This window comes from Eschrichtius robustus, chromosome 5 (genome assembly GCF_028021215.1).
Source record: "Eschrichtius robustus isolate mEscRob2 chromosome 5, mEscRob2.pri, whole genome shotgun sequence".
Lineage (NCBI taxonomy): Eukaryota > Metazoa > Chordata > Mammalia > Artiodactyla > Eschrichtiidae > Eschrichtius > Eschrichtius robustus.
Genome location: NC_090828.1, coordinates 19,637,798 through 20,211,937, shown reverse-complemented (window position 1 = coordinate 20,211,937; position 574,140 = coordinate 19,637,798). Strand labels below are relative to the sequence as shown.

The 574,140-nt window shown below is 49.4% G+C and overlaps 9 protein-coding genes, 1 long non-coding RNA gene, 1 other non-coding gene and 1 pseudogene across 23 annotated transcripts; 8 read left to right on the top strand and 4 right to left on the bottom strand.

Annotated features, from left to right (window-relative positions):
* Positions 1-90,006: 90,006 nt before the first annotated feature.
* LOC137764599 (potassium-transporting ATPase alpha chain 2 pseudogene) lies at positions 90,007-93,086 on the top strand (annotated as a pseudogene).
* An 80,978-nt stretch (positions 93,087-174,064) lies between these two features.
* TNS1 (tensin 1) lies at positions 174,065-403,776 on the bottom strand. Of its 5 annotated transcripts, none has more exons than XM_068544485.1 (34): positions 403,704-403,775; positions 360,038-360,152; positions 348,150-348,187; positions 289,402-289,443; positions 276,317-276,358; positions 275,483-275,533; positions 269,428-269,477; positions 266,988-267,159; positions 264,741-264,791; positions 263,480-263,602; positions 263,008-263,072; positions 261,317-261,400; positions 258,206-258,318; positions 257,709-257,769; positions 257,385-257,460; positions 256,661-256,790; positions 255,224-255,289; positions 253,951-254,067; positions 221,877-223,430; positions 215,618-215,704; positions 210,370-210,566; positions 209,382-209,457; positions 205,815-205,907; positions 195,957-196,155; positions 191,455-192,521; positions 188,716-188,802; positions 187,849-187,980; positions 187,349-187,441; positions 186,560-186,637; positions 184,664-184,735; positions 184,242-184,410; positions 183,139-183,207; positions 182,636-182,668; positions 174,065-178,973 (listed from the first exon to the last, which is right to left on the bottom strand). In XM_068544485.1, exons 8-34 carry the CDS (start codon positions 267,153-267,155, stop codon positions 178,829-178,831), a joined length of 5,205 nt encoding a protein of 1,734 aa, XP_068400586.1. In that variant the 5' UTR covers positions 267,156-267,159; positions 269,428-269,477; positions 275,483-275,533; positions 276,317-276,358; positions 289,402-289,443; positions 348,150-348,187; positions 360,038-360,152; positions 403,704-403,775; the 3' UTR covers positions 174,065-178,828. The 5 variants fall into 5 exon arrangements, with proteins under 5 accessions (XP_068400586.1, XP_068400587.1, XP_068400591.1 ...); XM_068544486.1 differs by lacking the exon at positions 403,704-403,775 and adding an exon at positions 379,946-380,297; XM_068544490.1 differs by lacking the exon at positions 403,704-403,775 and adding an exon at positions 372,564-372,740.
* Positions 348,126-350,157, top strand: LOC137765141 (uncharacterized). Its single transcript, XR_011074124.1, has 3 exons — positions 348,126-348,228; positions 349,275-349,401; positions 349,889-350,157. It is a non-coding gene; the product is annotated as an uncharacterized lncRNA (long non-coding RNA).
* A 316-nt stretch (positions 403,777-404,092) lies between the features above and the next one.
* RUFY4 (RUN and FYVE domain containing 4) lies at positions 404,093-430,091 on the top strand. 7 transcript variants are annotated; one of them, XM_068544477.1, is made up of 14 exons: positions 404,114-404,830; positions 405,007-405,140; positions 405,255-405,395; positions 406,315-406,439; positions 406,558-406,664; positions 407,891-408,016; positions 408,360-408,466; positions 408,782-408,925; positions 409,399-409,468; positions 410,633-411,280; positions 412,005-412,111; positions 423,062-423,208; positions 428,461-428,571; positions 429,143-430,091. In XM_068544477.1, exons 4-14 carry the CDS (start codon positions 406,394-406,396, stop codon positions 429,243-429,245), a joined length of 1,716 nt encoding a protein of 571 aa, XP_068400578.1. In that variant the 5' UTR covers positions 404,114-404,830; positions 405,007-405,140; positions 405,255-405,395; positions 406,315-406,393; the 3' UTR covers positions 429,246-430,091. The 7 variants fall into 7 exon arrangements, with proteins under 7 accessions (XP_068400580.1, XP_068400578.1, XP_068400582.1 ...); XM_068544479.1 differs by lacking the exons at positions 405,007-405,140; positions 405,255-405,395 and having other exon boundaries at positions 404,093-404,164; positions 404,561-404,830; XM_068544481.1 differs by lacking the exons at positions 405,007-405,140; positions 405,255-405,395 and having other exon boundaries at positions 404,114-404,295; positions 404,561-404,830.
* A 12,439-nt stretch (positions 430,092-442,530) lies between these two features.
* On the top strand, positions 442,531-443,604 carry LOC137764745 (C-X-C chemokine receptor type 2-like). The gene has a single exon (XM_068543782.1). It carries the CDS (start codon positions 442,540-442,542, stop codon positions 443,602-443,604), a length of 1,065 nt encoding a protein of 354 aa, XP_068399883.1. The 5' UTR covers positions 442,531-442,539.
* Positions 443,605-466,596: 22,992 nt separating this feature from the next.
* Positions 466,597-469,655, bottom strand: CXCR1 (C-X-C motif chemokine receptor 1). The gene is made up of 2 exons (XM_068543781.1): positions 469,640-469,655; positions 466,597-467,687 (listed from the first exon to the last, which is right to left on the bottom strand). The coding sequence occupies exons 1-2, from the start codon at positions 469,653-469,655 to the stop codon at positions 466,597-466,599; spliced, it is 1,107 nt and encodes a 368-aa protein (XP_068399882.1).
* A 29,481-nt stretch (positions 469,656-499,136) lies between these two features.
* Positions 499,137-529,112, top strand: ARPC2 (actin related protein 2/3 complex subunit 2). Its single transcript, XM_068544476.1, has 11 exons — positions 499,137-499,245; positions 499,465-499,546; positions 507,747-507,781; positions 509,435-509,547; positions 513,195-513,240; positions 516,497-516,683; positions 517,333-517,426; positions 523,694-523,820; positions 525,364-525,464; positions 525,795-525,895; positions 528,652-529,112. Exons 2-11 carry the CDS (start codon positions 499,473-499,475, stop codon positions 528,674-528,676), a joined length of 903 nt encoding a protein of 300 aa, XP_068400577.1. The 5' UTR covers positions 499,137-499,245; positions 499,465-499,472; the 3' UTR covers positions 528,677-529,112.
* Positions 502,356-502,492, top strand: LOC137765531 (small nucleolar RNA SNORA42/SNORA80 family). The gene has a single exon (XR_011074183.1). It is a non-coding gene; the product is annotated as a small nucleolar RNA SNORA42/SNORA80 family (small nucleolar RNA).
* A 5,163-nt stretch (positions 529,113-534,275) lies between the features above and the next one.
* GPBAR1 (G protein-coupled bile acid receptor 1) lies at positions 534,276-537,282 on the top strand. The gene is made up of 2 exons (XM_068544475.1): positions 534,276-534,449; positions 536,122-537,282. The coding sequence occupies exon 2, from the start codon at positions 536,167-536,169 to the stop codon at positions 537,154-537,156; it is 990 nt and encodes a 329-aa protein (XP_068400576.1). The 5' UTR covers positions 534,276-534,449; positions 536,122-536,166; the 3' UTR covers positions 537,157-537,282.
* A 265-nt stretch (positions 537,283-537,547) lies between these two features.
* AAMP (angio associated migratory cell protein) lies at positions 537,548-542,631 on the bottom strand. 3 transcript variants are annotated; one of them, XM_068544491.1, is made up of 11 exons: positions 542,426-542,631; positions 541,790-541,945; positions 540,950-541,069; positions 540,301-540,440; positions 539,903-540,047; positions 539,539-539,622; positions 539,324-539,439; positions 539,059-539,162; positions 538,829-538,919; positions 538,480-538,704; positions 537,548-538,045 (listed from the first exon to the last, which is right to left on the bottom strand). In XM_068544491.1, the coding sequence occupies exons 1-10, from the start codon at positions 542,544-542,546 to the stop codon at positions 538,525-538,527; spliced, it is 1,257 nt and encodes a 418-aa protein (XP_068400592.1). In that variant the 5' UTR covers positions 542,547-542,631; the 3' UTR covers positions 537,548-538,045; positions 538,480-538,524. The 3 variants fall into 3 exon arrangements, with proteins under 3 accessions (XP_068400592.1, XP_068400593.1, XP_068400594.1); XM_068544492.1 differs by having other exon boundaries at positions 538,480-538,634; XM_068544493.1 differs by having other exon boundaries at positions 538,480-538,634; positions 541,790-541,942.
* Positions 542,632-542,984: 353 nt separating this feature from the next.
* LOC137765140 (probable hydrolase PNKD) lies at positions 542,985-545,454 on the top strand. Its single transcript, XM_068544496.1, has 3 exons — positions 542,985-543,062; positions 543,823-543,991; positions 545,079-545,454. The coding sequence occupies exons 1-3, from the start codon at positions 542,996-542,998 to the stop codon at positions 545,269-545,271; spliced, it is 429 nt and encodes a 142-aa protein (XP_068400597.1). The 5' UTR covers positions 542,985-542,995; the 3' UTR covers positions 545,272-545,454.
* A 719-nt stretch (positions 545,455-546,173) lies between these two features.
* TMBIM1 (transmembrane BAX inhibitor motif containing 1) lies at positions 546,174-562,553 on the bottom strand. Its single transcript, XM_068544495.1, has 12 exons — positions 562,446-562,553; positions 553,561-553,793; positions 552,239-552,339; positions 551,376-551,440; positions 551,128-551,181; positions 550,623-550,673; positions 550,055-550,094; positions 549,769-549,806; positions 549,504-549,591; positions 549,104-549,199; positions 548,014-548,067; positions 546,174-547,621 (listed from the first exon to the last, which is right to left on the bottom strand). The coding sequence occupies exons 2-12, from the start codon at positions 553,751-553,753 to the stop codon at positions 547,475-547,477; spliced, it is 927 nt and encodes a 308-aa protein (XP_068400596.1). The 5' UTR covers positions 553,754-553,793; positions 562,446-562,553; the 3' UTR covers positions 546,174-547,474.
* Positions 562,554-574,140: the final 11,587 nt, after the last annotated feature.

Below are 574,140 nucleotides of genomic sequence, written 5' to 3'. Positions count from 1 at the left end.
TTTGTCTCTGTTTTTTTGTTTTTTCTTTTGCCCTACCCAAGTACGTGGGGAGTTTCTTGCCTTTTGGGAGGTCTGAGGTCTTCTGCCAGCGTTCAGTAGGTGTTCTATAGGAGCAGTTCCACGTGTAGATGTATTTCTGATGTATTTGTGGGGAGGAAGATGATCTCTGCGTCTTACTCTTCCGCCATCTTGAAGCTCCTCCCATATCAGTGTTTTAAAACAAAAGGTAGACAGCATTTCTTCACAAGACCTTTCTTGCTAGCTTCTCTCTGTGACTTGCCTGTCAGGTCCAGGAGGCAGATACCATGTTTATACCCTGTCTATTTCCTCTTTTTTCCCTTCCACTCAGTGGGTTTCCCAGAGCAAGATTTCTCCTTGGACCTAAGAACCTCCTGGGGAACGTGTTAAACGACAGAGCCCCAAGGCACCTCAGATTCTGACTCAGTAGATCTGGAGTAGAGTCCCAACATCTATTTTTACAGCTCCCAAACTGATTGTATTGTAAGTGGCGCAGACTCTTTCCCTTGGGAAATGCTGCCCTGTTAACTCCTATCCAAACCAAACAGTGGAAGGAGAAGTCTTTCAGAATCTTCCAGAACAAAAGGAGGAGGTGGTGACAGTCCCAACAGCTGTAAGACACGTATCGCAGTGTCTCTTTATCTGCCGTGTTCCCAAGCCCTGTCAGCACTCCATAAATAATCATCACCACAATAATAATAACTAGAATAAATGGACTGAAATTAAACACAGGAAGAGTGGAGCCACAGCTGGAATGTGCAGTGGTATAATGACGTGAGCGAGGGAAGTCCTGGGTCTCATTTAGGAGAGCCCCACAGAGGCCCCATCACCCTACTAACCACGGGACCAAGAGCAAACAGTCCTCTTGATGGTGATGCCAATGCAGCAAGTGCCATATAGCACCACCCCTACGTGATATTTGTGACTCCTTGGGTGACCTCACTGGGCACAGACAGGACTGGTTTTCCCAGGACTACTTCAAACCACACTCCCTCATTCAGGCATCGAAGACCACTGCCCACCCAGAAGTCACTCACTTCTCTCCAACAGCCCTCGGCTCCCCTTACTCCCATTCAATCAGGTAATATTTAGTTTTCCAATATGTGCAAGGTACTAGGCTAGAAACAGGAAGATCAAAGAATGAGACAAAGCTGTATCCTCCTCAGACATAACAATCTCTTTGTGGAGGTGAGTGTAAAGACATGATTACTGAAACCAGGCAAGAGAGAAGAGAGGACATCTATACTGGGTCTTTTCTTGCTCCCCCAGACCCAATCTCCACCTGCATCCTGCTCTGTGTCCTAGAGGATGATATCTTGGGATTGCAGGAACCCCACTCCCTCTGGCTTCTTTGAGTTCAATTATTGGGAGTTGGCAGTAGGAGACTGGAGAGCAGGCAGTCCAAATCCAGATATTTGCCCCCCAGTCCTCCCTTCCTGTCCAGGGGGGTTGACCATGGTTGCATTTTGCTACCCGAAAGCAGAGCTACTCTTTGGAGGCCTTCTCCTACAACCAGGTCCCAGCAATTATACTCTCCTCCAGTACAGGCAGACCTCATTGTATTACGCTTTGCTTTCATCCTCTTTGCAGATAATTACAGTTTTTACAAACTGAAGGTTTGTGGCAACCCTGCGTCGAGCAAGCCTAGTAGGGCCATTTTGCCAATGGCATTTTCTCACTTCGTTTGTCACATATTGATAATTCTCTCAATATTTCAAACTTTTTTGTTATTATTATATTTGTTATGTGATTCAGTGATCTTTGATGTAAGTATTGTAATTGTTTTGTAACTGTAATTACATGACTGCACCCATCTAAAACAGCAAACTTAACTGATAAATGCTGTGTCCCAATTGCTCCAGCAACCAGCGTACTCCCTCCCTATTCCTTGAGACCAAACAACATTGAAATGTGGTCAGTTAATAACCCTACCACGGCCTCTAAGTGTTCAAGTGAAAGGAAGAGTCGAACATCTCTCACTTTAAATCAAAAGCTAGAAACGATTAAGCTTAGTGAGGAAGGCATGTCAAAAGCCAAGATAGACCAAAAGCTAGGCCTCTTGCACCAAAGAGTTAGCCAAGCTGTGAATGCAGAGAAAAAGTTCCTGAAAGAAATTAAAAGTGCTACTCCAGTGAACACACGAATAATAAGAAAGTGAAATAACCAGATTGATAATATGGAGAAAATTTTAGTGGTTTGGATAGAAGAGCAAACCAGCCACAACATTCCCTTAAGCCAAAGCCTAATCCAGAGTAAGCTTCTCTCTTCAATTCTATGAAGGCTGAAAGAGGTGAGGAAGATGCAAAAGAAAAGTTTAAGCCAGCAGAGGTTGGTTCATGCGGTTTAAGGAAAGAAGCCGTCTCCATAACATAAAAGTACAAGGTGAAGCAGCAAGTGCTGATGTAGAAGCTGCAGCAAGTTATCCAGAACACCTAGCTAAGATAATTAATGAAAGTGGCTACACTAAACAACAGATTTCAACGTAGACGAAACAGCCTTATATTGCTGGAAGAAGATGCCACCTAGGACTTTCATAGCTAGAGAGGAGAAATCAGTCCCTAGTTTCAAAGCTTCAAAGGATAGACTGACTCTCTTGTTAGGGGTTAATGCAGCTGGTGATTTTAAATCGAATCCAATGCTTATTTACCATTCCCAAAATCCTAGGGCCCTTAAGAATTATGCTAAATCCACTCTATCAGTGGAAAAACAAAGCCTGGATGACAGCACATCTGTTTACAACATGGTTTACTGAATATTTTAAGCCCACTGTTGAGAGCTACTACTCAGAGAAAAAGATTCCTTTCAAAATATTACTGTTCATTGACAATGCACCGGGTCACCCAAGAGCTTTGATGGAGATGTACAATGAGATTAATCTAGTTTTCATTCCTACTAACACAATATACTTATGCAGCCCATGGATCAAGGAATAATATTGACTTTCAAGTCTTATTCTTTAAGATATACATTTCAGGGAATTCCCTAGTGGTCTAGTGGTTAGGACTCAGTGCTTTCACTGCCAGGGCCCAGTTCCTTGACTAGGGCCTTGATCCCTAGTCAGTGAACAAAGATCCTGCAAGCCATGTGGCTCAGTCAAAAAAAAAAAAAAGAAGAAGAATAAATACATAAGGCTATAGCTGCCATAGATATGGATTCCTCTGATGAAGTTGAGCAAAGTAAATTGAAAGGAAAGGATTCACCACTCTAAATGCCATTGAGAACATTCATGATTCATGGGAAGTGGTCAAAATATCAATATTAACAGGAGTTTGGAAGAAGTTGATTTCAATCCTCATTGATGACCTTGAGGGGTTCAAGGCTTCCGTGGAGGAAGTAACTATAGACATGGTGAAAACAGTAAGAAAACTAGAATTAGAAGTAGAGCCTGGATATTTGACGGAATTGCTGCAATCTCATGATAAAACTTTCGCAGATGAGAATTCACTTCTTATGGATGAGTAAAGAAAGTGGTTTCTTGAGATGGAATCTACTCTTGGTGAAGATGCTGTGAAGATTGTTGAAATGACAACAAAGTATTTAGAATATTACATAAACTTAGTTGATAAAGCAGCGGTAGGTTTTTCGAGGATTAACTCCAATTTCGAAAGAAGTTCTGCTGTGGATAAAACGGTATCAAACAGTATTGCATGCTACAGAGAAATTGTTCATAAAAGGAAGAGTCAATAGATGCAGCAAACTTCACTGTCGTCTTATTTTAAGAAATTGCCACAGCCAGCCCAACTTTTATCAACCACCAGTCTGATCAGTCAGCAGCCATCAACCCCAAGGCAAGACCCCACAGACGAGCAAAATGATTACAACTCACTGAAGGCTCAAATAATGGTTAGCATTTTCTAGCAGTAAAGTATTTTTTAATTAAAGTATGTACATTTTTTTTTTACTGCACACTAAATGGACTACCATATAGTGTACACATAACTTTTATATACACTAGGAAGTCAAAAATTCATGTGATTCTCTTTATCGTGATATTTGCTTTATTGTGGTGGTCTGGAAATGAACCCACAATATCTCCAAGGTATGCCTTGCCTTACGGACTAGCCACTTCTTACGCTGTAGCCTCAGCGCCTCAGCATTCCTTACTGGTTTCCCTTAATCTATCCACAGCAATCTAAATTGACTCTTCATGAAACTCACTTGGGCTGTCCTTTTGAATATGTCATCTGTAGCAGATGCTGCTGGTGCCCTGCTCACATACTCTAGGCACACATCATTACCACTGGTGTCTTCTTACAGCAAGCCCTATATGCTCTCTCTGCCATAAGGCTATGCTTGGCCTGCACAACAGTTCACACCCGCAAGAGCAGTCCTCAACAAATGATAAATGGCAGTTGGTTAATAAGTAAATAACCCAGCTTCTTAGGCCTTCAAAACAGCTCTGAAATGTGTTCTACACCATGCCCCAGAGGTCCCCAGTAGGGTTGAGGTCCACTTGCCCATAGTGATAAATTGCTCATCAACACACTCTATATTGGCTTCCTTCCCTTTCCTGTCTCACTTCCCTCACCTCCCCCAACCTGGGATCACCTCCTAAAAAAATTACTTGTACTCAAAACCTGGTCTCTGGGTCAGCCTCTGGAAGGGCCCAACCTAAGACACCATATTTTTCTTTCTGGGTTTGTAACTGATACAAGATTGAAATTTATTAGGTAACTATTACATGATAGAACTCTGCTGGGCACTCTACATATGTTTTCTTACTAATCCTAATGAAAATCATGTTTGAAAGGTACTTTTGGTAACTATATCTTGCAAGTAATAAAACAATCTCCAAGAGGTTAAGTTGCCAGTCACTCAACTAGTAAGTAGGTGGCAGAGGTGGGATAAGAAGCCAACATTAGCATTAAGTGCATTAAAAGATGCCTGACATCCTTGTTGTATCATACTTTAAATGAACAGTCAAAAGAAGGGTTGAATGCAAAGCCAAATAAGCTCTGGGAGCCAGTGTGGCCAGAGACGCTTACAGGAAGGGATGTAAAATCCCAGTAGTCCTCAGCAAACCTTTTGATCCTGACTTACTTCCATCACGCTATCTTGCTCAGACAATGATGGTCTTTCCCACAAAGTCCTTGGCACAATTCTGCACCCAGAGACTCATTTGACTACTATGTACATCACCTTCTTTCTCCACAGGTAGGTGCTAAGCTTCCAGGTCTCTGGAAATATCCTTGTACGGGGTAGAATGAATGTGATGGGGGAAGGGCAGGCAGAAGAATGATGAGAATGTCCCACTTCACTCAGATCCTCTTAACTCCCTCTGTCTCTCTCTTCTTTTGCTGCCATTGCTGCTCTGTCAGCCTTCTGGGACCACAGGCTGGCCTCCCACGTGGAAGCAGCTGGAAATGTTGCTGGGGACAGGGACTCTGGCAGGCTTTGCCCTCCAGTAAGAACAGATGTGTCTCCATGGAGCACAGCTGTGTGAGAACAGGAAGGGAATGGCTCCTCCTTCTCTCCTCCTTTCAGCCATCAAATAAATTAACATGAGAAGCAACAGTCTGGAAACTGACAAGCCAGATCAGGAAAGGAATGGTGAACACATGATCTCAAAGGACCAAAGGTTCTGAAGGCTGAGAGGCTCTGGAGATCATCTTGTGCATCCCCCTGCCTCCATGCTGCATCCATGCTTACTGCTGGTAAGCAGCTTCCCTTTTCATTAAGGAGACATTACTGCCTCAAGCAAATGTTTTTCTGAGTCTCTGATGATGAGTCACTCCATGTATCTAACATAGGTTTTCCCCACAGAACTTAGAAAGATGAAAGCTGAGGGAGTCTGTGAAACTTTGTGGGTGGGGGAGGCATCTCTAAGTCCACTGCAAAGAGGCAATGAAGCAACAACTCTGGGTCCATATAGTGCCTTCAGGAAGATAACGACTCTTTTGCCGAGGAAGAGTTGAACCTTTCCTTAGGGGTCCTCTGATTTCTAATTCCAGTGGTGACCATCCAGTGAACCTACCATTGTTCAGATTGTACCTAGCAAGGAGTCTCCCATGTTACCTGGCACATAATATATATTCAGTAAAATAATGATTTTAATTACATTGAATTTAAATCCTCTGATCGTACGAGTTGTCCATCTCTGTAGGGGGGACAGAAATGAACTTCCAACACAGAGACAAACCCTAAGAACAAACCTCAGGGAAACTGGTTACCAATGCCCCTCATTGTAGGGAGGCAGAAGTGAAGGCCTCCTTGGTCATTGGGATGAAATCTAGAGAAGCTCACTTTTCTTCCCCTATTGTCTTCTTTGCGCTATGTCAAATAGCAGAACAAAATTTATAGACTTCCCAGGTGGAGCAAAATATCTCAAGTCCCCATAATCATCAGTCTTTCGGCTGGAGATCCCTGCCTCCCCCATGGAGAAGCATGGGTTCAATCAGAACAGAAGACTGGGCTGTGAGGACAGGGTGTGGGAAACCCGTGACTCTTGTAGCAGAGATCAATTTTATTCCACAAGCTGAGTGCAAAATATTGCCACATTCCACATGTTATTTAGTCTCCATAATGTTTGGAGGAGCTGCCTAGACGATGCTGAGGAAACAGGCTAAGAAAGCAGTCTCAACTAAGATGCTCACAATCCAAGCCCAGATGCTTCATTCAAAGACAGGAAGCTGCATCCATCTGTGCCTAACAGGGACACATGGGTCTTTCCCTGAGGCTCACAAGGCTCAGCTTCAGTGCTCAGACCCTGGTGTCTCGTGCTGCTCAGCAGAGGACCTCAACTCTTAGTCCTTGCCTTGAAATAGGGCACAGTTCTCCAATCCTGCTGGCAGGCTCACCCCACACATGATCCCTGGGCCAGTCTTGGCCCCACTGGCCCTCAGATCCATTCCCCACAATTCCCTGTTTGAGCGGGTCACACAGGTTGACATTTGAAGACTGTTTCCAGGGTCCTATGTTCACTGGCTTCCATCCAGCTTATCTCAGTATGAAGCACTGCGAGACTAGACAGAAGGTAGAAGGGAGACTCCAGGTCTTGCTCCTTCTCTCTCGTGGGGAAGCATCTCCAGCAGCTGCTGCACCTCCTCCATGACCAGTCTCCCTCATATGGACATATGCTCATAGTCTCTGCCTCACAGAGTAATTGTAAAGACCATGTGAGTTAATGCACATAAAGCACTTTGAACAGTACACGCCACATAGTAAGTGCTCAATAAATATCACTCATGTCACCACTAGAATGAACACTCTAGGAGGACAGGAATCTTTGTTTTGTTTTCGATCAAACCTCCAGTAAATAGAACAGCCCCTGGAACACATTGGGCACCTGATTAATATTTGTTGAATGAATAAATGGAATGTTTATCATGTGGGAGTCACAGTATATCAGTCCAGTTCCCAATGGGAAACAAAAGGCACCATCAAATCTGGATCATTGGAGGTGGGTTTAATAAAAAGACTATTGACGAAGATGTGGGAGGAGCGTAAGAACATAACAAGTAGTGGAACAATACCCCAAGGCTAGTAACAGTGGAGCACCATTATTACCCCCGAACTTGAAGGGTCAAGGCAAGTTAGCAGTTATCAGACCCCACAGAGAATGTGTGGAGAGGACCATCTGACAGGAGTTGTGACCTTCAGTCTAGAGTCAGAGTTAACCACTCGTGGACCCTCAGAGAGAAAGCTGGGGGAATAAATACCCCAGTTCACTTTCCTTCCACTCTCTGATCTTCTGCTGGGACTCCCTGGCCTTCTGCCGGGCCAATGAGAAACCAGAGGAAATAAGAACTCATTGATATGGTCATTAGCCTCCAGGCATAGAGTGGCAAAGGGTAGATCATGAATCTGGAGGGGCAAAGAGATGTTATCCAGCCCAACTTTATATGAATTATCTCATTTAATCTTCACAATAATTTTATGAAGTTGAAACTTTCATTATTCCTATTTTAGATGAAGAAACAAGGGCTCAGAGAAATTAGGTAACTTGCCTAAGAATGCACAGCTACTGCATGAGTGGGGCGGGGTTTGAGCCCAGGAAGTCTTACTCCAAAGCTTATATCTTTAACCACTACCCCATCTCTATTGTCCTTTGCTTAAGAGATCCCAGAAAGTGGCAGTTGACATCTTTGAACCCCCAACAGTGAAACTCTACCCTCATTATCTTATCTGTACCCAAATAACTACTTTTATAAGTCATATGAGTTCATTTCTCATCTACCAAAAACCAGTATTCAATGACCTCTCACCAATATGTTTTCTCTCTTAATCATGCTAAGCTTCTTCATATTTCCTCGACCATCCATGAAGGAGGAAAATAAGTTCCCATAATCAGATTTTCAGTAGGGAAATTTAGAGGCTGAGGTCTTCTGATCCATTCTCCTTTCCAGTGTTTACACACCTGGAGATGGTCTCCCAATCTCTGTTGCTATGCCTGTGGTGAAGAACTCCCCACTCAATCTGGGCAACTCTGACAATGAAAACTCAATCTGGGCAACTCTGACAATGAAAACATTCTCTCTTACAACCTTAATGGCATACATTTTTACTTTCACCTCCTGATTCTCTGTCTGCCCTCTGTAACTATGTAAAGCAAATCCCACCTTCTCTTCAGATGGGTCCTTCAGATGGGTCCCCAGAGAGCATTCACATCTCTGGTCCCCTCTCCAGTTGACTCTGCTATTTGGTTATTATCCCTCTTAAAGTTTATCTCTCAGAACTGAATACACTGCTTCTGGAATCATGTCCCTCCCTTTTTACAGATCTGGAAGGTTAGGTCCGAAGAAGTGAAGCAAGACTTCCTGAAAGTCCCATGTACAGGCATGCAATCCATGTCATCTGCTTAGGCCCAGAGCTTGGGCTGAAGGCAGCCATGGAGTCCCCCAGGGCCCCACCTTCTCTCCTCTACCCCACCTTCTACACCTCATCTGCCTCCTTTTTGCATATGGTATTGGGGGGCAGGCAGGAGAGTTTTGTGGGCTCCCATAAGGGGTGGCCATGGTGGGAGCCAGGAGAATTCTATTTACAGCCATCTCATTTGCACAAGCTGGGTATCTGGACAGCCAGCTGGACTTGTCCAGGATGTGAAGCTCTGGGAGATGCCAGATTGTTATCATTGTCAGATACAATTTCCTCCCATTGCCTCTGCCCCTCCACCAGGCCCGTGGTGTCCATCTGTTTATGGAAACGGTAAGGTCCTGGCCGGGTATTTTTACACAGAGCCTTTGTTGGGCAGGAGTAACTTCCCACCAGAGCCCTGCTTGTCAGCTCCATCCAGCTTCTCTTCTTCATGTTTTTATTGTAAAATCTCTAATAATATATAAAACCATAGAGCAGGAGACTAAAGATTCCTAGGAATGTGGTGGGTGCTGACCTTTTTCCCCACCTCCTCCAGCAAGGGTGGATTTTCCTGTTTTTGATTTGCTTCTGTTTTTGTTTGTTTATGTTTTTGTTTTGAGGGTTCTTTTTCTTCTCCTGTCATTATTTTGAAAAAAAGAATAATGTACAGCTCCTCCCACCCTCATTGAAAAATAAGCTTTATTTGAGGACTTCCTGGGGAATGAGAAATTGCACTGCACACTTGTGACAGCTGAGTTAGGGGAGGAGAGGAAACAAAATGAGGGGCAAGAGGAAAATGATTTTTCAGTGTTAACACTATGGGGTCAATAATAGGCTATTAGTGACCATCAAATACAATCGCCATTTTACAGATGAAGAAACTGAGGCACAACAAAGGGAAGGGAGATCAAGGCTCAGAAAGCAGTCCCAGAGCATAAAGCACCAAAAAAATAAATAAAGTAACTAAGGTATTATTAATCCCAGCTCTGCCATTTAAGGCAGAGGTTGAGGCTGTAAGAATATTGGAGGTCCTGATGTGAATTTGAGATGGAAAGTCTTGAGGAAAAGGAGATGACTTCAGAATAAAATGAGCTGTAAGTGGCAGCCTGGCAGCCTGTGCTTCAGAGTGTGAATGTTGGGCCAGGGAGGGAAGAGAGGACAGGGGCAAATGGGAGCAGCCTCTTTGGGGAGAAGAGCCTTAGGATGGAGATGTGATGGGCGGGAGAAGAAAGGGCTGGTAATACTTAACACAATGCTTTAGAAATCAGCTGTGATGGGACTGAGTCATTTTCATGGTGGTTTAAATGGAATCCCATCAGATGCCTGTGTTATTAGCCAAACAGCTTTGGGAAATTGATTTTAAATTTTCTCATGAAAACAAGCCAGGTGTATGCCTGGCTCCAAACTTAAACTATTTGTGTAAAGTTTAAACGACTTAAATTATGAAAGACTTGACTGCCACCAAATCCACATAAAAAAGCATTCAGAGGAAAAGCAATGGACATGGAACTGGCATCGGGAGAAATGGATCCCAGCTTCAGTTTGGCCACTAACTCACAGCAGCATCACATGGGGCAGTGATTTTGGCTCTTGTGGCCTCAGTTTCCTCATCTGGAAAGTACAGGACCTGCTTTGTAAATTTTTTTCAAGCTCTTCATCTTTTAAAAACTTTCCTTGTCTTATCTAAAATCCAACAGCAAGTTGGGGTTGGAGTCCATATCTCCCAACTAGCATTCAAATTGGATTTATCGTTTTCTAATAGATAATGAAATAAAAATAGTGCTGGAGCATTAGAACCGCAGATAAGTGTGCAGGCTCCGGACTCAGAGAGCCTGGATTGGAAACCTGCCTCCACCACACACCTGCTCCACAGCCTTGGGAAACTTTTAACCTCCCTGGACCTTAGTTTTTATCATTATAAATAAAGACAAGGGGAGTATTTACCTCATGAGGCAGTTGTGAGAATTTAATAAGTTAATGCATCCAGAGTCCTTAGAGCCTGTCATATAGTAAGCAATATACGTTAACGATTAAAATATTTGCTGCCATCTAAAGTCACCTCATACACCACCAAACTTCTGAAAACAATAAACTTGAGGGTGAGTTTGAATCCATTAACAGAAGGAGGGAAGGGAGGAAACAGTAGCAAGTGTGGGGAGAGAGGGGGTGGAACTAGCTTTTTCTTAGGATGTACCAATGGGCATTACCCCAGCTGCACGTTGAGGATTCGGGTACTGGGGGTGTAAACTCACACAGTTCTTCACTACTCAAGCCCACCATGCCCCCCACTGCATGTCTTCAGAGAGACTTGGACTGCTGGACACTGGGTATGAGGGCAACACACATCTATGGGCTTCAGGAGAAGTAAGGAGTGAGGACTGACCTGGGAATCAGGAGACCAGGCTCCACAGCTAACCCTGGAGCTATTAGTCATGTGACCACAAACTATCACTTCCACTCTCAAGCACCAGTTGTCCATATGCCAACAAGGAGAACGGGATGAAAAAGTCTCTGTGGTTTCTACCACCTAACACAGTACATGTCTGGGACAGGGCCAAATTCTCGGTGAGTTCACCTACCTTTCTCTGAGGGAATACAGGGGCATTTCTGAACAGGCAGAAGAAACTTGACCACATAAAGGAAGTGCATGAGCCCCGCCCCCCGCCCCCCCCCCCCCACAGATCTCCAAATTTCCTTCTGATTTGATCCAGGTTCTTGCTCTAAGACTGGAGCTAGGGAGAGGTCACTGGGCATTTTCCAGAAATCAATAGAGCCACCTGCTCCTTGGCCATTTTCCAGAGGACAGACAGTACCCATTTCCCCTAGGAATGCCACCAAATGGACCATTACCCAACCTAATGGTTGCCTACTCTTGCCATATGTTCTTGCAAAGTAATGGTGCTTATTAAAATGCAGATTCTTAGGCCTACTTTGAACTTACCAAATCAGAATTTCCAATGGCAAGACCTGGGGAATCTGTATTTTAACAACTTCCCTTAGATAATTCTGATAAAGACTCCTATTTCAGACCTCTAGCTCCAAAGTATACGAAAGTATATGGTCATCCCTCTCTCAACAGGAAGGTACAGACAGGTGGTTGAGTGGGGCTCAGCCATCCACTATCCAGCTTAAGAGTCTCTTGCAGCAGAGCCCCTTATACATGCTATGGTCCAAGCAGAAACTAATATGGCCCACCTGTCCTCTCAGGGCAGTACACTCTGTGGATAAGAGATGAGGGAGTGGGGGAGACAGGCCCTCAGACAAGTAGATAAAATACAACTAAACATTAGCGATATAAGGAGAAATGGCTAAATATCATGGACCATTAGGGAAAGCAGTGCAGTGAGGAGCAGGGGGAAAGAGCATGGCCTTTGGAAACACACAGACCTAGGTTTTAATCCCCAATCCACCACTTACCAACTGTGGATTCCTGTGAGCCTTAGTTTCCTATTTTTGTAAAGTGGACTGAAAGCTCAAAGACTCATGAAAATCAAATAAATGACGGCACAGAGCCTGGCACAGAATAGATCCTTAGTGACCTCAACCCCTTCCTTCTTGCCCTGGGACTTACTAATGACACTCTGTCTGCCAGGATGCCACAGAGACAAAAATGATATCTTATCAGGAGTTATTGTTAACTGCAGTTGTCAGGGATAATAACATATTCATCTAGTTGTCTGAGAAAAGAGGATTTTGTTTTATTTCCCATTGTTAGGCTGAAAATAAGATTCCATCCTCTGGAGATCTTGTTTTGACCCTTCAGAGAGCTCTGGACTCCTGGGAGTGGCATGTCCTGGAAACAGAATACCCTGCTTTCCCAGTGGGAGTGTGGTCCTCCAGCCTGATCTTCCCCAACAGAGGGACGGTCTGGGACAGAAGCCAGCATCTCCTCTCTAGGGGATGTGTCAATCCAAGATGCCAGGACAAATGGCCTTGTTGTTTGTTTGCTTTCTGTCAGCTGAGTCTATACTGCTTACAAAGTGCTTTCCCATGCCTGACCGGCGGCATGATGATATCAACATGAGGGTGGAGCTGGCATCTGAACGACTCTCCCCCCACCTCCCACAAATGTTTGCTCAGATATCACCTTCTCAGTGAGGCCTGCCCCGACCTCCCTGTGAAAACTGTAATCTGTCCACATCCCAACACTCCTCATCTTCCCTACGCTGTTCCATTTTTCACATGATCATTTCTCCTACGCAGCAGCCATGAGAGCACCCTGCAGACCTCTGATGCCAGGCAGCATAACTGACCAAGGGCCTCGGTTGCTCTGACTTGAAATCCATCACTGCATTAACACTGAGGCCACACCTTTCAAGGGCAGTTCCCAGTCAATGGCCGAGTACGTCAAGAAGACATTGGCTACAATGAGATATCACCTCACAACAGTCAGAATGGCCGTCATTAAAAAGTCTCTGAGAGATTGGGATTGACATATATACACTAATATGTATAAAATAGATAACTAATAAGAACCTGCTGTATAAAAAAATAAATTAAATTAAATTAAAAAAATAAAGTCTACGAACCATAAATGCTGGAGAGGGTGTGGAGAAAAGGGAACCCTCCTGCACTGTTGGTGGGAATGTAAATTGGTGCAGCCACCATGGAAAACAGTATGGAGGTTCCCTAAAAAACTAAAAGTAGAGCTACCATATGATCCAATAATCCCACACCTTGGCATATATCCGGAGAAAACCATAATTTGAAAAGATACATGCACCCCGATGTTCATTGCAGCACTATTTACAATAGCCAAGACATGGAAGCAACCTAAATGCCCATCAACAGATGAATGGATAAAGAATATGTGGTACATACATACAATGGAATGTTACTCATCCATAAAAAAAATGAAATTATGCCATTTACAACAACATGGATGAACCTAGAGATTATCATACTAAGTGAAGTAAGTCAGACAGAGAAAGACAAATATCATATGATATCACTGATATGTGGAATCTCAAATGATACAAATGAACTTATTTACAATACAGAAACAGACTCACAGACTTAAAAACACATTTATGGTTACCAAAGGGGAAAGGTGGGGGGAAGGATAAATTAGGAGTTTGGGATTAACATATACACACTGCTATATTTAAAATATATAACCAACAAGGACCTACTGTATAGCACAGGGAACTCTGCTCAATACTCTGTAATAACCTATATGGGAAAAGAATCTGAAAAAGAATAGATATATGTATATGTATAACTAAATTACCTTGCTGTACACTCGAAACTAACACAACATTGTAAATCAACTACACTTTTATTTGATATTTTATAAAATAAAATTTTTTTTAAAAAAAGAGTTTTCAGTCCTAGAAAAAAAAAGTCATTGGACCTCCTGATGTCCAGCTTTGGCTTGAGAACTCACTGATGACCTTGCCAAACCAGGATGCTTCCACCCAACCTTCTCTCTCTCCTCACTCAGGGTCAGACTGGCAAAGTGCTCCCGTGGCTCTGCCAGGCCTTCTCCAGCAGCCTCCCTACCTTCCCTCACATGGGCACTTCCTCTAAGGAACTCCTCACATGTTCAATCCTGAATTTGGTGTTTGCTTCTGAGAAGACCCAGACTAACACCCTATAAACCTTTATCTACTAATATGCTAAATCCTTTGCTTATTATATTTATTTTATTTTCCACCTCCACCCACAAGAAGGCAGAGTTTTTTTTTAACTGTTCTATTCATTGATATATCTCAGGCACCTAGAAGGTGGCATTTAATGAATATTAAATAAATAAACAATGACCATTTTACAGAAAGGAAAATGAGGCTCAGAGAGGTTAAGTGACTTTCTCAAGTGCCTCAGCCAGGAAGTGGTGAAGCTAGATTTAGAATTCCAGCCTTCTGACTCCAAAGCTCTGAGCTTTCTTTGCTCTTCCATCACTACCTCCCTCTTCTTTTCCTCTTCTCTCACCCACCTCTCCTCTGTTCTCTATTTTTCTTTGTTCCTCTCCTACTAGGTTTTCTCTTTGTCCATCTCTTCCTCATGATGTTGATTAGCTCTCCAGTGCTCAGTCTGTGGTGTGTCTGTGGTGTGTGTGTATGGTGGGTGTATGTGTGGTGTGTGTTTGTGGTGTGTGTGTGCATACGGTGGGTGTATGTGGTGTGGTGTGTGTGTGTGGTGTGGGTGTGTGTGGTGGGTGTATGTGTGTGTGGTGTGTGTGGTGGGTGTATGTGGTGTGGTGTGGGTAGGTGTGTGGTGGGTGTGTATATGTGTGGTGTGTGTTTGTGGTGTGTGTGTGTGCGTGGTGTGTGTGTTTGTATGGGGGGTGTATATGGTGTGGTGTGTGGGGGGGGTGGGTAGGTGTGTGTATGTGTGGGTGTGTGTGTGGTTGGTGTGTGTATGTGTGGTGTGTGTGTGGTGTGTGGTGTGTGTGTGTGTGTGTGTGTGTGGTGGGTATATGTGGTGTGGTGTGGGTGTGTGTGGTGGTGGTGTGTGTGTGTGTGGTGTGTGTGTGTGGTGTGTGTTTTGTGTGTGGTGTGTGTGTGTGTGTGGTGGGTGTGTGTGTGTGGTGGGTGTATGTGGTGTGGTGTGGGTGTGTGTGTGTGTGTTTGGTGGGTGTATGTGGTGTGTTTGTGGTGTGTCTGTGTGGTACGTATGGGGTGTGTGTGTGTGTGGTGTGTGTGTGTGGTGTGTGTGTATGGTGGGTGTATGTGGTGTGGTGTGTGTGTGTGTGTGGTGTGTGGTAGGTGTGTGTGTGCGGTACGTATGGGGGGTGTGTGTGTGTGGTGTGTGTGTGTGTGTGTGTGTATGGTGGGTGTATGTGGGGTGTGTGTGTGTGTGTGTTTGGTGGCTGTATGTGGTGTGTTTGTGGTGTGTGTGTGGTACATATGGGGTGTGTGTGTGTGTGGTGTGTGTGTGTGTGGTGTGTGTGTATGGTGGGTGTATGTGGCGTGGTGTGTGTGTGTGTGGTGTGTGGTAGGTGTGTGTGTGCGATACGTATGGGGTGTGTGTGTGTGGTGTGTGGTAGGTGTGTGTGTGCGGTACGTATGGGGTGTGTGTGTGTGTGGTGTGTGTGTGTGTATATGGTGGGTGTATGTGGTGTGTGTGTGTGTGTGTGTGTGTTTGGTGGCTGTATGTGGTGTGTTTGTGGTGTGTGTGTGGTACATATGGGGTGTGTGTGTGTGTGTGGTGTGTGTGTGTGTGGTGTGTGTATGGTGGGTGTATGTGGCGTGGTGTGTGTGTGTGTGGTGTGTGGTAGGTGTGTGTGTGCGATACGTATGGGGTGTGTGTGTGTATGTGTGTGTGTATGGTGGGTGTATGTGGTGTGTGGGGTGTGTGTGTGTGTGTGTGTTTGGTGGGTGTATGTGGCGTGTTTGTGGTGTGTGTGTGGTACGTATGGGGTGTGTTTGTGTGTGTGTGGTGTGTGTGTGTGTGTGTATGGTGGGTGTATGTGGTGTGTGTGTGTGCGGTACGTATGGGGGGTGCGTGTGTGTGCATGTGTGTCCACACTGTGGCTGAGGTGGACTGGTGTGTTAGTATTACACTGAGCTGTGGATCTCAGGAGAGGGAGGGAGTTGGAACACGGGTGGAAACTAAAGGCAGCGAAGATGGTGCAGGACTGGGAAAGACCTGAGGAAAAGTTGAAAGGCTGCCCAGGGAAGTGAGAAATGAGAGACTCAAGAGCAAGTGTCACCAAAGGGGAGTTAAAGGCCCAGGACCCGACCCTGCTACTCACTGGCTTTGGGACCTTAGCTCTCATCTCAGTCCCTTAACCTCTGTGAGCATCAGTTCCTTCACCGAGTTGTCATCTCCACTTTGGGAATTGCAGCTCAGTGTCAGTGTTCTTCACAGCAATAAAGACCAAATGAAACAGTGGGTGGGGAAGCGCTTTGTTAAGTGGAAACAAATGTGAGCACCCTGCAGGAAGGATGAGAAGACCGGGGTGACATGAGAAGCACCGCCAGGTCTGGGGTCTCTCCCGCTTGCCTTTGCCCCCGGACGCTGCTGCCCATCTGAGTGGTTAGAAAGAGGAAATACCTTCAGCCTGTGGGACTTGGGCAGCAGCGAAGAATTTCCGGACAGTGAGTGTGGGAGAGGTGATGGAACAGGTGTCTGGGGAGAGCCGGGGAATCACCTTCCTGGAGTGTGGGATCCATTTCCATGTGTCCGGGGTGATTTATGCAAGGTCTTGAGTGCACACCTGGGAAGGGGATGCATTAGGCTTTTGCGGAAAGCAGATGATGAATGGTGCTCAGGAGAGAGGGACAACGGCCCTGAGTCACCTGCAGGAGGAGGCCGGGCATCAACACACGGCACTGTGAGAGCCACAACTATGCCAGACACCGTGCCAGGGCCACGGGCAAGAGAAGAGTTGGCACCGCCCCTGCCCAGAACCCTTCCCAGCCCTGAGACTCTAAATCTCCACAGCGGGAGAATGTGGAGATCTGGTGTCCTGGTTGTCCTTTTACAATCACATACGGTGATAAATTGCAAAGTATGGCAACAGTGTCACCTTGTGCACTCCAACCTGCCCGGCCCGACACCTGTCAAAGGTCACAGCACACATTCTAAGTGACCTACAGCCATCTGACAGCAGAAACCTCCTGACTCGGCAGAAAATGTCCATTCTGGGCTTGTCAAGAGCCCCAGGAATTCTCCATTGGTTTATGTCACTTGGGGTCTCCCATCCATTCCAAGGCTGGGAAGCCAGTAGTCAGGGAGAGGGATAGACAACTCTGCCCGTGACTTGCCGAGTGACACAGAGGATGAACAAATGACCACATTCTCTCCAAAAGGATGCAAAAAAGGGGCACCAGGATGGTGTTAACACCTAGGCTACCGTGGAGGTGCTCGTCCTGCTCACCGGGTGTACAAACACACTCAGTGCCTGCCTCCCAGCAGGCCTCACCTGTCCTCCGGGCATGGGGTGGGGAAAGAGGGGTCCTTGAAGAACAGAACCCCATACTGCCTGCTGTGGTGGGCCTTCGCTCACTCAGAGAACTGAGGGGAGGATGGAATGAGATCAAGGTTGTGAAAACTCTGAAAAACGAAAAGGAACCATGCAGGGCTAGTTGTTTTTAACATTATATGAATCTGCTCTTCCCAGCTTGTAGAAGGGAGACAACCCAGGGGTGGGCCAGGTGACCCTAGCCTGCCTTTGACGCTGTACTGTGTGGGGTGAGTCACTTCCTCTTTCTGAGCATCTTATGCGCATTTGATTTCTCCAAGTCTCACTTTCCTTACCTTGACAATATGGGGAGGGACAGATGATTCAGGGTGTCTCTTGCAGCTCAGACATGTTGTATCCTGTTCACACTGCCCAGGTAAGAGCAGGGGCATCTTGCCAGCTTGTCACGGCAGAAGGAGCACAAGATTGCAGGAAACTCGGAGGCCTGCCCAGGCACTACCACCAGCATCTGTGGGTCTCTCCAGGCCTCAGTGCTTTTCTTTAACCAACTAGATCATGAGGCTCATGGCTCTCCAGGTTCACCACTGGCCCCAACAGTCTAGCATCCAATGGCACCAGCCCCTCCTAGAGTGGGGGGCTAGCACAGCCCAGGTATAGCCCTAAGGAGCTCAATTGCACACTATGTCTCTTATCTAGTGGCCTTGTATCTTTGTCCATTCTTGGCTCCACTCTAGATCGGGGATGAGATATCCAGGCACAAGACAAGCCAAGAGTCTGCCTGCCCCCTCCCCACTCACCCTCATGTTCTCCCTGCCAGGGTTTACTCTGATGGACGGAGACAACAGAAAATAGATGAAAAACTCCATTCTCTTTCTCCGGGTTTACCACTCTCAAGCATGTTCCCTTCAGGGCCCCCACAAGAATGTCAAAGCATCCCTCTCCTCATCGATGTCTCCTCTGAAGGTAAAAATAAAATAAATAGCTCTGTGGATTTGGGGAGGTGGGCGGTGGGGAAGTGGCATAGAAGGGCACTGGTGTGCTCATCGCCCTGGAGATTAATCCAGGCAGTTGTCGATGAGCACCCGGGAGGAAGTCCCTGCAGGTTCACGCACTCTGCAAGGCACCGCCTGGCCTGGCCTGGTGCCTGCACTTCCTGGACGTCAGCCCGGGCATCCGAGCCAGGGCAGAACCAGAGAAAGGACAGCAAAGGAGCCCACAATGTGCCTGGGGGAATCTCATTCTGCTGAGTCATAGACGTAGAGAATTCCATAAGTCTTTAAAGCTCCCTCCCGCCCAGGAACGTCCTCCTGCACGATCTCCCTCCCTGCAGGTCTTTTGACTCTGCTTTTCAACCTCCATTGGCAGGGTGCTCATGATCCCACCGGACGGCTCGTTTCATGGTGGGACAGCTCTGGATGATAAACATCCCTCCATGGACTGAACCAAAACTGCCTCTAAGGATCCTGAGAAGTGCCCTCTGGAGTTTTATAGAATAAAATGTCTGCATGACTGTTACCTCCGTCCTCTTTCAGCTCCATGGCTGTGGCACAACTTGTGACCTGGGATACCCCTTCTCAGTGACTCCACTCAGCAACTCTGTGAGAGAAAGTATGAAGAGCAATGACAACCAGGGGAACCCTAAGGTGCCCTGGGGCTCTGGCATTCTAACTCTATGATGATACAGAAGCACCAAGACATAAACGAATTTAGCCTAAAAAATGGGCAGAGCCTCCAGCCCCATGCTCTTCTTGCCCTCTTGTCCTTGTCCGGTTTTTACCCTGTCACTTCACTGAGGGAAAGTCATCAAGGAGGTGGAGTAATAGAGGAAAACAATGACCAAGATAGAATCAAGTTCTGGGTTCTGGTCACCTCATCCTGCCAAATAACAAATGAACTCAATAACCGTGTGATCTTCATAAAGTTAATGTGCCCCTTGGCACTGTGACTCATACTCAGTGACCATCCATGTGTTTTGACTCAGGATCATGATGTCTGATAGATCCTCTTACCTTCTCATTGGGAGGAGGTAAGAGTCACTGAGTTCCTCCCCAGAAATTAAGGGCTGTCCCATCTCTGCCATCCCATCTAGATGAGGTCTGGGGGCAAGGGTGGTCTCAGATCTCTCTGAGAAGATCTCCACATGTCCACAGAGAAAAGCTGGGTCTTGGGTGACATCCCAAGGTCCCCGAACTGTGAAACGAATGCAGGGACAGGCGGCAAGCTACTAGGAGGGCTCGGAAGGAGGACAGACCCTATAGGTATCTTGGAGACCCGCTGAGGCATGTTATCAGCCTGCGTGGGTCAACATATGCTATGGTAAAGCGGACAGCAGGGATTGGCAAATTCAGAGCCCCGTAGTGACCTGAAGGCCAGCATGACCACAGGACCACACTCTCGCATCAAGATGCCACGAAGGCGTGTTTCACCGTATGGCGGCTTTATTTGCAGATCCTGGCTCCTGCTGGGCCCTCCTCCACCTTCCTGAGCTGTAAGTGCAAAAATGACTCAGACCGAGGCAGTGTTTTTGTCTAAGCCGCCTAAACTAAATTCAGCACAGATATCACCATCCCAGCTGAATTCCCCAGGCCTTCCAGCCACTCCTAACCTACCTCACATGTACGCTGAGAGACCTTCACCTTTCCTGGGGTCCCTTCTTAGAAGGGGGAGAAGCAGGCTGGTCTCACATGAGCACATAGCTACCTTTCTGTGATTATATCACAAGTTCTGAAAGACCTTCCTGGTAGGAATTGTCCTCACTGGCTGTCACAGTGGGATGAATTGTCCTCTCTCAATTTGTAAATGCCACCCCTCCCCACACGCTCAGTCCTGTGTTTGGGTCCTATGCCCGACGCCACTGTCTTCCCTACCGCATGACTCTGGCCTAGCCAATCAAAGTCTTGGTGATGGCACATGACCCAAAACACACCAAAGAGACTCAGGATAGGAGCTTCTGGGTGAAACTGTTGCAAAAAGACACTTGCCACTGGGGATACTCAGCTGCCATTACCTAAGCTGAGAACTTCATCCATTCTGTCACCATAAAGAGGAACCTCCCTGAGGATGAAGCCAGTGCAGAACAGAGCAAAGTGATAGAGAGAGACAGATTCACAATGCCATCGTTTGAGTGGCTACATCCAACCAGAACTTAAGTGGTGTTTCCTCTGAGCTTTAGATGTCTGGACTGGAAGGAAAAGGGCTGATACGGTTCCCAACATCCTTCCCAGCTCCTTTGTGTGAGAACAGTGAGCACTCCACTCTTCTTTCCCAACAGGCGAGCACTAAATAAATTGAGTCACCAACACCAGCCCCCAGCAGACTAGAGAAAAATCCTCCTATGAAGCAGAAACTGTGGGAGGACATAATGAATGGATTTAAAGAATAAAGCAGCATAAATTTTAGAGTCTGGCAAATCTCTCTTGCTGTGAAACCATTGACAAGTTATGTGTATGGGGTAGGAGAGTTTTTATTTAATAATACAGGTAATTCATAAATACACCATTGTAAAAATTTTTAACTTAATGCAAAAAAAAAAAAAACCAGAATAAATCCTGAAAAACCCCTTTAGTTATACCTTATCTTACTATCTCAACCCCACTTCCTTCCCTGAAGGTAACTTTAGTGCATATCCTTCCAGACATTTTTCTTTGTATTTATATAAATGCATGTACACGCACATACACAAGTAGTTTTATTTTCATTCTTATATAAATGATGTAGCAGAAATCATATCATACTATGTATTCACCACAGCATTACTTAATCCTGGACATACAGTGAGAAAATAGTTCCCAGCTTCCCTTGCAAATAGGTTGGGAACATGTGACTGAGTTACAGCCAATGGGAGTATGAGCAGAAGTCACGTGTCACTTCTGGTCCAAGGCAGTTATGATTGGGAATGGTTTCTTCACATTGCCTGTTTTTCATCCCCATGGCTAGAAGAAAAGGATTCCAAGATTATGGGATTACAAAATGGAGGCAATTTGGGTGCCAGGTCCCTGCTTGGAAGAAAGCCACACCAGAGAGTCAACTGGCCCACACTGGACTGTGACATGAGCAAGAAATAAACCTTGGTAGTGTTAAGTCTCAGAAATCTGCTACTTCTATGTTACCAAAGAATAGCCTAGACTATCCTAATACAAATAAAATCATACTCTTGCTATTGTTTTGCATTTTTTTCTTCTTAACAGTATGTATATGCAAGTCATTTATCTCCTCTTCATCAGGATAACACAGAGCCATTGTGTGAGGGGGAATTAATAGACAGCACTAAATGTAAATTCTCTGGAACTCAAGTAATCCTTTCCTCTTCCTATCCTGTGTGCCCTTCTTATAGCACCAACTAATATTCTGAAGGAAGCCTGAAACTTTGGGGTTTTGTTATCCCTCTTGGGAAACAAAATAGGTTCAATGCTTGCTTTGAGATGCTCTAAGAAGACTATCTTGTCCTTATAATAGCTCTTATGCTGGACCATCATAGGACGACAAATGCTACAACTAGCTATATATTCCTTTGGGTCTGGAGGCTTTAAGATTTCCTACAAATTCTCCAGGGAATGTAACACTCTAAACCTCATCTAGTTAAGTGGGGATTAGTGGTCCATGCTGAGAATTTGATAATAATAGGGTGTGGGGTGGGTAATAAGAACATCAAGATAAGAAGGGAGTTGAAAGAACACAAAGTTCTTTGATTTTTCACAGTTCTATTTCATCAAAAAAAAAAAAAAAAAAGGACATTTTTTCCAGTAGAGCTCTAGTGTTTGTTACAGTCTGTTGTTTTCTAATTCTTGGAAAAGTGGTCACCCACGTAGGGAATCCCTGACAACACTCCATTAGCCAGAGTGTCCAAGTAAACAGAAGGCCCCAGGGATGTTCAGTAGGGAAGCATAATGATGATGAATCCTGTCCATATTGTTTATGATTTAACAACTGGTTTATTATGTAGGATGTTCTGGGACACTCCTGGGAAACTATTTAAACAAATAATCCGCAGTTAAATGATCTAATAGAACAAGTGTTTTCAGGTTTTTGGAAGAGAATCATGACCTAAAGCTACTCATAGATTCTTAGAATTGGAGGGTACTTTAAATGTCATCTAATAAGATCCCTTTATTATAGTAGTGAATAAACCAAGGCCTAGAGAAGTTAAGGAACTTGCCCAAGCTCAAAATTTGCGTTCTTCACACATACCCTTGCTACCAAAGGGTTGATGCCATTTCTACCACAATGACATCTCCCCGGTATTATGGAAAGAGCACTGGAATATGAGCCACAAGATCTGTTTCTAATGCAGGCTCTGACACTCAGCAATGTATGACCTCAGCCAAGGGACTTTTAACCTTTCTGATCTAGGTCCACCAGTAAGCTTTTAGGAACCTACCAATTATATGGCTCCCTTTGGAGGAAAATGGTTTCATGCAGTCATTTCCTGCAAACATTGCTATAGCTTATGCTTCAAGTGTTGAGCAAAATCAACCCAGCCACATTGTCACAACTTTTCTGGCCAGGGAGAAGAGAGTAGTTAAAGGCAACCACATATCAGCTCAGTGTGGGAAAGACCCATGACCTCAGAGATGGAAGAGTATGAAATCTACCCAGTAAGCACATAGGTATTGGAAGTTCTCTTTGGGATGCTTAAATGGTAGGTATAGTGGACTTGTTTGAGTATCTATCCAGCATCTCTCACTCTTTTCTCGTTCTTAGGAGACTCCAGTTTTGTTCAAGCAACCATCCTCCCTCACTTGTCCTATACGCCTTCAGACGTGGGTTCTGAGTACACGAACCCAATCGTAGCAGTCTCAATGTTTGATTCAAGAACTCAGGTTTAAGCCAGTCAGCACATAACATCCCCCTAACAACTATTATCTGTTCAGAAATGGGCACATGACTTAAGTTGGGCAATCAGGTAGAAGGGAAGAAATTTTATTCCATGCTGGGGTAGAATTTTTGTTCCACACTTTCCCTATCTGCCTGTATGTGAAATAAGAAAACATATCATCCCTGGCAGCCATCTTGAAACTGTGAGGCAAGTTGGTCTGAGCCAAGACCAACTCTTAGAGGGGAAAGGAGCTGAGCAAATCACATAGAAATGGATCCAGATGAGCATATCTTGTCTACAGTCCCTCTTACCTCTAGGCTTTCTTTATGTGAAATTTCACGTCTTTACCTCTTAAACAAGTATGAGACTTTCTGTTTCTTGCAGTTGGAAACATCTTAACCATGGATGTGGCCATTTAAAATGCATATAGAAGATAAGTCCTTGGAAATCATGGTACATCCTAAATGAGGTTGAGAGACTGCTAGAGTGCCATTCCTCATAGTCCTGGAAGCACAGGGTCCCATGCACCATGCTGCTGCAGAGACCACATTCCATGCTACTCCACATTCTTTTATATCTCTGAAACAAACCGCAGGAACTGAAATTTGACCTAATGTATCACTTATTATAACCTTTGGAGAGCTTGGTCAACATAGTCTCTAGCCCTCAGTTTCCATCTATAAAACAAGGTTGAAGATACTCATCCAACTGATAAGTAGTCCACCTGATAAGTCATTGGCCATTTCCAAAACTTCACCCATTTCTCTTCTAATCATCCTCTCTCTGTTCCCCTGACCGTCTCAACCAAGAGCAAGGTCATATGTGGAGGAAAGGGTTGGGGTGAAAAGCTGTGGCGCTAGAGCCACAACCTGAACAGGTAGGGTTTTGCTCTATAGATGGCCAGAGTCTCTGAGACACAAGAAAATGTATTAAGATGGAAGTGCATCACCCTTCTGCCTCATCCCACTGCCTGATGACACCTTGGGGAATGGGGCTAGGGCTCCATTTCTTACTGTGTGTCCTCTGCCAGTCCTTTTGGCCTTTGGAACTCCATGCATTCCATCCCAGGGCCCAAGATGGCACTGGAATGCAACAAGTCACTTCTGCTCCTTCCCTGAGAACTTCTACCAGGTACAGACTAGGCCAGATTCTGAGAATAGGATCCCCCTAAGTGGAAGGGGCACATCAAATTGCACTGTATGCAACTCTCACTTCCATCCCCCAACTCTAAACATCTCAGCCAGGGGCCGCTGGGTAAGAATGAAGACAGAAGGCAACCTTCTATGGAATAAGAGAGCCAACAAAATCGCATGATGGAGACTGAGAGGCTTATATGAGCCTCCTCCTCTTCACCAAGGATGTGTGAGGCAATCGCTTTTCTTCGACCAACCCCCGCCCCAGGCAAGGGCTCCATCCCCAAAATATTCTTCCATTCTCTTCGACAAGATATGACAGCACTGAGATGCTTTATCTGAAAAACAAGGAGGTTGGAATAGAGAATCACCGAAGTCACTTCAGACCACATATTCTTGGTTATAACGTCTCCTAGAAAGGAATTCATGAGACTCCTGGAATTTCAAATGTGAGCCAAATAGCTTCTCTCTGGCCTCAGTGTCCTCTGCTGTTCTGTGGAGCTCTACCTGTCTCCCAGGGTCTACCCAGAATCAGAGGAGATGAGTAAATGTGAGAAATGAAGTATAATCATTTCTGAGTCATCATTTTCATATTTGAATACTATGGAAATACTTCCTGGTGTTCCTCTCTCTCTCTCTCTCTCTCTCTCTCTGCCTCCAAGGTGCATGGAAAGGGGCTGACTTCCCACCCGGCTCTTCCCTCCATGTTTTCTCCCTAATCTCAGCATTCTCAGGGACATTGGGACCCTTTCCACAAGTCTCCCCAGTTGGGCAACACAACCCAGCCCTTCCGAAATTATCCCTCCCACAAAGAACAGCCTCCCCCAGCACTCTGGGGTTGGTCTTTCACAGGGGGCTTGCCTCCCCCAGGTCTCCTGCCCCTGGAGCAGCTGTGCGGGTATTAAGGTGGGACCTTGGCCGTTCAGCTGTGGGTCACAGCAGGCCCTGCACACACCCCATGGGCTGTGTAGGCTCTCGGGCAGGCCTTTCTGCCCCCATCAGGGATCAGGGTGCACGTCAGCCAGCTCCGCCTGGCTCCTGATCTGCCTTGGAATGCGTGGGCCAGAGGGCGGCAAAGGCCCATGGGGCTAAGAAAACATATGCGCCCTTCCCATTCTACACTTTTCTCTCTTTTCAGCAGACTAAAGTTCAAGTCAGGGTCAGGGAAAGGGGGTTGCTAATGGGGCTCAGATTTCAGACACAGAAAGAGTTGGGAGGCTATTTCTGAGCCTCTGTTTAAAGGCATCCTATAGGACATTTTCTCACTTTCCCAGTAATCACGTGCTGAGAACCTGCTACGTGCCAGGCTCTGGGTCAAGGGCCAGGGGATACCAAGGCGGGTCCCACAAACCTCAGAGCGAGGGGACAGACCTATTCATGGTGACAAAACTGCTAACAGTGGTACGTGGTAGGTGCAAAGGGCTGTGAGAGCTCTGAGAGGTGACAGCAGCTACGAAACATCTCAGAGGCTGTGGAGACTTACAGTCAGGCTAGTAAAATTGAGGTAGTAGGCAGGAGTTGTCTCTGATTTTCTTCTAACCATACAATAGTCAAGCAGAAATCCAGACACATGGTGGACATGGATAGGGAGAATGAAAAAGAATACTTTTCATTATAATGTTCCTGAAGAACAAAAATACTAAGATATACAATCATAGTACATACTTAATCCTCCTCTTTCTTCTTTCTTCCTACTCCTACGCCTAGCCTAGCCAAAGACCCGTTTTCACCAGCCCTTGCCAAACTATAAAAAGTTTGCTGATGCATGTACAGGTAAGGACTTAAGGGATAATCTCACTAAAGGGTGTTTGCTAAAGGGTGTTTGCATCTAAGTAGAGGGTCCTGAAATTTAACAATTCAACCAACCTTTAGCGGAGATCCAGGCAATGAAGATACCCTGCCAGGTATCAGGAAATCAAAGGTACAATAGAGAAGACATCTTTCCAAGATTAAAGTAAATTACACAAAAATACAAAGCCAAATGTTATAAGTCTAAGAAACCTACAGAGTAAAATTGGGGATTTAGAGGAGGGAAAGCTGGGAGAATCCAGGAAGTTCTCATGGGACAAGTGGCATTGAGATATATCTTGCTGTTCTTTGCACGGGCAGAGGTGGGCAAGGCATTCTAAGTGGAGGAAAAGACATGAACAAAGATAGAGAAGTGCATGCTGAGGTTTCCCCTTTCTTCTGGAGCTCAGCATAAGCATAAACAACCTAGACAAAATGTCAAAAATAATACCAACAGTAGCTAATATTTATTGAGCTCTGACTCTACAGCAGGTACTCTTGATTTAATCCTCATGGCTGACTAAATAGCTAATGTTACTCCTCCCATTTTACAGACGGAAGAAACTGAGGCATAGGGAAGCTAAGTAACTTGCCTGAGCTTGCATCCCTTTCAAGTGGTGAAGCTAGGATTTAAATTCAGGTCACCTGAACTGCCATATCATATTGCATATTGACTATTGTTTAAGGCTGTGTTTCTCAAACTATGTTCCATGAAATGCTGGTCTTACAAAATGCTAGCCCTCTCACCCACCCAAAAAAATATGTATTGGTCAAATGAGTTTAAGAAACTCTCTATACTGTACTGTACACCCTCTGGGAGAATGCACAATTATATATTAAAAGCTCTGATAACTCCTATCATAAAGAAACATGTTTAACTTTGTCTCACCCAGTGCTTTCCAAATTCATTTAACCAGAAAATTCTGCATTCATGTAGCAGTTATTGACAACATAAGGCATAGTCACCAGCCGAAAATTCTTGGGAAATACTGCCTTGGGACATTATTCCTCTCACTCCTTTGTTGTCGATGTAATTTCTAGGAGGAATAATAATAGCTTCTATTCATTTACCTCTAGGGTTTTTCCAAGTGTTTTAACAAATACATTCTCACCTCATAATATTTGAAGCTTTCAAACTATCTTTCACATTCCTTCTTTTTCCTTCTTTGAAGCAGACTTCCAAGAGACTTCAGTTTTGTAGGTATATCTCAGAAAGTTAATACCCATATCTATCTTTTTTTTCAGATCCGAAGGGTGAAATATTCTACTACTTAAAAAAAGAGCGAGAAATCCTTTTCTCCAGATAGATTTTATCAGTTTCTAGGAATTACTTTAAATGTGCTTATAATAGTAAATGTCAAAGATTAACGCTTTTCAACTCCCTTAAGAAGTCTCCTCCCAGACATTTATTCTGATACAAACTACTTTCTGCTAAGGATTACTTTACAAGGAACACAATTAATTTAAAAGTAAAACATTTTAAAAGAAAATGAGAGTTTTGTTTTTATTAATAGAGCATTTTAATGGCTAAATGACTTCCCCTCCCAGAAATATTTCCATTCAAAAACAGAGTTTTGCTTAGCACAGAGGAACGGCTCTGTAACGTAGGGTTTCAGGCTGTAAGGGGAATATTTGGGGAGGTGAGGGATGTTAATTGTATCCCTCAAATCACCTCACATAGGCAATTGCCATCTCTGTCTCTCAGGTTTGTTCTGATCGTTCCTACCCTATCTATCTCCTTCTGAATTCTTGGAATGCATGGACATTGAAATTTGAGCAGGTGTGAATCCTGGCTCCATCACTAACTATCACTGGATAGTGTTTCTTAAACTACCTTTATCTCAGTTTCTTTATCGCTCATTATAAAATAACACTGTTTAATAACACTGTGGTTTTGCAAGGATAAACTGGAACAGATGCAAAGCATCTAACACCCCGCCTGACACATAGCAGGCACCCAGTAAGGATGTGGATAGACATTTGCCTTGGCAAATTGCAGGCAAGAGAGGCAACCAGGGGCCAAATGTTACTGCAGGGTCTCCAGGAGCGTGACCTCTGAGATTTTTACTTAACATGGAAAAGTAGGTAAAGGCTTGTCTTCTCTCCCCATGGAAATCCAAGAGAGGACTCAATTAAGACCACTGGCTCACCACCCACCCCCATTTCTCTAGCACTGAATCCCATCATTCCACAATGACAGCTGTTCTGGGTCACATTCTAGGGGGCTTGGCCCTTGGAAAGGGAGGTTCAGGGAGTTCTTCGCAGCTGTGGCCACAAAACCACACAGCAGAGTGGGGCACTGAGAGAGTAGACTGGGATGGGGCGGGGGGCCAGGAAGCCAGCGTGTTCTCAGCCAAAATGCCAAGTTCAGTAGCCTGAATAAAAACCATCCTAACCCCAAGGCCCAGAAGTCAACAACCGGAAATGGAAAACCACCACCAATAAGTTGCTGTGGGCCGCAGTACCACTGGATTTCAAAAGAAGCCGGACTGCATGAGTTCAGGCTTGATTTCTCCCTTTAGCTGCCCCCTTCTCTACTCCTTACAAGGATAAAAGGTTTTTGGTCTCAAATCGTGACTGTGAACGCCCTGGAAAGGGGATGGGTTGCTGTCATGAGCATGGAGTTAACCCAACAGCCCTTCCCTCTGCAATAGCCTCGCCCTGCAGCCGGGGTCTGTAACCCACCATAGCTATTTTGTTCCCCTTGGTTCCCCAGAGGCTGGCAGCTCTGGTTCCAGCCAGAGAGCCTGCATCCACTGTGGACTCCTTCCTCCCCGCCAACCTCCACCCTGCATCCCCCAGCCTAAGAAAGCAGCCCTCCTCCTCTCTCCGTGCTCCTCCAGGAATCTTCCACAGGTAGTCTCAGGTGTCACCTGCAACCAGAGCTCCTGTCTGGCCTGCAGGACTTTGCACGGTCCCTGAGCCGGGGCACCCCAGGCCCCAGCCAGAAAGCCGAAAGGCCTAGTGTTGCAGACATGAGGACAGTGGGGCTGCCGGCTGAAAGCATTCCAGTCTTCCACATTCAGTAGGAAGGGGTGTGTGGTGGGGAGGAAAGGTCTTTAATGCCGATGGTTTATGTTTTCCCAACCCAGTATTCCTCACAAACAGCTGTGTTTATACAAAACTAGAGGAGAGGGAGCAAGAGAGAGAAAGGACAGTATCCTAGGGATGACATCATTCTGTCTTGTCTGCTTCAACTCCCACCACTGTCAGCAGGAGAGGGGGGCCAGTGAGAGTTGCAGCCGGTTGGTGGATGTGCTTGGTGTTAGGACGTGCAGAGTGTTTACACGTGCATGTGTTTATTAGAGATCTAATTTTCCTATTCTCCACTCCACTCCCTCCCCACTCCCTCCCAGAGCATCTTAATACATTTTGCAGGATATTGTTTTCCCAAGAACAGCACCTTCTGAGGAAAGCTAGATTTGGGGGCTCCTGTTCACTCCTTCTAATCTCTTTAACAAAACCCCCTCACTAAAGAAAAGCCTGACAGGAGGCAGAGTCATTAAAGTGAATTAAAATGCATCCAAGGAGAGATTAGCACCCAAAGCCATTCCCATATCAGACAAAGACCCCTTTTATGCAGGCTCCAGCCCCTTGGAGTCCTGTAAGCAGAGATTAGGGAAAAATTCTCAGAATCTAGAAGCACTGGCTCTTCAGGAGCCAGGCCAACACAACCTACTCTGGCGAGACCTTAAGAACTCAGCTTCTGCTTAAGCTACATTTGGCTTCTCAGGACTCAGACTGTAAGGGAGGGGGGGCTCCACAGGCACAAATATATTCCCCCACTTCTTTGAGCCAGGTCTGTCCCTAACACAATTCAGTGCACAAGGCCCTCACCTGTTCTTAAACTTTGTCAGGAGACGTAATGTGATCATTCCCCAGCCTCCTGCCTCTGTGCCTCAGGTAAGAAACCCTTCCACCAGCAGTATAAGCATAGTCCCTTCTGAGCTCCATCATCTCATCTGCAGCTATCTAACTGAGCATCTACTTTGTGCCAGGCTGAGCATTACATGGTGTGGATGCAAAGAGATGGCCAGAATAGGATCCCTGCTGTCAAGGCACTTACTGTTTGAGAAAGACAGATATGTTAATTGCAAGTGCAATTAAGTATTATATGGACCTGGTGAAGGATGTCTGTAAAGATGTGGGAAGGGTATCAAAGATGGTCAATTCTATATCTGGAAGGCGCAGGAAAATTTCATAGTAAAGGTGACGCATGAGCCAAGTTTTGAAAGAGGAGAACATGCTCACTAGGTAAACTTGGGCTGGGGATGAAGACCTAAGGAGGAGGGAGAACATTCCAGGCAGAGAGTGCAGCATAACTAAAGCCATCAGAGCATGACAGAGCATGTTGCCCTGAGTGGCCTCCAAGGGTTCTTCCCTAGAGGAGCAGAGCATCCAAGCAGCAATGTTGCAAGAGATGAAATGAGAGGTCGATGGAGTTCGGATTATAAAGGGCTTTGTGTGCCTATCTGAGGAGTTGGAAGAAATGTAGTCTTCAAACCTCAGAGCTGTGGAGGAGTATTAAGCAAGGAACATTCCACAGTCAAGCATGCATTTTAGAGATATCCATTTGGGAGGTATCCAAGGCTGGAGGCAGAGACACCAGCTGGAAAATCATTTCAAAGAACTCAGAGCGGGCTTCCCTGGTGGCACAGTGGTTAAGAATCTGCCTGCCAATGCAGGGGACACAGGTTCCATTCCTGGTCCGGGAGGATCCCACATGCCGCGGAGTAGCTAAGCCCGTGCACCACAACTACTGAGCCTGAGCTCTAGAGCCTGCAAGCCACAACTACTGAGCCCACGTGCCACAACTACTGAAGCCTGCGCGCCTAGAGCCTGTGTTCCGCAACAAGAGACGCCACAACAATGAGAAGCCCGAGCACCGCAACGAGGAGTAGCCCCTGCTCACCGCAACTAGAGAAAGCCCACGCACAGCAACGAAGACCCAACACAGCCAAAAATAAATAAATAAATAAATAAATATATAAAAAAATAAAAGAAACAAATGTTTTTAAAAAAAGAACTCAGAGAAGAGTTGGTGAGGATTTGATGGGTGGTGGTGACAACACAGGGGTTGGAGAGGAGGAATACATATAAGAAGCATATTAAAAAGCGGAAAAAAATGGAAGAACCGTTCTTAATCAGATGACTGGTGAGGGAAATGGAGGAATCTGGACTGACTCAAAGGCTTGGCAGCTGGATGATATAATGTCAGTTCCCAAAACAGGGGCGTCAGGGGAAGAAGGCTATTGGGGAAAAAGCAACTGTCACCTCTTGAGCACCATCTCAGCCTCACCTCTGACGGCAGCCAAGGCTTCAACTGCCAGTTCTGGATAGCTTCCACCAGTTCTGAGTAGATGCAACGTGGAGGCACCCCACCTGCAGCCTGTGTCCCTTCCCTGGGGCTCTTTGCACTGGGCCTCTCTAGCCTGCAGTGGCTTCCATGCCTAAGGCAACCACTGGAGGCTCACGTGAAGTACAGGAGAATTAACACCCAGTGGGCACCCAATAGAGGATGGGAGCTGATGGAAGAATACTTCATCTTGGCAGAAGGTCCCAGAGGCTGGATCACCCAGTGGCCAGATCTTTATATCAGATCTCCCTCCTTCCTGTTTCATTCTCCTTTTCCCTCACTCATCTTTGGGAACATTTTCCCACATAAACTATTCACACATGGGATGGTTAATCTTACATGTCAACTTAGTTGGGCTACAATGCCCAGATATATGGTCAAACATTTTTCTGGATGTTTCTGTAAGGATGCTTTTGGATGAGATTATCATTAAATCAGTTAACTTTGTATAAAGCTTATTACCTCCATAATGTGGGTGGGCCTCATGCAATCAGTTGAAGGGCAAAATAGAATAAAATAACAGACTGCCCTCTCCCAAGCAAGAGGGAATCCTGCCAGGAGATGGTCTTCAGATGTGAACAGCAACATCAGCCCTTCCTGGGTCTCCAGCTTGATGGCCCACCCTGCAGATTTTGGACTTTCCAGTCTCCATAATGGCATGAGCTCATTCCTTAAAATAAACCTCTTTCTAAATATACATCCTACTTGTTCTGTTTCTCTGAAGAACCCTAACACAACACATAAGTCTCTGTTTCAGGCTCTGCCTTCTACAGAGCCCAGCCTAAGATAAGGGAACAATGTTGACCTTGAGATTATTATGGGACAAGGAGATGAAGATGGATACCCAACTGGGGGTACCAACAAGAGGAATGTGGATTTAGGAATCACCCACGTGAAAATGGTACTTGAGGCCAGGAGGATGGATAGAAGGAAAAGAGAGATGACATAGATCCTGCAAAGCCTCTAGATACCATGTTAAATTCCTTGTCTTCACCCAAAATGAATGAACTCAGCTGCTTTGTACAAACTTACTCAAATATTTTGAGAGAAGGAAATATTTTAATGACAAAATATTTTAATGACAAAATATTTTAATGAGGAAATCTCATTAAAATAAATAAAAGTATCATTGTACCCATAAAATATGAACACATATATGATTCTTACAAGGGTCACAATTTCAACTTGAAATGTTTAAAAACAATTGCACTCTTTCACCCAGTCAGTCACTTGCTATCAGTCTATCTGCAGCCACGAGGCTACAGTGGTCACACTGGGCTACATCTTAGTCTCTATCCCTTCTCTGTATTAGCCATATCTTTCTGGCCCCCAAAGCAGTGGAAAGCATGACTTTGTCATTTGGAATAGGATTCTTTTTATCTTAAACTAACCCCTACTCCAAGACTCCTCAATGGCAGTATCCCTCACACTGGTCCAATGACATCCTGACACGGACTGGTGTGGGAATGGCTACACGGACTGGAGTCCTAATCTGGCTCCAATCACTGACTCATCCTGTGACTCTAAGCATGTTGCTGCCCTTCTCTGGCCTCAGTCTTCTCACATAGGAAATGGGAGAGTGAACCAGATGCTCTTTACATCCCTTTTATATATAGAATCCTGGCATTCTAAGATATCACATGTTTACTCCCTGCATATCACTCCCTTCCGGAGAAGCTTGGGGTAACACCCATTATGCTCTCCTCCTCGCCATTGGTGTCAGGTCCGTTGATCAACTGATCACCATGTACTCAACCCAATACACATCCCCTACACACACCTCACACACACACCACTCATACATCTATATTCACTACTCCATGGTCTGTATCCACTTCAGTCCCACCCCTACATGGTCTTGGCTCCTCTGTCTTCATTTTCACCTACATAGGAAGATTCTGGAACAGGTTGCAGATGTGAAAACTCAGAGAGAAGGAAGAGGGAACAAGTATGCCAATGAAGAGTTAATAAAGGTTTCCCCCAACCTGCCCCTTTAAAAAATGGAAAAGCTATTTGTCTTTTATAGTTTACTTAGCTACTTCATCAGCCATCAGAGAAACCCCTTTTCTTATTTAGTTCTTGGAGGAATCTTGACTCACTTTCATCTTTTAATTATTTGTACTTATTTTAACATCTGTGCACATTCAGCAGCCTTTGAACAAGAACCTACATTCCCAGGCCAAGAATCTTACTGGTAATGTTCAGAAAGGAAGGAAACCATTCCTTCCAGGATCCTGGCTCACTGACATGGCCAACCTCCGAATGTTTCCAGGATCAGGCCAAGGAGCCCATTGGTCCCTGATCACCTCATCTGAAAAAGCTCACTGTCCCAGTTTCTATCTCAGTCTGTTGTTTCCCTCCCTCATAGCACCAATTTGGATATATATACATTTACACTTTTGTTCCATTATGTATGCTGCTAGACTGTAAGACTGCTATGGAAAGGTATCTGTTGAACCACTGCATCCTCAGCTCACAGCACAATGTGTGGCATATAATAGATGTTCAATAAATGCTTCTTGAATGTTGATTCATGAAGCAGCTGGACCAAAAATGCAAGACATTAAATCTTAACAACAGAATTAACAGCCCTCAAGTTTCAGCTGCTCTCTCACTTGCAGATGAAGAAAATGAAAATGGACTGAAAAACATTCAAGTTATGAGGGTCTTGAGGCCCTGGAGCAAGTTTAAATAGAAGAAAAGACCCTGGACTAAGAGCCAGGAAGTCTGAGTTCAAATACCAGCTGTTTCTTGATCAATGCATGACCTTGGACAAGTATCCTCTTTTCCCTGGGTCTCTATTTCCTGTAGAACGAGGAAATTGCACCTGATGAGTATTTTTTTCAAGGTTTTTTAACAGTAGAACTTCATATTTTATAGAGCAGATCAAAGTAGCATTTCATTAACATACAATATTTCCTAAATTCAAATGCATAATATTTACTTGTTATTTATACAAACCGTGAACCTGATGAGGCTATTTTGATGAATACAAAAACATCATATCCAGATGTATGAATAAAAACTGACACCTATGTTCAATTTAATTACAGAATCTCCAAATTCAGAGTTACACAGATAGTTTAAAAGTGGTTACTCTTCAGATAAACAGTTCTGATTTCCAGTATGCACCTCAAAGCGTAACCCGGTAAGGCAGAGACTGGTAAACTGATAGATTGCATTTCCCAGAGTCCCTCACAGTTAGAAATGGCCACGTGACAGATTTCTAGCCAATACCATGTGAGTGGAGGGTGCACGCAGACCCCAAAAATCTCTGACACACTACCTTTCAGTTCTTGGCCCCTCTGCTGGCTCAACGCAGAGGAACACAGAAAACTTTGAAGTCCTGGGTGAGAGATGGTAGAACCATGAGATGGAAGGAGCCTGGGCCCTCACAACTCTGCTGGAAGGACAGCTGACCAGCACTCAGAAATACCAATTTTAGGCTTTATTCTTCTAATGTACTTGATCTATTGAATAATTTTTTATAGCAACTAGCATTACTCTAACAACCTGGCAACACAAGTTAGTTTATTTTTGTTCACAAATGCACTAAAATAGGGTGTTTTTATTAGAGCTTTCAAAATAGTTTTTTTTTTTTCCAGAATGAAATGGGAATAAAATAAATGCTTGTGGTATCCCTGAAACTCCCTCATGACGCCCCAGATCTTCATGAAACATAGCTGAAAATCACTGAACTAGATCTCCAGTCCAGAGTCAGTGCTTAGGGAGAGAGTCTAAAATGGCTCATGTCTACCCCCCATCGTATGGATGTGGCCTCTGCCAAAATGCCAGATGTGGGTGGTTGACAGCTTGGCTTTCTGACAGCTAGACTGTCTTGTCTATCCTGTATCATCACGCCTGGGTCCCAAGGTCTGATGCTGGGAAAAAAAGCCAACATTTTATTGTTGAATATTTTTCTAATTTTCCAAAGGGAAAAATTATATTTGTCTTCGTAAAAGAGGAAATAAAGCCCTTCTGCATCTGAAAAAAAAACAGCATCTAAGAAAAGCCAGGGGACACACATGATACTTCTAGCTTAATTGTTGCATATTTAGGGCGGTAAGGGCCTTCTTTAAAGAACTTTGGCTCTAAGATCTTATTTCTTTTAGATGTAGTAACAATCATGCTAAAAACGGCCTGAACTGTCTGTCAAGCAATGATATAAGTTGTTTGGAAGGTCCTTCAAAGCAAAGTCAAAATTAATGCAGTTTTTTTCATGTGTTCTACTTATTTCCAAATACATTAATGAATGGCACTTTGATGAATCTCACAATTACTAACCAGAACAAAAACAAGCAAGACCATTTTCTTCTGCCGTGGTCTTCCTTCAGGAACCATCATGCTCAGAAGCTGGGACATGGCCACCGTGATCTCTGCAGTGCACAGTCACTAGTAAATGGATGCCACACCCATGCACAGATCAGAAGTTCCCAGCCCTAATCTAAAAGCAGAACTACCCCAGGAACTTTTTCTAGGCTCCTAAGAAGGCCAGTCTCTGTGGTGGACAAGGAGAAGATAGCAATAGGGAAAACCTTGACATCTCCCAGATTCTAAATGTATCTTAACTTAATAATGTTCACCTCTAGAAACAGTACATGCTATCAGTCTGCAGGGAATTTAAGACCTCAAAGAGCCCCCTCTCTTTGAGCTTAAGAGCCTTGAAGAGAGGAATTAGCCTATAGGATAAAGAAGAGATTCAAAGAGACTTTGGATTTGGGCAACCCTAAGTTTGAATCCAATGCTTTGCATGTTGCTGTGTGACTTTAGGCCAGTTACATAACCACCCTGAGCCAGCCAGCAGCTTACAATGTGAAAATGACAACTGGAGAGGAGCTCAGGGTCTAATTCGGTGCAACCCTGAGACTTCATGCCCAACCACAGGTCCTCTGATCCCCACTAAGTTTCACTTTCTCCCATGGTTCTAAAGTACTCCACTAAGTACTGAACCTTCTAGAAGGAGAGGATGCTCTGTCCCTGCCAGCCAGAGACTCAGAGCTACTGAGTTCTTGCCCATTTCTGCAGTAGAAGGGGAGGGGTTGTTTTCCTTTCTCTCTTTTTCTCTCCTTTTGTTTTTCTTTTGCAGAACACTTGAGAAGCATGGGAAAAACAATCTTTGTGAACTCCTTTGAAGATGTAACTCTAGATGGCCTCCCAGCTGGTCCAGGCCTGCCGAGTGTCAGGCAGGAGACCACAAAGAAAAGGGGGGATTCCTCACAAAGGAGGCATGGGTCTCTAGGAGTAGACAATCCAAGGCTGAACCAAAATAAACTTGTCATAGTCTGAATGCTGGGACAGGCAAAAATGACTCTTAGTACATAAGACCACACCTCTCCTGGGCCAGACTAGAGATCAGTGCTTGGAGAAAGGTTCTAAAATGGCTCACGTTTTCCCTCCATTGTATGGATGTGGCCTCTACCAAAATGCCGGATGTGGAGGGTTGACATGTTGGCTTTCTGACTGCTAGACAGTCTTGTCCATCCTATATCATCATGCCTGGGTCCCAAGGTCTGACACTGCAGAAAAAAGTAATTTATTGCGTTCATATTTAATTCATTGCATTTAATCCTTCTGGAGGGATTATGTCCATTTCTATTTCTCCAGATAGTCCTCATACCAGACTCAGTTTTCTTTCTCTCCAGATCTGCTTGACCCCACCTGCCGCGGACCTGGGTTGCTTTCTCAGTGGAGAGTCTTGGCTACCATAGCTACATCACCTCATCTTCTAAAGCTGCCAGCTGACTCAGCCTCCCCAAAGGGCAGGAGCTGGGTTTCAGTGAGGCCTCCAGCATGTGTGTTCTGGGGTGAGTGTTCTGGTGGTTATGGAACCTCGGCAACTCCGGCACTCAGGTCTGACCCAGCTGGATTCACAGAGGGGTCAACTCTGAATAATGAGAGGCAAATGATGGAAAGGATCTAGCCAATAAATCTTCTTCTCTACTCTCCAGAGTCTCCAAAGGACTGTTCCAAGGTAGTCCAAGATTATTCCTTACATTCTCTCCAAAGACTTCGCATGTGCCCAGACGCCTCGCTGCTTGTCTTCTTGTAAGGCTGTGGCCAACTCCTTACGCACCACTTTGTATTTTCTTTCCCTCCTTCCCTGCTTCATCTTTATCCCTTACTCTTGCTGGCCTCGGAGTGTACTCTCCAAAAAAATGTTAGCATGCTTGCCTCAGGCTCTGTGTTTAAAGAATGTAGCCTAAAACAGCCCTCATTATAGTTTCCCTCTCCCTAGCTGGAGGAAGTAATTTAGGCAGACTGCCTCCCCCCACTTGGCTGTTCTATTTCCTCCTTCTTCAAATTGTGTGCCTCCCAAATGGAAGTGGTGTAGTATACCTCTCCCGCTGTTACACCAATGAATTATATTACTTTTTTTTTCATTTCATTTATTTTTGGTTTTATACCTTGAACTTGGAGTTTTAGGATGCCTTTGGTGGATTTATCAAAAATAAGACATAAATCCTTGTAGTGGCCTTTCTCAGGATATAGAAAGAAGTAAAATCCCATTCCCATAGACCCTGAACAAGGTCTGCATCTGTGCAGCAAAGAAAACCCAGACCAATAGCTTCCAATGGCAGAGTTCACCCTGAGGTAGCATTTCCCAAAATCTGATCCACAGAACACTAGTTGTGTGGGATATTAAAAATTAAATGGTTCTATTCTCAAATACACTTGGGTGCTTAAAGTTTAAACCAAATTAAGTAGTTCCCCTTACCCTGTAGGATTTTTGAGATTTTACTACAGTGGTGTATAATATTACCCTCTAAGAGAGGAGTTTGAACCTTTTTCAGAATTTACTGGGACACACGTTTTTTTTCCTGAGCATCTCATAAGATTGATGCTAAACAAAATACTCAGTTCCTATGCTTACAGATGTGGTAGAAATTCTAGACATACCAGCTTTGGGGAAGAATTCTCTCTACTCTTCAGACTTTAAATTACAGAATCTTTGGGTCCCTGTTAAAAATACCATGGCTGTATATAATCAATCTTACTCTACTGTCCCTTGGGAAAATATTAGAAGTCTACTATCTAGAGACCTATAGAACTAAGAAAGGCTGAGGTTAACCATCAAGAACTAATCCTAGGCAAAGCCTACTTCCTTCTTCCTATTCTCTCCCATCCACAGAATGATTTTTATTCATGATCTGCCCACTTCCTTTCCACATAATGATACAGCTACTCTCCAACAGCAGCCCCAATAATAACCACTGTCAACCTGACTAGGCAAATCCCAGCAGGAAGAAGAAACTGAAGCACAGCTCACCTTCCCAGCCTGCATATTTCCCACACATGGCCCCACCCTTACCCAACCCAGCTGAGATCAGCAGTCATTAAAGGTTCAAGGCATTCTGTTCTCCTCCCCACCCACCAGCGCTCCCTAAAGTCGCTTTTCAGTTCTAGGATTAGTAAAGTGCAACCAGAACTTTTGCTGCTGTTAGTCCTGGGGGTTAAACATGCCATCCCTACATAAAAATCTTGGGAGTGAAGGCTCAGTAAGCAAAGCAAGGCTAATGACTCCCACCCCTCTGGTAATAAGCAGCGGAAATGAGCGGTTGGGGAAAGCCAGTGCCCCACATAAATCCACATGTTGGCAGGCCTGCGTGCAGGGAGAAGGCTGAAATGCGGGGCCAGGACAGAGCATGAAGCTGGAGATTCACAAGAAGGAGGGTCTACAGAGACCACCGAAACCAGCTCCTACATTTTACACAGAAGAGACAGAGGTGCAAGGAGGAACCCTTGCTCGCCCAAGGCCACAGCATGCACTACCGGCTCAGCTGGGAGAGGAACCCCAGGCTAATCTTCACAGAACAAAATCCAGGGCAGCTCAGCCAAGCTATTTTGAACAAAAGCGTTTCTTTTGCTCCCTTAGTCATTAAAGTGTGCCACCTAAGTTTGGGGAGTCAGTGACATCAGCAATGGAATAAAAATTGCAGTGTGGAGATGTTTTTTAATCTCCCTTTGGGTCCCCCTTCTCTAGAGGCAGGGGAGGCATGCAGTACTAAGATAGAAAAATGATGCTAACGTTCTTAGGAGGAAATCTGAAAGACAATCTGCATTCTAGACTCTCCCATCACAGTCAGATAACTAAGCCTGATTTAACAGTTTAATCACAGGGAATAACTGTTGGAATATAGAACAAAGAGGAGCGGAGGAGAAAGAAGAGGAATTTTGAGCTAAATTCCTCTCTGGTCTAACTAAGCAGAATACCCCTCCTTTCAACACTCGGGGACCTGTAGTTTCCCTTGGAAACTAGGCCAGATCCCACTCCTAGGCACCTCAGAATCTAACCCAAAGAGAGGGAAGGACATCTATTTTGTGGCCTTTATATATATATATATATATATATATTTTTTTTTTGTAAATAGATTTTTTTTTTTAATTTATTTTTAGTTGTGTTGGGTCTTCATTTCTGTGCGAGGGCTTTCTCTAGTTGCGGCGAGCAGGGGCCACTCTATCGCGGCCTCTCTTGTTGCGGAGCACAGGCTCCAGACGCGCAGGCTCAGCAGTTGTGGCTCACGGGCCCAGTTGCTCCGCGGCATGTGGGATCTTCCCAGACCAGGGCTCGAACCCGTGTCCCCTGCATTGGCAGGCAGATTCTCAACCACTGCGCCACCAGGGAAGCCCACCCTTTATGTTTTAATATAAATTCTTGTTTAGTCATGACGGGCATGGGGAAGACAGGCAGCACCGTGAGGATAACCCAAATCCCAGCTAGTGGGAAAGTTGTGCGGGGTCCCAAGCAGTCCCTCCCATTCCAGCCATCTGGACATCCTGCCCTGTCTTCTGACGGCTTCCCAAGCCCTGATACACAGACTCAGCACAGCACTCGTGCTTTGTGTTTGAGCGGAGTGTGGAGGGAGCTCCGGAGCCAGGGTAAGCGACAGCTCGCGCAGCCAAGGAGTGTTCCCAGAGGTCCATTCCTAAAGTCAGTTCTTATTTCCTATCCTCCTGCGGGCCTGGCATTGAGATGATCCCCTCACCTCTGGCTTTTGGAAAAATACAGCCAGGAAAAAAAAAAAAAAAAGTTTCCTGCCAAGGCAGCATGCTGTCAGCACAGTCCCCAACCTAGTGTGGAAACTGAGCCTCACACAATGTTCCCCTGAGGAAGCCCGGGGGCTGGGGACCTCACACACTCCACGTGTTTTACCAAGGGAAGCCAAGGTCATTTCTATCTAATGTGCCTTCTGTTTCTATGACTCAGGGACCCCATGATGTATGGTTTGATGGCAAACAAGACAAGACTGACCAACATCTCCCAGAGTATTTCATCAACCAAAACCTAGATACACTCAAACACATCAAATGGTACCTCTGCATGTATCTTTTTTTTTTTTTTTTAACCTGGCAGATGTGGTTCTGCAAAGCTAATGGACACGTTCCCATGCTGGAGGGCCACCAATCATCACAGGGCACTTTGCACACCCTCCCCACCATGTCCTGGGTCCAGGAAAAGTCCAAAAGAACGTCTCCCCTTCACCATTCCAACCCTCTGGCAAATGCTTGTTTGTCAATATTGTCCAAGAAAGAGGAGGATTAGGCAAGTGGGACAAATTGGGGGGATGCTAGAAGGGGCACAGACTCTGCTGCCTCATCTTTCTCTGGTGAGCAGGAACGGGTGACCCCAACCTTCATCTCTCCTCTCTAATGCCCCCCCAGCTTCTCCTTGGCCCATCTGAGCTCTTTCGGGCTCCAGTCTGCCCCCAAACCAACAGACCATCCTCTCTCAACCAAACCCTGTCCAGCAACACCTGGGCCCTATTTGTGCTGTGGAGAAGGGAAGCTGGCCAGAGCTGGAGGAAGGATGAGGTCCTTTTCTCATCTGTATAACATTGAAGTTCAGGGCCCCAGTCCGCCCCAGGCCAGGACACTAAGAAAAGCAGGCTGTGGATGTGGGGCTATGATCCAAGTTCCCAGGATCAAGATGCCTCTTCTTCAGGGACCACCCCTCTCCACCTGCACCAGGCACACAGTGGTGATCCAGGGAGAGACAATTCAAGACTGTGCAACAGTTTCCCAGCATACTTCCTGGAAGCTTTCTAGAACATATTGTGAATTCCTCCTGGGTAATGTCATAAAGGCACAGAGGTTGCACACCTGAGCCAAGTTGTCATGTACTGCACACACTTCAGGTGCAGTTCATCATTCCTTGCCCCCAAGACTCTGCAGGGGACTGATCATTAATATCCTTGGAAGGCCTGGAGACTTCCGACTGATTCCAAAAGAGACACCCAGCCCCAGAGCCTCTCCCAGGATGGAACAGGCTGACTCCTAAGAGGACAAGTCACAAACCAGAGTTTCCTAGGGCTGGAGACAACTCAGAAATGACATAGATTCTTTCCTAGGACCCCCAACTAGGGCCATGCCTAAAAGATCCCCAGGAAGGTGACATGGTTATTTTGAAATGCCTAAAAGATTGGTAATTCAGGCTCACTAGAGTGTAGGGAAAACACTACATAATGTCTACACTAAATGCCTACAACTTTTACTGCCACCAAAACCCACTTTCTCATATCCTCCAAAGCCTTCCTTGGCTCCCTGTTGCCCAAAGAATTAATTCCAAACCTGGCACTTCATTGAAAGCCCGCCTTGATCAGTACCCAATCTACAAACCTAAGCTGAATTCCCATTAAGCAGCTCCACGCACTCTGTGCCCCAGCCACACCAGTCCGGTCATTCGTCCCCAAGCGCACTCTGAACTTGGGCCCATGCTCTTCTCCTTGCCTGCTGTACAACCACCATGACCACCAGCACCGCTAGCCATCTGCTCTACTCCTTTCTAAGGAACCAGCTTAATTGTCACGTGCTCCATAAAGGATTCCCCTCTAAGTGACTATTAACAACTCCTACCTTTGTATTTCCATGAAAGTAAACACCAACTTAGAGAGCAAGACAGGACAAAGGCTTATTAATTCATTCATTCATAAACATCTACTGAGCTGCTAGAGTATGCCAGGCCCCCAGCACTTTGCTAAGAACGGTCAGCCTACAAAATTGAATAAGACACGGACGTTTGTGCGGCTCACAGTGCAACAGGACAGTCCGATAAAATAACACAAACCACAGTATAACATGACAATTGCTCTCTCGTGGACATGCAAATATTGTGCTGGGGCAGAGGGGGCACTGGGACAGATGATGCACGTGCTCGACAAATAAATTAATTCAAACCAAAAGTGCCACTGAAGAAATATCAGCAGCCACAGAAAGGGTCTTGGGAATTACATGACTGATGTGTGTAGAAGGAACTAGGCTAGTTAGAGATAAACTCAACAGCAATGCTGATTTTGCTCCCCCCAGAGAGGTCTTGGGGTTCTCATGGCATCTTCATGAACAAAGTCTTCCCAGAAGAAATCAGACTGGGGCTTACTCAAAGTGTACGGAAAAATTCTAATGTAAATTAAAAATCTACTTCCCCAAGTTCAATGGAACTCAATTCAACAAATATTCCAGGGCCCTACTGAGTGGCCCTATGAAGTCATTCTTCTGCATGAAACCAAGCTCCGGCCTTAAAGATGGGGCTCCAATTCCAGAAATCCATAGTTATTCCCAGGCAGGCTAGGAATTTTGTTCCTAAAGAACTTCCTCTGTAGCGCACAGCAAGTGCCTTTCTGCATTCTCAGTTTCTCCCATGAGACTCTCAACTCCAAGAAGGCAGGGACTGAATTGGCTTGGTTCATTGGATTTCATATTTTCAGCCCTAGAACTCCTTACTTGGAGTAAGGAGTTTTACAAATGAGTAAAACAGAGCAAACAATGCTTGTTTTCCGAGGCCAGAGACTGTGTTATTGTTCTAAATTGCTGCTGTAACAAATCACCACAAAATTAGTAGCTTAAAACGGCACAAATTTATTATCTTACAGCTCCAGAGGTTAGAAGTCCAACACAGACCTCCTGGGCTGAAATCAAAGTGTCAACAGGACTGCGTTGCTTTCTGGAGGCTCTAGGGGAGAATCCTTTTCCTTGCCTTTTCCAGCTTCTAGAAACTATCCATGTGGCTCCTTTTCTCCACCTTCAAAGCTAACAGCATTGCATCTCTTAAAACTTTTCTTCCATAGGCATATCTTCTTCTCTGACTCTCTTCCACTTTTAAGGACTCATGTGATTACATTGGGCCCACTTGGATAATCAAGATTAATCACCCTATTTCATGGTCATCTGATTAATAACCTCAATTCCATCTGCAGCCTTAATTCCCCTTTGCCATGTTACACAAATCTGGGGGGACATTTTTCTCCCTACCACAGAGCCCAATGCACCAGAGTCCGTGGGAGAAGACACATTCCAGGAGGACCTCTTCACCTCTGAGATTTCCTTACACCAGGCTGTTTGAAGGCAGGGTATGTATTGCATCCATTTCCGGGTTTCTTTCCTTTTCTTCCTCTGGGCATAGGAGCATGCTTGTCTCCGGGCAGGCAGGCCAGAGACATCACAGAATTAACACCTTAGGGAGCAGCCTTCAACCAACAATGGACAGGAGCTGGTGGATAAACATCCCAGCTTCTTTGCCCCTCAGTGGGACAGTTCTAAGGCAAGGTCTACACAGTCACCCAGGTGATCCCTGTGAAATTGATTGAGCCCGGTTGTCCACAGCAGTGACCTACTTACTAATACAACTGGGGTGACCCACTTGTTCCAGTTTCCCTGGGACTTTCCCAGTTTAGCACTGGAAGTTCCACATCCCAGTGGGACTCAGTCCCCAGCAAACCGGATGGCTGGTCATCCTAAACCAACCTACTCACTACCACATGTTTCCTTCCTCCCTTCCCCATCTCATTTCCCCACTCCCAACTGGTACATCCTGGTATCACCTCCCAAATCAACAACTTATCTTGGCATCTGCTTCTAGGCACAGCCAAGCTAAGACAAGCCCATGGTCCAGTTTGTATCTAGCTGGCAGGGCTAGTGCTTTATGGCCACACATGTTGTGCACCTCAAAACTCCAGGGGGCGCCATTTCCATAGACTATGATGTGAACCATCTCCCAAATGGAGTGCGTTAGAGGCCCTTATAACAGCTGGTATCTTTGACCGGGCCATCTGTCAGGTTGTTCTGCAATGAAATTCTCTTTTCCCCACCTCCCACCACATGGGAAAGAAGCAGCACACATTACCAGAGAAAATCTTACCATAAAGAAGGAACAGGTTTAATCCTCCCCCCACACTTCTCCCCATGGCCCCAGCCCTGCCCTGCCCTTTTCCAGATGTTCCCACTTAGTCATGCTGGGAGACTAGCAGACAAACGGCATGACTGTGCCTGGACACCCTTCACAATCGATTGAGCTGTGGCAGCTGGGCCTGCCCCCAGATGGGGAGAGCTCTGTGCAGACAGCAATTATGCATGGGAAACCAGAGAGCCTTGGGGACGGGACAGCCACAGCCTGTGCCTCTGCGATTCCCACTCAACTTCAATTAGCAGCCCTGAAAATGAGGACAGGCTCTCCAAGTTCTGACATGCCTCCCACAAACAGAAGTTTGGTCTCACCTGGGGAGACAGCCCATCCCCAGGGATGGAAGGCAGCTCCAGCAGTGGACATCTGGACACCCCTAATGAGGCCAGCCCAGAATGGGAGCTCAGCTAATTGCTCAAATCGGCCATGATGTCTGGATTCCAGCTGCCATGTCTGGCAGCCTCATTTGGATGTCTTGAGTTTACTGTGAGGTTGGGACTGAGAGACCCTTAGGAATAGGGAATGTCAGCTGGGGTTCACGCTGAAGCAATTAAGGGGACATTTGTTGTAGGTGAAGAATGGCGGGATAGTAAAATAAAAATATCACAGCTTGCTGACATCTTACCAGGAAATCCACAGTCCCCAGCCAAAATGGGCCATTCCAGGAATACGGAGCATGTGGTGTGTGATTGCAGAGGAAGGGCAGGAAGACCAGAAAATGTGCTGGACCCTGAATTAGGAGCCTGGGTTCTCAAGATGCAAATCGGCCAGATCACTGCCCTTCCTCACATTCCTCATCTCACCCACCCTGAGAAACAGAAGGGCCCTACTTATCCACCTTACGGCCAGACCAGATTTACCCTGAAGCTAATGAAGTTTAAGCTTCAGGGCCCCCTACTTGCACATGCCAGTTTCAAGGCCCTGGAAAGAGTCCTAGAGATGTTTCACATGGTGGACTATTTTTGTGCAAAATTTGCAGAGGAAAGATATTTTAACCATAATCAGTTAAGACCACTGTCTCTTTCCATTCTGACTTTCCCTCAGTCACATATCCTCTAATATCTGGTGGTGTTCGTATTTGGAGGATTTAGCTAAAAGAGAATTGAATTTAAGGTCCTTTTAGTCTTGGTTCAGTGGGATAATTTTATGTGGTTCACAGTTCCTCCTGCTTACAATTCCAGCTGCCCCATGGCAGGAATGGCTCCCAGAAATATTCCTACTACCCACTCTACTGGCCCATCCAGTGTCATGGCATAAAGGTGCCAGGCCAGAGGTGCTATTGTGACAAAAGTATCCTATGGCACTAGAATTGGAAGTATCTGTATAATGTAGAAGAATTAAGGTTTGAAATATAAGGAGCCAGAAGCTAGGCCGTGGAAAATTATACGATCATTGGAAGCATAGAATCATACATGGAAGGTTCAGTTCTCATTGGTCCCTAGGCAAAAAGGAAGTATTCTCTTACCAGGAGTGCACTTGACAACTCTATGTATACAGTTACAAACACATTATACATTTAAATTTGTTTTCATAGATTTCTACATGAAATCAGAAGAGATAACTTTGACATCAACACATGATTATAACAAAAAAGTTTTTGATCATTCCAAAAGCAGTAATTCACTAACAGAGATGCATTTTAAATAAGAGAAATGAATAGACTCTTGGATGGTTAGGTAGTTCAATTTTAAAAGGGAAGAAAATTATATAAACACATTGGAAAACAAGTTTAATTTCTTGCTGATTGTGTTGGCACTAAAAAATAACAAAACTCACAATATGCTACTACAACACCATGAAAGGCAAATTGGTTAATGAGTGCAATCAATTCAAGGGGCATATAAAATGAGTCACTGCTCAAGAAAGATTATCAATAACAAACAACAACAACAACAAAATTCGATTGAAAAATGGGAAAAGGACTTGAATAGACATTTCTCCAAAAAAGATAATACAGATGGCCAATAAGCACATGAAAAGATGTTCAGTGTCACTAATCACTAGGGAAATACAGATCAAAATCACAATGAGCTACCACCTCACACACTATAAGATGACTATGATAAAAAAAAAAAAACAGAAAATAACTGTACTTTTGGTAGAAATGCAAAATGGTGTAGCCACTTTGAAAAACAGTATGGTGGTTCCTCAAAAAAATGTAAAATAGAATTAACATATTATGTAGCAATTCCACTTCTGGGTATATACTCAAAAGAATTGAAAGCATGGTCTCAAAGAGATATTTGTACACCTATGTTCATAGCAGCATTATGCACAATAGCCAAAGGGTGGAGGCAACCCAGCTGTCCATCAGTGGATGAACAGGTAAGCAAAACGCGGTTGATACATACAATGGAATATTATTCAGCCTTTGAAAGGAAAGAAATTCTAACACATGCTACAACATAAATGAACCTTAAGGACATTAAGTGAAATAAGCCAGTCACTAAAAGACAAATACTGTGTGATTTCACTTAAATGAGGTACCTAGGGTAGTCAAATTCATAGAAACTGAAAGTAGAATAGTGGCTACCAGGGGATAGGGAGAGGGGTGAAAGGGGAGTTTTAGTTTAATGGATATAGAGTTTAGTGCACTAAACTGTACACTTAAAAAATGGTAAATTTTATGTTATGCATATTTTACCATAATTAAATATTTTTAATTTTAAAAAAGAAAAATTTGAAATGCCTTAAATCTTCCAGCTCATATATGACAGAAAAGTGATTGAGATGTTCCCAAATTTACTATTTAAAACCCAAAAAGTTACATGACATTGTCAATAACAAGTCATAAAACTGACAGAAAAATTTACTAAGTGATCAATAATTTTAAAAGTGCATATAATCATGGTAGAAAAAAACTAAATTATCTTTCTGTAATTATTCTTGCTGTCAAAAATATTACCAAATTGTTGACATATAAAAAAGCAATAAAACGACATGCAGCCACAATATAGAAAAAGCATCATAGAGATGGTCTGTTAATCAATAAAACTATAAGTGTTATTTTTAGATTCTGTTATGTTCATGGTATTTTGTCTGCATTTTTTAATTTGCAATTTGTTGTGATTTCTTTTCTCGTTCTAACTGAATGTTCACCTTTTTATAGAATTTTGTATTCTTTTTCTTAAAGAGGGGCCCCAAATTATACGCACATAAGGCTCCATAGAACCTGCTTATCCCCTTCCTTATGCCCATTGCTCAACACAGCAGTGCTCTGGGGGGAACTTGAATTATGGTCTATAACTCTACCTACTAGAGACGGGGCCAGAGGAACCACATGGCTGTCACTCTGCCTTGAGTTTGTCCAGCCACAATCTGGGTCTCAGTTCTCTATCTTAAAATGAGGGGAAATTCCTTGGAATTTCCTACTTCCCACAGGCAAGGCTGGGGATTCACAGGAAATCAGCATGAAACCAAAAGCACCCTAGAAACAAAGTCATAAGAGGAAAAAAAAGAATAAACCAGTATTTCCTGAAGCCTGTACCTCACTTATTTGAATTTTCCCAAGGTGCCTTGTCCCATTTAACCTCCCATCTATGTTTGGGAGTGGGGGTGGCAGTGGAATGACAAAGGCCATGGAACAATGACTGAGTATAAGGGAAATGGGAAGGGATCCCAGGCTAACTTGGACCCATTGAACAAGGAGAAGCCCATTCAGGATCTGCTGGGCAAGAAGGACACTTTGGAGAACTTGGTGGTCTACTAGTTTGGAGAAGAGTCAAAAGAAAATCTAAGAGTAATTAAGTTGAAATCCCTCTTCTAGATTTTTCTCTTTGGTAAGCCAAAGCAGAAGAATATGGACCCAGCAGACTGTTTCAGAGCTTGAGTGTAATAGAAGATAATAACCCTCAAGATAAAAGGGGGAACTAGAGTAAAATTCGTTCATTCAAGACTGATAGATTGGATATGGAAGATAAGAAAAAAAGTTGAATCAAGAATGATTCCTAGATTTGGGGTTCAGGCAACTAGATCGAAGGAAATCCTATGAGATAAGGGGGGCTGAGGGAGAAACAGGGCAGATGGTACATCAAGTTCCTTTCTGCACAAGTTAAAGTCGGGAAACTTGTAAGACATCCAGATAGAGATACTAAGTCGACTGTTGGTTATAGAAATGTGAGGCTCAGAGAAGAGGTCTGATTTCAAATTATATTTTTGGGAGTCATCAGAATAATGGTGGTATTTAAACCCATGAGAATGGATTTGATCATCTAGGAAGAGGAGAAAGGAGGGGAGGGGAGGAGAAACTAGAGCTAAAGGACCCAAGGATTTAGATCGCAAGCGAAGAAGCCAACACCATGTTCAGTGACTTCATGCTGGCGGCTTGAAATCAGTCATGATGGGAGTATTTACACCATGGAAACCAGCAAACACTACTAATGGGGACTTTTACCTCCTCCTGGAGAGCCAGTTGTTAAATATTTCCAGCACACCACTGAATAGTGTTCTGTAAGATGTGACACATTATGTATGCCAAAGGGGAAAAAAGTTAAGGTCAAATAAACTTTGGGGAAACACAACTTACCTCTCTTGGAAATTCCCAATGCACATTAGCATATTAAAGACTCAGAGAAATCCTTCTATAAAGAAATCTATTTAACTTTTTTTTTAATAAACTAAGAGTTTTCCAAACTTATTTAGCAATAGAATCCTTTTTTGTAGAATCTCTATCACTGTCATATGAAGTTCATGCTGCTTTGGACTTTTCTTTTTACATAAAACTAAGTTGTTAGCATTGACATAGAGATAGAATTGGCCGTAATAGTTCTGCTGTTCATTCCCATGGCTATTTCGAGAGGTGTGTAGATGACGAATGTTTGCAGCCATTCTTGTGACTGCTGAAAGACACTTATTATTTATGGCCAGAGTTCCAGGTGGTGATTGCTGTCATTAATAATGATAGTTTAGCCCCAAGGCTGGGGAGACCGCAGATCTGGAGTCTCTGCTTAGTCTGACATTCCTGTGATACAGGAGTAGGGCCTGTAAAGCTCAAAGCACTTAGTACCAGCATGGGGAGTGCTAGATTTCAAATTCTTTCCTCAGTCAAGAGAAGGCGCTTGGGGGCCCAGGGCAGGGGTCTCATTCTAAATGTGGAAACCACCACTGGCTAACAGATTGAAGCAAGGAGCTCCTGGGGACCCGGTGGGACCGAACAACTATGTTCATTAAGGGATCCAGGAAGTGGCCATGGGGGTCTTGTCCATCGACAACTTGGCAGGACACAAAGTATTTTACCAAAAAGACTCTCACAGCTGGAAGGAGCAGGTGCGGGCAGAGCAGAGCCAGTGCAAACGCTGGAGAGAGATTAAGGCAGGAAGGAAATTGGATTTTCCCAAGTTCCAAAGGGGAGGGGTGCACTAGGAGGAGAAAAGTGGTGAGAGAAAGAGAGAGAGGGACTGAAATTGATTTAGGACTGGAAATAAATATTCTTAACCAGCAAAGGGGGTTGTCATTTTGCATTTTAACAATTTAACAGGCCCCAAGCCCCAGCATTAACTGAATCCATGCCTTCAACAGAGGGGGGAGGTTATCAGTTGCTGAACAGGAACAACTAAAACTAAACAGAACATTTTCACATCCTCATTCCCCCAGGAGAAGGACCTGGTGCCAGGAAAATTGCCTCTCCCAGCTGACCCTCCTCCCACCCAGTGTTCCCTGTCTCTGGACAAAGTGACACGCTCCCAGCCCTGGCCTTGGTGGTGGCCCCATCCTGTAGCTCTGGATGGATGTCAGCAAGTGGCAGGTTCTCCCCAGGGCGGAGAAGAAGAAGGCCAGTACCAGAAACCAACAAGCTGCAAGGCTTTCCTTCTAGACAAGGATAAAGTGGAAGGTGGCCGCGTTTCCAGAAATCTATGGAGTTCTGTCTCTAATCTCCTTAGGTTCAACTTGGGGCCATGTTGCCTCCTCCTCTTCCTCTAACTCCAATCATTTGGAAGTAATGTTTTATTTTCTAGATTTGATTCACAAAACAAAACAAAGCAAAACATACACACACACAAACCAAACAAACAAAAAACACGAGAAGGTCAGCTAGATATAATGGCACAGTAAATCATATTTTAAAAACCAATAGAAGGTCATGAAATGTGAAAAGATTTTGGAAGGGGGTTAATGTGCTTGCATTTTAAGACAACAGCAATTACATTGGAAAACTTCTCATTATTCATATTTAATCTTCAAATTGTGATTGACATTCTAAAAAAGTCATTCTCACATACATTATTGTATTTAGTCCTCAAAAGAATCCCATGAGTCAGATGATATTATGATCCTCATTTTCCAGTTGAAGAAACTGAGGCTCAGAGAGCTTGAGGTAAGCAGGGCCCAGGTCACACAGCTGGTAAGCAGATCTGTGTGACTCTAAATCTCTTGCTCCTTCCCCTTCCCCTTGCCATAATCCTTTGGAAGGCAAGCATCCTGGCAATGTACTCTGCAGGGCCCCCAACACAGAGACTTGTGCAGGCAACTGTTTAGTTAAAGATGGAAGAGGAGGGCCCCTTTTCCCACTGCCCCTAACGTTACCCTTGGTTTTTGTTCACCAACAAACCCCTATTTGCTCTGTCCCCTGTCTCTTCATATACAATATACCCTCCTCAACTCCCAAACCCATTCCATATGCCAGATTGCTGAATTTGCTGGAGTGGCCAGAAATGTGCAAAATATACAGCCCCAAGACCCAGACCCAGTCCTTCCTTCCCTAATAGTCCTGTCAGAAAGCACAGGGCCCTTTGGGCTGGAGGGTGGAAGAAAATGACAGGGAAAATTGAGAGTACCCAGCAAATATTTGTTGAACTGATTATTTTCCAGACAAGTCCACTGAACACATCACATCATATATCTCGTTCTCTCAGGCTTCTAGCCAATTTTTACATCCTTCTCATTTTTGTCTGACCCCTTTTCAGTCAGGACCAGAACCTGGCTCCAGACCCCAACCAGAAAAGAGATGAATTCAAGCTCACCTGTGAGACCTGTGAAAGGACCACATCTAGCCTTTGCCCCTTAGATCTCTCTTTATGCTGCCTCACTCTCCTTGAATCCCTTCCCACATCTAGCCACTCCCTCATCCAGGAATCTTCAGTGGCTCCTCACTGACTCTAGGGTTAACTCCAAATTTCTCAACAAGGCACTTTACAACTCCATACCATTCAAACACTATTCATGCCGTGCATGCATGAATATATTGGATGTATGTATAGATGCATGGATAGATGGACAAATGAATGGATGGATGAAAGGACAAATGGATCTAATACTCAATTTCCTGTTAGAACATTTCCTCTGTGCCCATGAGGGAGCAGCAGTCTTCTGTCTCTGGGAAAAATGAAGAACCTTATCCCCCTTTCCTGCATATCCCCTTCCCACACGCACACACATTTACCACTATTGACATCTTGGTCTCTATAGTTTTTATGGCTTGAAATCTATCCTATCAGCCAGGGGAAGAGCCACCCCCTAAAAGGTGAACTATCCTGGAGCCTTAGGCCCTAAGACTTCCAAGAGTAATAAACAATGTTGACTCAAGTAACTTACTCTCAAGCCTCCACTGCCTGGTTTATAAAATTGAGGTCTTCATATGGAGCAGAGTTGGGATCTCAAAAGCCCCTCTTTGCTTGGAAATAAGCAGTATTCCTCAATTTCTTAGACATTAGCCATCATTAGACATTAGAAAATACAGTTGCTGAAAGATATTTGGAAAATCCCCCAAAGTATCGTATTTGCAAATGCAGTATCCTTGAGTGTAGCTAATGGATCATGACCTCTGCCTATGGCTGGGAGTGTCCAAACTGAGCAGCTCCTGACAGGGGCCCCAGAGTGTACCGGTAGACGAGCAAGATCAAGCTCGCCCCGCTGCTGCTCCTGCAGCTGGAGCCATGTAGGGAGGTGGTCTGAGCACCCTGAGAGAGGCATAGTCTTTCATCACCCCCCTCTGCATTCCCTGAACTTTGCTATCTCTGGACCATCGTACACATTCTCTTCCACGGTCAAATTAACCTAAGGTCTCTCTTTTATCATTCTTAATCTTTTTAGTCATTCTAATGAAGAGTTTTGGGGCCTCTTTACTGCTCCCCACTGAGCAGGAGTTGGATTTTTAGTCTTGTGAATTGTGAGCAAGAGCTCTATTTGCTATTGCTTTTTATGAGTACACACTCCTTCCCTGATGATAGTTGCTTAATAGGCCAAGGTGAAGAAGTAAGTGATTCTACAGATGCTCCCTTGCTTCCTTCTCAAACTTCTCACCCACCCACTACCCTATGATGTTTCCATCTGTGAAACAGGAGAGACCCTTACATGACCCCTCAACTACTCTGAGCTCGAAGAAAGCCTGTTCCCAGGGTGGTCCAGCACTGTTCTAGTGGATGCGTGAGCATTGGCCTAAAACAGAACACTGCATCCTGGATCTAATGGAATCTGGCCTAGAGGCTCTAAGTTGCCAAGGACAGAGCATGCGGGTTAGGAATCAGAAGCCTGTGTTCCACCAGAGCCTGCTCCCAGATAAGTCCTTTCCCTCCCTGGGCCTGTTTTCCTTCTGTAAAAGAGGGAGACTCGACTTACTTCCAATATCAATGACAATTATAAAGCAGCTCTGGAAGACCTACTACCAGGAAATGTGAAAGCACATTATGAAGAAAGGCGTAGAGAAGATCTGGTTAATGGAAAAATACCGTGTTCACGTAAAGATGTCGAGTGTCCCAGATTAATCCGTAAATTTAATGCAATCACAATCTTCAGGAAACTTGATGATTCTAAAATCGATATGGAACAATTGCATAAGAGTAATCAATACAATATTGGGTAAAATGAAGACAAAGAAGAACGCAAAAGGAAATTCACCCCACCAAGTAAAATAATTATAACACCCTAGAAATGTTTAAAATGTGGTATTGGTTCAGGAATAAATGAACAGGTCAATGCAACAGAACAACTACAAATCAACTAATGTGTGCCCTCCCAAAGAAGCCCCTACCCATGTCTTAATCCCTGGAGCCTGTGAATATGTTATATTAGGTAGTATATTAGTTTGCTAGGGCTGCCATAACAAAACACCCTAGACTGGGTGGCTTAAACAACAGAAATTTACCTCTCACAGTTCTGGAGGCTGAAAGATCAAGATCAAGGTGCCAACAGAGTTGGTTTTCTCTGAGGCCTTTCTCCTTGGTTTGCAGGTTACCAACCTATTACTGCCTCTTCACTTTGTCTTTTCCTCTGTACTCATGCAGCCCTGGTGTCTCTTTGTATGTTCAAATTTCCTCTTCTTAAAAAGACACCAGTCAGATTGTATTAGGGTCCACTCATATGACTTTACTTAATCTTAATTACCTCTGTAAAGTCACTTTCTCCAGATACAGTCACATTCTGAGATACTGGGGGTTAGTGCTCCAACATATAAATTATGGGGAGACAGGAATTAGCCCATAACACACGGCAGCGGCAGCAGGGAATTAAAGCTGCAGATGGAATTAATTATCTGACCTTGAATGAGGTGAGGAGATTATCCTGGATTATCTAGTTGGGCCCAGTGTAATCACAAGGGTCCTTCTAAGTGAAAGAGGGGATCATGAGAGTCAACTTCAGAGTGATGCAGCATGAGAAAGACTTTACTGGACATTGCTGACTCTAAAATAGAAGGGGGCCATGAACCAAGGAATGTGGGCAGCTGGAAAGAGCAAGGAAACAGATTCTCCAGTAAAGCCTCCCCAGAAATGCAGCCCTGCCAACACCTTGATTTTAGCCCCATGAAACCACTGCAGACTCTGATCTCTAGAACTGTAAGATAAATTTGTGTTGCTTTAAGCCACTAAATCTGTATAATTTGTTACAACAGCAATAGGAAACTAATACATCATGTATATAAAGGAATTAAGATATGATAAAAGCATCATTTCAAATAACTGGAAAAGGATAGGCAATTAGCTAGTCATCTGGTTAAAAATAAATCAATGGAATCAGATTTCTATGCCATGTCATTCACAAAAATGAGGTCCAGATGGATTTAAAAACCTTAACAATCTGCACATGAAAGTATTGGAAGAAAATATGGGAGAATGTGTTTATGACTTTGGAGTAGGGAAGGGGAAATACATAACAAAAAATTAATAAACTTTACAATATTAAAATATAAAACATTTGTTGCAAAAGACACCATCAACCAAGTCAAAAGACAAGCAAAAATGGGAGAAACACATTTGCAACATACATACCCTTTGAATTTTGTTGTTGTTTTTCCTTCTTGAAAACAAAACCTCCATGGGAACACAAGGCTTTGTTTGACTGAAGTGAAAAACAAAATATGATTTCTTAGGGCGTTTCTTCCCTCTATCTTTCCCACCTTCTCTGGCTCGATTTCCTTGCACACACCTGTGGAGTCAGCTAAGTTCAGCCAGTGTTCACAGGAAGGGACTGCTGAAAGACTAACCTATTTAGGACCTGCTGAACGTGTGGCTGAAATTGGCTCTTTATTTCCTCTTTTTCTCTTCTTCCTGGGCACAGAACTGAACTACGTTCCCCAGGCTTGCTTGCCATTAGATGTGTCCACCTGAGGCCTAGACAATGGAATGTGGGCACATGGTCTTTCTTCTTCTGCTGACTTGATGCAGATGAGGGTGCAAACTTGGAAGCCAGTGCTGAAGTTACAGAACCAGATGGAAGGAACTTGCATCCCTGACTCATTGCCTGGAAGAAAGTCACCCAGTGAACAGAAACACCCATATTGGACTTATGAGAGCTAGAAGGAATTATATTTAAGCGACAAGACATTTTTTAGTTTGTGTTTGTTTCAGTCGTTGAATTACGTTAATTCAGAAGCCAACCTGACTTCATTTGGCAACTTTCTTGGTCTGACATCTCCTCAATAGCCCAACTGAGCCTAACAATTCTTTGGGTTAAATTACCTCTTTGAGAAACCACAGTGGTGCTTTGTCTCATGATTGGTCCCCGGAGATGCCTGCAGTTCCTCAGTCACTTCAATGGTCCCGATAACACAGAATGAGCAAAAGAGATGATCTTCGTTCTCCCTCCACCCAGCAGCCTTGCCCTCCCTACCTCTTGCCTCACCCAGACAAGAAGCAAACCATAAAACATGTCCCTGCCTCCTGCTGGCATTCAGTGCACCTCACCCAGGGCTGCAAAGTGGAGATATGAGGACCCAACAGAGTGTGTTTTGTCCCCTGTGTCCATGATGTCATTGCTTGGACAGCCACATATCAGACATCACCTCCACACCAAGAAAGGACAAGTGAGCTGCAGAAACAAATTCCCTAACACTACCCTCTGACACCTCTTCCAAGTGGCCACCCTATTCACCTACTCCCTCTGATCCAGCTTATACACCAGAACCAGGGACACGCATCCTGGAAAAGGGGGCTGCTGGCAGACTGGAAACTCCTCAAACACCAGGTTTTGTTCATCTGTGTAACCTCCATCCCAAGGCACACAACTCCAAGGGCACAAAGACGAACTTGCACCTGTATAGCTCTTTAGAGAATGCCTCTTTGTGTCCAGTCTCTTTGCCTTACACATGGCAGACATTGAGTAAGTCTACCTGGACTGGATTGGAATGGAACTGGATTGGGACCGAGCTGTCAGCTGAAAAGGTGCCTCTTTCCCTATTCTCCCAGGGAGAGCTGCTTTTTATTCCCTCCTCTGTGCATCCACAGCTCTTTCTTGATGCTTTTGTTTGGCCCTCGCCATGCAAAATTGCAATCAATCTGTTTCCATGTCTGCATTCCCAATATACAATGAACTCCCCAAATACAGAGTCGCCGTGTCTTTTTCATTTTTATATCTCCAGGCCTGGTACCTAGGCATTCCAAGGACAAGTAAATAAATTAATGAACAGACTCTGGCCTGACGGAGCCATCTTTCCACCAAAAAGGAATTATAGCTCTAAGTCCGTTAACTTTTAGAGACAAATAGAAGAATAAGAAACAGAGTATCTGAGCACTTAAGGGAACCTGAAAGGGCATGGATTCCATCCTTCCAATGCAGGAAATCCCTCCAAAGGATTCCAGATTTGAACCTTTGATTTAAATACCCCCCAAAATCAGAAGTTTACTGCCTTAATAAAACAGTCCCTTCCACTGTTAGACAGCTTTGGTTGTTAAAATGTTCTTCCTCCTAGTCGGCAAAAGCCTTCCCCCTGCTAAACTCTCTGTGGGATCAAGTTGTGCCCTCTGGAGAAAACAGCTCTGAAATACTCCTAACTCATCACAGAGATTCTAGAAGCTGCCACGGTCCTGCTCCCTGGGCCATCTCAGATCTGTCACTTCTGGTAAGTATCATGCACAGCCAGGGAGCTCCTTTCCCTGCTTCCAGCTAGGATTCTCAAATATATATCCTATTCTTTTCGGAAGAATATCCAGAGGAAAGAAATCCAGCCCGTTCCTCTTTGTTTGTTCCTGGTGCTGAAACATCCTAGCGCACACTTCTAACTTAAATTCTTTTTATTGCAGTCTCTGTTGCTTCTTTCAGGAAAGAAAGAGAACTTTTGGCCCCTGTCCACTACATAAAGCCTAACCAATCCCTCTCTTTTCTTCCTCCCCCAGCACATGTCCTTGGCAACACAGCCTTCCCTTTTATGAGCTGATTCATAGGTTTTGGGTAAACAAAGCCCTCCCTTAAGCACCCTCCATGACCACGTGTGCCTGAGCCTGTAGCATCTCAGTGACCAATGCAGCCGGAAGGTCGTGGCTCCGTGCACGGTGCCAGCGGGCCCCAGGACACATCCCGAGGCCCCTGTGCCCGCAGCGTCACCACTTGGACAGCCACGTGTGGGAGCGCCACTTCCACTAGGGGATGGAAGGACATGAGAACCAGCAGGTCCCTCTGGGCAGACCTATTGTGGACTCCAAATCTCCCCTGCTGACCAGCCCCGAGGAGCACTGGCCCCCATGCCATGAGCTTAATTACTTTGCAAGAGGACATTTGTAACTGGACTTCCTCTTTGTTCTCAGAGGAAGCTAGGAGTGGGCACCAGAACAAAGGCGGGTCTCTGCAGAACACGGGTGAAGGAATTCACCCATGCTGTGAATCTGGGTCTGGGCCCACGTGTGCAGAGGACCAGGAACATGGGGGCTGCGGGAGCGTGAGGATGGGGCTTGGAGGGGACTAAATCCCCACCTGAGTGGTCCAGCAGCCCTCTCCCTGGGCTCCCACTACACCCAGCCCTGTCGGAACTGATTTGTGGAGCCCTAAAGGAAAAAATGCCTTGAGGGTTTCTTTCCTCCATCCCCCTGATCCTGGTAGGCCATTCTCTTAAAAAGGAGTCTCTTTTCAGTTTTTGGAAAATGCATTGGGTTGGAGGGAGTGTGAGATTGCGTTGCTCACCTGATCTAGGACTTTTACTCTCATTATTAGAATAATCTTCTTGAGGTCTGGCCTCCACCCCTCCAGCTACTTGATGATGTGAGTCTATGGAGACTCATAAAAGGCTATCGGGGCATCCTTCAATGTACAGAATGCGATTGGTGGGCCCCTCACTCCCTTGACTCTCCCTCCTGACCTGTCTGGGAAGAGATTCCTTTGGTATAATAATTCTCTGAGGTAATTCTCTGCAGCAGTATTAGTGAGGGAGAGGTCTGGGTGTGATCAGTGCTCTACTCTGAGAGACCTGAACAAGAAAAGCCCGCTTCTACTGAGGGCTGAAGGGCTCCTCTGGCTCCAAGCGGCCAAGAGGGGTGAGGAAGGAGGCAGAGAGAAGACCTAGATGTGGGGAAGAGGAGCGAGAAAGAGGCAAGTGTGAGAAGGAACGCCCAGATGCCCACCCAGCACTGACAATCTACCAGCTGAAAGACAACACCTTAGAAATGGTCATCTTTGCCACCAGCCTCCCATTCCCTGGGCTCTATGTGTTTGTGGTTACCCAAAATTATTTTCTTTCTGTGATGGACATACCTGCTCTTTTTTCTGAAGGGCACAATCCACATACCTGTGAGTCATCTTCCTGTGTAGGTCACAGCCATTTCCAAATCATGCATTGGCTTGCTTTTCTCCAGAATGGCTCTCTCTCCTCTCACTTCCTTGCCAGAGATTTAAAAGGAAATTTAAAAGGAAAGGAAACTCATGAACTGAATGTTTAACTTAAGCTAGGACATGAGAGAAATGCTTTACATAAATGTTTTCATGTCCACCTGCTAGCTACCCCCAAAGGTGTGTGTAATTTTATTATCTAAGGGGGATACACATTTCTCAGATGAGGAAACTGAGGCTAGGGAAATGAAATGAGTAGCCCTGGGTCACAGAGGTTGGGCCCTGGATCTGTGAGACTCCAAGGACAGGCCTTCATGGTCCCTCTCTCAGCTCTGAGTCTCTGCTACCAACCTTGACCCACCCTCACATCTCCCATATTCTTTTAGCCCCGATACTGATCTGAGCACTTGACCTGGACCTGAGCAGAAGGAAAAACAGCATCCTGTGGCCAACTTGAAAGGCTAGAGCTAGAAACCTTAGCTCTGGGTCAGACCCGTGCCTGAGACTATGGGCGTGGAAGCTGCCAGGAGGAGATGAGGTGTCTGGATAGAAACGTGAGCCACAGCACACAAGGCTTAAGGGCCAGGAAAGGGCCCCAACTCACTAACAGTTGAGCTTCTCTAAAAATCATAGTGTGCAGTGTCCAGGACTCAGCCTCTGTAATAACCAAAGTGATGTCAGGAAGATGTACTTCCCAAATGTGGTGGATTCTCAATTCTCTGTTTTCCTCTTTAAAGCACAACTGTGAATCCTAAAGAGATCTCTGAATACAAGAAACATACAGAGGCTATAGAATCACAGACTACCAAGGCCAGACAGGATCTCCAAGTTCATCTAGCCAGACCCCCCTGGGAACTTAGCAGCTCAGGGAGGGAAAGTCTCCCCCAGGTTAGACTGGCAGAAGGTGGACTGAACCCCAGGTTCCCTGAACTGCCGTCCAGTGGTCCCACCATCAGAAGACACATTTAGGTTCCTTCCAGCTCCGGGATGCCATGGGGGTAGTGGAAGTGGCTGTTACAGGAAACCCCAAGAAAGGCCCAGCACTCACTCCTATCTGGGAGCGAAGTCTGTCCCTGCCTCCCCCTCATGCTGCCCAGCTTCCTCCCAACCCAGCATCTCCTCTTCCACAGGACCCAGCCAAAGAGGACTTCTGTCCCCTTCCACATACACCAGGCTCATAAACACACAGCAGAAGCTTGTCTGCTTCCCAACTCTTTCTGTGTCACCTGAGTCAAAGGAGACAGAACAAAGATTCTGTGTGTTGGGTTCAAAATGGGCAAGGGGTGAACTCAAGGATAGAGTTAGGGTTCATGGAGTATGATGGGGGAGGCCAAGGTCTCTACCCAGAGCAATAAGAAAATGAAGAACCATGGAGGGGAATCCATCATACTGCAGGGAGCCCATTTCTCGGTCTCCAGCCAGAGCTTTCTGTTCCTAATTCATAAGCGGCCCCTTTGTCAAGGCTCGGGAGCCGTTGACAGACTCTGGCTTCAGTTTCTTTTGTTTTGTTTTTATCTCAAGAAGAAAAGGAACTAGAAGCTTAGCTGAGAAGAGACTCTTTTAATCCACCTGGGGAGGGACTAGACCGCTTCGCCAGGCCACTCTTTGCCCAGGAGGCCTTCCTGGAGTCTGACACCCGAGAGTCCCCTCCCTGCCCCCAGAGAAGCCCGGTCCTCCTTTTCCAGAGGGCATGACAGCCTCCAAGCTTGTCTGCCACCTACCAGCTGCCATGTCAGGGTATAAAACCGCCAGCCAGCCCACAGTTTCCCTAAACATGCTCCCAGATTATCTTACCACAGAGGGGTTATCTAACACAGAGACCTTGCTGCGTGGCTCAGGAAAGTATCCTGACAGCCACAGAAAGGTAAATTGAGACACAAACTCAGGCCAGCCAGGGCCAGTAGCAACATGGCCCTTGCCCTGGCAGTTCTCGCCTGTAAACAGCTCTCCTCTTCCTCTTGTTTTCCCCTCTCTCTGTTTTCTTTCCCAAGGATTGAGTTGTCATCTTCATTGTTCCATAGATGGAAAGGGAGGTCTATCTGAGCCGACGCCAAGCACTGTGTGTTCCTTACAGTTTGGTTTGGAAATAACTTGAAACTCTCTGCCCGCGCCCCTCCCCGCCCGCCAAACATCCCCCGCAGTCCCCCCAGCTCCTGTGATCTCTCCTATCAGAGCCCCATGAAGGCTGCTGCAGAAGCAGCGAGGCTTTTTCCAGTCTGCCCTGACCATATGCAAGCCGGAGCAGGCCAGTGGAAATATTGCCATCTTATCCGAGATTGGGGGAGAGAGTTTGTTGGGAGGGTGAGCGCTGGGAGGGAGACACAGCTCTGCTTACAGCCTCTCTGGGAGTCCTGAGGTCCCCGTGCACAGTTGAGGTAGAGTCCAGAGTCCCAATTTACTGAGTGAGGGCTGATAATAACTACGGGCATGATGCCATCCCTCTGCCCTCTTGGGTCAGCTAGCACCTGGTAAGCTCCGGGAAGAACCAAAGGTAGAAGAGATGGCGCGTGATGAGGGAGAGGAGCGGGGTATCACCTGGTGTGTTGGTCATTCTCCATTCGCCCTCCCCCCACCCCAGATCCACTCTCTGCTCTGTTCCGTGCCCTGGGACCCCTGGAAACGACTTCAACCACTGCTTTCTGGCACCCAGCAGGATTCAGCCACTGGGGCACTCCAGGAGGCAGCCGGAGAGAGGAGAAGCAGAGGTCTCTTCTCGTGCTGCATTTCCGGCGTATCCCACCACCCTCACCCCACCCTCCGGCCCCGGCTCCCCCAGACGGTCTTCACCCGGCCCTGGAAACACTGTCCCCTCCCTTGTTTCTGCAGCCCTAAGGTGGTCACCGCTCCTGCTGCTGTGGGTCTCCAGGTGCCTCAACTTCCCCTGCGTACCCCTTTAACATCCTGCCCACACTCCTGTAAGCAGCCCCTCAGCAGAGTCATGTTTGAACCATCCAAGGTGGTTCTTGCCAGGACCCTGACTGAGGCACCTGGTATGTTCAAGGCAAGTGTGGAGGTTAAAAAAAGAGAGAAAGGGGCTGTTCACCCTGAGGAGGTCATGTGTGGTCTCGGAACAAGCAGCACCGCCTGAGGACTTGGTAGAAATGCAAGTGTGTGAGCCCTGCTCGAGGCCTAGTAATTCCTCCTGAGCCCTACTGATTCTGAAACTCCGAGAGCGGGTCCCACAGCCTCAGTTTTAACGAGATTTAATTTTAACAATCTCATTTAATATCTCAGGTTTAGCAGTCACTTCTGGGTGATTCTGACACACAGGAAAGTTAAAGAAATACTGGTCTAGAACCTCAGAAGCTGTGGGTCCCAATGAGAAACACCTCCCTCTCTCTCTCTCTCTCTCTCTCTCTGCTTTCCCTGCCTATTCCTATCCCATCCTGAAGGGAAGAAGATAAGGGAACAGAGCATCCAGATTTTCCAAAATCATGGAAATTGGGTTTCTCTCCCCTAGGTCATCCAAAGATGACCCTGCATTTGGCATTTACCACCTGGATGGTAGCTTAGGCTAAAGAGGTCATTGTGAGTAGACGGTCCCTTGCTGTACTGTACAAAGGGGATAGATGCTTTCTGATGCAGTCAGTAGCTGGTACTTGCGTGCCTGCTACTCTCTCAGATTCTTGGCACATAAATGCTGAAGATCAGCCCAGACTCTTTGTTCTCAAATGCATGAATCAACAGCACATTGGCCACAGAGACTGCCTAAATGCTATCTTCCAGCTGTGCCTGGCTGTGTCACATGGACTGAAATGCTGTGCTTTTTCATGGTGAGGAAAGTTTTCTTAGGCTCTTTCTGCTGGCATGTGGCTCATTCTCACTCTCCTTATACCAGCCGCTTGAGATCTAGTTCACATTTGCAATGGAAACATGTGGATTCTGGGAGAATGACAGACTTCAGTTGAAATCTGACTACCCATTGTACCAGCTGTGTGCCCACAACCAGCTACTTCATGCTGCATCCATCTCTTTCTTTTGTAAAATAGGAGTAATGATCTGTCTTTCAGAGTGGGGTAAGAATCAATTGAGATGACACACATACAGTGCCTTAGCACAAGGAATGGCACATACTAGGTGTCAATAAAAACTCCCTTTCTTTCCATTCCTTCTCCTGGAACACTATAACCCTGTATTTTCTAGAATGAAGAAGGGGTATATGGTAAATAGGGCAGAACCTGGAGTCAGATGGCCTGTGCTTGTCCCAGTGCTGCCACTTACTATCTGTATGTCTTTGGGCAATTTACTTAACCTTTATGCACCTCAATTTTCTCATCTATAAAATGCGGATGATAATAGTACCTACCTTATTGGATGATTGTCATGCTTAGCTCACGGCACATATAAAACCTGGCATATCTATTTCACTCTGGATGTCAGCTGCTATTATTCATTAATAATAATATTATTATTGTGTATTATAAGTGAAAAACTGAGATGCAAATGCTATCAGGGGGAGATCAGCAAATAGGGACAGTGGGGCAGAATATTTGCAATTGGGACAGCATTAACATGCCTCTTTGTATCTTGCTCATCCCCAATGTTTGGGAAAAAATTAATATGTATCTTGAGTAAGAGTTTAGGACATTAGAGGCAAGAAGACCAGCAAAGAAAGGGTGAAGAATCTGGAAATAAGAGGAAGAGAGCCTGGATTGGGCTGGTGGTAAGAGAAATGGCAAAACTGGGCCAGATCCAAGGACGGGGTCTTTGAAAGGTCTTTGTCACAGGACACTTCCCATTGGTGAGTTTTTCCATTGCCTAGGAAAGAACCAGTCTGTTTTCCTTCTCTGGGTCCCTGCAGAGTTGCTGTCACCACCAGCCACTTTGTTCATGCCCTTCCCTACCTTGCAAAGTCGTTCCTTCTTTCTTCCCCTTCCAAACCCTTCTGGACCCAGCTCCAGTCCCACTTCCTCTGGGACACTCGCTAGCGGATTCATTCTCCTCTTACCTCCTCCTTGTCCGTAGACCCCTATGTGGGCTGTGGTCAGCTCCAGGCCACTTAGCACAAATTTGTCTTCATTCCTAGCCAGTTTGCTGTGGTTTCACACATGCAAGTCTTCTTCCCCAAACCATCATATGATTCTTCCTAAGGGCAAGGACCGCATCTTCCATTGCTTCTGGACCAAGGCTCTGAAAGAGGTTAGACTGAGCCCCCAAGGAAACATAAGAGGTCCATGTGAAAGCTTTGAATAAAATAGGATCCTTTGCACAAGACCTTTCCATTCGGATCTCCATCCCTGGAGGCTTCCTTGTTCTCAGATCCCTGGGACAAGTGAAAATGGGAAAGGAAAATGCAGCACAGTGTTCTTTTTCCAGTGTAGGGTCTCCCTGTCAGCATGTTTGCCTGGATCCTAACCCCACTGTGACCCCCACTCTCCAGGAAGCTCCGATGCCGTGAAGTTCTTCCTCCAGCCTCAGAACAGCAGTGGACAGAGGTGCCAACTAAGAGGACTTTCTCTTCAGTGCCCCTCCGTTTTCTCCCCTCGCCACAAATCAGCAGCAAGATGTTAGATGGCAGAATCAGGTTGAAATATGGGTTATATAACAAAGATATACGTTAATAAGAATTAATATAAAATTCTAAATTTCAAATCCAAAAACCAAGTGCAGAAGTATAACATGGTAAGACCTAATGTAAGTTGACTTCAGTCTCAATATAAAATAATAAATGTTATTACGAAAGTTAATGCAACCTAGATACACTGATGCATACCTAATGTCCAAAACAATGGAAGTGATACTTCCACTCTACTAAATGCATTAGTCAGAGCAGAACTAGAACACTTGGGATTTTTTTAAGAAGGGCATCCACCATAGACAGGGGAAGACAAAGCCAAAAAAGGGTCTATAAGCTGAATCACAAAAAGAATGCTAGAAGGAACTGGAAGCATTTAGCCTGGAGAAGAAATGTCTCATGGGGATATTATCCCTGTTTTCAAATATTTGAAAAGTGTTCATGTAAGAAAGAGACTATTCATTCTGTTACTCCAGAATAAGGGAAAGCAGATTTCAATTCAAGCAGAAATTTCCTTTTATGTTCTTAAAAGGATAATGGATTACTTGGTGAGGTGGTGAGTTTCTCACCACTGGAAATATTAAAGAAACACGGTTCCTTTCAGAAACCTGTTACTTTCTCCAGGAGTCCACTGTCTCCTTGCTGCTCTTGGACTGTTCAGGATACCCCCACGGGGACACTCAGGGACAGGAGAGCAAGGTTGCTCCAGCAGAAGTGACTTATCCAGCTCTCCATCCCCTGGCCCATGAGGATGCAGAGTTGCTAGATAAATCAGACAGAATTAGGCTTGCTGATTGACAAGCTGATGGAAGACACACACACTTCTGCCCCCAGGAAACAAAGAAACATAGACAAGGCAAAATGTTTAATGGTGACCTGAAAAAGATTTCACTTTTGGGAAGAACTCCAGGCAATGAGCAAGGTGATGGTAGAGACTTTCAGAGGTCTGAGATGTCCCCTTTGGTCTGATGAATCACACCAGGAGTAGTTGCCTAGTCCCCCTTCCATGAGAGAGATAGTAAGGTCAAAGCTTAAGAAAGTCAAGCAGTGGCTACATAAGCTCAAACTCCAGCTCTGCTACCTACCGCTGTGTGACCTTGTGCACAGACTTTACCCATCCATGCCTCCCTGCCTCCTCTACAAAATAAGGACGCTGATGTTTTTAGTACTTGTGATGGTTAACTCTATGTGTCAGCTTCGCTGGGCTACAGGGTGCCTAGGTATTTGAGCAAACATTATTCTGGGTGTTTGTGTGAGGGCGTTTTTAGAGGAGATTAACATTTAAATCAGTAGACTGAGTAAAGCAGAATGCCCTTCATTATGCAGGTGGGCCTCATCCAATCAGTTGAAGGCCTGAGTAGGACAAAAGCCTGACCCTCCTGCAAGTAAGAGAGAAGTTTCCTGCCTGATGGTCTTTGAACTGGGACTTCAACTCTTTCTCATTCTATAGCAGCCTGCTGGCCTTGGGACTTGAACTGGGGCACCAGCTCTGCAGATTTTAGACTTGCCAGCCTCCATAATTGCATAAGCCAATTCCTTATAATAAATCTTTATTTTTACATGATAGATAGATGATAGATAGATAGATAGATAGATAGATAGATAGATAGATAGATAGACAGATAGACAGATAGATGAGAGAGACCTTACTGGTTCTCTTTCTCTAGAGAACCCTGGCTAATACAGTATCTATCTCAAGAGGTTATATTAAGATTAAATAAGATAATGTTACTGATGCTCTTTTGATATATATCTGGTATATAAATGCTCAATAAATGCAAGCTTTTTTCTATAAGCCCACTTTTAAAGAGCAAACTCATCCAATCTGTTTTTTGTTGGTTTGTTCTTCTTTTGTTTTTTTGTTTGTTTGTTTGTTTTTTTGTTTTTTTTTTTGAGGGGAAGAGAAAGACTTGTAGACAGGGCTGTAAAGACTGTGGACACTTGTGATCACTCCCCTAGGAGAGGAATGGCTGCAGTCTGGACATCAGCAGTGTCCTCCAGAGCTCCTAAACTCTCCTGTCCAAGGACTTTCCTCAATGGCAAATGTACCCACCAGGTCTCTTGGGAGTTGCAGCCACATGCCCTGGTCTAGAGAAGGTCCCTCTTTGAGAAAGATAACAACACAGCCCTGAGACAAGGAGGAGATGAGAGGTTCCCCAGCAATGCCTGGCGTCCGTCTACTACATTTCCCAAAAGACTGCCAGCTGTGTCCATCCTCCCTGACTCCAACACCAAAGCCTTGGTCCAAACTCTGGATACATCACACCTTTACCCCGTAACCTCCTCCTCCTTTGGTTGAGTCCCTCCCCAGTGAAATCATACCCATCATTCCAGAAGGGCTCACATCTGCCTCACCCCTCCCCTGACAGGTTCTGACCATCCCAGCCACTATAATCACTTATTTGCCACTTACAAGACCCTCGTGTATGATTTACACAGTCAATTCTCTTTTAATTTGCACCCACCGCCTCTTCTGAACCCCTTTACAAGCCTCTTAAGGATAGAGACCCCTGTGTCTTACACCTTTCCCAACCCCTAGTGTAGTTCCAAATCTAGTCAGTTTCTTTGACTGAGTGATCAGTATCCTTGCTACTCCACAGCCATCAGCACCTCCTCAGTTTTTTCTAATCTGGGACACTGATGCCTAAACCTGGATGAGTATCAGAATCACTGGGGAACTCTTGTGAACTGAAGATTCCTGGACTTTACCCCAAACCTATAGAATCAGAACCTCCAGGGATGGGGCCTTGGAATCTGAATATTTTTAAGGGGCTCAGATGATTGCAATGGTGGCTAGGTTTGGGAACCTCTGCTCTTAGAGATATAGAAACATTTTCCTATAGCTATGGACCTCCTCTCCAAATGACTCAACTCATCCAAGACTGTGTTTTTAAGCCAGCCTCCTTATGGTACCCACACACCATTCTCCTGTCCCTTGCCTTTTTCAATTCACCAAACAACCTTTTTTTTTTACCCTCCTTCCTTCTACTTCCCTTCCTTGCCATGAACTTGCACATCCTTCCCCTCCCCAGCACCCCAGCTCCAACTTCTCCTGAATGGACCCTCATGTGGGTACTGTCTCTGCTTTAGCCTTCTAACTAGCATGCTTCAGAGGAGCTACAGAAAATTTCTTAGTTTATATGCTGACTATTTAAGGATGGTTCATCCATGTGTTTGTTCCAAGATAAACACTCAAGAATATGGCTGATTAGGTAGAATATGCCTAAAATTCTACTTGTAGTCTGTCTCTTATCTTGCAATAGATCCTCAAATGGGAGTTTAAAAATCCTCATTTAAAGAACTTTAGTGCCTGCATGAGAAGAGTTTCATAAAGATGTAATCTTCCTAAATGAGGTCTCCCATCCAAAGAGCCAGCAGCCTTAATCCTTACCTTTCAAGAAATATTTACTGGGCACTAAGTTCTAGAATACCAGATTTGGAAGGAAACTTCAATGCCATCTTCTCTGAGAGCTGACAGAGTCACAAAAAGTTCTTAGAACACAAACCAAGTGTTTGTAACTTTCTTTAAAATGTCTGTTGTCAAAGGCCACACCCCTTGTCTGTCCACTCAGACATGGAAACATTTAATGCTCTTCCCAGACTGCATTAACCCTTCACACATTTGTGTCAGCTGTTGGAGGAATTTGACCACAGGTTATTGACCCTCTATGGCAGGTCCCTCAACAGTGGTACTATTGATATTTGGGAACCAAAAAGTTTTTATTGTCCTGGGCATTGTAGGATATTTAGCAACATCTCTGAAATCTTCCTACTAGAGGCCACTAGCGCTCCTCCTCTCCCCCTCAGGGGGTAGGGGACAAAATGGTCCCCAGTGAGAGTCACTGCCCTTTAGTGTTCTATACAGTCCCCATCCTCCAGGAGCTCACAGTCTAGCTGGGACATCAATCCCTACACCATTACCCTCCAAAACCCAGGACAATCTCTCTAACAGGCCCAGGAAGAGGAAAGAGGGAGAACCAGCTCTGCCAAGGAGAGTCAGAAAAAGCTTCACAGCGGGGGTGACTTTGGGGGCAAGTCTCAAAAACATAAGGCATTTCCAGAGGAAGGGTATTTCAGGCTAAAGAAACAGCTTGCACCAAAGGCATGGAAGAGCATGGTGTATTCAAAGAACAGAAAACGGTTCGGAGGACTTGGAGTTCAGAGCCCCTGGTGAAAAGTGACAAAGCTTGAAAGGCTTAACCGGATCGCTGCTAAGTCCTCTGACCCTTATGTTATCCTCCCACACCTGATTTTTAAAGTGAATTTGTTTTGGAGCAAATGGACCATGAGTACTAGAGACAGTAAGTGGAGATCAGCAGGGCTGCATCACACGCTATTAAGTCAAGCCTTAAAGTTTCCATTCATCAGGCTGCTCCAAACCAAAGAGGTTGGAGCCACTATACTGGGTGTTAGAATGCTGACCTTAAACAACATCACAGTGAACACCAGCTCCATTCAAATACCTTTCCAGGTATTTCTGTCAATTCTCGGGAGTTGGGAGTGAAGTCTGGGGCAGACAGGCATTGCTGCTGCCTGACATGGATGGGGAGGTTAAGGAGGCAGCAGTGGCACAGCAGGAAAGATGGGCATGAACAAAGGAGGTTGGGCTGAGAGCCAGGCTACCAACTATAAGCCTGGCTCTGCTGCTGGCTGTCTGAGTCACTAGAATTCCCCAGGCCTGTTTCATCGTCCGTAAATGGAAAGAATTACAATAACTCTCTACAAGGCCTTAGTTAAGCCACATCACCTTGCTGGTCCTCAGTTCCTCCAGATGGTCAGTGTGGGGGCTGAACTGGACCAGTGGTTTGAGAACATCTGGATCAGAGTCTCTTTCAGGAGTGATGAAGGCTATACCTTTTCCCCACGCCCCAGAAAAAAATGAACACTGATGTCATTTCTTTCATTTAAGGGCATTCTCAGAACTCTCAGAAACTCCAGCTTAAGGCCCCAGAACTTGATCATCTTTTCTAAGATCCCAGTGAACTCTGGAATTCCAAAGAGCTTGCATCCAGGTGTGCTTGAGTTGGACAGTTACCTGCTGATAAAAGGCTGGAGCTACCCTGACAGAAGGCACTAAAGGTTTTTCCAAAAAAGAGAAGCTCCCTGTGAGTAGCCATTGCCACTGCCCTTCCCAGCATCCCTGTGCTCCTGGCTATCAAACCATCCCTGCCCTCGTCACAGCCCCTTCTACCAGCCTAGCGGGCCAGCCTCTGTGCCCCTTCCTCTCATCACCCACTCACTCTGTGTCCCCCTGCGTGGGACAGATCACAGTGAAATAACTGCATATCTGTATCTGTACGTTTTCTCCATGTGTTTAACTCTCCTTTTCTTTGTATCCTCCCTAACCCCTCACTCAGTCCCTACCCAGCTCGGGCCCATTGGCCATGTGTCCAGGGCAGAGAGAGGTGACCTCTGGAAGACACCTTCCAACTGACACATCTGATTCTATGTCACTGAGGAAACCTAAGACAGGAAAATGTTTATTAAAATCAGTGAAATCTAACAAGGGGGTGGGGACAAGCGAGAAAGCCTAAATTCCAGCACTCTCCCCATGGAGAGAGGGTGGAAAAACCCAGGCCTTCCTGCCTGGACATCTTCAGATCCCAGCCTCCCCAGAGCCAGAAATCAGTGGAAATGTATATATATTTTAATACACCCTCATTACAAATAAAAATAGTGTTACATCAATTCAGGGGTTGGTTGAAATGCATTCCAACTTTGCTAAACAGGGAATGCATCAAAACGCCTATAATAATAACAAGCAAGGCAGTCCCTCTGCCAAACTCGGACGGAGGGGAATTCACACAGCCAGGGAAAATCTGTTCTTCATCAATGTTTCAATATTTGAGGAAGCCGGGGACATTTTTCTGCAATTGAAGCAGATTGCCAGCTGCCAATACTATGATTTAATTCCTTCTTTTCTTCCCTCTCACTTGAAAAAATTGCCGCAAGCATTTGGTGGGCCATCGAGGCCCTTGTGTAGCACAGATCATACCTAGATGGGGGGATGGGATGTGGGGGGAATAAGGAAGAGAAAGAGAGGAGGAACAAGAAAAAGCAATGGGGGGCATTGAGAGAGTGGGGAGAAGAGGGAACGAGGTGAGAGGAGCAAGGGCGAACATGGAGAAAGAATGAGGAGGGGGAGGGGAAAGTACGAGCAAAGTAGAAAAATGAGAGAGGGAAGGACTGAGGGACATGAGAAGGATGTGGGCTGAGGGAAGGCGAGCAGAGGAAAAGGCACATACAGAGAAGGGAGAACAAAGTCTTAAAGATCATAGGAGTCAGCTTCCTCTTAGGTGTCAGGTAGGATGCGCAGGGGTGAAGTTATTTGCCCTGTTGAAGTACCAGGCCCTCCTGACTCCAGCCTGATGCTCTCCACTCTTCGGCAGGTAGCAAGCAGAGTGAAGAGAGGGGAATTGAGAAGACCAAGATGAGAACTTGCATGTATGCACATCTGCATGGGGTGTTTGGCTTCTTCAAACACCCACATTATCTAATATAATCTAATATTCTAAAATCTAACAGCATCTGATATTCATAGAGCCCTGATTCTTAGACCCTGGGAGCTTCTCATGAAATGTACCTCAGACCTAGAGGACACTATTTGCTCCCTCATCAGATCATAAATGGTAGAATCAGAGCGCTGAAGTTTATCAGGTTGTCACCGAGCTAAGGCCTGGCATCTGGGTGAACCTCCAAGCCTCACGTCCAGGCCTCTGGTTTCCCAGGATGGTAAATATGCTGACAAGATGCACCCCTTGGGTGCCTGGAAACCCCAAACTCCAGGGTGCCAGTTCTAGCTTTGGAAGACTCAGTCACCCACTCAGAGATGAGGGACTTTCTAGCTTAGGCATTAATTACCAGTTTTCAGTCTGTCATTTAGTTAATAGTATTGTCCAATGTTGATTTATTTTGATAATAGTATTGCAGTTGTGTAAGACATTAATATTCAGGACAACTGAGCCAAAGATATACAAGATCTCTCTGTACAAGTTTTGTAAGTCTTATAAAATTCTCTCAAAATTAAAAATAAATAAATAAAACCTTCATAATGATCTCAAAAGCCAGGTTTGAATTTAGAAGTGTCTATCAGTATCTGGGCCCCAGCCTCTGGACTCTGGTCAGTGGCTCACCTCTCTCCTCTTCCCTCCCCAGCTCCTTCCCATACAACAAGGAGACCTACACAGACACATGTGGACGCTCAGGGCTTCTCTTTCAAGCTCAGGCCACAGCCCCCTGACCCTACATATAGCCTCTCCTTGGCCACACTGGGGAACAGAAAGGCTCAGGGCCATTTGGGCAGGGAATTTCAGAGCCTTGGGTGCCAGGAACAGAAGCAGGTGTGACTCACAGGCTCCAAGGAGGCACATTTTTAGCATCAGTCCCTGAGAAGGGGCACAGAGAAAGAACCTGGAGGTTAAGGATGACTTATCGGCTTCCTCTGTCTCCATAAAGACAGAGTCTCTGCACGCAGTGTGAGGGGGTAAGTCCTGTACCCTTCAGACCCTGCCCAGACATTCCCCCTCCACCCCATCTGCTTTTAGGAAGCATCGCCGGTTTCACTCCATCCCCAAACACAAAGGTCCATGCCCTTCTCGATTCCACATCAACTCCTTGAACTCCTACTGATGCCCTGATTAGAATTATTTGTGTTCCAGTCTGTGTCTCATCCACTAAACTGAGAACTTCTCAAAGTCAGGGACTCTATCCCATTCATTCCCGTGCTCCCAGCCCCACATTTAGCACATAGGTAACTGATGGTTAAATCGTTATATCCTCAGAGAGTCAGGAGAGCACAGCAAAGAGGTCAAATTACATTGTCTGGAATCAGGCAATCCTGAGTTCAAATTCTGGCTCACGCACTTAATCGCGATGTGACTGTGAAGAGTAATTTAATCTCTCCGAGGCTTATCTTCCTCCTCGGAGTCATCATCAGAATTGAATGAAATACTGCTGTTGAAGCACTTGTCAGAGCATGCAGTAAGCACTCAATAAGTGTGTTGAGACGGCAAGATCAGGCTGCCAGTATCACGGGCCAGTCCACGGATGAGCCGGTCTGCTCACACCTCAGTGCTATCTTTTTTAGGTACAAGGAGAGCCTCAGCAGATAGATGAGGTAACTCCATCCAAGTGACCAGAAAAACTAGAAAATCAGCCCCCTACCCACTCCCAGAAGAAATAACCCAGAGTATGTCCCGGCCCCAGCAGCTGCTCAGCGGCCTCTCTCTGTAAACTCAGGCCAGCACAATGCCGCAGGCCCTCCAAGCCCGCTGCTGACTGATGGGGCCCCAGACACTTTCTAGAGAGCTGACACTCCATAGTCTCTGGCTGAGGCCCCCGTATCTCAGGGTGGCTGGTGACAATGGTGAGATACATCGGGGAGCTGACAAGGAAGAAAAAACTGTTTTCAAGAGATCAACACATCAACACCTGCTAGTCAAAGCTAGCTAACTCTGGCAGCCTGGAATGCCAAACAAGAAAAAGGCATGAAAGATGGATCCCAGGATGGCAATCACAGAGACTGAGGTCTCAGAGCAGATGGCCCTGTGTGGTCACAGAAGGGGAAGGTGTGACAGCTCAAGTCTGGACCAAATCCATCCCAAAGGCGATTAAAATGACAAAAAGCAGAAGGAGTAAGAAAGTAAGGGATGAAAGTCAAATCAAATTCAAACCCTAATGCCAAAAAAAGTTTTTTAAGAGAAAAACATCTAAGCAAATTAAATTTACATGCAAGAATGTAACAGGATAAAGAGCATTTCTGAAATGTAAAGTTTAAAGATTACAGACGTAACTAAGTATAGACAGTCAGGGTCTAGTTCTGGGAGAGTAAAGCGGTGGTGTTCTAAAAAAGTTGTTCTCCCTCCAGGCTTCCTTCTTCTGGGCCCCATTCACACATTTGTAAATGTGCTAGTCTACTGCAACCATATATTTTCTAGAACAAGTTCTGATTTCAAATATTCTATCCTTTTTTGTCCATGGGTACCAAATATTTCATGGGATCCTGATTTGGGAGTTCAGAAAATGTATCCAGTATAATATAATACTGATCACATTATAGATTGACAATTATATACAGATCTGTCTCCTCCTTTAGGTCATGAGCCCCTTGGAGGCAAGGATATATGCTAGTCTCCTTTTTATCCCCAGTTCTTGGCCTGGGACCCAACATACAGTGGGTTCTCAATAGACATTAATTGAAGAATAAATGAATGAATGAATGAACCATTTTGTCCCTGTAACAGGATATTAGTGGAAAGACAAGACACTTTGGGATCAGATAAACTTGGATTTGAACCCTGATTCTGTCTGGCATTGGCCAAGCTACTAAGTAAAATAGTATATCTGTAAAACGAGATAATAATTTTTGACTCATGGGATGTTGTGAAAATAATGAGAGTGTTGTATGTAAAGCACTCTGCAGAGATTTTAAATTGCAGTGTAACTTACATAAAGAGGGCAAATCTTAAGTATATGGCTCAATAATTTCCTACACACTCATAACCGCCATACCACCCAGATCAAAATATAGAATATTTCCATCAGCCCCAGAAAGTTCCTAGGGCAGTTTTAGAACATGGTTGCAAATTCTTTGACACTTCTGCCATTGAGAGGTGGGGTCCATGTTGCTCTCTCTGAATCTGGGCAGGCTTGTGATTGCCTTGATGTGGAATCCAGCAGCAGTGATACTGTGTGACTGCCAAGGCTACACAAGTTAAAGGCCATGTAGCTTCTGCCTTAGTCTCTGAACATTCATTCTCAATGCCCTAAGCCCAAGTAAGAAGTTTGACCACCTGAAGTCACCGTGGTGGAGAGACCACATGCAGGTGCTCCAGTCAAGAGTTCAGCTGAGCCCCGCCTCCTAACCAGCTCTGCAGGTGTCAGATATGCAAGGAATCTGTCTGGGACCCTCAAGGCCAGCCTACACATCAGCGCCACACGGAAAAGAAGAATCTCTCAGTCAAACCCTGCCTGAATTCCTGACCCACAAAATTTTGTGATAGAATGAGCCAGTCGTTGCTTTAAGCCATTAGTTTAAGGGTAGTTTGTTACTTGACAACAGATAACTGGACAGTTTTTACGTGCCCATCCCCAGTCAATAACATCTTCCCTCCCTCTCTGAGATAATCATGTTTCTAAAACTTACCATCATAAATTCATTTTGGCTGCTCTCAAATGTCATGTAAATAGAATCATCCAACATGAAGTCTTTGTGACTGGCTTCTTTCACTCAATATAGTGCTTCTGAGAATCCTCTATGTTGTTGTTTGTATCAGCGACTTTTCATTGCTAAATAGTATTCCATGTTATTAATATACTATAACTTGTTTACCTGATATCCTGTTGAGAGGCATTTGGATTGTTTCCAGTTTAGGGCTTTTACTAATAAAGCTGCTATTGAACATTCCTAGGCAAGTCTTTCTTAAACATATATTTCCATCTCGCTTGGATAAATGCTTAGGAGTGGAATTGTTGTGTCATAGAGTAAGTGTATGTTGATATTTATTAGACAATTCCAGTTTTCCAAATGGATTGCAGCATTCTGTACTACCACCAGCAGCTTATGAGAGTTCCAGATGTTCCACACTCTCACCAGCACTTCATATTGTCAGTCATTTTAATCTTAGCCATTCTAACATGTATACTGTAATACCTCTGCTAATTTATTTTGCACTTCCTGATGTCTAATAATATTGAGCAACTTGTTGGCCACTTGGATATCTTTGTGGAAATCCTGTTCAATCTTGTGCACATTTTTTAAAATTTTTATTGGAGTATAGTTGATTTTTTGTGTGTGTGTACATTTTTTAACTGGGTAATTTGTTTTGTTATAAATGAGTTATAAGAGTTCTTTGTATATTCTGGATGTTAGTCTTTTGGCAACTATTTTCTCCCATACCATAACTTCCCAATTTACTTTCTTAATATTATCTTGTGATGAACAGAAATTCATTTCTGAGTTTTGATGAGATCCAATTTATCAATTTTTTTTGAGGTTTGTAAATTTGTGGCCTAAGAAATCTTTGCTCACCCCACAGTTACAAAGATATTCTTCTATGTTATCTACTGGAAGTTTTAACCTTTTTGCTTCTGCATTTAAGTCTATGACTCATTTCAAATTAACTTGTATGTATGCTATGAGGTAGGGGCTAGAGTTTCTTTTTTTTTATCCTCCATATTAATATCTAGTTGTTCTAGTACCACTCACTGAAAAAAACTTCCTTTCCCCATTGAACAGCATTGGTGCCTTTGTTGAAAAACAAGTGACCATATATATGTGGGTCATATATATATGGTCCCTTGTCCATCATTCGAGATAATTATCTCTGTAATTTGCATGATTTGAGTCTTTAAAATCCCAAATATCTGTCCATGATATAACAAATTGAACTCTGTTCTCAATTTATACCTTGGGGTTCTGGAATTCATTAAGTCTTGATAGCAGAAATGCCATGGGCTAGAAGTCAAAAGACCTGGTTTACAGATAATTCCAGTTCAACAAACATCTGCTAAGGGCCTTCTCTTTGCCAGGCAGGATGTGTGGGTGTGTTAGGGGAGGGGAGAGTGTAGAAAAGAAGACACGTTCCTTGTCCTTAAGGACTTCACAGCAGGACTGCAGATCGAATGACCTGAGACCACTTTTACTGATCCCATGTTGCACAAAGAACCCTGGAACCCAGAGTGGGGAATTTGGAGGATTTTTTACTCCTTAGTAGTTACAGAAATTTTAAGACACTAGTCAGTTCTCTACCAGTTGATGTTGATCAATATGTGCCTTAAATTTCCCTGTTGTTGAAGAGGGATTAAGAATATCCTCACTCCTGTGCTAATTCATATAAATGCCTAGCTCTGAAATTGATATCTAGTAAGTGCTTAATATGTCAGCTGTTATTATCATTATTATTCTTCGCAGGGCTGTGATGAGGATAAAATCATAGCATCACATAATCTCAGGGTTGGAAGAAATCTTCCAACTGGAGATAAGCAGTTAATTATCAGAATTGCCTGGAAATATTGTTTAAAAATACCAGACCCCAAGGATTCCCTTCTTTTGTCCCCTGGTGAGGCCTGTATTTGGAACAAAAATCTCTGGATATTCTGTGACCAACCAAGTTTACAGACCACCAACTGCTGGCACAACTGAAGAGAAGTGGAGATGGGAAGATGCCTAAATTGTCTTAGAAATGTTGTTATTGTACAAGTGTAATTGGTTTAATTGGATAACGTGGTTATATTGGTAAATACTTCCAAGAGAAATAGCTAGCACTGGACAAAGCTAGGGAAGGAAAATGTATGAGATAGGAAGGGGCTGGAAAAGGAGGTGGTTGGGTGCCAGAGACACATTTCAACAATTTCACAATTACGTAAGACCCAAAACCAATTTACATCAAGCTAGTGATGGAGGAAACCAACAGGTCTGTTAGCCAGTTCAAATTTCAATATGAAAAAAAAAAAAAATCAGAGCCAAAAACAAATTGAGTGCAAGATAAGTCAAGCTGATAGGGCAAACCCCTAGAAAAAATGATTTTAAGAAGAGTGGCAAATTTCAAATTCTGACTGAGGCATGGCAACCCAGCAGGACTGCTGGGGGTCAGGGCAATTCTAATGCTGGGAAAATCCTGCCGATGACAAGCCAAAGAAAACGGACTTCGAGTTTGCTAATGGAACAACGCAGGGAGGGGTTAGTGTTGGTTTTGCCTGCAGTGAAATTTTCCATGGGTCACACAGATTTCTCTTTTCTTTTCTGAGTTTCAGGGTGCCTGAGCAGATGGCTGGAGCACTGAAAGAGAGCGAGTAAAGAAGGGTCTGGCTGAGAAAAGCAAAGTGGTGTGAAAGTCTCTAGGTCAAGACTGAGACCAGGAGCCAGAATGACTCCACCCCAAAATCTCCAGAGGACATTCCACAAGCACACAGCCTCGTGGTATAGGAAGAGAAGTCCAGGGCTGGAAGGCGGGAGGCCTTGCTTCAGCCGCTGGCAACCAGAGTGACCTTGGGCAAGCCAGGTCCATTCCCTCCGCCTCCACTTTCACATCATCACTGGCCGCGTGTCATTAGATCCTATAGTCATGACCTAGAAGTTCCCTTGAGTACTAGATGGCATTTGATGGCTCCCCAAGTCTTACTGAGAGATCAGGGGGCCCACTGGGGTCACTAAAAAATGTTTTGTCCACAAAGCTTCACCCACTTTTCCTCATATCCAGCTGTGCCTCTCAGAATGGCTGGCTGAGCCCACAGTGGGAGCTGGGGAGGGACGGTGGGGCCTCCCCAGGTCTCCCCACCAGCAACAAGCCTTCTCTATGTCTGAGTATCAGAGGACCTTGGAAACACTGGTGGAGTCTCTGCTAACATTTCCCCTCCTCCAGCCCCACCCCCAGTTCCCAGCATCACCTCCTCATCTGGGCTGGGGAAATGAAGACTTATCCACCAGGGGCACTTCTGCTCTGGAAAAGTCAAAGAAAGCATTGTCCTGCATGTCCAGAAAGCCAATAACATAAAGTGTATTTCATCTGACAGTCTGAAAATGCTTAGGCAGGTACTAGAATGGCAAATCCACAGTTAAGGGAAACTAGAGTATTTGGGAGATAACTCCCAATCCTATTCTTTTGGGATTCACATTAAGAGCGAGAGTTATCTTTAAGAGACAAAACTTGGCACTGCTGTTCTCTCTCTTTCTCTTACACACACACACACACATTGTTGACACCATGCCTCACCACAGCTACAAAGTCCAACAAGACTCCCCCACCACCCAGTAAAGGCTGAGGAAGAAGTTGATTTTGTTCTTTTGAGCATTTTCTCTGCCTTGATTTAATGGCTTCATGGTGAGGTGACATACATCTTAAAGAGACCAATTACTGACTAGGCTGCCCGGGGGACTTCCTAAACCCTATCAGCTTTATGAAAAGTGGCAAGACCAACTTGCTCAGTCAAAATCTCTGGAAATGGTGATGCCTCTTCATTCTCCCTTCCCATAAAAAGCATGCCACCATTTTGGAGGGCTGGAGTTGAAGATCAAATGAAACATAATAATAGTGACCATGATCGTGATGTTATGGATGAATCATTTCACCCAGCGTTTCAGAAGAAACACTCTCTGGACCCCCTTTCACCCTTGAAAATGTTCCTGTATTTCCCTGGATCGAGCCCACTGTCATATGTTGGGTGGGACACAAGGCAGAGCAGTTCCATACTTTGAGCCTCAGGGCCCTCTATTGGCAGGTCACCAATTTGACTCAACTTAGAGAGACCTGAGGCTGTATCTATCCCTGTTTTCAGCACCTGGCACAATGTAGGCAGGCAATTGTTTGTGGAACCGATTTTCAAGTTCAAGTTGATGGCCAAGTTTTTGGACACATCAGTGCAATATAATCTCAGAAGACATTAAGACATAGACAAATTTAACCTGTATGGAATAGACACAAAGGCAACCAAACCAAGAATAGATTTCTAGCAGAGTCATCTAGTGCTTTTGTCCCTCTCTTAAGAACAAAGTTACAGTATTTTTCCTTGTTTTTAATTTGAATATTCTATCATAAAAGCCCACTTTCTCCTTTTGAGGGAAGGGAGAGGGTTTCCTAGTAAACAGAGAATAACCCACCAAAACCCATAACATGAAATAATTCATAACCTAGAAAGACATACAGAATTCCTCAGACTATATTGCCTATAACTTGCAAAATATCTATAGGTTCAATCTTCTAAAATTACTTCTTTTCCCATGTTTTGAGAGATAAATCCCCCAAATGCCTTTTTATAGTCACAGCCATGTCCAATGTGTTCCTGAGGTCTCAAAACCTCAAATCTAATACTGTTGGTAGTGAACCCAAAGGTTCTTCTTCCTCTACCATGAGAAGGTCTACACAGATCAGTTCCACCAAATAAGCATTCTTATCCAGGAAGGACAGGATTCACTGTACACAAACAGTGAGCATTGAGTATTTTAAACATTTGCCATTTTTTCAGACAAGAATTCAACCAGCTAATTTCATACCACACCCAGTCTTCTTCATGCAATAGCAGCCAAATGGTATATAGGAATCTAAATTGTTGGAGCTTGGTACAAGATGCCCCACCCAATGGAGATCGTGTGTGTGTGTGTGTGTGTGTGTGTGTGTGTGTGTGTGTGTGTGTATGTAATGGTGAAGACAGAGAGGGGAATTTTTGCCATCCTAGACTTGCTGGAAATGCCGTGATTTGTTCTGTCCTCATCTTAAGTAAACTGAATTACAAGCTGGAAATATGTCAGTTCCTTGAAGAAAGAGGTGTACAAGGTACATTCCATCCCCAGATCAAATTAAACAACTTGCTCCAAAGAGATCCACTTTCACACACACTGAAGTTCATCTGAACTTCCCTGCACTAAGCAAGGACTTTGCTGGGCAGAGAAAGCCATATTTTCCAAATACCCAGTCCCTCCTCTGAATCATGTTCATTTTTCCCTGAATATTTTGCCCATTCTTACAATTGAGGGATTATTAAACTAATATTTTCTCCTGCTTCTTTTTTCCCCTCACTCTACTTCTTTTCTAAACCACAAAGGAGAAATTTATTCTCAAAGTTCAGAGAAACTAGGCAATCTGAGGAAAGTTCTTCTGACTTTGAAAAGTATGCCAAGCCCAGGAGAGTTCTAGAGAATTTTCACCACAGTTGGATACACATGTGGCTAGAGCTGAGTGCTCCAGTTGGCTTCACTTGCCTTCACTCTGGGTTTCCCACATTTGAGCTACTATTGGAGTGTAGGAGACCTCTCCCAGCCTTTTTGAAAACCAGTTCTGAGAGCTGGGTGACTTATAGGACTGCTTTAGACAGCTGCACCAGGACATGAAAACTCCCTTGGCCATGTGTGATTGGCTCCACCATTTTAGTCCTTTTGATGGTTTTTAAATCCATGTTCAAACATCTTTCCAACCTACCAGTTTCTAAAGTTGTAAATTTCAGCATTAAAGGTTCAATTATATTCAACAAATCATGTACATGCAATCTGATTCTTTAGCATCAGAGATCTTCTCTGCTGGACTAAGAACAGTCTGAAGATTGAGAGCATGGCTTTCATCTCTGTATCACCAGAGCTTAGCCCAGTGACTGGTACATAGTAGGTGCTTATTAAAGACAGTTTAGCAAAAGAATAAAGCAATGAGTGAAGGCTCAACATAGACCCAGCTCTAGCTAGGCAGACCCTGTAGAAGGAAGTAGAAAGGAAGAGAGAAAGGAAGAAAAAGAGGGAAAAAGGGAAAAAAGGAAAGAAGAGAAGTAGCAGCAAAATATACAACATTGGTTCTCCAGAAAGATAAGATTTTCCTGCATGAAATAATTGGGGAACAATGAAATTCAGCATATATAATTCCCTGAGCTGAAAGATAAATAAATCAAATGAGACAGTAAAATTGAGTTTTTGCAGGCATGTGTGTGTGTGTGTGTGTGTGTGTGTGTGTGTGTGTGTTTTAGGGGAGGGATGTGTTGGGGAAGGAAGGTAAAGACCACATAGGCTACTGACAAAGGGTTGCTGGTCTGATTTTGCCAGGTCAGCTATATCTATTCATCACACTCAGTTAATTGCTATAGTCTGGACTCCTTTTTTGCCTGAGTAAACAAAACCTAAAAGATTTTTAAAGTTTACACCTTTGTTTTCTTAGCTCTTCTGAATGTGCTGTCAGCCAAAGGCATTGGCTGCACCCCTCTCTTTCAACACTCCCCAGGGATTTGCCCTGTTTATCAAGCAAAGAACTGGTGTGCAGCAAAGACTGTCTCCAGCTCTGGGGAAGCTGTTCTGTTGACTTGCTAACCTGTTTGAGGAACTGACAAAATCAATCTTCTCTGTAGGAATCCACAGAGGTGATCGAAGTTCCTCAAGTCTCCCTCACTCTTTGTCTCTGAATGGATTAATCCAGCCCCTCTCCAGGTGAAGGACACAACTGAAGAGTCTCCCTTCCCCATTCCTTTTTTGGCCTCCTCACTGTCATTGCCATGCTGTCAATTCAATTCCATGCCTGGATCCTGAAAATTTTGCTGCGTGCTCATGGCAAACCCATCTATTTGACTTGCATTTCTTACACAAATGTTGGGTGTAAGGGCATTTCACTTAAACATCTAGAAACCCATCAAATGTCACAAGTGCAGGCACACACACACATACAAACAACCTGGAAAATCCCATTCTTAACAAAATTCTGAAGTCCTGCTTCTCCCCAAGAAACCCTTACACACTACACAGGGCTTCTGCCTCTATGCCCTAGAAATCGCTTTGAAAGAAACTGCTTTGAAAATTGAGCAAACCAAGAAGATGCTGGTAAGGAGGAAGGTCCCCTTGTACTACAGACTAAAAGAGAATGTGTGTTCCAAGAAAATGCCAACATAGTTTGTCATTGTCTAGATTGATTATGACATTCCAGTAACACAAATATATTTATCTTTGAGTTCTGCACAATGTATATATAAATCTTACACATTTGTTCAACATTTACTGCCATTATTTATAATGGTCTGAGAGTACTGCAGATGTTAAGACCATGCTATCTGTTTTACATCAGAAACTTCTGGAAGATAAGGACCCAACTCTGAGCGATGTCTTCAGACACAGAGGTTTGTAACGCCAATCACACATCAGAATCATCAGGAAAGCTTTTTTTTTTAATATTGACTGCCAGCCCACCCCCAAATTTCTGAATCTGGAGGTCTGGGATGGGGAGGTCTTAGGATCTTTGCTTTTAACCACATCCCTCAGTAATCTTCTGCACCCAGCTCAGCCTTGGTGCGGGGAGTAGAGTCAGGACTCACAAGCCAACTAACGCAGCTGGGGTTGTTATGAGGGTCTTCTACATGGAAAAACATCTGCCAGCCTCCAGATCTCTCTGAAGGCGGTACTCCCCACAGTATTTATGAGAACTAGGTGAGGGAAACCCCACATTCCCAGGGAGTGGAAAAGATCTCAAAGAAGGCATTTCCTGAGTTAAGAATCCAAAAGATATTCATGGTAGAGATCAGCTCACCTTGCTCCTTCCTGCAATGTCAACCCCTTCTCCCACCCACCCTTCCCCCCACTGTCCTTCCACCTGTGGGCTTCCTGTGGACACTAGGGGGGAAATGAAATCCTGAAAGGTTGTTCAGGATTGCTCCAACGACCCACCCAGTTTCCAAAATTACCCCTGCTGATGTTTGTTCCTATCCAATATCTACTCAAGCTCTAGCTTCTCACCTCTTCTCCATCCCCAAAAGAGACGTTGCCCCAGCTACTGCCATACGCAGTGAGGACAATCTTGAGCTGTACACAAGTCTCTTTCCTTATTTCATTCTATGTTATAAAACCCAGGGGAACCCTGGAGGCTAAAACCACTCGTCCCCCACCCTCTATGTCACCCTCCTCCTGGACATTGAAAGAGAATAGACACGATGGGCTCTGAGAATCCTTCTAATTCTCACTTCTTTATCCTCTACTCTGGCAACATTAGCCTCGCTTTTGCTGCCTTGGTTTTTTTCTGCAGTTTTCCCTTTTTATGCTGTGCAGACCCCCAGCAAATCCTAAAATGCTATCCTTTAGCAAAGCAGAAAGACCTCAGTCATGATGCTAAACTGACCTCATGCTGGGCTTTCAGACCCTTTCCTCTTTGAAACTCTTCCAGAATCTATCACTTCAGGGACATGAACTCTTGTCTCTAAGTTCTTTACAGCTATGGTCTCATTAGCGTCTACAAGAAGATCACTTACTGCCCTTCCCCATGACCTGCAGCTACATTTGTCTGCAGCCCTAAATAGTACTGGCTTCTCCTTTTCCTTCTCCCACCCACCATTCCTCATCCCTCAGCCCTGGGTCAGCCAGTGATAAGTCAAGGGCAAGTACGAAACAAATTTACAGTCCCCCCCTTCCTGCCCCAGGTCTCTCTTAGTGCTAATTTTTTCCAGCTTTCTCCCTACTGTTTGCATATTTGTATTTGGGATTCCTGTCTCACAGATGTATTTGTTTGTCCAGTTCCGGGCTGGACTTTGTTAAGTTCCTGTCTCTTCCCACCAAGGAAGGATCTTTAAATTTGGAAAGTTCTGTCCTGGAATCTTTGCTGCTGTCCACCAACACGTCCTGTTCCGGAATCCATACATGGCTTGGAAAGGAGGTTGGAGAGAGGTGAAGCTCTGCTCTCCAGTGGTTCAGTCTGCAAGTAATCAGCCAGTCCCCTCCACCACACACACCAACATTGGTGACCAACGTTGCAGCTGCTACCATCACTCCTCCTGGCCTCTGGCCATTTCTCCAGCAGGGAACTGGCTGCAGTGCCTCCCAAAATAATCTGTCCACATCTCAAATTGAAATTTACAAGGAGTCCTATCACATTTTTCCTAAAATACCAAATCTATGACATCTACAGAACTCCTTTCATCCTATTATTGAGTAATTCTGCAAATGGAAAAAGAATAATGGAAAAGAAAACCAACCCATCCTCCACCCACCCACTGAGGTTTTGAAGTTTACTCTTTAGTTTGTCTGCAGGACTGGCCTACTGGCCTCTCTCCCTGCAGAGGCCTTTGCACTTTCCCCTTCGTGATCCCAGTTCTGTTTTCCATGGTGCTCTGGTGCATATAGCACAGATCATGTTTGATTAGAGCTCCAAACATTCGCCACGCTCTTGAAAATTTATGACACCTCCAGGTTTCCGTACTCCCCACCAGCTAGGGTCTTGGTGCCTAATGTATTTATCCATTAGGTACTCTCTGAAATGTGGCACTTAAGGCGTGGCCTGAGGGTCTGGTGGGGGGGGGGTGGGGTCTCTGAAGAGGTTGCTGCAAATTGCACTGACTCCTGAGCTCTCCCTTGTGACATCTGTGGGGTTCCAAGTTCTTTTGTACTAAGCTAAATATGAATCCTTTTAGCTAAGAAAATAAAATCCGGCCATACAGCAGTTTTAGAGGAAAGAAAGCACAATGAATCTAGTCTCTACCATTACACAAATTCTGAAATTTGGGGAATTTCTGTTCTCTGGAATGTCAGTGGACCAAGCTGACAAATGGATTGTTCTCTGCCATCTGGGTAGCTGGCATCCTAGGGACATAATTGGTATCTGATTCTACTGTCTTGACAAGTACTGAAACTATGCAGATCAAATCCTATTATAGCATCCTCCAAGGCCTGTCCATATATATCATGTTGAATTTTGCTGCATTAAAGGCTTTATGAAAGAGGCCAAGTGCTTTGAATTCTTGTTGCTGCCCAGAGAGCTTCTAGGAGAGCAGGGAGGGTCCCCTGAGAAGCTAGACTCCTGGTGTTGCTTACCCTCACGTGCAGACTTATGAGGCCTTCAGAGGAGCAGCACATGCCAGCCACATTTTCCCGCCCACGAGAGAGAGAGACAGAGAGATGGAGAAACAGACAGAGGGTTTAAACCCAAGGCATTCAGATCCTGGGCTCAATCGTCACACCCCAGTTACCTGGAGCAGAGTTTAATTGGCTATTCCCTGACCCAGAATGTGTCCCAAGTATTCTGGTCTAAATTCCATGGGCTACCTAATTTTCTTATGCTTAACTAGAAATCCCAAACTCATCCCAAGCTGGAACTCTAGACTCTGGGCCTGTGTGAGGTCTGGTGACTGGTGTGCACCTCTGGCCTGGAGTGACCCCCACCTTTCTAATTTGGGTCCTAAATCTTGCCTGTCTCTTCCAACTTGACAGGTTTCCACCTTGTCCTCAGGACTCAAGGCGCCCGTGCAAATCCAGACTGTCCAGGGCTCCCAGGCCTGAGGCTGCCTCAGTTCAGTGACCTGGAACTGGCTATTTTTGATGAAGGCCCTAAGTTGTGTCATACCTTTCCTGTAGTCCAGCCCTAACTGTTGTTTTTAGAAGCTCAGTGACAAAGAATACACAGCTGGAGAAAAGTATCTCCTTTCTTCATGTTTTATAATCTCCAAATTAAAAATTGCAAGTCACAGTTCCAGTGAGGTATCTTGGCCTCTTGACAGGGACACACACACATACACACACACACACACACACACACACACACACACACACATTGTCCATTATGAGATACAGTAGAAAAAATGCAAACGTTTCTAGATGTCTAGAAACCTGGGTTCCACTACTGGCAGTACCTTGCTGGGTGAACTTGGGAAAATCACTTCACCTCTCTGGGCCCAGGCATTCTCTTTCAACTTTAATATATGAGCCTGTGAAATCCAAGAAGTTATAGCCTTGCCAACCTGACCACTCATTTAGCCTAAAAGCATGATCATGATTTGTATAAAATCACTCTTATAGTCCCTGTAATAGTGAATTTGTGTGTCAACTTGAAGGGCATGCGTTGTTGTTGTTTTTTTTTTTTTTTTTGGACAGTTTTTATTCATTGCATGCAGCTTTACACAGTATTTCTTATGTGCCAGACACCACTCTAAGTACCTTAGAAATATTTGACTCATTAACTCCTTATAACAATTGAAGGGTGCTTTTAGATGAGATTAACATTTAAATCAGACTTTGAGCAAGCAGATTGCCCTCCATAATATAGGTGGGCCACATCCATTCAGTTGAAGGCCTGCATAGAACAAAAAGAGCTGCCTCCCCGAGTAAGAGGGAATTCTTCAGCAGAGTGCCTTCAGAATTCATCTGCACCATCAGTTCTTCCTGGGTCTCCAGCCTGCAAGCCCACACTGCAGATTTTGGACTTGCCAGCCTCCATAATTGCCTGAGCCAATTCCTTACAAAGATCTCTTTCTATATAGACACATCTTATTTGTTCGGTTTCTCTGTAGAAGGCTGACAAACACAGTCCCCAAGGACTGAGCATCTGCCATGTACTTAGCCCCACGGCAGTCACTGAGACAAATGGTTCTGCCACCAATAAGCACAGCACCTAGTTGGAAACACAAGACTAACTTGGATAAAATAATTCATAGCAACATACACAAGTGGCAAAGGGTACAGGCTAGTTCCTGGTGCTATGGTTCAGAGGAGGGCTCAGAGGGAAAGTCAAGAAGGAGATGGCACTTAGTCTCTAGGGCAGCTGGAATTTCCCAAGGGAAAGAGAAAAGGAAGGGTGGCTCAAAGATGATGACATACTTGGTATGTCTCCTCCCCCTGGCTCTCCCATCTCCATGAATGCCATCACCACCCACACAGATGCCCAAGTAAAATGGGCCTCATCCTTATCTCCACCAAAGCCTCACTAAGCACTCTGACACTCCACTTTCCCTCATAGTCAATCATCTATCTTTAGACCCTGCTCCTAAATATTAATGAACCATTCCTATGCTCTCCATACCCAAAGCCACCTTCCTAGCCCAGGCTGCCATCTTTGCTCTCCTGGGCCACCAATATATCCTTATGTGTTTACCCTTTCTTTAGTCTTGCTCCTCCAATCCCTTGCTCCCCACAAAGCAGAGTGATCCTTCAAAAGTGAACATCAACTCATGCTTCTCTCTACTTATAACTCTTCAGTAGCTCTCCATTTCCTACAGAGTAAAATCCAAATCTAGTATGGCTTCACCATGCTGTGCTCTAGGCACTGCTGTGTCTCCATTCTCATCTCTTGCTGCTAGCCCTCTTGTACCTACTAAACTTCCGGGTCCTCAGAAGTGCCATCATGTTTCCCACCTCAAGGCCTTTGCACATGCTATCCCTTCTGCCCAGAACTCTTTCCTTCTTTCTTTGGTTAATTTCTACTTTCTTTGGGTCTCAGTGCTTCTATTTTCCAGGAGGAAGCCTCCTCTAACTTCTGCAGACCTGTTTGGGTGTTTCTCCAGCAGTTCCCTGTCTTCCCTCTCTCAAAGCAAGTGCTACTGACAAATTCTCTGTCTTCCCAACTAGACCTTAAGCTTTAAGAGTCTGTGTCCAGCTCACATCCCCAGAAATTACCAAAGTACTGAAGTGTGCATGATAGACTTAAATATTCTAATTATAATAGGTTGGTCCTGTACCCTGAAAATACAGCAGTGAACAAGACAGGCTTGCCCTCATAGAGCTCACACTCTGAAGACAACAAACAAGTGAATAATGCATAAATGCAATTAGAGTTGTGAAGAGGGTCAGAAAAGAAAGAACTAGAGGGTTGTCCTAGAGCATATTGGGGGAGGTAGAGCTGAACACCTACTTTAGACATTGAGTGGTGAGGGAAGGTTTCTTTGAGAAGCTGACCTTGAGCAGGGACTTGAAGAATTAAAAAGAGCCAGTCATGCAAAGACCAGGGCAGTGGAGTGTGTAGGCAGGAAAAAGCCTGGTATATTCTAGGGATGTCAGAAAGTTAAGATGGCTGAGCAAAGAGGGCAAATAACATATTCTTCATAGTATCAAGCTTTCTGCACCAGAAACTTAGACCACAGCCACTTTGTCACCTGCAGGATGAGTCACTTTAGAGGAGTGGTTTGGTTCCCTCCAGTGAGAATGGCATTTGGTAATAGAGGAGCCCTTACAGCAATGCCTTTTCTACAAAACTTTTCAAAGTCCTAAGGTCCTGCCTTTCAAACCCAAATTCCAATTCAGTGAGGTGAACCTGTTCTTATTAAAAATGTTCCATAAGCTAAAATCAATGAACAATCAGCAAGGGAAAAGGAATGAGATTATTAGTGGTCCTTTTTTGCCTGGATGGGGAAAGGCTGGGATGGGGAGAAGACAGGACTTCTAGTGTCCTTCTAATCATCAAATTAGGATGTGTCTCTTTGCGAAGATAGGCCCCGAAGGTATCCTTGGGATGAACATATCTCTTTCCAAAGATTAAATTTAGGGACCTCCTATAAAGTCATGGCATCCCCAGCCACGCCCACTTTATTCCAAGGTCAAGTTTATACCTATGCACCAGATCTGGAATGTGCCTTGTCATTTGCTCCTGGTTTGGCTCCACTCTTTCCCTGCCCTAGAACAATACCCACGATACATTAACTGTGAGTAACTGTGGATAACAGCAAGGATGCTGGATTCAAGGACTGCTTCCATGTCCTTCTAGACAACCTGTTCTCTTGTTCCACCACTGGAATCAGAACTCCCTCCCTCTATTCCCCTCTTCCTCCAGCCCTCAGAGAGTCCACATTCCTAGCTTAGGCAATGCATTCTTGCTGCCCTGACACATACCACCAGAGTGGGCCAAGCAAGCTACTGAGAGAGCCAAGCTACCCACCCAACACTTGGCTTTGGCTGAGGGCATCAAGCCAGGCCATGGTGTCATAGTAGCTAAGGTCCCTTGATAAGCCACATCAGCTCAACTCTTAAAATTGATCATGGCATTGTTGATGAAGTTGATGGGGGTTACATCAGACTGTATCCCTCCAGAGCCCAGATTGAATGACTTTTAATTAGAACAAATCTGTTGTTTAACTCTCTCTTCCCTGTGGAGGCAGCTGCTAGATCCAAATCTGGAACAGGTTCAGTGGGCACAAGTTTGTTGGTTATGTCATAACGTAATGAGAACTTCACCATATGGAAAGGTCTCTAAGGAAGTTTTGGGGTTCAATTCCATCGCTTCTAAATCACCACTGATTCTGAATTATTTTGAACCAATGTTCAATATCAATGCCTTCCATGAATAGGATTCATTCATTCATTCAAAAGCGTATTTAGCATCTCCTGTGTGTTCTAGATGTGCAGGATAATGAGATAAAGGGAACATGTTCACTTCCTTCAAAGAGCTCCATAAAGGGCGATGCATATATTTATTTCTCTTGAGAAGGTGGCTGAAAGACCACCATATGAACCTTCCAAAGTCAATAACTACCAAAAATGTCATCATGAGCTAGAATGAGCACTCTATCTGCAGGGACAAAGATGATGCTGCTGGTGGCCAACCATCTCTGGATTAGTAAGTTATGGTAAATCAGACAAATGTTTTTCTTCCTCCACAATTTCTCATGTGTCATAGGCAGTTAATAGTTGACCAATAGAATGAAATAGAGCTACAGAATCTACAGCCCCTACAAGACATTACTTTTTTATTATGATTATGTATTGTAATATTAATATTAATAACTAAATTTGAGTGCTTACTAAGTACCAGGAATAGTTCTAAGTGCTCTATATGCATTATCTCATTTAATTCTAACGACCCCAAGAGGTAAATATTGCCTTTCCCCTATTTTCATCCTGACTTTACAGATGCAGAAACTGAGGCTCAGATTGACTTGTGTACCTCATTCCCTGCAAAGATTTCCAGAGGCTTCAGCTGAGAAATGCTGACCTGGTTCAAGCTCCTCTCCTTATGAAGCACATTTGTCCAGGCTTTATCTCTTCTAGACAGAGGCTAGTATTACTTTGTCAAGAGATGGCCAAAACCCACAGGTCCCAAATTATGGGATCATTTAGTCATTCAACAAATATCTATTTTGAATCCCCATGTGTTGAGAATACAATGATAAAACAAACACAGGCTCTGCTCTCGGGAGGACTTCAACCTGGTAGAGTAGATTTTTAAATGAGCAAAAATAAGATAGAAAACTATGAGCAGGCACTGAACCCACTGGGCTTCAGTAGCACAGGGTCCAGTCTGAGACTGGCCCTTCAGGTCTCCTACCTCAAAATACTGCAGCTGGACCCCTGAGTTCCAGGCCCTTAGTATGGCTCACACCCTGAAACTGTGCCCTTCTGTGACCAACTTCATTCCACAAGCGCCCATGTCATCGGCATCATGGGCAAAACAACACCAAAAACTTACTCTGTGAAGCTCAGTGGAACTAAAGACATAGAGAAAACACCCAGTGGGGATGGCCAGGAGAAGTACCAGATCCTGAAGTACAACTGCTAGGAACTCATAAAGAATCACTGGAAAGAGGAACCCAAGAAAGAATTCACCTAGATGATCAGAAATTGAGCAATAAGGAATTGGAAGAGAACTATGATCCAAATGAGATACAATGCTGTCCAGCACGAGAGCTGAAGAGCTCTTGGTTCAGGACAGCCCCAGTACACTCAGGCCTTTCAAAGAAACATGAGGGATTGTCAAATTTCTCAATAGATGGTGTGGGGCTTCTCCGTCCTTCTATGTACAGGAGCTGTCTTATGCTGGCTTGCATTTGGAATTCAGTACTCCAATGAAAAGTGTGCATCCCTAGACAGTGTGTATTTGGGTTCTGTGCTTGCTCTGGTTGGGGTGATATTTGCTTATTTCCAATAAGTGAAAAGCACCAACATCATGTTAAGATTCAGTAAATTATTCCTCTCCAAGTTTTTGTCATCTGGGATGCAAGGGAGAGTACAATCCCTGAAGAGCAGCTGATGGTCCGGAACATGGTGGAGATTAAGGGTGGAGACCAAATTCCTAGGGATATCAGGTGGCTGGCTTCTCAGTGAGCTAAAATAGATAATTTATCTCTCACTAGGAGGTCTGAGCCCCAGTCCTGTTCCCGTGACTTTACTCATGGCAATCCCCTTGAAACAAAGAACACTAGCTTCTCTTCTACAACTTATTTTAAAGGTGTGGCAACTGGCACAATCACCAACACAGGCAATGGCACCATCATTGGACAGATTGCCTCAATGGCTTCAGGAATTGGCAATAAGAAGACAGCCATTGCCACTGAGATTGAGCACTTTGTTTGTATTGTGGCAGAAGTGGCCACTTCACCGGCATCCTTTTCTTTCTTATCACGGTGTCCATGAAGTATGTCCTGGACTCCACCACCTTCCTCATTGGTGTCGCTGTGGCCCATGCACCTGAGGGCCTCCTGGTGATTGTCACTGTCACTCCATTAATGACAGAAAAACAGGTGGCCAAGAACTGCCTGGAGATGAACCTGGAAGCAGTGAAGACCTCAGTCCCGCCTCTATCATTTGCTCTGACAAGATTGACCCTCAGACTCACAACAGAACCCATGTGTGGTGTGACAATCAGATCTATGTGGCTGACACATGACGAACAGAAAAACCAACTGCTTGCCTGAAGCTCTGGAATCTGGGCCTCCTTATTCAAGATAATAACACTGTATAACCAAGTTGAGTTCAAACAAGGACACGAGAAACCATCATGGAGAAAGTTGTCGTTGGAGGTCATTTTCAGAGGTCATTTTGGGGGATGTGATAGGAATTAGGAAATGAGACTGCAAAGTGCCTGGAATCGCTTTTGATTCTACCAACAAATTTCAGCCCCCATACATGAGATGGATGACCCCAGTGACAGATGCTGCCTCACGATGATGAAGGGGCCCCTGAGAAGATCCTGGAGAAGTGCAGCACCATCATTATTGATGTCCTAGCACAGCCTCGGGTCAAGGGCACAGCTAAGGCCTTCCACACCATGTACATGGAGCTAGGGGGTCTGGGGGAGCCACATTCTGGGTTTCTGTCACCTCTTCCTGCCAGCAATCAAGTTCCCAGAAGCCTACTCATTTGACAGATGCCATGACCTTTCCCACCTCCAGTTTCTGATTTGTGGGCTCTTGTCAAGGACTGATCCCCTTCGGTCCACTGTGCCTGAGGTACTTACCAAATGCCAGAGTGCTGGGGTCAAGGTTGTTATGGTCACAAGTGATCATCCCTTCACAGCCAACACTATTGCCAGGTATCATTTCAGCCAACAGTGAGATAGATGGTGGAAGACATTGAAAAAGCCTCAACACTGCTATGGAACAAGTACACAAATAGGGTAAAGCCACTGTGATGTCCAATATGGAGCTGAAGGACATAAATCAAGAGCACCTGGATTGGCTCTTAACCAAGTACTTGGAAACCGCCTTTGCTCAGACATCCCTCCAGCAGAAGCCAATCATTGATGTGGGCTGTCAGAGACAGATGCACTTGTTCCTGTGACAGAGGATGGAGTTAACGCTTCTCCAGTTCTAAAGAATGCAGATGTTGTGATTGCCATGAGGGTAGCAGGTTCTAATGGATCCAAAAATGCAGGCCACACAGTCTTACTGGATGACAGTGATGTCTTTGCATCTCTAACCACAGGGTAGAGGAAGGCTGCCTAATCTTTGACAACCAAAAGAAGATTATTGCTTATACTCTGACCCAGAACATTGCCAAGCTTTGCATTTTTTTGATTTACACTATTGTCAGACTTGCCCTGATCACTGGCATCATTACTATCTTGTTCATCAATTTGGGCACAGACTTAACTCCCTTATTGCTCTATCCTATGGGAAAGCTGAAAGTGACATTTTGAACCAGAAACCCCACTATAAGAAAATGGACAGATTGGTGAACAAGTCACTTGCCATGTAGTCCTGCCAACACACTGGCCTCATGCAAGCCCAGGAGCTTTCCTTGTCTGTGTCACCATGTATGCACAGAGGAGATTTAGGCCCAGCATTCTCATTAACCTGTGGAGCAATGGAGGAATAACAGCATGAATGACGGGGGCGATTGCTATGGACAAGGTATCAGAGGAAATACCTAGAATGTACAGGCTACACAACTGCTCTCACTGGCATCATGAACTACCAAATAGCATGTCTGATCATGAAGAAGACCTGGAGCAATTTCATCTTCCAACAAGGTCTTTCCAGAAATAAAGCCATCTGGGTAGGGATTGCCTCACAGCTTATCATAGCAGTAATTCTCTCCTATGACACTGGAAGTGTCACAGCCCTAGATATCACCAGGCTCCTGGCTCAGGATTGGTTTGTAGATATGCCACATCCATATCTTCTGCTTTGGGTGTATAATGATGTGTGAAAACTTTTCATCAGACTTTACTGTGGAACCTGTTGGGATAATATGTCACTAACACCATCTTTTTGCCCAAGTGTCCCAACTTCACATTGGTGATTATCTTCATTTCTCTTGTGTAATAATGACATCATCCAAATTTATACCAGAGAAAGACAAAAACTATATGAAAGGCACTCAATTGATGTTTTGTACTTTACAGCTGAGATTTGACTATTTATGTATAAATTTTATCTCTATCTCTATCTCCGGTTTTAAAATATGTACATTTCAAGGTGATGTTGTAGCGAAGAAACACTTTTTTGTATATACATAGATTTCCAAGATATTAAATAATCTTGTGTAACCCAGATATCTGCTGGGGTCTCCCTGCTGTTAAGCTCTAGGTAGGATTTCTCATACCTCTATTCTATACCCTGTTGAAGATCAATTCCTTTCTCAAGATGTCTGTGAGTTCCTGGGGAAACTGGCTACTTTGCTCAAAAATCCAACTCAAGGTTTGCAGGAAATGGAGAAGGGGGCAAGGTGACATCATGAGAACATGGACATGCCCCACTTTGACTCTCAGATGCGGCCACAGCATGCTTTCCCTGCCATGTCACCCCTCACCCCCAACTCTCAGCATCTCGCTGGTCCATCCATTTTTGCCTCACCTCTTCTTCTCCCTCCCAGACGGCCCTTCACCTCTACTACTGGAACGCCAGTTGGACTTCTTCCAATTCCTGCTCCAAATCCAAACTCCAAGTCCACTTTGCATATCCTAACTCAAGGGGCTGTACTGAACAAAAGGGTCTTTCATTCACCAGGAAGCCATATTGGTTTGAAATAATAATATCTATTTCTTATAAAACATTTGCAAAGCACTTTCCAGCACAGCATTATGCCAATCATGTTTCATGCTTTCAACTTAGGTTTATTCATGTGCGGAACAGCATCTATGTTGACAGGCCCAGAGAGACCTCATTTTAAAGTAAAAGACATTTTAGAAAACAAACAAACTAAGATAGAATTAAGTGACATAAGAAAGGTCCAGGAATAAGATTATCTGTAAGTGACTTTTTTTTTTTAATATATAGTGAACTTTTTTTTTAATTTATTTATGGCTGCATTGGGTCTTCGTTGCTGTGTGTGGGCTTTCTCTAGTTGCAGCGAGCGGGGGCTACTCTTCGTTACGGTGCGTGGGCTTCTCATTGCAGTGGCTTCTCTTGTTGCAGAGCACGGGCTCTAGGCATGCAGGCTTCAGTAGTTGTGGCACATGGGCTCAGTAGTTGTGGCTCACGGGCTCTAAAACGCAGGTTCAGTAGTTGTGGCACATGGGCTTAGTTGCTCCGCAGCATGTGGAATCTTCCCAGACCAGGGCTCGAACCCGTGTCCCCTGCATTGGCAGGCAGATTCTTAATCACTGCGCCACCAGGGAAGTCCCTGTAAGTGACTTCTAATGTCCCTTCTCAATCTTAATTTTCCGTGATTCTAGGTCATGTACCATGATGTCCAGTTAGGGACATAGAAGAGGCTTCAAGGAGCAGGTGCATCTGGGCTAGACTTAAAGAAGAGACAGTGTCAAGATAAAAGAGACAATGTTTTAAGAAAAGTTTAACAGATCCCGTTTTCCTTTGAATGAATCAGAAGACTTTACAAGAAATCAATATTGGGACTTTGAAGTTTCTGAGACAGTCTCAATTATCTTTTACTCTTTATTACTTGCAAAATTAGAAGATTTTACTTCCTATCTTTCCATCCTTCTTTCTTTTAAACAACATCGATTGAGGGCCTTTTATGTTTCAGGCAGTGTGCTAGGCACTGGAAATGCAAAGGTGGAGCCCCCAGAGGAAGGAGTTCAAGTTCAATGGGTGAAATAAACAAAGAAACAAATATAACTCAGGTTCAGACTGATAGTTCCTGCATCCCTGCCACAGTCTCTGGCCTCTACCCCTCAAGTTTAGGCACAAGATTCAGCTCTTCTCTAGTCTACTCATCCCTAAGTCCATAATGTGAGTTTAATAACTTACTTATACATTAAACCTTCCAGGAGTCAGGATCACCCTCCAGGTCTCTTCCATATCCTGGCTTCTCTCTCACCTCTTTCTACTCTTCTCTCTCCTCTCTTCCCTCCCAGGAACAACACAAATCCCCCTCCTTGTCCTACACGCACGAGTTCCGAAGGCCTCTTTTGTTACTTGAGCATACCCTTGGGTGTGTCACCCTGCACCGGTAGTGACTCAAAATATTTCTTCCAAATAAACACAGGGCCCTCCCCAGCAAAGAATTTTGAAGAGAGAGGAAAGGGGGTCTCCATCTGTGCTCAGACAACATTGCTGTGCTCAGAATGGGGTCGGTCTTGTCCAATAAAGACAGAAGAGGCAGCCTGGGTGGTAAAGACTAAGAGGAATTCTGATCCATAAAATGTATTTCTAATTCTCAGTGAAACCATTCCAGAAATGTAGGGAGTTGGCCCCTGGACTCACCAACGTTTGGGTTATATTTCAACCTTGATTGAGCACCAGAATTGCACACACAGTGCCAACTCCCACGTGCTTTGAGGAGGGCTGGGTACACTACGCCTCTCTGTTTTAGTTTTTGGGTCTTTTCCCCACGTGTCTGGGGTGTTTCTTCCATTAAAACCAGGACTTTTCCTCCTTCTAAGCCTCTACCCCAAATCCAGCCTAAGCTGATACTCCTAGGAGATGCTAAATTCACTTTGGGGCCAAAAAGTAAAAATAATTTATTCAAAAACATGCCAATAACTCCATGGAAAACTTTCAGGGGTAGTATCATTTCACTCCAGATTCTCTGATGGGAAGGAGATTTTTTGCTCAGTAATGACATGGCAAGGACAGGTTGTTCCTGCGTAGGAAGCAAAGGTGGGTCCAGGGCTGTCCCTCTTCCAGGGCTGCTGGTGTGGGTGCCTCTGCTTGTCCTTTGCTGAGCCACCTCTCCCTCTCTTTTTTTCGATTTTCTTCTCTCATCCAGGGTCCACATCTTAGTTCAGGGCTCCAGATGAAGACTCCTCAACAGACATGGCCTTCTTGCTAAGCCAGCCTGGATAGAAGAGTCCAGAAAAACCTGATCATTGTCTTCAAGTAGCTGAAGCCCTGTCACCAGAAGAGGCATTAGATTTGCTCAGCTCAGCAGAAGAGGAGAAGAATGGGGACAATACACAGAAGATGCTAGAGGCAAAAACATCTTCACTATAATAAAAAAAAAAAAAAAAGAAAGGTTTTAGCCAAAATTAGAATTGAACTATCGCAAACATCTGAAGTTAGGTATACTCCTCCAAGCCCAAAATTCATTTACAGCACTAATTTGCATAGAGGGTTAGAATATTCTGGGGAAAGAACTTGAACCATAGAAAAACTTGGTGTTCAGACATAGAAAAGGGCATGCTGAATTTGGGGTGTGCATGAAGCACGTGCCAAGAGAAGGTAAATTTGAAAGGAAGAAGCAAAGGAGAATCTGCAACGAGGGTAGAAAAACCCTGGAGTGCTGGACATCGCCCCAGAGTCTGGGCGTCAAGGGTGAGAGTGGAGGTACTGGGAAGAGCATGGTGGTGGCCTTGCTTTAATCTGCCTCAGTCCCAGGCACCCTGGTGACATGTGTATAGAGAGCAAAGTGTCTTGTGTAAACATTAAAAAAGCCATGATATTTAAGGACACAAGCAGTTCTTCAGAGAGAACCGCAAAGGAGTAGACCACCAAGAAAAAGAAACCATTTCCATCTTGGCAGGAAAAACAAATTACTATCAAGAAGCTTGGCGCACAGGGAGCACATCAGCGGCCTGGGGTGGAAAGGCCTTGACACAGACTTCAGACCAAATGCAGCTTCAGAGATAGAGCCCCGGACAGAGCTGCTGGAACATCAGAATTATTGGCCCATAAGAGAGTAGTGGCCAGGTTTTGGCAGTGGCTGCATGGATTCAGGCCCTCGTGGACGGGAGTCCTTGTAGATCTCCAGAGCAGGGGTCCTCTCATTACCATTCTTACCATGAGGACCAAGCTTCTGCAGCCACATAGATGGAGGCCATCCAGTGATTCAGTTTTGTATCTGTATCTTTTTTTAATATTTTCCTGAAGTCAGACTTAAAATTTAGCTTTTTAAGATGTACAATTTAATAAATTTTCACAAGCGCCTAAAGTTGTAAAATCACCCACACAATCAAGATACAGAGCATTTCCATCACCCCAAAACATCCCCTCATGCCTCTTTGAAGTCAGTACCTCGCTTGCACCCCCAGCCCCTGCCAACCACCAATCTCTTTTGTCCCAATATATGTATATGTTCTGTTTGTTGTCTCTTCCAGGATGTCATATAAATGAAATCATAGCATATGTAGCCTTTGAGTGTGACTTCTTTCCCTTAGATAAGGCTCTTGGGATTTATTCATGACATTGTACATATCAGTCCTATGTTCTTTTTTTCTTGCTATGCTAGTAGTATCCCAGGTATGGGCACACCACAGTTTGTTTATCCATCTGCCAATCGGTGGACTATTGTTGTTGATGTTTGGTTGTTTCCAGTTTTTGATGAGGAGGAATGAAGCATTCACATACAACTTTTAGTGTGGACAAATGTTGTCGTTGGGGAAATACCTAAGAGTGGGATCACTGGGCACTATGGTAAGCATATATTTAACCTTATAAGAAATGGCCAAACTGTATTCCAAAGTGGCTGGACCATTTGGCATTCCCAAAGGGTCCCAAAGTGTCTGACTCTTATGGTGGCCTCATTTGCATCTAAAGGAACTCAGGCTGAGAATACTGAAGTTCTACTTCTATTGACCAGAAGTCAGAATGTCCAGAAGCAGAATTCACAGGCCCTGAAAATATAAATTCCCTTTCACTATGTGTATTGGGCAGGAACTGGGTGATGGCTTGTCAGGGATGCAGTAAGGGCTAGACCCTCTGACTTTCCAGATCTCTCCCTACTCTGGAATCTGTGATACTATGAATATTAGCATCACCCTGGCCAGCATTCGAAGACATCACCCACCCACATTTCTTACACTTGGCTCACTAGACAAACATGTGTCTTGATGTTTGACATCTTTATCAGTTTGACTGACGTGTTTCCCTGAGTTGATATTTTTCATGCAATCAATTGGATCTCTTGGAAGTTTTTGCAAAGAGGGAATAAACTAATGGACCACCCACATCTTGTTTTGTTCTGTTGACCTGTTTGGGACCGTAGACATTTCACTCAAAATCTCTATGCTCTAGCTTCTCCATCTGGGGCTAACAGCACCCATCACACAGAATCCTGCAGATCACACCAAGCACAGGAATAACTGAGCAGTGATGTTGGTATTTATAACTAGAAAGACCACTTCTACTCTGTCCTCTTTGCTGTGGGTTCTGGAGCCCATCAGACCTGAATTTGGATTCTGACTCTGTTCCTAGCTATGTGACCTTGAGTAAATCTCTTAACCTCTCTGAATCTTGGTACTGTAAAATGGACATTCATTCTCTGCAGAGGGTCAGAGTTAATGTACATAAAGCACTTTGCATAGTGCCTGGTATGGAGTCCACCCTCTGGGGGGCATTATTTTTGTTTTGACTGTCCTTGAAACTTCTCTCCCTGTCACCACTGCTTAAGGGGACTGTGGTCATCTCAGGCTAGTACAATGGGAAGACTGGGGCCAGGAATTAGCACTAGACATAAAGCAGAAGGCAGGGGTGGGAGTGGGAAAAGTGGCAGACAGGGCTGGACAGGGGAGGGTCCAATGTGCTGACCCATCAGCAAGCGTTGAAGAGTTTGTCTCCTCGTGGTGAAGCTGGCCCCAGGTTCCAAATCTGCAACCATTTCCTATCACTGTCTCTGAGCTCCTGGCCCAGGACATCTTTCTGGTTAATGGCTTTACATTTCTTCCCAGGGCTCCTTGACTCCTCCCAACCATATGGGGCCTTTGGGAGATTTCCACCAAATTCTCTGGGGACACCAGGACCACTGATGTTGGCTAAAAGGGCAGCTGAGCAGTTCTAAAATGCTCTTACAACCCTGAGATATAAGTGAATCTGACAGGCCTGCTGACCAGTCTTCATCAGAAAAATTAGAAACTTTTTATACCTGTAAATTTTGTTTTTAAACAGAATTCCCTAGACCAGGGCTCCATCATCTCCGAGAACACAGGAAAGACAGAGTACACATGCCCCTCACCTTGAGAAATATCTGTAAACAGTTCTCTAAACCAACACAGCCAATTTCTCACCTCCCATCTCCACCCCTGGTTCCTCCCTTGGCATCCCTCTGCCCAGCCACCTCTACCTTTCCAAGCTTTGGGAGACAAATTAATCCATTTCCTCTCCCAACCAAGCGGTACACCAGGACAATGGATTCCAGCCAAGAGCTGTACAGTGAAGGAGCCAAGAGCTGGGTGAGCAGTGGACATCTCTCTTCCCTGATCCTGACCTGTCCTGGATCTGGGGAAAGATGGAGATCGTGAGTCTGCCCAGAGCACCATGGGAAAAAGCACTCCTGACTTGGAGTGAAAATATGTCCACCTGGATCCCAGTCTCAACATTTCTGAGTCATGTAAATTTGGGCAAGTGACAACTTCTTCTACACTCTTTGTTCAGACCCTTCGTCTCTAAAATGAGGGTAATGACAACTCCCTCGCAAGAGTGTTTGGGGATTAGAGATTATATGTATAAAGCATCTGGTGCATAGTAGGTGTTTAATAAACCATAGATACTCCTGTTGTTGTCTTTCTTCTTGCGGTAAGAATTAAACAAGACAATCCATTTGAAATTCTAGCACCAATTTCACCAGATTCTCAGATGTACACCTGGAAGGAGGGGTAAGGGCTGGGCTCTCTCTCCTGTCTCTATTGACTGAAGAGGGGCAGAAACATTCTTTGCTTCTCATCAACTCTGTCCTTGGAGGGCAGCCTCAAAGTGATGGATGAGTTAGAACTGAAATCATTTGAATGTCACTTTTCAGCTACTTGACTTTAGAAACATCTTATTCAGGGGGAAGTTAAGGCAGGTGGCTGAGTTTTCATAATCATTATTAATTCTGGGTTAGAGACATCATTTTTCTGGGCTCTCCACATGTTCCCTCACCCTCCCACACCCACCCCAAACCGTAGAAAATCAGGAGTTGGCCTTGGACACCGTGTTCTGCCTCTGCTTGCAATCCACAGGCAATACCTGTTTGTGGGACAAACAGAGGAATCCGGTTTCCAAGGCTGTCAATCTGGAAGCCAATTCACTTGCTAAAATGATTGGAAATGGCGTCTCAACAACCTGCAGCTAAGCATGAAGGCCTCGGCCTCCAGAGAAGCTCTCACATTACAAAACTTGACAGAAACCGCTTGCGTGAGGGCTTGGACAGACAAGGACCAGGTCACTTTGTTCCTGCTGCAGAAATCTGGATGGGAGACAGACTTGTGTCCAGATCCCAGCCTCAGATACCACCCCAGGCAGCAGGCTGGCCCAGCAGAACTGGCTGCTTTTCCTGAATCAGCCACCTCCCTCTTCCCCAACTCCCCACTGCATCTCTGTTTCCAATCACCACATTAGCAATCCAGCTCAGCTCCCAGTCGGGTCACCAGGAGTCGGCCCCAGTAGATCAGCATGCTTTGAGTGCAAAATAGGGGGAAAGGGCAAGATGGTAGCAAGAGTTTAGATGGATCTCAGGGAATGCCATCTCCCTCTGCCCCATGTTCTAGAGTCATGATCATAAGGACCCAGGTCCTTGGAGATTCCCTGATGGTCTCAAATGGACGAGGAGGGACAGACCATAGCAGAATGCAGGGGGACACTTGAAAGGAGACTCAAATATGGGAGTCACTGAAGTGGACATGCTTTCAGACCATTGAGGATGCCTTTTGGACCAAACCACCACAAACAAAAAACAAAACTGGAAGGAGCAGGCTAATGAGAGTGTTGACCCTCTCAAATCAGACATGCCTGATGCACGTTCCACCACATCATTCCCAGGAACACGATCCAGTACATCTGGTGATGAAGGCGATTTGAGTTGGGATTCTGTCACTTGCAAACACAAAAGCTCCAGCTATACTCTAAGTCACTTTCCAAAGTCACAGTGTGAGTTAGAAATATCTAGGCTGTTAACTGAGCATCTGTAAGCCTGTCTGATCCAAAGACATGATTTTTTTTCTGTTTTCCATATTGCCTTCCATGTCCGTCTTTCCCAATGCCAAGTTCATCAGCTCCTCCATCAGGGGCAGGGGGAAGAAAAATTAAGTTCAAGTATTTTGTTTAATAACCAACTGCCAAGAATTGCTCTAGTGTTGGGACTATAATGAGAGGACCACATCAAAAGACATAGGTGAATACGGAACAGGTTTGTGAACAGAATGGATGGAAGGAGGAGAGGAAGGAGGAAGAAGAAAGTGGGGGTGGAATCAGTTATGGATGTTCTCTCCTCCCCAGAGCCAGGAGAGTTGAGGGTACTACCTTCCAAAAATTGCATCCATTTAATTTTTTCCAGTGTAATTTTCCTCAGATTTCTAGTTTGGCAGATACTTATGCCCTTGTATTGACCCTGTTCAAGTTCTACAAGATAAAGGATAGAGGGACTTCCCTGGTGGTCCAGTGGTTAAGACTCCATGCTTCCACTCCAGGGGGCCCGGGTTCGACCGCTGGTCGGGGAACTAAGATCCCACAAGCTGCAGGGTGCAGCAAAAAAAAAAGAAAAAAAAAAGATAAAGGACAGAGCATAGGTATAAGTCCTGGCCTCTCACACTTAGACCCACTGTATAGATGAGACAACAGAGGCTCACGGAGATTAAAAGTAACTACTATTCCATGCCTACCGCTCTCCCAGATCTGATGAGAGAGCAGACTGAACAGAGGTCTGAAAAGCTAACAGCCCCACATAAATGCAAGATGGTATTATTCAAGGAGGTGGAGCTGATATATCTCTTTGGTTGAATCATCTTTTTGCTATAGTCTGGGTGGCATCTGGGACTGAATGATACATGGCTGATTTCTATAAATCCTTGTTTGGTTAGTAGCGGTGACAAGTTAAGATTAGCCTATCTCTGTTACATAAACCCTCTCAACCACCAGGAAAACCCAGGGATCCTAAAACTCACAGCTCAAATTACCTAGACTCTCCAAAGCCCACCTTACAATTGGGGCATAGGATAGAATCAGGGCCTCCAGTGACAAGTCGTCCCAGAGGGACACCTGGAAGGAAGGAAGAAAAGGGTTATGATATACTCTCATTTGGGAATGCAAGTTTCTGTTCTTGAAAAGATTAAGATCTTCAAGAATATACCAGTCCAGGTTCTTGGTTACAAATTCTTGAAATGAGCTAAAGGTGATTCTGCTTGTTTCATCCTCAGGAAAGAAGTTAATGGAACAACATTGGGTAACTCAAAGAATCAACAGGAAGGACAGATAATTCCGCTCTTCAGGGAGAATAGCCAAGTTTATGCCCCAGAAACCATGTGCTTAAGGTGGCATTCTTACTGTCACTTGTCCTGGGACACCACCACCATTGCACTGTCACTACCACTAGACCCTGGATTCTGGGAGTCACCACCACCAGAACGAGTTCTACACTGTCCCTGCTTCTTTCTGTCAAGCTTCTTGAGACTTAAAGTCCTCCAGTGGGAGCACTGAACATTGCGTAGCCTCCAGGGTCACAGGGGAATAGGGTTCTTATTCTTTGAGCTTCCTATGGGGGGGACAAGAGCCGCGCTTCATACCTAAGACTCACACAGTGGTAAATTCTCCCAGCAGAGGAGAGGGTTGGGATGAAAAGCAGCCAAGGTGGTAACTAGTGTTCCCTCCCTGTGTGTCTTCTTGTTAATCCCTCTACCTCTCTGCAAAGCTACAACCAAACCAGTCCTGCCAGGATCACCTCTTTCCTTCTGAAAAATAAATTCCCCAGGAGAGAAAATTCCACTGGATACTGATTGCCATGTCTCATGATTTTCTTCCTGGTGTCTTATTCTGTTCTCTTCTGCAGATGGAGACTGCAAGTAAGGAACACACCACCAGCAGCAGTCTTTCACTGGGGTCCATCCAATATTCTTTGGCAATTTAGGGAACCACTGCTCAGTTGGGTCCATGACACCCGACCCCCAGTTGTATCTTATGCTATCCTGTTCACTTGCCCTAATCCTTCAAATTTCTCACCCCGACCTCTCAACTTCCTGTCCCATCCTGCTCTTCTTCTCCTGCACATAGCCAAGCCCTAAATGAAACCCAGAATTTAACAAGTGCTCTGATAATGAATTCACACATTGGTGTGAGGCCAGGATTGCAGGGGAGCAGGGTCCGGTCTCACACCAGCCCAGAAACCCCACATCAGTGTATCTTCTTGTTTTTAACAAAATCACTCTGCCTTCTCTAGAGAACATGCCTACCCAAGCCAGAAACCCAGTGATTAGTCTTATAACTCCATTTTAAATTGATGTGTCCAATTCAAGTGATGTGTATATTCAACCTACAGATAATGGACACTTGAGCAGAGTTGTATTTGCTTGGTCTGCAGAAAAAGGCAACCCAAGAAACATGATGAAGATTCTAAGGGGGTGATGGAACTGGGCTGCATCCTCACCAAATACAGGACGCCAGCCCTTCCATTGATTAGAACTCTCTTAATGACACAACTAGAACTCTCAGCCCCAAAATACTAAAGACTTGTTGGAACCCAGGTGAAAGAAACGATGCCATCTTTGAAGTGCTTCTCCTATGCTTATGATTTCTTTTCTTTTACATTTCACATTCATCATCTCTTTTAATTCTCACAACAAACTTTTGAGGTAGATTTCATTATTTTTCCCATTCACAGGGAAATAAACTGAAGCCCAGAACACTGTGACAAAGCCAGAATTTGAATGCAGGTTCTCTAGCTGCAATCTTAAGCCCTTTATGCTATCAGCACCTGGTAGGGTTTGCAGTAACACTACTTACCTCTAGTACAGTTGGAGTGAAGTCTCAAACAGGAGTCCAAAGATGGCCAAACTTCTTGTTGCGCCAGATAAGAAAGAAAACAGCAGGGATGTGACAATCAATACCCAAAGTCCCTTTCAAGTTCTGGGCACAAGCCAAGGGTATCTTCCTCCACAGGGGAAGAGACTGCAATGTTTACAGGCCTTCTGAAAAGTGTTAAGAAGTTAATCTCTTCAAATAATAAATGCTGGAGAGAATGTGGAGAAAAGGGAATCCTCCTCCACTCTTGGTGGGCATATAAATTGGTGCAACCACTATGGAAAACTGTATGGAAGTTCCTTAAAAAACTATAATAGAGTTACCATATGATCCAGCAATCTCACTCCTGGGCATATATCTGGAGAAAACTCTAATCCAAAAAGATACATGCACCCCAATGTTAATAGCAGCACTATTTAACCTAAATGTCAGATGACATTGACAGATGAATGCATAAAGAAGATGTGGTATATATATATACACACATATACAGTGGAATATTACTCAGCCATAAAAAAGAATGAAATAAGGTCATTTGCAGCAACATGGATGGACCTACAGATTATCAAACTAAATGAAGTAAGTCAGGCAGAAAGACAAATATATATCACTTATATGTGGAATCTAAAAAAAATGATACAAATGAACTTATTTACAAAACAGAAACAGACACAGAAAACAAACTTATGGTTACCAAAGGGGAAAATGGGGTGAGGGATAAATTAGGTGTTAGGGATTAGCAGATACAAACTACTCTATATAAAATAGATAAACAACAAGGTCCTACTATATAATACAGGGAACTATATTCAATACCCAGTAATAAACTATAATGGAAAAGGATCTGAAAAGAATATATATATGTATGTATGTGTGTGTGTATATATATATATATATATATATATATATATAACTGAATCACTGTGCTGTACACCTGAAACTAACACAATGTTGTAAATCAACTATACTTCAGTTCTTTTAAAAAGTCAATCTCTTTTAGACAGTTAAATCTAAATGAATAACACCTAATCTGCTTCTCCCTGGAAAAGCCTATCCCAGGCTCACATGGCTTAGAATGAGTTGTTTAGAAATTGTGAAGATCACTCAGGGACACAGGATGCCAATGCAAGACACCAATCATTTGGTCTCCTCCTTTCCATAGCAGCTTTTCTCCAGGAGACTATGAGAAGGTCATGGCCACCAGATGCTGCTGAGGGCAAGAAGGCTGGGCTTTGCCAGAAGCCTACCCCCGACCCTGCCACTCCCATGGGGCTCTCTGATGATCTCCGTGGTGCTCACATCAAGAGCAGCTTCTCCAGTGCTTCGGATTGCCCATCTGCCTGGGCCGCAGGGCTCAGAGGGGGCGTGACATGGAGACACAGATCATCTGGAGCTAAGTGTTTGCTGAGGCTAAGTTGAGTCTGGTAGGCTGCTTTGAGGGCTGCTGTCTGAAACATCAAAGCAATGAAAAAATTAAACAAATAAGCCATTTTAAGATGTTCTCCGAGGTGGGTGTGCTCTCATAAGCAAAAGCTGGTAGAATTCCATCATCCCATCCACCTCCCCTTTCACTCCACCCTCCCCATATTTTGCTGAATTCTCTACCATTAGCCAAAGCCTCTTTCAGCCTAAATTAAACCTTCTACGTATGGAGCTTCAAAGCGTTCCATCTTCTGGCCTCCCCCACCTTCTTGAATTTCTTTTAAAGGGCCATAAAACACCACCTCTACCCCTACAAAGACAAATGCCACACAACTTCATTCTCCAGCCTTCCAGCACTTTCTCAAACCATCTCACATGGTGAATTAGCCCTCCAGCTTCCCACTTCCTAAGATGCTAGAATCGTATTGAATCGCTGGGAGACCTTCTCAGATACCTCCTTTATCCCACACACCCACCCCAAATGCCATCATCAGCATGCACTCAAGCTCACATTCCAGGACAGGTACTGACTACAAGTGCCCCCAAGCCACATCTGCTAATCTACAGCTTCACATGTCACGTTGGAAGAACTCAATTACTCTGTGACTAAAATCAAGTTCAAAAATCTGGTCTTCTCCACATTCTGTAGATTCTCTCTTCCTCACTCACCAAACTGCCTCATTCCAGCAGATTCTGAGACTCTCTATGTTCTAAGAACTTACAGGTCCTCCTGAGATCTTGATAACAACTAGATGAACTAGATATCATTATCCCCATCTTACAGGAGAATAAATTGAGGTTCAGAAAGATTGGGTGATTTGCCCAGGTTCACGCAGCTGGCTGGAGCCTGCCTGCAGAGATTGGAACTCAGCTCTAGTCATTACAGCCTGAAACACACAAGACATGCCCAAAATCACACGGGTGTTCACAGGGGTTAGGAAATAGAAACAAGAGGAAGATCGAGGCCTGAGAAAGGGAGCAGCAGGGATGAGATAAGAAGGTAGCCTTACTGGCAAGGTAAATAGTTGAAGTTTTACATTATAGACATTTAACCATGGCAGTTTTTAAGCAGAAAAGTAAAACTAGTCAGAAGAAGGAAAAACTTAAGTAGAAAATAATCTCTAAAATCATTCAGTCTAGACCCTTGCCTCCAGAAAAGACTTTCCTTAAGCCACCCAGACTGGGTGGAACCATTTCTCAGAAATCTAAGCTGCACAGTGTATCTGTGGCATGAAACCCCGTGCAAATGCCATTCAGCCCTCACCCAAGTCTCCCTCCTGTGGGCTTGTCTCCATCTCCGGCTGCCCCCGGACAGCCCAGCGGCAGCGCTGGCTTGGTGGGGGCAGCTCTGGTTGGAAGCACAAAGCTCGGCACTCCCACCTGACTCTCAGCCCTGACACAGCTTATAGGAAAGCCCATGCCTCCCCACACCAGAACTTAGGTGCAGGATAAATCCCGCAAAACCTCCCACCCAAACCTGCATTTGGACTGAAATCCTGTGCTGTTACAGGCAGAAGGCAGAGCTGAACTTCTGGGTGCATATTTGCACAGAACTCCCAGGAGCTCAAAGTACCCAGAGGCAGAGACCCTATGGCTGGGAAGCCAGCATCCCCCAGTCTCACTGGCCAAGCCAACACTCTGTCCCCAGGGCAACTGTGGTCAACAGGACACTATGACCGGGAATCAGGAGATCTTGGTTCTTACCCCAGGCCAGTCACCAACCAGCTGTGGGTCCTTGAACAAGTCACTGACCTTCGCCAGGTCTCAGCTCCCTCATCTCAGGGGTACCAACCCTCCCCACACTGCAGAGCTATCCAAAGAACAATGATATAGAAATCACAACAAGCTTCAGGTCTTTTTATACTTCCTGCTTAGAGGGATACTGGGGACGGGGGAGGAGAGGGAAGATAGGTAGACAAGCAGATAGATAGATAGATAGATAATAGAGTGATATACAGACAAATAATAACCCAGATTTCTGGAAACAGTGTGGATAACAGATGTTCTTCCTCAGATGCCTCATTAGCACATTCATCCTTTTAAGATGGCATCTCCTAATTTCTTGTCCAGAGAATAGGGAAGGTAACTCAATCCCAGAGACACAGTCACAGCCCAGAGTGGTGATTAAGGATGTGTGCTTTGCAGTCCTAACTCTACCTCTGGTGAGCTATATGACCTTGGACTAGTTATTCAACCTCTCTGTGCCTCAATTTCTTCATCTGTAAAGTGGAGACGGTAACAGCATCACCTGGTTGACTCAGTCCGCAAGTAATGGTGACTGGTGATGTTATAAAGGAATTCTGACTTGAAGGCTCTGGCCTTCCACTCCTCCTCATACCACACGCCCCAGTTATATCTTGTAGGTCTGACCCTGGGTGTGCCTTGGAGAGTTTGCCTCTTTGTCCAATGTCCACTTCTTGGAAAAGAGCAGACCTCCTGAGGCAGCCTTAGAGGTAGCTTTGTGCTGCCTCCAAACTACTGGGACTGTAAATGGCTGCTGGAGAGACTGCCAGGAAAAAGCAAGACCCCCGGAGGGACATGCTGCTTCCCTAGCATCTCCCAGCGAGCTTCTGAGTGTGCCGCTCCACTGGGCTCGTCACTGACCATCATCTGTGTTCACAGCCACCGTTGTCTGTGTCACTTGTCAGCATGAGAGACTCCCCGTGTGGCTTTGTCTGACTCTCCTAAGCCCTGAGAGGCAAAGGTTGCATCCACTGCGTGGAAACAACCAATTGAAATGCAAGAGTTTGGTCAGACTCATAATTCAAACTCACATAGTGACTCCACCCATCACACCCTTCGAGAGTTTTATTCTTCATTTCGATCAGCTAACATGTAATTGGTCCTACAGCCCAAACATGGAACCACAAACAGTCAAGATTCCAAGCCACCTTAGAGACCATCTGATCCAAAACCCTCATTTTCCTGATGGAGAAAGAAAGTCCCAGAGAGGGGAAGTGACTTGCCCAAGATTATACAGTTGACCAGAGAGTAGCATGAGAATCTAGAAGGGTAGAGATGTCTTCACAACTCTCTTTTGGGAGAAAATACAACCACAAAGAGGGGGAAGGGGTTGGGGGATAAGGATGGTGCTGGTTGAATTTCAGGGGCACCAGGGCAGGGTGGAGTGGGCAGCGGACCAAGGGTAAGAAGACAGCATCCCCACTTGGCTCTGCCTCTTACCAGTTGAGCCCCTCAGTGCTGTCACTGCACCGCTCCCACACCTCTCAGAACTGTTGAGGAGCCCATGAGAAGGTGTCTTGAAAACCATAAAGCTCTACATATGTACAAGCAAGTTCTGCCCATCTACACAGCTGCCTTTAGGATTGGGGGAGAGTTAGGCATCCTCTCTGAACATAGCCAAGGATGGGGGTGCTTCTCTCAGCAAAGGGAGCCCAGAACACCAGGTTAAATCCATGTCATTCAAGCAGGGCTCAGGTTGTGTGTGTCTAAGCAGCTTTGGTTTGAAAAGATTAGGAGGGCAGTGGAGTGGAAAGAAAAGCTGATGAGGCAGCGGAGTCCTGCCCGCGGTACCACACTGCCCTCTGCAGGGCACCAGGGAGAGGTACCCAGGCTGGGCTGGGGCAGGTGAATGTAATTCAGACCGCCCAGGGTCATGGGATCCATTCCCCTGCCTCCACGCAGGGCAAGCCCCCTCCAAGTTGAAGCAGGGACAGGGACTGCCCTCACCCCCAGCAATCTGTTCCGCCTGGCCTGAATCTTCCACCTGCCCTGATGTTCACCATTCTCCCATCGGCTCTCGGAGGAGCCGGAGGGCAGGCCTGGGCGTTTCTCACTTTGTAGCCAGAATCCAGACAGTTCTGGGAAACACAGCAGCCCCCAGCTCCTGCCCGACTCACTGTATCCTCTCTGCTGCAGAATGGGGTGATTTCTCCATCCTCTGGATGTTCTCCAGTCCATGGGGAAAGCCGCCTCAGCGGAAGGAGTCTTGACCTGCCTGGATCAAGGAAGCAGCCAAGATCCTGCAGGCTTCAGGGATGAACCAGACATTCTGTGACTCAAGACCATCAGACACAGTCCCTGCAACTGATCTGGGATTTGGAGGGAGATGTCCAGGGTCCCAGAGCCCACACTGTGGCACCAATGTCCTCAAGGGCCTTGCTGTGCCAGGCTTTCCCCCACCCCCAGCCCATTCTCTGTCCTTTCCCTGGCTGTTTGGTTCAGAGCAGGGCACCCTGCAGCTGGCTCACCAGCCTCCTGGCGTGGGCTCAGGCCATGCTCCCCGAGTGCCCTTGTGTGTCCCCGGGGGAGCCGCTGCAGCAGGCCCAGCCACGTGACATGAGTGATTCACACGCGCAGACGTCCAACCAGCTTCTCCATTCTTCCTCTCCCAGGCCATCACAAAAGGCACAGTCTTGGCTGCTCGGGCTGAAAACCCTTCAGCACAGAGCTGCTTTGTTCCCAGGGTCAGAAGGGGCTGGAGGCTGAAGGGAATTAGGAAGACAGGGAACCTGGGCCCAGGGTGGTTTTCCATGTGGCATATGCCCCTCGTGCAGGCCAAGCCCACTTCCTGTCCTGGCCCCAGTTCCAGAGCTCAAGTTCACATCGCCCTCCTTTAGAAGTGACTTCGGGTTGGGTTATTGGTTTCTTTTATTTTCCACTCCCTGCACGTGTGTTTTTCTTTGAAAAATACGTACATGCTGTTTCCTTTCTCCTCTCCAATACATATCTTTCTCTAGAGACCATAGCGTAAATTTGGAGCCCAGCAGCCTTGGTCTTTGGAAGCATGTTTTATCCTCTCTCTTCTGCTCCCTATCCTCGACCAAACAGAGCCCGGGCAGGTGGATGGGACTAGAGGGTGTAATTATGGGTGACAGGGAAAGAGAGGAATCTGGTCAGCATTTGCAGGGGAAGGCGAAGGAGAGGAGGGATGGGGTCAAGACTGGGGCTATCAGGGATTTGGGAAATTATTCCAGTTCTTCTGGAATAATTCTTAGTTTATGAAAATATTCTACTCCGGGTTGTTGAAAATAAGGTCCTAGTAAAGAAACACTTGGAATTAAAGGGCTTCTAGAAGCTACCTGGTCCCATTCTGATCACCTGAGAGGTAGTCCTTCCTCCAGAGCAAGCCCGTGGTGGGCGGGTCTGTCTGTCCCACCACTGAGCAGCTCTAGATCATTTAGAAAGTGCTTCAGAATGTCAAATCAGAATCTGTACCCTCTGTGGTAAGCCGTAAAAATGGCCATCATTCTCCACTCCTTGTTTCCATGCCCTTCACGTGTGACTTTGCAGGATTGATCTTATGGCTTGCTTTGACCAATAGAATGCAGCAAAAGTGATGTCATGCCATTATGGAGCCTAGGCTTCAAGGGCTCTTGCTTATGTCTACTCTCTCAGAACCCTGTCAACACCGTGAGAACGAGATCAGGGTAGCCTGCTGGAGGATGAACAAACACGTAAAGGAGAACTGAGTCATGCCAGCTTGAACCATCCTAGACTAGTCAGGCCACAGCCAACCTGCTGGCTGACCTTAGATGCACCATTGAGATCAGCCCAGCTGGTCCAGATCAGCAGAACCGCCCTGCTAGGCCCAGCCCTAATTGCACACCCTCAGAATCATGAGCTAAATAAATGGTTGTTTTAAGTCACTAAGTTTTGGGGTGTCTTCCTATGCAGAAAATATAAACTGATGCACTCCATAATAGCTCTCTAGAGCTATACAGAATAATCTTGATTCCTTGGCCAGGGGGAAAGACCTTTAAATATTAAAATAGGTAATTATCATTGCCTCTAAACACCAGAATGGCTCTTGGGGAGGTCACACACACTAGCCCCTGTCTTAGAGGAAAACCACACCCCAGAGCATCCTTTGCCACTTCTTTCTCACCCAGTGCCAGCCCCAGGAGCTGCAGAAGAAGCTCTACTGCAGTTGGAGTCAGCATCCTTCAGTAGCATCATGTCCACTCACCAGGAACCCTGAGCACCCCAGCAGTCAAATATTCTGGTCTTTCTAGCACATTTCATTATCAATTAAGAGAAACTGAAAGATCAAAATGAGGAGGGTGCTCAAAGTACAATGAAAAGACTTAAGTCAATTAGGTTTCTTGAAGCCACTTCTGACCCAAATCTAAACTGCCAAAAAGCCTCCAAAACAAATGTCCTTGGCAGGTTTCCAACAGAGCCTTGGCTCCATGGAGCACGGCAGTAGGAGGGTGGTCAGAGGCTGCTGGCTTCCAGAATATGCCACGTGGAGAAAACAGCAAATGCACTGAACTTTGCCTTGGGGTCTGATGGGGAAGGTCACCATCCCCACCACAGGAGATGGATCAGGCCAATGGCAGGCCCCGTTCTCAACCAGACACGGAGGGAAGTGGTGTTGTGGGCAATGGCTGCCAGCTGTGGATTTTCTGGCTGAAAACTTTGCTGCAAAGTCTGCCAGTTCAAACGAGCCCTTGCAGCTGGGTTTCCTGTTTTCAGTTTGCGCTCCCCTTGTGTCACAGCACAATAATTCTGGGAGATGTTCTCAAAATGGACACGGTCTCCAATTTTCTTTCCCTAATAACAGTGCGGGAGATAGGGGTGAGGGAGGCAGAGAAAGGGAGAAACCCCAAACCTCAGAAAAGGAGGAAAACATTTCTAAACTCTATTTCAAAAATGAGAAAATCAAATTCGCCAAGTCACAGTACACAGCCGTCGACTCATCCAATCTGGTCCCCTACTCTGGGCAGGCTACGGAAGAAGAGACACTTTGGGGAAGTGAGGCGTGTCAGCTCTGCTTTCACAGCATCAAGGATATTTTCCCAGAGAGCCTAAAAATCATCAGCATGGCATCAGTGACAACAGGGTCAAGGGGCTGGTGACGGGTTCCTGGAAAGACACTGTCCACCAACAATTATTTTTCAACTACCTAAATGACACTGGCTGTGGCTCAAAGCAGAGCAAAGAAAGGACAACTCTCTCTTCTAACTCTTTTCTCTCTTCCACCAGACAAATGCATCAGCCCCAGTCCCCAAGTCCTTTCTTTTTCACAGCCATGAAAGAATCCTGGAGTTTAGAGTATGCATATTTTAAAGGTCTTCAGAGCCATCTTGCTTTGGGATTTTGGATGAAAAGATGAGGGTATGTCTGTATGTGTATATGTATGTGAGCCTGAGTGCATCCACGCTTTTATCCATGTGCATAGGTATATATATTTGTGTCCGTGTGAGTGCCTAACAATGTGTGAGTGTGGGTTTATGTCAGTAAATGTACCCAGAAAATGCAAACTTGGTACAAATGCCCGTGTGAGCCCATGAGTGTGTGCAGTTGTTGGTGGCACGCGCATGAAGCTGTCGTGTGTGCATGCAAGTGTGTGCGCGCTCTACGCATATTTCCCCCTGACATGTCTGCAGGACTGTGTTCCAGGTGGGGATGAATGTGTGTACGTGCTAGTGCATGCCGGCCTGTGAGAAAGTGTGTGTGTGTGTGTGTGTGTGTGTGTGTGTGTGCATGTGTCCTTTGCACAATCAGGGTCCCTTGTCCGCCCACCTCCTCCCCCCTTCCTGCGAACCCACAGCAGCCTTTGTCCGCCTCCCTTTGGGATCTGCCAGCTGATGGCAGGGGTCCCTCTCCAGGGAAACAATGCTCCTCCCCCGCTCATTTGTGTCACATCGGAGGGCTCCAGGTTCCAGCCCTTAAATGGCAGCCCAGGATTGCAGCAGACAACTTTCTTAATTGCCCGTGATGCTTGCGAGTGCAGCACAAACTGAATGATAGCTATTAGGCTGCACGCGCTGGAGCGGGGCTGCATTTTGTGCCTGTGTGAATTTAGTGTTCCTGGGAGTTGAGAGGCCAGAGCGGGTTAGAGCCACCGAGAGGCTGTCATTATGGCCTGGCACAGGCCTACCGTTAGCTTCTTGAGACCCTGAGGCGCTTTCACCACATCCCAGAATTGCAGCACCCCTAGAATTTCCAAACCAGGCCACCCCCTCGGCTGCATCCTTCCCACTCCCGAGCATGAGATTTCTCTTTCTCTTTCTTTTTGTGTCTCTTTCTCCCCTTCCACTGCCTTTCTCTCTCTCTTTCCCGCTCTTTTTCTTCTGTTCTCTCTCTTCCCTTCCTCTCCTCTCTCTCTGCCTCTCCTCCAGTTCTCGGCTCACATCAGCAGACTGAAAGCCCGACAAGGACTAGAGCATCAGTACGCCCACCACCAGCTGCATCTTCTCTATCTCCCGCCTGCCCCACCCTACCCCTGCTCTCTCCCTGCGGTCCCCATCCAGCCCATTCCTTCAGAGTTCTGCTTCCCCAAAGCAGATTTGTTATTTACACTTATCTCCAAGGCTGTGCGGAGGTTGAGATGGCCTGACAAAGGGCTTTCTTGTTCCTGTATTTCCTTCTGTTCACCCCATCCTAGGAGCCCGTGACGGCCAGTGCCCGGCCCCTGGTCTCCTGCCTTCATGGTTTTAGCTCACATGGGGGAAAGTGAAGATCTAGAGACAGAGAAGAGATACAGAGAGACCCAGAGGGCAGGCTGCGGGGCCTGAACTTGGGGCTCTTGGGTCTGTCACTTAAGGCACAGAACTTCCTCTCTAGGCATAGATTGGAAGGACATAGGTTGGAATCCTGCAGTTGCAGCATTTGAAGGAATTTGGCGCAACAATAGCAGACTGCCTGATTTCCTCCTGATAACTGGGAGAAGTGAGTCAGGGCAGAGTGATAAGGCACTGTTTTATAAATGGGTCAAACTACACTCCATCAAACTGTTCTTCAGAAATGCTGCTTGATCAGTAAATGTTTATGAGTGAGTGAATGAATGAGTGAGTGAGTGAGTTAATGAATGAATGGAAGGTTACTGGGTTCCCCTTCCTAGAGACTCCTGGCACTATAGTGATACTAAATCTGGAGGATGTCTCCTAAAAGTAAGGAAACGTGTGAGGTGACATCAGCTAGGCTTTCCAACAGGAGAGAGCAGTCCTTGGGTAAATCCCCACCCATCGTTGCACCCAAGTTTTCTCATCTATAAAATGAGCTTCCACTAGTGATCTTAATTCATCTTCCCATCTTGGAGATGAGAAAGCTGTGGCATTGTCAAGGTGAAGGAGTCTCACACTCTTTCCTGGGTTTGATCCCATGAGAACAGCATCCTTTCTGGTCCTTACCCCAGCCAGGACCACTGGAAGCTCCCAAGTGGGCCCGGCACAGCCCCTCTGGCACAGCCGGAAAAGCACGGAACTGGCAATGCAGATGCCCAGCCCTATTGCCCTTCCCTTTTTGCCCACCTTGCCAGGTGAAAGGGGAACTATTTGACTAACTGAGGAGAAAGTATGAAAGTTTGGGTCCCTTACCGCTAGTTGGGACAAACTCTGAGGCATACATCTCACTCCCTCATTTCTCGGAGGGATCAAGGTAAATTCTCCCCCATGCATCTTTGCCTGAAATGTCATGCTTGCTTGACTCCTCCCTCTCCTCTGTCCTGCACGCCCCACTCCCTCTCAAGTTTGTACCAGGAGCCCCTCATTAATAAATCATTCATACACTAATACTCGTCTCAGGAGCTGCTTCTGAAAAACTGAACTGAGACAACAGCTACTCAAACTAAAATGCGCACATTTAGGGGATGTAAATAGAAGGGGCTATCAAAACGTCCCATCCATCTAAATAGGGTGGCCACTCTCTAGTTGTTTGTTCCCAGCAGGAACGGCAGCCATGATGCAAGATATCCTGACTCTTTTTATCTTAAAGGAATCCATGGTTTTGCAGGAGCTCTCTTGGTTTTTAAGTGTAAGAAACACGTGAGATCATTTTTAAAACACCGTGCACAAACAAAACACATCCACAGACTGGATTCAGCATTCTGACTACTAGATTCCAACATCTAATCTATTGGTTCAAAGGCTCCAGTGAAGAAATGACTGAGGTGACTTCTACACTGACACATTCAAAAGAGCAGGAAAATATTACCCATAATGAGATCAATCAACTTACCAAAACCAATCTGGAACTGACACAGATGTTAGAATTCGCAGACAAGGAAATTGAAACAGTTATTATAGCTGTATTATAAATGTTTAAAAAGTCCAGTGGAGACATGCAAGATATTTTAAAAGACTCAAATCAAACTTCTAAAGGTGAAAACTAAAATGTCTGAGATGAAAATTACACTAGTTAGTATGTATGGGAAATCAGGCACTGCCGAAGAGGATTAGTAAACTTGAAGACATAGCAATAAGAACTACCCAAAAGGACACAGAGAGAGAAAAGATAGTTTAAGAAAAATGGGCAGAGCACCAGTGAGCTATGGGACACCTTCAAGCAGCCTAATACATGTACAATTGACGTCATAGAATTGGGCGGGGGGGCAGGGGGGAAGACGACAGAAAAAAATTTGAAAAAATACTGGCTATTTTCCAAATTTAGTGAAAGCTACAAAGCCAGGAAGCCCAATAAATGTGAAGCAAAAGAAATATGAAGAAACACACCCCACAGAATTAATTGTTCAAAACCAGTGATAAAGAGATGATTGTAAAAGCAGTCAGAGAAAACCAGACACATTATAAACAAAGTAACAAAGATCGAAATGTGAGCAGATGTCTCATCCCAAACAGGTCACATGAGAAGGCAGTAGAACAACATCTTCAAAGTACTGAAAGGAAAATTTGGAATTCTATACTTAGTGAAAATCTTTCTTCAAAAAAAAAAAGGATGAAATAAAGATGTTTTCAAGCATAAAAAGCTGGAAGAATCCATTACCAGCAGACTCGTACAAGAAGAAATGTTAAAGAAAGTCCATCAGTCAGAAAGAAAATAAAACCAGATGGAAAATAGGAATGGGGAGCAGCAGGAATAGTACCTCACACCAGATAAAAAAGATTAACTCAAAATGAATTATAGACCTACAGGTAAAATACAAAACTATAAAACCATATATAGAGAAAATACAGAAGGAAATTTTTATGATTTCTTAAAACACAATACCAAAAATACAAGCAATAAAAGAACAAATTGATAAACTGGGCTTCATCAAAATTAAAAATGTTGGTCCTTCAAAATCAGGATAAAAAGATAAGCCACACACTGAGAGAAAATATTTACAAATTACTTATCTGTCAAACAACTTCAATACAGATTTCTATCGAGACCTCTCAAGACTAAATAATAAGAATAAACAACCCAAGTTTTAAAAAATGGGCAGAAGGTTTAAACAGACACTTCTCCCCAAAAAAGATACATGGATGACAAATAAGCACATGAAAGGAAGTTCAGTGTCATAAGTCATTAGGGAAGTGCAAATTAAAACCACAATGACATACCACCTGTTATTACTGTATGGGAGGTATAGTCTGGTATGGAAGGGAAGGAGTCCATTAGACACAGGTGGCTTTAATACCTAGCGGCCTATGAAAGCAAAGGGGTGGGGGGTGGTGGGCAGGGATAGTTAGGGAGTTTGGATTGACATGTACACACTGTTATTTTTAAAATGGGTATCCGGGGCTTCCCTGGTGGCGCAGTGGTTGAGAATCTGCCTGCCAATGCAGGGGACACGGGTTCGAGCCCTGGTCTGGGAAGATCCCACATGCCGCGGAGCAACTGGGCCCGTGAGCCACAACTACTGAGCCTGCGCGTCTGGAGCCTGTGCTCCGCAACAAGAGAGGCCGCGATAGTGAGAGGCCCGCGCACTGCGATGAAGAGTGGCCCCCGCTAGCCGCAACTAGAGAAAGCCCTCGCACAGAAACGAAGACCCAACACAGCCAAAAATAAATTTAAAAAAAAAACAAAAAAAAACTAAAACTGAAAGCTAGACTCCAAAAGGCAATCAATTTGGCTTTAAAAAAAAAAAAAAAAAAATGGGTAACCGACAAGGACCTACTGTATAGCACATGGAACTCTGCTCAGTATTATGTAACAACCTAATTGGGAAAAGAATTTGAAAAAGAATAGATACATGTATATGTATAACTGAATCACTTTGTGGTACAACTGAAACTAACACAACATTGTTAATCAACTATACTCCAATATAAAATAAAAAGTTAAAAAAAAAATATCTAAGCCTGTAAATGCCTCGAGATTACAAAATCCAGACACTAAAGGACAGCCAATCACAAAGAGCCAAATAACCTTTAAACAATAGGCAATCAATAATTTCCTTACTTTGCTTCTGTGAAAGTCTCTCCCAAACTCCTACCGATGGAGCACGCCTAACCACTTCCCGTGTGATGCTGCCCGAATTAATTTTTGCTCAAATAAACTGTTAACATTTTTCATATGTCTCAGTATATATTTTAACACAGTGAACAATTATTAGAATGGCTAACATTAAAAAGATTGACCCTATCAAGTGTTGATGAGGATGTGGAGGAACTGCAACTCTCCTAAACTGCTAGTGGGATTGTAAAATAGGACAAGCACTTTGGAAAGCTGTTTGGCAGTTTCTTGAAAAATTAAATATATATCTACCCAATGATCCAGTCATTTCACTCTTGGGTATTTACCCAAGAGAAATAAAAGCATATGTCCAGGCAAAGACTTGTACGTGGATTTTCATAGCAGCTTTATTTGTAATAGCCAAAAACTTGAAACAACCTTTCAACAGGTGAATGGATAAGCAAACTGTGGTATATCCATACAATGGCATGCTACTAGCAATTACCAGGAATGAACTATCGCTATGCGCTACAGCATGCATGAATCCTAAAATAAGTATGCTGAGTGAAAGAAGTCACACAAGAGTACATATAATGGATTATTCCATTTGTATAAAATTCTAAGAAATTCAAAGTAACCTATAGAGACATAAAGCAGATCATTGATTGCACGGGGGAGAGGAGCAAGAGAGAAGGATTGCAAAGGGCCACAAAGAAACTTTGGGAGATTAGGGACATGTTTATAAGTTGATTATGGTAGTGGTTTCACAGGAATATACATGTGTCAAAATTTGCCAAATCGTACACCTTAAATACATGCAGTTTATTATGTGCAATTATATCTCAATAAAGCTGTTTTTTAAAACAGTGTCTGGCAGGTGATGGGCGCTCAGTAAATGTTTGTTGACTTAAAAACAAAAAGAAAAGCATGGTTGCAAAGAGTGAAGTGTTCCTCACCTGGACATCCTTGGGGGATGCTGGGGGGAGGGGGATACCACCGCCCATAAGCCAGCCCCACGGTGGTCCCAGAGCTCATTCATCCCTCACCACAGGCCTTCACAGGGATCCAGCTGACAGTAATCTACTCCCAGTTTATTTAATTAATATCCATGAAGAAATGAGAATGTGCATGAATTTCCACCCAGGACCAGAGCTGCATCAACTCTTTATTTTGCATAACCCGCATGAAAGTTTGCCTTTTATCAAGTCATAATACCTTACTTAGGCTAAAAGAAAATGTGCTTATCCTTTACAACAGAAGCACACATATACTATAGGCCAAATATGACACACAAGTGCGCTATTAGTTCATAACTGCTCTGCACCATGATCTCGCCAGGGTTTACCAATAACCTAATAGTGAGTGTTCAATATATTTCTGTGAAACTGCCTTTTCCTCTAGGTAGAAACCTTCAAATGATCACTTCAGGGTCTAATTCACAACCCTGTAGCCAATGGCAACTTCATTTATGTTCACTTATATTAAAAGCATTTCCCACTCGGGTTTTTACAGCACCCCTGCAGAATGGACACAGCAACCCCGCCTCACAGATAAGAAAACCCAAGCACAGAGGTGAAGCAATCTGCCCACTAGGACACAGCCAGGCCCCAGACGGAGCTGAAGGCTGGCAGGTCACACAGCTGCCCACGTGGCCTGCCAGAAAAGTGAGGGGAGGAAGCACCGTCTCCAGCCAGTGTCTCACGGAGACCATGACCCTCACCAGCATTCAGGTCCGAAGGGCTGTTCTGTGAGGTCATCCCCAGCGTCCCAAGCCCTAGGAGCCACAGAGACTAACTCCCTGTCTTTGCTCACTCATCAGCTGAGAAAGAATATGAATCTGATTACCGATGGGGCCAGAAGATTCCATGGGTCTGGAAGCCAAAGTGGATGCCTTTTTCCAACTTGGCTCTGTCCCCAGAGCCAACAGGCAGTTAAATAGATCTCAGACAGCAACTGTGCTGGGAGTCCAAGGTCAGGAAAAAACGCAGCCACAAGACCTGCTGCTTGGGGCTGGGGTCTCAGGGACAGGAGGCTTCTCCAAGAAGAAACGAGGCAGGAGGAGGGCTGATCTTACAGCACGAGCCCTGGACACCTCGTCCCCAGCATGGCATTTCAGCATCACAGGCTCTCTCCCTTTCAGTAAGGCCACAAGCCCAAGAGGTCAGTTAAAATGCCAAAGGCCAACACATTAAGTGCCAGACCACTTATCTCCAAACGGCTTTAAAATCAGCCAGCCAGACACCAACAGGGATCTGCAGCTCCAGAATTCGAGAAGTAATTCAGGAAGCTGGTGGAGTGTGGTGACCAAGACCACCAACCGTGATGTCAGACAAACCTGCTTTCAGACCCAACTCCTCAGCTTCCTAGCTGTGCAACCTTGGGCAAGTTACTTTGGCTCTCTGAGTCTCCATTCTTCATTTAGAGAATGGGGAGGATGGAAATGCTTACCTCACTGGGTTACCATGAGGATTCAATTGGTTAGTGCATGAAAGAGCTTAGTAAAATGCAGGGTACACAGTAAGTGTCCACTAAATAGTACTTGTAATTATTGTAGTTCTGACTGGAGATGAGTAAAGGAAGGGGAGAGACTGGCCTCTTCAAGCTTTGCTGGACGGGTCCCCATGGAGGAGGGGGGTTGAATGAGGACCCTGGAGACACGAGGCAAAGGGCGTCAGGAGAGAGCACATGTATGCTAAAAGTGGACGTGGGAGGCCACCAGATCCTCTGCATCCTTCTTCTGTTGTCTAATTATTATTCTCCTTTGACAGGTGATGAAACTGGACTCAGCTGGTTGCATGGCAGGCCCCCCTAGCAGCTCCAAATTCACCATGGACCCTGTTCCTATGGTCTCACCTCCACTCTTTGTCGGGACTGGATCCCCTCCCACCTGGAGAGCCACTGGGGACAGGATGTGCCTTTCAACAAGCCTCTTCCAGCCCAGCTCAGAAAACAGCTGACCTGCTCAGGATCGCTCCTGCCCCCACGCCGCGGCACCTGTGGACGTGCATTGGCGCTGCACCGTGAGACCTGATGAATGACCCCTTTGCCATCGGGAGAGCCTCACAAGCCCAGCAGCCCACTTGCCCTGCACTAGAATCACAGGACACAGACCTTCCAGCCTTTATTCCAGCTCTGGGTGTGTTGCAAGCCAGGCCCAGGCAGCTCGGTGCTAAATAGACACTTGGGGTTAGAGTGTAGAAAGGTGCACAGAGATAAATCACTCCGGTCCTACTCACCAAGAGAACAAATGCCACCCAAGTCACAGGGTTGGCTGCGACAAGTGTCTTAGAGGCAGTGGTACAGATGAAAGGCTCTGGGAGTTCCAAGAAAAGGGAGTGGAGCCTTCCAGCTGGAGGGCAAGGAGCAGGCATTTGACCCAGGTGGCATTTCTGTGCCCCAGACAGCCAAATCCATGGGGATTTAGCTCCTGACTTTCCCGGATGAGACACAGGAACAGGTGAGGGAGGCAGCTAAGAGCATTTCTCTAAAGACCTGGAAGGGGATCCAGAGCCAATCTGTGGGCCCGCCTCCTCAAGCCCTGCTCCTCCTCCGGGCTCTGCGAATCCCCGTGCCACCCTCCTGCAGCCCTGAGAGCTCCCAATAGAGCCTGGCTGGATTTGCACGCAGAAAGGGTCTTGCTCAAGACCCATGGTGACTGTGAAACCAGCGTGACTAGGAGAGAGCTCTGAGATCTTATCCCCCTCTGCCCTCAGCTGACCACGAGTAGCTGGGATCAGGGTTGTGGGAGGCATGGGGTGCCCTCTCGTTCCTCAGTCATTCAACAAGGATGAACGGCACTCCTCCACTCCTCAGCACTGGGATAAGTGCTGGGAATTCATTTATAAGGTGGGAAGAGATGGGGTACATAGGACTGAACGGGAAACTCAGACTTGACCTCTCCCTTAAACCTCTCCCGAATGACTCCAGGCTCCTCAAATCCTCTAATTCATTCACTCATTCATTCATTTAACAAAGATTTCTTGAGCCCTAGCTCTCTGCCAGGCCTATGGTCTCCTCCTTTTTTCCAAAGTTTACTTTCTTTGCAGCAGTGCTTTTCAAATTGAGGTGGATAGACCCTCTGCCGCAGAAACACGAGGTGGCCATAAGATAAGGACTTCCCAGGGTCCCTCTCATCCCACCCCACACTGCATCAGAACCTCACCAGTAAATCTGCGACCACAGACATAAGCAATGGTCCACCCACATCCCGTTCCTAGATGTGTGACCTGTGCAAGCACATGGGGTCTCTGAGCTCAGAAGTGCTCCACGGAGGGTTTGACACTCTGCTGTCACCGTCTTGCAATTCTCTTTTTTTTTTTTTTAAGTATAGTTGCTGTACAATATTATGTAGTTTACAGGTATACAATATAGTGATTCATAATTTTTAAAGGTTATACTCCATTTATAGTTATTATAAAATATTGGCCATAGTCCCCGTGTTGTACAATATATCCTTGTAGCTTATTATTTTTTTCAATTTTTTTTTTTTTGGCTGCCTTGTGTCTTCTCTGCTGCACACGGGCTTTCTCTAGTTGTGGTGAGCGGGGGCTACTCTTCGTTGCAGTGCTCAGGCTTCTCACTGCGGTGGCTTCTCTTGTTACGGAGCATGTCCTCTAGGTGCGTGGGCTTCAGTAGTTGCAGCGCATGGGCTCAGTAGTTGTGGCACACAGGCTTAGTTGCTCCACAGCATGTGAGATCTTCCCAGACCAGGGATCAAACCTGTGTCCCCTGCATTGGCAGGGGGATTCTTAACCACCGTACCACCAGGGAAGTCCCTTGTAGCTTATTTTTATACCTAATAGTTGGTACCTCTTAATCCCCCACCTCATATTGCCCTCCCCCCTTCCCTCGTTCCACTGGTAACCCCTAGTTTGTTCTCTATATCTGTGAGTCTCCTTCTTTTTTGTTATATTCACTAGTTTGTTGTATTTTTAGATTCCACATATAAGTGATATCATACAGTATTTGTCTTTCTCTGCCTGACTTATTTCACTTGGCTTATTCCACTGCCCTCCAAGTCCATCCATGTTGCTGCAAATGGCAAAATTTCATTCTTTTTATGGCTGAGTAGTATTCCATTGTATATATATATATACACCACAGCTTCTTTATCCATTCATCTGCTGATGGACACTTAGGTTGCTTCCATATCTTGGCAACTGTAAATAATGCTGCTATGAACACTGGGGTGCACGTATTTTTTTGAATTAGTGTTTTTGTTTCTTTCAGATATATACCCAGGAGTGGAATTGCTGGGTCATATGGTAGTTCTATTTTTAGTTTTTTGACAAACCTTCATACCGTTTTCCATAGTGGCTGCACCAATTTACATTCCTGCCAACAGTGTACGAGGGTTCCCTTTTCTCCACGTCCTCACCAACATTTGTTATTTGTGTTCTTTTTGATGATGGCCATTCTGACAGGTGTGAGGTGATATCTCATCGTGGTTTTGATTTGCATTTCCCTGATGACTAGCAATGTTGAGCATCCTTTCATGTGCCTGTTGGCCATCTGCATTTCCTCTTTGGAAAAATTCTTAATTTGAAATTCTTAATAATTTTATGTTTGTGTTTTGCAGGTGAAGCCCAGTGGGACACTGGGGTGTGCATGTGAGCAGAGCAGACATGGGCATAATGCTTGGCCACCATTCTTTGCCTCTCTATTTGCATATAGTATTTGCAATTCCTATGAGCACAGAATTCCAGTGGACACACTCTATATGGCAGCTCAGCAAAACTCAGAGTGAGTATGGGCAAGCGCATTATGCCAACAACTAAGTGACATGGGAGCTGACAGCCTCGACAAGCTACGTCTTCCATTCAAACCAGAACTTGCTTTGAACACAGAAAGAAGGAAATGTCTTCTAGGAAACATGAAAAACCAAGGAATGGGGAAGGCAGAACAATTCATAGACCTCTTTCCTTTCCATCTTTCCTTCCTCATCAGTAAGCTGAAGGAACGTAGGGAGAGCTCTTAGAATGTGGGCACATCAAGAGGTACAATAGAAACAGTAGAGTTTGTTTTGTGAGAGTTTCCACTATTCACATGTGAGCTATGAATAAAGACTGTGTAATTGTGGTGGTTCCACTAGTTAAACACTCTTATACTTTCATCCCAAACTGGCATTGTACAATATAACTATAAAATTCATACTAATGATTTAATTTTTAAATTTTCATTTACTTAGAACTACATTAAGTAGAAAATTAAAAACACCTTGAGATGGATGGGACTGTAAATTGGTGCAGCCACTATGGAAAACAGTCTGGAGGTTCCTTAAAAAGTTAAAAATAGAGTTGCCATATGATCCAGCATTCCCCCGCCCCTTGCATATATGCAGAAAACACAAAAACTCTAATTTCAAAAGATATATGCACCCCAATGTTCATAGCAGCACTATTCACAATAGCCAAGACATGGAAACAGCCTAAATGTCCATCGACAGACGAATGGATAAAGAAGATGTGGTACATACATACAATGGAATATTACTCAGCCATAAAACAGAACAAAATAATGCCATTTGCAGCAACATGGATGGACCTAGAGATTTTCATACTAAGTGAAATAAGTCAGGCAGAGAAAGACAAATATTATATGATATCACTTATATGTGGAATATTAAAAAATATTACAAATTACCTTATTTATAAAAGAAAAATAGACTCACAGACATAGAAAACAAACTTATGGTTACCAAAGGGGAAAGGGGAGGGGGAGGGATAAATTAGGAGTATAGGATTAACTGATACACAACACTATATATAAAATAGATAAACAAGGATTTACTGTATAGCACAGGGAACTATATTCAATATCTTATAGTACCTAAAATGCAAAATAATCTGAAGCTGCACACCTGAAACTAACACAATTTTGTAAATCAACTACGGTTAAATTTTTTTTTTAATTAAATGAGACAGAAAACTTTAAAAAAAGAAAAAAGAAAAAAAACCAGAAAACACCTTGAGGACTTCATGTTTTAGTATCTCTCACGGCACTTTTTTTCCTGCTGTTTGAATAAAGGGCCCACATTTTCACTTTGCCCTGGGACCCACAAATTATGTAGGCAGCCCTGGGTATACCTGCACAGGTGCATAGCAGATGAACATTGGGTAACACACAGCTGGATAACAGCGGCAGAGCTTTGCAGGTGCCAGAGTCAGAAGCAGCGATGTGCGGGGCTGGCTCTCAACAGTCGATGTAGCAACTCTTTCCAAGTCTGCGTTCAATGGCTTAACATTGAAATCTGCCAGCGTGGGAGTATTGACACCACAGAGATGAGCAGATGCTACAGATCAAGGCTTTTTTTCCCCCAGAGAGCTAGTGTTAAACTTTCACCAGCACACAACTGGTCAGAGGCCAACTAGCTCAACCTCCTCATGAAATTGAACGGGATATGATTGTCCAAGGTCCCACCATTCCTAATGAGGGAACTGTCATATTCTGTGTCTGAGGTCTTAACATGGAAAAGAGTGATCCAAGAGTCCGTTGGAAACCAGGGGCCAGAATCCTGGCAGATATCCCTGTGCCGGGGATGGTGCAGGCTCTGCTGGGATACTACAGGGGTTAACTGGGACTGATGGTGTCCTCCCTGGGTTGTCCTGTCACTAGGCACTAGGCTGAAAGGGTAACCTTGCTTATAAATGCTGGGTCTCACTCCAGAACATGCCTCCCGGCCCGTAATTACTCTCAGAGCATGCTGTTTCCACTTAGGGAAACCTGAGCTTCCTTCCAAATGGCACCGGGCATGACCTGAAATTACATGTTTGCCTTCTGAAATGGACACACAAGTCAACTGCCCTGTAGTCCCAACAGTCCGGAAGGCAGGAGGCTCTGGAGGGGAGCTGGCGGAGCTCGAGCAGCCACGGCACTGGCTGAAGACAAACTAGAAGCAGGGCCTCCTGTGGGTTCAGCTGCAACGCGGAAGCCTGCGTTTGCTGTCCGCACCCAGGCCCGGACCCGCTTGAAGCACGGCTCTGCAGCCCGCTGGGGACTGATCAGTGGCACACTCCGTCTAAAGTCTTCATTCCTCAATGCAAAACACATTTGCCAATCGCCTGTCCTGTGGCAGGCAGTCTCCATTGTTGGAGATGCAGCCCTGAATGAAACGTTTATCCTGTCCTTCTGGGGCTCACACAGTCTGGTGAGTGAAACAGATGTGAAAGCAATCAATTACACTTTAAAGGAGACTGTGATGTGATCCTTGAAAGAAGGAGGAAACAACACTATTCTTTCTGGCCCCGCAGAGAAAGGTGGGGTGGGGTCCAGAGTGGCGGGACAGAGGAGACGATGTTCGGTCTTGACACTGAAGGATGGATAGGATTGAACCCTTTACAGTTTGAAAGTACTTGCATAAACATCAGTTAATTTGAATCTCATAACCATGCTATCAAACGGAATAAGAAAAATAATATTAGTTCCACTTTGGAGAGGTGGAAATCAGGGTTCAAGGTGACTTGCCCATGATCATATAACTGGGGAAGAAAGAAAAGGGCTGAAAATAGAACAGCTGGGAAAGGAGGTTAGACGTTAGTTCCCATGTAACAGGAAGAGAATCTAGTCTTAGAAATCGATGTGGGAGAGGGCTGACTCATTTCCCCGGATCCTGATACAAGGGTGACCTCCATTCTCTTTCCCCTGGGAGTTACTGCCCCTGACCTCTCTTCCACTCTGGCCTTTCTCTGCCCCACAAATGTCACCCAGCTCATGGCCGCCAGCAGCCTCTGACTTTTGAGCCACCTCAGTCCCAGTTACCCCCCTGGCCCACTTCATCCCCACAGGCTGGCACCAGCATGCAGGTGTGTGGAGCTGGGTCCTGGATGGAGGGTCTGAGGGCTCTCAGATGTAATCCCAGCATTGGCTCCATCTATAGGTGTGCTGTGTCCCTCTGCCTGCACTGAACCACCAGGAGAACTTGTGAAATACAGAGTCCTGAGCCCCACCTCTGGTAATTCTGGTTTAGTAGCCTGAGTTAGGGCTGCGAATCTATGTGACGTTTAAAGTTGCCAGGCTGAAAATGAGAGAAGTACACAGGTGCTTTTAATTCCACCTGTACTGTTTCATCTAAGCTAAACCTGTAGGTGCAAAGATGCTTTCTGTGGTATTTTGCATTTTCACTAACATAAAAGGGGGAGGAAAAATTTTAAAGCTCTCCAAGTAATTTGATGTACCCAGACTTGGGAACTAGTCTTCAAGGCCCCATGGGAGTCATTCCATCCACTCTGTCTTCAGGTAGTACTGCCCTTTAGTCAAGCCTCAGAGATTGTGGCCCACTTCTTAACCAGATTTCTGGGAAAGAAGTGGTGACATCCTCCCTTCCCAACCGTCCCTACTGCCTCACCTCCCCCCACCCGACAGATGGCCCCTCCCAATGGCTCCTCTCCGTCCCATTGACTGCACTTGTATTCCTGTGGTGAATTGACCCTTGACACCAACGAAGAGCCATTTTCCTTTTATACTCAAGGGGGATGGAAGCTTGCAGAGTTGAAGGCATATGAGTGACAATAAATAAAATTATTTTGGCTGCGCTGCGTGGCATGCAGGATCTTAATTCCCCAACCAGGGATCAAACCCGTGCCCCCTGCAGTGGAAGCATGGAGTCTTAACCACTGCACCACCAGGGAAGTCCCGACAATAAATTTTTTAGATAAAAGTAGTATAGAACTTTGAACTGAGCTTGTTATGGTGACATAGGAGTGGGTGTGGGGAAAGAAGATGGGGTAGAAAAAAGGGAGCAGGGATTCCCCTGACACCTTTACGGTGAGAAGGGACAGGAGACAGAGTGTATCACCTTGCTTGAGCTGGAGGCTAGAAGTCTAAAATCAAGGTATTGGCAGGTTCGGTTCCTTCTGAGGGCCTTGAGGGAAAGATCTGTTCCGGGCATCTCCCCTGGGCTTGCGGATGGCCGTCTTCACAGCATCTTCCTTCTACGTGTGTCTCTGTATCCACATTTCCCCCTTTTTATCAGGACCCCAGTCATACTGGATTAGCACCTAATGGCCTCATTTTAACTTCATCACCTCTGTAAAAACCCTACCTCCAAATAAGGCCATACTCTGCGGTACCGGGGGGTTAGGACTTCAACATATGAATTGGGAGGGGGGGACACAACTCAACCCATAATACTGAGCTAAAATTCCATCTGTTCCCACGGCACCCGCTGGCCCCTCTGCCTGTTTCACAGAAGGGCAAAACTGAGGCCCAGGCGCGGCAGGCTGCCCATCCACAGGAGCTACAGTGAATCATCGGCGGGAGCCAGAAGCTGACCCAGCAACCCGGACTCCCAGCCCGAGTGGTCACCACAGGCTCCTGTAAAGCCAGAAGGCAGAGGCTTCTGAACTGGAATCTGAATCCATCCAATACTGTGTGGTTTGCTCAGAGAGCCTTTTATTTACTTTAAAATATAGACGTATAGGGAGCTGCATGTCCTCCAACATATGTGCAACACCCTTGGTTCAGATGATCTGCAAAACCCCAAATTGTCCCCATTAGGTTCCCAGGAACCTCTTTGCTGAGCACAACTGGACCTCAAACCCCACTGCCTGGACAACCTCCAGTTAGTCATTCCGGTCACTCTGGAGTCTGAAAATCCCTCACATGAACCCCCATCCCGGCCCCTCCTTTGCCACATCATCAGAATTCACTAAGTCCATACTCAGTTCAAATTCAAAAATCTTTTTTTTCCCCCCTTTTTTCAATATTCTAAATTATCTTCTAGATCACAGGGGACAGTCTCCTCCCAGGTCTCCCAAGGGTGATCTGACAATACAGGGACTTAGACTGGACACTAGAGAAACTTCCAGATGCACCCAGCACAGCTCAGACAGCTCTGATCAGCCTCTGAGCTGGAATTCAGTAGACTCTAACCATAGCTGTGCTGGAAGGAGATTATTGGCTATAGAAATTCTGAAGGTATACCTGGTTCTCTCTGGGACTCAGCTGAGTTCCTAAATAATGACATCAACTTCCTGTGGATTCCCCACATGGGTGTAAAGGCATTAAAACATGTCCGGGGAGAATCAATGTATTCCTCCAAGGGAGCAGGACTTCTCAGGGACGGCCATGGTAATCGCTACCACCACCAGTACTTTGTGAGGAGCTTTTAGGAAATGGCACAGTGCTCTTCCTGCAGGCAAGGATTCTTGGCTCCCTGAGGTTCACAGTCAGAAGCACACACAGTGGGAAATTCTAATTCGAAAAGATACATGCACCCCAATGTTCATTGCAGCACTATTTACAATAGCCAAGACATGGAATCAATCTAAATGTCCATCGACAGATGAATGGATAAAGAAGATGTGGTGTATATATGGAATATTACTCAGCCATAAAAAGAATGAAATAATGCCATGTGCAGCAACATGGATGGACCTAGAGATTATCATACTAAATGAAGTGAGAAAGACAAATATCATACAATATGATATCATACGTGGAATCTAAAAAAAAAAAAAAAAACGATACAAATGAACTTATTTACAAAACTGAAATAGACATAGAAAACAAACTTATAGTTACCAAAGGGGAAAGGGGGAGAAGGGATGGATAAATTAGGAGTTTGGGATTAACAGATACACACTACTAGATATAAAATAGATAAACAACAAGGACCTACTGTAGAGCACAGGGAACTATAGTCAATATCTTGTAAAAATCTATAATGGGGCTTCCCTGGTGGCGCAGTGGTTGAGAATCTGCCTGCCAATGCAGGGGACACGGGTTCGAGCCCTGGTCTGGGAAGATCCCACATGCCACGGAGCAACTAGGCCCGTGAGCCACAATTACTGAGCCTGCGCGACTGGAGCCTGTGCTCCGCAACAAGAGAGGCCGCGATAGTGAGAGGCCCGCGCACTGCGATGAAGAGTGGCCCCCACTTGCTGCAACTAGAGAAAGCCCCCGCACAGAAACGAAGACCCAACACAGCCATAAATAAACAAATAAATAAACCCAAAGTTAAAAAAAAAAAAGTCAGGGGAAACACTAATTTAAAAAAAAAAATCTATAATGGAAAGGAATCTGAAAAAGAATAGATATATACATATAACAGAGTCACTTTGTTGTACACCTGAAACTAACACAACATTGTAAATCAACTGTGCACCAATAAAAAATAAAAATTAAAAGCACACACAGTAAACCGACTCTTCAAGCACCAGTGTGCCTGTCATTTGCCTGTTGGCTCCCCACCCTCTGTCCCCTCTCTGCTCTGCTCCACGTTGCCGCAAACCATGTTCCGAGGCTCCCTTGTCCTCTGACTTGAGGACAGCTTTGACATGGAAGGCACGACAGAGGCTGAGGGGCAGAAGGAAGGGGGGACCACACTATTTCTACCCCTCCCTCTCTGCTTTGGGTAGATCTCAAGCAGCCTTCACCCTGCGGCCAGCTCCCACCACACGGGCTGCCCACGGTTTCAGCTTCTGCCAGGCGACCCCCATCCTGCTTGCCAGTAATGTCACACCCCGGACCCCTCCAGCCCCAGGGGTGTTAAAAGCTTCCCAGTGCCATTCATCCTTGCTTGGTTTCTCAGCTCTCCCACCTCTGTGTAACCAACTCCCTGTGTTCAACTCTCCCTGTAAAATACTCAGAGTGGTTTCTGTTTTCTCTCTGGCCCCTGACTAGTACAGCAGATGACAGAAATCCAAATTCAAACCAGCCAGGAAAGAGGAGGAATGTACTGCCTCACAGAAGGAAACTGTGGGCAAGCCAGGGATGCAGCTGGATCTCAGGAGCCATGGCTCCCAGAGTCCTCTCATTGCCGGCTTCCTTCCCCCGGACGGTTTTCCTCCACGTTCCCTGGGAATGGTCCCCAGCAGCGCCAGACTCACATCTTCAGGTTCATTGCCAGAACAACTGTTGCTCTTTCAGTCTGAATTGAAAAGACAGCAGATAAGGACTTCTACTGGCCTAGCTGGGGACATGTGCCTTCCTCTGTGGCCAAGGGACCAGGAACTGTTTGACAGAGCCCACTAGAACCACATGACTGGGGGCACCTAAGAAAATAAGGCCTGAGGCACCCCTTACGTGATCAGGTCCATCAGGGGTGAAATCTCAAGGCAGTGAGAGGTCAGGAAAAGGGAAGTAAGGAAGCAGGTACAAGGGATGCATTACCAAGTTGTCCGCAGCGTCACGGAAGGCCACGCCTGCCTCTCGTCACACCAGACGCCTTGACACGTGTGAGGCATCGTCACTGCACCTGAGGACAGCGATCAGACGGCAAGAGGGAGAGAAATGTGTCTGCTGAATCCTTCCCACCTCCTGTCTCTCGTAGGTCAAAGTTGTCCACACAGGGCATTACCTCCCCGACACTACTGGGTTGTCGCATCACTTGGCATCCTGGGGGAGTCGCTGGTGAAGCCAAATGCCACACTCTGCTGTGCGAACTTCATCAGAGACCAGAGTGGGGGAGATGAGACCCTCTTTGGATCAGGTCCACCGCGGCAGGAGTGATGGAGGCCATGCTGGAGCCCAGACTCATCCCAGGGAAGGGGACCACGGGCAATCCTTGCAGCTGTGGCTGCAGCAGGTGAGGATCTCCATGAGCAAGCAAATCTCAGGTGATGCTAAGGTGGTGGGGGTCAGGGACACACATTCTAACAGAAGGAAGCACTGTCCCAAGAAGGAAGGGGTCCTAGACAGACAAAACAATAGGTTTAGGGATCGAAGCTGCCGGGTGGGATCCATGCAGGGTATTTCTATTCCATACTCATCAGGGCAAACAAAAGAGGTGTGGGAGATGCAGACAGAGGCTCAGAGGCCAGCTTTCTGGAGCTGTGAGTGCCCTGCACTGCCCTCCAGGCTCTCAGCCTCCCACAACGGCTCTCCCCTCTCCTTCCTTCCCTGTCTGATCACCTGCTCTGTGCCAGATACTGTTTCAGTGTCTAACGCGCAGTCTGTGCCACACGCAGACATCCTGAGCACAGGCACTTCTCCCTTCCTCCACCCTGACCGAGCCAGCATCATCTCCCCCAGTCTCCCACAGTCACTTCTTCAATGGTCCCCCTGCTTTCCTCTCTTTGCTTCACTTCTGTCTCTTCTATACACAGCAGCCCAATGGTCCTTTTAAAACCCAAATCAGATCATATTTGTTTTGTCCCCTTCTTCAAACCATCCCCCCCCAAAAAAAAGATTTCCCATCCCACTTCAAACAAAAGCCTACTCATTGGGCCTCTACGGGACCTGACTTCTAGGCCTCTGGCCACCTGTCCACTGTCTCCCCTTCATTCACCCCAGTTTCAGTCGCACTGGCCATTTTGCTGTGTCTGGAGCCCAGCCAGCACTCTCTCACCTCAGGGCCTTTGCTCTCGCTGTGCCTCTCCATGAATTATTCTTTCCCACATATCTTGGCCCATGCCTTCACGTCTTCCAGGTCTCTGCTCAAAATCACCTTCCAGAAAGTCCTCCCTGATCACCCAAGCTAAAATGGCACTTCTGCTTCACACTCTGTCCCCTTAATCTGTTTTACTAATTCTCACACACTTATCACTCAGTGACATCACATTGTGTGTGTGGGTGTGTGTGTGTGGGGGTGTGTGTGTGTGTGTGTGTATTTCTCCCCCTTTGCCCTCCCCATTAGAATGTAAGCTCAATGCAGTTAGGGCACTTTTATACCCCTACTGTAGCTAAAACAATGCCTGGCACTACCAGACTCTCAGTAAATATTTGTGCAATGAATGGATCAATCTAGTGGGGGACAGATTGATCACCGCGCCATGACAAGTGCTAAAACAGGTGTAAGAACATCATGAAAGCCTTGGGTTTGGTTCTCCAGTCAGAGGGATTTGGGAAGTCCCAGAGGCCACCGGCAGCTAGGACCCATCCTGCCTGCAGTTTCCAAAGCAGTTCAAGGACGAGAGAAGACGCTGATCAGATTAAGATGGCTGACAGGCAGAGGCCAGATGACCTCTGTTGCAGGACAGTGCAACGTGAGCATCAAGGCGAGCACAGTGAAGTCCCTCAGGGCCTGTGTTTAAAACACTGCTTATTGACTATTTGGAAAATGTTTGTCATAGGATGTCAGGGTGAGGGGAGATTGGGGATCATCTAGGTCAGCTCTCTTGCAGTATAAGTTAGGAAACTGAGTCTCAGAGAAAATAAATGACTTTTTTCCAAGTGACACAGTGAGTTGGTAGCCAAGCCCATTGTGATAGATTTTTAGACACTCTTGGGCTCTCAATTGCTTAAAGGAGTCGGTCCTAGGGTCACACTTCCTCCTGTCAGACAGAAGACTGTGAGAAACTTTCACACCAGTGATTAGGAAGGGAATACTTGGCTACTAAAAGAAGCTTCGTTGGATTTAAATTTAAAGCAATAGAGAGATTTAAGCATTTTCTTACTCTTAAAAAAAAAAAAAAATAGGTTTTGTAAACACGAGGGTCAGGACCACACTTGTGTGAGTCCCCCTGCACTCAAAATGCCAACCAGCTGCCCACACATGGTCAGTACTCAGTAATTATAGTTGACTTAATTGGCTAAGGAGACTGGAAAGTCATCCCTCTGGAGGAAAAGAGCCAGGCATGAAGTTTGGTATTCTCTCCATTTTGCATCCATATGGGGGGAAGATGCAAGAAGGCTGAAATTTCAGACTGGTGATGGGAGGGTTAGAATGACAGACCAAGGGATTTCCCTGATTAGAATAATTCAGTTATGGATTAAAAAGCAACAACTTTTACCACTCAGCACTCACGATGTTTCTCTCGATTTAGAGAGTAAGAAGAGTTGGTGTGAAACTTGGGAGTCATTCATGCCCTTGTAGACTTTGACTGCAGTGGGTATGCCACAAAAATGTCCTACGAGGGACTTCCCTGGCGGTCCAGTGGTTAAGACTCCACGTTCCCCACGCAGGGGGCATGGGTTTGATCCCTGGTCCAGGAAATAAGATTCCGCATGCTTCGGGGTGCGGCCTTAAAAAGACAAAACAAAACAAAATGTCCTACTAAAGCGTTAATTACGAAATTATCAACATTTTCCAACAGCCATCCATATTAGGGAGAAAGCTACTCTATTGTCCTTAGGGGTTTGCCTCTTTTTCAGCTTGCTTTTTGAGACTTCAGTTTGCTCATAAATGGCTTTAATAGAGTTCTGTTCGCTTCCAGCATGTGAGGGTCAAACACGAGGCCACCACGGCCATGTGCCTGAAGAGCAGCTCTCTTCTTTTAAAACAGGAGCTCTTACAAGCTGAGTCAGCGAATCTAAATAGACAATCAGCGAGTACCCCAGGGGCAGCCAAGGATAGCACCACCCTCAGGGCCAGGCAAGCGGGGACCTTATCCTAGACCACTATTTAAAGGCCCTAATCGTGACTCGACACTCCGCACAGGGCAAGGATCTGGGGGCAAAAGGATTATGTTAACCCAATGCTCAGTGCCTCCTTCTGAACCACACTCTGGGTCCCTGCCTGGACCTCTGCCCAGGGCTCCTCCTCCCGAGACGGGACCAAACCACTCCACTAGCACCTACATAACTGGGCTTGAGAGGTGGCCAAACTTGGCTGCCGGAGCTGGTGCCACCCCGCACGTGCACACAGACGCCCCAGGGTCGGGCTGGAGCTGAGGGCAGGAAGGGCAAGAGCTGAGTGGGGTGGGCAGGACCAGTTCTCCCTTCTGCAGAATATTCTGGACAGAACTCTGAAGAGTCTGAAGTTCCAAATTAGAAGCTGATCTTCTAGGTTGTTATAAAGGGATTTTGTCAATGAAGGAGGGAAGAGCATACACGTTTGCAGCTCTGTTTATAACTTTGGAATATTAGCCATACGCTAGATGGACCTTCCACTCTGGGTCCCACCCATAGTAGGGCTGGGCCTGGCTGGGAAGGTGTTTCTCTTCATCAAGGCCCTGGGGCGCACTGCTTCGGGGTACAAAGCCTGCAAGGCGGGGGGGGGGGAGGCACTGGATGACCCAAATCCCAGAGCACCAACCCCTTCCTCTCAGGCACTTCTGCAGGATTCAGCCCTGAATCTGAGCTTCCACCTTCCTCTGACGGAAGGAAAAGAGACTTTCCCAGGGTGTGCAGTGAGTTGCTGAGTTCACTGCAGTTAAGTCATTCCCAAAGGGGAATGAGACAAAATCAGAGAACCTGTGCTGGGGGCAGGGGAGGGGGACTCAGGGGATTTTGGAAGGGCCTAGAGAGGTTGCTTTCTCTGGAGTGTGATTCCCTACCAGTCTTGGAAGGCTGTCGAGAGATGGGGAAGTGGGTGAGGGAGGAGGGCAGAGGCATTCCGGGTTTTCCGGACCCTTGGAGCCAAGTGGCTGAAGGAGTGGGGTTTGCCTTTACATCAGGTGGCAGTGGGGCCCAGGGGAATTCTTGGAGCCCTAGAGCCACAGACAAGGCTGTCAGGCCCGCCCTGCCACTTACCGCACAGCACGCAGGCCTACATGTCCACGAGGCTCTGTGCCTAGGGCCCGCGCTGTTCTAGGGGCCCCTCAAAAGTGTGTTTTTCTTAGTTTCTTTAAAAATTATAAGCAAAAATGAATATCACGAAAATGAACACATAATCACAAATCCAGCCTGAATCATATTTTTCTTTGTACCAATGTCATCCTACAATATAATTTTTAACATTTTTCTCTGGAGGAAGGAGCCCACGAGGGCGAGGTGTCTCAGGGCCACAGAAACCATACCGGGGCCCTGACAGCAAGAGGCCCTGAGGGGGCTGCAGCCCCGGGGCGGGTAGATGGCTGGGACCTGAGGACCCTCTCAGTGTCGGTCAATTGTACCAAAGCCGGGTGCGGAGCAGCGCGTTGAATGTGGCGATGCAGGTAAAGCACTTAGCCAGGCACACAGCCAGCATCACAAGCCATTGGGAATAGCTGGTGACTCTTCTGACCACTGGCCCCCAAGAGCTGGCTGAGCATGTGGGTGCAGAGCATGGGCTTCGGGTCAGACAAATCTGGATTCCAATGTTTGCTTTGCATCTCACCAGAGTTGTGGCTCTGGGCCAGAACCTCAGTTTCCCAAGCTGTCAGATGTGGATAATACCCTTTGAGGGTAGCACAGAGCCCCACACATAATAGCTACTCGGCTCACGGTAAGGATGAACACTGACCGTTTCAGAACTAGGGAAGAGGCAGGTGCCCACAGGGTAAAAGAGAGGCACCTTTCATCCCAACACATCTCCCCTCATAGCTTCACATCTGCCATTTAAACTCCTGTTTCTTAAAAGGTGGACAAGAATCTCAGGGGCCAAGTGGGACCGTGAGCTAAGGGGGAAGAGGGGTGAGAACAGTAACGATGGACCCTCCCCGCGTCTAGCAGCTCAGCATCCAAAAGGCATAAAAAGCACGGAGTGAGGGTCTCTGGAATAATCTGAACAGATTCCCAGTCCAAGACTGGAGAGGACAGAGAAGAGAGGGAAAGAGCTGGGCACCCCCCCCCCCAGGGGAGAGAGACGCCGGAAGACCTCCACTCCAGGAAGCTGGGGGCTGTCGTCCTGCATACTCACCAGAGAGGCTGATTGATCTCCCTGTTGCATCAGCATGCCCTCCAGAGGCCATGCCATCCATCCCTCAGCCTCCAGGCAGGACTGCTAAGAAACCCCAGGGACACCAGGGAACCTTCTTGCTTTTAAGGTCTCTAGGGGAAGAGGGACTTTGCAGCCCCTTCCTCTCTTTCTGCACATTTTAGACAGTTTACAAATATGTCTCCAAAATGGTGCCGAAGCCACAGAACTTTCTGATGATCTGAAAATCCCACAGTGGCCTCTGCCCCCCTCTCCCTTTCCTGTCACCCCCCCACTCATCTGACTTACACCTTCCAGCTCTCACCTGCAAGGGACCCTCTAGGCAGGAACTTAATTCCCAAAAACCAGTTGACAAACCTTTTTTTAAATATAATGGCTGATTTTTTTTAACCTTTTTATGTTAGGGTAAAAACAGAAATCAGCTAAGTCCAGACCAACGACCTGTCTTTCTAAAAAATTACTTTATTGGACTAAAATCAACCAAATATTTTGTTTTTAATTTCCCAAACCAAACAACATATGTGGATCCAGGCTCTAAGTTTCACACCCTTCTCCCAACCAGCTCACCCCTGACGCAGAACACAAGTAAAACCAAACAACCAGGAGAGGAGGGGTGAGCAGAACAAGGCTTGTTCCTTCCGGGCCAGCTGCCTGGCTTCCATCAGGCCAAGCCTGAGACCTCTGTGGTCCAGCCACATGGTTGATTATGATTTGGAGGCTGACAGGGCTGCACAGGCATCCGCAGAAGCTAGAACCTTCTGATAACTGCCCACACATGGAAGGAAGCAGCATTCATTTCAAAGAAAAAGCATACCATGAGGCTAAAGCATCGATCAGCCAGCATCCGGGAAGAACCATAGAAATGATTTATTCAAAAGATCCAGCTTTAGAAATTAACGAACAGGTTCGGAGAGAGAAAGCACCTTAACCAGCAAGGCGGCGAGGCAGGACTCATCCTAGCCGGGGCTAGAATCCAAGGGGTCCCGGCCCACTGCCCTAAGCTCTTTCCATTACACCATTTTCCCCCAACACCCCAGCTGAGAACCGAACAGCCAAGGGGCAAGTTCTGGGTCTCACAGGGCTTTCATTTGAAGTATCAAAAATAAGCAGAACCCAGATTGTCTCCCCCACCCACTTTCTCCCACTCAACAATAACTAAATGAACTCAGCTGAAAGTTTCCAAAGAATTTCACTTTGGGGCCAAGCCCAGAGATGGAAACTTTTAGCCTGGGAAGGGAATTTAGCAGGAAGCAGAGCAAGTGAAAACAGAAGGTGGGATTAGGAGGTAATCCTAGAGCGGGGCATCAGGGCTTCCGCGCAACCGGCCCATGTGGCCCAGCCCCACGCCTGGTCCGACCTGTGATCTTCCCCCAAGTGGGGCATCTAGCTGCTGAGTTGCCAGGTATGCATACGATGCCCTGGCAGATTGCCACTGTCCTTCTTCCCCTAGCGCTGGAGTCACGCGTGGCTCTGGCCTTTGTTCTCTATACCTGGCCGGCTCGCTATCTCCCTGTACCCTTCCCATCAGAGATATGACAGAGGGCTCCGAGCTGGGCTTCCTCTGGGGAGGCTAAGCAGGCCTGACCTAATGTGGAGTCCCCTGGGGTCTGCAGGAGAGGGTGCCAAGGGGTCTACAGGGCCTGTCACTGGCACCAGAGGAGTCACTCAAACGACCAAAATCTTTCAGGCAAAAAGCCCCTAAGAGGAAGGATGGTGACTGGAGGGGAAGCTCTCATTACTGGGGCCTCCAAACCTCCCTCTTGCATCCCCAAGTAGACTTAGGCATCTCCCCATCACAAAAAAAATAATGCTTCTCTAAAGAAGAGAAGATCTGACACCACCTACTAAGACTGCTGGGAGCATTAAATGAAATAATGCAAAGGAAGTTTGAGCTCAGGGACTGGCCCTCAAAACTAACCATTGACCATTAAAACAAAAGCCCCTTGAAGCAGGGCACCATCTGGCTCTGAGGCTCTTCGTCCCCAGCGCCTGGCCTCTCCCTGACAAACGGTGGTGCCTAGTTAATACGAAATGGATGCACAGTCACACATTAGGAGCAAGTGGAGTGCTGTGGGGACCAGGAGAGCCACACACACGTCACCAGCAGCCAGGTCTCCGGTCCAGGGAGGAGGAGGAGATAGTGCATCTCTGTGACGTGAGGCTGCTTCCTAGAATCTCTGTGGACCCCAGAGAACTCCCCCAGGGAAGCTGGCCAGGGGAGAAGGTTAAAAGCAATAAGGTGAGCCAGTTACAACTGTCAAGCCCAGTCCCAGAAGCCGAGCTGAGGTCAGGAGCTGCTCTTCCAGCCACACTGATTTGCATCAAGCTCTCCCGCCGCAGCCTCCACCTGGGGAAGCTTAGAAATACCCTGTTAGGAGAGTTTTCCTTTACCGGAGCCATTCCGGATACAACCCATTCTGTGGCCAGGAAACAGCTGTGTAAGCACAAAGCATGCTAACACAATAAGCAGGGGTTGTCATCATTGGTACAACTGGCAAATGAAGTATGATCCCCATTTCACATACAAGGAAACAGGCAGGGTGCTCCATCACTTACCCAAGTTCTCACAGCTGCTGGGTAGCAGAGTTTGGATTCGAGCCCACCCAGCCCCTCTGGCCCAGAGTTTAGGCCTCTCATTACTACACCCTTCTCCCTAAGAGAATGAGAGCTTAACGTGATGGGAGTTAGACGGATTCAGTACCATTGGCTTAGCCCAGGAGGGTGCCCTGGAGGAAGCAGGCCTTGCTGAATTCTGAGAAAGCAGAGGAGGCATCTCTAAGGAACCCAGGAAGGAACAGGCTTCTTGGAGCAGGACCCTCAGAAACAATGGCCAAGTGGGGATCAGGCAGCCCATGAACACCTTTGGGATGACAAATAACAAAGACTTGGATGTCCCCTAAACATCACCCACAAGCTTGTCCTGGTACCTGGAATTGTCCTGTATAAAACAAAAACAAAACAAAACAAACAAAAGAGCTTGCATTCCTTTAGGCCCAGGACAGCAGTATTTTTGGATCAAGGAGAGAGGAGGTGTTTGCCCTTCAGCCATCAGTCTGGTCAACAGACCTTCAGAGGTGTCAACTGTCCTGGAGTGGCCCCCAGAGGTCTCACAATCTGACCCCAATCTCCCTTTCCAGTATCACTTCCTCCACCTCCCCCAGCTTCCCACAGTCCAGCCACACATATGAATTAATGTCCCTCAACCCTTTAACTTCACACTCTCCAGACCTTTACTCATCTGTCCCATCAGCCTGAGCTGAAAACTCCTACTCATCCTTCAAAGCCCAGCTCAAATGTCATCATCCTGTTCCAGGCAGATTTTCTAACTTCCCCTGGGCTCCCCCAAAATTAGTTCTCAAGACCAGAATGAGTCCTGAATGCCTTGCACTATGGTTTATTGTCTATGAATCTATCTTTTGCCCTAAAGTCCCTCCAGGAAGACTATCTCACCTTCATGCCCCCCACAGGGATGAGTACCTTCTTATCAGTATCCCTCTCAGAGAGTGTTGAAAGGAAAATTTTTTAATTATTATTGATATATATTTTTTATTTCTGCCTTTTTTACTGTGGTAAAATATACAAAACATAAAATGTACCCTTTTAACCATTTGTATGTGTACTGTTCATGGGCATTAAGTACATTCACATTTTTGTACAGCCATCACCACTATTCCTCTCCAGAACTTTTTCATCATCCCCAACTGAAACTCTACACAATAAACCCCTCATTCTTCCCTCCCCCCAGCCCCTGGTAACCACCATTCTACTTTCTGTCTCTGAAAGTAGAGCGCACCCACTGTTTTACAGGGGAGACAGAGAGGCCCAAGAAAGTGAAGTGATTTGTCCACGATGACGCTGTCCTCTACCACGCATTTCCGCTTTCAGGGTTTCTTTGGAGTGATGCCTGTGATCTTAACCCCCTCCATGTAACTGTCCTTTCATAGCCCCCAGGCCCTCCCCAGCCTGTTCTTCCCTAACCATCCAATCTATGGCAACATGACCCCTGCTTTCACCTTAATCCTGCCCACACCACCGTTGACTGGCTAATTCTCACTTTGCACTTGGCTCTTGAACCCAGTCAGAAGCTTATGGCCTGTAGACCCATGGTCTCCCTCTCCAGCTGGCAAACCCCCTCTGTGTGTGAGATGTGACTCACCAGTCCTCAGAGGGTGAGCCCGGAGTTCTTGCAGAGGAGCCAGCAAGCCCCTGGGTCTGGGCGCCTCAGCCCGACGCCTGGCTCTCCTGTACCCCTATCCCTCCAGGCCCCTCGAGCCTCCAGGCAGTTTCTGAGGTTTGGAACCAGCAGAGAGTTTCCCCCGGCCCTATATTTTCTTCTCCCACTTCTCTTTGCTTGAAACCATTTGTAAGCAAAAAACCATTCGGGGTGTTGTGTTTATTTTTCCTAGTTCCACGGGAAATTACTCAGAATGTGTAAGTATGTGTTTTCCTTAGAAAATAGATTCCTTTACATTTTGGCTTTGTGGTTTCAAAGGCAAGTGGGGCCCACAGAAACCTAGGCTGCCAGGAGGCCTCCCCCTCCAGGAATCCTCTAGGCCTCAGAATTACACCCTTCCTCCTCTGGGGACCAGCTACCCCCTCTAGCTCCCTCTTGGGCCCCTCAACTTCTCAAGCCCCCCAAGACTTCAGCCCTGGTGGGCCAGACGTGTCTCCACCAGATTCTCCCTGACTGCTCAATCTCAGTCCCTCTTTCTCTCTGTTTGGGGCAGATGTGGAGGCAGATCAAGGCATGAAAACGTTTTCCCTGCCTTCCCCTGGGCCGGGGGAGGTCCCTGTAAGTGTCTCCAGCATAGCCTTGAAGCAGGAGTTCTAAATTCTAATCCTGGCTCTGCCTCTTGCCAGCTGATGAGTTGTGAGTAGGCCACTTGCCCTCTCTGTGCCTTGCTTTCTTTGCCTGCCTGCAGATGGGCATGTTAATAGCATTTATCCAGAAGGCTACCGTGAGGATTAAGGAGTTAATATGTGTAGTGTGGTTAGTGCGTTATCTGGCATGGAATAAGCATCACGTCATGTTTCCTTTTGTTTCTATGCGTGTGTCTGACAAGTGCTTTTAGTCCTTCTATTTGTCGTCCCAGCCCATTCCTCTTAGCCGGCAACGGGAGTTCGAGACAGGAGCGGGGAAGAGTGGGCTCCTTTCCTTGGCTTGGCCTGCTGACCCACGGCTCCTTCTGTCCCGCTCAAAACTTGCCTTTCTTTTTGCACGCCCATGTTCATAGCAGCACTATTCACAATAGCCAAGAGTGGAAACACCTCAAGTGTCCTCAACAAATGAATGGACACAGAAAATGTGGTACTTTATTTATAATACTTATAAGTATTATGGGGTGTAATATTTATTTAATATCACATACAAATAGAATATTATTCAGCCTTAAGAAAGAATGAAATTCTGACACATGCTACAATATGGATGAACCTTAAAGACATTATGCTAAATGAAATAAGCCAGACACAAAAGGACAAATTGGTGTGTGATTTCTAACATCCCTTCTATACAGTTCCCAAGTAGACAGGGAGCTAATTAGGGGGGAAGATTTACAGAATAAGGGGGGCTGGAGGATGGGTTCTTGAGAGCCAAGAGAACCTGGAGCAGCTAAGACTCCATTTGCACCACAAATCCCACCCAGAGGGACCCCCTGACCAGCAGGGTTCAGGTGATTGAAAGTTTGGCAGCTCCAGCATTCTGAGACACTGGCCGGGATTTACTCTAGCAGAGGATTCATACCATGTAAGGGTTTACGGGTCTGCAGGGCCCCAAAGGCCTCATTCTGCCCAGGGATAGCCTGAGAGTTTGAGTTTCCCCAGCCAGCAATGACCTACCTGCTCCAGCCATACAGCACTTCACTGGGGACAAGTCCTGTGGCCTCTGCTGCCTCATCTGACCCTCACAGCAGCCTGGCAGGGAGGTATGAATGCTCATTCCCACTTTACATATGGGGAAACTGAGGCTCAGGGCAGCCACATGCCTAGCAGAGCTAGGAAGAACTCCCACGACTCCTGCCACCTCCTCAGAGGAGGCACCGTGTGGGCCTGCGGGGGTGTCATTGTCCCCCTGGTGGAGGGTGGGGGGTAGAACGCCAAGGGCAGGAGCCCATCTCATCCTCTGTACATCCCCTACGTCTCTGCCCCAGGGTCCACCGGAAGGAGCTAGAGGCAGGGAGGTTCAGTGACATTAGACGGGGGCCAGAGACTTATGCCCAAGGCTACCTGAGCTTGGGCAAGTCACTTCGCCTGCCTGAACCTCAGTTTCCTCATCTGTAAGAATAGAGATTGCGCAGGTTAGCGGTTTGCGATATTTTAGAGTCAGATCCTTGCTTTTCCCCCGAATGAACCTTACTCTAAACCCCAACCTAAAAACAGAAAAAGCAGGGTCATTCCAAATAAATCTGACCAGAGGCCTGACAGGGCTAGCAGCCTATCAAACCTCCCTCATACCCCAAGGCCACTGCATAGACCAAAGACAATGCAGAACACAAATGGAAAACCACTTCACCTTCTCCACAGGGCCACTGAGGGACAGAACTCCTCGAAGCCCAGTGTGGGCCTCGTCCTCTTCTTTTGTCTTCCTAAGCGCTCAGCCACCATCAAACTGCTGTCAACACCCACATTTTAATTTCCAATCACAATAAATGCTTAGCCAGCACCTACCCTTGGCTGTTGGTATTAGTTATTTATTGCTGCCTAACAAATTACCTCAAAACTTAGTGGCTTAAAAACAATAAACGTTATCTCACACAGTTTCTAAGAGTCAGGAATCCAGGAGAAGCATAGCAGGGTGATTCTGGCCCCGGGTCTCTCAGGAAGTGGCAGCCAAGATGTTGGCTGGGGCTGCAGTCATCTGAATGCTTGACTGGGGCAGGAGGAACCACTTCCAAAAGGGCACACGCACACAGCTGTTGGCTGGAGACCTCAGCTCCTTGCTACATAGGCCTCTCATGACATGGCAGTGAATTCCCCCATAGCGAGTGGCCCAAGGGAGAGTAAGATGGAAGCCACAATGCTTGTTATGACCTAGTCTTGGAACATACACTGGCATTGGCACCATATTCTATTTATTAGAAGCAAGTTACTAAATCCAGTCCACAACTAAGGGGAGGAGAATCAAGCTCCATCTCTTTGAAGAGAGTAGTATCAGACAATTCATGGACCTATTTTAAAACCACTACACTGTCCAAGACCAGACTTGTGAACTCCTCTCCCAAACCCAGCCCCATTCAGCTGGTGCCTATTAGAGTAACTAGTACCCATGAAGCAAGCCATGAGCATCTTGTATACTAATGCCCCCTCATATCTAATGGAACACCAAGCCCTCTCATGCTTACCTCCTAACATCCTAACCACTGAGTGGCAGAGAGTGATGGTTAAGATTGTGGGCTCCTGGTCCAAACCCTGGCTCCACTAATTACTAAACCTCCATGTGCCTGTTTCCCTACCTTTAAGTGGGGATAACGGTACCCACCATATTGTGAGGATTAAACACTCCATGTAAAGCTCCCAGAAGAGTGTCTGGCATGTAGTAAACACTAAATAAATACTCGCTATGATATTTCTTAAATTCGGATCCCCTTCCATTTGCACTGTTTTTCTAAACCATCCTCACCTCTCAACTGGATGATTTCTATAGCCTTCTATTTGGTCTCCTTAAATATACTCTGTTCTCAAATCTGGCCTCCTCAGAGCAGAGCCAAAAGGAGCTTTGCAAAATGCACCTTTGATCACGTTCAACACCCACCCTCTACCACCACTGCATAAAAACCTTCAAAAGTTTCCCACTGCACTCAGGATGAAGCAAAGCCTGACTCTGGCCTGCATGGTACTGTACTGCCTGGGCCATTTCTCAGGCAAGTTCCTCCATCTCTGCTTTTCAGATATTCTTTGAAAGCACCATTCTTCTGCCCACCACAGGGCCTTTGCCCAAGCTGCCTCCCCAGCAGGAAAACACACGCTCCCTCACAACACCATCCCTCACCTAGACAGAGTCTAGCATTTTTCCAGTCTCAACTCAAGTGCCATTTTCCAAGGAAACCCTCCCTGACCTCCAAATTTCCTTAGAACATACATCCTATCCGCAATTACTCCATCAATCCCTCTCTCTCCCGCTTGACACTAAGCTCCGTGGGAGCAGAGACCACACCTGCCTTTACTCACCGTTTACACAGCTCCTAATCCAGTACCTGGCACAGGGTTGGTTTTCAGTAAGTGTTTGTGGAGTGAAAAACTGGAATGTTCTCTCAGGTATTTGCAACAAGGGTTCCAAGCCCCAGGGACTGGCTGACAGAAAAGGATCCACCCTCATCCTTCCTCACCCACCCTGAAGGTGCCGACTCACCAAGTTGCACCCTTAGCTGGACCACCCCTCACACTCCGCAGCCTGTATAAGCATAAACAGATACCAGACCCCTTCTGGGAGCGCCAGAAACGGGGCTTCCTGCCTCACTCTCCAGCTGGCTGAGGTTCTCCACACTTCTGAGAAAGTGGTGGATCGGTTTCACCCATGGCTTTCTTGGATGCCTGGGAAAGGCTCACATGTGCCTTGCTTCCCCGAGGCTAGAGCTCCTAACAGTCCAAACCCCTGACCTTCCCCTCAACTGCCCTCCCTGAAATCGGGATCAGGAAACACATTCACTCTCCACTTAGCGTCCTTCTTTGCTCGACTTTAGCCCCATGCTGGGGACTCTCTCTCCCCAACTCTTCCACCCTGGCACTTGGAGAGGCAGCATAGGGAGGCAGAAGAAGACTGCCACCCATGTCTCTGCCACCAACCTGCTTATGGCCTTGGGAAAGTCACTTTTTAAGTCTGAAAATACACTATTACTCCTGCCTGCTCCCTCCCCATATTCACTTACTCCCCCTGCAAGTGCTCAATACTCAACGTCTGCAATTATCCCCAAGGAACTTCCTTCATGTCTTTCCCCAGCCATCCTCTGATACTGGGGACACTCTCTGTCACACAGAAAGGACTGTTCCTCCCTGGAAAGATTGTGTCGTCGTTCCAAGCCGAGCACAAAAATCCAAGTCTGGCCCACAGAGAGAAGAGACCCTGCTTCTCACATCACACAAAGACCCTCCATTTTGCCCATGACCTCTGCAATTGCCCTCATTGGCCATTCTTGTCCACACAACTATCTTACTTATTTGGGGTCTCTTTACCACCACCCACCCCCGACCCTGCTTGTTGCTGGTGTGCCCTAAGTTAGGATCCTGTCTTCTTCCTAAGGTCTGAGGTTTTCCTGTTCCCACCACTAGAGTCACATGACCTCCACTTGCAGCTCACCCTGTCCCAAGTTCTAGAATGAATCTTAACAGGACGCCAGGAGGGAGAAGGAGTTTCAGCCTCTACCTTGGACACGCAGCTTCCTTGCAGCCATCAGCCCTGAGTCGTGGGCCCAGGTCTGCGTGCTACCCTCCCTGCTGCCTCGGGCCCATCCTGAGCCCTATCTCGGCATCCTGCTTTGAAACCAGCCCCAGTGACCCAGAACCCTTGTCTCACTCTCACTCTTGCTCTTGCTCCAAGGCCCTACTGTCAGATGGCAGAGATCACTGGACCACCTGAACTTCCAAAAGTCACCTGCTGCAGCCTCAGGAGATGGGCTGACCATCTGGTGTGATACCTGACTCCCTACTCTGGTCCTCTACCCACTGACCCAGACCATGACCTTGTATCACTGGTCTTCCAGCCTGGACTGCCCCCCAACACAGTCAACCTTCAGTCTTCTCTTTGCTTTCTCCCCCAGTTATAGGTCTCCCTCAGTTTGTTCCCTACAGTGGAATGACCCAAAGTATTTCTAAAATATCCCTTGCAAGCATTTCAAGGACCCCAAAGGAGACTTGGAAGAGACTCTTAGCTCAGTCCCTAAGATATAATGTTCCTTTCCTTACATCCCTGGGCTCAAATTACTTATTCATTCAACAAACTTTTGTTTTGGAGAACCTTATCTGTGCTTGTCTCTATTTTACACACTGGCATTGAAGCGATGAGCAAAAGAGACAGGAACCTCTGCCTTTGGGGGTTTGCAGACCAGTGAAAGCCCAGCAAAGAAGGAGCCAAAGTCCAAACAGGGAGTTCCCTCTGTCTGATCCTGAGGCCTCTCCACTTACCAAGTGGAGTCAGCCTTTCTAGCGCCGCCATCTTGAATCCCAAAGCATGGAGCCAGTATTGTCTCCTTTCCAGCTCAACTCCTGTTCTAGCTGTTGCTCTCCATGATTTCCCTTCCAGGAAGGGACAACAGTGCCCCCTGGAGCTTTTCCAATATCCCATTGTTTTTCCTCCCCCCCTCCTGGCTCCTCCTCCTCTTCCTAGGTCAGATTTACTAGTCAGCACTTTTACCCCAGAGGAAGGCCTGTCCGTCCCCTCTCCAGGAACCTGCCCCCCTTTTGTTTTGTCTCATCAGCATGGCGAGCCTTCTTCGTCCTCCATGAGGATTTTCTCCTCCCCAGAGGCTGCTGCTGGAGTCCACAATGACAGGAGAGCAGAGCATTTCCCAGTCGGCTGCCAACCCTCAGCAGAGCTTGGCCTGGGGCCCATGCAAGCATCTCAGGAGACAAAAATCAACTTTCCTGGACTCAGCCCCTGGCTTTCCAGTGAGAGCCCACAGGCTCCGCAAGCTGCTGGCACACCCTCTGGAAAGGACATATGGGACGGTAAACAGGACTGTGTATGCCCCGCAGGCTGCAGGCTCCATGGGACGAAGGCCTGGCCCTTTCCAGAGAGGACCTGCACGTGCGCTCTACCTCTGGTTCCCACGTGAACTTGGTGCACACCCGACCTGGGCCGAGGCCTGGCCTTTGGGACCCCTGACTCCCAGGGCAGCTGAAGGGCTCCTGGGGGTGCTGAGGTTGTGACAAGGGCTGGGACCTGCAATGCCACACACGTGCCATTGGCTCTTCCCTCCCAGTCAAGGAATTGTCCTGCACGGCCTAACGTCTCAGGGTCATATGCCCCCAGAATGAACAATGAAAAATTGCATACGTGCCCCCTCCCCGCATCACACACACTCACAACGAGAGCCATCCACCCTCACAGGCCAAGTAACCAGCCAGATGCCAGCACCCAGGTGAGTGGATGGCTAGGGCCAGCCTCACCGGAGTGTGGACTTTCTTAGGCTTCTGCACTTATCCAGGGCCCTCCAGACCTAGTGTTGGACCATCACTAGCATCCAGCCACCCTCTGCAGGGGGCTGAGACCCCATGTGGGTGGAGAGGATGGCTGGGCAGAGAAGGGTGGCTCTCCCACTCAGTCACGACAATGCCCCACAAGGGAACAAGTTGGGTCAAGACAGAGAAGGGCTATGGAAATCTAACTGGGCTTCTGAAGCTGGGGTGGCAAACTCGATCCCTGAGGAAGAAAGCCTGTAGGAGGATTGCATCCTCCCTCACCAAGTGTCTCCTGCCCCAGTTAGAAGAGTTTTGAACGAAAGAACACCGGTTAGTTCTGGCGCAAACCAGTCCTGAGCTACAACCCAGGATGACCCAGAAACGGAAAGTAAGGAAAGAATTGTGGCTTTAGGAGACCAGCTCTACTAAGAGGAGAAAGCGTCCAAGGAAATAGTGGTGAGCCCATTGACCTTGGGAACCCAGCAAGACTCTGTGTCAAAGCTGCCGGGGCAGCAAGTAGTGGTATTCAGAAGTCACAAGTGACACGATGGCAGCAAGAGCACTGGAGATGCTTTCCGATGAGGCAGAGAGATTTAAGAAGGGCCAGTAAGCAGGCATCATCCTTCCCGGAGATCAATGCCAAAGAGGTCACCATCCAGACTGAGATTCTAGCTCCCAGATTCCAGACTGGGGACCAGGGATAGACCAGTTCTCCCCTCAGCCAAAAAGTTTCTACCACGGAAGTGCTGGGAAGGAATGAAGACCAGCTCAGGAGGAGAGAGGGGCCGGCCAGCCCCTTTGCTTTTGTCTCCTCTGCAGCCCCCAACCCCCTAGCAGACAGGACCCCGTGGTACCTCCTGGAACAGGAGCCATTACACCAAGAGCATAGCTAAGCAGAAAGGATCTGGACACACGGCTTCCGAATGACCTCTCTATCCCTCTGGCGGGGGGCGGAAGGTGGAGGGGGTGCGGTGAACGAGATCAGCATTCTCCAGGCCTCCATGCATATTTCAACCAGAATGCTTTACTTTCGTCTTCTTTTTTCATCTAGTGGGGTTCCTTTTTAGCTTCTTGTAAAGAAAATTTCACACGGCTAATGGGAATCTCTGGACCCAATGATGCCCAAGGACCCTCCCACCTCTGACATGCGCCGTTCCACCTCTGCTGCCCCCTCCCTAGAATGCCCAGGTCCTGGGGGTAAGAGCGGACCAGCTAAGCTCCTTCAGGGTCAGAGCTGGCTAGCCACCACCCCCAATATCCACTTGAACCAGCTGCCGTCCACCCACCTTTGAGTGTCGGTGCAGGGCCGAGCAGCACAGTTATTTTCACAGGGGGAGCACTCCGCCATGCCTTGAAGACCCTTCAAGAGCCCTGGAGAGACAGTGGCTGCTGAGGCCCCTGGGAGCAGAGCACAATGCTGCTGGCACAGTCATGGGGACCTGTTCGGCCTGCTCCCCCAGCTGGAGCAGATGCTCCCTGATCAGGAGCCCTAGCCAATCCCCAGTGCCTGGGGAAGGAGGCCTCCCCTTCTCCTTGGACTATTAAAATGAGGCATTTGGATTAGCAATGTTTCCTAGAAGATGACCTGAGGAACTCCAATCCCATTAGATGCTCCACAGAAAGAGTTTCCTTTGGACAAACAATCCTGGGAAATTCTGCCACTATACCAACCCTCTTGGAACTTCCGGATTGCACTTAGCATATTAAAGGCGCTGAGGTCGTCACAGTGAGGAGGGGAGGAGGGGGAAAGCACTTTAACTTTGGGTGATGTTTCATATCAGCGTCCACGCCTGGGTTCTGCTCTAAACACTTTATCTCAAACCCTTTGGGGAAGGCACTATCATTAACTCCATTTCACAGAGGAGGAAACTGAGGCACGGGTTTTTCAGATCTTAAGTAGCAGGGCTAGGATTTAGATCCTGGCAGTCTGGGTCCAGAGTGGGGCCCCCTCAGCCCCTCACCACGCTTAGGCTCACTGGTGCCCAAATTGCAAAGGGGGATGAATGTAGCCTGTGCACTGCCCCCTGGGCTCATCTCTCTTTCCCAAAACTGAAAGGATGGGGCTTCAGGGAGTAGACTAGGCTCTTAACAATCCTCCAAACTCGAACATTCTCTGATCTTATCCTTGGCGGGGGGCAGGCTCTGTGACAGGCTGTGTGGGAGGGAAGCTTGGGGACAGGTGGCCTGATTCAGCACCTCCCAAATTAGGTCCAAGCAGGTGACTGCTGCTTCCTCTTGCTTGCCATGTGGCTGTCACTAAGGCTGCACAGATACACAGAGAAGACCCAACAAAAGCCCCTCTGAAGACAAATGCCCTGGACGGGGGTGGGCTGCGAAGTCAAAGATGGAGAGAAAACATCCAGCTTCAGGGGTTACCATCCGTCTGCTCTGGGCTGGAGATCTCTACACCAGGCGTCTGGGCTGGAGCCAGGGGCAGGAGTCCCCTGGGTGGGTGGGGGAATGAGCACGTTCAAGGTCAGCATGTCCCTGGGTCTCCTCGGTTAGCATGAGCTGCCTCCCCTCTTCCAGTTCTGGCCTGGTTCTACCTCTCCTGAGCCTCTGAGTGCAGAAGCCTGTCCCCCAGGCAGGGGGCAGAGACCTCCCAGGCTCCCCCCGGAGGCTTCCTCCTCACCCAGGCCAAGCTGCTCCCAAGAATCCAGAGGGAGATGGCGAGCTACCTCTGTGTCCTCTATGAGGATTCCTCTCTGCCTAGGCAAGAGCACTGCCATCCTCAGCTTGTGTGGATCAAAACACACATTCCAAGGAGCTTCTGGTCTCCCCCAGTCGGGTTGGAGAGTCCTTACTGATGGAATGTTCCTCTTCCCCTTCAAAGCATGACTTTAGTGATGAAATTTACCCCAGCTAGGTCTCCCTGGTAAGGGGGATGTTGGCCTTCCCTCTCAGTGTCTCTCTCTGTCTCTCAGTGTCTCTGTGTGTCTTTCTCGGTACTGTGTGCATGTGTATCTCTCTCAGTCTCTCTGTCTCCCAGTCTCTCTCTCAGTCTGTCTCTCTACCTTGCTCTAATTTAATGGGCCTGTCTCATGATGAAGCAAGCAGCTAACTAGTTAGCTCCTGTGTCCTGTCCACAGTTGCTCAAGCTGTGTTCCAGGGCGTTAAGATGTGCTCCATGACAAACATCCCAGGCTCAAACCCACCGTTCAGGAGGCTCTGGCTGGAGAGGGGAGGGCAGAGCTGCACGGTGGGTCCACATGCGGGCCTTGCAGACAGACGGCTGCACAGCGCTGGGCTTCCCCCCTCCCTCCTCTGCACCTTTACATTCTTAACCCTGTAAAATAAAAATGATAATCATGGGCTTCCCTGGTGGCGCAGTGATTGAGAATCTGCCTGCCGATGCAGGGGACACAGGTTCGAGCCCTGGTCTGGGAAGACCCCACATGCCGCGGAGCAACTAGGCCCGTGAGCCACAACTACTGAGCCTGCGCGTCTGGAGCCTGTGCTCCGCAGCAAGAGAGGCCGCGATAATGAGAGGCCCGCGCACCGCGATGAAGAGTGGCCCCCACTTGCTGCAACTAGAGAAAGCCCTCACACAGAAACAAAGACCCAACACAGCCAAAAATAAATAAATAAATAAATAAACCCAAAAGTTTAAAAAAAAAAAAAGATAGTCATAACATCTACCTTGTAAGTTTTTGTGCACATTAAATAAAGTAGGTAGGAGTGACTTAGCACACAGCACTCAATATTAGCTCTTATCATCCTTCTGATTTGACGCCAGGGGAGGCCTTTAAGATCCCCAGAAAATGACAGTTCCTTGGCAGACACCCCAGCCTATGTGGTCTGGCCCAAAGACAGGGGGGGAATGGTGGAAGCTTCAGGAGGGCGAGAGAGAAGTGTGGCTCCATCACCAAGCTGAGCAGAGACTCTCTGGGGCATCCCATCTTGCAGATGAGGAAACTGAGGACAAAGAGCCAAGGCTCTTAACCAGCTAAGCTCTTCACCCCAAGCCCAGTGATCCTGCCCCTTCAGCAAGTCAACTTGGAATTTAGCAGAAATGACGAGGGGGTGCTGGGGAGCAGTGAGTGGGGAAGGAGGCAGGAGGGATTCTGAAGCACCTGGGCCCCAGGCCTCGATGCTGACCAGTCCTGCAATTCCCCCGGGCTTCACGTTTTTCCAAATTCTGCTTCTCCCCTTCTCCCTCCCCCTGGAAAGCCATTGCAGGCAGGCCTCTCCCAAGCTTCTGTTTACAAAATTATAAGCTTCCTTTGTCCCCAGCCTCCTCTGGTTAGAATAATACTCATCGGCTCTCTGGCTCTCCGGAGCTTTCAGGGGCATGGAAAATGTGACTTCACTCCTCAAGGATTTTCTGCTTTAACAAAATGCTATGGAGGAAAGAAGAAGAAAAAGAACGACTCTGTCCATCGTTGGTAGAAAAGGCACCAGGGCTCCCGCCTCCCAGCCCAGAGTTAGAACCAGAAGCCCAAGCGGGTCCGCAGAGATGGACAAGTGACCTCACTTACCCAAGGGCTGGGTGGGCTCTAAGGGGAGCAGAGAGGGAAAAGGTCACTGAAGAGAAGTTTCAAAGGCGGAAGTAGAGTCATTTGCCTTGCCATTCCCCGGTCTGACTAATTTATGATTTCTGCGCTTGGTTATTTGTTCAACCAATCAGTCAACTACTTACTTGCTCCAGATGCTTAAAGTGAGGGGCTCTGGAGTCGACCACCTGGGTGAATATCCTGCCTCTGCCACCTGCTAGCTTCTTCGCATTGGTGATGGATTTCACCTCTCCATGCCTCGGCTTTCTCATCTGTAAAATGGAGACAATAGAGTACTGACCTCATAGGCTGTTGTGAGGACTCATGAGATAATATATGCAAAGGGCTTAGAAGTGTGCCCGGCAGATTGTAAGCACCCAATAAATGGTGGCTATTACTGTTGTCATTAGTTCCAGCCAACCTTCCCCAAGAGGACCATCGTGTCCGATGCTGACTGCTGTGGGGGCGCCAATCAAGGCGCCTGCTGTCTAGACACCTGGCCCTGGACTCTCCCAGGCAAGCCCATTGCTTCAGGCCTTGAACAGTGGGGAGGATTTGCTAGGTAGCCTGGCCCATGAGGAGAAGGGCTCCGTGAGCATGTGCAGTGGGCAAGGCTGTGTGGAGCTCCGGGCAATTCAGAAATAGCAACCATACATGGTCTCCACAATTTCAGGTGTGCAACAAATGTCATTTTTAAAAATGTCTTTGAATCAAGTTAAATCTGTCTCTAAGCCCACGCCCCACCTGGAGGCAGGAAATTCAGTCTCCATCATTAATGAGACGCCCACCCAGCCTCTCTCTCACCAGCGTTCACGGGGAGGGGAGCACGTGTGGTCGCTGGCCGCTTGTCCCCACTGGTTACTGCTGAGACGCCCGGGCTAATGCCGCGCAGTCCTCAGGAGCCCAGAGGCTCTGCTGCCTCTGAGCCAATTAGTGCCGGAGAAACCCGGTCCCAGACTCATCACACAGTCGGCCCAGGGGTCCCGCGCACCACGGGCAATGCCGGGGGAGAGGGCGCTGGGCCTCGGGACTCTTCCCTCAGGCTTCCCCTCTCAAAGAACTCAGGCTTCCAGGGGGAAAATGCCAGAAAGGACTAGTATCTACGCAATTCCTAGTCTCCATCCTGCAGCACCAGCCTCCAAAAGCAGGGGTTTCAAACGGGCAGGCTGTCGACATGAGAGTTAGGGGCGGGGCCGGGAAAAATACCAGGAGAACACAACATGGATCCCCTCTCTCACACAAGTGGATGACATGGCTCCACCTCCAAAGAGGGACTTCCAGGGGACATGACAGGACATCTCTACTCCCTCCCCTTACCCACAGGCACAGCAGCAGTAAGCCACCGGGGATTGCTCAGGGGTAACAAAAAGCCCTCCGGGAAGCCCGTCTGTCCTCCCCTGAGCCTTCCTGAATGCCCTGCCCTCTTGCCATCCCCTACGTGCAGATGCCCTGGAAAGGTCTCTACCAAGTGGGATCAGTTGTCTTATCACCATGACCTCACGGCGGAGGTCAGGGAGACAGGGCAGAGTAAGGTTTTTTTTGTTTGTCTTTTTTTTTGGCCTTACCTTGCAGCAGCATGTGGAACTTCCCCGACCAGGGATAGAACCCACGTCCCCTGCAGTGGAAGCATGGAGTCTTAACCACTGGACTGCCAGGGAAGGCCCAGGGCAGAGTTAACGTTTTGATCAGGAAGTAGCGCTGGTCTACGAAAGAACTTGGAATTTACTTAGGACTTACTATGTACTGGGTGGTTCCACAAACACCCTGCCTGTTCACTGCAGCTGCACAAAATGAGTGCTGTTACTCCCTGTGGATGAGGAGGAAACAGCGGTCCCACAGGGAGAAGGTTCAAGGTCACAGACCATAGTGTGAGGGAGCTGAGACAGAACACCACCGATATTCACCAACAATAGTAACGGTGAAATGACTTATGTTGCTATGACTACTCCCATTTTACAGATGAGACTCTGAGGCGCAGCCACTAACTAGTTGCCCAGCGAGGATCAGGAAGGCTGACCCTGAGGCCCAGTGTCTTCACCACTACATTTTTCTCCTCTGGGTGAGGGGCGCTTGGTTGGAAAGTCCCAACTGTTCTGAGAATTAGAGGTCAGACTAGATTCCTGAAAATGACTACAGCTCTATCCAAGGGCACTAGTGCCTTTGTATAGGACTTAACAACTCACATTATTTTGAAATAGAACTTTTATGAAAATGAAAATGCAGATTTTGTTTAATCAATTAAAGCATTGCTTTGGGAAGCAGAAGATAAAACTTCTCCATTCCTCTTTGTCTCCTCCCCTCCCTGGCCCCCTCTTCAAATCAGTGGCCTGAAATCCTTAACTCTCTTAAATGAGCACAGAGATTTCTAAGGAGATGACCCAAGGGTGCTGAGAGACAAAGGAACACAGACTGTCAGAACGAAGGACCCTTGGACAGATGAGAAAACAGGTCCAGATTACAGGATCGACTGGCCCAGGGTCAGGCACACACACAGGTCATGCATGCTAGAGCTGGGGCTTGCACAGCCAGCACCTGTCCTCCAGCACATCCACACCATACACACCATACACACAGCAGCAATCTCTCCTTGAGCCCACCCCCTACACTCCCTGGGCTGCCGTGAGGCTCACACACGGGTAACGACTGCCCCCTGGTGGGCATAGGACCACCTCAAGACTTGAGCTGTGATTAGGTCCTCCTGACATAAATCCCAGGCCTGGGGGCCAGGATGGAGGCTGCTCTGGAGACTGGACTTCCACCGCTGTGGGTCAGGGGTCTTAGGACCAGGGGAAGAAGACAGCAGAGACTTGGTATTGAAGGTCAAGTTCCACTGAAGGCCGACTCTGAGGAGAAGAGCAAACAGGAAGTTTATTGGGGAGCTTTCTAGAGATCAACACCTGTGCTAGGGAGGGGACGCAAGCAGGGCAGAGCTTTGGAAGGCTCAGCTGACCCCGCAGGAGCGCTAAAGTTGGGATGGCCCTTCAGGAGGGCTACCAGATTTAGTAAAAAAAATTACAAGATCCCCAGTTAAATTGGAATTTCAGGTAAACAGTGAATAATTTTTTAGCATGAGGATGTTCCATGCAAGGTGAAGAGGGTGTCTGGGGAAAAGGGAGTGGCGTTGGAGGGTAGGAGCAAAAATATTGGTCAGGGAATAATGAATATACAGCTGGCACACCATATCTGTGGTTCCGCATCTGCAAATTCAACCAACTGGGGATCAGAAATATTGGGGGGAAAATTCCAGAAAGTTCCAAAAAGCAAGACTTGAATTTGATGCACGCAAGCAACATTTTACATCACATTTACATTCTATTAGGTATTATAAGTAATCTAGAGATGATTTAAAGTATACAGGAGGTTATGTGCAATACTACGCCCTTATAGACACTTGAGCGTCCACAGATTTTGGTATCTGCAGGAGTCCAGGAACCAATCCCCCGTGGATCCAGAGGGATGACTGTCCTAAGGATAACGGGAGGTGATTAGGTCATGAGGGTGGAGCCCTCATGAATGAAATTAATGTTCCTGTAAGAGACCCACAGAGCTCCCTCACCCCTCTGGCCATGTGAGGACACAGCAAGAAGGCACTGCCTATGAACCAGGAGGAGGCCCTTCACTGGAACACGACCATGCTGGCACCTGGATCTTGAACTTCCCAGCCTCCAGAACTTTGAGAAATAAGTTTCTTTTTCTTTTTATTTATTTATTTATTTATTTTTGGCTGTGTTGGGTCTTCATTGCTGTGCACGGGCTTTCTCTAGTTGCGGTGAGTGGGGGCTACTCTTCGTTGCGGTGTGCGGGCTTCTCATTGTCGTGGCTTCTCTTGTCGTGGAGTACGGGCTGTAGGCACACAGGCTTCAGTAGTTGTGGCATGTGGGCTCAGTAGTTGTGGCTTGCGGGCTCTAGAGCTCAGGCTCAGTAGTTGTGGCTCACAGACTTATTTGCTCTGCGACATGTGGGATCTTCCCAGGCCAGGACTTGAACCCGTGTCCCTTGCATTGGCAGGCAGATTTTTAACCACTGCACCACCAGGGAAGCCCCAGAAATAAGTTTCTGTTGTTTATCAACTCCTCAGTCTGTGGTAATTTGTTACAGCAGCCCAGATGGACTAAGACATGGCTTAAATATTCAAATGGAAAAGCAAAGATTAGAAGAATGCATTTTTTTAAAGCATGACCTAATACCCTTTAAATATAAAGACAGGGATACACTGAAATTAAATGAGTGGAAAAAAAGTTATACCATACAGAACCATACAAGGGCTGGAGTAGTTATATGACTATCTGATAAAATAGACTTCAAGATAGGATAGTACCAGAAATAAAGAGGGATATTTTATAAGGACAGAAGGATCAATTCACTGGGAAGACCAATAGCCATACATGAGTATACAACTATCAAAAGGGCTTCAAAATACACAAAGCAAAAGTTGACAGAATTAAAAGGAAAAAGAAACAATTGCACAATCATCACGGGAGATTTTAACACCCTTCTCTCAGCAATTGATAGAATAACTAGACAAAAATCATCATTGAAGAGCTGTAAATGCAAAAATATTATTCAAGGATCTGAATGATAGTCTAAACCATGTTATCCTAAGTGATAGTTAGAGACACTACCCCCAACTACAGAATACACATTCACTACAAGTGCACACTGTATGTCCACAAGATTGACCATAAAACAAGCCTCAATACATTTAAAAGCATTGAAATCATACAGGCTATTTCTCTAACTCAACTAAATTAAATTTTGAAATCAAAAATAGTAAGATAGCCAGAGAAACCAAAAAGCACATGACAAGATTCTTAACACACGCATTAGGATGTTTAAAATTTAAAAGACTGACAGTACCAAATGCTGGTGAGGATGTGGAGCAACTGGCCCCCCCATACAGTACTGGAAGAAATGTAAAATGATACAGCCACTTCCAAAAACTGTTTGGCAGTTTCTTAGAAAGTTGCAAATATACTGACCATATGACACGGCCAACCCACTCCTCGGTATTTACCCAAGAGAAATAAAAGCAAGTGTCCACAATAAGACTTGCACAGAATTGTTCACAGCAGCTTTATTCTCAATGACCAAAAAAACTGGAAACAACTTAAACGTTCATCATTTAAGTGAATGGATAAATAAAAGTGGTATACCGTACAAAGGAATACTATTCAACAGTAAAAAGGAACAAACTACTGATAAATACCACAAAAGGCTGAATATCAAAATTAACATGCAGAGTGAAAGATGATGAAACTAAAAGAGTATATATGGTATTACTCCATTTATAGAAAATTCAAACTAATATATAGGGATAGAATTAGTGGTTGCCAGGGGCTAGGAGAAGAGGGAGGGACATACTGCAAAGAAGAATGAGGACCCTTTTGGGGTTAATGGAAAAGCACTGTATCTTGATTATGGTCATAGCTTCATGGCTATCTACAAGTGACAAAATAGTATACACTTTAAGGGGATTCAATCTACTGGGTGTTACTTAGGCCTCAAAGTTGATTTTTTTTATAATTTCAGCATTAAAATATTAAAAACATGATCAAATGGGACCATTCTAGGAATGCCAGGATAACTCATTGTTAGAAAAGCCATTAATATGATCGATCATGTTAAGAGATGATTTAATATATGTGATTATTTCCATAAATCCTGGAAGACATTTGACTAAATTCTGGATCCATTCGTGATACAAAAAATTTAAATTAAATAAAATAGAAATGTATGGATATTTCCTTTACTTGATAAAACATCTTTAACAGAGAGCCACAGAAAACATTCATGATTAAGTCAGCAATAAGACGAGGATTGCTATATTTGCTTCCTATTGCTGCTATAACAAATTACTACAAACTTCATGGTTTAAAGCAACACAAATTTATTATCTTACAATTCGGAAATCTGAAATGAGGCACACTGAGCTAAAGTCAAGGTGTTGGTGTGTCTCTGTTCCTTCTGGAGGCTCTAGGAGAGAATCGGTTCTCGCCTTTTCCAGCTTCCTGAGGCCACTTGTATTCCTTGGCTCATGCAATCCCACCACTCTGACCGCTGCTTCATACTCACATCTCCTTCTCTGACTCTCAACCTCCTGCCCCTTCTTGTTAGACCCGCCCAGATAATCCAGGATAATCTAGCTCTGACCTTTAACTTAATCACATCAGCAAAGTCTCTTTTGCCATGTAGGGTAGCACATTTATGATTCTAAAGATTAGGATACGGACATCTTCAGGGAGTCGTTCTGCCTACCAAACTTACCAAATGCATTCTCTGCAGACAAGGCTTCTGATGATTGGGTGGAGAAGATGACCTATTCAATGGATATCAGCTGGCCTCTCTACCCAGACAGCCCAGTGTTTATTCAATGGGTTCATGAACAAAGTGGCCATGATAGCAGGGGTGGACTTCATGCAAGAGCCCAGATTTCCCTTCCCTGAGATTATTCTGAGTATGCAATAGCAGAGAGGCATACTGAGCACCCAGTGCAATAGTTCGCCACCCTATTAGACACTTTCCATCATGGAAGGGGAAGTGATTTGTCCTTACTGGAGTAGAGACTTCCTGGAATATGGATTTGTCTTCTCTGCCTGTTGTTCCTCTGCCAGCAACACCATTGTTTCTTCCTCTCAACATTGTTTCTGTCCAGGAAAGTCATTTTAGAGCAATGGATAAAAGGCTTATTTCCAAAGGATACACTAGACTTATCATGGATCTCATCACCCAAAGAAGCTGGAGTAATAGAACAGCCGACTAACGTGTTGAAGATTTCATTACAACTTTAGCTTGGAGTCAACACCTTATGAGTGTGGGATGTCATTTGCAGGTCGCAGTATGTGCTCAGAACTGGGGTTAAGATAGGAGACTGTTGTGCTTATAGCCAGAAATACACATATGCAGGAACTAAGGAATAGAAATAGGAGAGGTACCCCTCTCTATTAACCCTAATGGGCCCTTACAGACAATTTTTCCCATTCCTTGGGCTAAGCTGATGTAGACATCTAAGTACCCAAAGGAGAAAATTGTCCCCTAGGAAACCAAAAATGGATCCACTAAACATAGGAATAGGAACCTGTTTTCTAGCCATCTGGGTCTTTTTTATGCCATTAAATCAACAGGCAAAGGCATAAGAATAAGGCAAAGGGGGAATAAGGTTCCATCACAGGAATAAAGTTCCCTGTGTGGCAGCAGGGAAAATATGTCAAGAATCCAAGTGATCCTCTGGAGCCTCTCCAAATATGGCCATGTTCAGTGGCAAATAACTGGAACATTCTAGCAACCCAATGGGAACAAGACCATCAAAGACTCAGAGCCCTCAGGAATAGTTTGGGGTCACTCCACCAGGGAAATACCCAAATGACACTACAATCTCATGACCAGTTGCAGATAGGAGGGCTATAAAAGCCACCCAAGTTCTCTTGCTTTCTTTGTTACTTAAAAATAGCAATAATAATTTCCTATTTTCCCCTTTTTCTTTTCCTTACCATTTTTTATAGAATGTGTTTGGGTGGTTAATTTCATCATTTAGTCCATGGGCTACAAAATATCCAGATGTCATTGTAATTAAACAAGAGGGAGAAAGCTCATCACCAAGTGATGATTGAAATAACTAATGCAACTCTGGGTGTCTCATCAGCTTTGTAGGAGATCATGAATGTGTTTTGGTTTATAAGAAATGATTGTATTATATTCAGAGGGGGAATGTTGTTCCTACAGAAGTTGTTTGTAAATTTAAGTATGGGTAAAAGATGATGATTAGTAAAGGGATGGAATTTGATGGATGGGGTGGGTTGGTGCTCAGCCTCCTTTCCCCCCCGCCTCTGGTGTGTGTTTCTGTGTGGCAGAGGCTGGACAACTGAGCACTACATTTCCCAGGCTCCCTTGCAGCTAGAGTTTTAGATGTGATTTACACTCTGTCAGTCAGAGGCACTCAAGGTGTTTGAAAGCAGAGGTGGGGTTTTTCTGCTTGTGCTGTTTCCTGCTGGTACACACAGCCATGGAGGTACTGGTGTTTCTGTGGCAGCATTAACAGAAGTCTAAATGTCCAGCCACAAGCTCAAGAGTGCTGAGGTCATTCTGCTGGTCAAGTCAGAGCAGCTCTGTGCGGTTCTAGAGCCCGCAGTGGTAGCTCCTTCATTAAGGCAGCACCCTGTTCTCAGAACCGACCAGCGTGGCTCTGGAGGTGGCAGCTCCCTGACTCCGGAAGAGTCACAGATCTCTTGGGGACTATTTCTGAAGCAGTTCCTGAAATCTTAAGGTAGCATCTGTTTTTTTCAGCCCTCCCGATAATGTTGAAATCCATTTAATAAATTCCTTCTCCGTCAAACTATCTAGAATGGATTTTGTCCTGCACCATAATCCTGACCACACAGCTGTGTTCATGTAAAAGGGAGATGTTGATTTTCAGCTTTTAGATTTAACACAGAAATAAATTGCTGAAAGAGAAAATGCAGACTACATACTTGACAATATACAAGGGACCACTAGTTATTAATCAAAATGAATCATTCTGTTTTCCTCTTCTTCCTGGGCACCTAAGTAGAATACATTTCCCAAAGTCCCTTGCAGTAAAGTGTGCCCATATGACAGAGTTCTAGCCAACGGAATGTGAATGAAATAACACATGCCACTTCCATGCCTGGTCCATAAACATCCCCCATGAACTCTTGCCCACACTCTTTATTCCTTCCAGCTGGCTTAAAAGCTGATTATTACCATGGAAACCACATTGATTTGTCGTTGAATTCAAAAGGTTTCCATCAGACTAAATCAACAAATGACCTGCCAACCTATTCATCTTCCAGTGCCATTACATGAACAGTAAATAAACCTTTATTGTCCTTGAGACATATTTGTTTCATTCGTGTTTGCATCTAGTATCACCCTAACAGATATGGTAAGTAAAAACACACATGCAAAAAGTGAAAATAGGTGAAGGAAATGGGCCCGAATATCCTCAATTTACAAAACTGGGGAATCAGGATACATTTTTATAACTTATGTACCAAGAAATAAGGAAGCATTTTATTTATATAAATTTGCAAAATAAACAAAAGAGGAACTAAAAGTAACGATTTGGTAGGAACTGGGATTATATGAGTTAGCAGTCATCTTTCATAGCAGAAAAAGACTGGATAATCTCTTAAACTGATCATCAAGAAACAGGAATATAGCATGGGAGAGGAAATCACAAACAAACAAAACTTAAAAACAGGAAGTTAAAAGATATAGAAAACAAATTTATGGTTACCAAAGGGCAGAGGGAGGGAGGGACAGATTAGGAGTATGGGATTAACAGATACAAACGACCATACATAAAATAAATAAGCAACAAGGATTTACTATATAGCACAGGGAATTGCATTCAATATCTTGTAATAAACTATAATGAAAGACGATCTGAAAAAAATAACTGAATCACTATGCTATAAACCTGAAACTAACACAATATTGTAAATTAACTATACCTCAGTTTAAAAAAAGAAAGAAACAAAGTTAAAGTTCCACCTGGATGAAGGGCTGGGATAAGGAAGGATGGCGCAGGGCTCCAGGGTCAGCTTCGTGAGCATGTGATCCATACAGCTGCAGAGGGCCCTGCCCTCGGGAGGACCCCATTCTTGTTTTCATGTTCTGCTGTCAACGTCATGCCATTCTCAATGAGTGTATCTTTGAACTTGTGTTTTGTAAGTCAAGTCAAATGGGCCCATGGAGCATGCCCATTAGCATAGAAGACTTAGCAACAAGCTTGTCCCCTATTCCTTGCTGCCCACACACATACAGCTGTTGGCAATGTCCCACAAGCATAGAATCCAGTGCATGCACTATGCGTGGGAATCCAGCAAGACTAAAAGTGAGTACGAGGTAAGCATGTTATATCTATGACTGGGTAAGCAGGACACTGACAGCCATGAGAGGCCACACCTTCCATTTGAACCAGAACTTGCTTTGAACTCAGAAAAAGGCGATGGTGTTCTAAGAAACACAACAACCAAGGAACCTAACATCACATTTTTTTCTTGTTTGAGTCTCTTCCCACTATTTATGCTGAAAATTATGATACAGAAGGAAAGAAACAGATGAGAGATGAACCCATCAAAGGCATTCTTCATTTCTTTTTTTTTTTTTTACATTTTTTTATTTGAAGTATAATTGATTTACAACGCTGTGTTAGTTTCTTGTGTACAGCAAAGTGAAATATACATATTCTTTTTCATATTCATTTCCATTGTAGGTTATTACAAAATATTGAATATAGTTCCCTGTGCTCTACAGTAGGACCCTGTTGTTTATCTATTTTATATAGAATAGTGTATATCTGTTAATCCCAAACTCCTAATTTATCCCTCCTCTCCCTTTCCCCTTTGGTAACTATAAATTTGTTTTCTATGTCTGTGAATCTGTTTCTGTTTTGTAAATAAGTTCATTTGTATCATATTTTAGATTCCATATATAAGTGATAACATATATTTGTCTTTCTCTGTCTGACTTAACTTCACTTAGTGTGATAATCTCTAGGTCCATCCATGTTGCTGCAAATGGCATTATTTCATTCTTGTTTATGGCTGACTAGTATTCCATTGTAGACATATACCACATCTTCTTTACCCATTCATTTTTTGATGGACATTTAGGTGGCTTCCATGTCTTGGCTATTGTAAATAGTGCTACTATGAACATTGGGGTGCATGAATCTTTTCTAGTTACAGTTTTCTCTGGATATGTACCCAGGAGTGGGATTGCTGGATCGTATGTAACTCTATTTTTAGTTTTTTAAGGAACTTCCAGAATGTTTTCCATAGCAGCTGCACCAATTTACATTTCCACCAACAGTGTAGGAGGGTTCCCTTTTCTCAACACCCTCTCCAGCATTTATTGTTTGTGGACTTTTAATGATGGCCATTCTGACTGGTGTGAGGTGATACCTCATTGTAGTTTTGATTTGCATTTCTCTTAAAATTAGCTATGAAAGACAGTCTTCATTTCTGTTACCATATTTTCTATTTCTAGCATTTCCATTTGATTTTCCCATAGTTTCCATCTTGCTTTTGCAATTAGCCGTCTGCTCATCCATGCAATATGTCAGATGAATGTCAAAAACATATTGCTATATGAAAGTAGCCATAATTTATGATTCCATATACACAGCATTCCAGAAAAGGCACAACTATAAAGACAGAAAACAGATCAGTTGGTTTCTAGGGACTGGGGATGACAGGAGAGGATCGACTACAAAGAGGAACAAGGGAACTTTGGGGGTGAGGAAATATTACATATTTTCATTACAAAAACATATAGGTTAGTGAAAATTCATAGACCTCTAGACCTAAAATGGTGAATTTTACTGTTATACAAATTATATAATCAATAAACCTTATTTTTAAAAAATACATCAAATGCCTGCCATTACACATACCCCAGAAGTGCTAAAATTTAAGAAACTGCTGATGTTAGGTGTTGATGGAGATGGAGAACAATGGGAATTCTCTTTCACTATTGGCAGGAGTGTAGATTCCTACAAGAGCTTTGGAAAATCATTTGACAATATCAACTGAAATTGAACATATGAATACCCCTTGACCCTGCCATTCCATTCCTAGATTTACACCCAGAAAGAAATTCATAAGAGTGAACATCAAGAGACATGTACAAAGATGTATATAGAGCTTTATTTGTAGTAGCCCAAAACTGGAAACAACACCATATACTTAATAATTCATTGAGCTCTACATTTACATACACTTGCATTGATGTTCTTCTCTGAATGTATTTTATGCTTGTCTATACTTTATAAAAATGTACTCTGTAGCAAAGTTTGCTTGGCCCTGCCCACCTCCACAGCCTACACTCCCTGTTCACAACCCCTGCCCCAAACACGCTCATCCACAGGCACCATGGCCTTTCACCCTCATGCCTGTGCACGCTCTTCCTGCTGTCTGGATATTTCCACCTGTCCCCCTCTATACTCTTCGTCTGCATGGAAATCTCCAACTTATACTTCAAAACCCAAACCAGATATTACCTCCTTCCAGAAGCCTTCTTTAAACTCCCACGTCACACACCTTCCTCCACAAGGCTGAATTAGACATTTCTATTTTAGTTTCTCTATGCTTCAGGTGAAGGTTTATCAACCTCAGAACTATTGACAGTTTGGGTTGGATAATTCTTGTTGTGAGGGGCAGTCTTGTGTATTTTAGGACATTTTTTTTAGCATCCCCAGCCTCTACTACATGCCAGGAGCACCACTCCCCCACGCCGCAGTTATGATAAGTGTCACCTGGGCAGGCGAAACCACACCTGGTTGAGGACCACTGCTTTAGAGAATCAACAAATAACATCCTCTCCCCACACCTGAATTCAGAAGCTACTGAGAGATTGGCCAAAGTCCTGAAGATGAAAACCAAAATGTTAGTGACAGAGCTGACTGAAGAACGTGACTTTAGATCCATGGCCACAAGAACTGTTCATATATCACTCAAAACTAGAGCCTCCTGTCCCAGACATGAGCAGTGCTGAACAGCCACAGGCCCCTGCACAGGACAGGGCCCTCGCCAGTGAGGGGGGAGACTGGAGTGCAAATGTCCTGAGAACAGACTGGCTCAGAGGGAGAGAAGGCTAGCAGAAGGAGCTGGACAACTTGCTCGATTTCTCCTTACAAACTCCCAACCCGATGAGTCACTCGTCCTGACATGAAAAAGACTGAGGGGTGAGGAGAGAGGCCAGAAACTCCTCCACAGGAGAAATGGCTATGCCCCTACCACTGTGTGCCTCCATCCTGGGATGGCGGTATCCTCGTCACCTGGTCTCTCATCTGAGTCCTGCGTAGGCCGTGGAGGGCAAGGAGCAGGTCCTGTCCATCTCTGCATCCTCAGTGGCTAGCACAGGGCCCGGTTCCTGCTAGGAGCTCAGTACACATCCTTCTGTGCCTCTGTACCCACCATCACCACTACTCTAGTGTGCCTGCTATAGCCCCAAAGCATCTCCAGAGAAAACCACACTCACTACATTGACTCTTGAAAGCCACCACTCTATCCCCCATGCGCCCTGTTCCTGGGCCTCACTCACAAAGGGAGCCTGACACTAGGGGGAGCTCAAAAGTATTTCATCAAGTAAGCTCTGGCTGCCCCGGGCACTTCCTCTGGCCTTCCAGCCTCGGCTCGCAGTACCACTGCCACGGGCCACCAGGGGGCGACATCCCCTTTCAAATTCCTCTACAGCCGCGGTCCCCAAACCTTTTGGCACCAGGGACCGGTTTCGTTTCGTGGAAGACAATTTTTCCATGGACCGGGGGTGGCGGGTGGGATGGTTCAGGTGGTAATGGGAGCGATGGGGAGCGATGGTGGGAGGCAGATGAAGCTTCACTCGCTCGCCTGCCGCTCACCTCCTGCTGCACGGCCCGGTTCCTAACAGGCCGCGGACCAGCACCGGTCTGCGGCCCGGGGGTTGGGAACCCCTGCTCTACAGCCCCCATTCTTAAAACCAACCTCTTCCCCAGGGCAGAGGCAGCCGGGAGGCCGAATGCCCACTTTCCTCTTCTAAAAAGGGAGAGAATTCTGGACCAGGCGACTGGCCTCAGTGGCCACAGCTGGATGTTGAGCTGATTCAGACACTAAACTGTGACGTCCTTGGGCTTGAGCTGCCTCTCTGTGGCTTCACCTTCCCTGCATTCCCATGAGGTTGGTTCTCTCCTACTGAGTCCAGGAGCATCCCCAGCTTCTCCAGATTTGCGGGAGGTGACCCCTCCCCCCTCAGTGCTGTCTCGGGGCTCTCCTGGCTCCAGCTGGGCAGGAGGACCCCATATTGACCCTCTGGTTTCCCACCACCCCACCCCCGCTTTGAGGGTGTCCCCACTCCCTCTGTGGGCCTGCTTCCCTGTGCCATCCATGGCCAGGCCTGGATTCTTCCCAGATGCATCCTAGAGACTGTGTCTGGCCTTACCAGCCTCTTGGTGACTGTTCTAGGATCTCTATCACTGGCTCTTTGGACCAGCCAGGCTCTAAGAGATCAAGTGACCTGTGGAAAGTCCCTTCTCCACTCTGAGCTCGGCTGTCTTGCTTGCAAAGGGCGCAGTGAGATGAGATGGTCACCAGGTCATATGAGCCCTGAGTCTCTTCTGTAAGCACTATACTTGCTGTCTCCCTCCCTCCCTCTCTCCCTCCCTCCTTCCCTCCCTCCCTCTGGCTCTTCTCTGACCTCACAAGGCTTCTGCCTTCTCAGGACCCTACCTTCAGTGGGCTCCTGCCCCCTCCACATCTACACCTTTCTAGATAGACTCACAATCTTCAGAAGCCGATAGACGTACGTTCTCATTAATCCAATTGTCACCTTCTCTGAGTCTTAGTTTGCTTATCTGTGAAACGAGATCCTGTGCGTCTCCCATAGGACCTGCCATATCGTAGGCAGTCAATAAATGTTACTTCGCTCCCAATATTCCACATGAGCACAGGGCTAGACACTCTACATATATAATCATGAATATGCACATAATTTTGTCAATTACCATCCCATTTTATAGGCAAGGAAACTGAGGCACAGAGAGGGCAAACTGGCCTGGGGATCATGGGCTGAAACTCGGGCTCCAGTTGCGAGGACCTGAGGGCTGCTCCTCCCCAACCATACGTTCTTCCTCCGTGCTTCACATGCCAGTGAAAGGAGAAGTTTTCTCATCTTTGCTTCCCAGCTGGTTTATCAGAGCTTTGGTCCTGCATGGGCAAAGGCACCCACCATCCCTCCTTTTTGGGCAAAACAGGTTTATTCACTCATCCATTTATTTTTCTTTTCCATGAGATTCAGCTTCTCTTTCATAAAGACCTGGGGCACTGTGGTGAGATCAGAGGCCCGAGAGCGCTGGAGAGAAATATAGATGCTTATTCTCACTCTCTTCATGGGGGTCATTGACTGTGAAGAAGAAGGAAGTAAACTAAACAAGTCCAGGGGATGCACATGCCTCATGCCTGGTTCTCAGACCCAGATCCCTGAGGACGGGAAGCAGCTGTTTTCTGTCTTCTTAAGCGCTGGACTCTCCAGAAATGCGCTCGCGCAGAAGGAGGGGACACGAGGGTGAGCAGAAGAAAACTTCCAGAGTGTCAGATCATTCTAAAGGGCAAAGAGAACAGAAAGCTGCATCGTTGGCCTGGGAGAGACACTCGTCTGCTTGCCAGCTTGACGGAGAGGGTGGACTTCGGGCCGGCTGCAGGGGTTGGACAGATTGGCCTTGCAGACCCAGGGAGTAAGAACACGGGGATGGGTCATGCAGGGCTGTGAGGAGACACCTAGAGACATCACCTGTCCCAGAGGCCCCATTAAAGAAGAGGGCACGGAGGCTTTGAGAGGGGAGTTCTCTTGGCCAGCCCCTAGTCTACCCAAATCTCCTGGCTGCTAATCCAGTGCCCCTTCCACTGGCCACCCCCTGGGGCCAGGGCCTCACTGGCTCCTGCCACCACTGACCACCTGTGTGGTCTCCAGCCCTGACCCCAGGTAAGTCATGGAGAAGCTCGGGACCAGCTCCAATCTGCCGGGAGGGGTAACTGATGCTGGGAACAGAGGCCACCAGCTCTCCGTCCCCGCCACTCCCCTGGAGCTTTCAATAAACAGCCTGGGACTTCCCTGGTGGCGCAGTGGTTAAGAATCCACCTGCCAATGCAGGGGACACGGGTTCGAGCCCTGGCCCGGGAAGATCCCACATGCTGCGGAGCAACTAAGCCCGTGCGCCACAGCTGCTGAGCCTGTGCTCTAGAGCCCGCGAGCCATAACTACTGAAGCCTGCGTGCCTAGAGCCCGTGCTCCGCAACAAGAGAAGCCACTGCAATGAGAAGCCCGCACACCGCAACAAAGAGTAGCCCCCACTCGCCGCAACTAGAGAAAGCCTGCGCACAGCAACAAAGACCCAACACAGCCAAAAATAATAAATAAACTTATTTTTTTAAAAAAATAAATAAATAAAAATAAACAGCCTGCTTCTAAGTGCCCGATTACTCTCAGCTTCCAGCTCTCAACCCACCGCGTCCCTTAGGCCTTGGAAGTTGGCTCAGCCAGCTGCCCACTGTGACCTCCTTCCAGAAGGTGCCTCGAGTGCCTGCAGTGCCCCTGTTGGCCACTGGAGGGAGCTTTAGGCCCACTACTGCGCTGAGAAGCCATCCGCAGTGTCGATATAAGGCTGGAGGAGAAAACACGCGGATTGGAGAATCCTAGCCCGGGCTGGACTTTCCAAAGTCCTCCCTCAGCTCTCCCCCGTCCAAGCCTAGGCCCCTCATGTCCCCAGAGGTCCCTGGGAAGGGAGGTTCCCCTGGTCTCCATCCCCCAAGAGGCACCACCGGCAGCAGCTACAGCCAAAGCCCTGTCTACTGGTGGCTCGACTGGGTGGGGACTGGGAGGGGCCGCTGGGAGACAGGACAGGAGGGGACAGAAAACAGGGAAGGAAGAAAGAAAGTGCAGATAGGAAGGGAAAAATGAAGGAGCTAGACAGATGGGAAGAGCCTCCACGGGGCTGCCCCCTGCGGCGAGTCCAGAGGAGCGCCCAGCACCCTCCTCTGGTGTTTGCGTCTGTTCCCTCCCTGCCTGTTTACCTGGCTCAGCCAGTCTCCTCAACAGCAGGCCACGACTTGGGGTTATTAGAGGCTGGGCGGGCAAGCTCCTGGAGCAGGAAGTCGAGAAGAGGAAGTGAGTGAGATGGCTGTAATGCCACCCGGAGCCCACACAAAGGCTAACACTGCAGCTCACCCGGTTCTCACCTCTCTTATCTCCACGTGGGATAGAGTTCGCAGGCTTTAGTAACTGAAGGTGTGTCATTGAGAGCAGGCTTCTCTCTCCCCAACTGACACCTGCTGATACCGCTGCTTAGGTATCAGGCAGCTTCTCCTGAAAGGCCACCCCCTGGGGGCTTTAGATTTCCAGGACAAATTGCCTTCTTTCCCAGTCTCTACCTTCCCATCCAAACTTTTTTTTTTAACATCTTTATTGGAGTATAACTGCTTTACAATGGTGTGTTAGTTTCTGCTTTATAACAAAGTGAATCAGCTATACATATACATATATCCCCATATCTCCTCCCTCTTGCGTCTCCCTCCCACCCTCCTTATCCCACCCCTCTAGGTGGTCACAAAGCACCGAGCTGATCTCCCTGTGCTATGTGGCTGCTTCCCACTAGCTATCTATTTTACATTTGGTAGTGTATATATGTCCATGCCACTCTCTCACTTCGTCCCAACTTCTATCACATTTAAGTGTTTGGTCATTTGAAATCTCTTGTCATAGAAGCTGAATCAATATGCTAAATAATACAGAACTAAAGAAATCTTAAGTCCATTTATGTAGAATTTTCCAGCTATGAGATCTTGGGCAAACTACTTAATCTTTCTAAGCTTTAATTTCCTTAGCTGTACACCTATTTCCCAGGGTCATTTTATCAACAAATAAATGAGATAACACTTAATACAACACCTAATACAGCATCTAGCATATAGTTGGGGTTCAATAGATGTTGAAACAGCCCAGTCATCTTTGCAAAATGCCAACCTGATCCCACCACCCCCTTGATGAAGAACCTTGTAAAACCTCCCCTGCTTTTACAGCAAACACCAGATGCTTCACATCACCGAATAAGCCCCGCCTAACTCACCCTCTCCACCCCCCAACCCCCAGCTCCAGGGGCTACACTGACCTTGCCGTTACCTCATTCCTTCCACCAACATTGATAGAGGGGCTCCGACATGCAGGACACTGTGCTGGGGCTTCAGATACAGACCTGGGTCCTTGCTCTTAGGGACTTTATAGTCGAGTGAGGGAGGGGGAAAATATTAAATACGTAAGTGGTAAACCCGGCTAACATGTATGAGCATCTGCTGGTGGCCGGGCGCTGTCCCAAGCAGCTTTTACAAGTGCAGACTCCCAATTCTTACCACAGCCCCCTGAGTCAGGTACTGCTATTACCATCTCACATTTACAGGTGTGGAAACAACAAGGGCAAGGAACATGCCCAAGGTCACACAACTAGTAGGGATGGAGCTAGAATTTGAACCCAGGCAGTCTGACACCACAGCCTGTGCACGTAACCACTTTTCTACCTGGCCTCCAAAGGAGTGTCAAGTGACACTGTCAAAAGTACTACCCACCACCCCCCCCCCAAAAAAAAGTGCTATGCAGGGGAGGTACAAGTGTTCAGACCCAAACGCCTCTCCTGCCCCTGGACCTTGGCACATGCTATTCCCTCGGCCTGAAACACCTTACTCCACCCCTTTGCCCAGATCCTCTTCTGTTCACCCTTTGGACCTTAACATTCAGAAAGTGTCACTTCCTAAGGGACATTTTCTTTGCTCTCCCCAGACCATCCAGATCCATTTACAAACTCTTGCTGCATGATGTACCTTTTGCCCAGCGCATTTAAATACCTGGAGAATTAATTAATTGATGGAGTGATTGACTTACTCAAGGTCGCCCTGAGGTCTCCATGGCTGTGAGGTTTTCCTCTTCTCTCCTGGTGGTCTCCTGCCCTCCTCAAGGACCCCTGCCCCACTCTTGATATCCCCAACCAGTCCGAGTACCCTGAGGGAGGGCCGTGGTGCTGTCAGGTCAGATTCTGCTCAGGCAGGATATGGTGCTGGAGGGGGGCAGGGGGCTGGTGACCTTACGGGCACCCCCTACTTTCCCAGGACCTCACCCTGGAATGTGAGGTTTCCCAGGACCAGTCAGGGAATGGAGCAGAGGCTGAGAGGAGGGGCCCAGAACCTGGACATCCTGTCTCGATGACCAGAGATGATCTTTAAACCCCATAAAAGCTGGAGCCATGGAGGCGGCTGTACCACCATCCCCAAGCACTGTGGTTTGGAGTCAGGAGCCAGCGAGATCAATATCGTTCGGGAGGCTTTCAGCTACAAGTCCTCTCTGCTGCCAAGTCTCCCCAGAGGCCTGAGAAAATGCAGTGGAGGAGGCAGGAGGCACAAGAAAAGGGGGAAATACATATTCCTTAAGGGCTGACAGCCCAGTAGTAGACTAAGGGCCATGCTCCATGCCATGTGGTCTCAATCCTCACACCAGCCCTCCAGGGTAGGTGTTAGCCCATTTTACAGATGCGAAAACTCGGCCCAGAGAGGGAAAAAACTTTCCTGAGATCCCAGCAAAGCCAGAACCACACCCAGCCAAGCCTGCCTCTGAGGCCAGCAGGCTCCGAGGGAGGGCACCTTGAGGAGGCTCATCTGCCAGCGGCAGGGCCCAGCCATGTCTGCACTCCCGGCTCTGGCCGGAAGAGGGGGCTCTTCTAGGCCGAGCATGCAGCCGCGCCCAGGATGGAGGCTGGGAGGGGCCTTCTACAGTCCTCGCTCCAACACCCGCAGGGACGGGGAACTCACCCCTCCCAAAACATCCCTTTCATTACCAGCAGCCCTCTGTCCTCTGACTTCCCTGTGGCCCTCACCTATGACAGTGTGACACCCAGAGAAGGCTGACTCTCTCGTCCAAGAGAGGCCATCGCACACTGGACAGCCAGCATCCCATCCTCCCCGCGCCATCTCTTCTCCAAGCCGAGCTCTCCCGGGCCCTTCTCCACCGACCGCAGCTTGCTCACGTGCCACGTGCCGTGTGCACCGGGCCTCCCAGTGGGTCCGACCCGCAGAACTCACGGAAGTGCTCTCTCTCCCACCTCTGATCATGCCGCTCTGCTAATTAGCTCAGTCAGGGGTCGGCTCACTGTGGGGCAGCCCCATCCCCCTGCTGGCCTGGCACCCCTGGGCCTGAACAGAATGTCGGCAGGAAGGAGGAAGGAATGGAGACTCAGCACAGCCCAAGGGGCCAGGTCTCCTGCGTGTGTGTGTGTGTGTGTGTGTGTGTGTGTTCCTACACTTAACTGTCAGTGTTTTCATAAGCAGCCGTATCCTTTCCCTATTTTGAACTGCTTGGAAACTGCTAAGACTAATAGCATTTTCACCAACTAATGAGGAAAATCCAGTTCTTTAACAGAAGAAGGCAGACTTTGATCTAACACCGATGAGGAGGCATTCCAGAGCCCCAGGAGTTAGATTCTCCAGGCCCTTCCCTTCGCACCATTGTCTGTCTATAGGCCCTAGAGGGCATGCCCCCTAGAAACACTGGCCCTTAGGGTGGTTGGGTAGAGCCCGGGCTGGGTGCAGGGGAGGGACATTTGGACGGCATTCTCCCGCCCCGAGAAGGAGGGACGTGGGGAAGGGCTGGCCGTGGGGAAGCCCAAGCCAATCTGGGGGGACTTCTCCCCACTCTGCTCTCCTCCTTGTCTCCGGTACACACACACCTGCCATGGAAGAGTCCATTTAAAGAGTGCTTCTGTGCCCTGGCTGCCTGTAGAATCCCTGGGGAGAGACGAAAAACCCCAGCGCCCCCGCTGGTCCTCAGACCAATTCACTCGGAACCTCTGGGTGGGACCCAGGCTTCGGTACATCTCCGCCAAGTCTGAGACTGAGTGTGAGGTTCCTCACCTCCGGCCCCCAGCCCCACCCCTATGCCCCTCCTGCCCTCACCTCAGCTGACGTTCCTGCCTCTCCCCAGGCGGGACTCTGCTTACACCCTGCATGTCCATCTGCTGCAACAGGAGTTCCTGCTCGCCAGGGCCAGGCCTCACCCCTACCCGGCCCCGGTCTCTGCAGAGACTCCAGAACCCCATCAGCAGGGCGGGCCCCAAGGTGAGGCCTAGGAGCGCTCACCCCCAGTGTAGACCCAGACAAGAGCACTGCAGTCCTGACCTTTCAGGAGGTGCTGAGGCAAGGTCTGGGCTCAGCATCTCGAGCCCTGGGGTCAAGTCCCAGTTGTGTGAAACCCGCCCAGGCTGCTCGGACTTCAGTGCCTGCGCAGGCTTCCTGGGGGTCCTGTTAACATGCAGATTCTGATCCGCAGGTCTGAGGTGGGACCAGAGATTCCGCCTTTCTAATAAGCTCCCCACCGATGCCGACGCTGACAGCGCATGGACCACACTTTTTACAAGAAATGAAAAGGTCCTTTGGGTCTTCAGTGTACTGAGATGGGTCATGAGCGCTCACCTTCCTACCCCTCCCGCTGCAGCTCCAGCCCATTTCCTCTTCCTCCGGGCACTGGGAGCACAGCTGGCCCCCACCCTGCCTCACTGTTCGGTTCCCTCAAAGCCAGACTAGATCAGCCCAGAGCACAGACCTAGCTCTCTCATCCCCTGCACCAGGCCCAGCCTCAGGTAGCCACATCGCTCCACAGCTGCTTGTGCCCTCCCCCATCACACAGCAGGAGCCCTGGGCCACTCCCCGGGAAGCCAGCACCACTGCCCAGGCCTAGAATCCCTGTCTGACCAATGCCGTCAGTTTGCTCTCCTGCCTGCCCATCATTCATCAGTCTGTCTTTCCCTCCTGGTGCAAACCCTGAGAGCAGAGGAAGAGGCGTGAGCTGGGAAGTCAGCTCGCCTGGGTTCATAGCCTGGCTCTGCCCCTTGGCAACTTTGTGATTTTGGGCATTCTCTGAACCCCTTTGAATCTCAGTTTCTTTCTCCATAAAATGAAGACAGGAACACAGCCCTTATCTCACTGGGTGTGTGCGCATGAGAAAATACACATACGTGCTCAGTGCCGTCCCTGGCGCTTAGCAGGTGGGCTAAATGCCAGCTGTCACTAGTAGTGAGAAGCATCATCTCTGCCAATTAGAAGCTATGTGACCTCTCACAGCCTCAGTTTCCTTGTCTGTCACTTGGGTATAACAACACCTGCCTCAGGGGTTCGTTGGGAAGATTAGACAGGATGAAGCCTAGCACACGGTAGAGGTGCAGTGCATGTTAATCCACCATCACAGGCAGGGTGTCTGTGCTTCACGTGTCTTTGTCCCTCAGAGCAGCAGTTCCCAAAGTATAGCCTGGGACCTCAGAGATCCCTGAGACCCTTTCAGAGGTTGTGTAAAGTAACAACTATCGAAACTAATTTCTTAATAATACTAAGCTGTTATTTGTCTTTTTCACTCTCATTTTCCCACGAGTGTATGGTGGAGTTTTCCAGAGGTACATATGTGTGATATCACAACAAAGGGAATGCAGGAGCAGATAGGAGAATCCAGCTGGCTTCTGTTAAGCCAGGCATGAAAGAGGCTTTTCAAAAATGCAAAACAGTGTTACCCCAGAGGGACTGCCTCTGGAGCATTTGTCCCAGGTTTTCGTTGAAAGCACTGGGAGAAAAGAGCTCTCTTTTTACTGGTAGGATGAAAGCCTGGAGCCTCGAGTGGCCGTATCCTGGAGCATCCGGTGCTACCACCACTGGGATAGAGCTTGCCTGAGAATTAAGCCAACTCAGAAGCAAGTAATGGAGACAAATTCCTGATTCTGCCATTTGAGCCCCTGGAACCAGCTGTGCTTGGACTTCTTGGTTATGTGTGCCACTAAATTCCTTTTTTTTTTTTCCTTAAACCATTTTGACTTGAGTTTGTCTTCTAGCTAAAACAGTCCAGATGAAGAACTCATTGTAATCAGACCCAAGACCTGGATGGTAGGGAAGCCCTGGGAGGATTTGGGGTGAGTCGTCCCCCACCGGCATCCCTGAAGCCCACCACATATCCGGAGCCTGGGTGAGGCCCCTTTTTACCCACTGGAGACCTGACAGATCCCCTTTCCAAACAACACAGCCAGTTAACAGCACAGATTTTTCGTTCACTTTATCATTTATAAAGCCATACAATGGATTGCAAAGAAACAAAGCAGCTGTACAGGAGTGGGACAGAATCAGTGTACAATACATTCATATCCAGGGTAAGTAACATACATCAGGGTTTATACAAGGTGACAGAGATTATAGGCACGATGATACAAAATAGAAAGTATATTTCCATCTATATAAATACACAGCCAGGGGATCAGGAGATGCTGGGTTATTCGGTTTTTCCTGCAGAGGGTCTGGGAGGCAGGAGGGGATGGAGGTGAGGAATTTCTTACTTTTGTTTTGAATGACATGTCAGAGAGGGGAGAGGCGGGGAAACACAGCATGCACGCACAGATGTGCTCTCTCACACACATGAGCCACACGTGGACACGCAGGAGAGTCTCAAGCTGTTGAACACTGATTAGAAACAAAAGTGGGCTATCCCTTTACAATTACCTCACAGCTGGGAAAAGTCCAGGTGTGGGAAATAAACAGAGGTCCTCCAACACTTCAGCATCTGAGGAGAGAGGAGCGCCACCCCGTGTGGTTGATCCCCACCATCACTGACACTGAGATTCCCCCAATCAGGGGCCCTACAAGCCTTGCCTCCTGATTCCTTTCGCCGCTGGGTGATAGTGAACTTGACATCCCATTGCCAACCACCTCCAACCCAACTCCTAAGTTCCCTAAAGAGACAAGCAAAAAACGCACACACATACACCCACACTTGCACACGCACGCGCACACGTTCTGTGTTACCACTGGCCAGGGCACTCCAGTCTAAGGATTCCGGGGCCTCGACCCGGGTGAAAAGTAGACCCGGGACTCCGCCCCCAGCCTCTCCAAGGATCCCAAGGGTGGGGAGATGTAGGGGCAGGAGGCAGCCCTTGAAAAGGGCATTGGCCTCCTGGATCCCCCCAGATCCAGATCCTGAAGCTGGAAAAGACCAAAGCAGGGGAGAAGACCCAGGAGGCAGGGGTGATGAATGAACATCCCGGGGAAGGGGGCCATAGACACTGTTCCACGTACAGACTCGTCCACAGACCCCTGGGCGGCACCAGGGGCCTGCCCAAACTCTGCTCGGCCCATCCGAGTGGGCAGAAGGATGTTCGACCCATCTCCCTCCGGGAGCCCCTTTACAGAGAATCACACGTGTCCCTCGGGCTCCCTCTTACGGTCACACAGCCACCAGGTCCCCCCACCCCTATCCTGCCTGTCTCTGACGCACCCAGGGATCCCTCAAAACCCTGCCAGGGAAGAAGGAATCCTGGCAGTCCGCAAGCATTTGCAGCTGCTGCGGGAGAGGCTCCAATGAGGACCTGGGTCAAAGGGCCTTTCCCAAACCTAGGACACAATGTCTCTGTCCCTGGAACACCTGGCTGGAGGAGGGAGCCAGAACACCACGATCGCAGGGCAGGGGCATCCGCTCAGCCCTGGAGCTCCATCAAACTGTTCCCTTCCTCCCCATTTCCCCTCTGGGGTCACCTCTCCACTATTCCCATGCCCAGTCCTCCCCTCTCGCTCCATCTGGGAAGGGCCACGGGGACCTTGCTGGGCCTCTCTCCCTGCTGAATTGGAGGGCTGTCACTTCCCTGCCCCCTGTTCCCTCCAGACACCGTACGGGGCAGCTACGGCGAGGCCTCAGCTGCCTCAGAGGCCTAGATGCACAGCAAGACACAGCCTGGGCCTGGGGCTGGGGCCTGAGCTTGCCTGGGGTCTGCATCCCTGCATCACAAGCTGACCAGGCCTCTCCGGCCTCGGGCTCTTTCTTGCCAACTCCTCCCAGACCCTTTCCCATCCCCAACTCCCCAACCCACTTTCAAGACCAGACGGCACTCTCCTGGCTGACAAACAGATTCAACAATAAACAACAGCAAAAAAGGTTGGGGAGAGGGATGGGGAGAAAAAAGGATAAACATTTACACAATAATAACAATAATTATTAAAAGTGCTTTCTTTTAAAGGAAATCTTTGGCAAGAACATACTGCAGTGCTGTGGTTGTGTGTGTGTGTATGTGCGCACGTGTGCAAGGTGCACGGGCCTAACCTGTGAGACACGGGAGGGTTATCCCAAGCAGTGTCTGACCCAAAGGTGAGACCACGGTGGAGACCGGGGTACCCTTCCCCATCGTTCTTCTGGACAGGCCACACTCTCGGAAACGGACTCTTTCCAGAAGGATGTTGGGTCGGGGGAGTTGATCAGCTCCCCAGCATCTCCTGAGTCCTTCCCAGAGTCACACATGGCTCAGGCCTGAGTGGGGTGGGCTGGCCATGCCTGGGAGGTGGGCTGCTGGTGGGCAGTGGGAAAGCACGTGTGAAGGCTGACCCCAGACTCACATGAAGGGTCTGATGCTCTGCTCGGCCATCCAGACCAGGAGGAGAGAGTTCCCGGGATGTCCAGTGGGAGATTAAGATATTTACAAAGGAAGCGGGTGGGAATATCCTCTTCTGTCTGGGAAGGGAGTTGGGGTTAGGCAGGGAATGAGAGAGGGGAAATCGCGGTGTCTGGCTTGAAAGCCTCAGAAGGAAGAGCCCTTTGGGGGAGTCTTGGTCACCAAGAACAAGGTTTCAATCTTTGGGAAGCAGGGGGCTACTCCCCACCATCTTCAGACGCTCTCCTTTCCAACTCCCTGAAACAGAACATCCACACAGATACAGCTTCTTGGAAGAGAAAAAAAATACAAGACGCACACATCACCCACGCCCACCACACACACCCGTGTCCCCTGAAGGCTCACACACCCGCTCGGGCCTGCAGCGAGGCGGGCTGCTAAGCCCTCATCTCTGGGAGCTGACAGCCGGGCCCAGCTTGCCAAAAATAAGGGGGGGTGAAGGGGATGGAACACGTGCACCCCCTCCCCGCTGAGCCCTAGTCAGAGTCTAGGGAAGGCCAAGGCCAGGGCAAGGAGACCCCTGACTGCTCCAAGGATAAAGGCCCCTACCTTTCAGGCTTCACTTATAGGTGAGGGGCTCCAGAGAGGGGTGGGGACTGGATTATGCCAGGGAGGCAATAAAGCTATATGGGGAAATAATAAATACTTCTTGTCAATTTACCTATTCTTTTTTTTTTAACCTTTTCTTATATTTTATTAGCTTACAGAATCTGTCAGTATGTCTCACATATATATTATATATATTTATATATCAGTACAATGCCTCTCTCTAGGGAACCCAGAGGCTTAAGAAGCTACTCAAGGATGGAGTCCTGGTGGATTTTCCATCTGGCTTAGAGCACTTGGATGGTGGTCAGGGAGTGCCCAATCGCCCAGTTGGACTCTCAGCCCTTTGGCCTAAATGTGTGCCTTCTGCCCTCTGCTCCACGGCAGCTGAGCTCTGGGGAGAAACCAAGGCAGAAGGGGGAAGAGCAAGGCTTTGGTATCGTAGGCAGGCCAGGTGGTGTGCAGGCAGCATCCCCCACAACTCTGACCAGCTCCCCTGGGCAGTCCAGCAAAAGCCAGACCCCCGATCCCTTGCAGAGGGAGCACAGGAACTGCAGGGGTCTCTCCTGGGCCTCGCCGAGCAGGGCCTGTAGAAGCAGGTTCCCAGGATGAGCCCCAACATGGGGACCCTGCAGGACGGAACAGGGCAGGGCAGAGCAGGAAGGCTCAATCGCCAGCACCCAAAAAGGCAACATGCACATAAGCAAGTCTGAGAAAGGCTGGTCTGGGGCACGAAACCCAAGAAGGGGCCGGGGGCTGGGAGCTGGCGGGAGCCACCTGCCCACCCCGAGGCTGGGCCACACGCCTCGGGGGAAGGTGCCTACAGCTCAACAAGCCTCCCTTCCTGAGGGATCTCTTCCCCAGAGCTACGGACACACAAGTCCCCATCTCCTCAAACCAATGCTCCAGCTTCCTGGTGGAGGCAGATCAGGGGTAACGTTGCAGCGTGGCCAGACCCACTCCGTGGGGGTCTCTGTTGAGGAGAAGGGGTTGACGGCACCCAAGGCTGTTAGAGCAGGTGCAGGGACCAAGAGAGCGTCCATTACCCACAATCCTGGGTGTTCCTGGGGAAGAGGGCTTATGCCCCCTCCCTGCTGTCCTGTCACCCCCAACTCTAACTTTCTTTGGACAGTATGCACTTGTGTGTGCAAACACAGGGGACACGGACAAGTATACCTGTTTATAGTTCAAGCTGAGAGGCAAACAGAAATCAGTGTGTGAGGATGTGGGTGTGGCCATATATACACCCCATAAAGACACCCACAAACTGTACATCAGAGGCAGAGCAAAGAGACCTAGGGGCCTCAGGTCTGAGATACTTTCAAAAGCAAAAGTTCCGCCACTGGATGTCCCATGGTGGCTCTTTTTGGTTTGGTCATCTACCCTAGAGGTGGACAGAAAAAGATTCTCTTGACAGGATTTCTCCTTGCAAAGCAGTTGGGTTAGGAAGAAAGAGCTTTTCCATTTCCCCCCAAAATGTGGATCTCCAGAGAGGTTCATTCTGCCTCTCTTGAGGAGTTCCATCCTCTCGGAGGGTGGAGGGGGAGTTAGGTGGACCTGGTTAGTTTTGGAGGCTCTGGGGGTTTTGCAGTATCCATCTCCCTGGGGGAATCTGAGTTATTCTCCTCCATCTTTTTCCTTCTTTCTCTCTCTCTCCCCCTCCCCGCTCAATTCACTTCCCTCTCCCCACATTACACTTTCTTCTCTCCTTCTCCAAAATTGGCCCAAAGTCCTCCTTCTGGATTCAAGGATGGTCAGGATGCACAGGTCCCTTCCCCACATACCCATCCCCACTGCCCTGGCCCCGGGCAAGGGGAGGGGGGAGTTCATCTCTTCTGGCCGGCACTCAGCATGACCTTGGAGACAAAGTTGACGATGGCGGAGGCCGGCTGGTTGGGGTCAAGCTCAGCAAAGAGGTGGCAGGCGTTGTCCGTGGTGCTACCCTGTTTCCGGGCCACAAAGCCGAAGAGCCTGCAGGGGCGGGAGATGGGTGACAGGTGTGAGGAGGGAGCAGGAGGAACCCCAGGCCTGGGAGAGGCGCCCAGCAAAGCCAGCTCATCTTTGCTCCCTTCCCCATCTTTCCCTACCTCCCTGAGCACGGGGCATTGAGGGTGGAGCATGTGAGAGAATCCTTTCTCTCCTTCACCAACAAGAAAACCAACGCCTGGAGACAGCATGTCGCTTGTTCAGGGTCAGCAGAAATTCCCCTCTGTGGGTGGGGAGCAGGGGGAGGAGGTGCTGGAGGTGAGTGACAAGACCGGACAGTAAGAGGTGGGGATGAGACCAAAAATAAAATGGGACATGCCTAGACCAGCTTCTCTCAGCCCATCCCTGCCACACCCCTAGCCGAATGTTCTTACACACAACACATAAACAAAGTGCCGGCTGCCTGTCAAAGGGCCCGGCCGCCTCAGACACCACAGAGGGTCAGAGACCAAAGGACGAGGGGCCACCGTCCCCCACCACACACACACACACACACACACACACACACACACACACTTCTCCAGAGAATGGGAGGGGGAGGGGGACCCCACACCTGTTCCCCCCCAAACCCCCCTCCCCACACCAGGACTGGAGTGACTGAGAGTTCTCTCTGTGCAAAACAGAGTTAAAAATACGAGCGCGGAAGAACAGAATGTGAGCTCAGGTCCCCTCCCAGCCAGCACGTTGCTAATTAGAGCTGGATGGGGAAATCAGGACAGCTGGAGATTCCGATGGAAACCCCTCTCCCAGGACTGGACGGACCACAGCAGCTAAAATTAGCAAAGTTGGGACTGGTTTATCACATACACACACACACACACACACACACACACAGGTCTCCCCACAGGTTTGCTCTACCCAAATGTGTTTCAGGGGCTGGGGACAATCAGGCCAGAGGCCTGGGGTAACAGTCTACCCAAGTGGTGGGGAAGCCTGGGCCCGTGGATCACCCCCCCGGAGCCCCCTCTCCAGGCCAGGGGGAGCTCCTTGGGGCAGTGGAGGGAGACAAGGGCCGAGTGGGGGAGTGGCTCCGAGCCGCCCACGCGACAGCGAGCCAACCCCAGCCGCCTGGTTCTGCCAGGATGGAGAACCGGCCCACCTCTCAGGCCTGAACACTGCCCACCTGCCCTCCCTTCCTGTTTATTTCAGCTCTGTGGGCCTCAGGGCCAACTCAACAGTAGCCCAAGTCCTTCCTCTGCTTGGAGGAATGGATGCGGCAAGAAACCTCAGCCCCCAAGGGCAGAGAGGAGCGCTTACAAGCACCCAAGAGTGAGCACCTCCTTAAATTGGGGGCCTGAGGCATCTCGCTTGCCTCACCCTCGTCCAGCCCTGAGCTCTCCTGGGCCTCCACAAGGGCGAGTCAGAAGGAAGCTCGGCACAAATGCTGCTCCTCAATGAGGAATTTCCAGGCCTGGGACCAGCCTGCTTCTGTCCCGGATCCATCTCCCCCTCGCAGGGCCGGGTGGTGAGTAAGACAAGACCCTTCAAACGCAGAGCTCTGGTCTCCTGGCTGGCGGCAGGGACTTGGAGACCCCAATGACCCCATGAGCCCCAGGGGAGGCTGAGATAAGCTTCGAGAGGACTGCACACGGGGGCCTCTTTTCAGCTGGGCTGCTAACTCTTTATGTGACCTTGGGCCAGGAGAGGTCTCCTCCATCCCACACGGCCCCTCTGGATGAAACAGAGCAGGACCCTATGGTCCTTGCCCCCCATGTCCTCTGCCTGCCTTTTGTCTGTGGAAAAACTTTAGCCAGAGAATAAGTTTAATCAGAGAAAATGCAGAAACAAAGGAAAACAGTCCGACAAGACTAAATAATAGTAGTTTAGTCACTAAGCATAGTTAAGGACCTTTAGTTCCTTCTCAAGGCCTATAGATAATATTCTGAGACATATCCTGTGAGCTGTCTTGTAGATACTGAAACTCCCACCAGGTGGAAGAAGTTAACTACATGATGACCAGACTGTAGCTATGACATAAGCTGCCACAATTCCAAGAACTGGCCTCAAGGAAATGCAAACAAACCAACCCCAGAACTAAAGATGAATTGTACTTAAAACAATCAAGATGACGCTGGTCAGACCACCGATGACCAATTTCAAGATGACGGTCAGAGCTGACCGTGCTGTTTCTGCATGTAGCCCCCTCCCTCCGTCTATAAAAGCTCTTGCGCCCTGGTTGTCAGTGGGGGTGCGGTGGGGGCCGGCCTTTGGACAGGCATCCACCCTCCCCCGTGGTTGCCGGCATCCAAAATAAAGCAAACTTTCCTTTCCACCAACCTGGCCTCTTTATTGGCTTTTGAACGGGGAGCAGCCAGACCCCACTTTCAGTTACATGGACACCCCCAGAAGGAGCTTTCATCGTGCTGACCCTGGTCAGTTCCACTCGTCTGGACCACAGTGGCCTCACTGGGCCTCCTCCTCGTTCTCCTCCTCCCTGCCTCCATCCTTTCATTTCCTCACTAAATATCTAGCAGCCCCTCCCACACAGCAGATACAGTCATGCCCTCAGGGAGCTTGCAATCTGGTGGCCTCCCCAGCCCCACCCCCATGAAATCAGCTCTCTCCTGCTCCCACACCCATTTCTACCTGTCGCATAAGACCTATTTTTAAATATAGGTTCTTTCCCCAAACCTTCCCAAATCAGCAGTGGTTTTAATTTCTTTTTAACAGTGAAAGTTTTCTTTTTCTAAAGCCAATCTTATATGAAGTCTGGATATGTAAAGGTGACAGCAGTACTTATGGCGATAAATGGATCAATTCAACAGCGTAACATTTACCTATGATAAAGTCAATCAGTGAGAAAAAAATGGGGCTGTTTGGGTGAGTCCGACAAAGTAAAAGGTGGAATTATAGACCATAGTGACAGTCTTATGTCAGCTTCAGTACCCAGGTTATTCCTATACTTTGTTTTGGTTTTACTGAGAAAACTCTGATTCATCCTGATAAATAACTGCAAATCGTACCTCCCCTCATAGCGGCTCAGTTACAACTTGAGGAACCTAGCGTTCCTTGGAACACAGTTAGAAAACCACTGCAGCACCTTAGCCTGCTTATACACTTCTCTTATCTACTATGCTAACATCAGGCACCGGAGGGCAGAATCAGCCTCCTGGTTGGTCTGAATTTTCCCAGGGCTGCGTTAGTTCCCTGGAAGCACTTACGAAATGCCAAATAGATGGAAAATTGACCAAAGGACCCCAGGGCCATCAGTGGAATTTCGGAAGGAATTCAGACCTACCGGACTCCCGCGGTCTGACGTGGAGGCCTAGCCCAGCCACGTCATGCACGGAAGTCCGCCAAGAGAGCAGGAATGGGAATCAAGGATGCCAGGATTGCGGCAGAAAAGATCATTTAAACAACCCCTGCCCCACTGCCATCACCTCCAATAAAACTCTCAGCTTTCAGATCCTTTCCTCAGACCCCTGCTGGTCTGGTCCTCAGAGAGGGAAGGGGACAAGACTGGAGGCTGGGCCTTTGGCCTCGAGGCAGGAGAAGGCCAAAGACCTGGCTGCCTGGGCAAGCTTTTCTCCAGAGCTGCCCTTTGCCTACCCCCTGTTCCTGGATTCTAAACCCACTCCCGCACGCCCCTCTCCCCCAGCCAAGGAGCACAAAGACCAGCCAGCCGGGTAGGGGAGAAGCACACTTACTTAGCAGGGGAACCTCCCTCTGTCTTCATCCACCTGTGGAGAGAATGACGGCACAGCGTAAACCACCACTTCTCCCTCAGAGCCCAGCCCCGGGTGTGCCTGGACCCCTGGGGGAAGGCAGAGCCCCTGTGCCAGGGGGGTGGGAGCCTCCAAAGATCATGCAGCAGGGCATTCACAGTGGAGAGAGCACTGCGGCCTGCCTCCCAAGGAGCTTTCCCCAACGTGGAGAGGAGAAGCAGCTTCAGGGTCAGAGGGGTAGAAGCAGGTGTTTGGGTCCCTGGGAGGGGCTTCAAATTGGTGGTGGGAAAAACTCAAAAAGATGCCAACACAGCTACTTATGGTCCCACAGGCATGGGCAGATCTTCAAATTGAGCCAAGAATGCACACACACACACACACACACACACACACACACACACACACACACACACACGTACATGCATACACACAGACTTCAGTGTTCGAAAGACGGCTGGGAAGGCAAGGGTCTACAAGAGACTTACTTCCTCTCCTGTGGATCCAGGTCACAGAAGGTGATGGTGTTGAGGGGGTAGTGTCGTCTGAAGAACAGCCTGTGGCACACACATCAGATAAACAGAGAATGAGTGTTGAAGTGGCTGCTCTTCCCCACCCTCCTCCTTCAGGTCAGGCCACCACCTGTGGCTGTCACAGGTCGACACAGCCTTTCCCTTCTGAGCATGATGGCCTGGGCTGCTCCCTTTGGGGACATAAAGCCATGCACAGGGACAGAGAGATGTCTCATAGAAACATGCCCCAAATGCTAGAGGCTAGGAAAAGAAGGAAGAAACTGGCATTGAGGAGTGAGAAACGGGGGAACTCTGGAGGAGGAAGAAAAGGGGGCTGGGGAGAGAGCATGAGAGGAAGGGCCTCTGCTCTAGAAAGCAGGGACTTTTGTCAGTTGCATTTACAGCTGTATAACAAATACAGGCATATTTGTGGAAGGAAGGAAGGATGGATGGATGGATGGATGGATGGATGGATGGATGGATGGATAGAGGGAGACAAATTAGTGAAGGGATAAATGGGTGGGCGAAGATAAATGGGGGATGAATGGATGCAGGAATGGATGGATCAGTTGGTGAGTGGGTGAGAAAGTGGATGGATGGATGGGTCACAGGGTTGGGGGGAGCCCAACACAGAAGCAATTAGAAGAATCTTACTGGGCTTCCCTGGTGGTGCAGTGGTTAAGAATCCGCCTGCCAATGCAGGGGAAACGGGTTCAATCCCTGGTCCGGGAAGATCCCACATGCCGTGGAGCAACTAAGCCCGTGCACCACAACTACCGAGCCTGCCCTCTAGAGCCCGCGAGCCACAACTACGGAGCCCGCGAGCCACAACTACTGAAGCCTGCGTGCCACAACTACTGAAGCCTGCGCACCTAGAGCCCGTGCTCTGCAACAAGAGAAGCCACCACAACGAGAAGCCTGCGCACCGCAACGAAGAGTAGCCCCCGCTCGCCGCAACTAAAAAGAAAAGCCCGCACTCAGCAATAAAGACCCAAAGCAGCCAAAAATAAATTAATAAAAAACAAAAACAAACAAACAAAAAAACACCATCTTTAAAAAAAAAAAAGAAAGAATCTTACTTTCTCTGGTTGTCAGTCAGTGTAATTCCCTGGGCAGAAACTTTGAAGTGGACGATGGTGGCAGCCGGCGTGGGGTCAGTAGCCAGTGTCTCAGAAGTGGCTTTGGAGATGGCCTGTGGCCCAGTGAGTGACTCCATGTCCACAGAGTTGATGAAGAGCACGTTGCAGGCTGGAAGAAACCCACCCAAGGAGGTGTCATGGGGGCCGAAGTGGGTAGGAACCATCCCCAGGTCCTCTCTTCAGGGAGAAGATAGCAGATAAATTTAAGGCCAGCCTTGGGCCAAGGCATCTGCACACACAAATGTGGTCAGCCCAGAGACATCTGGGTCTGGGAGAGATATCCAGCCTGCACCTGCCGGAGGGTACAGGGCCAGGGGGGAGGAAAGGCCTGGGCAGGGATCCCGTCTGGGGTGGCCACTCACCTGCCCCTTGCTTCAGCAGGTCACTGGTTGAGTTGGCAGGGCCCGAGCTGTCTTTTGATTCATCTGTGGGGTCTGAGACAAAAATTTAATTCAGCTGGTAATTAAAACTCCAGAGCTGGAAAGAAGCACAAGGTTGGCTGGGCCTCAGGCTAGCTCTGCAAATACTTTGTGCAACGGATACCGCTTCTCATAACAAGCCCTGGCAGTCAGCACGTGTGTCCAGTTTGAATGTCCAGGGTTTGCTCTAAGTATTCAGCACATGGTTGGGAGCTGTGGAGTCCAACAGGGCAGGGGTCAGATGCTCATCCAGTCACTTGCCAAGTATCTATAAAGCGGAGGTGATGATGAGAGTCCCCACTGCCCTGGGTTCTTGAGGTGTTCCGTGTACAGTGTTAGTTCAGCGGCTGACATAAAGCAAGCCTTCAAGAGGCAACTGATAAGGTTGTTTTGCATTGATGTGTCTTATGTGTAGATCAGTAAATGCCCTAATTCATTAAACCACAATGCAGCACAACTACAATTTCAATATTAATAAGAACTGAGTACTGTTTATACCAGCATTTCTCAGACTATGGTGTGCAGGCTTGTTAAAACACATATTTCTGGGCACCACCCTAAAGCTTCTGATTAGGTGGGGCTTGAGAATATCTACATTTTTAACAAGTTCCCAGGGGTGCTGATGCTGCTGGTCTGGGGCCCATACTGTGAGAACCGCTGGTTTATACAATGCAAATAAAGAGCAGTTTTATAATTATTAAATTACTTTGCTAAATTCCTTAGAAATATAATTTAATTAGTGTCTAAATCATGTGGTTAATAGGGCTATTTAAATAGTATTTGAACTTTTAAGTTGATAATAGTGGTCAATTATCATTAATAATTCAATGAATCGAATTGGATACATAGATATGGCCAAATAATATTGGAGGTTTTAAGTATGGACATAACCCCAGGACCTCCAAGAGAGACTGAAAGCAAGTCCCGGACACAATTCCGAATATCCTATTATTGGACTGAGAGCATGGGGAGAAGGCACCCCAGTTATCGGTTCCTAGACCTCAAGTTCAGGGCCAGGCATATTCCCCTCCCCTCGCGGGAGCCCTGTGTATCTGGGGCTGCATAACGGAAGCCTGTGCTGTTGAAAGGTTTGGGGTGTCCATCCACCTTCCTCCGAGGCTGGGACACCTCTCTAAGAGAAACTAAAATCTCTTTTGCCAGCCCCAGTGTCTCATTCAAATTCTCGCCCTATACGTCCCAAAGCTCTTGAGTTCCGTCTGTACTTCCCACAATCAAAAGAGGGCTTGCTCCTCCCATTAGCTCGATGTCCCCTCGGCGAGGGAACACCCTCTCAGCCATGCAGACTAGAAACTCCAGGGACATCTTGGGCTTCCTGTCTCCTTCCCACGCCATGTGGATCCCTAAGAGGTCCCTCGAGTGTGCTCTCTCCTCTCCATTCAGACCGCCCTCCCACACCTGGATGCCCCATGACCTACCTCTGCCTTCCCCTCCCCGCTCCCTTGGCCCTGCCCACTGATGCCCATCTCACCCTCCGGACACGGTCCTCCCCATGGCTGTCTCCTGCTTCTATTTCCTCCCCTGGGATGAGTCGTAATTCTGAGGATTCAAGTATGAATTCTTAAAGCCTCCAGAGAATTTTCTCTGGAACAATCTGGCAAGTCAATTATGTGTGTTTCTGGAATTAAGATTTTTAATGAACTTTCCCTTCTTTCTTATTAGAAAAAATAAAGAGGAGAGTGGTTTTGAGTTTCCCGAGATTGGCAACACGAGCCGTTTCCTCCAAGCCTGGCGCATGTTCTGGAGCAGCTGGCTGGGCAGAGACGTGAAGGAGGCCAGCACAAGGGTGCGTTTGGAGGGCGAGGAGTCTCAGGTTCCTACCTCGGTTTGGAATGACCAGCTTACAGGGCAGAGCCAGTGGGATGATGGAGTGCTGGTAGACCAGGGCAGACAGAGATCCTGCAGGGAGGGAGACAGCCGGCAGAGGCAGCGTTACTGGGAGCACGTCAGGGGCACTGAGGAAGCATACCCACCCCACCCCACTGTCCATAATCTTTAGCTTCTTTATTACCTCTCCCTCATCCCACCCACAAAGCTGAAAATTCACTCCCTCTTTGACAGCAAGATCCAAGGGAGAAGATTCTAAAGGCTCACTCTAGCCGTCAGACGGTTACCCCACAACTTTTCTTTATCGAAAGTTACTCTCAGCATCTCTCCTAAATCCCTCCAGCTGCCAGGGCTCCACTCAGGAGAGTGCAGCAGAAGTATCAGAGGATGATGGGATCAAATCCCCACTCAGTAACTTATTAGCTGTGTGTCCCTGGATAAATCTCAGTTCCCTCATGTGTAAAATGGGACGATGGCACCTACCACACAGGATGGTCGGGAGACCAGAAGTGACATAAGGTACCTAAGGTGGCTTTCACATAGTAGGTAGTGGATAAAGGCAGCTGTTGCTATAGTTGTTATTCCAGTGATAACGATAACAAGTCTCCGCGGGGTAGGACAAATACAGAAAGAAATCTGGCAGAGTGAAGGCGCCACAGCACAGAGGAAGGGAGTCGCCGTGCATTTCTCTGCTGCGTCTATGACAAGGGTGACGGGCAGAAGCTGCAGCGGGGAACCTGGGACAGGCCTGAGACCGTGGGGATGGAGGCGGGGACAGCTCACCGAAGTTTGGCTCGTTGGGGCAGCCCTTGAGCTTGACCCCTCTGGGGCTCGTCTCTATCAGGAAATGCCTCACGAGCTCATGAGTCATGTCCCCTGGGATGAAGAGAAAGAAACGTGGATGGGCCACTGCCCACGGTGTCCTTCTGCCACCTCCCAGCACTACTTCCAACTTCTCCAGTGTGCCGGGCTGTGATGGAGAAAGGGTCACAGCGATAACACGGCCAGAGCCCTGGGATGGAGAGACCACCACTGCTAGCCCACCCCTCAAGGAAAGTCAATCACAGGGTCCCAGTCATCTTGCTCCCTGTTCTCTGACCTCAATCATCACCAAGCCCAAGACCTGCTCTTCTGAAGAGTCTGATTAGAAGGGACCAGCTCCCATGAGAATTAAGAGACCTGCCCACCCCACATACCCACCCCTCGTCTTCTGGCAGCTCAGGACCTAAAGAGACTGTAGGGACCACCTAGTCCTGAGGCCCCAGTGGACAAGCTAGTGTTACCTTTTTTATTCTGCTGCATGATGGTCGGAGGGGGCGAAGACACCTTCATGGCCAGCCCATAGGCTCCTCGGAAGGAGTGGCTGTCTCGGATGATGAAAGCCCCTGGCTCCTGGTCCTTAAGGAGGGCGATGGCTGATTCGGGAGGAGACAAGAGGAAATGAGAAATTGATGCACTGGCTTAAGTCTCATCAGGTCTCGAACCTCATTCTTTCTCATGAGATGAGAGTCCTTAAAGTTAAAATGTAAACCCTCCTAAGGGTCCTCCTACACTAGAGTCAGCAAAGTTTTTCCATAAATAGCCAGACAGTAAATAGTTCAGGCTTTGCAGGCCATGCAGTGTCGGCTACAACTACTCATCGCTGCCATCAGAGCACAAAAGCATCCCATACGGTGAGTAAACAAATAGATGGGGGTGTTCCAAGAAAACTGTCCGGATCTGACCCCTGGCTGGAAGTCACCCCGCCCTGCATCCACACAGACTTCCCTTAGGGGCTGAGGTCTCTCATCTCCATCCCCACAATCCCAACTATGTTTTTTTCTGTAACATGGGCAAAAATCTCCCACATCATGCAGATGGAGAGCTAAGGTTTCATATTATCTGGGCCAGACTTTTCTTCTGCCCTGGAAAACCAAGACTTTGCTGCTTTTAAAGAAACAGCTACAACCACTGCTCCTGCTCCCCAACACTTCACTGTGGGGAGGTGCCTCTTACGGTCCAACCTTGGTCCCAGCTCCTCTCTGTGACCACCACCTACTGCAAAGAGGAATGAGTCTGCTTATGTCCCTTGCCCAGGGAAGACAAGGTGGGCAGCAGCCAGCTGTGACCTCGGATGGACCCCAGGACCTTCAGCACCACCCAGCACTTACCCTGCTCTCTGGAGATCTCGGGCTTGTACCAATACTTGGAAGTGTCCTGGACAAACTTCACTTTAGCCCGCGTCTCAGGGCTGTTGTCTAAAGGAGAAGGAGAGGGAAAGAAGGTGTTATGAGTCTCCATCTCTGTCCCCCAAAAAGGTATGTTGGAATAACCCCCAGTACCTGTGAATGGGACCTTATTTGGAAATAGGGTCTTTGCAGATATAAACAAGTTAAGATGCAGTCGTGCTGGATTAGGGTGGACCCCAATCCAATATGACTGGTGTCCTTATAAAAAGAAGGAAAGGGACAGGGAGACACAAGGGGAGAGTGTCATGTGAAGATGGAGGCAGAGATTGGGGAGATGCATCTACAAGCCAAGGGACCCCAAGACTGCTAGCCACCATGAGAAGCTAAGACAAAAGCCTAGAACACAGTCTCCCTCAGAGTCTCCAGAAGGAACCAGTCCTGCCAATACCTTGATTTTGGATTTCCAGCCTCAGCTACTGTGAGAGAATAAATTTCTGTTGTCTTAAGCCACCAAGTGTGTGGTCCTTTGTTATGGTTGACCTAGGAAACTAACACAGAAAGCTAGTCTGCTCAAACATCATCAGAGCATTGCTGGAAGGGGCCTTGAGCTGCTTTCGCATCCTCACCCTGTCTTCCAACAACCACCGTGGCTCATGGAGCTGCCCTCCTGTTGAAGAGCCTGAACAGCATTCTCACCAAGCCAGTGAGAGCCCTACTCCATCCCATCTCCCACTTTCTCTAGAAGATTCAGACTAAACCCTTCCCGAAGTTTCTCTCCCACCTTCTAGTCCCTTTCTCCATGGGCTCAATTTCCCAATTCTATCATAACAACCTCGAGGATGAGAGCAGAAAAACACATTTCTGCCCACTTTCCCCAAGCTCCGCCTCACTTCCCATATGGAAAGCCCGGGTTCTGCCTCAGGTAGAGCAAAAAGATTGCTCCTGCCCTGCCTGGGACAAATAGGAGAAGGGTTGGCCTAGAATTAAGAGGCCATCTACTGAGTGTCACAGACCCCACTTCTCTGGCAGACATCCCCACCCCAGACCCTTTGCAGACTAGGGATGCTTTCATAGAATGTTAGGTTCTGGAGGAGCTCAGAGAGCACCTTATCCAACCTATTACTTTACAAGCGAGGAATGTGAGGTTCAGAGAGGGAGAGCAACTTGCCCAAGTCACACAGATGGTCCACAGTAAGGCTTCTGTAAGACCTTCCCAGGTAAGAAGATGCAGCAGCCAGTTTGGTGTGAGTTTTACCATATCTTCCTGGCTGGGTATTAGGACATGTGGGTCTCACTCTCCAACCTCTTCCTTCATCTTTTGGCACCAAAGAAAACAAAGGGAGGATGGGGGAGAAGGGTAAAAAAGAATATTCCAAATCTGCACGTTTCCTCTCCTTTCGTCAGTGAGAGGCTGGAACAGAGGAGCCTGTGCTCACGGTGCTGTAAAGTTCAGGGCACAGACCAGAGATGCGGGTTGGGCTGTGTGTCTGGTGCTTAGTCAATTTCAACTTGTCATTTACACTCTGCTAGCCTTCTGGGATCTGTTTCTGGAGGACAGAGATGGGGTAGGTCAGCTCCTTTTCCTGGCAGCTGTGCACTTAGCAGGGCCTCTGGGCTAGGCAGCTGGGCTGTACAACTGTGCAAGCTGCCTCTCTCTGCTCCAAAGCCCCAGGCCTTGGGGCTACTGGGGCCTGTCTAATGAGCTGTCAGAGGTGGCTGCAGCCCCATGTGCCTTCCTGTGTTGACTCCCATGGCTATTTTAAGCAAGGAAGATGGTGGGAAACAGGAAATGTCCCAACTACTAGAAGTTCTGCATCCTCCAAGAACTGGGGCTGGGAACCAGATGTCTCTGGCGGGCAGCAGGAAGCAGGGGTGTGCAGTGTCGTTTGGCAGGCTCAGGGCAGGACCTGGGAGTGATACTGAGAATCTGGGCAGCTGGGCCCATACCAGGCTGCCTGCAGCATTCTAAATCTTCCTTGAATGCCCCAGGGCTCCAGGGCTGCTCTGCACATAGGCAGGTTCGAGATCTGGCTGAGAAGCTGCAGATCAGCTGATACCCTGACCTTTTTGTTTAGAAAATGAGCCCTCTAAGTGGAGGCAAAAGATGCCCAGTTCCGAGGATGAGAGAAGAATTCAGTGTGCAGAACTGCGTGGGCTTCAGTGAAGCCGGGTTGGTAGAAACTAGACGCCAGCAAAAATGCTTAACCCTCGGCTTTGTGCCATATCGCTCCGGCTGCCAGATCTATTATTAGTGATGTGCGCAAAGTGGGGATCAAAAGGTGGGAACCGTGCTGTGGGCTGGCAAAATCATGTGCAAAATGGGCAAAATAATACCCACTTTGCCAGGTGGCCGTGTGTGAAATGTGCAAAATGGGCAACATCATACCCACTTTGCCAGGTGGCCCTGAGGACTGATGAGATAGTCCTTGGCTCAGAGCCTGGCACAGAGCATGTGCTCAACAAGTGGTGGGGGCTATGACGATGGTGAAAAGCATCGTAACAGCAGTGCCATCATCGCATCCACCTCCCCATCCCTGCCCCCACTGCTGCCACGACCACAGCTCCAACTCCCATTACACAGGTAAGGAATCTGAGGCCCAGAAGTCAGTGATCCACCCAAGGTTGTCTGCCAAGGAGATGTCAGAACAGAGACTAGCACAGATATCCTAACCGGTGGGCTTCATCTGTCAGCCGGAGAGATGACACGGAAGGAGGGCGCACCTGGCATGGAGTACTTGGAGAAGTCGGGCAGAGTGTGGGAGAAGGAGACGGCGCTGCCCCCGCTGGGACTGGACATGCCGCTGGCGACAGGCGAGGAGGACACCTTCCCGTTGACGGTGGCGTAGTTGGGGAGGCTGCCCGCTCGGTCTCCCATGGACATCCTCCGCTTCTCTGGCAAGGCCGGTGTCGGGCTCCCTTGTCGGAAGGCTGCTGAATCTGGCGAGGGGGAGGTGGCGGGGTTGCTCAGGCCGGGGTAGTAGGCAGGGGACACAGGAAAGGAGGGCGTGGAAGGGGCCTGGTAGCCCGAGGCGCTGCTCTGTCGGGACAGCGTGGGTCTCCGGTCCTCAGGGGTGGAGTAGCCACCATAGGCCACCTGCCGGTCCAAGCTGGGGCTGCCAGGAACCACAGATCCAGACCCTCCCAAGTGACGGCCCAGGCTGGGGCTTCCGGGGCTGGCTACTGCGTTGCCATGGAGACTGGAGGCCAGGTTGCCTTGGTGGGCCCCAGGGTGCCGGCCCAGGCTGGGGCTCCCTGGAGTGGTGGCCACATTGCCATGGAGGCTTGAAACCTGGTGGGCCCCAGGGTGCCGACCCAGGCTGGGGCTTCCCGGAGTGGTTGCTGCACTGCTCTGGGGGCTGGAGACAGTGTTACCATGGAAACCAGTTCCGGGTGGACCCATCACCTGGCGGTGGCTCAAACTGGGGCTGCTGGGGGCAGCCATGCTGGGATTCACGGCCCGGCGGACAAAGCCAGGACTAGAGGGAGTGTTGGTGCCCACTGTCCTGTGCCGTGCCTGAGGGCTCCCAGGCACCGTGTGGACGCCCGCCACACTGAACTGAGACCGGGTCTGGCTTTCCGGGGAGCTGAACTGCTGAAGTGAGTAGTCGGGGCTGCTGTAGATGTTGCCCGCAGTCGGGAGAGGAGAAGAGCTCTGGTAGCTTCTCTGAGCCGAAGGGCTGGGCTGGCCCAGGCTGCCGGAGCGGAAGCCAGAATCCAGCAGAGGCTGGGTGGGTGTCCGCGGGCCCTGGTCGCTGCTCTCCCCTGATGGGAAACTCCCCACTGAAGTGCTAGAGAGAGACGGGGCAGGTCAAGATGTCACCAAACGGCATTTAGTGAAGGACAGGCTTTCAGTGAACCCTCAGCCCTCCCTCCAACCACTAATGATAACAATAAAAGCTCCCCTCACATGCACAGGAAAAGTCAGGGCTCTTATACGTCACCCTATGAACATCAGAAGACAAAACTGAGGCTCAGAGAGGTTAAGCAATAGGCTCACACCCACACAGCTCATAAAAGACCAGGGTTTCAACTCAGCTGTGTCTGATTCCAAAGCCCATATATCCTCAAGCACCACCCTGACTGCTCAACCACAAGTCAGAGCGAGATCTCTCCTATCGAAACTGAAGGTGGCTGTCCTGTTGCTCCCTCCAGCATCACAGAAACTGAACACTGGAGAGGGGGTTAACCACTTGGATCCTGTTCCTACTGGAAGTATCCTCACCTTGACTCAGTTTCCCCAGGTGTGCTATCAGCATCTTTAAACACTGAGAGTGTAACTGGTCATCCATTCCTGGGTAGCTCCAAAACAGCAAAGATGAAGAAATCTCACAGGAGATTTCAGCTCATTATAAGATCTGCATTCTAGCCATTATAAGATCTGCATTTCAGCTCATTATAAGATCTGCATTGGATCTGGCCACTAATGGAGCAGGCTGCTTTACACGGTAATGAGACTCCCATCATTAGGAGCATTTAAGCAGAGACTGACCAACCTCTAGACCCGAATGCTGTGGAGGAAATTTCCTCCATTGGGAGGTTAGATGAGATGAGCTCAGAGGTCGCTCTCAGTTCTAAGACTGATAAAATTCAGCTCAGAGGGCACTGTACCTGGGGGAATGGCCACAGTCAAAGGTTCTCCTCTGAAGTTAAGTACTGATACAAGTCCATGGCTTGTGAGTTGGGAAACCTGGATTCTGCTTGTTAAAATTTTCCCACGTGTAAAATGAGGGAAATAGGTTAGCTGACTCTGAGTCCTTCCAGACCCAAACTTCTATTCCTCGATGATACGGCAGGAGAAACAAAGGTTGACAGGGGCCACGCATAAGCAGCAGCTGCAGGGAGGTAGCAGGCAAGCTCTGCACCAGCAGCCCCTGGGGCAGGGGGGTGGGGAAGGTCCTTACATAAGAGGGTGCTCCAAAGCCTGGAGCCGCAGACTGGGAGGAGCCTGGAGGCTGGCCGGCCACACCCCGGGCCAGGCTGGATAAGCTCAGGTCCCCTGGGTGATGTGAGGTGGGAGGGCTAGGCAAGAGCCAGGGGCAGGGAGAAGGTCAGGGGCCAGGCCAGGACAAAGTCTACCTCGCATCCCAGAAGGGGCCAGAGTGGAACATCACTTCGGTACAAGAATAACCTGGATTCTGAGGAATGGGGGGATAGGTCAGGCTGCACAGCGGGGGCTGGGGACATGGAAATGGAGTTCTGGGTGATTAATCCCGGAGGAGAAGCTGGGTTCCTGAGGCCTACTGCAGGAGGAATTTGAGGAGTGAGAAACGGTGAAAACTTCCTAATGTCAGCACTCCCTGAACATCAGCAAGGGTGGCTGGAGAGGTGAGGAAAATCTCCTGCCCTCTAAAAGAAGAATGCAGCTTCTGCCCAGAGGCAGACCTTTCCAAAAATGGAGCCATCAGGAGGCTGGGGAGGGGGTGAGGTGGACTGGGGGTGTGTGCTTGGCTTGAGGTTTCAAATCCTTAGACTCCAGAAGAAAACTGCCTCTGCTCACCCACGCCCCCCGCCCCGACCCGGGAGGGGTGCATTACCCTGGACCAGTGCAGGTACACCGCAAGCCTGGCACACCCCTCCACCTGTAGAAGTGTGAAGAGGTGGCTGGACAGTTACCGGGCCCTGTGGGGTCCCGGGCTGGGAAGGGCAGTGGACATGGGAAGGGATGGTCGGGGTAGGCTCCCCTCCTGGAGGCGAGTTCCGGCCTCCAGGGCAGGCTCTCCGGGGCCCCCTCCCCACCTGGCACCCTTTGCCCTGCCTAGGCTTCCCTCAGGGTCCCTCTCCTATGTTGCCTTCCCCGTCTCCCCATCATAAAGCCTCGCCCCCACCCCCCAGTCAAGCAGCTTCTCACTGCACCCCAAACACAGGAGCCTCGCTCTCTGGGAAATTTCAGGCTACCCTTTCTGTCTGACACCCCTCAGAACGCCAGCCGGCCATCCTCCAAGACATCCCTCCTCTAACCCTACAGCAACCCCTCACCAGCAGCTGCGTGCCCGAGGCCCCCATGCCCAACACCTCCACACCCCCGTCTCTGTCCTTGCCGTGCTGTCCTTCTGCAAGGGCCTTTCCCTCCCGCTTCACCTTTCAACCCCTGCTCATCCTTCTGGCCTCAGCACAAATACTTCCAGCCCCCAGAGACCCTCTCTGCATCTCAAGCCAGAAACAGCGGCCTCTTGCTCGGAGATCTTGGCTTACACATCTGCTTTGGGCACATGTGACTCTCACCCCGTGACCGGCGGGCAGGCACCGTAACGCAGGTCTGTGGGGAAGGATAGAGATGTGGGTTCGGAGCCACACACCTTTGGTTTGAACCCTATTTCTGCTATGATTTAGCTGTAGGACCTTGAATAAGCTACTTTATGTCTCTCTGCCTCAGTTTCTTCTTCTGAGAAGTGTGAATAATAATAGTACCTACCTCATAGGATTGCTGTGAGGTTTAAACAGAAAGCACTTAGCAAAATGCCTGACACACAGGAAGCACTCACCACATAGTAATTACTCGTGTTCGATTTTAAACTTGGGGGAAGGGGACTTCCCTGGCAGTCCAGTGGTTAAGACTCCACACTTCCACTGCAGGGGGCACGGGGTCCATCCCTGGTTGGGAAATAAGATCCCTCATGCCACGTGGTGTGGCCAAAAAATAAAAATAAATTTTTTTTTTTTAAATTAAAACATAGGGGTTTCCCTGGTGGCGCAGTGGTTAAGAATCCGCCTGCCAATGCAGGGGACATGGGTTCGAGCCCTGGTCCGGGAAGACCCCACATGTCGCGGAGCAACAAAGTCCTTGCGCCACAACTACTGAGCCTGCGCTCTAGAGCCCGTGAGCCACAACTACCGAAGCCCGCGTGCCTAGGGCCCGTGCTCTGCAACAAGAGAAGCCACCAAAATGAGAAGCCCACGCACCGCAACGAAGAGTAGCCCCTGCTCACCACAACTAGAGAAAGCCTGCGTGCAGCAACGAAGACCCCAACACAGCCAAAAATATAAAATAAATAAATTTATTTTTTAAAAAATAAATAAATAAACCTGGGGTAAGGACTATGCCTGGTTCACCTTCGTACTCTCCCCAGGGAGTTGGCACTCAGGGGATGCTCTCACCACGCACCCCGATGAGCTAGTTTCCCAGGGGCAGCAACCTGGATGTGATTTCTGCCTGTCCACGCCCTAGACAGATCCAAGAGGCCTCATCTGTGCTGTCCCAGGCCTGGATCTTCCTCCCCACTTACCTGTCAGCGCTGAGGATGGGGCTGCTGGTGGAAAGGGGGCTGGGGGAGACAAAGGAGCCTCCCAGGGTCCCGTTCCTCAGGGGTGTCTCGCGGACATAGGCCTGGGCAACCGGGGCACTAAAGCTCTTGGGCTCAGGATCCTGAGTGCGGGGCCCAGCCACTGCCGTCCGCACCACCGACTCCACATAGCTCCTGGGCTCTGGAAGGGGCAAGGGGACAGGGATTGAGTCTGGATCCACAGGGGTGCAGTGTGGACCCCACCCAACCTCCAGGGAACCCCCTTCCCCAGGGCCTATGGGGACAGCCAAGCAGGCAAAGGGCAGTTCTCCAGGGCTTCTGCCTTCCCAGGCCCACCCTCTTCCCAGCATCTTGGGGAAGCTGTGAGAGCCCCCAGGGAACCTTTAACCAGGGCCTTGTTCTGAGAATCTTCCCAGAAATGGACCCCAAAACACAGCCATCACAGAATCCTCCCTCCTAGAGCCAGGATGCCCATCCTTCACTGGTATCCCCTCTAGCTGCTTCTTTTCTACGACCCTGCTACCCAGGCCCCCAGGCCCTTCTAGGCTCCCCAGGCACCGCTGGAGTCTGAGCTCTTCATGGACCCCAAGCTCCAGCCCAGCCGTGCATCTCGGGACAGCGCCAGGGTTCACGCTGGCTCCTCCCCACACCCAGCATCCAGAAACAGGCTTGCTGGCCTAGCAACAGGCCTGTGCGGGTGAGTTACGCCCAGCCCCTGCATGCCAAGACACACCCACCCACCTTGCCTGACACACTTAGCATTCCTCCCGAGACTGACATCATTATCCCGCTTGGTGTTCAGAATGGCCTGAGAGGAAGGCTAGGCGGGGGAGGGGGGAGGAGCAAGTGCCAGAAAAGTCATTTTGCAGATGCGGATGCTGAGGCCTGGAGAGTGAAGTGGCTGGAGGCACAACCAGGACTCAGGTCTCCCGGGCCACCCCCCCACCCAGTGCTGTGCGCCCCCCCCCCCAACCCCCGACCCCGGCCTCTGAAGCCAGCCCCCAAACTAACTTCTTATCAAACAGGAAGAAGAAGCAGGGCACTCTGGGCTTCTCCAGGGACAGGATCAGGGATAGATGACATTCCTACCACCTCCAAACCTGGCACCGGCCCTGAGGACGTCCCAGGGGGGACATGATCTGAGCACACACCCACCCTCTGCCCGCAATTAGGGCATCTGCTGAAACCAGCCTCAGAAATGGAAGAACTGCAGAGCCTGTGCAGCCCTGGGGGTGGGGGCAGGGGGCACTGCAGCCGGACTGTGCTGGCCACTGAGCCAGAGAATAGCCCCCTCCCCTCAGCCCAAAGAAAACTTTACTTTGGAAGGAGCCCAATCACCAAGGTGTTATGGGGCCGCTACAGGCCCTGGTCTCTGAGGTGACTTCCAGGCCCGATATCCTGAATCCAGGCCCAGAGGCCTGGGGACCCAGGGAGAGGATGGTCCTTTAGAACAGGGCCCTTTACAGAGGAGGCCTGCAGTGGCGGTCTGCATACAACTCCAGCCAGAGGCTGCCAGTGTATCTTTTAGTTTCCACACGGAGTTCCCTCCAACCAACAGCAACAGTGAATGGGGCTGGGGCAAGAGGTCTGCAAAGGCACGGGCGTGGGGCAGCCTATTCCAGGGACCCGGCCCAGGGTGACACAGGACCAGCCACCTCGGCACCCAGAGATAGAGTCCATGTGGGCAGAGGCCAGCAAGGCCTCCTCAAAAGCCCCCTCAACCAGCCCAGGCCACCCACCCACCTCACAGAAGCCCCAGGCCACAGCCCCTCCAAAGGCAATGATGCCATGCCGTCCAAGCCTGAGGCCCTGCTGGAGCTAAGAGATGGGTAGCACACTTTTTTTGAAAAGCGCCCGACAGTAAATATTTCAGGCTTAGAGGGCCAGACGGTCTCTCTCACAGCTGCTCAGTTCTGCTGTTGTTATTGCGCAAGCAGCCACAGACAATACATAAAGCGATGAGCATGGCTGTGTTACAATAAAACTTTCTTTACAAAGATAGATGATGGGCCGGATTTGGCCATAGATTGCTGGCTCCTGATGTAACCTGTCTGCTCAGCCCAGAGAGGTGGAGCGATTTGCCCCAGAACACACAGCCAATCAGTGGCCACGGCTACCATCTCCTGACTCTCATTGCTGGTTCTGGGTGGCCTAGAGGGGCCACAGCCGCCTGGGACACCCAGAGTTGGCTGCTACCCAGAACTCCAGCCCATCAGCCAGAGAAGAGCCAGCTCCACAGGGCTATTAATAATAGTAAAAATAGCAAACAACTGTATGAGGAGAGTAGAATTTGGAGAATGTAGGTATCTTGCCCGGGCCACACATAGAATGTGGCAGAATTGGCCTAGGAACCCAGGCAGTCTTGTCCAGGCCCTACTCTTGGGCCCTGCACATACCGCCAGGTGAAAATCGAGGAGCCAAGCATTTCAGTGTGTCTTTAGCCTTGGGGGGCTGGCTCCATGCTCTGGGGTAACTCAGATTGACAGAAGAGACCTCAGACAGGACCCCTCATGCCCACAGAAATGGCAATTGAGACCCAAGGCCAGAGCCCACCTTCCCTGCCCATCCCTCACCTCCCGGGGTCACTCTCTGAAAACTCCTCCTGGACACCTCCAGGCTCTCGGCTTCACGCTGGTGCCCGCAGCGCTTAGCACCCTTCTCTCCCACCCAGAGATGGCAAGGGGATCCATCTGCCCCCTGGCAGCCCCGGGCTCCTTGCTGATCTGTATTTGCAGTGCCTGGCACACAGTAAGTCCTCAATAAGTTTCTGTCCCACATACTAGTAGATGCGTGACCTTCACCCTCCGCCCCACCCACACAGAGGTGCACAATACCTAAGACCTAAAAGGCACACATTCGTTTTTCTCCTTCTCTTGAATTCTTGCTGACCCCAAAAGTTCAAGCTAAAATGCACATGGTGGGCTTCCCTGGTGGCGCAGTAGTTGGGAGTCTGCCTGCCAATGCAGGGGACACGGGTTCAAGCCCTGGTCTGGGAAGATCCCACATGCCGCGGAGCAACTGGGCCCATGAGCTACAATCACTGAGCCTGCGCGTCTGGAGCCTGCGCTCCGCAACAAGAGAGGCCGCGATAGTGAGAGGCCCGCGCACTGCGATGAAGAGTGGCCCCCACTTGCCGCAACTGGAGAAAGCCCTCGCACAGAAACGAAGACCCAACACAGCCAAAAATAAATAAATAAATAAATAAATAAATAAATAAATAAATAAATAATTAATTAATTAATTAATTAATTAAAAAAAAAAAGAAAGTGCTAAAATGCATATGGTGAGCCCTGAAGTCGGTGATCTTTTCCACCTGCCATGTCCTCCTGATCCACTCCTCAACCTGCTCTGTGTCCCTGCAGGCCAGCTTTTACTGACCGCATCCCCCAGACCCCCGGGCTCAGGGCTCCACATGGCTTTGACCTTCGGCCGCTGGCTAGTAGGAGGGACCAGGAGGGGATGGGGGGTGGTGAGGAGAGAAGGTCAAAGTGCCAGGGCTGCATCTTCCACCCAAGATCCCAGCTCCAGTCGGGGGCCCTCTCCTCCAGCTCCCTCCTGGTTCCTCCAGGCCTGGCATGCGGATGGCTCCCACCTCCTGCTAGGAGAGCCACACGGTGGTGGGGTGCTTCACCATCCCTCGTTGGTTTGCCCAGACCTTCTAAATAGTCCACTGTCTCCTCGGTTGCCCCATTGGAATGAGCCATCTGTTTCCTAACAAGACCTGAAGTGGGTAAACAACTCATACTATATTACCGACTCACATAAGCACCCCATCCTGTAAAAAAGTACACGTACTGCTTTTACCAGCAGTAGAACTGAGGTAAGGCCGCCCACACCACCTGGTGCCAGAGTCAGGACGGAGCCAAGCCTGGGACCACACAGATGCTGACTCCCATCTGCTCTGTTTGCCATCAATCAAGGCTGCATCCCCACTAACTCCTTCTGGCCCAGACATAAGTGACAGGAGCCTGAGTGTAGTCTGCACAGAACATCAATGGGACTGTATGTTAGAAAGTTGGAGATATTAGAAAACCTGAGATCCTATAGGATGGCCACATTCATAAGGCATCAGGCTCATGAGCCCCGTCCCCACTCCCATCAGATCCTAAGCTACAGAGGAGCTCTCAGAGGACTCAGCATCTGAACTTGGAGGACAGGACTGCTTACCCAGGGAGAAGCACCAGCAGCCATTCCCACCACGAAGGCTGGAAACAGCCCTATGAGTTTAGGTGGCCAACTAGCCTGGGGGCTTTGCTCTGGGGCTCGCAGCCTGTGGATTTCAGGCCCAGCCCGCCTGGCTCTGCCCTCACCTTACTCTCTACATCCATCCTCTTCCTTGGTTGGCCGACCTTCCAGGCCCAAATCAGGGGTAGAGATTCACTCAATCTCTGCTCCTCATGAACCCAGAGCAGGAGGGCTCTTTGGGAAGATATTTGATTTTCTAAGTCCATCTCCAGAACTGTTCAAAACCAACCTTTTGGGCCAAAACATCCATTTTCCCAAGTTTTCAGACTCAGATTTCCATATTGAAAATACCTCCCTTTTCCTGTCTGTCCCCATCCTCCCTCTCTCCTCCCTACCTCAGTACAACATACAACCTGTGGGCTCCCCCTTCTTTCACTTACTGGAGGGGTGACCTGGAGCAGGCTGCTGAACGTTTCTGGGACTCAGTTTCCTCATGTGTAAAATGGGAATGAGAATACTCACCTGCCCAGCTAGGATCGAGTGACAAGAGAAGGAAAGTCCCTTCTAATTCTTTCCACTAGTTGCAACGCCGGTTTATAAGCAGCCCCACCGTTGCCCACCTGTACCCGAGCCGTGCCTGTGCCTGCCTCCCTCTGCCCTCTCTCCTGCGGCTTTCCTCCTCTCTGCCGATCCCAAGCAGCTGCACCCAGAGGCAACGGGAACTGGGAAGGGCAGGAGAGGAGGGGCCAGGGAGGGTGCTTCGTGTAGAACATTCCAGGAGCCCAAACCCATTCCAAGTGGCTGTTGGAGGCTGAGAGCAGCTGGACGTGAGGCTGAGTGACTTAGCCCCACCAGGCTGGGGGCACTCTCAGCTCTTCACCCACACCCTGAAGTGCATTTCCTGCCTCCCAGAAAAGGTTCTTTGCCTGGAGAGAAAGGGCCTGCCCGCTCCAAGTGAAATGAAGACATGCGGATAGGGGGGAGGGAGGAAGTAAAACCTCCGAGGCCCAATCCAGGAGCTCAAAAGTTAGAATTCCAAACTCTGAGATTGGGCCACACAGCCCTCCTCTGAGCTCCCATCACACCCTGTTCCTCCCCCAGCTCAGCACTTCTACCTTATGCAGAGATATCTGTCTTTACCAGGCTAGCTCACTCATCTTTAAGCCCTCAGTACCTAGCACAGGACCTGGCACAGAGTAGGTGCTCAGTAAATCTGTGTTGCACAGCACTGCCCTAAAATACCCAGATGCCACAGTACACCCATCACCGAGGATCTCAGAGCAGGAAGGATCCCCAGAAGGGCCATTTCTAGTCCACTGTCTTCCTTTGTGCCACATCCATCCCATCTAATCATCTGAACAGACAGAACCTAAGCTGAATGTTCCCTGTTCCCGTTCCTCCAGGAAAGAAGGTTCAGCAATTTCTTTCCCTGTTTCCCCACTGGGAAGATATCCTTGATATCTCGAGGATATCATGCCTTTACTGTTACAGGCTTTCTTCCTCTCCTTCCTTCATGGAGAAGGGTACCCAGTAAAGACACTGTTTATGTTTAGAGGTTGTGCCCTGTGCGATCACATGGAAAGGGGCAGCCTCCATGGGCTGATCCAGCGTAGGCTCTCAGCCGTGCCCCCAATTGACTGTCTGGGCCTGGACAAGTCATTTAACATCCGTACATGTCATCTCCTCATCAGCAAACTGGGGTTCCTACCACCTTCCTCACAGTGCTTCTGTGATTATTAAACAAGAGGATGTGACAATGACCCACACGGTCCCGCCCCTGCCTGCTGACCCTCACTCTGTACCACACTCCCCGCCCTTGCTCTGGCCTCCAGATCTCCCTTGCTCTCACTTCACTGACTTTGCAGTTCATGGAAAAAAACATGCTGTTCCTCCCACCCCAGGGCCTTTGCACATGCCCTTTACCTCTACATGGAATGCTCTTCTCCCATCCCAGTGTCACTGAGTTAATGTCACTCACCCCCCCATCTTACTTCTTCTTTTATGAGCCAGGGTCTCATAAAACTGTATCCCTTTGCTCTGGAGCACTTATCTCAATACTTAATTCTCGGTGATAATTTAATTCTGGCGCCGGTTCGTGAATTTCCTCCATGAGATTAGGAATCATAGTATGCTTATCATTATACCCCCAGAGTGCCTGGCACATAGGAGGCACACAAAATATTTGTTGAATCAATGAATCAACGAATGACAGAATGAACGAATGTAAAGCATTTAGCACGGCACATTGAACGGAACAGACTCTCCTAAAGTCTTTTTTTCCCCTAGCTGAATAAGTCTGTCTGTCTCTGATTATTTTTCCTCGCAAGCATCTTTTTCTGAATTTCCCATCAAAGTATCAGCAGGGAAATCAAGCAGTGCTTCAGAGGGTCAGCAAAGTCTGACCCGGGAGGTGATGCATGAGTCAGGAAAAACAGAATGTCCCCTGCCTCCACCCACCTCCCTCCCCAGGGAGGGGATTGACAACAATTCCGATCCCCATGCTGGAATCCCAGGGCATGGCGCCTGGAGGCAGGAGGAGGGCTTTGAAACAGCCCCTTGATTAGGAGACAGGAGACCAGTAAGTCCAGCAGTCTCGGCCCTGCTTCCTCTTAACTGTGACCTTGGGAAGATGCCCCACCCTCACCCCACAACACAGACCTCAGCTCCACGTCTGTGAAAACGATGGGTGTGGTAGAGTCGATCCCTAAGAACCTTCCCCTGCAAACTCTGTGGCTCGAGGACAGGTGGAAGAGGGTCAGAGGGCTCGGGGCCCTGTAGGCTGAGAGTCACTCATAAGGTGCAAGGGTCAGGTGTCACTTCCGATCTGTTGAAGTGTCACCCCAAAGTGGGGAACACACAGCCAGGGCCTGTCACCCTCAGACCTTCCCACTGGAGAGCGTGTGGGTTCCACCAGTCTGTGGAGATCAGCAACCACGAAGAGACCCAAGAGCCTCCTGTGTGGGTGTGCACGTGGAACACAGCACACGCACACCGGCTCCGGGCCCCAGCTGATTCTAGACTCCTGCTGGGGACCAGCAGTCAGCCATCAGCCTGGGGAAGGTCCTCTCCCCGGGTATGAGGTTGACCGGGGGTGAGGCCCCGCTGTGGCTCTCCCCATTCTGGGATCTGTTGCTGGGGGGCTGCCTTGTTCTGCACCCCCCAGGCAGCCTGGCATTGTTGCCAGAACTCTGGCTGGCTAGGAGTGAGCAAAGCTTTATGGGAAACTCCAGCCATCTTTTGTAGGTGATGGCAGATTCAGAGGGGCACAGCCCATGCCCAATTTGGGGATAGAAAATCAAGGTAATGAGTGCAAAGGGAAGTGGGAAGTGGGCTTAAGAAACCAGATGGAGGAATTCCCTGGCGATCCAGCGGTTAGGACTCTGCGCTCTCACTGCTGAGGGCCCAGGTTCAGTCCCTGGTTGGAGAACTAAGATCCCACAAGCCATGGCGCAGTCAAAAAAGAAAGAAAGAAAGAAAGAAGGAAACCAGACGGAGTGTTTAAAGAAACCAGGCCACACAGCTCCAGGGCCAAGGTGAGAAGTCAGAACATCTAACACATCCAAGCTGGAAGGCGCTCGGCGGCGCCCACCTCGTCCAAGCAACCCCGGTATAGACGGGGACATGGATGCCCAGGCCACCCAGGCCGCACAGGCCGGCATTCCCCTCGTTCCACCTGCTGCTCTGAGTCATCATTTGAATTATGTTCCTAATACATTAAAGGCCTTCAACCAGGTTACATCCCCTCTCTGCTTCTCTGTGTGCGATGCGAGTTCATCTAAATCAGGGGTTAAGCCAGGACGCAGATGTGCTAACTCCTTGAACCTGTCACAATTATGTGCACGGATATCTGGAGGCATCTGTATAGGGGTGAGTCCATAGCTCTTCCAAAATCCCCAGAGTCATCCAAGATCCCAGAAAGGCAGACGTCCTACCGTCTGTGTTGATATGAAACCAGGCAAGGGCTTCAAGAAGGCAGCTTGTGGCTCCAAGAGAGCGGCTCTGAACCGGGGATGGTTATCCGCCACGTTTGAGCCATTTTGACTGTCGCGACTGGCGTGTAGCAGGTAGAGGTGAGGGACGCTGCTAAACATCCTACAATGCACACGGCGGCCCCACAACTAAGAACTGTCCGGCCCTAAACGTCGGTAGTGCCGAGGCTGAGAAACCGTGCTCTGAGCTATAAACGTGGGGCTCACCCGGGAAATGGGATAAGGAGACCCGCCCTCTGAAGGGGCTTGCTGCACCCCAGGCAGGCGGGCGGAAGCACCGCCGGGGGAGGGGTGTCTCGTCGGCAAGGTGGCACTGCAGTAGCGCCTGGACCCTGTCCGTGCCCGGACCCGCGCTCTGCGAGCGTGAGCGCCTCAGTCAGCAACCGGAGTGACAGCTCAGCACAGGGGTGGGGACCAGGGGGCTATGCGCCCAGTCACATGAGACCTGATCAGAGAAGAGGGCTGGCCCCCCAGGTCAGGCAGAGCAAACGGAGTGAAAAGCCATTCCCAGACCCGGAGAGCGGGAAGCAGCCGCACGGCAATGCCACACTTACCTTCAGAAAGCTGTGTCACCACCTTCCCCTCATCCTCCTCTGAGGGAAGATGGGAAGAGAGGTGAGGAGGAAGGAGAGGCAGGAAAGAGAGGCAGGTGATGAAGCGGAGAGGAAGAGCAAAAAGGAGAGAGAGAGAGAGAGAGAGAGAGAGAGAGATGGATTAACGGGGGTTATTTCTTGAGAGAGAGACTTTGCTGAGAAAAGGGAGGTGGGAAAGCAGGGGTGAGACGGGGCCAGAGACGGACTCTCCAGAAGAGCCGCAGGGTGAGGGGTGCGGTCCACCCAGACAGGGCCCCGGGGCTCCAGGGTGGCGAGGCACTCAGGGCGCACCGCTGAGAGAGGGCTTCGCTCTTGGGAACAGCAGGCCCGGTGTCCTTTTCACAGCTCCCGCGCCTCAAGCAGGAGTGTGCTGGCCTGGTGACAGGCAGCCCCCCCAGCCAGTGACCTGGCATCCCTGGCCATGCAGACACATCCTGAGTGGGAGGCTGTGCCCCGCTGTGTCTGCGTGGGTCACACCTGCACGCCGCTGCCCGCCTACCTGGCTGGATCAGTCTTCTGGTGACTAAGGAAAAGAAGCAAAGCTGTCCGCAGAGTCCCAGTCCGGCCCCAAAACCAGAGTCTAGGGAGCAAGTTTCTGGGCTCAGCCTGTTGGAAACGGCCACTGAGGGCCCAGGGCCCCCACGTGCTCCTTCCCCACAGGGAGGAGAGCAGCCGGGAACTGTGACGAGGTGTGAGCAGGGGGTGTGTGCGTGTACACGAGCGCCTGGACGCTGGGGGGTGGAAGCCAGGCTTCTGGCAGAGACCTAACCGACTCCAAGGAAATAGGGCAGTCCTCCAAACCCCCATGTCAGAGGATGCTGGGAGCGGCACTGACCCCACCAGGCAATGGCAGGAAGGCTACAGAGGGATCCGTCCCCCTCAAACCCCGCACAGAGAGCCCCACCGAGGCCTGATCTCAGCATGGACACAGAGCTAAGCTGCCACCTTGTTTCCAGAAGGGTCCTGAGAACCCACCACCTCTGGGCCCTGCCCAGGACCACAGGGGTCCTCCAACCCCCCCACTCCTCCCTCCAGCCTCCCCGACCACCTCCCTTCCCACTGGAACCACTCACCGCCGGTGGGGTGCAGCAGGATGCTGGCTGGGTTATGGGGCTTCAGGCCCAGAGCAGACAGAGGTGTCTTGGCCAGACCTGGAGGGGAGCGCACTGCGCCGAGAAGAAGAGGCGAGACCCCAGCAGTGAGCGCGGGTGATGGGGTGGGGAGAGGACCCCTCCTGAGCCTGGGCGTGTCGGGGAGGGTGGGCAGCAGAAGGCCGAGCGGACGAACCAGCCCCAGCCCCGGGGACGCTGCTGTGGCTCCACCGCCCTCTCCCGTCTCTGTGTTTCTCCACAGTGTAAAGGCTAAAGGAAGTCAGCAAATGGCCCCTGCCCCTCAACCTCCAGAAAGTAATTTCTATCCCTAGGCCCTGAGTTCCTTTGCTATGGTCCCTCCACACGGCCGTGGTTTATAACGTACATGTTGGTTTCTCGGGTGCCCTCTGCCTTGCTCTATGTTGTTCTCTCTCTAACCCCCTTCTCTCACTTTCCCTACCCGCCCCCAAACAAACAGGCACGCACAAACATACACACACACACACACACACACACACAGGCAGATGGACTTAAAGAAAATGGAGTATCAAGACAGCACAACATGTAAAGGACAGAAGGAGGACAAGGGACCACCAGCAGAACCCTGAGTCCCCAGGCTAGCCCTCGGCCACAGGCCTTTGGCCCCCAGCCAAACAGGTCTCTTGCAAGCCCCACGAAGAGAGAATTTCTCAACAGGGGGCTCTCTTAACCGCCAAACCTCTGTGTTCTGGAAGAGGGAGAAGCCCCATCTCTACAATCCTCGGCCAAGAGCACCACCACCCTGCACGAACCCCAGCTCCCTCCCAAGCCGCCCGTCTGGGTTGGAAGTGTCACATAACACACAAGGTCACAAAGGGCGGTCAGGCTTTCTCCCATTAGCCAAGGACGTGGCCGGACTCCGAGCTGAGCAGCAGGGCAGTTGCTATGCCCAGTCACGAGATTTCTCAGCGGCAGCTGCCACGTCTCCTAACACACCTCTGAGGACAAGTAAAGAAATGAGCTCTGCGTCTCCGGCCGCAGCTCTCGGGACCCTGCAGAGGCCATAGCTGCTGAGGACATGCAGCCGCACAGGTGCCAGAGCCCAAGACTGCCTGCCCCACACCGATGGCCTCAACAGACTAGCTGTGCCCCTTGGGTGCCCAGGTCCCACACAGCAGCTCCGGGACCCTCCCTGGCACCTCCTCCCTCTCCCCAAAGACAGTGAGACCTATAGGAAACTAACCCCCCAAAATATAATCTTTCAATGAAAGCAATTTAAATAACTTATCTGTGCACATGCTGGTGAGTACATAGGTGTCTGGGGGAATACAGAGGCATCGCAAGAGTCCAGATGGGTGGCCCACCCCTATTTTCTCCACTCTAACCCTGAGATGCCCAACAGACAAATACAGCAGAGGGGACAAATATGTACAGACACAAACATCTAGCCACGGCGTAGGTCTAGGCCTGCATGCTCCTGTGTGTCCCTCTTTCTCTCATCTCACACACACACACACACACACACACACACAGAGGTATCTTGCAACTTTGAATGTGATTAATCATGGAAGAATGAGCCCAGCCTCAGAGACCACTGTCCGTGGAATGACCACGAAGCCTCCAGCCCACAAGTTTGCATGTGTTTGCCCAGCAGGTGCAGCAGAGGCACAGGTGGACCAGTGAAAGGAGGTGAAGGGGACAAGGGGACAGAGGCGGTGGGAGGTTTCTCTAGGCTCCCCTCAGCACCTCCAACTCCCTAATCACTCCTGTCCTCAGTCCCCAGGAATCTGGCCCATCTGCTGAGGCAGACAAGTGGGTGGCCCTGAAGCCTGGCAAGGCTTGGCTTCCTGAGAGAAGAATTCCTCGCATTTCTCCGCCTCTGTGCATGGAGGAGACCTCTAACTTATTCTCCCTGCCCAGGGCTCTCGGGGTTGGCCAAGGGGAGAAGGGGAGGGAGAGAAGAATGCGAACAGAAACATGTGGCAGAACCCGACTCTAGCCCAGCCCAGATGGCTTCATCCCAGACAGGGTGCTGGCCGGGATCCTGGCTATTTGGACCCACAGGGAATTGGAGCAGGTGTGAAGGTGGGGGGTTAAGACCGGGGAGAGACATTCCACGAGTCATAAAAGGCACAGAGGTATCTCGAGCAGATCGCCCTGGGCTTGCACCGTCCAATATGGTAGCCATGAGCCACGTGGGGCTAAGGAACACCGGCGGTGTGGCCAGTCTAAACAAAGTTGTAAGTGTAAAACACACAGTGATTTCAACCTTGTATGAAACAAGAATGTGAAATATCTCTTCATACTGATTACATGTTGAAATGACATTTTAGATCCTTGGGGTTAAATAAAATCTATTATTAAAATTAATTTCCCCAGCCTCTTTTTAGATGTTTTTTAAAAAGCTTGTAAGATATCTCATTAATATTTTTATTTCGATTTACCTATTGAAATGATAATACTTTGGATATTTTGAGTTGAATTTAAAAATCATTACAATTACTTTCTCCAGTTTCCTGTATGTTCTTTACTAGAGCTATTAGTAAATTCTCCAGTGCCAACGTGGCTCGTGTTATTTTTCCACCGGACAGCACTGCTCTAGGGACAGCCATGGCATCCACTCATAGCTTCAGCCTCCTGCCTGTCCAAGATGGTAGCCAACACGAGTTCTGCTGGCACAGGGGCCAGGTACTGGTGTCACATTCCTCCCCTCTGCGGGACAGCCGACCACCAGGAGAACGCATGGCCAGCTCCAACTCCCTTGTCCTCACCCTCCTCCCCTCTCAGCGGGACAAATGAATAGCCTGGGCAGGGCCCACCCAATCTGATCCTGGAACATCGCCAGCCTCTCCACCTCTGCCGACCCGGGCCTCTCACAGGGACCCCGAGTCCATCACTGCTTTCCCAGGCCTCCTCCAGCTCCTCCTCACGTCTCTTCTACCACAGAAAGGAACACTGCCCCTCTCCTGGGCCCATCCAGGTCTTCTCTTTGGGTAAAAATGTCTCTGCCTTTCAGGGAGTTGCCTCTCCTGTGAGAGCATCAGGGGGATACAGACTAAAGGCTCCTGTCTGGAAGCCAAGGGATGAATGAGATGGGGATACGGTCAGCCTGAGGGTTCTGAGCCTTTCTTTCCTCGCTGGAAACTAAATAGGTTGCCTGAAGTGGAAGAGGTGCCTGGATGCAGACAAAAACGGGGGTCAGAGGCAAGAAGGTCAAGGGGTGTCTCAGAGACACACCAGCAAGTCACAAAGAGTCCCTTTAGGATGGGGGATGTTTTGCACATAGGATGCGAAGACTCTCAGCAACCAGCAAACTCCATAATATGGGAGTCCAGGGGCCCCACTGTAGGTCAGTCCAGACCCCAGGACTGTGGCTGCTGCATCCATAGACGTGTGAGCGTGGACGGCAGAAAAGAATAGAAGCGGGGGAGGGAAGCTGAAGTAAAATCAGCCATAGGGATGAGAAGGACCGGTTCTGGCCCCTCCCAACTTTGCCAGCACCCCCAAACCTGGGTGCTTACACAGGCCAGAGGGGACCCAGGGAAGGCAGGCTGAGTGTGAAGTTCTTACCCCCACTGGGCGGTGGGCTGGTCGGGGAGGTTCTCTCCATCTCCTCAAAGGCCTCCTTGTAGCTGTGCAGATGGGGCTGCAGAAGAACAAGGGAGGAAAACAGTGGCTGTGACCCTGAGGAGGAGGAGTTCCCAGTTAACCAGCCTGACCGCCGCCCTCCCCCGGTAAACACAGAGGTCAAAGGGAGATCCTCGCCATCCGTGAGCCCAACAACTCCTTGCAGCCAAGAGAATAGAAAGTGGCTATCTGCAAGGCCATGGTCCGGCAGCACCTGCCTTGCAAATATTTCACAACAGGGCCAAAGAGAAGGCGCTGGGGGCAGGGGACTGAAGGCAAGAGAGAAAAGATGTCCAAAAGCCATTTATATCCAGAATGACTTGTTAACCTGGATTTTATCAAATATGGGCCACTCACATCAGAATCTTCCAGGTGCATGTTTAAAATGAAGATTCTTGGGTCCCATCCCAGGTCTAATAGGCTAGAATCTCTGGAGGGGGGACTTGGGGATCTACATTTTTAGTAGATTCCCTGGTGATTGTTATGCCCGCTAAAGTTTAAGACCTACTTCCTCAAACTACTGAACCGTCTCAGAAATACAAACAATTTGACACTGACATTTGATCTCCCAAGAAAACCCTACGTCTAGAAAGGGCTCAAAAACAAAGTCAGTCTCTAGGATCTGGCTTGGAGTTTAGAGACTGTGGTCACCTACATCATACCCAGGATCCTTACCACCCTACTAAGGGGTGCCCTTTAGGAATCAAGAAGGGAACCTCAGTCTCAGTGTTCATGGAAGAAGTAGGGGCATAAAAGCTATTTAGTGAAGGAAATGGGCTCCAGATTCCACAAGCCTGAGAGGAGACCTAGGCTGAGGATGCAGGGAGGAAAAATTACTGAGTTTACTGACAGGTCATTGCTGCCCAGTTAACCATCAAGTTCCTCAATAGTTCAGGTGGGCTCTGCTACCCTCTGTGGCCCCAGGACTCACCTCTTTGGGCCGCCCTCCAGGATTGAGAGCGATGGTGAGAGCCAGCTCTGGGGAGACGCACTGGACAGGGGAGCGAACCCCAGGACTACGGGGGGATGCAGGTCCTGGCGACTGGTTCTCGTACTGCCCATCGCTGGCCGCCCGCCTCCGGAGAGGTGCTGGGGGCTCTGCAGGCTGCTTCTCCCAAGCTTGCACCCCTGGGAGGGAGGGCAGGACATAGAGGGCACTGAGCATGATGTGGGGGAAAGGATCCATCGGGCCTAATTCCCCCAGAGAAGGCAGTGCATCTTAGCCCAGGGGGCCAAGCTGGAGCTGGGCTTGTCTCCCCTCAGCACATCCTCCCACCAGCCTCCCTCTGCCCGCACCCCGGTCTCTCTGCAGGGTGGGGGATCGGCTTAGATTGGCTGGCCTTCACCAAGAATCTCTACTCTGCACAGGGTTGGGGCCCAGAGCACAAAGGACTGATACAAGAAACAGATGTCAACTTCTTCCAAGCCCCGGAGGCAGAGGGCCAGAGCTTCCAGGCAAAAGAGGGAAGGTGGAGGAGGGAGGAGAGTCAGTCTCCAAGGCGACTGCATCAACCAACAAGCAACACCAGGCCCGCAGGGAAGACTTTTGGAAAGAATGAATGATGCATCATCTTGCAAATGGTGCTCCCGAGAAGAAACCAAGAAATGACTAAGTCTTGTCACAGTGTCCCCAGCCCCAGCTGGCCCCCGGAATACTGCTGGCCTTCCCTGGGATCGCCCAACCCTCATCCTGTGCACCTCTGAAAGCTCCTTCCCACTTCCTTTATGCTGGCCCCTTATCTGTCCACCCTTCTCTTGCCCCAAAGATGGCCCAGGTTCCAGCCTGCCTCTCGCAGCAGAGCAGCAGGCAAAGAGCCTGAAGCCATGTGCCCCATCTGCTTTTGTGCACTTCCCTTCCATTCCGCAGGCCTGGGGATGTTGTTAATCTCACCCTCCTCCCTTCCCACTCCCTCTTCCCACAGCTGGGCTGCAGCACGAAACCCATTGCCTCACTGAGCTGGCTCCAGAATCCTAGAGAACTTATTCCCCGGGGCCCAGAGGCCAAGACCCAGCCTGAGGGCGGGCCCCTTGTCCTCATTATCCTGCAGGAGGAAATTCCCAGCCCTGCCTTCACCACCACCCGAGAGGGCAGGTGAGGAGAGTTGCTGGGACTTATCAAAGGTCTCGTGAGACCCTGGCCACAGCAGCCTCAGGCCAGCACTTGTGGGCAGACCAACCGCCACGTGGCACACATGTACACAACACACACACACACACGCACACGCACACGCACACACACACACACACTGCTGGCCCCAGGAACACGCCAGCTCAGCCAAGCAGAAATCACCCTCATTCAGACTGAATCACCATCTACCCTCCACAGTGGGGTCTGCATGGCCCTGGGGGCCCATCAACTCCAGCCTGGAGCAGCCACTAAGGTTGCCATGACAAGCACAGGCTGGGAAGACTCCCTGCTTGTCATGAACAGCAGGCTGCCGGCTGCCAAGTCTAGGGATGGACACATACTCTCAAACACTCACACCATCACTCCAAGACATGCACTCATATTATCCCATAATTAGGAGCCCCGTCTGGAGAGCACACGTAAATGCAGAAGGTAGCTGGGTGGGGCGGTGTGCTTTCTTTTTTCGTGGGGGTGGGGATGATCTGAGGCTCCACTTCGGGCTCTTCATTAATCAGAGGCAACCTGCCTACCATCTCAACCGAGGAAAAAAGAGCCCTGGCTAAAGACAGTAAACCAGACTCACAACTGCTTTACTTAAAGCAAATAAACCCCTTGCCTCGAAGGACCTTTATTTTCAGAATAGAAAAATGGGGGTCGCAGAGTCCTAAGCAGGGCCTGCTATGAGCATCAACACAGATGAAAGATGGGGCCCGGCTCTGAAGGGTGGAGCAACAGCCGGGACCCTACAGCGACCCCAGGCCGCCAGCCCTCAGAGAAGCAGCCTGCACCCCGACCGGCCCTGTCCTCGGCCGTGCTCCCCCCACCACCGAGCCCCCTTCCCCCTCAGGCCTCGGCGCAGCTTGGTCCAAAGCCGCTGCTGGTTCCACTCCTGGCAAAAACATTAGAGAGAAAGAGACGTAGCCATTGATCTTCTAATAATAATCGTGACAAAGGAGGCCCATTTGGGAAAGGCCTTTGGGGTTTGGAACCAACTTCAGCCCCAAGGTTAAAAGAAACGCATTAGGGCTGCTCTCAGTTCCGGCTCGCCCAGACCCGCAGCCTCTTTCTGGCAGGTCCCCGTGACAGGTCTGCAAGGGGTGGTCTGCAAGGGGTGGCCAGTTTTCCTGTTTGGGGATCCGATATCTGCCCTCGAAAATTGGGTCTGTTTCAGTTCGAGGCCCTAAGTCTCCCAGAGGGACAGAAACATTCTCCCCGATGCACCCAGGACATCCCCCACATTCTGGGGATGCAGAGGGTTGCAGCGGCCCGGAGAAGAGGCTGGACCGCTGGAGGGGCTTCCGGGCTTTGGAGGATGCGAGACCTGGCCCAAGGCGGTCAGACACTTGAGGGCAATCACACCTCTTCAAGCCGTCTCTCCACCACCACTGGAGTGGGACCGGCTCTGTCCAGAGGCAGGGGGGATGGACAGGTTGCCGTCCAAAGAGCTAGGGTCCTGCAGGGCAGAGCCTCCCTCTGCAGAAGGGGGAAGCCCCAGCATACCACTCCCACGGGGACAGCCCCTCTCCCGCAGAGTGCCCACGGCCTCCGTGGCCAGCCTGGGCCTCTCACATTCTTTGAACACAGTGTCCCACTGTTGTCCGCCTTGGCAGTCCCAGATCTGCCCCGGAGCGCCTGGAGAGCCATGTTCCCTCTCTCTTGTCTCTCTCTACGGGAGGGGAGACGGGCCATGGCAGAGGGGAGAGAGAGAGCCCCATTGTTCCTCAGCCAAGCTGGGACGTCTGGACACAAGCTGACGGCCAGTGTCAGAGAGAGAACACCATTCCCTCGTGTCCCAGAGGCTGACGGATAATAAAAATAGGCCCGCACTCCCCACCGGCCTCCTCCCCTCCCCCACCCCTGACCCCAGGACTTCCTTGGTCTCCTGGCCCCGGCCCCACTCTCAGGGCCTCCGTCTACGTGCCCCGCTCCCTGCACACACATAGGCACACGCTTACACACACACGTACAGACACGTGTGGGCGCACGCAGCCTTAGCCCGGCAGGACGGTGTGGGTCACAGTCACCCTCAGAACCTCCACACTCAGCCCTGCCCCAGCAGGAGAACGGGGGCCAGAGGAAGCTCATGAAGAGAGGGGGAAAGAGAGGCAGGCAAGGGACTCTGGAAGGTCCTCCCAGGAAAGCTGGTGAGTCCAGTCTTCCAGCCCCGGCAGCACGAGGAGCGGCCAGAAAGTGGCCTTTGGGATAATAACGCACTACATCCAGAAGCCCTTTGTCATCCTCCAAGGGCTGCTCACACACTGTGGGCATCGGACCTTCCCGTCCTCCTGGAGGACAGTGGTCACCTCAGCCCGGGGCCTCCACATTGACCACCAGACCTGAAGAGCAAGGGGCCGGAGCAGCCCCATCTCCCGGGGTCCTCACTCTGCTCCCCAGGATGGTACTGTGCTCGGGGGAACAGCTGGCTCCAAGGCTCCCCTAAAGTGGGCTGGAACTGAGGCCGTGAATCCCCTTCATCACACACACACACACACACACACGGGCAATTCTAGGGGCTGTAGCCCTAACACACATCAATACACCTGGTTAATAGATAGAGCAGGGCTGACCACCGCCCCCGAGTTCCATGGACATATGCCCTGGTGTCAGGCTTCATCACATGCCTCCCCTACCCGCCCCAGGACTGGCCGCTTCCACCCCGACAGACCCAGCTCTTCTTTCCAGCCTTCCAATTTCCAAAAAACTGGATTCCTCAGCTCCAGGTGGCGGGGCTGGGTGTCCGACTGCTTGCCTGAGGCTCCAGAAGGGAGGGGATCCGGGAGGCCACCTGCTGGGCCAGGGCACCAGAAAGCCACACGGCAACCACACTAGCAGCCCCAGGGCAAGCCATGCCAGCTCCCCTCGGGACCCCCCAGAACTGCCCAAACCCCTGCACTCCCCACCACTGGGCCGAGAAAAGACGGAGGGACAGGAGAGGAGGGGGACAGGGGGCATTCTGCTAGAACCATCTCCCCATTATCCATGGACTGGGAGAAGGAGGGGCCGTGAGAGCACCAGATATTGCCACTGGGAGTCATCAGTTCCCACCCCGCCCCACCCCCAAGCCTTTTCCCGGAACTGCTCAAGGCCACGGCCTGGGGTAAGCCTGAGCACATCGTCTTCTCCCTGACCTGGGCCTCTGGGCTCCGAGGAGCAGGGAAGGGATGAGGTGATTCCCTCCCCAGAGCTAAAAGTCTAGGGGTTGTATGTCCAAGAGCTGGTGGGAGACACTAGTGGATGACATCACCCTCTAACAGAGCAACGTGACTCTTGATGGAGGGTCCACCATGTTGGGGCACATCAAGCCACCATGCAAAAGGCACTTGGCAAGGCTACGAGCCTCCATTTGTCACATTGGGAGACAGAGCTCTGAGCAATTCAGAGACTTGTCCGGGAGTGTCACAGAGGTGGTCACAGGAAAAGCCAGGACCACACCCAGGGCTTCTGACTCTTGGCCATGGGTCCTAGGATCAGAGATTCGGGATGAGGTCAGAGGGAGTGCCCTGTCCCCAGGGAGTGCTGTGCTCCAGAATGGACAGAGCAGCAGGTGCCAGGGCACCACTCTGTGTCTTGTGCCTGCTGGTCCATGCAGAGCTTGGCCTGGCTCCTGCTGAGGCTCTGGCCGGGCAGCCCAGGTGATCTGGCCAAGGTGGCTGGAGAGCCGGGCTGTCCCAAACCCTCACTGAGCACCCTTGTTGCAAAGGCCTGTGTGCCCACGGGGAGGCTGAAAGTTCATCTAGTCACCCCGGACCCTGTTCCCAGCAGGGAAGGCCAAGGCTGGAAGCATCAGGCCGTGTCCATGCAGAAGTGGGAGCACTCACTCATGCAGAGAGGAGGGAGGCAGGAGGAAGAAGGGGGCAGTGAGAAAAGAAGTGGGGGGCAAAGAGAGAGAACAGAAGAGGGAGAGGAAGGAAAGTGAGGAGGAAATGGGAAATGAGAAGGTAGAAGAAAGTGGGCAAAAATTTGGAGGAACAGCACATGGAGGAGGAAGGGAAAAGAAAGAAACGGAGAGCTCAGGCAAGTCATAAAGGGGGAAGCGGGGAGAGGAACCAACCAGAGAGAGAGGAAGATCGGAGCCGGTGGAGAGGAGGGTGCCCGGAGCCGACACTCTGCCCAGTGCCCTGCAGCCTGGCGTTGTACGCTGCTCACCCCCACCCCGGGGAGCCGGCAGCGGGGAGGCAAGCAGGGAGGGGTGGGTGGGTGGAGGGGAGGACACCAGGCAAGGAAGGCACCACGCCCACGGCACAGGGGACAGATGGACACGGGACACACGAAGAACGCCAGGGACAAGGCATTTAACAAGACGAAACAAAACAAAAACAAAGAGAAAATCCAGATTAGTCAGTGTTCTGAGTCTGGGTTCTGGCCACAAGCTGGAGGGAGGCGGGCAGGGTGTCAGACAAGATGAGAGGGTGGATCTAGGGTCTCGCTTCTCCAAAGGGCAGCTGGACTTTCTGCTGTCCAGCAGGACGCCACCCACCTCTCTCTCTTCCAACCCCAGCGTGGAGTAGGAAGGTGCCAGCCTGGGACCAGATTTCAATCCTGTGGCCCCATACCTCACCCTCCCTCACGGTCAGCATGACCCCATCCCAGGACCTTTCTCCTCTCACGGTCACCTGCTTCTTCCTGGGTTCGGCAGTGACCCTGCCAGTCTGAGCCCGAGGGTCATCTTCCCGAGCATCGGGGCATCCCTCAGCCCTTCATTCTTCCATCACACCCCTCTTAGTAACCCTCTTCCATGGGAGCCACTTAGGGTTTTCTACTCCTGCCCCAAACTGCTGGGTACCACCGAAAAGTCCTTAAGATGAGCCTGCTGGACGGTCAATATCACCCCTTCCTGGCTTCCAGAGAACCACACCCTTTGAGTTTCCTCCACTTCAAAAGCTGTTCCATACCAGTTTCTTTGCTGGTTCCTCCTCATGTCTCAAATTGCTAAATGTTCAAGGCTCCAGAACTCAATCCTTCTCTCTCTGTGCTCACCCCCCTGGGTGATATCACGCGGTGCCTTACTTCACATGACATCATATACTGACAACTCCCACATTTCTAAGCTCCAATCTCTCCCTCATAAACTCCCGACTCATACATCCAACTGTCTTGGACATTTCATGGGCACCTCAAATCGAACGTGGCCAAAATCACACTTCTGATATCACCTCTAAGCCTGCTCTTCCCACATTCTTCTCCATCTCAATAAAGAGCAACTCCATCCCTTAGGTGCTCAGGCCAGAAACCTCGACTTTTCCTTCTCTCACATCCCATGTCTCGTCTCTCTGTAAATCTTGATGGTGACACCTCCAAAATATGTCTGCAATCTGAGTATGTCTCACCATCTCCAGATACCATCCTGATCAAAAGCACCAGCCTCCTAACTGGTCTCCCTCCTTCCATCCTGGCCACACTGATGCTTTTAGAACAAGTCAGATGATGTCACTCCTCTGCCCAAATCCTTCCTAAGGCTTCTCACACCATGCAGAGTATAAGCCAAAGGTCTTATGATCACCTACAAGGCCCACAGAAAGCTGGTCCCCATTCTCATTCCCTCTCTGATTTCGGGCCCCCTACTTTCCCCGTATCAGGCACACTCCCACCTCAGGACCTTTGCACTTGCTATTCCATCTGGCACGTTCCCTCCCTGCCCAGTGAAGCCTTTTCCCTGACCATCCAACCACCCCCCCCAACCCTTCACCCCTCATTGGCATTTCACTGCTTTATTTTATCTCTATGGCACTTATCACCCATCTGACATATCATATGTGTATTTGCTTATTTGTTTATTGTCCACTTCCACCTCTTAAAAAAAGGATCTTTATCTCTTTTGTTTACCACCATTTTTCCAGAACCTAGGCTAGCATGTAGCATGGATTAAGAGCACACATTGAATGAATGATGGAATGGGCCTTGATCTCATCTCCTATTTCCATGATGAAATATAAAAATTGGGTTCTCAATTCAAGCTCCCAAGGCTTGACACCAATATCTCCCTATATCTGTATCCATCCTCTATTCTTATTTCATGAAGAGGTACCTCACCTCCTGGTTGAGCCTAAATTATCCACCTGGGTTCCTAAGCCTAACTCCCCTTACCTCCTTAGAGACCTATTCTATCAATTTCTTTCTCTCTCTCTTATATCTTTTTCTTCTCCCTCCTCCCTCCATATTCAACCTCTCTCTCCTCCCCCTCTAAAAACATTCTCATGGCTCCTATATTCACAGAAAGAAGTTCTCAGTATCTTGCTACCCTCTTTAGCTACCACCCTCTTCCCTTTTATCACAAAACCACTCAAAAGACTGGTTGATATGCTGTCTGCACCCTCTCATCTCTCACTCCTCAATCTCTGTCTGGTTTCTGTCACCACCACTCTATTGAAAATATGCCTTTGAAAATCACTGGGGCCACCTAATTGGCAAGCCCAGTGAATTTTCCTGAGTCCTTCTCCTCATGATCTCTCCACAGTGATATTGCTAACCTCCCACCCCTCCTCCTGGAAACCCTTTACTATTCTGACTTCTGTGACGACCCAGTGTCCTAGTGTCCTCTCTCTGTCCTGAACATTTGTTCTTAGTCCCCTGTATGACCTCCATTCCCTCATGGCCATTTCATTCTAAGTTCTTTGCTCTCCATGCCCTCTGACATATGGAGATCTCATCCATGCCCAAAGCTTTAACCTTTACCTTTGTGAGGATGACTCCCAAATCTATAGCTCTTTCCACTCTTTTGAGCTCCAATTCCGGATGTCTGATTGCCTTCCATACATCTCTACCTGGAGCTCCACTGTCACTCAAATCCAACGTATCTAATACTGAGGTCTTCATCTTACACCAAACCTGCTCTTCCTGCTAACTTCTGGCTTATTAATGGAACCATCATTCTGTTTCTATTCATGGAGCCTCAGAATTATCTTTGATGTCTCCCTCTTCTTCACCTACTACATCCAATCAACTTATAAATGCATCAGTTCTCCACCACAGCATCCTTGGCACCCATCTCTTCTTTTTCATTTCCATGGTCAGCACCCTAACTTAGCCCCCATCACCTAGGTTAGCTAATAAGCTCCTAGCATCTCCCAGCTCAAAGTCTCTCCCCTTTTGTATCCTTCCTGCCCAGACCCACCAGATACATCTTCCTAAACTACAGCCCTGATCATGGCATCCTCTCCTAAACACAGTAATGGCTTCCTACACTGCCCCTACGTAAGATTCAAGCTCCTTAGTCTGGTATTAAAACCAAACAGACGCAGGCCCCAGGCTACCTTTCTTGACTCTCTCTCACACAGCCTATATGCTCTCAATCCACTCTATTTTTCAAACATGCCTTAAGTTTTCCTATCTTCATTATGAGCCCTCTCTCTCCAATGACCTCACCCATTTTCAAAGTCCTACCCATCTTCCAAGGCTCTATAAAACCCACACTCAACAAAGAGCCTCCCCAATCTCTCCAGCTGATAGTGATCTTTCCTTTGTCTTCATTCCCACAGAACTTTCTTCATGCCTCTCTTATTACAAATAACTTCATTTTAAAGTTCCAGTTCTCTTTCCCCTTTCTAAACTCTAGACTCCTTAAGGATAAGATCAACTTCTGATTTCCAATATGCATTGAAATCTCTACCTCTAGAGACACCTGAGATCAGTACAGTCACAGAATCAGGATCATAAGATAACTTGATTGGACTCAACAACTATGACTCTTATTTCTTTTTCTTGTCCTATTGCAGTGGCTGGGATATCCAATACAATGTTAAATGATAGTGGTGATAACAGGCAGCTTTATTGTGTCCCTGGTGTAATGGGAATGCTTCTAATTCTAATGTTTCACAAGAAAGTGTGACATGTGCTACAGTACCTACCCTTTATCAAGTTAAGAAAACTAACCCTACATACTCTGAGAGCTAAGCTGAAATAAGACATAAGGAGTAGTTGGATCAAAGTGGGATGAACCAAGGACATAGAACTGAGGTATGACAGCCTCAGTTGACAGCCAAGGAAGAAAGAGCAGACTTGAGGGAGAAAGGCCAGGAGAAACCAGATCATACTGATGACCATATAGAGGTTCTCCCTCAGATCTGAGGTTACTCATGTTGAAGCTTACATTCCAGCTTCTTGCAGAATGTAAAATGAGAAGAAAAAGGCAGTGCTGAAAGTCTATCCCTTGGCTCCTAGACTGTTCTACAAATTAATCCTGCCGGTGCATCTTTATCAACACAAGCACTGCGGATAGGGCTACTGAAGAAGTTGTGCAAGCAGGACCTGCTGACATAAGAAATACTGTTCATGACAGGGCATGGACCCAAGAGGTCCTTTGTAGCCCTGGAGACCAAATATAACTGTCCCCTCTACACATCTTATCCCTTCTCCTGACTGAGTCACTCACAGTTGGTGGAGGAGATGACAGCAGGGTTGGAGGACACAGGTACTGTGCCGACAATATCCCTCCCTCCATATGACTTCTTGGCAGCCAAAACCTGAGCAGCTACAGGATATGGAGGTTGAGAAGCAAGACCTCAGAAACTGGTAGGAAAGAAAAGGATGAGGGGAGAGCCACTACAAGATGGACATCCTTCCAGGGCCATTAACGTATGGCTTCCTTCTGAGCAAGCTCTGGGAGAGCTATACAGAGGGTTCTGTGATAGGGAGGGAACTCATCCTGCTCCGCCAGAGAAAAGCCCCTTGGATCCTGCCCATCATTAGACTAGAGTGTCACTATTCCTCAGGCCACCACCCCAACTCTGTAAAATATTGAGAGGGCCCATTCCTCTCCCTTCAACAAAACCAGGAGGAAAATGGTTTCTGCTGACAAGCCAGGTACTCCTTATCTCATGGGCCCAGATGTGGACAAAAGTAGAAGACACCAGCCCCATGGGGACCCCCCATGGAGCATTTCACCCCTCAGGTTATAGAGCTACTCATATTATGCTTTGACTCTTGGGTAAAGACAATGATGTGCTGCTAGACCAGCTCTCCAGGGCAGGTGAAGTCCTTGATTGCCAATTTCCATAGTGTGAGTACTGCCATTATGGCCAATTTCAAGTTACCAATAGTTGAACTGGGGGCTGTGCTCTGCTCTGAAGTACAGGAGCGAGCAGGGAGTCCATGCCGCCACACCAGGTCCTGGACTCAAACCCAACAGCCAACTGGCCTGGCCCCAGCTACTTCCCTAAACCCACCATCCATCCTCAGGGACGGCGTCTCCCTTCCTCCCTGTAGCTGGCATGGTGACTCAGCTTCCCCTAAATTTAGGAAAAGGGACAGAAGGCAGAGTCAGCTGCCCAGGCTCCCCTTCTGCTCCCTGACTACCCACCACCCTGTCAGCTGAGGGGCTTGGCACAAGGTCCCCCTCGCCCCAGGCTCTGGTTCACCCTGGCCTGGGCTTCACCTCCACAATAAAACCAACTCATAGGATTTCCCGCCCAGTTTGGCTGCCCCCATGGAATGGTCACAGGCTTAGGCCAGAGGGAAGGAAGGGAGCCCTTCCTGCCCCTCCCAACATGGCCCTGGACATTGCCATTTCTTGCCTTTATCTCCCCAGTAAGCTCATCTGGTTGCCCCACTCTGTCTCCTCTCTCTGGAGAATAAGTCCATTCTCTGATAGGAAATGGGGATCTGTTTCTCAGTGCCTGCTTCCCATACAGAGCTGGTCCTAAAGCAAGGACTGGCAGGACAGCTGAACAAGAAGATGGATCTTGGCCTCCCCAGAAACAGAGAAATATCCTGAAAGGAGGCACCAGGGTTGAACACTCAGATGGAGCCCAAGGGCTTCAGGACACCCTCTCAGGCATTGCTGTGCCTCTGGGAGGGCTCAAAAGGGAACTGGAGTCCACAGAGGCCTCCCTCCAACCTTCTCCAGGCCTTCTCCACTGCAGGCAGCTGCAGAGAGCATCTCCTCTCTGCCTAGAAAATTTGTACTCCAGCCCTGGAGTCACCACCTCCAGGAAGCTTTCCCTGATTGCCCTAGATGGGAAACCTTGCTTTCCCAGGGTCTGGGGCTTTGGTCCCCACTTCTGTTGTAGTACACATTGCTCTCTGTTAGAATTATCTGTCTGTGTACCTGCTCCCTCACTAGACCGAAAATTCCTGAAAGACACTGATCTTTGAACCTCAATGCCTGGCTTGGAGCCTAACAGGCAATGAATGCAGGAAAGGATGGCTGGCATCTGGGCTCCTGACAGCCTCTTCCCCAGGCCAAAGCAGCACCTGCTAAGGCGTGATGGCTGGGCCTGCACCTCGCTCCAGAAAAACCAGCCAAGACCAGAGAGGGAAGGTGTGGAGGGAATAAGGAGGGGATACCCAGAACTCATGGTCCCTGAGGCTCTTACCTGCTACCCGGTGGGCCACAAGCCCCTCCAGGTTCAATGGCTCCTCCTCTGGAGTTCGGGATGGGTCTGAAGTCACCTCCTTCGGTGGAAGCTGAGGCTGAGTGGTGAGGCCAGGGAGAGAGACTGGGGGCAGCTGAGGCCCCGGAGAGCTCTGGGTGTTTGGAAGGAAGGCAGACGAGGAGGAGGCAGCTGGGCTCTTTGGACGGTAACTCTGGTTGGGCCCCATTAGACACGGCTGATAATCATAAGGTGAGTAAGGCCTGCCAGGAGGGACAGACTCTAGGGAGGCCCGGGGAGCAGGCTCAGGGGTGCCCAAGGAATGCCCACTGGGGATGTAGCCAGATCTGGACTGGGTCAGTGGATGGGACTGGGAGGAGGAGCCAGAGAGGGGCTGGGAGGAGAGCGGGGAAGCGCCTGGCCAGGCCCCAGGGACACTCTGGGACTTGTGCAGTGGGGCGGCCGCCGTGGCTGGCTCCAGATCCAGCATCAGCATATTGAGGGCTTCGATGGACTGCTCGATCTCCTGCTGGGAGGCCGCCCGCGGGAACTCGGGGAGGCCAGGCATGGGGGGCTCTGCCAACGGCTGGGGGCTGGGCCTGCTGAGCCCGAGGCTCTCCAAGCGGGCTCTTTCCTGCTGGCGAGGAGGCGGGTGAGGCTGCCAGGAATTCAGGCCCCTCTGCACAGCCTCCCGGCTGCTCCCCCCACGGGCTGGAGCTGGGGGCAGCTGGGGCTCGGTTTCCGGAAAGGACTGAGAGCGGAACATACCGCTGGGGTCATGGCCATAGTGGGAGGTGGTCATTGACTGTGGCCAGGCTGGGTGGGGCCCCTCCCGCTGGTAGCCAGCTAAACTCTCCTGTGCAGAGTAGGAGGGTCGCATGGGGGCAGGGTGGCCAGCTTGGGCAGGCACTGCCCGGCTGGCAGACTCATAGGGGTAGCCCCCGCCGTTGACCATAGGTTCCACGGGGTAGGGCTTGTCCAGACCGTTGGTCAGTGGGGACAGGGCCTCCGGGTAGCCCCCCTCACTGGTGTTAGTGACCCCATCCAGGGAGGACAGTGTGCCCATGCTGCCCGCGCTGTGCCCATCCTGGTTGGGCAGCTCATCATCCAGGATGTCTGTCTCCCGCTCGGATGCCAAGGCCCTGCCATTGACGTGAACCTGGGCCGGGACGACATGGCGGCCGGAGGAGGGAGCAGCAGGGCCCCCCGCCAGGCGGGACCGGAGATGCTGGGTGTGGTACATGGTGCCTTGCTTCTCTCGCTCCAAGCCAAAGCCACTGAGCAGGCGGTCCAGCTCACGCTTCTCCTGGGGACTCAGGGCAGCAGGGGCACTGGAGGGGCCGGGGGCAGGCTCATCGGTCTTGTCTGTCTTGGTGGAGGCCGTGGAGTTGCCCGAGTCGCTGCTCACGGAGAGGGTGTGCTCCACGTGGTTGGGGGTAGCCGACAGAGCGGGCCGCGTGGCGTTGACGGCCCCGGTGCTGTCGTGCAGGGAGTCCTTCTTCTTCACCTTGGCGTACAGGCTCCCGTCCAGGGGCCCCTGCGTGTGGCCCACAACCTCTACAAGAGAGGGACCAGAGGGGAGACAGACAGCAGATGTCAGTGGGAGGCGGGACATCTTCATTCTCCCGAGGAAAGCAGCTGAAAGCTTTCCTTCCCTGGATCCCCAAAGGGAATCCTCTCAGCACCCAGAGATAGAGCCAAGGTGGCAGAAGGGCAAAAGGACAAAAGGACTCTTTCCCCGAGCTTTTGAGCAGAGCCCTCCCCTGCACCCAAGGTCAGGGCCAGGCAGTGGAGTCCAAGGTTGGGCCGGGGTCCTGGGGGCAAGATGCCCCAGTCCAAAGCCTGGCTCTGGCACTGCACTCGCCTCCCAAGGACGTGGGATGTTGGGCCAAGATGGGGTCCAGCAAAGGCGGCAGGCCTGGTGTTAAAGAGGAAACAGTTTCCCTCTGAATGCCAGGGCCCGTGGAGGTTCTGGAAAGGAGCTTCAGGGGCCAAGGGTGGAGGGAGCATCTTAGGGATTGAGAACACAAAAGTAGAGGTTTTTCAGCAGGGAGAGGTGCCCCCTGTGCCATTTTGTCTGAGATGGTCTGGGGACCCCGTGAGCAATACTTTCTCTGAAAGGAAAAAGTGAGCGCTGGGTGGCTAGAGGCCAAAGGGCTGACTCAGGAACGAAGAACTTCCCTGCCCAGAGGAACTCAGTGATTTCACACCCTGTACAGTCAGCAGTCCAGCTTCCAGCCTTGACACACACACACAAACACACACACCTCCCTTCCTCCCCCTCCAAGGCAGGCCCCCAACTGGCAAGAAAAAAAGCCCCCTCCCAAACACTGCACAGACTCCAGCCCAGACACCAACAATCACACACACACTCACACACAGAAAACCAGGTACAAAGACATCCAGAGACACACACTCCCACCAGAAATCACCCAAATCAAACACCCAGACGCATGCGCTCATGGAGTACACCAGACAGCCCCAGCACCGCAGTCAGAAAGAGCAGGTGTGGATACAAATACACAAATACTAATGTTAATAGCTAACATTCAGGGAACACTTTGCTACATTTACACATACGTTATTTCTAATCCTGTGAGTCAGGGTTGTTATGCCTATTTTAAAGACGGAGAAACTGAGACGTGAAACCATTTATTTGCAGACACGTAGTACTTGGTAAAGCTGGGATTTTAAATCAGAACTAATTTAGAATTTTTAAAAAACTAAATTAAAATCAAAGCTAAAGCAGAACTTCAAAGACCACACAATTTTTTATTATTCTACACTGTCATATCACACACACACACACCCCCACAGAATAAACACATAAAAAGCAGCAATACCCCAAAATAAATACTGAAATTTAAAGCCACAAACATTTCAGAAAATACAAGCTCCTACCATGCCCAAGGATCAGCCCTCAGGCCAGAAGTGGCAGCCTCTAAAAATAAACACCCATACAGAAGCCTACGGCCAAAAACAAGTGATCAGACAACCGCAAAACAGGAACATCCTGATCAACATACACACACACAAACCACAGGCCAACCAAGTGACGTCACCCAAGCACTAGCACCGACATGCCCGACAAGGCACATCGTCCACACACACCCCCTGGGGGCTGGAGGCTCTGCCCAGTCACTTAACTCTCCAGAACCATCTCTCTGCCCCCAGTTTTCCCTGGGGCTTTGGGGTCTCAGCCAGCAGCAGGCCCCAAGTGACACTGGGCCAGAGTGTTGCCGCAGCCCAGGGCTCACAGGGATGGCGCTGGTCTGAACTGGAAAAGGGTTTTGGCTGAGAAAGGTCTGATTCTCCGAAAACCTGCCCCTTGTGCCGGGACCCCAAAAGGCTACTAAGATGCAGTTATACACATGCTGCCTCTCCCAACTCAATGGCATCATCCCTAAAGGGGCCGAAATGTAGATGAGAGGCCGCCCCTCGTGCTGTGTCCTTCCAAAGAACCGGGCTCCATGTTATACACACACAAAAGAGACTCTGGCTGGCTGCTTCCAGAGGAGAAAAGTATTGCAGACAGAAGGCTGTCATCCACTCAGATTTTGGAGGGTGGTTCCCGTGAGGATGGGCCCCTCACACCACTTAGTGGCAGTCTGAAGAGCTGTCTTTCCTTCTCACTGCACCCGGAAAGCTGCTGGCCCATTCCTAAGGCCCTGGCCCTACTCTCCAGCCCACACCGTGAGATGACAGAGTATTCCTCCCGGGCCTGGGATCTCCTCCATCCCCTGAAGCCCCTCATCTCCCAGGTCCATGTGCACATAGTCCGGGAAGCAGGGGGGAGGAGCAAAGCAAAGGGTGGAGTGTCCAATGGCCGCCCATTTACCCTCAGAAGGCAATGAGAACCACTGGGTGCAAACCAGAGCATACCTGAGAGTATTCCTTCCTAGGAGAAAGCAAACCCACTCCAGCATCTCACTAGGGTTCACAAAAGAAAAGCTGTTGGCAAGAGAGATAAGAAAGCATCTTCCAAGACAGGGAGGGAGAATTCACACTGATTACCACTCCCTGATATCTTGGCCCTCTGGGCCACGCCCTACTCTTCACGGACTTTGAAAATGCCAATATTAAACTTATTCTGCCACGACCTCACTTACCCCGACATGGGCTACTGTTCACATGAGCAACATCAGGATAATAACTGCCAGGCAACTGAGGCTTAGTAAGAAAATCGAAGAAGTGTAAACTGTTTAATTAAATCCCGTTTGCCAAGTACAAATGGAAATGCCTATTCCTGACCTCAAAGAAGGGGCCGGCTGCTCCTGACGCCCAGTGCTGGCAGCACGCTCCAGGCTGTTCTACACCTTCACTGGGTCATCTTCCTTTTCAAATCAAGAGGAGAAACTGAGGACACCCAGGCCCCTCCTAGGTCCGTCAGCCCCCGTGAGGGCTCTGCTGAAATCCCAGTGCACCTGAGGGGCACGAACACCTGCTGCTCCCATCAGGAATGAAGGAAAGTGCCCACATCCCTCACGCCACACAACACGCTTCTCATCCCCTTCTCCCCATCAACCACGTCCACATTAAGAGCTATTTACCAGGACCGCAAGAAGCCGGAACACCATGTCGGTTTCAATCTACTAAGGCAGGAAGGGCAAAAGAGAGAGGCGGGCAGAGCAAAGAGGAGTGAAACAGAGTGGGGGAGGAGGAGAGGGGACTTCGAGGGGTGAGGGGAGATGGCTTCAAGGCTCTTAAGCTAAGGGGCCACCAGATCCATCTTGAAGTCCCAGCAGCCTCTATGGGCCCAGCCAGTTCAGGTAAAAACATCTCAGATGAGAGGGAGTTGGACACCCAGTGGGAGGGAGCAGGGGATAGAGGGAGGGACCTGCCTGGATGGGGCTGTGGGTGCTGAGAAGGGGAAACACAAGGTATAGGCAGCCCAGGAGGCTGAGCTCCCAGGCCCCCAACCCGGGCCAGCCTGGACATCCTGCCCATTTCTCTAGGGAAGTGGAGAAGTCTCTTCAAGGCCCTGCTTGCTTTGTCTGATTATGCCTGGCTCTTCCCAGCAGCTGCGCCAAGCCCCGGACTCCACCCTCAACGCTGAGCTGGATTGCAGCAAGGGGCCCTTATTCCACAGCGGCCGTAATCCAGATGTGCGTGTCATGCTTCTGGAAAGCTCTGAGGAAAATCCCCAGCTGACTTGGACGTGGACCTACTCTCTACTCCCTACCCCCTAGGCTCCCCCAGTGAACTGCAGGAGTTCGCGTGTAGCTGGAAGCACAGCACAGGCCAGTACGCAGGAAAGGAAAGATGTGTCCATCCCACACACTTCAAAAGGAACAAAAGAAATAAACATGGGATGCTAAGGTGATAAAGGGTTTGGGCAGTTGCTGTCTAATTTTGATGTTCATAAGAATCTCCTCCGGGGATTGTTAAAAAATGTAGATTCCAGGGCCCTATCTCCAAAGATTTTCACGCATAGATCTAGGGTAGGGCCAAGAATCAGCATTTTAACTAGCTCTCAGGGGCTTCTGGGTAACATCTTGAGAAACCTTGACCCAGGTGGTCAGCGTTTTGAGCCCTGAGGTTAAGGACCTCCGCTTCTCTCACTAATGTCAAGTGGGGAGATGTCATTTATTTAGGTGTCAGAACAGACAGGCCAACCGGGAAAAGTAAAGGGTGCCAGCCTGGTGGACTGCAAGAAAGTGACTCAGTGACGAGAGACCCCTCCCTGTCCAAGGGCAGACCTGTTGTGCACAGTGAATGATTGATTAAGGTCTTCAAGATGGGGCCCTTCATGATAGAAAGTCCTTTGGGTCCACGTCCAGCAGAATAACAGCTCATTACAATACATTACCCGGAGTAGTGATGACCAACCAACGTGGAGGGAAATCAATGCAGTGCCCATAGGAAGAGGTAGGTGCCCACCCTGGACACAGGCGGTTTAGAGGCAGACGGGGGCCCCAGCAAGCCAGGAGGGACTCTCAGCTCCTTAAACGTGGGAATGAGGCATCAAAAACCACGTGTGTCGGGCAGGTAGGTGAGCTTTGACAAACAGCGAAGCTTGGCCAGGATGCAGCCAGGAGAGCAAGTTCTGGGTGTGTTAACCCTTTAGCCACAACCTCTTCCCCAGCTACGGGGCGGGGAGGTGGGCTGGGGCTGGGTGGGGGGTACTGAGAAGCAACATGTGAAAGCCAGAGGAAGGGTACCAAGGAGGCCGGAGGGATGCGGTTCTGGAGAGGAAGCAGAGCGGAAGGGCCCCCTCCCTCCCCACCCCCTCACCAGCTCACTCAGAAGGATGGCCCCCATCTTAATGGCTAATTCAGCTTGTGTTAACCACTAAACCTCCTTAACCACGCGGAGCCTGGCCTCCGAGCCCATCAGGTGAAGATTCAGATGCTTCCTTGCAGGTTTGCTGAGTGACAGGATTCAGGCGCTAAGCACCTTGAGCTAGGCCTGGCACATCCAGGCATGCTAACCTCTCCCCTTGCCGGCCATGCAGACCTTTTATCATCTGGCCCCTGCCTGCCTTTTGAAGCCTCCCCTTCACTGTCCTCAATACTCCAAACACGCCCCACTCTACTCATACTATTTATATGCTCTTTCGCACCCTGTGCCTCGCACACGCTGTTCCCGCTCCTGAAAGGCCCTTCCCCACCCTGCTCCCGCAACTCTCAACCTCCCTGGCAACCGTCTTCCTCCTCCTTCAGGCTCACTGTGACCCTCTCTGGGAAGCCTCCCTTGGCCTTACCCCTTTCCTACAGTCCGCCAGACTCAGATACACCTTTTTCCTGTTCCCACTGCGCTGTTCCCGTGACTGTAACGCTGGTCACCCACTGAACAGACATTACTGTCGACCACGTTTGTCTTCCCCACTAAGTTCCTTGAGGAAGGCCTTGACCTCTTTCTCTCTCTCCTCCAGTCTCTGGTTCGCAGAGAGTACCATTCACAATGTGGTCTATGTCAACAGTGCTTCTGGGAGTTCAATGCGCAGCTCACACAGCTATACAGGATGGCCCTACAGAGTGCAGGGCCTGGCACACGTGAGATGTTCCATCGAGCTTCTTGCATGACATTAAATAAAGCTTTATATAGTCCTGTCAGCCACTGAGATACTCTTCTCCCACTGCCACCCAGAGAAGTGGAAAATCAGGGATTCAAGGTGGACCTCAAGCTTCTCCCAAAGGGAAGAGACACACTGCAGCCAAAATATCATGAAAGAGGGGTGTTGGTAGCACAGGCTGGGCCCCGTGGAAGTCCTTGTAAATTGGCTGAGCCAGAGCCCACCCTGTGGCACTCCCTACAGGACGCCTCAGCCACACTCCAGCCCAGTCCAGTGGACATTCGCTTTCCTAGCTGAGGACCCCCTGCGGTATCTGAAGAATTCCCCCCAGAATGCCCAAATACAAATTTTGCACGTAATTTCAGAGCAGTGATGGAGGTGGAGGGAGGGGTGGAGGATGGAGAGAGCTATGGGGAACCTCAGCCCCATGGCTCGAGCATAGCCTGGGGTCCTCCTGAGATGCCCAGGCAACGGCAGCAGGGACCTCCTGTGGCCCACCTGTGACAGTCCCAGACTCCACCCATGCTGACCTCCTCGCGCAACCCTCGCAGCCAGCCAGGGCCTGAGGCAGCCCTTTGTTGGAAACACAGCTCACAGAGAGTTCTAGAACTTCTCTAAATAGGAATGGGCTTCCTCCGGGGCTCTGAAGAGCTTCAGAATCAGGGGTTGAAGACCAAGTCTCTGCAGGGGAACCACAGAGGGGAGACACAGCCTCTGAGAGGCAAAGCGGGCAGGTGACAGGTGCAGCCTCAGGGACTCAGGTTCACAGTGGGAAGTGTCCACTGGTGCCACACTGACAAGCAGCCCTGTGGGCAGGGACGGATGAGTCCGGGTGTGGCAGACACCTGTCTTTCTTCTTGTTTAGCAGCACTCAGAGGGAACCCACTGCATTTTCAGATACTGGAGAGAAGAGAACAAGATTCTTCCCAGGGCTGCTGTCAATCTTTACACAGGTGGCTCTGTCCCCTGTACAAGGGACCTCACCAAGGTCACCCCAAAATCTGCCTCTGTGGACCCAGGGAGGGTCCACACCTGGCCGCCTCCGCCAATCTGCAGAGGCAAGAAAGAAGGAGGGAGGCACTAAGCCCAGGGCCCAGACGGAGCCCCCGTCTGAATTTCAGAAGATGGAGAAAGTCAGCAGCCAAACAGAAATGGACACCAGAGTCGCCTCCCACCAGCAGCTCCTGCCCGTGGCTCCCGGCCCTCAGAGGCACAGAACGAAGGTCTGAGAGGGACCAGCTGAGCCATGAGAGCTTTTTAAAAGCCATGGGGTTTGGGGAGCTGACGTGCCTTGAGGGCTCAGTTAATCCACTGCCCACCCCTCATTTTACAGGACAAGGAGGCTCTGTAGGCTCCAGGAAACCCCCAAGGTCACCCAGCACAGAGGGCGTACAGACTCGCCTCCCTGCTTCCAAGTACAGCGCTCTTCCCCCTAATGGCGCTTCAAGGTGAAGACGCTGGAGGAGCCTGGGGGGCGGGGGCACTCTCCAGCTGTGGCTGCAGACCAAGAACCTCACGATATAAGATACGGGGCTTGGTCAAGTGATGATGACAGATGTGTCCCCAGGGCCTCCTCAGGAAGGACCCACACACTTTACACAGATACCATCTTACTTGAATTCCTCCAGAGAGAGGGAGTAGGCACAGAAAACCTCACGGTGACCTTTCTTTCAGACCCAAGGGGCCAGGGCCTGGAGGGTGAGCGACCTGCCCGGTCACAGGCCAACCCACGCCTGTGGGGTGAACGTGAACTTGCAGACCAGCCTCCTGACTCCAGCCTGGACCTCAGCTCCCACGCCAGGCACTCTAACTGGAACCTGGCACGCCCACGCCCCGCCCTCGGCCTATCCGGGCAGCAGATATCACAGGCACACTCCGGATGGCAAAAATAGCTCCTGAGCCCACAATAATCGAAGTCCTTCTTTGCCAGGCCAGGGCACCCGCCTGGACACTCAGAGATTCCTGGCCAGGGGCACAGTCGAGCCGCCAAGAGCCCTGTCAAAGTTGGGAGAAAGCCATGAATGGGAGCCCACAGGAGGCCAGTGGGGGAATGGTCAGCCCCGAGGGTGCCACAAAGTTCAGGCCACAGAACTGGGGGTGCGGGTGCTGTCCTGAATAAACAGGAATGTTTCAGGGGCGAGTCCATGCCTCCGCCACATGCCCTCTGCCCACCCCATTCTCTCCCGCCATGAACCACTACCCCAAAGGGTGAGGCCGGCTCAGATGCACTGACCCCCTCCAACGCAGCCACCCCGCAGACCTGAGGCGGCGGCTCTTACACATTCCAGGGCAGTGAGTCCAGGAAGGAGGTGGCCAGGTCAGCCCCATCTGCCGCCAAAGGCAACGCCAGGGGCCACGGCCCCACGCAGACACACGCCCTTCCCCAGTCCAGGTCCACGGCAGCCCCCAGCCCCCAGGCCCAGAAGCCACCCTCCACCCTCTCCCCGGGTCCAGCAGAGAGCCACACAAGGACACACACGGGAGAAACAGCTGCCCGGCAGACACTTACCCTCTGGACAGAGAGGGAGCGAGGGGAGGGAAAAGAAGCGCTCTGAATTGATCTCTGCTCCTTGTGCCTCAAGTTTCAAATAATTCGTCCATGGCTGCAGCTCCCAGCGCTGTCTGTGTCCTACTTGGGCTCCCTCGGACTGTCAGGGGTGGGAGGAGCAAGTGCCGCCTGCCTGCCCTGCCCGTGCGCTCTGGAGCACACATACACACACACACAGCACTCCCTCCCTCTGCCTCTCGCTCAGGCGCACGCTCTCTCCCTCTCTCTCTCTCTCCCTCTCTCTCTCCCCCTCTCAGCTCGGCTTGCTCTGCCTCACTCTGGCTTGTCGGAAGCCAGTGGGATAAAACTCTGTCTGTAATTTCAGCCAGCTGGGTCCCCAGGGCTTCACTTATCATCCCGTAGCTATGCAGCTCTTGAATGACATCACAGTGGCTTCCCAAGCCCTCCACATGGAGTGAGAAGTGGCCAGGCCAGCCCATCTCCGGCCCCAGTTCCATCCTAGTCCAGCGACGGCCCCAGCCCAGGCCAGGCCCAGCACAGCCCAGCACAGCCTCAGAACTGCCCCGGCCCGGCCCCAGTCCCAAACCCACTGTGGCTCCAGGACCCAGAGGAGAAGTGGGAGAAAAGCGGCCGGGATGTGAGGGAGAGGGAGAGGGAAGGGTGAGAGCTCCTATGAGGGTACTGAGATTTATTTCCCCAAATTTTTCCACATTTTTTTCCCATTCTCAGCAAATGAAAGGCAGAACAGATGACAACAATTTTCCAGCTGCTGAACAATAAGGTGGAGATCTTTTTTTTCCTCTCTCTCTCCCTCCTCGCCACCCAGCACACACCCGCCGCAGGGCAGAGTCTAGGAGCCAGGACACTTCCTTGGCTTATAAAAGGGGGGGAAAACCCACAAGCTCCTATATTTCCCAGAGGTGACCATGGGGCCTAAATGGAGGCATTGGGGTATCACACATGCAGGATGCTGGGAGGGATGGGAGCCCCAGAGCGAGATTTGCAGTGCAAAGCTTTGGATTCTGACCCAGGAACCTTGACCATTTTTGAGGCCTGACTTTGGGAAGGCGAGTGTGTGTCTGGCTCAGGACACTGACCTGCCGGGCCACCTGAGAGGCCTCCAGGTGACTGGCTATTGGTATTCAGTTTGCTCCCGCCCATGACAATCACGAATGGCGGAGGGGATAACTTTTTGGAGTGTAGGTAATGCCTACCCTCACATCTTAGCAGCCAGATCCAAAAGAGCCCCCTCAGCTCGAAGCCACACGAGCTGCCCAAATGACCCCACCATCAGCCTGGTGTGCCCTGAAAAGTACCAGTAGTCCCTAACTGACAGCAGGACACCAAATTCCATCTCTTATTTGCATTTCAATTGAATGCCCAACCCAACTCCCACAGGCAGTAGGAGATGGCCTAGGATTTGCAGCCAGGCCAGTAGTGGTTTCGAGGCCCGGTGTCTCCTTGTCCGAGGCCCAGTTAGCCTGCCACCCCAAAGTGCTTCTGCAGCCACCCCACGCTGATGCCCAGACCTTTCACAGCCAGGTCAGGTACTGCAGGCCCGGGAGGGAGAGGCATGCCGGGTGCCGGCCACCTACTTCTCCCTCTTCGGAGCAGACACCTCATCCCTAGCCCCCTCCCCAGTGCCAGCATCACTAGCTGCTTCTTTCTGAGAGTAAAGAAGAAAAATAAGAGGAAGAACAAAAATGGTGCCCCGTACTCTGGCCCTTACCCTATCTTAACGGCATTTTCACTGATGAGATGGGGAACACCCCAGCCCAGCGTCAAAGACTTCACAGTAACCATCAAGAATGGGGAAGGGGGCTTCCCTGGTGGCGCAGTGGTTGAGAATCTGCCTGCCAATGCAGGGGACACGGGTTCGAGCCCTGGTCTGGGAGGATCCCACATGCCGCAGAGCAACTAGGCCCGTGAGCCACAACTACTGAGCCTGCGCGTCTGGAGCCTGTGCTCCGCAACAAGAGAGGCAGTGATAGTGAGAGGCCCGCGCACCACGATGAAGAGTGGCCCCCGCTTGCCGCACTGGAGAAAGCCCTCGCACAGAAACGAAGACCCAACACAGCCAAAAATAAATAAATAAATAAATGTTTAAAAAAAAAAAAAAAAAAAAAAAAAGAATGGGGAAGGGAGAAGAGGGGTTCCACGCCTCAGGCTCCAAACTGGGGGCAGAAGGACTTCCAATTTTCCCGGCGCAGGAAAATTGAAAGGGTATGGTCAACCAGTCCACCCAATAGTCTCTACCCTTGAAAATTGAAAGGGTATGGTCAACCAGTCCACCCAATAGTCTCTACCCTTGCAACAGTGTTAACCTAGATTTTATTTGCATACGACCTTCATGTTTATCTGCACATCTGAATCCCCTCAATAGTATTATTTTGATAAGATTTTGTAAAATTTTTAAAATAAATTTAACTTCCAGGTAGTTCAAAACATCAATATCCATGATATCCCAGATGTGGTGTGAAAGCTATACACTTTCTCTTCTAATATGCTTTAAAATAAATAGACTTAAAATCATTTCATATATAATTACCAGTCTGGCCAATGCACCATGCTTTGGAAACACCACCATACAAGAGTCTCTGTAAGTAGCAACTCGATCCCATGGTTCCCTGCTACCATCCAGGGACTGGCTACACCAGAAGGTTCTGGGGAGTTTTATAAAAACCCTGACCCCCTGGCCCTATCCCAGACCTCCAGAGGCCGAATTGCCAGGGGTGGGACCTGGGAATCTGAATTGTAAAACACTCTCCAGTGGAGAATGCTAGGCAGCCAGGTTTGGCAAAAAATGGTCCTAGCCGTACTTAACTCTTTTCAATTATAGGGATCTGGCTCTCTACCCCAAAAGCCCATTTCATCATTAGATGGCTCTAACAGATACATTTTAGCTCCCTGACTTTTCCACTCACCTTGTGGTGCCTGATTGGGTGGCTCAGACAAGCCAGATCTCGGCCACATGAGAGCTTCAGTCACTGAATGGAATGTGCATGTCCTCCTGAGTCTCTCCTTTGACAGACAAACCTCCCCCACTCCCGCCCCCAAAGTCCCTGAGCCCACCGTACCTCTCTTTGCTTCTCCTCACCACCTGAGCACTTGTTACCAGTGGTTTTTATCACTCTGAAGCAAGGGACGACCCACGTGGGCTCTGTGACCTATGAGGAGCACCACAGGCCTATCACCTTCCAGTTTCTGGAAACCATGCCTTTAATAATGCAACCTAAAGTTATACCCAGCCCTTTTGACTCGTTGCACTTCGGCATCTGCCAGGAACACAGTGGCTAAGAACATGGGCTTAGGGGTCAAGCCGACACTGGTTTAAATGCAGACACTACTACTTACTAGCTTAGTGCAACCCTGGGCCAATTACTTAATTTTTCTGAGTTTCAGTTTCTTTATCTATAAAACGGGTATCTCAGAGAGTACTGCAAAGACTGATACAATGCGTGTAAAGCACTCAGCACAGTAAAAAGCACACAGAGGTGCTCTAAATGAGGCAGCCACGTATATACAACCACCATCACCTCGACATCTGCTTCCCAATCCTCCTTCCCTACCCGGCCCACCCTGAACAGCACCTCGGTGACCCTAGCTCACTGGGCCCAGATGAAACACACCCAGCGCTTAAGCTTCAGGACATATCATTTGGCCTGTCCTTTCTCTGCTCAAATATCATGGCATCGAGTGTCCAGCAAAGAGAAGAGTCTCACAAAACAGCCCAGACTCTGAGGATGTGATGTTGTTCAATCAACAAACACTGGGTCTGTCTCGGCATCAGTTACTGACAACAGCATGCCTGAAAATGCCACCCCCTCTCCCACCTCCAGAGATGGCTTCAACACCAAGGACCAAGAGGAGGGAGGGATGGCATCTTTCCAGACCTGGTTTTTTGCTCTTTCTCGTAAGGAACAAAACGGCTGAGTGTTTCAGTTTCCAAGAAACCCAGCCCGAGAACAGAAGCAGGAAGCAGAAAAGAGTGTCTTCACTGAAGGGCTACTTCACACCCTACGAGAGTGAGAGGTGAGGTCCCAGAGACAAGAGACTGAGGAGACAACTAGACCGGTGGTCCTCCCCCGAGGTGATGTACTCCCCAGGGAACATGTGGCAATGGCTGGAAATATTTGGGGTTGTCACATCTAGAAGAAATGCTCTTGGCATCCAGTGGGTAGAGATGCTTCTAAACATCCTCTAACACATAGGACAGTCCCAAGTCCAATGTCAATGGTACCACAGCCAAGACATCCCGAGACAAACCGAGGGCGGAAGGAGTTTGGGGTGTGAGAGACAGAGCTCGGGACTGACTCAGGAGTCCTGGGTCCCAGTCCCAGCTGGGCCACTAACTCACCTTGTGACCTTGGCCACGTCATTCTCCTGGGCCTCAGTTTCCAAAGTGGTAAAATGAGAGAGAAGAGCAAGATGAGATTTGAACTCTCAAACTTCTGGTTCTAAGCAGAACACAAGGAGGAGGAGAAAGGCCTGGCGTCCCAAGGCTCAAGGTGTGAAAGGTCTGGGGAGAGAGGGTGGACCCTGGGGAAAGGCCACTGCCTGGGCTGGGTGTGGTGCAGGATGTGACACAGAAACAAGTCACAGACCCCCGCAGGACCTCCTCCCCACCTCCCAGCCCAGCACAGAGGGAAGGCAGGCTGACCCAGAGCTCAGGGCACCCCTCGCATGGCCCCAGCCTTCCAGGGTCTCCACATGGTACCTCAGGAAGGCAGTGGACAGGGCCAGCCTCAGGAGCATGTTCCCTGAGAGTTGGGCAGGAGCCTCAGCACCACAGGATCACCCAGGAAGGGAATCGCCAACTCCCAGGCAGATGGCTGAGCTGGGCAAGGGTCAGGGTAGATCCACTCACCTCCCTCCTGCCTCTCCCCACTCGGATTGCCCCCCGGGGCCTGGACACCACTTCAGTAGCAGTCCTCACTTGGGAAGGATGGAGGGAGAGTGAGGAGAGGGGCCGTGGGCTTGGGGAGCCAGGAAGAATGAGACAGCACAACGGAACGGGGAGGGTGCGTTTTAACTATGTGCTTGCACATTAATGGATGTTCTCTCGTTTGCTTCCACAACTGCCCTTCAAGGTAGATCCCTGAAAAGGAGACCGAGGCTTAGAGGCTGTGGCTTGACCAAGATCACATTGCCAGTCTCACTGATGCTCAAGTTCTTTCTGCTTCCCGGAGAGGAAGGAGGAAGGAAGAAGGAGAGGGACAGGCAAAGGATGAGAGCTTGGAGGACCCAATGGGACGAAGGGAGTGGAGGGTAACAGTCAAATCACAATGTTGGCTTAGAACAACCCGCCCAAACCCCACCATCCAAATGAGTGCTGTCCCCATCAAAGTGGTCCCTGGGAATTTTTACGCCTGTATCCTAATGATGCTGCCAGGGTTCAAAGCATTTCTGGAAACTTGTAGGGAACTGCCTCAGAGCTGGTTCACCACTCACGCAATGAACCCATCTCTGCACTTAAGGCTTAACAGGCCCACTAAGTACCTCACCTAAGTACTGGTTACCAGACTGGCCGTGCTTCATAACGACAGCTCCCTTCACTCTGTGGGGTATGCGGGGGCGAGGGGTCTGCGGGGTTCTGTGCACGAGTGATGGGTGTTTGCAGAGGGCTCTCTGTGGTTCTGCTTTGAGTGGGTGTGGGGATGGGGACGGGTGGGGAATCTGGGTGGTCTCTGCTTCCTTTCCCAAACGGGTCCCTCTGTGTGCATGAGTATAACGAGGCTCAGGTAGGCATCTCGGTGGGGGTCTCCCGGCACTAGTGTGCAAGCTCACACACATGAGCAGGTGTGGGCCAGAAGCAGGAAGGCCCTGCTGCAGGGGGACAAGCTGGGAGGGACCCTCTTGATCCACAGAAGCTACAGCACCATGGGGCACAGGCCTGGACAGGAGACAGGAGACAGGGAACCACCCCAGGCCTCTTTCTAACCTTGTGAAGAGTGCCTGCCTGGCCCTTGAAGGCTGTCAAGCAGTGTGCAGAAAAAGTGGGACGGAGAGGCAGAAAGGAAGCAGGAAAGATCTGAGAAGCTTTGAGCTTTCATATCAAAATCTGATCTCACTGCCCCTGGAGAAGGAGAACAAACATTGAAGAACACTTTGCTGCTAACAGTTTTTTAAGCAATCGAAGCAACACCAGGCGAAAGTCTCCAGTGAGCACCGACCGGGGCATTGACTAGCTGCAAGGATGTAAAGACATGGTCCGCGATGAGAAAGGCTGAGAAAGGCCGCCAGCAGCTCCTGGCTCCCACCCACTGACAGCTCTGCACTGCTTCCCAGAACCAGGGGGCCCCACCAGCAGCCTGGATAAGCCGGCTGGGGCTAGACCAGGCCCTGGCCCTGGAGGGTGGGAGGGCAGTCCAGCTGGCCTGCCATCTGAGGCAGGATGCCCCATGTCCCTGCAGGAGAGTCTTGCAGGTGCAAATAATGCTTGAGCAGAAAAAAAAGAAGGGCAGGAGAAAGGGGAGTTTGGCAAGGCTCCCAAGGCCCCTTTGCATGCAGAAACTGCTGGGGCTTTGTCAGAACCCTCTAGACGCTGCCTGTTCTTTCATGTTCATGCACCATGGTCTCTCACCCTATCTGGACAGGTGTGTGGGGTGGAGGATTCTCCTCAACCTCAAGAAAATCCAGTCCTGCCACCAGCTCCCCTTTCTCATGTCCCTCAAAAGCAAGACAGCTTTCCTGGAAGTCAGACACCCACCAAGCCTGCTGCAGCTAAAACTTACTCTCTCCAACTCTGTGCACTCCAATCCCTAACTGGCCACTGCACAATACACAGACCTAGAGAAAGTGTTGTCTGGTAGCAACAGCAGTAGACTGGGGGGGTCAAAGGGCCAGAGTACTAAGGAGTGATTGTGGATGGGCCTCAGTTTACTCTTCTGTGCAATGGGAGAGTACAACCAGATAGATGGTCTCTGAACACCTGGCCAACTCTAGACGCTCAAGGATCCAACACAGAGAAGATGCTCAACCTGGCACTGTCTCTGTGGACCTGATGCTCCTCTCCTGCTTGGTCTTGCCTGGGTGGCTCCAGGCTCCAAACTCGTCCAAGGCTATTGCTGCAGCAGACACAGAGCCCCTGGGGGCTAGAACAGAAACAGTGACTTACAGAAAGTCTGGAAATACACGCCAGGCTGCAGAGGTTCCGAGGGCCATGCAGGGCAATAAAGAGGCTGATTTATTTTCATCAGTGAAATGCTGAAACCCAATCCCTGGAGCAAGCTGACCCAGCAGACGCAGCGGCGAGCTCCCCACCTGGAGCAGAATTCGGTAGATCGCAGCCTCCCAGGTCTCACCACTGGGGCTGACGATGGGAGGGACAGAAGGGGAGGCCAGGGCTGGCCAGCTCACCCAGTGTGATTCCAGGTCCCTCGGGTTGGCCTCTTCCCACCCTTCCACTGGCCTGCAAGGGTCTCCGAAATGCAGGCACAGCTGTGCTACGTCCACATGCCCACTTGCATGGGGCAGAGGGAGCAGAGGGACAGGAGGCAGGGTGCCTCAAACTCCTGCCCTCGTGAAGCCATGGTGAGGAATGGTGGGCATCAGAATCCCAGCTCTACATCTTCCTGGCTGTGTAAACACTGGGAGGTTACTTAACCTCTCTGTGCCTGTTTCCTCACCTGTGAAATAGGAACAAGCGTACTCAGCTCACAGGAGGGTCATGAGGAGTAAAGGAAATAATGGGCACCTAATAGAATCTCACATGTGGAGGGTGTATACAGAAGGGAGAGACAGATTTTCTTCCTAGTGCCTAATCAAATTGCTGGTTGGGAGTGTCAATTAATACAACCCTTATGGAGGCCAATATGATGCTATCAAAATTATATATGCATATATTCTTCCATCCAGCAATTCCACTTCTAGAAATTTGTCCTACAGACAGACTTGCACAAATGAAATGGTGTTACGCACAAATAAAAACGTTACTCATTGAAGCATTTTTGAAAACAACAAAGGATTAGAAACAACCTAAATGTCCATGTTACTTAAATACAGTTAAATAAAATACTAGTTAAATAAAACACAGAACCTATGTACAGTGGAATATCATGCAGCTGAAAAAAAGGAGAAGGCTCTGTTATTATTTGTTTGAAAATTATTATTTGAAAAAAATTATTTGAAAAATTACTTGAAAAGTATTATTTTAAAAAAGTGAGAAGGCTCTTTGTTATTATTTGTTATTATGAAAAGATCTCCATGCTTTGTAATTAGATGAAACTGCTCAGGTACAAGCCAGATCCTTATGGTGGTTACCGGACCCTAAATGATCTGGTCCCCATTACCTCTAACCTCATGTCCTATTACAACCTTCATTGCAGTCACATTGGCCCCTTTGCTGCTTCTCAAACATCTTAGGTGGGCTCCTGCTTCAGGACCTTTGCACTTGCTATTCCCCCTGCCTGGAATGCTCTTCCTCAGAGATTTGCTTGGCTGACTCCCTCACTTCCTTCAATTCTTTGTTCATATGCCCCCGCCTCAGTGAGGCTTAGGCTGACCAGCTTTTTAAAAAATTTCAACTCACTGCTCGACGCCCATCACCAACAACTCCCAATCACCCTTACTCTGTGCTATTTTTTCCCAGAGTATTTACCACATTCTAAGATGCTCTCTCACTTACAGCTGACCCTTGAACAATGCCAGGGTTAGGGGCACTGACCCACCCGCCCCTACCCACTCACTACCTACATCCTCACCCTGAAAAATCCACATACTGCCTTCTCTGCCCCCAAAACAAAAGAATTGATAAATGACTCACCCAAGGGCAGGAAGCTGAAATAGTTTGGATAGAATCAGGACTCAAACCCTAGTTCTTTTGATTCCACATATTGTGATCTCTAACTGAACACAAACTTTTCCCCACAAACATCCATAAATAAAAATACAGGTATTTATTGAAAAAGGACTGTGTATAAGTGGGCCTGCACAGTTCAGATCTGTGTTATTTGCGGGTCAAATGTACTTATAATGTCTTTTTTAAAATTTTTTTATTGTCTGTCTTCTCCCACTAGAATACAATCATGACAAGGGCAAGGATCTTTGTTTTGTTCACTACTGTATCCTCAGCAACTAAATAGTGACACACAGTAGATATTCAATAAATATTTGTTGACTGAATAAATGAATGTTAATGCAGACAGTCCACATACCAAAGAACACTAATGATTTGGCTTTTTCTTTTTTTCTTCTTCTTCAATACAGTGGATTCAAGGTTACACCTATAATCACATCATTTTCACTCTCCTGCAACCTGATATGTTTTCTCAAATGGAGGAGAAAGAAGCAGTTTTATGACTGCTCCAGCAATCACCATGGCCCACAGCCTGGCCATCACTGATGAACAGTGCCATGGAGGTTAGGACCCTGGAAAGACCCTGGGAGCTAGGCCTGCTCTGCCCGCAACTGTCTGAGGGACCTCTGCAAATGGCCCAACCCCTGAGCAGAGGGAACGGCTCACATAGGAATGGAGCCTGGCATTTCGATGATGCCAGGGGAAAGGTTCAGTAGGAAGAATACAGACCTGCAGCCAGAGGCCAGGGTTCAAAGTCCAGTTCAACAACTGGGACGGTCGAAAGGTGAACTAACTGGCACTCAGGGAAGCACTGCGTAAAGCACCACCCAAGGTCAGGTGGTGGTATCAGTAACAACTAACATCAACTGATGACTTACTACGGAATAGGCACAGAGCTACGCACCCATCCGTTATCTCACTTAATTCTCAGCCTATAGGAGAGGTATATCTTTGTCCCCATTTTACTGGGGAGAACACTAAGACCCAGAAAGGCTAAATGATTTGCCCAGGGTCAACAGGGGGCAGGAGGCAGAGCTGGGGCTTGACCCCAGGCAGCCTGAGTCCCGAGCCCAGGCTTTCAACCACTATGGTGCCTCTACTGCCTCCCGAGGATGTGGGTTTTGTCTCTTCTCAGGCCACTCTAAGACACTGTCCTTCTTAACCTCAATGGAGGCTGCCTATTACTGAAGGTATGTGAGCTCAGCGACTTTGTCAGGATTTCAGAAGGTCTCTTGGCAGGGGGAGGAGCATAGAGAAGAAAGAGATGTACGGGGATGAATCACCCATGAGCAGCTGGGGAAGTAGAGGGAGGGGAACCATGAAAGAAGAGAGGACAGATCATCCTCCAGATCCCAGACCCACTGAAACCTTTTCCCATAAATGGCCTCACAACTGTCCATTGGACAGAAAGCAGGGCCTGGGAGAGTGGACCAAGAGGGATGGGCTCTGTCGCCTGAAGAGAAGCACACCAGGTAGTAGGCAGGAGGAGTGGGCAAGACGCAGACAAGCTCCAGGGAGGGCACTGCCTCTCAAAGGCTGGTGGAGAGATGGGCCCGAAGGCCAGCACCATTAGTGAAGGAGTTAAACTTTGCCAAGAAGCAAACCAGCCTCAGCTAGCATCTACGAGCCAGCTCCAGGCCAACTGGCCTGGACGAGGAGAAAGAGGGCCAGGCACAGCCTCCAAAGGCAGGGAGGAGCCCCAGGGCCTGAATAGGTCCAACAAGGAATAATCCAGAATAATCCAGAAAGACAACTCTTACCAGCTCTGTTCTCTCTTAGTACCCATCACTCAGCCACGTCCACCGGGCAACAGATCTGGGCTCCAGGGACCCACCCACTGCAGGATTGTGTGTGCTGTCATTCCTCTTAATCTCCTGGTTTGTCCTCTCCTCCTGGACCCCATAAATATGGTTCCCTTGGGGCTCCCCTCACCCTCCCTCCACCTTCTCCAACATTCCCACCTTCACCAACTCTTGCATTCCACTGACATCCTACCCAGCCCACCATGGGACGGGGGGCAGTGGTGAGAAGGAGGCCAGAGCGATTTGATTGCTTTCTTTCCCTCTACTTTCTAGACTTCAAGTAATGTTGTTATGCCACTTCTAGATCTGAAAAACAATTCTGTTTTCACTGCCATCTACCCTCCCAGGCCCAGGACACATGCAGCCCCTCTGCAAAGTCATCCACCTCTGATCACCACCATCCCAGAAGCTTCTTCTCTCCTGAGAAGCCTGGCTCTTGGCCAAGATCCTTCTCCATTTGGCTGTGGGTCGCGGTGGATGGTGCACTTGTCTGATCTGCACGCACTCCCTCCCTGCCCTTGTCTGCAGGACTTTCTACAGCACCAGGGCTAGCCTAGGGCCCACCATCTAGTAGGTGATGTATAAGCATTTGGGAAAGAAAGGAGAGAGAAAAGGAAGGGAGGGAAGGAAGAAGGAGGGGAGGGAGCAAGGGAATCATGGGTGAAAAGCAGCTTTAGTTGGGTCCCCAAAAATATTTGATCAATGGAAGCTTGTATTTCTTTTCTTGGACGTGGTTAGAGTTCGTATTTTGGGGTCTCGCTGAGTCCAGCTAACCTGCACTTGTCTGCATGTCTGGCAGGAGAGGAAGCAGGGAGGGTGGGTGAGGGGGAAAGACTGCACGTTCTCCTCTTCCCCGGCCTGGAGCTTGATATTTGAGCACAGCAAGAGGGCAGACGTGCTGCTCAGGCCCCTGGCCAAGAGCTCTGCGTCTGCTCCGAGTGTGGCTCCGGCCTTCCAACCTCCACCTGATGGCAGAGATTACAGAGGACCAAAGGCACATTCAGTCAGGAGGGTATTGGTTTACTGAATGTTCCATGGGCAGACACTGCTCTTCAAGCCTGCCAGCTGCCTCACAGAGCAGGGCCAGCTAAGGGTCCAAGGGCATCAGCACAAGCTACACCCCACCCCACCAGGAGCAGCACTAAGCAGGCGGCCGGCAGATGCTGGGTCAGTGGAGTCGTCTTCTTTATCCACGAGGTCAGACCGACCCTACATTTAAATTCTCAGCACTCTGATCGTTCCAGCAGGTCAGGAGAGGACTCCCTCTTGGGAAAGCAGAAACCCAGATCCTCCTCAAGAAGTCATCCCAACCCTGTCTCTGCCACTATCTCTACGTAGACCACCCCACACTGAGACCCATTTCCCTTGTTTCTCGACATCTCTGCCCAAGCGGGCCAAGATGACAAGGGCCCAACCTCCCTGCCACAGTTGATCTACCCTTTCACAGTCGGGAAGTTTTTCCAGGTGGCTAATTCAAACCCCTCCTGCTGCAGTCTAAGCTCAAGCTCTTTGAACTATAGGATGTGATAGAACAGGGACAGAAGCTGAAGCTTTCAGTAACAGCTTTGAATTTCTCCCTCCCTGTCCTTACCCCCACCCCTGACCCTGACCAGAGCAGGAGGGCTGCCCCCTCCAGCAGCCAGTAGGATTTCCCAACAAAAGTCAGCCTCTTGGGGGGAGTTCCCCGGTGGTCTAGTGGTTAGGATTTGGCGCTTTCACTGCTGTGGCCTGGGTTCAATCCCTGGTCAGGGAACTGAGATCCCACAAGCTGTGCAGCATGGCCAAAAAAAAAAAAAAATCAGGCTGTTAGCACCTGTGCTTAGAAAATCACCCCCTAAAACCCTCTGCTCAAGGGGCAGACGTATCACTCAGGATCCTTGGATGTTTTTCCTGAATAATTTGGGACCACCTGTGATCTCGCCCTCCCCTTTTTTACTGGTTCTTCCACATCTTACCCAAAAGTTCAGAAGGCAAGAATGTCACACTCTGTGAAAGTATGTCAAGGGTAAACATTCACCGTGGTGCTCAGGTGTTCTTCCAGGGTGGGCACAAGGGCTGTTGTCCCCACTAACTGCCTCCAAAGGGGCCGCCTTCTGCTACCCTTCCCCACCCTGCCTCGCCCTGGGAGACGAAGGGAAACAGGGCCGTGCAGGTGGCTGAGGCAGCCTGGAGGCAGAACTCGTGAGCTCTGGTGCTGCCCTGACATCCAGGGACCTGGAACCTGGCCTCCCTCTCTGTGTAATGGGGGCAGGTGTTCCAGACCAATCGAGACACCAGTTCCAGGGCTGGAAAGAGATCAGACGAAGCAGCCTAAAGCATTTCAGGCTATAGATGTATCATCTTTCAGATCAAGGTCACAGAATGATAGGAAGCAGTATCCCTGACCGGCTCCAGACCCCCACCCATTCCCGTCCAAATCCTGCCTTCACCATTTACTAAAGGTATTATCTGAACAAGGTCCCTAAGCTCTCTGTGATTGCCTCAGTTTCCTCTCCTATAAAATGGGAACACTCATAACCAGGTGTATTGGAAGTATTTGGGTCTCAGTTGTGACAGAGGCCCCAGGAAAATGAATGTCATGTTCCAAAAGTAAGGCAGGGCTTGTAAAAAGGGATGACTGACATCAAGAAAGTGAAAAGTCAACCCACTGAATAGGAGAAAATATTTGCAAATCATATATCTAATAAGGGACATATTTCCAGAATATATAAAAAACTCTTATAACTTAATAACAAAAAGACAAAAATCCAACTTTAAATATGTGCAAAGGTTGTGAATAGATGTTCCTTTAAAGAAGATAGCCAATTAACAAAGATGTTCAACATCATTAATTACTAGGGAAATGCAAATCAAAACCACAATAAAATACCACTTTATACCCACCAGGATGGCTAGAATCCCAAAGATAGAAAATTACAAGTGTTGGTGAGGATGTGGAGGTATTGTAATCCTCATACACTGGCTGGTAGGAATGTAACATGGTGCAGCCACTTTGGAAAACAGTCTGACAGCTCCTCAAATGATTAAGCATTGAGTTACTATATGACCCAGCAATTCCACTCATAGGTATCTACCCAAGAGAAATGAAAACATAAGTCCATGCAAAAACTTATACATGAATGCCCATAGCAGCATTCTTCATAATAGCCAAAAAGTGGAAACAGTGCAAATATTCATCCACTGATGTGTGTATACACAAAATGTGGTATGGCCATACAATGGAATATTACAAAGCAAATCAAAATGAACTAATACACACTGCAAACTGGTTGAACCCTGAAAACATCATGCTGAGTGAAAGAAGGCCACAAAAGGCCACATACTGTATAATTCTATTCACATGAAATATGCAGAACAGACAAATCTATAGAGATAGAAAGCAGATTAGGGCTGGGGGTGGGTAAAGATGTGGGGAGTGACTGCTAATGGGCATGAAGTTTCTTCGAGGGGGGTGATACTGTTCTAAAATTAGATTATGGTGAGGGTTGTACCACCCTAAATATACTAAAACCTACTGAATTCTACTCTTTAAATAGGTGAAGTTATGATATTAAATTATATCAATGGAATACCATTTCATTATATTATATTGGGAATATATAATATTAGCTATTAAAAATTTTTTTTTAAGACAGTGATGGCTGAAAACTTTTTTGTGGCTCTAAACTGCCCCCCACACACATCCATGTCAAGGGAGTGAAAGGATCAGGAAGTGAGTGATTCTAAGAGGAATCTTGGAGAGAAGAGTATTGTTTTGCTGCAAGTGCCACCTGCCAGGGAGGGGCTTTCCCCTCACCTCAGTGAGTCTGCTCAGCTGTACTCGAGTCCGCTGGGGCTGGAAAACGTGAGAGACGGGCCTAGCTCAGGCCTGGAAGTCCACACGGTAAGAGGCCAGACAGGGAACAGAGACAGCGGCTGCACTGGCCACCTCAGTTCCAAGCTTTGCTGAGCCCAAGGGCGCCTTAGGGCTCCTGCGGACCGAGGGGAGAGATCCAGCCCAGGGCTGCCTCAGATCCTGTCCTAGAGGGCCACCTGGAGGGCTGAACCACCCTCCACAGGAGGAGGTGGAGGGAGCGAGGGATGCTCGGGCTGAGGAAGGGGTGAGCCTCTGACAGATCTGCAGTCACCCACCCGAAGGAAACGGTGAGAAGAGACTCTTGGGGAGTTCAAGGGGGGGCTCCAAAACATCCACGGAAGTGCTGCAGGAGGAAACAGTCACCCGGAATCTTCCACTGTCAAAGAGCTCAGATGTCATATCATCCGTGCCTGTGTCTCCACCTCACAGGGGTGCAGGCAAGTAAAAATGTTCCCATCCCTTCTCTCCTTCCTCTCTTCCCATCAGTCAGGGAAACAGAGAGAAAACCTACAGAAACGACCCCCACCCCCTCCCATCCACAGCTGGCGCAAGGTAGGGGCAGACAAGGGGGAAGAACTAATTCTGGGTGAAGCACCAAGTTCACCAAGTTCACGCTGGGCATCTTTATTACTGCCCAGAGGCTCTTGTATAATATTACCTAAGTGTGACTAGAAAAGGCACGGGACTCACCCTAATGTCATTCGAGCGCAGGGGAAGCTTTAAAACCACATCCTACAAGTTCTGCTTGGTCAGCCTAATGGTTACAAAACAGTAGCCACCTATAGGCATTTGGGGAGGAGTAACCAAGAGAACATATACAGGGTAAGAACACAAGGCTGGCTATCATCTAGTCATTGCCTTTTTCATCATCACTGTCATCATTAGGGTTGTAGAGCTGGAAGTTTCCTTGCAAATCAACCCCCCTCAATTCACTGATAAGGAAAACTGAGAGCCAGAGAGGGAAAGTAACTTTTCCAAAGTCACACAGCAAGTTGGTGTCAGAGGCAAGTCTCCTGACTTCCAAAAGTGGGGCTCCCAGAACAGAACCAGCTATAGACAGTTCCCACAGAGTAGAGGGACCAGGGGAATATGGGTTTTTCCTTAAGAAGAGAGGGCTTGTATACATTCAAAATCACACCTCTATCTTCTTTCCTCCAGCACTTCAATAATAATAATAATAGACACAAATTATTGCCAGCATAGTACACACCAGGTACTTACTTTTCATATTGCATATACATTACCTCATTGAGTCTTAACAACAATCCTAGAAGGAAAGTACTGTTATTGTACCGATTTTACAGATAAGGCATCAGAGAGGCAAAGTGACCTGACCAAGGAACACAATTATAAACAACAGAGCTTGGAACCAGATCTTCTGATTCTCAATTCCACAGTCTTAATCCCTAGAGTAGACATCAGTCTATTCAACGATATTTCTACTTTCTTCCACACACAAATTCCCTTCCCCCTTTGAAGTTAAGCATGGATGTGTGACATGTTTTGGCCAATGAAGTGTGAGCAGAAGGAAAGTGTGTCATGTCCAGACAGAAGCAGTGTGCAGGTCACAATGTCCTCTACCTACTTCAGCAGCAGTGGTGGATGCACCTATGCCATGAAGCCACCATCAGCCTGGAGGAAGTAAGATGAACAAAGACCCCTGCCAATCCACACTGGACAGGCAGCATGGGCAAGCAATACACTTTTGTTGGTTAAGCCACTGAGAATTCGGGGCTGTTTGTTATGCAGCATAACCAAGCCTCTCCTGACTGATACAGCCACTGAGCAATGCTGCTTCCCACTACAAGCTCAAGAGAGGGAAGCTAAGTCCATCTTAGCTCCTCACAAGTCACAAAAAGGAGTAACGAGCTCAAAGAAATGGAAAGAATTGCTACTCCAACTTCCTCATTTTACAGGAAATAAAAAAGATCTAAAGAAAAGGAGTTACCAAGGACACCCAAACCCAAATCTCCTGCCTCCCAGGCCAGCGTCTGTCTGAGTCTGTCTGTCTCTCCATGTCTCTCACCTGTTTCTCTCTCCTCACTCTCTGCCTGTTTGTGTGTCTCTCTCCCTTCCTCTTTCCTTTCTCTCAAAAGAAAAAAAATATCAGAGAATCCTTGGACAAGCCCAGCTCATGAGAAGTCACCACAGGCTAGGGACTCCTGGCTACCATCAGGGAGGCTCTTCTCCAGCTCAGACAAAAGAACATGAAGAGGAGGTGGGTGTCCTACAGAGCTGGAATCTCTCCCCCAAGGAAGGGGATTCCTCTCCTCACAGAGCCTGAGGGTGAGAGGCTTGGGCACAAAACCAAGCCCCCTTGTCACCAGCCCCTGGCTCTGATGGGGCTGCCCACAGAAACAAAAGAAGGGCTGCCGGGCATCCTGCAGGGGGTGGTTATTAGTCCCCTTGCCATCTTCAGTCAAGCCAGCAGACTTGTCATTTCTCCCTTCATTACTCCTTTTGGCTCTGAGCAATCTGCTGCTTTACCCAGCCTCAGCCCCTATTCCCCCGTCCTCTTTTAAGTCTTGAGAAACTCTAATCAACTCAGTGTCCAAGGAGGCTGGGGAAAGGTGGGAGGGAGTGGGTGGGCAATGAGATAATTCAGGCCTGGTCAACCTGTGGGCTTCTCAGAATTGGAAGGCAGCCCACACCCCCTTGGTCTCGCACTTGCTTCTGGGAAGGCTTGCCCTGGAACACTCTGGAGGAATTTGGAGACAGCTCCGTGCAGCATAGGCAAAAACACAGCCCTGCTCCCACCCACAGGGAGCTGGGATCTGGGCATGGGGCTTCATTACTCAGGCCAAAGAGCTAATGGGGCTTCTGGAGGCTGTGAAACGTGGTGCCAGCCAGAGTGCTGAGCTGGCAGGCTCCAGACCAAACTGGAGAAAGGCAGAGAGGAGGAGGCTGGTGGGGGGCCAGACTGTTCTCCCCTCCACCCACCCTGGACCTTCCCTTACTCCTCACTCAGGACCAAGACTCCAGGCATCCAACTACAGGCAACCCAGAAAACTCCTTCCTGGGTGTTATGGGCTGAATTGTGTCCCCACTCCCAAAATTCATATGTTGAAGTCCTAACCCCCAGTACCTCAGAATGTGACTGTACTTGGAGACAGGGCCTTTAAAGAGGTGATTAAGTTAAAATTAGGTCATAAGGGTCGGCCCTAATTCAATATGACTGATGTCCTTAAGGGAAGAGGAGGTGAGGACGCAGATACACACAGAGGGAAGACCATGTGAAGACACAAAGAGGAGACGGCCGTCGACAAGCCAAGGAGAGAGGCCTCAGGAGAAACCAACCCTACCCACACCTTGATCTCAGACTTCTGGCCTCCAGAGCTGTGAGAAAATAAACGTCTATTGTTTACAGCAAACAGTCTGTGGTACTTTGCGGTGGCCACCCAAGCGGACTAGGACATCAGTCTAGTTCATCATCAGCTTCACCACGGGGTTCTGCTCCCAAAGTAAGGAGTCCCCGAAATGACAGGCACTCATCCTATGCTCCCCGGCCACCTGTCCCAAGGCCTGAAAACTTCTCTGCTCAGAAGGTTCTTCATTGGATTCTTCACCTTTCATCATCTCCCCCTCCTTCTGGCTTAAGTGCAGGGGAGCCAAAATGGTCCCAAGCAGCCACGGCCACCGCAGCCTAGGTCCACCACGCAGAGGCACACTCTCCTCCTATTTCTGGCTCTACTTCCTGGCCCCATCCTCCAGGGAAATGGGCTCCCCTGTGGGGCAGTGAGCATCCTGTCATCTAAGGTGAGGAGCCAGGGGTGGGAGGAGGAGAATAAGCTGAGCTCCAGGGGGTGGGAGGGATTTGGAGCCGACACCTGAATTCACACAGCAACCTTACTCTGATCTCCTGACCCCGGGCTAGATCGCTGACCTCCCCACATGTGGTGTGGTCATCACGTAATGGGGCTGCAAAAGGGTGATGAGCTGAGATCATGAAAGGAGGGTTCCACTCGTAGGGATGTCCCCCTCTTTGACAGGTCCCTTCCCCTCTCGAGCCTCAGTTTCCTCTCTACAGTGGGAGGGTGTGAGATGGGCTCTGTGATCTGGGGGGGCCGGCCTGCAGAGACCAGAAGTCCCCACACGTTTTCTTCCTTCATTTTGCTGCTGAGATTGACAGGGGACACCCTGAAGGAAAGGAAGAGCATGCTGAGTGCCACGGGTCTGCATGCCTTGAACTGGAAACCTGCCCGAGGGTTCAGAGGGTAGGGATGCAGGCAGTGAGGAAGGGGTTAAACACAGAGCAATTCCTGACATGGAGGGTAAAGTCGGGGTCACCTGGAGGGCTTCCCGGAGGAACGGAGCTCTGACCCCAGCGCCGACCGCCTCTCACTTCAGGGAGGGCCGAGGTGGGGCCCAGGCCAGAGATGACCTTTGTCCCCAAGACCTGGTCTCGGTGCCCCCGACCACCACTCTGAGTCACCCGCTGGACTCCAGAGGGACTGGCCCACCCCTCCTAAAGCCGCCCCCGGTGGGCCTGAAATAGCAGAGGCGGACAGCTTCCAGAAATGGCCTCGCCTCACCTCCAACACAACACCCTGTCCGTATTTTGAGAGGCCAGCCCCTCACCAGAGGCAGTCCTGCGTGAGCAGCCCCTCCTGTGTATGGGGGGGGGGGGGGCGGGGACAGGGGGACATCAGGGATGTGCCTCAGCTGTTCCCGGCGCCGCAGCCCTGCTCGGGACCTGCCACAGGGTACTGCACTCTGTGCCTCACCGCCTATAAGACCCCGTCCATACTGAGAGGCAGGGCAGGAGAGATCTGGACTGTCCAGTAGTGAGAAGTGGGGGGCAGAGCGAGCAGACCCTCACCCAAACTCAGCAGGACCCAGGTACTGCCACAGGACCAGACACCCAGGACAGACCCTTGGGGACGACGGCCAGCTGAGGACGCTGTAGCAGTTAGCACCGGGGTTCCACACCAGATCCGCTCTTCACTAGCGAGGCTACCTTGGGCAGGTCACTTAACCCCTCTGTGCCCCAGTCCCCCATCCAGGCATAATAACAGTGCCCACCTCACAACGTGGCTGCAAGTGTTAGATGAGACGGAGGCGATCAAGTGCTTGGCATCGTAACCGGCGCGTGGCAAAGCCCGAGCTGGCTGCCAAGGCCAAAGGGCCTCCTCCCGAGCCCTGTCAGCACACCCCTGAGATTGTGGTCACTACCGACGTGACAGAGACTCATGAGGGAACACAGCAGGCAGCCGCTCTGCAGCACCTGCTCCCCGAAAGGTGCTCGAAGTGATTTGTCAACCAAATCCCCATGTTACAACAGAGTCAACGGGGGCCCCAAGAGGATGGCATCTTGGCAGAGGATCTGAACCCGGATAGTTGGGCTCCAGAGGCCACAGTCCTAACCACAGTACAAACTGCCTCTCACGAAAATTGCTACAATAACCCAATCACGTGGGTACCGTCACCATCCCGTTTGCAGATAAGGAAATGAAGACCACAGGAAGGCGTGATCATTTGACCAAGGGCACACAGCTGCGGACGGGAGACTCCACAGTGTGGACCAGGCAGTTGGGCTCTAAAGCACACGTGCTCAAGCCCTGCGCTCCAGCACCTCAGGGTCATCCTGCCTCTCCTGGTCCAGGGCCGCCCCGGAGGGCAGGCAGAGCCTCCTCAGGCACCACATCGCACCCCACAGGGCCATCCCCCAGCCCGAGGACAGCTCCAGCAAATGGCCAAACCACCGCCCAGGCTCCAGCATGAGCTATCTCCTGGGCCCCCCAGAGTCTTGGGGGTTAGGGGCCCTTATCCCAGCTAGCACGTGTGGAAACCGGAGCACAGTGACTTGCCCACAACTAGGGAGACAGACAGAGGCCTCCTGCTTCCCTCTCTTGATCCAGAGAATTAGCCACAAGAAAATGCATTTACCTCTGGGCCCCAGAATCCAGAGCCTTTTAGAAGTGCTCCAGCCGGGAGAAGCAGGATGCGGATAAGATCACTGCTCCTGCCCCGCGGCCACCCCACTGACTCTCCTGTCCCTGTGGGGGATGCAGCTCAGTGAGAGTGGGGAGTACACAGCGGGACGGCCAGGGTCTGCCCGGGTGACCACTCCAGCCGCCCAGCTCCAGGCCCGGGCCAGCCAGGCCAGGGAAGAGGACGGCAGGGCTGTGAGCTGCTCCCCCTGCCTTCCCTTCCCACCCTTGGGCGCAGGGCCAGTGTCTCAGCCTCCAGACAGGAGCCCCTCTGTCCCTACAGGACGAGCTGACCTTTAACTGGCCAAAAGATCCTACTGGTTCCATCCCCCTGCCTGCGAGAGCAGACCGGAGGAGAGAGGAGGGCGGGCAAGGGGGAGGGAGAGGAGCCCAGGGCCTCCCTCTCCCCTTCCTTCCTCCCCCTTCCCTGCCTCTGGTACCAGCCTCCTGCTCAGTCCGCCTGCTTCCTTCCCTCAGGGCTGACTGTGTCCCAAGCCCCATCCTTCCCGCAGCCCCTCCTTTCCCCTTAATTGTTTTACCTTTTGTTTGCCTGGCACTTTATAGTTTACTAAATGTTTTTACATTTATCATCGCATTGAATCCACACCAGGGAGAGATGGAGAGACATTGAAAATTCCTTCCAATTGCCAAGTGTTCTTGTTAAAAATGCATACATCCCCCAGAACGATGAACAATTAGGCTGGCAGCCACCGGTACCTCAGGACTGATTCATTTCATCCTCTGCCTTCTCCCCAGCTACAGGGCACAAGGGGACGTGGTTGGAGCAGGAAGAGGAGTGCTTTTGGGGGCAGCTTCAGCACAGTAGGGAGGACCCTGGTGGAGTGTCTAGGCCCCTGGAGGGGTGGGGGAGAAGTGCGGGAACTAGGTAGGGAGAGGGCAAACTTTCACCATTGCAACACTGCACATGAACTTCTCTCATCAAACCCTAAATTCTAGCCTAAGCATCGCCCTCATCCCACTCCCTCTGAACTGCATCACTCATTCTGGTGTCTCTAAGGTCAGAGGGAGAATCTTTATGCAGGAAGAGGCCTAAAAGACTTTCAGTGTGGAGTCAACAAATCCAAAACCTTGGAGGTGGAGACCAGGGTGAGGGTCCCTGGTCTACCTAATCCAGCTCTGACACATGGCCCAGGGTCCCCACCCCAGGACAAGCTTCAGCTGGGAGGAGAAGCACAGAGGCTGGGTGCTGGTGTCCTTGAAAGGACATATGCTGGTCATGGGGGTAAATCAAGAGATGCTTCCTTCTGGGCCAGGGGGCGGGGGCAGGTCTCAGTTACCCTGGCTGAAAACTGATGGGGGATGGGCCAACGGTCCTGAGCTCCTCCCAGCTTCCACATTCCGTGATCCTGGGACCAAATCAGGGTAACAAGCCTGTGGCCAAACTCCAGACAGGGCGTCTCAAGAGTTCCTGAGCTCCAGACATGCTCATTCTCAGAGGCCCGCCCTGCATCCCATCACACATACTCAAATGAACCACATAAATCAATAGAACTCATATATAACTCTCAAGAGTTGAACTGAGTTGTGGATAACCATTTGACATTATGTTAGGTTTTGTTGCTAAATTAAACATGTATTAATTTCAGTTCTGCTGCTTTCTTTTCAAATTTTGGAGCCTACCAGGTTGTTTCCAGCTCACAAACATTTTCATTGGCTGTTGATGAAAGCTTGTGGGTCCTAAATGCTGTGTCTACCTTCCTAGTGCTCTGACCCCAGAGAACTCAGGCAGCGAGCCTGGAGAAATCCAACAACGGGGTTAAAAGAAATCTAACAAATGCTGTATTTTAAGCACAGGAGGGTATCTCAAGCTCCACGCAAGGCCACTTCCTCCAAGGAGCCCTCCCAGACCACTCCAGCTCTCAAGAATCCATCCCCTGACAATCTCAGAGCATTCGCTGCCTATGGGACTCATTCGGCACCAAGGATACACCCTTGTATGGCTGTTTTGCTTCATTCTTTAGCTCATTCATGTTTTGTTTTACCTTCCCCCACTGAACTGTGAGCTCTCAGAGGTGCTTTGGACCTCTCCTCTGCACCTCCCCTCCCTTTGAGCCCAGTATGGTGTCATAGCAAACCAAGAGAGCCGAGGCCATGTGAGCAGGGGCTGTGCAGTCGCAGAGGGGCTGGAAGCCACTGGTCCCACCTACCCTCCATGCCATCATCTTGATGCCCATTGAAGTTGTCATAGGAATCCCAGCGGATGAGGGGGTCGGAGGTGTTATAGTCCACAGACACGCTTGGCCCGTTCTCCAGGTGTTCCATGCCTTAGAAAATGGGAAAGGCGGAGACGACAGTGAAGAGAAAAAAAAAAAACCGATCGGTAGCTGGAAAAACAGAGGAAACCAACAAGTTCCCTAAGGATGCTCCCTAAGGGACTTCTCATTTTCTTGACCATGGCGAGGCAGGACCACTCGCTTAAGTTGGATGGAGAACCCAGGAGTCTGGTTTCTTGCATTCTTGAAAAGGTTCACACCAGGTCATAAGGGTAAATAAGGACAGCAGCACTGAGCAACAAAGACCCTTTAGAAGAAAGCTGGGGGACCCTCTGGCTGGGTGGCTGCCTCTTTCTCTTCTGTGTCCCAGGGGCCCCTGGGGCAGTGCCAAGAGTCCAGAGAGTCTGCCCTGGAGTCAGGGGGGAGTGCAGGAGAGGCTTGTGATGGGCTGCACGGGGTCACGGACAGCAGGCAAATCACAGCCTTGACATTGAGAGGACACAAGTCATCCCAGCCATCCCCCTGCCCTTCCACTTAAGATGCTTGCCACTGCAGGCAGAAATCTGAGGAGAGAGGCAGAATCTCTCCTACACATCCAGAGAAAGCCCAGGATGCAGACAGCATAAGCTACAAGTCAGGCCTTCTGGGTGAGTTACCTTCCTGACCCAGCAGTCCTTTCTTTAGTCTACCCAGAGCCCCTCTGCTGTAACCTGACTTCACCTCTTCCTATTCTGTTCCCAAATAAGATGAAGAACAACTGGTCTCCACATATAACCAGTCTAACGGCTTAAAGGCTATTATTAAATTGGCCTTCTCATCTTCAGGTTGAATCACCTCAGTTCTCATAAATACTTATCGTCCATCCAGCACCTTTGAGAGTCCCCTTGGCCACTCCCTCCATCCACCACAGCCTTCAGTCTCTGAATATAATAGGATGATGACCTAATGGGGCCAGAACAGTTTATCCAACCCAGCGCCTCTCTGTCTACTTTTTTATTTTTATTATCCAGAGATTAAGTCACTGGTTCATGTTTAGCTGGGGGTCCACTATGATACCCAGATCTTTTACTGCTGGCCTGACTCTCAACCACAGGTAACTTGATATTTGTAGAGCAGATCAGTGGGAAAATGGTAGAGGTGAGTTGAGGTGGGGCAGGGCAGAGTGGAGGGAAGGGAATGAATCAACGGATTCTAACTTGGCATTTACCTTGAATTTTCTCTGGTCCATAAGAAAACACAAATTCAACTTTGCCATATTCTGGAAATCGATCATCTGAAAAAAGGAGAAGGAAAAACAAAAATGGGCAACTGATTCCCAAAAGAGGACTCCACAAAAAGTTTTCTTCTAGAAAAGTTTAAAGTAATACATGTATACATGGTTGATAATATAATAAGTAGTATATATAATGATATTAAGTCTCCTACCGACCCTAGCCCTGTCTTACCTGTCTGAGGTAACTATTTCTTACCATTTCTACTTCTTGTTCTAAGAGCAGTTACCTCTAAGACTCTAAATAATAGCTACAGTTTTTATGCCACTATTTCTAGATATATCAGTTTTAAATAATCTTCACTGATTCACCACTATGAAGATGAATAATTTGGATCGCTTATAGTATTCCCACCTCCCTTCTTAAATCTGGTTTATTATTATTATTACTATTACTACTGTTATTATTATTAATTCACCCTTCTGATCACCTCTGAAACTTTCAATACGACGGTTAAGCCTCTCTTTCTTGATCTGTCCATTTCCGATGGTGCCGATTCCCTCCATGTAGGAGGAGGAAGTTTGTGCCCCTCCCTTCTCCCACCTCTCCGCAACCCTACATTTATTTTGTCAGCTATTCTTTTACTTTCTTTGTTAAGACTGATGACATTTACATTCTATTCTGCAATTATAACAGCATCTTCTGCTTTTGCTCTCCTGGCTCCGGTACAGGGAAAGCTCATCATAGAAACATCCTTCTCCTGCATGACCCAGACCACACTGGGGGATCAGGCCTCTCCTCCTCAGAGCCCCAGCCCCGTGCTCTGATCTCTGCCTGAGCCCAATCTGCACACAGATCACCGTTCACTGCTTGCAGGAAGGGAAGTTACAGCAGGGGTGGTGTCTGCTCCCTGGAGCACCCATCATGCCTGTGTATATCTCCATCACCGCAAGCATCACTTCATAGTATCATGTCTATTTGTCTCTTTCTCCCATAAGACTGTGAGCTCCCTGAGGGCAGGGCCTGACTTCTTTCTCTTTGTATCATAGTATCATGTCTGTTTGTCTCTTTCTCCCATAAGACTGTGAGCTCCCTGAGGGTAGGGCCTGACTTCTTTCTCTTTGTATCACCAGGGTCTAGCACATGCCTGGCACATACAGACACACAGTGATGCTGGTGGATTTATAGATGGACAGATGGATGGATGGGTGGATGGGTGGATGGATGTGGACATGTCCTGGCCCTGAACGTAATATAGATAAAACCTTAAATGGATAGAGGAAAGAAGCAAAGGGAGACAGCTCCCTGACCACCTCCCTTCCCGTGGGAAAATGGTCACCCTTCACTGCTGCCATAGCCCCTCCATTATTGCTCTCCTATCCTGTGGTCTAATTATTCCTTGCTAGGTCTGCCTCTCTACGCAACGAGCCCACCTTTGAAGGCATCGTCAAGGTCCTCCTTCCCAAAGACAACCCCCAGGTCATGGATGGCGCAGGTATGGAACTGCACGCGGAAGATGACGTCTCGGGCTGGGCTCCGGAACTTCTTGTGGTAGCACTTCAGCTGGGTGGGAAAGAGAGCAGAGCCCATCAGGGGCCCGAAGGTAGAAAGTTAGTCCCAAGAAGCCTCCTTATCAGCTCCATGACTAAGCCCCAAACCCAGTGAAGAAGAGGTCACCAACCCCAAACAGGATCTCAGAGCTCTCTGGGGAAACTTCCAGAACAGCAGAGAGTTGAAAGCCAATCTTGCCCTGTGGGGACAAAGCTATCCTCCCAAGAAGTTCCTGTACACCAGTCAGAATGGACAACGTAGGAGTGGATTTAAATCACAGGAGGAAGGAGTGAAGTTAGAATTGAGGGAGTCCTTGTCACCAGCAGGAAGCCCGGAGGTAATGGCTCACACAGAGACATATGTCCCTGGAGATACTCCAGAACAAGAGGCAAGCCCGGGGGAAGGCACATCCAACACCGAGCCAGGGCATGGACAAGGACCATCAAGGTTGGAAGGCCTTGCAGGGCCCCTGAGAGCCAACGACCCCAAGGCTGGTGGCCCACCAGGAGTGATGCTCTTGTCCAGAGAGGCAGAAGGGGAGCAGGAAGAGAAAAGGAAGAAAAAATAAACGGCAGTGCGGGGGCTTGAGACCGAGGGGCAACTTACCAAGATGTCTCCCTTCAAGAGCAGCCCAGGCTCGATGGTGATGCAGATGCTGGTCTGGCTGTCTCCTTGGACGTTGCTATGGGAGCGAGGCAGGCAGAGGGAGAGAGGGCTGCTGAGGCAGCCGGGCAGTGCACTTTCTCCCAGCTGCCCCTCTGCCAGGGGGCTATTGGGAAAGCTCACTGACCCATCCCTCAGCCCTACCCTAGAAGTCCTCCTAGAAAAGGTCCTAGGCAGCCCCCCAACCCCGGCCCCCAGCCCCCAGCTCCCAGTCCTCAGCCTTGGACTTCCGGCATCCCTGGCCTCTCATCCCTGTGGAATACCTACTAGATACCAGATGTGTAAACAGGTTGCATGGCCTGGTAGATCCGGAGAAATGGCCGACACCCTGTAAGGGAGGGGTGCTATTAGCCAAGACAGCAGAAACAGCAGGAGGAGGAAGGGGGATAGGAGAGATGAAGGAAGGAAGGATCGGCCAGGAGGAGGAAAGGGAAGAAAGGGGGAAAGGGAAGAAAGGGAAGGAGGAAAAGAGGAAGGAGAAATGGAAAAAGAAAGAGGAAGAAACGCTAACTTTTCATTTAAAAGGCATTTTGAGTTTGCAAAAACACTACACCGTCCAGAGTCACCTGCCCACAGGCACTGCCAGTATCCAACCCATTTTGCAAATGAATCAACTGGGGCTCAGAGAAATAGGCAGTGGTACAGTTGAGACTCCAAGCCTAAGACTGCAGCTAGCCTGCATTTTTTACCCCCCAAGGCTGCCTCCTAAGACAAAGAGATGGAAGACAGGAGGGGAATGGAAGCTAGAGGGCTCGGGCAGGTACCTCCTTTAGACTCAAAGTTGGGGATGCCATGCATGATCACGTGGTGCAGAAACAAGGGCTTGTTGTTCATTTTGATGGAGCCAGAGAGCAGGCCGCTGAAATAATGCACGTACCTGGAGCAGGGAGAAGGGCAGCTTCAGCCAGGGAGGCCTCTGCTGGAGCAGAGCCATTCTGTTCTCTTTTCCCCTGGCATATTGCCCTAGGTTGCCCTGCCAACTTCCCCCCCCCCACACACAAACCCCCAGGCCTCCTGGCAGGTGGGGTCTCCACCCTTGCTGCCTGTAGCCCCAGGAGGACGAACAGGTACTACTACATCTGGAGTGGGGTCCAGCCAAACCTCCCACTTGGGGTTCTCTGGCGCCTCCTGGTGGCCAACGTGGCCATCTCTTTCCTGCTTCACTCCCGGCCCAGGAATCTCCTGCTGGACCAAATGCACTCCCACACATCCCTGACAGGCATCATTTAGCTGTTCACTACCGCACAAGGCAGGGTGATCAACCATCAGACAGCTCTGACACCCTTACACCGAGCCCAAACCAACCTTGCATTTGTACCCACAGGACCCAGTTCTGCTCCCACAAGACCCACCAACCACATGACAATCCAGCAAATAGTAAGAGCTTAGTAATTCTAGTCCTTCATTTTTTTATATCACGCTGAAGGGTACAAAATTCCTCTGTACCATTTCATTTGATATTAGAGGATATCTAACTTCCACTAAGTATTCCTATCTCTAGGGTCAACATGCCCCAATTCCCTTAACAAAGATCTCGTTGGAAGAATGGAAGGAATAAGCCATCCCCACTCGTTCTAGAAGAGAGGGAAAATTAGGTCCAGAAAGGGTCATCAGCCTCCCAAAGGCACACTGCAAGAGCACACAAAGGTGGGAGGAGAGCGGGTGGGAGGAGAAGGGAAGCAGTCTCACTCCAATGCATCTACTAAAAGGAGAGGCCAATCCTTTTGGTTGGTGTGTCCTCCTTTTCTGACGGGCCAGAGGATGCCAAGCTGGGTCAGCTGGACCAATCAGAATGCATTCTGATTTGAGGTGGGTGAGACCAGAACACTCATAACCATGACAATGGTCCCGTCCTGTCTTTTGGCTCCTTGGCCCACCTCCAGGCCTGTGGGCCTCTGTCCCTGGGCTGGGGTGGGGCCACCTTGGACTATCCCAGCAAGATAATCTGATGGGCAGCACCAGCTCCTATTCAGGCCCCTGCCCAGCCCCCAGCCCCGCTGCTCAAACCGGAAACCTGGAATGGCGGGTTCCTATCAGATCCTCTGATCGTGCCAACAGGATGTGTCTGTGTGCTGGGGACAATGAGCCCGGGGTGGGGTGACAATGAATGGGGGAGCTGCAGGCAAAGCCCCTCCCTCCCTCTCTCCCTACCCTCCTCTCCTCCAGCTGCTCCAATCCCTGCAAGCGGCACTGACAAGAAGGCGGGAAAGTGGCAACGAATGCCACTTCCCCAACAGCTGCACTTCCACATTTGGGCACAGACAGAATTACCCACCCATGAGCAGATGTAGTTGCAGATATGAGCTGCAAGGCAGATACAGATAATGTAAACACGGACACACACACACACACACACACACCCTGATGGCATGCTACGTAAGCACACATTGAGCATGGTGGAATCCCTGAACAATCCTGGTCCTGAGAGGTAACACTAATCCCCATTCTCCAGGCTTTCCGCTTCAGAAATGTGACAGCTCTGCCCACTCTCTCCAAGCCACATTGTGCCATCATTACATCGTTCTCCTCTATTTGAACCTCTTATCTTTCAAGGTCAAGGGCCAGACTCGTGACCAAGGCCACCAGCCACAGGTAGCAAGTCAGGATCTTGAATAATACTTCTTTCCTCCCTGAGACTTCTTCCCTGGGAAGACTCTCACTGATCCACAGCTGCGGTTTCTGACAGCCTCGTCAGAATTTTCTGCACAGAAAGACATTCCGTTTCTGATCTCTGACCCAGAGGCTGGCTACCAGCTGTCCTGTGCCAGTTGTAAGGCGCTGGTTGCCTGAGGATTACTCACTTCTGCTTGGGCTTCCTGCTACAATGGTGGAAACAGTCCCCAGTGGTGCCGGCACACTTTTAGCCAGGCAAGGTAGGGGTGATGGGGTGTAAGTTGGGGACCCCCAGCATGGAGAGGCTGGAAAGCTCCAGGATCTGTAGCTAGGGGGTCCTGCTTGCCCAGTCAGTGTTCCGAAGGGCCAGAAAAGTCAGTGAGACATTGTGGCCTTTATACTTGCTGTTCCCTCTACCTGGACCCTTTACCCCAGACCTTTACTTAGATGTTTCCTTCTCCCTTCTCAGACCTCACCTCACATGTCATCTTCTCAGAAAGGTCAGCACACTGGAATCAGCCCCTCATGTCCACCCCTGTCATTCTCTAGCCCCTCGTGTTCTGTTTTGGTTTTTTCCCCATCAAAGCACTTATCACTGTCTGAAATGACCTTGAAGGTTTATTTACTTGTGTAATGTCCATCTTTCCCAATACAATATCAGCTCACTAAGGGCAAAAGACTCTGTCCTGTCCAACTAGAAACCTCCAGCACTTGGAACATCCTAGAGTACCTAAAATTTGCCAAATGAATGAAGGAATCCATCCCTGCCCTGCTTCCTGCCTGGGCTGTTGTGGGCCACGTGGGTTAGAGACCGTTGTAAAATTTTAAAGCTCTCACAGCAGAAGGTGACCCTTATCACGAACATCTGTGACCTCCTCAGGGCAGGTGGCAGTGACATCAGCCTCCTGTAGACCCATCAAAACACGGAAGCATCCCTGCTGCCAGGACCAAGAAAGGCACTGCCTTCTTATACAAGCTGCCCTCTTGTACCTCCCCCACCGCTGACCCTGCTGCTCTCTGGCACCAACCTCAGGAGCCAGCTGCCATGCCCCACTGCGAGCACACACAGCTGCTCACGGCTTCACCCACGTCCCTGAGCTCACACCCCTCCAGGCTGGCACCTGAACATTCATGCTTGGTACACCCCCACCTAGGCGTGCTGCTTCACCCACCATGGGTACACGAGGCTAGCTCCCACGTATAGCGAGCACACACACGCACACACACACACATGCACTGGGCCGAGAGCCCTGGAGACCTACCTTCTCTGGGATGGCTGGCCAATGGGTACAATCTTATCCTCGTAGAACCGCTTCATTGCAAACCGGTCCAGGGCCTGGTTGGCACTGTGGGGAGACACAGGTGGTCAGAGGAGCCAACTTCCACGAGTCCCTTGTCCACCCACCCCTGCTTCCCAGACCTGCAGAGCCCTCTGGCCACTCTGTCCTGAGACGCCTTCAGGAAAGGACTGCCCCAGCATCTCTCCATCCTGTGTGCTGCACTCCTCAGCACAAGGGCCTTGGAGCCAGGCAGCCTGGGAGCCCATCTCAAGTTCATCACTGACTTAGTGGCCTTGCAACTTGGGGCAGATTACTTAACCTTCCTGAACTTGATTTTTCTTTCCTGTCAAATGAGGTGATAACTGTGCCTTCCTTGAAGGCTGCTGTGGCAATTGAGTGAGATAACACCTATAAAGAGCTCGGCACATGTGGGCACACAGTAGGTGCACAGGAAATGTTGACCATTAAGCAAAGATTAAGCTGGGTCAGGTTTCTTAAAGTCATAAAACTACCGTCCTATTGCAAGCCCTTCATAGAGCATTCTACCCATCCTCAAAGAGATCATTTTTTAAAGAGACAGATCACATAGCTTCTCCATTCTTGACTCTCCAACGATGTCCCATCCCTCTTAGAATAAACTCCACCCATCCCTCTTAGAATAAACTCCAAAGTCCTTATCAAGGGTACAAGGCCCCCGGGCTCTGCCTCCTCCCATCTTCACTTCCCACTCTTTGTCCCCTCACTCACTCGGCTCCAAACACGCCAGCCCCTCGAATTCCCACTGCTGGCCTTTGTCCTTCCCTCTTCTCTGCCTGAAAGGTTCCCTGCCACCACCACCTCCCCCCCCCTGCCCCGGACTGTACAGGACTCAGTCTTCTCCCCTCTCGCCACTTAATTCTGCTCAAATATCACCTCCCCAAGAGGCCTCCTTTCCCCACCGTCTTGCTTTAGTCTCCGTCCTTCAAAGTACTCATCACTTGCTCTTACTGATGTGTTTGTTTACTCATTTAACATTCATGAGGGCAGTGGCCTGGCTTTGCCCACTGCTCTATTTCCAGCACCTAGAGCCTCCTGCACAGTGGCTGTTCCATAACCGTCGTCAAATGACTAAATGAATGGAGGAATTCCTCTGCCTCTCTGAAAATCCAAATCAGAATGGGAATCATCCACTGGTTGTTTCCTATTCTTGATGCAAAACTCCTAAGTGGGAAGATGGCCCTGCTGGCCAGAAGCAGGGGAATAGATGAGAAACCTTCCAGATGGCTCTGCTGGACCCAGATGTGATCCAATATTTCTTTGTGACTCCCTCCCTGCTCACTCAGGTAAACAGAAGGCAGTTGGGCAAAGAAAAGTGGCCCCAAGAAGCTGACTGGACAGGGTGTCCATCCATGGGCCTGCCTCCCACGGCTGCCCCTCCCCAGGGCCCCAGAGGGATGGTGTCTCCTCTCTCCTGCCCTCTGTCCAAGGGCCCCTGTCCCAGAGCTGAGGGCAGGGACATTCTCCTTTCCAGGGGCTCCTCCCCCTGTCGTCAGCACCTCTCGCCTCCTCTGTCCTTATCCTCCAACCCCAAGGGAGGGAGAGGCCTTGGGTGGGTGGGAGAGGCCTTGGGTGGGTGGGGGGAAGGGGTCTCTGCTGTCAATATTCAGAGAATTGGAGGCTCGGGGCCCTCTTACCTGGCAGAAATGTTGCTGTAGTGCATGTAAGCCGCGATCACAACACCTATCCTGCCTCGGTTTCCCTGAAAAAGCCCCAAAACACAAAAGCCTTTACTTCTAAGGCTGGCCCTCCTGCCCCAGAGCAAGGCGGGCAGGGGCTGCAGAGAGGGGCGGGGTTCTCAGGGAGAATCGGAGGAAGGAGGAAGCGGATGGGGCTGAGTCTCAAAAAGAAGAAACACAGCTGATCGTCCACCACACGTGAGTGACCCACGGGCTGGTACCTCCACTTCCTGGGGGTGCACCCCAGACAGAATCGATTATCCCCAAGAAGGAGAGTACACACAAACGAAATTGCACGCTCACACAATCCAGTGATACGGGCAGGTGCATACACTCATCCAAGGATATATTCGTGCACGGGCATGAACACGCACACGCACGCACACACACACACACACACACACACACATCTTGCAGCCCCCACTCTGACCTTGTTGTGTAGAACGACAACGTTGTGGGGATCTGCGTTGAGCCAAGTGTCCATGGCCTTGCAGACACTGCAGATCTTCTCCAGGGCTGGGGTGTGGAGGTCGGGCCAGCCAAATTCCAGTACCTGTGGCCCAAGCCAGGAGTGAGAAGCGGCAGAAGTCCAGAGAGTCAACGGGCTGGGGGGTAGGGAGGTGCCCACACACACCACGCGCCAGCCCCGCAGCGATGCCACCAGCAGCGGGGCCTCAGTTCCTGCCCTGCACATCAACCCTCCGGAAGGCAGGGGCGTGGAGGCAAAGGACACTGACCCGGGCCTAGAGACCCTGGGTTCTGACACTGGCTCCCTGTGGGCCTCAGGCCAGTCACAGCCCCTTCCCCAGTCCCAGTTTCTGATTTGTGTATAAAGCAAAGGCTTAGAGCAGATGGCCCCAGGTCCCTTCCATATGACTTTGACCTTAAAATGTGCTGGGAGCCTCCAGCATTGTTCCCCAGCTCTCCTCCCACAGATAACCCTGAGGCCTGGCTCAGGGAGGAAGAAGGAAAGGTGAAGCCTGTTCACGGCTCTTTTCCAGGCCCTGGACACACAAACCATCAAGTTTTCAGGCCAGCCGAAGGAGGCCTGAGCGGGACAGAGAGCAGGTCTGAATAGCAGTCATCAGGCTCCTTCAAACTTTTCTTAACTCACAAAACTTTAAAGTAAAAGAAAATCTGTGCTCGGAAGGGCCCAGAGAGCACATCTAATCCAGCCCGTCCACTTTCAGAGGTGGAAACTGAGGCCCAGAGAAGTCTGCCACCCACTCAAGGTCACACAGCGACAGGCACCAGAATCCAGGGGCCGGAGCAGATGGGCACACAAAGCCCACACACAGCGCACTGAACAGCAAGTGAAAGAAAGTTGGTTGTAGGAAGGTCTACAGTGGTGATTCCCAGCTGGTTTAAATCCAGAATACTTTTCAATAAGACTCAAAATCTCACAGCTCCAGCCCCACCCCAGAGACACTGTGTGCACCACAGGCGGCAGACCTTGGTGGAAATCACTGTATTGAGCTTTGCTTTCTGTAATTCGTATTACAGAAACAATAAATATATTATTTTCTATTTTCCAAATAGAAGATGGCACTGTAAGTTTGAATAGGCTTTGCAAACTGTCATAGCACTTTCCCCCAAGATTCTAATGTGGGAACCTCAGAGGAAGGGAGCCCCCCTGTTCCCTCTTCCAGGCAGGGAGAATCCCTCCCCACCCCAAACAGCAATGGACTCACCTTGGCGTGGAGCTTCGTGATGTCAGGTCTCCGCTCAGAGAGGTTGAAAAGCTAGAAGGAGGAAAAGGAAGAGATTGTTGAGAAGGTTGGCCCTTTCTCTCTCCCTCTCCCTCTCTCCTCTCTCTCTCTCTCCCTCTCTCTCTCTCTCTCTCTCTCTCTCTCTTCCCTGCTGGAAATTCTACCTACCTGACCATACACGGAGTCCTACCAGATACACACTGATAGACAGGAACTCAACTACAGGTTCTCAGGATAAAGAGGGAGAGAGAAACAAGTATGTAGACACCCAGCCACTCCCCTGGATAAGCGGACATCCTGAACTGAAGATGAGAAGGGGACAGAACCTGTCTCAGGTCCCACATGCCACCCCCAAGGTGGGCATCTCTCCACACTGAATGGAAATCCAGGAGTGTCAAACGATAAGCATTTGGCCATCTCTGGTTTCCTCTTCACATGTCGACTTCAGAAGCTCACCGCACGAAGATGTAACTGCTCTGTGGTCGGACGCCCTCCATAGGAGGGTGCAATCCGTGCTGGGTGGGCCCTCTCAGACCCCTGACACCCCTCTCCCAGCAGACACCCCCCAACACCTGACCACATCCCAAGGGAATCCCCCAACCTCTGGATTCCTGGGCTCCTGAAATAGGGCAGGATCTTAGATGGCTTCTGGTCCACTCTTGAGGCCTCAAAGGAACACACTTTATGCCGTTAACAATGGCTAACACTTCAGTGGTACAGTGTCCACAGCCTGCCAGGCCGCACTAAGGACTTTACATCTACCACCTGCCTTAATTCTCTCCACAACCATAGAGGTAAGTAGACCCATTTTACAGATGGGGATCCTAAGGCTTAATGAGGCTAAGTGCCAAGATCAGATAGTTGGTGAGAGCAGAGCAGCATTCCAACCCAGAACATTCTGATGTTTAAAGCCAGACTCTTAACAACGCCCAACATAGCTGATGGACAGGTCTCCGTAGAGGGCTGAAAAGTATCCCACAAAAATTCACATCCACGTGGAACTTCAGAATGTGACTTTATTTGGAAATAGGTCCTTTGCTGATGTAAGTAGTCAAGGATCTGGAGATGAGATCATCCTGGATTCAGGGTGGGCCCCAAATCCAATGACTGGTGTCCTTATAAGAAGAGGAGAGGACACACAGACACAGGAAAGAAGGAAGGTCACATGATGACAGAAGTAGAGACTAGAGCAAGGCCACTACAAGCCAAGGAGCCACTAGACTGCCGGGAGCCACCAGAAGATAGGAAGAGGCAAGGCAGAATTCTCCCCTGCGGGATTCAGAGGGAGCATGGCTCCACTGACACCTTGATTTGGACTTCTAGCTTCCAGACTGTGAAAAAATTAATTCTGTTGTTTTAAGCCACCTAATTTGTGGTAATTTGTTACAGCAGCCCTAGGGACCTAATACAGCCCCTACACCCCACCTCTGCTCAGACCTCCCAGGGCAGCCCCTCATGATGGTATGTCCAATCTGTGGGTCCAGCCCACAAGTACCTCCCTGTAAAGCGGGCCTGAGCGCTCCTCTGGGGCCAGGATAGATCCAGTCCCCCAGGCCAGCCCTTCTGACATTAGAGACCGTGGTGGGGGCGTGGAGGGGACTTCCTCCACACTGGTTAGGAGATCCTCCTGTGCCAGGTATGACCCCAGTGTCAGCAACACCAGGTCTCTCAAGACACGCTCTGCCACAACTCTGCCCTAAGACTGCTCAGAGGCACCGACAGTATGACACCTCTGCCACTTCCTGACTCTGTGACCTTAGACAAATACCCCACCTCTCTGTGTTCTCGAAAAACCAGCTTCCTAGGACTGTCGTGGTGTTAAATCTGTGGAAAGGAGTTAAAACAGGGCCTGGCTCATCACCAGGGCTCAGTAATGTGAGCTTTTACTGTTATTCTCTCCTCCTGGTCAACACACGTGCGTACACCCACACGCACACGCGCGTACCCACACGTACACACACACACACATACAAACCACACACACATACATACAAACCACACACACATACATGGACAAGCGCACGCACGCACACACACACACACACACACACGACTTAGCTCCAGATGCTGCATCCCAGCTGCAGAGACACTCCTCAGGGCCAAGGGAAGGTGAAGGGAGAGAAGAGGAAGAGCTGGCTCAGGGGCAGGTGGGGCAAGACACCAGCAGGAGGAGGTGGCAAGCAGAAAGGACGGGGCACTGGACCAGCGGGCAAGGGGTCCCATCCTCACCAGGTAGTTGCCTCCATGTTTGCACTTGAGCATCTGGGCCACCTCACGGAGGTTGCTCCGGAAGTTCTCCTCATTGGCTGTGCTGGGGAAGGAGACGGCGATGATCCTCTCAGTGACATACACCAGGTCCAGCTCACAGCTGTCCTCCGTGGTCCGGCTCACACTCATGTTTCTGGGGAGACAGCAGGCAGAGGCGGGTCCTGATCAGAATCCAGGCCCCCAGGACAAGGTCCAGGGAGCGACACCCCCTACACACTATACGTGGCCCCCAAATCTAGCCCAGGGGGCTTGGCTGCTCCCTGACCCAGAGCCAAGGCCAGAGGCTTCCCTTGGCAAGGCCAGTGCAGCCCACAAGCCCAGTCTGGGAGCGCCGGGGAGAACAGAGCTGGGCAGGAGCTGGCGAGGATCTCAGGCCATTTCAGAACCAAAGAGTGATGACACCAATCCTAGGTGCTCATCAATCCTGTCGGCATTGCCTTCAACCTGTGATCCCAGAGGTCAGAGGTCAGAGCCAGGGCCGGAACCAGCCAGGGCCCGGGAGTCCAGCTCAGCCTCCTAATATACTGTGGCCGCCTGGTCTGGCAGAAGTTTCTCGAAGGATCCCCGGACGGCTCCGGAAGAGGAAGGAGAGCCTGAACTGGGTCCTCTCACATCCCGGAGCTAGCCTTCTGCTGCCCTCCCCTTGCTCTGAGCTGTGGAGTGGGCGGGGAGGCCCCTCAGGAGCAGGGGCAGCTCAGGTGACATGCTCACCTGGGCTCCAGGTAAGCCAGACCACAGCACAGATTCCAGCCCTCCCCAGAGGCAAGACAACTCCTGCCCTTTGTTCCCTGGCTCTCTCCCCACCTCTGGCAGCTCCCACTGCCCCGCAGGGCTGCTTCCTACCAGTGACCTCCCTGATTTCTAAGGGCTCAGGAAGCAGAGGGGGCTGCCGCAGCGGCAGGTGATACCCAGACATCCCAGTGCCACCTGAGCTCCTCAGAGAGGTGGGGAGCCCCCTGGGCTGGGCACCACGTGAGGGGAGGTGGGGTCTCACACCTTTACACCTCACCCAACTCTTCTTCCAAAGGAGGGTCCAGGGTGCCCACTGGGGAGCTGATGGGAAGGGGAAATGGGTCTCAGGACACTGGAATTCCATTCTGAAGCCCACCTGTAGTTTCTGGGGTCACCTCACACCCTCCCCTTCTTACCCCATCACCCCAGCCTCCTAGGGTCCTGCGTCCCCTCTCTACCCAAGGTGGGCAACTCACAGTTCATGTTGATAACCCTTCACTTCTGCGGGGTAAAGTTGGGACTGGAGGGGCAGCGGGAGGAATACCATGGGGTGTTTCAAAGTGACGGGGTGGCATGCGGGGTACAGCCCCGGGACACCAAGAAACGGGACAGAATACAGATCTCCACCACAGTTAGCTCCGAGCCCAACTGTGTAGATGGGGCTTGGAAATAGGAGAGCCAAGGGTGACATACAGCTTCTCCGTGGTGGCAATGACAGGGACCAAGTGGCAGAGGGGCCAGTGCGCTGGGAGCCCACTTTGAATCTGGCCTCTGAGTCCCGGTCTTTCCTTGTCCTGCAGCCTTTGGGGGCGGGGCTCCTACTCAAGGCAGAACAGCACCACCACCTGGCCAACCTCAGCATCGCACTCTGCACCCACCCACCCCAAGGTGATTCTCATCTGTAGGGGAGGAGGCGATCCTCTAAAGGGCCCCACCAGTCTCTGTGGACAGCCGGCAGCCGGACTACAACCCACTGGGAGCTTCAGCTACACACCAGACCCTCTCTGACTGGTGGTCCATATCCCTGCGGCCAGATTCTCACTCATCTCAGGAACCTCAGGGGTGAGGGGGGAGTCAGAGAGGGAAGGGCCCAAAGCCAAAAACCCAGAGAACCTGGACCCAGGACAAAGAGACTCTGGATGAGCAAAGCACCAAGTCCCCTGTGCATCCCCTTCCCCCAGCCCCCACCAGCTCAGCCAGATAGAGGACCTTCCTTTTATAAATGACCCTCCAACATCAGAAACCTCTGCCCGTGGAGAAGAACAGGATCTAGCACAGGCCTCAGCGCCAGCCAGTCCTGAATGAAAACCCAAGTGCTGCCTCTTAGTGGTTGTGTGACCTTTAACAAATCGCCTCACCTCCCTGAGACTCAGTTTCTTCATCTGCCAAATGGGAATAAAATACTTACCTTGCAGGGTTGTTGCAAGGGCTAGATGAGATCATGCAGGTAAATGAAGAATCCAGCTCAAGGACTGGCTTCAAGCTAAAACTTTTGAGTTTCCCAGTGGCATCTACCTGCATCCTCTCGCTGTGGCTTCCACATCTGCCCGTGCTCCCTATCACATGCTTTGTGACTTTGGTCTCGGAGACCCAGAGGCATGACTTGCTGGGAACACCCACAGTGACCTCACTGCCTGCACCCACCGCGTCCCCCATAGCCCAGGCATACCTGATGCGCTGGGGATGGGGCTGGACACTTGGCGTGACTCTGGTGGAGCTCTGGGAAAGAGAGGAGAGAAGCAGCGTTAGGGCGGTGGCCGGCTGGATGGCAGGAGAACAGCAGACAGCTGTCCACGCGAGCAGTCAGGGCCACGGGGAAACACAGATTCCCTTCTCCTGCCTCTGCCAACATTCCAGCCCAGGCACCCTAAAGCCCAGCAACACAGCAACTCAAAGCCAAAAGCGATCAATGCCAATCCCACATGAGCGCGCCAGTGTGCCTGCGAGCCCCCAAGGGGAAGGGCTTTCCTTCGTCGGGCAAGGGAGAAATGCCAAATGCTGAGAAATGCACCACGCCTGGGCTGGTGCCATGTGCGCTGAGTACACACTCAATAAAACAGTTACTAAACTGATGGAAACGCATTTCACCTGGATTCGCTGGACATCAGAATAGTGACCCCAAGTGGAGAACAGAGATGGCAACCACGAAAGAAGGAAAGATGAGAGCGCCAGCCCCGCTCTGTCCAGCTCTGAACATTTCTCCTCTGACCACCAGCTGCCCACATTCCCCTCCTTTAAAGCAGCAACACCGGCTCATTCAATCAAAAGTTTTGAGACAAGAAGCAGCCAGGCATGGTGTGTACCAACCAGGGCTAGGCAGCAAATCATGCTCCTACGGTCCCACTGTCCATTGTCTGTTACCCCCCTCACCCATTCCCATCTCCAGGGTTGTCGACTTGTACAAAATTAGGCAAATGGACCCAAGTCGGTGTCCAAAACATCCCAGGGCAATCCAACAGCACGGCGATGAAAGCGCAGGATCAGAGTCCCACAGCATCCTGCTGGGCAGCCTTGCATTACTCAACGCCCTGAGCCTCTATAATGTCACCAGTGAGATGGAACAATCCTTATGGGATTGCTTGAAGATTAAAGGGAATTATACATATAAGGCGCTTAGATGCTCTTACCATTATTACATCAAGTACAATTAAAACGGTAGTTAGCGACACAGCCAAACAGTCACCCCTACAGTAAAGCAAAACCCTGCATCACCAGCTGCCACCATCCTTTCAGCCACCTCGCTCGATGCAGAATCGGACATCCAACCTGCACATTCCCAGGCCCAGCCAGAGCCCTCTGAGCCCATTGGCACCTTCCAAACATCCCTGAGCCTCCCCAAAACCGGCCTTTCCTGACCACCAAGTTGCATCTACCTCTTGGAGGGGACGGAACCACAATCCACCAAGGAGAGGAGAAACAGATGCCCAGCAGGATTCACCCTCAGATTTCGTGCTGGACCACTGGGGTCCCAAGAAGAGGAGCCCCCTTCAACCCTCTCCAGGCCCCGCTACGAGGCAGGGGTGGGTGGGCTCTGAGGCTCAGCTCCCAGCTGAGCCCAAAGTCAGGGCAACCCCGCTAAGAGGAGGACTCTCCACCCAGCCTCCCGTAAGAAGGCTGCGGCCAGAGTCCCCTCTGCCCGGGCCGCCGCCCAGCTCTGAACAGCTCAGCCTCAGAGGCAGCAGGAGGAGGAAACAGCCAAGGGGGCTGTCAGGGTGGAAAGTTTCTCCGTCTCCCGAGCTCTCCTGGCCCTGAGGACTTGGGTTTGCATGACTCAGGCTTGGGGAGCTGGGGGGTGCGAAGACGGGGGCAGTAAGGAGGGGTTGAGTTGTGTTTGGTTTTCAAGACCCAAACCAGGCCGTTCCAAAACTACCCACTCAGAGGAACGCAGAAACCCAACACTTCATCCGTCTCCGTTTTGCTGGTCCCTGATGAGGAGCCGCTGAATCTCCCCAGGCCCTAGGCCCTGCTCCAGGCCCCGGGGCCACCCTGCTATAAATAGCCCCTCGGGTTCCGTCTACTGATCCACAGCCATGTTTGGAGGAGGCTGCCACAGCTGCTTCTAACAACTGGAAGCCACAACCATAGCCAAGGCTGGAGGTGTGGCCGGGAACACGGGGCCAGGCCCAGGGAGCTCAGAGAGACAACGGGATACCGAGACGGGCTTGGCAGGGGGACTGGGGAGCTGAGGGGAGCCGAGGGGAGCCGGGAGCCGCCACGGGCACAGGGGCGAGAGGGATGGACAGGGCAGGAGAGCCAGCTCCCGCTCGCTTCTCCACCCCCCCTCCCCAATGTTACAACACTCCACATTCCTCAGCCTCCCCACCCCAAAAAACCAGGAAAGATAAATAAAAACTTGGCCCCAGCAGAGTCTGGCCATACTGCCTCCAGAGGTGATAAGACAAAGTCCAAGCCGGCTCTGCTCCGCCGGGCTTGGGGGAGGGGGCGGGCGGGGGGGGGGGGGCAGGGGAGGAAACTGCCCTGGAAAGTGACCCCAGCACAGAGGACAGGGACGAACAGCTGGACAGTCATCCCCTGATGAATCACTGGGCTGCCCTCTAACTGACGGTGCTTCCTGTTTTCTGCAAAGTTTGGGGGCATGTGACACTCACTGGCAGAAAGCAGACGTGCACAGGTAACACGTCCGAGGGTTGGTGGAATGAGTCACAGGGAGAACTGGAGAACCAGAAATGGGTCAGGGGAGGGGGCGGAGCATGTGAGCAACACAGCTTAACGCTCCAAGAAACACAGTGACCTCCCACATGCAGGGCTAGAGATGGGGCACCTTCAGCAGCTGCCTAATCACACAGGCCGTTTTCAAGAGGGAGGCTGTCCTCTCTGCTCCCCATCGTCATGTGCGTTCTCTCATTCAGTGAACTTCACTGAGGGCCACCGGCTGTGCATGAGGTCCCTGACCTCAGAGAGCTTACATTCTACGAAGGAAGATACTCATCCACGAAGCCAGTGTGAGAAGCAGTCGCTTGGTCTCACTGACCAATCTGTAAAATGGGTACAGCATAGTCTTGTGTGATATACCTGCTCCACTTAGAGACTCCAGGAAAAACTACCAGAGGGCTTTACAAAGAGTACTCTAAAGACTTTATTTTATAAAGAAAAATAAGCTGTCTGCCTGTAATTCCATTCCTTTCCTCTCTGGGGCTGTCAAAGTCCTTTACCCACATGCTCTGAACTTCTTCCCTGCTCCACCCAAGACATAGATCAATAATAGGACTTTCGATCCAACTCCCTAGGCGCCAAGATTTCTCCCCTATCATCATCACCAACACAGTCTCTCCTTTGCTTAAAGGACACTGTGAAAGGAAATTCCACAGCCTTCCTCAAACAGCGTCTTACTACTCTTACTATCAGGCAGTTCCTCCTGGTATCTAACCCTCACCCTTCCTGCTGCAGATTCGGCCAACTCTGTTGGCTTTGGTCCTCACTGCAGGCGGAGCTGCGGACCACCGCTCAGATGCTCCAGGGCAGCTCAAGATCTATGACCCTCGGCTCCGTTTTTTGCCTTCTTCTTCCCCGCCATGCAGCAAGAGTGGGAACCCCAGGACCTGGGTGGGGTTGGTTTGGAGCAATGACTGTGTGGGAAGAGTCCTGCCTTCCTTTGAGGTTCATAGACCAAACACAACAGCTCTGGACCAAAAGAAAAGCTGTTTCCGGAGCCCAAGTCCCCAGGGGGCACAGTTGGGAGGAGGGTCTGGAAGCAACACCAGGGGCCATGTCAGGCAGGCAGAGATTGGTGACCAATCTACGTCAGGGGCCCTTCCCCACCCCTATGACTCCTCTGGGGGCTGTGGCCACCCCCTCCCCTCCGCACCAGCCCCTCCAGCCACACCCCTTCCTCTCTCCTTCCTGCCCACCCGCCTGGATTTTTCCAAAACAAAGTGCGACACAGCACATCATCCACAAACTCTGCAACACACCAACCCCGCTGGAGGAAAACAGCCATTCCTGCCCTGTGAGTCCTGGGCTGCGGGCCAGAGACAGGAAAACAGCTCAACAAACAGGCACATTATCCCAGCAGCAGGCCCAGAGCAGCGACCGTGCCGCTTCGGAAACGGGTCTCCTCACCCGAGGCAGACTGCAGGAGAACCCAGTGGCTGGGGAGGGGACCCTGCGGTCACTCAACCTGGGACAGGCGTCTGGGATCCTCAAAAATTAGGTTTTCTCTCTTCCTTTGCAGTACTCGTGCCATTCTGGAATCTGCTCACTTGCTTAGCCTTTCATGAACTCCTTTAACTAAACTAACTAGACCAAAACTCATCTTGTCCCTTCTCCCATATCCAGGCAAGACACCACCCTTACCCACCCCGGCACGCACAGACACACACACTTTCATCCCAGATGAACAGAACTTTCTCCTAAAAAACCTCTCGTTTCAACTAAGCGGCAACCTCTTTCTTCTCCAGGACCAAGGTCATACACACCCTTGCATCAAAAAGTTCTCCATGATGTCTAACTTCACTCTCTCTTGCTGCAGCCTTACCTTGTAGGATCTGTCTGGCCCAGGCTGGAGTTGTGGGGAGCAACTGCTCTAGGACTCGGCTTATAAAAGAGTGTCCAGACCATTGGCTAAAAGGCTTGGTTCACACACCATCGCCCTGTCCCCTGGCCAAGGGTTGGGAGTCCTGGAAACACCAGATCCAGGCAGCAGTCTCAGGATGGGATGGAGAAGACATTCATTGAGTCAGTGAGCCCCTCCAAGCCTCTGTTTCCTCATCTGTAAGATGGGGCCACAGCATCTGCCATAGCGGGATGTCACGGGGATCAAAAAATACCCAGCCAATGGGGACTTCCCTGGTGGTCCAGTGGTTAAGACTCCATGCTGCCACTTCAGGGGGCATGGGTTTGATCCCTAGTGGAGGAACTAAGATCCCACATGCTGCACAGCACGGCCACACACACACAAAAAAAATATATACCCAGCCCAGTTCCTGGTCCTTAGCCAAAATAACAGTAATAAGAATGGTTAACATTTATTGGGCACATAGTATACGCTTTGTGTGCATTAAGCTCGTTAATCTTTAGTAGCAGGCACACAAAAAAATTACTTTCTCCCCTGTACCCCAGCCCCAGAAACATCACAAACTCAGACAAGGGTCCATCCCAGCATGTGTACTCCACACCCACAGGACCCGTGCATACCTTGAACAGAGCCTTGCCCATTAATTTGAGAGGCATGTTTCTGCTCTTCCTGGCGGAGCCCTGTGCGGCCCGGGGGACACCTCCACCTTGCCGGGCTGGCCTTGCGGGGCTGGCCCAGGGCAATGTGACAGAGGTGGTGGGCTCACCACAGAAGTGTGCTGCCTGCAGAAGCCCAGCACCTCCCTCCGAGGCCCTCCCCGCCATGGGTCAGGCAGCTGTCAGATGATAGGGCCTCATGCCATCAACAGCTCCCCCGTGCCAACCGCCAAAACCACTCCCTGTTCCTCTGCAGATCAGGGCAGGCGAGGATGGAGAGGCCAGCAGAGGGGCAAATTGTCAGAGAAGGGCAGGGAAAAAAGAGAAAGGTCCGACGTTGCCGGGCATCTGCCCCTGGGGTGGTGTGAGGACAAGCCCAGGCACGAGTTCGGCTCAAAGCAGGGTCCCAGGAGAGCCCCTCTTTCCTTCCCTGGGGTCCTTCCACTTAAGGAATTTGCCCATCGCCCTCCACCAAAACCACAGGGCAGGAGGAGCCCGTGAGACCAACCAGCCCATCTTCCAGCTCCCTCCCGAATCAATGGCATTTAGCCCATTTTCAAAGGCTTCTCCCTCCGAAGAAGCAGAGCCTGTGATTCCCCAGGGGCTGATGACCCTCCAAGAGCCCAGGAGTCCCTCTTCATCTCTGCCCCTAGTCCCTCTTGCTGCAGTGTTGCTCATTCCCCTGGTCGTTGCCCTGGTGACTGCTCACCACCCAGCGAGGCCTCGCACAGCAGCCTCTGCTCCCCTCCCTCCCCACCCTGCAGCACTAAGGTCTGCCTCAGTGACGGGCAAACCAACTCTGGATCCAGCTGGGCTGGAGGCTGAAGCCAAGACTAAGGCCCAGTGTCTAAGTCGTGGGGCCTGCTCACCCTCCCAGCCCCTCTCCCCACTCCGGAATTGAGCTGAGCAATTCTACAGAGGAGGCTGCGAGGGACGCCCACCAAACAAGCAGAAGTTAGGCATTGTCCGCCTCCCCCCGTCCCCCGCGTCCCAGGGACTCGCCGCATCTTCCTCCTTCCCATCCGAATACTTACATCTTCCTCAAGGCTTTTCCGTGTGTTTCCACCCCGGAAGGCTCCTTCTCCCTGGAGACAAAGAAAAGGCAATCAGAGAGGGGAGTTGAGGAAAGTCATCGAAAGGTATCAGGTCTTTCATCTGCTGGGTGTGGCAGTGGTGGGGGTGAGGGCTTGGCAGAAGGGCCTGGGAGGGGGCTTGGTTGTTTGTGTAGCATTTCTTTGTCCACTAACGGCCCCGCAAAGCCAACCATACCCTGCCATTTGTGTCTCTCCTGGGGGAGATATTATTATTCCCATTTCTGCAGATGAGAAAACTGAGGCACAGATAGGCTCAGGACTTGCCACAGTCTCACAAAGAGAACCTTGGAGGAGTTGGGAGGCGAACCCAAGTCCTCCATCTCTGAGCCCATCACTCCGTGCCGGCCATTGCCAGGAGACGCCTCTCAGCTGCCAGCCTCGGTTTCCCCACCACATGACCCACCCACTTCCTTTCCTTCCTCCTCCACGGAGCCTTGAGGAAATCGTCTGTCTCTCTGCTAAGTCAGAAAGACGTGTTTGGAAAGATCTGCCTGGCTTTCTCACATTCTACATATCTAACAAAGAAGCCCACATTTAACCACGGGCCTCTCCCTCCCCGTCTGCCTAGCTCCCCAGCAATCCATTTCCGAATACACAAGCGGATGGTCCGATATCCAGCTTTCAGTGCCACCCATGTCTCCATCCTTCCCCCAAGTTCCCCAAATCTACTCCAGAAGGGTGTCCTCAAACACATCTGTTCACTTTCCCCCCCATCTTGCTTATGCTTTCCCGGCCTCCCCAGGCGCTCACCCCGCCCTACCTGCTGTCACTCACCGTGTCCACTACATTCTTTGGAGCAGTTTCAGTGTTGACGGGCTGTGGGCAGAGGGAGAAAACAGCATGAGACCTCAGGGCAAACATCCCCAGGTTGGCTCTCTCCCCGGGGCTGGTGGCCGTGATGGGCAGTAGGCCTCCTGAGATAGCACCGATGGTGCCAACCCAAGACTCAGACATAATGTGCTGACCCCAAGCTTGGGGGGCAGAGTCTGGAAAATGAAAGACAATCCTATTGGTCCTAGAACCATCCAGCTTGACAAACCTCACTAAGGCCCCTAACTCCGACAGTCACCGACCCCTCAAAAAGGAACAAGGAGCGAGTAAGTGACTCTTGTTCCTACCTGCCAGGCATGTGTGCCTACACCAGCCGCTTCATTTATTCACAAGAACCCAGCGAGGTAAGTACTATTACTACCTGTGAGCCCCACTTTACAAATAAAGAGAAATTAGATGAGTGGATCAAAGCCGTTGACTACTAAGGGGGACAAAAGGGTTGGAACCCCATCTTGGGTCTCTACACTTCATGCTGTGTGAAACCACAGCAGCCCCGGATACCAGGCCTGCCAGAGTCTTCATGCTTCAGTGGGCTTTCAAGGGCCATCCCCACCTTTGGCCCTGCCCCCTTGCAGACCTCAATTTCCTTGCCCCAAGACTCTCTTCCATCCAGACCCCTTGCTATTCCCACATCCGGGCTTTTGTTTGCGGAGGAGCTTCTCCTCTTTTCTTACTAGCTCTCCTCCTCCATGAAGCCCTCCCTGAACACCCCAGCAAAGGGGTCTCTCTCTCCCACCTCAGAACTCCAGTAAGCCTTACTGTCTGAGCTACTTATCTGGTCCTCAGCGTGTGAATAATCTCATTGTGGGAATACGTCTAATTCCCCAACTCTTGTTTTATTTTTATTTGTGATTCTTATCCCACCTGCCTCCGAAACAGATTCAAAGCAGCATTTTAAGGCAACTGAGTTGCCTTAGCCCTCGGGCCGGAGACTGTGCTGTATGTGTAGCAAGCCGTCAATAAACACCTGTGGACTGATCCTGTCCCTCATCCTGGTGCCATCCTTCCCTTGCGCAGACCAACTTCCTACTAAAGGCATCCTGAAACGTGGGCTCCTCGGACTCCCCCATAATGAGAGAGAAACTTCCCATTCCAGGGCCACCTCCTGACCACGGTCTCCAGGGCTCCATTTCCACCTCAGTGATGTGGTTAGAGGGGCCCTTGAATCACACAGATGGACATGGACATGAATGTCAAGGTCATGGAAACAAGCCTGTGCTGAGATGACTATGGACCAGGTTTAAACAGTGGGTCTCTGAAGAGGAAACACCTGCCCCAACCCCATCCCGGGGCCTGAGGGTGAGCTGCTCATGTCTGAAGACATGGGAGTGGACAGAATGACCTCTGAAATGTTCTGGCATCTGGGAGGAGAACTGGGCCAAGATAGGGATGGAGGAAGGAAGTGGGCTGAGCTGAAGGCAGTAGAGCTCTTTCTAAAAATGCCCAGACTTTCCCCCTACTGCCCGGGAGACAAGAGACTGAGGCCAAAACTTCTTTCCAGGTGGATGAAACCCCCTGTGTGGTTCAGGGTCAAGGCAGCTTGGGAGGGTTGAGGGAAGACAGAGTCCAGGAACAGAGCAGGAGCTGGGGAGTCGTATCAGCCAGCACCTCCCAGCCCCCTAGGTGGGCCCACCTGGAGTCTGAGGATGGCTCTGCAGGGGGAGTCAAGATGCCACATTCTGTCCCCACCCAGCCCAGCCCTAATCCTCACCTAGCCAGCCCCCAGAACCCCATTCCTGAGCCATAGGCCACCGGGCAGGAGGCAAATGAGCCCACAGGAAATCCCCCGCGATCCCTTCCCCAGGCTGAGCTCTAGGAGCTGCCTGACAATCAGGACCAGGGTCTCCCCTCAGCCTCCAACCACCACCCGGCCCCACCCCGGGGAGTCCTCGGCAGCAGTGCCAGCCTGCCCCAGCCCTCTGAGCCTCCACCCATCTCTTCTGGTCCAGGGCTCTGTAATGCTCACGTGGAGACCATGGGCTGGGCAGAACGGGCCAACTGCCCCCGCTCTGAGCTGCTCTGGCTTCCTGTGGGGAGGAGAAGGCCTGGAGGGCAGATCACAGGGACCTTCTGCGTGCAGAGTCTACACAACAGGACTGACTCTGAACCCAGACCTCCCAGTTCCAAAGCCCTCACTCTTCACAGTCTATATACTCAGCCTCCCTGACTGGGGGGTGGGGGGGGGGGGTGGTCAGAAAGTTCAGAACTGGGGTGGGATGGAGCAACCGGAGACAGAGTACCTGCCCCAGGCCCATTAGAGGCCCTGAAGAGCCCCGCGTCCTGCTCTGGGGACAGCCTCCCAAGAGACCCCGACGGGGCAGAGCAGAGTGAGAGCCGGGGGTCTCAAACTTTAGTGTGCCTCCCAATCACCTGGAGGGCTGCTGATGGACACACGGGTGGCTGGGCCCTCCCCCGAGGGTCGGATCCAGTAGCCTAGAGAGGGACTCAAGAATGTGCATTTCTAACAGGTTTCCAGGTCTGGGGATGACACTTTGAAAACCACTGGTCTAGTCTGACAGCATTGGCAGCAGACAGCTGGGCCACGTCCTGACTCTCTCTGCTACTAACTCTGTGACCTCAAGCAGGTCACTCTGTCCTTGCTGCTCTTCAGCAGGAAGGCATGGTCCTCTTTTGTGAGAAGCAAATGAGATGAAGCACAGAAAGCACTTAGAACGGGGCCTGGCACTTAGGAAGCTCTCAGTAAATGTGAGCTGTTATTTATCAGCTGTGACTGCACAGGTACAAGGCCAGGCCCTCTCCCAGCCCACCCTGCCCCACCTTGCCCCACCTTGACCCTCCTGCCCCGTCCCTCCTGGGTCTGACACAGTGCAGACCAGGGAGTCAACATTAGAAACCACAGGCCTCAGCAGGGCAAGAGAAACTTCTCTCCCTGCCAGCAATCATCTGAGCACCAGCCTCTCTGCTCCCACCCCTTCCCCACACCAGCTGGAGGCCAGCCACAGGGCCAGCCATCAGACGCCTGCCTTCAACGTACTGGTGGAGAGGCCTTCTGAGGAGCTAAAAATTTCCAAAAACCCCTTCCAACCCCAACACCCAGTGTTTTCCTGCAGTGTTTGCAAACACAGCCCAGCAGGCATGCTGCGCTCCCCACCCCTCCCTTCCACCCCAGTCCTCCTGGGATTGAAGTCCTGCTTCTCTGCTTTCCATGCACTGCCAGCTCTGGGGCTACTGGGAATGAAAAAGGCGAGGGAACTCATCACGGGGCGGGGTGGGGGTGGGTGTTCTCCCCTGAGGCTGCCCCTGCCCTAGGCCCTGCAGGGAAGCTTGGGTATACTAGGGAAAGCTCCCAGGCCATCAGGGCTGTGGTCTCCCGAGGCCACAGCCCCAGAGTTCCAGTGGCTGGCAGAGACCCACTAAGCCTCGGCTGTCACCCTACTGTTAGCACGGAAACATACACACACACACCATCTTTGCACACCACTCCTCAGACACCATCTCCTCCCTCCCCATTTCACAGATGGGGAAACTGAGGTACAGAGAGGTGCGGGTATAACTCGCCCAGCTTCTCACAGTGAGGTGCATGGCAGGACTCGGGTGGGCACCCAGGTTTTATAAAGCCCATCACTGAGCTCACCCACTGCCCCTCACCCCAATCCCCAGCCAGCCTGCAGGTAGGGTTAGCTCTTGGCTCTTGGTTGGCGGACTCTGCTCTTCCTTCTTCCTCAGACTCAGCTGTAGAAGGATGAAGCAGACAGAACCCCGACAAGGATGGCACCTCCCCACCTGGCCCCTCCCCCTTCCCAATCCCAAGACGAACCCAGGCTTTCCAAAGCTGAGGGTAGCCAAATCACTGCCCCACCAGGGGTCTTCCAGAATGCTTCTTGCTCCCAAGCAGGACAACTCGAACCCAGCTCAGGAGCAGGTGGCAGAGTTTAGACCTGGTGCCACCTGACGGCCAAGTCTTGCTATCTGTGGATCACTCTGTTCTGGGGCCTCAAACCCGGGAGTCTGGAGCAAGGGAAGGACTAGAGTGAGGCCCTTAGGGCAGAAAATTTAAGGAGGCATTTAGTCTCAGGATGCACAACCCTGAGAGCAATACCTTCTCCAATTTTGCACCCCAGGTGCCTCACTTGCCTTACCTCTTCCTGGCCCTGGTCTGGAGGTGCATTTTCATAACGTTACTGCAGTAACAACAATTAACTCAGCAGGTACTATTGATGCCTTGGGCTTAACATTGGGCTCTTTGCTTTCACGATCATCATTCCTCATAACCAATGCTCACAAGGCAAGCATTATCCCATTTTACAGGTGAGGAAACTGAGGGCCCGAGAGATTAAATAACCTGGCCAAGGTCACACAGCCTGTAGATAAGGACAGCTGGTATTTGAATGCCGCTCCTTACGTCCCCCTCATGCTCTGTCTCTTCTCCCTAGTCATAATCTTCATTCAGTTCCTCTTATTCCTAATCAACTGCCCTCCTGTTGGGAACAAGCTTTCTGCGGCTTAAAGACTAATTGTCTCAGGTCCTCAGGAGGAAAAGGCTTCTTCAATGCACTTCCAGAGGAAGAGGAGGAAATGGGCTGCAATAGGGGAGACTGGGACCAGACATCAGAGAGAACTTCCTGAATGTGAGGGGCTGTGAACCACAGTGTGGATAAGGGAAGCTGCACATCCTTTCCTCAAGTTTTTGGGTTTTTTTTTTTCCAAAAAAAGACATGCATGCCCTCTCCATGCGTTTACCCACCCCCAACGGTGTGGGCCTGAGGAGGGGCCGGTCTGCAGAGGCTGCGGTGGCTGGGATGACTGCCTGGAGGTTCACGCAGTAGGACATTTCGGTGGCCTGCAGGGAGGGTGAGCTGGGAAAAAAATGTATCTGTGGGCTGCTGTTTTGGAGGAAGGAAAAGGCAGAGGGCCATAGCGGGTGGGGGGAGGTGCCCGAGCCCTGGACTGGGGGGAGGGGGGCCGGCGCAGAACGCGGACTCAGCCTCCAGAGGAACATTCCGTCCAGAAATTCCTCACACCCTCCCCCCTTCCACCCCTCCAGCTCTCTCCACTCTTGCCCCCTGGGAGGCCTGGAATCCGGGCAGTTTTTCAGGACAAAAAAGACCCCATGACATCACATCTACTGCCACTGGACAGACGGACTGGGAGGTCAGGGCCAGCGCTGCCTGCCTGTCAGGAGAGGAAGGGAGCTGGCAAAGGAGTGGGGGGCGGGCTGGGATGTCCTCAGCCCCAGGACCCAGAGCACGATATTCTAGGCTCACTCGTTCTCAAAATAGAACCCTAAGCAGATGAAGAGAGGGAACAGAAAGCCAAAGGGAAGGGCAGGGAAGCACCATTAACGGGGCACTTAGAGGGGGTGTGGCTGGGAGGGCACATAGCAGACCCCACAGCCAGTCGGGGGACCAGCACCCTGGTAACAACAAAAACACACAGCAGCGGCAGCAGGGAAGCACTCTGAATGAGGAAAAACTGAGTTTCCGGGGAGGCTGGCAAGCTCCACGTGAGCACAGGTCAGCCCCTCGCCCCGTGTTATTTCCCAGCATCCCCGGAAGGGAGAGCTTCAACACGGAGCGCAAGGGGCTGGACAGAGGGCGCCGGCAGCCCAGGTCCCGTGAGTGTTTGGGGGAAGTCGCTCCTGGGGCCACATCCTCTCCCAGGCAGGCCGAGGCCACCAGAGTAAAAGAACAGGCTGGATGTGATTAAATGGAACATGACGCCTGATTTCCCTGCACCCCCAGGGAGGGGACTGGGCAAGCCCACTCCTGTCCTCAGGGCCCCCCACAATTCACCCCGAGGGACCCAGCACCCGACTCCAGGTTGCTGAGGCTAGGCAACTGCGGACTCCCCCGCCCCACCCCGTCCTGCTGGAATATTTCTCACACCCTCCTGCCACGCTCTCCTCCCCAGGATGCTGTTCTCCTCCCTCTCAGCCGGGGGCTCTCTGTGCCTCCCCAGGCCCTTCCTCCACGCGCCTCTGACCGCCCTTGCACAAATCCTCCGCCCCATGCCGAGCACCTGCCCCAGCCTCGCGTCTGGTCTACCCAGCCCTCTTCCTGGCAGCCCCCTCTCCACCGAGCCACACCCCACCGCTGGCAACAGACTCCCACTCTCAAAGCGTGCTTTGGGTCACTTCCCCACTCAAGGACCCACAATGGCCCTTAGTGCTTGGCTCATCAAGTTCAAGTTCCCCAACCTGGTTTCTGGATTCCTCCCTTATCTGGCCGCCTCTTCCTCGGGTAGACTCCACTGCCTTCCCCCCTCCCCTATCTGCAGACTCTGCTCCCATCTCATCACTCCCCACCACCATGCCACACTACTCTCGCCTCCATTCCCACACCCAGGCTCTTCCCACAGGCACCCCAGCCAGGCCCACCAAGGTGAGACAAGATTGCCTGGCCCCTCATCCCCCCAGCGAGGACACTGGATTTGCTCCGGCCTCCATCAGGCTTGGTCATTTGCACCAAGGCCCTACCCCTTCTCTGTTCCAGCCCTGCCACCTTCTGGAAGGCACTCTCTCCTTCCCTCCTCTCTTCCATTTGCTCAAATCTTAACCTGGACTTGGAACAGCAGGCAGACTTCCTCAACCAGCGCAGCACAGATGGACTGCAGCCCCCCCTGGGCCCCAAAGCCACCTCCAGTCAGAACCCCCGAGGAGGGCACTAATTCATTTCCACCGTAGAGTTCTCTCTCCCTCTCCCACACTGAACAGGGTCCCTGGAGGGCAGGGCCCTTCACCCAACTGGGGCCTCTCCCAGTGGGGGTCAAAGGGGAGGTGGTAAGCACATTCATAAGTGCCTTGACCTCTGGAGACCATGTCCCTTCACAGCCCAGCTTAAGGGCGGGACCTCAGTGGGCCCTGAGGACTTCTACCTAAGCTCCCCCCCAGGGAGGGAAACTCCCATCTGCACCCTAACAGGCGTCAGTGAGTATGTGTTCCAGTGACAGCAACTCCCTAAGACAGCCTCAATGGGCCTTTTTAGGTGTTAGAAAGCTCTTCTTTACACCCAAGTCTCCCCCTCTTTATGAGACCCTCCATCTACGAGGTTCTACTTTGGAGAGCAACAGAAAGGAAGCCAGCTTGTCCTTCAAGACGTTCGCTCTCCCATTCTGCACCTGCCCGTATTCTCCCTCTCCAGACTAAGCAGTCTAGGTAGTGCACAAACTGGATTTCCAACCTCCCTCATCACTCTTGGAATCAAGACTCTCTCGGGCTCATTTCTCCTGGCATTGTTCCATTTTCCAGAATCTCCCAAAGATGGACACCCATGGCCCCCTCAGTGCCCTCGGATGAAATGCATCAGGGCTGGGAGTTCGAATGAACTAAAGCAACTTTTGGCCACTCTCCCTGACGGAGAGCAAGATGGCAGCGCCAGGCTGCGGGGCTCCACGTGCTTCTCTGGTCCCTTCTCTTCTTCCATGAGGCAGCGTGATGCCTCCTCGCCCCAGGGGCACCTTGAGAAAGTCATTTGAAAATCTCAGGACCACCACCTCACAACCATTAGGATGGCTACTATCCAAAAAAATAAATAAATAAATAAAAGAAAGAAAGAGAGAAAAGGAGAGGAGTGAAGACAAGACAAGAGAAAAGAAGAGAGTTTTGGCAAAGATGTGGAGAAATTAGAACTTCTGTGCGCTACTGGTGGCAATATAAGATGGTATAGCCGCTGTGGGAAACAGTATGGTGGTTCCTCCAAAAAAATCAAAAACAGAATTACTATATAATCCAGCAATTCAACTTTTGAGTATACACCCAAAGTAACTGAAAGCAGGGACTCAAAGAGATATTTACACACCCATGCTCATGGCAGCATCATTCACAGTAACTAAAACATGGAAATAACCCAGGTGTCCATCGACAGATGAATGAATCAGTAAAATGTGGTACAGACACACATTGGAATATTATTCGGCCTTAAAAAGGAAGGACAGGGCTTCCCTGGTGGCGCAGTGGTTGAGAATCTGCCTGCCAATGCAGGGGACACGGGTTCGAGCCCTGGTCTGGGAGGATCCCACATGCCGCGGAGCAACTAGGCCCGTGAGCCACAACTACTGAACCTGCGCGTCTGGAGGTTGTGCTCCGCAACAAGAGAGGCCGCGACAGTGAGAGGCCCGTGCACCGCGATGAAGAGTGGCCCCGGCTCACCGCAACTAGAGAAACCCCTCGCACAGAAACGAAGACCCAACACAGCCAAAAATAAATAAATAAATTAATAAAAAAAAAAAAAGGAAGGACATTCTGACACATGCTACAGCATGGATGAACCTTGAGGACATTATGCTAGGTGTAATAGGACAGTCACAAAAGGACAAATATTGTATGAATCCACTTACATGAGGTACTTGAGTAGTCAAATTCAGAGAGACAGAAAGTAGAATGGTGGTTGGCAGGGACTGGGGAGTTATTATTTAATGGGTGCAGAGTTTTTTGTTTTACAAGATAAAAAGCCTTCTGGAGGTGGATGGTGGTGATTGTTGTGCAATGAAATGGATGTATTTAATCCACTGACTGTGCACTCAAAAATGGTTAAGATGGTAATTTTTATGTTATGTGTATTTTACCATAATTTTTGAAATGAATTAGAGCAAAAAAAAAAATCCCAGGGCCTCAGTTTCCTCCCCTGGGAAAGAGCAGGATTTGACTAGATGGACTCCAGTCCTCTCACTCCTATGGCTCCGTGCCTACTGCATCTCCACCTGCCTTCCAGAAGCCCTGGTACTCAGCAGAAAAGAACCTTGCAGCCCCAGCATGAGAACAGTCCTGGCACAAGGCAGGCGTTCAGGAGATGATGCTGGATGGATGGCAGATAGATGGATGGATAGACCTGCCCCTAAATCCCAGGCCTGCTGGCAAATGGAGAAGCCAGCTCATGGCTGGCACTGTTTAGAAGAAGAAACCCAGGAGAAGCCCACTTGGCAATACCAGTTATTTACATCAGCAGCAAGTACTGAGGGTATCGGGGAAAAAGCAGGCCCAGGAATCCATAACCCCAGTCCTGACCCCAGCCCTTGCCACCGCTGCATGACTATGAATCAGTCACCTGGCCTTTCTGAGCCCCACTTTGCTCTTCTCCCCAGGAAGGGCTCACACCTGTCCAGACCTTCACACAAGTCACTGTGGGCTCGGGGTGGCCCGGTGTCAGGGTAAGGGTTCTGAAAACCGCAGCTGCTGTGCAAGCCAGTCATGTTTGTCATTATTATGGTTACGAGTGTGGACCATACTGAGTCGAAATCCCAGTGCCCCGTTCAAATAGCTCTGTGGCCTTAGGCCTCAAGTGTGTTCCTCATCTGAGACATTGGGATAATCACTGCACCTCCCTCACTGCCATCACTGTGAAGGATAAATGAGTTTATTTTTGTACAACTTTCACAACAAAGGTCTGCAAAGAAAGTTCCATACAAGGGTTAACTTTTCGCTATTGCTCTGATTACTATTATAGGTGAAACCAACCTGGCATTCCCATTCCCCATCCACCTCCCCCACCGCAGACTCTCCACCCCACCTGCGACTCAATGGGTTTCGTTCCACAGGACATTTCAAGCATCTGCCACGGGGCTGGCCTGCGGAGGAGAAGCAGTGCCCACACGGCTCTCCCCCCGCCCAGGTCTCCTGGGTGCCAGGCCGTACGTGCAGAAGGGCTCATATCTGGCCCACCTGGGTGGCCACTCCACTTGGCCATCACCCTTGGGAAATTCCTTTTGACTCTTATTTTTCAGAAGTTGAGAAAACCTGCTTCAGCACTTTCCAAGGATCAGGAGCGCCCACGGCAAACACACCCTCACCCCTCTCCATCCTGCCCCCGCCGGTGGACCCCACAGGAGGGAGGTGACCCTAGAAGCCTTCTACCCAAGGCCTTAGGCAACATCTGTTGAGTAAGACGAAAACATGGGTTGAAGATTAAGCCACTCTGCCCTGGCTGGCCTGGCACAGGCTGGAAAATGTGTTTGGCTGGCAGGGCACAGAGGCTGGCAGAAATCCTGGGCCCAGGGATGAGTGGTCCCAATCCCAGGGGGGTAGGACTGAAGTAAGATGGGTGAGAAGGCCAGAGGGAGAGCTGGGGGCATGGAGAAAACTTGACAAACACACAGACACACAGTGTGAGGCAAGAGGGAAGGGGCGGGGAGGCCAGAGACCAGCCCTACAGAGGCTGAAGGCAGGCAGCAAAGGGAAAAGGAAGGAAAAATAAAACCCGCCCTTTCCTCCCTCTTGTGAACCTGCTCAAAGCACTCGCCTGCCTGCCTGCCTGCCTGCCGTGAGGAAACAGGTGCTGAGTGCTCTCTGGGGGAAGCCAAACTTTCTCCCGGCTTCCCCTGGGCCACTTTCCCTCCCCGGGGACAGCAGCAGAGTTTCCAGCTAGAGGCTGGCCCCTCTAATAGGTCCCCACAGCCCACCAGTAAGGGATAGAGGACAGCTGTCCTATTTATTGAGCACCTAATCTGTGCCAGGCATCTGGCTGAATGCCTTTCTTCCAGCCACTCAGTAAACGTGCATTGAGCACCTACTGTGTGCCAGACAGTGGGGATACAGCAATGAACACAAAGGACAGAAATCCCTTGTCATCATAGAGTTCACATGCTAAACATGGGGGAGAGTCTTTTAAACAAGATAAGCAAGTAAGATGGTGACACATGCTGAGGGGCAAAGAAAGCAGGGAAGGGAGAGAGGGTTGCTGGGGGAAGGGAAATCTGACACTTGAGTAAAGACCTCAAGGAGGGAAAGAGCCTGGCAAGTATCTGCAGGAAAAGCTTTGCAAGTGCAAAGGCCCTGAGGCAGCATCTTCCTGGTATGTTCAAGGACCAGCAAGAAGGCCAGGTAGTTGCAGCAGAGTGAGTGAACGAGGGAGTTTCTGAAGACGAGGTTAGAGAGGAAATCTGTCTATTGTGCAGGGTTGTGTAGACTCATGGAAGAACCTGGGCCTTTACTCCAAGTGGTGGGCAGCCACTGGAGGATTCTGAATACAGATTAATTCAGTGAGTTAATCTGCTCCTTTCATTTTCCTCACAGCCTTATAAGGTAGGTACTATTACTAAGTCCCAACCCGCAGAGGGGAAACTGAGGTCCAGAGAGGTTAAGCAATGTGTCCACGGCCAAAGACCCAGGGCCTGGGGAGCCGGGATCCAGAGGGAGGCAGTGGAACTCCCTTGCTCTTTGACCACTGCTGGGGGAGGGGGGAGGGGGCAGGTCCTGACTCAGATGGGGAAACCTCTGGTGTCACAAGCACTCCACCACCAGATGGCTGATCCAACCTCCACGAAGATCAGAGCCCCCCCTGCCCAGATGGGGCACATCACAGAGATGGGAAGCTTCCACAACCTGCCTCAGGCAGGAGTCCCTCCTGGTATCTGACTGCAATCCCTCCAGCCAGAATGCCAACCTATTCCCTTCTGTTCCAACCCCTGACCCTTCCTCGCGTAAACAAAGCTCACAAGACTCCCAGAGGTCAGGCGTCTGGCTTCTGCCTGGAGAGCCCTAAACCCCAGAGACCCCCAGCCATACTAGACCAGCCAAGGACGTTCTGTTCTCAGCAGCAAAGTGGAAGTTGGGCTGAAATGATGAGACGTAGGCTCACCCCTCCCCACCCGCCCTCCACGGTGTCCCTCCACAGTCCCAGAGGGATTTCTCCCTGGCAGTTCCAAACCAGGCCTGCGCTCTGGCCTCATCCCCACAGCACCCCACTCCCACCCCCTGCTGTTGTCAGATGACCTTCAACTGAGCTCTGCGCAAATAATACTCCACATCTGGAGCCGCACAGCCACGCAGTGCCGAGGCCCAGAAGGGTTTGAGCCCAGTGAGATTAGGAAAGAGGGGTCGATGCAAGGAAGGGAAAGAGCTAAGCAGAGCCTGGGCCGGGAGGGCAGAGAGCAGGGACACTGCTCTGGGTCCAAAGACAGCTAAGAGTCAGAAGCACTTTGGCATACTTTTTTTTTGCATACTTTATTTCATTCCACCGATGACCCTGAATGGGGCGGGGGGGGAGGAATATGTATCAGCACGGAGAAAGCCTTTGGAGCATCCAGTGCAATCCCTCTCTTTGATGGAGAGGGAAACTGAGGCCCAGAAAGAGGGCAGGGACTGGCACATTGTCATACGGCAAACGGGTGTTAGAGGAGAAAAGGCCAGGAGACCTGAGTGAGATTCCAGTATCTAAGCTGAGCAAGTCACCGCACGGGTGTGCAGATACCTCCTGGCACCCTTGCCGCCTCCCCCAGACTCCCACCCACATCAGTGTCGCCATAGGCACCTCCACACCAGCCAGTCAGATGGTGCCCACAGGGGCCCTCCGTGACACACCCCACGCGCAAACGCACACACAGGCACCTGCACGCAGGCAGGCGCCTCCCTCTCCAGGCTCCAGGGCCCCGCCTGCCTCCTGCGCTGGGCTGGGGAGCAAGAGGGACCTCTGAAGGGAAAGAAGGCAGAGAGACGGCAGGGAGGGAAAAATTCCAAATCAGCCCAGCTGGGATCAGTCTGGAGCAGGCCTCTCTCCACAGCCCACAACTCACAGGAGTCCTGCCCCATCCATGCTTTTCTGGAAACCTGATTGGGGGAGAGAGGGAGGAGCGGGGGACGCGGAGAGAAGGCAGAAAAGCAGAGTCAGCGAAGGAGACTGGAGGTGGAACAGGCCACCTGAACGTGAGCAACTGCCCAGGTGTCTGGACTCTTGTGGGTCATGCCATCCTTCCCCCTGCCTCCAGCCAAAGGGTACCTGACCAGGGACCAGGCGGGTGGAAGGAGATGCCATTCCCTGGTTCTGTAAGCCCCAGGACAACAGGCACCTGGCCAGGCCTAGAGACAGGCGAGATGTCCTTTTATGGGTTTTTCCAAGGACTTAAGTCTCAAGATTGAAATAGGAGGCCCCGCATCTCATGAAGTCATGAAAGGACCTCATGACTCATTTCCTCCCAGTCCAGCTTCGGCCTCGGGACATGGCCCCTTCCTCGTCATTACCTAATGGCCCAGCACCCATGGGGGCTACCAGCATGCTTGGGTCTCAAGCAAGCTGCAGCGGGAGCTGAGGAAAGAGGGGAGGCAGGGCTGGCAGGACAGGGCATGGGCTTTCACTCACCACCAGTTCATGGCTGGATGGCGGAACGCAGGGGGCAGCCACCTGTGGGAGGAACAGAGAAAGGGCAAGGTTAGCATCTTTCATCCCCAGAGAAAACCAGGGCCTCCTGAGATCATTCCGCTCCCCGCCACCCCGTGCTGGACACCCCTTCCTTCAGTTCACAAACACTGACACTCTCCAGCGGGGAGACTGTGTAGCAACACGGAAAGCTGCTTAGGCGATAACACTCAGGGGGTGGGGGGAGCAGCAGAAGGCAAAAGTGAAATGGAAGTCACATATTTTAAACCCCGTAAAAAAATATGCGGCAAAACTGGAGGTCAAAGCACCAGGGTTAAGGTAATAAGAATAAAGATTTTTTTTTTCTTTGCTCTATGTTCTAAATTTTCTACAATATGGTAAGATTTGTTTTAATTTTTTCAAAAACCGTGTTTAAGACCTCTAGAAAAGGAAGAGTCACCTCCTCCATTCTCCCAAATGCCAAGGTACCTCACCCAAAGGTCACAGCTGCAGACAGCTGGCAAAGTTTCCCAGATCGTGCAGGGAAACAGGCTGGGGAAGGGCCTGTCGACTCTTCCGAAGGCGGCCACATCACTAATAGAGGTGGAAGGCCTTGAAGAGTGCAAGCACCCTCCGGGGGTGAGCTAAGACTGTCATCATCCTCGTCTTCTTCTCTAATGGGGGACGGGGGTGGCCATGTGGCCTCAAGACAGAGGGAGAGGGCAGGGAGGGGGCTGGACTGCTCCCTACCCTGAGATAACACTCCCTCCCCAGGGGCCGGGCAGCCAAACCACTACCCTGACAATTAGCAGGGGCCTTTATCAGAGACTCAATGTGTTCCTTTATTCTAGCTGGGACACGTTTTTCTTGGAGCTCATACCTCAACCTTGGCTCCAATTCCTGACCCAAACACCAGGCAGGGGGCCCACAGAGGGGACGGCGGGGGAAGCTCTCCCCCCCCAACCCCCCGCTCCGGGCATGAGGGTGTCTGGACGTAAGCCGTGGATCGCCAAAGAGTGGGGGACTGCCTCCTCAAACAGTGGGCAACCCAGGCCCCCGCCCCAGCCGACAGCCCGGGCTACAGCTGGATGTTCATAGAAGCCTCACCCTCAGCTGGGCCCTTCCTTCACCTGACCCTGTTCTAGCATCTGACCAGCCCCAGGGATCTCCCGGCTTGACATACCCGCCTAGGAGGGAACCATACCTATGGGACGGTGTGTCCCGGGCTCTGGAAGGGGTGGAGAGGCTGGGAGTTAGCACCCCTGGGTTCTTGACCCGGCCGCACTGCAGGCTCCCTGCCCGCCTCATTCTCCAGCAAAGAAGCCTGAGCTGAACCTCAGTACCTATCACCCTGTACTCAGCATTACTCTAGGACTTGGGAGAATCACATATGAAGCCAAAAAAAATAAATAAATAAAAAGGAAGGAACAATATCTAACACATATAATGCATATTGAATGTGCACAGGTATTATTATCAATGCCTTACCCATGTTAACTCACGTAATCCTTTCAACAACCCAATATGGTAGGTACTATTATACCTCCGTTTGAGGTGCAGGGGGCACAGAGAAGTTAAACAACTTGTCCAAGGTCACACAGCTGATCAGTGGCCAAGGGTGGGGTGGAGGATGCCAGAAGAACAGGCCAGAAGGGCAGGAAAGTCCGGAGGTGGCTGCAGCCTTCAGGGCACCCTGCCCACCCGACAAGGTCTCAGCCACGGGGACAATGCTATCCCCTAGGCACCTTGAGGGCAGGAGTCCCGCATCCAGCAGTGGCCTCCTGCCTGTCTCCTCCTGCCTCCAGCCCCAAATCCCACTCTGAGGCTTGTAGGTTTCAACCTCATGGGGCCAGGCTCCCAGCGTCTCCTGTCCCCACTCCTCCTATCACCCATGGGCCCTCAAGCCGGGGTGGGAGCAGGTAAATCCACAGAGCAGCACGCCCTGATCTGCTCCTTTCCTTGGAGCTAGAGCCGGGATGAGGCTGGGAACCTAAATGTGGGATCAGCTGCAAGAGGAGGGCATGCTGCCGGCTACTGCCACGGCCTCCCAGCCACGGGCCAGCCACAGGCCAGCCACGGGCCAGCCACGTCCACCGCCACCGTCTCCACCTGCAATCCACGAGAGTGGGTGTCTAGTCTCCATTCGGGACTGGGGCTTGGGGAAGTGAGAGAGGGCATTACGGACACATTTTGAGGCAAGGGCAGGATGGACAGGTGTCCTCTGAGACAAGAGGGAGAGCTGCTCCCCCAGCACCACAGCAAGGCAGTGGAAAAAATGGGACCTGACCCCAGGTCCCTTCCCTGTCCCCCGCCAAGGACTGAGATCTGAGGGGCAGCTGAGGACCGCCAGTCCAAGGGCCTGATGCCTGGGTGCCCCCTCGTGGCCTGCTGCCCCCCAGTGGCCTCCTCCGCCCACCGCCCACAGCTGTGCATTCCAGGCCAGCCGGCCAGCCAGCCCACTAACTTTGTTGTGTGTTTCAGTGTTTCTTGTCTCTCTCTCTATTTTTTTTTTTTTAAGCAGAGAAATGTTTCCTTAAAAGGCTCTCTCCTTCCCTCCGGCACCCTGGCCCCTGGCCACCCTCTCAGGAGCCTGGAATGTGCCAGGCAGAGCCAGGGCCCCCTGCCACTCTGGCCCGTGCCCTGTGGCCAGCAGTGACCACTCCCACTGGCCCCTGGGGACCCCAGCTAGGAAGCCTCCCTCTGCAGAGGGGGCAGACGCTGGGATGCCCACCATTTGCCTCCCCAGGGCTGGCAGCATAGGATTTCAGGGCTTGGGCCCAGGAAGTCGGCCTCAGGTAAGCCTCCTCCCCAGGTCTCCCTCCACTACGCATCTGCACACAGTGGGTGCTGGTGGGCCTGAGGCTCAGCCTTTCCATTCTGAAAACTATAACGACAATAAAAGTAGCAGCAGCAGCAAATACTTCCGTCGCACTTGCTACACGCCAGGCCCTGCGCTTTGTACTTTGCGTAAATTAACTCACTCCATTCTCACAACCACCCTGAGCATCAGTTTTGTGGATGAGGAGACCAAGGCACAGAGATTAATCAACTGTCCAGCAGAGAAGGCAGGACGCAAACCCAGCAGTCTGGCTCCAGACAGAGACATGCTCCTGCCCTCTCTGCTGTGTCGACTCTCCTGTAAACACGAATTTCCACAGAGCCATACACAACGAGAGTGGTAACAGGAAGCTTATGGGATGTGCCTATGTGTCTGTTAGTGTCCTAAGCCCTTTCCCAGGACTCATTTGATCCTAATAGAAAATGTACAGGTTGGGACTTCCCTGGTGGTCCAGTGGTTAAGACTCCACACTCCCAATGCAGGGGGCCCGGGTTCGATCCCTGGTGAGGGAACTAGATCCCACATGCTGCAACTAAGAGTCCGCACGCCGCAACTAAAAGATCCCGCATGCGGCAACGAAGATCCCACGTGCTGCAACTAAGACCTGGCGCAGCCAAATAAATAAATATATATTTTTTAAATGTATGGGTTATACATTTGGGTTATTATCTCCATTTCACAGATGAAGAAACGAAGGCACAGAAAGGGTAACAACTTGCCCAAGGCCACTGCAGCAGAACAGTGCGGCTCCGCAATTAGAGAGCCGGGGATGCCGGGATGTGAGTGTTACCAGGCCTGATCGAGGCCAATGCCTGGCATTCATCAGCCCCACACTACTAATATTTTCTGAATTTCAAAGGTCCCCAGGCACAGTGCCAACAACAGGGCACAGGCTCGGAGACTCCCCCAGGACAGGAGGGTCTAAAGCACCAGTCAGCAGGCAGCCCAAGCAAAGAGCTCTCTGCACAACCTGGCCCCTGCCCTTCTCCCCACCATCATTCTGTGCCCATCCCCCTTGTCCAGGACCCAAAGCCACACGCAAGGGGTAGGCTCCTCTCAGTCCCTGGGACACACCTGGCTCTGTTCTTCCTCAGGGGCTCTGTTTATACTGTTCCCTCTGCCCGGATGTTCTTAGCCCAGCTGTCTGCATAGCTGGGTCCTTCCTCTCCTTCTGGCTTTGGCTTAAATGCCACCACCCCAGAGAGAGGCCCTCTCTGACTCCCTTAAGTTACACACACACACACACACACACACACACAGATTACACAGAGGTATTCTCTCTCCTGAACTCCTATGTCTTCCTTCACAGACCTAATTACAATTTGTAATAATAGATGTGTTTATTTTCTTGTCTATAATCTGTTTCCCCCTCTAGAAATCAAATGCCATGAGGGCAGGGAGCATGTCTTGTTCATCATGCTGGTCCCAGCACACAGTAGGTACACACAAAAGATTTGTGGAAAGGTGAAAGACACTCAAGGTCTGAGGAAAGGAAGCACCTGTCACCACCAGTGGTAAAATCACTGCCATTTGTTAAGCACCTACTATGAGCAGGGGAGTTAATCCTACCATATGCCTATGTCTCTGAGACCCTCCAATACTGCAGAGTCAGTAATATTGCTCCTATTTTACAGATGAAGAAATGGAGGCTCGAAGAGATCATAACACTTATCCAGGGTCAATCAGCTGGCAAGGGGAGAGCTGTAGGTGAAAACCCAACCCGCCTCCCACTGCCCCCATCACCTCACTACCTGACGAGCGGCAGGACCTGGTCCCCAACTGGGTGACACTCCCATCCTCAAGTCTCAGGATTGGTGACATGAAATCCCAGCCCTCCAGAGAGGCTTCCCACACCCACATCCGCCTGGCCCCCAGGGCTGGAGGACAGCCTTGGTCTCAGCCAAAACTAGAACCACTTGAGCCTCTGAATCGAGCATTTCATATAATCCTGAGCAGAAAAGGGTTTTTTCCCCCTATGTCTTGCTAGTCCCTTTTTTTTAATGCACATAAAAATAAAAGGCACATAACATAAAAATTTACCATTTTAACCATTTCTAAGTGTAACTCAGTGGCACTGAGTACTCTAACAATACTGTATAATCATCTCCACTATCCATTTCCAGAACATTTTCATTATCCCAAACAGAAACCCGACACCCATTAAACAATAATTCCCCAATCTCCACCTAATAACCTCTAATCTACTTTCTGTCTCTATGAATATGCCTATTCTAGGTATCTCATACAAGAGGAATCATACAATATTTGCCTTTTTGCCTCTGGCTTTTTTCGCTAAATGTTATGAGCTGAATTGTATACCCCAAAATTCTTGTGTTGAAGTCCTAACCCCCAATACCTCAGAATACGACTGAATACAACACTTGGGTTGTTTCCAGAGAAGTTCTTGCTGACACCTGCTACACATCCCTGTCCCAACAACTACAGGCACCCACCTCGAATGACACCAGAAGTACATGGAAAGGAAGGAAACTGGGGTTTGCAGAGCACCCACTCTTGGCCTATAAAGAGATAACTAAGTTAAAATGAGGCCATTAAGGTGGGCCCTAATCCAATATGACTGGTGTCCTTACAAAAAGAGATCAGGACCCACAGAGAGTCACTTGGGGTACATGCACAAAGGGAGGACCCTGTGAGGACACAAGGAGGAGGTGGCCATCTACAAGCCAAGGAGAGAGACCTAAGAGGAAAGCAAACCTGCCAGCACCTTGATCTTGGACCTCCAGCCTCCAGAATTGTGAGAAAATTAATTTCTGTTGTTTAAAGCACTGAGTGTGTGGTATTTTGTTATGGTAGACCCAGCAAACTAACATACTTAGCATAATGTTTTCAAGAATCATTCATGTTGTAGCATGTATCAGAGTTGCATTGCATTTTGAGGCTGAATACTATTCCATCGTATGAATATACCACATTGTGTTTATCTAACCATCTGTTGATGGACACTTGGGTTGTTTCCAGAGAAGTTCTTGCTGACACCTGCTACACGTCCCTGTCCCAACAACTCCAGGCACCCACCTCGAATGACACCAGAAGATACGTGGAAAGGAAGGAAACTGGGGTTTGCAGAGCACCCACTTTTGGCCAGTGAGCTGGCTGCTTTATATACGTTATTTTATTTAATCTTTTTGACAAGTTTTTGAGGTAAATAGGCTCAGAGAATTTAAGCAACTTGCCCAAAGCCGAACAGCTAGAAGTAGTAGCATTGGCAGAAGTATAAATGGTAGTTGCTAAAATTTTCTGCACGCTCACTGTGTGCCTGGCACGGTTCTAAGCCCTTGTGTACATTATCCCTTCACCCTTCATGACCCCCTTGAGGTAGGTTATTAGCATCCTCATCTTACAGGATCTCAGGCAGCCCTTCAACAATCCTGTGAGATCCAAGATGGCACATCTACCAAGTGACAGTGCCAGGACTGATACCCGAATCAGCCTGACTCCAATACCTGCTTTTCCCAGCACGCCACACTGTCCCCACGGCCGGATGAGGCCCACACTGTGGTGGAGGCACTGGGGCTGTGAGAGCACAGAGAGAGCTCGGGGGGCCTAGGCAGGCTCCACGGAGGAGGGCGTACCCGAGCCAGTCCTCGAGGACGCATTGCTTCTGTTTGTCTACTGTGTGTCTCACTGACTCCCCCGTAAGCCCCATGAGGGCAGGAAGCACATGGGTCATTTTCATCGAGAAGCTCTGGGGCTCTGCTCAGAGCCTGGAGCTCACTAGGTCCATGGATAAGGTTTTGAAGGTGGAGATGGGAAAAGGGCTTTTCAGGTGGAAATAACCACACAAACAAGGCATGGAGGTGGGAAGGCTTTCCATGTCAAAAGAATCCCCTTTGGCTGGGACACAGGGTGGGGGAAGGGAAGGGACAGCACCGAAGAGAAGGGCACGTGGAAGGAGATGAGGGTGGCAGACTGGCCAAAAAGTCTCTTTCCAGGCTGGACGATGGGCAACTCTGAATGCCCAGCAGAGGAGTTAAGACTTCTAGATGCCAACACTGGGGAGCCACTGAAGGTGTCTGAGTAGGAGAGGGACCAGGGGGACGTGAAGGGTGGGGAGCTTAAGGCAAGCAGGAGATGTGCAGTAACACTAATAGTAATGGGGGAAGGAGCAAGGGGGGAAGAGCCCCAAAGCCTAGAGACAAGGGGCCATCAGGCACCTTGAAACCTACAGGCCCTCATCCCCACCTCATTTGAACCGATGCTCCCTCCAACCTCTACTTCTCTCCTCCCCCCTCAAAACATGGGCGGGCACCACTCCCCTTCCTGCCCTTCACAGAGCCAGGATCCTGCCCTCAGCTCTGTCTGCTGCTCACCCTCTGGGACCCGCTTGAGAACCTGTGACCAGGACGCAGCCATCCTCTGAGCCCTGGCCACTCAGGAGACACCAGAGGGGTCAAGAATGATGCAGACAATGATCCCAGAGGGATCCAGCCTGCATGCCCCATGACTGAAGACACAGCCAGATGACCCCCCGTCTGTGGACAGCCCAGCACCTCAGAGGTCACATTATGAGTCCAGTGGGCTCTATCAAGAAAGACCCAGTCGGCCCCTGCCAGCGAGGCAAGGGCAGGCTGGGAGCCCAGCCAAGTGGACCAGAGCTTGGCTTGGAAGCCGGGGTGAGGAGTGCACCCCTTCAGGACCCGACGGTGCTCACGGTCAGGCAGCTACAAAATGCCCTGGCCATCGGGGTGGGGGGCGGGGACTGGGCCAGTACAAGGCCTGGGGTGAAAGGGGCAGAGCCCCAGCATGGCTTGAAGACACTGGCCTCCCAGACTGAGCCTCAAGCCCTGGGCAGGGGGGTCCTGGGGAGGAAGGGGCCACTGCCCTGGCTCCATCTCCTCCCCAGGCCTGCGCCCTCCCCTCCAGGCCGCCCATCCTCACCAGAGCTTGGTCCCGACCTGCTCGGCTGTTTCCTTCCCTTATATAGAGTTCTGCTCGGGACCGGGAAAGGAACTGCGTCAAGTTCCTGGAGGCAAGATGGGGCCTGTTCCCAGGGACACCTCGAGCTGAGGGGCGGGGAGCCATGCCCCAGCCCAGAGTCCCCTCCAGGGCCAGGGATCCAGCCGGGGGCAAGGAGGGGGCCTGGCCCTTTCCCCAAACCCAGCAGTCTCTGACTCAGAACCCAAGCAGACAAGACACAGGGGCGACCCAGACAGCCGACACTGGTCACTGCCCCCAGAGCCCCAGTCCCACCCCCTCCCCCAAATCCTCCTCTGCCAGGCTCCTCTTGGACCACTGACCCAATCAACCCGCCCCCCCCAGCTCCAGCAGCTCTCCGGTAGCCCAACCCTCCCTCTTATCTCGGGAGCCTTTCCTCAGGCCCCACTCACTGGCCGCCCCAGCTTCTGCCAGCCTCTAGGCCCTGTAACACAACTCAAGACGAGGCTCTCCAGAGAGAGAAGTTTCTAGCGACACCCACACACAGCAGCCCTGACCTGCACAGCCCAACACCATCCAAGGGGAAGGCCGGGTGTGCCTGACCCTCTTGAGCCCGCTGGACTGTGATATTTCAGAGCAGATATTTCCCGAGAAGGTCCTGGCAGCAGCAAAGCAGGTGGGGCAGGCCTAGCAGCAGGCCCTGCCCTCTGCAGCCAGTCCCCTTCAGAGCCTACCCGGAGGATGGCATAAGATAGCACCCAGATCGCCGGATGCCTAGCTGGTGGCAGAACATCTTTTCTGAAGATCTGCCCGCCCTGGAACCCAAGCTGGGGCCCCAAGGGCCCAGCTCAGGGGCCACACTGGCCCACACCCAAAGTCAGCGACCCTGGGAGGGCTGAGGTTCCATGCCAGGCCAGACTTCTCATGAGCAGAAAATCAGAGAAGATGAGTCCAGCAAACAGGTACCAAGTGCCTCCTATGCGCCAGGCCCTGGCAGCACAAGAGGGGAGCCAAGGGTCGGCAATGACAAGGGTGGGGCATGCGGGGCCACAGGCACAGTTGGGCCCAGGGCTTGACACTGGTCAGCATCCTGCACTCACGGCCCTGCCCCAACTCTGCCTCCTCCTGGGCTCCCTCGTTGCTACTGACAACCACCCCATTTGCGGGCCACCCAAGGTTGTTCAGCCAGAACCTGAGGGTTGGCTGCACTCCTCCTACACTGCCCCCCAACCAAGCCTGGTCAATTCCTCCACCCAAATAACTCTCGAAACCACCCCGTCACCCCTAGTCTCTTTAATCATGGAGATTCTTACAACGGCCCCCTGACACAGGCCTTCCTGCCCTCAGTCCAGACCTCTAAGCCACTCTCTGCTCGGCAGCCAGAGAACTATTTCTACAAGGCATAGCCATTAATGCCACTCCTCTGCCTGAAGTCCTTCCATGGCTCCCAGCTCCATGGGATAAAGTCCAGATGCCCTAATATGGTCCTCACGGCCCTTCGAGACCTGGCTGTGTCTCTCTCTCCAGTCCCATTCCTCACCTCTCTGCCTCGAAGCCCGTGCTCCAGCCAGAGAACACCACTGTCAAGTTTGTTTGGTTTTTTTCCATATGGTACACTGTGAGGTAGGGGTTATCAGCCCATTTTACAGATGGGGAAACGAGGTTCTGAGAGGTAACATGCTTAGCCTGAGGTCATACAACCAGTCGGTAGTGGAACCAGAGTTCCAACCTGGTGGCACCCCAAGCCTCAGCTCTGCCCAGGACCATAGCACCTTGCCCAGTCGGGGGCCACAGGTAGAGTTTCATGGGGGGCATAGCCTCTGAGGTGGGTGGGCCGGGGAGATGTCTGGGCCAGGGGTGGGGGTGGGGGGTGGCAGAAGAAGAGACCAAAGTGAAAAGAGGCTCTGAGCTGGGGTCAGGAGCAGAGGAGCGAGGTTACCGAGAGCAGTACAAGGGGATATAAGAAGACTGAGGAGAAATCAGCCACCACTGAGGGACCCAGCCTGGAGGACTCAGAGGAAGCAGGGCCTCTGTTATATAAGTGGAGACATTGAACAGGGAGTCTGAAATGCAGACTTCAAGGTTACCTTCTCCTAAGATCTAAAGAGCAGGGAAAACTCCAGCCCTTCTTCCCTGCCTGGAGAAGGGCCATTTGTTCTAAAGCAGGTGGGCTGGATGACATGGCCTGCAGCAAAGAAAACATCACTTCTAGGAAGTTCCTAGAAGAATCTGGTGAAGGAAAGGGCTGCGGTCTGTGGTCAAGGTTCTAGTGGAACTGGGGACAGGGGGGAGGTGATGGGCACAGGAGCAAGACCAAGCATTCCTTCAACAACAGTGACTGAGGGCCCTTTGGTGCCACTTTCCCAGCTATGGAGACAGAGAGGAATAAGAAAGGCCTGGTCCCGGAGGGGAACCTGTGCCCAGTGGAGGAGACAGGCATGTAAACAGAGAATTATAAAGAGCTCAGTAACTGCTATAATGGAGGTATGAAGAGGGTTATTATTTCACTGGGATTCAAGTCCATCTGTTTTTCCAGAAATTACACCCAGAGGGAGACTGCCCCATCCTCTCACTCCCCATGAGGGTTTCTGACCTTAGATGAAAACTTTAAGGGACAAAAGCCTTTGACCCTAAGCTGTGCTAAAACAGTAAGGCAGGAAGGATGCATGGGAAAAAAATTTAAGAGCAAGGGGGAAACCCAAGAAGCCAGAGGGTTCAGGAACTGCCAAGGAGCACACCAGGGGCCCTGGTGGGAAGGCTGGGGCAGGGGGGTGGAGGAGAAGATGGGCTGAGCGAGGCCTCAGACTGAGAATTCCAGGGCTAGGGGCCACCCTCAAACCCACACAGATACCAGAGGTTCCTCTTGCTTTCTTAAACTCGGCCACAGTCAGCTCTCAGGGCAGGACAATGGCCTGCAGCTCTCTCTCCCTTCCACATCTGCAAGAGGCCTTGCAAACCACAGGTGTTCACGGCTCTGTTTCCTAATCTCAAAGATACCACTGACTGTCTGGGGCACCATCAACTGGACAAGAGCTTTTGAGGAGGAAGTGCTACCCGAAATGCATTGTACACTTCAACCGTAAGGTGCATTCCAAGTTCAGAAACATTAAAATGGGGGGGAAAAGAAGACACCTTGGATTTGAAGAAATTCCCTGAAGTTTTTTTGGTTCTTCAGCCTCCCTATGCTGCCTGCATCACTGCCCTATGCTGATGCTGATCAGGAAGGCCTTCCTGATGCCTACCTAGCTCCTTTTATTAAAGATTTAAGGCTTGCCGAAAGAAAAGCAAACAGGAGGAAAATTCTGTATTCTCAAAGCCCATCTGTGCTCTTGAGTTGCCTAGACCCCTAAAGGTCATTTTGTCTCATCACCTGACTCTAAACCACCCTGAACTTAACCCAAACATGGTAACTGGGAGTGGGTTCAATTCTGATAGATCATAATACCTTCTGCTTGCGGACCCTCATTTCCAAATTCCTGAACACACTGAGGGATCATGAGTTTCCAACCAAAAGACAAGAGATAGGATTAGAAAAGCCCTGGACTAGGTTAGGCCTGGGCTCAAATACCCATTTGCCATAGACCGGCTATTGAGACCTTATTGAACCTCCCCGAGTCTCAGTTTCCTCATCTGTAAACTGGGGATAAGGAGACCTACTTTGCAGAGTGGTTGGGAGGACAAAATAAAGTTGACTGAGATGACATGAGTGAAAATGTCTGGAACATAGCACATGCTTGGAAAACGTTAGCTCCCTTCTATTTGAGCCGGATGCAGTTCTTGCACCTCTCCATGCCTCAGCGCCTTCATTTACAGGGTCGCAAATCGTACGGGGCATACTATGTGCATTTGATGTGTCTCAACGTATGTAATCCTCACTTGAATGCTGTGAGGTAGGTTCTGTTCATATGCCCACTTTACAGAGGAAAAAACTGAGGAACAATAACAGAATGAGAGGAAGGTCCTGTCTACCTTAAGTCAGAGCTCGGAGCAGTATAACACAATGCAAAAGATTCCCATCAAAGCGATTCACCTTTTTTTCTTTGGAGCTTTCGACTCTTATGTGGCCTAAGCTTCAATTATCTGAAAATTCACTCATGTAGAAAACTCCTGGGCCACAGATGGCAGCGACAGGAGGAGTTAGTGTGATTGTTCCGCACAATTAGCGCCTGTCAAGGGCTGGTGTTCTGGAACCCCATCTGTTCTGATGGACTACACCAGGAGCCCCAGGAACAGGAGGTCCCCAGGGCAGGGCAGGGCAGGGCAAGCCCAGCTCCATGTAGCTCCTTTAAATCCATCTGTGGCCGAGTCGCAGGAAGCCCCCTCTCGATCCCAATTAGCCAGCAGCAGAGACTTGAAGCCAGGCCAGCACTGAAGGCCAGCGGAGGCCTGGCTGTCACCGGCATTGTTCAGCTCCATCTGACGCATATCCACCCCTCTGCAATGTTTCCTTGTTCCCCGGGAGGCCCTCCAAGATGCACACATCCGAAACCAGGTCTGGAGGGAAGAGGGGGTGGAGGGAGAGGCAGCGGAAGACCTGGCTCTATCTGGCTGGGAAAACAGGCAGATTTTAATTGGACAGGAGAGAGAACTCACATCAGGTAGAGGCCCAGTGACCCAGAGACACGGCACACACACAGCTCAGACGCCCCGAGGCACACGCAGAGCGTGCACACAGGCCACAGGACCACTGCCAGGTGCAGATGCAAAGTCACTCCCTGGTGCTCCCTCCCCGCCCCGCCCCAAGCAGAGCCGCACAGATGGGAACACAGCAGCACGGCCAGCACACCTACGAGCAGGGGCAGTCTGCATGGCCCTGGGCTCAGCTGATGTCAGAAAGCCAGAGGGGGGAATGACCCATGTGGGCGGACAGTGGGGAGGGGAGAGCATGAACCAGCAGAGGTGGGGGATGTGAGGTGCCCACAGGAGCCCGACCACCCACTGCAGCCGGACAAGTGACAAATTCCCCTTGGACTCGCCCGGGCCACCTGAGCCTTGCCCGTCCTTCTGCTAGAGCAGGTGAGGGGGTAAGGCACACAGATGGAAGCTGGGTAGGAGGTGGCAGAAACAGGACGGCATGTGCACAAACGATGGGGCAGATCTAATTGGAGGATAAGCATTCTGAAAATTATGGGATGAAGGCACAGAAGCAGGAATTTTAGAGGTGGAGGTGGTGAGGAGAAGCAAAACAGAGTTTAGGGCTTGTGGGACAACCATTTTATTTGAACACCGACCGTGTACTGTGTACTCCAGACATAGTACCACATTTAACCCGTTCAACAATATGCACAACAGGCAATACTCGCTTTTTCCAGGTGAGGCCACTGAAACTCAACAAGAAAAGTAAGTTGCCCAAGACCACTCAGTTATGAGCAGTTGAGCTGGGACTCAAACCCAGGACAGCCAGAATACAAAATCTATACTCCTTCAGGCAATCCAGGTCACTAGGGCGCTTAGAGGACAAAACAGGGCAGCTATGGGGCCAAGGGGGTGTGGAGGTATAGATGCGGGGAGGGGCTGGGGCTGGACTCCCAACTCCTAAGGAGGGCAGTGGCAGCAAAGCTCAGGCCGCCGTGACTCAGTGGCTTGGCCTCCAGGGAGCATTTCCGGAGCCCCAGACAGCTCTGTACAGTCTAAGAGCCACCTGCCCGGCAGAGACACTGAGCCATTACTCACAACTGTTACTCACTCCTCTCTGCACGTCCACTGCTCAGCGCATCACGTACTCCTACTCCGTCCTCTAAGCGTGGCCAAGGGTGAGCTGGCAGATCTGCCCAGTTCCCTCCCTCACTTCACCAGCTCAAATCCTGCCAGCGCATCCCCACCTGAATCACTGGGACAGAGACCCAGAAACTCTGGCCCATTCAACTCTGACAGCTGTTGCCCTCCGCTCTGTTCTAAGAAATGGAGCTGGAGGAGAGGTCACTGAGCAAAGAATCTTCCAGTCCCAGGGCTGGAAGGGACCTCCTCAGCACCTCAGCAGGCTTCCCAGTAGATGCGTTAAGACCCTCCAGGGCCCCCACGTCCATGGTGGACAACTCTTCCAAGAGCCCCCAGAGCAAGAGCCTCTCTGTTCAGAAAGATCCTTGGACTTGCAGAATTTCATCACTGATTAGAAAGCAAGAACTCTCCTAACTCTACCTTCTCATCTCACAAACGAGGAAACTGAAGCCCAGAGGGGGAAGTGCTTTTCCCAAGGTCACTCAGTGCCAAAGGGGGACTAGAAACAGGCCACCTGAACCCCCCTGCCACCAGTCCCTCCAGCTAATCCCCTCCCCCTGCCCCAAGTCAGGGCAGGGCACTGAAGTCTACCCTCACTCTCCCTTGTTGCAAAGCAGCTGCTCATTACACAACACTGGCGGTGGGAGAGCTGAAGGTGAGCTGAAGAGGGAAGAAAGGAGTTTCAGCCAGATGATGGTTAGTGTAGAGTAATCACTTTCTAACAGTGAGTGGGCATCAGAAACAGTCTGCCCAGGAAGCAGGGAGATGGACCACAGGCCTTCTGAAGGCCCTGGAGCCAAAAGGCCAGGCCCTCTGGCAAGAGACATGGAAGGAATTCCTGGGGTCCCAGCTGGGGACTAGGGAGAGTCCTGGCCTCCTCTCTGCTCACCTCTCCTCCCCCACCCCTCGCCCTGGCTCGCCCCTGTCTCCCAGGGCTCCAGCCTGGAATCCAGGCCTGGCTGCTGCCTCCGCTCCCACGCTCAGCTCGGCTCAGCTGGCCACAGCAGAGGCAGCACCATGTGTGGTGTCCGAGGCAGCTCATAAGGCACCGAGGAAGCTCATAAGGCACCGAGGACTCTTCAAAGCCTCCCTCTATCTCTAGCGCTCTCCCACCCCCCTCTGGGCAGCTGCTCTCATCTCTGCCAAGAAGCCCCTGCCCAGCTCTCTCCCTCTGCATCCACAACAGTAATAACAACAGCAGTAATAATAACCAAAGGTCATGCGGTATGTCCAGAAGACACGGTTCTTTCTGGTTCCCACATTTTACAGATGAATAAACTCAAGCACCGGCAGGTTAGGTAAGTTGCCGGCAGTCACACAGCCTGCGAGAGGTGGGGTCAGGATTCAAACCCAGACAGCGTGGCTGCAGAGTCTGTGATCTTGACCCCCATGCCACACTGCCCTTGTGATAGGACCTCACTCCGGGAAGTTAAAGCTCCTGAAATCTCCGCTCCCTCATCCATGCAGTTGCTGAGCACCTGGCCTCTGCAACACTCAACATTCCTCTTGGCTACGGATGGGCAGCCCCTGTCCGGACACTAACCAAGCCACTTACAGTCAGGCTGGGCACCACCTGCCTCTGCACTGACCAGGGGACACCCTTGTTCATGCATTCATTCAACAAATAGTAAGCACCTACTGGGTGCCGGGCAGGTGGTGAAGGACAGCCCCCCAAAGGAGTCCCTTGATTCCTTAGAAATGGGAGCTGCCCGCAGTCTACCCTCATTCCCGCCTGCTGTGGTCATCCATCCCCTCATGTGTGAAGCCTTGCCAAGGAGGGCTCTCTTCTGTCCTGAAAGATCTTCCAGGAGGGAGATCTCAGTACATCCCCAGCCTCCTGATCCAGGAGAGGAGGACAGCACGTGGTAAGGAAGCCCAGAGGCGCAAAGTGACTCAGGAGAGGGTTTCCCAGCCCGGCGACTCCAGGAGATTGGACTTGTGGCCTGTTCCCGGTCTCCGTGGCTCAGTACAGCCTTCACAGCTACCCAAATCACCTTCCTAAATAACACCCTCTTTGTGTTTCTCCTACGTTAAGGCCCTCTGCTGCTTCCCTCTCCCAGAAAATCCCCCACAGCCGGACCCCAAGCAACACCTCCAGGCTCCTCCAAAGTCAGCCTTTCCCACACAAACCACTTTCTGTGGGCCTGGCCTGTGGCAGACACTGAGCTTCACAAGTAGGCACTTCACAAGTACGATCTCATTTCATCCCCACCATACCTCTATAAGATTGCATATTAACCCCATTTTACAGATGCAGACACTGAGCCTCAGCCCAAGGTCATACAGCTAGTAATCAGCAGAGGTGGGAGGGACACCCAAGCCTGTCCGACTCTGACACAGGCCTGGAGCCATTATTTTATCCATCGTTACATGCGTGCCACTGCGCTTTTGTGCGTGCCTTCCCCTGTGCCTGAAGAAGCCTTTGTCCCTTCTCCTTCCTGCCGAAGTCCTTCTCAACCTTCAAAACCCATCTCAAATGGCACCTCTTCTCCAAAGTTTTCTCCATTCCACCAGCTCGTGTGCACTCCTTCTTGCTTGATGCCCCCTCTGCATGTTGCAGAAACCCTCTGTCTACTCCCCTTTGTTTCCTACTAGACCATGTCTCCCTGGCCTTCCCAGCCCCATACATACCCCTGGCACCTTGCGTGGTAGAGGGTAGATGCCCAAAAAGGCTTTTAAGTGTGCCCAGCTGCACTCAGCCGCTGCCACACGGCCTTGACAGTGGGTGTCTGGGCACCGCCCCAGCCCAAGGAGCTGACCCCAATCGCAAGCAGGCATCTAGTGCCCCCTAGTCACAGCCAACACCCCAGCCCATGTCACCCTGGGTGGGGGCAGCTCCCCGTGCTTCCCCCTTCCTGGCCTGGTGGCCCCTCTCTGCTCTACCAGCTCGGCTGTTTCTGGGAGTCTCAGCTGGTGATTAGGGCCCTAATCAGCAGGACTTCCTGCCAGCGATTGCCAGAGGTGGGGGGGGCAGGGTGGGGAGGGAAGCAAGGTCAATGCAAGGTGAAGTTCACAGCCTGGGACCGGGGGAGGAGGCTCCGGCAGGGAAATGGACTCGCAGATTCTTCCAGCCCAGCACCTCTCCAGCCCTCCATCCTACAGGTGAGGACACCAGGCCCAGCAAGGGAAGGGACTGGTGCAGAGTCCAGGGACAGAGCAGGAGCCCTGCTCTCCCACTGCCCTCGGCCACAGGGACCCCAGGGCAGAAACCCTCCCTTATGCGTCCCCTGAAGCCCTCTGTCTGCCCCCGGGCACCCCCCCACCACACCAGCACCAAGCCCCATGCTGAACCCACAGGCTGCTCCCCATAAAGAGTTGTCGGAGACCAGTTGACTACTCAGGTCCGGTCAAGGTCAAGGGTCAAAGGTAAGCCCCTCCTCTAGATGAGCAATGGCCTAGCAATGGGGCAGAGGTGACCAGGGGCTGAGGAAGGGAAGCGAGATAGGGCCGGCCTGAGCTCAGGAACCCTTCGCAGCTGTCATCATCATCAGCCCAAGCCCATTCTTTCTCCAAAAAAAAAAGCTTAATGCCTTTTACAGTTGCAACTGGGCGGGCCAGGGGTCCGGAAATGGAGCTCACACCCCCAACCCGGAGCAACCTCAGCCTCCCTGGGTGGGAACCAGGGCTAGGTGGAGGGTGTAGCTTGGCAGGCCTTGAGGGCTGACCCCTACTAATGAGGAACATCGGGGGCACCAGAAAGCAGAGGACCCCAGAGAGGCCTCAGATGGTGAGGGAGCGTGGCCAGGAGCCTGCCCCTGCCACCACAGGGTCAAAGCTCCCAGCTCTGAGGCATGCAGGAAAGGCTGGGCATGGTTCTCCCCCACCTCCTATCAATAAGGGACTAAAGTAAAGTTGCAGCAAGAGGGATGCAGGTTAGGACTTCCCTGGTGGCCCAGTGGTTAAGAATCTGCCTGCCAATGCAGGGCACACGGGTTCGAGCCCTGGTCCGGGAAGATCCCACATGCCGCGGAGCAACGAAGCCCGTGCGCCACAACTACTGAGCCTGCACCCTGGAGCCCGCAAGTCACAACTACTGAGCCTGCGAGCCACAGCTACTGAAGCCCGCGCGCCTAGAGCCTGTGATCCTCAACCAGAGAAACCACCACAGTGAGAAGCCCGAGCACCGCAGCGAAGAGCAGCCCCCGCTTGCCGCAACTAGAGAAAGCCCACACGCAACAACGAAGACCCAATACAGCCAAAAATAAAAAGAAATTTAAAAGAGGGATGCAGGTTAGACTTCAGAGAGACCTAGAGGGTATAAGACACAGCAACTTGCAGCATTATTTGGGGAATCTCACTTTAAAATATAGTTGCTACCCCTATGGGTGTATTCCATGGTCAAGAGTAGCTTGCCCGGAGGTCAAGAGTGGCCTGCCTGGAGGCCAGGCCACGTCCTTGCTGGCCCTGGGAGTCTCTGATTCAGTGACTCTCATCAAGGAATGGATGGGATCCAAGAAGGGGAGCCTGGGCTGGTTTATAATAATGCATCTTGTTTACAGTGATGGCAGCTTTCTCAGAGTTCTCCGTAAACACAGCTCCCTGGGCAGAGAAGGCCTCAAGAGGTCCCCTTATCTCCCTACCAGCCCCCAATCACAGAGAGAGACAGAGTTGGAGGGGGGGAGGACGTCTCTTCCCTGGGCTCTGATGCTAGGACCCCGTGGGGGAAAACGATGCCACCATCTCCTCCACTCTCTGGTCCCGTAACCCTCCCTATCTTAGGGGTGGGACAACCACAACAAGAGAGAAAAGGGCCAACCCAGAGTTCGGCTCCTGGAAGGACACCACCACCACCACCACCAGTAATAATTATAATAATAACAATAATAATAATTGCTAACATTTATTGAGCACTTACTATGTGCCAGACACTGTTCAAAGTGTTTTCAGTGAACTAACTCATCTGATCCTCACAACCACACTATGAGGCAGAAATTATTATTAAAACTGTCAAGGGCATTATGCTAACTGAAATAAGTCAGACAGGGAAAGACAAATACTGTATATCACTTATATGTGGAATCTAAAAAATACAACAAACTAGTGAATATAACAAAAGAAGAAGCAGACTCACAGATAGAACAAACTAGTGGTTACCAGTGGCAGGGCAGGGGTGGGGGGAGATAAGGGGAGGGGAGTGGAAGGTACAAACTATTGGGTGTACAAACTATTAGGCTACGAGGATGTACTGTACAACACAGGGAATATAGCCAATATGTTGTAATAACTGTACATGGAACATAACCTTTAAAAATTGCATTAAAGGATAAAATTTAAAAAAAATTTTTTAAACTAAAACTCTCACCCGTCTGCCCCTCATTAGTCAGTTGATTCGTGCTAAGCAGCACTGTGCCAGGCACAGCAAGGATCATCAGGGAGGCAAGTGGCACAGGCATGCCCTCAAGGGGCGTGTAATCCATCTAGAAGACAGGTGAGCACACAGGAAGCTTGCAAGGGCTAGGAGAACTGAGGGGTCCCATATTCTCTGCTGCAAAAGGCCTAAGAAGTCTCCTGGGGGACCTGACCTAGGACTGGGACCCTCGCTCCATAATGGCAGAAAGACAGGATTCCACTCGGGCCCTCCTGTAGCCCCTCACGCCCCCATCAGCTCCCCAGGACACCGCCCTCCTGGGCCAGTCCGTCTCTGCTTCCTGGAACACCCAGGCCTGAGCTACAGGCTTGCAGCCCTAAAAAGGCAGGGATTAGAGAGCCCAGACTAACCCTGGAGGCGGGACGGGGGCTGGCAGCGCCAGGGACGGGCTTGGGCCCACCTACCACCCCCCACCCCACACAAGCCCCAACCCCACAGAGACCGACCACCCTCCCTGAGGGAAACCAAAGTGTGGACAAGTAGGAAGATGGCCAAGGTCACCAACCTGGCTAGAGGCAGGCCAGGGACCCAGCTGCACCTTCTGCAGCCCCGCCCCCCACCATGGGAAAGTGCTTCAGGTGATCGGCGAGAAGGAAGCAGGGGAGGGCTGCGTGTGACCATGCATAATAGAAGGGGCACCCGGGGGGGGCGGTGGCCCACAGGACTGGCAGCCCTGCCCCCCGCCACCACCCTCGTTCCAGCTTGCTGGTGCCCACACCTCTGCATGCCTAATAGCTTTGGAAGCCAAGACCAGGGCCATGGGCGGACGGTGCTGGGGACAAAAGTCCCTCCAGCCTCCCCAAATCCCTCCCTCCCTCCCGCAGCACCAACCCATTTCTGATTCCCTTTTTTTCAGAGTAGAGTAGCTGGGAGAGCTTTCCTCTGCCCCCCTTCGATACCTATCCCTCGACTGGGCCTCAGTTTCCCTTTCTGGGGTGAAAGAGACTCAAGGCCCCAGAAATAAGCCAAGAAGCCGGAGCAGCTGCGCGTGAAACCCTTTGCCGGCCACCCCAGCTCTGACCCTGACTTCTCCAGGCTCAAGGGCACACTCAGCATCTCACCTTCCTGCCCCTCCCACTGGGTCCCTGTCAGACCAGAGAAAGAAGCATCCTAACTGAGCAGCTTCACCTGGTCCCAAGGTACTGAAGTTAGACATCAGAAGGGACTTCATCCTCAGCTGAAACCAGGACCCTACTCCTTCGTTCTCTCCACGAAGGAGAAAAGGGCTCACAGGGCATCCAGAGAGGAGGGGCTGCAGAGAGAGGCAGGCTGGGGCATCCAGTGTGGGTCCAGAGCCCACCCCAGAAGCCCACCTTGACACCCCGTCAAGGGAAGTCCAAGTCTCCCAGGGTTTGGTGCTCAGAAATCTTGAACCCCACCCCTACCCTGCCTCTCCTCTCTGCCCTCAAGCCCCCCCACCCCAACCTTGGAAAACAGGTCTGCAGAGGCCAGTGGTGGGGAGCAGGTGGCCGGCTCCTCCCACACTCCAGAGAGGCACTAGAACTACGCCCTTGGCTGGCACCCCCAGCAGTTAGTTACACAAACCACTTCTAGCTGCCCTGACTACCCTGTATTATTTTACAAAATTCGGAAACTAAGGCTCAGAGAAGTGCAGCCCCTGTGTTTTTCCCATCTCAGATCTTGGCTCTGCTGCCTACAATTTCCAGGCAGGCTGGGGAGGCCCCTTTTGGGGGGCAAGCTGGACAGGGGCTCAAGCTGCCCACCTTCATAGCACACCCCCCTCCTTGCCTACCGCCCCCAGTTAGCACCTCAGGGCGGGATGTGGGCTCTAACTGCAGGGGAGCAGGGGTCCCCTCCATCCTACACCGTGCCCTGAGCCCACAGGTCTGCTCCAGCCCTTGTGGGGTTAACCAGCCGGGCAAGACAAGCAGTGGGACGAGAGGAATCGGAAGAAACTCAAAATCCTCGCAGGAAGCAGACCTGGTGGGGCAGTGAGCAATGGGTGTGAGGGCAGAGCGTCAGGCTCTCTGTTCCCCAAACATTGGCAGGGAGCAGGAGGACCCTGAGAGGTCCTGCCTGTGCCCACACCCCAGGCCAGAGGCCACTGCCTTCCTGCTCCCTGATCCGGGTGTCAGAGAATTCCCCGACTCTAAGAATCCCAGGACCTCAGCATCCCAAGAGACCTTCAAGGTCATCCCTTCTAACCACGTCCCAACTCAGGAATCCTTCCAAGCTGTTGTCCAGTTCTGTCTGAACTCCCCACCCCCAGACGGGAAGCTCACTACCTTACAAGGCAGCCCTTTCTCCTGCTGACCCTCCAGGCTTGTTAGGAAGCCCTTCGTTAAACCGAGCTGAGCTTCCTTCACCAAACTAAAATCCATTCTGCCCCTTTGCTTCCTACTCTTACTTCAGTAGAAACAGGGCACTGAGAGTTCCCAAACTCCAAAGCTTCAGCCACAGTCCATCCGCAATGAGAAGATGGTCACCAAAGAGTAACCTCGTCTCTGAACTCCTCTGCACCCCACCCCGGCCCCCCTCCAACCTGGCCACCAGCTCCCGGTGTTTACAGTTCTGGACACCGCAGCCCCCATGGGAGATTCTGAACTGGGGCTTTGAGGGAAGTGAAGGATGAAGCATGGGATGAGGGATCAGGAAGGAGAGCCAGAAGGGTTCAAGGCCAGGGATTTGGAAGCAGAGGTTCCCAGGTTGCCTCCTCCGCCACCCAAGAATTCTCAGCTCCGGCTCAAAGTCCTGGCTCCCAGTCCTATTAGACTGGCTGAGAGACCCTCCTAGGCCCTGGCCCACTGTCTCCACTCCCTGCCCTCTGCGGGCAGCAAAGTCAAGGCCAACCCCACGCTGCGATCCCAGCACTGATCCCATTGAGAGCTCTCCCAGCCAGCTCCACCTCCAGAGCCAAGTCCAGGTCCTGCCTCCTACTCCCCTAGGCCAGAGGGGTCAGGGCAGAGGGTGCCTTAGCCTTAGCAAGCTTTGAGGTCCTGGGGGAGAGCGAGGGTAGGGGAGACTGGAGTAGCCGCCAGCTGGCAGGGGTGGGAGCAACTTAAGGCCAAGTCTGAGCCACAGTGGTCCCCACCCGACCCAGGCAGCTGCAGGAAGGGGCCCAGCAGAGACTCGAGGAAAAAGGGTACTCCCCCCACACCCTCCCAACCCCCTGGCTTGGCTCTGCCACATGGAAGGAACGCTGGGGCTCCCAGAAGAGACGCCCCTGTCCCCAAAGGCTCTAGAACCCTCATCTCCAGCTGCCCCTCTAAGCCTCACTCCACAGCCGCCTGTTCTGCCCTCCCCAAGCCAGCTCCTCCCCTACCCAGCACCCACCCTGTCCCCTAACCCCATCCCACCACCCCCCGCAGGGAGCCCAGCTTAGGAGCACAGCGGGCTTCTCTTGGTCACCCCTCGGTCACCACCCTCCCAGTTTCCTCTTCTAAGACAGTGCCCAACCTAAAAACATCTGGAGAGGCAGTCCTGGCCCTGGTCCTGAACTGGGGGTAGGGGACAGACACTGAGGTCAGCTCTGTATGGATGCTTGGGCTTGGCAAGGGGTGGCAGGCATGACCGAGGGTCAGGGCAGGAGAGAGCGGTGGGGAGAGAGGAAGGAGCGGTGGGGGGGGTGAAAGGCAGCCGCGTGTGTCTGTTCATTAACAACCTGGATTAGCTATTTCTACCCAGAGGGGTGAGAAAGGAGTAGGAGCTGCTGGTTGGGGGAGGGCGGCAGGGGGCACTCATGCCAGGCTGTGCCCATGGGCAAGGGAGCACGGGCCCACGCTGAGGGGAGTGAAGTGGGAAACCTTTTTGAGCCTGCCAGACCCTCATTCGCAGACGTGGCTGCCCCTGGGAGACGAGGGGTGGGAGCAAGAAGAGCCCCAAGGAGGAAGAAGGTGCCCAGTAACAGCTCCCGCCCGTGGCCGGGAAAGAAATGGAGAGGAAAAGCTGCCCACGCCTGTGTCGTGGTCCTCGCCCCCAGGCAGCCCTGCGACAGCAGGCAGGCAAGGGAAGGGACCCTGGAGACTAAATACCCCAACCTCCCCCCTGCCTTGGTCAGTGTGTCCCTCCCCACTCGTCCCTGCTGGCCTCGGTCTCAAGCAGCCACTGACACCAGCAACTTCCCCAGCAAACAAAACTCCTTTTGACTGGTCTCTGTCCAAGCAGGGACAACCGCGCCCCAGACATCACTGCCAGAACCAGACACTGACGGCGGCAGGGGACTGACATGTTGGCCTGGAGGGGCTACCTAGCCCAGAGGCACGTGACCAGGCAGACTGACCTCCCCCCTCCTCTAATTTATGCCCCACTGGTGGTCCTGACAGCACCAGTGCCGACAGCCCGCCACACACATACACACACACACACACACACACACACACACACACACACACACACACACACACACACACACACACCCCACACTCACCTTTCCGGCAGAGGAGCCACTGGGTGGGATGGGTGTCTGGGCTCACAGGACAGGGGGCGGCGGTGGGCAGTGATGGGGCAGCAGCTGTGGCTGGCAAGAAGCTGGTTGCTGAGAGGAGGGCGTGAGTGAGCCTTGTGTCCAGGCAGGGAGCGGGCGCAGGGGGCAGAGCTGGTCCCACGGCCACTGCTGGGAACTGAGCGAGGGCGCAGCTCGCCCGCCTCCCTCCCCTGGCAGTAGAGGCGGGCGGGCTATCAGCGCACCGCCTCCTCCTTCCCCCTTCCCAGAGCCGGCCAGCAGTCTGCCCGCCGCCTCCTTTAACCCCTGCAGCACTCGGCCAGGGCATTCACGTCCAGCTCCCAGCTCGGCCAGCTGGGCGGCAGGGCACGTATGCCTGAGGCAAGGCATGCCAAGAAGGGTGCCCCCCCCTTCCGCCGCCAGCCCAGCAGCCTCTCAGGGGACCTGAAGGGAGGGACAGAGGGCTTGCAGGGCAGAGGGGGCAGGATGCCAAGAGGTCCAGGACCCCATGGAAGAGACACAGCTACAGAGAAATGGCCCAAGGGCTACTGGGTGGAGAAGGATGGTTGGTGAGACAATAATAATAATAGCAACTCCCAACTTTTGTAAACTGCTCTGCGTTATGCTGTTTCCAACTCATTTTGTGACTGGACACCTAAAATCTCATTTCTGAACCTGTTTTTTTTTCTTTTTTTTCGTTTCTGTCAAATGTGGGATAACAATCCTGGCTTTTTTCTCTGGGCTGAGTTAGGACATTTGTGACTGTATATTCAAAAATGATTTGAATTGAACTCTCGTTAATGAAATGCATGCTTCAATTCTCTTTGAAATACATCCAAAAATAAAAATAAGATGGATTGATGGAGGGAGAGATAGAAATGTGATAAAGCAAATGTAGCAAAGTGTTTATTACAGAATCAGGGAGATTACCATATTATCCTTTCAACTTTTCGATATGCAAAAAAATTTTTACAATTAAAAATATTGGGGGAAATGTGATTTGAAGTTTGGGGTACCCTACAAATGATAAAAGAAGCAGATAGGATTATTCTGAGGGGAAGGAAAAAGTCATTTGCTGCATACCTATTTGTACGCCTGGCACCTAAAGAATATTCTCTCTCTCACTTAATCTTCGAATCTCCCTTGTTATTTTAGCTGAAGAAAGTGACCCTGGAGCGGTTAGCTGACTTGTCCAAGACCACACAGGATGGTGCAGAGCAGGAACTCTGATCCTACGGGCTGGCTCCAGAGCCAAGCTCCCCACCACTCAGCCCTCCAGAGATTCAAAGGTCCTTCTCTTGGCCCTCTGGGCCACCCTCCTGTGAGGTCCTGGGCCCGTGACCTGCATCTCTGAGCCTCCTCAGTTTCCCCTGCTGTCCAATGAGTTTGGATCCAAAGGTCTTCGAGATCTTTTCCAGTTCTAATGCTCACTGATTTTATGAATCCAGCTAAACCCTTCCCCAGGCTTCAATTTTCCAAAAAGTAAAGTGATAGGGGAGGCTCGGGAGGAACAAACAGCCTCAGGAAAGATTTGGTGGCATCTGGGGCCAGCATCACAGAGATGGTCAGCACGTTAGAGGGCTGCTCCCCCAAACCCCCCCCCCATCCGTGACAGTGAAGCCCAGGAGGACAGAGACGGGGAGAGAGGCACCTTCTCAGGACCTTACGTGGGGAGGGCGGAGACAGAGGCCTCATTGCATCCACCCCCTGCCTCCAGAGCAAGATGACCTCATCCCCTCCCAGATGGGAAGAGTCGGTGGGCAGTGATGGGGCAGCAGCTGTGGCTGGCCTCCCAGAGTCCCAAATTCCAGCATCTCAGAACCTACCAACCTTGACAGTGTCTTCAATCTGTAAGTACATGGGAACTGACCAGAGATGGGAAAGACCTGGTCCCACAGAACGTGCCTTTGAGATTGTGTAGGAAAACCTGGCCCAGGCCTCCTGGGGCCCCTGCCCAGCCCTCACTGCCCCAACTCTGAGACAAAGTTGTCTCCAAATAGCCTTATCCTGCCTAACCCTCACACCCCCTGCAGACCAGGGGCCGCTCAGGGGCTTGGGCCAGCCCTGGTCAGGGGAGGGAAGTGACAGTAGTCCATGTCAGCCATCTAGGCTCTTCTAGAGGTGGATAGGGGGTCTGCTATAAAAGTGGAACCCTCGGGACTTCCCTGGTGGTCCAGTGGTTAAGACTCTGTGCTTCCAGGGCAGGGGGCGTGGGTTCGATCCCTGGTCGGGGAACTAAGATCCCACATGCCATGCTGTGCGGCCAAAAAAATTTTTTAATTTAAAAATTAAAATAAGAAAATAAAAATAAAAGTGGAACCCTCTCCCACGTCACAGAAGAGCAGAAGTGCCATCCTCCCCATCGCCTCCTTCCAACCCACACCTACTATCATCCTGCTTGACATCAGATAGTCCCTAGCTCCCCCCAACCTACCATATCCAGTCCCAGCTCTGCAGCATGACATTCGAGACCCTCTGTGATGCAGCCTTGCCCTTTGAGCCTTGCCATCACACCATTCAGGGCTCAGTTCAAAAGCCACATTCTCTATGGATCCTTCTCCAGCTATTTGGTAGGTACTGACCCCTCTGCTGAATACCCGAGGCTCTCGCTCAAATGCTAACGCTGTGACATACACTCGTTGGGTGCACTCCTGTATCTCCCAATAGTTGAGCAAAGATCTACTTGTCTTTTTCTTTCTCCTTTCCAACTTTGTCCAGTGCCTAGCACAACGTTGACACCTAGTAGATTCTCAATAAATGTGTAATGAATAAGTGAATAATGGAGAGATGTATGGATGATGAGTTAAAAATTGAATGAAAGGGCTCTTTTAAACGCTTAATTCTGCACAAGGCTGTACCAAGATAACTGTATGCAGACTTTTATTGTCAAAGTTATATTATCACAGACAGAAAACCTGAGTATGCTAAGACATGGGGACCATCAGACTGATACACAGATGTCCCAGGAGCATCCCACCCACCCCAGGGCTGCAGCAGATGCAGGGGGCTCTGAGAAACACCATCCTCCAGCCGCTCTCATCCCCCACTCCACCATCATTCCCTCTATCCCAGCCTTCCTGCTCCAACACCTGGGTACAGAACCATGAATTCAGCAAATCTCTAAAAACCACACAGAGAGGAAGTCAAGGGACTAGAGGCTTTCAAAGAAGAGCGGTCTTTCCCTTTATTTCCAAGAGCTGTCCCACAGCCGATCACACACACACACACACACACACACACACACACACACACACACACACACACACAGAGCCAGAACTGCTTCCCGAAGAAGCCTGCTCAGCCCTTCTGTCCCCTCCCAGCTCCTCCTCCTCCAGGCTGATGAAGACTCAGGATCCCCAGGGTTTCCCATCTCCCATCCCCCAACCTTCCTTCCCCTCTCCCTGAGCCAGTCCATGCCCCTTTCCCTCCTCCCTCCCTTCCTCCCTCCCATCCCCAAGCACAGCACTGCACATCTGGTTCCAGTTGTGGTTGGTCCATTCAGGGGCAGGCCTTGGGGGGGTTCTCATAAAACTGAATAATACCAGTGTTGGAGCCCAGTGCAGCTGGGGGAAGGGAGGGCAGGAGGCCGAACGGGGCGGGAGGGAGAGAAGCGGCAGCTGGGAGGCAAGGAGACGCAGAACACAGAAAGGAGCCGGGCAGTGCCTGGCATCTAATAGGCGTTCAATGGATGCTTGTTAATGGCAGATAGACGCTAGAGACACGGAGGGCAGAAAAGCCAGGAGGAGACAGTGGGACAAAGAGCGGGTCAGAAGCAGGGACCCAGAGGGAGGAAGGAGAGGGAGCTGGGGGTGGCGGGCCGCCCATGGAGCCACAGAGAGCCCACCGAGAAGAGAGGGAAAATGAACCAGGTGCTGAGTTAGGCATTGCCATGGGGAGAGTAGGGGACGCGACAGAAAGGGGGACAGGGGGACACAGAGAAACAGAGAAAAAATGGCCAAGAGAAAGTCAAAAGAAAGAAAGGTCAAGGCCCAAGAGCACTGAATGCCGTCTTCCCGGGCCTCTCAGCCCCACATCGGGCTGTGAGGGAGAGGCGTGTCAACCCAGAGCTGAACTCATCGGCTCCTTCATTTCATTTTCATCCCTATTTAAACGCCCACCCTGCACCAAACCTTTTCCATGTGCCTTTCCATGCAGACCCCCATTAAAACCTGGAAGTGACTATGATTCTTATCCCAGTCTTAGAGATGGGCTCAGAGCAGTTAAGCGATCACCCAACGTCACAGAGCAGCTGATGAAGGAGGAGGAATTTGGATCCAGGTCTTCCAACTCAAGGCTCTGTCACCATATGGCACAACTGGGCATTCCAGGTCCCAGCACTCCCCATGGAGGGCACCACGTCCCTTGACCCCCACGTTCACTGGGCCAGATTCCCAGGCTCTTACAGTACTAAGGGGAAGCTCCTCAGAGCTGGGCTAAGAGTTGACCACAAACACCCAGCAGGGAGGGAAAGGCTTCTCAAATCTTCCTAGGGTGGAGGCAGGGGAGTGGCCTCCAGGGACAGTTGCTGGAACCACCCCCTCCAGAGCCCTTGGCCCCAGCTCTCTTCCTCTCCCTCCAACACAGAGAAGACAGGGCCACATGCCCAGACCCCAAGGGGAGAGGCCCTGGCCCTCAGAATCCTGCTGGACCCAACACACAGCTGGCTGGGAGCCAGGCCCTGGGGGTCGCCCTAGGCAATTGGTCAAAGTCTGTGCATTTGGGTTGCACCCTCCCCCTTCTGACCACACCACCCCCCTGCAGCTGGGGATGAGTTTGGGCTGTCCTCCAGGGTGCTTTCATCTCTGGGCCACCCCTGGGACCCCCTGGTTAGGGCACCCTCCAGAGCTGACTCCAGAAGCCAAACCCCGCCCTGCTGCCCCACAGAGCCCCTCTCCCTCCCTTCCTTCCTGAGGCTGGGCTTCACAGCCCAGGTCAATGGTCGTTTCCTTTTCTATTTGTCATCCTTAACACTCAGGCCAGACCGAGGCAGGGGCAGGGCCCCCCCACCGCCCCCTGCTGCAGTCCCCTATTTGCATCTCATTTGCATGCATTCCCAGCACCTCTCAAAGTGCAGCAATGCCTCAGGCCCTTTGCCACACACTCCCCCTGGGAGGGAGAAGCACGAGGCCTTCCACATTCAGGCGTCCTACTCTCAGATTTGCACCACAGTCTGAGGGTGGAGGATCAGAGGGCAGGGGAAGCATGGGGAAAACAGTCTGCCAACAGTGTGTCCCCAAGACACATGATGACAGCCCCTCCCTCCCCGGAGCCAGCCTCAGTTTCCAGCCAGGAGAGGCAGTGGGACCCAGCCCCAAGAGCCTCCAGCTGGGAGTCAGGGCCTCGGGTTCCAGCCCTGCTCAGCCCTGCTCAGCCCTGCTTTGCCTTGGAGACCAAAGGTCACTCTCGGCCCCTCTTGGCTTTCATCTCCTCATCCGATAACCTCTCAGGTCCCTTGGAAGATTCCTGGAACACGTTTCCAGGCAGAGATTGATCCTTGGCAGAAAGTCGCTGCTGGTGTCAGTTGACTGCACACAAATCCCTATCTCCCCCGAGAAGTGCGATTTTAAAGCAGGAAGGACCCTGAGATTTAGGTGCCTCCAGGACAGGATTCCTCTTAGGCCTCCCCCAGCGATGATCACTGGCTCAGCCTGGATCCTTTCGGAGAGCCCACATCCCTCCCTCACATAGCCACATCCACCACCCTAACCCCATTATTATACGGTTCCTGGACTGGACGGTTGGGGAATCCCCAAACCTAGATTATCTGGATTTCAGGAAGGTGTTGGCAGGATCCATGATGAAATGCTTAGAGAAAAGATAGAAAGTCGAGTGGATTCCTAGCCAGCAAGCCAAGGGGTGTTGATTAATAGATCAATGTCAACTTCCTGACTTGCCAAAGGGCTCTGTCCTCTGCCCTGGCTTGTCCGACATACTTATCAGTAACTAGGTGAGGACTCAGAATGGAGACTCACCAAGCACGCGTAGAACACAAAAAGCAGAAAGAAGAACTAAGGTATGGAACTGAATTGAAGCGCAAAACTGACTTTATAAAAAAGCCAAAATTAGCAAGGAAACATTTCTCTTGGAGTAAAGTCCTAAACTAAGATTCAAGAGTCATTTTTTAAAAAACTGAATTAATTAATCATGTAGGGAAAGGTCTAAGATTTAGTGAAAACAAATTCAGTTCAGCCGGCAATAGGATATGGCTGACCCCAAAAGGTACGTGCACTTTTGGTTGTGTGAATAGAGGTACAGAATCCAGATCAAAGAAGGTGAAAGTTCCACTCTACTCCACGCTGCTCAGACACCATCAGAAATGTCAAGCTCTCTTCTATATGCTATAAACCAAAGAGCATCCAGAGGAGGACAACAGTACACACTCAATAAATATTTGTTGAATAAAAGCACGAGAAAGATTGGGCCCAATTTTTATGTCAGATGATAAAGGAAAGATACAACATTCATCATCAAATATTTGAAAAACTGTCTTGGGAAGGTGAGCCAGGGCAAATTCCACTGCCCATGCACACCTCCCTTGTCTTTCTGCCCCTGCATCTGTGAATTCCTCGAGACTGGGACCATTTCCCATTCATCCCTGAATGTCCAAGAGGCAGAAACAGCCAGGGGCTGAGCAGCTGCTAAGGACAGGACAGCATCCTGACAAAGCCAGGCTTGTGGGGACTGATCAGCAGAGAGCGTGCTGGCCCCAGCATGAGAGCTGACTTCTAAGACAAGCCAGCTGCCAGGCTGGAAGAGGCAAGGAGGCGGGCTGGTGGCTGAACTTTCGGTTTGCACCTGCTGTCCCAGGCTGGCTCATGCGCTGATCAACTGGTCTCCTACCCCCTAAAACTGCCTCCTTGACACTGCCCAGTAGCCCTGTGGGGACTGGCCCTAGCCGGCCACCCCTGCCCAAAGTCTGGAGCTGCCCAGTGGTCGAGGGCCTGCCAAACCTTGGGTTCCTCTCCCTCCTCTCTCTTACCAACAGCATGGCCTTTGTCCACCTCCTCACCCTTCTGTGCCTCAACGTCCCTTCCCTGCACCCCCACTTCCCTTCCCTGCACCCCCTCAAGTTGCCCCTCATCTCCCCATTCTTTCTTCCTAACATCTAACCTCACCCCTCCAGTGTTCCTCTTATGACTGTCTCTCCTTGCCCTGGGCCCCATGGCAATGAGCTGCTGAAAATTTCAACCCTTGTCCTACTCTCACGCTCTCCCCATATTTTTTTAATTACGCAGTACTTTCAGTGTTGGACAGGGCTGGAGACTTCCTTCCTGAGGACTTAGGTTCTTATAGATAATAATAGAGAATAATAGTCATTCTGCTCCACCTTGCAATGAGGTGCTGTCCCTCCCAGGGGGTGAGAATCAGAGAAACCTGGCCCCCTCCTGCCCAGGCTGAGGAGTGGAGGGGAGAGAGTCCAGGCTTTGGAGTTGTACAAACCAAGTCTGAAGCCTGGCCACCCACTGACTGGCTGTGTGACCTCAGGCAAATCACTTAACCACACTGGGCACTGAGTGCAGAGTCTGGCCTGAGCAGCCCCCTGTATGGGTATGCTCCCCCCGCATCCTACTCCTTCAAGGAAGCCTACTCCCACGTCAGCCATCGATGTGGCATCGAGGAAACCACACCACAGCTCTTTAGTCCTGTTTAATAAATGCTCAAATTTATTGAGTGCTTTCCATGTTCTTAGAGCTTCGTGGATATTAACTCACTTTAATCCTCTTAACAACCCTATGGGTATTGACCATTATTAATCCCATTTTACAGATGAGAAAACTGAAGTTCACAGACATCGGCTCTGACTGCGACTACTCTTCCAGCTGAAGCAGCAGCGAGTCAGCAGGGACCTCAGGGCCTTGAGAGTCAGGGCTCCCCCTGTGCCAGGCATGCCCCCAGTCTCTGCCTGCACACCCTAGGCCCCGAGTCCCTCCCACACCCAAGGCAGCTCCCACCACTGAGAGGCAGCCTGCTTTCCCGAGGCTCCTGGTTCCACTTCAGAGAACAAACCTTTTCAAAGCTTTATTCAAAAATCTTACACACACACACACACACACACACACACACACACACAGTCGCTCACAACCTCCCAGAATAGTCAATTCCCAGGCTGGACGTTCCCAGCTCTTTCACAGTTTCTGGATCTTTCCACTTTCTAGGTGCTCAGGTGTTTCCCTGGTTCTGATCCTTTTCCAGTTGGCCTTCATTCATTTGTTCATTTACTCATTCACCCATTCAGCCAGCAAATGTTTTGTGAGCGCCGCAGTGGGTCAAGCTGCAGGTGGAGAGCCTGCCCTCAAGGTCTGGAGGAGGACAGACATCGAACAAACAGAAGCACAGACACATACACACATAGTGACAAGAAGAGGAAGAGCAGAATGCCAGCAGGAGGCACCACTTCCCTCCCAACAGCTAGTGTGCCCTTCACACATGCCAGGCCCTGTCCGTGCACAAGCTCATTCACTCCACACCATAGCCCTGGGAGTAGGTGTTATTCTAACCGACTTTGTACAGCCGAGGAAGCTCAGACACAAGAGGTGAAGTCACCTGCCCAAAGTCAATAATAGTAAGATGGCAAAGAAACAGTGGTGATGGGAGGGAAGCCCAGTTTGTACTCCTAGCCACTATGCCATCTTATCTCCAGAGGCTCAGAGAAGGTTCCTTGAGATCAGTTCCCAAACTAATGACCCCACACACACATGCCAGCAGCAGCCTGACCGTGTAGAAGGCAGTGGGCCCACCCTGGCGTGACCCGGACCCCATACTGTGCTCCTACCTGTGTACCCTACTACAGCACTGGCTTCACCAAGATGGCAGTCACCCTAACTCCAGACCCTCTGCTTTTCTCCCACTTGATGTCACCTTCACACCTTTGACCTTTACCCTGGTTGGCGTCAAGATGGCTGGAGGGACTGTCCAAAAGGATGTGAACGGGTCCAGTGGCCAGCCCCTCTTGCATGAGACATGGCTCCTGGTCTCACCAGTGGAATCAGGGAGGAGCAGGAAGCACTCCCAAGTCTGGGTAACAATCACCCCAGCCTCTCCCCAAGGCCACCCAATCAGGGCTCACAAAATATTGGTGAGAATTTAGTGCTGACCAGCCCAGTCCTCTCCTTGCAGTGATGTGGGAACTGAAGCCCAGGGAGGACAAGTAGGGAGTCCCAATGTCACCACAAGGAGGAACTCAATGGAATCGAACAGAGGACCAGATGTCCAGCTCCCAGCCCAGCCCCCAGGAGAGCCGGCGCTGGCCTCAGCCACATGCGGATGGAAGCAGGAGCCTGTCCACTTAACCATGAGGAGGGAAAGAGCGGCTCAGGCCCCTGGGGTGGTGAGGGAGCCACAGGGCCCGGATAAAGGATGCTTGGGCTCCAGACGCAGCACGGCCCTGCTCCCCACAAGATGACCAGAGCAGAGGCTGAGGTGGGAAGGGTAAGCCGGGCGAGGCGCAACAGCTGGAAGCCCTCCCTCTGGGTCCTTCTCCCCGGGCACCCCACAGGTGACTGTTTGCCTAGGAACATTGTGTTCAGGCTGTGAGTCTTGGCTCAAGCACCCTTCCCTGGCAGATCTCCAGCTGCCTGTTTAATAATGTACAGCCAATCGGCCATTAACGGCAGATTCAAAAAAAAAAAAAAAAATTTGGTGGCTGTTTTTGTTGTTGTTCCTTTTTTTTCTTCTTCCGGTAGCGGGTGGTGGTTGTGAAAAACAATTCTCTGGCTGGCGTCCAGGGCAATCACAGCCTGCCGACACTCAGGGATCCTGGCAGATCCCACCTGCCTCTGCCCAGCCCTGCCCCACCATGCCAAGGCGCCACAGTGCCCACTCCCACCTCCACACTCCTGGCAACACCCTGGGCCTGCTACCCCAGGGGGCAGCCGTCCTGGCACCTGGGAGTTCTAGGGAGGCCTAGCAGGGCCGAGGGACAGGACGTGGATGTGCCAGTAGGGGCAGAGGGAAGGCAGGTGGGGGCCCAGCGCTTCCTAGGAATTCCACTCCCATCTGGCCGGAATTAGGGGTAGAAGGTGCGACCAGGGTAGCCCAACCAGGTGCGAGCACCACAGTCCAGAGCCAGATGGTCAGCTCTCCTGGGCAGGACTGGGCCAGGGAGCAAGGATCCTGGGGCCTGGCCCCGCTGCAGCCCATTCCTCTCCATCTGAGAGTCACGATTTGCAGCAGGATCTGGAGAGTTCAAAAGCAAAGACTCATTGGAGGGTAGTTAAGACAGGGAATGGAAACCTCAGTTCCATAAGAAACTGTGTGGTGAAGAGATGCATCCTGGGCTGCCTGCAGCAGCTGGCCTGGGTGAGAAAGCTTGCCAGACTCTCCTTACCTCTCCTTCCTGGCAAGGCACTGCCAACCCAGAAATCCGAGCGAGGCAGAAAGAGCCTTGGTAGCTTTTGTGGGCAGAAAGTGCTGCCAGGAGCCAAGGGGCTGCATCTTTATGGCTCTGCCTATCTTCCTGGTGACCTGGACCATTCCTGTGCCCTCTCTAGGCCTCCATCTCATTGCCCTGCCATGAGGGGGATGAGCCGGGGGTCGCCCATTCTGCCTGGAGGTCCTGGCCAGAGAGGAAGTGTCAAGCCAGATGCAGGGCAGACAGAGGGGTCCATAGTCATGATGATGATGGTGATAGATTATCATTTATCAAGCTCTATATGTGTGTCAGGCACTTTTTTCACTCTCCCTAAAACTCTACTAGGCAGGTTACTATTATTATCACCATCATACAGATGAGGAAACTGAGGCTTGGAGAGGTTAAGTCACTTGCCCAAGGTCACAAGGCTAGTGAATGATGGATTCAGGCTGGCCGGCCTCAGGCTCTTTACCATGCTGCCTTGAAGAGTCCAGTCAAGGGGAGTGTCCCAGACCCCAAGTGCCAAGAGCCCCAGCAGCCCCTCCTGCCTGCCCTGCGCATCTGCCTGCTGTCCCCCGCCCCCATCCAGCCTCCCAGCCTCTCACCATGCCCTGGCAGGGTAGGGTCATCAGCCTCCCCTCTGTCCTTTACTTTCCTCCTGCTCCCAGGCCTCCTCAGGGCTTCCTGCTTCCCCCAGGTAGGGGCACACACAGACACACACAATCATGCACACTCACATGTACTCATACACACACACACACACACACACTCATGCACGCATGCCTGCACAGGTATCTACGCACTACACACAAGCATGTGCACTTAAACCCATGTGCACACACACATCTGCACACACAGGCGTGAAAACACAGTACAGATACACAGGCACACTTGCACCCACACAGGCACGTGCCCCACACACGTACACATGGATACACACACACACAGGCACACACATGAGCTCCAGCCACGGGAGGTTCGGTGCAGACACCCGAGGGCTGTCTGGGCAGGCAGAGCCGGACAGGTGTCTGCCACGACGCTGGGGTGATTATTCCAAAGGCGAGAAGGCTGCCGGCTAATAATACCACAGCGCATTCCTGGCCAGAGATAAGCAGCCCCAAGCATCCTCGGCACGTTCGGCCTCGGTGTCTCACCCCTGTGGATTCCACCCACCCGCAGCGCCCTCCTGGAGGTGCCCCAGGAGCTGGCGCCACCGGCACAGACGCCCTGGCCAGGGGCCTGGCGCTCTCCGCTCTCCAGGGACCCCTCAGAGACAGCCGCCCACACAGGCAAGACAGGAGGTCTGTGTTCACCCTGAGAAGTGGACTAAACTACAGGCTGTCCTCGCTGCGTTCCAGCCCCTCCACGCCGGACAAACGCTCCCCACGCCACCTCCGGTACGGAGCGTACTCCAGCCGGGCAGAGCCTGGGCAACGGGCAAGACACTGGAGACCCCCACCACCACCGCCACTGCTAAGGGGCGTTTGGGCGCCTCATCTCACCCCACCCTCTCCACAACTCGATGACATCACCGATACTGTCGCTATTTTGCAGGTTCCCTGAGACCCCACAGCTGGAAAGGAAGAGACCCAGAATTTGAACCCAGGTCTTCCATCTCCTAAGCCAGGGCTCTTTCCAGGACCTCAAACAACCCTCCGTCCTGGATGACTCTTAAGTCACATAATTTCAGTGCCACTGGGTAGATCAGGGGCATCTCAGGGATCGTTCTTCTCAGGGAAAAACGTCGTATTCAGTACAGGCTCGGGAATGGGGGATTCTCAGTAACACACACATGAGGGCAACACCTCCACAAAGATGTCAGGTGTTAGGGGGTGTTCTGGGGCATCTGTAGCTGCCTTGGGGCAGGAGGGGTGTTGCTGGGACAGAGGACAGGAGGACATGAGCCCTCCAAACCCCCAAGCCACAGAGTGCTTTGGAAGAAACTTGGGAGATAAATGGGCCCCCCATGCATGGAGTCAAGAGGGAAGAGTCTTTGGCTTTTACAGCTGTGGGTCAGGACAAAGGGTTGGGGAGTCAGGACAAAGGGCTGGGACTTGGGGAACAAGGCAGGACCCTGAGGACGACATGTACCTACAGAGTCCTGAGGGGCACAGCAGGAGGGAGAGAGTGACACGGACACGAAGAGAAAAGTCAGACAGGAAACAGACAGTACAAAGATACAAAGACATGGAGGTGGAACCTGAGATACCCAAAGGAAAGAGGCAGCAGAGGGAGAATACGAGATGCGCTCATACACAGGGGTGAGGAGCTGGAAAGTTCTGTTGGGCCTCGATGATGCCAGGCAGCCCTCACTTCAGTCTCTTTCTCACCTGTAGCCCAACACACGTTCGAGGGCTGCAGTTCTAAAGCCTGGGTGCACACAGGTGCACATACGCTCACAAGCACATGCATGCACACACACACACACACCCCTAAACCTCAAGTGTCCCTCTTGGCCACTCGCTGAAGTGAAGCACTGTTCTGAGCATTCCTCAGATGCGAACACTGAGACCCAGGGAAGGGCTGAGGCTTCCCCACCAGGATCTCGAGGAGAAATCTGGGAAGAGGACCCAAGTCCCCCCGTCCTCTCAACTACTCAGGAGGCAAAGGACTGAGCCGTGAGACCTCGGAAGCAAAGGCAGGAGAGGAAGGACGCAGGCCCCGGGGACGCTGGGGCATGACTTTGCCAGCTCCAGGGAGATGGGATCAGAGGAGCAGAGCAGCATTCCAAGCTTGAGACCAGGCTCAGAGAGGGCAGGACCTTGGCTGGCAATGAAAGCAAGAGGGCAGGGACCCCAGGGGTGGGGCCACAATGGGGAACAGGGCTGAAAGCGGGGGTGTGTTCCCACGAGGCCCTGGCCAGCCCCAGGCCAGCCGCCTGGTAAGGCTTCCCAGAGCCGCGTGACCCCCAAGGCCACCCCCTTCGGCACTACCCGCCGGCCCCGGCTCCGAGCAAGCCAAGCAGACTTACATGGACGTCGCAGGGACACGGTATTCATCAGATGAGGCGTCGAGGGAGGTGGGCCCGTGGGCTTCCCCCCTCCCCTGCCCAACTTCACCCGAGAGGCCCCGGCTTCCTCTCCCTCCAGAGCCCCCTCCTTCCTGGGCACAAGGCAGCGGGCCAGCCAGGCCAAGGCCAGGGAAGGGAAGCTGGGCATGGGAAGGATATTGGGCTCCTGATTCCACATCCAGCTGGACAGAGACCCCACTTGGGAGCCTGCAGGGAAATCTGTGCTGGAGAAAAGGATGGATGGATAGAAGAGGAAACAGATAGAAACTACGGAATTAGGACCCATCAGAGAAAGTGATCATGCATCACCAGTTGACCGGTGAAGAGACAGAGGCAATGATACACGTAGACGCACGATTATTACTGAAACGGAAAGAGAGACTAGAGCACAGTTTCCAAGTCCATCTGCCTGCTTCAAACCAACCAACCGAAACAAGACATTTTTGAGATAATCAGGGAAAACTGAACACAGACTAGGTGTTAGCTGCTCTTAAGAAAATGTTATTAATTGTGTTGACTGCGATAATGGTATTATGGTAATGTTAAAATTAAAAGTCCTTATCTGTTAATGATATGCACTGAAGTACTTACAGTGAAATGATATAATGTCTGGGATTTGCTTTAAAAAAACTTCCAGCAAAAAAAGAAAGAAAAAGAAAAGAAAGTGAAGGGGGACAGATGAATCAAAAACAGCAAGAAACTGACAATTTTTGAAGCAGGAGTATGAATACAAAAGAATTCATTATATTATTCTTCCTAAGAAGAAGAAGAATACACGTTTCAAATCTCCTGTAATAAAGAATTGACCAAAGGAAAAAATATATATATAAGTTCATCTGATCCATGTTTCCTAAAGTGTGGTATTCAAGATGATTTTCCTTGGAAACATGGCTCAACAACTTTATTTTAATTTTTTTTGTATTTAGCAAGAAATTAAAAACATAGATTAAGCCCATAAATTCTATCACTTAGAATGAGTAAAAGGTTAAAAAAGCAAATGACTTTTTTAAAAATGAAGTAACAGTGCAGAATGGTGATGACTGATATGGTAAAATGGGAAAGGAGGACAAGCCTGACGGCAGTTGGGAAACCAACAAGCTCACCCACACTCCCCGCTGCATGGGAAGCCGATAACTGTCCCACAGTGGGAGTCTTTCACCCTCTGCCCAAGCCCTCGACTGCAGGGACGCAGCTACACCGGAGACGTCAGCCACAGAGGATGGATCAGGCTGCTGGTGGTGGACAGTGCTGATGTAGCTGGTGATAGACAGTGGACTGCTGCTGTTTATCAAGGGCAGCTCAGACCTGGCTCTGTACTTCCAGAATCTCCAATCCCCAGACTGTCCTTGGATGTTGACAATATCTTGCCCATTTACAGATGGGGGAACTGTGACTCAGAGAGAATAGGTGACCTTCTCAAGGCCCCAAGGCCAGGGGGTGGCAAAGCCTGGATTTGAACCCACATCTCTCTGACACCCAAGGCTGCTAGCTGAACCTTGAAGGTAGGCAGGTAACCAGCCCAGCAGGAGCCTGAGGCCCAGCCAAGAGCTAAAGCAATGAAAGAGGTGGAAAGGAAGACAAGAACAGTATGATCATGGGAGGAAAAAGAATGAGAGGAAGGCGGGGAGGGCCTGGGCTGCACAATAGGTTTGGGGTGCCTAGACACTTATTACACAGAAGTAGCAGAAAGGGAAAGAGTGCAGCAAGTTGAATGGAGGTTAGACCGCTAGGGGAACTGGATAGTAGAAATGGAAGACTGTGAGCCTTGGTCAACATTTCAAAACATCACACTTCTGAGCTTCAGAATTATCCCAACTCAGTAAGGGGAGGTAGGTTATCCCACGCCTCCTGGAACTTCTAGTTGGTAGCCGAAATGTGTTTGATTAACAGAACTGGGGAAATGAGTATAATTTCTCAAATTGTGAGGTTCACGGGGGAATACTAATAAAAGAATCTTTTCATTGTCCATCTGAGCCTGAAATAGGCCTGAAAACACAGGCGTCAGGGTAGTGCCCTGGAGAGGGCTGCCTGCTTGCCCAGGTCTCTAACGTTACGCTTCTAAGAACTCGGGAAGGAATGAGGAGGGACACTAACCTTCCTTTGCAAAGCTCTCAGCACCCAGGAGACCCCCATCCATCTTTCCTGGCAGCTGAGATGCCCCAGGGAGTTCCAGTCCCCCAAGCAAGTCTTGTCTCTCATGCTTGCACCTCCTCTCAGGACCACATCCTGTGTCCAGGGTCCAGACAAGCTGACTGGAGCCTAATGCTGCGGTGGGAGGGGGGAAAGGGGGGGAAGGGGGGATGATGGGGAGGCAGGGGACACTGGGCCATCTGCAGCACAGTGGGGGTTCTGGCTCCACCCATTCGCTAGCTGTGTGAGGTGGGGCAAGCAGCTTGACCTCTCTGAGCCTCTGACAGGTCCCCTGTCCTCCCCACCTTCTCCTCCTGTCGGTGCTAAAACTGGAAGAATAATAATAGCAACCTCCTCATGGAGCTGTCTTGAGAATTCAGTGACATGATCCATGCAATGTGCTTAGCATGCAATCTGGTACCTAATTGCTTAATAAATGGTAACTGCTATTATTATTATTATTATTATTATTACTATTAACTATCCTATCCAAGGCCCACAGTTGGGCCCTTTGGCATTCAAGCTCTGCTGAGACTGGATGGAAGGAAGCGGCCGGTGGGCAGCAGCCGGCAGGACAAAGGAGGGGTGAGCACCGAAGCTCAACCTCATCCTCTCCAGGAATGCAGGGCTGGCGGCTGGGAGGGTGGGGGGCGAGGGGAGATGCCTTGCCGCTGAGGTCAGGCCCTATTCGGAGCTGGCAGTGCGTTTATCATCCTCCTGGGTGAGGGGAGGTGGGGGAGGAGGGGGATCAGGGAGGGGGGAGGAGGAGGAGAGGCAGCTGCAGAGAGCAGTGGGAGGACTCCCTGTAGGGGAGGGACCGCTCCTGCACCGCGGCCCTGGGAGACCCCCCCAGCCCCTCCTAACTGGCCCAGTGAGTGTGGGGCAGGAGGAGTGCCAGCTTCACATAAAGGTGCCCTCCACTCATCGCCCCAACCAGGAATAGGACATTCACCCCACGAGGTGCACCATCCCCAAAGCTCTCCACAGCAACTCGATGAGCAAGACATTATTTTCATGATCCCCATCTTACAGAGGAGGAAACTGAGGCTCGGGCTGGTCCAGCTCAAGGCCCAAGGATGCTCACTGGCACCAGTCCCATCTGCTGGCTCTTGTCACTGTCCCAGAGGCTGGGCTCACAGCAGTGGCTGCAGGGGTGGTGCGAGAACAGATGTGGTCTTAAGGGGCACCTGCTGGCCTGTGCTATATTCCCCAGGTCAGTGCAAGGCAGGCTGGGACTTCAGGATTCTCCTGGGCTCATCATCCTGCCCCCTACAGACACACACATCCCAGTGCTGGAAGGCCCAGCCCTCCCCTGCCAAACACAACCATTTCTATTCTTAAGATTCCAATCAAGGGGTCCCAGCTGTCCCTTCAGTCCCCTGGGGCCCCTTCCTGGGCTCCCACCAGCACCTCCTAGAACTAACCCCTTCCAGCTACGGTATCAACCTATTTCCTCCTAGGTTGTCCTCCACGAAGACGAAGGAAATAATCTGGTTACCTCCAGTGACTGTGCCTGATACCGACTCCTCTACTGAAGCTGGAACTGCCCTGGGCCTCAGTTTCCCCTTATGGAAAGAAACAGGGAGGTAGGAGGAACGCCCAGGCCCTCTCAGCAGCACAGGTCTTTGGGGATATAGTTAGGTTTTTCCTCTTGCGTGAAGGCCCCTTTCCACTAGTTTCCACATCTCCTTCCCCAGTTCTGGAAAAGCCAGGCCTCTCACCCCCGCCTCCCCAGCAGTCTAAGAACTTCAGGGAACCCTGTCCAGTTAGAGAGCCTTGCTCAGCACCTGTGGGGCCCTTGCAGGTTCAAGTCCCAGAAGGTCTCCCTGCATCTCTAAGTACTCCCCATCCGACTTCAGGATATTAAACACACACGCGCATGTGCGCACACACACACTCGTATGTACGCGTAGCCACAATTCCTGCCTGGGCTCTGTGGCTGACCCACTTTAGACTCTCTGATGACCCTCTTCCAAAGTGATCAGATCAGAGAGAGGAACAGCTGCGGTTAACAGCGCCTCAGCCTCTCCCAGGATGGAGTGGGGGGTACCCCAGGTGTATCCCCAGAAGGTTGGCGGCAAGTCCTGGAAGGTACCAGAAGCCAAGCCTTGCGGGGGGGTGGGGGGGGCGGGCGGGGAGGGGAGAGCAGGTAGGGATGTTCCCATTCAGGCTTCAGAGGCAGGCATTTAAAATCCTTCTTCTAAATCCACCCACCCCAGAACAATGATTCTCGAGTTTTACAGAAGAAAGGAAGGATTTGCCCAAGCTCTCACAGAGAGCAGGAATCAAAGGTCAAATCTGGAAACTAAAGAGGCCTGGACCAGGATTGCAAACTTCCATCCCAAACCAGCCTGAGGCGGGGGGCCTGTATTCTCCATCCACCCACCCATGTTGACATATGAAAAGCCAAATGACTTTCATGCTTCCTATAGAATGAGTGGGTGTGATAGTTTTGTGTGTCACATTGGCTAGATTAGAGCACCTGGTGATTTAATCAAACACCAATCCAGGTGTGTGTGAAGGTGTTTTGTAGATAGGTTAATATCTACAGTCAATTGACCTGAAATCAAGATTACTCTCGATAATATGGAGGGGCCTCATCCAATCAGTTGAAGAGCAAAAACTGGTTTCTTGGAGAAGGAATTCTGCCTCAAGGCTGCAACACCAACTCCTACCTGAGGTGTCAGCCTGCCAGCCTGCTCTATAGATTTCAGACTTGCCAGTCCTCACAACTGTGTGAGCCCATTCCCTAAAATAATTCTCTTCATATAAATATCCCATCGATTCTGTTTCTCTGGAGAATCCTAACTGCTACAGGGAGTAAATAAGAGAAGTCAAAAACTATGGGTCCTACCAACTTAAAGGAACTCCCAATGGCCAGAGCTGGGTCAATTTGATCCAAGAAAAATAATGATAGCATTGGATTATAACCTATAAAGTAAAGTGGATATCCAGGTTCCATACAGACATAAATAAATAACTGAATAAATAAATGGGGGATAAGGTACAGCTCTTTACAGTAGAATTCCAATTAATAAATGTAGAAGGAATGATGGAAATAGAAAATCAAATAAACCAAAATTGAGGGACATTCTGCAAAATAACTAAGCAGTACTCTTCAGAAGTGCCAAAGTCAAAGGAAACAAAGCAAGACTGAGGAATTGTCCCAGCTTGGAAGGGTCTAAGGAGATGTGAGAAATAAATGCAAAGTGGGATCTGAAACTGGATCCTGGATCTGAAAAGAGGTAGTAACAGAAACACTGGCCAAATTCTACTAAGATCTGTAGATTAGTTAATAGCGTCAAATCAATGTTAATTTCCTAGTTTCGATAATCATGCAACAGTTCCATAAGATGTCAACACTCAGAAAAAATGAGAAAAGGGTATAGTGGTACTCTTCATACCATTTTTGCAAATCTTCTGGAAGTTTAAAATCATTTCAAAATTTAAAAAAAAATTAAGTGCGTCCTGAAGAAGACACAGATTAGGGGTCAGAATGAGAGCAGAGGACTGTTAAAAAATTAAGTCCTTGGAAGGGAAGACGGATTGAACCTGAGAAGGTCCCCAGACACCTGAGGATCAGATGAGAGATGCTCAAACTAAGGGGGCAGAGGAGGAGAAGGCAGACTGCTCAGGGAGCAGAGCAAACAGACCTGACCCAGGTGGAACACACGGGTATTCCGGCTCTGGGATCATCACCTGGAGAGAGCCACACTTGGCATCTAATGATAATAACCACGATGCCACCACCACAACCACAGCTGTCACAAATCTCTGGCTACTGTGCACCAGCAGCTGAAAAGCACTCTCCATATCTAGCTAATTTAATCTTCACCACAACCCTGCAGGAAGGTCTTCATAACCCCAGTTTATAGATGAGAAACTGAGAATCAGGGCACTTCAGAAACCGTCCAAGGGGGACTTCCCTGGTGGTCCAGTGGTAAAGAATCCGCCTTCCAATGCAGGAGACGCAGGTTCGATCCCTAGTCAGGCAACTAAGATCCCACGTGCCACAGGGCAACTAAGCCTGCGGGCCACAACTACTGAGCTCTCGCACCTCAACTAGAGAGACCACGTGCCACAAACTACGGAGTCCACGCACCCTGGAGCCGGCGTGCCACAACTAGAGAAGAGAAAAGCCACATGCCACAACTAGAGAGAAGCCCACGCACCGCAGTGAGAGATCCCACATGGCTCAACGAAGATCCCGCGTGCCGCAACTAACACATGGTGCAGCCAAAAAATAAATAAAATGTAAAAACAAAAAGAAAGAAAGAAAAGAAAACGGTCCAAGGTCATTCAGTTATAAGCAAGGAAAGCAGGAAACCAATCCAGCTCTGAGTCCCAAGCTCCCAAGTCTTAGCACAAAAGAGACCTTCACTGCCCTCAGTCCAACCTCCTCCCCACAATGCAAGATGGCTGCTGAGAGCTCACCATCTCACAAGACAGCCCAGTCCAGGGGGGACCATTCCAACTGTCTTCCCTAGAGGTCCAGGCAAGCTTAGTAAAGCAGAACTTCCTCCACCCAACCTGGCTGCAGCCTCTGTCCTAGGACCCCATTCACAGGGGAGCCATGATAATAATTGCTGATATTTATCTATTACTCTAAGCATGCATTCACTCATTTAGTTCTCACAATAATCTTAGGAGGCAGGGACTATTTTTATGACTTTTACAGATCAGGAACCCAAGTCACAAACAGACTAAGCAACTTACAGAGTTAGTGAGCATTGAAGAAGGAAAGTCAGAAGCGGGCTCGGGATTCTCACCACACCACCTCCAGGTCAGACTCTCTCCTGGAGCCTCTCCCTGAGTCTGGGGTTCAACTCCTGGGTCCCCATTCTACCACCTTCCTGGCTGTGTGAGCACGCTGCTCAACGATCTCAGCCTGTTTCCTCCTCTGTGCCCTGAGGGATTATATTAATGCCTATCTTTTAGTGCTGTTGTGAGGATTAGATTAAATGATCCTGTCTGTGCAGGCATAGAGGATCTTTGTAAGCCAGAGACTAATGGTGGAATTCAAGCCAGTGTGATTTTTGAAGTGCAGGAAAGGGCACTGGAGCTTTTCTGCTGCTCCTCCAATCACACATGACCCACAAGTGAACTTCCTTCCCTGCTTCCTTGAACAGAACCTGGTTTGAACCCAGACACCTGGACACCCTCGCTTGGGTGCCCAGGTCCAGCCAGTGGAAACAGGCCAGGCGGTTAATGTGTGACTTGCTCTGTACTTCGCTGTGCCCCAGGACACACATACCCCTCTGCTCCTAATGGCCCCCCGCTAACATCCCACCCGACCTGCCTGCTGCCTGCTGCCTTCTGGCTGCGGGTAACAATTGGCCAAGTCATTCATCAGCCAGGGGCCAAAACCCTCAGAGGGAGGGAGCAGAGGCCTCACAGGTCCTGGGCGGGGCGGAGCAGAAAGGAGGACATGGGGCCAGCAGGTGACTGCAGGGGGCCAAGAGGCGACCACAGGTGAGGAAATCAATGTGGGGGGAGGGTAAAGGAATGCGGGCCATGGTCATTCTTGGGGAGTTGGCCAGGCCTGCTGGCTAGTGGGTTTCTGGGACACTTAGCTGTTTATTATCCTTGGGTCTCAGAATAATAGAATAAGAGTTATCATCTATTGAGAAAGAGCCCACAGGATTTTACCTACATTTTCTCTAATCCTCAAACCAACCTTGCAAGGTGGCTGAGACATATCAGTGTCACCGTTTTTATACCGATGAGGAGACCAGTTTCAGAGGTGGAATGATTTTTCTGCTATAACGCAGCTCATGTAAACGGCAGAATCAAGATCCACTTGAGCCCAAGGCCAGAGGGGCTCCAACTCCACCAGGACATCCAGGCTCCGGCACTGGTTTGGGGTCAGTGGCTTGGAAGGCTCAGAAGGTTAAGACTGAGTCTTGGCCCCCAGGGAGAGCCAAGCAGGAGAGAATGCCGGGTCTTCAGGAGGCAACTCAGTGCCTTCCCTCAAGACCAGCAGCTTCTCTCAAGCAAAGGCAGATGCCCCAGGAGGGGAAGCCCATCTCTCCCTCGCTCTCCCTGCTCAGCCAGTTCCAACAGACACTGCAGACCCTCAAGCTAAAAGCCAGAAGCAGCCAGGGAGGCTGGCATGGGCCAGGGGTTCAGGAGTCACCTCGCTTCCCATGCCACTGACAGAACTTCTAACCTGCCCTGGCTCCTCTGCCCTCTCCCTGCACCACAGACCCTGGCCCTCACCTGATCCCTCACGCTCGCTCTTTCTTAGCAGGAAACCGCTGGCCTTTGTTCCCTCCTGCATATTTCACCATGTGTCCTGTTTCAGCGGGACCCCAGGATTTCCCTCTCCTGTCTCCTTCTCTGGCTCCAATTCTCCAGCGCCCATTTGCCTTTCTCTCCCCGCTCTGGGTTCCCACCCTCCCCTTCCTAACTCCTGCAGTCTCTCAGAAGCAGCAAACCCCCGTGCGATGTTTACACAGCCCCAGAGTCAGAAACGCTGAAAAATATGAGACCTTTTGGGAGCCACATTCCAGGAAAATGAGAAGCCAGTCACAGCTCAGTGTCACTTTCTCTCCCAGCCTTAGGTGGGTGTGGGTGTGGGTGCGTGTGTGCACGCACGTGTGCACTGACTGCTTATGACACACTCCAAGTCTACTTATTAACCCCTGAAGGCCCCATACTCTGAGAGACGACTCTAGGAAGATTGAGGGGAAGGGAGGATTATTACAACTTCTCAAAATATTTTATAAAGTGGAGATAATATGGCTTCCCACCCAAGACCTACCTCATCCTTGACCCCCACTGCCGGGGAAGCAGAAGCCAGAGGAACCAGTGGCTTCGTAGGGGCCTGTGCCCAGCGGAGTTGAAGCGGGGTCTCCAGGGGCAAACACACGTTAGTCAGGTGCTATCAAGGGACCCCAGCATCAGAATCACTGGGGGTGTTAGACAGTAATGCAGATCCCTGGGCCCAAGCCAAACCCCACTGAATCAATGTTGAGGGTGGCAGGAATATGCTTAATGGGCTCGCCGGGCAAGGCTGAGGCCCACTGACAGGTGATGCAAGGGAATGGTGACCCATGGCTCTTCTCCTTAGAATTCAGAAAACGAGCCTCAGCAGCAGAGAGTAGAGGCTGAAAGTGGAAAAGGAAGTAATGAAAAGTCATCAGGCTTTGGAGCCAGATACTCAGATCTGAGCTGCCTGCTAGTTTCATGACTGGTGCAAAACACTTCACACCTCAGTTTTCTCATTTGAGAGTGTGGCCCATTATATCCGCTTCCTGGGTGGTTTTTCAAGGATTCAATGAGATGAGTGTCAAGTGCCTCTGCCACCGTGCAGAGGATACACAATAAACAGTGGCTATAAACAAAGTGATTATAATGAAAAACCCTTCGAGTTAGAGAGAAAATAGATTCTTTGAAAAGGTAAGCAAAGTTGATAAGCCTTTAGTAGACTGACCACGAAAAAAAGAGAGACGACTTAAATTACTTGAATCAGAAATGAAAGAGGGGATATTACTACCGACCTTACAGAAATAAAAATTATGAAGGAACACTATGAACAACTGTAGGGCAATAAATTAGATATCTAAGGTGAAACGGACAAATTCCTAGAAAGACACATTGTACCAAAACTGACTCAAGAAGAAATAGAAAATCTGAATAAACCTATAACAAATAAAGAAACTGAATTAGCAATCAAAACACTACACAAAGAGAAAAGCCCAGGCCCAGATGATGTCACATGTGAATTCTACCAAACATTTAAAGAATAATCAATGTCAGCTCTTCACAAACACTTCCAAAAAGTGGAAGCGGAGCAAACACTCATTCTATGAGGCCACTATTACCTCGATATCAAAACCAGACAAAGACATTACAAGAAAACTAAAGACCAATATTTCTTATGAACAGAGATGCAACAAAATACTAGTAACCAAATCCAGCAACATATAATAGTAAGAATTATACATCATGACCAAATGGGATATATCCCAGGAATGCAAGGTTCTTTCAACAACTGGAAATCAACTACTGTAATATACCATAACAATAGAATAAAAAAACAAAAGCACCACGATCATTTCAACGGATGCAGAAAAATATTTGACAAAACCCTGATTTAGAAAACATTCAACAGGGACTTCCTTGGTGGTCCAGTGGGTAAGACTCCACACTCCCAACACAGGGGGCCTGGGTTCAATTCCTGGTCGGGGAACTAGATCCTGCCTGCATGCCGCAACTAAGAGCCCGCATGCTGCAACTAAGACCTGGCGCAACCTAAATAAATAAATAAATATTATTTTTTAAAAAAACACTCAACAAACTAGAAATAGAAGGAGAAGTTCTCAATGTGATAAACGGCATCTATGAAAAACCCACAGCTGACATCATGCGTAATGGTGAAAGACTGCATGCCTTCCCCTAAGATCAAGAACAAGATTAGGATTTCTGCTCTTGCCATTTCTAGTTCTAGGAGGTTCTAGCCAGGACGAGTAAGCAAAAAAATGAAATAAAAGGCTTTCAGTTTGGAAAGGAAGAAGTAAAGGTATCTCCATTCACAGATGAGATGATCTTGTATATAGAAAATCCTACAGAATTCATTTAAAAAACTATTGGAATTAATAAATGAGTTTATGAAGGTTGCAGGATAAATCTTCAATATACAAAAATCAACTGTATGGGGATATACGTATGCATATAGCTGATTCACTTTGTTATACAGCAGAAACTAACACAACATGGTAAAGCAATTATACTCCAATAAAGAGGTTAAAAAAAAATCAATTGTATTTCTATACACTGGCAATGAACAATCTGAAAATGAAATTAAGAAAACAATTCCATTTAAAATAGCAACAAAAAGAATGAAATATTTAGGAATAAATTTAGCCTCCCAAAAGTGTAAAACTTATACTGTGAAAACTACAAAACAGTATGAAAAGAATTTAAAGAAGATCTAAATTAATGGAAAGATATGCCACGCTCACGGATCAGAAGACTCAACATTGTTAAGATGGCAGTACTCCCCAAACTGATCTACAGATTCAATTTAGTCCCTATTAGAATTTCAGTTGGCTGCTTTGTAGAAAGTGATAGGTTGATCCTAAAATTCAAATGGAAACTCAAAGGATCAAAAATAGCCAAAACAATCTTGTAAAAGAAGAATAAAATTGGAAGACTCACACTTCGAATTTCAAAACTTACTATATAACAGTAGTAATCAAAATACTGCAGTACTGGTGTAAGGACAGACATACCCTTATTCCATTCTCAATGGAATACAACTAAGAGTCCAGAAATAAACCCTCACGTCTATGGTTAACTGATCTCTGACAAGGTTGCCAAGATTGTTCAGTGAGGAAAGAGTAGTCTCTTCAACAAATTTCTGGGACAACTGGATAGGCACATGAAAAAGAATGCAGTTGGGCCCTTACCTCATACCATATATAAATACTAACTCAAAGTGGATGAAAGATCTAATGGTAACAGCCAAAACTATAAAACTCAGAAGAAAACATAGGGATAAATATGACTTTGGATTTGACTTTAGCTATGACACCAAAAGCACACACCATAACAGAAAAAAATCAGATAAATTGGACTGAATCAAAGTTTACAACTTGTGTGCTACAAAGTAAAAAGACAACCCACAGGACAGGGAAAAAATGCCTCAAATCACATATCTGATAAGGGACTTGTATCCTGAACATATGAAGAACTCTTATAACCCAACAATAAAAAGGCAAATAACGTAATTTTTTAAATAGGCAAAGAATCTGAATAGACATTCCTCCAAAAAAGATATACACATGACTAATAAGCACATGAAAAGATACTCAACATCATTAGTCATCAGGGAAATCAAATCAAAACCACCATGAGATATCACTTCATATCTACTAGGATGGCTATAATCAAAAAGTCAAATAAGTATTGATGAGGATGTACAGAAATCAGAATCTTCATACATTGCTGGTGAGAATACAAAATGATGCAGCTATGTTGTAAATTGAATTGTGTCCCCCAAAAAAAGATATGTTGAAGTCCCAGTACCTCAGAATGTGACCTTATTTGGAAGAAGGGTCTTTATGGAGGTAATCAAGTTAAAATGTGATCATTATGGTGAGCCTTAATCCAATATGACTGGTGTCCTCATAAAAATTTGACACAGAGACAGATAGACACAGAGGAAAGATGATAAGAAGACACACACAGAAAATACCATGTGAAGATAAAAGATTAAAGTGAAGTATCTATAACCCAAGAAACACCAAAGATTGCCAGCAAACCACTCAAATCTAAGAAGAGGCAAGGTAGGATTCCCCCTACAGTTTTCAGAGAAACATGGTCCTGCCAACACCTTGATTTGGGACTTTTAGCCTCCAGAACTATGGGACAATAAATTTCTGTTAAGTCAGTTTGTGATACTTTGCTACAGCCGACCTAGAAAACTAATATAAGCTACTTTGGAAAACAGGCTGACAGTTCCTCAAAAAGTTAAATATAGAGTTACAACAGGACCCCATAATTCCACACGTAGGTAGAGATGATAGATAGATAGATAGATAGATAGATAGATAGATAGATAGATAGATAGATAGATAGATGGATGATAGATACAAGAGAAGTAAAAACATATGTCCACATGAAAACTTGTTCATGAATATTCATGGCAGCATTATTCACAATAACCAAAAGGTGGAAACAACCCAAATGTCCATCAACTGATAAATGGATAAACAAAATGTGGTATACTCACACAATAGAATATTATTAGGCCATACAAAGGATGTACCTTGAAAACATTATGCTAAGTGAAAGAAGCCAGCCCTGAAGAACATACATTCTATTATTCCATTTATGTGACATCTCCAGAATAGAGAAATACATAGAGACAGAAAGCAGATTAGTGGCTGCTTAAGGCTGGGGCCAGGGTGAGGGAAGGAGAGGGATTCAGGAGGGACAGTTAAACTGTATGGGGTTTCTCAAATGCTGGAGAGGGTGTGGAGAAAAGGGAACCCTCCTGCACTGTTGGCGGGAATGTAAGTTGGTGCAGCCACCATGGAAAACAGTATAGCGGTTCCTCAAAAAACTAAAAATACAGTTACCATATGATCCAGCAATCCAACTCCTCAGCATATATTCGGACAAAACTATAATTCAAAAAGATCCATGCACCCCCATGTTCATAGCAGCACTATTCACAATAGCCAAGACATGGAAACAACCTAAATGTCCATCGACAGATGAACGGGTAAAGAAGATGTGGTATACTACTCAACCATAAAAAAGAACGAAATCATGCTATTTGCAGCAACATGGATGGACCTAGAGATTATCATACTAAGTGAAGTAAGTCAGAAAGAGAAAGAGAAAGACAGGGGCTTCCCTGGTGGCGCAGTGGTTGAGAATCTGCCTGCCAATGCAGGGGACACGGGTTCGAGCCCTGGTCTGGGAGGATCCCACACGCCGCGGAGCAACTAGGCCTGTGAGCCACAACTACTGAGCCTGCGCGTCTGGAGCCTGTGCTCCGCAACAAGAGAGGCTGCGATAGTGAGAGGCCCGCGCACCGCGATGAAGAGTGGCCCCCGCTCGCCGCAACTAGAGAAAGCCCTCACACAGAAACGAAGACCCAACACAGCCAAAAATAAACTAATTAATTAATTAAATAAAATAAGGTACTGCTTACTTTAAAAAAAAAAAAAGAAAGACAAATACCATATGATATCACTTATATGTGGAATCTAAAATATGACACAAATGAACTTATCTACGAAACAGAAAGACTCACAGACATAGAGAGCCCAGTTGTGGTTGCCAAAGGGGAGCGGGGGCTGGGGAGGGATGGATTGGGAGTTTGGGGTTAGCAGATGCAAATTGTTATACATAGAACGGATAAACAACAAGGTCCTACTGTATAGCATAGGGAACTATACTCAATATCCTGTGATAAACCATAATGGAAAAGAATATGAAAAAGAATGTATATAAATGTATAACTGAATCACTTTGCTGTACAGCAGAAATTAACAAAACATTGTAAATCAACTGTACTTCAATAAAATAATTTTTTTAATGTATGGAGTTTCTTTTTGAGGTGATAAAATGCTCTAATATTGACTGTGGTGATGGTTGCACAACATTGAATATACAAAAAACCCAGTGAAATGTATGCTTTACCTTGGTGGCGCAGTGGTTAAGAATTCGCCTCCCAATGCTGGGGACGCGGTTCAATCCCTGGTCAGGGAACTAGATCCCACATGTATGCAGCAACTAAGAGTTAGCATGCCACAACTAAGGAGCCTGCCAGCTGCAACTAAGGAGCCCACCAGCTGCAACTAAGACCTGGCACAACCAAAAATAAATAAACAAAATAAATAAATTTTTTTTTTAAAAAAGAAACGTATGCTTTAAATGGGTGAATTGTATGGTATGTGAATTACATCTCAAGAAAGTTGTTATTTTTTAAAAAAGAGTAAGAGAGGCCCTTGACCACAGAAAGCACTATTACACACTTGGCACTGTGCTGGGTGCTGACCAAGACAGCAAGGACGGAGGTGGGTCTTCAGAAGCTGCAGACCAGCGGTTCTCAAATTTGGCTGCAAAGGGGACTCACCTGGGAAGCTTTTATTTAAATCAACTTTATTGACATATAATTTATATACAATAAATGCATCCCTTCCTTTTAAGAATATAGTTCAGTGAGTTTGACAAACACATACTCTGGGTAACCACCACCACAATCAAGATGAAGAACATCTGTATCACCCAAAAAAAGTTCCCTCACACTCTTCTGCAGTCAATCTTCCCACCACCTCCCAGGTCCAGGAAAGTACTAATCTGCTTTCTGTCATGAGAGTTTTGCCTTGTCAAGAATTTCATAAAAATGTAACCATCTAGTATGTACTCTTTTGTGTCTGGCTTCTTTCACTAAGCACAGTGTTTTTGAGATTCATCCATGATGCTGTGCATAACAATAGTTCATTTGTTTTTATCACCACGTAGTATTCCACTGGACCTTTATGACAGTTTGTCGATTCACCTGTTGTTGACTATTTGGGTTTTTCCAGTTTGGGAATTGTGAATTGTGAATTCATAGCTATTGTGAATAAAGCTGCTATGAATTTATGTGCAAGCCTTTCAGCAGACATGTTTCCATTTCTCTTGGGTAAATACCTTGGAGCAGAATTGCTGGGGCATAAGGCAAGTGTATGTTTAACTTTATAAGGAATGGTCAAACTGCTTTCCAGAATGGTTGTGCCATTTTACACCCCCACCTATGGTTGCCACTTTCAAAACTCCCAATGCCCAGGTCATGCCCCAAACCAATTAAATCAGAATCCCTGGGGAGGAGGACCCAGGCATCATTATCTTTAAAGCACCCCAGTGATTCTAATGCACAGACAAGGTCTGGAACCACTGCTACAGATCTCAGGTGCCCTGAGGCAAACAAACAGCAAAAGACACATTATATTCACCTACATCTGTTTCCTCATTCTTCCTTGATAGTGGAGAGGGAGAAAAGAAGCAAAACATATGCAAGCATCATCTTGCTTGACACCAGTGCCCTCAGCAAGCTTGGTTGGTCTCTCAGTTCAGATTTTTCCCCACCTTTTTTTGTTTTGTTTTGTTTTGGGGTTTTTTGGCTGCACCGCGTGGCCCAGCATGGCATGCGGGATCTAAGTTCCCCAACCAGGGATTGAACCCGTGCCCCCTGCAGCAGAAGCGTGGAGTCCTAACCACTGGACCGCCAGGGAATTCCCACCTCCCCTCTTTTTCTGAGTTAGAAGAAGGTAGGAGGAATACAAAATGATAAATATTAGCAACATTTTGACCACTTAATTTTGAGCTTGGCATTTTAGCTGGGTTATCATAGAGCCCTACAAAATAGGTCCTACTATAATCCCTATGTTACAGATGAGGAAACTGGGGCTCAGAGAGGTTAAGTACCTTGCCCAGGGTCACACAGCCAGTTATTATTGTAGTCAGCATTTAAACTCAACAGTCTGTCCCCAAGGCCAAAGAACTTAAGCACTCCACTGGGCTCAGAGCAATGGATGGGTCGTGGAGCCATGAACCTCCTCCCACTACCCTGCTATCCCGGTAGCAGGAGAATACAACAAGCCTCCAACACAATTGTGAAGGGAGGCTGCAGGTGTGTTTATGAGAGAGCGGGAGAGTGAGATATAATGTGACTGAAAGATGGGGGTTAATTATGGGATTTCCTTTCCTTTCAAGCTTAAAGGATGGGATTTAAACCCCTCTGGAACAGGGGAGGAGACCAACTCATTGCTGCAGCCGCCTCCCTTCACCCCCCTCCCCCCCTTCCCCCCACCCGGTGCTGAGGGCAGGGAAGTGCCAGGGCTGGGAAGAGGGTAGGAGAACTAAAGGAAGCGAGGTGAGAAGGGGCTGCCCGGAGGCTGAGGTGTGGGCCTGGGCAATTTGCCTGCCCTGCATCTACCTGGTCCTTTCATCTAACTCTTATCTGACTTGGAATAGACAGCTAGCATTTTGCTGGAAGGAGCCGCCCTTGTCAGCTGGGACTGCTATTTCAAACAAGGGGGCAAGTCAGGAGTGAAAAAAGGGTTTCTCAGACACGTATCAGGATTAGGGGAAACTGGGTGTGGGCTGCGCAGGAACTCTCTGTATTATCTTTCCAACTTTTCTGTAAATCGAAAGCCAGCCTAAAATGTAAAGTCTCCTTTAAAATAATAAAATAAATACACAAATGAATAAGATGTATCTGGAGGTTGTAGAACCCTATAGCAGGCAAGTGAGGAGAAAAGCAAAACAGAAGAAAATCTGCTGTGTATATACACACTGTGCACATGCTCAGACAAAAGTGGAAGACAAATCCTGGGCCATTCATTTTAAATCCTCAACAGGAGAAACAACTGGGGACAGATAAGGACCCCTATGAGACTTAAGGGTGGGGACTAAGGGAGGCTTAGAATTTGCTCCCCTCAAGAGATTTAGGGGGACAGCTGGAGAGTGGGGCTTCCGTGAACTACGATGAGTTGCCAGTGCCTGTACCAGCCCCTTCTCTCTATTTGTCTCTGTTTCTCTGGCTTGCTCTCAGACTCACCTCCCTTCTCACCTGCTCCCCACCATTTATCCCAGGGCAGTGCCAGAAAGCCACTGGCACTAAGGTGCCCTTAGCCAAGTTGGTTACCGTCCCTGGGCCTCAACATTGGATCTCTAAAATGGGACTCCCATGAGCCCTGCCCACCTCACAGGACTGCGAAGGTAAGGGAAAATGTTTTGTGTATTACAAAGTTCAGTGTAGATACAGGTGATTTAATGTTCAGAGCCAGTCTGCTCATAGTAGCCCCAGACTGGAAATAACCCAAATGGCAATCAGCAGTGGAATGGATAAATAAATTGGGGTTTATTCACATACTGGAATACAACATAGCAATAAAAAAAGAATGAACCACTGCAACCCACTAGAACACAGACGAGCCTCCCAGACATAACGTTGAGTGAAACAAGCCAGACACAAAAGTAAACATACTGCATGATTCAATTTATATGAAGTTCATAAACAGGCAAAACTAATCTCTGATGGTATAAGTAAGACTAGCAATTACCTTTGGGGGATATTGGTTGGAGGGGAGCATAAAGGCTGCTTCTAAAAAATGGTTTTTCTGCTCCTTCTTTCCTGCTCTCATCCACCCCCTCAGCCTCTCCCTGTATAGGAACTTCTTGTTTCTCAACATTCCTTTATTCCACTCCTTTACTTCTTCATTGGAACCTCTACTACCGGCCAGGCACTAGTCTAGAAGCTGAGGGCGCAACATATCTCTCAACAGTCCCAAGTGCAATAAACATGTATTTAACATCTGCTCTGAGCTGAGCACTAAGGGCCCTCCTCTACCAGCACTGAGCATTTTCTCTCAAGCAGGTCCAAGTGGCAAAGAGCGAGGCACAGAATATCTGGGCTCCTTTCTAGTTTCACCTATGGTTCCAAGAAAGAAGATGCCTACTATGTGTCAATGGGCATTTAATCCTCTATAACCCAGCTCACACAGCTGGAAGGCAGCAGCATAGAGTTCAAACCCAGGTATGTCTGATTCCTATGTCCCTGCCCTTCCCACCACTCTCGAGACCTCCCAAGAGCCAGATCAGTTTTGCTCTCTCCCTGGAACTCTGTGGTAGTCAGCCTCCAAATGGACCCAGTGATTCTTGCCTCCAAGTATTCATGTCTTCATAGGCCCCTCCCACACTCAATGGGGTTGACTTGTGTGACTAATAGCATATTGTAGAAATAGTGTTTGTCTTCCAAGTCTAGGCTATAAAAGACATGGGGCTTCTGCCTTGCTCTTTCTTGAATCACTCACTTTGAGGCAGCCAGGAGCCATGTTATGAGGACACTCAAGCAGTCCTATGGAGACAGCTGTGTGTCAAGAAACTGACACCTCCTGCCAAAAGCCAGCCCCAACTTGTTAGCCACATGAATGAACCATCTTGGAAGGAGATCCCCCAGCCTGTCAGGCCTTCAGATGACATTAGCCCCACCTGGCATCTTGACCACCACCCCATGAGAGACCCCAGCCCAGAACCGGCCAGCTAAGCCACTCCCAAATTTCTGACGCACAGAAACTGTGTGTTGCTGCTTTAAGCTACTAAATTTGGGCGGAATTTGTTACATCGTATTGTGCCGTATAAATAATAGAGCCCCGCTCAGAGCCATGGGTTCATGATGCAGGAATAGTCTGGAAGGAGGCATGTTTAGGCATCCAGAACCAGCCACTTACCAGAGGGGTGGCCAGAGCGAGCTGAATTTGAGAGGACAGGAGAGGATCAATATCAGCAAGAAATCCTCAGTGTGTGGGAAAAGAACTGTGAAATAAGAGACCAAGCAAAGCAGAAGTCCTGGCACCCTCTTCCCTAGAAATTTCTCACACTTCATCTATCTCAGTAAATAGAACCACGTGTACCCGGTGACTCTGGCCAAAAACCTGGGAGTCATCCTTGAGCCCATTCTCACTCTCACACCCAACATCCCATCCACAGCCAGGCTCTGGGCTCTACCCCAGAATGCATCCCAGGCCTGGTCCCTTCTCACCATCTTTCCGGCAAGCGCCATGGACTAAGCCGCCAGCGTCTATCACCTGGGCAATATCAGCCGCCTCTTGACCCATCTCCCTGCTCCTACACTTTCGCCTGCTCAAGGTCAGAGTGGCCTTCTCCAAGTGGAGATCAGGTCATGTCTCTCATGCTTAAAACCCGCCAGTGCACACTACTCTCCAGCCACACGGCCTTCTTTCAAGCGTGACAAGCTCACCTCACCTCAGGTGCACTGTCTCTTTCCATCTCTCAAATCATCATGTAACATCACTGGAGTCTCATCTCACACAATACTTCCTTGGAGGAGTTTTCCTGGGCCACTCAGCCTAATCATTCTCTAACCCCCGCTCTAGCTCGATTCCCTCATAACTTGTTTGCCTATTTGTTGTCTGTCTCCCCTGTGAGAATGTCAGTCCCATGAGGGCAAAGGCCTTCTCTGTCTTGTTCACCTACAACAGTGTCTGGCATATGGAAAGAGCTCCAAAAACATTGGTTTAATGAATCCCTTCTAGAGGCAGGGGGATGGATGAGATGACCTCCAAGTTGATCTGGTTATAAAATCCAGAGTACAGAGCTCTGCTGTGTGTTCTGGGGCTCACATCACCCTTTCCCAGCAGGAGGAAAAGGCAGGGCATTAGCAAGATCTGTAGTTTTAGGGGAGAGACTTGCCAGCTGGGTGGCGCTCACACCACCAGTGGGTACCATTTCCTATAGAGGAAAATCCTATAAAAAGCCCCATTTGTCTGTCTGGCCACTGCCCTGCCAGACCACCTCTTCCCGCCGGGTTAGCCTCATTGGCTGGGGAGAGCAGGGCTGCTGCAGCCTGGTGTATTCTGACCCCCCAGCATATGTGAGAACTGCCAAGCAGGCTACGCCCCCCAGAAGTCATCTTTGTCATCTCTCTGCGTCCACACAGGAGGCAGCTGTACAGCAAGGAGCCATCTTCTGTCACACCTCTCAGCCTCTCTGGACCCCCCATTCACCCTACTCAGACCCTTCACTGGACATTCATCACCTTATCCTCTCTGACTGTATCCACTACTGCAAGAGATGGAAGGCAAAGGGGGAAAGGCAGGTAAGGATCAAGGAATGTCTGCCCCTAGGCAAGAGGGACATTTTAGAAGGAAGCGCAAAGGCCCAGGGACAGAAATGGGTGAGGAATTATACTGTGAGACCTTGGGAAAGTCATTCAACCTTTGGGTGCCTTGGTTTATCTGTAAAACAACGAGAGCTTTCGGCCTGTTTTATGTTCTGGTAGAATTAAAAGAATAAAATCAGATAACGCATTGAAGTGTTTTCTAAGGCCTATAGCACTGTACAAATGTCCATTGTTATTAAGAGAAACAGGTGCAGGAAGGGGGGGGGGGTTGAATGGGGAGGAGCAAGAACACCGGAAGGTTCTGGGGTTAAAGGTGGAAAAACTCTGCTCTGGATGAAGAGAACAAGGTGGGAGATGCAGGGAGAGGCAGAAACTCACTTCCCACCCGGAGAAAAAAAGGCTGAGGTTGTCAGAAAAGCAGAAGACAACAGAAGGGGCAGAAACTGCCCAGATGGCAGAAACAAGCCAGGCCTTTTGCACTTCTGCTGGGACAGCCCTCCAACCTGGAGTTTCCAGATGGAGAGACCCCTCCCCTACACCACAGCAAGGCTGTGTACTCTGCTTGAGCAAGGTCACTCAGGAGGAAGTGGATCCCCTCTCGGAGAGGCCTACTCCATCAGCACCTTTCTCCAGTGTAATTCTCCGCCCTCAGAGCTACCAATTGATAATAATCAATTACCTGTTATGTTTTTGAGCACCTATTGTGTGTCAGGCACTGTGCTGGGCACGTCACACACATTGTCCCATCTCATCCTCATAATAACCTTTTCTTATTCCCATATCCTTGAGAATGAAACAGAGGCTCAGAGAGGTTATATGACTTGCCCAAGGTCACCCAGCTAATAAGAAGCAGAGCATGAGATGCACCAGACACCGGGCCTCAACTGCTCAAAGCTCCTTTTTGAAGCATCCTCCCCCTTCCTTCCATTCACGGAACTCCTTCCTGAAAGATTAAGTGCGAATGGCAAAGGCAGGGGCTAGAGGGCAGGGAGGATATTAACAATAATGGGACCAGTGCGTAGACTGGCTGCACATGAAAGGTTGAGGCAGGGCACTTCCACCTCCAGAAAGCTGAGCGCATCTGACGGAACAATTTCCTTCCCAAGTCATCCATCAAAACCCATCCTGGTGTCATCCCCACCCCCACCCCCATTACTCCAAGGCTGCCACCAGGTGATCACTCTTCTGCCAAAGCATGAGAGGATGCAGCAAGGGACCAGTCAACCTGGCCAATCAGGACCCAGCAGTTCCTCTGGTCTTTCTTTCCTCCTGTTTTCCTCTCCCACTAAGACCAGCCAGGAAACACTGATGGGGAAACTGAGCACCAAAGTGGGATCCCGCCAATGAAGAGAGTGGGACAGTCGCTCAAGGAGGTTCCAGACTCAGCGCGACCCTGACCTCTGACCTTTTTCCACCTCACCCCCACTCCCCCTACCTATCCCCTTCTCCACCCTCGGGGTCCTATGACTGTGGCCCCATCCCGCGTTTTTCTAGGCTGGCCAAATCCGGCCAACTAGGGCTCTGCGCGGCCCAAGGGGGAATTGAAATGCATCCCTCTCCCCCTCCATACCTCCACTCCCTTTGAGAACTAGGTGGAAATACCTTCAAAGGCCCTTCTCCAGGAGCTCGATCCCCGCCAGCCACCCCCAGTAGCCGCCGAGCCTGCGCATCGCGCCCCCATCCCCCTCGCCGCCCCCCGCCCCCGGCCCTCGCCTTCACCTTGACCTGAGGCAGCTCCGGGGCCCAGAAGCTTTGCATAAACAAAGAGAGAAGGAGGGGACGATCAGGGCACCGCCCCCGGCCCGCCGGCGCCCCCGCTCCAGTCCCGTGACCCCTAGCCCGTCCCGTCCTCAAGCCCCCTGCGGGGCCAGCGGCCCGCAGCCCCTTACCTTGGCCTGGCATTTCCGATGACAGGAGAAGCTGCAGACTGCAAGAGGGCGAGACACAGAAAGAAAGTTTAGCCGCGAGGTATGAAATGGAAACTCCGGCGAAATCTCCTCCCACCCCCGCCCGCAATCCGCGCTCGGGAGGGAAGGAGGGACGGAGGGAAGGAGGGACGGAGAGAGGAGGGGGCGGGGGGCTGCCGCAGCTCCCCGGGGCCTGAGGGGCGAGAACGCCCGGGACTGCGAACCCGCGGGCCGAGAAGGCGCCTAGACCACGTTGCCAGAGCCCCTCGGGCAGCCGCGGGAAGTTGGGAGGAGCAGGGGGAGAAGAGGGGAACCGACTCGGCCGCTGGATCCTTGCAGAGGGCAGAGGTGGCCCGGACCCAGGGTCCTTGTCAGCCGAGCTAGGAATAAGGCGACCTTCTCCCCTTACACGCCAGGCAGGCAGCTGGCACCCGGGAACCACGATCACACTCACTCCCCCCAGGAGAGACACACAGACCCAATTCATGGTCCAGGAGAGGCCCGCGCGTGCGCACACACACACACACACACACATTTACACCCATATACACACACAGACACCAATAACCACTTACACCCATACACTCAGCCATACGTGCACACATAGCCAGCCTTGCACACCCACTCACAAGCCCAAGGAGAAACCTCTGACTGGGGGTCGGGGGGGGGGGTCGCACACACAATTTCACGGGAGATCCTCGGAGTACAGCCTGACACAGACATGTGGACACAGATTCACAAACTTTATGTGTTGAAACACACGTGAGTTGAAACACACACACACACACACACACACTCACACACACACACGACTCGCTCTGCCCTCCCACTACCAGAAGCTGGAATCAAATTTCCTGTGGGGTTCCCTCAGCCTGGAATGTCCCAGCCTGCCCACCCTAACCCCAGGGCCCTCCACCCAGGGTTTGGTGAGCCTCTCTCACCAGGTCCCGAAGATGGGTGAGGGGGCTCCTGAGCTGAGCTTCTGCGCTGACTTGGGCCTGCGGAGGCAGGTGGGTCAGGGGCACTGGTTAGGGAACAGGGAGCCACCCTGACGGCGAATCCTCAGTCCCGGACCACAGTCGGCTGCCCTGCCTCCTGGATCTACAGTTACCCAACCCCTTTCCAACCACGAGCCAACCAGATCCCCAGCGGAACGCAGAAGGGAGACTGAGGCACAGCTGAAGGCCCAGAGCCGCCAAAAGAGGCTCCAGGGCACCCCACACGAAGACTTCTGGTTTGTTGGTGGGAGTGGGGGCGGTGGGGGAAGCTGGGAGGCACACCGGGTGGAGTCTGGGATGTGACCTTGGCCGGCCCTTGTTCTCCCAGAACCTAGTTCTGGCCCCAGCTCAGACCTGTGATTCAGCCAGTGCTGCGCAAGGCTTTCCTGACCCCACCAGCCACGCAGCCCGGCCCGGGGACTTCTCCGCCCCCGGCCACCCACGTCAAGTCAGGCCCATCCATCAAGCCTTTCTGCTCCTCCCTCTGCCCCACCCGCCCCAACCCCAGGCAACGCCCCTGCAGAGGGTGTTTCCACTCTGACGCCGGCAGCCTGCCTAGCCCCACCCCCATGCCTTCTTTTCTGGCCTAGGAATGTGGAATTGAGAAAGCCTCTGGCCATGTGGCCTGAGCTTTGAAGGCCCTTCCAGTCAGGCAGGCGCCCCACTGGGCCACTGCCTCCAGATCAAGGGACCTTTCCTCTTCCTCTGCTAATCAAATGCCAGGTCTTCAAGAATAAGGCCTGGGGGCTTCCCTGGTGGTGCAGTGGTTGAGAATCTGCCTGCCAATGCAGGAGACACAGGTTCGAGCCCTGGTCCGGGAAGATCCTACATGCCGCGGAGCAACTAGGCCCGTGAGCCACAATTGCTGAGCCTGCGCGTCTGGAGCCTGTGCTCCGCAACAAGAGACGCCGCGATAGTGAGAGGCCCGCGCACCGCGATGAAGAGTGGCCCCCGCTTGCCGCAACTAGAGAAAACCCTCGCACAGAAACGAAGACCCAACACAGCCTTAAATAAATAAATAAATAAAATTTAAAAAAAAAAGAATAAGGCCTGGGCCCCTCCTCTGGAGGCCTCTCTCACTCTTCCCTCCTCCTTGAAGGCATCACCACAGAGTGCCATTTCCTGCACCATCTTGGTTCCTACACTTGTGGGCTCCTTCAAGGAAGGGACCTCCTGGCTCTCTCTCTCTCTCTCTCTCTCTCTCTCTCTCTCTCACACACACGAGAGATACAGTGCCTAGTACGTAGTAGAGGCTTAATAAATGTTTGCTGAGTTGACCAGAAGATCTCCCCTGGAGTTTATGTGCACCCCCATTTAATCATCCCCCCCCCACTCAGTCTTTTCCTGAACCATAACCCTCCCCCCAGCGTCTCATAGTCAATCAATAAGGCACCCCTAAGTGTTCACTCCAGGCCTCCCAACCCCAGTCTAGACACTGGGAGCACAATGAGAGCCAGGACTCCATCTTTCTTTGGCGTCAGACTTCATACTCCTGACGTTCACAGAATGCATCAAAACTTTCCTACCTCAGGGCCTTTGCACTTGCTGTTCTGGCTGCCTGGAAAGCTCTCCCTCACTCCATCTCTCCATTGTTCACCAAGCCACATCCTTCTTCTACTTCTAGAATCCACTGAAAGCCATCTCTTCAAAGAGGCTTGCCCTGACCACCCAAATAACAGTAGGCTCCCCATTATTCTTTCTCAGCAGCACCCTGATAAAATCCTCTTAGCACAGCTCACAATCTGAACTCATCTGGGGTAATTCCTGCTCACTTATAGATAGTATATCTCCCCACACTAGATGGATGACGGCAGGGAACATGCCTGTCTCATTCACACTGTATCCCCAGCAGCTAGAACAGTGTCTGCTCCAAGCGCACAGCACCAAACAGCACCTTTGTGCAAATTAGAAAAAGTCCCACCCTCTGGGCAGACCAGCCCACTGGACATTGACTATAGTGTCTTTGTGGGAATGGCAAGAAGATGCTCGTTCTCCAGGAGGACCCAGCCCTGTACCTGGATGCATGGCTTGGTGAGCAAAATGTGGACTGATTCCAGTGCTCTCTCGGGCAGGCACTCTTGGCAGTGAATGGCCTGCAGGGCAGGCCTGCCTGTCACACAGTGGACAGACACTCAATAAATGCCCTTGAATGGAGGGCAGATGGGGAAATCATTGGGCAACTGCAGTACAATGTGCTGAGTTCTCCCTACGTGCTGGAATGCAGAGAGCTTGTCCTTGAAAGCTCTAGAGTGGGGAGCAAAGGAATATACCTCCCCCAGCCCCCAGCCCCCAGCTCAAAAGACAAAAGCTCAGCAAACTGAATTCAAGTGGCAGGTTCCAAGCAGCGCAGGCGTTGTCAAGCCCCCACAAATGAATTTTTGCACCTTCCGAAGCACCTGCTCCCAACCCCAGGGAAACCCTCTTGCCCTGAGTCCCCTCCAGGGAAGGCTCCTTTACAATCTCAGTCACCTGTCTCAGGTATTCTCCCATAGGGCAGTATTTCCTACTCTCTAACCTGCATCCCTCCTGCTGTAATTTGAAATATGCCGTTTAGCTGGCTTCTCACTTCTCAGACCAATGGCACGTTCAAATGTGTCACAGAAAGGTAAACTGCGGCAGCCAGCCTCCAAGGTGGCCCCCAGTGTGTCTCGCCTCCTGGTATGCTCACCCTTCTGCAGTCCCCTCCCACAATGAACTGGTTTATATACCAATTGGATATTATAGAAAAGATGGTGTATGACTTCTGAAGCTAAGTCATCAAAGGCACTGGTGGCTTCAGCCTTTGTCTCCTGGATCACTCACTCTAGGGGAAGCCAGTTACCATGTCATGAGGACACTCAAGCAGCCCAATACAGAGGGCCATGTAGTGAACAACTGAGGCCTCCTACCACCAGCCAGCACAAAGTTGACTGGCGCACAACTGAACCACCTTGGAAGTGTATCTTCCACCCCTGTCAGGCCTTCAGAAGACTACAGCCCCAGCTACCTTGACTGCAACTTCATGAGACACCCAGAGTCCGAACCACCCAGTTACGTGGATGAATCCCCACTCATGAATCCCTGACCCACAGAAGCTATGTGAGAGAATAATTCTGTACTTGTTTTAAACTGCTAAGTTTTAGAGTAATTTGTTATGCAGCTACAGCTAACTAATACAGAAACCAGAGCACAGGATCCCTCAGAAAGCAAGAGGCCAAAGACTGATGCTGTGAACAAAGACCAGAGGCCATCCCCTGGGTCCTTCCTTGTTCCCTGGGTACCTGCATATTCCTCTCTCTAACTCCTTCTTCCCTTTCCTTACCCTACCAAGCAATTAGTCATCCAACGAGGCTGCTGAATCCCAACCTTCCTCCCACACCACTGCACCAGTTCAGACCAGTTATCCTTCCCTGGGCCCCATCTCCCCACCAGCCTTGTCTCCTTTCACTCCACGGAGTCACAGGCCATTCTCAAGTACAAACTGATCACATTGTACTCCTGCTTAGAACCCTCTGTCTAGCTCCTCAACACACTTATAAGGCCCTACATGGCCTAGTCTTGCCTCTACCTCCAGCCACTGCCACTAAAGAGATCTGTTCCTGCCCCACCAAACTCCCCACACAGACTTCGAGTCTACAAGGTTCAGGTCTGGAATGTGAGCTCATATACATCCTTCAAGGCCCAGTTCAAAATGTCCCTCCCTGGATAATTCAAAGATGGTCCCTCTCTCCTCTGTGCTCCAAGAATCCTCAGCCCACGACCCTTGGAAAGCGCTTGTCACCTTGGAGGACTAAGTATTCCTTTATTATTGGTTCTCCCCCACATTCAACTGCTTTAAGACAGAAAGGGAGGTCCTGTTCAACTTTGCAGCTTTGTATCCTGCCCCATCCCCTAGCACTGGGTCTGGCATAGATGGGCTCAATAAATGTGTAGTAAATTTCAAACTGGAAGGATTCTCCCCAGCCTAAACCCCTGGGACCAGGACTGACATTCTGGGGCAACAGAAAAGACACAAGTGAGGGTCGGGGAGCCTCACTCTTCAGCTCCACCCCCTGCTGGGAGAGGGCAGGTGGGGACCATAGTCAGTCTTCCCAAGTGCTTCAGGACAAACACCACCTATGATCAAGCCTAGTAAGAGGGTGGGAGCACTAAAGGAGTTAACTGATCCTTCGTCCACTCATCCATGGGTCCTGCTCTCCACCTACCCACTTACCTACCTGGCTGCATGTAGACTGGCTCTCAGCTCAGATGCAGGTCACACACCAGCTCTGTGATCTGGGGCAAGTAACTTAACCACTCTGAGCCTTCATCCCTTCATCTCGAAAATGGGGGTAATAATAGCATCTACATCACAGAGTTGTGAGAATTAAATGAGTTAATATACGTGGCCAGCCCAGAGTATGTTCTGTATAAGGATTAGCTATATCAGCAGCATCTCCATCACCTTCGTGATTGTTATTATACGGAAGAGCCCCGAGTCAGGAGAGCTGGGTTCTAGTCCTGACTGCTATCAGAGCTGTGTGACCTGAAGCAAGTCACTCCCCTCTCTGAGTCTCAGACTCCTGCTCAGAAAATAAGGCAGCCAACTGGCAGCCTCCAGGGTAGATTGCGCCTGCACCCTTGTCTTCATTAACCGGCTCAGTGTTTAAATCACAAAGGCTTCTTCTCTCAGTTGGAGTGCCTTCCAGCAGAGCAGCTCTCTCTGGATCCCTGGGGCCCCCACCATGGCCTGCTGTCCACACTCACTTGCCTGCTTTCCTCTGAAGGCCCTTGCCTTTCCGACCCCTGGAACAGATGGTCTCCAAGCTCTCTTCCAGCTGTGAGAGCGTGTGTATAATCCCAGCCAGTCTCTCCATCATAGTCACCACCTACCACTTCCTCCCCACAACCAACAAAGGGGGGAACCCAGGTTCCAACCCTGAAAACATCCCAAACGCTGTTGAGGAAACACCCGGTTGACAGGGATGCCCACTCCACAGGGTACCATTTCTCGTTGCAGGGGAACGAGGGCAGGAAAACTCTAGCCTCCCCATCCTGGCATCCCTCAGATGCCTGAGTCCTCCCTGGACACCCATCTCATGATCAACCCCACCTGAGAAGACCATGGCCTTCCCTAGCTCCCACGGAAGGCTAGTGGCCCTGCAAGATGAAGCCCCCTGGGGAGGGACCCTGTCAAACCAAAGCTCCATGGAGCCCAGGAGCCCCACCTCAGCCCATGGGTGTCAACACTGCCCCCTCACAGCAGGGCCAGGCCAGCGGCCTGAGACGGAGCAGAAAGCCCCATAGAGGGGAGGGGTCTGTAGGTTACCTGCACGGGTGGAGCACTGCGCCCCAACCCCAGCCCTTGGCCGACTCCTGCCTTGCTGGGCTGCCTGGACTCTCTCCTGGGGTGGCTTCCTGCCTCTCGGGAACACAGGAAGCCAACATTGTTGGGATCTAAATGGCCTTTTCCTCCTGGCCTTGGGTCGGAAAATGAGCACATAGCCTCGGTGTGCACCTGACCCCGGCGATAACTGCCTGCATGCCCGGCCGGCCTCCGCTCCTTCCCCAGCTGGCAGAGACCTGCTCAGCCACCCACCTGCCCACCAGGCCTCGCCGCCCCTCCCTGCCTTGCTTACTTCCGTAGCCTGGCCTGGAGGTACATGATGGTTTATATTAGGTGCCAACTTGGCTAGTCCATGGTACCCAGATATTTGTTTAACATTCTTCTAGATGTTCCTGTGAATGGTTTGTTTGGGGTTTTTTTGGATGAGATGAACATTTAAATCTGTAGATTTTGAGTAAAGCACATTCCCTGCCATATGTGGGTGGGCCTCGTCCAATCAGTTGAAGGCCTGAACAACAGAGACTGATCTCCCCAGGCAAGAAGGCATTCTGCCAGCTTTTGGACTTGAACTGCAACTCTTCCCTGGGTCTCCAACCTGACCGTCTGCCCTGCAGATTTTGGACTTGTCAAGTCTCTACGATCATGTGAGCCAATTCCTTATAATAAATATCTGTCTATCTATCTATCTACCTACTTACCTATCTATCCTGTTGTCCTGTTTCTCTGGAAAACCCTAATGCAAGGTGACTCTGGGGGTGGTCGGGGGGCGAGTGGGTATGGTGTGGCTCTGAAGTTGAACCAAGAAGAAACCTTCTAGGTCATCCCATCCAGTGGTTTTCAAGCTTTCGTTTTTGCAGCCAAAATCTTGATGCAGCTGGACTCTTACATGGAATCTCAGTGATATTGGTTGGCACTTATTGAATGCTTGTTAGGTGCCAGGATCTGTTCTGAACACTTTACATATGTTATCTCAGGTAATCCCCACAGTAGCCCAAGGCGGGAGGTTTGCCGTGTGTCCCGTTTTAAAGGTGAGGTAACAAAGGCACAGAAAGGTGAAGCAGTCTGCCTCAGTTCTCACTGGTAAGAGCTGGGATTTGAATCTAGGATGTCTGAGCCAAGTGCAAGACCCCCACACCATCCTGCTTCCCGATATATTTAACTCCTAAAACCAGAGCTGCTCTGATTAAAGTGGGCAGGGGTTCCAGGGCCCCAGGTCCTTAAGCCTGCCCTTGGGTTTCCCCCTTTTTCCTACCCTCTCGGGCCCCTAAAGAACCTTACAGCTCCTTTGGAACATGGTTAAGAACCTCTGATCTAGTCCAACCCCTCATTTAGAGAATCAGGAAAACCAGGCCCAGAGAGGTTAATTGTCTCACCCAAAGTCACACAACCACGCAGGGGGAAGCCAGGACTGGAACCCAGCATCTTCCCACCCTAGCAGGCTGCTTCCAGTGACTCCAAGAAGGGAGTGACTCAGACACAGGGTAGAAGCTGGGATCCCCAGTAAAGAGAAAGCTCCCTGAAACAAGGTTTCCCCAAATCCAACTAGTGAGGGCTTCTAGGTAGACTTCTCCCATTAAGGCAAGTTTCCACCCTGGGGAAACTGCAGGTGACTGCCCCCACCTTCCAAGCTGACCAGAAGCATTAAGAAGGGGAGTACTCTAAGTCTGGGCCCCAATCCAGATCCAGATGGCAGGCCTTGGGCTCTTGAGCTGGCATTCTGGTCTCTTCCCTTGGCTTTCAGCCTGGTGGGAGGCTAGAGCCCTTGGGCAAGGCCCTAGACTCCCTAGAGCACTGCCCCCAGAGACCTGTGGGAAACCCTCTGTTTGAACTGAGGAACTCCTACACATCCCTCAAGACCCAGCCTACATATGGATTCCCTCCTGAAGCTTGACAGGAAAATCTCTGCCAAGTCAGAGACAGCTTTTCACACACACCTCTGTGTCAGCTTTGCCACCGGGCTCTCTGATTGTCTGACAGCACGTCTGTCTTCCCAGGTCAGGGGCTGGGTCTTGGCACCAGTACCTGGCATGGCATCCAGCCCAGAGGTTCATGATTGTCAGATGGGTGCACACACGCACACAGGGGGTGGAGTGGCAGCCTACACTGGGAGAGTTATCCAGACTCTACAGACTCCAACAAGGGAATTCTCCAGGCCCCCCATGGTCTGGGCCTCAGTAGATATTCTTGGTCCAACCCTTTAGCTATAGATGAGGAAACTGAGGTTCAAGCGGTGAAGGGGTTTATCTGAGGTCACCTGGCCTGTGAGTGGCAGGCCCAGAAGTCGAGGCTGGGCCACTGACAAAGGCCCCAGGCCTCTTCTCCTCCAGTTGTCTCGTCCGTCTCTGTCTCCGCACGGGGAGCCTTAGTCCTGACACTAGTGTTCACTTTACAGCCACACACAGGACCTCAGTGCTCCTCACAGTCACCCCCTCAGAGACGAGCACAGGGTTTATTATTAACCCCGTGATACACAGGAGGAAACAGGCTCAGCGCAGCAGAAGACCAGCCGCGGTCTCACGACCACCTCTTTGCCTGTATATCCGTCACGCTTACACCCACGTGTCCACACACCTTCGTTCTTTGTCTGCCTTGATCGCCTTTGAGTCTCCCAGAACCAGAACTAGACCCCAGGTTCCTTGACTCTCTTCCCGACCCCGTCTCCCACCCCACGCCCTTCAGCCATAGTCCATTAAACAGTGAAATGCAGGAGGATGGGGAGCTATGGGGCAGGGCAGCCAGTGGGAGACAGGACAAATGCCCCAGCCTCTCTAGATCTGGGAAGGTGTCCTCACTGCCCCTGCCTGCAGCAAAATTCCCTCAACTTTGCAAGCCCCATGGAGACTGTGAATGCAGGGCCTTGACATTCAACCCAGAACCCCCAGCCACTAATCCAGAGGGTCACCATGTTGCAGCCAGAGACTTGAAGACTGGAAGAGGAACCAGAGAGCACAGCAAATCCTTTGGATTGGCCTTGGTGAATGGCCCCCTCAGCCAGAGGACAACTATATCTGGTGGCCCTGGATGGATGGATGGATGGATGGATGGATGGATGGATGGATGGATGAAGGGAGAGAGGGAAGGATAAGGGGGATCTCATGCCACCACAACCTCCTGGTTCCAAAGCACAGAGAGTTGGCGCACTCCTGCATCTCCCACCAGTAAGCCCAGTGGCCCCAACCCTGCCCCCAAGCCTAGTGACCCCAACCCTCTTGCTGGGGATACACATGTGGCCTGTATAGCTGGGAGTCTTCTGTCTTCCCTTGTGGGGCTGGGGGTCCCTGGTCCTTCCATGGCCCAGTCCTGACACCTGGTGGTGCCTCTGGAGAGTGGCCCTGGCTTTTTTCCCTCTTCTTCCCACTAACTCACCCAGAGCGTCCAAACCAGCCTGGCAGCCCACTGGCCACCCACCCTCCACTCCGGTTCACACCAGCAGGGCCAGGCTCTGAACCAGGTGAGACCGGGGTCATCTCTGCTCCCCTTGGGAGCCTTCCATGCACATGGGGTCAAATCCCCTCCTCAACCCGGGCCCTCAAGCCAGGTCATCTGGGGAAGTTAGGACCACAGGCGATCACAGAATGTGCGGCCAGAGATGTGCCCAAGGTCACTCAGTGAGAGTGCCGGACTTCCTTACACCCCCAGCCCCGTGCTGCCTCCTATCAGAGCTGTGTCAGAGTCACTGGGGGGAAGGGAAGGTGCACTGGGGGAGGAAGGAAGGAACTGGGGGGGGGGGCAGGGGCGGGGCTAACATGAGCAGGTTCAAGGGACCGGATGAGGTGGACGTGGTGATGGAAGCAAAAGGCAAAACCCCAGCCTAGGCAACGCCTCCCTGGCTTCTCCCAGCTCCGACCCGAAACCACCACCCGCGCCAGCCAGGACTCTTGGGAGGAGGGTGCCACCATGTGGCTAATTTTGGTATGGCATAAATTCCTGTCGGGCCCGCTAAACTCAGTCTGGGTGTGTCCCAGTCCTGCAATTAGGGACCATAAAATTCTGCCCTTGGCCCGAAAGGCTTTGCCTGGAATGCCCCCCACATGCACATGCACACACTCACACACTTCCATCCACCCTCTCCAGCCTCCAACCCCAGCTGAAACTTCTCGTCTAGGAACCTTCCTGCCCCCAGAGAGCACACACGCTGGAAACTCAACTCCGACCCAGCCAGCTGTGTCCCTCGGCAAGAGACTTAACTACTCAGAGGCTCAGTTTCCTCGTCTGTAAAACAGGGATGACGCTAGCACCTCCCGGATGCTGTGAGTGCTGCATAAGATCATGCATGTGTGTGCTTTAACATGAAGTGCTTTAATGCCCAGCTTTCCAGCCCCACCAGGACGTGGGCATGGAGGGAAGGAAGAGGGGAGAGCCCTGGTGGAGAGAAGCATGTGAGTAAAGGCTCCAGGCAAGAAAGAGCCCGGCCCTTTGGCATGTTTGACATACTTGGCATATTTGGGAAGTGTGTGAGGTGCAGCTGGTTTCACTATGGACTTGGGGGCCGGGGACACGTGGGTCAGAGAGCTGGCAAGCAGTGGGTCCACCAGGCCGTGCAGCCGCAGGAAGGGGTCTGTGCTGTGTCTTCAGGGAGCGGGGGCTCCCAAGGCTAAAGCCAGGGACCTGACATCGAGGCCCTCCGGAAGCTGGTGCAGAGGTGGGCTGAGAGGGTGGGTCAGGATGCCAGAGGCAGAGGGGCAGCTGTCAGTTGTACGGGTGAGAGGTGTCAGCAGCCTGAATTGGCTGCAGAGAAGCTCAGCGAATCAAGCTGTATGGAGGGGGGAGTGCTGGCGATTGATGGGAGGTGGGGGTGAGAGAGAGGGAGGCATCTGGTGGGGCAACTGGGTGGGTGATGGTGTCAGTCGCTGAGATTGGGTGCAGGGGTCTCCTGCTGATTTCATAGTGTGACCTGGGGCAAGACACCAACTCCTCCGGCAGCCGTGACAGCCAAGCCCAGGCTGCACATGAGAACAGGAGCACATGAGAACAGGGATTACAAAAGCCTGCCAGTCAGCAGGCCCTCCTCCGAGGCTAACTGGGAGCCTCTTAAACTCACCCCTAAGCTGCCACAGGGGCAGGACCGCGGCTTGGCATCTTTGCAGTACTCCTAGTGCCAGGCACACACCCCCACACCCACCTTCCACAGGCCCTCCACGTGCTGACCACACGCCATCCACGTGCCAACCACATGACATCTGCAGGCCAACCATACCCCCTCACACGCCCTCCACACGCCAGCCACTCACCAACCACACACCATCCACCTGCCACCACATAATATCCATATGTCTTCCCTAAGCCATTCACATGCCACCTGTATGCCGTCCACATACCTTCCTCCACATGTCATCTGTATGCCATCCACACATAAGCTACATGCCATTTCCATGCCACCCATCGCCTGCCATGTGCCATCCACACATACCCACATGCTCGCTATCCGTGTGCTCAGCATCCCCTCCCAAATGAGAACCAGGCACCAAGTCGGGACCCCAAGGACATCCCAGCCTGACCCGGGCCTCGGGCATCTCACTCCCGTGAAGACGTGCTCCCCATCCCCCGTGGCCCAGCCAGCTGCTCACCTTTGCAGGTGCAACCCTCCTGGGTGATGACCTGTCGGCAGATCCCACAGGGCTTCACCTTCTTGAAGGTCTTCACCTTGAAGTGGTGAGTCTTGGGGGCCTCCAGGTCCTCTGGCTGTGGGAGGAGAGGCACAGTGATGAGGCTGGGCTCCTGGGGAAAGAGCCAGGGGACCAGGGGAGAAGCAGGCAAGCACTGGGGAAAGGAGAGGTGAGAGCCCCTTCAGCTGTGAAAGGCCCGAGCCCATTTATGGGAGGAGGTGCCCAGGGAAAGAGAAAGCTGTGGGTGTGACCCAGACTCCCAGTCAGAGGTGGGGTCAGACAACAGTCGAAAACCCCAGCCCCCTCCATGGTTTCTTAATCACTTTTCTGATTTAGTTTATTAGCAAAGTGCACTCATTTTAAATTGTCAATACAATTTGACACACATATGCCCCATGGACCCACACCCCAGGAGGCTCCCTCGTGGCCGTCCCAGTCAATATTACCCCAAGGTAGATACTATTGTGACTTCTATCACCAAAGATCCATTTTGACAGGTTTTTAAGCTTCATATGAATGGAATTATACAGTATATACTCCTGTGTCTGCCTCTTTGACTCAGCAAGAATCTGGGAGATTCATCCCTGTGCTCACATAGCAGCAGCTCCCTCCTTTTTGCTGCTGCATAGTACTCCACCGTGTGCATGCAACTAACTCATTCATCCATCCTACTGCTGATGGCCCTCGACCTTTTACCCATGTCCCCGAGTGCCATGCCCCTCAGTTTTCTCTCTCTCACCCTCACTACCACCCCCTGCTCCAGCCCAGAAGGCTTCTTCCATCTTTATTTTTATTTACTATTCTTTACATTATGAAAATATCGATAGGTTAAATATCCTTTTTAAAACTACACCACCAGAATGTAAATTGATACAGCCACTATGGAGAACAGTATGGAGGTTCCTTAAAAAACTAAAATAGAACTACCACACGACCCAGCAATCCCACTACTGAGCATATACCCTGAGAAAACCATAATTCAAGAAGAGTCATGTACCACAATGTTCATTGCAGCTCTATTTACAATAGCCAGGGCATGGAAGCAACCTAAGTGTCCATCGACAGATGAATGAATAAAGAAGATGTGGCACATATATACAATGGAATATTACTCAGCCATAAAAAGAAACGAAATTGAGTTATTTGTAGTGAGGTGGATGGACCTAGAGTCTGTCATACAGAGTGAAGTAAGTCAGAAAGAGAAAAACAAATACCGTATGCTAACACATATATATGGAACCTCAAAAAAAAAAATGGTACTGAAGAACCTAGGGGCAGGACAGGAATAAAGACGCAGACGTAGAGAATGGACTTGAGGACACGGGGAGGGGGAAGGGTAAGCTGGGACAAAGTGAGAGAGTGGCATGGACATATATACACTCCCAAATGTAAAATAGATAGCTAGTGGGAAGCAGCCGCATAGCACAGGGAGATCAGCTCGGTGCTTTGTGACCACCTAGAGGGGTGGGATAGGGAGGGTGGGAGGGAGATACAAGAGGGAGGAGATATGGGGATATATGTATATGTATAGCTGATTCACTTTGTTATAAAGCAGAAACTAACACACCATTGTAAAGCAATTATACTCAAATAAAGAGGTTAAAAAAAAAACTACACCACCACACACATGGGATGAGAGGCAGGCTGGCAGTCCAAGCCTTCCCCGCATCTGGCTTGCCGCGATCCCGGGGCCAGCCAGCACCCCACCACCAACAGGGGCCTCAGTTGCCCCCTCCAGACACCCTGAGGTTGGGCCCCACACCGCTTGTGACCACATATCTGAACACAGTCTAAGCCGCAAAGTCGTGCATCCACGCTGCTTAGGACCACCCTCTTCCCACCCGCAGCCCCCAGCCCAGGCACATGCTGGGAAAGCTCCCCATTCAGAGGACTCCCCAGGAAGTCCTGCCCTGCGTGCAGGCACCATTCCTCTCTAAGGCACCTCACCCTGGTACCTAACTGGATTCATTTCCCGGTTCCAGCAGCAGGGGCCAGCAGAGCAACACTGACGCTTCTCTGCCCGCCACCCGCGCCCCACCCCCCAAAGGTACAGAGTTTTCCAATGCCCTCTGCACGTGCATGGACACACACAGACATGATCACAGACCAGGGAGAAGGTTCTTCTCCTCCAAGTCCCCCTCCTAGCATCCTGGTCCAAGCCTCCCCACTCTGTGTGTTCAGCATCCCACAAACCCAGCATGTCCAGGACTCCCAGCTGAAGATCCTGTAGTGGTGAGTCCTGGGCAAAAGAGACAGAACCAAGAGAGACACGGAGAGGAAAACGGACAAAATAAGAGAGGGAAAGCCAGTAGGAAAAGAGGCAAAGAGATAGAGAGGTGGAGGGGGGAGAGAGAGACAGAAAGAGTCAGAGACAGAGACAAGAGAGAGAAAGACAAAGAGGGACAGAGAGAGAAGACAGAGAAAGACAGGGAACAGCAACAGTCAGACAGAGAAGAAAAAAAGAGGACCAAGATAAAGGCAGAGACAAAGACAGAGAGAGACAAACAAGCACACACAGAGAATGAGAGAGATTAGATAGAAACACACAGAGACTATAAAGGGAACCAGAGAATCAAAGGGGGACAGACAGACAATAGGACACAGGAGCCAGCTTGAAGGGGCTCCTCAGATCTGGGAAGATCTGAGCATCAAAATACATAATGATAGTAATGGCTTAAATGAGTCCATACTCATATGTGAAATAAGTGAATACAGTCAAAGTCTGATGAGGAACAAGAGTATTTACGAGTCTCAAAGCACCTCCCCACATCATGCTTATAAATTACAAAGGGGAAAAAAGTAACTTTGCCTGGCACACTCCACTTTAATCAAGTGATCAAAGCTAACGTCACCAGTAACAGGATGAGTGGAGATTGTGTGCCATGGAGGGGATGAGAACAGAACGTCACTTCTGCGATACTCCTGCCAAAGAGACACAAGCTGAACCTAATCATGAGGAAGCATCAGACCAACCCAGTGGAGGGACAGTCCACAAATTAAGTGGCTTATAATATTCCAAAGTGACAAGGTCACGAAAGTCAAGGAAAGGCTGAGGAGATTTCCAGACTGAAGGAGACTAAGGAGACATGACAACCAAATGCCACGGCTGATTCTGAACTGGATTCTTTCCACGCCCCCCAAAGGACATCATTAGGACAATTGGCCAAACTTCAGTGGTGTCTGAGGATGAGAAGGTCACGCATCAATGTCAATTTCCTGGCTTGGATGGCTGTGTTGGGTTAGGTGGGGAAAGTCCCTGTAGGAAAATAGGGAAGTATTCAGGGGTGGTAGGGCAACGTGTCAGCAACTTACTCTCAGATAGCTCAGAAAAAAAAAAAAGTTCTTTGCACTGTATTTGCCACTTTTCTGAAGTTTTAGATTGTCTCAAAATTCAAAGAGACAGACTATTTGTCAAGACGGTGAGGAGGCAGGACGGAGCAGATATAAAGCCCAGAGGAGAGACCAGAGAGCAGAGGGTGGTGGAGTCAGGAGTGGGTGCAAGAGACCAGCAGTGCCCCCTGGTGGCTGGGCCAGGCAGCAGGACCTGGGTTCTGATATTCCAGACACTTCATCCTGGGAGCTATGCTTCCAGCTTCAGCTGGGGAAGGGGAGGGGGGCGGTAGGCTGAGGGTCCAGCTCTGGACTTGACCCAGTGTCCCCCGTCCCACAAGGAGGGGCAGGTGAGTCCCCTCCTATTCTGAGGTCTCTCCTCCCCCGTTTTCCCATCTCAGCCCCTGGCTGGCGGCCTTCCGAATGATCTCTGTCACAGACATTCCAGGGAGGGGACCCAGTCCCGCGTCAACTGCAGCAGCCAAGGCCTAGGATAGGAGGAGGAGCAGGGAGGAGGCTTGGGGTTCAATTCAAGGCCTGTCTGGGAGGGTGGGCAGGCAGGAAGCCCTAAAGCCCAATCATCTCAGGCCTAGTCTGCCCCCCGAAGCCTGCCTCTCCTACCCCACTAAGTCAGCAAAGCTCCCTGTGCCAGCTTATCCCCCAGCTTTCTCTGCCTACACCCCAAATCCAGCCCTTCCCCCAAAGCCCAGGGAAAGAGACCTCCTCCCAAAAGCATAGTCAGGGCAGTGGAATCTCCCCAAAGAGGGTCCAGGCTGTCCAGTAAACAGATGGGGAGTAGGTGGAGATTTCCAGGCTGACAAGCAAACACCCAGGCTTCTCCCCTGGGCCCTGGGCTTGCCTGCCCTGCTTGGCCAACTCCATAAAGTCTGAGTTTACAAACTCTCCTCCCGCCCGGGCTTGAAGAACAGGAACCGGGTTCAGAAAACACACTCTCTGGCCTCGCTCACAGCCTCCTTAAGCTGCCTCTGGGTGATGGCCCAGCACACTCCTGCCCCTCACCCCTACCCCGTCCTGACTGTCTGGCTGAGGGAGCACTGGGATGGGAGTCTAGAGACCTGCTTTCTAGGCTGGTGGCCTCACAGTCCCCAGATGAAAATAAGGGGTTTGGACAAGACAGCCTGAGTGTACACAGTGTAGGGGAAATAATGGGCCAGTTTGAGAGGACGGGACTGTGGGATCTGGGGAGTGGACGTGCTGCTGGTTACAGAGAGAGGGACGTCTAATGAGACATCACCCCTCCATAAGAGGCTGGGCAACCCCGGTGGAAGTGAGGAGACCAGTTCGGCCATGCCCAGGAAAGTGACCCCGGATGTATAGCATCCCTGGCTATACACTGGGATGTCTGGTAATCTTGTTAAAAGTCATCCACAGAGGTCTGACGGTTTCCCAGGATGATGGAGGAGAAAGTCTAGGATGGAACATCTTCAAATATCTGAAGGAGCTGTCATTGTAAGAAGTTGCTGTGCATGGACATATATACACTACCAAATGTAAAATAGATAGCTAGTGGGAAGCAGCCGCATAGCACAGGGAGATCAGCTCGGTGCTTTGTGACCACCTAGAGGAGTGGGATAGGGAGGGTGGGAGGGAGGGAGACGCAAGAGGGAAGAGATATGGGAACATATGTATATGTATAACTGATTCACTTTGTTATAAAGCAGAAACTAACACACCATTGTAAAGCAATTATACTCCAATAAAGATGTTAAAAAAAAAAAAAAAAGAAGTTGCTGTGAAGTTACTGAAGGCAAAACAACACCCAGTGGGCAGAAGCTGCCAGGACTTATGATTAGACTCAAGGGGGAAAAAGAACTTCCTAACAATCATATGTCAAAATCCAGAGGAAGAAGATAAACAAAGGTCTAGTACCTACCCTGCCCTCGCCCACGGTTACTCTGCAGGTACACGCAGAGGATGAGAACGAGCCCATAAGGCACCGAGCTCAAGGGTAATGGCTTGTTATGACAATGACCATCATTTTCCCTGACAAGTGGCAGACAGCCTCACAAAGCACACCCGGCCCCTCCCTTGCTGGATTCGCTCCTAGCAGACCTGGGGGAAACTCAGAGGACAGAAGAGGCCTGGCCATGGCAGGAGCTGCCTAGTCCTTCCAACGCCTACCTCCCTTGAGAGCCAGAACCCAGAAAAGGGAAGGGGTCCCAGCCGAAGTCATTCTTCCCTACCCTCCAAACCCAGAGCCCTAGCCCTGCAACAAGCCCACCCAGCATCGGAGGGCTTTCCTGGCCCTCTGGGGGATCTCTCCCTCCCACCCTCCGTTCAGCCAAGCTGCCTGTCAGAGGGGTGTGGTGCATCTGGCTTGGGCAGCCTTGGCAGGAGTCCTTGGCCTTGGGGTGGGAATGGCTGTTTGTTGGCTCCTCCCTGCCCCCTGGGGCAAAGCACAGTGGGGTGGGGGTGGTGATGAAGGGGGACTGATAACCCTAGGGTCCTCCAGCTCATGAGCTCCTGCCGCCTCCCCAAGAAAATTCCCCAGCCCAGCCCCACTAGGTTCCCTGCGCCCCACACTAGGAGACGTGGATGATGAGGCCAGAGGGCAGAAGTCTACGAGCTAGTGAGCCCTGGGAAAGAGAGTCACTGAAAAGCAGGCCTAGGACAGACTTGGAGGGTCATTCGGTCCTCTCCCTGCCTCCCGGCCATCCACCCCTCCATGTCTCATCACCTTGCATTGGGATGCCAGGACCTGGCTGGCATCAGTGGTCATTTCTATGGGGAAGACTGGGACTCCCAGTGGAGCTGCAGGCTGGCGTCCGGCAGCCCCCTGCCGCCCCGGCCCCTCAAACGCAAGCTCCCTGCAACCCCACCTCACCTTCATATACACACGGAAGTTCCTTACCACCACCAGCCCCGCCATCCCCTAGCCAGCTAATGGCCTGACCATGTTCTTGGTCGCCCCGTGTGGAAAACTCTGAGTCACTCTCAACTCCTCCCGGTTCCACCCTCCAATCCAACCAGTTGCCAGACTCGGCAAATTTTACTCCCTAAATATTCTTGTGGCCTCCTGTGCTTTTCATTCCACTGCCTTTGCCTATTGGAGGCCCTGTCACTTTTGTCTGGAGCTATTGCAACAGCCTCCGGCCTCCTGCCCCAAGACACTGGACCCCTCCTCCCCACACAGCGTCTAAGGAACACAGCTCTATGGGGTCACCCCCACTCACCCCAATATGCTTCCATGCCTTCCCAGGCACCCAAGTTAAGACCTGCACTCCCTCAAGTCAGCAAGAAAGCAGTCGTGGTCCATACCCCGCCCACCCGGCCATCTCAATCCCCTCGCCCCACTCCCCAACTCCCTACCCTGCATCCACCTCTGAGCTTCTGCTCTGCTTTTCCCTCTTCCCAGCATGCCCTTCCTCCCTCTCAGCTTGTCAAGCTTCTAGGCATCCTTGAAGGCCTCAATCAAACCTCATCCCCGCAGGGAGATCTCCCCAGATACCCACCCCCCACCTCTTTCAAAATCAATCTCCCCACCCCGTCTTCTTTTTTCACCATGAAAATTTTAAAAGCTTCTGAAAAGATGAATACACCTATGCCCTTGGCCCCGATTCACCGCTTCCACGCTCTGTCTCTGTCCCCTACCTCAGCCCAATATAATCACCGCCCTCGGGAAATTTGACATCGATACGATAGCATTATCTAATCTTCAGTAACATATTCTAATTTCCCCTTTTGCCACAATAACACCCATTAGAGCTGGGTCTGCGTCTGTTTTTATTATGGACTCAGGATCCAAGCAAGATCTTGTATTACATTTAGTTGCTGGGTTTCTTTCCTCTTCTTTCATGTGGACACATTACTCCACCTTATGATTTCCCTTTTATGACACTGACTTTTTTGAAGAGTCCAGGCGGTTCTGCAGAATGTCCCTCAGTATCTGGACTTGTCTGGTCATTTCCTCATGATTCGATTCAGGGTTAAGGGCCGCCCAACGCCACTTCCTTTCCTCAGTCGCACGTGCTTGGTGCCCCGTCCGTCACAACACTCTGCGCAATCTGACTGGTCCCTGCTGCCCCACTTGTTAGCTAGGTAACCCCGGGCAAGTTGCTTAACCCCTGTCTGCCTCACTTTACTAATCTGTTAAGTGGGCTAATCATAGCAACTGCCCATAGGTTGTGACAATTCCTGGAAACACGCTGGAACAGCGCCTGACACACAGTAGGCACTCACCAGAATCGGGCTCTGATTCATGTTGCCACGCCTGTGTGTGCGCTGGACTAGTCCCCAGGTGCCCACATCTGCACGTGCTTCTGCCCCATGTCCCCTGTGTCCAGAACAGTGTGAGCCCAAAACAAGTCAGAAGGAGCCTGACCTTGGTTCACTCTAGTGTAATTACACCCATTCCCACTGTCCTGCCCTCAGGGGACAGAACACGGGTTGAGGTGCTGGCATCACCCAGCTGAGGAGAAAGCTCCCTGACACCTAGTAGCCCTGGATCTCCATGGGAGGAAGGATGCAGAGAGTGGCTTTAACTGAGCTCCCCGTGTGACAGAGGAGCACACGGAGGCTTGGGGAGTCCGGGATTCTACCCGGTGGCCCTCGGCCCATGACTCGGCTTCCTGAGCTGGACCATCTCTCGCCATCAGCCTGCTTCTCTCTCTCTCTCGCCTTGGCTCCTTCATAAACCACGTCCCAACATTTTTAAGCATCAAGTCCCAGGTCCCTTTTTTGTGCTCTAACATGAAATCATCTCCTGGAGTGGGAGGGCACAGAGATGTGGATAGTCTGAAGATGCGGCATCACGGCGAGGGGCTGGCACAGATTCCCTCACTGAATCCTCACAACAACATCCTATGACGAGGCTGAGGAACGTGCTCTGCGACACACAAGGAGGGCAGGATGGAACGAAGATTCAAATCCAGGTCTGTCTGAGACAGGGTCCCTAACCATGGCACTACCACCACTTCCAAGGCTGTGTCCACAGCTGCCGTCTGTGTGATCTGGAGGAGCCCCGGCAGTTGCGTCGTCAGGACCCCTCTGTCCAAAGGCCATCTACTGGCTGGTTTAGCCCCCTCTTATCCTTTGTCAATTATTCTTACTTCCCGCACTTGGATTTCTGAGGTCTCAGCTTCATCTTTGGATCTAGTTTAAAGTTCACCTCCCAAGAGGTCTTTCCTGATATGTCCCCTCTCCCCCAATCTAGGCTAGGCCCCCCCTTAAATGTCCCCCCAGTTTCCCTCTTGGTGACACCCATCTTATTGTAATCATTTGCCCAATATCTGCAAGCTTCTTGAAGAAAGTCGGCACTCTATAATCATTGGTGAGATAGATGGACGGGAACATGGGTGGGTGGGTGTTGAGCCGGCAGAATGACTGGATGCTTTCTTTGTCACAGTGCTTCCCCAACACCTTTTCCTATCCTTAGGCTGCTGGCCACCAACCCCTCAACCCAGAGCTGCAAAGCCCCCGGCCCATACCCTTCCTCTTTTCAGGAGCACTGAACCCAGTGGCCATGTGGCCCCTTGGGCAGGCCACTTCCCCTCTGTGGGTCCCCTTCGCCTTGGCTAGAAACTGAAATTAGCCATCCCTGACCTTCCCACCTCACAGAATTACAGTGAGGTTCAAATGAAATTGCATAAGTCAAGGAAATGGACACAGGTAAGGCACAGAGAGGCTACGTGGCTGCCCAGACCACACACCCAGCATCCGTGCTCTGACCCTGTGCACGCTGCCTGCAAGAGAAGACCTGCATGTTCTGGGCCTTCACATCATCCTTAACACCCCCTCCTGCCCTTCCCCAAAGCACTCCCAGAATGGAAAGCCCTGGATGGGGACGCACGAGGGCCAGGTCCTAGTTCTGACTCTAACTTGCTGCGTGGCCTTGAACTGTGCCGTCATATAAAGAGAGCTAACGTTTCTTGAGCTCTTACTGGGGGAGAAACGCTATTCGAAATGTATTGGCTCCTTTAAAACTTAACAACGCTATAGGTAGCTGGGGAAACCAACCGAGAAACAGAGATTCGAAGCCACAGAGCGTCCGAGTCACAGGGCCAGGATGAAACACAGGCACTGTGCTCTCGGCCAGCCAGCCACACTCCCACTGAGCATCGCAGAAAAACAGTACGGTATTGCTCCCTGACTTTGTACCTCAAACGCCATTTTGAAAAATTTTGCAAAGGGGGTGTTTTCTTTCAGACCCTGTCAGCGTCACGCAGCCCAGCCTAGCTCCCAAACGCGTGGCCAGGAGGCCCCCGGTGGGCACAGCCCTTACAGGCTAACAAAACTCCAAAGAGAGTGAGTTCAGGACGGAGGGGTCAGAGTGGGGTACACAGGGCAAGAGCTGCACACCAGGAAACCGGGGGCTCACGAGGACCCTCTGACAAAAATGTGTGCTTAGCGCTGGGAAAGACACCAGCTCCAGAAAAGAGAACACTTCATTGTCTGCAGCTGGAAGTGGCCTCAGAGGTCAGCTTCAATGAGGTCCAGAAGAGTCAAGTGACGAGCCCGAGGCCACATGGCTTGCTCAGGGCAGGGCCAGGGCTGTACTTGGCCCCCAGTCATGCCTGTGGCTCTTTCAGCCCCATCTAATAAGCCCCTTCCCAGCTCCTGAGAACAGAATGAGCCCCTCCAGAAGGAAGGGCCTGCAGCTCTAACTCCATCGGTGTAACACCAAAAAGCCTCAATTAATAGGCATGTAATTATTTTCTAAATAAACCGTGCTTGAATATGTAATAGCGAATGGGAGCATTTGATGAGAAAATCAAGTTATGCATAATATATAGCTCGGCTCCTCAGCTAATAAAGTGATTTTTATTCCTAGAGCTTGTTAAAACTACGCGTTACAGATAGATTACTTCTTGGATGAAATGTCTGCAGCTATTCCTGGGGAGATCCTCCCGCACATTAGATATGCAACACAGGGGATCCCATGAGCCAAGCAGGAGGTTGTGGAGTGAGGGAGGGACCGGCATTTACTGAGCACCTACTGAGTGCCTGGGTACCTGGTCTTTTGACATACTTTGTCCTCACCCCAGCCAGACAAGGTGTATATTATTCTCCCCACTTTACAGAATCAGGAAACTGAGGCTCAAGAAGGGAACTGCTGTACCCAAGGCTGCCCATCTGGTAAATGACAGAACTAGGATCTGAGCCTAGCCCTGCCTGGTGTCAAAGTCCACGCACTTCCCACCAGCAGGAGCCTCTCAAGGCGGAAGCAGCTCCCTTGTCAAGGTCTCCAGGACCTCCATGCCCCCTCTCCATAACTGGCACCAGCTACCCCTCCCCTTCCTGCTACAAACTTACACCCCAGCCCCATAGAGTCCCACCCGGAAAGGAGCAAAGTTACTGGGACAACTGCCTGGGACAACTGGAGGAGGGGGACAAGGAGCTTGACGGGGCCAGGGCTGTGCCTTCGGGCCAGTCCACACCCTCCAGACTCGGGCCCACCCTGGCAATGGGCATCCAGGCCGGGGCCGGATGGAGAGCAAACACCCTTCTCTCCAGCCCACTCCCACAGAAGCCTGCCTGCTGGGCTGTCTCACAGAGCTGGGGAGGGACAGGGGTGGGGAGGCATCAGGAGAGAGGACAGGAAAAGGGGTGAGGGGAGGGCCTTAGAAAAGTGGCTGCATCCACACCAGCCCTTGGTCCCCAGCTCTCAGGGAGAGAAGTGACATGGACGAGGCACTCATGCTCACCTCTCTGCACCTCCCCGCCATCATCCTCGTCTCACCCACGGGGAAACTGAGGCTCAGAGCCGTGCAGCGCTTCTCCCAGAGCCTCTCCGCTGACGTGGCCCTGTCTCCATCCGCACCAGCGTCACCCCTGGAAGTCTAACTGCCATCCTTCCCACTGCAGGCCTCCCTCCCTGCCAGCCTCTCTCCTCAGCACCATCCTCCAGAGTCTGTCCCAGGGAGCTGAAAGGGGCTAGAGAAATGACCTTGGCCAAGGCTCCCATTATACAGATGTTGACAGCAGCCCAGCGAACCCCTGATGCATCCTCTGTGTAGGACGCTCCAGACACCTTCAGTCTCTTACTCAGACCCACGCCCACACCCAAGCCCCCCACGCCACCCAAACCCCCTCCTGCCAGCCCCCTCCCCACTTCCCCTCTCTGCCCAGAGTACACCTGACTGCCCAAGTCTGATCTCCCACCACTGTCCTCAGCCTGGGCTTGCCTGGGCCGAGGAGGGCCCTCCCGAGGACTGGCCGGAACAGGGAAAGGGGCAGGAAAGGCCACATCTGGATCCTGGGCCTGAAGCGCCCTCCCCCAAACCAGCCATCACTCTGAGACCAACATTAACCTCGGCCAGGGATGACTTCCTTGCCCTCCTGACCCCTGTGCATGCCTTCACCCAGCCCAGAGAGCGGAGCCCCTCTGAGGAAGGGGTCTCCCGTCCCTGCCCCCTCCCCTCCTGCAGCAGTCAGCCCTCTCCCAGACCCCTCTCTCCCAGGAGCCTCTGCCCCTGACTGGCCTCAAGACTTTTAACCCTCACCATGTGGCCCCCAGACCCTGCCTGCCCACCCTTCAAGCACCCTGCGCCGACACACACCTTCCTGAATCTGGGGCCAAGAAAGGGGAAAGAGGAGGCCGTGGCTTCCTCCTCTGGGACTGGAAGGGGTCGGGGGAGGTCTTGGTAAGGATGGGAGGGCTGTGGAGAGGGGGGAATGGCAGCGGGTAGAAGCTGAAATTGGGGTAAAAGTGATGGAACCCGAGCAGAACTTTTCCCCAGCCTGGCTTTTCCAGATTTCATCTTCTAGGTCAATGCCCCCTGTTCCTCAGGCCCCTACCACTGCCCCCCCTCAGACTCTTAGGCTGAACAACTTGAGGGGTGAAGAATTTTCACCCCGGTGTGGGGTGGGAATGGAGAGAGAAGTGGCTCCAAAAAGAAACAAACTTTGTGATGGCTTCCTTCTACTTACAGCTCCTGGACTCAACTTGGGGAGAGGACACTGGGGAGGTGGGATGTACTGACCGGCAGAACCGGGGCCTGGGCCCCGTTGATGGGGACGGACTCAGGCTGAGGGTCTACTCAAGTCAGTCTTTCCTTCTGTCCCTCAGAGGCAGAAAGGCCCCCTCCTTCACCACCAACACTCCCCCAACCCCAGGCTCTCAGGGTAAGGCTAAGGTCGAAGGCGGGGTGGGGGGGGTGGGGGGGTTCGACCTCCTAGCTAACGCAACCACACCTACCCAGAGCATGCAGGACAGACAGATCCACGTCATCTTCGAGGGTCCCCGTCCCTGGGGCCACGCCCGGGGACTGCAAAGGGTCCCCCTGAGCTCTCAGCCCCCTCGGAGCAGGCAGAAGGGAGCTCCGAGTCCACGGCGGCTGCTCTGGCTCAGCCAGCATCTGCGGCGCTCGCCCTGCCTGCCTCCAATTCACCCTCCCTCCTTCTCCTCCTCCTCCCCCCACTCCACCCCCTACTCCCAGCCTCCTGTCTCCTCCCTCCTCCCAGCTCCACTGGTGGCTTTGGGGGTCAGAAGCCCTGCTTCGCGGGGGGTGGGAAGGAAGCAGAGCAAAGGGACAGCTACTGGAGACAGCCCCTCCCCCCAGAAGCCACCCCCAACCCCAGACACACAACCCCTATGAGCCACCAAGCTGCTCCTGCCTTCTGGTTGGATCTGACACTGCCAGGCCTGGCGTCTGCTCTACTTACTGCAGACCTCCACCCCCAGACCATTGATGGAGGGACAGACAGACATGGGACAGCACAGTCCGCTTGAGCTGGGGTTCCTCAGCCCCATCCCATCTCCAAGGACACACGCATGCCCTCCTGCCCTCAGAACATAAAGTCACTTGCACTCACTTAACTAGGTCAGTGCCCAGGGCACCCTGGTGCCCATTCGGCAAGCTCAGAGCCCACGCCACGCTTTACTCAAGAGAAGCCTGGCCTGAGACCGCTGGAGAACTGCCCTGCTCCCAGGGCTGTGGATTTCATTCCAACTTTTTTCCTACTTTTTTTTCCCCTTCTTTCTTTCTTTTCTCCAAACATCTGTCCCAGCCCTTCCTGCCCTTCCTAAAAGGAGCCCCGCTCCAGGCTCCCGCGAGAGTCTGTTTTTCTTGACTGTGCCCCGGGCCAACATTTGGTTTGCATTTCCCCACTTCCTCCTCCACCGCCCCTGCTCCCCCTCCCTGGGCCCAGTTTTCACCTCCCACCATTCCACGTGCCTACTTCTCCCCCAACACTGTCCCCCCACCCGCCCCCGCCAGCCCTTCCCTCCCCTCCCCCTCACCTTAGCCCAGGGCCAGAAGTTTGGGGTCTGGGGTGGGGGGAAGAAGAGGGGTATCCAAATGTATTCCCAGGGCGCACCGCGGGGGAATCCAGCAAAATCGGCCCCGGGCCCTCATTGTCTCAACTCCCCCCTCCACCTTCCCCCCAGAAACTTTCCTCTTTGAGCTCTGGCCGCAGCTGGACCAAGTAAGGGTGGGTGGGGCTGGTGAATCACCCCGCTCTATTTTCTATTTTTTGGAGCCTTCCGGGGAGAGAAAGAGGGCTCAGCCCCAACCCCCTCTGTAGACACACACACCAGGACACACAGTCCAGCTCAGATAAACACACAGAGTGCTGAGGACAGGGCCCCACCCAGAGGAGGTACTCTGAGACCATTTCCTTGGATTGAGTAACTTGGCAAGAAAGTCCTCTTGCTTGAGCTCCTATGCACACGTACCAGCATGGGGTAGATGCCCTGGGCCACATGTAAAAAGTGTTATATATCCCCTGCCTCTCTCCCCCACACACCCAAGAGCCTGCCCTCACCACTCTGTCAGCCCCATACACGGTGCCACCCCAGGGTACAGTCTCTACAACCAGCCTCTCCCCTCAGGAGGACCTGCCCAGACAGGTGTACTGGCTCCCAGCCCATAGTCCAGTCAGGACATCTACCTAGGAAACTCCAGAATGAGAGGGAAACATTTACACTTTGTCTGGGAAAAGGCTGCCACATGTGGATGTGCAGGTTGTGCACTGCACAAGGGACTCTATTACTTGGTGGTTCTGAGGAGTCAGGGGAGGACACTAAAGCAAGCTGTCTGATTCTGGTCCCTCCTGGAGCGGGTACCTGAGTTAAGAGTCTTTGTTCTGATGAGGACGACAAGGTGAGGAATCAGGACCTTTCTCACATCTCTCTAAGTCCTTCTGCAGAGCTGTGGGGCAATGAAAGATTCTGCCCCTACCCTGCATCCCTTTCCAGAACCACAATGCCTCTGGATATCCCCTCCCAAGCCTGCCAGGGCTCAACTGACAATTTAGCCAACACTGAAATGGACCAGTGTCCCACATGTAGCTGGCCCTGCAGCCACCGCTGGGCATGTCCACAGATGGACGCTCCTGCCAACCCTCCCTCTCTCCACTGAAGCCCAGGGCAGTAAAGGAAGAGTGGTTTTCAGGGGGCCTCTCTGGGAGCCCCTGAGCCCACCCCTAGCCACCATCACCAGCCCTGCCAGCCTCCCAGCAACTTCAAGGGCTCAGCCAGCTCAGCCCTGCCATCCCGGCGCCCACTCCCACCCATCTCCTCCGCCTGCTCCCACAGCCCTTTGCTGCCAACGTCACTAGAAGATGTGCCTGCTGGCAGCTATCTTGGGAGTTCTGAGAAATCACCTTGCTGCTTCCCAGAAATGCTAAACAACAAGACCAAAGACCAAGTCACAGCGACACCAACTTGTCTGGCCTCCCATGCAACCCAAGGGGGCCCTGCAGCCCCCAGGCCAGCTCCCTCCCCAGTCCCTTCAGCCAGGACTGAAAATGGGAGTGGAGAACCCTAGTGCTGGGGGTCCCCTCAGAGGAACCCTGTGCCCAGAATTCCCCTTTTCCAAGACCATGGGTGTCTCTCCTGTATCTTAACCTCTCACTGTCAGGAAGTCCTTCCTGCTACCCATCCTCCATCTTCCCTGTTGAATGTTCAACTCTGCCACCTGAAGTGTCTCCTACTCTATGTAATGACCCTATTTCAGGTTTGTTACCCATTATTCATCCTTCACAGCTGGTGTCCCCTCCCCCCCCTTCCACAGATAGGAAGAGTTCCTTGGGCAGGACATGTCCTGTGTTTTGTATCCCCAGAGCCTGGCATACAGCAGGTGCCAGACATGGTTGAAGAAGCAATGAATCACTCTACCAATCAATGGGTCCTAACATATTTTCCTACTTTTACCATCTACTACCCCTTCCCAAACCTTCCTCTGGGGCCAGAGTGGGCCAGAAAGGGCGTTGAAAGGGCGTTGGGCATACCTCGCCTGCATACCTCTGCAAATGCCTGTAATACCCACCTCTCTTCAGCACCATCTCTTCCTGCCACACCCTGGCCTCTGAGCTCTCTCAGGATGCAGACCCTCCAGAGGCTGAAGCGGTATCACCCATCCTGCGATCCCCACCCCATGCCTGGACCAGAGTCTCAAACGCAGCAGACACCCACCCTGTGCCACGCCACCCACTGCCCCGGCCATTTCTGCAGCAGCTGGCGTTTAACTCCACTCTCCCCTCTGCACGCAGAGCCTTCCTGCTCGCTGCCCACCGCCCTCCAGCCCCTGGCTCAGCAGCCAGTTGAAGAAACAGCCAGGACTGCAGGCTCTGGGGCTGGCGCTGGGCCCGGAGGTGGGCCGAGCTGAGGGAAAAGTGAGTGAGGGCAGGAACGGAGCTAACAGGCCTCGTAAGCCTGAGCCTGGCACTCCCCTCTCTCAGCCTCAGTTTCCTCACCTGAGAAATGACCAAGCTGATGGTCTCGAAGGTCCCTTCCAGCTCCACCTCCTGTGAGGACACAGATTTCCCAGGCCAAGGCCCCAGCTACCTCCAATCCATTCTTCCTATCCTTCCACACTTGTCCATCAAAAAGTTCTTCCTGCTGTCAGCCCATCTCCTAACATGGCATCAAGTCTTTCCTCTGTCACCACTGGTCACAGAATCTGAAGGTCACAGAACATCAGAGCTGGAAAGACCTGGAGCCTTTCCAGGGGTCACAGTCAGATCCTTCAGGGACCTGACAGAAGTTAAATGAAGGTAGCGGGCAAGGAGTCTCTGGGGACCTGGAGAGGGCAGGCCCAGCTAAAGGGGATCCCACTCCTCGGTGACAGCTGCTGTGGCGTCAGCAACATGAGCCCACACTGTCAAATATTTTGATCTGTCAAGAGAAGCCCCAAATCTATATTATCTTACAAAATCTTTTATATAAAATATGAAAAATGCAAAATTTTAAACGTCGGCTTTTTCTTTTTTTTAAATCATTCTGCCAGATTAAATTAAACAAGTCTGCCAGGAGGGTTTGGGCTTTGGGGCACCACTCACCTAACCAGCCCCCTCATCTAAGAGATGACAACACTGCAGTGGAGGGACGGGGTGGGACCAGCCTGAGGTCACAGAGCTGTGGCTCCCGGGCCCCAGATTTTTTGCAAGCACCCAGCTGTCCAGTCACTGTAGGACCAGAGTCATGCTCTCACCTTTCTCCTGCCAACCTTGTAGCCCGCTGCCTTCACACGGGGCCTGCACACACCACAGCCTTCATCCCAGCCAGTCGCGGGGGCCTCCTACCAAATAGGCAGGTGCAGAGCTGGTGCTGGGATTCCCCATCAACGTCCAAATGCAGATCCCAACAGCACGGGACGCAGGAATCTGACAACAAAGCCCTCGGCAACAGCATGGCTCCTCCGGGCTCTGTCCCTCCGCCCTCTGCCCGTGGAAAGATCAATGCTAACTAACCAGACACTTAACTGTGGTATCGGCTCTGTCCCTCCGCCCTCTGCCCGTGGAAAGATCAATGCTAACTAACCAGACACTTAACTGTGGTATCGTACTAAAGCCTCCTACCAGCTCTCATTTTACAGATGTGGAAACTGAGGTGCAAAGAGGTTCGGCAACTTGCTCAGCGTCACACAGGTAGTATGCATGAGAACGGAATCTGGGGTGTCTGATTCCACATCTCGTGGGGATCGAAAATTTTCCTGCTGCTCCTCTAGCAATACCATCACCCAGAGACTAGGGCTTATGGGCCCATGTTGAGGTGATGTGTTAGCTGTCCTCCCCACTCCTCGTTCAAGGGCTGCAGCTCCAAGAAGAACGTCAACTGCCCAGGCCCAGGTCTGGCTTGGGGCGGGGGAGAGGGGGTAGGGGGAAGGGGGACACATAGAGGGAAGCCGAGGACAGCACTGCCACCTGGGTCAGAATGAGACCAACTGGCTCCCTAGTGGCTCTAGAAGAGTCAACCAGAAGAGAAAAACCACAGTCCTAGCAAGCCCTGGGGCCTGAGATCAGGGTGAGGACAGGGTCTGGCCACAGGGCTTCTGTTCAGGTAAGCCATGCTGCCTCTCCCTGCTCCCACCCCCGTACACACTCAGCCTTTGAGTTCTGGGGGGCTCAGAGCCCTAGCAGCGCCTCCATGTACCAGTGGGCAGGATGTTCATTGAACAAGGGTGTAGCCAAGGGGTGCGTGGGGGCTGAAGACTCGTCCATGCTCTACTCACCAAGCCTGGCCCAAGACACATTCATCCTAATGCCCACCAAGGTACCCTATGGGCCAGGGGAGGTCCAGACCCTTGCCCCTAGGCCCACCACCCCTCCAGTATAAGATGGAGGTCTCCCCCTTGCACTTCAGAAATCGGAATGCTCCCTAAGATGGAAAGTGAGCTTCCAACCAGGCCCTGTATGGGCCTCAGTTTCCAGCTGACCCAGGAGGGAACATCACTCACACCCCCTTCTCCTACCTCCCCTCCATCAGCACCCTGGGTGGGGACAGTGTCTGGGCCCAATTGCAACAATTTTTAATAAAATCCTTCCCAGAGCTCGACTCGGTGATCTTGATATCTTCCCCAGCTCTAATTTCCTGCCTGACTCAGGCCCTCAAAGGCTGGAGGGAGGCAGCTGCAGCTGATCACCCAGCCCCTCACCCCCAGCCCCCAGCTCAAATCCTAGCCCAGGAGGAGTTATGTCATCCTCAACCTCTGCAAATGAGGAACGGGAATCGCCAAGTGGACTGGGGTCCGACTGACCTGGTCTCGGCTGGCCATTCCCGCTGCAGGCTGCCTTTTCCCAAACCTGAAAACCCGGACTCCGCAGCATCTGAACTCAGAGCCCACAAGAACGCCGACGGGGCTCTGGCCCTGTGGTCCACAGCCGCAGCGCCTGCTTCTCAGCCAATCACTGGAGACAATGTATTTTGCTAGAAGATTTCAAAGCACACCTTGAGTGACTGGAGCGGAAGCCTACTGGCACTTTTTCCCCACTGCGGAGTGGCAGTGGGGGAAACTGAGTCCCAGAGGCAGCACCTGGGAGGAGGCGCTGAACAGTCAAGCTTCTTATGGAGTGGAAAAATCCTTCCTATCCATGTGATGGGAAGAATGGATACTGGGAGAAATCCCTCCATTCCCACATACCCCATCTCTGGCCTGCCTGAAGGTCTACAAGGAGGGAGAGCCCCATGGAAAGTCACAACAAGAATAAAGAAAAGATTGCTAATTTTTATTGAGTACCTAATACAGAGAAAGCACTTGGTAACCACTTCAAATGTCCTACTGCATTTAATACTCACAATAACCCAGTGATATAGGTATTTTTATAATCCCCATTCTACGTTTGAAAACAGGTACCGGCAGAGTAAGTAACTTGCCCAAGGTCCACAGCTGGCAAATGGTAGAGCCAGAATTCAAAGCCAGGCAAACAAGCTCTACAGCTGGCACTCAACCTGAGTGCCACTGAGCCCCCTTCCCCCATGTGACAGGGGCCCCTCTGGCTTCCCTATGGAATGGAGAATGGATCAGAAAGCCAGACCCCCCAGTCCCTGAAATCCTTCCCCTCACTGGAGTCTTCTGGGGGCTCCAGGTCATGCTCTTGGAATTCTCTCTGTGCCTCCAGGGGAGGATTTAAGGTTGCCTGCAGTTTTACCAGTTCCCTACTCTGCTGGCCAGCTATGACCCACCTCCTCTCTCTCCCTAACCTCCCCCCTCCACACACACAAGCACACGCACCCTGAAGGCACTGACAAGGATCTTCTCTGGGAGAAAGATGCTCAACCATGACACGCCCATCCACAGCACTGGGGGTCCCACCAGACCCCTCCTCCTTCACTAAGCCAGCTACTGTCCCAGCCCCCATCCTTTCCATGTCCGGTTCACTGGTCCCCCAATCCTCCTGAATAGATAGGAAATCCCTCCTGACGTCCACCAGCTTCATTTCCATCTCACTCTGTTACATCTCAGCCTTAACTCTGAATCCTCTGAACCCATCGGGGGGGAAAAGAGACATTTCCAGGAACTTGCCCTCCCTTCCCACAGAAACTTGAGAGGGACGCTTAAAGCCCCCAGAAATGTTCCTCTGTGCCCAGCTCTCCAGCGCCCTCGCAGAGACTCCAGTGTTATCCTTCAGACTTCCAAGATGCTGTGCCCTGGCGGTGAGGCAGCCACTCCCCCTTGCGGATCCATGCATGAGTGGGGGCTCCCCCAGGAGTCCCTAAACTCTCATGAAAGCCACGCTGACAGCAGTCAAGATGGGTGTCCCTGAGGGCGGCGAGAGGGTGATAAACCTGACGCCTAGGTGACCGAGGGAGGAGAGTGCCTGTCGGGGAGGGGTGGGGCAGATGCCAGGTGAGTTTACCTGTCTGCGGAGGCAGAAGCGCAGGGGCAGGAAGCAGGAGAAGAGGTACTTGCTCCATCGAATCACGCAGGAGAAGCACCAGCTCAGCTGAGTCATGTTTAACCCCGACGTGCGCGCCCCGGGCGCAAGGGTCGGAAGCAGGGCCGGCTGCGTGGTGAGGAGGAAGGCGAGAGCCCCGCCCCGTGGTCTCCCGGATGCTCAGCCCCGCAGGAGCAGCCCGAGTGTCCCGGCCCCTCTAGCGGGAGGAGCTCGACGGGGCCCCCGAGGCGCGGCCCCGACGTGGCTCCATCTCCCCCGGAAGACCCGGCGGGAGACGCGGGCGCTACAGGGCGCTTCCACCCTCGGGGACTTCCTCCAGCTGCTGCCTCTCTCCTCCCCTCGTTGTGACAGCCTCCGCCTGCCGGTCTCCCAGGCGGGCTGGGGGGGGGGGGGCGGGGGCGGGCGCAGGCACCCCGGCAACTTCGGAGGAGGCTCGGGGAGAGGTTCGCAGGAGACGCTGAGCGGCAGAGCAGAGGCGGTGCCAGGCGCCAGGCGACCACCTGCGGGGAAGGCGCAGCGGCGGTGGCGGCAGCATTGTGCTCCAAGCTGCAGTGAGTGTGTGAGTGTGCGTGTGTGTGCGTCTGTGTGTGCGGATTCCCTCCAGACCTCACTCTAATTTCCACATTGCTCCCCAGAGCATAATGTGATTAACTTAAACGGAGACCTCCGGCTTCCATGACTGAAGCAGAAACATCCGTGGGCCTGGCATGCACGTCAGGACACCGAACACAACCTGGACGGGCTGTCCCAACTCAGCAACCTCTGACCTTGGCCACACCTCGACTCCTCTGCCTGGATCTCTCTCCAGCCAAGTACAGGAGGGAGCTCTGAGCATCCAAACGCCCCCCACAAGCTGGGAGGGCCCCTGCCTAAGAGGCTGAACCAACTCAGATTGATGAGAGCTGGCTGCGCCCCCCACAGCTATAGCTGAACCTCCCGCTCGGGGTTCAGGGTGTGCCACGTCCCATCACGTCCTGCCCCATGGCCGCCACTGGAGAACAGGGGCCCTTCTCTGCCTCTGCTGTGCTCAGAGGATGTGACCAGGGGTTGGGGGCCTCTCAGGAAAATTGTCTGGGGGTCACCATACTGTGACCCTGGAAGCAGGGAGCGGGAGGTAGAGAGAGGTAAGAGGAGGTGCTGGACTTTGGAGAGAGGGAGAGAAGACGCAGAGAGACAAAGGCAGAGGGAGACCCACAGACAGACTTCGGGGAGGTGGAAAGAGGCGGCTGTGAGCTTTGCCCCTGGTTCTGTCCCTGCAGAGAAACTGGGAGGGGAGCCAGCCAGCCAAGCCCAGAAAGAAAAAGGGCGGAAAAGCTGCGGCTGCTGCGAGCAGGACCCTGCCAGGGCCTCCTCCACAGCAACAGACCACTGGAGCCCAGCCAGGGCCCTCCCAACCCCCCCGCGCCGCCTCCCACCGCTGCCTGCACTCCCGGGCCTGGGCTTCCCTGGGCACTGTATCAGGGCTGTTTTTCCTGGCAATGCTGTCTCTCTGTCCTCAGGGAGACAATGCTGTCCTTCTTTCCCAGGGAAGGATGGGGACACAGAGACAGCATTGCAGGGGCACCAGGCAAGGTCTCCTTCCCGACATGCAGAGTTTCTCAGTGAGCTTACTCCTGCCTCCAAGCTCCCCCCACCCCACTGGACTTCTCAGGCCCTCCCCCCTCCCCAGTTCATCTCCCCACCATGAGACAAGGCAGTGAGGTGCAGCGCTTTGGGGGAGGTTGGCAGGAGCACAGTGAGGGAGGGGGGAAGGGGGCCCTGCTGGTGCGTGGCTAGAGAGACGAGGAAAGATAGACATTGGGGCCCTCAGCCCTCAACAGTGCCCAAGCAAAGGGTCCCTCACTGTCTTCCCACACACACCACCACGAAGGCTCTGGATGAAAGCGGGAGGGGGCGTCACGGAAGTAGGCGGAGAGGTAATACGCAAGCCGTCCCTAGCAGGCCCTGCCTTTGCTCTTGCCCATGACCTCCAGTGAAGTGCCTGGCACTGCTGAAGTCCGTGCCAGGCCTGCAGAGGGGCCCTTCCTCCTCTTTGGGGGGCCTGCGATCTTCACAGCCTCCCCACCCTGGCGCCAGAGGAAATGGCTGCGTCGTGAGATGTGAGGAAACTGGGCTTAATCCACAGCACGTGGAACAAAGTTTAATCAAAAGGAATCACTGGTTGATTTTTTCAAACAGAAGGAAGTTCCTCAGATAGGCTGAAGTGTGGCCCTGCCTAGACTAAGAGAGAAGGACAAGATGATTTTCTTTAAGAGGATTCTTAAGACTTTTCAGCACCAAGAACATGAAAGGCACTCATCAAACAGAAGGAAGGAAGAGCAGATGGGAAGAAAGAGAAGGAAGTGATTTCTTGGTTCAGCCCTTCCCTACAAGGAGATCCTGATAAAAAGGGCTCAGAAAGGCCGAGGGGCCTTCATTTCATCTACCGGCCAGCAGGAGGTGTCCTTAAGCCAGTGACCCTCCAGAGAGGAAGGGAAGAGCCCGTGGCTGACAGAGATAGGAAGCCAGGCCCAGCACTGCCTAGAGCTTCTCCCCAGCTCCCTCCTCCCAGCCCCTGGTCCCACCACACCTCCACAGAGCTTCTCGCCCAGCCCAGCGTTGCAGCTCCTGAAGGTCAACGAAATCCTGCCCCCAAGGCAGGACACGGAAATGTGTCCTCGGGAGTTTGGTGCCTCATGGGAAGTCACACGTCCTCTGTTCTGCTTTCATCACCAGAGGAGATCAGAACCCTGAGGAGAGCAGCTACAGGATCCCCAGAACCTCCTGGAAAGCTTTAGCAAGGATCCCCATGCTTCCTCTTTCAACTTTTGTGAAGGTGGGGAGGGGGTCCAATCTCAGAAGTCCGTCTTTCAATTTCAGTCTCTTTCTCCTCAAAGCGCTCAAAGCACCAGAAACTGCATCTGGTAGGTTCTTGCATGCATCCCATCCCCCATCTCTCCTTTCAGGCCCCCAAGCGTCAGGGTCAGAGATGCAGGATTTCACAGAATGGATCAGACGCAGATGTTCAGACATAGGGGACCACGGATAGGGATGAGCCTGGGCAGGGTCTGCTCTGCCACAGGAGCCTCACATCAGACCCCAACCTCTCTGCAGCCCCCATGTGGGTACCTGACAACAGACCCCCAGCTCCTCACCTCGGCCTCCCCAGTGGAGCTTGTGAAAAGCTGGCCGCCATCCTCGGAGGGTTAACCAATTCTCTGGGGTCGCTTTGTCTCCCCTGCCCGGTCCAGGCTCCCACAGACCCCCAGGCCTGTCTCCCTGTCACCCCTGGGACCCCGGCCCTTCCTCCCTCTGCCTCCTCAGCTAGAGTCCAGACTGCTAAGCAGGGCTGGATGTGGGCCTGGCCACGGCTGGAAGGAGGAGGAATTTCTTCTCCACACCCCACTCTTGTTCACACAGCCCAGAGACCCGGATTCTGAGTCCAGGCCAGGGAGGAGATTCCGGAGTCTAGAGCCAGGTAGGATGGAGGCCACATTCACAGAAAAGGGGCTGCTCTGCCCGCCCCATCCCCCCTGCTTCCCACCAACCCCGAGAAGCGGGAGAAGAACGGGAAACTTCCCAGAGGCATCCAGAGAAGGTGTCAGGGAAACAAGAGAGCAGGTCACAGCCACCAGCTCTCTGGGGACAGGGTAAGCACAGATTCTCCTCTGTGCCATGTCCCCAGGGCCACAGTGCCCCCGGCTGGTTTTGTCTGTGGCGGGACAAAGGCGGCTCCTGTGAAGGAAGAATGGCTTGGGCATCTGATCGGAGGCTCTGGGTCTTGCTTTCACACCAAGAGAGATGCACAGAGGCCACTCCCTGGAGGCCCCCAGCCTTTCTCCTCCATCAGATGGGGACAGCTCCGGCAGACCCGGCCCCCCACGTGCTTGCTCACAGCTAGAGTTGATTTCACCACCCTCCCAGCCACAGCAATTCCTCTGGCGGCCCCCAGGGGGCTCCTACTTGGGTCTCACCTCAAAGACTGGCATCCCCAGAGCCTCAACGCTGCCACCAGGGACGGATTTCACCAGCCCCACTCATGGTTAAACTACCCAACCACATTCAAGGTCCAGGACTCCCACACAGCAACAGAACTGGGGTCCCTCCAGAGCTGGGGGTCCCATCTCATATGGGCTCCAATGTCACCTTCTCGGATCACCCCACTAAAGTCCTTCCATCACGCCAGCTCCCAGTCTCTGTGTGACACCAGCAAGTTCACGTCTTCAGAGCACATAGCACTTATTGATAGATTTGCTCACTTCCTCACTGTTTCACCCCCTCCCCCCCATATTGTTGGCTCCCAGAGGACCTTGGCGGTCATTCATGGTTGCAGTCGCTCCCAGCACCCAGCACTCAGCACTCAGCACTCAGCATGGTGCAGGGCGCAGAGTCGATAAACATGAGTTACTTGGTAGATTGGTAGGTTGACTGCATGAATACAAGAAAGAAGAAAGGCAGGCCATTCCTGCTTCTAAATCCAGAGTCCCTGCCCCAGCCCTGGAATACAGCCACTGGGGAGTGTCATGTTCCAGGTTCTTACTGCTACTGCACCAGGACAGTGGGATCTTTACGCATCCCTACTCCACCCAGCCCTGATGAGGGGCCACCTCCTTATTCTGCTCCCAAACATCCAGTACCGGTTCCAGTTAAACTTGAAAGAGACCCCGTGCCTTCCCCTGCCCCCCACCCTGACAGCACATGACTGACACATGAAGACACTGAGGCCCAGAGAGGCAAGCTGACTTGCCAGGAGTCACACAACCAAAAAGTGGCAGAACCAGAATGGATCAAAGCCCTCCATTCCTGGCTCTTTGCTCTTCCACAGCACAATGCTGCAGAGGCGGGAGAGGAGGGAGAGGAGAGGAAATGTTTCCCATCTTATAGATATCCCGAGGAGGTGAGCCCATAAGTTCTCTTTCTCCCCTTTACCACTACTAACCCAGGTCTCTGACCCCTCACAGGCAGGAAGTTCCTCTTGATATCTAACCTCCATCCCTGCTCTCAAATTCCAGACCATTTCCTCTTAGACTGCCTTGCCTGGGGAAGAACGACTTGGTCACTCTCTCCGTACAATAAATGCCTTCAGACACTGCCAGCTCATTATTCAAGCCCCCATCCCCACCCCACCTCCACCCCTCTCTATTCTGCAGGCTGAAAATCCTGGGTCCTCTGGGCCCCTTTCCAAATGACTTCCATCACCACCCAGCAGCTGACATGATAAATGGGTGGGGGAAGGGTGGGAACAGACCTGGAGTGATGGTGGGTATTGACCCACTGGGGAGCCCGAGGCCTGGGCTGCCTTTCCGGCCAAGCCATAGCATCTAGGGGTGGAGAAGTGAGAACAGAGGCCTGCAGTCATCCTGGTCATCCCTCTGCCCCTGGGGTGTTCATTGCAGGGCCTAGCATGGAGACTGGAGACCGAGGAACTGGGCTGCTGGGTCTGAGCCCAGGCTCCCGCAATGAGATTAAAGCAGGGACTGTCTAATTTATTCTGATGGAACTGGGAGAGGGAGTGAGATGAATGGAGAGGGCAGGAGGAGAGCGGGGAAGGAGGGGCAGGGGAAGGTCCAGTCTGGGAAGCCCAATTGCATCAGAACCAGCTTATACAATTACCGTCCACCCCACCCCCGCCCTCTCCCACACAGCCCCCTCCCCGTCCTGGGAAACCAGCCCACTGACTGCCCCTGAACTGGACACAGAGGGCAGCTGGGTGTGGAAGGCACAGGAGGAGAGGAGCTGGGTTAAAGCCCCCAGTCCGAAGAACCAAGATGACCCAGAAAGGCAAAGATAGTGACAGTGACCGGCAGACAGCAAGAGACATCAAAGAGAGAGGCAAACGGAGGTGGATACAGACAGATAAGCAGATCCCTCCTACCCCCTATTCTCACCTGACAACCTTCCTCCATCCCGCTCCCTGGCGCCCCTCTCCAGCCAGGACATCACACTGGGTTCCTCTCCTGGGCCCACCCCCTACACTGTTTCTGCAGAGTGAGGAAATGGGAGAGAGGCCAGGAAATGAGACCCCAGGACTCTCCAGTCCCCACCCATCCCAGGGCCCTCAGTCCATGCCCTGCAGATGTCCAGGGAGCTGTGAGAACGAAGGAGGGCCAGGAGGAGCCAGGCCACTGAGACAGATCCCAGGTGGACCCCAAGATGGACATGAGGACAGGAGCGGGGAAAACGAGCTTTCAAGAGAGACATCCAAGATGGAAAAGGCAGTGGGGCTGGGACTGCCAATGACCAGAGAAGTGAGAGAAAGCCGGTGTGAGTGGAGAGGAGACCAGCAAACAGAGGGCGAAGGAAGTCGGGAGACAAGAAGACAAGAGGAAGGTGGAGGGCTCCGACCATCTCACAAAGAGCAGTGAGGGAGGGCCAGCATCAGGGGAGTGAGGGGAGGACAGGAATAAAGAAAGAGGAGGGGAAGCATGGTGTGCCACCAGTCAGGCTGCCAGGGAAACCGAGGCACAAAACAAGGTGACACGGCCTCATCTACAGGTTCCAGAAGCAAGCAGGGCCTGGGGCTCCGGGGACTCCCGCCACCCCAGACTCAGACCACTGAAGGGGCAGACACAGAGTCTGCTCTGAGACCCTCAAGGGCCCAGCTGCAGCCCCTGTAGTCAGAAGCCAGATCCGGGCTAAGGCTCTCAGGGCACTTGCTTCCTAACTAGGAGAAGGCCACAGCTGGTCCAGGGGGGCAGGCCCGGAACAAGCTCTTGGGAGGACCTCAAGCACCCCCAGGTGTGAATCCTTCACCACTCCACAGAAGCCAGGAGAGCCGGCACGTCGGTGAACCTGGGCTGGACCCTGCATCAGATGTGGGTAAAATCCCTGCATCCCTTCAAGTCAAGGCTGGAGGCTCTCCTGGGCCTGCAGATTTCCATTTGCTCCCGTGACCTGAATGGTACAACGCAGCTTCCTCTTCGCCCTCCTAAAAGGGTCCCAGACCCCCTCTGTGATCCACTTGAACCTGGCTTCTGGCATGTCCTATTCTCACTCTGTCTGGGAGCTTCTGGATAGAGCAGGGCAGGCCCGGCCCCAGTCAGACCAGAGAGAATGAGGTTACTGATGCAGCCTCCCCCGCCCCATCGCAGCCCTGTGGATGGATGAACCGTGAAGCCTGAAGCCGTGAGGGGTGAGGACTCGGACCCAAGGGTAGGAGGAAGCACCCCAGACTAGGCTTGGGGCACAGCCCCTCTGGGAGCCCCAGTGTCCTCATCTGGGGAACAGGCACTGTTGCATTTGCTTTTCTTCCCAGTGCAGTTGAGAGCATGCCAGGGGACACGTATGGGAAGCGTCACCTCCATCGTCCTCACTCTCACCTCCCAAAGAGAAAGATTGAGGTAAAAGCCAGCAGAGACCAAGGTCCAAATCCTGGCCCTGACACTTACCAGCTATGTGACCTTGAAGAGATTATTTCTCTATTCTGAGCCTATTTCCTCTTCTATAAAATGGAGACAAGAATCCTAACCTCATGGGTAGTTGTGAGGATTAAATTAAACGTGAAAATGCCTGGCACTGGACCCAACTCATCCAGGCATTCTTTGGAGCTACTGGACAAATATCTCAGAACCTGGGTCCGGGAGGGGCACGCTGGGGTGACTGTAAAAGCAAATTCACCCACCCCGAAACCCTTCCTGGGTCTGCTAGCTGCATACTACACACCCCACCCCCACCAGACAGATGCTCTCCGCCAGAGCCCTGGGCAAGAGCGCCCTGTCTGGAACACACAGTTCACACTGCCATCCGGGGAATGGAAACCCGAGGAAGAGGAGCCAGGAGTCCCAGCAGGATGAAGCCAAAACAGCATTGTGAGGAAGATGTTGGAAGCAGGCCAGAAGAGAGGTGGAATGGGGGCACATAAGCCCAGAAGAGGCTGGAACTCAGGAAGAGGGAGGAACTGAAGGATGTCCCTCAAGCAGGGGAGACAGAAAAGAAAGTACAGCAGTGAGTTCCTAAGCTTCCCGCCCCCACTGAAGATAACCAGGAGGAAATGGTCAGGACTAAGCAGGAAATACTCAAGTTAGACAACAGGCAGAACTTCCAATAAGGCACCACAGTGCCAGAGAGGCCTCTGTTCTCACCCTACTATTCCCCCACTCTCCTCTTCTAAACCCCAAGTCAGGGTTGAGTCTTCAACTTCCTATGACTTAGCATAATACCTCAGTATTAGAAGTTCCTGTTCACTTAGCAGGAGAACAGGCCGGCCCTGCCCCACTGGTCCCCAAATCTCCAGCGTTACTCAGTCCAGCACCTTCTGTATGGATTCTCTTGCCAAAACCAAAACCCATTCCCATCATCCGTGGCCATCTTAGATCCCTGGGGTAGGGGAACACTTCCCATGCAGACATCTACTCCTCATCCATCAGAAACATCTTCCTCAACCAGGCCTTGCCTAGGCCACTCACACCTGGTTCTGTCTAACCCCAGATTGTCCCCTTCCTTAAGTTTCTGTCTCTGGGAGGCAGAGGAAAGTGTGCAGAGGCTGAGGATGGGGATAGAGGTGGTGGGAGTGGTGAAGCAGCTTGGAGGACAAGGCGGAGCCCTCTTAGGGAAAGGCTGATGGAACCCCATTATTGTTGCTGAAAGTTCGTAAGAAAGGGCTGGGCCCTGGTTAGGAATGGGCTATATTTTGTTTAAGGGGCCAAAGGAAGGAAGCAAACATGAGCCTGGAAAGAGAGGAATTGTGTACAGCGTACATGGACGCACATAAAACACGCCCCTACAGGACAAGGTGAGGGTCCTGGAGCCAAAGGTCCAGGGCTGGGACTCTGGAGATGAGGAGTGGGGGACCAGGACAGGAAGGAGTGGAAGGGGGTAGAGCTGAGTACCCCTGGAGAAGGAAACATAGGTGCCAGTGGAACCTTCTGGCCATTTTGGACCCCAAATAGCATGCAAATAGGATGCAGAAGAGTATGCAAATGAGGTTACTTTACAGGGAATTCTTTGTCTATGCCCTGCTTGACTATAAGGAGATGTCAGTGTAGGGCTGCCCTGGAGGTAAGAACCACCCCAGTCTTCCTCCTTGAGATCCCCATCTCCTTGAAGGAGGCCCCTCCCCCTCCAGCCTTGGGCCCCAGGGAGGGGGGCCTCCTGGGGCCTCGCCCTACCCTTAAGTCTCTTTCTAGATCCCCAGACCTCCTTGTATCTCTGCCCCCCACACCCCAAACTTCCTCTTCCACAAGGGGCTTATCCCTTAACCCCACAGAAGGAGGGACTCTGCATCCCATGGAGAGAAGCTTTGTACTGATGAAAACAGGAAGGGCGGCAGCAAAGGGAAATCAAAAGATCAACAATCACGGGGGCAGGTCAGGCAGCAAGGCCCACGGGGATCGTCCCAGTCAGCCCCCTGCCTTCCCGGAGATCCCCACCAGCCCAGGTCAACCAAGGGCCCTCCTGGCTTAAAGTTCTTCCAGAAGGGAGACTCCAGAGCCTCCCCAGATCATTGTGTGCTCTGGCTTCACAGCCCTGGCTGCTGGGAAGTGCTTCCTAATGTCTGACCTCCAGCCCTTCTGCTGCTTTTTTCACACCTGCTGGTGGCTTCACACCTCACATCCCATCAATGGCCTCAAGGCCATAACTAAGAGAGCTGATTTAGGAGGAAGGGAGTGGAGGATCCCCTGCATCTGGGTCGAGAAAAGGCTGCATCTTGCAGCCCTCCTCACCAGTCACAGCATTCCTGCCAGCCTCACTCCACGGCAGGTGAAGGAGGCCCCGGCCCAAAGGAGCGAAGTGGATACTTCCGGGGAAGTTGGCTGATTGAACACACACGTTTTACATGCTCCCTCTTGAAACTCCTCTAAAGCAACAGGAAAGTTGTTGTTGTTTTAAGGAAAGCATAAAGCCTGGAGGATCAAAAAAAGAACCAAAAAGAGGGAGAGGAGACTACAGGAGCGATGTTCGGCACAGCACAACCACTGCGGTTGTTAAGAACTAAAATACTTCTGGTCCAGTGGGTAAGTAGTTACTGCACACCCACCCTCCCGACGCTCTAGCCCCTCGCCTGGACCCAGAAAGGCTAATTCTTGTCTCATAAGGGGCCTCAGGACCCTCTCCACCCTCTCAGCGCAGTCCCTAGGATGTCTTATTAAATATTTTGATTATCACCCCTGACAACAATGTCAAGATTCTGGGAGTTGGAGATCAGATGCATGTGTGGGAACTGTGAGCCTGAGAAAGCTAAACCCCGAGCTGGCTGCGGAAAAGCCAAGAAGCCGCCAGATTCTTCAGCGCAGAACCCCTCCAAGGCTCAGGATCCGTGGCACTGGAATACCTTGGTGGGGGGTGAGCGGCGGCGGTGAATGTCAACCTGAACCAGGATTGGTAGGACACTGAAGAAGTGGTTAGATTTCCAGATCCTCTCCCTGACCCCTACCAGAAGACAGGAGATTTATTCCCTGGAAAGGGTAAGACAGCGGGCTCTGGCCCCAGGGCCACCAGGCACAGTTGAGGGCATGAGTACTAATAGAAAAGAGGGGGTCAAGTGAGTGTTTACTGAGTATGAGGTGGCCAGGCCCGTACCTGCCCCAAGACAGAAAAGTGAAAACTTCTCTGGAGATCTGGCAAGCCCAAGAGGAGAGACCCAAAGATATTGACAGCAGTTTCCCTGATACAGCAGCCCAGCTGGACACCTGAGAGCCAGCAAAGCCCTCAACTGGTCCATCCCCACCCCCAGGGCAAAGAATCCACCCTTTAATGTTCCGCTTAAAATATAAGTGGAAAACCCAGGCTCCCAGGCCTCTGAGGAAAGCTTAGCGGAGAAGCAATAGAGACCAACAGCAACTTGAAGAAAGTGAAATTCAGTGGGAAGAACACTTTGAGAAAAAGTTAGTAATATCCTCAGAGAGATCAGAGAAGAAAATGCATCCATGAAACAAGAACAGCAGGTCATAAAATAAAAAGAATATTCAGAGAGCAACAGTAAAAAAGCTCTTGGGAATTTAAAAGCACAGAACCCAGATGGAGGCCCACACTGGGCACCCGGCCTGTACTTGCCCCTTCACCCACTCTGCACACCGTGGCAGAGGCCAGGCTCTCCTCTCCAAGGAGCTCTGCAGACCCCATAGGGCCCCCAGGTCCATGATGGGAGTCATCTGGAGACCAGAGAGGACATGGAGACCCAGACACAGGGGGAGATCCAAAGGGCCAGGAGGAGACAGAGGGTCCACAGCTGAGGCTGAAAAGCGACGGAGGCTGCCAGCTTGGTGAGCTTATGGACGTCCCCCGGGAGTCCTGTCAACCACTGACCCAGCAGCCATGTGCCTAGCGGTGGCCCCATCGTACAGGTAAGAAAGCTGATGCTCGGAGAGCCTGAGTCATTGCTCGGAGTCTAAAGCAAGAGAAGTGCAAAGCTGGGAGTGAGAACTCATCTTAACTCAACCTGCGTGCAACAAAACCAGCTACAGCTGGAGTGACTCTGCCTCCAGTCTGACAGCCTGGGCTTGGATTCAAGTCCTAACCATCGACACTTACCAGCTAGGAATCCTCGTTTGATCTTGGCACTCAGCTCGCCTCTTTCTGCCCACATGTCACCCATCAGCACCAGAAAGTTCCTCCCAGGTATCGTTGGGGCCCGAGGCCCTCCAACCAAGCTTCTGGCCGCAGCAGGGTGGTGGGGAGGCCCCAGGGCCCCAGTGGAATATGTCCCCCAAGGAGACCATGAAGGACCTGTGGGCTGGACCCTGCCTCTGCCCCAGACTGCCTTGAAAGCACATCACGCATGGGTCTATTTTTAGCCAGGCCCCAGCGGGCAGCCAGACACTCAGTGTTATTCTAGACTGTGGGGTCATCGGGCTGGCCGGGGTAAAGGGGAGCCACAGCTAAGGCTGTGGAAATAGTACCCCTGGGAGGAAGCACCCTGTAGATCGAGGAGGGGCAGGAAGAGTGGGGGTCCAGGGCAGGGAGTCAGGGCCAGGAGGGCTGAGTTGGGGACAGAAGTCAAGAAAAGGCTAGAATACTGGGAAGGCAGCAGGCGACAGGGCCTGCCTGGAACTGGCATCGAGGGGCAGGGAGGGGTACCTGTCTGGTGTCTCCTTGGTGAGGGGTCAGTGCCAAGGAAGGCAGACGCCAGGGTGAGAATGAGGGACATGAAGGAGATAGTGAGCTGTGCAGAGAGAGAAGGAGCAGGGGAGGGAAAAGAGAGAGAAACAGACAGAATGACAGACCCAGAGAGAGAGCCAGGGGCGGGGAGGGGTGACAGCACCCGCTCCCGGGGCCAGAGAATCACTCCCAAGCCCGATCCCCCCCTCCTCAAAGGCACCCAGTCTCCTTTCTCCCACTAGGGGCTCTCAGCCTTGGTGTAGGGGCCCCAAGACTGCTCTGCATCCCTGAATCCTTTCAAGATTCTCCCTGCCCACCGCCCACATAAAAGAGGCCAAGCTGGGACACGACACGTGCACGTGTACACACACACACACACACACACACACACACATACATATACATACATACATGGCCTCCTGAGAAGAGACGGGACAATGGAGAGGGGAGAGGGGTGTCCCTCTGTCCCCCTGCCCAGCCTTGGGAGCTCAAATCCACATAAAGAGCTTCACAAAGGGCCTCTGGCTCCCAGAGGGGGAGATAAAAGGGGGGAGGAGGGGAGGAGGAGAGGGGAGACCCCAGAGCTGGAAATTCCTGGTCAGTGGGTCTGGGAAGCAAGATGCGGGCTGTTCTCACAGCCACAGAGGCTGCTGGAGAGCTTAGGGGGAAGGGGAAGCAGGGATGGGGCATGGGGCTCCTGTGCTCAGTGGGTAAGGAGAAAGCTGGGGCGAGAAGTGGCTTCCTGGAGGGGGCAGTCAGAAGTGCCGACCTGCTAGAGGCAACTGAGGGAGAGGTAGCTGTGTTTCCCTGGCCAGCCTGAATGAGAGGGGCAACAGGACTAACCCCACCCCAGCCCCAAAGAAGGCAGATGAACCCCTACCCATTCCCAACACTGCCTCGGGTCTGGCAGGGGGGAAGGTGGGTGCCTTCAAGGCTGAAAGCCAGGCCAGGAAGGGGGGTGTCCCAGGAGGACTGCCTGGTCAAAGAAGACAATGACTTCTTTCTCCCAAGAGACCACTGAGAACAAGAGGAACCCCAACCCCAGTACAGTTGAGGGAGGCTGTGTTGCTCAGCAGAAAGAGAATGGGTAAGAGGCAGGAGGCAGGCCAAGTGCAGAGAGCCAGGAACCCTAAGACCTGGCTCGCATCCCAACTCTGCACTTACAGTAATGAGAACATGGACAAGTCACTCCCTGGGCCTCAACCTCCCCATCTGTGAAATAGGGTGATAATGCCTGCTCACATCACTTTTCAGGGCTGTTGTGAGCATCATGTGAGGCTCGTTTTAAGGACATTTATAATCATTATTGCTAAATGACCTCTGACCTGTCTGCCAAGTCAGAGACCCTAAGCCCAGGGCTCTCCCCATCCCTCTCCCTCTTTCTCAAAGAGGCTCAGAGGTGAGGCCCTTGGCCAAGCCAGCAAGTGAAGGGGTCAACCAAATGACTTCAAAGGCACCTTCCAGGAGGAGAAGGAAACTGATGTTTATTGAGGGCCTGCTAAGTGCTGGGAACTTGACCTACGTCAGCCAACTTAATCCCCTCCCTAACCCCGTGAGTAGGTGTTATCATTCCCATTTCCCAGATGAGAAAACTGAGGCTTACAAAGTTAGTCAGTGGCAGAGCCCAGACTTGCAACCAGATCAGTCCCACCCCTGGTTCCACACTTTTCTGCTACAAACCCTCCCTCATTTTATTGGTATCTGTCCCACCCCTCACCCCTAATCCCTGAACCCCAGAGCAGAGCTCTGAGAACAGCCTCTTCCTAGCACACCCATCCCCAGCTGACCTCAGGATTCAGGAGTCCAGACTGCAGAGGGTGAAAAAAGAAGGAAGGAGGTGCCAACAAGACCAGAGTGTGGACGGGCTGGAACAGTGCCACCTGCCCACTGTGTCCCAGAGCTTGGCATATACTCTTTCCAACAGCCTGGCAATGTGGGCTCTATTGTGCCCATTTCACAGGTGAGGAAGCTGAGGCTCAGAGACACTATTAGTTTGCCCAGGGCACCAAGCTAGGAAGCAGTAAGCAAGGACTCATCAGCTGCCTGTCCCCAAGTCCCTGCTCCCTTCACGACAGGGCCAGCCTTGGGAGAGGCAGTGTTGAGTCACACAGGGAGCCCAGGGGTCTTACAGGAGAACCATGGAGAACTGCTCTCCCCCCAACCGGTTACCTCCAACACACTCAGCCCCTGCTGGCTTTGCTGCAATTCCATGAAGAAGCAAGGGAATAAATTAGCCCTGCTTAGCATATTGAGTGGCTGGGGATCAAGAGGCCGTCTGGGTGGCTCACGGATCTCAATGAAGTCTGCAGTGGTGGGGAGCTAAGGGGGGGGGGCGGACAGTCTGACCGGGCTGGGCCTGGTCCGACCGCCCGCAGACGGCCTCAGCTCAGTGCCCAAAAACACTTGCTTCCACTCCAACTTCATTCCCTAATGGTGTCACAGCTTGGCTCGGCTCTCTGCACCCCTGCCCCACACTCCGGCCAGCCGGGCCAGTCCAGCCAGTCCCAGAGGACACCCAAGGTTAGCATCAGGGGTAGTATCGAGCTGCCCGGCCTCTCCTAGGATGAACTTTGAGGTGGATGGCTCTGTCCAGGGGGTAAGATTCCTGAATGCCCCTACCCAGAACCCTCACTGGCCCAGTGTGCCTGTGCTTCAGTTTCCCCCTCAGCACCGAGGTACCTCAAGCAGGAAGGGAAGATGGGGAGGGGAACAGAGAGCAGAGTCAGAGGCCGGGTGGAGTCAGCCCTCTGCTCCAAGCAGGACCACCACACCATTAACACGACTAAGCGAAAGGATATTAACGCAACAGCCAGGACCCAGCCTGAAGCCAGGCCCCGAGTGAGGAGGCCTGGCAGCCAGGCCAAGCAGGCAGGCCCGGAAGGGAGCATGACAGCCTGGGGCCCAGGCTGCTGCCTCCTTCCAGATCCTTGGGTCACCCCCCTCCACCCCTCCCAACCCACCTCAGACCCCAGGACCAAAGGCCCTGTCCTCCTCTGAGTTCGCAAGGCCCTGTGGCGGCCACTAGAACGCACCGCGCAGACCTCCTGCGGCAGGAGCAGGGGCCCCGCTGTGCACTGAAATCCACGCTTGCTGAGGCCGCGCCTCCTCGGGCTGCTCCCCGCCACTGATTCTAAGGCAGACCTGTTCCTGGGGGTGAGGAGACTTGTCTGCCAACTTTGGTTCCTGGATTGCCTGTCTGCTTTGCTGAACTCTCCTGAGACGGCACGGAGGTCTAGGGCACTTCCATCCCATTCTGGCTCCCTCTGTCTCCCCTTCACCCGGGGTCAGACTCACATTGCCATCTGAAGGCTCTCCCAGCCTTCCCCGGCTCCTTCCTTTCACTCAAGCATTTCCCTTAATAAAATCTTTACACATTTAATCCCATCTTCTTTCTCAGAGGACTTGGACTAATAACAATCACTCAATAACCATAACGACACCACCACCAACAGCTACTCTTTATAAAATGCTATCGATATGCCCCATGATGTTCTAAGTGCTTTTAAGGGCAGCAGAGGGAACCAAGGCACAGAGAGGTTACATAATATGCTCAGCGATGCACAGCCCTGAAGGGGCAAAGCCCAAAGCTGAATTTAGTTTAACCCAGAAGGCCACTTATGTAACCACTACTCCACACTGCCTCCTGTGTAAGAGACAGGCCATCCATCCAACCCTCCCTCCTGCCTCAGGGGGGAAGAAAGAGGCTGGAAAAGGGATTTGAAACTCCTAAGGAATGGGCAAGCCAGATATAGAAAGAAACAGAGTTAGAGCATGAGAGATTTAAGGAGAGAAAGAAGGAGGAAATGAGACAGGGGAGACCAGGAGGAGAGCCAGCTCTGGCCCTCAAAGACTGCTGATCCCACAGGCAAGAGTGCCTCACCTCCCCAGGGCAGGGACGGGCTGAGCTATAGCAGCAAAAGAAGCAGAAGAGGAAGGAGAAGGCGGCCCTGGAGCACTTTCCACCCCACCCACCTCTTGCCACCCTTGGCCAAGCACCCCCAACTGGCGCCCTCGGGCACATGACCAAGGTGTGCCAGAGGCAGCAGCCAAGGAACTCTGCAGCCAGGCTCCTCACAGCCCCAGGTCCCAAGAATCGCCATGCCTTCCCGCCTCCTCCATTCCTCGTCCTCCAGCCTCTCCAGGGCAGACACAGCAGGCCCAGCCCGGGTCTCAGGGTCCCAACAAAGCCAGGCCTGTCCCCTGCCCAGCCTCCGAGGGAGTGACGTCTGGGCTGGGCAGCAGGTGAAACTGAGCCAAAGAGACAAGGCAGAGAGCCAGGGACATACCTCCCCCAGGTGACCTCGCGGCTTAACTCCTGGCCTGCCGGACCCGAGTTCTTGGGGCTGTTGGTTAGGGGATGAAGGGGTGGGTGGAGGTGAAGTCAGGGATGAGGAAGGGGAAGCAGCTTCCAGGGGGCACCCCTTCACACACACACACACACACACACACACACACACACACATCCTCATTTGGTCCAGCCACAGCCACGTGAGAATGACCCATCAGCTAGCTCTAATCACCCCACACCCACCTGTCATCCATCCTCCACCCTGTGCCAGGGATAGTTTAAAATGCAGACTCCCCCCAAACCTTGGTTGAGACTTCCAGAGGTTCTCCATGGCCCGAAGAAGTCTAAAATCCAAACTCTTTAGCTTGGCATTCAAGGCCTTTCCCATGCTGATCCACTCTTTTTTTTCTCACTCTCCTCTCCCACCCTCTACTCCAGCTCCCTGAGGGCATGCACACTTCCACACCCCCTGGGCCTGACAAAAAATGGCCTTGGCTCCCTTCTGTGTCACCTTGTAGGACCCAGGTCAAAATGTCACCTCCTCTGGGAGGGCTTTCCAGACTGCCCCAGGCAGAAGAGCCACTCCCTGCCCTAGAACCAGGTGACAGCTTGCACAGGCCTGCCTACACGTTGTCTCAGGATGATGTGTTTGGATGTCTGCCCCCCACCTGCGCCCACTCCAAGAGGCCTCCCACCACAGGGTGAGGACTCACTGGGAAAGACCAGTGTATGCACCCAGGACGTGGCAGAGGGTGGGTGAGTGGGAGAGAGGAAAGGTGATGGAGAGAAGGATGGAGGGTGGATGGAAAAGAGAAGATGGTGGAGGGAGCGAGAAGCAGGTGGGTGGAAAGGCAGATGGGCTGAGAGGTGAGCAGACAAATGAGAACTGGGAAGCTTCCACTGGGTACAGGACCAACATGCACACATGGGCACCAGGGCCCACAGACCAAAGCTTTGCCAGAAGCCTCTGAGGACTGGGTCTAAGGACCCACCCGGCCATTCTTGACAATTGCGGTTTCAGCTGTGGCAGGAAGAGGGGGTGAATGGGCTTTGATGGGGACCCCTAGAAGTTCCTGAGAAGGGGGTACTGACAGGAATGCCAAGAGGAGCTGGGCAGAGGGGAAAGCTTGATCTGAGATCAGAAGACAGCTCCACGCCCCCAACTGGCCTCCTCGTGACAGCCGCCCACTGCCGGGTCCCAGTCCAACACCAGGGTCTTATCTCCCTTCCTACTCTCTTCAAATCTCCAAAACGCCTGCTGTCAGTTGACCTCTTCCAACACTGTAGACATTCCTATTTTACCTCTAATCTTGCCTGAGCTTGACCCAGGTGGTCTTATCTCAGATCCCATCCCCACACCTGCACCCACCCAGTTGGTGCCCAGAAGAGCCCTAAGACCCAGGGGATACCACGGCTTCCCAGGCAGAAAAGCAGCAGGCCACACCTGCCCATCACTGTCCCCCGTGCCTGGCCTCCACCTGGGTTCTCTCTCCTCCTCTGGCATCTTTACCTGCCCCACCCTCACCATCCACCCATCCATCCACTGAGCAACCCTTATTGAGCTACACGTCCTGAGATACCAAATTCACTAAACCTTGACTCTGGCCTGAAAACACTGGCTCACAGACTTACGGGGGAGACAGGCTTGTGAACAGACATTACCAGAAGCACCCCAACACTCTCCTTTTCTTGGCCAGAAAGGAACACTAAAGCTGAGGCCCCTCCATCCCCTACTCCTGGGATGGGTTTGGAGACCCAGCTTCCTGCCCTGGGCCCTAGGGCTACTCAGGCTGGGAGACAGAGGATCTGGCCTGAAGCACCAGGGCGGGGGTCTCTTGATGGGGAGGGGGTCAACTTAGGGATCAGAGCTGGGACAGTCAGCAAGACCTGGACCTTCGGTGTCGCCTGGGTCTCCTTCACTCCCCACCACTTGGCTTCTCTGCAGACGGCAGCCTCTGCTTCCCGCTCGCCGGCTGCTGCCCCTCCAGGGCTGCCTTGTCTTGCCTGCCCTTGGCGCCTTGTCTTGCCTGCCCTTGGCGCCGCACTCCGTCCTGGTGCCAGGGGCTCTCGGCAAGTTCGTACATCAAACAAGGAGGCAGTGGCTGGCTTCTTGCCCACAGGAAAGAGAGAAGGACTAGAGGGAGTGGCCCCATCCTCAACCTCACGCACTCCTGACCCACCAGGGACCCGGGCCTGCCCCCAGAAAATGGGTGAAGCTGAGAGAGGTGGTCAGCTGACTCCCACCCACCCCTAATCCAGCGCAGACCTCTAGGGCTTTTTCCTCCTTCCCCTCCGACACCTGAGCCCCATGTGGCCAGGGGGTGGATGGCAAGATGAGAAGAGTCACCACAAAGGGACATATTAGGCAGCTAGAGAATCTTCTCCCCTTCCCCAGGATGTCTTTCATCCACGTTGTCAAGACGCTGAAGTGCTCCCTTTGTAGAATGACGCCTCAGATTCTTGAGATGCTGGAGTCTTCTAGAGACACGCATCAAAATAGATGGATGAGTCTACCCAACAGAAATTAGAACACAGGATCACCAAAGACATGCATGAAAATGTTCATGGCAGTGCTATGCGCAATAGCCCTGAACTGGAAACGACCCAAATGCCTGTCAATAGCAGAAGTGATAGCTTCACACAGTGGAACACTCGGCAGCAGTGAGAAGGAATGATCTACAGCCAAACGCAAGAATATGGATGAAATTCTCAACCATAATGCTGATCAGAAGAAGTCAGGCACAAAAGAACACATGTGCTCCATTTATAAGTTCTGTAGCAGGCAGATCTATGCTGGTAGAAGTCAGGATAGTGAATAACCCTCAGAGGGGAAGTAGTACCCGGAAGGCGACAGGAAGGGGGACTTCTGGGTGTGGGCGATGCTCTATTTCTTGACTGATGCTGGTTACATGGACACAGGGGTGTGTTAAGTTTGTGGAAAGTTTGGGCACTTTTCTGTATTTATGAAATACTTCACTAAACTAAAATGGAGGAATGCCCAATGAAGCCTTACCAGCTACCATCTTTGTAAGATGAGGGGAGTCATCTTCACCTCACCCCCAGGCCCGCTCCCTCTCACCCCACCTCCAAGCCATCTCCATGTCCTGTCCCTTCTGCTCCAGAATCAGTCTTGGCCTCACTCCGCAGCAAGCCCTCCCCGTGACCTGTCACCTCTCTAACCCAAACCATCATCATCTCTCCCCCAGATGACTGCAACCACCTCCCCAGGTCTCCTTGCTTTGCCTCTCACCCCTTCCAATCCACACACACACACACCACGTGGACGGCAGTGCTCACGGGGGAGCAGCCAGAGAAAGCCCTTGTCAAACTCCCTAGGAGGTCCCAACTCTTCTCCATCTCAGGACTTTCACGTGTGCCATTCCCACCACCTAGAATACTTCTCCTCACTAACTTCTACCAGCACTTTGGCTCCTTGTTTAAGCGCCACTTCTTCCACCTTCCCGATCTAACTGCGATCCCTCTGGTAACTCCCATTACATCCTTGACTTGTCCATCGCACTGTTTCCAATAACACACTTGTGCAACTACTTGTTTGCACTTGGTTCTCTCTCTCTCGCCCTGGACTGACACCCACTCTGAAGCCAAGAACAGGGGCTGCCTGCCTTCCTGCTCTGGCTTCAGCTCCCAGCTCCATGCCTGGTTCACAGCAGGTGCTCAGAAATGCTCATGGACTAAGAGACTAGATCTTCATTGTTCCCAACACAAAAAAGAAGTGATAATTATGTGACATGATAGAGGTGTCAGCTAACACTACAGTGGGAATCACATCACAATATATAAATGCACCAAATCAACACGTTGTATACCTTCACCTTACACAATTTATTCAATAAAAATAAATTTAAGAAATACATAAACTTACAGTGAAGTAAATTCTATTACACACTGAGGTAATGAATACCCTAAAACTAAAAGAAAAAAAAAAGTTTGTTGAATGAATGAATGGCCAGGCCTGCCTATCTTGCAGGCAGTCTGGGAGCAAAACTCCCACTTGTGCAGGGTCAGGACACTTGGGTTATGGTCCTGGCTCTGCTACCCACTCGAGTGGCCCTGGGCCACAGTCATTTCCCCTCTCTGGGCCTCAGTGTGCTCATTTGTGAAAGGCAGGGTTTTAAGGATCAGGACGCTGGGTGGGCTTGAGGGGGGTTACGATATTGTGTGTGTGTGTTTCTGCAGTGGCTGAGTGTATGATATTGTGTGTGTGCACGTGTGTCTGTGTGTGTATCTGTGTGTGCACAAGCCCATGCACATTTCCCTAGCAGGAGAATCCATAGCTTTCATCAGATTCTCAAAGGAATCTGTGACCTTTCGAGGTTCAGAACCACTCACAAAGATCCTTCAGCTCTGGGGTCTATGACTATATATAACTAGAGAGAGAGAAAGAGGAAGTAATTCAATCCAGAGTAGAGGGAGTTAGCTTAGACCCCAGAACTTCCATTATAGATGTAGGACCCCATGACAGGAATGCAGGGGAGGCTGCAGGACCACTACCCCTGGGGATCTCCTAAACTCAGCAGGGCTCTGGGCTATTGAGCAGAAGCCGGATGAACTGACCCCAGGAGTTGGCTTTCAGAGAGAGGAGGCAGAGGGAGCCCGGAGTCTCCACACCTCTGCACCCACCACCTTCCGACAAGCACCCACCTGTCTTGGGATGCAGCAGAGAGCAAGGAGGCGAGGCTGGCGCCTAGAGATGCCCTCCAGGCCCCTTGGCGCCCAGGTCAGAGAAGGTTTGGCGGGAATGCTCAGGAGGGATGCCAAGCCCCACCTTCCCTTCTCCTGAGGCTGGCAGGCTGCTATGTGGGACCAAGGGAGGGCTCGGGGTGTAGGGCAGTCATGGGACCCGGAAGAGGCCACCTGAAGCGTGCAAGGCCTCTACCTCCAGGCTCCAATAATCCAGAACTGAGGCTCAGAGGCATGGGAGCCAAGGCGGGCAATCTCCCTCAAAGCCAAGAGGACGAGCAGGCCACAAATTCCAGCCACGGGAGGAGAGAGGTGTGGGCAATGAGGTCTGGGGGGACAAAGAGGCCACCAGAGCGAGGAGGGCACTGTGGTCTGCGAAGAGGACAGGCTGCTTAGGGGGATGAGTGGGGACAGCGTGCAGGGGCAAGAGGACAGGATGGCCTAGTAGGAAGGGGGCTTGCCAGAGGGGAGAGAGGAGGGGCGAGGCTGCGGGTGGAGACAGGTGATGTGAGCACAGCCTGTGGCCCAAGGAGAGAAGTCTGGCCTGCGGAATGGGGGGTGGAGGGGTCTGTGGCAGGAATGGTGGCATTTCGGTGGCAGGACTGTCAGTAGGAGTGTGCCCTGGCTGGGAGCCCAGATGCTTGCGTAGCTTCTAAGCCCTGACTCCTGAGGGAGGCTGAGAGCCCGAGAGATGTTTATCCAGCACAAGAACATGGTGAAACACCTCCTGTGGTGAGGTGACAGGCAGCCTGGCTGCCCTTTTCAGGGTGGCTGAAGTCTCCTGAGAGGTGCGGTGTGAACCGGGGCCCTGGCGAGGGGAGAGGGCACCAGCAACAGCGTCCCCTGCTGGAGCCGGAGCCAAAGGAGAGGTGGGCACGAGCTGGGACTGAGACAGAGTTTCATCTTGCAGCTAAAGGCGGGCTGAGTCATGGGTGAGCGCCAGGGTCTCTCAAGAGGCTGCTCAGAGACCAGCTCATCCGAATGCAGACAGACACTTGTCCCCACGCCCGTCCCTGTGGCCGTCACAAGCCCACGCAGGCACCGGGCCCGCCCCCACCTTCTCCCCTCTCCTTGATCACCCACCTCCGGTGCCCCTGGCTCTTTCCTCCATCTCAGCTCTGCCTGCCTGTCCCCGTCCCTGCCCACCCTCAGCTGGCCCCCCTGCCACCCACCCCACTGCTGGCCGCATGCGGCGCAGAGAAGGTAGGGAGATGGGGAGTCCAGAGATCCCCCAACAGAGAGTAAAGTCAGGAAGGGTCTGAGATAGGAACAGATAAGGGAGGGAGACTGTGAACTCACTTCCCTCTGAAACCTTTCAAGGTCAGAGGAGGGTTCATGAGGCTCTGAGGCAGGCGGGGAGTCCTGATGACCCCTGGGGATGGCCCTAAAGTCCAAGAGTTCTGCCATGTCACCTTCACTCTCTATCCCTTTGCCTGGGGCCAAGAGGTGGTAGTCTGGGATGCCCAGCTGACACACCCAGGGCCTCACCCTTCCCCCGGGGCCCAAAGCTAAGCTCAAGCCTCCAACAGGATCATCCCTGGGCCACCAGCCACTGTGAGGACTCAGTCAACAACTACACCCCACCAAGCCTGTCCCTCACCGCGGTCAGTCATCGTGGTGAGGACCGGAGCTAGAGCTTGGGAAGGACAGAGATCGCTTTATAAGTGTAACCCTATGCCTGGCACTGTGGAGTACAACCACGAATATGCCAAATCTATGACCTGGAGGGACATCCAGTCAAGTGGGGTGGAGGGGGTCACTTTGGTGCGCGCGCGCACACACAAACACGTGTGCACGCGCGCGCACACGTGCGCACACACGCACGCACACATGCGCACACACTTGGTTTCACTGGCTGCCGCAGGGAAGGAGGAAAAGGGGGCGGGGCTGTGGCCACACCATACATTTTGAGTTGCCCAAACTCTGTGAGCCCCAGGGAGGGAGGTAAGACTCCAGCATAATCCAAACTCCACACAGCAAACAAATCTTAGGAGGCTGCAGCCTTCACAGCCCCCAAACAGAAAGGTAGGTTGGGATTATGCAGGGAGCCTAGAGCAGGGTTGTCTAGTCCCTGGTAACCCCAAATATCTCCCCCACTCCTCCTCCCTGGAGAAATCCAATGCCCACACCTAAACCAAGTCTGCTGGTTCACAGACAGGTGCCTCATCCAGAACAAACACCTGCCTCCTTGCACCGGCCTATTCCCACCCCTTTGCGTCAGCTTTCTACTCTCAAGGCTCCAAGACTTACCCAGAACAGAGAATGCAGGGGTGAGGGTCCAGCTCCCCCACCATCTTCAGGTCAGTCCTGGCTCTAATGGGGCCCTCCTACTCAGAAGGTCCCCTCCCTCCTGGCTACAGAGCCCTGGTCAGAAGCAATAGCCCCAGCTACCTGTGGGACACACAGTCAACTCCTGGACCAGGTCGGGGGAAATTCACTCTTTCAGTGCCTTTCCCTGCAAGCCCAGCCCTGCCCCCCTTGGGTGGCTCCTAAAACCTCACCTGAACTATTTGTCCTTTTAAGACTCAGGCCCTACATTACCCTTCTCCCAAGGGCACAAGACAGCCAGGTGAGACCTCGGCCTAACTTGCTTGCCCCTTCTCCTGGTCTTGGCTCCAGAGCCCCCCGACCGCTGTCCGGCGCTTTCCCGGCGGGGCTCTTTACCTCTCAGGTGAGCCGGGCTCTGCCCGCCACCCACCCCGCGCGGCGCCCTACCTGAAGCAGTAGCCGCCTGCTCTCGGCGCGGCCCGAGCCCCGGGGGTCCCGGCACTTGGGCGGCGCGGGGGCCGGGGGGCTCCCCGGGGCCTGGGGGCTGCAGAGAGGCCCGGGCTCCAGCGCCTCGCAGCACACCAAGCTCACGGTGCAGCCCATCCGGCCGGGGCGCCAGCCAGCCCCTCGCCCTGGCGTCCGGTCGGCCCAGGGAGCCTGCGACGTCGGGAGGGGGACGGCGACACCCCCAGCCCGTCCCCTCCCGGAGCCTCCTTGGCCCGCAGCTCCAGGAAGCGGGGGAGCACGGAGCCCGGCAAGGGGCGGTGACACGGGCGCGGACGCCCGGACGCAGCCAGTGAGGAGGGAGACCCGAGGGCGCGGTGGCGCGGGGAGGGGCGGCGCAGGGTCTCGGGACCGGGGCGGCGGACCGGCAGAGAGAGAGAGCGCCAGCGGACGCGACGGGAGAGGCAGGAAGCAGATAAGGAGAGATAATGAGGGAGACACGGGGACACGGGGGACAGAGAGGGGGGACGCAGCCTCTGCACGCGGGAGACCAAGTCCCAGAGAAGGAGAGACAGACGGGCAGGCAGTCCCCGTGGTAGGACAGAGCCAGGCATGGGTACCGCGTGCTCCAGTGTTTACATGCAGTTCCTGGGGGGTTGTGAAACGGGTAGTCCTCGCAGATGCCTGCTCCTCTGTTCTCTGCCCCCAGTACTAGGCCCTGGGAACCAACAGTGGAAAGACCCCAGCCTCAAGGAGACAAAGCACAGCCAGGGTGGGAGGGCCACAGTCCGCCTGGGCAACCCACTGGGCCACTTCCTGGACAGAGCATCTCACCAGTACTTTCACTTTCAACCTTTCAGCGGTGAGTCCCAGAACTGGGGGAACGGCACTGGTGACCAGCACTCACCGGGACCCCTCAGAAGAGATGGGGAGGAGGAGGGAGACGTGAGGTGGGACCCTTGTCCTCCCCTCCACACCTGCACCACACTCCAACCAAGTGACAGTAGAGGTAGGACAGCCTCATAGCCTCTTTGTGCCACCTGGTGGCGATAAGGAAGAAAGACAAGAGCAAGTGACCGTGATGAGAAGGGGAGAGAACTCGCAGAGCAACAATTGCCACTACCTCATCGGTGAGTCTGGGTCCCAGTCTGTGTTTGGCCAACAAGCGAACCTACCCCAGGTCTGCCTAAGAGGAACCATCCCCCATCTCACCACTGTGCCCTGGTGCCCTCCATCCTGCCTCTACCACTTCTGCCCCACAGTCTTCCGCTCCTCCTGCTCTGAGCAAGATTTCCCCCTCCTCCAGGGTGCTGGGCTGGGCATGAGTCACTTCCCAGGCAGCAAACCCTGGAAAAGGCTGTGCAGAGCCCTCAGTCACAAATGACAGGCTCAGGCTACAGTGCTCTGCTTTCCATGCCCCAACCAGCCAGGCCTTCCCAGGTGAGTAGCAAGGAGACCCCTGGGTCTGGGGGTGGCCAGGAGCAAGGGCAGAGGAATCCTGGATAGAGATGAGGAAGGGGAGGAGGTCCATCTAGGCATCTGTGGATTTCATAGATCATCTGAGCTAAAAGGAGCGGCAGAGACCCTCAGTCCAACCCCTTGGTCTACAGATGGGGAAATCCAGACCCAAGAAAAGCGAAGGATGTGCCCCAGGTCACACAATGAGCCAGCAGCAGGGCCAGGATGGAGAACCAGGTCTCTTGACTCCCAGCACTGTGCTCCCTGAATGCCATTCCCCACCCACCCTCCCTTGTTTACCTTCGTTTCCTTCTCCCTTCCCCTCCTCTGTGTCCCAGCGCTCCTTCACTCCCACTCACTCCCAAATTCCAGCCACTACAGCATGGGAGGCAGGACACCTGGGTCTCCCACTCCATGCCTGTCTTTACTTCTGGCTCTCAGAACAAGCCCACGGGCCCTCAGGGGCCATAGTATTCCTCTCTGAGCCCCGGGACCCACTGTGGGAGGAACAGGCTGAGATTCACTGGGGAGAGAGCAGTGGGATTAAAACCCTGCTCCCTACACACCCCCAGCATTCTGGCCCAGGCCCGACTCTGGGGCCTCGCCTTACTTCTGCCTCCTTTTCCTCAGAGAACACACATTTTCCATGCAGCTGGGGCCCAGGAAAGGATGAATGTGTGTCCCAGGGATGACGACTGCTCTGGCAAGGCCCCCTGGGGGGGAGGGGGTGACAGCCCCTCAGCCCAGCGTCCACATGGCTTGCACACACGAGCACTAGCAGGGCTGCTCACAGCCAGTCAGGGCTGAGAGCATGAGCCCTGCAGGCACAGGGACCTGAGTTCCACTTCTAGCTTCACCACTTAGAACTTTGTGACATTGGAAAAAACACTTACCCTCTCTAAGCCCCCCTCTCTTGGTATAAAATGGAGTTAATAACCTCCCAGGGTTATTATGGGGACTGAATAAGACAAGGATGTCAGGCACAGGACACAGGGCCTGGCACCCAGGAACGGCTCCATAGGTGGGGACCACACCATCATCCTCCCGCCCTGCCTTACAAGAAAGAGCTGGGTCTTCTCCTACCAGTGAACTCTAGCTGTGTGAACCTAGAGATGTTACATTGTTTCTCTTGGCTCTGATTCTTCCTTTGTGTAAGGAGAGAGCTGGGCAGCTGAAGCCAGAGGCTCCTTCTTGGCCTCTAGACCCACAAGGAATCACGTCATTTCCAAATACTCATGGCAGAAGAAGGGGCTGTCTTCAAGATGACCAGTGACCTAAAGGGTGAGTGTGTCCTGAGAGAGTTTCTGGGACCGAAATGGGGGAGAGGTGAGGGGTCTTGAGAGCCTTTCCTTCAGAGCCCTCACCATCTGAGGTCTGATGTCCACCATCCTCCCCACAGCTGTCATCTCTGCCATCCTCCAGGGCTATGCGCGTGGGCGGCAGCCGGTGACAGACGCCAGTGCTGAACTGCACAGACTCTGTGGCTGCCTGGAGCAACTGCTGCAGGTAGGGCCCTCCCCTCCCACCCGCCCCTCCCATCTCTCCAGGTCCCAATAACCAATAACCGAATGGGCTTTCCCAGATCCTGAGGGAAGAGCCACTGCCTCTCTTCGTTACCACGCACTACCTCATCTCTGTCAATCGGCAAACCCTTCCTGACATCTAACCTCACTCTTGGAGGCTGTCACTGTAGCCTGGGAATTGAGGTGGGACAAGGCTGGGGCAGAGTTGGGTGGGGCTGGGGGCAGTCACCCTGCTCTAAAGACAAAAATTTCAGAGGCACAGATGTCCTCGGGCTGGCCTTCCTCGCTTCTGGTTAGAGCCCCAGTCATCACTATCACTAGCTTTTATTGAGCACGTATTATGTGCCCAGCTAAACCCTTTACGTGCCCATCTTGTTTAATTTTCCTTCTAACCCCCTGAGGTGCTTGATGACCAGCCCATCCCCCCCCCACACACACACATACCCTTCCTACTTCTCTGATGATGTGCATGTACATGTGTGGTGTGAGTGTGCATGTGTGTGAGGTTTGTGTGTGTGTGGTGTATGTTGTGTGCCTGTGTGGTCTCCTGCCAGTCTGCCCCTCATGTGCTGCACTCCAGTCACACCGGCCTCCTTGATCTTCCTAAAGCACAGCAGAAAAGCACCTACCTCAGGGCCTTTGCACTTGCTATTCCCTCTGCCTGGAATGCTCTTCACCCAGAAATTTGGATGGAACCCTTTCTCGTTTCCTTCAGATCTGGACTTGAATAGAGCCTCCTCAGTGAGGCTTTCTCTAGCCACCCTAATCTACATTTTTAACACACACACCACACATACACACCACACACTCACACACGCCACACACATCTCACACATGAATGCACACACCATGCGCTTTCCACTCCCTTTCCCTGCTTTATTTTTCTCCTTATCAGTCAGCGCAATCTAACATACTATATGTTTTGCTTATTCCGATTGTTCATTGCTGTATCCCCAGGGCTTAAAACAGGGCCCAGCACATAGTAAGTGCTCAATAAGTATTTCTGGAATGAATGAATGAATGAGAACACTGAAAGCTCAAAGAGGTCAAGCAGCTTGCTCCTGGTCACACAGCCAGTAGGGGCAGACCAGGACCTGAAGTGGGCCTGTCTGCACGAGCCCTTTCCGCTATACTGCTCAGCGTGCTGGAACACAGAGTGTTCTGGGAGGGAACATTTCCACACTTTCCTTTCCCTCATCTTGCTCCCAGTTTGACCAGAAAGAGCAGAAGAGCTTCCTGAGGCCTCGGAAGGATTACTGGGACTTCCTCTGCATGGCCCTGTGGCGGCAGCGGGGGGACACGGAGCCAGTCCACTTTGTCCACTCACAGGACAAGGTATCCAGGGCCAGGTGGCAGGGGGGCTGGCCTCGGTGCGATGGGGTCCTGCCCCCAGGTCCTTGACGAGGATGGCTCGGTGGCCGGAGGGGACACCGGCCTGCCCGAGGCTCCTTTCTCACCCATCCCAGCTCCACTGACCATAGTCCCCCTCACCTGGTCCTCACCTGTCGTTAGCCCTGCCCTCACACCCCTCCGGTCACCCCCTTTCCTCCCACAGCCTCAAGTCCCAGGACACCCTTTCTCATGCACCACTCATTCTAGCTTTTCTCCCTCTGTGCTGGCTGTGTTCCCTCTGTCCTAATACCACCATGCCCCCACTTGTCCCCTGTGTGCTGTGCAGTTGAAGACCCCGCTGGGAAAAGGCCGAGCCTTCATCCGCTTCTGTCTTGCCCACGGACAGCTGGCCGAGTCCCTGCAGCTCTGCCTCCTGAACCCAGAGCTAACCAGGTGGGGCTACTGATACCATCCGAGCCCGTGGCCCTCCTTCGGGAAGATTCCTCTTTACCCCTAGAAGGATGGTTTGATATGAAAGATGACTAAAATAAGGGTCATAAAGGGAAAGCCAAGGAAGAAAGGGCAAAGGGGAGGTTAGAACCCCAGTCCTGGTAGCATCATGATGCTTGGCCTCCTGGTCCCCAAGGACCATAACCCTGTCTGGGGAACCATCCCACTCTGGTGTGCAGTGGAGGTAGATTCTCTGAGGTCGGGGGTGGCAATAGCACCAGGGCCGAAGGCCAAGGGTGCTGCTCCCTGTTAACACAGGGAGTGGTATGGCCCCCGGAGCCCTCTGGTGTGCCCTGAACTCCAGGAAGACATCCTGGATTCCCTCTATGCTCTCAACGAGGTGACCTTCGACTTGGACCTGCAACGGCCAGACTTGGATGGAGCCTGGCCCATGTTCTCAGAGTGAGTGGGGGCAGCATGGAGGGAAGCTTCTTTTCAATGCCTGCTCCCATTACTACCACCCACCCAAACTAACCCCAAGCCCTCAACCCCCAGCCCCATCTTTTCCTCCCTCCCTTCTTACTCCCTGACTCCCGATTCTCCACCTCCCTAGCCTTCTGTTTTCCCAGTGTCATCTTAGGATGTCCCATGATACTGCACAGAAGACACACTCATTAAAGAGTTGTTGGATGGTTGGGGTAGACGGTTAGAAGGATGAATGGATGTTGGGATGTTGGAATGGAATGGAAGGACGGATGGAGGGTGGGATGCATGGGTGGATGGAGAGAAGGATGCATGCATGAGGGTGGAAGGGCAGGAAAGTGGGATGGGTGGTGGGATGAATGGGTGGTTGGAAAGATGGGGTATCCTGCATCTGAGGATCAAGACTACTGCTGGAGAAAGGTCCAGGGTCCCCCCGCTTCTTTCACTTTCAGGTCCCGCTGCTCCAATTTCAACTGGACCCAGGGAAGAAGACCCAGAAAGATCAAAGATTCCCCTAAGGAGGTGCCTCTTCCCAACCTTCACTCTAGTTGCCTCTTCTGTATCTCTGTTGGGACCCTCAGGTTGAGAAGTAACTGAGCCCTGACCCAGCTGGACAGAGAGGGAGAGGCCAACGTGTGGACCTGGGGCTAGGGAGCCACAGAAGCGAAGGCTCACATTCGTAAGGTGGTGAGGATATCAGGGAGAGAAGGGAACCACTGGCAGCACCTGCAGGCGCCACTGGGGCCCCTGGGAGGAGGGAAGGTTGGGGAGGGTGACCGGAAGCTTCCAGGAAACAGCCCAGGGAAACAACCTCTGCTGGACAATTTGCAAACATCTCAGTTCAATTCAGGGAGCGATTGAAGAGCCAGATTGCCTGGCTGATATCCCAGCCCCATGCCTTACTAACCATAGTCCTTGGGCACGTAACTTGTCCTGCCTCACGGGTGCATCGTGAGGATGCACTGAAACAGCCCAGGTGCAGCACAGAGCAAGGCTCCTGCTATGTGCCCAATAAGCGGTAGCTTGTGGTTGTCATCTTTCCACAAGCTAGCTTGGCACCCCCGCCAGCTTCCAGGCCCCAGGTGCAGATACTGTGCCTCAGTCTCTGACCTAAAGGAGTTCCAGGTCTGCTGCGGAGACAGACCCCAAAGGAACGCATTGCAACACAAGTTAAGTGTAGTGACCAGACACGCCCAGGAACGTGGGAGAACAGAGAAGGCTTCTTGACAGAGGTGACTTTTAGGGGCTGTCGGTCTATTTAAGCTTTCACCACAACCCTATAAGGAAGTATTATTACTCCCATTTTACAGACCAGAAAACAGAAACACAGAGAAGTCAAGTTCAGGGGGGAAGATCAGAGGAGAGTGGTGGGAAGAACTAAGGGGAAATCAGATCGATGCAGAAGATGGAGGTAAAGGAGGGAGAAGGATGCCAGCAAGAGGCGAGGAAGGAAAGGGCGTTGAGAAGCACTGCTCAGATCAAAGCCTGGGCCTCAGGTCACCTTGGGTGTTTTCAACATTCAGATTCCTGGGCCCTACCCCAGATCTGCTGAATCAGTATTTCCAGTGGGAGGACCAGGAATCCATATATTTAGCAAACCCACTGGATTAGGGCTGTGGCCTCTCCCATGCACCAGGTTGGTGAATTGGTGCTGAGAGGGATGACGGGTTTGCGGCTTCTCTGCAGATCTCACCCACATATGGAGACCCCACAGGAGGCCACCCAGAGGAGCCACATACCAGGCAAGCCAGTTCTCTGCAAGATGCACCCAGGGAAGACAGGTTGGCTGGACTCCCCAGGTCCCAGCAACACAAGCATCAGCCCCTCTTTTTGGAAAAGAAGAAAGAAGATCCCAGGAGGCTTGGGCCTCCCCAGAGCATGTGGGAACTAGAGGGGGAGGAGCTTCAGCAAAACCAGGAGAAAGGAGCTCCAACGACAGGGATCTTCCTGGAGAACTCAACACCTAGCATCCAGGGACAGGGGAAGGGGGCCAAAGGGACTCTGAAGGAGGTGATAGGAACAGAGGCTGAGGGCAGGGGGGTTTTGCTGAGTGCAAAGGGCCAGAGAACAATAGATGGGACTTATGAAGGGGAAGCAGAGAGGAGTCATATCCATAGGCTGCTGGCCTCCAGCTCCAAAGAGATGTTAGGGGATGCAGTGTCAGGGAGCCGTCAGGGTGGGAAAGTGCCCAGCATCCCGAGGGAGTTCTGGGTCCTTCAGGGCCTGGAAACAAAGGAAGGCTCCACCACGGAGAAGCCCCAAGAGCAAATAGGAGTGACCACTGCAACCAGGAGGGAGGAACAAGCAGAGATGGCCTTGCAGGATATGGTCAAGGTGAGAGCAGTTGAGCTCTGTACCTGTCTCTGCTCCCTATCTCTAACCTAGCCCACAGGTGGGTGTCTTCAAGGATGGCCCAGGGCCATTCCAGCCCACAGACCAATTTGCATTGGGCCACACAGGATCATTATGATCTGAGGATGCCTTTTGGAAGTTCTCCAGTTCATCACATGAAGAACACGCATTCTTCAGTTTACCACAATACCCACCTCTCCCTATTGCCTCACACCAGGCCCACTTTGTTCATCCTGCCCAGCCCCTGTAGGCATCTGAGTTTGTGATCCCCTCCCAACAGTTCTTCGGGGCAGTTGCTTGTTCTCAGTTCCATAGCCCTCATTATTGGCAGGTTTCTTCCCAATATCTAAGTTCTGCTATTGCAGGCCCTACCTAATTGCTCCTGTAGATGTTTCTCTTCAAGGTCACCCAAATTGTTTTCAAGCCTTCCTTCAGCATCCTCCCTAGCCTGAGTCTTCCAGATCCTTGAGGTCTGTAACTTCCATCCTTTAGCAAAGGAGGAAATGGTGGCTCCAGGCTCACCCAGGGGCAGAAGCAAGCACCACAGCTCCCAACGCTGTCCGCAGTCCTGCTCTCCCACCCAAGGGCTGTTTCACATGGCCTGGGGTCTCACGGGGGTGTTTGTCAGGTCAGGCCCCGGGCTGGGGTCTCTGCCCTCCTCCTTCAGCTTCCATTTCCCCTCCTTTTACCCTCTCCCTGCCCTCAGAGTCTCAGACATGGGCTCCAGAAAATCAAGGAGCAGGCCCAGCACCAGGAACAGCTGCTGAAGGAGCAGGAAGGGGAGCTGAAGGCACTGCAGGAACAGCTCAGCAGGTAACCTAGGCAACCACCAGTGCCACAGGGCATGGGAGCCAGGAGGCCAGGGGGGCAGGAGGCTCACGTTCACGGTCACGCCAGCAAGCATCTTCTGAGCACCTCCCGTGCACCAGGCCCTGTGCGGGCACAACTTTGGCATGCCGTGCATACAGGAAATTGTTCCCACTCTTAGGGTGCTCCTGTCCCCCTCCCCTCCCCTCCCCTTTGCCAGCCCCCTCCCTTGCTGGCCTCCCTCAATAGCCCCAGGAGAGGTCTATGCGTCCCATCCCTCCCTTCCCTCCCACACTCACCTTTGCGCCTTTCTGCTGCCTCTTCTGGGCTCCCCTCTCTCTTTTCCGTCCACACAGCCTCCCTCTCCCACCACACTCCTGCCCCACTATCTCTCTCAGTCTCCCTCTTTGCCTCTTATTTTCCTGTTCCCTATTGTACAGTCGCTCTTTCACCCTCTTGGTTACAGTAGTCATAACTATCATCACTGAGCACTTACTATGTCCCTGGCACTGTTCCAGGTGCTTCCTGGTAACGATCTCAGGAGATCGGTCCTCCAAGAACCCCCATTTTATAGATGTGGCGGCTAAGGCTCAAAGACCCACCTAACTCACCCAACATCAGCTGGTTAGTAGAGGAGCTGAGATCCAGACCCTACAACTGACTCCAGAACCAGTGGGCCTACAAGCTGCCCCGTCAGCCAGTATCCCCAGTGCCGGTGTGTCAGTCTCCTGTCTCTCCCCTCAGCCCCTCTCAGCATCTGGCATCTTCATCCTCCCACCATCACATTCACCTCAAGGGTCCAAAGTGCATGTTTTGTCTCTACGTTCCCCCTCAGTCTCTCCGTGTCTCAGTTTCTTTGTCATAATTTATTTTTAAAGAAATTATGACACCATGCAAAGATCTTCCTTGGTCTGACTCAGTCTCTCTGTGTGTCTCTCCCTTGGTCTCCACGTGCCTCAGTCTGCCCACCTGCCTGGTCTCTCCCGCTTGACTGACACCTGCCCTGACCCCCAGGGGAGCCTGCAAAACTGTGATTCAGACTGAATCACAGAGCTGTCTATTTCCTGCTTAATAGGCTGAGAGAGGCCTGGGGCCCCAGGAGCCAACCCCAAAAGGCCCCCGGGGACTCCTCCCACCAGACTCTCATCTGAGTCCTGTGGTTTGGTCAGCAAAGAATCCCATGATTCAGGCCCTAAGTGAGTGCAGGGCCCTTGCCCACTCAAGGCCATCTCTGGGGATCAAGACAGGCTGGAGGGAGAAGCCAGGAGGCTCCAGGGAGACTGCCCAGCCCCAGGCTGCTCCCTGAGTCTGGGGGAGCCCTTGTTTCTCAGACCCCTATCCTGCCCCCGTCATCCCGTCCATCATTCGGTCATTCCACAAACACTCGGAGCCAGACCTGTTCTATGTGCTGAAAATATTCTCATGGACAAAACAGATAAAATGCCTGCCCTTTTGGAGCTTACATGCCAGTGGGGGAGGCAGTTGATAAATACAAGCAAGTAAAATACATAGGATGCAGATTGTGATAAGTTCTAAGAAGAAAAAAAGCAGGGAAGGGGAATGGGAAGTGTCAGTGTTGACATTTTAGATGAGGTGGCATGGCCAAGGGGGCCTCCCTGGAAAGGTGACATTTGAGTCAAGACCTGAAGGAACTGAGGTCTGAGCCATTTGATATGTGGTAGAGGAATGTTCCAGGCAGAGGGAACGGCGAGAGCAAAGGCTCTGCAGTGGGAATGGGCATGGCATCAAGGATGCCACTGTAGCCCCAGTGGAGTGAAGGAGGGGAAGGATGTAGGAAAAGGTCAGGTGGGTAACAGGAGACCCTAGCAGGTCATCAAAAGGACCTTGGCTTTGACTTGACTTTGAACCACTGAGAGTCCTGAGCAGAGGAGGGACATGATGTGACTGCATGTTAAAAATGTTTCTCTGCTTTAAAAAAACAATTCAGTGGTTTTTAGTGTATTCACAAAGTTGTGCATCCATCACCACCATCAATTTTAGAATATTTTTTTCACCCCAAAGAGAAACCCTATACTCATTAGCAGTCACTGCCCATCTCTCCGCAACCCTCCAGCCCAAGGCAACTGCTGATCTGCCTTCTGTCTGTGTGGATGTGCCTATTCTGGGCTGACATGTGCTTCAAGGACTCACGCCCGCTGCTCCGTGGAGCTGGTCTGTAGGCTAGCAGGGGTGGAAGCGAGGAGACCGATGAGGAAGGGGAGCTGGGATGCACTGGTGGCAATGGAGGCGTGAAGGAGCCGCTGGATCCTGGATCCAACGTGAGGTTGGGCTTCCCGAGGGATGGGTGTGGGGTGTGAGAGAAAGACGGAAGTCAAGAATGACTCCGAGTCTTCGGCCTGACCAACTGGAAAGGTAGAGTCACTGTGTGGCAGAGCAGGTTGGCAGGGAAGGCTCAGGCATTGGGTTAGGAGCCTGCTAAGTTGAAGACCCGTGTTAGACTCTAAGTGGATCCTTGGGTGGGCGGCTGAGTGTGGAGTTGGGAAGAGAGGTTGGGCCGGGGGGACCCACCAGAGAGTCATCGGAATGTGGTGGTAAGTTACAGAAGCCCCTGAGGCCTGGACAAGAATGCGTCCCCTGCCTCCTGGGATCCAGGGAACTTAGACAAACCCCTCACCCATGGGAAAGGGGCCGTGGGCTTCGAGCTCATGACGGTATCTCACCACCAGTGAAGAGAAGGGCCACGGGGTCCCAGGCAGTTAATGAACAATATTTACTGTGCCTCTGCTATGGCCACGTGGGGGGACAGAAGGGAACAGAACAGGCAATGTCTGCTCTCACAGACCTAGGGAGATGTAGGGAGACAGACAATAGATCAACAAATAGAAATACGATGTCAGGTGGTCATGGGCCCTGTGGGGACTAGAGAGAGAGAGAGACAGGAGAATCATCTAGAATTGGAGTCAGGGAAGCGCTGTCCGAGGAGGTGACATTTGAGCAGAAATCCCAACCACAGGAAGAGCTGGACCATGCAGGTATCTCGAGAGGAGTGCTCCAGGCAGGGGGACCGGCAGATGCAAAGGCCCAGGAGACATGAGCTTGGGGATAAGCAGGCCTGTGGCTGGAGCAGAGACTCCCACGTGGGGGAGGAGCAGAGGGCTCTCCTAGTCTGACTCGGGTTTCTGAAGGACTGCTCTGGCTGTGGTGTGGAGAATAGACTCAAGATGGGCAGGGGTGCAGAGCGCCAGGCTAGACACAAAGGTGAGACACAGCAGGCCCCAGAGCAGACCAGCTGGGGGCTATAAAAATACACTTGGGCTTCTGATACCCACTCCCCGGCTGTCTGGCTGTGGGGCGCTAGGACACTGAGCTTCCCTCTTTGGCCTGAGGTCCCTGATTTGCAAAAGGAGATGGTTAGACCTCTTCCAGCTCAGATGATCTGTGAGACCATCTTTCCAAGCAAATGGGTTTCCTCTGCCCTCTGGGCTAGACCTCAAAGCAAAAGGGATTAGGACAGGTACAAGTGGAAGGTCCTCAGATGGGGAATTAGGCAAACATCAAATCTTCCCCCCACCTTGGGTGGCAGCATTGAGCTCCTTGGAGGCACGCCACAGGACCATAAGGATCCATCCCTCTCTCCTACCTGCTACCCACTCAGCCCTGGTGCCACAAACCACCGGTGATCAGGGCCCCGCGTGGATGCAAGTGTGGAGAGGCAAGAAGAGATTAGAGCTAGACAGGCCTGCATTCAGATTTTTGCTCCCCTCACTTATCAAGCTGTGTGACCCTGGGCAAGTGTTACTCCCTCTCTGAAGCTCTGTTTTCTTTCCTGTGAAATGATGATCATATCACCTGTCCCATAAATTTGTGAAAATTCAATGAAACAAGGCTATAAAACAGTAAGCTCGCAGCTCTACCCACCACCAGAGCCTCCCATCAAGCCTCTTAGATAGCCTCAACCCCCAGAGGGCAGACAACAGAAGCAAGAAAAACTACAATCCTGCAGCCTGTGGACCAAAAACCACAGTTACAGAAAGATAGAGAAGATGAAAAGGCAGAGGGCTATGTACCAGATGAAGGAACAAGAAAAAACCCCAGAAAAACAACTAAATGAAGTGGAGATAGGCAACCTTCCAGAAAAAGAATTCAGAATAATGATAGTGAAGATGATCCACGACCTCGGAATAAGAATGGAGGCAAAGATTGAGAAGATGCAAGAAATGATTAACAAAGACCTAGAAGAATTAAAGAACAAACAAACAGAGATGACCAATACAATAACTGAAATGAAAACTACACTAGAAGGAATCAATAGCAGAATAACTGAGGCAGAAGAACGGATAAGTGACCTGGAAGACAGAATGGTGGAATTCACTGCTGCGGAACAGACTAAAGAAAAAAGAATGAAAAGAAATGAAGACAGCCTAAGAGACCTCTGGGACAACATGAAACGCAACAACATTCGCATTATAGGGGTCCCAGAAGGAGAAGAGAGAGAGAAAGGACCAGAGAAAATATTTGAAGAGATTATAGTCGAAAACTTCCCTAACTTGGGAAAGGAAATAGCCACCCAAGTCCAGGAAGCACAGAGAGTCCCATACAGAATAAACCCAAGGAGAAACACGCCGAGACACATAGTAATCAAAGTGGCAAAAATTAAAGACAAAGAAAAATTATTGAAAGCAGCAAGGGAAAAACGACAAATAACATACAAGGGAACTCCCATAAGGTTAACAGCTGATTTCTCAGCAGAAACTCTGCAAGCCAGAAGGGAGTGGCATGATATACTTAAAGTGATGAAAGGGAAGAACCTACAACCAAGATTACTCTACCCGGCAAGGATCTCATTTAGATTTGATGGAGAAATCAAAAGCTTTACAGACAAGCAAAAGCTAAGAGAATTCAGCACCACCAAACCAGCTCTACAACAAATGCTAAAGGAACTTCTCTAAGTGGGAAACACAAGAGAAGAAAAGGACCTACAAAAACAAACCCAAAACAATTAAGAAAATGGTCATAGGAACATACATATCGATAATTACCTTAAACGTGAATGGATTAAATGCCCCAACCAAAAGACATAGACTGGCTGAATGGATACAAAAACAAGACCCATATATATGCTGTCTACAAGAGACTCACTTTAGACCTAGGGACACATACAGACTGAAAGTGAGGGGATGGAAAAAGATATTCCATGCAAATGGAAATCAAAAGAAAGCTGGAGTAGCTATACTCATATCAGATAAAATAGACTTTAAAATAAAGAATGTTACAAGAGACAAGGAAGGACACTACATAATGATCCAGGGATCAATCCAAGAAGAAGATATAACAATTATAAATATATATGCACCCAACATAGGAGCACCTCAATACATAAGGCAACTGCTAACAGCTATAAAAGAGGAAATCGACAGTAACACAATAATAGTGGGGGACTTTAACACCTCACTTACACCAATGGACAGATCATCCAAAATGAAAATAAATAAGGAAACAGAAGCTTTAAATGACACAATCGACCAGATAGATTTAATTGATATATATAGGACATTCCATCCAAAAACAGCAGATTACACGTTCTTCTCAAGTGCGCACGGAACATTCTCCAGGATAGATCACATCTTGGGTCACAAATCAAGCCTCAGTAAATTTAAGAAAATTGAAATCATATCAAGCATCTTTTCTGACCACAACGCTATGAGATTAGAAATGAATTACAGGGAAAAAAACGTAAAAAAGACAAACACATGGAGGCTAAACAATACATTACTAAATAACCAAGAGATCACTGAAGAAATCAAAGAGGAAATTAAAAAATACCTAGAGACAAATGACAATGAAAACACGACGACCCAAAACCTATGGGATGCAGCAAAAGTGGTTCTAAGAGGGGAAGTTTATAGCTATACAAGCCTACCTAAAGAAACAAGAAAAATCTCAAGTAAACAATCTAAGCTTACACCTAAAGAAACTAGAGAAAGAAGAACAAACAAAACCCAAAGTTAACAGAAGGAAAGAAATCATAAAGATCAGAGCAGAAATAAATGAAATAGAAACAAAGAAAACAATAGCAAAGATCAATAAAACTAAAAGTTGGTTCTTTGAGAAGATAAACAAAATTGATAAGCCATTAGCCAGACTCATCAAGAAAAAGAGGGAGAGGACTCAAATCAATAAAATCAGAAATGAAAAAGGAGAAGTTACAACAGACACCGCAGAAATACAAAGCATCCTAAGAGACTACTACAAGCAACTGTATGCCAATAAAATGGACAACCTGGAAGAAATGGACAAATTCTTAGAAAGGTATAACCTTCCAAGACTGAATCAGGAAGAAACAGAAAATATGAACAGACCAATCACAAGTAATGAAATTGAAACTGTGATTAAAAATCTTCCAACAAACAAAAGTCCAGGACCAGATGGCTTCACAGGTGAATTCTATCAAACATTTAGAGAAGAGCTAACACCCATCCTTCTCAAATTCTTCCAAAAAATTGCAGAGGAAGGAACACTCCCAAACTCATTCTATGAGGCCACCATCACCCTGATACCAAAACCAGACAAAGACACTACAAAAAAAGAAAATTACAGACCAATATCACTGATGAATATAGATGCAAAAATCCTCAACAAAATACTAGCAAACAGAATCCAGCAACACATTAAAAGGATCATACACCACGATCAAGTGGGATTTATCCCAGGGATGCAAGGATTCTTCAATATACGCAAATCAATCAATGTGATACACCATATTAACAAATTGAAGAATAAAAACCATATGATCATCTCAATAGATACAGAAAAAGCTTTTGACAAAATTCAACACCCATTTCTGATAAAAACTCTCCAGAAAGTGGGCATAGAGGGAACCTACCTCAACATAATAAAGGCCATATATGACAAACCCACAGCAAACATCATTCTCAATGGTGAAAAACTGAAACCATTTCCTCTAAGATCAGGAACGAGACAAGGATGTCCACTCTCACCACTATTATTCAACATAGTTCTGGAAGTCCTAGCCACGGCAATCAGAGAAGAAAAAGAAATAAAAGGAATACAAATTGGAAAAGAAGAAGTAAATCTGTCACTGTTTGCGGATGACATGATACTATACATAGAGAATCCTAAAACTGCCACCAGAAAACTGCTAGAGCTAATTAATGAATATGGTAAAGTTGCAGGATACAAAATTCATGCACAGAAATCTCTTGCATTCCTATACACTAATGATGAAAAATCTGAAAGAGAAATTATGGAAACACTCCCATTTACCACTGCAACAAAAAGAATAAAATACCTAGGAATAAACCTACCTAGGGAGACAAAAGACCTGTATGCAGAAAACTATAAGACACTGATGAAAGAAATTAAAGATGATACCAACAGATGGAGAGATATACCATGTTCTTGGATTGGAAGAATCAACATTGTGAAAATGAGTATACTACCCAAAGCAATCTACAGATTCAATGCAATCCCTATCAAATTACCAATGGCATTTTTTACGGAGCTAGAACAAATCATCTTAAAATTTGTATGGAGACACAAAAGACCCCGAATAGCCAAAGCAGTCTTGAGGCAAAAAAATGGAGCTGGAGGAATCAGACTCCCTGACTTCAGACTATACTACAAAGCTACAGTAATCAAGACAATACGCTACTGACACAAAAACAGAAACATAGATCAATGGAACAAGATAGAAAGCCCAGAGATTAACCCACGCACCTATGGTCAACTAATCTATGACAAAGGAGGCAAAGATATACAATGGAGAAAAGACAGTCTCTTCAATAAGTGGTGCTGGGAAAACTGGACAGCTACATGTAAAAGAATGAAATTAGAATACTCCCTAACACCATACACAAAAATAAACTCAAAATGGATTAGAGACCTAAATATAAGACTGGACACTATAAAACTCTTAGAGGAAAACATAGGAAGAACACTCTTTGACATAAATCACAGCAAGATCTTTTTTGATCCACCTTCTAGAGTAATGGAAATAAAAACAAAAATAAACAAGTGGGACCTAATGAAACTTCAAAGCTTTTGCACAGCAAAGGAAACCATAAACCAGACGAAAAGACAACCCTCAGAATGGGAGAAAATATTTGCAAATGAATCAATGGACAAAGGATTAATCTCCAAAATATATAAACAGCTCATTCAGCTCAATATCAAAGAAACAAACACCCCAATCCAAAAATGGGCAGAAGACCTAAATAGACATTTCTCCAAAGAAGACATACAGACGGCCACGAAGCACATGAAAAGATGCTCAACATCACTAATTATTAGAGAAATGCAAATCAAAACTACAATGAGGTATCACCTCACTCCTGTTAGAATGGGCATCATCAGAAAATCTACAAACAACAAATGCTGGAGAGGGTGTGGAGAAAAGGGAAATCTCTTGCACTGTTGGTGGGAATGTAAATTGATACAGCCACTATGGAGAACAATATGGAGGTTCCTTAAAAAACTAAAAATAGAATTACCATATGACCCAGCAATCCCACTACTGGGCATATACCCAGAGAAAACCGTAATTCAAAAAGACACATGCACCCGAATGTTCATTGCAGCACTATTTACAATAGCCAGGTCATGGAAGCAACCTAAATGCCCATCAACAGACGAATGGATAAAGAAGTTGTGGTACATATATACAATGGAATATTACTCAGCCATAAAAAGGAACGAAATTGAGTCATTTGTTGAGACGTGGATGGATCTAGAGACTGTCATACAGAGTGAAGTAAGTCAGAAAGAGAAAAACAAATATCGTATATTAATGCATGTATGTGGAACCTAGAAAAATGGTACAGATGAGCCAGTTTGCAGGGCAGAAGTTGAGACACAGATGTAGAGAATGGACATATGGACACCAAGGGGGGACAACTGCGGTGAGGTGGGGATGGTGGTGTGCTGAATTGGGTGATTGGGATTGACATGTATACACTGATGTGTATAAAATTGATGCCTAATAAGAACCTGCAGTATAAAAAAACAAACAAAAAAAATAAAAAAAAATTAAAAAAAAAAACAAAACACTAAGCTCAAAAACAAAAAAAAAAAACAAAAAAAACCCACTAAGCTCAGTGCCGGGCACCTAGTAAGTACTCAGTAGACTTTAATTCCTTTCATGTCCTCTCCTGCCCTAGGAGTGTCTGTCACCCCCATAAATACTTTAAATACTTAAAATGCTTCAGTGGCTTCCTTTGCACTGTGATCAAACTCCACTCCTTCTGGGGCCCCTGAGGGACCCTGCCTACCTCCCACCTTGCCTTCTGCCTCCCCAACCCTGCCCTTCATGGAACTACAGTGTCACTAGCCCTTCTTTCATTTCCTCAAACAAGCCATGTTCTTCCCAGCTTGCAGAACTTTGCATGTGCCCTTGGCTGGCTTTACACGGCTGCCTCCTCGTCTTCAGATCTGCTTAAATGTCGCCTTGTCTAAGAAGACCTCCTGAGCATCCCCTCAACTCTGCATCTTGCCCCCTCCTTTGTCACTGTCACACAATTATCTTACTGGTTTATCACAAAGAAACACACTAACCGCAGTGGTCACGTTAGGGCCTGGCCACACCAGAGACCCTGGGATCCCTGGGCAAGTAAACTAGCTTAGGAAAATGAAATCCTAATACTAAGAAATGAAGAGGCTGAAGACTAGAATGTTCGTTAAAAGTCATGTCTCCCTAAGGCTGCAGGAACTGGCCTTTTTGGAATTTCGGTGGCTAGCTGTGTCAGTTTGATTTCATGGCCCACTCAGCTTTCCTCCCTGCAGCATGCTACATGGCAGGATTTTTAAAATTATAACTCAATTCATTGTCAAGCCTCCTCCCCTCAAACACACTCAGCCGGGGGCACGGGTACACACACGCGTGCGCGCGTGCGTGAGAGAGAGAGAGAGAGAGAGAGCATCCAGAGGTCACAGGATGGGCACCACCGTTGCAACACCCACCCATCTGAGCATCTGAGCAATGGAGTAAGAGGCTGGGACCTGGGATTGGGACCTTTTTATTTCCAGTCCATTACATTTCTTGGAACCTTCTAGGAAGCCACTAAAAACAAAAAGAAGAGGCAAGAATAGAGCTGAGGAGTTTCCAAGCCCAAACTGAAACTGAAATTTAAGAGAGCCATATGTTTAAGATTACTTTTTTAAATTGAAGAGACAATGTAATGAAATTTTTCAAAATATTTTAAAGCCAAAAAGTCATTTCAAATCTTACACCACTTACTCCCTCTCCCCAAACACCACAAATGTTTTCAGCAGGCACAGCCCGTCCAGCCTGGGTTCCCAGACACCCACTTCCCCCCAGAGAGCTGCCAGGATTGTGAACATGCCTTTCCAGAAAATTACATTTTAAAATGGAAATGTTTAAAAAAAAAAAGAAAGAAAAAGAAGGAAAACAAATGAAAATGTTGGCTTGTTCCCTCTAAAGGAACATGCAAGGCTAGGCCCTGTTTTCACTGCTCTGAACAGTTGATGAGGGGTCAATCTATAGGTGTCAGGCCATACAGTGCCTGGTTCACTGTGGTGTGTGTGTGGTGGGGATGGGTGTGTATGTGTTATGTACATGTGTGTGATGTGTGTTATGATGTGTGGTATGTGTGTGGTATGCGGTGTGTGGTGTGTGTGGTGTGTGTGTGCTGTGTTGTGAATGTACGGTGTGGGTATGTTGTATGTGCTGTGTAGTATGTGGTGTGTGTAGTGTGTGGTGTGTGTGCTGTGTTGTGAATGTACGGTGTGGGTATGTTGTGTGTGCTGTGTAGTGTGTGGTGTGTGTAGTGTGTGGTGTGTGTGCTGTGTTGTGAATGTACGGTGTATGGTGTGTGGTGTGCGTGTGTGTGTGCTCACTTCAGCTGCAGGGGGCATCACCAGCTTCCCTGGTGGGGCTCCCTGTCAGGCAGCGGCCCAGCCCAGCTCAGACACAGATGCTGCGCTTTTCCCTTCACAACTCAGTCTTCCTTCCGCGCCCAGGTGTCAGGAGGAGAGGGCCCGGCTGCAGGCGGAGCTGGAGCAGAAGCAACGGGAGGCCGAAAGGAAGGGTGCCATGTATGAGGAGGAGCTTGGCGGGCAGCGGGACCTGGTCCGAGCCATGAAGAGGCGGGTGCTGGAGCTGATTCAGTAAGGGTGGGACACTGGGGAGGGGGTGCACAAGGGGGCATGGTACAGCAGCTCTGGACCTTTTGTATGTACTAACTCATTTTCTGCTTTCAGCCATTCCCTGCTGTTATTCCCATTTTTTTTTATATAAATTTATTTATTTATTTTTGGCTGCGTTGGGTCTTCGTTGCTGCACACGGGCTTTCTCTACTTTGACGAGCAGGGGCTACTCTTCGTTGCAGTGCACGGGCTTCTCTTGTTGTAGAGCACGGGCTCTAGGCACACGGGCTTCAACAGTTGCAGCACGTGGACTCAGTAGTTGTGGCTCGCGGGCTCCAGAGCGCAGGCTCAGTAGTTGTGGCGCATGGGCTTAGTTGCTCCGCAGCATCACATTGGCTTCTTTCACTTAGGAATATGCATTTAAGTTTCCTAAATGTCGTTTCTTTTCTTTTATTTATTTATTTGTTTGTGTGTTTATTTTTGGCTGCATTGGGTCTTCGTTGCTGCACGCGGGCTTCCTCTATTTGCGGCGAGCGGGGGCTACTCTTCACTGTGGTGCACGGGCTTCTCATTGCGGTGGCTTCTCTTGTTGCAGAGCACGGGCTCTAGGCACTCGGGCTTCAGTAGTTGTGGCATGCGGGCTTCAACGGTTGTGACGCACGGGCTTATTTGCTCCGCGGCATGTGGGATCTTCCCGAACCAGGGCTCGAACCTGTCTTCCCTGCATTGGCAGGCAGATTCTTAACCACTGAACCACCAGGGAAGTCCCTATTGCCATGTTATAGATGAGAAAACCGAGGGTCAGAGAGGCTGACTTGGCCACCAAGGACACACAGCATATAAGTTGCATAGAGTCCTCTGCCTCTAAGGCAAGCTACCCTCCAACCCCCACATACACACACACCAACCAAGGTTAGGAGAAGGGAAAGGAGCCCATAGGTTAACCGAGAGGTAATCGCATGTCCTACACCTGCCTGCCTACTGGACTTCCTCAGACAGTTGGGCCTGTGGCCCATCTTGGGTCAGCTGTCCTGGGCTACAGAGGCTGAGCTCACCAGGATTAATCCCAAACCACTAAGATCACTGCAGGATGGATGAAATGTGTAAAACCTGCTTTCTACCCTTCAGTCTAGTGAGGAGATAATTCACAGATATACATTATACTTTCACCTCCTTCAGGAAGTAGGAGACCATTGGACTCAGGTTCCATTAGAATTGGAAGGTTGCTGAGCGATCATCTAGGACTAAATCCTCTTGCACAAAATCCAAGTGATTAAAGATGAGAAAAGGGAGAGATCAGCCTGGAAAGAACAAAGAATTTAAGGAATAATCTCCTCTGAGGAGCTGTCAACCGGGAGGAAGCTAATAAAAAATTAGCTATGTATCTCACAAAAGAATTTAAGGTAGCTAACAATAAGACATATATATTGTGTATATGTGCATGCATATGTATATGCACACACACACACACACACACACACACACACATATACATATAGTTAAAGAAAAACAAGATTTAATGAAAGATGAAAAATATATACTCCTGAAGTGTTAGGGTTAAAACTTAGCTCTGAACATCTTGATAGCAGGATGGAAAAGGGAAACACAGAAAGTTTCACTGTCCATTCAAAGCAGCAATACCAGTTCATCCAGAGAGACAAATGTTTTTCCTAGTGCTAAAGAAATTCATCACAAGGCCCCAAACCACATAACACAATGTTCCTCCCAGAAGCATTGTGGAAGATATGGCCTTAAGCAAAAAAAAAAAAGATGGAGCATGAAGGTTGACTTCTGTGTCAAGATGGTAGACTGACCACACGTTATCCAGTCTCCATCCTGAGATCTCACTAAAATGACTGTAAAAGAATAAAACATAAACAGAGAGAAAGGTGGAGGAGCCAACCACAAATGAGAGATTTCAGCTAATTTCCAGAAGCCAGAAAACAGATGGAAAAGTGGATACTGGATTTAGCCCAAGTTAGAACTTCAGGGCCCAGAGACACCAAGAACACAGATGGCAGAAGTGAGATGAGGGGCAGAAATCAGGAAAATTAACTGATAAAGTCATTAGAAAGAGCAGTGTACAACCCGTGCTTTCTGCCTGCCTCCCCCACTGCAGAACATCTAACAGTGAGGGGCCTATCACCCAGGCAAATAACTAAAAGGTCTTTCTCTAAAGAATGCCCCAAATAAAAGAGCAGAGTCTTCTGGCATTTGAGAGTCTGGAGTGGCAGGTAGCTCCCTGCCCAATCTCTCCTAAAGGGACACTACGAGTCAGTCATCCCCTTCTACTCCCTGGAGCTCTAGCAGCTTTTATCGCCTCTTTCTTAAACATGAAATGACAACCAAGGATCCCCAGACATTTGAGGAGAGGCTAGAAAATAAAGGGGAGTGACAAAGATAGACAAACAAACAAAAATGATACACCTTCCATGATGCTGTGAAAAGCGACCATCAAAAGATGAGAAACATTCTTGGAAATTAAAAATATGATCACTGAAATTATTTTTAATTCACTAGGATTAGAAGATAAAGATGATGCAGTCTCTCAGAAAGTAGAATAAAAGCACGGATAAATGAAGACATGAGAGAAATAGAGACATAAAGAATCAATCTAGGAGTTCTAATATCTTCTCCAACTGACAGGAATTACAAAAAAGAAAAGAATAAAAAGGAGGTGATTATCAGATAAAAATATGAGACACTTTCCCAGCTCTGGTGGACATAGATCTTCAGATTTAAAGATTTCACTGAGTGACCAGCACAATAAAGGAGAGGGGTGGGTGGTAAACTACATCTAGATACATCATTGTGAAATTTCAGTAAAACAAAGATAAGGAGAATATCCTAAAAGATAGGTCCACTTATAAAAGGAGTAGACCCCAACAAATGTTAAGACTCAATGGTGTAATCCTTTCAAGTTCTGAGAAAAACTGGCTTTTGCCCTAGAATTCTATATTTTGCCAAACTATGAAGCAAGTGGGGAGGTGATAGAGGAAAAACATTTTTTCAGATAGACAGGTCACATAAAATTCACCTCCCACACAGCCTTTCTTAGGAAGTTAATTAAGGATGTGCTCCAAAAAACAAGGAAATAAACCAAGAATGGAGAAGATGCAGAATTCAGGGACTAGTAGCTCTAGCCCATGAGAGAAGAAAAGGGAATTCCCAAGATGACAAGGGGGCAGCAAGCCCAGGAAGCAGTCAGTTCAAGCTATAACAGAAGTATTGAGGGCCCAGGAGGGAGGTCTCAGGGGAGAAGAGCATCAGAAGAATATCTGACATGATGAAGAACTAGGGGCGTGGGGGATTAGGCTACGTTAAAGGCAAGTCATGCAAAGAGCAGAGAAAGGCAATTAGAAAGTCCTAGAAAAACAAAAAATTTCCAAGAAGGGAAATGTTATAGAACACATCTTAGCTTCAGTTGATGCAATATGCTTATATATTGTCTAATAATGTAAATACTATTCATTGATTTTTTTTCAGTATTGGAATCAACCTAAAGGCAAAGCACAGAAAACAATCATAATTATAGAACAAACCCAAATGTTACCACCTAAACAATATTAAGTATAGAACAGAATCCAGTAGGAATTTCTGTGAAGATGGAAATGTCCTGATTTTGCCCTGTCCAATATGGTAGATACTAGTCCCATGTAGCGATTGAGTACCTCAAATGTGGCTGGTGCAACTGAGGAATTGAAGTTCTAACTTTATGTAACTTTAATTAAGTTAAATATGCACCTGATATCACTTATATGTGGAATCTAAAAAATACAACAAACTAGTGAATAAAACAAAAAGAAGCGGACTAACAGATATAGAGAACAAACTAGTGGTTACCAGTGGGGAAAGAAAAGGGGGAATGGACAATATAGGGGTAGGGGATTTTTTTTAAAGGGGGTTATTATGGGATTACATGAAATCATGTGTGTGAAACTTTTGAAAATTGTAAAGTACTGTAGAATTGAAAGAATCATTAAATTTAAAAATTAATAAATAAAATTAAAAGTTAAATATACATCTAAATAGCCACATGTGGCTAGTGGCTACCACATTGGATGTTGCAGGAATAGATAAGTTAGGAGGTTGAGAAGGAGGAGAGCTGAAGAGAAAGGATGATGGCACCATCTTATTACAGAATGGCAGTCGTATGATGCTATCTGTAGTCAATAGAATGAGTGAGAAATAAACATGTGAGTATATTCTGTAAAATTCCAACAGTAACCAATAGAGGAACCAAAAATGGGGATATAACTGCACTGGGAGGAAGGAGGAGGAGCTAGTGAGGATGGTAATAAATAACCCATATCCTCAAATGTTAAGACTCAATGGTGTAATGCTTTCAAGTTCTGAGAAAAGCTGGCTTTTGCCCTAGAATTCTATATCCAGCCAAACTAGGAAGCAAGTGAGGAGGTGACAGAGGAAAGACATTTTTTCAGATAGACAGGTCACATAAAATTCACCTCCCACACTGCCCTTCTTAGGAAGTTAATTAAGGATGTGCTCCTTGTGATATCAAGGAGCTCTATGGAAGATGTTCTTTCTTGATAAATCAAGGAGGAGGAATATGAGCATATTACTTAAATACGGAAGTAATATCAAGGAGAAAAAGCTAAAGGATGTAAGAAGTGGTTTGCCACTGAGTACGGGAAGGAGGTATATCTATTGCCTTTTGATATAAGTCCTTCTGTACTGTTCGATTTTTAAATCGTACGTGTGTATGTCATTTTGATAACAATGTTGAACAACCCATATTCCTAAACATTCTTTAAAAAAACAGTGAGGATAGTTTTGCAGGAGCATAAACATATGTAACTACATATGTTACATGTCTTTCTCCATCACTATGTCTCTTTCTTGGCCTCTCCATCTTTCTCCATATTTGTCTCCCTCTCTGTCTGTGTCTCTGTCCCTGTCTGTCTCTGCATCTTCTCCCCTGTGTCTTTCTCTCTCCCTCTACATTGATCTCCCTGTCTGCTTCTCTGTGTGTCTCTGTCTCCTTCTCCAACTCCCTGACTTCCTTTTTTTCTCTCTGAGTGCCTGTCTCTCCATCCCTCTTTGTCTCCCTCTCCATTTCTGTGTCTCTTTCTGCTCCACTGTCTCTTGTCTCTTTTGGTTTCTTTATGTGTATATCTCTGTGTGACTCCCTCTCTGTCTCTCTCTTCTTTGTTTCTGTGTATCTCTTTCTCTCCCTCTCCATCTCTCCATCTGTGCATTTCCATCTTTCTGTCTTCTGTGTGTGTGTGTGTTTACCTCCACCCACCCATCAGAGAGAAGGATAACCTGTGGCAGAAGGTCCAGCATCTCTCTTCCTTGGGCCCTGGATGCTGTGTTGTCTGTAACAAGATCTTTGGTCGGCTGTCTCGGCGGTATCTGTGCAGGTAATGGGTGGGGTACAGAATCCTTCCTCTGGGACAACCCAGTTTCCACCAGCCCACAGCCCCCTGCCCACTCCAGGGAAGGGAGGGACACAGGAAATAGGCATTTATGAAAGGCCACTTAAAGCTGGCTACTCATTTTACCCGACACTTTGCAGAGACATGAACAAGAACAGTGGAAAGGGGGCAGACAAGGAATGGCATCTGGAAGATGGGACTGGGTAACCCTTCCACAAATAGACTGATTAATTGATCAGCTAATCTCATCTGGGAAGAGATTTCCTGTACAGAGGAATCTGCTTCCCTCACCTTGCCCTGGAAACACAGTGGCAGGACAAACAGCAAGAGAGAGGACAGTGGGCTGTCAGGAGAACCTGCCATTTGGAGTTAGAGGACCCTGGAGGGGTGGGGCATCGGGACCCCTTTTAGGAAAGGGGAGGCCTCCTGAGACAGACCCAGGGCCATTCTGCTTGGAGATGGGAAACACACAGGTGGACACAAAGATGCTCGAACCCCATGACCCCCTCCCCCATACGCACCCACACGTACCCACTCTTCCGCTTCTGCTCCCCAGGCTCTGCGGAGGCCTGGTTTGCCATGCCTGCTCTGTGGATTTTAAGAAGAAGGAGTGCCACTGCCCACCCTGCTCCCAGAGGAGAGAAGCCCAGGTCCTCTGACTGAGACCCACCCACCCCACCTGATCGGCCGTCCCCTCGGCCCTTCCCAGCCCTCTGGTCTGACCAGTCCTGCCTTCTAGAAGTTGGCCATCTAAGGTGGACAGCACTTGAGTGGACAGACCGTGGTGTGGAGGATGGAAGGAGCCGGGCTGGCAGTCAGGAAAGAGGTTCTAACCCTGCATCTCCCACTGATGAGCTGGGTGACTTTGGCAAAGCTGTCAGGCTTTTTCCATAACATGAGGGAGTGGGCACCATCCTCTCTAAAGTCCCTGCAGGCTCAAAGTCCTTGTCCAAGAATAAGGCCCAGTGGCCCTGACATTTCTCCTCTGCACTCCCTTCTCAGCCAGCCCATCCTTCATGATACACGGGAGCTTCCTGTGTGCAATCTGCTTCAGAGGTCTGCTTTCATTCTTAACAGCTTTCTTTAGGTACTATTAATGTATAATACACTTCACATAAACCTGATGAGTGCAGTCTGATGAGTTTTGACTTTAATATACACCCTGAAGCCATCACCATATTCAAAATAATAGACACATCCATCAGCCCAGTTTCCTTGTGCCCTTTGTCATCTCTCCCTCCCCCCACCTCTCCCCATCCCCGAGCAACCACTTACTTGCTTTCTGTCATTAGAGACTAGTTTGCATTTTCTAGAATTTTGTATAAATGGAATCATACAATATATACTCCTTATTATCTGCCCTCTTTCACTTGGCATAATTATTTTATCATCTGTGTTGTAGCATATATCAAGTTCCTTTTTACTGTTGAGTAGTATTCCACTGCATGGATATATCCCAATTTATTTACACATTCACCTGTTGCTGATACTTGGGTTGTTTCCAATTCCAGGCTATTACAAATAAGTTTCCCATCTTCACCTGTGTACAAATCTTTGTATAGACATATACCTTTATTCCTCTTGGGTAAATGCCTAGGAAATGAAATGGCAAGGTGGTATGGTAGGTGTATGTTTAACTTTTAAGAAATGGCTGAGTTATTTCCCAAAGAGATTGTACGTTGTACCTTCCCACCAAGAGAGTGTGGGAGTCCCAGTTACTCCCCAGGGTGTCTGGTTTGGTGGGCAGGAGGGGAGGCTTGAGCCTCTCTGCCCTTCCCTTCCAACCACTATGCTGACTTGATGGGTCCCAAGTTGTGAGCACCCAGAAGAAGGGGCTGATCTAGGTAACTCTCTATGCAGTGCTTACTCAGCTAGACTTTAATATTAAAGACAGTTGATGAGGACTTGTTTAGCTCCATGGTACAAGATCATATCCCCTGACTGCCCAAGAAGTCTTAACACGAATTATGGTCATTCAGTGGTCACCCAGTTGTGGTGCTTTTGACAGCGCTGTTTCAGAAGAAGTGTGGGCCCCACTGTATGACAAGGAGATTAGCTGCCCTAGCTGGGCTCCAGGGCAGACTTTGTGGTCCCAAAGAGGCATGCATGCTGTCTCTGTCCCCTCTGCCTCACGCAGACTGCCAAAGCCTCTGCAGCGGTTGGGCAACCCTGTCAATCTGACCAGAGCCCATGGACCGCCTCTTGGGGTAGGGCCGCCCAGAGTTGCATCCCATTACCATCTCAAGGAGGAAGAGTTTTGTAACAGCAGTTCCTGCCCTGGAGAGCTGGTGAGAACTTCTCCTTATCAAAGGCAGCAACGAGGTGGGGGGCAGGGAATGGAGGGAGTAAGAGGCAGAGCTGGGGCTCCCGGAGCAATCAAGGCAATAGAATCACCCCTGCCCTAAAGGACAGCGGTCCCTTTCTGGAGGTTCGACTTGCTCAGATACTTTTATTAGGGCAGGTTCTTATTACAGCAGAATACATCATATTCTAGTAGGAACTCCAGCATGGAGTTCAGACTTACCTGAGGAACTGATGGGGGAGAGGGGACCTAGCTGAAGCCTATGTTCTAAGAGGTAGCAAGATGCTCCTGGACAAGAACTCAGGAGGAAAGCAGGGGCCAGGAATGGGGGAGCTTGACCTTCACCCCCTGTTTGGGAGGGATGGAAGGGCAATGCTGAAGACCAGCCTCTAGCTCAACACTGCCCCCCAAAGGGTCCCCACCAAGTCCAATGGAGAGCACAGAAGCTCCACAAAGATATTGGGAGGCTCATTAGACTCTGGGGACCCTCTGGCAGAAGGTTCCACAAGGGTCACCATAGACTATCCCAGAGCGTGGCACTGAAAGGGCACCAGTTCCCCAGTGGTGAGTCCAGAGCACACGTCTAGCCCAGCAGTACCAGAGGAGCACCTGGGGGACACCTCCAACAGACTCTCCCAAATTCCTGGGGAGCATTCTACAGGGGGGGTAAGCCCTGCATGAACACACAGGGTCTAAAACAGTGCAATCTGGGTTATCGCCATTGACGTGACTTCGTTTGTGTTCACAGGCTGGGGGTGCCCTGGGAAATATGGGCGACATAATTATTTCTTTAAATTAGATGTCACTCGGATGCACTAACGTACATTGGTTTCCTCACTTTGTCAGTTCATTCAGTGCTCAACAAAATGATATCAAACACCTAGGGTTTGCCAAACACTGTGTGTCTGGTTTGGGGAGACGAAAATTTCATATATGTATATATATATATGTATATATATATATATATACATATATATATATATAAAATCCCTGCTTTCAAGAACCTCACATCAAGGAGGAGGAAGCAGCCAAACTGATGATTATAAATCCCCGAAATTGATGCCATTGTAGAGGTAAGCCCGGGGATGCAGAGGAGCACAGAGGGGGGCGGCAATGCATGGAGGTGACGACTGGGCTGAACTGGAAAGGAGGGAGAGCTGGCCAGCCCAAGAGGGTGGCGATGAGGAAAAGGGAAATGAGTGCCGAGGCCCAAGCGGAGCCAGAACAGCTCTGAGGGGGAACTGCAGGTCGTTCCCTGTGGCCAGAGTTAAGGATTCAAGAGGGCATGGCCTGAAATAAGGCTGGAGAAGCACACAGGGTCAGATGCAGGGGCGCCAGGTGCCATATCAGGAATTTGACTCTGCCTGAGGGCAACAGGAGTCTTTGAAGGGTTGTAAGAGGGAAAGAGGGTGATCAAATTCACATTTTTTTTTTGGCCACACCGCGCGGCTTGTGGGATCTTAGTTCCGCAATCAGGGATCGAACCCAGGCCCACCGCAGTGAAAGCGCTGAGTCTTAACCGCTGGACTACCAGGTAATTCCCTCAAATTCACATTTTAGGAAGACGGTTCTGGTAGAGAGTGGAGGATGGATTGAGGGAGGGAAGACTTGACACAGAGAGCATTTAGGAAAATAGTGATCTGGTAGTGTTGGTAGTAGAAGTAGCGGCAGCAACCAACAGTGCCAAGCACCATGCTAACTGCTTTATAAATATAGACTCATTTAAGCCACATGACAATTCTATGCAGTGGGTGCTCTCATTATCCCCATTTTACAGACGATGAAACTGAGACCAGTGAGATGAAATAACTTGCCCGAGGTCTACAACCACTGACATTGCTGGGATCCTAACACAGACAGTCTAGCTCTGAAATCACAGCCATCCCATGACGAATGCAGTAGTTTAGGCAAGAGAAAATAAAGTGGGGCCTAACATCATCAGTGAAGACGGTGAGGAAGAGATAATCAAGAGAGATGTTAAGGAGATGGCCTCCGTGGAGAGGAGGAGCAAGGCAAGCGTGAGGGGCACGCCTGTTTCCGGGTTAAGGAGGAGGGGCACCCGTGTCAGGGAATTCCGTGAGACCGGTTTTCTACATGTTGAGTTTGCAGCATCTGTGGGACCTCAGGGGAGATTCAGGAAGTGATTACATGTAAGAATTTGAGCTTAAAGAGAAGCTTAGAAGAGAAGCTGGGAACTATAGGTGTAGGAGACACTGGCACATACTGGGTGGGGGCTGAAGCCAAGGAGGCAGGTGGGCTAGTCTAGGGAGAACAGGTAGAGAAGAGGACCGAGGCAGACTCTGAGGAACATCCATATTTGAGGAATGAATTGAGAAAAAAAGTAACAAATAAGACCAAGAGAAGTTCTCTGAGAAATAAGAAAACAATGGGATCAGTGGGGTTAAATGGTTCAGAGATCAAATACGATAAGGCTTGAACGGTATCCATTTCACCATAAATACAGTTAAAAAGCATACAGCAGGCTGGGAGAAGGTATTTTACCATGATTGACAAGTATGAGACAGTATGAGTAGACGGGGTAACAGGCCCTTTTATAAACTGGTAACAGGAGAATACACTGCAACAGTCTTTTTGAAGCGCAATGAGTAGTATTTATCAACATATCAACATGCACAGTTATGACCCAGCAAAATTATACTTAAGCTACTGAAACACTCATACAAGTTTCCAAAGACCAATATCCAAAAACGTTCATAGTGAGAACCTAAATATTCATCTATAAGGTAATTATCAAATAAATCAGGTTATGTCCTTGCCATGGACCATTATGTCATCACTGAAAAGCGTAAGATGGATCTATATGTACTGATGTGAAATAGGTACATGATACATTGTTAAAGTGCAGAACAATATAACTAGTTAAATACTATTTTATTAAAGAAGGAAAAAACATGTTTGTATGTGCATGGGGGAAGTCTGGAAAAATATTCACAAGATACAGGTGAACAGAAGGATGGAAGAGACTCACTTTTACTTTATATGCTTTTTACCACCTGTTTTCTTTACAATATGCACAGTTTATTTTTATAATATTAAAACAGCTTTATTTAAGAAAAGAGTTTACTGGATTTAGCAACCCTAGGTCACCGGGAACATTGGCAAAAGCTGTTTCCTCAGTACAGTGGGCAGGAAGCTGGTTGCAGTGGGTTGAACAGTGAACAAGAAGTTGGCGAAGTGGAAAAGGCAACTGCTCACTGCTTTTTCAAGAAGCTTGCCTGTGAAATGGAGGGCCCAGGGGGAGTGGTCGCTAAAGGAGTTCTAGAACAGAGGGAGGGAGAGAAAGACATGCAAGTTCAGGGAAAGAGCTGGTCAAGGAGCAGAGGGTGCAGGAGGCAAGACCTTCAAGGACGTGAGAGGCAGTGGGGTCCCACGGCCAGGCGCAGGACCGAAAGAGAAGGAAGGATAATTCTCACACTGCTCCTAGAAGGAAGGGAGAAAGCGTACACACAAATTCAGGCTTACGTGTCAGCTGGGGGCTGGGGTTGCCTGCATCTCCCTTGTAAAGAAGGAGGTGTACGTTGAAAACGAAACAGAGGTAGACTAGGTAAACCTCCACCTTCAGACTGGCAGGCTCTTGCAGAAGCCATTAGACAAGAAGGCGTGAAAATTCCCAGCTCTCATTACACAATTGCCAGGAGGAGGCTTGGCCTTCAGTCAGAGTCCCAGAACAGACCTCATTGCTCCTCTGTGGGAACACCTCCCCTGGTGGGCCTCCTGGATTTCCCCCTCAGCAGCCCTGGGTCAGAACTTTCCACGTAAAGGCTGCTTTGCTTTTTTCCTGTCCAACAGCTGTGACAGCTATCAAGCCCTGAGTCACAGAGGAGGCATCAGTGGCCACTCCAACAACACAGCAGCTGTAGCAGCAACAACAGGTAGGTGAGCAGTTCGGTCTTCGGGCTGCTGGGGACTATTTCTGATAGAAGGAATTTGGAAACTTCAGCCTCCTCCTGTGAGTCCCCTGAGAACTGAGGTGGTGAATTGCAGAAACAAAATAAGTCTTCACCAAGACAGCACGGTACAAATGAACTTTCTACAGTAATGGAAATGTCCTGTATCTGCACTGTCCAGTATGGTAGCCACTAGTCACATGTAGCTATTGAGCACTTGAAATGAGAAACTAAATTTTTATTTTATTTTAATCGATTTAAATTTAAGGGACTTCCGTGGTGGTGCAGTGGTTAAGAATCCGCCTGCCAATGCAGGGGACACGGATTCGAGCCCTGGTCCGGGAAGATCCCACATGCTGCGGAGCAACTAAGCCTGTGCGCCACAACTACTGAGCCTGCATGCCACAACTACTGAGCCTGCATGCCACAACTACTGAAGCTCGCGTGCCTAGAGCCTGAGCTCTGCAACAAGAGAAGCCATCACATTGAGAAGCCTGCACACAACAACGAAGAGTAGCCCCCGCTAGCCGCAACTAGAGAAAGCCCGCACGCAGCAACGAAGACCCAACGCAGCCAAAAATAAATAAATAAATAAATTTTTTTAAAGTGCACAGTATAATGCACTTTAAATATAAATATGAAGTGCATTTACAAACATATTAAATTTAAGTAGCCACACGTGGCTAATCTCATTTTCCAGGGGACCACATTGAGGCACAGAGAGAAATGACCTGCCCAAGCTCACCCTGACCATTAACAGCAGAGTCAGGACTGGATGACGGTTCTGTATTCACCCCACCATTGGTAGGCCTGCTGTGGGCTCAGTGGAAATGAAATCAATCTAATGAAAATCAAGAAGTAGGATGGTTGGGAAATGTCAAATCTGAGCTGTCCTTTGCACACCCAGTTGTCTGGGACAGAGAGGTACTTAGTGGAGCTCAGCCCCACACTGCAGTGGACACAATAGCAGATTTGAAGTCAGATAAAAAAAAAAAAAAAGTCTCAAAAACTGCTTAAAAGTCAGTTCATCTGCGTCACTCTAGGTAAGTTGCCTAACTCCAGAGTCTTAGTTTCCTCATTCAAAAAGTGCACACTCCATGGGGTTGTTGTGAGGATTAAATGATACAGATTCTGAAAAGCACTTTCCCTGGAAGCTAGGCCTTAGCAGGCACTCAACATTAGAGCTAATGTGACTATTGCTATTCAGGTTAAAGCAAATTAAGATGTACCTGGAAGTCAGCCCCGAAAGCAGACCCACTGCTTTCTCTTGCTTGGGGATGTAGTGGGAGAGACCCCATGCTATTAGTTAATTAACTATTTCAGTAATAATAATCACAACAATAAATGCTAACATCGTGCTTTATATGTGTCTTAAGGGCTTTACAGGTAATCCCTCATTTCATCCTCAGCACAACCCAATTAGTTAGATTCTATCATTGGCCTCATTTTACAGATGAGTAAACTGAGACTCAGAAAGGAAAAGTCACTTGCCCAGAGTTGCTAGGCTAGCAGAGTCCTTAACTGCTGTTCTCATGGCCTCTCTCCGTGTGTCCTGGGCCTCTGCCTGGGTTTAGCATCACCTGGCCAGGAGTCACTGTGTTCTCCAGCATGGAAAAGAGAAAGATGACAAAGAACGTTTGCTAAATAGCTGGACTCAAAGGTTCTTTCCTAGGGGTAGGCAGCTTAGACGAGTTTGCCACAGGCTTTGAGCACCGTGTGGGCCCTGGGATGCATGGAGCAACAGGTCAGGGTAAGGGGTAGTGGAGGGGACTGAGGCATCAATCACTGGGGTGGGGGCTTAGGAGGGAGCAGTGAATTAGTGTTCACTGCTCTGCCTGGATTTATCCTTTCAATTGTTATCAACAGCAAATGTGACAAAATATATTCTTGGTGTCACTCAACACTGTTTTCAAAAATGTATTTGAACTTGGGTGGGATTTTAACTTTTACCAAATGGCTTTCTTTCCAAATTAGATGGTCTTGGTTCCAAAGGTAGTAGCTACTGCAGATTCAATTCCAAGTGGACAAGCTAAGAAAAAATAGCAATGCCCTAAGAGAGGCATGCGGTCAGAGCAGATGGTTGGGGAGGGAGGTGAAAGACCAGGTGAGGTGGAACAGGGCCCATATTTGGGGGTGGGAGTTCTCAAAGGGGTGTGGCATGGAGAAGGAATCTGTGAGGCTTTAAGGATGCCCAGGGTGAATGGGGTGGAGACAAGAGGCATTAAGTCCAGGGAAGAAAGCCACCAGACGCACCAGAAGCTAGTTCCTTTTCTGTTGCTTTAAAGAGATGTTCCCCTTTGAGATGGGAAAGATGTTTAAGAGCAGTAATGCTGCTAGGTTGTAAGCACGGGGTTCCCAAGACAGCTGAATTGTGGGGAGAGTCAGACAGGGTGGCTGAAAAAGCCAGGGGCTGCTGAGCTCAGGGCAAAGAGAAGAGAAATCTGTGCCGTCCTGGGCCAACTACTTCCTTTGGGTGGGCCTCAGTTTCCTCATCTGTGAAATGGAAAGATTGGCTAGAAAACCCCACAGGCCCCTTCCCAGTGTGAACTCTGCCAGTTAATAAAATGACTACTAGTTATCGAAGAGTTGACCTGGGAAATAATTATTCAAGCTATCAAAGGCATCCCGCACCCTCAGGGGCTCCACCCCAGAATTGAGCAATCTAGTCCACCACTCACTTCCTCCACTGTGTTCTCACCACTGCCGCCCTTTGTGTCAGGCACATCTGCCTTCCTGGAGGTGTCCCACAGGTGACAAGCCCAGAATCCTGGTAAGTCTTGGAACACCCTTCCAGAATGTCTCTGTTCTCTGTCCCCCTTGACACCCAGCCTCCATTTATCCCCTCCATTTATCCCCACACTCCTCAGTCTCTCCATTCTTTCTCTAGGCCTCCCTATCCCCAAAGGGAGAGGTTCTGCCCCTCTTCCCTACACCTCTGTCCAACAAGCACCTAGGGCAACTGGCTGCCCACCGCCTTCTCTTGCGGACCCAGCCGGCTCTCCCTGCCTTGGCTAGTATTGGGTCTGAGGAAGAGCCAGATACTACTGAGGCCCTCTTCCCCTCTATTAAATGTAAATATGTGTGGATTATATTTCTAGAGAGAAAGGATACTGGAATTGTATTCAAATAACCTTGAATTTGTTGTTGTTATTATTGTGCTGCCGTTGTTAAAAAGATTGCCTTAAATGTTTGGGCTTTTGTAAATGTAGCATTTTCATGAAATAAATTAGAATAATCCTTTCCATGAGTTTTTGAACTATCATGAGTCATTAAGGGGCTGGCAGCTTCATTCAGTAAGGGGATCTCCTGCTTGGTTACCGAGAACATGACTGGGTGGTCAGCAGGGGCCAGTCAGTTCAAGGGCATTTGGTTTATTATTCCTGTAAGGGCTGTTTCTCTCGTTCTGGGCCTAAGGAATAGCAAAGAAAGCAATGCACAAGACATCAAACAATGGGAGTGAACCAGAGCCAGGTTAACTTCATGATATCTCAAGAACTTAGCTTACAGCTATATTTGACACATGAGCTGTGATTTTTTTTTTTTTTTTTTTGTAAGAAGTAGATCTGTAGACTGAAAATAGCACGTGAAGCCTTCACACCTAGTTGGAATCCGGGCTGCAGCACTAAGAGGCTCTGTGACCACAGGCTGGTTTCCGAGCCTTGCTGTGACTGTCTATCGGTAACTGCCGAACGAGACCATGTACCTGTGAGGCACAAAGCAGATCTCAGATGTGTATGCCCCTTCCCTTAGTTTCTCCCTTTAACTGTCAAAACATCCTCACCAGAGATTGGTAAATTAAAAAACAAACAGACAACAACAAAACATTCCCCTCCCTCACCCTCCAGTGGCTGGAGGTCATTGCCCTGGCCTGCTCCCAGTTTCTGAGTTCTCTACCTTCTGTCCTAACTTGCATGGTCTCCCTCTGGACCCTGAAGCTGAGCCTTCATGTCTGGGAGCGGGAGTTCGCCCATACACCTCCAGCCCAGCTCCAGCACAGCCGAGCACTGGATTATCCAGAATGAGGACTTGTCTGTGAAACATGCTTGGCTGTTGCTGCTTCTTCTGAGAGGCAGTTTCTGCGGCCAATGCTTGTAAATGTGGGGTTCTCCTCTCTAAGGGCACAAGCTCTCTGCTCCCATCATGCTCTGTAACCACTCTCAGAGGTGAGTCTTCTCTTAGGTCATGGGTTCCCTTAAGAACATCTCTGATCATCTGCTCCCGGAAGTGACCCCACCTTGTGACTTCATTAGACATTACCCTGGGCTTCTGAGCAAACTTGCTCTTGACCTTGGGGCTGCAGAGTCAGTGATTTCACGCAGGTTTTGTCAGCAACACTGGCTGAGCCAGCTGTACTATCCTCCTCTCTCACTACCGTCCCTGCCTCCTGGCCAGACAGGGCTCCATCCTTATCATCACAACTTTTAGGTTCACAGACTGATCTAATCTGCTCTATCTGTGGTATCTGTGTGCTGAGAAGGCAATTTATCTGGCTCCCATCACTTAGGGGAGAAATACCTTCTCAGGAAGGTGAAGGCTAAGAATTCTATCACTCTAGGGAAAAGGGGCATTGTTTCTCCAGTTTCCCTAACCTCATTTAGCTTTTTTTTTGCTATGTATGATTGACAGTAACAGTTTCTTCTGCTAAAGAGAAAAGCTTCCTAGGGCCTTTGTTCTTGTTGATGATGATGATGATCTTGTTGTTTTAATATTTGTGTTTCCTTTGCAAGCCTATACACCTTTGATTAATCTTTTTTAATTGAGATATAATTCACATACTATAAAAGTCATCTTATGTGCATATACACACACACACACACTCACACACACACACACTCACACACACACACACACACACACACACAATGGAATACTACTCAGTCATAAAAAAGAATGAAAAAATGTCATTTGCAGCAAATGTCCATCCTAGAACATGGACATTTCTAGGATGGACCTAGAAATTTTCGTACTAAGTGAAGTAAGTCAGACAGAGAAAGACAAATATCACATGATATCACTTATATGTGGAATCTAAAAAAATGATACAAATGAACTTACTTAAAAAACAGAAAGAGACTCACAGACATGGAAAACAAATTTATGGTTACCAAAGGGGAAATGGAGGGGAAAGGGATGGATTAGGAGTTTGGGATTAACGGATACGCACTACTGTGTGTAGAATGGATAAACAACAGGGACCTACTGCATAGCATGGGGAACTATATTCAGTGTCTTGTGATAACCTATAATGGAAAAGAATCTGAAGGAGAATGTAAGGTGTATGTGTAACTGAGTCACTTTGCTGTGCACCTGAAACTAACACAACATTGTAAATCAACTATACTTCAATAAAAAATTTTTTAGAAAAAAAAAAGTCACCAATTTACAGTATACAATTCAGTGGGGTTTTGTATATAGATGGTCCCCAATTTACAATGGTTCAACTTAAAATTTTTCAACTTTATGATGGTGCAAAAGTGATACTCCTTAGCTAGAAGCTGTACTTCGAATTTTGAATTTTGATCTTTTCCCAGGCTAGCAATGTACAATAGGATACTCTCTCATGATGCTGGGCAGCGGCCATGCAATCATGAGGATAAACAACCGATACACTTACAGCCATTCTTTACCCATACAAGCAACCATTCTATTTTTCACTTTCAGTATAGTATTCAATAAATTACTTGAGGTATTCCACACTTTATTATAAAATAGGTTTTGTGTTAGATGATTTTGCACAACTGTAGGCTAATGTAAGTGTTCTGAGCACGTACAGGGTAGGCTAGGCTACTCTATGATGGTCAGTAGGTTAGGTGTATTAAATGCATTTTCGACTTAGGATATTTTCAACTTATGATAGGTTTACTGGGACATCACCCCACCGTAAGTTGAGGAAGATCTATATTCACAAAATTACATAATCATTGCCACTGTCTAATTCCAGAGCACTTTCATCACCCCAAAAAGAAACCCTGTACTCAGTAACACTCCCCCGCCCCCAGTCCCTGGCAACCACTAATCTACTTTTTGTCTCTACCAATTTGCCTATTCTGGACATTTCACATACATGGAATCATACAGTATGAAGCCTTTTGTGTCTGGCTTTTTTCACTTAGAATAATGTTTTCAAGGTTCATCCATGTTGTAGCCTGTATCAGTACTTCATTAATTTTTATGATTGAATAATGTTCCCTTGTAGGTGTATACCACAGTTTGCTTATCCGTTTATCAGTTGATGGACATTTGGATTACTTCCACTTTTTCGCTGCATGCTGCTGAGAATATTCACATACAAGTTTTTGTGCAGACGTATGTTTTCTATTCTCTTGGGTATACTAGGAGTGGAATCACTGGGTCGTATGGTAACTCTATATTTAGCTTTCTTAACAACTGCCAAACCGTTTTCCAAAGCAACTGCACCATTTTACTTTTCCACCAGCAATGTACGAGGGGTTCAACTTCTCCACATCCTCATCGCCATCGTTATAGTCCTTCTTTTTAAATTATGATCATGCTAGTGAGTGTGAGGTAGTTTACTTTATGTTCTTCACTTTAACACTGGGTTCCATGTTGAGGTGGGCTACAGACTGGCGTAGGGTAACAGGATGGCCATATCTTGTTATAAAGAAATGGCATGATGCTGATATATTTTGTGGTTCAAAAGGAAGCTAATTCAGTAGCTGGTCACTTTACTTCCTCTTTGCAAACAGGGATAATATTTCAGGGTGGCTGCAGCTTCCCCCAAAAGAAGGCTCTCTGCTACCCCCATAACAAGGACAGAGCCCACAGAGGTTAGCTAGGTGTACTGGAGAGTCAGGTTTGGAAGAAGGCACTCACTAGCAGGGCAGGAAGGGTCCCCCACCAGGACTGGAAAGCCACCAAAACAAGGATCGTGTGTCTCCACCTGCCTTCTCTGCTTCCTGCTGCCTCTCCTCCTTATGCTGGGAACATACTGCCTTTCTCTGCTCACCCCTACATGGCAGAATATGCCTGTTCAGAGCTCCCAAGATAATCTGTTACATTTCCACCCATGTGGAGAATCAGTCAGCCACCTGCTTATGATTTTTAATATATTTTTTTCAAACTACACAAGTATGCCCAGAGCAGGCCCCTTTCATCTCAGAAGAAAAATGCTGGGCTGTACTAGTGGAGTCAACTTTCTCTTAGCTCGAGCATCCTGAAACTCCGTGCTGCTATCACTCAGACTGTTTTTCCAGAACACTTCTTTTAAAATAACTTTCAGAAAGTTGGACAAAGGGACTCATCTCTTAGGTTATAGTCAAGCCTTGATCTTTTCCTAGGGATCTAACACAATTGGATTGCCTGCTTAGTCCCCCAGATTGAGAACTGAATGGTACCTCGTGTTTCTGACATTAAAATCAGCCTCAGTAGTCAGAGATGCCCACCACTGAGGATCCAAGACATGTTCTGTAGGGATTATCCAAGGGGAAGTTTCAACAATGGTTTGGGTGATAGCAATGTTATGGAAAGTGATAAGAACCTCTCTCTGATGTTGAAGGGAACTAGACACTTTTTGTGAAATGTATCATTTTTTACTAAATATGTCTCCAAAACCTTAGTGCTCTGGCCATTCCTTGAAGTGAAAGTTACTTCCATGTAATATACAAGCTAACACAAAGAATCCTATCTAAATGTTGTGAGCAGACAGGCTAGAATCTGGGGAGATTTATTGTGCAGTAACCCTCGTCTCTCTTCTCTAGGCCGGAAATTAAGTTTACGTCAAATATGGAAGGATTTAACTGGGAAAACTACAGTGATGAAGATTTTGGTAATTACAGTTACAACACTGACCTGCCCTCTATTCTACCAGACTCTGCCCCATGCCAGCCGGAATCTCTGGATATCAACAAGTATGCTGTGGTCATCATCTATGCCCTGGTCTTCCTGCTGAGCCTCCTGGGAAACTCCCTGGTGATGCTGGTCATCTTATACAGCCGGGTGGGCCGCTCTGTCACCGATGTCTACCTGCTGAACCTGGCCATGGCTGACCTGCTCTTCGCCCTGACCTTGCCTATCTGGGCCACCTCCAAGGCAAAGGGCTGGATCTTTGGCACACCCCTGTGCAAGGTGGTCTCACTCCTGAAGGAAGTCAACTTCTACAGTGGTATTCTACTGCTGGCCTGCATCAGCGTGGACCGCTACCTGGCCATTGTCCATGCCACACGCACGCTGACCCAGAAGCGACACTGGGTCAAGTTCATATGTTTAGGCATCTGGGTCCTGTCCTTGATCCTGGCCCTACCCATCTTCGTCTTCCGAAGGGCCATCCACCCGCCCTATTCCAGCCCAGTCTGCTACGAGGACATGGGTGCCAATACGACAAAATGGCGGATGGTGATGCGGGTCCTGCCCCAGACCTTTGGCTTCCTCCTGCCCCTGCTGGTCATGCTGATCTGCTACGGACTCACCCTGCGCACGCTCTTTGCGGCCCACATGGGGCAGAAGCACCGGGCCATGCGGGTCATCTTTGCTGTCGTGCTCGTCTTCCTGCTCTGCTGGCTGCCCTACAACCTGGTCCTGGTTGCAGACACCCTCATGAGGGTCCGGGTGATCGCAGAGACCTGTGAGCGCCGCAATGACATTGGCCGGGCCCTGGATGCCACCGAGATCCTGGGCTTCCTCCACAGCTGCCTCAATCCTCTCATCTACGTCTTCATTGGCCAGAAGTTTCGCCACGGACTCCTCAGAATCATGGCTATCCATGGCCTGGTCAGCAAGGAGTTCTTGGTCAAGGACGGCAGGCCTTCCTTTGTTGGCTCTTCTTCAGGGAACACTTCTACTACCCTCTGAGACCGCGCGCAGGGCTCCCCCCTTCCCTTCAGCATCCGCCCCAAGCCGCATGTCCTCTGGCTGCTCACAACCTTGTGTCAAGGTAGCCCCCCACTGTGGTTACAGGAAGTTGCTGAGGCCACATCCTTACTAGGCCCCCAGCTATGGATTCGAAAGCCCTGGCCCCCACCTCTTACCATAATTACCATGTCAACTGCTAGAGCTCGGCCCATCCTACCACTGAGACCACAGCACTCTGTCTTCTGGCAGACATTCTTTGAAGATATTCTTTTAAGTGATTACAAAAATTTCCCACCATTGGGAGGCATTAGTGTCAAACACCATTGGTTGCTTCCCCAACTCTCCCTTTCCTTGCCTGCTAACGAAGTCCACCTCCCTTGAGAGAGGCTGAAAATGACAGATACTCACTTTCTCAGACTTCCTTAAGCCAGCAGTGGCCATATCACCTGGTTCTGATAAATAAGAATTAAAGGCAAATTTTGTGCTGATAAATCACTTTCCTGGGAGAAAAAGTCTTGATTTGTAGCGTTTACCACATTCCGTGGTGTAAATAAATGCTCCCACCATGACCGATTTCAAGGTGGCAGTGTTTAGCAACGGGATCACAAGATCTAGAAAATGTAATAATCTGCTTTCACAAGCACATACAAACTGGCTTCAGTGCATCATTGCTTAAGAAGTCAACTGGGGCCAGGAAACCCCTGGGAAGTATTCCTGATGTGTGTGTGTGTGAGAGAGAGAGAGAGAGAGAGAGAGGGAAACATATCTTTGGTTCTTGCTTTTGAATATGGTTATAGGATATGCTGTGTGGTGCCAAGGCAGCCACTTTGTGAAAATGAGACGAAAAGTATGCCCAACACACTTGAGCTGTTGGAGCCAAAGGATATAAAGAACCTGAGAGGACTTCCCTGGTGGCGCAGTGGTTAAGAATCCTCCTGCCAATGCAGGGGACACGGGTTCAAGCCCTGGTCCAGGAAGATCCCACATGCCGTGGAGCAACTAAGCCCATACGCCACAACTACTGAGCCTGCACTCTAGAGCCTGCAAGCCGCAACTACTGAAACCTGTCTGTCTAGAGCCAGTTCTCCACAACAAGAGAAGCCACTGCAATGAGAAGCCCATGCACTGCAATGAAGAGTATCCCCCGCTTGCCGCAACTAGAGAAAGCCCGCAAGCAGCAGCGAAGACCCAATGTGCCAAAAATAAATTAATAAATTAATTAATTAATTATTTTAAAAAAAGAACCTGAGAATAAGGAGCCCAGAATAAACCTAAGCATAAACAGTCAAATGATTTTCAACAAGGGTGCCAATGCTATTCAATGGGGAAATGATAGTCTTTCACCAAATTGTGCTGGGAAAATTAAATATCCACATGCACAGAATGAAAGTGGACCCTCACCTTACACCACACACAAAAATTAACTCAAAATAGATCAAAGACCTAAAATTAGAGCTAAAACTATAAAACTCTTAGAAGAAAACACAGAGGGAAATCTTCATGTCATTGGGTTTGGCAATGATTTCTTGGATATGACACCAAAAACACAGGTAACAAAAGAAAAAGTAGTTTAATTGGACTGCATCAAAGTTTAAAACTTCTGTGCAGCAAAGAACACTATCAACAGAGTGAAAAGGCAAATCACAGAATGGGAGAAAATATTTGCCATCGTATATCCTATAACGGGTTAATATCCTTATAAAAAATTCCTACAACTCAGCAAAACACAAACGAACAAGCAAACAACCTAATTCAAAAATAGGCAAAAGAATTAGAGAATAAACATTTCTCCAAAGAACATAAACAAAGAGCCTATCACTAATAATTAGGAAAATGTAAATCAAAACCACAATGAGGTACCACTTCACACATATTAGGTTGACAATTATAAAAAAAAAAAAAAGAATGAAAGAAAGAAGAAAATAACAAGCACTGGCAAAGATATGGAGAAACTACAACCTTTGTGCACTGTTGGTGGGTATGTAAGATGGTGTAGCCACTGTGGAAAACAGTGTGACAGTTCATCAAAAAATTAAACATAGAGTTACCATATGACCCAGCAATTCTACTTCTAGGTGTATACCCAAAAGAACTGAAAGCAGAGACTCAAACAAATATTTGTACACTAATGTTCATAGCAGCACTATTCACAATAGCCAACAGGTGAAAACAACCCAAATATCCATCAGCCCATGAATGGATAAACAAAGTGTGATATACCCCTACAATGGAATATCATTCAGTCTTAAAAAGGAATAAAATTCTGATATATGCAACAACATGGATGAACCTTGAAAACATTATGCTAAGTGAAATAAGCCAGACACAAATGTTATATGATTCCACTTATATGAAGTACCTAGAATAGTGACATTCATAGAGACAGAAAGTAAAATAGTGTTTACCAGGGGCTGGGGGGAAAGGGGAAAATGGGGAGTTATTGTTTAATGGGTATATAATTCAGTTTGGGATGATGAAAAAATTCTGGAGATGGACAGTGGTGACAATTGTACAACAATGTGAATGTACTTAATGCCACTAAACCGTACACTTTAAAATGGGTAAAATGGTAAATTTTATGTTATGTATATTTTACCACAATTAAACACAAAAAACCTAGTTCCAAAAAGGCAAACTTGAACCACTGGAACCACCTACCTGTAACTTCTTAAGTGAGATAATTAAATGTCTTTTTTTGTATAAACTACTTTTAGTTGGGTATTTCATTACTTGCAACAAAAAACATCCAAAGTGCTACAGAGAGGTCGGGCAAGAGTGAGCAGAGGTCCTGAATGAGGGTCTTTACAATAAATAAATCCCTTCGTTGTTTATCGGGTACATAGAGAGAAGGCCTAAAATCAAGATGGAGGTTGGTATTTCTTCCTTCTTCTTCCCCAGCCCAAGCCTCCTGCTGCTGAACATGTATTATGGAAGGAAACATGTCCTGGGATCATCTTGTGCTTCTCGTATCCTTGGGTGAAACAGGAGTCAAGAGTGTCAAGGGTGGGACTTAGAATGGCCAAGAAAGTCTACCAAATCAGCTGGATTGGGTAGCTGGAAGTCAGAGAGCTCTTCTGAGCTCGACCAGCAGCTCTCACTTTGAATCATCCTTCACTCTCTCCCCTCTCCGCCCCACACACACACCCATCATTCAGGTTTGACAAAACGGCACTCATGCAGAATGGGAAAATGACTATGTCACCCAGACAAAACAAAGAATTGGACTCATTCCTTCAACAGTATTGAGAACCTGCTCTTCTAGGGCTTTGGGTATATAAACAATCAAAGCAGAGAGTGCCTCACCCTGGCACAGCCCCTGTTCATGGGGCTTGTCTCTGAAGGGTCTTGGGCAGGAGGGGCTCTGGCTCTGAGCAGCCTACTAAGGAAGTAAGGAAACAAGGGGAACTGAACTTCACTGTCACCAAACTTTTACCAGGTTCCAATCCCTTTCATGTTAACAACTCTCTGACCATTAAATCAAGGAGACAGCAGCTGTGGCTATGACAAGAGGCCTCTCCAGGCAGACAGAGGCAAACCTCTGAGCTTCAGTGCTCAAGGGGCAGGTAACCACCACCCCTAACTCACGAAAGTGCTTTTCCTTTTGCAGTGAACAAGCAGGATTAATTCAGCAACAATAATCCCTTGTTCCAAGCTCATTCTGCCAGGCACTGGGCTAAACTCAGGATCAAGCATGACTTAGCTGCTCTGGCTGAGTCTTCAGAACAGCTTCCGATTCAGCAGGAGGGAAAGGCAAGGGAATGTGTCTTTACAAAACACCCAATTTGCCAGAGGGACCAATGGTGTCCTGACAGGACAAGGCAAACGGACAGGACGGCTCGCTGAGATGACTGTCGGTGGGAGGAGGCCACTCTAGTGCCAGGAACGCTGCTCTTTCCTCCCTGAACAAGGGCTAGAGGAAACATGGTTCTCCAAGGAAAACAAGAGGATAAAATAAGCCCAGAAGCAATGAGGCGGAGGCTGAGTTGTACTTATGTGAACTATTAATATTTATCCCTGGCTCTTACACTCTCTCTCACATACACATATAAAGACAGTCTTGGCATAAATAATCGACCAGCCAAGCCATCACTAGGACAGGACATGCTTTTGAGTTGCTGATTTCTTTCTTCCCTCCCATCTTTCCAGGCTTAAGTAAGTCCCACTGTGTCAGGGCCCAGCAGCTTTCTGCCTAGATCTGCCCGCTGAGTCTGAGCTGGACCCCCTTGCTTCCAGAGATATGTTCCTATACTTACACTAACACCATCTGTCTTTTTTCTCTGTCCCCAATGTTTATGACGTCTTCCTGCCCCACAATCCCTCCCCAGACTCTGCAGGATGGGCTCCCTTTTTTCATGACATCAGTACAGCCGCCAGCCTCTCTTGGATGATGAGAAGAAGTACCTCCAGTTTGCACATCACATTGAAACGCATCACATGTAGGCCCACAAGGAGGACCACATCATCACACAATAGCAAAGCCAGGGGAAACCTAGAGACAACCCCCCCAGGCCAACTCTTTTAATATATAAATGAGGAAACTGAGGCCCAAGCAAAGCAACTTGACCAAAATCTCATGGCTAAATAGTAATAGAACTGGAATAAAAATTCCTAGTTCATTTCTTCAGATATTTTGCTTTTCTAATGGTAAATCTGTAGACATCTTACGAATGAATGGGTAATATATACATTGAACTGCTCAGAGCGCTCTGCTCACTCGGCAGGGCCAGTCTACCGCTTCAGTGCCTAGACTCATCTGTGTTGGCACTGGGGTTTGGAGTCTCCATCATCTTCTGCTAAAGGTAAGGGCCAGCTGAGGCTTGGGGCACAGGTGTGGGAGCAGGCTCAGGTGGGGTTACCCTACTCTGCGCTGGCAGGCAGGGTAGTTAAGAGGCAATCGGAGCCCAACACGAAGTTCAAAGACAGGCCAAACTAAACCCTGTGTTGAGACACACGCTCTATCACACAAGGTTGATTTAGAAAAGCAGAACCACTAGGAGGGATTTGTTACAGGGATCTGACTATAGCAATTGGGAGCTGGTTTTTTGTTGTTGTTTGTTGTTTGTAAACAACAGAAATTTATTTCTCACAGTTCTGGAGGCTGAAAGTCCAAGATTAAAGCACTGGCAGATTTGGTGTCTGGTGAAAACACCCTTCCTGGTTCATAGACCTGTCTTTTCACATGGTGAGGAGTTTCCGGCATTTCTTTTTTTTTTTTTTTTTTAAACTTCATTTCTTGGTAAAGTTGCTTTTGAAAAACATCACCTTAGTCTCAAGTAAGTTAAGCACTAGGGGACCAAAAAAGAACTAAGAAGCATTCAAGGCCATTGGAGCAGTATTTCTAATGTATTTCTATAATAATTTCTATATCCGTGTTTAAAATGGACTCCTTGCTTAAAATGCAGCTTTAGGGATAAGCCCTGAATGGATCTGGGTCCTGGCAATAACCAGGTGGCATAGTGGAGCTGGGCAAGGAGAGAGAGTTTCATCAAATTCATGAGAATTGAATAAAGGGACCTTTAACAAAAGTGTGAGAAGGGTTTGGGGAAAGTAATGAGCCATGGTCAGCACCCCAAGGCCAGTAACGACTGAGAGCTGTTACTATCCCTAGGCCTAAGGGGTGAGGTAGGGAAGCCATTGCAGGAGCCCAGAGGGAAAGCTGTATGACAAGGCCTATCAGACAAGAGCCAATCCCAGCATCCAGCAGGGACAAAGCTGGGAGAATAAATGCCCTGACTTGAAGCTTCTGCCCACAGATACCCGACCAGGGCTCCTATCGGCTGAGCTCAGAAACCAGAGGACGGGGAATCCACTAAGGCAGTCCATATTGGTCAGTATCCCAGGGCATAGAGCGTGGTAGAGAAACACAGAGAATGGATCCAGAAGAACAAACAGAAGGTACCCAACTCACCACCCCAGCTTAAGGTTAAGGTAACGTGACAGTCCCAGGCCCAAGGAATCTGAATGGCTGAGGGTGGGTCCTTGGAAATTTGGAGCCCAAGATGAGTCTGATCAAGACTCAAGTTTATTTTGGTGGGAATGTAAGTTGGTGCAGCCACTATGGAAAACAGTATGGAGGTTCCTCAGAAAACTAAAAATAGAATTACCATATGATCCAGCAATCCCACTCCTGGGCATATACCCAGACAAAACTATAATTCAAAAAGATACATGCACCCTATGTTCACAGCAGCACTATTCACCATAGCCAAGACATGGAAACAGCCTAAATGTCCATTGACAGATGAATGGATAAAGAAGATGTGGTACATATATACAGTGGAATACTACTTGGACATTAAAAAGAACGAAATAATGCCATTTGCAGCAATATAGATGCAACTAGAGATTATCATACTAACTGAAGTAAGTCAGAAAGAGAAAGACAAATACCATATGATATCACTTATACGTGGAATCTAAAATGTGACACAAATGAACCTATCTACAAAACAGAAACAGACTTACAGACTTAGAGATCAGACTTGTGGTTGCCAAGGGGGAGGGGGTATGGGGAAAGGGATGGACTGGGAGTTTGGGGTTAGTAGATGGAAACTATTACATATAGAATGGATGAACCACAAGGTCCTACTGTAGAGCACAGGGAACTATATTCAATATCCTGGGATAAACCATAAAGGAAAAGAATATTTTAAAAATGTGTATATGTGTAAAACTAAGTCACTTTGCTGTACAGCAGAAATTAACACAACATTGTAAATCAACTATACTTCAATAAAAAATAAATTTTCAAAAACTCAATGTTATAAAAAAAAACTCAAGTTTAAAACCCTTTGACTCAGAAGCAATGGTGGCAATGCCTTTCAAACTAGAGATGAGAAATGTCCTGTTGGAATTAAAATTGTCTGTGAGAATGATTCTTTCCCTTGCAGGTCCATATTCTACTTCCTCTCTCTCTCCACATACACCCGCTCTCTAAGACCCCCACAACTCCCCTTAGCTGACCTCTAGCCAAAAGCAAGGTGGCCTTGCATGGAGCCTTCTCCTGACCATTCCATCTGCCCAAGTTGGGGCAGATGTGGTGGTGGGGAGGGGATGCGGGGAGGTGCAGACATCACTGCCCCAACCTAAGTCCCCTCCCCCAGCAGCTTCAGAAGCATGCACAAGGCACCTTCCCGGAGAAGACAGATGCATCACTGATTTCCCAACAGAGCCTTGCAAAGTCTGATGTCAGACACATTCCCCTGGCCATAAACAGCAGCACCGGTTTCCTAGCAAAGCTGGCTCTGTGCCAAGCTGACCCAGCGTTTGGGTCAAACTCTTGACTCCCACAAGGTGTCCTGTCCCATGTTTGTTCTCTATTCCCACTACAACAATAATACCAGCTGGCATTTCTAGAGGACTTGCTTGGAGGTCCAGCATTATGCTAAGGGATTTACTTCACTAGACTATACAGTTGGCTATGGCACTTGGACACCTCTACTGCCCCCTGCCTAACTCCCTTGCCCAAGTGTCCAAGTCAACTGCCAAAAATGAATAAGCATGACTCCCAGGGGGCTTCTGAAAGCTTCCAGGGTCTCAGTGTCATAGTAGCTCTCAGGGACCAGGGTCAAGGTTGCACAAAATCCCTCTGTTTATGGGAAGATTCTACTAATTCTGCTTAGGACATATACATGTCATAAGTGTGTTTGTCACATTGTACTCTCTGCAAATGGCACCCCTCTATGGCTGTACAGTGTCAAACCTGCCCATCTGTGAGTGGTGGCCTTGAACTGCTTTACCTAAATCTAGACTGTCTGGGTGGAAGGGAGCCTAAAAGATTCACTTATAGACTGACCTCCCCTTTTGACAGGTGAGCTACTTGTTGCCCAGAGCAGGTGGACACTTGCCAAAGGTCTTGAACTACAGGTGATGGAAGCAGTGCCGAACCCAGGTCTCCAGGTTCCCCATTCATTCCCCTCTTTGCTCTACTGGGACACCTCCTCACAAGTCGCTGGAGAACCTAATTCCCACAGGACAAATGGCAGGATTCGCCATTGTGCCCATGACCTTTTTCTTCCATACGTGTAGATAAAGATTCAGGGAGAAAGAAGACCTGGTTTTGAGAGAGACCCAGAGGGTAGTTCCAAAGTTGCGCCGTCACTTATTCATTTATTCCCAACTATCACATGAAGCAGGTAAAAGTTTGGAGCTCATTTAGTGGTAAACATTAACATGATTAAAGCTTCTTGCAAGAGTTTTTTTTTTTTTTCAAATTAAACCTTTCTTACAACACTTCTTAATTTTATTTATTTATTTATTTTTGCTGTGTGGGGTCTTCGTTTCTGCGCGAGGGCTTTCTCCAGCTGCGGCAAGCGGGGGCCACTCTTCATCGCGGTGTGCGGGCCTCTCACTATCGCGGCCCCTCCTGTTGCGGAGCACAGGCTCCAGACGCGCAGGCTCAGTAGTTGTGGCTCACGGGCCCAGTTACTCCGCGGCATGTGGGATCTTCCCAGACCAGGGCTCGAACCCATGTCCCCCGCACCGGCAGGCAGATTCTCAACCGCTGCGCCACCAGGGAAGCCCCCACTTGCAAGAGTTTTTAATGCCACAAAGTCTTAACAGCCCCACAGAGAGGGGGTTTTTTACATTTTTTTAACAGCTTCTTTGAGATGTAATTGACATACCAAAAAAACTGCAGGTGTTTAATGTAAACAATTTGATGAGTTTGGACATATGAATACACCCATGACCATCACCATAATCAAGATAATAAACATATCCATCACCTCTGAAAATTTCCTTGTGTCTCTTTGTGCTTTTGCTTTTTTGCTGTTTTTGGTTTTGTTTTTTGTCTGTTTGTTTGCTTGCTTGCTTTTTGTGATAAGAACACAATATTTGAGATCTATTCTCTTAACAAAATTTTAAGTGCACGATATCATATGGCTAATTATAGACACCATATTGTACAGCAGATCTCTTTAACTAATTCATCTTTGAGATGCATTTTTTTAATCCAGCAGATTAGAAAATGTTAAATTTTTTTATTATACCAGTGTTAGTAAGAAAAGGGGGAAATTGAAATTCCAAACATGGATTTTGTAAGGCACAGAGAGATTTTTTTTTACCTAAAAGCATAAACATAAAGGATGTTTTAAAAGAAAAACTCAACTAAAGCATGGTGAAACAAGGCATAATTAAGTAACCATCATTAACAGATAAGTATTGGAAGAAAGGTACCAAACCGTACCTTGAGGTAGTTTAGCAGAGTGCTTGAGGGGGTAGGCCCTGGGGTCAAATCCCTGCATGCATATCCCAACTCTAGTTAAACTCTTGTGCCTCAGTTTCCTCCTCTGTAAAATGGGCTAAAAAGTAATTAACGAGAACTAGCCCCATAGGGTAGTCTAGTGATTAAATTAGTTAGTTACTACATATAAAGCACTTAGCCCAGTAATAGACCATGGTAAGCTTTCAATAAATGTTAGCTATTAGGGAATTCCCTGGCGGTCCGGTGGTTAGGACTTGGTGCTTTTACTGCCGAGGCCGTGGGTTCAATCCCTGGTCAGGGAACTAGGATCCCACAAGCCACACAGCGAGGCCAAAAAAAAAAAAAAGTTAGCTATTAATACTTATTTAAATCTTTAATTTTGTTCCAACTTATGGATGTAGTAATTTGGACTAAACTTTATGCATAGCAATTTTCATATAAAGTTCAAATGAGTTCCTAGCTATAGTGTAAATACAAAATGTACACAGCCACCATCCACTTGCCTGTCATATAAAGGTGGTGATGTTTTTCCAATGTGTTCTAAAATCTGATGTGTTCCGCTTTTAGCCATTCATTTATTTATGTCAGCTCCTAAGTGAAATTAGGCAGTTTTCATCTAGGAAGTCACAACCCTGTAAACTTGCAGAAAACTAAGCCTAAATTACGCAGTTTCCCAAGGGCTGATATTCATGGAACGCTGCTGAACAGTGAGGAACATGCTGCCATCAGAATAAGCCAACTGTGGTATTTTCTTTTTTCCCATCTTATGCCTGAATCCAGCCCCTCAAAAAACCTGCATGTGGTGGATAGAGACTAATGGGCTGTTCCACTCATTCATTTAAATGTTGAATCTATCCCCATTTTAGACCTAGCTATTCCTCCAAATCTAGAGGGAAAGAGGTGAAAGGTTCAGTGACCTCATGGTGTAGCGGAGAGATAGACCAGAAATCAATTAACACAACCCAAATGTGATAAGCATTAGAGACAAGTTATGCAATGGTCTTATGGGAACACATGGAGGGACTCATAACTCAGCCTGGGGAGGCGTTCTGGAAGGTCTAAATCTTGACCTACCTTTTGAGGGATGAATAGAATTTAGCCAACTGGAGATGCAGAGAAGAACATGCAGTAAAGGGGAATGGTATATGCAGAGGCTCAGCAATGTTACAGTTTAGAGACTTTTGTATGGGTCATACAGAAGTCTCTCACCTAAGCCTCACTTCTCCAAGCTACGTGTGTTCTACCTCCCCGGCCAAAGCAGAGCTAACCAGAGTTGCTTTCCTGGAAATGGGAGACTGGGATGTTACCTGAGCTTTTCAATTGATTTGGGGTGACGTAAGCTCATGGATAGCTGTGGGCAGAAAGAAGCAGAGAAAGCTGGTGTACCTAGAAAGAGGAGTGAAATAGACCTGCTAAATGAAGTAGAGATAAAGAAGTGTGGCCCTCAAAAAGAGAGAGCCCAAGTAAGGAACCACCTTCCTGCTCCTAGTACTGGTCCCTCTTAGAATCTCATGACCCTTGGAGTCCATCAAGATCCCAAGATACCCTTGGGATCCTGTCACTAAATTCCCTTTAGGCTTCTGCCTCTTTAAAGCAGATTTCTGTTACTTACAACCAAAGAAATCTAGACTAAGGCAGCCAGTATGAGGTAGTCAGGGAAATTTAAGGAATCCAGTATGGCCAAAGCAAAGGCTATACCAGATGTGGGTATGCCATATTGAGACCTGGGCCAGCAGGCAAGGCCTAACGGCAGAGGGCCTTGAGTGCTGTGCTAAAGTGTGGAAACTTCATCTCACAGGCAACAGGAGCTTTAAGCAGATGAACACTGCAATCAGATTGCTCCCTGAGTGGTATATGAATAGACCGAACGTGGTTGAGGATCAAGGCAGGAGTCCAGTTAGGAGGTTATAGAAGAAATGGTGAGTGTCTGGGCAAAGTAATGACAGAGGGGGTGGAGATCAGGGCTTGAGTTTAAGAGATCTTTAAGGGCAAAACAACAGGACTTGGCTATGAATTGGATAGGGGTGGGGTAGTGAGAAGGAGGGAGTCAAAAGGATTCTTCAACCTATAACTTGGACCAACGGCTTGAAGGAAGCAGGTTTTGGAGGGAAGACGCTGGCTTTAACTTTGAATTTATGGTGAGGGTACAAGGAGGCATGTCAATGTGCATTGGAATCCAGCTCTGGAAGCCCAGGGAAAATGGGCTAGAATCTCCACATTTTTGGAGATCATTCTCGCAGAGGCAGCAGATCATTCAAGCCACAGGAGTAGACGATGTCATTCAGGGAAAGCAGACAATAGGGAAAGGGCAGAAAAGGGGGAGGAAGAGGATCCGGAAGAATGTCAGCATTTAAAGGACTGAAAGAGGAAAGGGGTCTTCCAAAAAGACTGAAAAGAAAGCAAAGATGCAGGAGGAAAGCAGGAGCCCAGAGAAAACAGAACTTTAAGAAGGAGGAAGTGTGTGGTGAGTGGGGAAATAACAATGATGCTCTTCTGCACCCCTCATGGGACAGAAATCTGACTCCTTTTCTCTTTTTGAGCTCTTTCTTTGTTTACACCTGTCTGTGTACATCCAGTGAGAATGCAGTGATTCAGCACCTCAGGAAAGCTCTCCAGGACCCTCTTCCCACCTGCCCCCTTGAAGCTCCCGGGCCTTGTTGCCAAGCTGGGCTTCACCCTCAGCCGATTGCAGCTCATCCAGCTCAGCCACCTGGAACGGAACAGGGCCAGGTTATCCACGTATGTTGCTTGAACTGCCAAAGTCTCCCGGCTTTTCTCATGTTCACTTCCAGCCCCACCTCCCTAACATTCAGGCGAGAGTCCACAGGCCAGGGCTGGTCTTAACTGCAGCGCCCACTCCCACTGCCCCCAGTTCTGAGTGGTGGCTTTCTGCAGACCCATGAGTTTTACTCTTGTCACCTAGGGATGAGCTCGTTCCCTAAAGAGCCCTTGACCATTCATTCCTTTCATTTGTGCCCAGACTTATGCCAACCCCAGAGTCAGCCCAGGTCAGGATCCAGCTGAGACTCCGCTAAATGTTCCTCAGCTCCCTTCACAGGCTTAAAGCACCCTTTGAGCAGTGAGACTCAGAGCTTAGCTGCAAAGTGGAGCAGAGAAATAGGACCGTAGCTGATAGCGCTGTGGGGTCAACAAGAGTTATTATAAGATGAGAGCTCGTATGTTAATGGCAATGACCCGGGAGAAGAAGAAAAAAATGGATGTTGGAAAAACATGAAGGAAGACCGTTGGTCCCCTTTCCAGCTGTGTTTTCATCTCAGAACAGCCCGATGTCTTTGAAAGCAGTATATCTTATCTTTCCTAGTGGCCCCTGACCCTGTGACATCATGCAGGAAGCACTGCCCTTAAAGTTAGATTTGGGATTACTTGCCTGTTCCTCAGCTGACACAATTCTCTAAGACTCTCTGCTCTGATAATAATGTCTGCCATTTTTCAAGGCCCTAGTCTATTCCAAGAACCTGGCATCCATTACCTTGAACCTTGACAAGCTTCTAATTCTACTGAGCCTTCAAGGAAACAGGGGTCAGAGAAGTTAAGTGATTGCTCAAGATCATACAACTCAGGATAGACTAAGACCCAACCTGACTCCAAGCCCGCTGGGGCTCTCACTCCACCCCAGTGCTTCTCCACATATCATGAGTAGTTGAGAACCCAGACTCTGCAAGCAGTTAATCCTTGATTTAAACTCCAATTTACCACTTATCTGCTGCTGTGTTACCTTGGACAAGGTATTTAATCTCCTTGGGTCTTATTTTCCTCATCTATAAGACAGGATAATAATAATTCCTACCGTAAGGTCTTGGTAAGCTTTCAATGAAATATTTCATGTAAAAAATGCTTTTCACCGAGCCTAGGTCTGCAGTTACCAGTAGGCACATCTGTTAGTAAGAGGCTAAGCTGACGTGTTGGATTGTAGCGTGCAAGTTTGCTCATGACCCTGAAAGCTCAGAAAGAGAGGCTCCTCTGTGCAAGAGAATGATTTCAAAAACCCATTATCTTTCTAGGCTTAATGACTGAAAGAAATGTATTCCCCTCACCAGGGGTATTTGCTGTTTTTCCAAGGGGCCTGCCAAGTGCAAAGGAATGAATTGCTGACAGTTGAGGGAGGAAGGTGTTGGAGGGTGAGTTGCGGGGGAAAGGAGGAATAAGAAAAGAGAGGGGGAAGGAGGGAGGCCTCTCTAGAAATTTTCATGTCAACCCTGGTCAGCAGCTGCCCAGAAAGCACACATTAAGAAGTGATCTTCTACGAAGCACCTAATTACTAAGGTTCATGTTCTGAGCAAAGATAAAAGTTTCATATCAAGTTCACATCTGTAGATGTATAGATTCTTCAATAGAGCATCTCGTCTTGGAACTAGAAAGGAGCTTACCTAATTCAACCTCATTTCATGGAAGAGGAAACTGAGCTCAGAAAGGTTTTTTGTTTGTTTTTTGTTTGTTTTTACTCTTAAAAGAGCAAATATTTATTGAGCTCCTATGTGCCAGCAGAAAGTCTAAATGAATATTCTAGGTCACACAACTACTAAGTCTTTCTTTTCTTTCTTTTATTTAATTAGAAACATTTTTTCCCAAATCTTCAGATTCAGCTTGTGGTTCACTAGAACCCCCAGACAGATCTCTTTGTCCTGATCACCTTGACACTATAGGAAATTTCATGAACTCCTCACATATCCTCCATTCACAAGTTTCCTTGTCCCCTAAGTTTCATTTCTATAGTACCTGTCCTTATTTTAAGGGTCTGGCACAAAGTTGGGTGCATAATAGGCATTTGATACATAATCAGCTAACTGGCCATTTGATTCCTATTTATGAACATATGTTTTCTATAACATCTTGGCAAATGGGCACAGGGGACAGTGCCTGCAGAATATCATCAGGATCCCAGCTAAGGGGAGTGTACGAGGACGCTGGCAAAGTGGGGAGCCCTGCGCTGTGTGGCCCTTAGGCCTTACTTGTTTAGTCTCCCTCCACCTTCAACACTCTCAAAGTTGGAGCAAAGCCAGCTCTTTCGGAAAAACAGTCTTGTTTACAACATGGGAACCAAGAGAAGTACGGATGTGGCCTCATAGGTTTCTGTTGGGCAATCTGATTTCTTCCCATGTCGGAAGTGACTGGATTTCCCCAGAAGCACCTCCCCACTTACCTTCTATATCTTACTTCTTTCACACTGCTGATTTGAACCTGGCTAAAAGAAAGGCGTGATAATGCTGAGATACTGCAGGGTCATTCACCTCCAACACATACATACACATGCACAGGTGCGCATGCAGCATATACTTAGAGGCTGTGAGTTAACTAGACATTTGGTCAATGTGTCCTCCAGACTGACATTAAAATTCACTGGGAGAAAGTTTTAACTACACTTATCTTTAAGGAAAGGAAATAATGAATGGGAAGAAACTGATTGATTTTATGTGCTATTCGAATTTTTACTGATATCCTATTATGATAGTGCTCTGAGGAGCATGGGAAGCAACAGTACACACACACACACACACACACACACACATTGAAATGTTAGATAACATATATTTTAATTTTTTAAAATAAATATCTGAGATCAAAGCAAGGGGGGAGGGACTTCCGAGGTGGTCCAGTAGTTAAAATTTTGCCTTCCAATGCAGGGGGTGTGGGTTCAATCCCTGGTTGGGGAGCTAAGATCCCACATGTCTTGAGGCCAAAAAACCAAAACATAAAACAGAAGCAATATTGGAACAAATTCAATAAAGACTTTAAAAATGATCCACATCAAAAAATCTAAAAAAAAAAAAAAGGCAAAGGGGGTTCTCTAAAGGCCAGATATGAAAAGGGAACTTAGAGATGTACAGACTTATCAAGAAGGAGGAGTTGAAGCCACAGGAACCCAGAGGATGCTAGAAATGGTTGTGCATCTCAAGGATGAGAATGATAACACCAGTGGGTCTACAGACCCTGGTACAGCAGGGAACTGGAACTGGATTCCCTGCAAAAAGCCAGGAACCAAAGAAGAGCTGACCCACCCTTGCCTGGGGATAGAAAAACATTTGCCAGCTATGAGACATGACCCCAAAGTGAGCAGCCTGCCTTAGGCATGGGGGAAAGAGGGCCACCTGAGGAACAATCCAGACTTACAAGTCCTGAGTAGAAAATGGTGAAGATCCAAATATGCCCTTTGGAATGATGTGGAAACCTAGGACCAAGAAATAACAACAAAAATTACCAAAAATGCTATGAACCCTATGACCCAGTAGGGCCCCAGCAAGGACAGCCATGACACTGCCCCTGTGTAGATTTCTTCATAATCCCAGACACATGCAAGACTCCCATGGGAAAAAGAAGTGCTCTTCAATAGATGAGCTCATAATCGAATATTACAAAGAACTAATAACAACTACAATCAACAGTCAGCCAACATAACAAAAAGGAGAATTCACACCTGAGGAACTAAAGATAAAATAAGACAATCTGGATGAGACTTTAAAATAAGTATGTTTTTTAAATCCAGGGGACTTATTATATCAAAAATGGAGGACTGGAGAAATGTTTTTATATCTGCTCCCTCTCAAAAATCCACTACAAATTACACTGAAGGGATTTCTTTTTTTATGAATTTTTTTTGTTTTTTTTTAAAATTAATTTATTAATTTATTTATTTTTGGCTATGTTGGGTCTTCGTTGCTGTGCGAGGGCTTTCTCTAGTTGCGGCAAGCGGGGGCCACTCTTCATTGTGGTGCGTGGGCCTCTCACTGTCGCGGCCTCTCCTGTTGTGGAGCACAGGCTCCAGAGGCGCAGGCTCAGTAGTTGTGGCACACGGGCCTAGTTGCTCCGTGGCATGTGGGATCTTCCCAGACCAGGGCTCGAACCCGTGTCACCTGCATCGGCAGGCAGACTTTCAACCACTGCGCCACCAGGGAAGCCCTGAAGGGATTTTTTTAAGGCATACTCTCACATGGTACAAGAACAAAGAGAATGTGAAGGAAAATAAAAGATAAGAGATTTTTTTAATGGAAGTCAGAAAGTAGAAGTCAAGTTGTAACTGAGTTATCAGACCAAAAGAAAAACACAGAGACAGTAAGAGAGCTAAAGAAATCTTCACAAAAACCATAATATCCTTAGAAAGATAAGAGGAAATATTACATCCATAAGGCAAGAAAGAAGTGCCATAAAAGGAAACATCAGAGAACAAAAAAAGCCTATTGGAAATTTAAAATATGATAGTGGAAATTTTAAGTTCCAATTAAAAAGTTGAGGAATAAAGTTAAGGGTAATTTCATGGAAAATGAAAAGATTAAGATTAAAAAAAAAGGAAAAATTGAAAAAATATTAGAAAATCAACCTTGGGGGTTCAACAGTCAAATAAAAGGAATCCTGGAAAAAAAAGAGAATGGGAAACGTGAGAGGGAAAATATCAAAGAAATAATACAAGAAAATTTCACAGAACCTGAGTTTCCAGATTAAAAGCATTCACCAGGTGCCCAACAAAATGAATGAGAAAAGAACCCCCAGCAAGGCACATCATCATGCATTCTAATACTGAAAAGATAAAGAGAATATCCTAAAAGTTTCTAAGAGAAAATTCGGTCACATAAAATAGATTAAGAATAGAATAACATCATAAGTGTCAACAGCAACCCTACAAGCTAGAAGAGATTAAGAAAAGCCTGCAAAATGAAATTAAGAAAAGCCTGAAGGAAAATGAATTCTATCCTCGAATTCAATACTCAGCCAGAATACCAATCACATGTGAGAGTAGAATAAAGGCTTTTCTGAAAATTCAGGATCTCTAAAAAGTTATCCACTATGTATCTTTTCTCAGAAAAATCCAGTAGTACAACAAAATAAAGGAGTAAACCAAAATTATGATTGCTCACATTTATATAGCAACTATGATATAATAGGCATTCTTCTAAATGGTGTGTGTGTGTGTGTGTGTGTGTGTGTGTGTGTGTGTATGTGGTCATTTAATTTAATCCTCATAGGAATTAGCTGAACATCATCATTATCCACATTTTACAAGGTAGTAGAGGGAGGTTAAATGATCTGCCCTTAGTCACAAAGCATGTAAGCAGCGGTAGTCTGGCTCCAGAGGCCATGCCCTTAAAGAAAGAGGAAGATTTAACACCCATTAATGAAAGGAACTTCCTCAACCTGATAAAGGGTCTCCATGAAAAATCTTTAGCTAACATGATGTCTAATAGAGAAAGACTGAATGCTTTACCCTAAGACTAGGAACAGGGCAAACTCTTACAACTTCTATTCTGCACTGTACTGGAGGACCTAGCCAGTGAAATAAGGCAAGAAAAGTAAATAAAAGGCATAAATAAAAGGAAGAAATGACTGCCTTTATTCTCAGGTGACATGATGGTGTACACACAAAATCCAAAAGAATCTTTAAAAATAAAACTACTATAACTAATAAGTGAATTTACCAAGGTCCCAGAATACAAGGTCAATATACATAACTCAATTATATTTCTCTATAATAAGAAAAAACTGGAAATTTTAAAAAAATTAAATACCATTTATAATAGCATTTAAACAACCATAAAATACTTAGAGATAAATCTAACAAAATATGTACAAGATCTATGTACTGAAAACTACAAAAAACTGCCAAGACAAACGAGAAAAGACCTAATAATTGGAGAAAGGTGCCATGCTCATGGATTGGAAGACTCAATGTTATTAAGATGTCAACTTTTTCCAAATTGATCTATAGATTCAACATAATGCAGATCAAAATCCCAGCAGGACATTTTATAGAAATTAGCAATCAGATTCTAAAATTTATCTGGAAATGTAGTTAAAGCTTTTTAGAAAAAAAGAGCAGGCATAGTAACCTGCCCAGATTGGAACAGGGGTATAAAGGGCTCTAGGCAAGGGGTCTCCAAGAAAGAAAAAAAAATTATAGATTATCAGATGTTTATTACCTTGATTATCTGATGACTGTGAATGTACTGAGGGAGACATTTGAGAGTGATGTAATGAAAAGTACATGGAAAAATCCTATCATTAATTGTAAGGAAAACAAAACTTGGACAAAAAAAGGAAGTATAAACATTGCACTCAACTGTGAAGTGTTTTTTTTATATAGTCATTTTAACTAAAACATTGAATGCTGATTTAACCAAAAAAGTGTGTTATCCATGTCCTGGAAGAAAGGAAGAGGCAGTATTTGTGTTTGCTTGGACAGGAGTAAAAGCAAGAGAGAGTGTGAGAGAGTGTTAAATCTTCATAAGCCAAGGTTGAAAGTCAATAGATGATATCTAAAACTCAGAAAAAAATCTCAAGAGCTAGCAGAATAAGCATGATATTTAGACATATGTAGACCTCTATTGAATGAAACAGCTATGCGAGTTGAAATTTGTTGCCTTTGGACTTCCCTGGTGGCGCAGTGGTTAAGAATCCGCCTGCCAATGCAGGGGACACAGGTTCGATCCCTGGTCCAGGAAGATCCCATGTGCTGTGGAGCAACTAAGCCCATCATGCACCATAACTACTGAGCCTGCGCTCTAGAGCCCGCGAGACACAACTACTGAGCCCGCGTGCCACATCTACTGAAGCCCACGCGCCCATGCTCTACAACAACAGAAGCCACTGCAATGAGAAGCCCACGCATCACAACAAAGAGTAGCTCCCGCTCGCTGCAACTAGAGAAAGCCCGCGAGCAGCAACGAAGACCCAACGCAGCCAAAAATAAATAAATAAATTTATTTTAAAAACAGAAAGAAAGTTGTTGCCTTTGCCTGGGAGAAGTGGGGCAGGAGGGCTGCTTCTGGTTTTCATTATAAGCTTTATAAAGCTATTTCACTTTTTTAAACAATGTAGGTGAAATACTTTGATAAAAAAGAAAAACTAATTTTAGAAAGTTTGCATTAACATATTCTGCTTATTTTTATTTTTTTAATTCTTTAATTCATTTCTACCCTCAGGCTTGGAAGAAGAATCCTGAGTTTAAAAACAGAATACCAGGATAGATAAAAACAGTCATGGTGAGGGCTCAGCTGTTAGCCACTTGTGGCTTTCTGGGTCACACCCAGAGATCTTTGGCCTCTCCAACCTCTGCATAGAACTAGCAAAGGCTGTACAGGCATACCTCCTCGTTTCACTGTGCTTCACTTTTTTGCTCTTCACAGATACTGCATTTTTCACAAATTGAAGGTTGGTGGCAACCCTTGCCCAGAGCAAGTCTATTGGCGCCATTTTTCCAACAACATTTGCTCACTAGTGATCTTTGCTGTTACTGTTGCAAAAAGATTATGACCCACTGAAGGCTGAGATGATGGTTAGCATTTTTTAGCAATAAAGTATTTTTAATTAAGATATGTACATTTTTTTAGACATAATGCTATTTCACACTTGATAGACTACAGTATAAACAAAATTTTATATGCACTGGGAAACCAAAAAATAAAAAATTCAGGTGACTCACTTTATTTCTATATTCGCTTTATTGCAGTGGTCTGGAACCAAACTTGTAATATCTCCAAGTTATGCCTGAACTCTTCATTATTTCTTGGTTCATGAATATATCTCTGGGAAGACCCTTAGACCAAAGAGGAGACGGTCGATTTATTTCATCTGCATCTATGCGTCTTTTCAGCCGCTGGAAGACCCTAATTAAAATGCAAGTTGCTGGGAAAGGAGCAATCTTAAACCCCTATGGAATAAAATACAGATTATCAATTAATATTTTTGCTGGGACCACTAAGAATAGGCCACTTGATAGGGAGGCAAGGGGTGGTGAGGAGGCTGTGGTTGGTAAGAAGGGGAACAGTGTAGGGGGAAATAGTACAATTCAACGTTATTACTTGGAGGCTGGAACATTTTAACCAAGCCCACAAAACAAATTTTCAAAATTTAAAATCAGCAAGCGGGCTTCCCTGGTGGTGCAGTGGTTGAGAATCCGCCTGCCAATGCAGGGGACACGGGTTCGAGCCCTGGTCTGGGAGGATCCCACATGCCGCGGAGCAACTGGGCCCGTGAGCCACAACTACTGAGCCTGCGCATCTGGAGCCTGTGCTCTGCAACAAGAGAGGCCGCGATAGTGAGAGGCCCGCGCACCGCAACTAGAGAAAGCCCTCGCACAGAAACGAAGACCCAACACAGCCATAAATAAATAAATAAATAAATTTATTTTTAAAAATAAGAATAAAAAAAATAAAATCAGCAAGCATTGGGACTTCCCTAGAGGTCCAGTGGTTAAGACTCAGCGCTTCCACTGCAGGAGGTGTGGGTTTCTATCCCTGGTTGGGGAACTAAGATCCTGCATACCTCATGGTGCAGCCAAAATATAAAAAGATAATTTTAAAATAATTTTAAAATCAGCAAACATTGTGCAAAACATACAGTCACATCCCAATCCCTGTTCCCTGTATAATCCTTGATGTTTACCCCATCCCTACCCCCAGTTCCATCCCTGACTCTCTCCCATCTCTGACCACCCCCCACTCCTCTCCTAAGGTGCACCCCATCCCTGATCCCAGCCCCGTCCTGGACATGGAGCTCCTTCCCAAGGTGAACCATCTCCCTAACCTTGACCAGATGTCTAATCCTTACCCTATCTAGTGATCGGAACACCAGTTTCTGATATTTTCATATACTGTGTTACTTCAGTACCAACATCTTGGCATTCTTACAGATCTGAAATCCAAATCATTGAGCTATACCCAGAGAATTACACACTGCATTAAAAAATCTAACTGAACGATGTTGCATTTGTTTGAAGAGAGTTCTGACTACATCCCTGACCTGTTTAAAACACTTCCAAGTTATTTATTGCTGTTTGATTCCCACTTCACAGGTTACTAGTGAGGCCAAGCATCTTTTCCGATGTGTATTAGTCATTTGTATTTTCCCAGGCCCGATACGGATCCTTATTTACTTACTGAAGCCCCTGATGGAGTTGTCTTTAGGGCAGCAGAGGATGAAGGAAGGTGAGCACTGAGTCACACAGTAGAAGAGATGGAGAGGGGATTAAGGGAAGGAGGGAGAGGAAAGGGAGGTTTCCAGGCCCAGTTCCCAGCCTTCCTCCCTGGATTCTTTCTACATTCTTCTGTCTTCTCTCCTGAATCAGATGTATCTCTTAGGGCTTGAGCCCTTAACTCCTTCCTTGCCAACCTACTTGTAGAGTCTCAAGCTGGACAGGCAAAGGTGTCTCCATCCTGGCCCCTGGAAGAGCATCTTAGACAATACTCCAGAGAAGATGGTGACCCTACTGGTGATGTCTTTCGCTGCAGCCACTAACCAGACTAAATAGTAGTGGCCACTACTGTAGCCACTTACCCATCCCTGACATTCACTTCATTTCTAACACCCCTCCCACACCCCCACTTTCATCCCATTCCTAAGCCCTACTCCATACCTGGTCCCAACCCCAACTCCAACCTCCCTGAATCTCACTCACCCCGTCCCAACCTCCCTGAATCTCACTCACCCAGTCCCCAGACTCAGTCTATTTCTGGATCTCTCCTTATTCCAGACATTCCTGACCAGGGAAGCCCCCATTGAATAGTCTTGGCACCCTTGTTTAAAGTTATATGACCAGGGACTTCTCTGGTGGCACAGTGGTTAAGAATCCGCCTGCCCAGTGCAGGGAACACGGGTTCGATCCCTGGTCCGGGAAGATCCCACATGCCACGGAGCAACTAAGCCTGTGCACCACAACTACTGAGCCTGCGCTCTAGAGTCCATGAGTCACAACTACCGAGCCCATGTGCCACAACTACTGAAACCCGAGCGCCTAGAGCCCATGCTCCACAACGACTGAAGCCACTGCAGTGAGAAGCCCGCGCACCACAATGAAGAGTAGTCCCCGCTCGCCACAACTAAAGAAAAGCCCACACGCAGCAACGAAGACCAAACGCAGCCAAACAAAGTTTTAAATAAATAAATAAAGTCATTTGACCATTTATGGTTTATTCTGGGCTCTTTATTCTCAGGTCCTTTTTATCCTTTGGCTCCACCAGCCTAAGTGTGTTGGGCACACTTTTTGCCTCATTGTCACAAAGTGACTGGCTCAGCTCTACACATCATATCCTATAACCGTATTCAAAGGCAAGAACAAAGGATATGTATGTGTGTGTGTGTCTTTTAAATCAGGAATATATCCCAGGAGTCCCCTGGTCCCAGTAGACTTCCTCTTAAGCAACAGTGCTCTGAAGCCAGTTTGTGAAAGCAGATTATTACATTATCTAGATTTTGTGAGCTTGTTGCTAAACACCACCACCCTTGAAATCGGCCATGGTAAGAGCATTTATTTACACCACAGAACATTAAGACTTTCTCCCAGGAAAGTGGTTTACCAGCACACTATTGCCTTTGAGTCTTACTAATCAGAACCAAATGATATGGCCACTCCTAGTTTAAGGGAGTCTTAGAAAGTGAGTATCTGTCATTTTCAGCCTCTCTCAAGGGAGGTGGACTTCGTTAGCAGGCAAGGAAAGGGAGAGTTGGGGAAGCAACCAATGGTGTTTGACACTAATGCCTCCCAATGGTGGGAAATTTTTGTAATCACTTAAAAGAATATCTTCAAAGAATGTCTGCCAGAAGACAGAGTGCTGTGGTCTCAGTGGTAGGATGGGCCGAGCTCTAGCAGTTGACATGGTAATTACGGTAAGAGATGGGGGCCAGGGCTTTCGAATCCATAGCTGGGGGCCTAGTAAGGATGTGGCCTCAGCAACTTCCTGTAACCACAATGGGGGGCTGCCTTGACACAAGGCTGTGAGCAGCCAGAGGACATGCGGCTTGGGGCGGATGCTGAAGGGAAGGGGGGAGCCCTGCGCGCGGTCTCAGAGGGTAGTAGAAGTGTTCCCTGAAGAAGAGCCAACAAAGGAAGGCCTGCCGTCCTTGACCAAGAACTCCTTGCTGACCAGGCCATGGATGGCCATGATTCTGAGGAGTCCGTGGCGAAACTTCTGGCCAATGAAGACGTAGATGAGAGGATTGAGGCAGCTGTGGAGGAAGCCCAGGATCTCGGTGGCATCCAGGGCCCGGCCAATGTCATTGCGGCGCTCACAGGTCTCTGCGATCACCCGGACCCTCATGAGGGTGTCTGCAACCAGGACCAGGTTGTAGGGCAGCCAGCAGAGCAGGAAGACGAGCACGACAGCAAAGATGACCCGCATGGCCCGGTGCTTCTGCCCCATGTGGGCCGCAAAGAGCGTGCGCAGGGTGAGTCCGTAGCAGATCAGCATGACCAGCAGGGGCAGGAGGAAGCCAAAGGTCTGGGGCAGGACCCGCATCACCATCCGCCATTTCGTTGTATTGGCACCCATGTCCTCGTAGCAGGCTGGGCTGGAATAGGGTGGTTGATAAGCCTCACGGAAGACGAAGATGGGTAGGGCCAGGATCAAGGACAGGACCCAGATGCCTAAACATATGAACTTGACCCAGTGTCGTTTGTGGGTCAGTGTGCGTGTGGCATGGACAATGGCCAGGTAGCGATCCACGCTGATGCAGGCCAGCAGTAGAATACCACTGTAGAAGTTGACTTCCTTCAGGAGTGAGACCACCTTGCACAGGGGTGTGCCAAAGATCCAGCCCTTTGCCTTGGAGGTGGCCCAGATAGGCAAGGTCAGGGCGAAGAGCAGGTCAGCCATGGCCAGGTTCAGCAGGTAGACATCGGTGACAGAGCGGCCCACCCGGCTGTATAAGATGACCAGCATCACCAGGGAGTTTCCCAGGAGGCTCAGCAGGAAGACCAGGGCATAGGTGATGACCACAGCATACTTGTTGAGTGTTTCAGTGTCCATCTTACAGGGACTATAATAATGTTCTTCTGTGGGTGGCGTGCCGGTGAAATTTGCAAACTCATCCTCAAACAACTGCCACAAATCAGTGTAATTAAATAAATCATTCAGGATGATAGTCATGGTTTGATCTGGTTGAAAGATTAGAAGGAAGGAAAGGTGATTTAGTAACTCAGGTTCAAGTCACTCTCATCAAGGATGTGATAACGGGACTTCCCTGGTGGTGCAGTGGATAAGAATCCGCCAGCCAATGCAGGGGACACGAGCTCGAGCCCTGATCCAGGTAGATCCCACATGCTGCAGAGCAACTAAGCCCGCACCCCACAACTACTGAGCCTGCGCTCTAGAGCCCGTATGCCACAACTACTGATCCCACATGCCACAGCTACTGAAGCCCACACACCTAGAGCCTGAGCTCTGCAACAAGAGAAGCCACCGCAATGAGAAGCTTGCACACCACAACGAAGAGTAGCCCCCGCTAGCCACAACCAGAGAAAGCCCGCGCAGCAATGAAGACCCAATGCAGCCAATAAATTAAGTAAGTAAGTAATTAAAAAGGACGTGATAATGGTTACTGGGATATCTTCTGCTTCTCTTCTAGTTTGGTAGCTGGAGATCCCTTCTTTCATCTCTATCTCGGTCTGCTTTAGAGATCAGCTTCAACGTGTTGTCAACTTTCCATAACTCCGAGGCTTGAGTGTGGGATAAGACGGACTACAGGGAAAAACCTCTGCTGTTGGTCAGCCCTACAACGGCATCAACTCTACCTATAATACTGCCTCTGTGCTCTCTTTGGCTTTCTCCATCCTCAGCCATGTCTGTGCATTCAGATGGGAGGACCAGCTTGGTCCTATACATTCATGGGAGAGCCAGAATCAGGCAAAATGGAAGGAGGAAAACCTTCCTCAGATGTCTTCATCTGCTCAGATGTCCCTTTCTATGTTATCTCCCCTCCGTGCCTTGCAGCCTGTGAGATCCCACTTCCCTGACCAGGGATCGAACCCAGGCCCCAACAGTGAAAGCGCTGAGTCCTGACCACAGGACTGCCAGGGAATTCCCTCCCTGATTCTTGTTTAACCTTCTTAAAATCTACTGAGGGAAGAAAATGATAGCAATGGATTGCATTAAAGTGTATTTTAAGGGACTTTCCTGGCGGTCCAGTGGTTAAGACTCCATACTTCAATCCCTGGTTGGGGAACTAAGATCCCACATGCCGTGCGGCGCAGCCAAAAAAACAAGTGTATTTTAAGCCTTTTCTCTAAGGGAGCAATAAATGTTTGGGTCCTCTGTCTAAAGGAAGTGTAAGCATTTCAGAGAAGCCCCCATCTTGGTCCATGAAATCACCCCCTAAACATCCACAGAATCGTTCAACAGTTTTCAAATATCTTTTAAAATTGTGAAACATTTGCTGAAGCAAAATCTTACCAGCAGCCCAATATGTAAAACAGATAAAAGCTCATCTACTGGGGAGGGAGGGTGTGCCGCTCTCTCCATCCAGACAGCCACTATGGAGGTTCCCACAAAACCCCCAGGGCTCTTCCGAGAACAATCTGAAAACCTATGAAAAGTTACCAAGACTGGAAATAAGGATATCTGGTATCCAGTCCTCACTCTATCCTGATTCTGTCATTAATGAGTTACATGACCTTGAATGGGTCCTTTTTACCTCTACAGATTTCCATTTTCTCATCCAAGCTGAGGGAGGCAGAGTAAATAACCCCTGAGATGCTTCCAAGCCTGAAGTTCTATGAGTTCATTTCGATTCACACATTTTAATACCCCTGCCAGGACTGCATTTTCACAGAAGACAAAGTCTTAGGGCAATGCAATAAACATCAGATTGGGGAAAGTCATCCTCTTGCCTGTAAAAGGGAGAGGTATGAAAGGAGGAGATGAGAAGGCTGTGGCCTCCTTGTCACCATGTATAAGGACAGGGTTGAATACACGGTCGCAAGGGAGGAGGCAGGGAGTCAACTGAGCAGAAGTCACAGGTCCCAGACAAATGGATGCATTTTCTAAAATACAGTCAAACCAAGTCACCCTGCCCCAAAGAAAGGCCTGGCAAACAGAGGTGGCTTCCTACCTGAGTCACTGGCCATGTGTGTCCCACTGTAAGAGCCTGGAATTCAGAGACCAGAGTGACTTAACACAGAGAGAACTTGATTAATAAAATGAAATAGGGAAGGCACGTCACAGCCCAGCTCCTCCCTGAGCCCTGCCCATGTCTATATTTGGAGAACAGGTTAAGTCAAGCGATCACAGGGCATCAGAGACTCCCAGGGTCCACACATCCAAGCAGGGGAACCAGGCATGAATATGGAGTTCAGGGTCCATTATCTGAATTCTCCACTCTGTAAATGACTATTTTTACTGTCTTCCTTTTCTTGCATTTACTTGCATTTATTTCCAGGCAAGCTTCCACCTTGCCTGACATGAATAAAGGGCAAAAGACTTGACTTTGCATGGTAGAGACTTCAGAATGAATTCAAAGTAGGAGGGCCTTGTAGGAGTCCTCCACTAGGGGGGACTAGGGGGCAACCCAGTGGGAAGGAGGTAGAAGATTGCACTTGACCTGTGTTTGGACAGCAAGCACACAATTATTACTTAAACTCTAGACTTCTTTGGGAAGCTTTGGTGGAGAAAGCTTGTTGGCCCATGAAATCACGCCCTAAACAGTTTTCAAATATCTTTTAAAATTGTGAAACATTTGCTGAAGCAAAATCTTTGTTGGTGGAGCTTTGGAGGGAGAACTAAACCCCCTCCACTGCCAGTCGCTCCTTGGTACAACCACTGCCAACTCACGACTGTTGATTAGAATGGCCCTGAGGCTGGGGGCCACTCCTGGAATCTGGCTGGACCACAGGGAGACCATCGGAGCTGCGGCAGTCGGTGAATGGAGGAGTGGGGGTCATGTCATTCTCCCCACTTTCAGTAATGATGGATGGCATCTCTGGGAACCTGCCTCAGCTGCTCGCAGCAGCTAATGTCTGTCCCTTAGCTTTACCTCTGGTACTTTAGTCACTTCTCCATTATAACATGAACCCTATCGTTCTGTAATGATGTGTTTACAAGTCAGCCTGTCCCACTAGACCGTGGGCTGCCAGAGACCCTCTCCAATTTTCTGCCAGGAAACAGAGTAAGTGCTCACTCAATGGTTGTAGAATAAACGACGTTAGTCATGTCTCCTTTGATTCATGCATCGTGGATCCCCACCATGATTCAGGGTGTCTATCACTTGAAGCCACACAGTCTATATAAGGTGTGCCTGAAAGCTGCACTTCCATACAGCCGAGCTAGTCTGCCTGCCCTTTCCAAACCATCCTCTACTGTTTAGAGTTGGTGCTAACCTATGCAAGCATAAATCCGGCCCCTACCACCAATGCCGAATTTATCATGGCACTGGTACCTACAATTCTGCCACGGGCAAGCATACTTCTTAAACTAAGTCATGCTCTCCTCCTGGGTTCTCTTATCCTTTATAAGTAATAGCAGGAAGTGTAAGGAGACAATTGCCCTGGGGTTACCCATGCTTTGCTTTTACAGGTGTTGACCAATTGTGATCTGACGCCTAAACTAGAAAGAACTTGAAGATGGGGTAGTCCCTCGAGGGAGCAGACATTACTCCTATTAATCATCTAGGGAAAAGGTAGCTCCTGGAGCAGAAGATAGGGAACACAAGAGAAAACAGACTGCCCAAGTTGTGTACTGCCAAAGCCTATACCCACTCAAGTGCAAGCTGAGAGAGTATTTGCCACGAGGGGGCAGCAGTCACTGGACGGGGAAGTCTTTGCAAGGAAGAGACCCATTGAGAGAGACCAGGGAGACAGCAGCCTGATCTAATACCTGGTTTTAAACTCCTCTTTGTGTATAATTCTCTTCTGCTTTCCCAGGCCCTCACTCAAGTTGGTTCAGCATTCCAGTCTATTTCAACTAATCACTGGGGTCCTAGGGAAGGGTCTGGTACTCCCTCAAACCCAAGGAGTAAAAGGGAAGCAGCCCCTCTGGACGAGCATGGGGGTGGCAATGGTGGTAACTTGGGTCTCCAGTGGGAAGACGATCTGGAGGACAAGAGTTGAAAAGAATCTTTCCCTTCATGGTGGGAAAGAGCATTTCACTGAAGGAGGGGGAAAGGCACATACAGATGTGCTTGGAATAAAATTTTACCCACTTGAAAATGTTCCGGCAAGTTCGCCCACCCAACGTATCTTCCATACGTCACTTTCCACTTATAACGGCTCCCTCTTAAATGGATCTATAATGTTCCTAATGGGAGAGCATTTTTCCATTCTGTGCAGAACATCCAGTGCCACAAAGATTGTTGTGACACGTGCAGCCCAAATGCCAGTCCTCTGACAAAATGCAGGGGCCTGTTCTTGCCATTCTCTTTTAGAAATGGCAGCTTGTATGCAAGACCATGTGAACAGCACAATATAGCTGTAAGGATATCTATTTTGTCCCTTTGTCAGCTTTGATGCCAGCATCAGCATCTCTTCTCATCCCTGCAGAAGAATCCACTTGGACCTGGGGACCAAAGTAGAGGCAAGGGAGGTGGAGGAGAAGGTTCACCCCTCTCCCCGGTGATGGTCCCCGTTGCCATAGTGACAGGTTCAAGGGCAAGTATGTGACCTAAGATGATCCCACTCAGAGCCAAGTTCAGGATGGTTGTTTAATGACTGTGGAAAAGCAAGTATGTAGTCTTGTTGCTGCTGCAAATCATTTTGCTACCATAAATGGCAAACCAGCCCAGAGACAAAAACTAACACTTGGAGGAGGACAGAACAGAGAGAATCACAGAAAAACTGAGCCAGGGCCCTGAACATACCGTACCCAGAGGTCTTCTTCTCTGTGTACTTTTCAGTTACATGAGCCAGTAAATTGTCTTTGTTGTTAAGCCCAGTTCAAATGGAGTTGTCTGGTACACGCAACCAAAACTGTGCCCAACTGGGAGAGTTCTGGAACCCAACAGTGATCTAGGATGAGAGGAGAGGGGAGGGAATGTCAGTGTGTCACTGGGTCCAGGCAGACAGTCAGGTAACGGCAGGACTTGACAGGGGTGTGTCCTGGGGCTACAGACCCCCCAGCCCTGGTTGCCAGCCTCTGGTGGAAGCCAGAGAGGAACCTTGGAGAGTGAGCAGGTGAGACCCCAGCTGAGGACACTCTCCTGAATGAACTCAGAAATCCTCACGAGGGACCGAGAAACCCTTGCTTTGGAGGCAGACAGACCATGATTCAAACATCGGCTTTCCTTTAACAGTTTTTGACCTTGGACACGTTTCTTAACATGCATCAAAATATCCTTACCCATAAAAATGGGGATACTTGGGACTTCCCTGGTGGCACAGTGAATAAGACTCCACGCTCCCAATGAGGGGGCCCAAGTTCGATCCCTGGTCAGGAAACTAGATCCCACATGCTGCAACTAAGAGTTCGCATGCCACAAGTATGGAGCCCCCCTGCCTCAACTAAGACCCGGTGCAACCAACCAGATAAATAAAAAAAATTTTTTTAAATGGGGATACTTGCCTCATGGAGCTATGTGATGATGAAATGGGGTAAGATCACAGGCTCTAGAACCAAATCACCTCGGTGCAAATCCCAGCTCTGTCCCTGGCCAGCTGTGTGCATTGGGAAGCTAGATACCCACTCTGTGCCTCAGTCTTCTCCTCTGTAAAATGAGACTAAAAGCAGGAGCCAGCTCATAGGGTTGGTATGAGGATCGTTGAGTAAATTAAAGTGCTTAGTATAGTATCCGGCAGATAATAAATGTTCCATGACTTGTAACTGTCTATATACAGTCCTGTTGGGTGAATACGTATCAGACTCACTAAACAATGCAAACCCTCTGACCCTGCAATCCCACTTACATGAGGGAAGGAAAAAAGGAAAGAAGTAGGAACACGGAGGAAGAGGGAGGATAAAGTTTATCTCGGAGTTGTTTATAATAATAAAATTTGGTAATGTTTCAATACCCGTCAAAAAACGTTTTTTTACAAATTATAGTAGATCTGTAAAATGGAACACTATGTTTCTATTAAACACAATAATGTATAGCTACTATTAATGCTGTGGAAAGGTATCTATAATAGAAGCAGAATGTACCGGATGATAACATTTTGTAATAAATGTATTTATGTATGTGCACAGGCAGAAAATAAGAGAGAGTCGAAATGTCAACAGTGGTTATCTTTGGGTGTTGGGATTACGGATATTTGCTTTCTTGCTTATATCCTTTGATGTGGCCCAATTTCTAAAATGAGCATTAATTTTGCAATCAGGAAAAAAAAATGTATTCAGCCATTTTCATTCAAAAGTAAATAAATAACACTCTGATGGTCATGTTCCTTCTCCTCCCTCAGATTTGCCTGTCCAGCTAGGCTGGTGATCAGATGTCCAAGACTCTGAGCTTCCTCCTAACTCCTCAACCCTTCAGTCCACTACAGTCTCCTTCACCTCGGGGCCCAGTACCACCCACCCCGTTCTCTACTATTGTACTTTTCAGACTGAATACACTCATTTCTAGGACTCTTTCTCCCACCAAACTGGGAATAGGCAAGACTCTGACACAGAGCAGTGATTAATAAAGCATCTCTTCCTTTCCTCCTTGCCCCTCTGTAAAGGATTCTATTTTGCAACCGTAGTGCCCAGCAAAGTGTGTGACACATACTTGTAGATGCCAAACAGGGAGTGGGCCTGTGATTGTGCAGTAGTACAGGGCCCCATGCTCGGAAGAGCCCTGCGCGTGGGGTGTAATGCTCTGTGGCCAGATAAAATTATGATTTTATCTTGGAATTTGTGTTTCGTAATTGAGGTCTGATGGGGCAATGGAACATGCACAGGGGCTTAGAGCTCAGCTCTAGTGCAGTCCCACCTCCTGCTGCCTCCCTGGGACAAGGGGCTCAGCCTCCCACTCCCCCCAGCCCCAAATACCCCGAGCCTCAGGGAGTGCAACATTAGATAGAAAATAAAAAACACTCTGTCCTCCTTTTCTTTGGAGGGGGGCATACCATGTAGCTTGTGGGATCTTAGTTCCCCGACCAGGGATCAAACCCGGACCCCCTGCAGTGGAAGCGTGGAGTCCTAACCACTGGACCACTGAGGAATTCCCCAGTCTGTCCCCTTGAGAGAAAGACCATGGAAGAAAGAAACAAGCTTTTTCCTGCTTTTTGAACAAGCGGCCCTGCATTATCATTTTGCATTGGGTCCTGCAAATTATGCAACCAGCCCAGACACCAAATAAATATTTCTTAGGTGGGTGAAATATTGAAGGAGTGGAGAAGAGATAAATGGCAGACTGGACTTTTTACCTGAGTTCAGGTGATGGCAACTCCATCCTTCCAACAGCTCAGGCCAGAATTCGTGGACTCATCATTGACACATCTTTATCTCTTACACCCAACATTCAATCTACCAGAAAATTCTGCTAACTCTACCAAAATAAATTCCAACTCTTATTTTCTCATCTCCTCTACTGCTATTGCCCTGGCCCCTGCCACCATCCCTTCTCACCTAAATTGCTAAGGTGACCTCCCAGTCTCCACTGTGTCTGCCCCTTCTCTCCTACAGTCTGTTCTCATCACACCGGCCAGAGTAATCTGTTTATGTTTTAAGTCAGATCGTGTCATGCCTTCTTACTAACCTCCAATGTCTCCAAAGGATTAATTTTACTGCTTTCATTTTTTTAAGTGCATTTTAAGTAACTGCACAGTGGAGAAACCAGACAAACACTACCTTCATTCACCAAGTGAGGAAGGCTGATGCCACCAGGGATGCTGTGTGGGTCTCACGTACCCTCGAGACGATGTGAAGTGAAGGGCACCTCACCTCTGTGGTAGTCTCTCCAAAAACCCATCACCCAGTCTAATCATGAGGAAAACATCAGACATGCCCAGATTGGGGCATATTCTACACAATACCTGGCCAGCACTCCTCAACTCTGTCAAGGTCATGAAAAGCAAGGAAAGACTAAGCAAAACTATCACAGACCAAGGAGATTGGGGAGCCATGCCAACTGAATGCCATGGGGAACCCTGGATTGGATCTTGGTACAGAAAGAGGAGATAATGGAAAATCTAGAAAAATCCAGGTAAAATCTGGAGTTTAGTTAATACTTGCTATTAACGTTGTTACTTATTTTGTTTTATTGCCTTTTTTTTAAAATTTTTATTATTTTTTTGGCTGCATTGGGTCTTCATTGCTGCCGCGGGCTTTTCTCTAGTTGCGGCGAGCGGGGGCTACTCTTTGTTGAGGTGCGCGGGCTTATTGTGGTGGCTTCTCTTGTTGTGGAGCACAGGCTCTAGGCGCGTGGGCTTCAGGAGTTGTGGCATGAGGGCTCAGTAGTTGTGGCGCACGGGCTTAGTTGCTCCGTGGCGTGTGGGATCTTCCCGGACCAGGGCTTGAACCCATGTCCCCTGCATTGGCAGGCAGATTCTTAACCACTGCACCACCAGGGAAGTCCCAGAGCTTTATTTTTTAAATCAGAAATAGGTACTGAATTTTGTCAAAGGCCTATCAAGATAGTCATATGGTTTTTTTTTTCTTCTTAGATATATTAGCGTGTGAATTATATTAATGGTTTTCTAACATTGAGTAATGCTTGCATTGGGGGTGACATAGCCCACTTAATCATGAAAAAAAGTGAATTTGATAAAAGTGAAAGTCCTTAAATAGCCTTTAAGGCTTTCTCCATCACTCCTCCACCCCCTGCACTCTGGGCCACAAACCCGGTGGCTTAAACAACAGAAAAGTATTTTCTCACAGTTCTGGAAGCTGGAAGCCCAAGACCAGGGTGTCAGTAGGGTTGGTTCCTTACAAGGGCTGCGAGGGAGAATCTGTTCCAGGCCTCTCGCCTAGCTTCTGGTGGTTTGCTAACAACCTCTGGCATTCCTTGATTGTGGAAACATCACTACAGTCTCTGCCTTCATCTTCACATGGTGTTCTCCTTGTGTGCATGTGTTTGTGTCCAAATTTCCCCTTTTTATAGGACAACAATTATGTTGGATTAGGGCCCCCTCTGATGACCTCATCTTAATTAATTAATCTGCAAGGACCCTATTTCCAAATAAGGTCCCTTTTTTTTTAATTTAAATTTTATTTATTTTATTTTTTTATTTTTGGCTATGTTGGGTCTTTGTTGCTGCGCGCGGGCTCTCTCTAGTTGTGGCGAGCTGGAGCTACCCTTCGTTGCGGTGCGCGGGCTTCTCACTGCGGTGACTTCTCTTGTTGCCGAGCACGGGCTCTAGGCGCACGGGCTTCAGTAGTGTGGCGCACAGGCTTCAGTAGTTGTGGTGCACGGGCTTAGTTGCTCTGCGGCTTGTGGGATCTTCCCGGACCAGGGCTCGAACCTGTGTCCCCTGCATTGGCAGGCGGATTCTTAATAAGGTCCCATTTTGATGTAGTGGAGGTTAGGGCTTCAACATATGAATTTGGGGGGAAGGGACACAATTCAGTCCACAATACTCTCTAATCGTATCCTCTTTTGTCCCTTAGAGCTCTGCTCCGGCCACATTGGCCTGCTGGCTTTGCTCCTGCCTTAGGGCATTGCCTCCGCAGTTCACGGCTTCTGGTAATGCTCTTCTGTAGATGCTCCTGCAGGTAATTCCCTCGCCTCCTCCAAGTTTTTGCTCAGATGCTACCTTCTCACTGGGGCCCAGCCTGTCCACCTATTTACAGTTGCATCACCATTGCTGGGTGTCCCTAACCCTGCTTTATTTTACACGTTTCTCCCCCACAGCACTTACCACTTTCTAACATACTAATCTACTTGTTTACTATAGACTCTATTGTTTGTTGTCTGTCTCCTCTCTAGAACATAAGCTTCACAGGGGCAGTGATCCTTATCTATTTTTATCACTGTATCCCAAGTGCCTATGAGACAGCTTGGCAATTAGGGTGCCATAAAAAGTTGTTGACGAAAGAAAAGGAAAGAAAGACGGATTATATTTCTAGACACTGGGAGACCCACGAGTGGCTTGCCTTCTGTTTATCTCACATCTGGCCTCTGGGAAATTACCCTGGAGGGAAAGTAGACCCCACCATGGCTTTGGACAGCATGAGACCCCAAGCGATGCTGACAGCACCTGAGATCTAGCAAGAGTGAGAAAAAAAAGAATCTACTCCTGGTGGCCAGGGACTGTAGTTGCAAGATCAATCCAGAAGAGGGCAGCATTACCTTCAATTCAAACCAAACACGGGGAGGGGGCCGGCAGGCAGGCGAGGGGCGGGGCGCGGCGGGCAGTGAAATAATCCACGTGGAAATACCCTCTACCCGCTAGAAGTTGGATTAGGCAGCCAATGTCTAGAACCTAACACCACCTTTTAAGGTCTGCAAACCTTTTCGCATACATTCATTCTACATTCATTCTCCCCTTAACGTCCTCCCAGGTGAGAGTTTAGCAATTGCCAGAGCGCGAGCGCGGCTTGAGGTGAGCAGTTGAAGTTTACCACCTGTTTGGTCGTATCTCACAAACTTGTCACAGGCTTCATGAATAGCTGTCCCTGTGGCCATCCCCCTTCCTCCGCAGACCCTTCCTCCAGACCAGCGGTTCTCAGCCTCTTTGTGTGAACCCACGCTTTTAAACACAGCACGTTTGGACACACTTGGCAAAGCAATTAAAAGGTATTATTTCAGAGAACTGAAAATCTTTTCACAGCTTTCTTATAGCTCAATTTTTGGTTCTCCAAAATTCCAAAATTGTCTTAGTCAGCTGGGGCTGCCATCACAAAATACTGTGGACTCAGTGGCTTAAACAACAGATATTTATTTCTCACAGTTTTGGAGACTGAAAGTCCTGGTAGGGTTCTTGGTGAGAGCTCTCTTCCTGGCTTGCAGACCGCTGCCTTCTGTGCAGAGATAGAAAGAGCTCTTGCCTCTTCCTCCTCTTATAAGGAGACTGATCCCATCACTTGGGGGGGAGGGGAGCCCTCACCCTCATGACTTCATCTAAACCTAGTTGCGTCCCAAAGACCCCACCAGCACCACAAAATAGCATCACATTGGAGGTTAGGACTTCAACACATGAATTTTGATGGCTCTGGCAGATTCATTGTCTAGGGAAAGACCTCCTGGTTTACACTCCAACTTTTGTTACTTTTTTCTAATTCTACTAAAATGTAATCACGGGAAGTGATTGATCTCTGTTACAGAGATCTTGGATTTTCTTCCAAAAAAAAAGAATTTTGATGGGACACAAACATTCACTCCATAACAACCACCATGTCCCAGTTTGAGAATGATCTCCTTCCCTGATAGCACTCTCTTACATATTCATGAGACAAGGTTCTAGCAAGTTCTAACAAACTTCTGTCTTTAATGCCGACTTGCTCATGTTCTCTTACATGCCGCCAGCTGCACTAAGCTCTACTCTGTGTGGCTCAATCAGCATAATCAACATTTTGTCTGACAGACGGGGCAGCCAAAGTAGCATCCTTGGTTGCAATACAAATAAACAGCACAAATGTTTACCTGGGGGTGGAGGGGTTGGAGATGGGAACTGGGCAGATGGGAGGCAGGTGGAAGAAGACTTTTCATCAATAGTTTTTAATTTTTTTTTATTTTTGAAACGTGGCATGGTTCCCGTTCTAAGTGTGAAATATAATCTTAACATGTTAAAAGCCAAGTAACTTAACCATGGGGGTGGGAAGTATGTCGTGCTGCTGGGAGCTATCCTTGAAGCTCTGGCATCCGCACTTGTATGTCTTCTGGCTGCTGTCTCACCTTCCACCCAGCGAGCCGAAGAGGCCTCAGCCAACTCCAGGAAGCATCTTCCTGGGCCCGGGCCTAGAGGCCTGTCACTTCTCTTAGTTCCCATCACTCCAGACCCTTAACTCCAAGTCAGCTCACCCTGGACTCTCTTGGTCCTTGTCCCTCTCCTGTCACTGGTCTGTCTAGCTGCTTACACTGTTCCCTCCGTTGCAATCCAGGGCGTCCTGGACTCTCTTGTCTCCCACTAGGCCCTCTCTCTGTATTGTTGCTAGATGCAATTCCAAATAGCTCCGCTGCTGTCCTTCCCCACTCTCCTAGGCCCCAAAGAAACCTCAGGCCCTGGGGCTTTTTTTTTAATTGAAGTATAGTTGATTTACAATGTTCTGTTAATTTCTGCTGTACAGCAACTGACTCAGTTATACATATATATACATTCTTTTTTTTAATATTCTTTTCCATTATGGTTTATCATAGGATACTGAATATGGTTCTCTGTGCTATACAGTAGGACCTTGTTGTTTCAGGCTCTGGGTTTTAAACTCACCCTGGCAGTGAATTCTCATGGACTCTCCTGGACTATTGAAACCCACTTACTTTCCCTGGCAACATTCCCACTTTCTTTCCCTTAAAATAAGGCCCTTAAATCAACTATACTTCAATTTTTTAAAAAAAACTTTTTAAGTATATTTGAAGGAAATTTTTCGGAAAATTAAATGAGTATGTTGATATACAAATTCCGTAATAACATATTTCTATATTTAAACTTTATTATAATAATAGATAACTAATTATCTTAGTGAAATAAGAGTCGCACAAACTTATACTTCCTTGATTTATTCAAAATATATTCTTCAACCTCAAAGAAAAAACAAAATAAGGCCCTTGATTTATACTTGAACATATATAGTATAACCAGCTTCCTGCTGAAATAACCTCTCCTAGTCCCCATACCACAGACCCGATCAGCCTGCAGATGAGTTTCCTTGGCTACACAGGTTTGGTTTCTTTGTTTGTTCACTTAAATTAGAATTGATTTTCAACCTATTAAAATTTAAACTTTTTCACATTAAAAGAAATCTGGATTTCTATCCTCTCTTCTAAAATTTGAAAGATGGGACAATACTGAGCCCATGGCAAATATCAGCTAAAGTTGGTACATAAAGGAGATCCTAGAAGTAGAACCACACTCAAACCATCACTTGATTTTCAACAAAAGTGTCAAAGCAATCAAATGGGGAAAGGAAAATTCATCCATAAAATGGTGGTGGAATAACTAGATATGGAAAAGTGTGAACTTTGACCCTTACATTATATACAAATATTATGTTGAGATGAATCCTAGGTCTAGATGTAAAAGCTAAAACTGCAAAGCTTTTAGAGAAAAATGTGGGTGAATATCATGACTTGGGCGTAAGCAAACTATTTTTTACAAATCAAAGAAAGGAATAACCTTTAAAATTTTTTTGGTGAATTAGACTTTGTCAAAATTTTAAATTTATGTTCATCAAAAAAGACACCATTGTAAAAAGTATTAAACAAGCCACAAGCTGGGAGAAAATAATTGTAAAACATGCATGTGACTGGCATCAAGGGTATACAAAGAATTCCAAAAATAATAAAACACAAACAACTCCCCCCAAAATGGGCAAAAGATTGGAACAGATACTTCACAAAAGACAATATACAAATGACTGATATATACATGAAAAGTGTTCAACATCATTGGTCATCAGGGAAATGCAGATTATAACCACAATGGAAATACCATTATGCAATCACCAGAATGACTCAAAAAAATGTTTAAATGATAATATCAAGTGCTGGTGAGGATGTGGAGCAACTGGAATTATCATACATTGTTGATGAGAATGTAAAATGGTGCAACCACTTTGGTAAAAGGTCTGGCAGTTTTTTTATAAAACTAAACATACTCCTCCTCTATGACCCAGCAATTCCACTCCTAAGAATATACCCAGAGAAGTGAAAATACATGTCCACAAACATATTTGTGCAAAAATATTAATAGCTTTATTCATAATAGCCGAAAACTAGAAACAGCCCAGGTGTCCATGCATAGGAAGATGGATAAACAAACTGTGGTATGTTCATAAGTCAAATACAATGGAATACTTCTCAGCAACAGAAAGGAAAGAGCTGCTGATACACTCAACAACACGGATGTATCTTTAAAACTTTATGCTGAGTGAAAGAAATCTTACACAAAAGAGTATATACTGTATGATTCTGCTTTTATAAAGTTCTAGAACAGGCAAAACTAATCTATGAAAGAAAAATAATCAAAACAGTTGTTACCTTAGGGGGATGGAAGCAGAGACAAACTTAGGAGGAACGTGAGGCTATTTTCGGAATGATGGTGATGTTTTCTAGATTGGGGGATATTTATCAATGGAAATTTAGATGACAGGAGCACGTATTTGTCAAAACTTAGTGAATATACACTGAAGGTCTGTGCATTTCACTGTACATAAATTTTATATCTAAAAACTAAAAACAAATATTGATCTCTAGTTAATGTACGTACTGGTGTATTTAGGGAGACGTGCGTGCAATTTACTTTGAAATATTTACATTAGAAAAAATAAAATTGATTAATGAATAAATGGATAGAGATGAGATAAAGCATGTAAAATGTTCATAGTAGAATCTAGGTACTAGGTAGACAGGCATACACTGTAAAATTCTTTCAGCTTTGCTACATGTTAGAAATTTTTCACAAAAATGCTGGGGAGGCAGATCAGCTGGCAGTAAGTCTTGGCTAACTCCTTGAAGCAGAGTGTACACCCTCCGGTTTGCCACACTCCACACCCCTCCTTATTGCCTCATGCCCACACTGCTTCACTCACTTACATTACCTGCACCCCTCAATACAGGGATGTTTTATCCTAAACACATATGGCATATCCTAGTGGTTATTACATAAATCTCTGGAAGAGGCAGAATAGCATTGTACCAATCCCAGCACTTACCAGTTTTGTGATCCTGGGCAAATTAATTCACCTCTGAGCCTCAGTTTTTTCATCTGTAGGATAAGTGAAGTGGTGAATGCAAAGTTTCTAGCACACAATGGGCACCAGGTAAATGTTGACTGTTATTACACAGTTTAATGTATTGAATTTGCAAATGTAAACAGATAGAATAAGGACTGCTTTTCACAGTAAGAAACTCTATAGAGTTTAGACTCACAGGGGAAAGAGTGGGAATACTATTTTCCTGGAAATTGCCCTATTTGCTTTCACTAAATTTCCTCTCACAGAGAAAAAGCTATCTATTCAGTAGTTGTTTAACGAGCACCTGCAACAACTACAAATACTACCTGTACCTGTGGGCTAAGCAGAGACTCTGCCACAGAGACTTCAGTGAGGCAGCTGCAATAATAAGCATATGCTCAAGCTCCAAAGGGGGCAAGGAAAGCTTCAGGGAAGAGGGAACACTTGAGTTGGATCTTGCAGGATGGATAGGAGTTTTCCAGGTAGACCTGGGGAAGGTGGACTGTCCAGGCAGAAAGAACAACATAGGCAAAGGCATTGAGCAGTGAAAAAGCAATGGGATCCTCAAATCTGATGAACAGTTTGTATTATTAAAGTCCAGGGAAGGCAGGAAATGAGACTGGAGAGGGAGATAGTGACTAAATCACAACCTGTTTATAAAGTTACAGAGTCTGAGTTTTGTGCAGCACAAAAAAAGCCTCTGGTACACTGACTAAATCACACCCTGTTTATAAAGTTACAGAGTCTGAGTTTTGTGCAGCACAAAAAAAGCCTCTGGTACACTTTAGGAAGATACTTCTGCAGCAGAGCAGGGCTAGATTGACAAGGGAGAGACCTGAGGCAGGGAGACCAGTGAGGTACCAGTGCTGCCCATTGCTTGGAAAAATTGCCTGGGATGCTTGTTAAGCATACAGATTCCAGGGCCCTACCCCAGGCCTATTGACTCAGAGTCTAGGAGAAGGGCCTGGGAATCTAGATGATTAGCAAGCACCCCAGGTTTTCCAACGAACTTGGAAAACACCAAATCCAGGAGATGGCAGCCACCATCCTCTGAAAGGGAATGAAGGGCTGAACTGAAGCATTCGGGGAAGGAAAGAGGGGGTGTATTACAGCGTGATTTAGAGGAAAGAATCTACATAATGCGGCAAGGGTTTGCATGTGGGGGAGATGATGTCCTGGCATGACTGTGTAGATGGCTCTACCATTTGCCAAGATAGGGCATGCAAGAAAAACGTCAAGTTTAGGGAGAGGAGGTAATGATTTCCGCTGGACCAGGATGAATCAAGATCTTGAGAGTCAGCACTGTCTTGGTGGTGGTTAAAATCACGGCTGGTTGAGGTCACCCACGGAGCGACTCTGGTGTGAGAAGGGAGGAAAACCACAGCTCCCAAATGCACTTGATTTCTCTTGTGCTTCTCACACAGATCTGTAACTTGGATGTCTCACATCCTCTAACCACGTTAAATTGTAATCAGGACAATAAATTACATGCATAAAGTTTGGAAATAGACAAGCAGAAAACTAAACATTCCCTAGGTCTCCGAAACCCAGATGCGTGACAGAGTCAGGCTGCCTTCTGCCTTTTGATTTAAGCCAGGGACAGAGCTGATGGGTGACATTGACCAGCCCCCAAGGAAACTCCCTCTCTCGTGTATTTATTCCTTTGTCCTCTTGATGCTAGTTAAGAAATAAACACTTCCCCTTTAAAGATGGTCCTCTAAAAAATACAGAGATGGCATAAAGACTATATTAGTTGTCAGAAAACCTAAGTTAAAGTCACATGAAGTTGAGCAAGTTAACCTCAGAGCTTCTTTTTCCTCTTGTGTAAAATAAGGATTCTAGTAACTGCTGTAAAGAACAAACGAGAAAACACACTTTAACACATGTCAAAAACTCTGCTTGGAGCACGGGGAACTATATTCAATATCTTGTAATAACCTATAATAGAAAAGAAAAAATATATATATCTATATGAAACTGAGTCAGTTTGCTGTACACTTGAAACTAACACAACATTGTAAATTAACTATACTTCAGTAAAAAAAAAAAAAAACTGCTTGGGGCTACAATGAATAAAAACTCACTCTCACTAGCTCAAGTCAAAGGATGGTTTATGGAAACGATACAACAGGCAATCTTTTTTTTTTTTTTTTCACACACACACACTGTATTTTATTTTTACAAGAGATAAATAGACTGACACCAAGCATTGTACATGGATGACCACAACAAAAGCAACAATGATTGCAATTACCAAACATGAAACACACTCATACTATGTCATAATATTGACATTCAGTCCAGTAATCCTCCACTGTAACAGCTCCTTTACTTTGCAGTGAAAATTGATTTGTATATTCTTTGCCTCTGAGTCCTTGTGGGATTTTTTTTTTTGTAATTCGAACAGAAAGTCACGAAAACTATACTCATCCTCATCAGTTCACTCAGTCCCATACAACAGGCAATCTTGCCAACCACAAGAACAGGAAATGAAGTACAGTTGGTCATTTAGGGATTGGAGCCGAGAGCCTGACATTACTTCCACTGTAGCATCTCTTTGGGGCAGATGGTGTCCCATCTCTGCTTCTCTCTGCAGGTCCACACATCCCCACATGGCAGACACTGCAGTTGTCTACCCACCACCCGTTCCCCTTCCTTCCTCACTAAGAGGACCTCAGTTTGACGAGGATGGTCTAAGCCAATTGCAACCATCTATGGTCCACTTTCCCAGCCTCCTTTACACCTAGCAGTGGCCATGTATATGGTTCTGGCAAATGAGGCTTAAGGAGAAGACTGCTGGGAACTCTGGGAAAGCTCTTGCTTTTCCTGACAAAAGGCAAAGACACTGCTTTGTGCCACCTCTTCCTTTTGGTTGTGATAGCCAGAGCAGCAGCAGCCATCATGGGACCATGAGGAAAAGGCCAAAAGAATCACAGAGAGGTCTTTCACCCTCAGACGTCTTTGAGCCCCTGAACCAACATTGTCCAACAAGTGGAAATTATGTGTAAAACAACAAAACCCAAAAACTCAAAACCCAAAAACCAAGGACAAAAACCAACTTCTTTTTAAAACCTCACCCCCATGCTTTTAAGCCACTATGAGTTAGGTTTTTGTTACTTGCATCTGAGGGCACTCCTTTTTTTTTTGGCCACCGCACGGCTTGTGGGATCTTAGTTCCCCAACCAAGGATTGAACCTTACCCTCGGCAGTGAAAGCCCAGAGTCCTAACCACTGGGACCACCAGGGAATTCCCCTGAGAGCACTCTTGACTGATAATACTGCCATCTAATTTGGGATTTTCCAAACTTCAATCATCCTCAAACCTTCTGTAGCATTTTGCAATGTCCACTCAAATACAGTGTTCTTTACACTGATTCACTTGTGTTAAACTAAATACCTATTTTAAGCCTTGTGCTCCCGTGTGTGTCATTTTTTTAAATACCCGTTAGAATAAAATAAATAAATAAATGTAACGATTAAAATTAAAACAGTTTCTGGATTGCTGAGTACATTCACCTGCCACGAGGGTGATACACCCCATCTCCACAGGGAAGATCCTGCTCTCGGGACACTTCTAGACCTTGCTTGTTCGTCTGGCTGTTCATTTGTATCCTTTACAATGTAAGTAAAAAAGAATAATAATTTTTAAATTTAAATTAAATTAAAACAGATTCACCATGTACCACCCCAAATCATCTCGTTTTTACCAGTGGAGCACTTTGCGAAAGCAAAGCCACATTACTAGATATTCCTGTTCCAGATTTCCAGGAGGGAATGTTATAGATGAGGGTCTTCCCCTGAGTCACATGGTGCATAAGGCCATACACACCTCAAGTAACTCATGGGAGATGGAAATAGTTGGCAGGTCTACCACAACCTTATACAGGATGATGATGATGATGATGGTGAAGGAGAAGAAGGAGAAATGGCCCCATTTCAAAGCTAAGATTTCTCTGTACATGGGTATAAAACAACTAGGGAATATTGGTCAGCCCTTTATGTCTGTTCAGAGCAAGCTACATGGCCAGGGGAGAAACAGGAATGCCAGGCCAGCTAGTACAGCTGGTACAGCAGAAGAGGAAAGCCTTCATATTCTCCTGAGCACTTTGCTATGCCCATCTCCCAACATTGTCAATCTAGTGTTCACTCAACTATAAAGTAACATTTCGAGTCAGTAGAGGAAAGATGGGTTATTCAACACATGGTATTAAGATAGTTGGAAAATTATTGGGAAAAATTAAATTATATCTCTCACTCTACACAACACACACACACACACAAATTCAGATGAATTGCAGACAAATATTTTTTTAAAACCACAATCTATGGTACATTCATACAATAAACTATCATTCAGCAGTTAGAAAAGAAAGAAATCAATCCATAGGTACTGACAAGGAAATATTTAAACACTGTTCAATGAAAAAGCAAATTATAAATAACACATATAGAATGATGCCGTTTATGTTGAATATGTGTGTGTATCTTCATCTGAACATATAAGAGTTTGAAAGCACAGACCTTAACCAAATAGCAGTGATCACTTCTAAGGAAATGACTAGGATGTAATCATATATTGCTCTTGTAATTAAAAATAAGCAGAAACAGATAAAATTTTACCTAAAAAATGATAAACTACAAACTAATAGAGAAAACAGAAGAATTTTTCAATAATTTTGATGTGACAATCAGCTTTCTTAGTACTATGCCAGTGGCAAAAAACATTTTTTTAAAAAATTGAGAAAATTGATGTGAAAATGAAAAATCTCTATATAGCAAGGCAAATCAACAGCATAGCTAAAAGGCAAATAACAAAATGGAAAAAAATATTTGCAACATGCTGGAGAAAGAGTAGTATTATTAAACTATGGATTATTTAGAAATAAATAAGAAAATTGCAAGCCAAATAGAAAAGAAGTAAAAGGCACAAAGAAGCACTCCATAAAAGAAGGCTTGTTAATGGCCAAAATTCATATTCAAGATGTCAAACCTCACTAATAATTACATCCAAGCAAATTAAAATGAGATTCATTTTTCACTTAGATGGACAGGATTAAAAAGATTTCTAATAGCCAGTTGTTGGCAAGAGTGTGTGGAAACAGGCGACCTGACATCCTGTTGATGGAAGCTTAAATTGGCACAGTCCTTTGGAGGGCAATTTGGAGATGGGTATCAAAATTTGAAATGTGCATATGTGCTGCCCTCCTCTAAATTTATTTTAATAAAATAATGGTGCAGGTGTGCAAAGCTGTATTGAAAAATTAGCAACAACCTACATGATTATCAAAGGGTTTTTGTTAAATAAATGTATGAGACTCAGAGGTGGATACCAAGCAGGTGTTATGAGAGATAAGGACAGTCTTTATGTATTGACACAAAGGATACAATGTTAAAGTGAGAAAAACAGCTCACCCAATTCCACGTATAAGGTGATCCTCTTTTGTTTAATATATAACCCACTGGCAAAGTAGGTGCTCACCATTTACAGTTGTTATCTCTGTGGGGCAGAATTTCAAGGGAAATTTTCTATATTATTTACATTTTTTATAAGGAGCATGTATTATTTGTAGGATAACTAAAGTCAATCAGTATTTCATTTTGAAAAATCAAGGAAGACAAATGCTATTTATGCTGTCCTTTAAAGGATTTCTGCACGTATTCTTTTATTCAACAAATATTAAGTTTATTATAGGAAAAGTGGTGTCTCATGGATGCGGGTGGCCACAAAAGACACTTGGACCTAAGCCCTGGAAACCTCCCTCTACTTCCTGACACCAAACCAATACTCTCACTGGGCCCACCGCACGCCTTCCTCCTTGCTTGTGCCACAGGTGTCCCTCGGTCACCACAAAGCCAGTTTGTGCCCTACAGTCCGTCTCCCCACCATTCTCTCAGAAGCCTCACACTATTAATTACCATCTTTGCTTTACCTTCAACTTCTTCTCTTTTGCAACCTACTAGTCCTCAATGAAAACTGCTCAAGTCTCCTCCATACTAATGGAAGGAAGGAAGGAAGGAAGGAAGGAAGGAAGGAAGGAAGGAAGGAAGGAAGGAAGGAAGGGAGGGAGGGAGGGAGGGAGGGAGGGAGGGAGGAAGGAAGGAAGGGAGGAAGGAAGGAAGGGGGGAAGGGAGGGAGGGAGGGAGGGAGGAAGGGAAGGAAATACATTCTAGACAGAATGATTTGGGAGGAGGACAAAAGGAGGGAAGAGGAGGAAAAAAGGGGGGAGGAAAGAGACCTCTTGAGTGTATTTTCCATCCTTAACATTCTTAAAGAATTGTGTTAGCTTGACTACAATAAAAAGCACGGTAGAGAAAGCAGCATAAAAGCAAGACCAGGGGCTTCCTTGGTGGCGCAGTGGTTAAGAATCCGCCTGCCAATGCAGGGGACACGGGTTCGAGCCCTGGTCGGGGAAGATCCCACATGCCGCGGAGCAACAAAGCGCGTGAGCCACAACTACTGAGCCCACGTGCCGCAACTACTGAAGCTTGTGCGCCTAGAGTCCGTGCTCTGCAACAAGAGAAGCCACCGCAGTGAGAAGCCCACGCACCGCAACAAAGAGTAGCCCCTGCTCGCTGCAACTAGAGAAAAGCCCACACGCAGCAAGGAAGACCCAACACAGCCAATAAATAAATAAATAAATTTATTAAAAAAAAAAAAAAGAAGCAAGACCATGAGATCAGCAGAGAAGGTGTTCTCTACCACTCTGACCAAGAGAGCTGGTCTAGCCCCAGCACCTGCCTTGAGCTGCCCTCCTTCAACATCAGAACCTGGCTGATCTCTATAGTGGATGACATCTCTCTCCAGTTATCATTCAATCTCTCCTCCCCTACAGCCAGACTTCTAGAAAGAATTGTTGGCTTGCCCTCCCTTTCCTTACCTCCTGTCCACTCCTTAGCTCCACCACTCCGCCAAAACCAGTTCTCCCCATGGACACCTCTCAGTACTGTCTTGGCTTCTCAGGAGCCTTTGACACCACACTCTTGTGCCCATCCTTTCTTGGTATCCTTTGGCAGTGTTTCCTCTCCAGCCTGACCTCTCAGTACTGGGGGTCCCAGCACTCAGTCCTGAGACCCTTGTCCTCCTCCCTCTACCCTCTTTCCTAGGCAGTCTCATCCAAGGCAGTGTGTTAATCATTGTACAAACACCAGTGACCTCCAAGAGATATTGGCTTATCACTATCTCCACTTGGATGTCTCACAGACTCATTCATTCATCCATTCATTCATTCTACTGAGCACCTACTATATGGCAGGAACTACACTAGGTACTGGATAAAGAGTGAAGAACATAATAGGCATCCTTCATGCCCTTGAGCATCTTAACTTGACAGGTCAACAACTGAGCCCAAGATCTGCCCTCAACCAACATGCTCCCCCATGCTCTCATCTCAATAAATGGCACAATTTCCACCCACCTGCTCAAGGCAGAAATCTGAATATTAGAGCTGACACTTTGCTTTCCCTTATCCTACCCGTGGGGGACACACTCTAAAGTGATAACCCCCCTCCACTGCGTTATGCCTTTGTATAATCCCTTCTCCTTAAGGCAGAACCTGTGACATGTTTCTAGTCAGTAGAATATGGCCAAGGTGATGAACGTCAGCCTCTTGTTCAGGTTGTCTTATATTGCGAGGGTGACAGGATGTCACTCCCATAATTATAGGACTTCCATTATTATAAGACTCCATCCTGCAGGCTGCGGTGAGAGAGACATCCTTGTTGGCTTTAAAGAATTAAGCTGTCATATTTGTCAAGGAAGTGTGGGGGGCCCTCTGACAGCCAGAAAGAAAATGGGGAGCTCAGTGCTACAGCTGCAAAGAGATGAATTCTGCCAACAATCTGGGGGAGCTTGGAAGTGGATCTTTTCCTAGTTGAATCTCTGATTCACAGCCCCAGTCAGCACTTGGATTGAAGTCTGGTGAGATCCTGAGCAGAGGACCCAGTCAAGCTATGCCTGGACTTCTGACCTATAGAAACTGTGAGCTAGTAAATGGATGTCATTTTAGGTCGCTAAGTTTCTGATAACGTGTTACTCAGTATAGATAATTAAGGCAGCACCTATTCAATCTATCACCAGAACTTTTTGATTCCTTCACTGAAATAACTCTCAAAAACATCCAATTCTCTCCATCTCCACTACTCCACCCAGAGCAAACTGTCATCATCTCCTACCCAGACAAATAGAATAGCCTCCTGATCTCCCGTCACATTTGCCCCTCCTATTAGAACAGGGCCAAGACATGAAAGCATCCCAGGCAAGCAAATGCTTTGGTGTTCCTTCAATTCAACATTTATTCAGCAGAAATGCGAGAAATTATCTATTAATAAAAGTGGTGTGTCTCTCTTTTTATGCCAAAATGAGAGGCTCAATACATGTGATTTTTCTAAAGCAGATAACTTCTTGGGAGGCACATGAAACCACTTAAAATTTAAATAAATCTCTAATTCTCTGTAAATAGCACAACCAATAGCATTATTCATATTTAGACTTACAGCTGACTATACCTAATGAGAGCTCTTGGCTGACTCACCTCAGGTTTAGAGGTACAGCTTGTATGTGTCTATCACAAGTTTTTCATTTTGATGAAGAACAATTTATTTTTTCCTTTTGTTGCTTCTGCTTTTAGTGTCAAGTCTAAGAATCCACTGACAAATCTGAGGTCATAAAGATTCTACCCCTGTGTTTTCTTCTAATAGTTTAATAGGTTTGGCATTTATATTTAGGTTGTTGATCCAGTTTAAATTAATTTTTGTATAAGGAGTGAGGTAAGGGTACAACTTCCTTCTTTTGCATGAGTTTATCCAGTTGTCCCAGTACAATTTGTTAAAGAGAGACTCTTCTTTCCCCCATTGAATGGCCTTGGCACCCTTGTCAAAAGTCAGTTGGCCATAGATGTTGGGTTTATTGCTGAACCCTCAATTCTATTCCATTGGTCTATATATGTCTGCCTTTATGTCAGTGCCACACTGTTCTGATTGCTGTAGCTTTATAGTAAGTTTTTTTCTTTTCTTTTTCTTTTTTTTTCTTTTTTTGACCGTGCTGCACAGCATGTGGAATCTTAGTTCCGCAACCAGGGATCAAACCCATGCCCCCTGTGGTGGAAGCATGGAGTCTTAACCAGTGTACCACCAGGGAAGTCCCACTTTGTAGTAAGTTTTGAAACCAGGAAGTATGAGTCTCCTATTTTGTTTTGCTTTTTTAAAAACATTTTTTTTGGCTATTTAGAGGCCCTTGCAGTTCCCTATAAATTTGAAGATCAGCTTCTCCATTTATGCAAAAAGGTTACTGAAATTTTGTTAGGGATTGCATTGAATCTGTAGGTTGCTTTGGAGAATATTGCCAGCTTAACAATATTAGGTGTTTCAATTCATGAACATGGGATGTCTTTCCACTGATTCAGGTCTTAATTTCTTTTAGGAACGTTCTGTAGTTTTTAGTGTACAAATCTTTCACCTCCTTGGCTATTCTTATTCCCGGGTAATTTATTCTTTTAGATGCTATTGGAAATAAAGTTTTCTTAATTTCCTTTTCAGATTGTTTATTGCTGGTGTATAGAAATGCAACTGATTTCTGTGTGTTGATATTGTTTCCTAAAATTTTGCTGAATTCATTTATTAGCTCTAGCTGGGGTGTGTGTGTGTGTGTATTCTATGGGATCTTCTTTATATAGAATCATGTCATCCACAAATAGAGATAGTTTAGGGAATTCCCTGGTGGTCCAGTGGCTGGGACTTTGCACTTCCACTGCAGGGAGCACAGGTTTAATCCCTGGTCTGGGAACTAAGATCCCGCATGCTGCACAGTGCAGCCAAAAACAAAACAAAACCAAAGCACAAATAGGATAGTTTAATTCTTGTGTTCCAGTGTGGATGTCTTTTCTTTATTTTTATTGCCCAACTGCTCTGCTAGGACTTCCGGTACAATGCTAAATAGCAATGGTGAAAGCAGATATCTTTGTCTTGTTCCTGATCTGAGGGGGAAAGCTTTTAGTCTTTCATAACTGTGTATGATGTTAGTTGTGGGTTTTTTCATAAATGTCCATTATTGTGTTAAGGAAATTCCCTTTTGTTCCTAGCTTCCTGAGTATTTTTATCATTAAAAGGTGCTGTATTTTGTCAAATGCCTTTCCTGCATCTATTGAGAGTTCTTTATTCTTTTCCTTCATTCTCTTAATGTTCTGTATCGCATTGATTGATTTTCTTATGTTAAACCACTCTGCATTCTTGGCATAAATTCCACTTGGTTGTGGTATACAATCCTTTTAACGCGCTCTTGGGTTTGGCTTGCTAGCATTTTGTTGAAGATTTTTGTATCTATACTCATAAAAGATACTGGTCTGTAATTTGCTTTTCTTGTGGTATCTTTGTCTAGCTTTGGTATCAAGGTAATGCTGGCCTCAGAATGTGTTAGGAGGTTTTCCTTCCTCTTCTGTTTCTTGGAAGAGTTTGAATAGAGTATTAATTATTCTTTACATGTTTATCAGAATTCACTAGTGAAGCCACCTGGTCTGGGACATTTCTTTCTTGTGAGGTTTTTGATTACTGATTCAATATCTTTACTTGTTAGAAGTCTGTTGGTATTTGCTATTTCTTCCTGAGTGAGTTTTGGTAATTTGTGCATTTCTAAAAAATTTGTTCATTTCATCCGCATTATCTAATTTGTTGGCATACAATTGTTTATAATATTCTCTTATAATCCTTTTAATTTCTGTTAGATCTTCATTTTTATTTCTGATTTTAGTTACTTGCATCTTCTCTTTTTTTCTCTTAGTTGAGCTAAAAGTTTGTCAATTTTGCTGGATCTTTTTTAAAAAAATTTTCTTTTGGTTTTATTGGTTCTCTCTATTGTTTTTCTATTCTCCATTTAATTTATATATGCTCTAAACTTTATCATTTCCCTCCTTTGCTAGATTTGGGTTTAGTTTGCTCTTCTTTTCGTAGTTTCTTAAGGTATAAAGTTAGGGTGTTGATCTGTAAATATTCCTCTGAGCACTGCTTTCACTGCATCCCATAAGTTTTGGTATATTATGTTTTCATTTTCATTCATGTCAAAGTATTTTCTAATTTCCCTAGTAATTTCTTCTTTAATGTACTGGTTGTTAAAGAGTGTGTTGCTCAATTTCCATGCACTTGTGAATTTTTCAGTTTTCTTCTGTTACTGATTCCTAGTTTCATTCTCCAGTCATTGAAGAAAATATTTTGTACGATTTTGATCTTTTAAAATTCATTGAGATTTTTTTATGGCCTAACGTATGGTCTATCCTGGAGAATGTTCCATGTACACTTGAGGAGAATGTATTTCTGCTGTTGTTGGATGGGATGTTCTGTACATGTATGTTTGGTTTACTTGATTTATAATGTTCTTCAAGTCCTCTATTTCCTTATTGATCTTCTGTCTAGATATTCAAGCCATTGTTTTAAGTGAGATATTGAAGGCCAACTCCAACTGTTATTGTAGAATTATCTATTTCTCTCTTTAATTCTGTCAGTATTTGACTCTTATATTTTGGGTGTATATGTTTATAATTATTGTATCTTCTCAATAAATTGATACTTTTATCAATATACAGCATTCTTCTGTCTCTTGTAACAACTTTTAACTTAAAATCTACTTTGTCTGATGCTAGTATAGCCACCCCAGCTCTCTTGTAGTTACTATTTGCATAGAATATATTTTTCCAATCATTTCAACCTATTTGTGTCTTTGCTTCTAAAGTTTCTTGTAAGCAGCATATAGCTGGATCACAGATTTTTATACATTCTGCCAATCTCCATCTTTTAATAAATTGACTTTATCCGTTTACATTTTAAATGATTACTGATAATAAAGGACTTACTTCTACCATTGCGCTATTTGTTTTCTTTATTTCTTAAATTTTTTTCTTTATTTCCTTGAATACACCCTACTTTTGATTGATTTTTCTAGTGTACAGTTTTGATCCTTCTTCATTTCCTTTTCTATACATTTTTTTAGCTATTATCTTAGTGGTTACCCTGGGGATTATAATTGACATCCTAAATGGATAAAAATCAAGTTTCAATTTATTCCAGCCACCCAACCCCAAAATGACCTCCAGCCTCTGTCTTAAGACTGAAAGCAGCAAATTTCAGGCTGTTTTAGAACAGTCGCTTTCCCTAATTTGGCCATCAGGGTTCAGCAGGATGAAGGTTCAATCAAGAAGCTGTTGTCTTTATTTAAATGAAGTGTCAGGTCCAGTTTTTTATACTTTGATTTTATCATACTTGAAACTAAAATGCAGAACTATCCAGTTCAGTACTGGATACCTGTATTGCATGTCATGTCAACTATCCTGTTGGATACCAATATTGCACGTCAAAACATGACATCTGGAGTGTAAATCCCAGTTCAATGACCAGCCACATATATTACTTTGGATACATTCTTTAGCCTATTAGCATCTCAGTTTCATCATCTATAAAATGAATTAATAGTAGTTCCTACTTCTTAGAGTTGTCACAGGAATTCAAAGAGATACACGTAAAGTTCTTAAAACAGCACCTAGCACAGAATAAATCTTCCACCTGAATGTTAGCTATTACTGTGTTTCCAGCTGTCCATCTCTTGGCACTTCCCCCCTCCAGCTCTACCCCTCTTTATCTACCTGGCTAATTCTTATTTTAAAAACAATCAGATGTTTTTTAATATCCATCCACTTAAAGTCTGACAATGCCAAGTGCTAGTAAGGACAAGGAGCAATGAGAACCTTCATACATTGCAAGTGGAAGTATAAATTGGTACAACTATTTTGGAGAGCAATTTGGCAACATCTGGAAAAGTTAAAGGTGTCCATAATCCACATCTCAACAGTTACAATCCTAGGGATATACTCTAAAGAAACTTTCACACCTGTACACAGGAAATGTGTACAAGAATGTTCGAAACAGCATTGCTTGTAATAGAAAAAATACTGGAAAGAACTTTAGTGTCCTTCAACAGGAGAATGGATAAATACCTTGGTAATCATAACATATAATCGTACATTGGAATGCTACATCACAGTTAAAATAGGTTCATGTAATGACGGGTAAATCTCAAAAACATATTGCTGACTAAAAGAAACAAGTTTCAAAAGGAGATATACAGTATGATACTTATTAACAAAAAGCTTAAAATCATGCAAATTTGCTACACATTGTTTATGGATTACATGCATATGTAGTAACAGTGTAAAAACATGCATGGGAAGGATAAACACCAAATGCAAGGTGATGGTTACCTTTGAGGAGGAGGGGGAGGAAGGAGAAAAAGGAATAGAATTGGGTGGGGTTCACAGGAAGTTTCAACTGTATTTTTTTTTTAAAAAGCTCTGAAGCAAGTTTAATTATAAAATGTTAAGATTCAAGGAAACTGGGTGGTGGGACAAAGATATTTGTTCAATCAGTCAGAAGTTTAAAAAAACCAAAAGCAAGATGAAGAAAATGGGAAGATTGGTTGAAAATCTGTATAAAGAGCATTCTAGGTCCCCAAGCAGCCAGGTGATTATCCCATTTCCCACCTGACCCATCCCATTTCCACCCCTTCCTCCATCTCCTCCAACAGAGATTCATTTTCTATACACTCAAGCCCAGTGGAAGGCAGTGGGGAGGCACAGGGATTATAATGGGATTAAGTGGAAGTGGGCTGGAACTTTAAAAGCATTCTTAAGACTCTGGGAACACCCATAGCCAAGTTTATAAGCCCCAAGCAACTAGAGGATCCTTCTCTGGAGAAAAGACCTCCCAATATTGACATTTGTGGGCCCTCTATGAAATCTGGCACATCATCAGTGCACCTTAGAGTGAAGTCCATTAATCCAGTGCTTCTCACAACATAATATGCATTTGAATTACCTAGGGATCTTGCTAAGGTGCAGATTCTAAATCTGTAGTTTATGGTGGGACCTGAGATTCTGTATTTCCAAAAAGCTTCCAGAGGAAGCCAATGCTGCTAGTCCCTTTTAAGTAGTAAGGTGCTTGTCAACTCATCTTGCCCACACACTTCAGCTTCCACTCAGCCTTTTGGAGTCTCATCCCTAAATACGAACAGACTTTTGAGGATGGCCATTAACATAAATGAGAGAGACAAAAAAAAAAAAAAAAAAGAAAAGAAAAGAAAAGAAAGAAACAGAGCAAAGAGCAGTTTAGTTTAGTTTTTAGAGAAAAACTAAAAACAAACACACTATAGTATCCTCAGAAAGATATTCCTGTCCACAAAATATGTAATATCCTCAGAAAGATAGAAGATATTCCTGTCAATAAAACAAGGATAGAATAATATGGGAAGGGGAGTTGGGGAAAAAAGGTCTTGGGAATTAAAAATAAGAAAACTGAAACTTAAAATGGTTGAAGATGATGACAAGGGAATATCACAGAAAAATAGAACAAAAAAACAAACAAAACAAGAGTTTCAGTTTTGCAAGATGAAAAGAGTTTTTGAGATTGGTTGCATTACAATGTCAATAAACTTAACACTACTGAACTGTACACTTAAAAATGGTTAAGATGAGAAATTTTATGTTATGTACATTTACCACAATTAAAAATAAAAATAAAACAAACAAACCCAAAGAAACAAAAAATAGAAGAAAAAAATGAAAGGATCAATCCAGAAATCTAACTTATAAATAATAGGCATTCCAGAAAGAGAACAAAAAAAAGTGGAGGAGAAGAAATTATCAAGTAAATAATCAAAGAAAATTTCCTCCAAAACGGAAGTACATGAGTTTCCACTCTGAATGAGTGCTCAGTACAAAAAAATTAAGAGTCACTGCAAAGCACATCATTATAAAATTTCCAACCAATAGCCTAAAGAGAAAATCCTAATGCTTCCAGAGATGGAGAAGATATAACATACAAAGCATCAGGAATATGAACAGGAATCAGACTTTTTACAATAGCAACCCTGGAAGGTAAAAGAAAATGAATAATACCCTCAAAATTATGATGGAAAATCATTTTCAAACTTGAATTCAATAACCAGCCCAACTATAAATTCAACTACAAATCAAGTATTAGAATAAAATTAAGACATTTTAAAATATGCAAAGATCCCAACAACATATCCCTTATCTCTCTTCCTTACAAGGTTACTAAAGGAGGTGCTTTAGCAAAAGAAGTAAACTAAGAAAGAAGAAGGCATGGGATCCATGAAATGGGCAAAACCAGCCCATGACAGCAACGAAGGAAAATCCCAGAATGACAACTGTACAGCAAGTCTAGAGATCAGTCAGTCCAGATTGAAACAAGAGGAAGGAGGCTCTGGGACAAAGACTCTAGAGAAAAAAATGGAACTTACGCATCTGAGTATATGGAAAATATAGCTAGACTTTTGGACAGAGTCCTGGAGCACTTGCAGAGGTGGGGGCAGCCAACTGTAGATAATATAGAAAATTGACAAGTGAGGAAAAAAAGGCAATAATTAACTCTAAGAAAAATGGAGGGCCCTATAAGCTAGAAGGCATGGTTGTACTACCTTTATTGGCTCATTAGTAAACAATATTCGCAAACATAATTTAAATGCTTATTATTGGTTTAACTAAAAATAGTTACATAAATGTGGAGGTGGAGAACAAAAGTGATAGAGTCATTCATGTTCTTATCTATCACGGCAAGAAGTCAACAAATAACCCTTAAAATTAACAAATCAAGAATTAGTACTATACACATTTATTTAGATATATGGATCTAATCTGGATGAATATCTAAAGGAATTGAGGCTATTGCCTCTAAAGAGTAGGCCAGAGAACTGCTTTTTTCATTACAAGCCTTCTAGTATATGTATATATGTTTTAAACTACGTATGCGCATTATTTTCGTTCAATAAACAACGTTAAAACGTTAGCATATAATTTGGGGGTATCCGCAACGTCTCGAAGTTTATCCATGGCCGGTAAATAAAGAAATCCGTTTTGAAGGGCTCTCTGGGCCTCGATAACAAGAGCTAGTTTTTTGCTCATTTTCTGCATTCCCCATCCCCCGCTTTCCTGGGAGCACTTAGCATAAAATAAATCAATACATGTAAAAAGAACTCAAATTTGTCAGATTCTCCCTGGAGAAGGAAAAATACAAAACAAGGCACACAGGCAGAAGGTAAAGACGCAGCACAAAAATGAGTTCATTTCCCACATGCAGTTGAGTAAAAAAAGTATGTCTCTGGCAGAGGTACTGGAAGGTAAGGGTTTCAGAGGCAGAGAAAATCATGTTCGGGGCACCTTGGAGGCAGCTCCAGGCACAGAAATGGAGGCATGACAGGGAACCAGGTAGGCTTATTCACTTCGGTGACTTCTCATTCCTTTCCTTCCTTGCCCTTCTAACACTCTGTAGTTACATAAATTGAGTTTGTAGTCCGTTTCCTTTACCAGACTATGAGCTCCACGAGGGGGGGACCTCATCTGTTTCACGCGCCACTGTATCCCCAGCGCAGAGCAGAAGCCCACTAAACATCTGTGGAAGAAATGAATGCACGATGGTGCCGCCGGACAGCCATTGGTGTGGCATGAGGAAGGGTCACACTGACAGCAAACAAGCTGAGAGCAAAGAAGCCGGCTGGGAGATGACAAGGGCGAGCTTCTTGTAGGGTCTCTGAAATTACAAGACGGGAAGAGTGGAAGTAAACCTTTGGGGAGTGCGGGAGGGAGGCGCCGGACAGTGAGGCAGGCCTCGGGGAAGGACAGCAGGCTAAGAAACACACTAGCCACAACCAGTTGCAACGGTCTATGGGAAAGTGGAGTTGGGACTAGCGGCACCCCACATGCGCATGTGCGGCCTCCGCCCCCGCCCGGCGCACCTGCGTGCGCGTGCACGAGGGGGTCGGAGCGGAAATGGCGCCGCGGGGCCGCGCGTCCGGGCGGCGAGCGGAAGTGGGTGTGAGAGCGGAAGTGGCCGGCTAGAGCCGGGGGCTGGGCGGGGATCGGGCTTGTCGGTGAGGGTGCAGCGGCGGCGGCGGCGGCTCGGCAGGCGGGTTCAGGCTTCGGGGGCCAGGTCGGTCGGGTGGGTGGGTAGGTGTCTCCACAGTCAGTGCGTGCGCGGGTCAGCGCGCGCGTGTTCCCTTACCCCCACCCCGATCCCTTTCCCCTTCTCTCCTAACCTCCTACCCCACCCAGCTCCCCTCCTCAGGGGGCAGCAGGGCCGCTCCCTCCGTCCTTTCCTCCCTTACCCACCCTCACCCGCCCTTGTTTCTCCTTCCCCTGCCCGGGGCAGCCGCCGCCATGATCCTGCTGGAGGTGAACAACCGCATCATCGAGGAGACGCTCGCGCTCAAGTTCGAGAACGCGGCCGCCGGGTGAGCGCGCGCCGGGGGCCGGGGGCTGGTGGGTGGCGGGGGAGGCACAGTTGACCCCTGCTAATCGTTCAGCCCCCCAGACATGGAGGAGGGAGGTGGGAGACCTGGCAGGGTGTGGGGACTGCCCAGGCGGTGTAGACGTGGGCGGTGATTGGGCGCGGTGGGGTGAGGGGCAGAGATGCGTGGGGAGAGGCTCAGAGGAGGGATGCGGAAGCAGTGAGTGGACAGGAGTGCGCGTGCCAAAGTGCAGGAGACCTGTGGGACGTGAGGGTAGCTTGGGCCAGAACTCTCGCTGGAGGATCCCATTGCCCTCTGGAGCGAGCAGGGGACCACTTCCCTCTGTATTCCCCGTCATTGTTCAGAACCCGGAGAGAGCCCATTTGGGATTGGGTTGGAAGGAGTTTTCAGGAATTCCCAGGACTGGAGGAGGAAAGAAGATGCAGGCCCAGATCACCACCAGTCTTCTCGCTTCCCACCCCCCACCCTCGTCTAAGGGAGCGGGAGGGAAGACTGAAGGCAGGCCCAGCCTTGCAGCCGGAAAACCCGATGATCTCTCTAGCTTACCTTCCCTGAGCCCAGCTGTGAGAGACACTGGCCATTTTGTTACATTTCTCAAGCAAAGTTAGTGGTCCCCCACATCCACAACCCTTCCTTATCGCTCGTCTGAGGTTCTAATAATCCTTTCCCCACCCGCTGTCCTCTATCTGGTTGTTTATCTTTTAAATTTTTATACCATACCCCTGGTCTGTGATTTCTTCTGCAGTAATTCTGGCCTAGATACACAGTTAAAAGCCTCCAGAGTCTATAAAGTTCTTAGATGAAACCTGTTTTTAACCATTGGCTTCTTTAAAAGTGGGCTTTAGGACATGTTTCAAAGGCACCCTTCTCTGTCAAACACAAGAATCAGTAGAAGACAACCTCTTCCCCCAAAGCTGCTTTGCTTTTCTAATATAATATTTAAACCAAGGAGTTGGTTTTAGCTTCTAATTTTTGGTGGCCTGTGACCAGTCCCTTTGCCTCATTTCCCCATCTGTGAGAATGGGGCTTCACATCTTGCTTACACAGTTGAGGAAATAAGTGCAAACCGTTTCTGGTGAACTGGGAACTAATAATAAGAGAGTATGTGCTTGGAGAGCCACAGATGGAAGAGGATTGGTGGAAGGGAAATTCTAAGTGGACATAATGAACTTGTGGCTTGGAGGCATTAAAAAAAAACTTATAACCCACTGCTTATTGAATATATTGTCTCCTATCTCTTTTATAAGGCCACAGATTTTATCTGTAAAACAAAGCACAGCGTTTCTTGAAGTAACACATACAGTGAGCAGTAGCTGCTGTTTCCTGCCAGGGACTGCAGTTGCTTATATTTTAGGCCAACTTGCTTCGTGTCTTAAGCCTCACTTACCAGTTGCTTTGCATTTTAAATGTTCAAACGAATCAGCTTAGTGGCTTATTTTGGGTGATTGCTGTGTACTTTTTTGAGCAGTGTAGCACATAGGAGGAAGTTAAATTAACTTCTGCATTTTCACAGCTGATCTCAAGTGAATTCTCAAGTTTAGACCAGCAAAAAATGAGACCTGGGTGGTTATAAGCTGATCTACAAGATAAATGCCTGTGCATTTCAAGTAGAAGCATGCCTTGTACTGCAGGAGTACCTTCACAACTACTTGTTTGTTAATAACTTGTGATTCTGAAATGTAGCCTATTACTCAGAGCTTCGACTCTTCTGCTTTTAGAACATTACTCTTAAAAAGAGCCACTAACCATTTCAGTGGGAGTAAAGTAGGCATTCAAGTCTGGAAGGCATAAGTTAGAACTTCTGGGACTTTTTTTTACAAAGTATATGTTGTAGCAATGTTGACTATTGGGGCAGGGCAGCAAGTTTTGGCTTTTATTCTGGCCCATCTTCCCTTTGAGGTGTGTCTTTAAGTAAGTGGGCTCAAAACATATTCTGCTGTAAAGCACTTTGAAAATCTTTGAAAAGAGACTATGATATTCAGCCGAGGAGGTAGGGCTTTCCTGGGATTGCAAATGTAACACCTAGCAGAAGCCTGTTTCTAGACGGAGTGTGAATTTCCAGGCATGCCAGTAAGGTGAGGCAGCAGTAAAGTAGTTAAGAATTTATCAAGGTGCATGCCTAGCCAGAACTTCCAGAGAAGGGTAACTAGTGTGATAATCATAAACGTTTGTAGGGTTCTCCCAGTGCTCAGCACCAGGCAGGAACAGGAAAGGGGGACCTTTCTGAGAGTATTGGCAAAGTTACAGAGGACCAAAGGGGTGACACGTGTTGGGGTGGAGATCAGAGAAAGATTAAAGAAAGGCAGTAGTGCTGAAGAGAAACCCTGGAGGTTTGAAAGGCTTGGCCCTTGTGGGAACCTGCTGGGAGAGGTCAGCTCCACCCTGCTTTACACTTCTCAACAAACCAGTTGGGGAAATCAGGTTCTGAGCAGCCTTCCCCAGAGTGAATCTTCCATCTTCACAATGTCCAATAAGGATAGCCAGTAACTACATGTGACTAGTTAAGTTTAAATAAAAATTAATTAAAGTGAATTAAAATTAAGCTTCTCACACTAGCCACAGTTCTAGGGCTGAGTTGCCACATGTGGCTAGGAGCAGCTGTATTTGGGTAGCAGAGATGTAGAACATTTCCATTATTGCAGAAAGTCTGCAATTGGAAATGCAGCACTGTTCCAGCTACTAAGAACATAAGCATGAGATAGTCTTAAAAATAGTTCTGTCGTATATACTTCAGAATACAGTTAGAGTAATTTTCCTTTTGAAGTTGATCTTATTTTAAGTGCCTCTCAGAGCATGGTAATGGATTTATGGCGGGTCCTTCTCTATGGGCCTCTCATAGTGTACCCATGCCAGAGTAAATTGCAGCCTCGAACCATTGCCCAGCCTCCTTACCTGTGGGCTGTGAGCACTGAAGGGTGTTATACAGTATGAAACAGAAAAGAGTGATGCCTCTCATATCATCCTGCTGGGTCTTCTTGCCTGTGACATCCTACTAAAAGTCTAAATTTCCTTCGAATAAAGCAGTTCTGTCATCTAAATTGTTTAAGAATACATTTGGGGACTTCCTGGTGGCACAGTGGTTAAGAATCCGCCTGCCAATGCAGGGGACGCGGGTTCGAGCCCTGGTCCAGGAAGATCCCACATGCCGCGGAGCAACTAAGCCCGTGCACCACAACTACTGAGCCTGCGTGCCACAACTACTGAAGCCCGCGTGCCTAGAGCCTGTGCTCCGCAGCAAGAGAAGCCACCGCAGTGAGAAGCCCGCACACCGCAACAAAGAGTAGCCCCGGCTCACCACAATTAGAGAAACCCCATGTGCAGCAACGCAGACCCAACACAGCCAAAAATAAATAACCTAAAAAAGGAAAAAAAAGAATACATTTGGTCACGACACCCTTTTAATTTGGAGGCAGTTCCGACAAAGCCTAAGATTCATTCCAAACGATTTACCTTTTTTTTTCTCCTACCGCCCTCCTGGGAAGGTGGCTTATTGGAATGATTTCTGTATCCTCACAGAATGATAGTTATTGGTAAATTGTCTTCCCAATTCTTAGCCTCCAAAGGATTCTTTTAAGGATTCTTCTTAGCCTCCAAACTAAGAGACGGTGACTGATTAAGAAGCTATGCTGAACACTGAAGATAACCTCATGTACAGGTCTTGTCAACAGCATTTTGTTTTTGTTTTTTTTAATCATTTAGGAAGTCTTACCCAGGCCCCCAATTAAAGCAGAAGTAATCTGGCAAATTAATTTAATTCTTTTTTTAGTATATACACACCAAGAGCCTTTACAGCCTCAGAAGCTAGGCTTGTCGACTTAGCTAGAGTCCAAAATTGAGGAAATGCTGTCAGATGCAAATTGCTGTTGATTTTAAGTGCATGCTGGCTCCTTGCCACAGCTGTGCATATTGTGGGGAGCTGTGGTTCTCTGAGGGGGAGTGAAGCTCAGTAAGCAGGCTGTGCCAGTTGGGGTGGGCGAGGACTGTGGGAGGAGAAATTTGAGAAAGGAATAAATTAAATCTTGCTGATACCTTGTTCTCATTCCCAAATATGCTGCATATGTCCTCAGAGAGACATACTGGTTTGAAGTGATTTGGAATTAGGACATTGTTTAAGCATTTAGAAGAAATTGGATGTAGTGGCTGACTTGCTGAGACGATCTAGTTGGTCTTTTTACAGGTCACTGTAGTTACACACTGCTGCCCACCCTCTGGCTGCCTTGGGACCACTTTGGGCATAAAGCCCCAGAGCTGCACTCCTTACATGTGTACCAAACCTGTGACTCCTTAGGGGCAGGGCCTATGGTTTCGTCATCTTTGTTTTCCCAGCATTCTCGCTGTGTGTATAGTCAGCTTAATAAGTGTTTTCTTGAAGCAATGGATGAAGCCAGATAGAATGGTTCTTAGTTTCTTTAGCAGTTTATCACTTTTCTGACACTGTGTGAATCAGCTTTTAGGCCCTCTTTGTTCTCCTTATTTTGAGACGTGGCTTAACAGAGAGTAGGACCACCCACCTCTTACCTAGCATGATCCATTTTTCTAGGCTTTGCTCAAAAAGGAGGATGGGAGCCTTAGAGAGGACTTAAAAGAGAGTAATCAAAAACTTTATGGTGAGATGATGAGCAGAACTCAATAATTCCTCTAATTCAGCTTATGGAAGGGATAACTAGAAGAGGGACATAAACAACGGGGAACTGGATGCATTCGGGAGTAAAAACTCCAAAACCCTTAGTGAGAAAAGAGGATTGGATAATAACAGTTGCCAGGAGTTCTTTATTGACTGATTAGTGACATTCTAGAAGCTTCCTTAGAAAAAGGATAAAAGGAAATTTTTTTCTAAAGGATTTTAAGAATGACTCTTGAAACCCATCTGAATGAATTGAATATGTTTTAGTGTCTTGTACTGTCCAGTCAGTAACCCTGAGGGCTTATCCAGGGAGCTTTAGTCTAGGATTCCAGACATTACGACAGTCTGACAGTAATATGGTTCTGTTTCTCCTTGTTGTGTTGACCAATTCCTGATACTGGGAGTTACCACAATCCCAAAACCTCTCTCGACCATGACTCTGAAGTCTGATCTCCTCTGATTCTACCTAGAAGAAAAACTAATTCATTGATCACTTTCTATGAACCAGGCACTTTACTATAAGCTTTAACGTGGTTTTGTTCCATTTCAGAGTGTGCCTGGGTGACAGACAGCAGTTCCAATAATACAGTTGACAAAACTGGGGCTCTTGGGAGTTGGAGAGGGAGTAGACGTATGTATTAAGCATTGTACAGGCACCCTTCCCCGGTGATTCCTGGTTTGTCACACACAGAACATGACCATATCTGTGGCACATCTGGGTAAATGGTCTACCCTAGAGATCCTGCCTCTGGGCTGCCCTAAGGGCTGTGGGGATCATTATCTCAGCATATCTATAACCTAGTCACAAGACCCTGATTGGGAAACTTTGCTGTCCCCATAGCATCTCGGTTAGTCTTCACAACAACCTTGTGTGGTAGATGCTTTTAATCTCCGTTTTCTAGAAAAGGAATTTTAGGCTTGCAGACATTTGAGTAACATTGCCTGTGGTTACATAGCCAGTAAGGGACAGAACTTGAGGTGAAGAGTCAACTCTGAAAGACACGCTTTTTCTGTGATTAAACTCACCCCCAGCATCTGAAACTTTAGCAGACAGTCGAACAGAAAATAACTTAACGATTTACCTTTTGGCCTATTAAATGATACACTTTCTCCCAGACCAATCTTATTCCCCTCTAGCTCCATGATTTTAAACCACAAAAGTAAATAAGAAACACCTGGTCTTGGAATTGAGTCTCGGCCCTGTTGTGGTGTATTTCCCGCTCCGTGCGGTCTCCGTGTTGGGGCACAGAGTTCTCAGACCTCTGACTCCCAGCTGACGCCTCAGGAGGACTCCTTTGGCCCAGTGCTCTCTCTCAGCAGCCTGTCTCTCTCCTCTACAACCTTTATGCAGCCATAAATAGTAAGCTAAAATATTAATGGCAATGATTTGACAAATATTCCCAAGTCAGGCAGCAAACCACGTAGTATAGATCTTAGAGACTTCTCCCAGTGGGGAGCTATGCTCAGGGAACTTTACGGCCTAGAGAAATGCAGAATTTCAGACTCAAAATGTTGGAACCCTAAGGTTTTTTATCTATACTTGATTTTTCTCGGTCTGTTGATGAAGTGAGAAAGTGAGGAACTCAGTCCTTCCTTGGCTGAATTAAAGCCTAAAGGTTAAAAAAAAAAAAAAACCAGCCGCCTACTAAGTGATACAACGTGGCCTTTTATAAGCCTCCACCCTGCCTCTTTGGCACAGCCAGCCTTCCTCTGGAAAATGTGCTTCAGTGCTTCCTCCCGTTGTGCAGCCTCTTAATATTTCACTCAAGTGGGCCGTAGATTAACGTGTCTACTTCTTCCTTGGCTCCTGTTTTCTAGAAGTGCAAAATGGTGGTTGGCCATTCATTGCCTTAGTCTCCAGGCTACAGTTTCAAATGAAAGATCAGAAACAACTTAAATTTTTATACAGTTCTTTCATCATATTCCGAACTCACTGCTTGTCCGTAAACCCACTTGATGCTTCGATTCTCAGACACCCAAAATACTTTTTCTAAGTCACATATGGATGGCTTTGAAGAAACAGAGTGGAACTTTGTATGTGATTTGTATAGGCTGATTTTACAACAGGGCTAACATATGCTTAGGAGAGGCCAGTTTCCTTGAAAGGCATTGTTTAGCTCTGCTGCAGCTTTTCAACAGTCATAAACCACGTTATCTATTCCATTATTTCCCAGCAACTCTGGAGGGTAACTCAGTCTTTGTTCCTTTCACAGGTGAGGGAGCGGAGATAGTAAAAGAGATGCGCACTTAATCGTGAGGTCTTGAGCAAGCTAGGCAAGAATAAATATGAAAATGTGTATATCTTGTCTGCTGGCCCATAAAACAAAGTGGAATCATTTGAGTTTTAGGGTGTTAGCTGATAAAACGGTAGAGTCTTCATTCGTTTCCTACCATTGGGCTTTGAGGAGAAGCGAGGAAAGCATGTAAAGTAGCTTTTCACTGGAGGTTAATTGACCGTTACTGTTTATAGCTAGGATATATGTCATGCTTTCTAGGTAATAACTCAGCAGCATTTATCAAATAGAAGCCCATGTTCCAGGCTCATCTGGGAATCGCCCAGAAGGTGTTAGACTGTCTTTGCCTTCCAGGATAAGTTCTTCTGTGTCTGTTCTCTTGTTTTATCTTTAGCAGTTGTGAGAGGTAGGTAGGATCATTTGTGCTCTCCCATTTCATAGATGAGTAGGCAAGAAAATGAAGGCGTGTAGTGTTAATTTGTCTGAAAACATGGTCCTGAAGAAAAGGCTAAAGTTGGAAAACAGGTGTCTTAACTGTTCTCAGTGATTTCGCAGTGTTATTTTGTGCTACACTTTATGGAAGTACACACTGGAATTTAAAAACAAAACCAAAACAACTAGGGTGGAACCAAAGAGGGCTTCACTAAGGAGAGTGGTGAGTACTTCGGTCATATAAGGGAGAGGGAAAGATGTGTAGGAAGACTAACAGATTGTCTTTGAAATGGAATAGAACTGTATCGTTTATGGCCTGAAATCATCCTTTCACTTAAGTAAATTTAAACCATTCTGTGCTCTGTTTAGCAGTTTTCCTGCTGAGTGCATTACCTCCACTGAGTATGTCCCGTGGGGGAGGGATTGACCAAAAGAGGGCATTTTGTGGGTCACATATACAAACGTGTCTATCATGGTCTTAAGGACTTGAGAATTGAAGGTGAGCACAACCACAGCAGAGATTCCAGCTGCAAAACAAAAGCTTTATCTGTCCTGCTTCCTTTTTTCAGTCCTCCACCCTAAATAACTCCAGAGGTTTAGATGCATGAGAAAATGAATTGTGTACCTGGATCAATGGTAAGTATAAGATTTTTACAGGATGGTTCGATCTTAAGTAAAGCTCAGGAGGCTTTTGCAAGTCCCCTTGAAGGCAAGCAGCAATATAGTTATATTGTTTTTTGGCTGCACCATGCACCACGCAGAATCTTAGTTCCCCGACCAGGGATTGAACTCGTGCCCCCTGCATTGGAAGTGCAGCGTCTTAACCACTGGACCACCAGGGAAGTCCCAGCAATATAGTTATCTTAACTAAAGGACTTGTTTTGTTTTGCAGAAACAAACCAGAAGCTGTAGAAGTAACATTTGCAGGTAAGTGCCTTTATCTCACCTACTAAGAAGAAGGCACAATATAAAAAACAGAAAATAAAATTCTTCCTAAAACAAGCTTTTTAGGGCTACTATCTTGATTGTCTTTGTGTGTGTGTGTGTGTGGTCTTTATTTTAGATGATTATTCCATGGATTTAGTGAGCTATATAAAGTTGCCTGCTGATATCTTAGAAGTTTGGGTTTAATTTTGTGGTACAAACTAAGGTTTTTTAAATTTGGAAATATTATGTTATTATCTTTAACCATCATCTTAGTTTGCCTAGCACTAGAGGAGTGGGGAATCACAAAAGTGCTAGAGACCTGTTCCACAAGTCAAAGAGAGATGTTACTGCTTTCTTTTCCTAGAAAGAATTAGGTATTGATACTACTCACTTGCTGTGTGAACTTTGAGGAGTTGGACAGTCATGCTCTGTAGAAATGAGGGTACTTGGCTAGATGATCTTGGAACACTTTTTGCAGCTCTGAAGTGCTGTGACTTGGAGGCCAGGCACCATCCCCTTCCCCTCATACTAACTAGCAATGCCAGATCTCCCTAAAGTAATTACACTCAGCACCTGGTTTCAAGAACTACAAGAGAGGGGAGGCCTGTGGAGTACAGAAACTTAAGGGATAACCAAATGCAGTGTATGGGCTTGTTTGGATCCTAATTCAAATAAGACAACAATTTTTTTTTTTTGAAGCTGAAGTCTTTATTGACAGGATCAACAGAACATGCGTGGCAGAGTTGGCCACAACGTCCCAACACAACACATTCTGACATTCAAATTAGACTTATTTAAATGTGGCTCCTTTTGATTCCTTCAACTTGGTACTATGATGATTATCTGTGCACAGGGATTCTATATTGAAACAACCTCACTAACATCACCACTGTCACTCAGTTTTTGGAAACTAACAGCTTGGTCCAAATTTTAAAAAAGGTAATAGGCTAAAAGACAAAAAAAAAAAAAAAAAAAAGTCAGCTAAGCTATCAGGCCTAATCAAGAATGGCTTAATATTATTCATTCTCTTCTTTGAACATTTTACATAAGTAAGACAACAATATTTTTTTTTAAATTCTTGAGACAATATTTCAGTGCTTGACTGGATATTTGATATTAATAAATTGTTTTTTTAAATTTAGGCATGACAGTGGAATTAGGGTTATTTTTTTTTTTTTCAACTGTCTTCTTTACCTTTTAGAGATGTATTCTGAAATATTTACGGGTGAAGTGACATGTGCGATTTGCTTCAGAATAAATCTTTGGGAAGGGGTGTGTCTAAGTGAAACAAGATTGGCCATATGTTGATAATTGTTGAAGCCATGATGAGAATAGGGGTTTGTTATACATTATATTTTATGCATGTTTAAAATATATCACAATAAAGATTTTTTTAAAAAATTCTTTCAGCACCAAGCTGTGATTAAAGTAAAAATAGCTTTGTAATTTTAGAAAAGAGCAAAGAGGTAAGTACTCTGTAATTCTATCTCAGTGTTTCTGGTAACTTTCCACATGGATTTAAAATAAATGCAGTTTTACTTTTATGCCTACTTGTAAGGGAGACTTCCTTGTGGCCTGCAACATGTAGGCAGGTACTTTGAGATATTATTCCCTATTCCCAAGTTAAGCAACCTTATTTGCTTTTCCTTGCAGATTTTGATGGAGTCCTCTATCATATTTCAAATCCTAATGGAGACAAAACAAAAGTAATGGTCAGTATTTCTTTGAAATTCTACAAGGAACTTCAGGCACATGGTGCTGATGAGGTAGGTTCCACATCACTTTTCCTTGGGACTCTTGTTTCCTCCTCACCTTTTCTTGGTAGCTTGCCACTCCTAGAAGATCCACGGCACTGAGTCATCCCTACTGGCATGGGCCACTCTGGATGGCTTGCTCACCTAACCAGGGGCTCTTGACTCTGTTTCCCATAGTCGTAAAGAAGGGTGTTTCCCAGAAAGAGTTTTGGTTCTTTGCTTGCCTGCTTTTTACTCTGAAGAAATAAAGATGTTCTCTAACCAATGAAAACAAAAACAGCTTTAGTTCTCAAAAAATGTAGCAAAGAATGCTTTTCCTTGACCAATACAAAAATAGCTATCACAAGACTGAGATGGGTTCTGTTCTATTTCTGTTACATTGTGAAGCAGGTGTATAACCTCTGACCTGTTTCAAGTTTACAATCTTAATTTCTCATTTTGGAAATTTAGGCACAAATCTGCCCTTTAAATTTTTTAGTTTAATGCTCTTTAGAGCTGGCCTCTTTAAGTATCTGCTCTTCTTTATGACTACCTTAGGGGAAATAAGAAAGGGTGTCCATGCGTTATGAAACTCTTGATGGCCTGCTTTATTCACTGGCTTCTTTCAGTGGGTTTGGTTCCTGTTGAACTATGTTTGCTCTGGGGAGAGCCATTTATGGAAGAAAGAAAATGCTATTACACCAGTGTGTGCACGTTGTGGTTGGGTCTCAAAGCAGGAAGTATGACTCAGTTCCTGAATCAGTTTTCAAATATCTTTTAGTTCTAACAAAGTAGGTTCTCCTTAATCTGGTGAATGAAGATACGGTCTGGTGAATGAAATCAGATATATTTTCTTTCTGATTAAGAGTAGTAGCTTTTGACTTATTTAAAATTTATGTAATGAAAAAGGCTGTTTGCAAAAGAGTATAATCAAAATCTTAATAATAAAAACTAAAATTGATGTTAACCATGAAGAATACCAAGAGCCATACACAGTCACTTCCCTTACTTCTTCATATGTGATTGGTTTGCCCTGTAAGTTCAAGGGTAGAGCGAAAACCTTTTCTGATTTGCCTCATAAATTCAAGGGAAGAAGGATGGTTTAGAGAATTTGTATTCAGGGTTATTTTACCTGAAAAGGAAGAGCTTCAGGAGAAAGACCTAGTCTTTTAAAGCATTTGAAAGATTATTAATTATGTAAGTGATACCGGCTGACTCTTTACCAGATGAAGAGCAAGGGGAAACAAATGGCATTAAGCTGGCCATGCATTACATGAAGTAGAAGACAACTACCTGGAAAGAACTGTTGAACGTTTGAACAAACAACTAAAAAATTGTGTGATCATTCTCCCTAGATAGTCCTCTCTCTTTAAAGATCTAGGTGCAATAAGAACAATCCTTGGGAGGGAGAGAAAGTGTTAAGCTAGATTTCTTAAATCTCCTTTCCAGTCTGTGCTTTCCTTATAGTAGAACTCCAGAACACATTGCTATTCTCGTAGGTACCACAAGGGTCAAAGAAACAGCCCCACCCACTCAAGTGGGTGGAGTACGTAACATTCGCAGTGTTGGGGCAGAGTGCACAGTAAATGGCTCCCTGGGTTGGTTAAACAGTGACCAGCCTGGGATAACCACAGGAAGCTTGTTACTTTGTCACAGGCCCTTTTTCAAAGTAGAAAGCCTCAGCCGCTGGGGTGGGAAGGTCTGATCTTCTGGTGGCTGGTTGGAAGAGGGGGCACAAATTGAAAAGTGAATCATGGTTAAAAGTTCAAGTGAAGTCAGCAGGGAAGCGCTGGCTGGTTTTGCCAAGAGGAGGGAGCAGAGGAGTTGAATGTGGTGTAATTTTGGCTCTAAAGACCTCTTAGATCTGAGAGTATTAACTTGGTAACTTGGAATTAAACTAAATCTTAGGTGCTGTGGTTTCTCCCACATCTGATTTTCCCTTCCTCCAAGTACACACAGTACAGAATTGTAGCTAGTTAAAATTGTTAATGGGATATGTGTGTTACTTTTTTTTCCCCCAGACAGTTAAGGAGAAGTGGTATATGGGACAACTGAAGGTCAACAGACTCTTATGACCTTGAACCTCTCCCTTTAGTTCGTCTTCTGTAAAAGAGATACCTTACAGTGGCTGTATGGTCACCAAATAGGAACTACAAGTGGCATTATTTATCTTTTACCTTTATACAAAAAGTGTGGTCACTGATTCATGCGGTGAGGTCCACCCTATTATCCAAGTTTTGCACGTTGAGAATTTCTTCCAGCTATAGGATAATGGTTGATATGTGGAATACTAAAGAATATTTAAGAATGGGGGGAAAGAACCTACTATGTGATAATTTTTTTAAATGGGACATGAAATAAATGGTTTGCTCCTGGTTTGTTGGTTTGTTTGTTGTGTTTGCTTTAAATAACCTAGCGAGTACATTGAAAATAAGATTAGAAGAAAAGCATCGACATTTGCTCAGATCTGTTATGAGTCCCCGGATGTGGGAGATGGGCAGTGAGACCACAGGAGTGAACGAGACAGAGGCCCTGCTCACATGGACCTCCACTCTAGCGCTGCCTGTGTTCGCAGTGCTTTTCACTGGCTAGTGGGATCCTTTAAAACACACATGCCACTCTTACAGTTAAAACAAGTTTGTACTCTTGTTTATTTTTAACTTGGTAACTTGTCTTAGATTCAGTGCCTCTTTTTTTGGTATCCCAGAAAATGCAAGAGGATCATTAGTGTGTTTGTGGTGGCATAGAGTTAGAAATTGGATGCCTAGAGACAAAACCCCACAGCCTGTTATACTACTGAGGGTTAATATATTGGCCTCAGTTCTACCTTCCTATAAAATAGTGATGACACCTTTCCTTCCTAAGTGTAAGGTTTTAATGAGACTTAGTAATAAGCCCTGTCTGTGTTTTGCCTCTTAAACATATAAAGACTACTAAATACTGAGAGGTTATTAAATTCTAGTGACTTTAATATTTATTTATTTTCTCTCTTCAAATAACTGCCTTTCTACCGCTTAATGTGTCCCATATAACATTTAAGTCAGAACTGTTGCTTCCCGAATAAAAAGTTTGTTTCTTAAACCATGTCAGCCTAGGAGCAGTTTCTACCAGGGAGAGCAGTCATACTGGCAGAGAAAAAATAAGAAGGTGTGAAAAGGGCTCTTGTTTTATCATTTACTCCAAAAAGCTGGAAAGTAGCCAGCTGTAAGGATTGGTTTTGAGAAAAAGACATTTAGAGAGTACAAGCTTCTGTGGACCCACCAGCATAAATAACTGGCTAAGATTCAGTTATCCATTGCTTTTTGTCTTTTAAAAAAAGATGATGGTGAGCTAAGTAATTTTAAAGCATACAAGATAAGCAAGCTAACTGGAATCAGTTCCCGACAGTTCTGGTTTTATCTTGTCATGTAACGGGTGTGACTGAGTCCTAAAAGAGTAAAGGGTGAACGTTGATTGAAACACAGATCCTAGACCAACCTTTTGGAGTTAATTGCAGTTGTGCGAGTGATTTGCTTGGTAACTCAGATAAATCTGCTTCCCCCTCTGTATCCAGTTTCTCATTCGCCATTTGAAAGTTAGGAAGAACGCTGGCTTAGGAAAAGCTTAGCCAGCACAGTGCTTTGAAAATAATGAAATTATCAGGGACTTTGAATTAACCTATTTGTTTTTGTGTTTTCTAGTTATTAAAGAGAGTGTACGGGAGTTTTTTGGTAAATCCAGAATCAGGTACGTAGTAATGTGAGCAGCTGTGGAATGACATAGAAAGAGACCTGTCCTTTTTTGTGCTATGCTTTTTTTAGCCAAAGGATTTCGTTTAAATGTTAATTCATCTTACAAATATTTTTGCTTGAGTTCAGTTCCCACTTCAACTCTCTCCGTAAAAATAGCTTTCAAGGGGCTTTGCACTGTCCAATAATGGTACACATTATTGTTGTAGTCACACAGAGAATTGATGTATGCCATTTTTAACATTTACTGGATAAGGCCTAATGACTCTTCCTTAATGTTTCAGCCAGAGGGCCACCTTTGTTTGCCCATGGTGATTAAAATGCCTTTTGAGAAGACTAAGCAAACATTGAGTCTCCCTCCTAGCCCCTAGTAACACCTTTGTCTGTACACTGTACATTTGGAGAAGGAAAAGCGATATTCACAACTATTCTCACATTTTCAAGTAACAAAAATTTCAGCCCCTTTTATCTGTTCTTCTGATCAGTGATCTCTGCCTCCTTCATGGCCAGAGGTATTGGAAAGCACCATGGCTATCCTTGATTAGAACAGCTATGTTACACAGCTTTAAAGGAAGTTTAAAGTAGAAAAAAATAAACAGTATTTTTATCCCTATGATTGAGTGGTAGTTTCAAATTCTGAGGTGCCTAGCCGGGCCCCCATAGTCAGGACCAAGTTGTAAGACTGTTTGAACATAATATTTGTTAACTCAAATCCTATGACTGTGGTACCTTGACTAACAAATCCTTCTAAAAAGGAAGGTGTGTCTGTCTCTTTTAACAAGTTACTTTAAAAGCAACAACAACATGACACCACCTCACCATTCCCATTAGAATACCTTCCTGTGACCCTTATGTGCTGCTTTGGAAACAAAATATCTAATAAAGAAAAAGCGCCTTTGGAATGTAACTTGCTACTAGGAGTATTTATGGATGAGAGCTTTGCACTCCTAAAGAATACTGAAATGTGTTAATCCCCAAATTGATGGTACAAATGTATCTCAGAAATAAAAGCCAAAAGATAAAATAACACTGTAGGCTTTAAGAGGAATCAAGGAATTTCAGAAAGAAAGAAAAAAAAGAACTAGAGCAGAAAAAGCATAAAGGAACTCTCGGACTTGCTTGTCACCGCTCAGATCCTAAAATCTATCAGAACAAGCGGAGTATAACTCGGAGAGCTTATGTTTCTGTCTCTGGGCCTTTTCTTCCACTTCCTGTGCTAAAGCACACACTACCAAATTGCAGACCTTGTGTTCAGACAAGTGCAAAGTATAAAAACATGTGAAGGTAGCATGTCTCTTCCTCTTTTTCTATGGATTTATCTAGGCAAGTTTGGAAAACTCAGCAGGGCATACTAGATTTTTACTTTTCTTCATTTTCAGTATGTTCTGTTCATCATGTCAGAAGCCGTACTTAAGTCTGGCTTCAGTTATAGTTTTATTTAGTTTGTTTTATTTGGCTTCTTAAAACTAAGCAAACCTCAAGTTTAAATATTTTCTTTTTTAATCTAATCTTGTGGTCTATTTGTTTATCTGGTTTTCAGGTATCCAAAATGGAATGGTGATTGGTATTATTTAATATTGGAGTGCCAAAAATGTGCTAAGCACTGTCTAGAACAGAGATTTAGATAGCCAGCCAGTGCTCTCAGTGAGGATGGATCCAACAAAAAACACAGACCCCAGGAATGCTTTTGGGAAGAAATTAAATAGTAACAAAGTATAAAGGTCTAAGATACTTGGAAATGTAAAATCTATACAGTTCTGGCAAAATTATTCCCATCAGTTGTCTAGAATATGAAATGATCCTCGGTGATGTACAGATACTCTTGCAGAATCATCTATAGGCTTTTGCGCAGGTATTAATCACTGGATTATAAAATAAAGCATCCCAGCCTTGTTGGAATTTGTACTGGACACGCTATAAAGGAGGCAGAATAGTGTAGTGGTCAGTACACTCAGATTTCAGTCCCTGTTCTGCCCTGTTTATTGATGACCTGCTATGTTCCAGGCACTTTAAATACTGTGTGTTCTTTTAATTCTCCCAGCAGCCTCCCCCAACTCACCACCCCTTTTTTTAACAGATGCAGGAATTGTAGAAGTTAGGCAATTTGTCCAAGGCCAGAAGTGTCAAGGCCAGGATTTGGACCCAGTTTTTGTTCAGCTCAAAAAAGAGTTGCCTCCACCTTTATATCATGCTGCATTTGGCCTGGCACTTTGCTTCTTTGAACCTCTTTTTCCCTCTGAAATGAGAATAACCATATTCTGGCCTACCTATTTCGAGGAATTCTTTTTTTTTTTTTTTTTAATTTTATTTATTTATTTATTTATTTTATTTTTGGCTGCGTTGGGTCTTCGTTGCTGCACGCGGGCTTTCTCTAGTTGCAGTGAGAGGGGGCTACTCTTCATTGCAGTGCGCGGGCTTCTCATTGTGGTGGCTTCTCTTGTGGAGCACGGGCTCTAGGCGCGCGGGCTTCAGTAGTTGCGACATGCAGGCTCAGTAGTTGTGGCTTGCGGGCTGTAGAGCGTAGGCTCAGTAGTTGTGGCGCACGGGCTTAGTTGCTTTGCGGCATGTGAGATCTTCCCAGACCAGGACTCAAACCCGTGTCCCCTGTATTGGCAGGCGGATTCTTAACCACTGCGCCACCAGGGAAGTCCCCAAAGAATTCTTATGGAGATCAAATGAAGTCAAATATTTTAAAACACCTTGACAATTTTACAGGGTACACAAATCTATTGGGGAGGTATATGTACCCTTTTTTTTTTCCTTTTTAGGTTTTTTCCCCTACCTCCACCCTCAGGGTTTGCGATGGCATGTAAGCGGGCATATTTTATTATCAAAAAGCAACCCAACTGCTGGCTGTGTTGGCACTTGGCATGTTAAACCTCAGAGAAAAATATGTAACTCATATTATAGCTTGATAGCATCTTCAGCCCCCTTCACAGCTGTGTCTGGAACATTAAATTTCTAATGAAAGTTCCAGGATTATGACTTCCTCCTATTCCTTATTTGTAATCAGTCATCTTTGATATTGATTCAAATTTTTGCATAGTATCTGTTAATTAGCTATATATATATTTACAGTAATTCTGCAAGAATTAAGATTTTTTATTTCATCTCATTTGCCCTTTGAAGTAGATGGGAATGGACAGCTTTCTACCTGGGTTAAAAGTATAGACATTGAGACAAAATAAGATGTCATTAGAACCTGTAAAGTTTTTTTTAATATAATTGTTGGGTGTTTTTTTTTTCCCCTCCAGGATACAATGTCTCTTTGCTATATGACCTTGAAAATCTGCCGGCATCCAAGGATTCCATCGTGCATCAGGCTGGCATGTTGAAACGAAACTGTTTTGCCTCTGTCTTTGAGAAATATTTCCAATTCCAAGAAGAGGGCAAGGAAGGAGAGAACAGGGCAGTTATCCATTATAGGGATGATGAGACCATGTGAGTATAGAATTTGGTCCTGAAGCCTGGCGTGGCTGTCACGCGTGCTTACTGAAAGTCATTCGGCTAAGTCAAACCTTAAACTCTATTGTGTGAATCCCCCGAAGTGTGTTTCTCATAAAATTTTTTAACCCAGGATGTAAGTGTTAGGGGGGAAAGGCCACTTCTCCTTGTCTCCAGATACTGAAAGTTGGCAAAAGATGAAAAGAGAATCCAGTGCTTTCCTTTAAGGCACCACCATTTTGAGTCCCCTTCAGTAGTATAGCTGGATAATCGGGAGGCAGAGGGTGACTGTAGGTTCTGTGTTGTTGCAACTCTTGGATCATCTGCATGCTATGAGTCTCACAATATATAAAGAAATACATCCTTTAAAGTGGAATTCTGAGAATCACTAACTCTAGATTCCATGTCGTAGCATATAGACAAGTTAATAACATCCACTTTGGGTGATTTTCATCTCTTGCCTCACATAGGGCATGTGTTTATTATACTGACTTTGTTGGCCATAAATACTTAGTCTCACTGGCACACCTTGTTTTATGAATTAGCAGATTCGTGACTTTACCCTCCTACTTCACTTGTAGAGCAAGTTCTTGACAAAACCCTGTTCTGGTTCCATACTCACTCTCATGGGTTTTGTTTCCCTCAGGTATGTTGAGTCTAAAAAGGACAGAGTCACAGTAGTCTTCAGCACAGTGTTTAAGGATGACGACGATGTGGTCATTGGAAAGGTGTTCATGCAGGTATGGAGCAGACATCTTGGGGCGGAACCATGGCCTGGTGACTTACACCTTGTTATCAAAGCACACCATGAGCATAGAAAAGAACTGGCAGCTCATTTGATGCTGGAACTTGTTGAAGATTTAATTAAACAGCCCCCATCAAACTCACTGAATTTTTTTTCTTAGTGGGTTTAGCCCTTTTGCAGGACTGGACTAGAGGGTGAATTGAGTATTAAACATACTAACAAAATGACTGAATATTAAGCATCCTTCCTGCCGTGGGGTCTTTGATTTAAAGCTTGGTCACATTTCCTGCCCTCTTATGTTTCCTCAAGTTTCTAGCAGGGTCTACTGGCTTGGCTTAGTCCCAAATAAAGTCTTTTCAGAATGGAAGCTAGAGAAAATTCTTAAGTAGTAGGTAATGCATTAATAGGGTAGAGTTGTTGAACTGACAGTGAAGAGACGGGGTCTGAGTTTGACCGAGGTCCCCATGGAGGGAGTGCCTCCCTCAGAAGAAGCTCATCTACTAGAAGAATAATGGGGTTTAGCAGGACATTTTGTAATTGGATTTCTGGTGTGGTTGGACTCAGGTCTGACACAATACACCCGTTGTGGCTTTGTCATGCTGTCTGCTAACCAGTTGCTGGCTTTAGGATGTGAGAGCTCATTGGTGAGTGGTATCCTGGCTGGTTTCTTCTGAGATGGCTCAGCATTCAAAATCTAGTACAGTGGTTAAATTTCAAAAAACTTTTTACGTTCATTCTGTTCCTTAGCAGGGTGATGAGATTTAAGAATTCTGGGACAGAATCTCTTTTGCCAGGTTGAGTTGAAAGACAGTTGTGCTTAATATAGTGAGAATACTTTATGTGTAGCCAGTCTAAGTGACTAGGGAAATCTTCAAAAGGGATATTCTCAATTTGATCCATCTGTAGTGGCTTTTTGGGGTTTTTTTGTTTTTATAAATTTATTTATTTTATTTATTTTTGGCTGTGTTGGGTCTTTGTTGCTGTGCGCGGTCTTTCTCTAGTTGCGGCGAGTGGGGGCTACTCTTTGTTGCCGTGCGCGGGCTTCTCATTGCGGTGGCTTCTCTTGTTGCAGAGCATGGGCTCTAGGCATGCGGGCTTCAGTAGTTGTGGCTTGCAGGCTCTGGAGCACAGGCTCAGTAGTTGTGGCGCACGGGTTTAGTTGCTCTGCGGCATGTGGGATCTTCCCAGACCAGGGATTGAACCCACGTCCCCTGCATTGGCAGGTGGATTCTTAACCACTGTGCCACCAGGGAAGCCCATGTAGTGGCTTTTTGTGTTTAAGCTAATTAATCAGAACTAATTTTGTAGTCCCTGTGCAGAAAAATTGGAATGTTGACACAGCATTTGAGAGTACTCAAACTTACGAAAGTGTGTGTGTATGTACATAAATATATAGAAATGTATATCTTGGGTCCTAAATGTAAGCCTCAGGCAGGCATTTCATGTGTTTCTATGCAGAATTGACAGAGGAATTAAACGCAGTAGCTCAGAAATTGGGCTAAATCCAGACTGACAAGCTAATTTTAAAAGCTATGAACTATATATTTAGATTTGGCTGTTTTTTTACCAGTCTTGTTCCATTTTATTCCAGACGGCATCTTAACTTATTTTTATACTTTAAACAGATCTTATCTTGGAGAGTGTACTGGAGATTTGTTCCTTAGGAGAATTTTGTGTATTCTTTTTTGCATGTGAACTTAAGCTCTCCCTCAAAGTACATGTGGTAGGGCACTTGTCTAAAAGGAAAAAGAAAGTCTACATTTTTTTTTTTTTATAAATTTATTTATTTTATTTTATTTATTTTTGGCTGCGTTGGGTCTTCGTTGCTGCGCGTGGGTTTTTGTCTAGTTGCCGCGAGCGGGGGCTACTCTTCGTTGCGGTGCACGGGCTTCTCGTTGCAGTGGCTTCTCTTGTTGCAGAGCACAGGCTCTAGGCACGCGGGCTTCAGTAGTTGTGGCTCGTGGGCTCTAGAGAGCAGGCTAAGTAGTTGTGGCACACGGGCTTAGTTGCCCCATGGTATGTGGGATCTTCCTGGACCAAGGCTCGAACCTGTGTCCCCTGCATTGGCAGGCGGACTCTCAACCACTGCGCCACCAGGGAAGCCCCAAAGTCTGCATTTTTGCACTGACAGTTTCTCCAGTGAGTGACGGGCCTGGCACCATGTGAGAAGGCAATGCTCAGGAAGCCATCCGCCCTGCCTCCCTCTCCAAATTCAGAGACTGGGGTAATTTATTTGAAATGACCGTAGAAACCTGGACTTATTTTGCTGGTTTTCCCCTCCAGAGTAAATCATCTGATCATTGTCCTGGGCCTAGTTGTTTTAAATTTCTAGGAGAAGGGAGAACAGTGGATGCCCAGCACAGAGTGTTGTGACCTGGGGAGGCTGTTTGAAGTTCCTTGTGGTCACTAGTCTTCTTGCTGTGGGTCTTTGTTTTCTCATTCTGGCATGCACCTCCAACCTGGTCAGAACACAATCCCTGCTTTTGTAATTTGGCAGGCAGACTTGGAGGGATGCTTATTGCTGCCATAAGGAAAAAAACAGGGAGTATCCATTACCCACTCATAAGGATGTCCTAGTGCTCGGCTTTGGGGCATTATCTTTGTAGGCATATGAGCTGAGCACCAGGGAAAATCTGGTAGACATCCTCATTTCAACGCTTATTACGTGAAAAGCAATAGGAACAATAGTTACCCTTTTGGACACTGGAGTATGGTGAACTAGGATTTTTTTATATTATTAGATCTTTAAGTTAGTTCAGTAAGTAACTAAGAGAAGTTAAGTGGAAACCACTGGTTCCTCCATGTTCAGAGACAAGACAGAAGCAATTTGCCTCTGAGGCAATTGTGAAGATGCCCCTTTTGAGGCCCCTTGCTGCCTGTATACATGTGGGGTTATATCTATAGGATATTTTCCTGAACTGGGAACACTGATTCAAAGTGAGTAATTTTGGAAGGTATTGCCAAACTCTTCTCCATAGAAGTTGTGCCATTTTCCCTCCCACCACCAGTGCATGAGAGTGTCCATTTCCCCAAAGTGTTGTTGAACTTTTGGATTTCTGCCAATCTGACAGGTTAAAAATGCTATCTACTTTTCTTATGAACAAGGTCAAAACATCTTTTTTTATGCTGAAGGCTATTTTTTTTTTTTCCTGTGAGATGTCTCTTTATGTCCCCTACGCATTTTTCTGTTGGGTTATTGATCTTCTCAATTTCTTCATATACTAGGGAGATTAGCCCTTTTTCTGTGATAAGAATTGCAAATATTTTTTCCAGTTAGTCGTTAGACTTTGTGGGTTGTTTTTGTTGTTGTTTTGTTTTGTTTTTTCCCCATGCAGAACTTTATTTTCACGTAGTTAAATTGATCAACCTCTTATGGCTTCCAGATTTTGAGTCATAGTTAGAAACTCCGTCCCTACTGCAAGGTTATAAAGAAGTTTACCTGTATTATTTTCCTGGTGTTTTTATAGTTTCATATTTTACACATAAATCTTATTACCTGTGTGGAGTTTCTCTTGGTACATGGTATGAAAGGTGGATACATCTTTTTTTCTAAGTGGCTACCCACTGGTCCCAGCAGCAATTATTTAAAAGCCCATGTTTACACTACTGATTTTAAGATGCTGCCTTTATCATATACTAAATTTCTGTGTATATTTGGGTTTATTCTAAACTTCCTGTGGTCAGTTGTGCTTTGATGGAGGAAAGAAATAGTATTGTGAAGCTCAAAAGACATCCCAGCTGGAGGCAGTATTGCTGATACATACGTAACAAGGACACTAAGGAAAAGAGAGCTGCTGGTTGGTGGGTTGATTGGCTTTTAAGTGTTATGTAAGAGAGAAAACCAAGGAGAAACATGAGATTGCCTAAAGGATAGCCCCAAATCAGAAGTATATTGTTAACCAAGTCTGAAATGTTTGAAATGTATCACTTTCCATATACAGAACTGTTGAAATACTGCCAAGTCACCACAGGCTTACAAATACTCCAGCTGGTTGTGAATGCCACGTGTACCAGTGAACTAGAGCCTTCAGGAAGCTTACTAAACACAAGAAAATACTGGCGGGCAGTTATTATCTGTTCTGTTTCCCCACCCCGAGGCTAAAGAGGAAAACTGATAGAAGTTAGAAAACCTCCCAACCCAGTTGCAGAATGAGAGGTATTTTCTAGAGAAGGGCAATCTCAGAAGCTTTGCTTTAAGAATTTCCATTTTGAATGATCTTGGATCCTTCCCTCCCTCTCCAAGTATTTTTCCTTTGGGGAACAAAATTCAAAGGGGAGCTAACCTAACCCAGTGATGTTAATTTATTTCCCACCAACCTTTAGAAGCCACGCAGTGAGCTCAGGAGGCAGGGTGGTGAAACAGGCGAGATCCCAGACTGGGCATTAGACCCCCTCAGGTGTTATCCTTCCTCATTTACTGAAGGCTTGCTGATCAGTGTGTATTCTCCTACCTGCAAAAGGAAACATAGTCCCTGCTCCTTTACAGTGTCCTGACACTGACACTGAAGTCAGCTAGGGTAGAGGTGCTTTCTTTCATTCAGCAAGCCATGTGCTAGACAGCCTCTTTGAAGGGCAGAGGACTACATACAGAGATGAATAAAAGCAGGATCCTTGGCTTGAGGAACTTACAACCTGGTGGGCAAGGCAGATGCATTAATGAATAGTAAAGTATCACAGTAGAGGTCTGTAGAAAAGAATGGGAACCCCGAGGGGAGAGCAGCCAGCTACCCCCCGGCTATTGGAGATAGCGTTATAGAAGAGGTCATATCTGAGCAGCAGTAGAAGAGCGTTGCAGACCAAATGGCTGCTGTATAACATGCTTTGAGTATACTCATAAAACTCAGAGACCTTGGAAAGCCTTTGGTTCCATCCTTCTGCCATCACTCAGAGAATTTGGATCCTCGGTTTTACTGGCATTGCTGGAAAATCTAGTCCTGTTCTTGCAGATCTGGGTTGAGACAGGGATGCCTTGTATCACTTGTCTATTTACACAGGAATGTATGGATTGGGAAAGCTTGAGATGTGGAGATTAGAACATGGAAGGAATGGCCTGGTTTTTACTTCCTTAGGCATTTTTCTGTAGTTTGGTGAGGGTGGATACATTTTGTCAAGGGTGAGCTCTTACGCAGGGTGGTGGTGATTTCATCCACGGCCATTCTAGAGCGAGAATCAAAAGTCGGACTTCCAATTCTCATGTCACACAGTCTCCTTTTCTCAGTGAACACTAAGACAGCTCAACTTCTTTAACACTGTTGTCTTCTCCCAAGAAGGGCTTTAAATTTGGTCTAAAGTTCTCATTGATGAATTCTAAACAGTAACAGGGTCTAAGTTACCTCAGTGAAACAAGACTTGTGCAAAGGCTCAGACCCCAGAGAAAGCATAGTATTCATGAAACTGGAAGAAGTGGAGGTGGGGTGAGAGGAGGAATAAAAAATTGGTCAGCTCATAAGGGGCTTTGTGTGCAACGGTTAAATGAGTTAAGGCTTCAACTCGAAGTCTTTTTTTTTGGCTGCGTGGGGACTACTCTTCGTTGCGGTACGCAGGCTTCTCATTGTGGTGGGTTCTCTTGTTGCGGAACACGGGCTCTGGCACCGGGCTTCAGTAGTTGCAGCACTCGGGCTCAGTAGTTGCGGCACACAGGCCCTAGAGCACACGGGCTTCAGTAGTTGCGGCTCATGGGCTTAGTTGCTCTGCGGCATGTGGGATCTTCCTGGATCAGGGATTGAACCCATGTCCCCTGCATTGGCAGGCGGATTCTCAAGCACTGCACCACCAGGGAAGTCCCCAACTTGAAGTCTTAATCAAGGTAAAGCTTGGGTTCCATTCACCCAGAAATTTTCTTAATTTCCTGAAAAATGTAACCTCTTTTCATGTTAAATCAAAAGAGACTAGCAAGCAGTAGTCATTATCCTGAATGTAATCTGGTTCTCCCAGTGCTTTGCAATTTGTTGTCTGTTTAGTCTCAGAAGTAATTTTATCACCTATGTTCTTCCAAAACAAGAGAAAGGCAAAAGGATTAACAGTGCTTTTCCACACTCATTGAAGATCGGACTTGTTAAGTACTTTGTGATCTCTCCTCTGAATCTGAAGTGCATTGATAGCAGCCAGCACTTGTAATATTTCACATTAGGTGTAGTTTATTTTTAGCCTCTGCTGGTCAGAGGGCTCAGAGGTCACACTCATAGGGCACACCCTGGAGCGTAAGTTGCCATTCATCTCACACCAGATTCTCTTCTGGTTGCTTTTTGCTTCCTCCTGGCAGGAGTTCAAAGAAGGACGCAGAGCCAGCCACACAGCCCCACAGGTCCTCTTTAGCCACAGGGAACCTCCTCTAGAGCTGAAAGACACCGATGCCGCCGTGGGCGACAACATCGGCTACATTACCTTCGGTGAGCGGGGCGGGTGGCTGCGTTTGCGCACCTTGGTGGGTTCATAACTGCAGTTGAAGTGGTTAAGGGGGGTGGGGGCGAAAGCAGGCATATCGATCGTTCCTGTTGCCGCTGCCATGACTGTAGGAGGCGTGCCACGGGACACTAGTACAGGTCGAGTGCTATTTTTATACAGTAATCATTTTCCATTTTTCCTAAATCCTAAGGAAAAAAGGGTAGCCTGTGATATCAAGTGTGAGGAGTTAGGGCCATATAAGCATTGCTAAGCAGCTGGGTGGGAATACTGTGTCCTCTGGCGTTTCCTGGTTTTTTGCTTATTAGACCAGAGCGCCAGCCATGATTCACTTACTCCACTTTCCCCCTGAAAAAATTCACGTGCTCCCGTCTCACAGTTGCTTCAGCCGAGGGGGCTGGCTCATCGTTACAGCTGACGGTTTAGGATCGCAGCTTGTTCACCCACTGCCCCAGATGCCACTAAAATGTCCCCCTTTCTGGAGTTTTCTTTAATTCACCTCAGTGCTGAAGGTGCACCAGTTTATCGAAGATGAGCGAGTTGATTTACCAGGTTTCATTAAATCTAAGATACGTTGTTTTTTCATGTTCCTCTCTGAGTTTGGCACACAGCTCACAATTCGCAGCCTGCCACAGTTTAATTTGGCAGCATCTCTCTTTATGGTACCTAAACTGATGGTAAACTTAACAGTCGTTAGCATCTCAGGACCTCTGCAATGTAGTTATCTCCTGGCCTGGTGCTCTTTTCTCTCAGGGCAAGCTGACACAGGGGTCCCACCCTTGCTTATGAGGCATTCCTTTTCATTTCAACAAACCTTTATACTCGAGGATTTTGCTTATGGTGAGACCACTGAGTAGAGTGGCTACAGAAGGTAGAGAGGACTCCAAGGAGCCAGCAGGAGAGGTGTGCGGGTCGGCCCAGGCGCAGGGCTGAGTGCCTGCCTGCACAGGGCTCCCGGGGGTTGGCGGCAGGAGGGGCTTTTCTCAGCCCCCAGCCGAAGCAGCTCCTCCTGCCCATCCTCATCAAGGGCGCTCAGATCCTTCTCCCTTCCTGTTTGGTTTTCACCACAGACTACGTGACCCTCTGGGGATCTAGTTTCTCTGAAGACTTACTCTGCTTCAGCACCAAGGACCGAGGACAGGCAGGCTTTGTTCTCTAATCCTGATTGCCCCACAATCCGCCCAGGTAGCCAGCAGTGTCATCCTCCAAAGGGGCTGCTGAGCTGCAGAGGCAGGAGCTCGTAGGTGTGTGGCAGACGGCGTAGATTTCACAGTGCACAGCCAGAGAATCCAGACCCGGAATGAATGCCCGGGCCAAGCCCTTTCCCTGAGGAGCTCTGGTTTTCGACCATGATCGCCTCCATTGGCACTCACTGGCAGGAAACCCCGACAAAGCCCAGGCATAATGAGATGAGTGGACGGTCCTTAAGGAGGGAGAGATGGAGCTGACTGTAGGCTGCTGGTCTTCCCGCCCTTTGGCATTGGTGTTATTAGACCCTGACGCCTTGCCTGTCCCCCCCTCCCCGCCCAGTGCTGTTCCCTCGCCACACCAACGCCAGTGCTCGAGACAACACCATCAACCTGATCCACACATTCCGGGACTACCTGCACTACCACATCAAGTGCTCAAAGGTGAGTGAGAGCAGCTGCAGCGCCTCAGTGTCCTGCGCTCTGCGTCATTCTCTCCGCCAGGGCTGATGCCATAGAAAGTCGTCTCTGTAGTCCAGGCTGTTGCTGTGACCTCTTGTAGGTGGTTCTCGAGGCTTCAAGAAATCATGGCCTTTCTCCATCTCTCACTCACCCTTCCCCATAGCAGAGAGGTGAATATATGCTTCCTTGCATGGCCCTGTGTCAACCCTAGGGTGGATGTTCCCAGACCTTCCTGATAATTTCTGCTAATTAGAGCAAAGCTGTCTTTCTAGAAGATGACTCTGCTTCAGTACCCATTGTGTTTGCCTCCAGGCCTATATTCACACACGTATGCGGGCAAAAACATCTGACTTCCTCAAGGTGCTGAACCGTGCACGCCCAGATGCTGAGAAAAAAGAAATGAAAACAATCACGTGAGTCGCACCGTCCTGCAGAAGGACCACCTTCCTCTCCTAAGCTCACCAAGAAGGAGGTAGCGGTGTCGGTGGCCCAGGTGTCTGGGCAGTAGCTGCATGTGAGGCAGACAGGGTTGGGCCTGTAGCTGCCCAGCAGACTAAAGATGGGACACACAGGTTTTCGCTTCTCAGTGGGTTTCCTTGTTTCTACATCTTTATGAGCGAGGAGAGTGGCAGCTAGGATAAAACACAGAGGGACCTTTTTACTGACATCAGCTGTGTTCTCTTTGGGCCTGAGTTGAGGGGCCAGTCTTGTCCTTCTCAGGGTCTTCTTGGAGAAATGAAGTAATTTGCTTAAGGACATTTAGTTGAGTAAATAGGCCTGGAACCACTCCTGACTGTTCTTTTTCCTGGTCCACTTCGTGGCAGGAATTTTACATGGAGAGGAAGTTAACCTTTATCAGGGATGGAGATGATGAGAGCCCTAAATGGTGTGAAGCTCTGCATGCAGGAGGCCAGCATGGTCTGAGGCCTGGGGATTTGGGTCTGTGCCAGGTGCCGGATCTTGGGTCCCCCTCTGGTGAAGTTTAGGCAGTCCTGTTCTCCAGATAGGGTAATAAGTGCTGATCTGCTGTCTATTGTGCCCACTGAATTAAAAATCTTGAGGTGAACTAAGCCTAGCCACAACCCTCACAGCCAGTGCATTTGCCAACACCCCGTAATCTTGGGGGTAACCTTCAGTAGGTATGGTGTGCCTAGGGCTTCAGGCTCCTTCCCCTGGCCTCTTCTACCAAGCTAGTTTCTGCTGCCATTCAACAGGATGAGAGAGGTGTCTGACTCTTGGTTGCCTGCGTAGAGGGTTTGTAATCTCAGACATTTATACAGAACAAGTTCAGTCACCCCTTCCTTCTTTAGGCTTTAGAGGCTGCCTGTCTCTCGTTAGGAAATTGGTACCAAAGGCCTTTCTCTGTAATAGCTCCGCCCACTGCCCAGAGCCAGCGGAGTGTTCAGGCCACAGCTCAATCCTCTGCTTAGAGAGAGCTGTCCACATGTCATGGCAGTATCATTCCTTCTACTGTGGCATAGCCACAGATGCCAGCTTCGTGGCATACCCTAAAATAGGCAGAACTCACAAGGTGGGGAGGCAGAAGGGTGTGTGCCCTGGGGCACGCACGCTCTCGCTGCCCTGCAGAACCTTGCCTCCGTCCTGGAGTTTACAGGTCCCCCTTTCCCTGCTTGCTTCTCTCACCCACACCACTTTGGTGACGTTGAGTGTGAGGCAGCCAATTTTGTGCCACTTTCAAGGCCCAGTGAAGAGACAGGCAGTTCAGTAGAGGCCAGGAGGTGAGCCAGCAGAAGGCAGCCTGACCTGGCCAGCCTGTCGCCCACCGAACAGGAAGGCTGGGCATCATGAGCTGCCTGTCCATTCAGGAGAAGGGCCCACCAGGCGGCCACCACCCAGTGTCTCCCTGCAGGGCTTCTCCCCTGCCCTGTTAACACAGCCAGCAGCGGTCTTGGGGGGTCATTGCAAAGCAAGTGCAATGGACAGAGGGCAGGGACAATTCCCTGTCTCGATGGGGGACTGGGAAAAGATGAATCCTTGAAATGAGCAAATTGTCCATAAACCTCCTTCCTGGAGCTTAGGAGGAGCAGCTTTGCCTTTTTCTGTCTTGTGACGTCTTTGGCAGAGGTGGGCCCCAGAAAGGAGAAGGGCGAGGTAAACAACTGCATCCACCCTGAAAACCAGATTGTGTTCCCAAGGGGTGGGCAGGAGAAGCCAGGACCCCTGCCCTGCTGTGTGAGGTTTCAGAACCCAGAGCAGCATGAAGGCGCGTGGCGGGTTAGAGAGAGGTGTCCACGTGTCATGGCAGTATCATTCCTTCTACTGTGGCATAGCCACAGATGCCAGCTTCGTGGCATACCCTAAAATAGGCAGGTTCTGCTATGATCAGAAGCCAGCCATCAGCACCCCACAGAACTCTGCCTGAATTGAATACACGTGAGCTTTTTATTGGGGAATGGATAACAAAATATTTTAGTTTCATTTTGGGTTGGATGAGATGTTCAGGGCAGGAAAGTTTTAGCCCCTGTATTTTTGCCTCAGTTTCCCATAGTTCTCAGCTCTAGCTTCCAGGCTGCTTTACCAAATGCGCACCCCCTATCTTTGGGAACCAGCCTGTTCCCAAAGCTGGCTATTCTGGGGAAAAACTGGGTGGAACAGGACACCCCAGCTCAGGAACCTTAAGTCAGGCAAGTGTTCTGTGGCTGAGTGTAGTCACCACATGACAGCACGAAGCGCCTTTAACCGTGGAAGTTTGGAGGGTTGCTTCTTTGAACGTCCTGCCCCCATGGTGAAAGATTTAAGGAACTGCTGTCTGCTAGCCCGAAAAGGTATAAACTGTGTAGGAGGACCCTAAAGTCTTTACTCGGAAGAGGGTTGAGCCCAGTCTGAAATGCAAATAGGTCTAGGCCACCCAGAAATTGTGGGCAGGTGATTCTCCTGTCTAACTTGGTACATTTACTGTCCTCGTGGGCTTATTAGCACAGGTATTACTTGGTTCCCCGAGGTATTCAATAGGGAGGAAGAGCTGATGAGACATTTCTGTGAAAGCTGGACCTTAGCCCATGCCTGGAATTCCTACATACCTCTGCCTGAGGAACTTTACCACCTCGTGTTTGCTGTCTCTTCCGGGACCCCATTCCTAGCCCAGAGCATGGGGTGGACGGAAAGGTGAACAGAAACCAGCCTTCACACTTACTCTCTGCTTTTGAAGGGGGAAGACGTTTTCATCCCGCTAACTCTTGGGAACAGGAAGAGGAAGCGACTGGCAACTGAAGGCTGGAACACTTGCTACTGGATAATCGTAGCTTTTAATGTTGCACCTCTTCAGGTTCTTAAGGGATTCTCCGTTTTGGTTCCATTTTGTACACGTTTGGAAAATAATCTGCAAAAACGAGCTGTGCTTGCAAGGACTTCATGGTTCCCAAGAATTTAAAAAAAAGGAAAAAAAAGAATTCCACTTGATCAACTTAATTCCTTTTCTTAATCTTCCCTCCCTCACTCCCCTTCCCCTCCCCCTCTTTTCCAAGCTGTTTTGCTTTGCAGTATGTTACTGGTAATGAGTTGCAGGATAATGCAATCTTAACTTGTTTTCTCCTAAGTATTTGAGTTCAGAACTCCTGTATCTAAAGAAACACGGTTGGGGTCATTAATAAAGAAAATCTTTCTATCTTACACGAGAATTCACTGGGTTTCTGGACTGTGAGTCCAAACAAGAGAGGAAGAGGGATGAAGGGCGCACCAGTACTGCCCTTGAACCTGCAAACCTGCACTGGAAAAGCTTAGGTTCGGGAGCCCCCCCCCCGCCCCCAGCCTCCCTGTAGAGGAGAGAATGGCTCACTGGTAAGCTCTTAGTTGGCATTTCTGAGTAAACTTAAACATGCTCACTGTAAAGCTTGGTTACTAAGTCTGTCCATCTGTGGCCAAGAAGCTCGCAGGACAGTGACAGGCACTTTATAATGTGTTTTCTGGTGAAGTCTTTTATCTTGAATAATGTATAACGTTTCCCCAAATGTGTTTCATGGTGTGTGTGGTTCTGCAGGTCATTGTGGGTCTAATGCAAACTACTGGGCACAGTTTCTTTGTCGCACAAGAGCCCAATAGCCTGGCACTCCACAAAACTCACTGTGGGAGATGCTTACCTAATGAACAGGACAGAGCCTAGTGAGGTAGCCTGCTGTCCCCACTGATCCCTAAAATACAATTGGTTCAGAAAGTTTGCTTGGTAAAGAAAAGAACTTTAGGGGCACCTGAAATGGTCTAAGGGTGACCCTAATGGTTTCTACCTTCTTGCTTCCCCTTTTAACTTGTCTCCATCAAGTTCAGTGTGTTTCAAACTGGTTTGAGACTGTTAATGAATTGCGAAATGTCCTGACGTTTTTATTTCCTAAACTATTGTGAGATAATTGTACATTCACTGCAGTTGTAAGAAATAGTACAGAAATTCTGTAGTACAGTATCACAGCCAGGAAGTTGACATTGACACAGTCCCAGCCTTGCTCGGATTTCACCAGTTTTGCATACACTCATTTGTGTGTGTGTGTGTGTGTTGTGTTTTCCGTGCATTTTTTTTCACGTGTGACTTCATCAACGTTTTTAAAAAATAGAATAGTATATATATACTAATCAGAATGCGTCACTCCTATTAAGGGTAAGTACTGATTTTGAAATACATTTTAATTATAGACATGTTGACTAGATTGTAAAAATGTCTTTTTACTGTGGGTCATGGTCAGATTTAAAAGCAACAGGTCATTTAGTCATCCTGGCTTCGTTTTACTCAGGATCAGTTACGTTCCCATCCCCTCAACAAATATGTGCCCCGGAGAGTGCTGTCCCCTTGGTGGGGCTGACCATGACTTTCAGTGGAGAGAGTCCACCGCATCGAGTCTTCCCAGTGTTTTCCTGGGATGTGGCACCTCATCACCTACTTCTGGTGGATGGAAAACTGGGCTAAACTAGATCTATTGAGAGACGGTGACATAGATGTGTTCTGTACCCCAGGAGCTATTGTGAAGGGGTTTGCAAGGGTAATTTTGGCCAGAAGTTGTTTTTGCTGTCCTGCTGACTTTAGAACATAACTCCTTAGTAAGTTGGAACTCACTGTATTTTGCCAATAATGGGGATCAGATTTCTGAAAAGTGCTGTAAATGGCAAAACCAAAGTTGCTTAGAAAATATGGAGTTAGGAGAAAAGGAGGCATTAAATATTTTTTAATAAACCCGAAGGAATTGTCTTAATTCCAAGACTTTGTCAGCATAAAAACCCATGCTGGTGAAAACCCCTCTCCAGACTTGCTCCTTTGTCTTCATCTATTTCCAGGGCACACTTAACTCTTTCTCAAGGACCCTCCGTCCCCTTTGTGGACAAAGGTGCACTGTAACTTCAGCCAAAGCCCATAGAATTGTAGGAGGAGGGAGGTCTCAAGCTGAGGGTCGGCATGCTGAGAGAATGTGGGCGTCGAAAAACGAGATCTAGTCTCAATTGCTGCTGATTTGCTGCCTTACCCTAAAGGTCCATACCTGGGAGGTATAGATGAGCTGGGATATAAGCTGGAGAGGTGGAAACTGTGTTTAAGACAGACCTGGGTTTAAATCCATGTTCCACCACTTAATAGCTATGTGACTGGGTAAATTTCTTAATCTGAGCCCCAATGGCCTCATCTTTGGTTGGACATGACACCACCTATTTCACAGGGCTCTTAAAAGGAATAGAGAACAGAAAATAAGTGCCTATCACATTGTAGGCATTTATAATGCCTATAATTATCATTGATAACACCGTCTAATAAATCTTAGTTACATTCTTGTACTCTTAAGAGGATCAGAGTGGCAGGACTGCTGAGAGGCCAAGTCCAGCATAAACCAAGGTCATTCTGCCTTGGGGTTTTTCAGGTCCTCACCAAAAACGGTGATATTTTTCACTGTTTGGTGGCCCTCAAACTGCAGTGTGGGTTGAGAAGGGTGTTGGTGGGAATCTCCAAGTCTGGATAAAGTGCGACCTGGGCAAGCTAAGAACCAGGAGCTTGATGGAAAAGCAAATAAGACTGTAACAGGAAGTGGAGGTGTGGAACCGGAGGACATGAAGTTGAAGCCAGGAAGAGGAAGTAATGCCAGCTGCTGCGTCAGCCCTTCAACCCAGAGCTGATACTTGACAGTTACCATTTCAGTTCCCTTCAGTCTCATTCGAAGTAGGCCTGATGGACCCTCGTCCCAGCAGCTACAGAGGCCTAAGACCAAAGCCTGGGTCGCCTCGGGGGGCTATTTTGATTTCAAGCAATGCTGCCCCCTTCTGGGGATTGCTAAAAGCACTGCAATTTGTGTGACTCCGAGGGAGACTTGAAGTATCTGTCGTTTAGGCCTGACAGGAAGGACCGGAGTTTCCTCTGCCCATATAGATGACTTTAAAGTCTTCCTGAAGCCCGGATCCTGGCCAGACTTGGTCACAGGACTGTCCCCAGAGCCCTTCAGAGGCTCCCAAGGGCCCCTCTGCTGTAGCCTATGGGGAGCCACCCAGTGCCCCTTTGCCTCTGTTCACCCAGGCGGTGAGTACCCCCAGCCCTCACCACCCAGTGCCAGACACCCAGGGTCGACAGACAAACTTCCAGGAGAATGGGGTGCACGAAGGAGACCCAGGTGGGTCTCCTGCCACAGTCCAGATTGGGCACCGTGATACAGGCTCTACCTGAGAGGAGAACAGGGACTGAGGTGGGGAACTCTAGGGCCCACAGATCCGCTGGGTGGAGCATCTGAAAACTGCCTGCACCAGAGCCCTCCTGTGGGTGAAGGAGAGAAGGCTGGGGATAAGTCAGTCCCAGGGACTGATGGAACAGAGAGGAACTAGATGATCCAATAAGGAGGAAACAGGGCTGAGCTGAGGACAGAACCCAGGCTCCCCGGCTCCGGCTCCCGAACTTGTTCTTTACACGTCATCCCACACACACTGTTTAGACAGAGTAGCGAAGAAGAAACACAGACATCCTGGATCCTGCAGGGAGGAGGCCAGGGCTGGGAACAGAAGGAGGTCTGTTTATTCCTGGCAATCCAATATCGGAGGGGGCCCACTCCCACTTCTGTCAAGGCCCCAGGCTGAACTCTCCCAGAGCCTCTGACTTCTGCACCACCAGATACCACGGGGCTGAGAGCCGTCCACTGGAACGCAGCATCCTCCCACGCACCAGCTCCCCTGAGGCTGGGTTTGAGGCTGGGTGCTTTCCTCTTCCCAGTTTTTGTCCCAACAGAGGTCCTTCTCTCCAGGACTCCTGACTGCTGTGCAGGGTTGGCAGAGCTAGACCTCTCAGGCCTCCAGCCCTTCAGGCCCAGGTCTACCCGAGAGAGCACAGAAGACCCCTTGCTCCGTCTACAAGGAGGTTTTTCCTAATGTCTAAACTCCAGCTTTCTTGCTGCAGTTTTAACCTGTTCCCTCCCATTTCAGGCCTCAAGAGAGTGTAACTGCTTCTCTCCCTCACCCCAAAGCCTCACTTGACACAAGCTGGAAATTGGGACTTCCTAGCCTTGAACTTGCCCTTCCTCTCACTCTACCTAGTTTCTTGTGTTTCCCTGTGGAGTGAAAGTGTCATTCCCCTCTTGCTTTTCACAGGCTCTCTATCAGCCTTTCTCAATGGAATTCTCAGAGGAGACAGGTGGCTGGAGGGAAGGGACGTGCAGAGAAGGCCAGAATTCCCTTTCATTGAGTGCTTCTGTGCCGAGCACTGACCCAAGTCCTTATCACACATTTTCTTTTTTTTTTTTTTTTTTTTTTTGGCTGCACTGCGCAGCATGCAGTATCCCAACCGCGAGGGATCCAACCTGTGCCCCCTGCAGTGGAAGCGCAGAGTCTTAACCACTAGACTGCCAAAGTCCCGCACACGTTTTCTCATATAGTCTCACAATAGGTGAATACAATATGAGCCCCATTTTGCAGATGAGGAAATTAAGGTAAGAGAACTTTAATAATTTACTCAAGTTTACACAGCCAAAAAGATAGGATCCAAAAAGGATTCTGAGATTTAAACCCAGGCTTTCGGATTCCAGCACTGGCTCATGCCTCTTAGTCATCATGGAGGAGGGAAGAAGGGAATCACTTGTTGAGAACCCTCGCCCGTTAGGTGTCAGGTACTGGGATGTATGCAGTTACATGTTATCCCATGGTATTCCCCACAACAACACTGACAGGTGGTTTTCCTTGTTTCCATTTTACAGGTGAGAAAATTGAGGCCCAGAGGTAGCTTGCCCCAAGTCACACCCCCAGAGCTATTTGTGCCTCATAGCCCAGAACGTGACTCACAAAGTAGTTGAGAAAAGTGTGGAATGACCCCAGATTCTGGAAGGCAAGCCTGGCTTTATAAGCTGAAATTCCCTACCAGGTGATAGGAAGGGTGGGCAGTGAAGATTCTCATATTCCAAACATCCCCCCCCACCACCACCACCATCAGACACACACCACTATGCGGACTGGCAGAATTACAGAGGTGAACGCGCTGTCGGCTGGCCACTCCAGGGGTTTAAGGCTCATAAAATGTAAATATATGAGCTGGGAAGTGGGGAAGGTAGACTAAATCATTGCTCACTAGCTGGAATGCATTTCTCAGATTAGCTAAGCAGTAGCAGGCCAGAGGGCTCCAAGCTGGGTGACCTGCCTTCTTGGTGGCAAGCTATGGCCAGTGGCTGGAGAGGGGGCCACTGGTACAGGAGGGTAAGGAGGGGGCACTGGAGAAAGGGGAGGAAGGCCTCCCAGTACTGCAGCTCAGGGTGTGCCAGGTCCCACCCCCCAGAGGCGGGGCCAGGCTGATCCCCGCCAGCCTCAGCTCCATCCTTCCAGGAACCCAGGCGAGGGCAGAGCCAGGGCAGTGGAGAGCCGGGGCCCTGCTGTCCCCGCACAGTGGAGGTACCATGCCCTCACCGGTCAGGACACCAGACATCGCCAGAAGCCCTGCAGTGCTGGCTGCGGCAACTCCCTGACACTCAGAGGAAAGCCCAGGCTGGGGGAGCAACACCTGTCCCCCACAGCCATGTGAGTAGCTACCCCCCTCTCCCCCTTCCCCACCCGGCCCCCGGGGCCACACCTGGAGACCTCGGCCCCAGATCCTGCAGAGGCCATTGCACCCAGCCCGAGCCACCAGAGCCTCCGGGTTGTGCGGGTCACACAGCCAGCATACCCATAAGACTGCTGGGAAGTCGCCCTGGCGGCTGACCCTGCCTTTCTCGCTGCTCTGTTGGAGGTAGGGTGGGAGACTCACTCCAGTGAAGAGCTGGGAGCTCCAGCCCATGACTCCAGAGTCCAGTTTTGAAGTAACGGATTCTGAGGTCTCCTGGGGTTTAATAAAGTTGACAGTGCAGAGATGAAGGGGAACAGAAACTGGAGGGCCGCTGGAGAGGCAAAGATGTTCCCAGCGGACGGCACTGGGGGAGGTTGAGGAAGAAGAAACAGAAGCTGAGGGTAAAGGGGTGCAGCAGCTTGGGGGACCTGAGGGGAGCTGGGGATAGAAGGCGCAACATCTCCTTCTCTCAGGGTGGCCATGGGGCCCTCTGATCCTCTGACCCGGGGGAGGGGGCAAGTAGGAATCCTTTCCTTCTTGACTTTAATCCTAGCAACAGCGGCTGCTCCCCTTGACAGAAGCAGGAGTTCCCACAGGGCCCAGGACCCCTCCCCTGTCCCCCATCCCTATGATGTGGCAGTGGGGACAGGGCATGGGAGGACTGGGACAGGTCAGAGCCACAGAGAGGCCAGGCCCTGCCCAGCGGCTCCTCCTCCCTCTCTGGGCTCGCTTCAGCCCTCTGCCGCTGGCATCTGCACATTCACTGCCAACCCTCCCCCCTCCCAGCAACTCCTCCCCTCCTCCAGTTCCCAGGAAAGGCCCTGTTGCTAGAGTGGTAGGGACGCGTCAAGTTTATGGGCTGGAAGTCCTACCCGGAGGCTGCTCACTGAGGTGTAACTGGTGACAAGGCGGATGGAGGGGAGGTGCAAGGGACCCGGCAACCCCTTGCTGCCACCCATTGCCCTGGCCTCGTCACTAACTCAGTGAGCCCTGCCTCAAGGGTGACTTCTGCCCCTACCTCCACCCCGAATCCTTAGCAACCTACCACCTCTTAATGCCTGGGTGCCGACCAGCCTGCGAGCATCTGAAGACAGGGACCGCCCTCCTTCATTTAGCACCCACCCCGAGTCCCTTGTCCCGGCTCTGGCCCCAGCCCGAAGGAGGCCATCACCTGTTGACTGGCCAGAGGACCACTACACAACCAGCCAGACCCTATCCTATCCTTTCAGCTAATTTGTTAGAGGCCTCACCTGGTGGAGGCAGGGATGGTCAAAATGCTTTGGGGATGGGTGGGTCCACTTTTCAGCCTAAACAGAGGCATAAACACAGCTGCCCAGAGAGGACCAGACAGATAACAGAAATGGGCGAAGGGCTGGGTGGGGACTGTGGGAGCTGTCTGAAGGCAGCCGCCACTCGACTCCAGCTGGCTGCTACCCTACAGGCAGGACCTGATTTTTTTTAAGCCAAAAATATGAATGTTTATGTAAATTTTAATTGGCAATTCATTGGGGGAAAAACGTGTTATCAGCAAGCAGGATATGGCCCACAGTCTGTTGGTCTGCAACCTCTGGATTAATGTGCAGCCTTGCCGGGAGGACAGTGACCTGCAGCCCCACCCTAACTCCCGTCGCCCCATCTTCCATCTAGGCATGCCCACTGCTGCTCCAGGCCTCCCCCGTCCCCAGGCCCAAGATGACACCCAACAGCACCAGGGAGATGCCCAGCCCCATTCCCGCAGGGGCCCTGGGGCTCTACCTGGCCCTGGCAAGCCTCATCGTCGCTGCCAACATGTTCCTGGCCCTGGGCATCGCCAGGGACCACCGCCTGCGCAGCCCACCCGCTGGCTGCTTCTTCCTGAGCCTGCTGCTGGCCGGGCTGCTCACCGGGCTGGCGCTGCCCGCGCTGCCAGGCCTGTGGAACCAGAGCCGCCGGGGCTACTGGTCCTGCCTCTTCCTCTACTTGGCTCCCAATTTCTCCTTCCTCTCCCTGCTTGCCAACCTCCTGCTGGTGCACGGGGAGCGCTACATGGCAGTGCTGCGGCCTCTGCGGCCCCGCGGGAGCACCCGGACGGCCCTGCTCCTCACCTGGGCTGGCCCCCTGCTCTTTGCCAGCCTGCCTGCCCTGGGCTGGAACCACTGGGCCCCTGGGGCCAACTGCAGCTCCCAGGCTGTCTTCCCAGCCCCCTACCTCTACCTCGAAGTCTATGGGCTCCTGCTGCCCGCCGTGGGCGCTGCCGCCCTCCTCTCGGTCCGCGTGCTGGCCACCGCCCGCCGTCAGCTGCAGGACATCTGCCGGCTGGAGCGGGCCGTGTGCCGCGGCGCGCCCTCGGCCCTGGCCCGCGCCCTCACCTGGCGGCAGGCCAGGGCACAGGCTGGAGCCACGCTGCTCTTCGGGCTGTGCTGGGGGCCCTACGTGGCCACCCTGCTCCTCTCCGTCCTGGCCTATGAGCAGCGCCCGCCGCTGGGGCCTGGAACTCTGCTGTCCCTCATCTCCCTGGGCAGCGCCAGTGCGGCGGCCGTGCCCGTGGCCATGGGGCTGGGTGATCAGCGCTACACGGCCCCCTGGAGGGCGGCCGCCCAGAGGTGGCTCCAGGTGCTGCGGGGAAGACCCCAGGGCAGTCCTGGACCCAGCCCTGCCTACCACACCAGCAACCAAAGCAGCATGGACCTCGACTTGAACTAGAGGAAGGGCCTCTGCTCGTTCCTACTAGAAGCATCCATCCATCTTGGCCACCAAGCCCATCTCCACTTACCCCCACACCTCTGGATCAGAGACCCTGCCCCTATATGACCCCACCCTGACTGAATAAAGCTCCCCTGGCTCCCAGCTTATGGTTATCTCATTCCATATCTTAGCGAGGGAGGGACAGGTGAGCAGCTGCAGAAAGAACCTAGAGGATCCAGGGAGATTCCAGTTCCAGACAGGCAGGCAGCTGTAGGTGAGGCTGCTGCTGCCTGAGGGGTGAGCTGAGGCACCTTGAGACCCAGCAGGTGTGGCAGGGAGCCTCACCCTGACACGCCCCCCACCGGTTCCTCCCCATGTCCGGCCACCACAAAATCCACACAGACATGTCTCTGGGAAGTATATTTTATTTACATTTTTAAAATCTGTTAACTAATATCTCTTCCTCCTTTCCACCCCCAGAGACTTGGGAAGGGAAAGAACGGGAACTTCAAAGACCTACTCCCCACATACAAATACACACCCCCATGGCTCACACCAGCAAAGGAAGTGAAAGAGAAAGAGGTCTGAACCTCCCTCTGAAGGGCCTGCCAGGTCTGGGCGAGGACTACGAGGGACAGGGCGGGAAGGAGGGGCCCAAGAGGTGGGTCTCTTAAGAGAAGAAAGGGACAGAGAGGGGGCAAGTCAGTCTGAAGTGGCTGGAAAGTGAGTCCGAGGCCCGTCCCCTCCTTTTCCCTCCTACCCTACCGCCTCTGCTGATGGGGGTCTCTCTGTGCCCTCTCCACACCAGACACAAAGCAGAGGCTGCAGCCGTTAGCGGTCAGGCCTCTGGACACAAAATACTTTTGCTTTGTGGTCTCCTGACGTGGTCACCACCAGGGAGGCATCTCTGTGGACAGAAGACCCAGCTGGGAGGGACTGGAAGACCTCAGGCCCACCCCAGGCCCACCACCCAGGGGCCCTCTGGGGGCCTCCTCCAGCTCATCCTCAACTCCAGACCCCTAGTGCCTGGCGCTGGGCCGACCCACACCCAGTGAACACGCCTGAAGCCAGCAACCAGCAAGGGGATCAGAGGAGAGCTGCCCGCATGGGGGAAGGGGTCCCAGCCCCTGCGCCGGGGGATGAGATGTGAGGCCGCACCGTCAACAGAAGACGACTCCCGCAGGCCTGCCAGCACTCCTGCCTCACAGGCAGGCCCAGGCCTTGGGGCCCAGCTGCCCGTGGGCATCACCCCCTGCACCCTAAAGACCCTGTGACCCCCCCCATGTGCTATTCCCACCTTCCAAATACACAGAGACCCCAGCCCTTGCCCAATTCACTCACTTGCTGAGAGCAAAGTCCAGGATCTCGGCCGTGTGGCCCCGGTAGTCAGTAAGCAGGCGGCCGGTCCGAGCGTCCCAGAGGCGCACAATGCCGTCCAGGCTGCAAGTGTAAACCACGGCGGTGCCCGCCTCCCACAGCAGCTGCACGATGCCCGACTGCAGCAGGGTACGGCAGAAGCGGCGTGCGGTCAGGGGCGGGAGAGCCGACAGGCATCTGCTCCCAACTCTCAAGGAAGGAGGGAGGGACCATGGGCCATAGGGAAGGACCAGACAGGAGCCAGGTATGGGGCAGACGCTCCCAGAGACCTGGGATTCCCATGGCCATGGCCATGGCTCCAGGCTGCCTGTACCTGGTGCTGACACTGGTGCCTGAGGGTCTGCGTAGACAGGTCATAGATGGCCAAGGTCCCATCCAGGTAGCCGACAGCTGCCAGAGGCATCCTGGGCAGAGGAGAGTATCACGACAGCTCGTGGAGGGACCTGGACTCGGGGCCCTTTGGTCCTCCCTGGTCCCCCAGCCCAGGCCCCCTCCCCCAAGCCCCCTGCTCTTGTGTCAGGCTGAGGCCCCGCTCACACTCACACACTGCAAAAGCCCAAGGACTCCACGGAGTTGGACTCGCTCTCCTCCCCTTCTCCCAGATTGGGCTGGGAGGCCACGGTCTCGGGTCTGAAAACGCCCACCACCTATGAGCCAGGGGAGAGGATCAGAGAAGAGCCTGGAAACATGGTCCTCTATTAAGAGAAGAAAGGCAGTGGGGCAAGGAGGCTGGGTGAAGAATAAGAGAGGAAGGGGAGGAGACACGGAAAGTGGAGGGCCCCAGAGCCAGACTCCAGGTCCCACTCACCTTGCCGGTGGTGGCACTGACCACCTTGGCCTGGCAGTCCACAGAGCCAGTTAGGATCAGGCTGCCATCCTGGTTGGTGGCAACACAGGTCAGAGGGCCTTGGTGACCCTCGGTCCCTAGAATGAAGTAGAGGAATAAGTCGGATTTCATCCTGTCCCAGGTCTCAGCCCCTGCCCCACAAAGGCCTAGGTTAACACTTTCCCCACCTCAGATACCTTTTAGTACATGGATAGAGTTTCCCTGCTTCAGGTCCCAAACCCGGATGGTGCCATCTTCATAGCCGACCACAGCTCGCTTCCCTAAAGGGCCAGAGATGGAGATGAAGAGAGAAGAACAGATAGCACACTCAGACATATCAGCAGGGGAGGGAGGGGATGGGGGCAAGGAAGTGAGGGAACACACAGTGCCCCAGGGAAGACCCAGTTCCGGGTGGAAAGGGGGAGCTATCTGCTCTGGGGCCTGGGAGGTCAGTGCTCCCGAGAGCAGGCCTCAGAGTTTGCTGGCGGTGGCCCAGGAGGGAGCCAGGGAGACGCGTAACCCTGGTCCCCACCTCTCTGCACTCAGGAAAGCTGCTCTCACCATCAGGGAGGACTCGGCCACAGGTGGCTGGGCAGTTGGGGCCCTGGAAGGTCTTGCAGTCACCATTCGGGACCTTCCACATCCAGGTGTTGCCGTCAGCCGTGCCCGCCAGTAGGACAGGTGCCCGAGAGTGCCACTCCATCCACTGGGCAGAGACAAAGGCTCAACAGGGAGGCCCCTCACCCCATCTCACCTAGGAGTCTGCCCCATGAGCTCTGCCAAGCTTTCCCCACTTCTGAGTCAGCAGGGACATCCCAGGGAATGGGCCTAGACATTCTTGCTGTACTCTGGGAGTGTACTGGCTCAGAGCTGGCTTGGTCTGCTCAAGGTGGCACGGACCCCCAAGGTCTCACCCCTCCCCCAGCCCTCAGAGTTGAATCCCACTCTGATGATCTCACCTCCAGATCTCCTGCTTCAAAAGACCAGACCTCCTCCTTGGTGTCCACCTGCCACACTTTTAAGAGGCCACTCATGTCCCCTGTGGCCACTAGGGTAGAGTCGTGGCTGAAACCAGCACAAGTCACAGAGTCTTTATGGCCTGCAAAGAAGAGTGGGCAGAAAGAGAAGAGAACATCAGGGTACCTGGTGCTGGGGACACAGGACCCAGGTATCTGGCCCCCAGAAAGGACCAGCTGGGAAAAAAAAGGATGGGTCCCAGCAGAACAGGTAACCAAACTCAGAGCTGCTCCAGGAGCCAACATCCCCATGTCTCCCCAGGGGAGACACTGCTGGCCCCCCACTCAACCCAGGCCTATGTCTTCCCCATTCTGTCCGCTCCACATCTCTGTCTGAAATACTCACAGCCTCCTTCCTGCCCCAATTCTCCTTCACTAGTGTCACCTCCTCCCAGGCCTTTCCCTGACTCCCTCAGCCAATCAGTGCCTTCCTCTCCCATGCCCACAACAGACCATGATATTCTTTGGAGCCCTCAGGCCAAGTATAGAGCTGGCAAAACGGGAGTCAATAAATGGCTATTGGATGCACAACCACTGCAGGCCAGCCCCCTAAGACCTCAAAAGGGGCAGGACCTCACCCAGGCCCGCTCACCTGCACACTCAAAGAGCAGTTCCCCATCGCTGAGCCTCCACACAAAGGCTTTGTCATCTTCGCCCCCTGTCACTGCCAAGGTGTTGGTCTTGGGGTCCAGGCTCACACAAAACACAGATGCTGTCCCAAGAGATACTCCATGAGTAAGGAGACGGGGCTCCCACCTAGGGTTCTGTCCTTCGGGACCTTTGGGAAGCCCACCCCCTTCCACCCAAAGTAACACGTCTTTCCTCCTGGAAAAGAAGGGTGCATCCAAGTTCTTCTAAGTTTCAAGCATCAGGTTGTTGGAGAAATCCCTCCCCAAGCTTGCCGAACTCTAAGTCCTTCTCCAGGACAGATCCCCCTTCGGTGCTGTTCCCTTCACCACCCCACACTGATGCCCTGGACAAGAGCAAGGTACACGTGCAGCGCTTACAGTTCTCAGCATGGGATGCCATCAGTCTGGGGTCTGAGTGAGGAAAGTGTCATGTTACTGGTTCCTTACTAAGAGCTAATATTTAAGAGGATTATCTAAAACATGCTCCAAAAGGTACTATTACCTGTAATTCACAATAAAGGAACTTTTACCAACGACAACTTTTTAAAAGTAAACTAAAACCCACAGACATTAATAAAGATCATAAACAGACGAATAGCTGGGATAGGATTTGAACCCAACTGACTCCAGGAGCCAAGCTCTCCTCCATTCCATCATACTGCCCCCCTACCTGTGAGCTCCTCCAGGGCAAGGCCAGCATTCTCCCACCGCTGTGTCCCTCATAATGCTCCCGACACAGCGGATGGCTGATGCTCAAATGCCCACCTGGATTGAGTTTACGATGGATCTCCTCAGAGACCTACCCGAGTGCAATGCAAAGGTGACCTCGCTATCGTCTGGGCCCTCCATGCTGCCGACCACCCCTTCCTGGGGCTCCAGAACCCAGCCCTCCTCATTGCCCTCTTCTTCTTCCTCTTCCTCAAAGTCCACATCTTCCATCTCCTGGGCCAGATCGTCTGCTTTGGGGAGAGGGTTAAAAGATGGGGTTCGGCAGGCGGTAAGAGGGATGGGAAGTGCGGGGAGGCTGGGGTGGTCGTGTGGCAAGAGGGCAAGGTGAGGTCAGACAGAAGGGGTGAAGCGGCAGTGGGAGGCGTTAGGGAGGAGGGGGCGTGTGACGAAGGACAGGAGAGGTCTGAGGACCTGGGGTTGGCAAGGGACCGTGTGGTAAGGGAGGAGCGAGGGAATGATGGGAAGGGGGTGTGTGAGGGGAAGGGCCAGGGGAGGTGTCAGAGGAACCCCCACCCCGGCCAGGCCTGAGAACTAAGTGTAGGGTTGGGGGAGAGGGGAAGGGCGAAGGAGGTCCGTAGGAATGACCGGTGGGGTGGCGGGTGGCGGGTGGTGGGGTGGGGGTGGGGTGGGGTGGGGAGGGGGTGAAGCAGGGGTCAAAGGCCAGGGGTGAGCGCCTCCTGTCCCGTGGCCTGAGGATCGGCAGCTCTCACCCGGGTCCGGCGGACCGGGATCCAGTTCTACCACCTCGATAATCTCTTCATCACCATGGAAGCTTAGGGTCTCCAGTGGAGGGGTGTCAGCGGTGGCCCCGCTTTCCGATTCGGACTCCATGCGGCGCAAGCGGCGAACCCACTTCTCCGGGCCCAAACGCCTCCCAGAGTCAGCCCTGCGCGACGACGCGGAACTGGAGCTCCTCCTCTCGGGAGGAAGTAGGCGTAGGCGACTCCCCGGCAGGGAGAGCGACGGCCTCTCGACCAATAGCGAAGGGGGTGGGCTGGCTTAACCACCAATCACAGGGCAGAGTTGGGAGACGGGGTCGGGGCGTGGAGAGGAGAACCCAACTCGGCCCGACCTGACTCCGCCCCCAACAGGAGGGCAACAAGCGAGCGTGCGCGCCTCCGGGGGCTCTCCTGGGAATAGTAGTTCTCCCGGGTCTGCTCCGCGGGCTTCTGGGAGATGTAGTTTCTGGTCTGTAGGCTGGACGGGAAGAGCGGGGGAGGCCCCTTACGCAAACTACAATTCCCGGCGGGGAGAGCGGTGGAGGGGGGTGGGATCTGAAAATGGCGGCGGTGGTAGCTGCTACGGCGCTGAAGGGCCGGGGGGCGAGAAATGCCCGCGTCCTCCGGGGTAAGGAGAGGGACCCCAGGGAGGGCCGGACTGCAGGGGGCACCCTTTTTTTCACATCCCGCTCGGCGATAGCAGGAGGTCAGGGCTGTCGATTGCTGCCCGCACCCCTCTGCAGGATCTTAAAGAGTCTGGGACCTAAAAGATGCTCTCTAGAGGTCACCCAGTCCATCCCTCAGCCTTCCCGTCAAACGACACCTCTGGGGTCTTGCAGCGAAAGGGAGCCCCAAGGAAGCCTTTTAGAGTCCTGTGCTCCAGGTGTTTCACACTCACCGCAGTGCAGAGGAAAGAGCCCTGGGCTTCTGGAGGCTTGGGTTCTAGCCCCGGGTAATTAGCAGTTTGACCTTGGGCGAAGCAGTTCGTCTCTTGGGGCTTCAGTTTACTCTTCTATAAAATGAGGGGATGGAGTAGACTACCTTTAAGCTCCCTTCCAGTGCTAACATTCCGCAGTTTGAAAACCATTTCTCGGATTTCCTTCATACGTCTCAATGTGAGCCCCACTGCAGTCCTTCACATCCTGTCGTCTGATGAGATGAAGAACAGCGAAGCTCGCTCTCCTGGCACCAGGGTGATGAGCCCGCAGTGACGTGGAAGTGGCTTTCAAAGGTGCCACCTCGATGGCGATTTTCCCATTTCCCTCTGGACTTTCCCTGGTACTTGTTACTCCAAACTGCAGTCACTCCCCTTCCTCAGATCTCAGCAATTCCTTCCCCCGGCTTTCTTCTCACCTTCTCTTACCTACCTTCCTTGCCTCCATCCACAGGGATTCTCTCAGGAGCCACAGCTAACAAGGCTTCCCAGAACAGGACCCGGGCACTGCAAAGCCACAGCTCCCCAGAGTGCAAGGAGGAGCCTGAGCCCTTATCCCCTGAACTGGAATACATTCCCAGAAAGAGGGGCAAGAACCCAATGAAAGCTGTGGGACTAGCCTGGTGAGTTTTAACTAACCCTTTGCCCACCAGTGGGGAGTGGCACCAGGGGAGGGTGGGACCCAGAAACTTCTCCAAGTTTCAGGTGGTGAGCTGAATCCAATGTTGCGGAGACAGAATTGCTGGGCGACAGAATTGCTGGGCGTGAGGACTGGAATCTCAGAGGACTGGGGCAGGGGAGGGAGTTGGGAAAGTATGTGAAATTGGAGAGATAGTGGGTTTTCTGTGGAGTGAGCTGAACTAATCTGATTCATATTTGGGTCCCTGGCCTCATCCTCTCTTTTGGGAGCTTGGGGCAAGACCCAGTTGAGATTTTAATTGAGATCACGCAAGATTATATTAGTTGTATAGTAGTAGCACCTACAAGGTGTTCAGTGCATTGTTATTTGAATCTAACTCTGATCTTAATACGTATTATTGATCAATATTAAAAGAAAAAGAGGGGAAAAATTAACATTTTTTCCAGCACCTAAGGTGTGCCAGTACTTTACCGTGTAATGTTTTAGTCTTTCTGAGATAAATAGGACATCCCCATTTTACAGAGGAGGGAACTGAGGCTCAGAGCTGGATTCTCACTAGGTCTTGTGACTCCATGACCTTTCCCCACACTGAAGTGCCTCCCACGTAGCAGTTACTCAGATTAAGAAGGGGAGTCGGGGAGGGGTTATGGGGTAGTTTAGGCAGCGGGAATCTTTGACAACACTTGGAGAGGGAAAGAGGATGGGCTGTCTGGAAAATCTTGCACAGTTGCTACAGCAGGAGATGGCAGGGCTCATGCTGAGGAGTGTCAGGCTAAAGGGGAAAGGAATGACGAGGTGGGCAGAGACCCAACCACACTGGCCCTTTTGTGCCGTGCCTAGGAGTTTGAACTTGGCCAAGAAGTGGTAGAGAGCTATTACGGGGTTTTGAGCAGGGCAGCGACAGAATCTGGTTCGAGTGGGACCCTCCAGCAGCCAGCACAGAGGCTGAATAGATGCAAGTGGTATTGCAGTGTTCGTGCAATTAATGAGGCTGGAATGAAATTCTCCCCAGCTCCTCTGGCTCAGGCTTGGCCCCTCCCCGAACCCCGTGCACATCTCCCCACCCATAGGGCCATCGGCTTCCCCTGTGGTATCCTCCTCTTCATCCTCACCAAGCGGGAAGTGGACAAGGACCGTTTGAAGCAGATGAAGGCTCGGCAGAACATGCGGGCATCCAACACGGGCGAGTATGAGAGCCAGAGGTTCAGGGCCTCCTCCCATCATGCCCCAACTCCTGAAGCTGGGTCCAGGGTGCAGTGGTGAGGAACACTGCAACCCTTCCCTAGACTGTATTGATTGTGGCCTCCAGACTGTCAAGTCCTTTCTGGTCTTTGCCTCTGAGGCCCACCAGAGGGCGCATGAAGCCCAGGCTGCTGCCAGCCCCATCCCCTTCCGAGAAACCAGCCAAAGGCAAATAAAGTTACTGAATGTTTGAGTGGAAAGGAACCAGGACTGGGTTTGTGAGTCCCTTGGGATGGGAGGGGCAGAGTGTGGGGTTGGTTACTCATGTGTGCTCCCTCTCACAGAAGCCTCAGTGTTCCAGGCTGAATGGTTGGGGAAACCACAGAGACTTAAGTACAAGCCTAGGCTCAGGCCTTGGGGACCAAGCCCTCAGAGCTGCTGGCCAGGAGGGTGGGGTTCCACTCAGCCTAAACAAATAATAAAGAGAATCAAAGAAGTCGTTCAGGGTGTGGAGTTTAAAAAAGCACTTAATCCTCTTGGCTGAGTCCAAATGACTCAGCCTCTCTGGGCCTCAGTTTCCTTGTTCGTTAAGAGGGATTGAACTAGTGATTTCTAAGGCAGGAGTTCTACACCTGAACACTGTGGTCCATCCCCACCCCCACGCCCCATATGTGAAATCGTGTGTACACATACAGTTTTGAGGGGAAGAGAATTCACAGCCCTCGTGCACTTTTGTAAAGGGTCCATGATGCAGAAAAGGTCATGTGCGATGGCTCTGAGCGGCCCCTGCCAGACCTGGGGTTGAGGGTTGAGCCATCCATCACCAGGAAGCACTGGGACAAAGTATATTTGGTTATCGTAGAAAAGGTAGAAGATACCAAGCCAGAATGCAAAGCTAGGATGTGGATGCATTGGGCAGAGCCAGACAGATTCTCCCAGAGCTGACGACACCTTAAAGTGAAGAAAACCAGAGCCAAACAGGGTTTTACCTTCTAAACATTAAACTTTATTACATTTCTGGTTATGTCCTTTTGTGGGATATATTTAGGACCAAATACTTAATAGAGAAGCCCTAATTATACCCTTGGGCTGATTGGGTCTCCACCCCAGCCCATAGAGTGACCCTTGTCCCCCTTCCCCATTCCAGCTTGAGGCACTTGGTGTCATGAAGAAAGCGGTAGTTGGCTGGAGAGACGGGGCCCAAGTCTTAAATCCCCCAAGCGTGAGTTAACAAATTAAGAGGGGCGTCTCCTTCCTCTCGGCCCTCCCCGAGTCAGCAGAAGGGAAGAACCATGGGTAACACAATAAGCTTTTGTATCTCTCAGGGTGGGGGACCCCAAGGCACTTCCCCTGCCCACACCTCAGTCTCTCTTCAGCCTGGTTACTTCCTGGCCACACGTCCAGGAAGTGGTGATCCTACACACCACCCCATCTCCTGACCTTTGTCCCTCACTTTCTGCTCTGAGCAGCCTGAGCACAGGAAGCAAGAGGTCCCTCTGACTAGAGATCTCAGAAGCACCAGGGAGGCCCCAGGCAGCTTTGGAGAATGGGGACCAGGTGGCCGCAGAGGGGCGTGCTCTACCACCACAAGCCATGAGGAAGCCCCGGATAGATGCTGCTCTGTATTGGCCTCTGCGCTTGACTTTGCTCGCTCTCCTCTTCCTCCCCACCCTTAACCCAAAAGATCAGCATATATGTGCTCTCGAAAGAAGAGGTTGAAGCAGGGGAGACCCACAGGCACAAACCCCCTCTACCTTCCTGAGTCGGAAGGTGCCAAGGGTTGCCGAAGAAGTACAGGATAATGCCTATGAGTCCAGGAGGCAGGGGGCAAAGCTCTCTGGCTTTGCTGGGGGCTAAGAGAGGAAACAGCTCCAGCTATCAAGTCCAGAAGCCCGTGGCAGAAGTGGGAGAGGAAACCCCATCACCAGAAAGTCCCTCCTACCTCTCATATTCCATTTTAGCTATCAAATAGGCTCTTTTCATCCCTCCCCACTCCAACCCCAACTGTTAAGGATTTGGTGCGCCATAGGGGGCGGAGGGAGAATGCACATCTTTGGCCCAGTTCCTGCCAAGTCCACTAAGGGCAGGAGTTAGTCCCTAGTTCCTCCAACCCCACCAAGTACCTACACATCCACAGCCAGAGAGGCTACCCATCCCCAGACAGAAAGGAAAATGGGCATATTACTTGAGGGGAAGGAAAGGGGTCTAGGCCCAGACCCAGGTCACAGGGCCCAGCCCTCTAGGGAAAGGAAAGTCCATGGTAGGGCGGAACGGGAGGTGCTCCTTAATTGCGATCCCCCAGGAGCTGCAGCACAAAGGTGAAGATGTAGACAATGTCTGTGTAGATCTGCAGGGCGCCGGTGATGTAGTCCTCCGGGCTGATGGTGTACCTCCGGTTCCCCAGGACCAGCTGTGTGTCGTAAGCCAGGAACTGCAGGACAGGAAGCCACATATGAGGACCCAGGGGCTCAGTGGTCAGCAGACCTGTCCTGGGAGCCTCTGGGCCATTAGATGTGCTTAGGGAACACGTTAATGAACAGCAGAACACGTGGTCTCTGCCATTAAGCAGTTCACAGTCCAGAAAGGGAGACAAGACACGCCGTCTCCATAATACGGCCCACTGACTGTTCTCCTAGCAGGCGGTGTGAACAAGAGATGACGGGAATGCCCAGAAAATCAGTGGAACCTCTGGACAGTAGGGAAAGGGAAGGGCGGCTGTGGCCCCACTCCCTGCCTCCCAAGCAGCCTACATTCACCATCCTCCCGGTTCCTCCCCTCTGTCCCCTCAGCTCCCCTTCCTAGAGGGGGCAGGGCTTTACTCACCAAAGTGAAGCAAATGGCCCCCAAAGCAGCATAGACCATGTGCAGCCAGTAAATCTGGGGAGAAGGGACAGGGATGGCATTAGAAATCTTAGCATAGCTTGGACTGAGGCAGGCCCTCAGGACCATCTTCGCCCCTGGATGTCTGGCCAAGTGCGAAGATCCAGGACGCTAGCTATGTGAAAGGACTACTTCTACCTTCCAGATCCTGGGAGAAATTAAGAATAGTAACATATATGGTAGAGAAAACAGAGGCCATCGTCCAATGGCCATATAAAACCAATCACAGCATCCTTTAGCCTAACCAGTCTCCAAAGTTAGTCAAGGCACAGAGGTGTCCACTATGCCTCTGGAAGAAAGAAAGTGGTTGAGTTCTAGCTCTGGGAGGGGCAGACCCAGGCATGCACTGCTTGAAGAGCCCCATCGCCTTTACCCTAGTCATGGTCAGCCTTCAGTAGACCGTGTTCCTGCAGCCCAGCCTGGGAGGGACAGACTAAAGGAGAGGGCTGGGAGGGAAGCCCCCCAGCCACCCTGATAAACAGCAGAGTCAGGAAGCACCCCCAGGGCAGCCCTACTCAACAGCCCTCCAGGGGCCTGTCCACAGAAGGGCAGGGCCAGCCATGGTCAAGTGGGCAGGCGGCCCTCCCATTCACGTGCTTCCCCTTCCAGCACTGTTCTCCCCTCCCCACCATGAAGCTCCCCTCAGCCTAGGGGCCTCACACGCTGCCCCTCCCGCTGACTGGAATAAAAGAAGAGTTAGATACAGTGATCCCTAAGGTCCCTTCCACCCAAGCCCATCTTCTCGGTCCTCTGGGTTCCTCAGGCAACCTGCCTCCGAGAACCTGGTCTCAGCTGTCAGACAGATTTAACCACTGCTTCCCATAGGAATCCCATGATGCTATCCAGGGCCTCAGGTACTATGGCTCCCAGGAACTGCCATTTCCAAAGATACCCCAATCCAGAGGATGGCACTTCAGCGTGGGTGCCTTTGCTAGCCAGTCGAGAGGTTCTGTGGGGCCTGCTACACCACGATATACAGAAAGTCTGCCCTGGGCACTGGGTTCAGTGACTCCAGCTCTCCCGGGACACTCACATATTTGAAGGACAGCACGATGGCAGTGACAATGCCAGTCACCATCATCACAATTCCCAGGACACAGAAGAGGCCTGTGCACGAGGTGAAGTCCACCTGCCAGGAAGAGAGGGGGAGGCACGTGTCAGACGGGCCACCTGGCCCAGCCAGCCAGGCCCTCCCTCTTCCTCCAGGGAGTCCCAGTGCTGCCTCCTGGGGGCCATGGGAGTGACCGTGACATTCTAAGGACAGACACAGGAAGCAGTAGTTGTGAAGGGAAGGGGATTAAGGTCTCTGAGGGAAATGCCTGGCATAGGGGTGTGGGCCCTTCCAGGCCCGCTCAAGTGCCAAGCCCGGAAGGCCAGGTCTGTATAAAACAGGGGGATGGGGTGGCCAGGGAAGGGCCCTCCAGTGTCCTCACCTTGGTCTGGAAGCAGAAGATGGTGACTGAAATGGACACCACAGCAGTGATGATCATTGCAATGATGACGGCTTTGGTGTCATACACACTGCAGGGAAGGAGTTGAGAGAGGCCAGAGGCACATGCCACACACGAATGACTCCAAAACGACTACTTCTGGAAGCATCGTGCCCAGAATCCACCCATACAGGTGGCTGCCAGCCCAGAGATGCCCCACGCTCCCCTGTAAAACACACCACCGTGTAGTAACTGTCCTTGAACGTACCTGGCAATGGTGCCGGTCATGTAGCCCATGGCAAGAGTCTGAGGGAAGGACAGAGACCAGAGTGAGACACTTAAGAAGAGAGCCGGAGCCCTGGAGGCACGGCCAGGAGGGTTTGCCAGAGCTGGCGATACGTGTGACTGAGTAGGAAAGCCCGGGGAGACCAAGGGCAGGGGTCAGGGTACGGTCGGGGAGACAGCTAGGGACATCTTCCACCATGGCGTTCCATCCCTTCCCTGGGACCAGCCCTCCCTCACCATCTCCACAACCTGGACCTTTCTAGACTCACAAAGAGGGTCAGCAGGATAATGTTCCATGGGAAACGGCGTCTGAAGGGAAAGAAACCATAGTTAAGTGGTGTGGGGCCAGCCAGGTCTCAGAGGCTCTGTTAGCAGAAGGAAATTCTTGGCTTATGTGCCTGGAGAATTAGGCCTGGACTTGGGGGAGGTGAGGCTGGCACAGCCCTTGATACCTGCTCAGGTGTCTATGCAGGGACAAGAGGGACAATAGGACAGACCTGGGCTGTGGAGCCACAAAGACCTGGATTTGTTTGCAGCTCTCTGACTACCTGTGTGACTGTGAGAAAGTTCCTCAGCCTCTCTGAGCCTTGGGTTCTTCCTATTTGTTAAATAGTTTAAGTGCTACACATCTTGCAGGGTAGCTGTAAGAATAACAGCTAGATAGTTAAATAGATCCCGCACACGCGAGGCACTCTGCACACGGCCGAACGATAGCCGCCGTCATCATCATCATCACTGCCGGTACGTCTCCACTTAGCTGCTCTAAGAAATCCCCTTTCTGTGCAAAACAGCCCCACACCCCCATCCCTTCCCACTGTCTAAGTCTCTGGGACTCACCTGGGTCCCTGGCAGCAGGCAAGGGTCAGGTACGTGACCAGGAACACAGCACTGGGGAGAAGAGACAGGGAAGTAGTCTCCAGACCCACTCTGCCCCTTGGCCCCATCCCGGCCCAGCCTGGCGGCACTCAGCACGCCGGCAGGCTGGAGGTCCAGAGAGCTATCTAGAAGTCTGAGGGGAAGCTACCCAGCAGGGCAAGATCACCCCAGCCAGGGGCACTGAGGACATCTGTAACAGGGGGTTTGGCCAGGGAGGAGGCTGCAGGAGCCACCGCAGAGAGGCTGCCAGAACACGGGGACTGTTCTGCAGGATGCACGTTGCCACCAGTCCCCCACCCCTGGCTCTCAGGAGTTCCATGACACTTACACTTGGTGGCACACACCCACACTTCCCAGCACAGCTGGGAGGGCCCCTCTCCAAAAGGATCTGATCCCTGCCCCGAGAAGCTGGTCAACTGTCACCCCTCCTCTACTTGCCCCCGTGCAGAGAGGAGCACAGACTCACTAGGACGCGTAGTAGACGGCCAGGTTTGCCTTCACGAACTCGCTGACTGGCTTCCTGTGGAGCAGGGGGGACAAGAGAGGAGTCACAGCACGGCTTGCCTGCCTCCCTGCCGAGGCCCTGCCCCCTCCTCTCTCATCGCCCACATCCCAGAGTTGAAGGCCCACCCCAAGCCACGCTCTCAGCAGGTGACCCAGAGCCCAGGACCCCAGAGCGACTTCCCAGCGGTGCGGAGAGGCCTAGAGACTCACACAAAGGTGAAGATAGCGATGATGGCCACCGTGATGAGCAGCTGGATGGAGATGATGGAGTAAACCTGGAACACAGGCAGTGGTGGGGAGCACGGTCACCACCCTGCACTCCCGGCCTCTCCCCAGGAAGCAGCCGGCCCCTGAGACCAAGGAGCCCAAAAGACCTTACCACCCTAGCCCTGGCCCCTCTTTCAGAGGTAGGGAGGAGGCTCCTGCCTCATTCTGAAGGATCTACTTACTCCCCTTCCACTTGGGAGCCTGCCCCAGCTGCAGCTTGGCAGAGAGGCTGCCCCCAGTAAGGGCTCAGATACTGTACACGCACACCCCCCCAGGGCTGACCCCCACCCCCCGCTGCTCCCTGTCATCTCCCCCTCCCTGCCCAGCACCTGGCCTCCACTGGCACTCACTGCCCTGCCTCTGCCCCCTGCCTCACCGCACTCCCAGGTACAGCATCCGCGCCTGCAGCAGTTCAGCCTGACATTGGTCAGGTTATCTGTCCACCCTGAGCAGGTGCCGGGCACACGTAAGATGGGGGGCAGGGGCTGCGAGCGAGTGCAATCAGTTCTGGCTTCAAGTTGCTCCCGTCTAACAGGAGAAGGAAGCTTGCAGGGGGCAGAACACTTCAGCAGAGGCTGCCCAGATTTTCCCAGATTGAATCTGCCCCCCAAAACAAGGTCAAGGAACAGAGGAACAAAAGGCGGGTGAACACAGTTTAGAGGAACTGGGGTCCCCTTTGAGGAGAGTGCAGGGCTACAGAGGACCTGGAAGGCAGCAGCACGTGTGCATGGAAACGGAGTGTCCCCCCGCTCCGTTCCCCCAGCCCCAAGGGCCCAGATTCACCGGCCTCCCAACCCACATCTCACCTTTCGGATGAAGGCGTGTCGGACTTTCCTGTCACTCCACTCTCCAGATCCGAAGTTGTCACTCACGGCTCTCTCCTCCACATCATAGCCCTGGCCTGGGCCTGGGGACAGATCACATATGACCAACTGGGGACCTGGGACGTGTGGCCTCAATCCCCAAGCCTCCATGGCACTATCTCACAGTCTCAGGTATCTCCAGCCAAAAGGCATGTGTTACAACTCAGGAACTCCCCAGCCAGGTCCTCTAGATACCCTCCACGTGACCAGAGCTGGTACCACAGGGAGCAGCGTACCCCTGGCCAAAGGGGGCTTAGGTGTGATCACTCTGTCAGCATGCATTTACTGAAGGGTGTGAACACCTGTGGTCACTGCCATCAAGGGGGCACGATCTTGTGAGGAATCCACGCAAGCGCGGGGCAGAGGGGCTGGCGGAGTCAGAGCAGGGGCTCCGGCGTGGAAGGAGGAAAAGGAAGATAGAAACAACGCATGTGTGTGGAGGACGGAGAACAGAGTGTGCAGACTGATCTACATCAGGCAAACATTAGGACTCGGGGAAAACAGAAATATCAGGGGTATATGTGCACAGGACGAGGCATGACCATAAACGTGACTGATGTACCAATATTCACACCAGAACACATACGGCCACATGACAGTTGGCTGCGCTCCAGGATTCCAGAGATGCTGCAGGGGCTCAACACATTCTTTGAATGCCTCCTTGGGAGCTGCTTTCAAAATCCGCATGTGAGCCACACAGGAAAATCTCACCACATTCTAATCTCATCTCATTTCTGACCAAATTTACCAGCCACGATGTTTATCAAACATCCAAACGACTTCTGGATGTTTGCAAAAATCAGATGTTACCTTAAGAGATGAGGATTTGTCAGCACCGAGAATATTTAAAAAAAAAAAAAAAAAAAAAAAAAGTTGCTTCGGGTTGCAAAGGCAGTTCCCAAGGAAGTGAGGAGTGTGGGTGGGGTGGCAGCTGCCTCGCTGGGCAACGGAAATGGCCTCCTCAGGTCATGGCTCTGAAGGAATTAATTACTTCACCAGCCACTTTCTTATCTGATGTGTAAGTTCTGGTGTGTGTCTTATGGACCCAGTCTCCCTTCTGAATAAAGGGGCTGGTAGGTGGTCCAGGGGGCTAGGAGCTGAAGGAAAAAGCAGGGAGGTAACAAAGATGGGGAAACGGAAGGAGAGAGCTAAAGAGAAGATGAAGAAAGGGATAAAGGAAGTTGAGAAGGAAGGAAAGGAAGTAGCCTCACGTGCCATGAGTATTGCCTCCTCCCACCCACCCCCACTGCCCTTCAGGGACTCACCATAGTTCATGGGCGTCGGGTGGATGGGGGGCATAGGCTGTGGGTAGCCAGCAGGGTGACCGTAGCCAGGCTGTGGGTAAGCAGGGTACCCGCCAGGCAGGACAGATGGCTGCCCGTAGCCCCCCGGGGGCAGAGGGTCAGGGTACAGGGGGTTGCGGTCCTCATATGGAGGGGGGGCACTGGGGTGGGACATGGTGGCTCAAGGGCTGAGGGGAGACCCCAGCTGCTGGGACCTGAAAGAAAGACGAGAAAAGCAGTCATGAGTGCCCGGGCCCCGCTCACTCAGCCCCAATCCAGCCTGCCTCTGTGGAGAGGAAAGCCTCATACTTTCTCTCCCCATCACAGCGCGTCATTCCCTGCCCACAGGCCACTGTCCCCATCCCCCAGTACCATCCACCCCGCCAGCTCAGCCCCTGCCCCTCTGCCTTCACACCAGCCCTTTCTGTGTAGCTTCCTGCCATAGGAAAGCAGGAGATGGGGATTTAGTGCAGGAGCCCGAAGCAGTCACTGGGCATCAGTGGTATGAGAGCAGCAGGCCTGAGAACCGCCCCGCCCCCACCCCTGTGCTCACTTAAGAAGGCCTTCCAGTGACCAGGGAAGAAGCCCGATGGCCCCAGCAAAGCCACGGGTGAGTCACAGGGCCAGCTGGGACCCACTGAAGGGGTCAGCCCAGCACCCACAGCAGCTGGCAGGAGCTCCAGGCCTGAAAGGCAGCGCTGGGGAGGAGCCAAGGCCCGAAGTGGAAGACAACAAGCTAGCCCCAGGGCTGGAGCTGCCAGGCCTGGAGGAGGAGAGCCAACGGTGGCAGGCTGAGTCAGGGGCCACCTGAGAGGCCTGAGCAAGTGGGTGCACGGGGCTGGCCACTGGGGGCTGGGAGGCTGCACAGAGGAGCAGGCCAGAGACAGGACTTTCTGGTTCCTTCAAATAACAGCCAAGGAGCGTCAGGCATGCGACAGCCTGTGGCTGCCACCACTCTCTTCGTGGCCTTGCCAGGGAGTGGAGTGCCAGGGAGTGCAGGGCCCCGAAGCCCCCTGGGAGGGGGAGACACACGTTTCAAAGGCCAAGTCCCTGGTGTCCCTGTGATTCCTGCCTGTTTGCCCCCCGGGTTGGTGGCCAGGATAGGAGAGGGCGCTGAGGAGTCACGCCAGATCCAGCCAGCGCCTTCTCTGAGCCTGCCTTCCCCACAGCCAGGGGAGGGCTGAGGAGTGAGGAGAAGGGAACCCCAGAGACAGAGCCCAAAGGGACCCCAAAGTTGTACAGCCCCAGATGCTCAGCTCCGCTAAGGGAATCCAGGCCCAGAACAGTGAAGTGACTCCCAAGATCACAGAACTAGCAAGTTAATGGCACAACCAGAACCGAGGTAGGCTGAAGGTCCTGGGTAGGTGTCCTCTATATTATGCTGTGTTCTTTAGGCCCTCTTATGCCAAATAAATGGCCTTGGGGCGTGGTGTTCTCCTCTGAGGTGGCAGAGATGAAGGCTTGGGAAGAGCTAAGCAGGAGGTCCCTGGAGCGGCCCTAAGCCCTGACAGAATCTGGGCCCCTTCACAGGGCCACCACCAGCCCCTAGAGCATCTCCCAAGGGAAGAACTCCAGGACCCCACAGGGAGGAAGCACGCCCAGATCAAGGTCAGCAGACGTCCCAGAGGCTCTGCCAGAAGGGCGGGAGAACTGGCTTCTCTTTTGAGGGCACCCTGCAGAGTGCAGGGAGCAGATAAAGGACTGTCTTAACTCTTCTCTCTCTCGAACACAGAGAGGGGAAGGTAGCAGGGAAGGGCGGGGAGGAGGGCTCGAATAACAGGCCAAGTCAGTGAGCTATTCTGAGGAAAGCTGTTCTCCATCTTCCCAGAGTGAATGGACCAGAACAGCAAGAATGTGTCAGGTCAGAGATAAGAAAACCTTCCTGACAGTGAGGGTGTGACACAGCAAACCCTCGAAAGCAGGCCATGGCAAAGGCCCCGCATGGTGGGGTAGAGTGCCCTGAGGAAACAGGGAGCGGAGAACAGGGAGACCCAACACTGAGTGGTGTGAGGTTAAGAAACAGGGATAGTAAGTGTTTTGGAAAATATTTTGGGTCTGTCAGGGTAGGATAACGTTCATAAGCAGTTATAATACCTGCATCTCCTTAATAGACTTTTTTTAAAAAGGAAGGGAGAGAAACTGGACTCTCCTGCCCTGAGGCGAGAGACTCCTTCTCCCTATAGCGCCCTCCCCCCGCCCCCTCCAAACAGCCCCCCTCCTCTTAACTCCACCCGGAGGACAGCTTCCTGTCTTCGGGAAGCAGTACGGGTGGGCCACCTGTGGAGTACGGTTATCTGTCGTTACTGCCCTGGGCCCAGCTGACAACAGGCTAAACACGGCCCACGAGACACTGGCAGGAAAGACCCTGTGGTCGGAGGCCCCAGCTGGGCCACTTGACAGTGATGTCACCATGACCTGGTCCTGCTGGCTCCTCAGGGTGCACCTCTGTGAAACGAGGTGGGTGACCCAGATGATCTCTGAGCTCATTTCCAGCTCTAATGGACTGGGACTTATCTGACAAACCCAGCTACGCGCGCGCGAGGCCTGCCCTTTGCCTGGCCAGCCAGATGCACCACCCACCAAGCCAAGTTGGGCAAACAAGTCCTCCCCAAACCAGAGGGTGAATCAGGGAGCACGAGGCCGGGCTTGGATAGACCACCAGGACTCTGGGGTTCCGGTCCAGCACAGTGGGCCGCTGACTCTTGAAGACGCCCTCTGCCCTCCCTCGCCCCTCCCTGTGACGCTTCTCGTTTCAGAGGAATTCACCAGCTGACCTCTCCGCGGGGAACACAGAAGCTCACAGTCCGGTTCTCTGGGGGCTTAGCCACCAGCCCATGCTCACCAGAGACCGGCGCTGACCATTTACCTCACTCTGCGTCAGTTTCTCCATCTGGAAAGTGGGTTTAACACTATACCAGAGTTGTTATAAAAATTAAATGAGAAAATATTTTAAGTGTAGAGCACTTAAAATAGTGCCTATCTCTAGTTATTATTTCATTAAATCCCTATGATAGCCCAACAGGGTGGATATGTTGTTATCCCTTTTTACAATAAAGAAATAGAGGCTTAGAAGAATTAAGTCACTTGCCCAAGGTTACTTAGCTAGGGTGTGATGAAGTCGGTCAGCTCCAGACCGACTCCAGGGCTCTTAATGTCTCTGCGCTCATCCTCATTTGGACACCCTGCCTATCCGAACTTCACATCACTTCTCAAAGCTTCCTGTCTCAGACCCTCTACTGACAAAAGAAGGCTCACACAGCAAGTGGACACTGAACCATTCAGCCCCTTCCATCATCCCCATGGTCCCCAAACCCTGTGCAACCACCAGGAGGAGAGAGAGTGGTCAGAGATGGAGATTCTTAAAGGTCAGCACTGAAAGGAAACTCACTCATCTAAGGCAAGCTGATCCCTCCCTTTACCAGCCAGCCAGCCACAGTGCAGGAGGAGGTAGAGTGACCTGTCCCTGGCCACAAAGTGGGGCCCGGGGCCAGGACTACATCCCAGCTCTCTGGTGTAGAGACCTGCGCGCCAGAGATGGAGAGAGTGTTCAGGCCAGTCAGGGGAGTAACTAAGCTCAGTCACACTCCCCTCCGAGCAGAGGGGCAGGAACCTCGGGCCCAGGGCTGCCAGCATTGGGCAGCTTCTGAGCCCTCTCCCTGGCCACGGCCCGACCTACATGGAGCACTGGCCACTTCCACGTCATTAAGGCCTCAGCTAGGGATGAGGTTTGGGCCTGGCATGTGACTAGGTAGTAGGGAAAGGGAGGAGTGGTCAGTATTTACCTTCATGACTGTGACTAAAGGTGGGAACCGCAGGAGAACGTGGAGTCCAAAGGGTAGGAGGGGAAAGAGGCGGGAGAAGATACAAAGTGAGTATGACTGATACCCAGAGACTAGAAACCAGGAATCAGGTCATCTGAGTTCCGCTGGTAGCTACTGGAGGGGCTCACAGTCTCCAGGGGCCAAAAAGGACCTTTAAGGTTCCCCATCGGAAGCCTGAATTTTCCTAAAATACAGTAGGCATTCGGCTTCTGTTGTTGGCATACACGCTCCAACAACAGGAAGCAAGGCTGTTCCATTGCTGGCAGCTTGAATCATTACAACATTCTTGCTCACAATGCAGCTTATCAAGACAGTCAGACTCCACCCCATCCTTGTCAAGTTAGATCTAAGCTCGCTCCCCATTCTCATGACCCCATTCTCATGTCTCATCAGGAAGGAGCCAGAACCTCTCCTTTCTCCTACGTGACCCGCAGGCCCAGCCATCGGAAGTGGGTGGGCTCAAACACAGGACTTGTTGGCTGTCAAGGTTTTCAGAGGCAACCTCGGGGAAGCCATCTCCTTCCCCTGGCGCCATCTCAGTGTGGCCAGCATGCTCCCAGCCAGCTGGGGCCCAGGTTCAGGCTCCCTGGGGGGCATCTGAAGGGTTAAGGCTCTGGAATCTGCTGAGAGGAAGCTGGAGCTACTGGGGTTACAGCAAGAGGGTGCGTGTGTATGTGTATGTGTGTCGGAGGGAGGGGCGGAAAGGAGCAGCTGACTGGTCCAGGCAGCCTGCCCTCCTCCCTGCCGGGAACGGGTGCCCGGAGCCAGAATGGAAAGAATAGCTCAGAGTGCGCATCTCAGGAAACCCCACCCAGCCGGAAACCCCACCCAGCCGGCACAGCAGCGCAGCCCCTGGCCTGCTGTGACCAGGCCTCTTGTGACAGCCTCCTTCCCTCCCTTTTCCTCTACCTACCCCAACTCCCCCAGCTCTTCACTCCCCTCCAAGAAAACACTTCGCCCTCCTAACCCAGCACCACGTAGCCAGGAGGGCAGAGGAGTAAAAAGATCCACCAGGAGTGGCTGGGCACGCCACCAGGCCTGACGCACACAGACCAAGGGGCCCAGAATCAACTTATCCTTCCATCCGCCTGGCCTCTGTGGTCAACAGGATGACGCCGAGAGGATCTAAAAGCTGAAACGTCAGAGCTGGAATGAACTTTAGAAATCATCTGGTCATTTGACAGACCAGGAAACCCCAGAGCCAAGAAAGTTCCTGCCCAGCCCGTGACAAGCCCTCTTGGTCATGGGTTTGGAACTTTCATTCCCAGCCCTGCCCACTGTCTGAGAACTCAGAGTAACAGATGCCAGCGCACGCATTGCTGAGACAGAGCCAGAACAAGTCCCCATCCCCCCAGTTCTCCACGCCCTCCTGCTCAGAAACAGATAAGGCTGCCAACCCATGACTTCCCTCCCACCCCGGTCTCTAACCAGGGTAGCCTCTCTCCAACCAGGAACTGAGAAGGTGGCTCCAGCCTCCCAGGAAGGGGAAGCCACCCTGGAGGGCATGGGAAGACCCAAGCACTAGAGTCCCCCCATCACCCTTCTCCAGGGGAGCAAAGCAGTGTCATCAGCGCAGGTGAACTCGGAGACCCCAGCCAAGCCAGTGGTCAGAACAGCTGGGGAGTGCAGATAAGGAAAGCAGACAGCAATAACCAGGGCTGGATGCAGCTTCAGAAGCACAGCCCCATCCATCTCCTTTGTGTTTCATCTTCTCCTACCTTTTCAGTTGAACTTCAAGATGAGGAGGGGCAAAGTCAGACAGATAATTAACAACCCACAGCAGAGAAGGGAGACAAACCCCTCCCTGCGGTGGGCAGGGAAGGAAGAGAACCACTTAGAGTAGCAAGTACTGTGTGTTTACTACTGGGTACCAAGGATGTCTGCTCCTCACAAGGGCCCTATGAGGGGCATATCCTTATCCCTACCCTACAGATGAGAAAACTGAAATTCAGAGAAAACCCGATCCAAGGTCCCACAGCAGGCGAACAGCAGAGATAGGTCTGAACCCGGATCTGACGTCTGACTTAGAGTGCCCTTTGCTTTTACAACTGCCTGGAGCAAAAGCCCCTGAAGTCCCCACCAGTCACCTGTGTGAATAGGCCAATACCAACACGTGGGGCCAGCTGAGGTAGTGAAGACCTTTCTCATTGACACCAATTCCTTTTCCCTCGTAGAAAGTCGATCTTTGCCAGAGCCCTGGGTTAGGAGGCAGGGAGCTGAGTTCTTGTCCTGGCTCTGGTCCTGACTCCACTGTGTGAGTCAGGGCTGGCCACCGCACATCTCTGGGCTCAAGTTTTCTCATCCGTAAAGCAAGTGCACTGAACCAAAAGATCAAAGTCCATTCGGACTCTAAGAGTCTCTGCTTTTGAACGAACAGCCTAACAGACCAGAGCAGAAGGCTTCAGGGCGGAATGACTTGCTTCCCCTAAAGAATCTCCGCCGGATGTGAAACTGGTCTGGACGATGGCTACAGAGGCAGAGGCACAGGGCATGACCTGGGCCTGGGGGTAGCCATAACTCCCTCTCCTCCCAGACTGCCCTCTGGACCCTGTGGCCAGCATCTCCTGGGTCTCACTCACCACAGAGCCTGCAGAGAAACAGCGACACGCTGCAGAAGAGAAAGAGTACGAGGCAGGAAGTCAAGAGATCTGGGTTCAAGTTCTAACTCTGTCACTAACTAGTTGTGGGGATCCAGGCAAATGACCTCCTTTGGCCTCCTTTTCCCCCAAATCAGCCCACATCGGGGAAAGGAAGAGGGATTAGTTACCCGAACCAGAGAGTGGAAAGCTAGACTCATCCAGCCAGGCATTTCCCAGACTGCTCTAAAGAGCACTGCCCCAAGAGATGTTAATGGATGAGCTCAGAAACAGATAAGTCTGAAAAACAACCCATATCCCCTTTTGGAAATTCACAAGGCACAATGGCATAGGAAGCCTCTGAGAAGTTCTGCGCTGAGCAAACGTGTTCACCTTTGTTCCTTCAAACATCCTTAAGCCTGGAACGTTGTTATCAGAGCACACCTAGTTACCATCCTGTGGCGTGCTGGCCAGGCCACCTTTGTTTTACAGATTGACCTCAGAATGATTCATGTCCTAACTCCTCATATCGTAAAACCCCTGTCCTCACCCCCAGCCCCTCAGAATAGTCACATTCAGTACCAGGCATGCCCCCTCACTCTCAGAGCCAGCTCAATGCCCGGATCCTCTGCGAGGGGCCTTCCTCTCCCCTGTCCCCAGAGCCGCTATAATCTCCAAAACGGGACTCGCTGCCAAGGGCTGGGGGACATCTCCAACCAGCACAGAGCCAGGAGGCTGCGATCCCCTAACATCGCCTTCATGTAATAGGAAAAAATACCAATCGTTACATATGAGAATAAGGACTCATTCTCATCCTCCTCCCTGACCCTCTAGGTACCTGGCACTGTGGCCTGTGGACTTCTGGGCATCATTTCTACTTTAAAACAAGGCCCAGGTTTTGGCCTAGATCCCCAGAATCAGGGTTGGAAGATTCTGTCAAGGCCATCTCCTCCACAGCATTCCCAACAGAATACTCCAGAAAGCCCACATCAGGGTTAACCATACTGTTAGCAGAGACCTTCTCCCCAAGTTGCTGTATGAGCTTCCACTCTGGCCCTTCCAGTGTGTGTCCCTTGCCTGGGGCTTCTGCTCTTTCTGAAGGGTACAGGGTGACAAGTTTGGGGGATGGTAGTGCTCTTCCAGCTGAGCCATTCCCCTGGGAGGAGGCTGAGCTGAGGTGGCTATTACCCCAGCTCATGAAGTGAGGTTCTCCCCACACCTGAGGGGTACCCTGTCATTACCTCTCTGAGGTGCCTGTTTTTACAGGTGAGGCCCTGAGGTCACGGCACAAGATGACAGGAAGTCAGGGCACTTGACCCTGTGTGGTCCCACCACTACTTTCTAAGTTTGAAACTGGGTCTCTGGGTCCTCATGGCTGGAGAGGTGGGGAGAGCAGGCAGGTGAGGAGGAAGTATGGCTGCCCCCTTGCCCCTGACAAAGCAGCCCCAAGGAAGCACTTGGCTCCTCCTGCCACCACCGGCCAAGCCAAAGGCGCCAGCTTTGAAACCAAAGCTCACCAGTGAGATGAATATTTCAGAGCCCCAGAGAACTGGACACCCGAGGGACCTTCCATGACATCTGCCTCTGACTCTGGTTCCCAGGCCTACCCCCCTCATCCCATGTTCAGGTTCCTCAGGGGGAACCCCAACCCCTGGATACCACACAGAGGCCACCGTGGGGTCAGAAGGGATAGTGACCCCCAGCGGACAAGAGCTGGTGCAGAACCCGCAAGATCAGGGCCGAGCCTCCCAGCAGCCTTCCTCCACTGCCCCTCCCGCTGTCCTCTGTCTCCACGGTTTTCCCCTTTCCCATTTTCCTGTTTGGTTTTTACTCCGACCCGAAGAGGCCATGTGGAGGATAGTATTGATACTTCCAGGTAGCTTTCTGAATCCAGTCTGAGGGCAGTGGCTAGAAGGGGGTGGACTGAGGCAAAGTCGTGGTGACAGAGGTGGCAGGTTCCCCACGCGAAGAATGGGGGCTGCTCATGGCTTCCACCCGGTCCCCAACTCACTCAAATACTCAGTCACCTGTCTACACCAAAGCTGCCACCAGGGCGTGCAGAGCCAAGCCGAGGCCAGGCCAGGCCCTGGGCCGCCTCCCCTCCCCCTCCCACCAGCTTAAGGCCGTGACAGCCTTTATCCCACGCACAGCTGGCCACCCTGGGGCTGGCACTGTGGACACGCCCAGCGACAGATACGCGCCAGGAAGCGGGGGACAGGACACCCTCAGACTCTGGCCCGATCGTGCCCACAACCCGCGGCTCGGCTCCCAAGGCTAAACAGGCGCCACTCGCCCGCCCGGGGCGCACAGGGAAAGAGAAACTCCAAAGGTGAGGGAGACAGAGCCCCATTCTGGCCCGCTGCGCACTCCAAGAAAGTTTGCGACCCCATCCCAGCGCCGCCCCGGCCCTGGCCGGGTCCCCGCCGGCCCGCGGCCCCCCACTCCCGCCGGCCCCGGGCCCCTGGCTTGCCTGCCGCTCCCGACGGTGCGTCCCCTGCCTCCCGGTGTCGCAAGTTGAGTACCCCCTCGCCGGCCTGGACTGGACTGGTGTTCCACGCCCCGCCCCGTCGCGCAGGCCCCAGCCGGGCGCTGGGGTCCGCCCCGGTCACGCCCGCATCCGCCCCGGTCCCGCCCGCGTCTGCCCTGTTCGCGCTCCTCCCAAGTCCCTGAGGACTTCCTAGTGTCTTCGGATTTTAAGGCATTACGTGATCATTGTTGGAAACTCAAAACTACAGGAAAAGATCACTTCTTCCCACTCCTCCCGACTCCCAGCGGCAAGCGCTTGCTTTTGATGCTTCTTTGCCTATATATATCTACGTATTTTACTTGTTTTATACGATGTTTTGCTTGTCGCTTTTTTTTTTACTTCACATTTTTGCATGAACATTTTTCTTGTCACTAAATATTCTTCCAAAGCATAATTTTAAAGCCACAAAGTATTCTATCACACAGCTATTGCTGATTTATTAAATCGGTTTCCTACTTTTAAGGACATTTAAATTGTTTCCCATTTTTCTCATTATGAAACATAAATCAGTGATGAACATCCTTGACAATTCTATGCTTTTAAGCCAAATGTACTTTTCAAGTTTTAAACTTCAAACGTCCAAATGCAGAGATAGATGGAACTTAGAACCTCTGCCCCTGGGAACTAAGACATTGCCTGCCTGAAGTTACTTCAACCAGGAAAGCAGGTGTTTTAGAGTCAGAAATCCTGGGGTGTAGATCACTACAATCAGTGCACAACATTGTGTTGGGGGCTTTGCACCTGTAGTCTCAACCCTCACAGCCACTAACGGTAGAATGTGCTAGTCATTCCATTTTACAGGCAAGGAAATAGGTTCTGGGAAGTTTTGAAACGTTGCCGGAGTTTACATAGTTCCAAAGTCCATGGTTTTTCTCCATTACGCCAAGGCTACCGGTAGATGAACGGCTTTGTTTAAGGTGCTTATCTCGTGCTAGTAGCTGCAGATCTGCACTGCACTGAATGTTGTTCACAGCCTGTTGACACTTTTCCTTTTTGAATGGGGAGGGGTGTGACTTGACAAAACACAGCTTGAAATGAATTTGGTTGGACAACCAGGACAACCTCGGGATTCCAAACCCATCACTAAGCACTTTTCTTTACATTATTATCTCCAGCGGCCAGTCCTGCTCTTTCACAGAGCAAGGCTTAGGAAGGAGGAACCTGTGGACTCATCTGGAAGCTCATTTGCGTACTAAACATAAGGGAAAGCAGTGTGTTTACTACTAGAAAGCATAGTAAGCAAGGTTACCACTTGGATTGTATTGAGACCAATTAAAATAAAGGTGTTGTTTAAATTGCCCCCTCCACACACACTGTGTATGTTTGTTTGTATATAACTTAAGTAGGAGTTACTCAGGGGCACTGGTGGACATTATGGTGGGCTAACTCCCCCAGCCACCCCAACCCTTCAGTGTAAGTTCGGTTTGGGGTCAAAGACCTCACTTTAGGAAGTCCCCTCCCAAAGGGAGCAAGAACGCACCGGGGCAAGTACAGTTCTGCTCAATATCAGTTTACCCCTGGATCACAGGACAGAGCCCTCACGAACTGCAAAGCCCTGCCGCATCTGGCCGCGTCTCCTGACATCCCTTCATGCTGCCTGCACTTGGGCCCCTTTTCCAGAAAGTACGCTCCACTTTCTAGAACTGCTACAACGATTTCAAGTGGATTCATTTTCCAGCCAGCAATCACATCCACCCCCTGGGAAAGTGGGCCGTGGGGATGCACACAGACAAGCCCAACACAAGCCTTGCTCCATGTTCTTTCTCCTGAGCCCATTTTCTGATCATGGAATCAAGATTGTGTTGACTGAAAGAAAAACACACAACGTAAAACTTGTGAGTTAAGTTTTATTCGGGGACCTTACTAAGGACCATAGCCTCTCAGATAGCTCTGACAAACTGCTCCAAAGAGATTAAGGAGGAGCCGGAATATACAGGATCTTTTTTGCTGGGAAAAACATGTATTCAAGCATAAAAAGGTTACTGCTGATCACAAAGAACAGATATCTCAAGTTGATGATTTTAGTGTTCTATGTATGGGAAGATGCAAGAATCTGGGGTCATTAAAATTTTTTCTTAGATATGCATCTTAACTATCTAAGGACCCTTATATCCAAAGCACAGAATGCCTCCTGTTTTTTTTTTTTTTTTCCCCCACCCGGAATTCCCCTCAGGGTGCACTGTTGGTGGGTGACTGCAGTGACCAATGGCTTGATCCTGTAGAACTGGAATGGCAAGCAATGTTTTTTTCTTGACAATTATAATCCTAAAAGAACATCAGAAGCCCCAGGCCCAGGGTGACCATTCACAATAGGTAGTCAATAGTGATGTCTCCTTCTCTGGACCCCATTGTATGCCTGGATAAAAGGGATAGGGCCTTATCTGCAGGACCCTTAGCAGATTATTAATTAAGGCCCTACTGTCTGCCAAGCAGACAGGAATTTCCGGTTCTAGAGATGACAAAACTGAAGGACACAGCCCTTGACCTCAAGAAACTCACAATCTAAGGGAGATAGTAAAAGACCAGATAATTACAATTTTGTCAGTTTTACCAGTGCTGGGATAGAGGAGTGTTCACTTGGTTCTGTGGGATCCCAGAAAAAGGAGCATGGTGTGGGAGTGAGGGATGTTTCAAGAAAGACTCTTGAGGGGGAATTCCCTGGCAGTCCAGTGGTTAGGACTCCAGGCTTCCACTGCAGGGGACCCAGATCGATCCCTGGTCGGGGAACTAGGATCCCACAAGCCGCACCACATGGCTGGGAAAAAAAAAAAAAAGAAAGAAAGACTCTTGAGAGGCAGTAACACCTGATTCCATGTTGGTGGATGTTTAAGAATCAGCCTAGCTGGTGCAGGGGCAGGGAAGCAGGTTCTCCAGGTAGACAGAACAGCATCTGAAGCAAGGAGCTTAGGGCCCCTTGTCCCAGCAATCTTGGATGGGGCGGGTGGAGTGGGGCGAGAGTGGTAAGAAATAGGGCTGGGCAAGGAAGCCGGGGTCCAGGAATTGAAATTTTACCCTAGGGCAAAGGGGAGCCAAGAGACTGTCAACAGCCATCTAGAGGGAGGTTGGGAGGACGGGGGAAGCTTGGTGGTACCCCTGGGGTAAAGTTGCCAGCTTCAACAAAGAAAGATGCAGGACGATCAGTTAAATTGAACTTCAGACAAACAACAAATCACTTTTAGCATAAGTATGTCCCATTGCCCCATACAATGTTGGGAAATACTTACACTATTTATTTGTTTCTTATCTGAAGTTCAGATTTAAGTGGGTGTCATGTATTTTTCTGGTGACCCTACTCTGGGAGGAGAGTCAAGTCAGTGGCCGCAGGAAGGTTGGGGGATGAAAGGCATCAGTCTGATGTTTATTTTAGGGATGGAGTAGCCTAAGTTTAGTGATTGATGACAGGGGGTGGAGTGGTTCCCTGGAGCCCAGATGGACCCCAGGGAGTGGGTGGGAAAACTTGACTGAAGTGGGGGTAAAACCGAGCAAAGGGCTCGCCTGCCCACGGCACGGAAAGCCAAACACTGACAGCTGGAGTTTGCAGCAAAGTAAGGGTTTATTACAGGGCGCCAAGCAAGGGAGTGGAGTGGGAGGCAAGCCTCAAATCCACTCCAACTTGGTCTTTGAGTTAGGGGGCTTTTTAAAGGGGAAGCACAAAGAGACTGGGATTAATCATCATTTTATGACATTTCTGTGACATTTCTTTTTTTTTTTTTTTTTTTTAAAGATACTTCAAGTAGATGGTACTAGGGCTCACAGTTAGCTCCCATCATCTTTTTTTTTTTTTTTTTTTAATTTATTTTTGGCTGTGTTGGGTCCTCGTTTCTGTGCGACGGCTTTCTCTAGTTGCGGCAAGTGGGGGCCACTCTTCATCGCGGTGCGCGGGCCTCTCATTATCGCGGCCTCTCTTGTTGTGGAGCACAGGCTCCAGACGCACAGGCTCAGTAGCTGTGGCTCACGGGCCTAGTTGCTCCACGGCATGTGGAATCTTCCCAGACCAGGGTTCGAACCCGTGTCCCCTGCATTAGCAGGCAGATTCTCAACCACTGCGCCACCAGGGAAGCCCTGTGACATTTCTTAATCATAGTTTTGGGAGTCGCGATGTCTCTTGTTTACAATTCTCTGCCCAGGTGATCCATGACTCCAGGGTCCATTAGCTCATCATGCCCAGAAGAAACAACCTGAGTTTGTATGTTAATGATGATATCCATAATAACAATTTTAGTATATTAACGATGTTACCGACAACAGCAATTTTAGTCATCTGACTCGATTAGTGTTCAGTTAGCATAGAATTGAAATCAGAGGGGACAAGAAAGGGAATGAAGTTTTGGATAGAGAGGTTAATCATAAAGTCAGTAAGGGAACTCAGTTTTAGGGGGACTTGGTTTCAGAGGATCCAGAGAAACTTCTCTGCTGCCCAACCCCAGGGCTCCACTAACTGGTTCCACACATTCCTCCTGCCATATGCCCTGTTACTTAGAGCTTATGTGTTACTCCACCCAAGAGAGGTCTTTTCATTTATCACTAACTTTCTCAAAGAAGCTGCCCTTTTTCAGAAGACTTTGTATTACTGAATTGAGGCATTTAACCTGGCCTGGAGTAAATATGCCTCTTTCTCCTTTTGGAAGGCAAGGACAAAGTCTCATTTATCTCTAGGCCTCAGCACAGCCCATCCCCATCATCCATTGAATTTAAGGAATTCTAATGCTCTAAATTGGCATCAGGGCAAGGCTCTCAGGCAGGAATGACAGATATTAGAGTAGGGGGAAGGACATTAGAGTTCTTTCCCCTAAAAATTAGCCTTAATATCCATAAACATTAGTTAGCACTTTCATAAAGAGATAGGGAGTGGGAAGAATGGTGGATTCAATGTCCCAGGAGCAAGAGCATGTCCCAGCTTTGCCAGGAGTGGCTGTGAGGCCTGGGCCCACCTCTTTATCTCTAATGGGTTTAATGGGTCTAATTGTACTGCTCTTTCCTATCTCCTATGACTTTCAATGCCTCAAATGAAATCATCTATGTGAAAGGCATTGAAAATGGCACACAGTGATGTTGTTAGTGACTCTACCAGACTAGACAGAGCTGGAATCAGGTTAGATAAGAACTTCTCCTTCCCAGGAGGAAGGCTGGACTACAGAACCAGCCTGACATTCACCACACCGCGATGGCCAGGCAGGGTGCAGGGTACAATGCTTTCCAATCTTCCCTGACCATCAGAATCACCCGAGGGGCTTGTGAAAATATATAGATTTGCTTGGAGATACCTCTTTCTAGACCTCTGAATCAGAATCTTCAGGGAATGTGGAAATGAATCCCCGAAGGAGAAAGTAATTATCAGCCAGCTTTGGTGCTAGACAGACCTGGGTTCTGTTTAAATTGCTTAATAGTGGTTTTGTGACATTGGTCATATTACTTCTCTGAGCCTTGGTATCCTTATCCATATAAAAGGAGGTGATAATATAGGACGGTAAGGATTTAAAATAGCAGTTTTAAAGTGCTTGGGACCTAGCAGAAACTCAATTGCTATTGTTGTTTGTGAGATAGAAACCCAGTGACTCAGTGATTAACACAACCTCAGTTTGGCCAGCTATATGATTTCGTTTGGAAGACTAAACAGGACGTAGATGGAGGAATTTGCGGTAGCTCAAGAGGCCCAGGTTCCTTCCAGCTGTGTTCTCTCACACCCTGCCCATGGCCGCCCACCGTGGACCTCGGCCTTCTGAGTCATCCCCACCTGTGGGGGGGTTCTCAGCTTTTGCAGCCCCCCTCCTGGTCAGATTGAGAAACCCTTCCTCATATTTCACTTGCATTTGTCTAAACAACTCCCCTCTCGAAAAAAACCCAACAGCCATTTCCTCTTATTTCCAGCCCAAGATAATAGCTGCCCTGGAACCTCTCATTACCATTAACTGCATCCGCTATGATCTCAATTTCAAGCACCCCACGGTCTGACCACCATCTCTCTTTCCAGCTCAAGGACCCTGCCGCCAACAACTCCGTGACCACATTGGGACTGCCCATCTATGAATTGTCTTCCCTGTGTCTCCCAGCCTCAATTCCCTCCTTAACCAGCTCAGATCCATCATTAGAATCACTCCATTCCTTTACCCCTCTCTGCCTTGTGGTACTCAGCAGGCAAAACTGCAGCTCTGCACCCACATGCTGAAAAAGAGGAGAAAAACACGCAAGGCACTGACTGATCTCACTCTGAGTTCAGAAGACTTAGGTTCTTCTCCTCCATTCATGTTAACATTCCCATCCACACTTTCTCCAGTCTCTTCAAAACTCCAGCACCTGCTCCACAGCCTCACTCTCAGCCTTGACCTTGCTTCCTATGTCACTGAGCAAAGAAAAGAACTGCCACCTGTATCTCCACTTGGCTATCTAATAGCTGACTGCTTCTCAAAATTTATGTGCAAACAGATCACGTGGGGATCTTGTTAAATGCAGATTCTGCTGCAGTAGGGTGGGTGGGGCCTGAGAGTCTGCATTTCTAATGTGTTCCAGGTGATGCTGGGCTGCTGGTGTGGGGACCACTCTCTGAGTGGTGAGGTCATGGGCATCTCAACCATAATAGGTCCAACATTTAACTCCTAATCCCTACCCCCATCCATAGCCCAGTCTGAATGAGGATTCTCGCAGCTTCCTCCTTCTCCATCAAGGATGCAAGATGTACAGGAGGGGATGGAGGGAGGGATATCAAAAGGAACTCCAGCTTTGTGAGTGCTGTCCAACAGAAATATGGTGTGAGCCACATGAGTAATTTAAAAATTTCCAGTAGCCACACTTAAAAAGTAAAAAGAAACAGGTGAATTTAATTTTAGTAATATATTTATTTAACCCAACATATCTAAAAATGTTATTTCAACATTTAATCAGTATAAAAAATTATTAATGAGATTTTTTTCATGCCAAGTCTTTGAAATCCAGTATGTAGAGTACACTTACAGCACATCTCAATTTGGATGTTCAATTTTCATCAGAAAGATTGAATCTTTATCTAGATTTTATAAAATGTACAGTTGAAAAAGTGAATTGACATACAAAGTTTGTTCCAAACATATTTGAGTGTTTTCCAGTAACTGGAACAAGTATCGATTTTTATATTTAAATTTAAATGAATTAAAATTAATATTAGATTTCTCAGTTGCACTAGCCATATTTTAAGTATTCAGTGCCTAGCGGCTACCATATTGGACAGCACAGACCTAGACCAATTACACTGTGGTCATCAGTTGGGAGAAGACTCTTGGGGTCAGGGTCTATGCTGTAATTCATCTCAGAGCCCACCACCTCAGATGCATGGCCTAGGGCCTGCACTCAGTACTTTTTCCTGGAAAGAAGTTATTCCCCAGTCAAAAATTGACCTCTAGGAAGACACGATCAGTTTCCAAACATGACCACTAGGGGGCAGGATCTGGCTATCATCCCTTGGCAAGGAAAGGGGGACCCTTAACAATTTTCTAGGTGGAAGATCATTCAGCAGCAGCGTTTTTCATGCTGCTGGTCATGACCCATTAGTAACATCAATTAAGTGGGTGATACCTACATTCAAAAAAAGACTAGAAAAAAATGAGAATATAAGCATTGCTATTGTTCTGTGTAACTTTGTTTCAGTTTTATTTATATATGTATTGTGTATGGGTCTCCATGTAAAAAAAAAAAATGTCTTTCTTAACTGTGAGTCACGGTCAAAAAAGTCTTAAAATCACTTTAATCTCCCTTGTCTACAGATAATGAAACCAAACCCACAAGTTGACCAGTGTTGAAGCTAGAAAATGGGGACATGAGAGCTCCTTCTCTTTTCTCCTCTTTCTTCACATGTTTTACATTCTCCATAATAAAAAGTTAATTTAAGAAGAAACTGAGCTCAGAACAGTGAAATGTCATCTGATGGGCTCACAGTTAGGAATGGCAGAGCCAGGACTCAACCCAACCCTTTAATACTAATTTAGCAGGTATTTCTGAGGGGCAGACTATGTGTCAGGTGCTGTACTAAACAACGGGGAGACAGGAGTGGATGAAATAAGCACAGCCCCTGCCCGCCTGGAGCTTGCAGACCAGTCGGGAAGATAGACATTAGTCACTAACCTCACAAGTAAATGTATTGTTACAAACAATAATACCTGCACTGAAGGACAATGGACTCAGCACCCAAGAGAACAGCACACGGGGACCCCGCTTAGATTGGAGAGGCCAAGGCAGCTGCTCTGAGAAGCTGGCATCGAAGAGCAGCCTGAGTCACACAGGCTGTGTGTGTGTGTGTGTGTGTGTGTGTGTGTGTGTGTGGTATGGGTGTATATATGGTGTGTGTGTGCATATACTGTGTGTAAGTGTGTATAGTGTGTGTGTATGGTGTGTGTATGTATGAGTGTGTATAATATGGATGTGTGTATGGTATGTATGTGTGTGTTTGGGAGTGTACATGGGTGGTATGTATGTGAATGTGTGTATATGTGTATATATGTACATGTATCATATGGGTGTGTTTATGGTATACGTGTGTATGTGGTATGTGGGTATATGTATGAATGGTGTGTGTGTAGGGGTATATGTGTATATAGTGTGTGGGTATAGGTGTATGGTGTGTGTGTGTGTGTGTGTGTGTGTGTGTGTGCACTGACAGGCATGCTGTTATTATTCACTGAGTGAACAAGCTATGTGAAGGCGGTGGAGGCTACTCGAAAGCTGAAAGAGCTTGGGGTGTTCCAGAAATTTCCAGGAGACTCGTGTGCCTGGAGAGTGGTGAGCACTGGGCATGGCCTAAGAGGAGACGGGGGAGGTGGGCAGGGCCAGATCTGCAGGACCTCCTGGGTCTTGTTAAGGATTTGGAGTTTTACCTTATAGGGAAGCCATTGAATCGTTTTGAATAGGGGAGGGACATGATTTGGGCTGTATTTTAAGAAAACCCTCTGGTTCTGAGTGGAGAATGGGTTGAGGGGTGGAGCATGGGAGCAGGGAGGCCGGTTAGGAGCTGTCTCAGTGAGTGGGTGAAAAGTGGTATCCGGCCTTCACCTCTGAAGGGTCAATACGCCCCCAAGCCCACATATCTTCTTTGGCCTCATTTGGCTGCCTACCTTCCATTTGTCCCCAAACCCATCTCCACCCTTCTCCACGGTGCTCAGGGCTGGCCTGGGTGGACACAGCAGGGGGCCCTTTGTCCTCCAGCTTCAGCTGGGTTTGGCCAATGGAGAGCCCCACAGGAGAGGGTCGGCCAGGAGCCAGTGGGGCTGGGGTATTTGTTCTTCTCCCGCCCAAAGGGTCATCCCACAACCAGAGGTCACAACTGCAGTCAGGTGGCCCTGTCCTCGAAACTCTGTCCCTCCAAGTTCCATAACTGCTCACTCCCCGCACCTGTCAGGACCTAGAGGTGGTTACACAGTCCCACTGTCCCTAGCCCTGGAGAACTGCACTGTCCCTTGTGTTTCCTATCCCCTGCCCATCACCTGTAGAGTAGTCCTTCCATAAAGTTCTCCTCCGGTTACCACTCTGACCGAACCACTTCCTACCCCACTCCCTACTCCACTCCCTACCCCAGCTGGCAAAACAGTTTCAGTGGAAAGAGCCTGGACTCGGGTCAGATAAAACCAGGACTGGACCTGGCTCTGTCATTTATTAGCTCTGTGTGGGGTAGTCACAGCCTCTCTGAGCCAGTGTGTTCATATTAATGTAAGGACACCATTATCTTAGGACGATGAAATAACACATGCGAGGGCTTGGTGCATGCCTAGGGCGTAACAGACAATCATACACGCTAGTTCCATTCTTCTTCCTTGCCCCGCACCGAGCAAACACTTATGCCTCTGTAATGGGTCAGCGCTAGGTGCTGGGGTGACGGGCACACCAGGAAGCACAGGGCACCATTTCTGCCTGCTCGGAGGCCACAGTGGCTCCCCCAGCTCAACTCCTCATAATTCAAAGTGGAAAGTAGTGAGGGTTACATTTCAAACCATTCATTTCTTTTTGACTACTAGGTGGCAGGCATTTTTCCAGAGTCTGGAGGTAGATTAGTGACCAGGCATTGCAAAGAGTTGTGGTGATCAGAGGGGCTTCAAAGAGGACGTTGCATTTACTTTTAGCTTTAAAGGAACTGTTACTTAAAGGTAGGGGCATATCAGTCTCCCTGGTCCTGAACTTGACCCTCCTTCCTTCCTCCCCCTGGGAGAGCCTGCAAAATTCCCCAGACTGAGAACCTGGGCCTCAATTAGCTACAGTTACTCCTGGAGTGTCTTAGATCATGTGTGCTGGGGTGGAAGGCATCTTGAGAAGTGAGCCTTAAAAGATTTCTCCAGGTGTGGTAAGGCAGGTGTTAGGGGGCAAAAGCACAGGACAGTGACCACTGCAGGCTGACTGAAAGCTGGGGACATGGAAGGGAGAGGTGGGAGCACAAAACACTAGAAAACTGGGTTGAGACCATATTGCTAAACCAAGCCATGTGAATTTAATGCTGCAGATACTGGCTTTGAGCAGGGGGCAGACCCAATTCAGAGCTGGGCTTCCAAAGCCTTTGTCTGATAACCTAAGTAAGGTGGACAGGGGCTGGAGGTGCCCACGATGGACCACGTGTTGGGACTCAAGTGCCCAAATTTGGGTGATGGCTGAGCACTCACGAGGACCAGACCTTGATGTTGCAAGAATGATACATGGTACAATAACATCAGTGAACATTTAGTAAGTACCCATGATGAACTTGGCACTATGTCCTTTACTTGGGTAATTGTGGTTAATCCTTAGTAAATAGCTCGGTGCAAACTATCAGTCCTTTTTGCAGAGAAGAGTCTAAGCCCCTCACCCCCTACACCTGCCCCACCACACTTGGAGATGACCAGAAAGAGGATGGGCATTTAGGTTTGGAACTCCAGGGGGAAGCTGGGGTGGACATTTCTCTTTGGGAGTAATGAGTGATATCAAGTGATTGCTGAAGTCAGGGGAAGCAGTGAATGTGAGGGACAGCAGCAGAGGGGGAAGCATCTAGGGATGCGAGAAGAGAACCAGAAGACACTGTCACAGGGAAGGCGAAGAAGAAAGAAGGCTCTGCCCGGAGGTTAAGTGACAAGGACTGAACATTGACAAATGCGTCTGAGGTTCAAGGGGTCAGAGCCAAATTAGGATGGAATGGTGAGGGCAGAGGCTCAGTGGGGTGGCCTGAGAATAGATGGGAAGTGAAAGTAGAGGCAGCAAGGAGGACACTTTCTTTGTTTTAATAAAATAATACTTTTAAAATTAAAATAGTATTACCTTCTCATCATAGACGGTCAGAAAATATCTTTTTATACAAATGTGATTTTTTTTAAGTTTTATTTATTTTTGGCTGAGTTGGGTCTTCGTTGCTGCACGTGGGCTTTCTCTAGTTGCGGCAAGTGGGGGCTGCTCTTCATTGCGGCACGCGGGCTTCTCATTGCAGTGGCTTCTCTTGTTGCGGAGCACGGGCTCTAGGCGTGCGGGCGTCAGTAGTTGCAGCACGCGGGCTCAGTAGTTGCGACATGCAGTCCCTAGAGCACATGGGCTTCAGCAGTTGCCGCACGTGGGCTCAGCAGTTGTGGTGCACGGGCTTAGTTGCTCTGTGGCATGTGGGATCTTCCCAGACCAGGGATTGAACCCGTGTCCCCTGCATTGGCAGGTGGATTCTTTTTTTTTT

What these genes read in the sequence shown, in the direction of transcription:
- TNS1 (XM_068544486.1), bottom strand. Translation starts at nt 380,041, where the DNA reads ATGACTCAGCTGAGCTGGTGCTTCTCCTGCGTGATTCGATGGAGCAAG. An exon ending in CAACTTTGAGTCTAAAGGAG is followed by an intron (nt 257,770 to 258,205) that starts GTACCTGCCCGA and finishes CCTCCCTTACAG; the next exon opens with GGTGTCGGCCATTTCTCCGG. An exon ending in TGGACCAGAGAAAATTCAAG is followed by an intron (nt 254,068 to 255,223) that starts GTAAATGCCAAG and finishes CCATTTTCTAAG; the next exon opens with GCATGGAACACCTGGAGAAC.
- RUFY4 (XM_068544479.1), top strand. Translation starts at nt 406,394, where the DNA reads ATGGCAGAAGAAGGGGCTGTCTTCAAGATGACCAGTGACCTAAAGG. An exon ending in GCCTGGAGCAACTGCTGCAG is followed by an intron (nt 406,665 to 407,890) that starts GTAGGGCCCTCC and finishes TCTTGCTCCCAG; the next exon opens with TTTGACCAGAAAGAGCAGAA. An exon ending in CTGCAGGAACAGCTCAGCAG is followed by an intron (nt 412,112 to 423,061) that starts GTAACCTAGGCA and finishes TTCCGCGCCCAG; the next exon opens with GTGTCAGGAGGAGAGGGCCC.
- LOC137764745 (XM_068543782.1), top strand. Translation starts at nt 442,540, where the DNA reads ATGGAAGGATTTAACTGGGAAAACTACAGTGATGAAGATTTTGGTAAT.
- ARPC2 (XM_068544476.1), top strand. Translation starts at nt 499,473, where the DNA reads ATGATCCTGCTGGAGGTGAACAACCGCATCATCGAGGAGACGCTCGCG. An exon ending in TTCGAGAACGCGGCCGCCGG is followed by an intron (nt 499,547 to 507,746) that starts GTGAGCGCGCGC and finishes TTTGTTTTGCAG; the next exon opens with AAACAAACCAGAAGCTGTAG. An exon ending in TTTGGTAAATCCAGAATCAG is followed by an intron (nt 513,241 to 516,496) that starts GTACGTAGTAAT and finishes TTTCCCCTCCAG; the next exon opens with GATACAATGTCTCTTTGCTA.
- GPBAR1 (XM_068544475.1), top strand. Translation starts at nt 536,167, where the DNA reads ATGACACCCAACAGCACCAGGGAGATGCCCAGCCCCATTCCCGCAGGG.
- AAMP (XM_068544492.1), bottom strand. Translation starts at nt 542,546, where the DNA reads ATGGAGTCCGAATCGGAAAGCGGGGCCACCGCTGACACCCCTCCACTG. An exon ending in TCAGTGCCACCACCGGCAAG is followed by an intron (nt 539,163 to 539,323) that starts GTGAGTGGGACC and finishes CCTGGCTCATAG; the next exon opens with GTGGTGGGCGTTTTCAGACC. An exon ending in GGCACCAGTGTCAGCACCAG is followed by an intron (nt 538,635 to 538,828) that starts GTACAGGCAGCC and finishes ACCCTGCTGCAG; the next exon opens with TCGGGCATCGTGCAGCTGCT.
- LOC137765140 (XM_068544496.1), top strand. Translation starts at nt 542,996, where the DNA reads ATGGCGGCGGTGGTAGCTGCTACGGCGCTGAAGGGCCGGGGGGCGAGA. An exon ending in AAATGCCCGCGTCCTCCGGG is followed by an intron (nt 543,063 to 543,822) that starts GTAAGGAGAGGG and finishes CTCCATCCACAG; the next exon opens with GGATTCTCTCAGGAGCCACA. An exon ending in AAAGCTGTGGGACTAGCCTG is followed by an intron (nt 543,992 to 545,078) that starts GTGAGTTTTAAC and finishes CCCCACCCATAG; the next exon opens with GGCCATCGGCTTCCCCTGTG.
- TMBIM1 (XM_068544495.1), bottom strand. Translation starts at nt 553,753, where the DNA reads ATGTCCCACCCCAGTGCCCCCCCTCCATATGAGGACCGCAACCCCCTG. An exon ending in ATCGCTATCTTCACCTTTGT is followed by an intron (nt 551,182 to 551,375) that starts GTGAGTCTCTAG and finishes CCTGCTCCACAG; the next exon opens with GAAGCCAGTCAGCGAGTTCG. An exon ending in TCGTGCTGTCCTTCAAATAT is followed by an intron (nt 548,068 to 549,103) that starts GTGAGTGTCCCG and finishes CCTTCTCCCCAG; the next exon opens with ATTTACTGGCTGCACATGGT.